This window comes from Schistocerca gregaria, chromosome X (assembly GCF_023897955.1).
Source record: "Schistocerca gregaria isolate iqSchGreg1 chromosome X, iqSchGreg1.2, whole genome shotgun sequence".
Lineage (NCBI taxonomy): Eukaryota > Metazoa > Arthropoda > Insecta > Orthoptera > Acrididae > Schistocerca > Schistocerca gregaria.
In genome coordinates, this window is record NC_064931.1 from 232,360,103 (window position 1) to 232,936,818 (window position 576,716).

At 42.2% G+C, this 576,716-nt stretch overlaps 1 protein-coding gene across 4 annotated transcripts; it reads left to right on the forward strand.

Moving 5' to 3' along the window:
- The first annotated feature begins 8,925 nt into the window (after positions 1-8,925).
- Positions 8,926-456,224, forward strand: LOC126297852 (uncharacterized). Of its 4 annotated transcripts, XM_049989115.1 has the most exons (16): positions 8,926-9,018; positions 111,330-111,405; positions 134,337-134,393; positions 240,860-240,952; positions 244,428-247,703; positions 288,122-288,175; positions 288,256-288,348; positions 312,468-312,536; positions 352,613-352,711; positions 367,596-367,724; positions 407,036-407,713; positions 411,862-411,933; positions 412,013-412,108; positions 412,191-412,289; positions 412,525-412,647; positions 453,967-456,224. In XM_049989115.1, the coding sequence occupies exons 1-16, from the start codon at positions 8,966-8,968 to the stop codon at positions 454,090-454,092; spliced, it is 5,193 nt and encodes a 1,730-aa protein (XP_049845072.1). In that variant the 5' UTR covers positions 8,926-8,965; the 3' UTR covers positions 454,093-456,224. The 4 variants fall into 4 exon arrangements, with proteins under 4 accessions (XP_049845072.1, XP_049845074.1, XP_049845073.1 ...); XM_049989117.1 differs by lacking the exon at positions 367,596-367,724 and having other exon boundaries at positions 453,967-456,189; XM_049989116.1 differs by lacking the exon at positions 352,613-352,711 and having other exon boundaries at positions 453,967-456,189.
- Positions 456,225-576,716: the final 120,492 nt, after the last annotated feature.

Consider the following 576,716-nt stretch of genomic DNA (forward strand, 5'->3'; position numbering starts at 1 on the left):
TAGACCAAAATCGACTGGGAAAATACAGTCGGATGATTTTGACAGAGGTGTCGTGAGAAAAACATAGAAGATTTTTGCTTAGTGCAAGAAATAGTTCCCAGTCTTCGTAGACTTCGGCCAGTACTAGAGGAAAAGATCGGCTGGATTTGAGGCAGTACGTCTCTACCGAACTTTTTGTTGTCAATGAGATTTACTTGGAAAAGGTGCAAAATAAAAGGGCTTCATTGTTAGAGCGTCGAGACATTACAGATTGGCATTCACGTTTCATTGTAGAAATGAAACATATTAAGGAAGCAGGAAGTCAAATATTTTATCTGGATGAAACATGGATTGACAGCAACATGACAGTTGGGAAATGTTGTCAAAAGGATGATGTTTCCGACGTTATGGAATGGGCAACCTCCTCTAAAAGACTTGTTGTAAGTGTTGCTTCTAAGCAGGGGTTAGTCAGGGAAAATTCGGAGCAAAGACTTCCACAGGTGAGTGCCATGGGCAGATGAACTCACAAAACTTTGAAAGATGGTTTATGAATATGGTTCTCCCAAATCTTCCCCCGAACTCAGTAATTGTGATGAACAAAACGCTCCATACCACAACAGACAGGTGGACAAACCACCCACACGGAATGACACAAAAGCGGGGATGTTGGAATGGTTGCAGAAGAGGAATGTTGAGTATAATGACAGCATGAGAAAGCAGGTCCTGTTCTCTTTAAATCAAGAAAACAAATCTGCGAAGAAGTCGTATGTGGTCGACGAAATGGCAAAAGAGAAAGGTCACATGATTGTCCGCTTGCCTCCATATAGTGGCGACTTAAATACGGTGAAACTAGCACGGGCAAAAGTTAAGAGAATATTTAGGGAGTGAAATACTTCTGGCGATATTCAAAGGAAAATTTGTTTAAGATCGCCAGTGAATCTTCGCTGGTAGCAACTGCTGAAGACTGGCAAACATACTGCAGGAAAGCCCAGCAAATGGAAGAAGATTACTGGATGCGCCACGGTGTCGTGGAACTCGCGACAGACCAATTCATTATTGATCCTGCCGAATCGCGCAGTAGCGATGGTAACAGCAACCCTTGCACTAATGAGGGATTTAATAAGATAGATTAAGAGTTATTCTCGTGCTGTTTATAATTATTATGTTTTTGATAATTATTTTATATTTTATAATTATGTGATGCATACGTTGATAAATTTGCGAAATTTTTATCGCATTTTCTTATTGCTACAATGTAACTTATATTTCTGCCTCTTTTAACTTCTAATTGTCTATGAGAACTGATACGTAATTAGTAGCAGCAAGCCCCTTCATTTCACATTGTACTGTCAATAACGATATCACGAATCTTATAAGCATTTGTTACGCCCTGTCTCTTTCTCTGTTTTTACTTTCGTTGACGCTACTGCCGCGGGAGTACTTACCAGTTGTTGTGGCGGCTAACAGATGGCACTGACAGTGCCTCTTGGAACATAAGTTTATTTGTGACCGCAAGTATGTTGCCAGCACTGGGCGACATAGTCTCGCCTCGTTCTCCCCCAAGTCCCTAGAGATTCGGCGGGCGGAGCTTGCTTCGTTCGGTCCCTGTACACATCGGAGAATCCATTTCTTCTCCTTGAGAAGAGATAATATATACCAAGACACCCGAGAAAATCCATATGACAGTTCTTACGAAGGACACACTGTATCTATGAACACCAAGATGGATGGATGTCACTGGTTACTTTTTTGATCAGATAGTGTATGGTACTCCAGCCACGGAATGTTATAACCTTCCTCCAGCACAATACAGGCATGCACTGAAAAGCCTACTGTTGTCCCGAGTCTCATTTCATAGCCCCCATACTCTCTCATCTAATGTCCACTGTCCACTAGTAGGTGTCCAGATACTTTGGTCATATAGTGTATATCGTCAGAGAATACAGTTGATGCAAAAATGATTACTGTAAGTTACTGTACAGGTCCTGTTTTGGAAAAATACGCCAAGGTGATTGAATGTTAATAACGACTCATTACTGGAAATATCCTCAAGGATTAGAGATATACGTAATAAAAAAACATTAGAGCGGTTAATATAGCTGTATTCTATGTCCGTAATTTGCGTGTTGCAGCCTGTCAAGAGCTACTGTGATTGCTGCTGGTTGCACATTTCCCACATCTCAGTACCAGCGGCTGCCAGTCCTATCTCAGGTGAGTGAGTCGCTGATGACTATTGCTGGCTGTTGCCCATCTCAGATGCATTTGCCGATATGACAAAGAGCGGTGATTGTCCATCTTTCCTAGATATGTGAGACGCTTCTGTCTATGCGACAGAGAAGTCATTATACACCTCATTCGCAGATCAGTGTCGTGACTTCTTTTTAGTTAGAAGGGCCAAACCCCGAGAATGACTGCGAGGGGCTGCACAGTGTGGTGCGGGTGGACAGTGCGCGCTGTTATGGAGCGAATGCTAGAATTTTTTTTTTTTAAGTGCGACCTTCCACCATTCTTATCCAATGCCAGTAGTGACAGAAACAGCAGAAGTGGGAGAGATTGTTTACAGTGCACCTTAGCATCTTTTTCAATGTAAAATAATTATAAGTAGAAACGCTGCTGCTTGAATTTTCCTACTGTTATTTATAAGTCTACTGTAATCTCATGCTGTCATATTACACTAAGGCCGTCTTATAGTGACGTCACACAAGATCGAGCTTCTCATAGACTTGGTATGTACCAATAGTTTATTTGTTTCAATAATGCATTATAGTACTTGTTTATCGTTAAAAGGCTCGTATTTATGTTTGTCTTTGGATAACAATCTCGAAAAGTAGATATTCAAAATACCTGGAAAGGGGGGGGGGGGGAGGGGGGCAATTGGCCGAAAAATGTAAAAATTATCTCAAAATCGCAAACAGCAGTGGAAGGTAGTCATTCATTGGAGCGCTTAGGGAAAATTCCATGGCGTCATTAAATTGTTGTATTTCAGGCAGTAGGACAATGTGTCCCTTCGAATTTCGCGCAATTGCTTAGTGACACACTGTAATGTCAGAGTCTCTTAAATAATTTTAGATCAAAAAGAAGATAACGTTTACCGCAATTTTTTGAGTACGATAACTGCTGTTTGCAGTTCATGATGATCCTTCGACAAAGACCTCGAATTAAGAGACTCATACATTTCTCATAATACAATTTCACAATATGCACTGCTCGCCCTCTGAAAATCCACACTGGCTCAGAGAAGTTGATAAACAGCGACCCTGCTCTGCCTACGGGTTGTGCAGAGTTTTCAAGAATCACATCACTGGACCCTGCTTTATTGTTGAAACATTAAATAGTTACAAGTATCTGCAGTTCCAGATATGCTGCCATAGTTATTGGATGATGATGATGTTTGGTTTTTGGGACGCTCAACTGCGCGGCCATCAGCGCCCGTACAAAGTCCCAATTTTTACACAGCCCAATTTTTCCATGCAGTCCAGTCTAGCCACTGTCACGGATAACGATGATGAAATCTGCATCTACATGATTACTCTGCAATTCACATTTAAGTGCTTGGCAGTGGGTTCATCGAACCACAATCATACTATCTCCCTACCATTCCACTCCCGAACAGCGCGCGGGAAAAACGAACACCTAAACCTTTCTGTTCGAGCTCTGATTTCTGTTATTTTATTTTGATGATCATTCCTACCTATGTAGGATGGGCTCAACAAAATATTTTCGCATTCGGAAGAGAAAGTTGGTGACTGAAATTTCGTAAATAGATCTCGCAGCGACGAAAAACGTCTTTGCTTTAATGACTACCATGCCAACTCGCGTATCATATCTGCCACTCTCTCTCCCCTATTACGTGATAATACAAAACGAGCTGCCCTTTTTTGCACCCTTTCTGTGTCCTCCGTCAATCCCACCTGGTAAGGATCCTACACCGCGCAGCAATATTCTAAGAGAGGACGAACGAGTGTAGTGTAAGCTGTCTCTTTAGTGGACTTGTTGCACCTTCTAAGAGTCCTGCCAATGAAACGCATCCTTTGGCTCGCCTTCCCCACAATATTATCTATGTGGTCTTTCCAACTGAAGTTGTTCGTAATTTTAATTTTTTTAATTTTATCACCCAGGTACTTAGTTGAATTGACAGCCTTGAGAATTGTACTATTTATCGAGTAATCGAATTCCAACGGATTTCTTTTAGAACTCATGTGGATCACCTCACACTTTTCGTTATTTAGAGTCAACTGCCACCTGCCACACCATACAGCAATCTTTTCTAAATCGCTGTGCAACTGATACTGGTCTTCGGATGACCTTACTAGACGGTAAATTACAGCATCATCTGCGAACAACCTAAGAGAACTACTCAGATTGTCACCAAGGTCATTTATATAGATCAGGAACAGCAGAGGTCCCAGGACGCTTCCCTGGGGAACACCTGATATCACTTCAGTTTTATTCGATGTTTTGCGGTCTATTACTACGAACTGCGACCTTCCTGACAGGAGATCACGAATCCAATCGCACAACTGAGATGATATCCCATAGGCCCGCAACTTGATTAGAAGTCGCTTGTGAGGAATGGTGTCAAAAGCTTTGCGGAAATCTGGAAATACGGAATCAACTTGAGATCGCCTGTCGATAGCGGCATTACTTCGTGCGAATAAAGAGCTAGCTGTGTTGCACAAGAACGATGTTTTCTGAAACCATGCTGAATAGATCGTTCCCTTCGAGGTGATTCATAATGATTGAATACAGTATATGCTCCAAAACCCTGCTGCAAACCGACGTCAATAATATAGGTCTGTAGTTCGATGGATTACTCTTACTAGCCTTTTTAAACACTGGTGCGACCTGCGCAATTTTCCAATCTGTAGGTACAGATCTATCGGTGAGCGAGCAGGACAACACAAACACTCAGTCCCCGGGCAGAAAAAAAATCCCCAACCCGGCCGGGAATCGAACCGGCACCCCTTGATCTAGTAGTTATTGCAGGACATCCCACAGCTATCAAAGTGGTGCCGGCATGATGCCCCATCCATTATGCACAGATAATTACTGACCTTCTTAAGCCGGCCGGAGTGGCCGTGCGATTCTAGGCGCCTCAGTTTGGAACCGTGTGACCGCTACGGTCGCAGGTTCGAATTCTGCCTCGGGCTTGGATGTGTGTGATGTCCTTAGGTTAGTTAGGTTTATGTAGTTCTAAGTTATAGGTGACTGATGACCTCAGATCTTAAGTCCCATAGTGCTCAGAGCCATTTTTGAACTGACCTTCTTAACAGAGGTTGGGTCGATCGGTCTGGAAACATAAAATGGCCAGCATGGCTCATTAGACTTCGTTCCATTGGGCTTTAATCTCCTGGTAAAATTAAAACAAGATATCTAAAAGGAAACACTGACGACTTCTGAAGACATGAAATGCCGTATGTGCTGTGACAGATGACATCCAGACTGCAGGATTGTCTGTCCAGAACCGCTTTATTTCATTCAAGTTGAGTACCTGACGTTGCCGGATATGTATTTATTCGACTATTCTATTAGTCAATCTCCTCCAGCCCTTCCATCAGTCCACCTCCTTCCTCCTCCCTCCTCTAATTCCATCTTCTCCTCCCACTTCCCCATTCATCTCCACCTCTTCCCTTTCTCTGTCCATTTCCTCCTCTCCACTTACTATGTCCACTTTCTCCTCTCCTCTGTTTGTCCCTTTGCTCCTACCAACTGTCTGTGCCGTCTCTTCCTTCCTCCTGATTGTCTGTCTTCTCTCTTCACGTTATCGCACGCACCCCAATAAGTAGTTCGTGATTATTACCTTCAAAGTATTTCTTTGCAGATTGTAACTAATATGTGTATATAGTTTGGTTGAAATAATTTAGGTTGAGCTTTTCATCCCTGGCTTTGCCGGCGTACGCGCATTTCAAACATATTTCACATATATTTAACATATTTCATAAGTATTTGTGCACATATTTCACCTGTATATATAGCGAATTTCGCTCCGCAGTTTCATTTTCACACAGCTCAATGTGTATGATGTCGTTTCTCCTGAACTATCTTCTGTAGAATGATATAATTTTGCAAATAGGTCCCGTGGCATACGTAGCTGCTATCTGTGAAATGTGTCGCGAATAGCCGGCCGTGGTGGCCGAGCGGTTCCAGGCGCTTCAGTCTGGAACCGCACAACTGCTATGGTCGCAGGTTCGAATCCTGCCTCGGGCAGGGATGTGTGTGATGTCCTTAGGTTAGTTAGGTTTAAGTAGTTCTAAGTTCTAGGGGACTGATGACCTCAGTGCTCACAGCCATTTTTTTGTGTCTCGGCGAATACAGTTGGTAATGAAGAATGCGGCAGTTTTAGTACATGAACAGCGTAAATGTAGTAAACGATAAACTTTATTCCTTTCATTGTTTTGTGAGGATCGTAAACGAGAAAAAGTTTAGTAAAAGGGTTGAAAGTATGGATAAAGAGTGTTGAGAGTCTCTAAGTGCTCTCCTTCTCAAATAGTGGATGGTTTAAGTATGGGTGTTCAAACAAATTTCGGGCTTGCAGCCCGGCGTCGTTCAATATATCCCACGATATTTCAACTGCTTACCTGCCGGTCATCTTTAGCTAAGCCATCGAAGACTGACGAAGAGTTGCTCCGTTCCGAAATAATATAGCGCGCAGCGAGTATTCCGCGCCATCTCTCAAGGTTGACAGACGGACCACACTTCACGCCGAACTCAGCAGTCCTCTGCATTATCGCTCGCCCGGGCCGTTGGCGCACTAAGTCGTCTTCGATTAGAACAAGTCGTGGACATTATGGGGTTCTTAGTAACGTCTACAATTACAGCATCCTCTTGTCTACTGTTATTTTGTTTGCTCATAAATAACACGCTCTTCTCCCATAGGTACATCTTCTACAATTCCGAAGTACTGCACCAACAGTTTCACAATTACTGCCTGTCTTATTGTCCAGGGTGAAACATTTACTAACTCTGTAAACGCACTTCCACACCACACATGTAATCTGATCTCCTCTAATACCAAACACAAACTCTTCTGACACACTGACCACTGAGCTGCTTGCAGAGCAATACGTAAATGGAAGACTGTTTCGAGAGGGGAAACCTATTACCTTTTCGCCTATTCCTCCCTCTCCTGTCAATACCGTTGCAGCGTAGCAGCTAAAACTTCACAAAGAGTTTTTCTTTCTAGTCGATAAGAAAACAAAAATAATTTTGTTCTGTTCTCCTTGTCAACAGCCCTGATCTTCCCTTGCGAGTTACGTGTTTATTTCAATTCAGAAAAGCAGCAGTGACATTCCTTTACGTTCCGTTGACACCCAGTTTGTGGCGACTCATACCCGTTCCCCTGAATTTGTTAGTCCCACAGAATACTCACTAGAGAAACTTCCCATCGCACCCCCCTCAGATTTAGTGGTAAAATGTCCTAGTGGATAGCTCGTCGAAACCTGAACACAGATCAAGCATGAAAACAGGAAGATGGTGTACTGAACTTTGAAAAAGAAGCAAAATAGAAACGATGTACGGTCCAAGCTTAAGACATGCAACATGTCGGTCTACGGAGCGGGAGATCCGTGTTCAAACCTCCCTCGTGCTCTTTTCTTTTTTCACTAACTTATGAACTGTCCGTCCGGTCATTGACAAGTCTGTTCTCCTTCTGTAGTCTTGGCAATTGTCACACTACACATAGCTTACAGAATATGTGTCAGGTGGTAAGAATATATTACCGTCGCAAGTAAATGTGATGAAAAGTGAGAGCAGGCGACATGCCGCATAGACGTCTTACAGAAATGAAAACAACAAATAAACGGGTGTGAACTATATTACAACAAAGGTATTCAAGAGTCAAAACTTCCATAACGAAACGCGACTCATAACATGTGATCCTAGCAGAACAAATAGGAATACGTATGTCTCGAGGTCCGCCTTATGCCTCGCTGTTGCAGATGGACCTTACACCACGACACAGATACAAATTTGAATACAGCGAACAGACACGCCAGTGACCGGACGGACAGTTTATAATTTTCAAAAAGAAAAAATGGGACCCGGTGGAGATTTGCACACAGATCTCCTCCTACGCTATCCTACACCATGTCCACATAACCACGACGGCCTTACTATTCAAGTGCATTAGTTACTTCACATCTTGAACTTCAACCGTTCACTGTTTCTATTTTGCTTCTTGTTTCGCAGTTCAATACATCTTCTTTCTATTTTCAAGCTTGATATATGTTAAGTTTTTGACGCGCTATCCACTGGGCCATCTTACCACTAAATCTGAGGGATTTGATGGGGAGTTTCTCTTGTGTAAGTGATAGGAAAGCAGAAGAGCCAATGGCAAGTTTAAGATTTGTACGCACGCGTATGCAGTTGGATCAATTTGTTGCGTGGGTCATATACCAAATCTGACTTCGTCTCGTAACACAACAGATAGTTACGACAGATTTGTCTGTATAAGGAGAGAATGGCACAGATAAGTTGCAAGTCTGAACCGTCAGACATTCGGAAATAAATTTCAAATTCCTAGTGGAAAACTACTTTCAAAATTACAGCGACCTGCTGTCCCTAAAGATGCTAGGAATATTTGCAACCCCTTGAAAATCGCTGCCTGAAAATTAATTATAGCTTGCAAATTCCCCATGTACATGTCTTTTTTCTGTTACGGCTGCTGATTCCGAGGAGCAGTGTTCATTTCCGTGGTAATTTCTACGGACATAGCGCTGTTGCGTATGCTTCATTATTATCGGTTGCTTCGCCAGTACACATGTACCGATAGTAGCTGCTGTTCGGTGCTGGCAGAAGATGGCCGCTGGCAACAGGGCCCCCGCCGCCCAGGGCTTCACAAGCATCTGGTACGCGATTGGGTGTCTACGTCACAGAGTGGGCGGAGCACAGGTCATTCCCCGAAGCGCCGATAGAGGAGCCGCCGTGCAGCGCAGTGAGTCACGAACCTTCGCCAAGCGTGAAGGGTGTTAGCACTGATGCTGTCGTCATGGAGATAAGTGCTGCTATGGCGCCACGAAAACGTTGTCGCTACTCGACTCCGTAAGTATTACAGCAATAGCGCTACTATAGTCCGATTAAAATCACTTGATAGTTGACACTTTATGCGCAGTTGCTAGTTTCCTCCAATCAGAGCACTCAACGTTACGACCGAACCGTTCGCCGTTGCCAAACTGTCACAATAGTCAGTCACTTGCAATTTTTGTATGGATGCAGGTAATAGTTGCGACTGAAAGATTAAGACCCCATACATACAATAGCGGGAAGAATTGTGGAAACAGAGCTAGGGCGTGCCGGCACGGTAGCTCAGCGTGTTCGGTCAGAGGGTTAGCTACCCTATGTAATAAAAAGAGCTGAGTGTCTGGATCAATAATGAGCTTCAACGGGCGTCAGGGGCCGTCCGCCACAAACAATTACAACGAAATATAACGAACAAAAAAAATTTAAAAATAAAGTATAAAAATTATAAAAGGCGATAGCGCTGCAATCGTTCGTGCGCGAGGTCCTAGGTTCGAATCCCACCTTAGGTCACGATTTTTTTTCTTCTAAATCTAATCGAAAGTCTTTGATTATTTTATTCAATTAATCGCTTTAAATGTATTTTTTTATTTCTAATACTGTGCTGCGTAATTTTCAACACTGCATTGACTTTTTTTATTTGCTCTTATTTTTATTCCAACGAAATGTTTTATTATTCTAAAACTAATCAAAAGACCTTGGTTCTTATTCTTATTGAATTAATGGGTTTAAATGTAATTTTCTTATTTCTAATACTATGTCTCGTCATTTTCATCATCGTATTGACTTTTTTATCGGCAACTCGTGTAGCCTGTGTGAGAATAGTTTCAGGTAACGAATGACAACGAGAAATTACAATTTCCTTTAACCGCTGAAACTGAAATTTTTCTTCCTTGAGTTTGCTCGTAGATTAAACGCAATTAACAAAGCGCCCGTGATTTTAGTACTGCCGCAGATTGTTAATCGTCGTTTTCTCTGATATATTGCACATCACGAGGTTGAGGTTAGGTTAGGTCATGATGCTACAAAAGTAGCCGTCTGTCGCAGTTCAGCCATTAGTCACTTAAAACCAGATGTCGAAAGAGCACCTCTCATTTCTGTCACATCTCGCGGTGGCCGGCGGCGGCATTGGTCCGCGCTTACACATTAACAACATCTGTGAAGTGACCCACCGCGTTTCTTTGTCAGCCATTACCGAGCAGTAACTGGCAGCAGATGTGGCGAACTATAGCGGCAAATGATAGACGTCAACTACCAAGTATATTTAATCGGACTATAGCCTCTTCTCTCTAAGTTTCGACTTCTACAGTTACCGACAGAGCGCGTGTGCACGCGTGTCTGCGTGTGTGCGTCTGTATAAGAAGTTTAATATAATGATAGTACACAGCAGCAACCAGCCACATGAGGCTGGTTGCTGCTGTGTACGTTTAACTTTCTGTAACCCTTAGCAGCCACGGTTCTCCATAGATGTGGTTATTTGACGAAACTGCATCAAATGAAAGAATGTTCCACAATTTCTATGTTACTTTGTCGGTAAATGGTTTAGTTTATATAGAGTATTTCACCTCGCAATAGCTGCCCGGGGTGGCCGAGCGGTTCTAGGCGCTACAGTCTGGAACCGTGCAACCGCTACGGTCGCAGGTTCGAATCCTGCCTCGCCTCTCATTGTTACTGTGGCACACAACACACATGAAATGTGCCGACATTCGAACTCCCAAGGCCTTGTTTTGGTGAATTGGTTCATCTATTCAATGCGTTTATTTCTTCCTAATCTTTGTATGTAGATGACTGAAAGGAAAGGTTTGATCTGAGTCTCATTCATATTCTAATGTGTTCAGGTGATCTTGTAACGTGATTATTTTATTTGTGGTAGGGAGATGTCCATTAATTTCGTGAGGGCCCTTTGGGGAAGGGTTCCGGCAAAATTTCGCCAAATCTCATTTAAAGGGGGGGGGGGGGGCGGCAATGAAAATCTCACGTTAACTTTTTAATTCAAAGATTATTATAACGAATAACATTTTGTTTTATAAAATTAATCCCAAGCATAGACAGTATTACTGCCCACTATTCCCCTCGATTTGAGCAAAGTCCAGCCAGCACAAGTATCAGCTTTCATTCGGCGTGTTCCCTGCCATGGCGGTCGAAATCACTTTCTGTTAGTCAGTGAGTCAGTCGTGATATTCTGTAACGCACATTAAACCGATGTAATTGTGTGCAACATGAATTCGTATTGAAACCTTTACGATGCGTATGTTAAGCGGCGCAGTGTGCCGACAAGTCGAAAAACATGTGCGAGGAAGCGGTCCGTCAAAACTGTTAATACTATTTTCATGGAGCCTTTTTGTGCGTCTGTCTCCGTCCGTCCGAATTCTACTCATGTTTGGCATATTTAATATGGTGTTTTTAATAGGAGTTCAAACACTGTTTAATACACTTTATAAGTAAACCGTACATTTATTAAAGTGCTTTAACCAATGTTCAGAACGAAAAAATCATTTTACTTATTTTTATTCGACTACGGGATAAACCTGATGTGGGGGTGGGGGGTAGGAGGAGGGGTTCCACCACATCTCACCGACAGGGTAAGGGTTCCATATTCTAAACGATTAACCTCACGTACAGTTTGTTGTGAAAAACAAAGAGGGTTCCTTAGTTCTGTATCAGTCCAGTCATGTTTTGTGTCCATTCGTTCCAACCTCCAGGGATATAATACAGAAACTTGCGTACGTAGCCATTGCGAGGTGACTGTTGTGCCGTGTTGTGTCGCACAACACACGTAATGATGAGTTACGAAGCAGTCCCTAGCCCATCACTGGCAGCGCCAGATCTCCTTTCCTCTCGAGGGAGTTGGCGAAGCGTAGTATCTTACAGTGGGGCGAGAAAAATATAACTAACGTCAGTGAATGTTGCTAACAGGGGGAGCAAAAATAAAGAGTTGCTCCACCGTCCCGCTCAGCCGATAGGACGAACTGTGACGTGCACGGAAGCAAGGTTCAGCACGGTGAGTAGGATTCGGAAATTTTGCAACGATAATCGTGGGGAATTACCGTAAACTCTTGGAAAAAAGAGGTGCCGTAAATTTCAATTCAAATTATTCGGTTCGACAGTGCTTTAAAACTGCTTTCCCCTTTGTCTGAATTACTTTGAAATGATAATGTAATTTTGCTTGGACGCGCGGAGTGACCGCGCGGTTTGTGTCGTCATGTCACGGACTGCACGGCCTCTCCCGCCGGAAGTTAAGAGTCCTCCATCGGGTATGTGTGTGTGTGTGTGTGTGTGTGTGTTGTTCTTAGCATAAGTTAGTTTAAGTAGTGTGTAAGTCTAGGGACCGATGACCTAAGCAGTTTGGTCCCTTAGGAATTAACACACAGTTGAACATTTTAATTTTGTTTGTGTGTAAAAGCACCGTTATTAATTGCAGAAATTCGTAGTACTGTTTCTAAGAAACGGAGACATTTTGAAACCACGTATGCTGTTGTATACGTTGGGTACTCAGGTATTATCACACGCTCCAATCGGTTAGAGTGGGCAGTCGTTGAAGATTGATAAATGAGAATTTCCAATGATCCACTACATGACTAAAGTCGCCAATGCTCCACTACATGACAAAAGTCGCAATAACAACGGCGATTATTGCCATAACGAAAGTTTTACCGCTGTCTCTTTATCTTCGAATTGTCCATGAGAATTGATACCGGATTGTTATCAACAAGCATTATTATTCAACAGGAAACTGTTAATTTCGATTTCACGAAGCCTGTAAGCTTTTGTTACGCCCCTGTCTCAGATTTTTACTTTCGTAGTCATGTAATACATGGCAGCTGACAGCTGGTACGGCGGCCAATAGATCGCACCGTCACCTCCGCATAGAGCATTAACTGGCGTGTGAGTGCAAGTGCACCCGCGCTGCTTGGTCCCCCCTCTACCCAGGGCAGCTTATGCTGGGAGTCGTGGCAGGCGTCCTCCGCTCCCCACATCCCTCTCGGAATCCGCTCTTCTTATTGGGAAGAGACTGTAATGAACCCTTTTACAAGTGAGTGCGCCTTACTGCGCACATTCGTGTGGGCTCTGGACACTGTGGTATCTGCTCCACTGAGTCGTTATCGAATCAGTAGAGAGTGCTTTGTATAGACTTTATTGCTGAAGTTCATAGAACTAGCTAGCATTTACAAAGAACCACATAACAGAAAGTCTTTTTTGTGTTGTGTTCTCGTATTTTGAAACAAGGCACAATACACAATCCCAAACCACATCGTTTACAGAAGTAACGCGATTCTTTTCGTTTTTTCCTTCTTATTCTGCTTACAGGTCCGTGTTGTTTTAATGGTGATTCAACGGCGCTTGGGAAGCGCCTTTCTCAAAGTCGCAATAGATGTTCCTTGTCTGATCGACGGTCCGTTCTTGGTTATGTGACTAAGATTTCACGAATGAGGCAGAGATGAAATTCGGTGATTGAAGTATTCTCTCCAGTGTAAACCTTGTAAATAACATCGGAATTTAGAACGCAAGTGTCCAACGAGTGAAAAGACAGTCTTTCGTACCATTTCAGTGTCTTCCGAGTACATTCCGTCGAGCTACGTAGCGTGTGGCATTTGTCCACCGCTCCCATATACTTGTCATGCAACACACATTTTATTTTAACTTTTTTCGTATTAGTTTGGCGGTCCATTTTCACAGCTGATTTCATTGCAGCTGTGTGACAGCTCGACAACATACATACACCTCTTTTGTCATCCCACTTCAAAGCCATCATAGTGTCTTTTGATCTAAATTCCATCTCTCCTCTTTGCCTTTTAGATTTACGTATTGGCGTACCTTTCGTGTTCATGCTGACTGTACGTACAGCATTTCTTTTTCGTTCATGTAAATAGTGGTAGAGTAATAGCCTTGTGTACCAATTGTCCACATATAGCGTGTGTTTTATAGCGTGCGTTTACGAAGAAAACCTGGAAACGCTGCACCACAAATATTGCATAAATAGAAAGTGCTATTGATGTGAAGTTTTCACAGAATGGATTGGTAATCAGGGGCTCGTATTGTTACCAATCAACAAATTATAATAATATACGGCCGGTGTGGGCGAGCGGTTCTAGGCGCTTCAGTCTGGAACTGCGCGACCACTACGCTCGCAGGTTCGAATCTTGCCTCGGAAATGGATGTGTGTGATGTCCTTAGGTTAGTTAGGTTTAAGTAGTTCTAAGTTCTAGGGGACTGATGACCTCAGAAATTAAGTCCCATAGTGCTCAGAGCCATTTGAACCTTTTTTTTTTTTCAGTGGTGTTTGTTGCAGAATACTAGTGCGAGTCTTTTACGAAGCCCCACACTGACACTTGTTGGTGACATTCAACCTGCGTAGTTGCTAGGTACTATGTTATGTTTTCTTACTGTGGGCTTGCGTATTCCTTGAGTACACTGCGACTTGCCAGTCAGTGTGTAACAGTCAAATCAATAGGTCGCGATTAGATGCTGGGATTTACGAATAGAGAAAAAGCTGACATGCTCATGGTGTATGGAGAGCGTAGGAAGAATGCAGTTCGTTTTTGTACAGCGTACGCGGCAAGATATTCCAACAGACATCAACCATCTTGGCACTTATTTATCAACCTCTTCAACTATTTAAGTGGAAATGGCAGCGTAACACCTAGACATCGTAACAGAAGGAAACAAGTGACGACAGAAGAGGGCGAAAATAATGTTCTTACTGCTGTCACGGTTGATCCGCACATGAGCGCTTGCGCAATAGCACGAGGAATTGTCATGAGTCAGGTAAGTGCCTCAAGTAAGCTTCCACCGACATAGGTTTCATCATCCGTGTCACTTCTCTCTCCATCAAGAGCTGCATGGAAACTACTGTGAGAATAGTGTTTTCTGTACAATGAAAGGCAAAACGATTGCCCGGTACAAATAATTTAAGAGTCCACGAACAAAGCACTGCCCAAGTTCAGAAGTGCCAGTGTTCACAACTCTAGCGGTCTTTTGGAGCTTCAGCATGGTGTTTCCATAGTCAAATAGAAGCAATATAATACTTAGGATATGGTACCATGTCGAGATTCATTGCAATTTATCTCATCGCATCATTTCTTTTGAAAATTATTATTTGTAGAAACAGTTGAAATATAAGAACTCCACGTCGCGAGGAGCATTTGACATCTGTTGCAATGGCTGAGTGGTGAGCCAGACGGTTTACGAACTTAAAGGGCGAGCGTTCGGATCTAACTGGAATAAATATTTATACCTGTGGAGGTACTATTTTTAAGCTTAATTCTCTACACCAGGTGGCGGTCGAAGTAATTACAAATCTTACATTTTCGATGTTTGTACTATGACTATTTGTCTGTTTGTTTAAAGATTAGACTATTACAAAATGAAATCTTTCGAAAGAATTTGGAACCTAGAAAAGCCTATAACTGCACAGTTTATAGCGAATTAAGGTTTAAAATACTACCTTCACAGGTCTAAATAAAATAATGACAATTCACTCCAGTTTGATCCGAACAATCACCCTTTACGTTCGCAAACCGTCAGCCTATCCACTCCTTTTTACAACATATACACACATGAAAAGAAGTTTTGCATCACCTCGGTTCCGAGAGTTCCGGAACCTGTACAGAAAATTGGAATAGGGATCAACATGAAAATCATTTCCGCCCTTGAAACTCCGCTCATGAAAACCACACATTGTATGTTGTACCACCATACAGCGAGACCTAAAGAGGTGGTGGTCCAGATTGCTGTACACAGCGGTACCCCCAATACCCAGTAGCACGTACTCTTGTATTGATGCATGCCTGTAATTGTTGTGGCATATTATCCATAAGTTCATTAAGGCACTGTTGGACCAGATCGTCCCACTCCTCAACGGATTCGGTGTAGATTCCTCACAGTGGTTGGTAGGTCACGTCATCCATAAATAGCTCTTTTCAGTCTATCCCAGGCACGTTCGATGGGGTTCATGTCTGGAGAACATGCTGGCCCCTCTAGTACAGCGATGTCGTTATTCTGAAGGAAGTCATTCACAAGATGTGCACGATGGGGGCGCGAATTGTCATCCATGAAGAAGAATGCCTCGCCAATATCCTGCCGATGGCATTCATGTATCGTACAGCCGTTACGGCACCTTCCGTGACCACCAGCGGCGTATGTCGGCCCCACCCCAAAACAGCAGGGAACTTCCACCTCGCTGCACTCGCTGGACAGTTTGTCTACGGCGTTCTGCCTCACCGGGTTGCCTGCAAACACGTCTCCGACGATGGTCTGGTTGAAGGTATATGCGACACTCATTGGTGAAGAGAGTGTGATGCCAATCCTGAGCGGTCGATTCGGCATGTTGATGGTCCCATCTGTACCGCGCTGCATGGCGTCGTGGTTGCAAAGATGGACCTCGCCATGGACGTCGGGAGTGAAGGTGCGCGTCATGCAGCCTATTGCGCACAGTTTGAGTCGTAATACGACGTCCTGTGGCTGCACGAAAAGCATTATTCAACATTGTGGCGTTGCTGTAAGGGTTCCTCCGAGTCATAGTCTGTAGGTAACGATCATCCACTGCCGTAGTAGCCCTTGGGCGGCCTGAGCGAGGCATGTCATGGACAGTTCCTGTCTCTCTGTACCTCCTCCATGTCCGAACAACATCGCTTTGGTTCACTCCGTGATGCCTGGACACCGCCCTTGTAGAGGGCCCTTCCTGGCACAAAGTACCAATGCAGACGCGATCGAACCGCGGTATTGACCATCTAGGCATGGTTGAAATAGAGACAACACGAGCCGTGTACCTCGTTCCTGGTGGAATGACTGGAACTGATTGGCTGTCGAACCCCCCTCCGTCTAGTAGGCGCTGCTCATGCATGGTTGTTTACATTTTTTGGCGAGTTTAGTGACATCTCTGAAGAGTCAAAGGGACTGTGTCTGTGAGACAATATCCACAGTCAACGTCTATCTTGAGGAGTTCTGGGAACCGGGGTGATACAAAACTTTTTCTGATGTGTGTACTTTATTTATAATATATAAAAAAAGTTACAGCTAAAAGTTTCAAAACAGGTACCATTTCGTAATTTTTCAATCATACAAGTGTGCAGCATTATTGTCATTTCTCTCTTAATATCATTTTGTTTGCTGTCTATTCCTGTTTTTCTCTCTCAACCAAAACATCCTTCTTCTTAGGGGTATCATATTATGTAGTTCGTGGGATTTTAGAAGAATTAAATTTTTGTTCTGATTGCATTTGAAGTATGGGAACTAAGCTGGACGTCTACATAAACACGACATTTCCGTTAAAAAGTAATTGTTTGGTGCTTCACTTTTTTAAACGGTCTTATTTTTATAAAAAGTGGCTGAATTGGCCAAAGTTTTCCTTTTTCCAATTGTTTCTCACAACTTTGTTGCTTTCTTGTTGCAAGTACAATTTGAATCCTATTACAAATTCACCTTCATCGTTGATGACGTAGTTTATAAAGGAATATATAAGCCACATGATTCTCGTCTTTGAAACCAGGAACGTGTTGAAATCCTTGGACATTATCTTCTTGTTGTCGTTAACGACATGGCACTTTTAAATTTAATCCACTTATACAAGCCTAGGATTCGGAACCGCCTACTATTCGGTGCAGCGCTGTGTCAGTCACAACGTTCCCAGTAAGGGTTTCCCGTAAGTCTCAAGTGTTGTCGCCGTGATGCTGTCGGAAACAGATAGTTTAAAAATATGTAAGCGGCCGAGCGCAGCGTTGAACTTACAGTCGCATCTGAAAAGTTAGACCACACTATCTTCCAGTTAAAATCTTTGTGTTTTATCTGGCTGACTGGTGTTTGGACTGATTCTTTCTGTAGTTCTCCCATAATCTATTTTGGTGAAGTTCTTTTCATTCGGGAGTTTTTCCACATTTCCCATTGTGATTTTAAGAGTGCGAGTAATATACGTGAGTGTCCGTCGTTAAATTCTACGCGGCCTTCAATAAATCCGTCTGACTTGTTTGGTTGTTTCAAGAATTTTATAAGATTTGTAACTATGAGGGCGATGCATTTTTCTCACAATATGTTAAGCCTAATGCATCTCCATTTGACGGTTTTGTTAACTAGTTTCGGGCTACACGAAGTAGCATCCCTTTCTAGATGAACCATCCTATATAGTTTTTTATTTGAGCAATATTTTGTCGCTCTATGGGTGTATTTGAATCGTATATTACATTTATGAAAGTGCCAGAATATTGACATATTGTATCCTTTGAATAAGATATAAGTTCCTAGTACTGTTCGCTATAAAGGTGTCTGTTATATTCTCCACCATTGATTTGGAATTATCCTCAACCAGTTGTGAAGTTTTGTTCAACCATAGGAGCCGAGTTCTTTTGTTGTTTATTATTGCTCCTGCTGCTTCCTTATAAGAATCTGTTATTTTCTAATATCTTCCCCATGTCTTGATGCTGCGTGAGTATAATTGTTATACCGTCGGCATAAATGTTAACGGCGAATCATTGTGTACCAACATTTGTCCCACAGGTCTAGTTGGTGATTAAACGGGTCACTGGCTCCAAGGAAAATACAAGTACTGCCATGAATAACGGGCATCCCTGCCGGACTTAGCCCTGAATTGAAAATTTTCCCGTGAAGTGGTCGTTTATATGTATTTTGGAGACTATTGGATTCCGGTCTGGTACCAGCAGGTCTGTTGTGGCCTGTGGAAAGTTTGTAGCGGTGCAACACATTCCTTAGATATTGTTGACTGACTTTGCCAAAGGCATTTTCTTGGTCGATGGTCAACAATCCCATTGTTTCGGTTTGGTACATCTATGAGAAAAAGGTCGTGTCTCTCAGATAGCAGAGTCGATCAGTAATCTTCCTGTTGGGAACAACGCAAGTTTGGCCAGACCTGATTATCTCTTGAAGAGTCTCTTTTAGTCTTGCGGCTATTTTGCGCGCCATTTTTATCTTTTATTTATTTATTTATTTATTTTTGAATCGTCACATAACACAGTTATTGGCCTGTACTCAATTCTTCTTGGTTTCGAAGGTTTGGGTATAAAGACTATAACCCCTAGTTCATTTTCTGAACATATTTGACCCACTCTTTGTTTCTCTTTCATAATCTCCGTCAATTCCGCCTTGATAACTAACCAGAATACTTTGCGAAATTCGTACGGTATGCCGCCAATGCTCGCACTCCTATTTCGTGGTAATTGCTTTATAACGTCTGCAGTTTCTTCTTCGGATATGGGATCTATCAACGTAGTGACATTTTCGTTGGTGAGGGAAGTCGTGCAATGCTGTAGCAAACTTTCGGTCTTGGTAGGATCTAATGATCGTTCTCCGAAACGATCTCAGGAAATGGCCCTTAATATCTTCCATATTAGCGGTGTCGTTCCCGCCGGAATACATTAGATTTTCGACAAATCTCTGTCCGCAGTGTTCCCTTTCTCTACTGAGGTGGAAGATGCTCCGTTTTTTCGCCTGGACTGTATCCCTTATCTTTCCAAGTGATTATTTTGCCTTCGACATCTTTTTCCGGCAGTTGTAAGATCTTCTTTTTGAATTTCTTCAATTCGCGAGATCGGTCTTCTCCGTTATCCACTTTTTCTTGGAGCTCTCGAACAATCACATAATAGAATTCGATGCTTTTACTTCAGAGTCTGTAGAGCTATTCCTGTTATGGTATAAAATCTGTCCAGTTTCGAGGCTGACAGTGGAGATACTTACGTATAGAGGGATCGCGTGAAGGCTAATCGATCTATGACGGTCTATTACTTTTAGTTCACCAGTGATTATTATTAGGGGTTGATCCTGTTGTGTCTGCCGATCTTACAACACAATGGAAATCTCCTCCCATTATTATGTCACCCTTTGTGTGTCTCATAAAGTATGAGATAATTTCACTAAAAGCGTTTCTCTATTAGTTCTGTTATGTTTTCCTGATGGTGCACAAAGGTTTAAATATCGTTATTTCATTTAGTTTGGCTTTGATGACGCGTCCATCCGGTTGCTTTTATAAGTTCTCTAATTCCAGTCCCATGCTGGTTAAAATGCAGCAACCCCTACCGTTAGAGCCGACATTGTTGTACACACTGTATTGCTGTTGTAGACTCATCTCTTCGTAAGCTACTTGCCGAAGGAAGGCAGCGTCTACGTCAGGGGTCTCCAAACTACGGGCCGCGGGCCGAAACCGGCACGCGAGGGCCGGAAAGCCGGGCCGCGTTAGCTGGCCGGACTTCCCCGGTATCTGGCCCGCCAAATATTTGAGGTGGTACCTATACTGCCAACAATTGAGTTTCGAGGCCTATCGCGGCCAATACACCGCAACATTGGCTCTGCTACTCGCTACAAGACTACATAACTAAACTTTGCTAACAATGATTTTGAGATTAACTTTGCAGGACGCTTTCATGAAGAATGTGCAGTGACATACTTTTTTGTCGGTGAAATACGCCAGAATTTCGGTCAGGTACGTCCACCAATCAAAATAATGTAATTAAATAAAAATCTTAGTTCGTTTCAGTGCTAGCTTCTCCCACAACCTTAGATTTTTGCGATTTCATCTTTCCTTTAGCCTTACATTAGGGTGATCATGGAGTGCTAGGGTGCTTTAATCCCACTAGGTAGATCTTGGCCCTTATGACTTCGTGGAGGAGTCAATGTGGCCCGCGGACTAAAAAGTTTGGAGACCCCTGGTCTACGTCATTGGTTTTTAAGAAATTCCTTAGACCCTCATCATTTTTCACTTTTTATTCCGCAGACATTTAGCTTGAATAGAGTAAGCACCCCCCTAATGCCCAGTGCGAGCGATTTGTCAGTTTCCACGTCCATTCATATTCCCCTTCTTAGTTGTCTTGTCCGGTTTCGTTTCCAGGTGTTTCACTTTCCATTTCTCCTTTCTTGTCGCCTTGGTATTCTCTGTCCGCATCTTCCTTATTCTTCCGACGTGTCGCATTTAGATTTGCTTTGGGTTTCATTATTGGTAGCTTCTCAACACCTTGATATTTTATAGTCTTTTGGGTGCTAATACTTCCCTCTACTGCTTTAACTGTGTGCTTTGCAGATCGTGTGCTGACACTGATAGCTATTTCTGCACTATCTTCTACTTTACTGTCCCACTTACAAACTCCAGTCACAGCTGCTGTGGTTGCATTCAGCTACTCCTGTATTGTTTCCTGGCGCGTTGTTTCTGCAGTGGTTAATGTTTACTTCCCTGCTGTGGACGGCTCAAGGGGCTCGCCACGTATGGTTGTCGGGACTGAAGAATATCTGTGTGCGCTTGACTTTCCACCTTCTCCTCCTCATGTATTGCTGGAACGTTATCGAACTTTTGTTTCCTTGGTATCTGTGCCGATTTTTCTTCAGGGTCTTCTTCGGAGCTCGTACTGCCCTTTTCTAATGGCCGTTTCTTGTTCTGATTTCGATGAAAACAAGAAATACTTTAATATTCCAGATCTGTTTCGTTTTCTTGCTATTGGACTGAAATCTCATGGTCTTCATAGCTGTTTTCCTGAACAACAGTTGCAAACTGGTCTCTATCGGTTTCATGCTTTTGATCGTTGCCTGCGTCCTTGTGCACTTCATTTGTTATTAGTCTCTTGTTCAAGGGTGGAAGTTCCTCTTCAACCAAACTATGAGAGTGGCCAGTGGATTCCACGTAAGTATTCTCGGTGTTGCCCATTGCAGTACTTGGCGGAATCAATTCTTGTGCCTGCAATCTTATCCGCTGTTGCAGATTATTTCATAGAATAAGCACGCACAGTGGACAGTTTTCTCGAATATGCCTTGGTTCATTGCACACCTGGAAGTTTGTCCAGGTTAAATTTTGCTCTGCGTTTTCAGCAATTTCTATCTAACATAGCAGAACTATGCAATTTAGCAAAAACACAGTATTTTTCATCATGTATTTGAATGAACTCTGCATTATCACCAGAAATACCCAAATTTTCATGTAGCCAGTCATTAACATCCAAAGCTGTGACCCGCAAATGTCTTGTATTCTTGTCAAAGGCGAACCTGAAAGTATTTTTCGTGATCGAATCCATGGACATTATCTACGGGTACGAAGTGGAATATCCGCTTCATGGACTATACACAAAGACGATGAACAAGAAGTATCACTACTTACGAATTCGAGAGCTACACAAGGTACACAATATACAGGTACTGTAATATTTGTTTACGTAACCATTCAGCCATACCGTACGTCCACACCGGATGAGCACTAGGTCGTGACTAAGCCTGCAGTTGCACAATTTGTAGCGAATTACGGTTTAAAATGTATCTTGCACAGGCATAAATAAAAAAATTACAATTGACTCCAGTTAGATCCGAACAATCGCCCTTTAATTTTGTAAACCATCAGCCTATCCACTCAGCCATTGAAACAGACGTCAAACATTTTCAAAAGAAATGGCACGAATAGGTAAACTGCAATGAACCTCGACATAATAGCGTATCCTACCTATTATATTCCTTCTATTTGACTATGTTAACACCAAGCTGAAGCTCCACTGACCGGTAGAGTTGTGAAACACTGGCGTTTCTGAAGTCGAGCATGAACAATGCTCCATTCTTGGACTCTAAATTATTCAGTCCGGGCAATCGTTTTGCCTGTCGTTGTACATGGACAAATAGACAGGAAACTCCAGATTACCATGTATCTTGTTTAGTGATGATGCCATATTTACCAATCATGGCCAGGTAAACCTACGAAACATGCACTACTCGTCTGCTGACAATCCCCGTTGGCTTCGTCAGGCGGAACGTTAGCGTCCACGGAGTGTAAACATCTGTTGTGGGATAGTGAACCATCAGCTCATAGGACCGTTTTTCATAAACAGAAAACTGAACGCGCACAAGCATCGCAGACTCCTAAAGACCATCATCCACGGATGCTAAAAGACGTTCCTCTGCAGAGCAGGAGGAACCTGTGGTACTAATATGATGGCTGTCCAGCCTGCAGTGTACGAAGTACTTCAGCATATCTTCATGGCGATATTTTTCTCTCTGTTTAAAGCCTATTCTTTTTCAGCGATACTGAGAACGTACTGGAAACCTCTTCTCTTCTCTTGAATAAAATCTATTACGGCTTGTTCCACATGTTGTACACCATTCCATGGCTTCCAATAAACAAATTTCCGCTGACTGCCTTGAGCCTGTTTTGTACGAAGAACATGTCAGACGGATTTCTTTCAGCTAATAAATTGCGTTATCAGAAGTGACTACGAAAATGCAGAATCTTTGGCAGAGAGCTATGAACCACTAGGTAACTTTGGGTTGCCTGGAGCGTTATAGATACGCTACTGTACGTATTAAATATAAAAAAATGTTCATACGTGCGTGAAATCTTGTGGGACTTAACTGCGAAGGTCATCAGTCCCTAAACTTACACACTACTTAACCTAAATTATCCTAAGGACAAACACACACACCCATGCCCGAGGGAGGACTCGAACCTCCGCCGGACCAGTCGCACAATCCATCACTGCAGAGCCTAAGACCTCTCGGCTATTAAATATCAATCCCATCCCTAGGAACATGTGGTATTTCGCAGGAAGCGTTATATGAAAAACATACAAGAAATTCAGGCAAAGCTTGACAAGGCCATTAGCTTGTTTGAAAGATAGGCAATTGACTCCAGCTTAGAGAAAAGGAAAAGGAACCAATAAACGTAGAAAAGCGAAATCTTCTACACAATGATATTTATCTGTCGCGATTGGAACTGAATCTTCCGAATAACTGAGAGTAATAGTGCTTGGTGATATGAGATGAAAAGATAATATTGGTCATATGTGGAAAACTAAATAAAAGATTTAGATTAGTAATAAGGGTAGAGCATTTTATATATATGAAAAAATTGATGTAGGACACCTCGACAACAATTACTTGGCATTTTTGTACTGAGAAAAAAATCATAATCAGGCTGTAGTAATAGGAAATTTGAGAGTATATAGAGGAAGGTAATGTAGATTGCTGCATGTATGTCTCACGGTGAAGTCATATAGGACAATAACGACTTGATAGACGCTCGAAGAAAGGCGCTGCGTATCTGGAACGAGTTTATTTGTAAACTTTCAGGAACGTACATTGCCTGACCTACCTCTTCCCGCAGCCAAAGCATACCGCTACATTAGAGGTCGGTAAGATTAGAGGAATTCAAGTCGCAACCTTATGCTTAGCTAGAAGAACATTTAACAACAAAAGGTAACCTTACTTCAGAAACATGTCAGACCCATTATGGAATTATTTCCCGACTGCAATACTTGTACATCTATAAGCCTTAGGCGGCTGCCTCAACGATTTGAGTGTTCGTATAGCAGACAGGAGACATCAGTTGTGTTGAACAGCCTAGTAAATTTAATTTAACATCGGATTAGCAGGTTTTAAGTCCGTATGTGAGGGATAAAAGTATCCTCTGATATGTAAATGTTGATCAAAAACTTTCCAGTCAAAACAGTTCAAGACTCAAAAATATTCAAATGTGAGTGAAATCTTATGGGACTTAACTGCTAAGGTCATCAGTCCCTAAGCTTACACACTACGTAACCTAAATTATCCTAAGGACAAACACACTCACCCATGCCCCAGGGAGGACTCGAACCTCCGCCGGGACCAGCCGCATAGTCGATGACTGCAGCTCCTCAGACCGCACGGCTAATCCCGCGCGGCAGTTCAAGAATCACTAAGTTACAGTTTAGCAGAACAGTTATAAGCAAGGACTGTTGATTTGTGATCCAGGAAGAGCCAGTGCACCGTACCTACTGGACATCATGGTTTCCTGTCACAAGAATGACAGTAGATTTTGCAGACATCTCTGTGTATGTGACTTACATGGATTCGCAGAACGACTGATCTGTGTGCTATTGATCTCCTACAGTGGCTCTAGTGAAGGTCACGTGTCGTGGAAATTTTTTTATGTCGTAATTCCGGATGCTGCTCTCTCTCTCTCTCTCTCTCTCTCTCTCTCTCACACACACACACACACACACACACACACACACACACCAGTAATTGATGTGAAACGAAATAGTTTTTGTGACATGCGTAGTTCGGGTAAATTGTGTCGCTCGTATAGGGTAAGTAAAACATAACAGAGGAAGTAGCTCCTCTAGGCGCAGTAATAAACGTAATCCCTCTTCCTTTTTATCATTGTTCCTCGCACCGTCGTTTTCTCACCGTAATCAATCGAGATATCGGAAGCATTCGAGAGTCAAATTCATCAAGCCATCCACCCTACCTCATCCGCTCCCCTACCCCAGCGCCATACTTTGTGATACAACAACGCCGTAGTTATGTAACCACCAGAGCTCCATTGTTGAGCACGAGCTAACATTGTTGAATGCGGCATAGTGTTGTTGGGCCTAGCGTTAAAGTATCTGTGCTTGGACTCAACGGTGGAAACGACACGTGGATCGGATTCTGCTTTAAACTGTTGGTCCTCTTTCTCCGGTAGGATTACGCAGGTACGATATACTACCATTAAAATAACTTTGTGATTGACGTGCAGTGACAGGTGCAGTGTTGCCTGCGTGCAGCCAGCCATGCTTCACAAGGCACTGCAGGTACCTACAAAACAGGCAACACGGCGCGCGCGTGGCGCTCAAGAAAGAACTGCGATTGGCTGGTAACTGTCATCTGCCACTCGACTCGCTGAATTGTCTATTATAAAGTAATTTTAATCAAAGTACAGGGACACGCAAGTATCGGAAGTGGCGTCCAAATGAAAGCTTTGCACCAGGCCATTGAGCCACAAGCAATTAGTAACAATTTCAGCGCCAAGCGTCCGTTTGGAGCGTTTACAATCGAGGGCGTGTGTGGAGAGCTTCTGTCGCCAGTTAAATAACGAGGCAATATAACATACCGTAAACATATGAGGTTTTGTTGTGATGTACTTTGATGATGTCCAAAAGGGCGAAATTAACCAATTGCTTTGCTCATTCCCAAATAGCCATACTGTATTCATCCAGTATCTCACAATGAGAGCACTTAGTGACTTGCAACAAACTTTACACGTGATTTCAAACCATTATGACCTTTTTTATGATCCCCCCACCTCCCGCACATCCCCACAAAACGTTGAAAAGGAGAAACGTGTATCGCTTACGGCATTTTAGCTGTTCATATAATAGAACTCCCCCATCAGGCATGACATTTTACATCATTACTTCATTACTAACTCTATTCGCAACACGTTTTGCCGACAGTATCCACGTATACCATTAAATGTGCTCGTAAAACTATGTGATTGTGCGACACAATTCAGGACAGGGTCCACGGGAAGTACGAGCTCCCAAAACAAACTTGGGGCCTCACACTAACAAGGGGAGGCCACGACTTTGGGATCACGGATTTATTTCAGACTTTGTACATCTTTAGTGGGATATTAAAACAACATAATGCGCAATTAGTACGGTGAACTACTCTGGAAATTCCGAGGAAATCGCAAGAGAAGTTTGACGCGTCTATTATGTGTCTTACGAATCTGTGCGTAGATGACGGACGCTAGAATTCATGGTGGTCAAGTGATTAGCATTCGAGTTTGGTAAGACAAATGTGAATGAGGCGATGGCTCGACTCCCGCTCGAACACAATCATTAATCTATTTTTTTCATCACTGGTCATATTATTAAATTTATATGACATTTGAGAGGTAATTAAAAAACACGTGTATTTGCAAGACTTTATCTTGAATTTCATGTAATTTGACTATTTACTATTTTAATTAAATTTTCAGGGACGAAGGACAAGCTTGGAAAGTCCAAGTCAAACCTCGATAAATTATGATGCGAAAGACGTTATTCACAAACAGTAATGTAGTAAATCACAATGTGCCTGACCACACAATTACTCGTCTGATATACTCTCCGCATCACACATTTCAAGGTGATATTTGGCAAACAGACATGGAAAACAGCCGGCCGTGGTGGTCTAGCGGTTCTAGGAGCTCAGTCCGGAACCGCGCGACTGCTACGGTCGCAGGTTCGAATCCTGCCTCGGGCATGGATGTGTGTGATGTCCTTAGGTTAGTTAGGTTTAAATAGTTCTATGTTCTAGGGGACTGATGACCATAGATGTTAAGTCCCATAGTGCTCAGAGCCATTTGAACCATGGAAAACATAAACTGAAAGGGCATCTAACACATGGAATGAATGCAGTTTTCCCGAATTTACAGGTAATGTTCAGAGTTTCTAAGGGAAAACACAACTCGTTGACATTTTGAAAAATTCTCTTTCTGCCGATAGTTTGGATGCAAACCATGCGTAACACAACATCTTGACAAATAAAAGTGCTGAAAATTGGTGATGTACGGTGGAATGGATTTTAATAGCATCTTCACGGGAAGCAATATCTCGCTTGTTGTCAATCAGAAATAAAAAGTTCTGAAGGCGCTAAATAAAGTTTTGTATTTGCAGATAGGGGGGGTACGACTTCAACTGTGCATGCTGGAAGATACGCGCTATCGGTAACGGCGCCATCCTATAAATCATGATTCGTTGGACCCCCCACCCCCAAAACAAATATTATTAGTAGGAGGAATGATTCCTTTCACACGTAAGGAAGTAGGAAGCTTGACGCTGGTTAAAAACGAACTGTACACCTGAATGTTAAGTTTACCAGACTTCGAACAAGTTACAGTGACATTTGGAAATTCTGTCGTTAATTTCTCAACAGCTCGTTGAACTTTTGGCCCAAACTTGCCCGTGGCCTCTCGCAAACACGAGAACACATGCGGTAGTAATTCACCGATATCTTTATCGCGTATTGCGCTATGTATGAGTGCATTACCTTGTTCATATCGCACCGTTTAGGAAACACAATGTTTGAACTTCTTTCTGCGAGAGTTGTGGCGAAGTTGATTGGTACTGGCAACCTGTCTGGTCCGTATTAATCGCAAATTTTTTGTTGACATTAGGAATAGCTTGCTTCACCTGCAGTTGAAACTTTTTTGCGGCTTCCAGTGTTTCTTCCCACGTCACAGATTCCCTGTTGCTCAGATATGCTGTAATCTTCGTCTGCCGAATTCTGTGTCATTGTTTGAATTTTTTAGCCCATGAAAGTGATGCTTTGAAGATGAAGTCGTCTGATTGAAACTGACCTGCAGCCAAAGCCCACGACTGTAAAATCCTTGTTGTTACCTGAAACGTAAAATCAAAGCTGCATTGATAATCTGCTGTTAAACTACGGCTGTTGAAGATAAACAAAAATTAGATGAAAAGTTGACAAAAAAGTAACTTACTGGCTGGTGCTTTTGCGAGCCTCCACGGAGCGGTCATTGGTCCACGAATCAATTAATGCATATTTATTGATCGCTGATACTCCCCTTTTTATGTTTTCTTCCCATCTCTTCCAATGGTCCTTTCTTCGAGATCATTTTCTCTAGAGAGTTTGTAGATTCCACACGTGGCGTTCTTCTGCCAGTGTTACTGCTTTTATTTTAATCTCGAAGGGAATGCCTCCTTTTCAGCTGATTCAAAATTCTCATCGCCGGAAATATCGTCAGCTTCACAAAAGAGACTTTCTTTATCTACTTCGTCGGAATGAATGAGTTCCTCGTCAGTAATAAGTCTCTTTTCCCCTAACATTTCGATAACAGAATGGTAAAGTACTTTTCCAATTGCCATTGCATCTGCAAAAATCGTCGGTGATTGCTCTGTGTCAATAAGGTCCGCTTCTTCAAGAAGACTTTCACAGTACACGAACACATCTTCTAATAGATGTTTTGTAACTGCATTATGCTTTGAATCGCCATGACATTCATTATCTGCAGTTACCGAAGAACAGGGAGAAACCTTCATTTCTGTAGTACAAGTGTACATTCTGTGACATTAAAAATTTTGTACCTACACTATTTATTATTGCTACATCAGAAACGTCTCACCGCTATGCATGTTAACTGCAGCTCAAAACGTCTAGGTGCAAAGTAGTTCCGGGTACCTTACCAGATTGCACGGGTAAGGGATTTCGAAAATCACGACAGGCATACAGCTTTAAGGAAACTATGTTTCTTCTTTTACTTGTCGATAGTTATAAATATGTGTATTCTAATAATTAAATTTAATTACAAATTGTAATTAGTTAAATAACATGAAATTCAATAAAACTTCATGCAAATTTACGTGGTTTTTTTAAATTATATTACCTCTCAAACGTCATATAAATTAAATAATATAACCAGTGATGTAAAAATAGATTAATAATTAAGTTTTAGCTTGAGACGAACCGTCGTCTCATACACGTTCGTCTTACGAGGCTCGAACACTAATCACTTGACCACCATGAACGTCGGTCACCTACGCACAGATACATAAGCCACATAGTATACGCATAAACTTCTGTTGCGATTTTCTCAGAATTTTTCAGAGTAATGCACCTTACTACTTGCACATTTATGTCTATTAATGGTCTACTGAAGGTGTACAAGCTTGAAATAAATCCGTGATCCCAGCGTCGTGGCCACGCCCTGTAAGTTGCCTTGCGCGACATACATGTCGAACGCTCGGCTACTTCCGTGGCCGTTCGGCTCTAGTCGGAAAATCAATAACTCACGTCAGTGGAAATATACTCATCGAAGTCCTTAAAGCTGTCATGCGTTACCCAGAGCATGAATGTATTTGAACGCGTATCTACGAAGTATTAAACTGGTCTAAGATACACTGACAGTAAAAAGGCAAAATCGCGGCATCAGGAAGGCGTTGTGCGACGTGAACGAAGTTGGCAACTGTGCCACTATGAGGGTGCAAATCAGACTTGCGTTAAATGCACGTTGTAACGGTCTTATGCGCTAGTTACCTTTGAGATTCGACGCGTTGAGGTGATGTTAGTCGAGAATGCCCTTAAGGCGAAAAAGACGCCATTATCAACACCTCACTGGGTTTGAATGAAGTCGCGTAATAGGGCTACTAGAAGCTGGATTTTTTATTCCTTCGTTGTATTAACTCGCTCCTTCCTTGTTACCTCGTTGCCCACGCTTGAAGAGATATGACGTCATTAACACTAAGATGCGTGAAAAACTACCCCATAATTCACGACGTTTTCGTTTATTACTTCTTTACTACTGACTCTATTCGCAACGCATTTCGCAGACACTATCCACATATATCACTAGATTTATGTGCAAAATTATATCATTGTACGACACATAATTTAGGAAATATGACGTCACAGACATTGAGCTGCATGAAAACGAAACTGCAGAGCGAAATTCGCTAGAGCTACAGATGAAATATGTGTACAAATTTGTATGAAAATTGTCAAGTATGTATGAAATATTTGTGAAGTTTGCTGCGTATGCCAGCAAAGCTGCGAAAAAGCTCCATCTAAAGATCTACATCGATGTCAACCAAACTTGGTATACGTATTACTTACTATCTGGAAAGAAATTCTGTGATGGTAAGAACGGGCTACCTCCTATTGGGGTAGGGGTAACAGCACGTAGAGTGAAGAGAGGTGGAAGAGATGGACAGAGAGAGATGGGGAAGGAGGAGGTAGACACAAATGTGGGGGAAGAGGAGATGGACAGAGAGAGGGAGGGGGAGAAATGTACATAGAAAGGAGGAGATGAACAGAGAGAGGACAGAGGAGAAGATCGCCAGAGAAAGAAAAGTGGAGGAGATGGGCTAGAGATGGGGAGAAGGAAATGGGTAGAGAAAAGAAACAGGAGAGGGACGAAGAGAGGGGGAGGAGTAGATGGACAGAGTGAGATGGGAGAATGAGATGGACAGAGAGAGGGGGAAAGAGGAGATGGCTAGAGAGAGGGGATGGAGATATGGACAGAGAATTGAAGGGCAGTAGATGTACAGAGAGAAGACTAAGAAGAAGATGGACAAAGTAAGGAAAGAGGAGGAGATGGACTGAGAGATGGGGAGGAGGAAATTGACAGATAAAGGGAACAGGAGATGGGCGTACTCAGCTAATAATGAAATAAATTTTAAAAAAATGAAAGCACAATATTGTGCATGTTCTCCTGGACTAATTTATTTAGTTAGACAATTTGTGGTTTACAGTGCCATCATCAGACACAAAGTATCGCGACCAACGAAGTTATAGTACTTGTAAACAACATTGAAAAGCTATTACTCATCTAGACTGAGGCAAAAACACACATTAAATGTCATCATTCATAGTGCAGTAGTAATGCATTTAAGAACAAAAACAATAAATAAATATAAGGGAGAAAACCAGCAGAAACATCAGCACCGAAACTCAAAAGATACTGCCCATATAACAATTCAGACTAATTAACAATCTGACTAAAATAAAACTAGTATTTCGCAAGATTATTAAAGAATAGCTTGAAGAGGTATTATATATGGAAAGTCATACAGAAACAGAGTAAAAGACAAAATCGACAACTGTAACAACAGAATATATGGAGTACATAAGCAATGACAATAAATTTAAAGTACGGACAAATGGAGGAATAGAAAGGAACAGACAGGACGAAAGCAATGGAAAACTGAGAGGATTAAATAATGCTTAGAAGAGGGGAATTATTGAGCTGTATTTCGTCATGTAGTATTAAATCAGGACTGTTGGCCAGATGCCTGTTGATTTCCAGGCATTCCAATAGGCTGAGTTTTTGGCCTCTGTTTGCTAAGTGAAGGTCATGTGACTGTGCCTGATGGCTGTGGCCCTCACTCATTCAGCATTCTAAGCAAATAAACAGAAATACTTCTACAACCTCCAGCTACATTCATGTACTTGCAATGTTTCTGCCTCACTGACAGATATAAAACATCACAAGCAGGGCAAGTGTTCTGTATATCGCACTGTTGCTAGTAATTGGCTCTTATCTCTGATACTGAAAATCCATTGGGCTGTGGTGTTCTTCGCATAGCAGGAAATCCTAGAGATTCAGGATTTTGATGGTTTTTCTACAATCTGCGATACCTGCGCTAGGTGTGGTATTCTACACTACTTTGGGGTGCAAACATTGGAAGGAGCAGCAGAGGGATTGTAGAGAAGGTGTATAATTTTCAATTTTTGTTTTCTGTACAAGATGTGGGCAGTAACAAAGGATTGTAGCCATTGGTTGAGCCAATAAATTGTGTTATGTCTAGTTCCACTCTGAAATCTTCTTTTGATGTTGGAACAGATATGAAATGGTGCTTCACTGAGTGGAAAGCTACATGTTTCTGTGTTACTGGACATTGTGAGCAATAAGGTATTCCTGTGTTTGTAGCTGTAGTTTTTCTATAAATTTTGATATAATGTTCTTCATTTGTTTGGCCATAGTGTCTGTTGTTGCTTTACAATTCTTGAGGGTAATTTTGTTCCGTCACGCATTTTTGTATTTGCAATGACAGAACAAAAATACCCTCAAGAATTAATATAATGTGTTTGTGTACTGATGTCATCGGTCAGATCTTCTTCATCTTCATCTTCTGCAGCAGCTGTTATATATCAGATTCCGTCTTAAGCTTACTGAAATTTGTTTTTCACCAGATGAATTTCGTTTTATTTACAAGGCATCCATAGCGGTTATTCTGAAAATATCAGATATATAACATGCTTTCACATTTTGCTATATGTAGAGAAAAACAGTTTTCTTTATATATTTGTTTCTCCTGATTTTACATGATTGTTCAAATGGTTCAAGTGGCTCGGAGCACAATGGGACTTAACTTCTGAGGTCATCAGCTCCCTAGAGCTTAGAACTACTTAAACCTAAGTAACCTAACGAAATCACACACATCCATGCCAGAGGCAGGATTCGAACCTGTGACCGTAGTGGTTGCGCGGTTCCAGACTGTAGCGCCTAGAACTGCTCGGCCACTCTGGCCGGCTTACATGATCTGTAATCCATTTCTTTTCCCTTACTTGTTAGTGGAGATCGAAGTAGAAAAAAACGAAAATGCAGCAAAGCAGGTTCGTAAAATCGATAATGGTGAAAGTGAAACCAATTTATAAAACAAGCTGTTTTTAATCTGTAAATAGCAAAATATGGAAACATATTAACATATTATGTATTCCATATTTTCCCAAAATCGCTCCAGGCAAATGCCGGGATGGTTCCTTTGAAATGGCACGGGCGACTTCCTTCCCTAATCCGATTAGACCCATGACCTCGCTGTTTGGTCTCTTTCCCCAAAACAACCCAACCCTATGCTATATTTTCAGAATGACCACTGAAGATTGCTGCGTTTTAGCATGCTGTAGAGTTTCTTTTGGTCATCAAAATGAGTACTCCTCAACTCACTTTAAAATATACTGTTCTTATTGTTATGTTTAATTCTCTGTTTGATTGAACTCCGCACGTGGACATTAGGTTCAGCTGAATTCATTTTGCTTCTCAAAACAGTGTGTCGAGCACCTACGCGTAAAGTATGTATTGTGCTCTGCTTCATTTTCCAACATATCTCCCCCAAAAGTATTTGTGCACCCTACCTCGTCACAGACGTATGCAATTTCTTTTTGAATGTGGAGACAACCACCTTTGCTGTTAGTGTCAATTCTCGATCCGTCCGGGAAACATGTGACCAAAAGCGATTACACGAATTCCATAAGCCGTTCTTGGTGCCTAATTCCACTGGTTCCACCCGCACATTAAGTTACCAACCAGATCGGAAATGTGATTCAGAGGCGTGCAGTAGTTCTCTCTGACGGCATCAGTGAATCAGTGATTCCTTTCAAGTAATACGGCCAGCTGTGTGGAACTCCGTCTAGTTGCCGTATACTTTAACACTTCTACGACACGGTTAAATGCAATGTGCATATTTACCAGAATTAAGCTGACGCCTTTGCAGTACGTCCGTAATTAACCATACTCTTTACTAACTTATCCATGATGATAGTGGTTATCTCCGTGGCTGTGGATTAAATAACTTGAAAAAATAACGCAACCAGCAAATTTATAATTACTGTTGTGATCTTCAGTTCGAAAACAGGTTCGATGCAGCTCTCCACGTTAGTCCTTCCTGTGTATTCCTCTTCATCTCTGAATAACTTCTGCAACCCGCTTGCTCTGTTCATCCCTTGATTTCCTGCATTCCTTATTGACGATTCCTTGATGGCGCAGGACGTATCATATCAACTGAGCATCTCTTTTAAACAGGTTATGCCATAAATCCTTTTTTCGCCAGTTCGGTTCAGTACTTCTTCATTAGTTATTCGACCTACCTATCTAAACTTCACCATTCTTCTGTAGCACTAAATTTCAAAAACTTCTGTTCTCTTCTTGTCTTATCTGCTTAGCTGCGTTTCATTTTCGTACAATGCTACACTCGAGATAAATGCCTCCAGAAAAATGCTTTCTAATACTTACATTTATATTTGATGCAAACAGACCGTTGTTTTATTTTTGTTAATGCTCATCTTATATACTCTTTGCATGACACTAACCATTCTGTACACCCGTTTCGTCCATGTCCTTTGCATCTATGACAGAATTACGTCACCACCAGCAAACCTCAAAGGTTTTATTTCGTCTCTCTGAACTTAAATTCCCTTTACACTACTCCTTTGTTTTCTTTATTACTTGCTAAATGCACATATTACGTAACACTGGGGGCAGTTTACAACCGTATCGCATTCCCTTCTCAACTACTGCATACCTTTCATGCGTTTCGACCCTTGTAACAGCAGTCTGGTTTCTGTAGAAGCCGTAAATATCATTTCGCTTCCTGTGTTGATCCCTTTTACCTTCGAAATTTGAAAGAGTGTACTCCGATCTAGATTGTTAAAAGCTTTTTCTAAATCTACAACTGCTATGAACGTAGGTTTACCATCTTTAACGTATTTCTCTGTTATCGACTTCTTTTTACCTCCTGCGGCATTATTATTACCATCCGACAAACTCAACTGTTTTACCCTTGATCATGTTACTACGTACAGACACGCACATGTCCAGAACTTTGTTTGTTCTCAGTTTGCAATGTAGCCGTTGAAAACCTGTCAGAGAGAAGAAAGATTGGTTTTTACATTTTTCAACGTGTGTATTGATTTAGAAAGTTTTAATTATGTGTAACAGTAGTTCCGCACCGAAAGAAAGAGTAAAAAAGGCATTTACACATTGAAATTTAGTAGCTGGATTGTCATCTGTGCTCTTACAGCCTGGCTGATTAATTGGCTTCCAAGCTCTTCTACAAGTATTGTATCATCAGCGGGAAACTATTTATAGAGTGGTTCGTAATCGAGATGACTGTAAACCCACTTGACGCGTATTGTTATCCCTTATGATAAGTAGGAGGGCAACAAAATTAACAGCGGTTTTCTTAAAGGACTCAGCCAGACTGTCACATAGAGAGCCATAAAAGTAACTTTAACAAGGATTACGTCTTCGATTCTATTGTACAACATGTGATCAAAACTATCCGGACACCTCCAAAAACATACGACTTTCATATTAGGTGCATTGTGCTGCCACCTACTGCCAGGTACTCCATATCAGCGACCTCAGTAGTCATTATAGACATCGTGAGAGAGCAGAATGGGGCCCTCCGTGGAACAAACGGACATCGAACATGGTCAGGTGATTGGGTGTCACTTGTGTCATATGTCTGTACACGAGATTTACACACTCCTAAACATCATAGTTTACGATGTGATAGTGAAGTGTAAACGTGAAGGAACACGTACAGCACAACAGAGTATAGGCTGACTAACTGTTCATTGACAGAGACCGCCCACAGTAGAAGAGGGTCGTAATGTGTAATAGGCAGACATCTATCCAGACCATCAGACAGGAATTCCAAGCTGCACCAGGATCCACTGGAAGTATTAGGACAGTTAGGCGGGAGGTGAGAAAACTTGAGCCGATCGGTGTGGCAGAGCGGTTCTAGTCGCTACAGTCTGCAACCGAGCGACTGCTACGGTCGCAGGTTCAAATCCTGCCTCGGGCATGGATGTGTGTCATGTCCTTAGGTTAGTTAGGTTTAAGTAGTTCTCGGTTCCAGGGGACTGATGACCTCAGATGTTAAGTCCCATAGTGCTCATAGCCATTTGAACCATTTGAGATAACTTGGATTTCATGGTCGAGCGGCTGCTCATAAGCCACACATCAGGCGGGTAAATGCCAAACGACGCCTCGCTTGGTGTAAGAAACGTAAATATTGGACGATTGAACAGCGGAAAACCGTTGTGTACAGTGACAAATCACGATACACAATGTGGCGATCCGATGGCGGGGTGTGGGTATGGCGCATGCCCGGTGAACGTTATCTGCCACTGTGTGTAGTTCCCACAGTAAAATTCGGAGGCGGTGGTGTTATGGTGTGGTCGTGTTTTTCATGGAGGGGGATTCCACCTCTTGTTGTTTTGCGTGTCACTATCACAGCACAGGCGTACATTGATGTTTTAAGCACCTTCCAGCTTCCCACTGTTGAAGAGCAATTCGGGGATGGCGATTTCATCTTTCAACACGATCGAGCACCTGTTCATACTGCACGGCCTGTGGCGGAGTGGTTACACAACAATAACATCCCTGTAATTGACTGGCCTGCACAGAGTCCTGACTTGAATACCATAGAACACCTTTGAGATGATTCAGAACGCCGACTTCGTGCCAGGCCTCACCGACCGACATCGATACCTCTCCTCAGTGCGGCGCTCCGTGAAGAATGAGTTGCCATTCCCCAAGAAACCTTCCAGCACCTGATTGAACGTATTTCTGCGAGAGTGGAAAGTGTCATCAAGGCTGAGGGTGGGTCAATATCATACTGAATTCCAACATTACTGATGGAGGGCGCCCGAAGTTGTAAGACACATTCACCCAGGTGTCCTGATACTTTTGATCACATAGGGTACTTCAGTGCGGAGTTTGGTACTGTGTTTTTTCCATGTGGATTTTCTGCGTGTGGCGGGTTGAAGTTAAGTTTATTGTATGTGTTAAGCATTTTCGCATAGTTTTACACTGTTCACAATTTCTTAAGGTTTCATTCAACTTGGACAAACTCGCAAAGTGTTTAGCGTTCAAAGAGAAACTGACAGTGCGTCCTGGAAGAACTGAACTATGTTCTGATTCAAGTTTTATTTATGGGAACAAATTATTAAGGTGATCTATGGAAAGCTTACGAAAATGCCTTTCCTAATGGCGTTACCGGACTTTCGCCATGCGGAAATAGTTTTACCTTATTGAATTCGGGTAAACATATTATGCGAACAAAATCTCAAGATTAAGTCACATTTTCATCAACTCCACCCAGCGAGGTGGCGCAGTGGTTAACGCACTGGACTCGCATTCGGGAGACGGTTCAAGCCCACGTCCGGTCATCCTGATTTAGGTTTCCCGTGATTTCCCTAAATCGCTTCAGGCAAATGCCGGTATGGTTCCTTTGAAATGGCGCAGCCGATTTCCTTCCCCATCCTCCCCTAAACCGATGGGGCCGACGACCTCGCTGTGTGTTCCCCTCCTCCAAATCAACCATAAACTCCAAACTCAAACCCTGTCAGATATCTCTAACACGAGACAATCTGAATTAAAATGGCGCATTTTGTCATCTAGCGTGCAGTAAATCGACGTTTGTAATTTACTGTTGCTGTAAATAGCCAACAACTTGGTTCTCGTTGGTTTTCTGTTTTAAGCGGAGTGTATAGGGCATGACGGCCATCGTGGCCAGTGAGAGCACTTGCAGATTGCTGCAGCCTGGTGGCGAATATATAGAACTGTCCAGAGAGAATGTTTTCGCAGCAGATTTCACGGCGATAGCTGCGTGCACTCCTCTGCAATGAAATTTCGTGTTTTCTCTGTGTCTGGTGTAAGGTAAGTGAGAAATACATTTGCATGTGTTAAAAAATATACATATTGTGACAGTTATTACTACATTGCTCGTAAAACGTTATATTTTAGCCTCTGAAATAATGTGTTTATGAATTGTCTAGGTTATGTAATTTCGTGTTCAGACAACATTTAACGTAGTAGCGTCCTTGCTTTACATTAACACTAATCAACACAACTGCAACGCTGGAGCTATTTGGCCCTAGAGAAAAATTAATAGGACGTTTTTCGCAGGTAATTTAGTGTACTTTAATTTTGTACTGAAAAACATTTTTCGCCAGATGCCATGGTTTTAGAGATATTTAAAAAAACTAAAAAAAGTGTTATTTACACGCCCTCCCAACGCCTCCCCCACGTCGCACCACACCGGCAGGTTTTTTACGGTTCATTTGAGCAGTTGCCAGCAGGCTAACGCGCATGCGCAAGGCTGTAGTCGGGCATAAACAACGCCTTCTCCCGCGTCTGGCTAGTTGAATCTGCTGCATGAGCAGTAGCAGCAAGTGCCTAAACGCTATCCGGAAAAAATTATCTGGCGCGCCGGAAGACTAAAATACACTCCTGGAAATTGAAATAAGAACACCGTGAATTCATTGTCCCAGGAAGGGGAAACTTTATTGACACATTCCTGGGGTCAGATACATCACATGATCACACTGACAGAACCACAGGCACATAGACACAGGCAACAGAGTATGCACAATGTCGGCACTAGTACAGTGTATATCCACCTTTCGCAGCAATGCAGGCTGCTATTCTCCCATGGAGACGATCGTAGAGATGCTGGATGTAGTCCTGTGGAACGGCTTGCCATGCCATTTCCACCTGGCGCCTCAGTTGGACCAGCGTTCGTGCTGGACGTGCAGACCGCGTGAGACGACGCTTCATCCAGTCCCAAACATGCTCAATGGGGGACAGATCCGGAGATCTTACTGGCCAGGGTAGTTGACTTACACCTTCTAGAGCACGTTGGGTGACACGGGATACATGCGGACATGCATTGTCCTGTTGGAACAGCAAGTTCCCTTGCCGGTCTACGAATGGTAGAACGATGGGTTCGATGACGGTTTGGATGTACCGTGCACTATTCAGTGTCCCCTCGACGATCACCAGAGGTGTACGGCCAGTGTAGAAGATCGCTCCCCACACCATGATGCCGGGTGTTGGCGCTGTGTGACTCGGTCGTATGCAGTCCTGATTGTGGCGCTCACCTGCACGGCGCCAAACACGCATACGACCATCATTGGCACCAAGGCAGAAGCGACTCTCATCGCTGAAAACGACAAGTCTCCATTCGTCCCTCCATTCACGCCTGTCGCGACACCACTGGAGGCGGGCTGCACGATGTTGGGGCGTGAGCGGAAGACGGCCTAACGGTGTGCGGGACCGTAGCCCAGCTTCATGGAGACGGTTGCGAATGGTCCTCGCCGATACCCCAGGAGCAACAGTGTCCCTAATTTGCTGGCAAGTGGCGGTGCGGTCCCCTACGGCACTGCGTAGGATCCTACGGTCTTGGCGTGCATCCGTGCGTCGCTGCGGTCCGGTCCCAGGTCGACGGGCACGTGCACCTTCCGCCGACCACTGGCGACAACATCGATGTACTGTGGAGACCTCGCGCCCCTCGTGTTGAGCAATTCGGCGGTACGTCGACCCGGCCTCCCGCATGCCCACTATACGCCCTCGCTCAAAGTCCGTCAACTGCACATACGGTTCACATCCACGCTGTCGCGGCATGCTACCAGTGTTAAAGACTGCGATGGAGCTCCGTATGCCACGGCAAACTGGCTGACACTGACGGCGGCGGTGCACAAATGCTGCGCAGCTAGCGCCATTCGACGGCCAACACCGCGGTTCCTGGTGTGTCCGCTGTGCCGTGCGTGCGATCATTGCTTGTACAGCCCTCTCGCAGTGTCCGGAGCAAGTATGGTGGGTCTGACACACCAGTGTCAATTTGTTCTTTTTTCCATTTCCAGGAGTGTATGTTATTAGTTCAGTTTTCTGATGCTCGAGAGGACGACGGTTCAATCCCGTCTCCGGCCATCCTGATTTAGGTTTTCCGTGATTTCCCTAAATCGTTTGAGGCAAATGCCGGGATGGTTCCTTTGAAAGGGCACGGCCGATTTCCTTCCCCATCCTTCCCTCACTCGAGATTGCGCTCCGTCTCTAATGACCTCGTTGTCGACGGGACGTTAAACCCTAATCTCCTCCTCCTCCTCAGTTTTCTAATGTTAATTTATTTCCACGTTATTAGCAATAAGGCATTTATCGTCTTGCGGAACGGGGATTTTTTCGTCGAGCTGCTAAAGAAATTTCGCTTTTGTTAATCTTCTCCGCAGAGACATTAAATTTATTTGAAACTAAGTATTTCATTCCACACTATTGCCTAGTTTCAACTACTGGCTCAATTTAAGTGCACATTTTCATTTTCTGACTCGTATGGCATTGTATCATAAAGATTCCGATGCTCTTGGAGTATTCTCTGATATCTTCTTTCTTTTATGGCATAATGTAAGATCTTTCAACGCTATATACGTAAATCTTCACTTGAAGATGACCAAGCAGGCACTTACTAATGCTCTTTCCGTGAAACGTAATGTTTTCGATCACAAGACATGTTTCAACAGTTGTCTGGTACCTCATCCAGACTTCACGTACTTCGTAATTTGTGTTGTTTACTTCGTAAATTTGCAGAATGCCATTCTTTGATAAATTATAGAGCGGCAGCATACTGTGTTTTATCATTGTAACTCCCAACATCGCTTTATATTTATTTCTAGAGTAAAATATAAACTGCTAGTTATACAGTTTCCTGGCTTCACAGATAACCTTGTTAATTTTTTATACAATTTGAAATACTCTTGAAATAACATGTCTTTAGTTGTGGTGTGTACAAGGAACTGTTTTTTTGTGCAAGAAGTTTGTATTTTGTCTTACTTGCTTTTTGCAGTACTGTAAACCCTGTAGGTGTAAACTTGATTGGAAATGGTACATAACAGTATTGTAGAATGCGAACAAAAAAAAACGTGTTTTGTCACCACACAGTAAAACGTTAGTGTACTTTGAGCTTTACAGTTTAGTTTTGAAATAAATATCATGCCAAGAATTCCTTCCTTATTTTGTATTCCTTATGTGGATACGATATGATAAAACAGTTGCCCGAAGTACAGTAACTCTGTATGTACCTTCTGAACAACATGCCGCAGTGCTGCACATGGTTATGTGACGTCCAGTTACGCACGAAATTGCAAACAGAAATGCGACAAAAGCTTATGAGCACAGCAGACACCGAGCAGGGACTTCCTACGTCATCGTAGCTGCGTATGCGCAGTAACGCCTGTCTTCTGGCGCTCTCTGGCAACTGCTCAAACGAACCTTTAGTACATTGTTCATACCACTTCCCTCTACCATTGTACAAAAATTTACGACTATACGAATTTTTTCCCACAGCCGGCAGTTTTTGGTCTTGTTGACTGGGCATAGTGGCCAGTGGCATTACAGGGCAAAGTGGCATTTACATTGTTTTAAGACAATGGAATATTTAATCATATAAGTATACATAGGCATTGCTGCATTATCAGCTTGGTCAAAAGCTGTTTTCCTCTATTATAGGTGTTGTTAACGTGCTATTTGTCGAAAACTGTTTTGAGACAGTGGCCATGTAAAATAATAAAGCTTGATTCTGATGTCAAATCAACACACATATTTTACCTCACCATTTTAGATTTTGATAAAATTTAGTATACTTATAGTGGGTGCTGGGACTAAGAAAAATTCCAAATTACAATTTTTTTATCTCAAATCATACCTGAAATATGGTTGTGTAAACTTTTCAAAAACCAGCCAAAAATAAGTGAATGGACTTTTTTAAATTACCCTAGGAGATGCTCTAATTGAGCTAGAGAGCTGGGAAAGGTGTCATTTTGCAGCATTTTGCACGCTCTTTCCAGGGATATACAACAAAACATAGGTTCTAATTAATAACCTTTTTCAAAATACTGTTTAATATTTTTATTTAATTTTTTTTAAAATTGAAAATTTTCAAAATATTTCCACAACTACTTCATACTGTTGTAAATCACATGGCAAAATGTAAATGTGGGATGATGATGTGCGTTCATTGTTATTCCTGACTCTTGTTACAGCCGTAGTTTGATCAAACTGACCTTTAACAAACAGGAATTTCATTAAAATGTACTGAAAGGTAAGTAAAACAAAACTAATCAACATATTTTATAATTGATTGTTTATTTTAATTTCATACAACTTAACTAACAGTATATTAACTAATAAAACAAAAAAGTTTGAGCATTTAACTACAGACTGAAATAAAGTATGAAAAAGTAAAAGTACTTACATAATAGTTCTGGTCCATGATGTTTGGAATGAAACTATTAAAAAAATTAAATACATAATGCACGTTTTTCAGTAACAAGTATCTATACATAGCTAAATTTAACACAATAGGTGCTAACAGTAATTTTGAAACAACCTTCTATAAAATATACATTAAGACTAACCTGTGACGAAAATTAAGTTTTGAGTTGAAAGCAGTTCCCCAATAAATTGTCTTGGAGCTTCACAGATTACATTTTAATAAAGCCGACTGGGTTTGGTTTACATCACTTTCATTAAGAATGTATGTTCTCCATGTTCGAGTAAATCGATTTACTTTTGTGAGAACATCCACAACTGACACCCACAGGACATCTGCATGTGCAGGTTAGGAGAATGACTTAGGTGGTCTACATGGTTGAAGAAAAGTTATTTTCACTTCATCAAGTTCTTTGTTGTTTTTTTTTTTTTTTCAAAAATGTACCCAAGCCATCAGTTAGTTTCTGCCATATACAGTGGTGACATAGCCTGATACATCTTGTGACTTCAGTTTGTCTGGTGATGTAGTTACTTCCGTCTCCCAACTCTGCATATCTCCTGAAAAGTATTGGGCTATTGATTTTGATGTAGTGTTGGGAATGAAAGCTTGAAATTGCTGTGTTCCTTTGATTGTGAGTGCCTCTTCAAGCTGGCTTTTTAATAATATTTCTGAAGCAGCATAGTATTCTTGAATGGAATACACAAAATCAACCTTTGGGATATTATCTAGTGCCCACTCAAATAGATCTCGTAGGGTTCCTCATGAAGTCAAAGGTTTAGGAACTTTTTCTTATTTTTGTACTGAGCAACACAACAGTCAGAATAATAGTATATCTTTCTGGAAGCTTTTGAAATTTATTTGTTAGGTAAGAAATAAGCTTCTTTTGAAAGGTGTACACCACAACTGTATTGTGCTCCAGGCAATCGGAAACAATGACAAAGCTCATATGCTCAATTTTGTCTTCCTGTTTGTAATATATAACAAAAGGATGAATGGTAATCTGTTGTCTTGTCCAGTGGTACCTCTGAGCTTCATCCTGTAGAACTATACTATAATTTTCCGAAAAATCACATATGACAACAAATTCTGATTCCATAATGTTTTCTCTTGTAGAGTTAAGGAATGTCCGTTGATGCTTGCCAATGAAGTCATGCCGAATCAAAGTGGATATATTACTACAAAATAAATATATGAATTCTTCACAAATTTCCAGATTACAGCGGTCAACTGACATCCACTGTCGGAGCTGAACTCGTTCAATTAAGTTTTCATTAAAAGAGTCTTGTAAAATTTTATGTATGACAGTTTCTCCTGGGCCATATTCACAGTTTCCCATGTTGCAATCAACTGATAATGGGTTGCAAAGAATTTTTGCAATGCACTGCTTATAATTGTTTAAACTGCTGTTTATTACTGTCTTTAGTCAGGCATTTTCTATCTTTAATTTTATGTTTTGGTGAGTTGTGCACATACAGACAGTGTGTGTGTGTAACTCCAGCCAGCAAATACACTATATTTCGGGCTCAACTCAGCGAATTTAGAGAAACATATTTTTATATTAGGAAGCTTGTCTTTAAAATGTTTGTAAACTTCTTTAAGGTTACACAAAGTAAGTCTTTTTTATATTTTTGTTTTACTTCCACTTGTTTCTGTAATTGTCACACAATCTTTAATACCTGGCATAGCCCGGCTAACTTCATCATTTTCATAAAGTGAATGTACTGTTTTGACAGTTTCTGTTGGCAAACACTTCCCTGGTTTTGGATTTGGACCTTCCATGAATCCTCTATCTTTCAAAGTTTTTGGACTGCTGAACAATGTAATTAGGAGCATTAAATTCCCTCATTATTTTCCTGACTCTCCACTTTTCAGGTAAACTTGTAAGAATCATTAGTTTTTTTGCTCTACTTATAGAATTATTAAAGTTTGTTTTGAGATTTTGAGGAACAGGTTCATCAGTATCAATACTGACGAAGACGTTTCAGCAGCAACAAAAAGTTTATGTGCCACTGATGAGATTTTTTCACTTTTGATTTGGCGCAACACCTAGATGTTACTTTTTTTCTTATCAATTGGGAACTCACCTAGTTCTTGAAGTGATGTATTAAGTGTTTGAACAACCACTGAAGTTGCAGTGAAATCAGGGTATTGGCCTGGGATGATTATCTCTGATCCAGAAGAATCTTCTTCAACACTTCTATCATTGATGGGCTCTGGTGTGTTTTTCAATGTGGTTACATCTTTCCCACATTTATCACAAACCTAGCCACCACTAGGTATTGGTGGAAATAATTTAGGCATCCATGCTGTGACATTTCTGAGTTTTTTTCTGTCTCCAATAAAATGAATTGACTTCTTCAGTGGATTACAACACTGCACTCTTACAAAACTGCACTTTTTACTTGGTTATATATTTATACAAAAACCACTTATAAACTAAACTATCCTTCAATTTATAGATTTACTTGTAATTGAACTATTAAATATACTAGATACAAACTGGCCAACACAGAGGTAACAATTGATTTGCGCTAAAACCGCAGTGCACAATAGCGCTGTAGGCACACTAAGCCTTAAAAGGTAACAGTCTTATATCCTCTCAACAATGGCTCCAGTCTCTGAATGATTTTACAGACATCAAGTGCTGTGCTTGTTTCAACTTGTTCACAGCCTGCTGCATACACAGACAGGAACACAAGCATGCTCATCCTTCATACAATTTCTGTCCGCCTCCGTAGCGTAGTAGTGGCGTTACCGCCTACCACGCAGGGGTTCGATTCCCTGGGTGTTGTGTGTCCTTCATCATCATTTTCATCATCATTGACCTACAAGTCGCCGATGTGGCGTCAACTATAAATAACTTGCAATATGGCGGCCGAACTCCCCCAAATGGGGCCTCCCAGCCAACAATGTCATACGATCATTTCATTACATTTCATTTCATTTCATACAGTGGCTACAGTCTGTGCTAATGAAATGTGCATTTCTGGACCAGAAGTATTACATCAATAGTCTACTTACAAGTTTTTCACACCTTCTTTAAATCTTAGCTATAGGTCTCGCACTCAACATTTCGTTTTGCCCGGTAATAGGCTATTAGTTTAAACTGTAAGAAACTAAAAAAATAAGCTATCAATTATAGAAAATGTTGTTTAATTTTGTTTCAAGATATTTTGATATTTCTACTACTTTTTTACTTACCTTTCATTGTATTTAAATGAAATTCCTGTTTGTTATACGTCAGTTTGATCAAGCTACGGGTATTAGTGAAAAAGAAGAGTCTTGAATAATCCCACATTTATATTTTGCCATGTGATTTACAACTGTATGAATTAGTTGTGGAAATATTTTCTAAATTTTCAAAATAAATTAAATCGAAATATTAATTAGTAGTTTGAAAATGTTATTAATTAGAAGCTATGTTTTGTTGTATATCACTGGAAAGAGCATGAAAAATAATACAAAATGACACCTTTCCCAGCTCTCCAGCTCAATTAGGGCAGCTTCTAGGGCAATTTAAAAAAGTCCATTCACACATTTTTGGCCAGTTTTTGAAAAGTTTACATGACCTTGTTTCAGGAATGGTTTGAGGTAAAAAATTGAAATTTTTCTTAGTTTCAGCTCCCACTATAAGTATACCAGCTTTCAGCAAAGTCTAAAAGGGTGAGGTCAAATTTTTATTTAAATTGTGTTGATTTGACATGGAATGACCCTTCTTACAAAGAAGACAATAGCAGCTAGCCACTGTTATTAATGGTATTTATTCATACAACTAGCGTAGTTACCGGTTTCGAACCGAGAGGTTTATCTTCAGAGGTAACGGCGCTACTTGTGTAAATAAATAGCATTATCAATAGGAACTGGTTGCTGTTTTCATCTCTGGAAGAATCAACTTCTTTTATGTTAAAATGCCATCAAATTATTTAAGATAATCACTACAACTATTGTGGGATTCCAAAGCTATGCAGCAGAAATCGGATGCTGTAAGAAAAGATGCTGTTCGCTACAGCAGCCAAACTATTCAGTGTTCTAAGAAACACACAAAAAGGGAGAGTTAAAAAAAACAGATGCTCCTCCAGATAAGAAGATTCTCGACAACTTCATATTTGTATTCAACAAAGAGCAGAAGGAAGACCACCTTAAAGATATTTTTTACACGGAACAAAGACATTATGGCACATCAGTAACTGATTTACGCGAATAGGCGTCCAAACATATGCCTTAGAAACCCAGATTCCATTTCATCTGAGTCTTATTCCTTTTCTTTGTCTCTAGCCATTTCGCCCTAGCTACCGGGCAAAGTGGTCATTTTGCAGATTTTCACTTGAGCTAACTTGTCGTTATAGATACCTCATTTTCGGTGTTAGTCACTTCAGTTCTTAAGGGCAACTTTCACTCTCGAACGGTAGGTTGGAAACATGAAGAACTAAATCTTTAAGAGAGAGTTCTAATTTCTCTTATTTTATTACGATTGTCGTTTCTCCCTATGGAGCAGAGACTCAACAAAATATATTCGCATTCAGAGGAGACAGCTGATGATTGAAATTTGTGAAAACATCACGCGCAACGAAGAACGTCTGTGTTTTAATTATTGCCTCGCCAATTCGCGTATGGTATCCGCGACACTCTGTCCCTGTAGTCTCGATAATACAACACAAGCTGTCCTTCTTTGAACTTTTTCAATGCCCTCCATCAGTCCTATCTACTAAGGATCGCATACCGTGTAGCAATACACTAGCAGAGGACGAACAAGCGTAGCATAGGCAGTCTCTGTAGTAGAGCACACTCTTCTTTTTCTGAATGTACCGTTCATATTCAGTAATATGAGCTTACCACAGTCGCAACTCAGAATCCAATTACACCTTGGTCCATGGGCTGCAATACGCGTGTCGTATTTGCAGGAAGAAAAACAACATAATATTCTCCAAACCAGAGTGCAGGATGTGCTGGACAGTCGTCAACAAGAACTAGTATCTTCCTTTTCTGACTTCTGATCTCCCGATCCCAGTGTCTTATTTCAGCTCCAGAAAGTTTGGAGATCATCTAGTACTTTTTACTGGCATCGTAGGATTTTTTGATTCACCTAGCACAAGCAATTTTTTCTTCTTAGTTCCATCTGCGTTAGCACAAACCAGAACTATTACTTTTTCTTTAGATTACTTGCCACCAACACATTTTTCTTTCTGAAATTCAGAGTTTTGCCAATCCTCAATTTAAAGGAAATGCCAGTTTCCTCTGCTTTAAAGATTTGACAGTCTGCATATCCTTCACTAATTAGTGAGCCATTGTTTGATTGTTTTGTATCCCGCCTGGAAGGCGGCGCGTGGGTCTGCTCCAGCGAACTGAAAGGTTGGCCGAATGTAGGAAGTGAGTAGGAGCAGAAAAGGGTAAAACACATCGGTACTGCAAATACAGTTAAAGCACCTTTACTCTAGCAGGAAGAGTACATAACTTTGCAATGAGGCGCGAAGTGTCCCGTCCGTCTGCTCTAGATCAAATGGGCTGACTCTTCAGTGGTACTCGTAGAGCTGAACAGCGCCTGCTAGAGGGCGCTGTCGTCGTTGTCTGTCGTAGTGCCAACTTAACTGGGAGCTACGCCGTGGCATCCTAGCTATCGATACCACAGATTGTTTCAGTATTCACATTGTTGGCTTCACCGCTCTATTTGCCAAAAGTAATGCCGTGACATTGCTCGAATCTGTCAATTAATTTCTTGGCAAATTCTTCTGCTTTCACCATATGTGAGATACACTAATGGCTACCAGATGCTTCTCTGTTGACTCAGCAGCAGCGCTTCACCCACGTCGCTTCATTCAGATTTTCGTAAACGCTCACTTTTAGATAAATTTTGTTCAAACGCAGTAACAGTGAGCAATTTTATCCTTGTTCTTCCAAATCGTTTGGACTGTGGAATTTACGAAGCCAAATTGATGACATACGTAAACTTTTTTAGCTCCATTCCCGAGTTCATGAAACACTCCCACTTTTTCTTCCACTTTTTTTTCTGTTCTAAAATGTGACCACTTCGTAACACATTGTTATGTAAACTGTCTTCACGTGTACTGTCGACGAGTTGTGTGATTGTCACCACTACTGTACTATGAATGCGCTAGGGTAACACTGAGGTAAGGAGTCTGTACTACACCTGTGTTGACGGAAGAGCAGAGAGAAGAATATGCCAGGTTGTCATATCATTACAACAGATTTTCGTCTACAGAACATTGACTCACGGAAAATCTTGTTGCTAACCGAGGCTGAAAATGACGTTAATACAAACGTGCATGCATGGATGCATACATGCACGTTTGTATGATTAATCAAGGTTGATAGGTATGTTCCTTACGAGGAATATGGCCGTACCACAGAAATCACGACGCTATAGCCGAGTTGTACTTGCAACCGGTGTCATTAAAAGAAAGTGCAACTGTATTACTATTTCGGCCTTGAAGTGATGCGTTACAATCATTCAGTTTCTCAAAAACGTCAGACAAGTAGTGCAACAGTAGAAGCATTTTTCATCCAGAAACAAAGCCGAGAGTTTATGACTGCTTTTCAGTATGAAAAGATGAAGTTCATCCACAACGAGACGAAAAAATTTACCGCGAGACAACCAAAGAACCTACATGTGCAGTAGAAGCGAATCTTGAGCAAAACCTGTCTCCTCGCAAAGAACGGAAAAAAGCGTACGGTTTAAAGCTCGTGCTTTCACCAAATTTATAACAATGACTCCATCATTCAGCACTTCATTGAATTCCGATTGTAGAACTTTATAAGGCAACGCCTCCTTGTGTATCATGCACTGTGTGAATTATACAGTAGGAGAAACAGCGCACATTCATTTCAATCCAATTTTAATTCCAGTAAATGCAGTGAACGTATGGGTACATCTACCAACACAATTTGTCCGTACAGATTGTCGTCAACGTAAAAGGTACTGGCAAGAAAGAAAATATCTTCGTCTGTAGTACTCGTTTCCAGAGCTTTACAGAATAGGGCGTACATTTCATTTTCGTAACATTAGCATAAAAAAAACAAGAAGCTGGATAAGATTTTTGATATCAGTACTGACACGAAGCTGCAGGGAGAATTTTGGGCGTCATGAAGACGTGGTAGCAAGCAGTTTTCCATGTACGAAGCTGCCGCATCAATACGACCACAGGGTATCATCGAAGAGTCGTATCGATTTCAGAACCTCGTCAGATCCGTTTCCTTGCATTTTGACGACTGCGGAAAGAAGTAATTTCTCGCCAGTAATGCAAGGTGATTTGGAAGTTGCAGTGTAGTAGGTTAAATCTTCAATGCTCGTAGGACCTTTTTTTTATTTTGAGGAATCTGACGCTTCCTCTTAGTTGTAGCTTATGATGCTAAAAAAATTCGATGGGTTTACGCACATAGTCTGGAAGTTTCGCCTCCAGGTGTCTCTTTAGTTTTATATTGTTCAAGCTATCGTTGACTAAACTCAAAAATACAATGTGGTCTTCGTTGTAATTCAAAAGAGTGTAAGTGAAGCCTAATGTCAACCAACTTGATATTCACGCACTTAGGTTTTGCGTTTAGAACAAACGTTGCTGATAGGAACAGAGGAAGACACAGAAGAAAAATGTACGTTGATTAAGAACTGAACACTTTTGAAGGAGAAGGGGCGCTCGGTGACTCACTGACATTGGATCTCTTGTTAATGCTGAGGATCTGCCACTTATCCATGGGAATGGCGGAACTCGTATCACTTAATTTTAAATCCGGTTAACTACTCCAACTGCTAGCTAACTTACAACGTAACTCATGTGTAGTGTGACTGCCACGACTACAGGAGAACAAACATTTGAATGACCGAACGGACAGTTCATAATGTTGTGGGAACAAAAAGTAAAATGCACAAGGGAGTTTCGATCACGGCTCGTCCACTTAACAGTCCAACACAATGACCACTGTTTTTTTTCTTTTTTTCTCATTTTGTACGTTAATGGTCGTTGTATTCGTTCGGGGCGGATTTCTCATGACGCATCGTCAGGTTCGTCGTTGATCCATTAACTCAGTTTTTTTTATTAGAGTGGGCAGCTAACCCTGTGACCGAACATGCTGATCTACCGTGCCAGCATTAACCACAACGTCGTTACTCTCTGAAGCTTCTGTATATTGCACTACTTGGTCATGGACCATCCACTGTTTCCATTTTGCTTTTTTCACAGTTCAGTACACTTTCTTCCTGGTTTCATGTTTGATCTGTGTTCAGTTTTTGACAGGCTATCCACTGGGCCATCTTATCACTAAGTCTGACGGGGGCGCGATGGGGAGTTTTCCTTGTCAGTAACACCCTGGTCCACTGGTTGGATGGTACAAATGGCTCTGAGCACTATGGGACTTAACATCTATGGTCATCAGTCCCCTAGAACTTAGAACTACTTAAACCTAACTAACCTAAGGACAGCACACAACACCCAGTCAGCACGAGGCAGAGAAAATCCCTGACCCCGCCGGGAATCGAACCCGGAAACCCGGGCGTGGGAAGCAAGAACGCTACCGCACGACCACAAGCTGCGGACACACTGGTTGGATTATTGAAGTCACGTGGAGGTGGGAGGGAGGCATAGCTTCTGTGTCAGCTTGTTGAAGTTCAGACTCAAGTTTTAGTTTTTCAATTCTTCTCTAGTTCTTAAAGCATTTTCATCATCTATAGTTAATGAAGAAACTTCAAGATCTCTTCGTTTTCTTCCAGTCTAAACACTCCAACAATTAGTTCCTGTTCGATTGTGTGCAAAACATGTTTCGGTTTCTGATATGTAGCCATTTTTAGTCTTTCAGTATCCCTCATACTCCTTAATCATATTTTAAACTGTATAAAACCACACTCTAACTTTAAAATTAAACAGTAATAAACTTAAAAAGCGACAGATAAAAGAGCGGATTACTGAGTATAGCAAAGCGAACAGTCCGACAGTACAGAAGTCATGTCAGCTGAGCGTGCGGGGGAGCGTGACTCAGACGGGCGGACACCTGCCCTGACAAGAGCAAAAGCGATCGATAGCGCCGGCGCGGTGCGCAGACGAATGGGCGAACCCGTGCTCCGATTATCTGAGGAGTCGGGTAATCAAAGGTCGGATAATCGAAATTCTACTGTACTTACATAACTATTTTGTGTGATGTTTGTGTGTTGCGCCTCTCTTGAACTGCTGTGTGTCGTCTTTTTGAGGTTAAGGTAAGTACACACTTGTACAGAGTTATTGTCTGCAGACATTATAGACGCACTGTCTACAGACATGTAGCTAGCGATGTATATAGACAGTCTAGATACTATGTCTCGTGTGCACACTTGAATGCCTTGTTCCTCTATATTCGCAGAATATGGATAACCTTATAGCGATGGCGGCTTGTGCAGTGCTAATAATCAATAGTGAAAAAAAAATCAAAAGAGGAGATGTGTGAGGAAACGTGAACTATGTGCAGAGGGCCTCGTTTTGGAATGTAATTTACTTTCGATTCTGAAGACAGCATGTTTCTTTCGACATCTCTCGCTGATACTTAATATTTTTTGGCCATCTCTTCGATAACCAACTTCTTGTTGTTGCGGTTTTTGTATTCGGTGTTACTACTTGTCACAAACATGATGCCGTGTGGAAATCATTACTCAGCTGCAACATTTTCTCCGTTGGGCATACGTTGATCAGTAATGTTTAACAATAAGTATAACAAAATTAATAAAAATCCAACTAAGCCTTTTCCACGGCGCAGTCAGAATAACTGCAGGCCATGACTACTAACAAATACACATTACGAAATGTTGCGCAAAACTGTCTAAGAATTGTCTCGTACACTGAAGAGCCAAATAAACTGACTAGGGACCCCGCGAACACGCAGAGGTGAAGCAACACGACGTGGAATAGACTCGAACTACTGTCTGAAGGAGTGGGAGGGAATTGACACGATGAATCCTGCAGGGCTGTCCATAAATCCGTAAGTGTACGACGGATGTGGAGATCTCTTCTGAACAGCACGTTGCAAGGAAACGCAGATATGCTCAATAATGTTCATGTCTAGGGAGTCTGGTGGCCAGCGGAAGTGTTTAGAACTTACAAGGGTGTTCCTGGAGCCACTCTGTAGCAATTCTGGACGTGTAGAGTGCTGCATTGTCCTGTTGGAATTGCCCAAGTCCGTCGGATGCACAATGGACAAGAATGGATGCAGGTGATCAAATAGTCCAAATGGCTCTGAGCACTATGGGACTTAACGTCTCAGGTCATCAATCCCCCTAGGACTTAGAACTACTTAAACTTAACTAACGTAAGGACATCACACACATCCATGCCCGAGGCAGGATTCGAACCTGCGACCGTAGCCGTCGCGCGGTTCCAGACTGTATCCCCTAGAACCGCTCGGTCACACCGGCCGCAGGTGATCAGACCGGATGTTTACATACGTGTTAGCTGTCAGAGTCGTATCTAGAAGTATAAGGGGTCTCATATAACTCCAACTGCGGACGCCTCACACCTCTGCAGAACCTTCAGCAGCTTGAACAGTCCCCTGCTGACATGCAGGGTCTATGGATTCATGAGGTTGTCTCCATACCCGTACAAATCCATGCGCACACTCCGCTGCAGAGTGAAAATCTCATTCTGGAAACATCCCCCAGGCTGTGGCTAAGCCATGTCTCCGCAATATCCTTTCTTTCAGGAGTGCTAGTTCTGCATGGTTCGCAGAAGAGCTTCTGTAAAGTTTGGAAGGTAGGAGACGGATACTGGCAGAAGTAAAGCTGTGAGTACCGGACGTGAGTCGTGTTTCGGTAGCTCAGTCGGTAGAGCACTTGCCCGCGAAAGGCAAAGGTCCCGAGTTCTAGTCTCGGTCGGGCACACAGTTTTAAGCTGCCAGGAAGTTTCATATCAGCGCACACTCCGCTGCAGAGTGAAAATCTCATTCTGAAAACCTCACTATAGCTAACCACTTCGTAGCCTAGCTGGAAGATCCACTCTCCGTCCTACACAACCCCAGCTTTGATTACTTGATAAATCGGTGTGCTTATGAACGTACACCATCTGAACAAAAGTATCTGGGCACGCCTGTGTAATGCGGATTGAATCACTAGATATAACTGCAGGCTGGCGCAGTCATGAGAGCTCAGTGACTTCGAACGTGTACTCGTCATTGGATCTCACCTGTGTAACAAATCCATCAGGGACATCACAGGTCTTCTACAGCTGTTGTCTACAACCAACACATCCCTCACGACAGAAAACTAACATGGAATGCACACCTCCTTACTATTCAAAATAAAATCTGTAACAGACTGAAACTAGTAACAGCCCGCGCCTGGCATCTACATCCTACCGTTATCCTCAGGTATAACTCCCTCATCTGCCCCATCGTCACGTACGCAAACGTTGCCTGGATCTACGTCTCGCCTAAATTTTACAAGTCTCTTGAAATCCTGGAAAGGCACCCACTCCGCCTCGCCTTCCGCATCCACCTACCTTCGCTAACTTGCATCCTATACCAATTTATCCACTTCCTACACCTTCTTCTCTTCCTAGAATACCTTCGGGTCCAATACATTAATGGCAAAATCCTAGCCCTGGCACCCAGTATCCCATTGTGCTGCCAATCCAGGTACCCTGCTGCGCCACTGCGTGCATTTTCCTCCTTCCATGCACTAGTATTGAGTTTCGCAGGAGAGCTTCTGTTAAGCTTGGAAGGCAGGAGACGAAGTACTGGTGGTAGTATAGCTGTAAGGAGATGTCGTGAGTAGTGCTTTGGTAGCTCACTTACAAGGGAAGGCCACGATGTTTGCTGCGCGGATTTCTTTCAAACTCCGTACACTCGTAGTACTCCACGAGGACAACAAAATGTGTAAGCAGTAGCGCGTACTTCTCAAGCGTTATTGAGAAAATCGCTAGATAATTTTAGTCGTCAAAGATATACCTGCGCGTAGCCATTTCTGGCACGAACCCGCGGCAGGCGAGTGGTTAGCGTTCAAGCCCCGTAATCGCTGGATCGAGTCCCGGTCGTCAGTTTCTTTTTTATTTATTTTTTTTCCCAACACAGTCATATTCTTTACTATTTATAATACAATTGATCTAATGGGAAAAATTCGTGTAATCGGATGAACTTTTATTAAATTTACAATGCTATTTGGCTGTCTACAAATTTTTACTATCACAAATAATATAATATTCATAACAATCGACTAGCAAACGACCAAACGTATAAAGTGATACTGAAAATGTATGTTTGTCCGTGATTTGAGAAATCTCTTATACCTGGAAGGAGCCCGAAACTACTTGTTACCTGCAAGTTTTGACCGGCACACAGCTTAAAGATGTACAATTAATCGTCGCTTTCGACATTACGAGTACAAGTTGCAGGATGGTATTTTTTGTCATAACATGGACAACATATAGTTATGAATAATATATTATCTGTGATGATAAAAATTTGTAGACTGCCAAATAACATTGTCAATTTAATAAAAGTTCGTCCGATTACACGTATTTTTCACATTAGACCAATTGTAATATAAATAGTAAAGAAAATGACTGTGTTGGAAACAAAAAAAAACTGACGACCGGGACTCGATCCAGCGATACAGTGATTACGGGGCTTGAACGCTAACCACTCGTCTGCCGCAGCTTCGTGATAAAAATGGTATATACACTACTGGAAATGGAAAAAAGAACACATTGACACCGGTGTGTCAGACCCACCATACTTGCTCCGGACACTGCGAGACGGCTGTACAAGCAATGATCACACGCACGGCACAGCGGACACACCAGGAACCGCGGTGTTGGCCGTCGAATGGCGCTAGCTGAGCAGCATTTGTGCACCGCCGCCGTCAGTGTCAGCCAGTTTGCCGTGGCATACGGAGCTCCATCGCAGTCTTTAACAGTAGCATGCCGCGACAGCGTGGACGTGAACCGTATGTGCAGTTGACGGACTTTGAGCGAGGGCGTATAGTGGGCATGCGGGAGGCCGGGTGGACGTACCGCCGAATTGCTCAACACGTGGGGCGTGAGGTCTCCACAGTACATCGATGTTGTCGCCAGTGGTAGGCGGAAGGTGCACGTGCCCGTCGACCTGGGACCGGACCGCAGCGACGCACGGATGCACGCCAAGACCGTAGGATCCTACGCAGTGCCGTAGGGGACCGCACCGCCACTTGCCAGCAAATTAGGGACACTGTTGCTCCTGGGGTATCGGCGAGGACCATTCGCAACCGTCTCCATGAAGGACCATTCGCAACCGTCTCCATGAAGCTGGGCTACGGTCCCGCACACCGTTAGGCCGTCTTCCGCTCACGCCCCAACATCGTGCAGCCCGCCTCCAGTGGTGTCGCGACAGGCGTGAATGGAGGGACGAATGGAGACGTGTCGTTTTCAGCGATGAGAGTCGCTTCTGCCTTGGTGCCAATGATGGTCATAAGCGTGTTTGGCGCCGTGCAGGTGAGCGCCACAATCAGGACTGCATACGACCGAGGCACACAGGGCCAACACCCGGAATCATGGTGTGGGGAGCTATCTCCTACACTGGCCGTACACCTCTGGTGATCGTCGAGGGGACACTGAATAGTGCACGGTACATCCAAACCGTCATCGAACCCATCTTTCTACCATTCCTAGACCGGCAAGGGAACTTCCTGTTCCAACAGGACAATGCACGTCCGCATGTATCCCGTGCCACCCAACGTGCTCTAGAAGGTGTACGTCAACTACCCTGGCCAGTAAGATCTCCGGATCTGTCCCCCATTGAGCATGTTTGGGACTGGATGAAACGTCGTCTCACGCGGTTTGCACGTCCAGCACGAACGCTTGTCCAACTGAGGCGCCAGGTGGAAATGGCATGGCAAGCCGTTCCACAGGACTACATCCAGCATCTCTACGATCGTCTCCATGGGAGAATAGCAGCCTGCATTGCTGCGAAAGGTGGATATACACTGTACTAGTGCCGACATTGTGCATGCTCTGTTGCCTGTGTCTATGTGCTGTGGTTCTGTCAGTGTGATCATGTGATGTATCTGACCCCAGGAATGTGTCAATAAAGTTTCCCCTTCCTGGGACAATGAATTCACGGTGTTCTTATTTCAATTTCCAGGAGTGTATTTGACGACCAACATTATCTTGTGATTTCCTCAGTAACCGTTGAGAAGTACGCGCTACTGCTTACACAATTTGTTGTCCTAATGAAGTACTACGAGTGTGCGAAGTTTGAAGTAAATCCGCGCTCCAAACGTCGTGGCATCCCCTTGTTAGTATTCGCCGGCACGGTAGCTCAGAGTTCATTCTGAGGGTCAGCTGTACTCTGTAATAATAATAATAATAATAACAATAAAACTGAGTGAATGGATCAACACAGAACTGGAAGGGGTGTCATGGAACGTCCGCCGCCGACAGATGCAACGAACAATAACGAAGTGAGCGAGATCAATAAAAAAAAGAATGGTAAAGCACTTGCCAGCCAAAGGCAAAGGTCCTGAGCTCTAGTCTCGGTCCTGCACACAGTTTTAATCTGACAGGATGTTTCATATCCGCGCACACTAGACTGCACAGTGAAAATTTCATTCTGGATCTGCTGAATTAACAAAACAAAACTAATTGTCGACAACAGTATTATTCTCTTTGCTAAATTAATTTGTGAATAATTACACCCACATTCTCTTACTGGGCAATCGTTTTCACCCACAATCATTTGCTGGTGACGAAAACATTCGGTAACTCATAAGGGGAAGAGTGGGATCGACGTTGCGGAACCGTCTAGAACGTCGTGGGCAAATAAAAAAAGTTAATACGATGATCAAATGATGCGGTAAATCATTAGAAATGAAATAAACATCATTAACTGAGTAAAAGTAATGAATAAAGTCATTTCGATAAAGATTTAAAAATAAAAAATTTCAGAGCACCTCGAGGGGTTCGAATCCAACCTTCTGTTTCTTATTAGCGTATCTTAACCCCTACTCTGTGCCACTGCTTTGGACAACAGCGTTAATTTTAATGCACTCCCCTAGAGCATCACGAGAAATACTTTTTGTTGATCACTCACAATGTCTGTACTCATTCGGAATAATTCTAGCCATTGTGAGTGCCCCAAATGTTTGATTACAGTAATGATCAACTAGTGATCAGTTCGGAAGTATTTTCCATAATGAGCGTGATCTGGTGGGAGTAATAAAACAGTCTCGTATGGATGAGATTTTTAAACATCTCTTCTTGAACAACCTCTTCTCTCTGTTAAAAGGGGAAAAAAACTACGAAGGTGATGATACTTTCACTTCACAGAGAGTTGACTGAATCGGAACAACAGATTTATATAGTCCAGTCGGTTTCATAAGTGACACTCCGAAACCGTATTTGATCGAGTTAACAAAGTAGAGTCAAGACGACAGCCAGATTACCACTTCGCTTTGCCGAGTGATATTTTATCGGCCTGTTACATCTTGTAAGTGTTTTAAAAGGACGTACCTACTGTGTACCGAGCTGTTCGGCAAACTAAAGGACCAACAAGGAAAGAAATATTTCAACATTTTGATGTACAAAAAATTCGAACTAAGTAGTTGCGAGCAATTCCTAGCGCAAATTTCGCCTCGGAAGAAAGTTGTAGTTTGTGCTAAGCATTTCGCCGAGAAGCAGATTGTCACTGAAGATAAAATGAGGATAGCAGATGGTTCTGTGCTAACAGTTTGTAGGACAATTCCCTAGTTGACGGTAGTGATGGTTGATCAGAAGAGGCAAGGGAGGCCGGGCCTTCTCATTTTTCTGTGTTAACAGTAGTAGTAGCAATAACTACTTTTTACAGTAAACCTTTATAGCCAACACCAGCATCTCACTGTGCGAATGCTCAAAGGCTCTCGGTAGCTAGCATGCCCATCTCACAGTTGTTTTTGACGCTTTGAATATTTATCATAAACACGTCAGCATTGGTAGAATTTCTTATAATTGAATGTCAGTTCATGACGCATTGCCGGTAAGAGCCTTCAGAAAATCGTAAGATGAAAAACACTGTCACTTACAGCCATTCTTCGCGTGGTCGTGTCGTTAGAGATGTCACATTAAGGACAGGAAAGAACAGGGTACGCGTCCTGCTCTACGCAAACTTTTTTTCGCATCTTCGCTATTGTAACAGACTGGAAACGGTAATGACATTTGTATTCTTGCTTGTCACAAATATTTGGCCGTTTTTTTCCCAATATGTAGCGATTTCTTAGGGTATACGTTGGCAGGAATCGAAGAGTACAGCTTAAATTGTTGCAAGCGCAACGGGCAGCAATGACATTTATAATTCCTTGCTTGTCACAAGTATTTGCTTTTTGTTTCAAAGATATTGCGGTATCCGAGGGTTTAGTTTGGCAGGAACCTAAGAGATTTATAATTCCTTACAGATCACAAATATTTGGCTCTTTATTTCAGAATATGTCGCTATATCCGAGGGTGTAGTTAGACAGGGACATAACACACGACCACGCTGAAGATCGGCGCGCGAAAAGCAGCGGTGAGGTGCCTGGGAGGCTACGCGAGGCTACGCGCATGCGCAACGGGAGGGATGGGTGCAGGTTACTCTCGTCTCCAGGCCCCCGGTAAACCCTCTGTTGCCGCGGTAACCTGACGTCACTACAAGGAACAGAAGAGGGGGTACAGGCTGGGTACAGAGTGTCGTAGCCGTGTTGCCGTACGTTTAGGTGTCACTGGAGGCCAGCAGCCCTGGTGCCGCCTCGCTAGGTTTCTCCTACGTTAGCTGTCCCGTGTGCAGTGAATATGGATAATTAAATTGGCTGCAAAGTAAGGTCCGTGAAATGTCCTCTTCTCCCAAGTTCTTTTAACTCAGTGTTTTGCAAATCGTTTAAATTTAGTTTCGCAGCAGAGCTGTTCTTGTATAATAGCAGTAAAGGTTCACAAAAACTGTCCGGAGCTGACTGAGGTTTTAAATGAAGTAATTGACAGTCCAGACTTAGTGCAACGACTACAAGAGACGTCTGCAACGACTACGAGAGAAGTCTGTAGTTTCAAAAATAGCCTTCTTGACTTTGAATTTGTTTTCTTTTCTCCGTTTTTCAAAGCACATTTTTGAAGGCTGAACTGCTTCTCGTCATTCTTCAGGGAAAAAACCAATTGTGGACGGTTTTGCCTTCCCAGAATGCACGGTTTACGTGAAACACTTAAGAAACGAAGATAAATTGATCGACTTTTTAAATTCCACAAAAAGCTCTACTAATTCGCGACCTGAAGCTTCCACGAATAGAGCTGGAATGATGGATGATTGCATTGGCAATTCATTGATGTCCAAATACGAACAGGTGTACTTCGATGTATTAGATAATATTGTAACACAGTTGTAAACAAGATTTTTCTCATGGTGGTAAATTCCTCTTCCTTAAATTAGGCGATGCCAATCATGCTCAGCATTTCTCCGTAGGCGGTTTGCATTCATTATAGGAGTCCTTCAATTGGTCGCGGTTTTGTGTACAACTGGAGGCTGTATTTTCGTTACAGCATAAAGAAAAATTTCACTCGCTCGATTTTGGGAGACGTTATCAGAAAAACGATTGAGAACGAAACGGACAAAATTCTTCCAGATTATTTTGTCTAACTGCCACCGTTCCTGCAACAAGTGTTTAAGTTGAAAGGAGTTTTTCTTGTCTTAAACGAGTAAAAACATATTTGAGGGACGGTATGGCCTCTTACTTACACCTCAGATGAACAACCAGTTCTACGAATGTTCAGTCATCGAAAGATTCGGGAAGAAGAAGGACCGTCGAATTAACTTGATTTTCGAGTAACAACGCTCAAACGCCCACTCTACTTGTTCGTTTGTAAATAAAAGTGAGTGTCGTCGTTATTAGTATTATTGCTAGCTGTACTCTTAGTAGTGGCAGTCGTCGCCTTAGTAGTAGTACTAGCAGTATTAGTAATAGTAGTGCTCCGAAACGGTTCCTTCTTTTGTATTTATTTTATTCTTCTACACGTCCAGTTCTGTAGAAGTGCCATAACAGACTTACTAGAGAAATCAGGAGTAACACAGTTGTCACAGATGAAATTAGATTATCTACACAAATTTGTCTTACATAAAATTATTTCCGTTTCAGTGGCAGGATATACATACAGTTGGATGGTCTGGCTGTGGGATCCCCCTCAGTCCAGTCCGCTGAAATCTTCATGGACAAATTTGAATTAAAATTTTTGGAAACTAATCCACTCTCTTCCAGGCTTGGATACTGGTCTACATAGCTATGTCGATGAGGTTTTGTGCTTATACACAGGTACTACCAAACAACTTAAAAAATTCCTGCACCTAAATTGTTAAAACAATTGTATAAAATTCACAATGGAGTTTGTGGGTAACTGCATAAATTATTTATAGATCTAACCTAGACAACAGTGACCGTATGCATACTTTCGAGCCTTGCCACCGCAGTTATTGTAATACTTGCCAGGTGTCAACGCCCAGTGACTCATAAACATGCTGCCTTTCATGCAATATGACATTGTCTAATATCACCCCCATGAGTGAAGACAACTTCCAAACGGAATTAAATGCAGTCAAACAATACTCGCCACTTTTAACTGCAGATACTACTCATAATCCCATCCAGGCCATGTTGTAAATTATCCCTCTTACTTACATGTCTCATTTCCCTTGACCTGAGTTGTGTTAAAAATTTTACTTTGTATGATCACAGCTGCTCCACTTACCCGCTTAATATCACTAGTATATGTTATCTGTTTGTAATTTAGGACCTATTAAAGGCAACATTATTTTGTGCAGCTTCATCTTTGCAACATGTCACCAAAGTTTATTGTTCAATTAATTTTCTTTTATGAACAGCTTTTGTAATTTGTATATAGTTAATTAATCAAAGTCTGTCATATTTTATCTTACTTAAATAATCTTGCATCAAATTTACACGGAAATAAACCCTCTTGTTTCATACTTAAATCTAAAGTCAATATTTTTCATCTCTGGAAATGGAGATACTCTGTACATGCTGTAATTTAAAATCTCTGAACCATTAAAATTTTACTGCACCACATCTGATGATGGATAACACGCGAAAAGCGGTTTCTACAATAAACAACCAATATTATAGAATATTGCACCAGTGTTGTGTTTTCATTAATAACTTCTTCATTTATTGGCAAAAGTAACTTAAGCGATGCTGAGCCATTTAAAATACACTCCTGGAAATGGAAAAAAGAACTCATTGACACCGGTGTGTCAGACCCACCATACTTGCTCCGGACACTGTTAGAGGGATGTACAAGCAATGATCACACGCACGGCACAGCGGACACACCAGGAACCGCGGTGTTGGCCGTCGAATTGCGCTAGCTGCGCAGCATTTGTGCACCACCGCCGTCAGTGTCAGCCAGTTTGCCGTGGCATACGGAGCTCCATCGCAGCCTTTAACACTGGTAGCATGCCGCGACAGCGTGGACATGAACCGTATGTGCAGTTGACGGACTTTGAGCGAGGGCGTATAGTGGGCATGCGGGAGGCCGGGTGGACGTACCGCCGAATTGCTCAACACGTAGGGCGTGAGGTCTCCACAGTACATCGATGTTGTCGCCAGTGGTCGGCGGAAGGTGCACGTGCCCGTCGACCTGGGACCAGACCGCAGCGACGCACGCGTGCACGCCAAGACCGTAGGATCCTACGCAGTGCCGTAGGGGACCGCACCGCCACTTCCCAGCAAATTAGGGACACTGTTGCTCCTGGGGTATCAGCGAGGACCATTCGCAACCGTCTCCATGAAGCTGGGCTACGGTCCCGCACACCGTTAGGCCGTCTTCCGCTCACGCCCCAACATCGTGCAGCCCGCCTCCAGTGGTGTCGCGAATGGCGTGAATGGAGGGACGAATGGAGACGTGTCGTCTTCAGCGATGAAAGTCGCTTCTGCCTTGGTGCCAATGATGGTCGTATGCGTGTTTGTGCGCCGTGCAGGTGAGCGCCACAATCAGGACTGCATACGACCGAGGCACACAGGGCCAACACCCGGCATCATGGTGTGGGGAGCGATCTCCTACACTGGCCGTACACCTCTGGTGATCGTCGAGGGGACACTGAATAGTGCACGGTACATCCAAACCGTCATCGAACCCATCGTTTTACCATTCCTAGACCGGCAAGGGAACTTGCTGTTCCAACAGGACAATGCACGTCCGCATGTATCCCGTGCCACCCAACGTGCTCTAGAAGGTGTAAGTCAACTACCCTGGCCAGCAAGATCTCCGGATCTGTCCCCCATTGAGCATGTTTGGGACTGGATGAAGCGTCGTCTCACGCGGTCTGCACGTCCAGCACGAACGCTGGTCCAACTGAGGCTCCAGGTGGAAATGGCATGGCAAGCCGTTCCACAGGACTACATCCAGCATCTCTACGATCGTCTCCATGGGAGAATAGCAGCCTGCATTGCTGCGAAAGGAGGATATACACTGTACTAGTGCCGACATTGTGCATGCTCTGTTGCCTGTGTCTATGTGCCTGTGGTTCTGTCAGTGTGATCATGTGATGTATCTGACCCCAGGAATGTGTCAATAAAGTTTCCCCTTCCTGGGACAATGAATTCACGGTGTTCTTATTTCAATTTCCAGGAGTGTATTAAGCAATATATGTGAAACCATGGTGAGAAATAAAACATTCCAAACGGACTGTCACATAACATGCAGTTTATAGGTGTTAGATACTCAAAATTTACTAAGTGATTTACATCAACATCAATAATCATCGCAATTTTCTACTACAGGTCTTTCACACCGACTCACCTCTATCAGAATTTTCAGCAGATGCAACTTGTGTTCCCATTCTAAACGTTGACACAGTTTATGACAGTTAAGCTGCTAAAATTTTTTGATACTGTTTTGAATTACTATACCAGATGCTACTTGAAATGGATATTAGTGTCCGTGGCGTTGAGAAACAGTTGAAATCGTTAAAACTGAACAAAATTCCAGGTCCTCATTGAATGCCTATCAGATTCTGTACTGAATTTGCGAATGAGCTAGCCCCTCTTTTAACCATAAGACATCCAAACTCCCTGAAACAAAAAGTTATGCCTATAGGTTGGAAGAGAGAACAGGGCACACGCACCTACGAGAAGGGTCGCAGAATCGTCCACAGAACTACTGTACAGTATACTTGACATCAGTTTGTTGTAGAATCATAGAACGTATCATGGCGTCAAATATAATGAAGTGTCTCGAACAGAGTGATCTCCTTCATGCCAACCAACATGGATTCTGGAAACAGTGTTCATGCGAGACGCAACTCGCACTTTTCTCGCATGACATTCTGAAAGCACTGGATTAAGGCAGTAAGGTAGATGTGGTGTTTCTTGACGTCCTAAAGACATTTGATTCAGTACCACAGGTAAGCTTATTATCAAAAGTACAGTTACACGGGATATAAAGGGACATTTGCGACGGGATTGAAGATTTCTTAGTGGTGGGGACACAGAATTTTATCTTGGACCGAGTGTCATCGACAGTTGTGTTCCTCCGAAGTGTGTTGGGATCATTGTTTTTCATGTTGTATGTTAATGACCTTTCAGAAAATATTAATAGTAATTTCACACATACCGCAGGAGATGCAGTTATCTGTTATGAAGTAATCAGAAAAATAGGTCACAAATATTCAGTCAGATCTTGATAATATTACAAAATTACTGTAAATGTTCAGAAATGTAAAATTTTCCATTTCATAAAACGGAGAAACGTAAAGTCGTACGAATACATTATTAATGACGCACGTATGGAATCTGCCAGCTCATACAAGTACCTGGAAGTAACAGTTTATAGGGTGTGAACTGGGACGATCACATATGCTAGTCGTAGCTAACGCGGGTGGCAGACTGCGGTTCGTTGGTAGAATAGTAGGGTAATGCCGTTCACTTAGGATAGTGCATACAAACCGTCCTAGAAAATTACTCAAGTGCTTGGGACCCGTACCAAATAGCACTAACGGGGGATATAGACCGTTTAGCAAGAATGGCCAAAGGCTTGTTTGACCCTTGAGAGACTCTCACGGAGATGCTGAACGAACTCAACTTTTCAGACGCTTGAAGACAGACGTAAACTATCTTTTGAAAACCTTATGTTTCTAGAACCAACGGGGAACCATACGTGGATGGAACGGGGGAAAAGGCCTAATAATTGTAAAGAAGGGAAGTACCCTCTGCCATGCAAGTATCCTCTGACATGCACGTTACAGTATTTTGCTACCATAGATGTAGACGAAGATGTAGCGTATCGTCGCCCGTTAAGTGTCATTGCGAGAAACAGATCGTTAGATTTATAATTAACTTTTATTACGCTTTCTGACCAGAAATTTACTTATTTCTACCTCAATAAAAAATTATGCTTGTTAGTCGAGATCAGAAAACTTAAGTTTCAAAGAAAGAAAAAAAAACATGCAAAATACACTACCTCAGTATTGCAGAAATTATGCGCAAACAGTGAGACAGTGGTAAAAACTGAGCTCCCGATATGAACTACATTCGGGCTCATTTGTTGGGAATTGCTTCCTGTTAATAGTCGAAATTTAATTTCACGGTCCAGCTATTCAACTGAAATTGCCTCTGGATCGTTTTGTGGTGACTGTACGACCAAATTGAAGAGCACATCTCCATGGTCATAGATCGTGACAGTACATGAAATTACAACTAAAAAGTAATAATAGATAAAGTAAAACGTTTATGAATCCAAAAATTACGACAAGCTTCAAGCTTATGTGAACCCAATCACTAATGTAACATATTATATTAATTTTTCAAGGAACTCCTCGAGAGAATAGAAGGATTGACCTATGAGGGAGCTTACATTAAAAGGGAAGTGGATTCTCCAATATTTTTCCCGGCCTCCCGAGAATTTAGGCACATGATCCGCCACTGGTTGGCGGCGAATACTGTCCCTTCTTTGTTTCCTGGACAAACATCCCACATATCTGTTCTCCTTTCTGGTGAAAGGAAGTCGCCAGAGAAGAGAGCAAAAATGTTTTGTATCGAGAGCGACAAAATTTTAGTGTACGACGGTGCGATTAGTACATTATAAACTATGACGATTTCACGATTTTTCAGAAGTGTCTAAACAGTTTTAAGATGCCTTCCAGCAACTACAGGTAGGTACTAAGTAATGCTCTACTTTTCAAATGGTACTTTACATTAGAGAACTTGCTTTGCCGTATGAGTAGAAGTCAGAATGGTGACACTGTGAATATCAAAGTCCAATTGGATCAATATTTGTTCCACAATGGATCAGTGCATTAACGATTTAAAAAGTGATAGTGATCAGTTAGGTTTTACTAGCGAGATACAGTTAGTTTTTACTAGCAAGTGAAAGATCACATTGAAAACAGTTTACTTAATCGACTCCGACATGAGTCATACTATTATTATGTCGGTTTCTTCAATGTTGCTGCTTGCAAGCACACTGGGAATTTATGCTTATCATTAAGCCATACGCCATATTTAAGAAAATTTTCAGATGACACGAAAAGTGAAGTCGCGCATTTAAGAGAGAAATGCAATCGGTTACACCCCACGACAAAACTGCGAATGTCCTTTTTGTTGAAATACGTATTTTGCGAAAGTTTATGTGCAAAGGTGGATATTTACGGGAATCTCGGAAAACAGTGAAGTTGCTACCAAAATTCAGGCGTATATGCTGACTTCTTCATTTTGCGATAATTACCATGTGATTAGGCTTTTTCCTTTAAAGACACTTAATCGAAATAAACGCAAAGATCTTGGTCTTAAGGTCTTTAAGGCACTGACAGATGTGGGGTACACCATGTTGTCACTGATAAATAATAACAGAAGACTCATTCTTATTTATTTCAATTTTTTTCATCAACATTGTAAAGAATTATTTTATATAGAAAATAAATATAAAGAAGAATTTAATCTGACAGAGAAAATATTTTAGGTTTTTGACACTGTTCATATATTGAAAAACAAATTTACTAACTGGTTAAAGCAATCCGATGAGGAACAAACGTTTTAACTTTTTGTTTTCAGGGTTTATCTAAAGTCTTAACTGTTAATGTGGAAAAATAGGGTAAACTGATCAAGTTAGTTCTATCATTGTCGAACACTGTATTACATCCCCATTCGATTCATTTTTCCCCTTGCTACACAACAACAACAACACCAACAACAACAACAACGAAGAACAACTTAATAACATTTTCAGCTTTGCTGTAGGGTGCAAATATTTTTTAAAGAGTTCTGTTTGTCTGGGGACTTCTGTGTAAAGGACCTGACAATGAGTTCTGCAGAAACACTTAATGAACAAATGTCTATAAAACATATAAAGCATGTTCATGAATATGCTAATAAAATAGAGACCTCTCACAATGATTGATTTAATGTGTTGTCCCTTATTGGAGGTTACGTGTTGCACAACTTATTAAAATTTCTAAATGGGTGCGATAAATGTAAAGCACTAATTGTTGCTGCAAATGGGTTCATTGCAGACAGGATAATCAGCGGCATTAACTTATATTTACTCATTATGTGCAGAGGCGCTATGTTGTTGTTGTGGTCTTCAGTCCTGAGACTGGTTTGATGCAGCTCTCCATGCTACTCTATCCTGTGCAAGCTTCTTCATCTCCCAGTACCTACTGCAACCTACATCCTTCTGAATCTGCTTAGTGTACTCATCTCTCGGTCTTCCTCTACGATTTTTACCCTCTACACTGCCCTCCAATGCTAAATTTGTGATCCCTTGATGCCTCAAAACATGTCCTACCAACCGATCCCTTCTTCTAGTCAAGTTGTGCCACAAACTTCTCTTCTCCCCAATCCTATTCAATACCTTCTCATTAGTTACGTGATCTATCCACCTTATCTTCAGTATTCTTCTGTAGCACCACATTTCGAAAGCTTCTATTCTCTTCTTGTCCAAACTAGTTATCGTCCATGTTTCACTTCCATACATGGCTACACTCCAAACAAATACTTTCAGAAACGACTTCCTGATACATAAATCTATATTCGATGTTAACAAATTTCTCTTCTTCAGAAACGCTTTCCTTGCCATTGCCAGTCTACATTTTATATCCTCTCTACTTCGACCATCATCAGTTATTTTACTTCCTAAATAGCAAAACTCCTTTACTACTTTAAGTGTCTCATTTCCTAATCTAATTCCCTCAGCATCACCCGACTTAATTCGACTACATTCCATTATCCTCGTTTTGCTTTTGTTGATGTTCATCTTATATCCTCCTTTCAAGACACTGTCCATTCCGTTCAACTCCTCTTCCAAATCCTTTGCCGTCTCTGACAGAATTACAATGTCATCGGCGAACCTCAAAGTTTTTACTTCGTCTCCATGAATTTTAATACCTACTCCAAATTTTTCTTTTGTTTCCTTTACTGCTTGCTCAATATACAGATTGAATAACATCGGGGAGAGGCTACAACCCTGTCTCACTCCTTTCCCAACCACTGCTTCCCTTTCATGCCCCTCGACTCTTATGACTGCCATCTGGTTTCTGTACAAATTGTAAATAGCCTTTCGCTCCCTGTATTTTACCCCTGCCACCTTTAGAATTTGAAAAAGAGTATTCCAGTCAACATTGTCAAAAGCTTTCTCTAAGTCTACAAATGCTAGAAAGGTAGGTTTGCCTTTTCTTAATCTTTCTTCTAAGATAAGTCGTAAGGTCAGTATTGCCTCACGTGTTCCAACATTTCGACGGAATCCAAACTGATCCTCCCCGAGGTCCGCATCTACCAGTTTTTCCATTCGTCTGTAAAGAATTCGCGTTAGTATTTTGCAGCTGTGACTTATTAAACTGATAGTTCGGTAATTTTCACATCTGTCAGCACCTGCTTTCTTTGGGATTGGAATTATTATATTCTTCTTGAAGTCTGAGGGTATTTCGCCTGTCTCATACATCTTGCTCACCAGCTGGTAGAGTTTTGTCATGACTGGTTCTCCGAAGGCCGTCAGTAGTTCTAATGGAATGTTGTCTACTCCGGGGGCTATAAAACTCCCATTTGATTTAATGTTTCAGCTTGTTATTGAACGACAAAAATTTGTTCAAACACTTACATGTTTGTTCCTGAACAGCATTAACCAAAGAGAAGTGTTAAAAAATTCTGAAAATGACAGTTAATTCTTCTAGTTTTTTATAGATAAGCACTTGTAGTAAAGATATGTAAGGAATAATTCGAAAGTATGCCATATTTTGGATAACAGTCACAAATAATTGTTCTAAAATTAGGAATAACCGCCTTTTAACCCACCGCAGACGTAGGGTACTTAAATTTTCCAAAGAAATTCAGATTCTTTTTTCTGCTCAAACATTTTGCTGACAGGGAACCAGCAACTTTATTAAATTTCATAAAGCGTTTGTTAACTAATCTGTCAGCAATTGCAGTACTTATATTTGACGACTAATTTCGAACTTCAAAGGTTGATTTTCAAGCCTGGCTTACTAAGGCCACACTGACAGTGCCTGATAAACATGACAGTGGCAAGATATGCTTTATCAGATGTCTCCAGAATTAATGCCACAATCGGCACTTGCGTCTTAACAAGTCAAAATCAAACTGTGTTTGATTTTGACTTGCTTGTGATACGTCCAGACAAAGCCAATGTATGGACCATAGTGGAGTACGTAAGTGGACCCGCAGGACAGGTGGTAGAGGAAAAAGTGCTGGCTGCGACAAGGTGGGTGGGGGTGGGGGGGGGGGGGTGGTAAAACTGCTGCTTACAGGTTGTTGATCTGTCTAACCGGCGTTATAATACATCAGAGTGAACAGTGGCCCTTATCATCAAGACGTTGTTTCTCGCGACAGTTGACTCTGCCAGTGCATACACATTGGGTTCACATGTCACAGGCGCCCACCTCAGGCATATGTCTCGCTGTGGCTAGGTCTGGCAACACCGCAGCCACATGTCTCGCTGTGGGGTCAAAACCGATCCCTCCATCACAGCAGCTACTTTTAATCGAGTATCTTACGTGGAGAGATCGGCGCGGATACCAGAAATGCTATTAACGTCTGTACCGCATGCCTTTGATTCACATCAACGGGTATTAATGTTTAGTGAAACACTGTAAACGTTTGGATACGCTGTAGTTTTGGAGATAAGGTTGAGCCCGGCCGGAATTTGAAGTCTGCGCTCGGCCCGGAGCTAAGGACACAGAACCTAGGCGTTGCAAACATTCCAAGGATGTCCGCAGACTGCATGTTTTCAGCTAACCTTACAACAGACTTGCGGTATTGCGTCTACATCTACATGAGTACTCTGCGATTCACAATTAAGTACATGTTATCTTCCACGTTTTTCGGCCTCTTTTATCCGCAGACGCAGATATACAAGCTGTACAGGCTAAACACAGTCTCTTGTCACTATAATGAAAGTCTTATTAAGATCAAAAGCGTTTCGATTTATTCTAAAGCATCTTCAGTGGTCATTATAACAATACGATTTTTTCCTATACAATTTTGTTTGCTATGATCATGAACAGTTCGCATATTTTAACTTACTACTATAAACAGTATGAATTTTTATCTTTTTTCACAGTTTTTTGTTTGCTTACGTCATTCTTACTGTTATTCCACATATATGCGCTAGATTTTAGCACACAGCAATTCACGTTTTTGTGTTGTGAAGAACCACTATCATCTCGATATTTAGCGTGCTTTGTTTTGCTATTGCGGGATGCGTTCGTCTTTTATTTGTTTTGGTAGTAAGGGAGCGTCTCGTATTGGCAGTGTAAGACAGAGTTTATATTTTCCGATGTGTGGTGTGTGTGTGTGTGTGTGTGTGTGTGTGTGTGTGTGTGTGTGTGTGTGCGGGGGGGAGCTTTCATGACCCAACTGTTATGTGTGTAAATTTTTGCTTTACTATGGTACAGTGGTGGGTGGCTCGCTGGCTAATCTAATATCCATTTCATAATGATTGACACGTAACTGTTTACATCGCATGACATCGATGTGTTGTACGTATCGTAGAAATGTTTACTTTTATTTGGTGTCTGAATGTTATGTTTTAGATGAAAAGGGGGCGACGTAGAAGATAATATTTAAGAGAAACCGTACGTTTTCGAGGATTTTTTGGCGAGTGTCAACTTTGAGAAGTCATAAAGGCCAAGCCATAACTAGAACAAAAATTTCCTTTCCACAGTATAAAGATACAACCATTTTGTAATTAAAGCCGAATTTTCGTTGGTTGCCGATTGGTCATTTTGTCGTGCTAATGTTGTTGTGGTTTTCAGTCCTGAGACTGGTTTGATGCAGCTCTCCATGCTACTCTATCCTGTGCAAGCTTCTTCATCTCCTAGTACCTACTGCAACCTACAACCTTCTGAATCTGATTACTGTACTCATCTCTTGGTCTCCCTCTACGATTTTTACCCTCCACGCTGCCCTCCAATACTAAATTGGTGATCCCTTGATGCCTCAGAACATGTCCTACCAACCGATACCTTCTTCTGGTCAAGTTGTGCCACAAACTTCTCTTCTCTCCAAACCTATTCAATACTTCCTCATTAGTTATGTGATCTACCCATCTAATCTTCAGCATTCTTCTGTAGCACCACATTTCGAAAGCTTCTATTCTCTTATTGTCCAAACTATTTATCGTCCATGTTTCACTTCCATACATGGCTACACTCCATACAAATACTTTCAGAAATGACTTCCTGACACTTAAATCTATACTCGATGTTAACAAATTTCTCTTTTTCAGAAACGCTTTCCTTGCCATTGTTAGTCTACATTTTATATCCTCTCTGCTTCGACCATCATCAGTTATTTTGCTCCCCAAATAGCAAAACTCCTTTACTACTTTAAGTGTCTCATTTCCTAATCTAATTCCCTCAGCATCACCCGACTTAATTCGACTACATTCCATTATCTTCGTTTTGCTTTCGTTGATGTTCATTTTATATCCTCCTTTCAAGACACTATCCATTCCGTTCAACTGCTCTTCCAAGTCCTTTGCTGTCTCTGACAGAATTACGATGTCATCGGCGAACCTCAAAGTTTTTATTTCTTCTCCATGGATTTTAATACCTACTCCAAATTTTTCTTTTGTTTCCTTTACTGCTTGCTCAATATACAGATTGAATAACGTCGGGGAGAGACGACAACCCTGTCTCACTCCCTTCCCAACCACTGCTTCCCTTTCATGCCCCTCGACTCTTACAACTGTCATCTGGTTTCTGTACAAATTGTAAATAGCCTTTCGCTCCCTGTATTTTACCCCTGCCACCTTCAGAATTTGAAGGATAGTATTCCAGTCAACATTGTCAAAAGCTTTCTCTAAGTCTACAAATGCTAGAAACGTGGGTTTGCCTTTTCTTAATCTTTCTTCTAAGATAAGTCTTAGGGTCAGTATTGCCTCATGTGTTCCAACATTTCTACGGAATCCAAACTGATCTTCCCCGAGGTCGGCTTCTACTAGTTTTTCCATTCGTCTGTAAAGAATTCGTGTTAGTATTTTGCAGCTGTGACTTATTAAACTGATTGTTCTGTAATTTTCACATCTGTCAACACCTGCTTTCCTTGGGATTGGAATTATTATATTCTTCTTGAAGTCTGAGGGTATTTCGCCTGTCTCATACATCTTGCTCACCAGCTGGTAGAGTTTTGTCATGACTGGCTCTCCCAAGGCCGTCAGTAGTTCTAATGGAATATTGTCTACCCCGGGGGCCTTGTTTCGACTCAGGTCTTTCAGTGCTCTGTCTAACTCTACACGCAGTATCGTATCTCCCATTTCATCTTCATCTACATCCTCTTCCAATTCCATAATATTGTCCTCAAGTACATCTCCCTTGTATAGACCCTCTATATACTCTTTCCACCTTTCTGCTTTATCTTCTTTGCTTAGAACTGGGTTTCCATCTGAGCTCTTGATGTTCATACAAGTGGTTCTCTTATCTCCAAAGGTCTCCTTAATTTTCCTGTAGGTGGTATCTATCTTACCCCTAGTGAGATAAGCCTCTACATCCTTACATTTATCCTCTAGCCATCCCTGCTTAGCCATTTTGCACTTCCTGTCGATCTCATTTTTGAGACGTCTGTATTCCTTTTTGCCTGCTTCTTTTACTGCATTTTTATATTTTCTCCTTTCATCAATTAAATTCAATATTTCTTCTGTCACCCAAGGATTTCTACTAGCCCTCGTCTTTTTACCTACTTGATCCTCTGCTGCCTTCACTACTTCATCCCTCAAAGCTACCCATTCTTCTTCTACTGTATTTCTTTCCCCCATTCCTGTCAATTGCTCTCTTATGCTCTCCCTGAAACTCTGTACAACCTCTGGTTCTTTCAGTTTATCCAGGTCCCATCTCCTTAAATTCCCACCTTTTTGCAGTTTCTTCAGTTTTAATCTACAGGTCATAACCAATAGATTGTGGTCAGAGTCCACATCTGCCCCTGGAAATGTCTTACAATTTAAAACCTGGTTCCTAAATCTCTGTCTTACCATTATATAATCTATCTGATACCTTTTAGTATCTCCAGGGTTCTTCCATGTATACAGCCTTCTTGAACCAAGTGTTACCTATGATTAAGTTGTGCTCTGTGCGAAATTCTACCAGGCGGCTTCCTCTTTCATTTCTTTGCCCCAGTCCATATTCACCTACTACGTTTCCTTCTCTCCCTTTCCCTACTACCGTATTCCAGTCACCCATGACTATTAAATTTTCATCTCTCTTCACTATCTGAATAATTTCTTTTATTTGATCATACATTTCTTCAATTTCTTCGTCATCTGCAGAGCTAGTTGGCATATAAACTTGTACTACTGTAGTAGGTGTGGGCTCCGTATCTATCTTTGCCACAATAATGCGTTCACTATGCTGTTTGTAGTACCTTACCCGCATTCCTATTTTGCTATTCATTATTAAACCTGCTCCTGCATTACCCCTATTTGATTTTGTGTTTATAACCCTGTAGTCACCTGACCAGAAGTCTTGTTCCTCCTGCCACCGAACTTCACTAATTCCCACTATATCTAACTTTAACCTATCCATTTCCCTTTTTAAATTTTCTAACCTACCTGCCCGATTAAGGGATCTGATATTCCACGCTCTGATCCGTAGAACACGTTTTCTTTCTCCTGATAACGACATCCTCTTGAGTAGTCCCCACCCGGAGATCCGAATGGGGGACTATTTTACCTCCGGAATATTTTTCCCAAGAGGATGCCATCATCATTTAATCATACAGTAAAGCTGCATGCCCTCGGGAAAGATTACGGCTGTAGTTTTCCCTTGCTTTCAGCCGTTCGCAGTACCAGCACAGCAAGGCCGTTTTGGTTAGTGTTACAAGGCCAGATCAGTCAATCATCCAGACTGTTGCCCCTGCAACTACTGAAAAGGCTGCTGCCCCTCTTCAGGAACCACACGTTTGTCTGGCCTCTCAACAGATACCCCTACGTTGTGGTTGCACCTACGGTACTGCTATCTGTATCGCTGAGGCACGCAAGCCTCCCCACCAACGGCAAGGTCCATGGTTCATGGGATAGTCGTGCTAATGGTGGATGTAAATGACCGCTATTCGCCTAATGCTGATGCATGTGAACAAGACGAAAAGTTCATATGCTAACTCTGTTGTTGCCTTTCACAACTCTTTATGTTTTGATGCTCATAACTCTACATAAAGCGGTAATATCACGCGTTTAATTTATTTACTTTTGCGTCCTTATGTCCCGTGCGCTCACGTACGCCATTTTGCCAGACCTCTGAACGGTATTTTCATTTCAGTGGTCACTGTTGCATTATTTACATCTGGGCTACCTGTAAGATAAGGAAAAATCTACATCTGCGTAGATAGTCCACAAGCCACCATACGGTGCGTGTTGGAGGGTACCCTGTACCACTACCAATCATTTCCTTTCCTGTTCCACTCGCAAATAGAGCGAGTGAAAACCGACGTCTATGTGCCTCCGTATGAGTCCTAATTTATTGTATCTTCGTGATCTTGACGCGCAATGTACGTTGACGGCAGTAGAATAGTCTGGCAGTCAGTTTCAAATTCCGATTTTCTACGTTTTCTCTACAGTGTTTCTCGAAAAGGACTTCGCCTTCCTTCCAGGAAGTTCCATTTGAGTTCCCGAAGCATCTTCGTAACACTTACATGTTGTTCAAACCTACCGGTAATAAATCTAGCAGCCCACCTGCCTCTGGATTGCTTCCATGTCTTCCTTCAATCCGACCTGGTACGGATCCTAAACAGTCGGGCAGTATTCAAGAATAATTCGCATCCTATATGCGGTCTCCTTTACTGGTGAACCACTCTTTCCTAAAAATCTCCCAGTAAACCGAAGTCGACTATTCACCTTTCATAGCACAGTTCTCACATGCTCGTTCCATTTCATTTCGTTTTGCAACGCTATGCCCAGATATTTAAGCGACTTGACTGTCAAGCAGGACTCTAGTAATATCGTATCCGAACATTACAGGTTTGTTCTTCCTATTCATCCACATAACCTTACATTTTTCCACATTTAAAGCTAGCTGCCATTCATCACACCAACTAGAAATTTTGTCTAAGTCGTCTTGTATCCTCTTGCAGCCACTCAACTTCGACACCTTACCGTACGCCACAGCATCGTCAGCAAACAACCGCAGACTGTTGCCCACCCTGTCCACCAAATCATTTATGTATATGGAGAACAACAGCGATCCCATCACACTTTCCTGGGGCATTCCTGACGATACCCTTGTCCTTGATAAACACTCGCTGTCGAGGACAACATACTGGGTTCTGTTACTTAAGATGTCTTCCGCCACTCATATACCGGTGAATTTATTCCATATGCCCGTACCTTCGTTAACAGCCTGGAATGGGGCACCGTGGCAAATGCGTTCCGGAAATGTAGAAATATGGAATCTGCCTGTTGCCCTTCACTATAGTTCGCAGTATATCGTGTGAGCAAAGGGCAAGCTGAGTTTCGCACGAGTGGTGCTTTCTAAAACCATGCTGATTCGTGGACGTAAGCTTCCCGGTCTCAAGAAAGTTATCGACTGAGGATATGTACAAGAATTCAGCAGAAAATAGATGTTAGGATTATAGGTCTGTAATTTTGCGGGTCCATTCTTTCCCCCTTGTTGTATACTGTAGTCACCCGCGCTTTTTTTCCAGTCACTTGAGACTTATGTTGGGCGAGAGATTCACGATAAAAGCAAGCTGGGTAAGGGGCAAATGCCGTAAAGTACTCTTTGAAAAAGCAAATGGGGATTTCGCCGGAACGTGGTGATTTTATATGCTTTCAAAACTTTCATTTGTTTCCCTATCCCAGGAATGATTATTACTTTGTCGTCCATACGAGAGTCTATCCGATGGTCAGAGATGGTATTCTTGCACGATTCTTCTATGTGAACACTTTCTTGAACGTGAAATTTAAAACTTCAGCTTTCGTTTTGCTGTCTTCTGCTGCCACACCAGGCAGGTCAAAACGTGACTCATTGGCAGCCTTAAACCCACTGAGCAATTTTACGTAAGACCAGAATTTTCGGGGGTTCTCTGTAGACATTTTACTAAGGTGTGCCGGTGTTAGTTGTATGCTTCTCGCATAGATCTTTTCACAGACGCACGAATCTCTACTAACCTTCGCTTGTCATCATTTGCGGGTTCTCTCTTGAACCGAGAGTGCAACAACATCTGCTTCCTCAGCATCTTCGAATTTCGTTATTAAACCATGGTTGATCTTTTCCATCCTTTATCCACTTACCAGGCACATAACTCTGCAGGCCACGATTTGTAATCTTCTTAAACTGTATCCATAATTCCTCTACCTCCATCTTACTCGAATAAGTGATTCCAATCCACTGTCTAAGTGAGATGTTAATAACTGCTTATCTGATCTAGCAGAAACACACTCGTAGCCTTCTTCACTGATTTATTAACTTTCGTAATCATAGTTGCTATAATGCCATCATGATCGCTAATCTCCGTCTCTCTACTGATTGTCGACAAGATCCGTCTTATTTGTAGGTACAAAGTCTAAGATGTTTCCATTGCGTGTGGGCTGCCGAGCTAGCTGCTTAAGACAGTTTGCAGCAAACGTTTCAGAAGTGTTTCGCATGACTGTCTCTCTATATTCTCCGCACTGAATCCATAGACATCCCAGTCTATACTCGATAGGTTAAAGTCGTCTCCAGCTAGTATTGCATGATCTAGGAATTTACGTGCTACTGACCGTAGATATTATTTGAATGACTCGAGGACTGTCACAGCTGAATCGGATCGCCGATAAAAACATCCAACAATTAACTCGGTTTCCCCTACACCTGCTATAAGCAACCAGATAACTGCACAGTCACACTCAACTTCGACCTCAATAGAGACAATATTTTTGTCAACTGCAATGAACCTTCTCCCTCCTATGGTCTCTAATCTGTCTTTCCGATATACGTTCCACGACTCGCTAAATATCTCAGAGCTTTCCACCTCGGGTTTCAGCCAGTTCTCGTCCCCGAGAATAATTTGGGCGCGGGAACTTCTCTGGAGGGCAGTAAATTCGGGAACATTATTACGAATAATTCGACAGTTTACTGATAAAATTTTGTCATTCGAAGTGTCATTATTGTGAACGCCGTCTGATACTCATCAGAGAATCTAAGACTACCGTCTAGCTGTCATTTGTATTTATATGAGAAAGTCTTCGTGATATAATTTGTTGCCTTGCACTTGTTTGAAACAGTGCATGATTTACTGAGTTGTGAAAAGTCCATGTGATCAGTGCGCGTGATTACTTTGGGGCCGAAAAAGAACACGGCGTGTACAATTCCGTATAACAGCCAATAAAGGAAACTTCTGAATGTCTCGATATTAGTGAAAGTATAGTGAAGCAAATGGTGCGAGAATTCAGCGGAACGTCATGTCTTGTATCACTAACAGAAGTGTACTGTTACGCGACAGAAGTATGCATTGGACCAGTTCACACAGGGAAAGGAAGGAAGGACAATCCACGATTTCAATGTGGAAAAGCAGTTTGCATCAGAAGCAGCCGTACTGAAAAAGTAGAAGATTGAAATAGAAGACTTTCCTGATATGAGTGAAACAACCCCTTGGCGTGCTATTCGGGAATTGGCTTCCGATACAAAATTTCAACAAAAGAGCCGTGCTTATGGAAAATAACTGAACTTGAGATTGCGGTTACAAAAATGCCTTACGCAGCAGCAAATGTATACTATTATCGCAGAGAAATTATTCAAGAGTGGACTGTCTAGAAAGGAAGAATTCAAACTCCGTCCGGTTCTGGAAGAAAAGGATTATAATGTGCCACATTATTTATTTATTTATTCCCAAAGTGTCTGGAAGAATTCAGAGAGTCACGTTGACGAACTTGAAAACAGATACAAACAAAGAGCCCCCTGCCTTGACATTGCAATAGAAGCATTGCTGACCCAAGTAGACGACTGGAATAAGAGCATCGACGACACCTTTGCCAGCGGCGAAAGCGGTTAAGGTATGTTTTATTACATTCATTGTTCTTTCCTGTAAATTTACGCGAAATTAGTGATTTTTCATTTACTGTTAAAATGTGCCGTACCTTTCAGTGCTTATGTATTGAGAGGTGCTTGTATATTGAAAGTTCACTTGGAATTTCGCATTTTGTTGCTCCTATTTCCAACAACGACTGAATTCGCAATGCTCTATTGGGTACTGGAATGCTAGAACGAAGCAGACCTTCTTCGCTGTTGAACAGGCATTTATCGAGCACAATGGCAGTGCATGACAACTACGCACCACCACAGCCCCGTATACATTGCAGCTACTAACACAATTGCTTTACAAACTATTAACTGACAAACACCGGTAGTATTTATCAGTAATTACATACGAAACAATCAACGAAAGCTCAAGCTTTACAACCTGTGCTACAATGGTAAGCTCAATCTCAGCGTCTTGCGTTTGACATTACAGTGGCGAAACTCATAATCATAAAATAACGAAAATCCGCCTGCGAATAGAAAAACATTGTTCCTCTAAACTGCGCAAAAGAAATTTTTCTCCTACTTACGGTCTAATTTCTGTGATTCTTCAAAGTTGACCATTTCCAAAAATATTCGAAAAACCGCGCTTCCTCTTAAATATTGCCGCGTATGTCCCCCCTTTTCAATTAAAATGTGATATTAACACACCAAACAAAAGTAGACGTTTTCACAATTGCCGAGAGATACAACACATCGACATTCGTCATGCGATATAACCAGAATACGAGCTCAAAGTCAAGGGTCAGTCATTATGAAATGGATAGTAGTTTGTGATATTATGTCTAGGGGGATCGTCGTTTCTCTACAGTAAGTTTATTGGTTTAAATAACATCTGGTTGCTGATATTGGGCTGATTTATTATGTGTTTCTTCTCTAGTACTGATTTTTAAATTTTGAACGTGAGGAGACGTTTTTTGTTACTTAGTCTATAATCATGTCCTTAACTGTTGTTGTAGGATGGTCGTTTTCTTGCCGGGGATACTCAGCAAATGTTGAATGGCTGGTGTCATATTTCCATTCTATTTTAAACACAAAGGGAACCAGTAAACTGAAATTTTATTTCCTAATGATGTTCCATTGTGATGGTTTTAGTAAATGTTTTATACCTTTGCATGTTTGCCGCAATCATATAAAAATTCCCTGGATTTATTTTCACCTTTTTATTATGCTAAGTTTCTTCCATTTGTCCTCTTAGGTTCACAATTATGATATGAGCGTCGTAGGTCATGAGATTGTGAAACACTACTAGCACTCCAAAATTAGGTGTGTAATTTAAATTACAATTCCTTGTACTGTTTCAAATGATTCTTCCTCATCGAGGCTAATAATCATTTGCTTGTTTTGCAACAAATATTTTTTATGTCCTCAGCAATCTGATACAGCTAATCTATAGTCAGAACCTCAATGCAGCTGAAACTCCTAACATTTCTCACTGTAACTGTAGTGTACGTAGAAAGCACTACCGTATGATTCAGTCACATGAATTTCGTCACGGACACCTAGTTGTAGCATGCGTTTCTATATCAGTGTATATGAAAGACAGTGGCTTTAATAGTTTGCTGTACTAGTCGAGCTTTATGCACAGTTTCTCTGTATTGGGCATGGCACTGTTGAGTGGTTTGAATTGTAACAATCAACTAAATGTGCAGCCAAGTTCGCTTTAGGTTGAAAACAGCTCAAACAGCGCTCATATACGACAATAGAATAATGAGAAGGAGTATTGATACAATGCGCCAGCCTCTGAAGATTTTTTTATGTAACAAAAATGGCATATTTCCTGAAGCATTAATATCAACATACGCTGATAAGTCGCAATATTATGACCACTGAACACGACGTTCGACGCCGCCTGGTGGCGTTGCGAGCACGTGAAGCAGTAACGAAAGTATGTAAGGAGAGCACTCTAGCGAAAATGTGGCTGCAAATGGGGAAATCCATTAGCTAAGCGACTTTGACAAAGGGCAGATTATTATTATTCGAGTATCTCGAAAACAGCGAAGCTACTCGAATGTTCACGTGCTACTGGCGTGATCATCTAAGAAAAGAACTAGAAGGACAGTGAAACTACCAGTAGGCGCTAAATGGTTGGACGTCCACGACTCTTCACAGAACGTGGGGTTCGGAGGCTTGTCTGCTCTGTAAAACAGGACAGATGGTGATCTGTGGCATCTCTGCCGAAAGAGCACAATGCTGGTGCACGCACAAGTGTTTCGGAGCACACTGTTCATTGTTCACTGTCGAACATGGAGCTCCACAGCAGACCACCCCAATGTGTTCACATGTTGACCCAATGACACAATGAATTAACGTTTGCAGTGGTCATCGGACATCGGGGCCCGACAGTCGAACAATGGAAACGTGTCGGCTCTTCGGGTGAATCACATTTTTGTTACACTAGATCGCTGGTCGTCTCCACAAACGCCGTCATCGAGGCGAACGGCGGCTCGAACCGTGCAGTGCGCTATCGAAGCAAGCTGGTGGGAAGATATTTTCATAACCTAACAACTGTCTTTTTATCAGTGCTGTGTAACTACCTTCTGCAGTTCTACTTTTATATAAAGACATTACCAGCTTTCATCTTTTCCTGGAATGCAACAATAAAATGCCATCGTCTTCCTCTTCCAACAACAGCGCAATAACAGCGGTAGTGTTAAGACATCTCGCCTGGCGCAGGTGTTCCCGGCAACTGCATAGCATGTCTGTCGCTGCAGGCGGCAGCGTTGCCCTCTGTGTTCTGCAGCCGCCGTCGGTAGCTGTCGCCGTGGGAGACATTCTCCTGCGTTTGCTTGGGACATTCGGTAGTAATTGAAGATAGGCTGACAGCTGCGAACCACCTGGATCGCTTCCTGCTTGATGTTTTCCCCGACGGCGATATCATGTTTCAGCAGTATTAATTGTCTGTATCTCGGATTCAGAACCGTGATACAGTGGTTTGAGAAGCGTTATCACGTGCTGAAAATCCTATGGAACCCATCTGGATCACTATCAGGCGGCCTCAGCGCGTACGGAAATCAGCGGCCCGTTATTACATGACATGGGCGTTGACTTCTCATGCCACATACCTCCACAAACCTACCAGCAAACTGTCGGATCCCTCATACGTAAAATCAGTGATGTACTTCCTTGCGAAGACGGACGAACAAGCGATTAAGCAGGTGGTTGTAATGTTTTGGCTCATCAGTGTATTTACTGCGATTATGGTGTGTTGAGACATACAATGCAACCACTTTAAACAAATTTCCTTCGTACTCTTTTTTTTTCCTCTTATAACTATCACTCGCTCACAATATAAAGTACTGTACACTTTAACAGGCACATTTTCGTACTTTTTCTCAAATAGTTCCATGTGCTTCAGATTTCTAGGAGATGTAATGTTTGCAAAGTTCACTGCTTCTGTACAGGGAAGCTAGTATATGGCTCACATGGTCATTTGATGAGTACAAAACAGCTATAATGGGGCAATAAGTATCATTCTTTGAATCAAAATTTATTACAGTGTCTTTGCTTGCAATTAGTTTGTTAATATTGTGTGTCCCTGCACAAAATATTTCTATTCATGATCATATTCAAGTTTCAACATGTCTTTTAATGCCCAATAGGAACTTGAATTTAGAACGTTTCCAGCTTTTTAAAAGCCGGTCTGTTGAATATCATTCATTGATTCGGCGATGCAGATACGCGCCTGCTATTCTTGTCCGCTTCCGTAACCTCACATGACATGGGAAGAGGGAATTTACAGATGAGTGATACATTTAACTTAAGAGGCCAACTGAACTTGTATACTCTGTTGCTAAAAACTGTAAGGCAAATGGTAGGAGTGTTTGCAATCCTTATACCCATATGGTTCAAATGGCTCTGAGCACTATGGGACTTAACTTCTGTGGTCATCAGTCCCCTAGAACTTAGAACTACTTAAACCTAACTAACCTAAGGACACACACATCCATGCCCGCGGCAGGATTCGAACCTGCGACCGCAGCGGTCGCGCGGTGCCAGACTGTTGAGCCTAGAACCGCTCGGCCACTTCGGCCGGCTATACCCATATGATTAGCTATTATGCAAGTGCATATTTGGCTTACAGAAGCTCCGTGACTGGCCTATTTCCAAGAGATAGGATTGGCTTGGAAAAGAACTGAGAAACGCTATTGGACATTAAAGGCGAGCACTGTGACTGAGAGAGAAATTAGTGTTTTGGCTGAGAAGCTGCCTTTTTGGCATATTTCGAAGAAATGTGCATGGCATAAGAAGGGGTTGAGAAATATACCTGAACAGTAAAATGTTTAGCTGTGATTGAGAGAGCTTAATATGTGTGTTGGATTAGATGTTCTCGTATTGACATTTCCAAGGAAGGGCCTTCCACTGCAATTCCAAATACGAGGTCGTGCTTCAAAGTAATGTTTCCAAACATTTTATGTGAAAACTCATAAAAGTTTTGAATAAAACATAACATTGTACATCTTTATTCTTCATGTTTACGTATTTATTTCTCATCGCAGTCACTCTGGTGACGAACATAGTTCTCACAACGAGAGACAAAATTTTTGATGCCGTCACTATAGAATGTTTGACTTTGTTAAACTACTTCATCTCTGCTTGTACTGCTTCATCACTGTCAAACTGAAGTCCTCGAAGGTGTTGTTCTAATTTGGAAACAGACGATAATCAGATGGGGGCAAGTCGGGACTGTATGCGGGATGATCGATGACAGTGAACCCAAGGGGCGAATTGTTGCAGATGTCGTAGCGCTCGTGTGTGGTCTGACATTGTCATGACGAATTCTTCGAATTCGATTCTCGATTACAGCAGGCTGTTTCGCACACACCAACATAATTTCATTACACATTGCCATGTTACACGCTACAATTCAGAGACATCTTCTCCCAATGGTAGATGTGTTAGAGCTGAACGCATTCTTATGTAACAACGTATTTCCAGGAACAAGGCCGCAAGGCAGAACTTGTTTCCACAAAAATTGATTAAACTGATAATTGCAACCCATAATCTCTGTTTCAGAAAGCAAACTTCTAGCTGACTGAACGATAGAAATTTCGAGGTTCATCACGAGAGACGCAGGATTTCATTCAGGCACTTCGTTTTTAATAGCTTTTTGTTCAGTAGCAAAGCGTAGAGAAATGAAATAGTATTCGTTTACTCCCGGAACTTGTAAGATCGACGGGTGGTAGAAACAGTCAAACTCATGCTGGAACTCTTGAACGTTGCGCCCAAAGAATCATTCACAGGTTTATGATTTTCCCTGATAAAATTCTCTCAAGCTTCGAGCCACGTAAGTGGTTTAAAGTCCATGAGCTTTCGGGAGAGTGCTTCTCTGCCACTGTGTTTTGGTTGCTGCTACCGTCCTCAACAGCCGCACTGCAATATAGGGACGGTAGCAGAAGACAAAAGACAAGTCACCACTCGACAATGGCCTTGGAGTGAGGCGGCTGCAGTTCGAGAGAATTTTATCAGATCGGCACGAAACCAGCCATTCGTGTATGATTTTCCCTCTTCGTTGGCAAACACCAATATTCCGTAACATCTGCAAGTAAAAATTGCTGTCATCATGCAACAGTAAATTATTTACTTGAAGGAATATTCCTCCAATATCGGTCGGATTTTGTGTAATTCCCATTTATTTTCGACTAATGCGATATAGCGATTGTTTCATGCATCTGTGCGATGGTAACTATGTTACTAAATCGTAGTCTTGATTGAAGACCTGCCTTACTTCTTCAACCTAATAACTGATGAAATTGTAGAATCTGTTTCTTTTACATGCTTTTTTGCGATAGCAAAATGTTTTCGCACTTCATTTGCTGCTTCATCTGCAATAAAAACATGGCTACTTCGCCTAAAACTATGTTACTTTTAGTGGATAGTCTTTCTTTACAATTGTTCATCTGAACACATTGAAATATTACGAAAACTACAGATCGGATCCAAACAATTTATAGTTAAAATTTATTCGTCTCGAAGGGGGACATCCGTTGATAACAAACTTCAATCTCCACTCCAACCTGTCATTTTTTACCCTAGATTCTGATCCTACGGAAAAAATACATTTGAAAAAATCTCATTACGGAAAAATACATTTGTTTTATCTGATTTTTTTTTATTTCGTGACAGATGGCGGTGTAATCGGAAAAATTAAAAAGTTAGAAAATCGTATGTTTGAAAGTGTTATCAAATAACACTTCTATTAAACCTCCACCTCCGCGTTTCAGTGGTATTTCATAACGTTTATTGGGAAACCCCGTTCTCAATATTATATTTCTCTGCTGAAACGAAATGGGGAATGTTCGACACGCCACTGTGCCCACGTAGCGAACTCCGTCGTATCATAACAGGCAGTGCAATGCGATTATATCTCACTTTTCTTTCAAAAATAGAACTGAAAGCATCTCTCGTACTTTGTAAAAAAGTTGTGAATGCTTTGATGTCTGATGGCAGCGTAAATACCGAAAACGGGAAACTAAGAGAAACTGTTACAGGAGAAGATAATAAAATAGCTGTACTACAAGCTGTTTACCAAAACCACTCGGCAATTACAAAGCGATTCCGGAATTTCACTAGGTAGTATTGTCAACATATTGCATCGTTATAAGTATCATCCATATCATATTTCACTGCATCAAGAACTTAATGGCGATGATTTTCATAATTGAGCAGTATTTTATAAATGGGTATAAATGGGCACTTCAAGATATACAAATAACCCCAATTTATTTGCTAATGTACTGTTTTCAGATGAGTCCACATTCACAAACCATGGTAGCATTAATCAGCATAACATGCGTTACATGAGTGTAGCAAATCCTTACTGGTTACGACAAGTTGAAGATTAGCGTCCTTGGTCAGTTAACGTTTGGTGTGGAGTCGTATGTAACAGCCTCTTTGGTCGTTACTTTAGTACAGGCACTTCCAATGGAATCAAATATCGAAATTTTTTGGACCAGGACTTACCAATACTACTTGAGGATGTTGCCTTTGACGTTCGCGCGAAAATATGTAGTTTCAGCGTGACGGTTGCCCAGCGCAGACTCAATTCAAGCACGGGAAGTATTAGAGCGGTCAATGCGTTGACAAAGGTGGCTCTAGTAATAGGCCATCTACGTCGCCTGATCTGACATCGCCGGATTTCTTTCTGAGGGGTTATCTAAAAGATAAGGTTTATCAACAGCGCTAATAGACGGTGAAAACAACGCATAAGAAACGCTTGGCTCAAATGGCCGCAGATGTGCTTCTGCTCTGTGCACAGTCATCTGAATAAAGCACCAATAAGTGTATTGAAGTTGAAGATCAAACGTTTGAACACTTACTCTGATTGGAAAAAATAACTAGATATCAGAGAGGCAAGGGGACTCAAATTCATAAAGCTCTCCAAAGCGAACAGAAAACTACTACGTCCATGTTGTTCATGAGTAACGCTACACGCAGTTTTTGACCTATAATGGTAAAACGAATCAATGAACCTTTTCTGATAGCACTACACTACATGTTACGATAGGTTGTAGTTCGCTACATGGACACAGTGGCGCGTCGAGCTGTCCTGATTTTGTCGGAGGAATACAACGTTGAGAATGGGGTTTCCCATTAAAAGTTATAAAATAACTGCGTGTCCTGCCGTCACAGCGTGGAGGTGGGGGTTTAATGGTTTAATTCAAGTGTCACTGGATAGCATTTTCAAACACACGGTGTTCTACCCATTTTGATTCTTCTTATTACAGCGCCATCTGTCGCGAAACGAAAAATATTTCAGATAAAACTTATTTATTTTTTCTGTAGAATCCGAATATGTAATAAAAATGGGGGTTCCCATTTAAGATTTCAAAGATCTCCCCCAAAAGCATACGTTTTTCACATTAGGAGCATTGTGCTGCGACCTACTGCCAGGAACTCCATATCAGCGACCTCAGTACTCATTAGCTATCGTGAAAGAGCAAATGGGGCACTCCTTAGAACTCACGGACTTCGAACATGGGCTGATGCTTAGGTGTCACTTGTGTCATACGTCTGTAAGCGAGATTTCCACACTCCTAAACATCAATAGGTTCACTGTTTCCAATGTAATAGTGAAGTGGAAACGTGAAGGGACACATACAGCACAAAAGCGTACAATCCGACCTCATCCATTGACTGACAGAGACCGCCAACAGTTGAAGAGGGTAGTAATTTGTAATAGGCAGACATCTATCCAGACCATGACGCAGGAATTCCAGACTAGTACTATGCAAGTACTATGACAGTTAGGAGGGAGGTGAGAATCAGGATTCACTGCAAGTACTATGACAGTTAGGAGGGAGGTGAGAAAACTTGGATTTCATGGTCGAGCGGCTACTCGTAAGCCACACATCACGCCGGTAAATGCCAAACGACCTCGCTTGGTGTAAGGAGCGTATACATTGGATGACATAACAGTGGAAAATCGTTGTGTTGGAGTGACGAATCACGGTACACAATATGGCGACCCGATGGCAGGGTGTGGGTATGGCGAATGCCCGATGAACGTCATCTGCCAGCTTGTGAAGTGCCAACAGTAAAATTCGGAGGCGGTGGTGTTATGAAGTGGTCGTGTTTTTCATGGAGGGGGCTTGCACCCCTTGTTTTAAGTGGCACTATCACAACACAGGCCTACATTTATGTTTTAAGCACATTCTTGTTTCCCACTGTTGAAGAGCAGTTGGGGGATGGGGATTACATCTTTCAAAACGATCGAGCAAATGTTCATAATGCACGGCTTGTGGCGGGTAGGTTACACGACAATAACATCCCTGTAATGGACTGCCCTGCACAGAGTCCTGACCCGAATCCTATAGAACACCTCTGGGATGTTTTGGACGCTGACTTCGTGCCAGGCCTCACCGTCCGACATCGATACCTCTCCTCAGTGCAGCACTCCGTGAAGAATGGGCTGCCATTCCCAAAGAAACCTTTCAGCAACTGACTGAACGTATGTCTACGAGAGTGGAACCTGTCATCAAGGCTAAGGGTGGGCCGACACCATACTGAATTCCAGCATTAACGATGGAGGGAGCCACGAACTTTTAAGTCATTTTCATCCAGGTGTCCGGATACCTTTGATCACATAGTTTACATGATAACTCTGCAATTCACAGTTAAGTACCTGGCAGAAGGTTCATCGAACCACCTTCGAGCTATTTCTCTACCCTTCTACTCTCGTACAGATCGCGGGGAAAACGAATACTAAAATCATTCTTTGCGAGGTCTGATTTGTCTTCTTTTATTATGATGATCATTCCTCCTTATGTAGGTGGGCGCCAACAAAATATTTTCACAGTCTGAAAGAAAGTCACAGTGTGAGGGGAAAGCTGGTGACTGAAATTTCGTGAGAAGATCCTGTCGCAACGAAAAACGTCTTTGTTTTAATGACTGCGACTCGAATTCACGTATCATATCCGTGGTGTTCTCCCCCCCTATGTAGCAATAGTACAAACCTAGCTGCCCTTCTTTGAACTTTTTCGATGTCCTCCGTCGATTGTATCTGATGCGGATCCCACACCGTACAGCACCACTCCAGAAGAGGACGTACAAGCGTGGTGTAGGTAGTCTCTTTAGTAGAACTGTTGCCTTTTCTTAGTGTTCCGCCAAAATCGTAGTCTTTGGTGTGCTTTACCCACAACATTATTTAAGTGATCGTCCCAACTTAAGTTATTCGTAACTGTAATCCCTAATTATTTAGTTGATTTGACAGGCTTTAGATCTGTGTGATTTATTGTGTAACCGAAATTTGGCGGATTCCTTCTGGTACTCAGGTGCTTTTCATTGCTTGGAGTCAGCTGACACTTTTCGCACCACAGATATCTTGTTTAAATCGTTTTGAAATTTGTTTTGATCATCTGATGACTTCAAACATGGTAAATGACAGAATCATCTGCAAACAGTCTAAGAATGCTACTCATATTGTTTCCTAAATCGTTTATGTAGATTAGAAACAGCGGAAGGCCTATAACACTTCCTTGGGGAATGCCAGATATTACTTCTGTTTTACTCGAAGACATTCCGTCAGTTATTTCGAACTGTGACCTTTCTGACAGGAAATCACGAAGCCAGTAGCACAACTGAGACTATAGTCCATAGGCACACAGTTTGATTAGAAGTTGCTTGTGAGGGACTGTGTCAAAAGCCTTCTGGAATTCTAAAAATGTGGAACCAATTTGAGATCCGCAGACAATAGCAGTCACTATTTAATGAGAGTAAGGAGCTCGCTGCGTTTCACATGAACGATATTTTCTGCATCTGTGTTAACTATTTGACAATAATTCGTTTTCTTCGAGATAACTCCTAATGTTCGAAAGCAGTATATGTCCCAAAATCCTACTGCAAATCGACGTCAGCGATATGGGTCTGTAATTTACCGGATTACTCCTATTTTCTTTCTTGGGGTTGGCGTGAACTGCACAACTTTCTAGTCTTTAGGAACAGTCGACTGTATATTATTGCTTAATATGGAGCTGTTGTATCAGCATACTCTTGAGAGAAACCTGAAGGGTATATATATTCAGAACTGGAGGCCTTGCCTTTATTAAGTGATTTTAGCTGCTTTGCTACATCGAGGATATCTACTTCTAAGTTACTCATGTAGTTCTTGGTTCGATTTCTGGAATATTTACATCGTCTTCCGTTGTGAAGGAATTTCGGAAAACCGTACTTAGTAACTCTGCTTTAGTGGCACTGTCATTAGTAACATCACCATTCTTATTGCGCAGTGAAGGTATTGATTATGTCTTTCGGCTGGTGCTATTTACATAGAACCAGAATATCTTTGGATTTTCTGTCAGATTTCGAGACAGAGTTTCGTTGTGGAAAGTATTAAAAGCATCTCGCACCTAAGGACATCACACACATCCATGCCCGAGGCAGGATTCCAACCTGCGACCGTAGCAGACGCGCGGTTCCGGACTGAAGCGTCTAGAACCGCTCGCCCACTGCGGCCGGCAGTCACAATAGAGCCACCAAAAATATGTCATACTCAAAACATTAGGAAAGGAATAATGATGCCTTAGAAAAAAACTAATGCCATTCGATGGCAACGTAAACTAACATGCAACTGTCATGATGTCAGTAATGAATAGAAAACATTTGTACAAATAAATAGTACAATCACCTTTAAATTTGTCAATAGCTAAGTTTATAGGACGTCGGTAACCGAGTGCCCTGACACCCAACAAGTTCCTAGCGAGCCAAAAATACATCTAGTTGAAAAAGAGGAATATGTACCTCTTTGAAAGCCTCTGACACAAAAGTGGGGATCCAGCTCCTCAATCCTCATTCCGCCTTTCTTATCAAAAATTTAGACTGTATTACCACAGATCATTCTATTTCTCCTGTAAATACTTTCACCCACTCTCTTTTGCAATCATGCCGTCGTACTCAGCATCTCAGCGCTGCTATGTTCAAATGGTTCTGAGCACTATGGGACTTAACTTCTGAGGTCATCAGTCCCCTAGAACTTAGAACTACTTAAACCTAACTAACCTAAGGATATCACACACATCCATGCCCGAGGCAGGATTCGAAACTGCGACGACCGTAGTGGTCGCGCGGTGCCAGAATGTAGCGCCTAGAACCGCTCGTCCACCACGGCCGGCCCGCTGCTACGTACCAGGTGCTTGTAGCTATAGTGCAGCTACTATCCAGTGTGGGCTGTAATTCTCGTATGGCATCGAAATTGGCAGATATGCTAATCAGTTTATGCGGAACTGATTTACGCTGGAAAAAATTAGTTCCTATTTTGGCCTACAAGGTGCAAATCTGGTGCTGTACAGCATCTCGTCGACGTCTCCGGTGCTCATATTGAAAATATTGTGTAAGTAGCGGTTAATAATAAAATCAGCATTATGCCTTTTTCACTTGTTTGTACTTTTTTTGCCCACGCCCAGCTCCTAATCCGTTACATGTGGAAAAGTTTCTATACGTCTTCCTTGTATTCACAGCGCCAGATATGCACCTGGTGGCCGAAATTGGAACTAATCTTTTCCAACTTAACTCGCTTCCGCATTTACGCATTAGGTTATCTACCAAGTTTCGCTGTCATACGACAATTACAGCCCACACTGGACGTCTATGAGTAGCTACATTTTAATTATATGTGTCTTTTTCAGACTCTTTTTTTCTCCTATTGACTTCCAGTGTATCCCACTGCTACTGTCTCCTCTTCAATTACACTGACTCATTTTACATTTATTTTCCACTGCCACTGTCTCCATCATACCTCAGCAGCTCAAAAATTCTGGAGGGTCCAAGTTATATTTTCCCCTATAACCAAGTGTTACAAATTTAGATCGAAATGCTCCCTCCTCTACGCCTACGTCTTAAAGTTCGCCGGACTGTGAGGGTCTAGACCCCACAAGCCTATGTATGGTCTCCACACATCTATATTTTCATTTCCACTCTTTCCTCTCTCTTTGGCTCCCATTGCTATTGTCTTCGTCCATGCTCTTTCTCTTTCACTACCCCTTTCTCTCTCCTACTACAATTGTCTCTTCTCTCTTTCTGTTCTACTGGCACTGTCTGCTCTGTCTTTCACCATTACTGTCTCTCTCCTACTCTCTTTCTGCACAAGAAAGCGCAAGTATATTTGGATGCCAAAATTTTTGGTGACGAAAGTGGAATGGGCAGTGAGACAGCTGGTGCCCCACTTTTCTGTCAAGAGTCTTTTAAAAAGGAACATATTCTCCCTTCTTTTGTTCTGATTGGAGCATTTTTCCGCTGGTCCTCTTCTTTTCCCTGCTACAGCTGGGTGTGCCGCTTATAAAAACGAATTCTATAGGTCAGTAAAGTTTTGACAGTTTATTTAAATATTTTGACACACATAAACAACAAATAAGTGTGCATAATATACGGTTAACACAAAATCGTTTGTTTCACATTTTTCTCAATACTTTGCACACCGATCGTAATTCATCGAAAAGGCCCGGCTTATAATTTGTATCTTAAAAAAAGTAAAAGTGTTATTAGAACTATTTTATTGAATTTGCAGTCTTTCCAGTTTTATATAATATTTACAGTCATATTAAGTTCTTTTCAGCCATGCTAAGACCCTTTCCAGTCCATTTTATGTCACTGTCACTTTATCTACATTTGAGTAGGTGTGGAGTGCCCATTATACAGAGGCAGTACGGCATGAATTTTTTTTACTGAAAATGTTGCCTAAAACATTGTTTGCTAATCTCAGAATGCTGGCGAAGGCCCTAGAACCCTTGCCATGTGTTCACCGCGTCAGTTAAAGCTACATTTACGCCTCAGACTGGATATTAAGTGCATATTTTACGTGCATAATTAAGGTAGCTTTGAACCTCTGGATCTTGGTAATGAATAATGCGATCATCTTAACAAGCTATGGTAAGATTTCGACGATTTGCCATGAACAGAAATTATAGAAGTGCACGTCCCCACAACTGGTACTTTTGTTAAGCAAAATCACGGTTTTTCGGTGTTTTCTCAAGAACCGCCCACTAACAAATGGTGCTTTTTTAAGCCGGCCTTAAGGTCCACGCTAGACCCAACCTAATGCTAAAGAACCAGCCGATTTTCTCAATTTGCCTGGGACAGTGGAAGAGAGTAATGTTTAATTTTTGACCCAGTACTGTCGGATAGCAAGAGTATGCCCGTTCTCCCGATGGGCATACAGATAGTTACTAAACGAAGGACTATCCAAAACACATGACCCCTTACCTCTGTGATCAATGGAAGCGGAGGTACGCCCCCTGAAAAATCGCTTTTTTGCGCGCGGCTGTTTGGAACATTTTGGTACCGTGCATTGTCGTGCACCGACCGATACACTTGAGCTCCTTTTCATACAAACCAAACTCAGCCGACCCAATCCAAGGAAATATGTCATCGGTAAATCGTTTGGTCAGTGGATGTGTCGGCAGGTCGAGGCAAGCGGCATACTCAACCCAAGGGTCACCGGTGTGATGACAGACGATGTTTCTTGCAGGCAGCTCAACAGGTGATGGCACACCCGGGAAGCCGTGCCGGCGAAACGTAAAGGCCTCTCAGCTTTTGCGGCGAGCGTTTGTACTGCCGCAGGACGCGACAGAGACTTTCGGCGGGTGTTTCTGCTTGGTTAGGTGACGGAATTGTACCGTCATAAATAAAAATGAATGAAGGTGATAACACTGTAGTAGAAAATACCAACTGATATTGATGCTGAAGTAAATCGCGAGTATTTAGTGTCTGTGAACTGCTTGTTATGCGAAAGTTCAAATTCTTTCTCTTTCAGCATAGTTGATGTGGAAAGAAAGCACTTTGCTAAATATAGCAAGCATCTTAAAAAATGGTCAAACAATTTGTCAGCCTGAAGATTAGTGTTTCTGAAAAGTGTTTTAGGACTAAATATAAGAAGCATAGTTCGAGATATCGACGACATCGACACCAAGTATTTTGTTCTACAGATGAATAAATAAGTCCTGGTCTAAAAAACTAAAATCAAAACAAAGATACCAGGATATAATAAATACCTTCCCTATAATGACATATCAAGTTTCTCTTGGCGAGGCTGTCTATCACCTCCAGTGGTGTAATAGATACTGAGCGATGAATGGACAAGAGGGCTAATCCACATATACTTGTCTGCAAGCATGAAACGCAATTAACTTAATTCAGCCGATATAGAAGCAAACATTTATTTTTTGAACTGTAAATATTAATACATGAGAATCTAAGAATTGATATATGACAACGTGAGGCAATAAATTTCAAAATTTGCCTGACCTTTCGTACTGGCTGTAGTTATAGGAATTGTGGCCAATCTATTAATGTTGTTGATATTTGGATGCATGTCCGTTGTATAATTACAGTGCTTCCACGTCTCACGAAGGTCTGGAGTCTCCTTTCACAGATCTCTTTCTCCATAAATGTAATTCAGCAATAACGTCTTCAACTGCACATTCAGTGTCTTCAATGCAGAATTCAGTTAAGGCCCCTAACTCTTTTCGTTCTAAGCTATTTAAGAGTACTTCAATGGTTGATATCGGGAACAGTGAAAAAATCTAGATATCACAACCAAGATTGAGATGTCTCGCTGTTGACAAATTTCAGTTTCTCTCTCAAAGACAGTCTCGAAAGTTATTGTAGCGTCAGACCAGTTATGTAGTGTCTTCAGCTGCTACCATTGCCTCTCTCACAGTGTTGGTTTTTGAAGCCACATTTCCACTCTGTTTTTCCCCTAATGCGTCTATTCTCTGGAGCAACTATTTGTGGTTTATTTAAATGGTAAATCCTCAAACCGTAATAGTGAATGGATTAAGTTACATTTACTGGAAATTTGTGGTAACGTCTTATGGGACCAAACTACTTAGGTCATCGGTCCCTAAGCCTAAACCCTACTTAATCTAACTTAAACTAACGTACGTTATGGGCAACACACATACCCATGCCCGAGGAGGACTCGAACCTCCAACGGGGGAAGCCGCACGGACCGTGACAAGGCTATATTTATTGTCATATAATGTTAGCGTGATTAAATTAAAACAATTATTTAATAACACTTCATTCTTCCGAAATATACATTAAAAAACTTAATCCGGAATTATCTCTTCATGTGAACACGGCAAACAACACTATCTCAATCACGCTAAGTACTGCAGCTCCCCTTCTGTTATCAGAGTGACGAAACGTTTTAAAACTTACACAAAACTCGTTTCGTCATTTAACGCTCATGTATACAAACACACACGCGGTGATTCGTCAGTGACTTTAGGGCACAGTCATCAAGTGTTTGGCCACTGGAAATAGGTCTAACTTACGTATTACGTCTATAATTTTTGCATCACTAAGAATGAAACGGTGAGTCACTCTTAAGTCTAAAGCATTAAAAATCATGTTTTTATTAGCTGTTTCTTTTATTTCAAGTTTTAGTTATCTCAGACGTAATAGTTCCACTCTGTAGGTATGAGTTGTCGGTAGAGCATTAGGTGCGAAGAAAGTAGGAAGGAGAGCTTTGTTGAAACGTTAAGGAAGGACGTAAGACGGGAAATGATGTGTGTCTCCTATAGAATCATCCAACTGTAGGCGTGTTTGCGCGCAAATAACCAGCAGCTATGGTATAAATTACACACTGAAGTAACGAGGTTACGTGAAAGCATATCGCAGAGTTCTTCATCTTCAAACACACTCGATACCTGCACGCTATTTATTTTTCAGTTGACACGCAACACGACTTGTCCGCGCTACTGTAGCGCTACAACTGTTAGATCACTGAAGCTGGCAGCAGGCGTCACCATAAGAAGGCGACACGAAGTGTACCAACATGTACCGATAAGAAGCATGAAGCCGAAGCTCAGTTTATCATCGACAACTCATGGGCACCGTGCCACTTCTCGCTACGGCCAAACTTTCTAACCTAACAGTCATTGTACGTGTTCAAGAGTTAGAATTTAATCTCATATTCATTACATTTTGTAACATTAGCGATTTTAAACTCACTTCAGAAAGAAAAAACTTCATTGCCCTGGGAGAGCGGGTGGGTGGCGGCCTGGGGGTGGCCGGGATTGGACCCACCCGTCATCGTGCCTCCCCCACCCGTATCTTCGCCCCTGCCTGTTGCAAATCAATACAGGCTAGCGGCGTTTCCCAGCAGTACGTCGCAGGTAGCGGCAGGCAGACCGTGGTGCGCCCTCCTTGTTGGAACAGCCGTTTCTGCACAAGTGCCTTTCCATACAAGCGTCAGGTACGTAGGTGTATGATGCAGTGTCAAGGGCAAGGCGGCACCGTAGTAAGATATGTAAGTAAACGCCGCGTGGGTCACAACTTCCTTTGTAACCGACTGCCGGGTTACGTCTGCAGCGCAGAAGCTGTGATGCAGATAGCGAATTTTTTTTTTCTTTATTGTTACAAGAGATTGCCGTTCGTACTAAAGGGCGTCAGTTATGCAGTAATAAGACACTGGATTCCTATGCGGGAGGATGGCCGCTCGTATCTTCGTTCAGCCATTCATATTTAGCTTTCCTGTTATTTCGTTTAATCGCTTAAGATGAATGGCGGGATGGTTCCTTGGAAAGGGTACGTGCGATTTCCTTCCACAATGTGAACGTTTGCTCAGTCTCAAATGATCTCCTTGTCGATGGAATGTTTAAGGGGAGATAGTGGCAGAAATAATGAAAAATTTACAAATTATTTTTATTTGCTTATTTGATAGTAAGTATAATTGAGATTATTATCCCAAATTTTTTCATTGGCCGGGCGGTGTGGCCGTGCGCTTCAGTCTGGAACCGCGTGACCGCTACGATCGCAGGTTCGAATCCTGTCTCAGGCATGGATGTGTGTGATGTCCTTAGGTTAGTTAGGTTTAAGTAGTTTTGAGTTCTAGGGGACTGATGACCACAGATGTTAAGTCCCACAGTGCTCAGAGCCTTTTGAACCATTTATTTCCCTTAAAATTCGAACTACACATGGCATAAAAAAAATTAAAATCCTAAGCAGTGTAATGCGCCAAGCCCGCTTTTCAATGTACCAAATGGAGGAAAAATTTTATAGCAGAATTTGGCCTGTGAACCTAGAAAATATAGCTTTAGAAGCCTGTGATTTTTTGTATACATAACAGCAGTGTTGTAAAGAAGGCTGTGGAGCAATATTTTGGTTCAATCAGTGTGGTATAGAAGGCTGTGGAGTGTTGTAAACAAGTTTTGCGTTGTTCTGTGGAATTCGAGTGACGTTTGATTTATTGTGCCATTCTTTGTGCAAGGCTGAATCTGTTGATTCCTTTTTACACTGCCTAGGTCTAGTAAAGTATTTAAAAAATATAGTAAGTCCCATATTTCCAATATAAAGCGAAAAACTGACATTGAGGCCTGCAGATTAGCTTGTCTCAAAGTGCATCTAAAATAAAACTTGGGGCAGGGATTGTCTCAGAAGAAACAAATCATGGCAGAAATAAAGGTTTCAGAATTGTGGATCTGGAAATGGTGGCAGAAGCACTTAGAAAAGTCTGCAAGTGCTCTGTTTGTGGAGGAAATGTGGATTTGGTTGATGATGGAAAGAGAGAAGGTTTGGTTTGCACATTGCACATTTTGTGTCAAAACTGTGATGCTGACAGACCATTCAAGACATCAAAGGTCAGTAATACACTCTATGAAACCAATTGAGATTTGCTTATAGACTAAGATGTATAGGGATTGGAAGAGATGGTGGAAACCTTTTATGTGGTATTATAAACATGCCTGGTCCTCCCCTAAAATGTTCTGCAATGAATACTGCTCTCCTCAATGCAGTTGCAGAAGTAAGTGAAGAGAGCATGAAAATGGAAGTCCTGGGGACAATTCAAGAAGATTGTGAAGCAACTAATAGCAACGATATAGCAGTTTCCTGTGACAGTTCCTGGATGGAGAGGGGGCATACGTCACTGCGCATGGAGTTTCAACAATCATTAATGTCGATACTGGAAAAGTATTAAACTTAGAGGTGATGTCTAAATATTGTTCTGCATGTTCCTTGCAGATGCAGGTAAAGAATTAGAATGGCAAGAAGCCATGTGTAGCAGAAATTATGCAGGCTCCAGTGGTGGGATGTAAGCTGCAGGTATGAATTTCATTTTCCATAGATCTTTGCAAAACTATGGAGTAAGATACGTACAGTATTTAGGAGATGGAGACTCTAGGGCTTTCAAGAATGTAGTTGAAGGTCAGCCTTATGGAAATGATTGCACTAGTGAGAAACTGGAGGGCTTAGGCCATATTCAGAAGAGGATGGGTGGACGACTCCGAAGACATGTTGCAGACAATAAAGGCAAGCTACTAGAGGATGGGAAACCACTGGGAGGTAAAAACAGACTGACAAAGAAGAGAATTGACAGCCTACAAGTCTACTATCGTGCTGCAATTAGAAGTAACCTCACAAGCTTGGGCAGTATGAGGAAAGCAGTATGCGCCATTTGGTTTCATTACTTGTCGACAGACACTACGCCTCAACATGGCCTCTGTTCTAATGAATGTTGCAAATTTTTTGAAAAGTAAGGAAAGTGGGGAAGCTTATGCCCATAAAAATAACCTTCCTTATGAGGTTTCAGATGCCATTAAACCAACTTTTAGAGCACTGGCTTCACCAGAACTGCTAGAAAAATGTCTGCATGGGAAAACACAGAACCCAAATAAAAGTTTCAATGCTCTTAATTGGAAAAGGTATCAAAAGACTGTGTTTGTTTCCAATTTGATGGTGAAAATTTCTGCTTTGGAAGCTACAGCAGTGTTTAATGATGGGAATGTGGCAAGACTTCACATCCTCAGCAAGTTGGGCTTTACACTTGAAGTCTTCACTGAGTGGATACTGCAGATCATCGATAAGCAAAGAATCGAGAATCGAGAAGGCGGAGACTTCAGTCCAGAACATACAAAAAATTGCTACGCAAAGGAGTAGAGAAGCTAAAAGAGCTGTAGAGGATGATGAGGAAGAAATGGAATATGGATATGGGCAGTTTTAGCTAAGGTATGATACCTTTTTTTTTTTACATTTCACGCAAAATTTAAAATGATTTTTCTGCAACTTAAGGTTTTCTGCTATCAGAAACTAGTGGAAGGATTGCAATGAAATTTGGCACACCTATTCTTTTACTTTGAAGCCATATTTAAGTGGTACAAAATATTAATCGAGATATTATACACAGTTTTGACGTTGATAATATATTGAAAGGTTTGCTTGTAAAAAATGTTCGAATTCAAAATATCACAGAAAATAATATAATTTAGCAAAACGTTACTGCACTTAATTGTACACCTATTAGTGTAGATTATTTTACCATTAAAAAAATTGTCAAATTTGCCTCGAAATAATGAAAAAGTGTACCTTAAAATAATAATGCAATAAAAAATTCAAAATTATCTCACTGCATTAGATTGTTATTAAAAATTCCGATTTTTTTAAAAAAATCATGTTAGATCTCTATACATAAGTGTGCAAAATTTCAATGAGGGTGAACAAAAAATGACAAACATATGGATTTACAAAAATATCAGTGTAAGACTGCCACCGTCTCCCCTTAAGCTCCCGACAAGAGCTAGCATTGCGATCATAAATACTAATCTTGGGTCTCACGACGTAATAAATATATATATATATTGAAAGTAGTTGGCATTTGACAGACAACTGGCAGGACAGTAGGCTGCTCACGCTACCCACCCACTAAAACTTTCTTTTCGCGCAAAAAACTAAAGCACTTTTTTCCGGATTTGGACGTGTTCTGTGCTATGCAATTCTTGTCATTCGATTGTGAGGGAACTATTCGTTAAAAAACAAGAGTTTTTTACGCCTCTTATAGTGTGATATCACAGCTTGATAATGAAATGTTTTCTTTTACTTATTCCCCAGACTTATTGTCATGCTTCGAAGTAAAGTAAAACACAACGCTTACTTTGAAAAGTTTCAGTACAAAAGTCATCACTAGCTAGTTTACGTTTGGCGCATTTTACAATACACACTGGGATGACAAAATTTACGGGGTACCTCATAATATCGTATCGGGCCTCTTTTTGTACGGCGCAGACCAACAACTCAACGTGGCTTGGACTCAACCAGTCGTTGGAAAGTCGTCTGCAGAGATATAGAGCCGTACTGCGTCTGTAGCCATCCGTAATTGCGAAAATGGTGCCGGTGCAGGATTATGTGCATGAACTGACCTCTCCATTGTGGTCCATAAACGTTCGATGGGAATCATGCCGGGCGATCTGGGTGACCAGATCATTCGCTCGAATTGTCCACAATGTTCTTCAAACCAATCGCGAACAATTTCATGACATTGTTGTTTGGGAACGTGAAATCCATGAATCGCTCCAAATGGGTCTCCAAGTAGTCGAACATAACCATTTCCAGTCAATGATCGGTTCAGTTGGACCAGATCACCCATTCCATTCCATACCTTTTGGAGCTACCCCTACCTTGCACAGTGCCTTGTTGACAACTTGGGTCCACGGCTTAGTGTGGTCCGCGCCACACCCGGACACTACCATCAGCTGTTGCCAACTGAAATCAGGACTCATCTGACCAGGCCACGGTTTTTCAGTCGTCTCTGGTCCAACCGATATGGGCACGGGCCCAGCTGATTCGCTGCAGGCGATGTGCTGTTACCAAAGGCACACCGTCTGTCGTCTTCTGCCATAGCCCATTAACGCCAAGTTTCGCCTCACTGTCCTAACAGATACGTTCGTCGTTCGTTCTGTACGTCCCACATTGATTTCTGCGATTATTTCACGCAGTGTTGCTTGTCTGTTAACATTGACAAGTCTGCGCAGACACCGCTGCTCTCACTTGTTAAGTGAGGGCCATCCGGCCGCTGCGTTGTCTGTGGTGAGAGGTAATGCCTGAAATCTGAGTATTCTCTGTACACTCTTGACAATGTTAATTACAGGATATTGAACTCCCTAACGATTTCCGAACTGGAATGTCCCATGCGTCTAGCCAAAACTACTATCCCGCGTTCATGTTCTGGTAATTCCCGTCGTGCTGCCGTATCACGTCGGAAACCTTTCCACGCGAATAACCTGAATACAATCACGCGAATAACCTGAATACAAATGGTAGCCGTGTCAGTGCACTACCCTTTTATATCTCGTGTACGCGATACTAGCGCCTTTTGAACACTTGGATATCGCTATTCAAGTGGCGAAGTGTCCATTAAGGCTCCAACGCCGAGCCTACTCTAAAAATTCCAGAATAATTCGTCCAAACTGAATTTAATCCGATCTGATCACGTACCTTCATAAATGTTTTCAAATATTTTACGTCTGAACTTCACACATGCACCCGCCAGTATAATGCATCACTGCTCTAGCTTTGCAACCAACTGCAGCTCGGAATTCCAAACTTTGTACGCTCAGTAAGTCCCTTTCTTTCACGCGGCGGACTGGGATTTCTACAGCGTGGATACCGTTCTTGAAAGCTGGCGTTTGATTTGTTTCTACTTCTCGCCAGCAGGTAGCTACATGTCTAGGTGGAATGACAAATCACTCAGCAGTTCCCTAACGGATTCATTGTTCCTCCGATTAAAATTTAGTGTCCTTATTTATTTCAAACGTTGGCAGTTCCATAGCGCGTCTGTAGGTTTTCATATCAACAGTACTAGACGTACTTAATGGTGAAGTCTGGAACATAAATTTTGTAGTGAAAATGTAGTAAGTAGTGGTAGTTATTAACTGATTAGTGACGTATACTTCGGTGTGCCATGTCACGTGTAAGGTGTCATCGTCAATTTGTCTTGTCGGTCTGTAAGTTATCTAACATATTGCTAACTACCTCAAAATGCCATGAACGCTTTTATTTCATCACAGGATCCACCGATTTTTTTAACTGAAACCCTGCATTCTTCTGTAGTCCTTCTTTGAAAGATAAACTCCTGGTGAAACAACGAACTTCGACGCCAAGCATGTCTATTGCAAAATCTTAAGGAAAATTTTAAGTTGTTTCCAAACACAGTAGTATAATTCAAAGCCGTGGTTAAGTGACAGCATTGTATGGAACAAACTTTTTTTGTTTTTACTGTGAACTATTGGAATGGGTAACGACGGTTTTGAATGGCGTAAGTGGGAGTCGGCGAAGTGTGTCTTCGAAATTTCCTTTCGAAAGCTAAACAGCATGTATGTTCCATTTCCATATCACAGCAGCTGTTAAATACAGTCAGCTAGGTACAGTAAGAATTAACCCTGCAGTTTCAGAAGCAGCACCCCTGGAAGCATTGAAACATAACGAGTAGGTTGATCGAAACATGAATGTGTGATGAAGACTTATTTCGACTATGTACCTTCTAGTACGACAAGAGTTAACTCTTAGAGGTCATTACGAATCTGGGCTGTCAGTATATAAAGGAAATTATGTACAACTTGTGGATTTTTTATCAGAAGAAGAACCACACATGAAAGGTCATTTAGTAATCAATGGTGTATTTCAAGGCACACAGAATGAACTAATAGCTTGTATTACGAATGTTTTTACAGAACAAATTCCAAGTGAAGTTAAAAATTATCCTTTGATATCAGTACAAGCCGACGAAACACCGGATATTTCAGCTACAAGTCAAATGAGTTTAATTTTTCGTTTTCAAATAACGAATCAGGAGAAATAAGGGGAGATTCGTAGGGTTTTATGACGTATCGAAAGACCGGAGTGCGCAAGGCATAGCCACTGTTTTGTTGCAAGTGCTAAGTAGTTGGGTTGTTGATAAAAATTAAAAAAATGGTTAAAATGCCTCTGAGCACTATGGGACTTAACTTCTGAGGTCATCAGTCCCCTAGAAGTTAGAACTACTTAAACCTAACTAACCTAAGGACATCATACACATCCATTCCCGAGGCAGGATTCGAACGTGCGACCGTAGCGGTCGCGCGGTTCCAGACTGAAGCGCCTAGAACCGCTGCCGTGGAACGTAATGTGTTAGGGTAACACCATCACAGCCATATACGAGAATCACCATAACTTTAGACTGCTCCATTTGTACCACCAGCAGAACAGGCTCTGCTAACGGTGTACTACGCCTTCCGCATCGCTGGCAATAGGTTCTACACAACGCTGGTGACTACTTTTAAGGAAAGTAATAGGTGGAAACATTTAACCTCGTAATTAACAGCTTACATATTTATCTTTATACTAACAATACGTATACTGATCATATTTACCCAGTATCCAACCGTCGATCAGTACCTCAGGAATCACATTTTAAATTTTCGCAAATATTAAATCTGCCTTGCCCTTAGTTCCGTGTTTTTCTTTTTTATAACCTCGTTATTAGATTCCATCGTAACTGCAACTGAGTGTGTTTGCTAGATTGTGTAAGAAGAAGCAAGATGTAGCGTGCTAGCAAAAAGAGAAACTTGTCACTGTTGGCGAATTTCTAAATAAATATGGGTAACCTGCTTGTGGAAACTATATCGCAGATTCTGTTATAGCTCCGACTGATTTTGTAATCCAGAGTATTGTCATAAGAATGATGAGGTGAAAAGAAATTCCAACAGAATCCTTCTCTCAACTTGGCTCAGAGAAATCTAGAAGTAATTGACGGGTGGCATTCCCCATCTTTTTTGGTTCTACCCTTGTATTCGTCGGGAGATGGGAGCAGACAGGCTGGCTGGAGGGAGAATTTGTCCACCCCTAGGTGGAATCCCTGCGCCAAAATTTAGTGCGCAGGCGTGAAGTCGGCCATATTGAAATCAATATACAGCTGTGTTTCGAGCCAAAGGCGACCTGATGCGTTTGTTAATTTCATTAATTGGGCCTACCTACATGTAAACAGTTGTTTGATGTTCGTAGAAGTTAGAAATATGTAACGAGTAGTGTAAGACAAAAGATCAGGGAAGTGCGACGTCACCTAACGGTTACTGCTAGGGTAGTTGCTCACAACATCCCATACGAACAAACCAGTTGGCGTCGTTTTCTGTGTTACTCGTACATTAGGTACTTGGGATATGCACAGCTCCGTTTAAAACGAATAGCTGGAGGTAGTCATTGGGTCGAGCCATGTCAGCTTTCATGCCTCGCAGCTAATGTGCTGCAAGTAATAACTTGTAGCTGTGATCCTGCAGTGATCAGTTGGCTAGTATCGCGAGTTAATAAAATAAACAGAAATACAAAATCAAAGTCAAATGAATAATAAGAAACGTTCTATTCTAACGTCTGGGGTTGAGGTAGACAACGGAGAAATATGTTTAATAATGTTTATTCAAGAAAGGACAACTTAAATATACGGGAAGTGATTTTGCGATACTCAGTTAAAATACAGACAGAAAACAAACTTATCGAATGCAATGAAGTTACGTTGGAGCGTTACGAGAACGTTAGCAAAATCCCCAGACTAAATAGTCATCAAAGATACGCGAAAACTAAGATTATTTCATGATCACAATACATGAAATTTTCGCCAGCTCAAACAGTTCAGACTTCAGCATGATGATTTACAAATTATCACACGCGATATGAGCAGAAGCTCATACCCTGTCTATTCTCAGTACTATAATACAAGCGTAAAAAATTAGAGGTCTAGTCTGTAGCACATTCAGATCTCTCGAAATATAAAGCCCCTTCAGAAGTTTAAGTATGGTAGCAGCCGTTCACCTCCTAGAATCAAACACCTCCACGATCGAATACCACTCGTTATCACAGGTAGGTCTGCCTTCTTCTATAACTTCCGTAAGTGTGTCTAGAAACGCTCCCTTGAGTTCTTTATTCGAAAAGTCCCAGTCCTCACTTGACTGCCGTCATGCTCCGCTAGGGTCGGCTTTTCCACTTGTTGAAGGCTGTCCTCACCAAAAATACAGCGCTCTTCAGTTCTGCAGACATTATTTGAGTCATCCTGACAACTTCCCGGACTAAACTAATATATTACTACAATATTTAAATAAAGAAATGTTATGAACATTCGGTCACACTCTGAAAATTCACAGTAAATGTTTGTCCATAAATAAATAAGCCAGTATTCTTGCGGAAGTGAGCTCAAGATAAGTGACAACAGACTGTCGTTAATTATTGTTTAAACAATTATTTAGGCCTGCTTGTCAGAAGCGTCTTTTGGCACTCTTTTTTTTAAAGGTGGTGTCAGCTAACACGTGCGACTGACCACGTCTTAAATTACCATGATTTTGTATTATCAATTGTAATTAATATTTAAGCAAAGTTACAGGCAAAATAGTAAACAATTCATTAAAAAACACACACAAGTATGACAAAATGTGAGGTACTGACGGTGTATTCATTTGCTGTGTAATATGGAGGATATGATGTTTTGACAAATATTTGCCGTGTGCGGGCGGACATTATCTCGCTGAAATGTAAGCCCAATATGGTTTACTATTAAGGGTAACAAAGTCCGCCCGGTTGGCCGTGCGGTCTAAAGCACGGCTTTCCGAGCTGGAAGGAGCGCCTGGTCCCCGACACAAGTCCGCCCAGCGGACTTGGGTCGAGGTCCGGTGAGCCGCCCAGTTTGTGGATGGTTTTTAGGCGATTTTCCATCTGCCACGGCGAATGCGGGCTGGTTCCCCTTATTCCGCCTCAGCTACACTACGTCGGCGTTTGCTTGCGCAAACAAGTTCTCCACGTAAGCGTACATCACCATTACTCTACCACGCAAACATAGGAGTTATACTCGTCTGGTGTGAGATGTTATCTGAGGAGGGGGGGGGGGGGGGGGGGGGGGGTCCACCGGGGACCGAACCGCACAATAACCCTGGGTTCGGTGTGGGGCGACGAAGAGATGGTGTGGACTGTGGTAGCCTTCGTGGGGTTGTGGACCACTGCGGCTGCGACGAAGCCTCTCCGTCGTTTCTAGACCCCCGGTTAACATACAACATACATACAAGGGTAACAAAACGGTGCGTAGAATATTTTCGACGTACAATGTGCTGTAAGGGTGGCACGGATGACAACAAAGGGGTCCTGCTATGAAAGGAAATGATCATCAGTCGTTATTGTTGGACCGTATGGCGTGCGACAGTCAGGTTTTATACTACGGCTGTCCGGGGCCCCCAGACACGTCTTCGGTGGTCATCGGGGTTCAGTTCGAAGCGGGACTCATCACTAAAGACAATTTTACTCCAGTCAATGAGATCCCAGGCCGACTATGCCTGACACCACTGCAAACGGGCTTCGTGTTGTACAGATGTCGATGGTAGTCCGAGGAAGGGGCGCTGAGAGCTCAGCCTCCTTCCTGTGAGCCGCCTATTAATGTTCATTGTGGGCACGGAAGCACCAGTTGCACGCCGGATAGATCGTAATGATAAATCCGGGGCTCTGAGTGCCTCTCCACGTTCTGTCGTCACTCAAGATCGTATGCTTCCTTCTTGACGCTGTGTTCGGCCATGGTTCACCCATTCCTGCCAACATCATTGAAAAGTGGCATCGCTCGTATTCCAGTGTTCACCGATTACTCCAACTGGCTTGTTTGAGCCCAACTACAAGTCCTCTGTCTAATGCTGATATCTGCGTATATAGTCCACGCGCCTGTCTGTAGGCATAGTTACTGTCGGAGTACACGAAATGAAATTCACAAAAACTTTATGCCCTGTTATGGAAATGTCACGTATTTACTATCCTTGCCAGCTGCAGAGTGAAACTGCGCTTCATTGTAACAGCAAGTCATCCATCGGGTACCAAAGTTTACAATTTTGCGTTTTCGGTCGATACATGTACGAATATCAATTTCTGACCACTTTGCGTAACACCCTTAGTGGTGCGTCGTCGACTTTTTTGTTTCTTGGAGTATGGATTACACACGTCATATCCATTCACATCACATTGGAGGCCATGTATCAAAACCACCCAGCACACTCTCCGTTCGGCAATTACAAAGACACACTAAAAATCGATTAAACGCAAAGTAACGTCTGCCGGCATCACACATGCACCGTTATCAACACTAAATTACCCAAAAATTCCTCTAGGTACCTCTACCTTACAACTTTCGGAGGCTTGGAGCACAGACTGGTGTGCTCCGATTTCTCCGAACACATCGAACAAATAGCGAGTAATAAAGGAGACTGAGGCCATGTGACTATCTTCAGTTCGTGCTTCTCCCATGGACTTCGCCGTTTATGTCGGCTTTGTATTGGGCACACTTGGCTGTCCCATTGCCACATCCTAGGGCGTGAGGATCCACCCCACTGTCGGTGTGGTTCCCGTCTGATGATGGCTCACACCCTACGGGGCTGCCCTAATTTGACCACCTTACAGCGAAACCTTAAACTTACTGCCACGATGCCTCTGGTGTTTAGCGGATGACGACGACGCAGAAGCGGCTGATTTGGTTCAACGTTTTACCCGTGAAGAGGCTATTCCATTGCCAGTTGGACAGCAGGAGACTTTGCATGCGTTTCAATTTTCTGTCGTCTGAAGTAGACGTTAAGTTAATATCTTTTGCAAACTCTCAGCAGTGATAAACAAGTGTTTCCAGTTTTTTAATGGTGAAAAATATAGCAATTTAATAAATTTGCGCTATCTTGAGACACGTAGCTCAAACATTATTCAAAGTAAACTTGTCAAATAAAATTCAAAATGAGAGTAATATTGTATATTTTGAGGTGTTATTTATGCGGTATTTTTAGAACATACATTTTATGTGATTTTCGTCATTTTTCGTATTTTTATTGAAAAATGTAGTCTTAAATGAAATAAAAATTATGACATATTGTGCAGCATTTGATTTAAAAGCACTATTAGCAAAAACTTCAACGAGGAGCTTTTGAAAAAAATAAAAAGTAAATAGGAACCTAAATCCCGCTGGCTGAGCTACACCACAGGACAGCGTCAATAAACGAACAACCCTCATTTGTTCCGCGGACCTAAGCATGTTACTTGTTTGCCAGGTGTGACTGTGATACGGATGTGTATTGTATAAAGTTGTAAAGTTATTTTTAGTGTTTAATAGTTTTCATTAATTTCTCATGGCAATTTACTGCTTTAAGGTAAGAAAAGCTCCATGTTATTATAAAATAAGTTGCTAGATGAAAAGTTTAAGTGCTATAATAAACGACCTACCCTCCCAATACTGTTTCATATAATTCAATACATACTTCACAATTTGCATAAAATGGAAGCAAAACGTCACGTTGCTCACCACTAGTTCAATTCCAGGGAATTACCCCACTAGAAAAGAGTAGATGTTAAATCTGTTTGCAAGGTAACGCCGCAAATGATGAAAAGTATGATATCCCGGCCCGGTACAAAAACATTGTTAAAATTTATTCTACCTGTAGACTTAAAATAATAGTAACTCAAAGAGCTAGTGTTGATACTTGCGCGACACAAAATATACAAGTAAATGTGCAACGAAGCTCTTGTGTGAATGAGTATAGTGACAGCAGTAGTGAAAAAGGATAATTCGGATAGTTAAACGGAAGTATACAGAAAACTACAGAAGCAGGATCAAATGAGACTCTTGTCTTGCTCGTCGAGTTTCCAATTAAAACGAAAAACATTTTTAAAAAAATGGGAAAGTCAAAGCCGAAAAATAGCAACTCCATGAAAGGCTAAAGTTTTTCAGCAGTCAGAAACACATGAATCTAAGAGAAACTTTAGAAAATATTTTTAAAGCCTTTATTTCTGCTTAGGAAAGAAACTCTTCAAATTCAGGCCTTCGCTCTACTTCCGGTTCACTGATTTACTGCAAAATCTGAAAATGCTGCAAAAACATGATTTCAGCGGCAAAACGTGGCATCAAAGGAATTATTAATGTGTACACTGGGAAGAAGGACTGGTCATACCCTTTGGGAGGAAACTGTAAATTTAGTGACTTCGTTTCACCTGTCGGTAGAAGTTAGCGCTGTGTGTGTGTGTGTGTGTGTGTGTGTGTGTGTGTGTGTGTGTGTGTGTGTGTGTGTTGTTTTTCAATTTGGGTACACTAGTAGACAAACAGTAGATTACGACTGTAAGAACAACAGTGACTTAGGAGAAAACTACAGATGAATTTATTGACATTTTGTTTGAGAAGCTGATAGCACAGTAGAAGTCCATTGTTCGGCACGTTCTGGACGGGTCTGCTGCTGGATTGCCGAAAATGCCGGACTATGGGGCAGTACCTCTTACTACTGGTATGGCTCATGTTGAACAGCGAAAACAGCTTAACACGGTGTTTTGAAGTAAAATGTTGATTAGCAGAATTATTAGGTTAATAACTTTAGCTCTAATTTCAGCCAGTACCAAATTTTTTTCAACACATTTAGTTTACATACATGTACTATACAATATTTTAGTTTGACTTAAAAAAATCTCGAATATCTTTTTGTTTTCGAGGTCGTTGTCGCGTGGCATAAAAGTTATTTCTAATGATATGTAAATCAATACGTTTGGAGACATTATAATTAGCATTAGAATCAGCAAAAAACTTTGCGGCTTTTGTCCAGTTGACTCTCCTTTTCTTCCGTTTCTTCATCTGATTCAGTCTCTTAAAGATCGTGTATAGGTTGAGGGTCTGCTACACTTTGGATAATGTCCTCACCGGTTAGCTCCTGCTCGATAAGTTCATTGTTATCCATTTGAATTCACTCCGCGAGTTCCTCTTCGGATACGTTTCCCAAAGGATTGTTATTGGCTACACTTCTTACAACATCTAAAACTTCAGATACTGATTCGAGGTGTTCGTCCTACTCAACAGTCAGTGGTGTTGAATCAAATGTAGGATCTGCTGTTGGCCAAAGTTTTCTACGGCGTTATAAAGTAACTTTTTGTACCTGAGCCAAGACAGTTCGACAGAATAGACAGCATCTCGTAGATTAATTTTTTTTGGAAAGTCAATTATATCACACTCAGTGTTTTAACGGACTGTGAACGAAAGACCTCCTATAAAAACATTTGAAGTTCTGGATTACCTCAAGCCACTGGTTGAAAGAGTGGCGTTACACTATGAGGGAGAAGTGTAGGAAATATGTTTCCTGAAACTAACTCAGCTAATTGCGGTTGTTCTTTACAGTTGTCCAAAAGAAGTATGGCTTTGCGGTCTTCCGATAGACCAAGGTTTCTGATGCTTCCTTTGACTTGTGCCACAGAAAGATGAAAAAACCAATTTTTGAAAAGGGTGACAGTCATCCATGCATTTGATTTAGCGTCATAACAAACAGGCAAGTTCGTAACATTTTTAAATGCTCGAGGTTTTCCAGATTTACCGATTACAAAAGGAGCTATTCGGTGGCTTCCACACACATTAGCACATAGCAAAACTGTCAGTCTGTCTGCCTTTGTATCTTCTAAACTGTTTAGCCACATTTTTACTTCACACAGCTAGAGTAGATGTTGGTAAGCAGCTCCAAAGCCACAGTAGGCCTGTTTCAGCGACATAGTAAATCTGGTCAACTGTTAGAGTGTTATCTGCAATGATTTCTTCAAACTAGTCTTTGTATTTTTCCCCTAAGTCTTGGTTTGCTGAAAGTGTTTCGCCAGTTAGGATCAAGTCTTAGAATTCCATGTCGAAACTTAAAAAGTTTCCGAGCCAACCACTAGAAAAATTGCATTCACTTTCTGCTACTCCAAAATTTTCCCCAATTTTCTTTTCCTTTTCATTAACCATTGGCCTCGTAACCGGCTTTCGTTCGGAGCATACTGCATTGAACCATTTGTACAATACGCTGTCCCACTGAAACAGTTGTAGTTTTTAATTGTCATCTGGAAGTTAATTTTTTCAGTTGTTACTGATTGAGAAACAGATTTCATTAGTTCATCTCTTTGTTTGCTTGATTTTTTATGTCGGAGATGGTTGACAGGCCAGTATGAAATTCATTCATCAAAATATTTCTGTTTTAATTTTTTGCAGGCGTTCGATGATTTTGTTTCTGGTAGATGGTAGGAGTTACGTGCTTACGTTTCTCTCCCGATTTAGAACCTGAAGAAGGTTTCAGTTTCGAGGACACTGTCACTGCTTAGATGTCAATAAAACTTCTCCATGTCACTTTCATATTTACGTTCACTTCTGTAATACGGATCCGACGCTCACTTCTGTAATATGGATCCGATTTCGCAAGTAAAAATGGCGAAAACCGCTCGCAATAAAACAATGAACTGAAACTGTGTGGTGACAACTGAGATCAGCCGAGTAAAGTCCGAACGCTTCTGACTGATTCCGAACAATGACAGTGGCAGACGCGTAGTGTGCACTTCCGAGTGGGTCCGAACCTGGGATGGTGCCGGACCATCGGGCATTCCGGACCGTTGGCTGCTGGACTGATGGAAAGTCTACTCTACTGGAAAAAACGATAGTTTGTAGCGTCACAGCAAAATTTATACTACCAGGAGACGAAAAACAGCCTAAAAGCAACAGAAATTGCCGTTTTAATAGATTTTTCGGAAAATTACTCAGTTACCACACAAGATGAAGTTCCCGGGTTCCGCTGCAGCAGCTATTAGGCCACGCTACGTACTGTTGTTATCCACAACAGTGATGGTGGTTCTGTTAGTTGTACGTCGTTCGTTACAGTTTTCAGTTCTTTGAAGTACGATACAGTCGCAGTTCACTTGTTTCAGAGGGATGAAATAAAGTTCCTCAATAATAAATGACAAAATTTGGCAAAAAAAATACTTTTGTGATGGTGCTTCATCCCAACATAAAAATCTGTAAAACTTTAAAAATTTATGCAGTCATCTAGGAGATTTTGGAATAAATGCAGAATCGCACTTTTTTGCAATACGTCATGGATAGGGGCCGTGGGTCGCCAATGTCCAAGACAAGATCAAATGGTCACATCTTACGGCCGGAGTGGTTCAAATGGCTCTGAGCACCATGGGACTTAACATCTGTGGTAATCAGTCCCCTAGAACTTAGAACTACTTAAACCTAACTAACCTAAGGACATCACACACATCCATGCCCGAGGCAGGATTCGAACCTGCGACCGTAGCCGCCGGCTAGTGTGGCCGTGCGGTTATAGGCGTTTCAGTCTGGAACCGCGTGACCGCTACGGTCGCAGGTTCGAATCCTGCCTCGGGCATGGATGTGTGTGATGTCCTTAGGTTAGTTAGGTTCAAGTAGTTCTAAGATCTAGGGGACTGATGACCTCAGCTGTTAAGTTCCATAGTGCCCAGAGACATTTAAACCATTTTTGAACACCTTACGAATAGCGTCCGTAGTTAGTGTCGACTTTGACAACTGTAACATTCTGTTACGCTGACCTTAACAACGCTTGCTTGCATTCCACTTTCGAAGTCAGAAATGTTGACAAAGACATCTTTGCCTGTAACAGTGGGTGCAGAGACTACTACGATTTGTAAGCAGACGCAACCAATCAGTCCTTGAGGCCTGCTAGTCACTGTCACTAGCTCCGAGGCGTCACCCCATGTTGAGTGGGGATGTCAGTCCATCGCAACCCATGCGTAAATAATTGTTATTTAATTATTTTTTCCACGTTTCAGCAAGGGCTCCATAAAATTTAAATCTGAAAACGGCGTGTTAACGTTAATACACGAATAAAATATTTTTAAGAACTGTATTAATTACTGTTATGTTATTGTTATATACTTCTATCAACAATAGACATTCAGCAGCAAACTGAATCTTACTTCGCTGTAATCCGATATAAGGTTCAAGAGTTACCCGGCAGACAAATTATCGCGTTCGGAAAATAAAGCAAACTTTGCCGACTTTTATCTCTAAATCTAGTAAACATTTAAGAAATAAATTTATGAAGGGTGTTTTCTTTTACAGTAATTGACACATGTAAAAAATAATAATGATTTTAAAAATGCGAGGTCAGTTTTCTCGTTATCGTTCAATTCGAAATGGAATAGCCCGAAGGCGGTTTCTATCTCCTCTCTGTGAGGTAGGGCACATAAGTCTCATTGGCCGCTTGAGGGATTGGAGGTGTGCTCCGTTGCCTGCTCGTACACAAGGGACCCATGACTGCCGTTGCTCGGCGGTACGGCCTGGCCCCTGCCCTTCCCATCTTTTTAAATTCTTCTTATTCTTTTACACCTGTCGTTGATTTACTGTCTCGTCATCGAGGTTCTCTTTCCTCAGATTTTATCAGCTTGTCTGCTAGTTTCTTGCGGTAATGGAGGGCGAGGATAACAGGGTCGGATGCAGCGGGTGCATCTCACGTAGCACGACATGTCCCGGGGAGCAACTCACTCACGTTCGCCCTGTTGTCCCTTTCTCACTTCTACTTACTTCTGTCTCCTGGTTTTATTGATTTTCAGTTACAATTCGGTCCATCAGGATATTTCTTCTGTGTCCTTTGTCTCTGAGGATCCGTCGCGGCTTGACGCTAAAAGGATGAAGGGACTGATGATCTCGTAGTTCGGTCCCTTTAACGCCATCAATCCAATGCGTAAACCAGCTTTTTAGATGCCATAGTACTGCACGTCTTACGTCCCTTCAGAACCAATCAGCCGGGGACGAGGGAGACAAAGAATAAAAAATGCTTAAGATTAATGATTTTTAATTTGTTTCAGCTGGTGGAAATTGAAACTGCCTTCTGACGAACCACCGCTTTGTGAGCTTAGTAGCGAGGAAGACCTGTGGAAACCGGTAAGTTGCCATTCTCTCAGCATAATTTACATCTCCATTTGCAGCAGTCTTGTCTAGTCCTAACGCCAAAAGTGTATTATTGACGTTGGATTTTTCTTTTTTCGGAGTGTTAGCTGTGTTGATTACACATAATTATCGTGATTATAATTCAGTATCGGTGTTGGAGTAGTTCTCGCTTGACAGTGACTACTTCTTCTTTGTTCTAAGAACATGGTAGTGTAATCAACCGTAGTGCGTTTGGACTTTGTGTGATATTTCTTGCAATTGTTTCCGTGTATACTCACTTCTCATTCTGTCCCTCAAAGGTACACCACTAACGGAAAGTGAAATTGTCGTTCGTGAGTTATTTTTTCTTTACTCATCATGTGGCATTTGCTTCCATACAGTTACAGTGAGAAATGTTCGGAGTTTCAGCTGTATTGAGGTTCTGACTATAGAATGGTTTACCAAACGGCTGTATCAGATTGCTGAGGACATAAAAAATATTTGTTGCAAAACAAGGCCACCAATGCCTCTAGCCTAACTGACCCTTTCATACCTGAATTTTTTCTGGAGGAATGAATTTTTTTAATGCTTTGATGCTCTCAGGTGCTTTTTAAATGATTTTTACAAGTAGTACTTTTACAAATACATGTGCCTGTTTTCCAAATTTACTTGTACTCAACTGTGTACTCTGGGTTTTAATCAACACTGAAATCACTGTAGCCCAAAAACTTTTATTTACATCGTGCAGCTGACCTCAGTCCACATGTAAACCGTACTTCTATTTACGTAACAATGCAGCTGTTCACATTCCAGGCTGATGTTCAGGTTTCGGAATGGCGTGCATGCTGTGCTGACAGCACTGCAGAATAGGAAGCAAGAACTGTGTGGAAAGGGACCTTGCTGTCCCTGTAGGTCTAACTGGCTGCTGAGTTACGTAATTCCCCACAGAATCTGCCGGGACTTGTTAGTCCCGCCAGTAAACAAACCGCTCTCTTGGCTGTGCCCTTATACAAACAGAATTTCTGCCAAATGCTATCAACCAAATCTAATTTATGACCCATAACTGTGATCTAAATTACCATAATTTATTCTCCAAAATGGCCACTTCACCTCATCCATTTCAGTAGGGTGATTTTATTAGTAGGATTTGACCCCCTCCCCCTCCTCACAACTCTTCGAGATAACCGAATCTTAAAATGTTAAACAAATTCCTCACTGTGATATTTTAACAAATACACCGAGATCCCAGTTTAAACAATGAGCATAGTGGAACAAATACGCTCTTGCTGTGTACGAAGTCTACGTTTCACTGTAAGGAACTCACCATTGCTTTTAACCCACTAAGAGTATAAGTACGAAGTCTACGTTTCACTGGAAGGAACTCACCATTGCTTTTAACCCACTAAGAGTATAAGGACGTCATGTCGCCTAAGATGAGTCTAACGCAATGACGTTTCGTGGACTTGTAAATACTGACGGGAAATCCCAATGTGTACATTAAAAACACCTCTAAATAACAATATAAACAATTTGCTACCACTAGCGATAGGACTGTAATGGTTGCCGTATTCACATTATTTAAAGTAAGCAAAAGAAATAACTTCCGTGCATTGCCAACGCCGGACATATAGCCTTGAACGGAACTTCTGCTCTCACCGGATAGCTTTATCAGCACTAGTAATATTTAATGGTTAAACAGCTGCCACAACGCCTGGCATATTATAGAACTAATTGCAACATCTGTATGTAAACAAACACACTATGTGGAGCGAGCCCTCGCGCACCGAAAAGTTGCCAAAGCCGTCGCGATGTACTACTTCCAGGCTCTGCTACGAGTCTGTCGATCGCTGCGCAGCCACTGGTTCTTGGCTGTGTGGCTGCACCTACGAACACAAGTGAGACAGGCAGGTGTATAAACAGTAATACCCGCTTCGAATGCCCTGAACTATGTATGACCCACTGTCTTCCACTTACCACGCTGCCGCATAGACCGGCATTTTTAAAACGCCCGCTAATACCCCGAGAAAGATATACACAGGGTGTTTAGAAGTAGTCTGAAAGGTTGGTAACTGTGTTGCAGAGTAGGTTGTGCTGAGAAATAGTTATTAAGAATTAGATACGTCGCGCGGTTTCCGAGTTAATTAGCATTGAAGTAAGCCAATCAGGTCGTTCTTCGCGCAAATTCAAGCAGCCCACCACAAAAAAGAAGTGTCAGTTGTTCTTGTAGGGTAGATCAGTGGTCTCCAACGTGTACGTCGCGATATCCAGCGAGATCGCAGAGTCTTGGCTCGGGAGGTCGCGGTCGCAGGTATGACTCCAGATTAATCACTTTAAATGCAGTAAACAGAATTTACAGCATGGTCAGTACATACAGTGAGGTGACAGAAGTCATGGGATACCTCGTAATATCGTGTCCGACCACTTTTTGCCCTGCGTAATACAGTAACTCGACGTGGCATGGACTCAACAAGTCGTTCGAAGTCCCCTGCGGAAATATTGAGCCGTCCATAATTGCGGAAGTGTTGCCAGTGCTGGATTATGTTCACGAACTGACCTCTCGATGATGACACATAAATGTTCGATGGGATTCATGTTGGGTGTTTAGGCTGGCCAAATAATTCGCTCGAACTGTCGAGAATGTTCTTCAAACCAACTGCGAACAATTGTGGCATAGTGACATGACATCGTTGTTTGAGAACATTAGCCGAGCGGTCTCCGGCGCTGCAGTCATGGACTGTGCGGCTGATCCCGGCGGAGGTTCGAGTCCTCCCTCGTGTATGGGTGTGTGTGTTTCTCCTTAGGATAATTTAGGTTAATTAGTGTGTAAGCTTAGGGACTGCTGACCTTAGCAGGGGTGTGTGTGTGTTTGTCCTTAGGATAATTTAGGTTAAGTAGTGTTTAAGCTTAGGGACTGCTGACCTTAGCAGTTAAGTCCCATAAGATTTCACATACATTTGAACATTTTGAGAACATGAAGCCATAAATGGCTGCAAATGGTCTCCAAGTAGCCGAACATAACCACCTCCAGTCAATGATCGGTTCAGTTAGATCAGAGGATCCAGTCCATTCCACGTAAACACAGCCCACACCATTATGGAGCCTTGTTGACAACTTGAGTCCATAGCTTCGTGGGGTTTGCGCCATAATCGAACCATACTATCAGCTCTTATCAACTGAAATCGGGACTTATCTGACCAGGCCGCGGTTTTCCATTTGCCTAGGGTCCAACCGATATGGTTACGAGCCCAGGAGGGGCGCTGTAGGCGATGTCGTGCTGTTAGCAAAGCCACTAGAGTCAGTCATCTGCTGCCACAGCCCAATAACGCAAAATTTCGTCTCATTGTCCTAACAGATACTCTCGTCTTACGTCCCAAATTGATTTGTGCGGTTATTTGACACAGTGTTGCTTGTCTCTTGGAACTGACAACTCTGTGCAAACGCAGCTGCTCTCGGTCGTTAAGTTACGGCCGTCGGCCACTGCGCCGTCCGTGGTGAGAGGTAGTGCCTCAAACTTGGTATTCTTGGGACACTCTCGACTCTGGGTCTCGGAATATAGAATTCGCTAACGATTTCCGAACTGGAATGTCCCATGTGTCTAGCTCAAAACTATCATTCCGCGTTCGGACTCCCGTAACTCCCGTTGTGCGGCCATAATCACGTCGGACACTTTTGCACATAAATCATGTGAGTGCAAATGACAGCTCTGCCAATGCGCTGCCCGTTTTGTATCTTGTGTATGCGATACTACTGCCTTCTGTATATCCACATATCACTATCCAATGACTTTTGTCTCCTCATTGTATATTTCGAGGCAATGATATACTACGGTAGACATGTCTCAAGGAAATCACCATGTTTCGTGGAAGCAAGGGTTATAGGTCCTACACAACAATAAAAACACAACAGTTTCAATGAAAAGGCCGTGCCTCTTTATTTATTAATAATATGTAAAATAGTAGTTTTATTTCTGATAAATAACCAAATTATTTTCTATTTGAAACCTATTTCTCTTCTTAGTTTTCATGTTCACCATTGAAGAGAACACTAATTCACATAGTTATGAAGGGGCGCATGGCACTAATACTTTCAAAGCTTCCCTTGTCAACTGTGGATATTCTCCTTTCCTCTCTTTAATCATAAGACGTCACTCTTTTCCGAATTAAATTCCACTTTAAGGATGCAGTCAACAGAAAAATCTATAAGTTTTTCTTACATTCACGTGCTCAGATCAGTCAGTTGTACTGAGAATGTATCCATTTATGCCCGTTGTCAGCTTTGGAGTTTAGTTATGAAAAGTAACTTAATAGTTTCTCTTCCGAGTTATGCAAGTTCTGTATCATGGAAGGAATATGACAACTTACTACCACCAACCATGACAGTTTCTTCGACAATCTTCTGATTTCAAGGATGTTGATCACAAACGAAGTTCTGCGAGGAATGCTTTGATTTTATCCTTGACTGTTATAATGTTTTCTTTTCTCCGTTGGAGTCACTTGTTTAAAAATTTTAAGTGGTTATAAAGATCAGCGAGAAATGCTAATTTTAATAGCCAAATAGGGTCACAAAATAATTCACATATCGAGAGTTAGAATATTGTAAGAACATTAACAATTCAGCTTTTGGTTCCACAACTCGTGTCAATACATTTCGTTTGGAAAGCTACCTGCCCTGTGTATGATAAGACATTTTGATGGAAGGCACCCATGTCTTCACAAATGACTGTAAACAGTCGAGTTTGTAACGCTTTACCCTTAATCAAGTTCACAACCTTGATCATCCCTTTTATCATATCATTTAAATCAGAAGGTAAAACAGAGGCTGCCAGAGCTTGTCGATAAAAAAAACAGTGTGTCCTCGAAACATTTGGCATTTCTGATTTTCACTGCGCAGTGAGCCCACTTTTACTGCCAGCCTTTCTAAAACCATCCTGTACAAAAAGTGGCCAGCAGTGTTTGCAGGGAGTGCTTTGTAAAATCAAATGTCTTCCTTTCATCTGCTCGAAAGCGCACAAATACTATAAATTCCGCACAATCTGAAAAATCAGTAGATTCATCAAACTGCAAAGCAAGATGTGGGTTCTTCTGTAGTTTTTCGACTAATTGTTCTCCAGTGTCACCAGCCCTATCGTTTTTCTGCATTCAGTGGTATTATCAGAAGGTGGAATGCTTTTCAGCTTGTTTGCTTTCTGTTCAGGGCCGATTTAAAGCTCAAATGACACAAGGTGCTGCTTGGGGCGCCAAGTTGAGAGGAGCACTTACAGTGCGTCACAATTAGTAGCAAAAACTGACACGAGTGAAGGCGTATGAGGGAAAAGCGACGAGGGAGAGGTCGCCAAATGACAAGTCACTTGTGTGTGTGAAAAAAAATTTCCTAACATAATTTCAACCATATCCTGAGCTGCTGTCGAAATATCGTAAGATTTTCGGCATATGTATGCAGCTTCCCTGCTTTAGCGACTCGGTGTGCGATTGTATAGCTATTTAATAACGCTTTCTCGTTGACACGGTATACTTAAAATTAGTTAAAACATTTAATAAATTTATAAACAAATAGTAACAAAATATTATTTAACCAAAAAATTACAGTACTGCTGTATTAACTGGATCATAGTAGTTTGGTGCTGGTTAAGTGTTTTCAGTTTCCTTTCGAAAAAATCCAACCGCTTATCAGCTTCCTTGGAATATTTAGTTGAGAAATGACGCATAAGCTTCGATGATTTCATACTCTCACGTGACAATACTTAGCCGCAAATTACACACTGAGGTTCATGGTTCATCACTGCACAACCATACCTGAAATAAGCAGTATAAAGTGTATTTTCTCGATTTTGATTCGCTTCCGCCACCGCCATTTGTATCAGACATGGAGGGCTGCGCAGATGTTTTGACTAACTTCTCCATTTTATGCTCGCGTCCGGAGCCGAGCGCAAAGACATAATAATCACCTCCGCACCCGCTGGCATAATCCGACAGCTGACGGAAGCTAGCAAAAACACACGTCTCCTTCTCGCCCCCACACCTCCACCTCAGCAAGGAATATCTATAATCACAGGGGCTGCGATTAACATAAACAGTGCATTTTATCTTTTGTTGCTTTTCAAACACTGACATAGTTTTCTTAGAGTTCGGTCGGCGAGGGGGAGGAGAGGGGGGTCGCCAGAATGTTTTTTACTTGGAAAGGGGTCGCGTATTTAAAAAGGTTGAGAAACACTGGCGTAGATGATAGCGTATGAGACAGCTCAGCCTTTGGCTCGAGTTCGATCCTTACTACCGTCCCATGTCCAATTTTTGTATTGCTTTGCTCGGTTATAGGAAACCAAACTAAGAACATATTTGGCGACATTGCCTCTAACGGGTTACTTGAATTTACACACGCAGTGGCCTGATTGGCTAACTTAAATGGTAATTAACTCGGAAATGGCGCATCGTATCGAATTCTTTTATTAACAATTATTTCTCAACACAGCCTATCCTGCAACAGTCTAACGATCTTTTCAGACTACAATTAACAAAAGCAATTAAATAAAATGTATCGAGCAAAGCGCATTCACCGATTTGCTTCCCTTCTAGTTGCTTCTTCACTCCTAGTTATGCATACATTATCCAGTCAAAAATATGTTGACACTCCTGTGCTGTGCTCCCTACAACTGCCATAGCGAGCGTGTGCCAGTACAGGTGGATAACAGGCATATGCGTCCATCGTACGCACTTCGAGATTCTATTTCGAGCCGTCATGCAGCCTGCAATTTACAACAGGGATTAGCCAGAGTCAGTCTTAATACGTGCACTCTAAGAATTTTTTATACAACTTAAAACTCAGCCATTGGCTATGCGAGCACGACTCACAGCCCGACCCAAAGTCCTTATGTAGTCAACCATGTGTCTCCAACCGGTACTCGTACATCCGTTATATACATTCCTATACAGGCGAGACATTTTATTTGAAGGTCTGTCGCCCGGTGTCTGCGGATAAATACGGTATTGCAGTGCCTGTATTATTCCTTACTACGATGCAACGTGCCTTCGGACATATATGCATGTCCAAAGGAAAAGGCACTCCGGTGTCATGCGTGCACAGGCAGTCCGGCGACATGCATGCATGTCCAAAGGAACTTAACATCGTAGTTAGGAATAACACAGGCACTGCAATACCGTATTTATCCGCCGACGCCACGCAAGTGACTTTCAAGTAAAATGTATGCCGTGTACGGGAATATACATAATGGATGGACGAGTACAGGTTGTAGACACATGATTGACAACAGAAGTTTGGGTCTGGCTGTGAGTCGTGCTCGGATAGCCAAATGGTGCCGACACGGTAGCTTAGCGTGTTCGGTCAGAGGGTTTAGCTACCCTCTGTAATAAAAAAAACTGAGTAAAGGAATCAAAGATCAACTTGAACGGTTGTCTTGTGACGTTCGCCCAGACCAAACGCAAGGAACAAAAAGTAAATAAATAAATAAAATGGTAAGGGGATCGCTCGCGATAAGCGGTAAATCCGTGTTCGAGTCCCGAGTCATTGTCGTCATTCCATTATACAGCTGATGGAAGTCCATATTTGCCAGTGCGAATACATTTATGTATTTCATAACGACCGCAGTGCCTGTTCTTTCATACGTGCCTGCATGTCGGGAGGAAATTTGCATCGTAATTCGGAATAATACAGGCACTGCATTATGGTATTTATCCGCAGGAATGTCTGATTCGAGGTTTTCTCTAAATACTTTTGTCACTGGAAAACCATCCAGGCTGCCATTTTTGTGTGACTGCCGAAAACGTTAGCTTCTTTTTAAATCCTTCCACATTATCAGTGGCATCAAAAAGAGTTACTGCTTTTCCTTAGATTGACAGGCATAAAACATTACTTTTTGTACAAAAAAGAAAGGATAAACTTTATTAACCAACGATCATCATCTAACTTCTCTCCCAAAGTGAAGTCATTTTCAGTCAACAAGATTCTCACTTCATTCTTCAGTTGAAAGAGGCGCATTAAACTTTCACCACGGGAGAGCCACCTTACTTCTGTGTGAAAAGTACAGAAGTATACTGACCACCCATGTCATCACTCAAGGTTTTGAACAGCCTGCTATTTTTAGCTCGTGATTTGATAAAATTTATGATTGTTACTTTTTCACCCAGAAGTGTTTTTATAGGAGGTGGAACTTTCGTCATTACAATAACTTGACGGTGAAATGCGCACTGACCACTGATGCACCCCTTCGCTGTTTCTTTTACTTTTGCGATTGCACCAAACGTCTTACCAGTCATTTGTGCTCACATCGACTCAGTCATCCCAAGCGATGCTATTCTCTGTGAAAAAATTGGCCAATATTTGATAGTCTTTAATGGTCTGCACAAAAGTAGATCCTCTTGAAAAGAGTCCATGTATAAATAGCGCACAAATACCATTAATATGGTTGACCCATTCATTTGAAGTGAAAATGCAGTGAATGTTATACGTAAAATTAAGTAGCTTTCACATCCTCTGATAAGCCCCCGATTCGTCGTGAAACCGTATCATCTGATAAAGAAACTGCTTCTATCACTTAAGTGGCCTTTTCGCCCAACATGCATTCAACAATGTCCTTTACACAAGGTCCGATAAGCCTTTCAGCGATAGAATGGGCTTAGCCGCCTTGAGCAAACCAGTCACGTACAAAAAAATATTTCATCAATGCCTTTTGGTTGACTATTTTTGAATGGCATAATTTACGTCTCTGTACTTGATTAACTTCAGTATACATCCTTCTAAAAAAAATCCGTCGGTTTATCCTTGCATAGGTTTATTGTCAGTGGTCTCTGTGAATCCTTTCTTTAAAGTTTTGGTAACTGTGGAACTGGTCTCCGTGGAAGTAGAGCAAATGTAACCTCATTGGGGATTTCAGGAAGCCGTGTTGCATCCGCTGTCGCTGATCCGACCGAAAAACAATCCCGTTCAGTTGCATTAACAGTTGCAGTAACGTCTCCCTCTTCTCCTCCACTGAAATTATAAAGTAATATGTACATACGTGTAATGCAGTAACGACATAAATAAATATAACAGAATAGTAATAGATTAAACAGAAATCAAAATATTGCATTAAGCTACATAGTTATAAAAATATGTATTTAAGAAACGTGCAAACTTTTTTTTACAAAAATAGACCGATGAAAATTCAAGTTATAAGCGTAACGATTATGGCATTTCGTCGTTACATCTTTATTTTTTTCTGCCAGACATGTCCACGCTCTGAGTTTTTCTCAGGCCTATTCCAGTATGTCAGTAAAAATCTTTTTTTTTTAAATACTGCAACTCTTCCTTTTTTCACTTTTGATAACTAAACCCTATTGCGAACGTCGTCCCCTTAAACATTGAATAAACCAATAACCGAATATTACATACTTCTTGGATGTTAATGCTTGCATGTCTATTCCAGCTCATGTAGCAGAAGCTTTGCTGTTATTTAAGGATCCTCTCTCAGCCAGCGGTCCACTGAAACGTTTCAACGTTATCCGACAAACCAAATAGACGAAAACGTAAGATCTTATAAGTTACATAACAAGTATAACCCTTTTGTAGTTAATCGGTCTCTTCGCCAGTAACTGGACTACAAGAAAAAATGAGAAGCAATTAATGACTTGATAAGCAAGTGAACAGTAGTTTTGTATGCAGTGAAACACACTGGAAGCGACTTCTGTTTCGCCTCTGTGTCTGCTGCCAGACAGATGCAGATGCAAGATACTGAGTCTGCTCCCTGTACCAGCCAGGCTGTGGAACGTATTGTCTGTAGCCATTGTGTATCCTTCCGATATTTTTGGTTCCCAGGAGCAGACGGGCGAAAATGTTAAACGGAACACCAGTTAGCCTCTGTACAGTTTCAGTTTCAGATGGAAGGTGCTAAATATTATTCTCTGCTCTATTCCATACTTTTCTACATGTCTCAAAGGCGAAAAAACTCACCCTAATTTATTTCTTCAAAATCAAAAAATAATAATTTTAATAAATGAACATCCTTACCTTTTCACGGAGCACTTGGAACTGTTTCGTGGAGCACAGTTTGAGAAACTAAGATGTATACAATCCCTTCAGCAGATTTCCCACATCTTCAAAATGTTCTGGTATTAAAACATGGTACTGCTGTGACATACAGCAATACACACCGTTTTATATTGTATTTCAGACATGGGAGACATTGGAAGATATTTAGACATTTCGGATATTCTGCATAGTTTACATTGCATTGGAGATACACAGTCACAAATACTACATTAGAGTTAGCAGAAAATTCTGTGTAATTTTATACGTCCAAAGAATGTATAAGTTTTATGTTAAAATGAGACACTGACATTATGTATTGAGACAACTTACATAAGTCAAGTCAATTCTAAATATGATCTTAACTGTTCCTATGAAAAATCTGACGTTCACTACACATTTCTTTGTCATCCATTAACAAGTGTGGTTCTCGATGTTGGGAACAGCACACTAGAGGCAACATGAACACTCCGCTAAGCTGTATGAGGTGTACTGCATGGAATAATATTCGATTCCGTTAACACCCGTAACATAGCAGTTATAATTTTCGCCTACACCCATGTCGTATGCAGGTCCCTATCGTCGATCTTCAAAAATGGCTCTGAGCACAATGGGACTCAACTGCTGTGGTCATTAGTCCCCTAGAACTTAGAACTACTTAAACCTAACTAACCTAAGGACATCACACATATCCATGCCCGAGGCAGGATTCGAACCTGCGACCGTAGCAGTCGCACGGTTCCGGACTGCGCGCCTAGAACCGCGAGACCACCGCGGCCGGCTATCGTCGGTCTGTTCCACAAGACGACCTCTACAACCCCCTCGAAGTTTGTCTCAGAATTTCGCCTTGTGTAAGAGGGAGATGACATCAGATATGTTTACCTACTTTAATACAACAAAGACGACGAAGCATTCTACGTTATATGGCAAATTACACAATGGATGGGTCGAATAAATTATGCGAACTTACGCTGTCAAATAAGATCATGTTGCATTATAGGAGGGAGATAACATACGTAAGGTAGTGCAAGGGTGGATTGGGGGGGGGGGGGGGGGGGGGAGGGTACGCTTCTCTAACAGCCAATGATTCCTGTGAGAGATCACAACCCTCAAAAACGTTTCAGGTAGGTGGGGTTTTGCAGTACGTATAGTTGAACTGCACAAAGTCTTAGTTGATGTGGTTGTCTATAAGTAGATATCAAATTGAAGAGGATGGATGATTGTTAAAGGAACCTGGACACCTGTAGAAGTAATGTTAGGCAAAGAGACCTGCCATTTTTCTATTACATTTTTAGTCACGAAGCTCTGGTGGCCGTGACAACCATAAAATATCTAAGAGTAGCAGTCCAGACCGACTTACAATATAATGATTACGAAAAACAAACTGTACGAAACGTGGGTGCTAGGCTGATAGGAATCTTATCCGCGAAAAAAGAGCTTACAAAACAATTATTCGGACGATTTTTTTGAGTACTTCTCTTCAGCTTGAAACCTTTACCATATTGGGTTTATACAAGAAATAGACAAGATACAACCCTGAGCGGAACATTTAGTGGTGGAATCGTTATATAGATGCTAAACAGACTCCAGTGTCAGTTGCTACGTGAGAGGCGTTATGCCTGTCATGGAGAGGTTTACAATTAGAAAAATCAGAGGAGATATTTACGGGCAATGTATTAGGTTGGTGCGTAAGTTCGCAGCGTTTTCGTTTTTCATTTTGGTATTCCGGTTGCCATGGGTTTATTTATCAACTGTCATTTTTCACTTCTAGTTCACTGGCGTTGTTTAAGTACACATATTGTCATTTTGACATTTGGAGATAATGGGTGGAGCAGTGGACGCTAGAAAATGGAGTACCATGTGGAGAAATCTGAACATTTCAACGTATTCTTCTGTTTGAGTTCAGTAGGGGGAGATAGCAGCGGAGGCAGCCAGAAACATTTGCATCGTGTATGGGAATAATGCCATTGGACAGTCATGGAAATGGTTTCCTCGTTTTAAGGAGGATCGTTTTTATATTAATGACTCTCAACGTTCAGGAAGTCCTTTCGGCGTTTGATGAAGATCGTTCGAACGCATTAATCCACAGTGCTGTACGTCAGTGTACTTGAGAAGTGGCAAATGTGAACTGTGATCATTCCACCATCGTGCGACATTTACATGCAGTGGGCAAGGTTCATAAATGGGGCGTATGTATATCGCAAGCTGTAAGCAAAAATCCCAAAAATCAGCTAGTAGCCGTATGTGTATCTCTGCCTGCTCGCCATCAGTTAGCTCGAGAACAGCACTGACCATTCCTATCCTGTATTGTTACGGGTGACGAGAAATGGAAAGGGATGGTTGAGCCCAAACAAAGCAGGAACTTTCCGCACAAAGACCAGCGCGCATCAACACAAAAATAATGCTGCGTATCTGGTGAAACAGGTGTGATTTACTACGAATTGCTTTCCCAAGGTGTAACCATCACTGCTGACATTTATTGTCAACAACTGAGACGTCTTGCAGACGCAGTCCAAGAACCGAAGACTGCGTAAAGTGATACTGCTCAACGATAAAGCCCGCCAGCATTCTGCCAAGCCTGACAACAACAAAAAAAAAAAAAAAAAAAAAAACTATACAAGAGTTGGGTTGCTAAGTGATTCCGCACCCACCTTATTCATCTGATGTTGCACGCTCAGATTTTCACCATTTACACTCTCTGTCAAACAACCTTCAAGGAACTTCCTTTCCGGATGAAAATGCGCTCCGAACATGGCTCGACAACCCATCGCCTCAAAACCAATGTCGCGGAGTCGAAAAGTTACCCCAGCGTTGACAGACTGTTGTAAATAGTTAAGGAGAATACATCATTGATGACTGTAGTCTCTGTTATTCACATCTGTTGTGTTCATTGAACTTATCGAAAAACGCTAGGAACTTAGGCACCAAACCGATATATTAATTCCTCCCACACACAACTGACAACAACGGGGAATTAGAGCTAATATAGTTTTTTTTTTTCACGAATAATTATGCTTTCTGTGTGAATGGAACATGGGCATAGGTTAAATGCCAGAGGTACTTTCCACCACACACCATAATGTTGCGTGTGAATTTCGATACACATACTAGCATCGTCTGGGAAAAAGCTATGTATATTCGAAGAACTTGCAGGTTGACACATGTGTTGTAGGCAAACGGCCGCAACTCACCTACGGACTCTAGAAACAAAAGTTTGGTTCTGTCTTCAGAAATATGTGTAAGTGATGCATAATTAGGGGTGCAGCCGCAAAACCTATTTGGCCACTGGTCTAGAGAACTATTAATTCATCATTTTCTATATTCTCGTCATTAGCAAGTGTGCGGTTAAAACTGCAGTCTCCATGAATTTGGTTTATCACACCAATTGCTTAAATAATTGTATCAAGAGGGCTGTTACCACCTAGTCGTGATGGAGAATGTGGCGGGCTGTACATTTTGTTATTCTATAGCTCTTACGGAACAACTGTTACTTTTCACACAGGTGCTGTTACTCCACAGGTCTTAACATATAGTGCTTCCACAGGAAAAGAGATCCTGTACTCTTATTACACTACTGCTGGGAATAGTAACTAACATAACATACCTAGGAGTAACCGATCTAAATTGGAATGTGTACATAAAGCAAAAGCAGATGCCAGACAGAGAGATATTGTAATTCTTCCACGAAGGAAGTGGTTTTTACGAAACACCACTACTGATCAAATCGTATTATTTGATCTGCTTGTCGCTGACCTGTGAACAGTCATATCAATACAAATTAAACACCGCTATGGTTGTAATATATTGGAATACACTGTCGGGTAAATTGAAGGAAACTGCAGTCACAAAGACTGATGCCATTCCACCGCCCCCATCATATACTTGACGTAGCAATCATAAAGAATATTATAAAAGAGATCAAGACACATACAGAAACATGTATAGACAATCATTTGATAGCACAAAATCACAGAGGACTGGCAGCTGATGCAGATACTGGCTGTAAATAAAGTAACACATTGTCTATAAATAGGCGAAGGAGGAAAGTAGATTGGGTTTAAAGTCCCGGAGGCGTTTCGGCATTTGCCTGGAGCGATTTAGGGAAATCACGGAAAAGCTAAATCAGGATGGCTGGATGCGGTTTTGAACCGTCGTCCTCCCGAATGCGAGTCCGTTGTGCTAACAACTGCGCCACGTCGCTCGGCAAAGTAGGCGAAGAGATCTAGTGCTGTTAGATTACGCTATTGATAGTAAGCCATTTGAATCAATGATTATCACATACTGCCTATGAGTAAACGTCTTGACTGACCTAAAGCAGAATGAATCACAATACAACTTGTAGGAAAATTATATGCCGTTTCTTTTTTAAAGACGGTCTGCGTTTCGACTGGAAGACACTTATAGTAATAATGTACGCTAGTAGGAGTCCAGATATTGTTGCTCTAATAGATAATGTAGACCACACAGCGTACTGGTACTATCAGGTAACTAAGGGGGCACTAGTTCACACTTTCAGTGTCCATGAGTGAGTATGAGATACTTTATTCTAGCCGAAGTCCGGTATCATTCGGATACCTTACAGTACAGTGTAATTAACCCTTCGGTGGGCGCGGCTTTCATACTTCCATCAGTGGACGCGTTGCGGCTTTTGCACCACAGTTAGTTTTACATTTTTAACCTAAGGAAAAATAATCATCCGATCAGTAATAAATAGGTAGAATGCATCAATTTATTTTTCCGTAATTTCAGAACTTGCTTTTGGACCTAGCAAAACATTTGGGCTCTTCTTGGCCTTGGTTTTAGGAGAATAAGGAAGCGGTGTACTTATCCAAACAGTTTCTTTATCTTTTCCTGCGTGAAATCGGTAATCCTCTGTTTGTTGTCTCCCCTCTTCAACCAGGTGGTCATCTGATTCCTCTGTTGATTGTTCGGAGTCACTGCTGTGGTTTTCTTCTTCAATAACTTCCTCTTCCGACTCAGACTCTCATGAATCTGACAATTCTTGTAATTCTTCTTCTGACAATTCTCGCAGGACTTTCTAATAGTCCTCAGGACGTACAATTAGACGGTGTCTGTCGGATGCATTCTTTTTGTCCATTTCCATGCTTTTATGAGACCCAATGAAAAACATGTTTTTGTAAAAGTAATGAAAATTGTATATGGGAACTTTGATTCGATTCGAATATTCATTATATACTAATATAAAAGAAAGATTGTCTTGAAGCGAAAGAAAAACACAAGTATAGAAAATACTTACATCACAAGGCGCGTAGCGCCAAACAGACCGCAAATACAACACTCACGTTTCAAACAAGAATAGCGACCAAACTGCTGAAAGCATGAATAGCGCGTGACATCCGTTGAGAACAACAAATACGTATCTAGACGTGGACGCAACTGTAACGCTATCTGTGATACTAACGGAAAACTAAATCTTGCGGATATCTGCCGCAGGCGTGCCCACCGAAGGGTTAAGGGTGCAGCAGCATGGCTTATTTGATCAATGCTCTGGAGAACTATTACACTACCTTCCCCTCTATCAGGGATGGCCAACAATTCTGCATTCGTGCAGAGCCCTCTGGCTTTGCTGCACGCTCCCACAGTTTGGTGCCATACTGTCTGAGCGGCGAGAGGAGGAAGGAGGAGAAATGGCAACAGTGCTGCATTTAAATAGCAAAGCAGCCACTCGGGGAATATGGTATGCGGCTTCGTTACATGCTTTATATTTCGGGACAACACAGATCACAACAAAACAAGTTTTCACTGTTGCTTGATTACCTCTGGCTAGCTGAAAACATATGAAGTTTTTATCTTGTAGAAACTGTCGACATACCGACAGATGTAGACAATATCGCAGCTTTTCGTCTCTCAGTTAGCCACGTAATCATGACTTATTTAGTTTCATAACAGAAAAGATCTTTACATGCACATATGTTGACCGAAATATTCTATCACGTTTGCAACCACATATCGAGAAGTGGAAACTATTCCAGAGGGAAACAACGAAGAACACCTGGACGATTTTAACGTAGAGGCATGCCTTTAAATGGGAGTTAACATTGAATATCAATCAGTTCTATGTGCATATGCACAAGGTCGCTTTCAGCCGATATGGCAAACTAATTCTTTCAGCGGCACGATGAATTCTTAAAAAACTCGCCTTTTCTTATGCCACTGAGCTTAGAAAAATGGGCGGTTCTATGTGCTCCAGTCTGGAACCGCGCTGCTGCTATGGTCGCAGGTTCGAATCCTGCCTCGAGCATGGATGTGTGCGATGTCCTTGGGTTTAAGTATTTCTAAGTCTAGGGAACTGATGACCTCAGATGTTGAGTCCCATTGTGCTCAGAGCCATTTAGAAAAATGGACGGTGTTTTTTGTCAAAATATTCCTCTTTCACAGTGCGCAACCGCATAAAACCAAAAATCATTTGTTCTCTACTTGCAACATCGTACTGTGGACAGCGTACACTTATACGGTCCAGTCACATTAATGCGGCCACCGCCTATTCGACGCCAATGTCAGTAACCACTCACAGACGGCAGGCGGCAGCACTAACATTGGAGGGTGTATAAAGCTGTCGGTGGACGCGCGAAACAGCGCAGACATTGTCTTAATGCGGAAACGGAGCGATTTATCTAACGTCTAAAAGGGCTTGATCATTGGCTTTCGGGCCAAGGGTCCAAACATTGCCGAAACGGCTAAGTCTGGAAACTGTACCGTGCATGGCAAAATGGCCATTTCCAAAATTGTCGCCGAGGTAACTGTGGCGCACCACGGGCCGTAAATGACAGGGGGGTGAACGACGGCTATAGAGATGTGTGCGAGCGAACAGATGTGCAACTGGTGAGCAATTGACTGTCCAGGTGAACCAAGGGGTTACCAGCAGTGTCTCATCAACGGCAGATCAGCGAACGTCGCTGCATATGGGCCTCCACAGCTGGCACCTGGTTCATACACACATGCTGACTGCTGTTAATCGCAACGAAGGCTGGAATCACCACCTCAACTGGACATCCGCTGAGTGTTGACAGGTGGCCATCTCAGTTGAATCACGTTTTATGCTGTATACGGCATGAAGCTTCTGAAAGCAAACACCTTGCACCAATCGTCCGAAGGCTCCATGCCGGAGAGGGAGAGTTATACACTGGGGAATGTTTTCGTGGCACTCCCTTGGTGTTATTCTAGAAGGCACAATGGATCAACGCAAGTATGACTAAACTTGGTACAATGTCCACACTCAAATGCGGTTTATTTTTCCTCGTCACGATGGCATCTAACGTGTCACACAGCTCGCAGTGTACGTACGTAGTTCAAAGAACCTCAGTATGAGTTTATTGTACTCCCCTGGTCACCAAACTGACCGGATTGAAACCCAATCGAGAATCTGTGGGACCACTTCGATCGGACTGTTCGCACCATAGATCCTCAACGAAGAAATTAGCTATTGCACTGGATTCGGCATGGCTCCACATCCCTGTTGGTACTTTCCCGAACATCACTGATTCTCTTCCTGCACGTGTCGTAGCGTACCCCGCTGCAAAAGATGGTTATTCAGGCTTATGACAAGTGGCCACGTTAATATGACTACACCGTGTAAAATGCGAGGTCCACAATCCGTTCCGGATGTTCTGATTTTAGTTCCTGCTTTGCGTTTACCTTCATAACTTAAACAATAACGGGTTCTAAATCGATAAATCGTTCCAGACGCGTCTCTTGACTCAATCGACGTACTTTGCAGTAATGTATAAAGTCTCTAAACTCTTTGTTCAGTTCCATCGAACGCTGTTGCAGCTGACAGTGTAATAATGCGCCTGACTGCAGAAAATGCACTATTTGTACCACCAGTTTCGTCACATGCTCCATGCCTGCAAATTTGCTGTATCTTATCCATTATAGGTATTGAGAATTCTCATCCTTCTCTTCTGCCACTCCCATTCATTTCTCAAGGCTTGCAGACGAAAGGTCGCTAGACTGCCTCCCAGGATAAGAGTACTGGCATTGATCGTACGGAACTGATGAATGTCATGCCGACCGAAAAATGCCGATCTGCACTGCTAAATGAAATGTCACACTGTACCGAGTACTTCCGAAGTTGCCGACCCTGTCTACATTTTCGCCATTACAATACTATATCCGGCGAAGGAAAGGGAGATTATGGCTTTTGCGGAGGTAAGACAATCATGTAATACAGCTACGATGTCTCCAACCCTCCTCCTTCCCTCCGCCCAACTATTGCACCGTGGCTTGTGGAGTACGTGTTTAGATATAAGCGTATAGGATGGCTGCAACACAAGTAGGGTCTACCCATTTGCAAACGATTAACGGCTGGTGCAGAGAATGGCAGTAGGAGTTGAACGTAAATAAGTGTAACTACTGCACCTAAATAGGCGAAGAGACCCACTTCTGGTCCATTACACTATTGATTGTAAGTCACTAGAAACAGTAGCAGCTGTAAAATATCTGGAAGTAAGCATCCGGAGCCATCTTGAGGTGCAGTGATTACATATAGCATATACTAGGACAAACAGATGCTTTGCCGAAGGGCCGTCTTATCCGCAGAAGAGGCGGTTTTACAAAACACTTATTTGACCGATTTCTAAATATTACTCGTCAGTGAGGGACCCTTACCAGTTCAGATTTATAGGAAATGTCAAGAGAGTGATGCGTTTTGTAATGGGCTTTTTTACTGGTCCAATACGTTCAACGAACTCCAGCGGTAGACGCCACAAGAGAAGCACTGCGTATCAAGGAGTGGTTTACTCTTTCAGGAAACGGATGAAGTATGTTGTGAGAAATATATTATTTTTTAAATATGGTATGTGTTTCAACTGGAAAACACACTCAATACTAATGTCCACTAGTAGGTGTCTAGATACCCTTGATCAGATAGCATGTATGTTAATGGGATGGCGTAAATCTGTGTTACGCATTCATTCTCATTTGGTAATTAGCCGACATGGAGCGACATGGAGACATTACATTAAGGTGTGCTGCGCTTTGCTCTTCTGGAGTATTGACTATTCTTCGTGTTTTTAATGTCCCTGTTAACACATACCGATTGGACGAATATAAAAAAAAAAAATTTGTGTGTGAAATCTTATGGGACTGAACTGCTAAGGTCATCAGTCCCTAAGCTTACATACTACTTAACCTAAATTGTCCTAAGGGCAACACACACACCCATGCCCGAGGGAGGACTCGAACCTCCGCCGGGACCAGCCGCACAGTCCATGACTGCAGCGCCAAGACCGCTCGGCTAATTCCGCGCGGCGGACGAATATCGAACAAGACTAATTTAGGACTGCACAGTCGAATGGGCTCGTGAAAATCATTACGTCCATAACGGGAAACAGACCGATGATTTCCACCAACACTGCGCGGCGCATTATAGATACGATCAGCAGTGTTTGTTTGAACTGACTACACCTACAAATTTTATGTCACATTTTATCTCTGATCGCTCCAGTAGTGTTAACATTATGGTATTTGAACGTTGTAAACCTGTCCCCCATAATTGAAATGTCAATTCTAAGAGTCAGTGAACATAATGCTGAACGGAATTACGATACAAGTGGGAGAAGACTTCCCATATTTATTCTTTAATAGAGACGTTTTAAGTTGATGCGAAATGTAACTAATGCACTTGTTTATAAAATAACTTTTTTTTGACGCTTGGGAAAAACACAGCGTGTCTATCAGCGACCTATGGCCTTAAGCAAAGCGTCCCTGGCTGTGTGCAGTGCACTACTGTAATGACTTTGGGTAGCCATCATTTATCGTTTAAATATAGTACAGACGACGTAAAATTGTGTACTGTACAGGGCTTGCTACGGAGAAAATATGTCAGGGCGTCTCATTTCTGGAAATACCCCCCATGACTAGCAGACAAGTTACATAAATTGTTAGTGCGTGTATTAACACAGGTGGCACTGGCTGGACACTGCAGGCTGCATGATGAACCGAAACAGAGGAACATTGTACTGGGTGGTCGTGCGATGAGAGCATATTCCTGTTTATCCACCTCCACCATAGTGCGCGTAAAAACGCACACTAGAGCACACGGAGCGGTAGTCAGAAGGAGCATAGCACTGCGGAGGTGTGCAGATATTTTTCTTTTTTTTTTTTTTGAGCCCGGATGGAGAACATCGCAACGACATTTGTTGTCAATGCGAAGCGACGCGTTACTTTTCGGAGGACAGGGTGCCACTACTCATTGTGGTGTTTGTTTAAATATAGGTTTTGTAATTACACATATACACTACCAGCAGTTGTGACAGCTGTTTGACCACAAAAGATAGGTGTCACTAGTGCTGATAAAATTGTCTGGTGTGAGCAAAAGTTCCCTGACAGCCCATATGGCCGGTGTTGACACAGTATGCAAGACTTTTTTGCTTATTTCAAATAATGTAAAAGCCTCTACCATTACAATCGTATCCCTAGTAGTGTCATTTAGAGATTTTTAACGCACATAATTCGATTTCCTGCCATTATTTACAGGTCCACAACTAATTTGATGGTGTTAGACTCATCATAGGCGACCTGATAGTGACGTCATTGGTTTTAAACCACTAATAATGCAAGGACGAGTTCCTTACAGTGAAACATAAACTTCGTATATAGAGAGAGCCTATTTGTAGCAGTGTGCTAATTATTTAACATAAGATATCAGTGTATTTGTTAAAATTTCGCACTGTGTTAATTACTGTTTAACGTGGAATATCGGTATATCTGTTCACATTGTGAAAATTGTATAGCTAATGAAGTCTGATATATTTAAGTGGTGGTGGTAGTTCCTATGGGACCAAACTTCTGAGGTCATCGGTCCCTAGGATTATGAACTACTTAATCTAACAAAATAACTTACGCTAATAAGGGCGACACACATACCTATGCCCGAGGGAGGACTCTAACCTCCGACGGGGGGAGCCGCGCGAAACGGGACAAGGCGCCCTAGATCGCGCGTCTATATTTAAGTGTTTTTCAGGATGTCAATCTTTAAAAGTGGGAGAAAATATATGAAATAGTAATAAATTGCTCCAAAGTTGTAAACGGCATCGTCATACATTGCCATACTTGCAGAAAACAACATTGGGCGCATAGTGTTGCACACTGCGAAACCAAAATTGCAACTATCACCTGAATTTGCTGCTGCAGATGTTCATGGAGTTGATCGACCAATGGGACAGAGCACCAATGCTAAGCCCATGACCACCATATGGCGGTGGTTGGGGAGAGAGGGAGTGTCAAATCCCACCACTAGGATTGCTCTACAGAAGTGCAGGAGGGGGAGACGACGGTTTTGGTTAGTACAATATGGTAATTAAGATGACAGTTATGGGCCATATATTAGGTTAAAGTAACCTGTCAGCCTTTTGGTTTATGTAAAAGCCACAGAGAAGCGAGCAGTTTGTTTAAATGAGGAGAACATCCCAGTGTTTCCGTTCTCTCACAGGGCTCCCCCTATTAACGGCACTGTGACGAACTGTTTCCGCGGCGACTGGAACGACATCACAGACCATTTCAATCTGCACATAGGTACCTACGAGAAACCCGATCGTTCCGTGTTAGAACAGAAGATACAGGGAATGCGAGCTATGCCAGAACTCCGGAATCCAGTAGAGAATGCGTCACTCCTGATTGATAACAATTTTGCCGTAAGCAGTCGTCACGACGCATTAGCTCTGAACAGAAGTTAAACATCTGTTAAGAGACTCTTACGTGAACAACAACTGTACCTCTGCCATACACAGAAGGTGCAATCATTGCATCCGCTGATTTCCAATAGCGAGTGGAGTTTTGCAAATTGGTTTCTTCAGAAACTTGCAGACAACCGTTATTTTCCACTCTCGTATTATTCAATGACGAGAGCATTTTACGAGATAAAGCATGTGCAACAATAGAAATAGCCATGTATGAGATGACGAAGACACACACGTATATGTGGGGCGATTGAGTCAACGGTTATGTGATTGGTTACAGATATACTGAACTGAGTTGTGTAAAAATCGTTCCAAGAACATGTTCTCCACAGTCCCTAGAATATGTTCCGCCGAAAATTCGTCAGCTTGTGTTGTCTGAAGTTACGGGGTGCCGGGAGCCTTTGCAGTCGATGTTATGAACAAAATTGATGTAGAGCTTGTACAACAGTGGACTGGTTGTGGTGGTCCCGTGCCAAAATCCTGGAATTCTTGATCCTACAAGACTTATTGGGAACGTCACGTTGGGTTGTATATTAGAATGACAATGGAAATTTATACCGGATGGGGAAGCGAACTTGGATTTTCCGCTTTACGTTAGTGGTTGCCTTAACCTCTTCGGCCATCCGAGCACGAATCACGCCCAGACCTAAACTTCCATAAGTCATCGTCCATGTGTCACAACCTGCTTTCGTACGTTACGTATTTTCTCGTGTGGGAAGGACATATTGAGAGTCGAGAGCCTGGTGTTGGCGAATAAATACGGAATAGTCGTGCCTGTGTTATCATTAATAAACACGATGCAATGTTCCTTCGGACATGCATGCAACTGCGAGTACATTTTCTGTATTTCTTGACGACTGGAGCCGCTGCAGTCGCTGTTCCTTCGGACATACATGCATGTCAGAAGTAACATTGCATTGTAATTTTTAAAATACCACTGGCGCTACCATTTCATATCGGCTATACACTTTGCTGTGGTCATAGTGGTCAACATTTTGGACAATACTTGAGGTGTGATTGAGATTTTGAACAATGCTTGTAAAGCAGCGCCTACGCCTTTGTTCCAGACTTCACTAAACACTAAGAGAAGAATTACACTAAGAGAACAGCTTGAACATACCTTGATTAAAGTGTTTCACCTGAATACCGTTTCTAAAATGCAGTGTACATAGCTCTTAGTTTGTATACAACCGATTTTCGTACTGTATTATAGAATATTTGTTCTTTTTATAGCTCCCTCCTCCGGGTGCGCATCAGGCAGATCGGCAAGGAAGCATATTAGCTGTCAAGGTAAGCTGCCTTAGAGTGTCATTAAACAAATTATGATCTAGAGACAGACTACAGCAGATGTCTTAACCCTAGGACGCCCAAGCCTTTTTTTCTAACTTGGATGCCTGCCTAAGGGGGGTTCGCTGACCACACAGGTATTAAATAAGTTTTCTGACGAAAAATTACAACTTTCAAAATGGTTTATGTATTTTAACTAAGGCATCGGTTTATAAATGTTGTTAATTGTTATAAATATTGGATTGAGTGAATAAAAAAATGACATATTACAATACAAAATACAGATGTGTTCATATACAATAGACTACTCTGAGTCCTCAACTTCAAGGCAAGAGAGACACTTCACAATTTTTTCTGAATGTGCGTTACACATAATACTGTTTTGGTTTACTTAGATTGTTGTACTTCTGCTTCTTTGTTTTAGGTTCTCTTACACAAATATGGCACCGACCTTTCCCTGCAGGAGGCTGACGTGCTTCTGTTGTCACTACATTGATTTTCTTTTGTAGAATAGTCTCCACTGATTGAACAATTTGGTTAGACAACCCTCTTGGATTGGCACTTCTTTCTTCTACCTGTAATTTCACTATATCCATCCCAGCTTACAGAAGATAAAGTTTCCGTTTGTTGTGTTTCTTTTCGTTCCATCTTGGATGTTGTTGGATGAATATGGTGGTTACATTGGTAGCACAAATGTTGTTGAGAGAGTAAAATACAGATAGAGGCCATCTCTTTGTTCCCTCTTGCAGGTGTACATATGCGCCATTTGATCAATGGTATCAATTTCACCTTTAGTGGAATTATAATATGCATTTATCTCGGTTTTATTCTTCTCTCCTCCAACAGTGCCTTTATCTTGGTGCATTGTTGACATCAGTAAGTTTTTACTTGGTTTCGTTTTTGCTGTGTAAGACACCAAAGTTACTGGAGGCTTACCTGTTAATGGGTCTGTGAACAAGAACATTGATGAATATAGCTCTCGATTTGACGTGTTCTTCATTATGTCTGGAATATGCTTCCTGTTTGACTGGAGAGTTCCTACTGTAGTAACTTTGTAGTTTTGGTATAACTCTTCCGCCAAGTCCACCGATGTTTAATATCGGTCTGTAGTAATATTTCGACCAGTATTTTTCACGGGTGCTACCAGACGTTTGACGACAGCTGCTGAACCCCGTTCTTCTTTCGACAAATATTCAAGAAGTATCTGTCAACTGCATCCGACATCATGGATGCCATACTTGCCCGGTTTATCCTTCATAAATACTTTGAAGGGGCAGCGCCCTCTAAACAAGCTGAGCATCTCGCCAATGGTGATGTGGACCCCTGGTTTATACAGTAGTGGAAACCTATCATTCACTTTGTTGAAAACATCAGGAATTGCTGTGAACTTGTCTGCTTCCCTTCTTAGCTGGCGGGTACTTTTGACATCAAACCCTATGATCGCAATAATTTCTTTGAAACGTTCTCTTAACATAATACCCTTGTAAACTGGCCGACCCATTAGGTATCTTCATCTTCTCTAACATCCACATCACCTTCCCGATCTGAATCATACTCCATAACACCATCCTCATATTCACATTCACTCCCCGACTCAGAATCTGCATCTAAAATTTCATTCAGAACACTTTCTAAAGAGTCACGTATTCTTTTAGCCATTTCTAAGTCTGGGTGTGAACAGTAGGGAACTGCAGTTTACAAGATAAATAACAGCTGACTGACATCAACAATCACTTTGTCTGAAAGTAAACCGATTGTTGTAAATATCAAGAATACCAACCAACAAGAAACTAACTTGCATTGTTGTAGAGATGAAAAATACGAAATCCTACTAAGGGAAATTTTCTATATCATGGAAGCATAAGAGGGGGGGGGGGGGGGAGGTTTGTTGGACCCGTAATTAGTTTATTTATTTTTTCTTTCAAAGCAGGAATTTTCTATAAAATATATTGACACTAACGTTTCATAAAATAGTCAACAAACAATAACTCAAAGGGAATATGTAGTATGAAAGTTACTTGGGCAAAAGCAGGGGACATAAAAAAATTGTGGGTTCAACGAACCCCCCCCCCCCCCCTCTTAGGCGTCCTAGGGTTAAACATGAATCAGTAGAAGACTGCTAGCCACACGTTTACTTTTTCTGGTTGTTTTTATGTTGAGTGAATCTCGTACCAATAGCGACAATATCTGACACATGTGGAGTGACTCATCCAAGCTGTTCACCTCAAATATTGTCAGAGTCGTTTAAGATATAGTAATTTTGGTTACATCTACATCCATACTCTGCAAGCCACCTGACGGTGTGACGATACAAACCCCTTTACTTGATGAATATTTCTAGAATTCAAGGATTGCTTTATGGAGAGAGAGCGCACTACATGGTGCGCGATTCGCGGAAGCACGTGGCACGCCCGCGCGAGATTTGTTAACAGTCGGTGGCATAGTCGATCGATCTTTATTTCAAGTCACGAGACGCAAAAGTTATAGTAACCTCAAATCGGTTAATATGAGGAATACTGAAAGATTAATAAAAATAGTAAATAACAGCTTATAGGGATGGGCGAGCACTCATTAAAAACGTTTCTTCATAGCGGATCGAGTACCGTAGTCATATGTTAAGATTCATAAATAATTAAGCCCGTAAAGAGCAATAAACAAAGTTTGAGGGAAAATTGTTTATAAAATTCAATAGAAAATTTATGACGTAAAGAATGGCACTATATAATATTTTTGGTAACATCACACGTATTTTAATTTAGTTAAGTTATACTATACACTTAACTTGCAATAGTTTTCATTTTTGCAAATTATTATTAACATTTATCGCCCATAATTAATTAATTATTATATATATATGAAGATTTTGAGCAACGCAGTGTGTAGCTCGCTATAGATTACGTCAATAGCACACATGTAAACAAATAAATTTGCGCTAAGTGGCGAAATTATCCAAAACTGAAACTTGATTTACGGGCGGTAGAATAATCCTATAAATTAATGTAAAATAGTAGATGAGAAGTACTTTTTTGCGCAGTTCTGATGGTGTACTTATTTCTGTCGAGGGATGTATGTATCAAAATTTGTAACCCTAACTGGTGAGATTGTTACTTAAATAACCAGTGGGATGGACATCCGAGCCTATATAAGCGAGCGGCCATCTTGGCCAGGGGTCAGTCGTTTTGGGAGGGTCGGTGGCGAGCAAGCCCCAGTTTTGGGTGGCCCATGTGGTTATTTGAATAAGAATTTTTCGCACCGATTTATTTAGACAAAGAGTATTGTTTAATAGTGCAAGTGTGTAAGCATATATTTGGTGAACTGGAAGTGCTACGATTATTTGTGTGAGTACTTTTTACGAGGTATACATTGTCGTAAGTGAACATGTGCTAACTGTGATTTCGCGTCAAAACTGTTAGAACAAAGAGAACAGTGGTACTTGTGGTTCTGTTCGAACTGAATGAGTACTTTTCGTTTATAGCAGCCTACATTACTGCTACAGGGGGCTCAGAGTCAAATTATTATTAAAGTTAAACTGTAAACCGTCTCACCAGTGCTAATTTCATTGTGTGAAAGAAAAGAACAACGCCAATAAATAGTGATTGAACTCTGTCGCGAAAAACTTATTATGCTACAATAATGGCCTAATTTTCGTTCTCTAGCATAAACTGTACTCATGTCTGAGTGAATAGTTAATTCAAAAAGTATAATTAATGTGCTGGTGTACTAATGCACCAAGTGTGGAAATCATCCTCTGAGACCTACGCGAGAGCCAAAATTTGCAATAATATTTGTAACCAACATTTGTATATGCACATTCGTGAGAACGCTTCAATCGCACTTCTTATTTACCGCCCCGTCGCAAGATGGCTTGTGAGAAAGTCGTCACTAAACGACGCACAGTCTTATTTCATAGCTATAGTAAAGGCAGATATATCGGTATCAACTTAGCTTGTGACGGCTCATAAAGTGAAGCTTTATTCTGAAGATATCGGTAAGCTGCATACTGGTTATTCTTTGGTTGAGTGGGGAATGCGTGAAACCTGCTACCTTGGCTGCAAGGAAAATATCTCCCAGGATAACGGTCTCTGGCGAAAGAGTGGGAACTGTGCGTGTTGTGCCGCGTCCCAGGGAAGCCGGATGGCAGGCTTACCTACGCACTCAAGTATAGGTGTCCTGGGAACGCCAGACACAGCAACTTTAACCTGTTCTCTGGAGTGTTGGCTACGAAGCTATGCAACACCTGTTATTGATATGGAATAGCAATTTCTGGAACTCTGAGGCTATTTGCAAACACCGAACAGATGTAGGTCGGCAGCTGCCACGTGTCTCTTTCCTGTTAAAGGTAATATACTGTAATATATTGAGAAATTCACCTGAGTGGACCAAACAAAGCGGTGGGGTAGAAGTACGCCAAGTTACGAATGGACAGAAAACCCATTGCTGACCTCATGCGGAAGTTAGTGATTTCATACCCAAATAAATTAATACCTCACGTCCGATAAGGAAGAAAGTTTTACATCGCCACGATAGTGGTATCAAAAGTTCAGAGAGGAGATATAGCTTTCATTTTGTTTATGTCGTTCACGTGTGTCGAGTCAAAAAATAAATGTTGTACAGGAAGCAATGGGAACTAGATACGCTATTTCTTTACGAATATGTACAGGAATAAGAACAGAACAGTTGGTCTGCACGACTGCTTGATTTGACGCCTCTGGGGTTTCTTTGAGGCAAACTGAAAATGAAGTGTGCACGAGTTCCGACGACCCAAGGGCATTGAAAACGTTGCATTATTGCAGCATATGGAATGATCTCGAAGGAATCTCTTCAGTCTGTCTAGAAGTGATTGCGCCAGTGACTGATACGAGTATGGCCGTAGACGGTGGACATTTCGAACACATTATGACAAAATTAGAATTTTAAGGAAGTGTTTATTGACCATATTCTTTTGTGATTTCCTTTTTGCTGCTGCTGCTTCTGTTTAGAATATATATCTTGGCATTAAACTCATGACGCGAAGTTGTCAATAGCTCCTATACCTCAACTATGTGTTTTACAAATCCATTCCATTTTTAGCGTTCAACTATCTTTCACGGCTGTTGCAGAAACAAGAGCACACAGTTGTTAACTGGTGAATTGTCCTTAGATGCGACATCCTTTGTCTACCAGTTGCTATTTATTTAGCGTCTGCCATATATCAGAATTTATGAAGCATACCGGTAAAGTACATATAAACAAGTAAAGTACATATAACTATACATATAAAGACACAGAAGTCTTGGTGCCTAACAAGATAGACATCACAAACATACACTGATCAACCAGAACATTATGATCACCGACCTATTATAGACATAAACCCGTCCAAGCGATAGCAGCATCACCAGGCGAGGAGTGAGAATTTAGGGTAAGTAGATGACTTACGTGTACAGGTGTGGTGCTAACTCCCTCCAGCGAGACCTACCAAGGCCTCATTGCTTCCATGCCACGATGCGTCACTCCTGTTAGCCGTGCCGAAGGTGGACATACCGGCTATTAGGTAGGTAGTCATCAAATTCTGGCTGATCAGTGCATTTCCTGATTACTAATGTATTCGAGGGCCACATCGGTCAAATTCAGGAAATTGTCTATCTGGCCGTGGTTATTTCTGACAGAGCATTCCCCGACGATGTGTCGAATCGTTTGTCTTTCAACAGCCTCGAATCGTTTGTCTTTCAACAGCCCTGTCACACTCACCTGAAGTAACCATGTGCAATTTATACATGGAGTCTGCATATCTTCCTTGGTTCGTTCATATCCTGTTTAGCCCAGTCCACAATCTGCTTGGAAGTCCAACAGTGAGGTTTTTCGGATATGTACTGAATCTCTCTGGGACATGTCAGTAAAGCAATTTTACCTCTCACTAAGACAACAAACATTGTCTCATGTCAAAGTCATCTTGTTGCAGGTCTACAGCGTAACAGTTTGAGGATTTCTTGATAGAAGTCTGTTGATATTTACGTCTTCAGAGAAAGAATGAATAGGAAGCTAGCTTGTTTTGTATTTTTCTGCAATCTCTAATGCATGCTGTCAGTGCAAGTGAGGGGGTGTAGGACATGTGTAAGTATTGGTAGCCAATGGACGGATGTATTCTTGCTATCCAGATATCATTCGCTTGGTTCTATTCAATTTCACGTCTATTTTCTTCGTTTAGCCATACTGATGAACAATATTCTGCCACCGAGTAGACCAGTTCCGGAGCAGATGCCGTAGAAACCCAAGTTGTGCCCACATAGCTTTCGAATTACGTTTTATCTGGTTCGAAGTTTAACTGCTGTTTTTGTCAAGTGCTGTACGTAACTGTGGGTCCTGTCCAAGGTGACTCCTAGATACACTGGTGTCATATTATGAGAGAGTAAATGGTTGTTACTCGAGCTATCTATTAGCAGTTTTATTGTTCAAGCGAAAGCTTGTAACTTCTGACTCTGTTGGGCTTAGAAATAGCCTCCAATTCCGGAAATAGTTAGTCATGATGGTAAGATCGTATGTCAATGTGCTTTCAGTTTCCTCTGTGCGTTCATGCTGGGTGGCCAGTGCCAGTCGTCAGTATATGCAAATTTTAAGGATGTGTTTTCGGGCATATCAGCGATATACATGGTAAACACCAGCGGTCCCAGGACTGACCCATGTGGAAAGCCATTACTGAGTTTGTTTCTTTTGCTTGTGGCGTGTTCCATAGAAACGTGGAATAGTCTATCGGTTAGCATTTCAATTATCAGTTTTGTCAGTCATTTACACGCGACAATACATAATAATTTGTGAATTAAATCCTGTCTTCAGTGTCGTACGCTGCCTTAAGGTCTACAAATGCATCTGAGGCTTTGAATTTTCTTTGGTACCACGCCTCAATGAGTGTTTTAAGAGCCACAACCTGATAGACGTAACTTCTATCTGGTCGGAAACCACCTTGTTCAAGGGGTACAGTAGTCACAATTTCAAATGGCTCTGAGCACTATAGGACTTAACATCTGAGGTCATCAATCCCCCTAGGACTTAGAACTACTTAAACTTAACTAACGTAAGGACATCACACACATCCATGCCCGAGGCAGGATTCGAACCTGCGACCGTAGCGGTCGCGCGGTTCCAGACTGAAGCGCATAGAACCGCTTGGCCACAACGGCTGGCTTCTTGCCAACAAACAGGTGGATCCATGCCTAAGTGGAGTGGCAAGTCGTTCAGCAGTTCCCTAACGGATACATTGTTCCTCAGACACCGGTCGGTCACAGTGTGCAGTATTTTTAGAGCAATCCTGTTATACAGAATCCTCTCTAGCAGTTTGTAGATCACCGTAAGTAGCGATATGTGGTGGTAATTTTCAGGTGTATCATTATGTTTACAAGGCTTGAGAATGGCAATAATTTTTGTCATTTATGGCTCTATTCACTTCACTTATTGTGAAGGGATCTGAATATGAAGTTTTTGCTGCTGCTGTTTCTTTAAGTGCACTGACATCCCGCTTAATCTGAATGGTATGACTGCGAACCTGAGGTATTTTGGACCTTTTTATTTTATGGTCAGCTATTACATTAGGCGAGGTATTTGAACCAGTGTGGGTGGATTTGTTTCCTGTTTACGCATTAACGACCATGCCTTCCTACTCGATGTTGCAAAGTTCACTTGCTCAACAGTTTCCATCCTTTTAGCCGCCTCCAAATTGCGTAACAATTCATCCAGATTTTACGATCTTCACCCTCCAGGCATCGTTGATTGTGTTATTCTGTAGTTTCACTCCACCCTGGAAGAAATTCTTTTCTGTAGCCTCTGGGGAATATTTTTCTTAGCAGCACTTATTACGGTTCCGACAAATCTTTAGTTGTTATATTTCAAGCGTATCCAAACAAGTGTTTTATCAAGAATGTCTAAAAATTTGTTCCAGTTTGCTTTTCTTAAGTTTCCTATGCGCCGAAACATGAAGAGAAGAATGGGATAGCGATACTTATTCCAGTGATTACAGGTCTGTGTTGAGAGTGGGGGAAATCCATCAAAACCTTGCGAGAGGCAGGCAGAGGAGAATCTATATCAGCTGTTCCAAAACACAGAATTTGGGCAACTTCCCCAAGCTGCTGACCGAAAGTTCCATGGTATTTAACATCAAAGTTTAAGTGCATGTTATCTTCATTTGTTCAGTTTAACTGTTGTTCGCTATTTATATCTATATATCTGTATTTTCACTGATCGTGGTGACAGTTGAAGTTACCAACTTACGAGTAAATACGTGGATGAGGAATTGATTGAAGGATTGCTGGGGCCATGGAATATTTGGTCGCTTATAAAAATTATTAATGATTACTTCCCCGACTTTTGTATATATGTCAGCTGAGGAGGTATTTACTAAAGCTGCAACTTCTATGTTGTTTCGTACACAAGTGGCAGTGCCATGATTGGTGGAGAGTGGCACCAACTAGTTTACCTATCCCCTCTGATTCACTTGTTCTTTGCTGCCAACGTACGTGTCCTGAATTACGACGACGTCAGTATCGTTCTTCAAAAATGTGTGTGAAGTCTTACGGGACTTAACTGCTAAGGTCATTTGTCCCTAAGCTTACACACTACTTAACCTAAATTATCCTAATGACAAACACACACACCCATTCCCGAGGGCGGACTCGAACCTCCGCCGGGACCAGCCGCACAGTCCATGACTGCCTTAGACCGCTCGCAGTATCGTTCTCATTAATGATCTTATACAGGTATTGATTGCCATTTAGCTCTGCTAATGCCTTCTGTACTCGACAAATTCGGATGATAGGTCCGATCTTTCTAATTAGGTTTTCTCTTTGTTTGACGACCAGTTGCCTGTGCTAGCTCATTCAGCGTTATCCAGGGTGCACCATGGGGAGGCGAACTAGTTTTGATGTGTCGCTCAAACCACAGGTAGCCAAGTGTGATTAGTATCAGTGTAATTTAGAACTCTTCTTCACTATTCCGCATTTGCAAATACACTCTTAGATATGTCAGGCCCGTCAGCCAGACGTGATAATTCCGCACGAGACAGCAGTAGGTTTCATGATGTAAACAAGTAAATCCTAAGTTCTAAATATCTTAATTACTCGGAAACAACTAATCTGAATCTAAAGACTGAACCGTCGTTGAACTCTTCTCTTCAGACCTACGGCAACAGCAGCAAAAATTACTACAGTTCCATTTGAAAAAGGCGAGTTTATACGTATATCTCTATAATTAAAATAGCTATAAAAGAAGACTATACGTCGTTTAGTGGGGCTTTCATGCAATTAATTCGGGGAATACGGAATTACCATACCTTAAACGGTTCAAGAACTGAGTTGATTTTCATTTATTTCAAGAAGTGGTACATTTTATTTAAGATTAAATAACAAGTACACAGCAGAACAAAAACAGTGAACTTATTCAAATTTAAATAAGTGAGGTGAATACCTTTACTGTACATAAATAAAACACTAAACCTACTTCTGAACCTTAGGTAGCAATGTAAATTTTCATTACGACTTGATAAAGCGTATACGAAAGGGATTCGTGATACCCAGTCACAATATTCAGTATGGCTTAAGGTGATCCTGCGACGCTATAATAACCTTAAAACAACTAGTTTTTCCATTGTGATAGTGCAGTAAATAGCGTTGTTTTCAAGTGACGTGTATGGTTGTTTTCAAATGAAGTGTATGGGAAAGCTAATCAAAAGTGGGGTGGCAAGAACGCAACAATTTGCTTATCATCAATTTTAGCTTCAGCCACAATACATTCTTACACCCTTATCTGCTGTGAGCGGTGTGAAGCAGGAAGTCGTACGACTGTTTTGCTGTAGCTGTTGTATAGCAAAAATCCCTTGCATAAAATAAGAAAGGAAAATTATGGACGGAGCACAAGCTCGGATTACGAAAGGATGGGAAGGAAAACGACCGTGCCCTTTTCCAAGAACCATTGTGGCATTTGTGTGAAACGTTTTAGGAAAATCGCAGAAAACTCAAATGTGGATGGCCGGACACTGTTTTGAACCGTCCGCCTCCCGAAAGAGTGCACCACCTCACTTGGTCTCCAACTTCGGTTATAATGAATTTCCCAAGAGGCTCTGCAACTGCTTTCAGTCCGACTGAACGGAAATTTTTATACCTGTAAGACATTGTACCAGAATTTTCTGGGCGTTTTAGACGAATGTATTTTCTGTCATCATCACCGATTGCTTTAGAAAGTTCTGTGCGTTGTATAAACCATTTACAGTATTTAAGAAGTCATCTTGAGAAGGCACTGGCATGCGGAGTGGTTGGAGGCAACCCCACTAACACTTTGGTGGTTGATTCCGCAATTCTTACAACGGTTGTGAATCCTATTGTGAACGTCAGAGCCATGCCTCGAAAACTAGTTCTGGTTTCTAGCAACCTGTAACAATTTTCGATTGCCCTTAAAAATTACATTTCATCGAAAAAAATTGTAGCTGCTTAAATATCTGTTAGATATGAAAATTTCGCCTATTAATCATATGGCAAAGTACTCTCCATTTACGTACAATCATTTGCCAAAATCCGAGAAATGTTACGAATATTTCATTCTAGCTTTTTCGCTGGTGCGCGAGTTCGGAACGAAGCCCTTTAGATACAATCCGTTTTCTCGAGATTGGTGATAGATGGCGGTAAGCTTCTAAGTTTAAAGAATAATTCAGTTTTTTACCTACATTTCATACGCAGAAACATAGGGTCTAACATGCACCAAACGCAAATTCATGGCGACTCCTATTTTTCAATGCTGTCTTTCCGAAATTCTTTCAGTAGTTTACTTCATCGCGAAATATCGCAATAACTATGACGATGAAAGAAATGATTGGCAGTTCATGATGAAGCTGACGAATAAAGCTATGAGATGCGCGAAAATCAATTTTTTTTACTCAGTTGTTTCTATGAAACCGTTTGAGGAAGTTTGCGGGTCGGCGGGCTGGCTCACACGTTTGCCGACCTCAGTCGCCAGTCTGCATGTGCCTCGCTGCTCTCTGTCGCCGTAATACTTGGGCACGAAGCAGCGCTGCGACAGCTGCCAGACGTGAAACTCCGCTCTTCTCTGTCGCGCCCCTCCACTGTAATCTGGGACTAACAGCTGCGCCCGCTGGGTTAGCAGCTTCCAATCTGGCTTGCGATTGCAGTTTTCTCCTTGAATGGGTCGCCCGCCTCAACGTGAGCCTCGCCTAACTGCGCTGGTGCGTGGACACGTTGTCGACAGGACGTCTTTATCTTCCAAATCGTTAAGTAACGTTTCCAGTAACTTTGGCACTCAGTGCACATCTGATCTCGGTTTGTTTGGTGCCATTCTCCATTTTTGTCACTTCTCAGTTACCTTCTTAATTTCAGCGTAATTATTGCATCCTAAATCATGGACGATCTGCCATACAAACCTCAGTTTTTTTCATCATTCGCATATCAGCGAAGATGTGTGGCCTCAGACTCACAGAGAGCGGGAAATGAAAGAATAGACGCCTTAAAAAAACTTTACTGTGAAATAAAAAGAAAATCAGTCAGTTCGAAAATGAACATATGTGAAATAAAAATCTTTTGCTCTGTAACATTCGATACGGTGTTCCACCAACATGTGCATTGCGGCGGCACTTATTTTCGAGTTTGATTTTTTTTTATTTTTGCTACCTCGTTTTGTCGGATTTCATGAAAAAATCGAGTTGTGTTTAATTTGGGCTTCAAAGGAGAAGGAATAAAAACAAAAATTCACTTTATCAGAAAACGTTTTACGATCAACCAGTAATATTAGTTTAATAGTTAATAGAACACACTATTAATATTAATAATATAAGCCACTCGTGATTTGAGTATGAGGTGAAATTGACACTGAATTAATACTACTGTATTAAGTTTAATAAAACGATTTATAACATTACTAATTTAAGACGGGCGTGAGGTAAATATGTTGAGAAAATTACATTTCATATTAAATATAAATGTTCCGCACCCTTTTTTACTCGAGGTGAATCCCGACAGGCCTAGACTCAACGCGGCACACCAAAATGTCTGTCCCCCCACAATCCTATGAATCTTAACAGAATTACACATTATTACGCTGTTATGTAATCAATTATTATTGTTATGAAACAGGAATAGACTCATGAATTTACGAATTTTAAAGTGAATACTGTGATGCTTGAGCCTGCTTACCTCCACACAGACGGCTGATTCGTGGCGAAGTCGCTGGCAAAACGACTCATTACTTCATCGATGGTTTCGAGTCTTTCGGTGTCCCGTAAACTGCGCCCAGTGAAATTTGCACCCAGAAATAGTCGAGGAAGAGTCTACTAGTTCCCCCGCGCCAACTCCGCTACTCGAGCGGCATGTAGAAGAGCTGAGTGTCGTCGCTCTCCAACACCCACCCCTACCCCTTTTTCATAAAAGCTACTATCAGTATCCACACGTTCTTTAAACAGAACACTGAAAACAGCAGCTTCAACAACGTTATTCCGATATAGTACGCAACATCCCTGCACAACCTTGAACTGGACCACTGGAAGTTCCTCGTCATCCGATTTCGCCTCGTCTTTAAACCACGGAAGGCTCCGAGCACACCTCAATTTCTACAATGGACTGATAAATCCCCTACGTGGTTATGGTGCAGAGGAGGATACCGAAATCATCATCAACAGCTCGCCCTGCGGTAACATGGGATAAGTAATTTACTGCCGTATGTAGCATTTTGTGGACTGCTACCTACCTACAAGGATGAAGACACTATTAGCAACAAATAATGTGTCAGTATGTAAACATAAATAAAGCTCGTAATTATCCGGTTCAACGCGGAACTGAGACTGAGTGGATAACGGACAGATACCTATGGCGGCTATAATACAAATTACACTTGTTTCTTCAACTAGAAACGGCTCTTCGTAGCCGGCCGTGGTGGCCGAACGGTTCTAGGCGCTACAGTCTGGAACCGCGCGACCGCTACGGTCGCAGGTTCGAATCCTGCCTTGGGCATGGATGTGTGTGATGTCCTTAGGTTAGTTAGGTTTAAGCAGTTCTACGTTCTAGGGGACTGATGACCTCAGAAGTTAAGTCCCATAGTGCTCAGAGCCATTTGAACCATTTTTTGGCTCTTTATAGTATTTACTAAAATGCTACATGCCACATTTCATCGCTTGTTAAATTTCAGAAACAACGGGTTGGCCACTAGCTAAAGGAAAAAGAAAAAAATAGACAGGATGTGGCCCGTGGGCGTGCTACAAGGGTAGAAGATGAAATTGGAAAACGAAAGTATTTGGTGGTTATAATAAAACTGCAGGCTTGGCTTTTAATTTTTCAAAAATCGCTGAAGAAAGCAGGGATAATACACAAACCGGATAATCCGCACTCGGATAATCGGGAGCTTGCTGTATTTTTAAGTTTTTACCGGCTGGACGAATCACTAGTTCAGAAACTTATAGTGTATATATATGAGAGTTTGAGCGTGTGTAATACGCTCATAATTTGTAAGGCATCATCATGTTTTAAGGAACGGCTAAAGTCATAATGTGCGCAGGCCATAGTTAATAAAAAATAATTATTTAGAATATTCTGCTGTATCTAGCAAAAGACAGGTTAGAGTTAAGACGCGTACACACTAGGCCAACGCACTACCGAGACCGGATTCGGCCGAACGTTGGTGACCAATGCATTGGAGTTCGGCTTCTCATCCACACTAAATGAAAGGCTTGGGGCTAAGGGATTCGGCCGTCTCCGCAGCTCGTGGTCGTGCGGTAGCATTCTCGCTTTCCGCGCCCGGGTTCCCGGGTTCGATTCCTGGCGGGATCAGGGATTTTCTCTGCCTCGTGATGACTGGGTGTTGTGTGATGTCCTTAGGTTAGTTAGGTGAAAGCAGTTCTAAGTTCTAGGGGACTGATGACCATTGCTGTTAAGCCCCATAGTGCTCAGAGCCATTTTTGGATTCGGCCGTGTGGAATCGCAGATGTGACAACTTTCCGACGTTACTTCCGTTTATAATAAAGTTGCGTCTGAATTACAATTTCACCGGACGATATTTATATGAAGGAAGAAGAGGATTTAGCACTCGTCGCAGGTGCAGTGTTTATTTTACTACAAGAAGCTGATCCTCAGAAAAGGAAAATGGAGAAACGATGTTGGTGGGCAATCTCTCTATTACAAAGTATGGAGCAGTGTGGCGGGACAAAATTACTGTCTGACCTTAAAGCTGAATTGCAATGTGGGCTATTTCATATTTTAATCCGAATGAAACCTACAATTTTGAATTGTTATTGAATTGTGCCCTAAAAATTTCCAAAGATGACACCTCATTTAGGATGGCTGCACCTGCAGCAGAAATATTAATGGTCACTCCCAGTTTTGTTTCTTTCTCTTCGATATTCATGGCGAAAAGTTGTCAATAAAGACTCAATTTTTTTCCACATCGTGCATATCACTTTCTAATAAGCTGAGTTATTTCCCTCCAAGGGTCTAATCTTTTGCGTTTTTATAATCGCAGTTCGTAGGGGCCCATAAATATTCCCGTTCAAGATAAAATTGTCAGCTTTAATGCTCTCTTCATATTCGACTCCATACTCCAGTGTTTTTAAATGCAATGTATACAGCCCTTAGCGAGAGCACGAATTGCCCTAAAGGGAAACAGCGACTGTTGAAATAAAGTTTTGCAGGACAGCCACAAGTCAACTACTGTACTTTAAACTGTAAATTTCAGAGTTTCTGATGATGGTCTTGTATTAAAGAGCGAAACCGGTCAACAAAGCATACTGAGAGCGACTTGTGGCTGTCCTGAAAAACAAATTCACAGCCGGCCTCGAGACGCAGCAAATCGCTACTGACCCAACGAATATTTGACCCGTCGTCCACAGTAGAAGACGTGTACCAAGGCCAACCAAGCGCCAACACAGATTTTACCGCCAGCAGACCGAAGCGCAGCCAAGGCCAACCGCTTCGTTCGCTCCGATTTGTGTCTTCTACACAATAAGCAAGTCTCGGCCAACGATGCGGTTGGCTGTCGTTCGTTGGCATAGTGTGTACGAGTTAGAAATTCACTCTGCCAGTCTAGGTGGCTGCAGCGGTTCGATCTGTACATTGTCGGTTCTTTATGTTAATGTGAATGCCTGCTGACAGCCGACGTCGACGGGAGGCCGTCACAGAGTTAAGTCGCTTAGCCCAGTAGTAAACTGCGAAAGGGGGATGAGATACCGGCCACTTTCAACAAAGTCACGAACACAAAAATATAGAGATGAAAGTATATGAATCTTCGTGGAATTTGCAAAAGGAAATAGCTATGATAGCAGGGCTTAGTAATGCCCAAAGCAAAATTCTTAACGTGTTCTTCACAAAGGGCCATTTGCGAGATAATTGCGAATTGTGGTTGCGAGCTGCCACGGACTTCCGCATGAAGTATTAACAAATAACTGTATTTGAAATGTAACCTTTTCGACTATGTCCTCATTTAATTGTGCTCAAATTTCACATATAGCCTACCGTAACAAGAAATACAATACTGCTTCACTATGTTTCCTGTTACGATTTACTTTGCGTAGTATCTACAGTTCTTAATTACAAAACGGTTCAAATGGCTCTGAGCACTATGTGACTTAACTTCTAAGGTCATCAGTCCCCTACAACTTAGAACTACTTAAACCTAACTAACCTAAGGACATTACACACATCCATGACCGAGGGAGGATTCGAACCTGCGACCGTAGCGGTCGCGCGGTTCCAGACTGTAGCGCCTAGAACCGCTCGTCCACCCCGGCCGGCTCTTAATTACAAACACCAACTACACAAGAAGTATAACGAAGGTGGCTGGGCACTACAATTACATAGCAGTCAAAGCCGAATCTGATAACATGCCACGTTCATCATACAAATGACGGAACTGTCCTAGTCGGTAAGCGGAACTTTTCACCGATTGTGAGCCCCGCTGGAGCGAGGGAGCGCGAGGCAGCGTGCCGTTGGCATCATTCGGCGGCAGTGGCGCTCACAGCGAGCGAAGCAGGCAGGCGCTGTCGTTTCGAGCTGTCGCCGGAGTCGCTCAATACAGAATTGAGTAGATTTCACACTACGTTTTGCAGTCTTGACGTCAGTTGTGGGCTTTCAATTATCAGCTTTCGGGAGCGCGTGTGAACGAACCCTCTGTAAACTGTGCGCATTTCGATTATTGGTTTCCTTTGAAGTAGATGTGCCGGAGTAAGCCATTTCAAAGCAATGGCGCACTGAAATTTTATCAGAAACATGTCACCCTTATCATTAAATGCCGGTTAATAACGCAGTAGCGATATAACTCTTGAATAAATAATGATAACCGGAACATGATACACAATACACGATGCGATTTCCGAGTGCATGGATAGGCAGGAACCTAAGAGGACAGCACAAATTGCTGCGAGTGAAACGATGAGCAGTAACATTCATATTCTTCATTGGCACAAATATTTCGAATGTTGGTCAACCACAACTGTGAGATTCTCCTGTCTCATCCACGAACGTCAGCTCGCTATAGCGATCGACAAATCGACAGCTTCGTTTCTGCTCGCCTTCACAATCGTTTCTGCTCGCCTTCACAACGCCATTACGTCACCATTATGTTAGGTTCTGCAAAAAGTAGTTACGGGAAGTTGAAAAAGAGAGAGTGTCAGGGAGAGAGAGACTGAGATATTATGTCCGTATGATAAACCCCTTCATTAAAAAACTTCTCTCCTTCATACCTCCATTGTGTTACCACACATGACGTGTCACTGATCTCATTTGCACTAAGATTGCAGTACACGCGAGGTGCCTATTTGCTTCCACCGCCCTGAGTGGAAGCTGCAGTCTTCTATGGTTATTGTCCCCTGCCCAGGAAACGGCACGTAGTTCGTGGATTCGTTATCTAGAGGCTGTAAGAAACTCTTAGCGAGAAACTGTTATTTTATAAATAATTAAATTTCCAATCAGTTTGTTTATACGGGATGCCATTCGCTTTTTATTAGGAGAGCACGATACTGCACAATTAAATTCCACTTAGAGTCACAAATAATTTCAATTCCTCAACAAATTAATGACCGGAGTATTTGTGTTATTACAGCTCTCACATTTACAAACTAAACATTGCAAGTTAATTCTTAAATAATATCATGGCAGACATGTCCGTCCTCCGATACTGCCGAACCAGCTCTGATCCTACAGCCGAACCACTTCGCCCGCCATCCAAGTTAGGCGCGATCCGAAGATCACCTTAGTGCTTCGTCTGCGTTTTCGTTTAGCAGTTGTTTATTATTCAGCTGCTTATTAATACTAATGAAATAATGGAATGATCGCATGCTATTGAGAGATGCTTTGATTTGAAATACAAGCAAATACGCTGTTTCGTTTGTCTAATAATAATAACAGAAGATTCTCATTTTGACGCACAACTTCCGAACGCAGCAGCCAATCGCGGAGGGCTTTCTCACGATACCCCTATCTAACAAACCATCTGTCATCGGTACCTCACACCACATTACCACTGCTGCCTTCCCAATTGCTCTAAGAAGAGCTTCTTGTACCTGAATATAATGGCTGCCAAGTCAGAAATATTACATAGTGTGAAACGTACTCGACCACTGAATACAAATTCTGCGCCGGCCGGTGTTGGCCGAGCGGTTCTGGGCGCTACAGTCTGGAACCGCGCGACTGCTACGGTCGCAGGTTCGAGTCCTGCCTCGGTCATTGGTGTGTGTGATGTTCTTAGGTTAGTTAGGTTTAAGTAGTTCTAAGTTCTAGGGGACTGATGACCTTAGAAGTTAAGTCCCATAGTGCTCAGAGCCGTTTGAACCATTTTTGAACAAATTCTGCGGTCGTGGTACCGGCGCGGGACCCGCTGCTTGAGGCGGGCACGAGACGCTACAGCCAGCAGCCGCACCTTATCTTGCTCATGCGCACTCACAATTTTTGGCGCATTGAAGTTTTATCATAAACACGTTAAAAAAATGGCTCTGAGCACTATGGGACTTAGCTTCTGAGGTCATCAGTTCCCTAGAACTAAGAACTACTTAAACCTAACTAACCTAAGGACATCACACACATCCATGCCCGAGGCAGGATTCGAATCTGCGACCGTAGCAGACTGTAGCGCTTAGAACCGCTCGGCCACTCTGGCCGGCAATAAACACGTCACCCTTGGTGGGTGTAATTAAATGTCAGCTCATGACCCTTTGGCAGTGTAGGCCTTCAGGAAAGCTTAAGATGAATTATAATCGAATAATAATACTGTACCCATTTTCCATTATTCATCGTTGTTACGTGGGTAGAGATGTCAAGTTACGGAGCAGAAAGAAGAGGATTCGCGTCCTGCTGTATGCTAACTTTTTTTTCGCGTTTACAATAGTCTGGATATTGGTATTCTTACTAGTCACAAATATTTGGCAGTTTTTCCGTATATGTGGCGATTTCTGAGGGTTTGATTTGGCAGGAATATAAGACGACAGCTTTTGATGCTCACTATAGTTCGACGTATCCAACCACACGACCGGGCTGAACATCGGCACTACAAATACAGCTGTGACGTGCGCGCGCAAGCTACAGAGAGGCTTCGCGCATGCGCGAGGTGTGCTGTGGATGCTGGCTATAGAGTTTCGTATGACGGGTCGGCGTCGCCAACGAGGCCACAGGTGACTGTGACTGCAGCAGAGGCAGCTGCACAGAGACCCTGTTAGCCTCCATCGGCGGTAGAAAGGGCGTCGCGGGGTTGGACCGGCAGCTGTCCCCGGCCCGGCGGTGCAGACGGCCGGGCCGGAAGCTGCCTGATCGATAGAGCTGTGCGCACGAACGACCCAGGCTGTGGCGACTGCGCGGATACAGCGGTGGCTGGGGAGGGGAGGCCGGGCGCTCGGAGGACAGGGCGGCGCCCGGGCAACCGCTGCCAGACATCGGCGGAGGATCGGGCGCAGCCGACCCCTGCTCCCAACAGCACGTCAGATGGAGGTGCCCGGCGGGTGAGTGGTTCCTGCTGGTAATGTAAGACGTGGTATTATGACGTGTACCAAAGAGGACAGAGGCCGCGCATCAACTTTCGTAATCGTTAGTGGCGCTAAATTCCGGTAGCCATTTTTGCAAACGAATTCATGGAACAGCTTATTATATCCAATTGGTATTTTAACTGCAGTTTCGCAAGCTATTGATGTCTGTTTTCTTTGGAGGTGTGAACTTGTCAACGTTTAGAAAAAATGACATGATGCGTAAACGGTAAAACTGCAGCTTGGAAGCAATGTCACTGTGGCACAGTCAGTTAACTGCAGTTATACAACGGCAGAGATTCGTGTTCGAAATTACCGCGAATATTGCCGCCGTTACAGCATGGTACGGAGCCCACTTTAAACTCGACGCAATTAGGGAATTAACTTCTGAAATGATTAAGTTGTTAAAATTAAAGACTGAACTGTCTAATGCCATATCATAATTAGACAGATATCCTCCATATCGTCAACCTCTTATACATACCGGTATCTTTGCAGAACTGCGTCAGTGTGTTCGAAGTTGTCCGAATAGCTTATTAGGATTATTTAATCTGACCTTCCAATACACGTTTGAGGTTTTCAATCTCACCAGGGAGAAAGACAGGTAGTCTGACGTATTTGCCGTGAGGCATCAGGAAAGTCATTAGTGACCTGTAATGCTAAATTTAACTTCATTTAGTTTCTGTGTACATGGGTTCAGCATTTTTGCTGAAGATAGGTAACTAAACAGCTTCTTTCTCAAATACCAGTTTCAAGTGCTTGTACTGCGTCAGCAATATTTTCAAATCCTTTTTTATATCAGTGAATTACTCATCTGACATTGATGGCTTTAAACAAACTTTAAAATTTGCAACAGTACTTCCATTGCAGTTTCCAAATGATGGTCAATACTAGATTGAAGATTTCTGTACATGTTGACTTTCGAGTAAAATGGGACGAAGATATTAAAGTACCAAGAGAAATAATCTATGGCATCTATGCCCTTTTACGTCTACGAGCAGCAGGTTATGTTTTGGGTGGCACATATTATATACACTGTCATTGGTCATGCCCTAAGTTTTTAATCGAACGCAAACAGAGGGGTGTTAAAAGTTTAACTTGTGTATCTGCATCCGCCTGCGGCATCGTAGCTCCCAAATGGAAAATCCGATATTAATGCAGTTTTGTTTATTTGAAAGCTTGTTTAATCGGGGTGGTTCCTGGCTATATTCCATGAACGTCTGTTAATCCGTTTAAATTCAATCAGCTGAATCAATTAAAAAGATTTCCGGCCCTCGCTCTCTTGACAAACGCTGTGTAATACATGAAAGTTACATCGAGTTTCGTGGTGCTAAATTGTAGATCTCAAAAAAGCTCAAATAAAAGTCCGAGAGAATATGTTTATCTTTTACAGTTGAGCAGAACTGATGACTTGTCGTCTTTTGACGTTGCCCGTTTCGGTACCTACGAAGCAGAAAAAGGGTGACTGTAACTCAACTCCTAAAAGATTAACATATTCTGTCGCAGACTTTTTTGTAGTTTTTATGTCAGCAATTCATTACTAAATCAAATAATTTTTGACCTAATAGTTTAGGCAGTCTATTGCAGGAGTGTGCAGTTCAAATGGTTCAAATGGCTCTGAGCACTATGGGACTTAACTTCTGAGGTAATCAGTCCCTTAGAACTTAGAACTACTTAAACTTAACTAAGCTAAGGACATCACACACATCTATGCCCGAGGCAGGATTCGAACCTACGAGCGAAGCGGTCGCGCTGTTCGAGACTGCAACGCATAGAACCGCTCGGTCACCGCTGCCAGGGAATTACAAAAGTACTGCTTCTCAGTCTTTGCAGTTCTGCTGAAGCCGATCTGTAATTAGGATTATTAAACAGCTTTCTTTGAGATCACAAACAGCAACAACCAGTAAGCTTTTATGCGACTTAAGGACACATAAGCTGGGACTGCTGCAAAAGTCCTTTTGCCTAAATAAATGACAGCTTTTTCTACAATGGTTTCTTACAACTTATGGACAGTACTCAACCTACGAAGAATACTTTAATTCGGCCAAAAACTTAATCTGGGAAATTAAAACTGGTAAGTTTTTTGTGATCAATCACCATAAGCCTCCTACTGACCTTAATTTAATCATGTTTATTTACAAAATGTCAAAGAAAAAAGTCAGAATTTCAGGTTGACAGTTGTATTGGGGCTGTGTATATTCTGGCGCAAAGAACCGTTATCCAAGATGGCGTCGATGACGTCATCCAACATGGCGACTATGACGTCAGCAGATGACGCTAGTATCATTATCCAAGATGGCGGATTTTGGCTGGAAGTTTGAATTTTGGCGGGAAGATAAGTCAGTTGGGCTACCGCCACTACCCCGCTCCCCTCCCTCAGAAAAATGGCGGGAAGTCCAAATTCTGACAGGGTAATGCAACACACCTCAGAAAATAGCGGGAAGATAGCTCACTTGGGTTACTCCCATTAAATTAAGTCACCAGACCGCCAACTCCTAGGAACTGGCGAGGTTCGAGTCCTCCCTCGCGCATGGGTGTGTGTGTTTGTCCTTAGGATAATTTAGGTTAAGTAGTGTGTAAGCTTAGGGACTGATGACCTTAGCAGTTAGGTCCCAAAAGATTTCACACACATTGTCTTTCCTAGGAACTGGCGCCAAGTTTGAATTTTGGTGGTAAACGAAGGTCACCTGGGGTTTCTCTACCAACCTAAGAAAATTTGCGGGAAACAAAGCCTACCTCCACCAACCTAAGTCACCAATCCGCCACCTCTTCCCAGGGGTTGGTGGGAGAAGGACTCAGCGTGCAATGGGCTGGTAGAGAGAGGAAGGAGTGTACTTTATTTATTTTGGAACAATTTATTTAGGGGTGGAGTATATTTATTACAGAGATACAGAACACATGTTCTGACATGCCACACAGCATACAGACCTGCAAATTACTTCTCCATAACTCATGTGTAATGCTCCGCACACACACTTGATAATTGTAAACTGTCAAAATACGGTATTGCACAGCCTACAGACATGCAAACCACTTGTAAATAATGCAGTACATTTACGTCCAGAGAGCCAACCAGCTCGTGAAATGTCAAAATAATAATCCATCTAAAAGACTCTGCAAAGATTCATACAAATCGTCAACTGTCGAAATCATGCACCAGTCTTTATTTAAACAATTAGAGGCAGCACCACCATCCAGTGTGTTCAGCACGAGGTCTGCACTCCAACTGACCTAGTACACAGTACAGAGAGCGCTGTCGTCCGTTTCGTGACGTAGTCCAAGATGGTGGGAAAACGACCCTGACCCTGCCTGTGCTGAGCATGAGTATTTATTTTGCAGACAGTGCGTCCACCATGAGATCCAGACTCCAACTGACCTAGTACGCAGTACTGCCACCAGAGTGTGCTGTCGTCCCTCATGTGACATAATCCAAGATGGTGGGGGGAAATGGCAGGAAAACCTCTCTGCCTGTGCTGGACATGAGTCATTATTTTGCAGGCAGTGTCTCCACCACGAGATCTAGACTCCAACTAACGTAGTACACATTACTGCCAGCAGAAGGTGCTCACATCCATCTTGTGACATAATCTGAGATGGTGGTCTGGAGGGGGAAAATGTCGCGAAAATGACTCAGCCTGCGCTGAGCTCCTGGGGAGAGTGAGGAAGGAGTGTACTTTATTTATTTGGGAACATTTTATTTAGGAGTGGAGTATATTTATCACAATGACGCAAAACACTCGCCCTGGTGTGCTTGGGTTCACAGTACACAGTCTGCAGACCTGTAAACTACTTCTAAATAACGATCTCCAGTTACGCAAACAACTCCTAATTTGCCGAAATAATTTCAGTACAGACCTGCAAACTGCTCCTAAATAATGCAGTACACAGAAGTGCAAACACGAAGTCACCTCGTAAACTGTCAAAATAGCACATAGCACAGCCTACAGGCCCGCTCACAAAATAATGCAACAGACAGGCGCAAGCACAGCCCCCCCCCCCCACCACCACCCACCCACCCACCCACCCACCACCACCACCACCACCACCACCACCACCACCACCTGTCCAGTAGAGCGCACAGGAGGCTAGCGAAAGCCCCCATGAAGTGACGTGACCGTCAGGTGTCTAACCACACACAGAAGCACATTAGGGTCCCGCACGCATGTGCCGGCGGCATCCTCTTCATACTTCACACCTGAGAAATTCCTAGCGAAATACATGTTCTCCTAGACACCGGTGCTGACGTGACCAGGTGGGAGTGCAGACGCTCCAGGGTTGCGCCTTCATAGCCGCGAGGCGCCGCCGGATGCTGGTGAAAGTTGCCTCTATTTTTCGAGTATAGAGTCACAGTTATACTGACGTCACAGGACTCCAAGGCGCGCTCACGCAGACCACATACGCGAGACGCGTCCGGGCAGCGCGTGTCTTTACCGTTCATGGCAGAATAGCACAGGTTACCTTTCCCCTGGCGATACTAATGGAACATACGAGCTGCGTCCAGCCGTGCGTACCCGCCCCAGCGTGACTGACACCGTGTCGCAAAACGTCTCCGTGGCGACTCGCTATCTAAAAGGGTCTCAATCTTATATTGATCTCACGTGACTATGTAAGAAGTAAGAACCGAGTCGACTTTGCAGAAATTGTATTGTGTCCCAGAAATAGTTAACGCTTGCTTTCTTGATGTCTCAGCTTTTATGCACGAAAATTCATGCCCCAACAGAACCTCTTTACGAAAATAATGCAGAATAACACCGAATGCACTCTTCCCAGCGCTCCTAAGGGCGCGTTTATGCTGCCATTTCGCTGCTCGCTAGCATGGCACGGCGATGATGAATCAAACCCTCAGGATCCTACCGCCCCATTTAGCGTGCACCATCGCAGCTCGCTACTCGATACGATCCTCGCCAGGCGATGATATCAAGCTGGTTTGTGTTTCGCGCTATGACCATCGCCGCCCGGCCTAAAATTTGTACTGGGATTGTCTGCTTCAAGGTCACTCTAGCAGAGTGCTGTTTGACTTCTTCTTGCTCACGTGGTACTTTCGTGTCCCATCGCGCACAATATTGTTTGTTGGATGCAGTTTCTGTACAGGCTACAAACAATGAGTGAAGATTTGAAGCAAATGATTATTTCAGCCGTTTTTGAACGGAACGCCATCTGGGACCAGAGGCTTGCAGATCATCGCAACCGTTTCATACTGGATAAACTGTGGAAAGAAGTTGCATTAAAATGTGGAACACGTAAGTTGCATTTCAATTTAATTTCATTACACAATACTTTCTTCATCAGACGAACACTGAAACATGTTACTTATTTATGTAAAACATAAACAGCATATTGTATTGTCTGTTGCATTACACAATATTTTATTCATTAAAGAAACGCTTAAACAGATTCCTTATCTCGCTAGCTTCAGCAGGAGCTGCATTGTTTCTTCTTGATGGCTGAACTCCAGGAAGTACGTCTCTGTACTCCACATCGTTCAGTACATTCTCTTTGTCCACAATCACATTATGTAAAACGCAAACAACTTTCACAATCAGTTCTTCAGTCTCTACTTTCGTTTCAGTTGGTTTGTTTAGTAATCACCACTTTGCAGCCGCAATTCCAAAGGCACATTCAACAGTTTTTCTAGTTTGTGAAAGAACTTTGTTGAACTTTTCGTTCGAGCACTCTTCTCCTGGCTAAAGGTTTTGAGAGGGGGGGGGGGGGTACGCTTCATCTCCTATGAAGACAAAGGGGACTTTAACAGCAGTACCTGGGAGAAAGTCGTCTTCAGGAATGTGTACAAAACAGACATCCTGAAAGTGCCTCCGTCGCTTTGTTTTCCAAATGCTCCAACTTCAGTAAAAGTAAATTTACAGTCTGCATCAACTCAGCGTGCAGAACTATTGAAAAGTATTTTTTATAATTGTAAAACATAGAATCAGACCATTTAGGGCTTACAGTTCGTATATGCTTCCCATCAATAGAACCTAGACCATTTGGAAACCCTCACTTCTTATAAAACATTTCAGCTATTTCTCTGCATTCTTCTTCCGTTGGTGGCTTCATATGCAATGGTTGTAGTGTTTGCCACAACACTGATAAAACCTGTTTTACAATTTGACAAACAGTAGTTATTCCCACTCTAAACTCTCCTGCTAGGCTTGCATACGAGTTCCCTATTGCCAAGAACCTGAAAAATAAAAAATAAAAAAAAGAGGTGTGTTACTTTCCACTGTGTAGTTATGTAACTACATTGTGTAAATAATGGAATTGGTTGTTCTTTAATGTTTGTGCAAACATATTTTTCCTCTTATTTCAGCAGTCTGCGATGTTAAGAAAAAATGGAAAAGTCTTCGACAGCAGTTCAAAGAAAGGCTGAACACGCTTCCTAGACTCGCCTCAGGCGGTGCTGCTCACACGGCTCCAGTAAAGTGGCCGTATTTCGAGACTATGATGTTCTTACGAGATAATTTTGAACCTAGAGCGACTAGAGGGAATTTGGATCCCGTGGAAACCAGCGATACGACTGAACACAACAGCGAGTAGAGTTCTCATTTTGATGAAGCTCATAGCCAACCAACAACATCTTTAGCATCACCACTTTCACCAGTGTCTTCTGATCGCGTCGAGACACCACCAAACTCTACACCTGCTGACCGTAGGGCCTTTAGGAAGAGGCCACTACCTGTAGACCCAATTGAAATTCAGTTGATAGAAATTAAGAGAAGTTGCGAATGTGCAAAGAAAAAGAGTCGCTGTTACCAGAAAAAAAACGATGAAGATGTAGTTTCCTTCATGTCTCTTCTTAATCACGTGAGATGCAGGATTCCTTTCGACAAAATGTCGTTCAGAATACATGCGCAGAAACTAGTTATGGAAAGAGTATACGGATCTTCATATCGAAGTTACAGACGATACGATGAAGCTTCGCAACGGTATATACATATTCATCCATCTACTTCAAATATTAGCACTGAGAATGGATCTATCGGATTTGCACCGGGAACAGCACTTAGTAACCAACATTGCACAGTTAATGGTGTTCAAACATCAAGCCCAGGTGAGAAGATAACTGGTGGTACAGACTACGAACGCCCAGGTGAAGCGGAAGTAAGTTTTGTGAATTTCATGGACCCGCATTACAACCGAGCCTAAAAAGGGAACTAAATAAACCTTGTCACATTATAAAGCACTTCTGAAATGTGGTTAGAATTGGTTAAAATAAAATAAAGCTATCAGAAATGTATTTATTATTGTTTTTATTTGTAGCTATCGTGTTAGTCTTTCGTATCCCTGTAATTCAAAATCATGCAACAGAAAAATATTGTATAGGATCTGTCATTAGCAATTAGGTGTAATATTTTTTAAAGTTATAATTACGTCTAAGTTATAAATTTTACTATTAGGACAACCCTAAGCAGATGGCAGATGTAGTACATAAATTAGACATAAATAAAATCTGACGAATATTACCTCAGAGTGAGTACCAGGCGCTCCTCCACAGAAATTGCATTGACAATGTTGGGCCGAATCTTCATCTTTTTAGCTATTCCTAGTACGATGAGATTTAGAATGTACTGTAAAGTTTCTTGCGAGATTCATGTCTGAAAAAGCGATCTGGATAGTTTTTGAGCTGTTGGTAATACTTGTGAAAGTATCCGTAGTGAGGACGTTCAGCATTCAAAGGGTAAACTGCGTACTTCCTTTTCATTCTCCTTTCCAACAACAGCATTTTTGTAGCGAACGAATCACTGTCACTGTCGTCAGACGATGTGGAGAACATGTTTTAAGCTTGACGCCACATTTCCTGTAATGTAATAGCTGAAGGATGAATACACACGGCGAGCAGCGAGATGCCTGCAGCGTACGTGCGACAAGGCTGCCGGCGAGCAGCGAGCTGCCAGCTGCGATAAAGGCACCATAAACGTACCCTAACATGATACCTTTCTTGCTCTCAACATACGCGAATGTTCTCACTGCTATGTGGAGGCTCCTATATCCCAACACAAAGAATGTAAATGAATAAAGCATTATGATTGGCTCTTATCTAATTTACCCACCTATATACTGATGCCGCCAGTATCCAAGCACCATCCACCTTTTCTTTCTTTATGCAGACAAAACTTTCAGCGGTAATATTATTTTGCACAGATCACTAAATTGCATTGACAGCTAAACCCGCAAAGTTGTATACAGATCATCAAATACATACAAGGCTGGAAGCCGGGAAGATATTTACCAGTGTAATTACAATTAACTATTACGATTGCTGCTAGTCTGACACCGATCGATATACAGGTAATGTCTCCTCTTGACGACTGTGCTTCTGGAACTATTCTCAGTATCTATAGCGCACATAATTTTCCACGTAAAAATTCTCTCATACCCTCGCAGTTACAATGTGCTGATTCTATACGTCCCTCACGATAGGACACACAGTCATCCTCTCTAGTCATCTCACAACAAATGCCACGGTAACTTTGCAATGCAATATATACACATTTTAGTCAAGGTAAGCCACAATAACTTTACAACACAATATATATACACATTTTACACAAACAGTACAGTTATCTTTCATATCTGCACAGCACCCGAAAAATTATTGTATGCCTACACACACACACACACACACACACACACACACACACACACACACACACACACACACACACACACACACACACACACAGGCTATATGTCATGATGCTCCTCAGTCCTAAGGAAGCACTGTCAGCCTTTTCTTGCTTTCTACAGACATGACATTTAGCGGCAATAAACTATTTTACACTGATCTCCATATTGCACTGACAACTAAACCTCGCAAAGTGCCATACATATCGCCAAATACGGAAAGACTCTTTTTCAATTCCACTGCTCTCCCACTGAGGACAGGAGCTTGAATATTAGAGTGTGAAACCAATTTCCAACCCAGCAATATATCACGGCATACTGTGTTGTCATAGTAAACATACATTTCATATCCTCCGCCATACAGAATCATCCCTTTTACATCAGAACACCCTCAGTGGACGGAAGTCACACTCAGAACCTTCTACAAATTCAGTATCGTTTCCCCTAGGCAGAAACGCATTACTGTTTCTGTTCCGAACATGCTTCATTGCTTGCTCGCTTTTCTACGCACATCTCCAGACTCGGGGATTACAAGAACACAAGTATTTTCGCATGGTCTGCCATAATATTATACTATTTTCACGGTACTTCTCGATATCAAGCTCTAGGCAGCATCCTATCGATCGCCAGCACAACATAATTCCCAAGATAGAGACTGGAAATTATTTCTCTACAAACCCCAAACTTAAGTGAGGTGCAGCATGCTGTAAACCACTGATTAACTAGAAACAAATAGAGGAAACTGATATTTCCACTTTCAAATACCGATGTCAGTGATGTAACAGATTCCAAATCATCCATATAATTTACAAGCCAAATAAGATCTTTCCCATGTCTAGAGAACAGGGTAAATGTGTCTTCAACATCCTAGATGCACACAACACAATAGATCTTGTTTCAACTAAATAAAGGCGTGAAACATGCAGGAGCAGTCAACCGAACAATTTACATAGGGGGGAGTAATGGTCCAGCACAAATATACCTCCATAGACAATCTTCTCAAATTTCCACTAGACAACGAAAGCCGCCCAACACATACTAAGTATTAGTTCGCTATTCGGTCGTTTAGAGGGGGCAAAGTTAATTCAGATACATTCCTACACTCCAACAGGCCTCTGCATTTGGACGGCTGCTGCCTTTAAAGGGAAACGTGAATGATTCCCACCACAGACCATGCATACACGGAATCAGTCTAGAAAACTGTTCACATATATGTTTTATCATCATACTTACAATTAAATGATATGATCGCGGTCACAATTACACGGCATTCTACAGTCAACAAAGTATCGGAAGTACATCGCTGAAGGCTGTGGCTCTGGAAATGGAAATATCCGTAGCTTCCTTACGACTGGACATAGTAATCTCCTTTAAACATGTCAGAACACAAACACATACATTAAAAGCCTGATGCTCAAATGCGAACATATCACTCCCCCCCCCCCCCCCCCAAAACTATTAAGTATAATACTTGGCCAATAAATGATTCCACACGATGCAAAATAATACTGACCAAAAATCAACGATGGGTTGGGATGTCTCGTAGGTTTTTCTTGTGAGTGCTACCACTGTGTCTTAGGAAGAGAGACGTAATCAGACGTTGGCCAATAAATGATTCCACACGATGCAAAATAATACTGACCAAAAATCAACGATGGGTTGGGATGTCTCGTAGGTTTTTCTTGTGAGTGCTACCACTGTGTCTTAGGAAGAGAGACGTAATCAGTCAGATGTTAAAAAAAAAACCGGATCGCAGCAACTACTTTATGTTACCATCACAAGCGGTCTGGGTTCTATAGTTGCACACAAGTATCTATGTTAAAAGCTATACCCGCTTTACAAAAAGAGGTACGACATTACCTCTGAATGTGGTGGTTTTCTCTGGACAAATGCCATGATGGTGATCGTAGGAGTGTGTATTATCAGACCAACACGTAGCCCACGATACAACTTCATGATAAAATTACCGCAATTTGAAAGTGATTTGGCTAAAGAACGTGGTATGTAAGTTGTATTTACGACCCCTCACAACACCCCAGCTAGATAATTCTATAGTATTAGTAGCGCATTCTGTATCGATACCACGTCAGAGGTTCCTCGATATATCCACCGAGTTATAGGCGATGACTGATTGAGAAACAACACAGACAGTAGTAGCAGATGATGTGGTGATTGAGGTCGTAAGAAAATGTACACTAGCTTCTCAGATCTCTAGTGTTACGCTATTCGCTAGAAATAATGTCCATCATTGAGAATCAGGTCTTTCTACCCAAGCACATACCTGCATTGGATCCTATTGACCACCTTTACTGATTACAACAACTGCTCAGTCATATTTTTTGGACTGCAGTATCTGTGTCTAGTTTGGAGATGTACCACATTGCGCGCATTTCCGCCGTATGGTCAAAACACGGTCCTGTTGCACTGACTCAGGTTATTCCGTTTCAACACGTGTTGCAGCAGGTGGTGGATATCTCTTTCTCCGACTTCTGCTCAGTTCCGACTTAAATTTGAATGATCACATGTAGAGAGCTGTAGAAATGGGATCAGTTGCAAGATGCCTAGGGGTTGACTAAAATCACTTTGGCATTTTACTGTAACAGCTAGGTTTGGGAGAGGTGAATCGTTTCGAGATATGGGAGTGCCAGAAATATGACTGAGTAGTGGTTGTAGTCATTAAAGGAACTGTCAATAGGATCCAATTTAGGCATGTGCTTGAATGGAAGGGCCTGATTCCAAATGATGGACATCATTTCTAGCGGACAGCGTAACACTAGAGATATGAGAAGTTAGTGTGCGTTTTCTTACGACCTCAATGAGCACATCATCTACTACTACTGTTTGTGTTGTTCGGTGGATATATCGCGGAACCTCTGATACGGTATCAATACAGAATGCGTCTAGAATTATCTAGCTGGGGCGTTGTGAAAGAGTCACAAATACCGCTTACATACCACGTTCCTTAGCCGAATAACTTACAAAATGCGATAATTTTATCATGAGGTTGCTTCGTGGGTAACGTAAAGTTGGTCTGACAATACACATTCCTACAATCACGGTCATGATAGTTGTCCGGAAAAAACCACCTCATTCAGAGGTAATTTCGTACCTCTTTTTGTAAAGCGGGTGTAGCTTTTAACATGGATACTTGTGTGTAGCTGTAGAACGAAGACCACTTGCGTGGGTAACATACAGTAGTTGTTGCGATCGGGATTTTTTAACATCTGGCTGAATACGTCTCTCTTTCTAAGACACAGCGGTAGCACTCGCAAGAAAAACCTACGAGACATGCCGACCCATCGTTGATTTTCGGTCAGTATTATTTTGCATCGTGTGGAATCATTTACTGGTCAAGTATTATAATTAATAGATTTGGGGTGTGTGTGATATGTTCGCATTTGAGCATCAGGCTTTTAATGTATGTGTTGGTGTTCTGACATGTTTAAAGGAGATTACTATGTCCAGTCGTAAGGAAGGTACGGATATGTCCATTTCCAGAGCCACAGCCTTCAGCGATTTACTTCTGATACTTTGTTGATTGTAGAATGCCGTTTAATTGTGACCGCGATCATATCATTTAATTGTAAGTATAATGATAAAACATATATGTGAACAGTTTTCTAGACTGATACCGTGTATGCATGGTCTGTGGTGGGAATCATTCACGTTCCAGTCGCTGGAACATCTCCAAAGCCGACTGGGGGCTTTTCACCTCCCTGGAGACCTCCCATGATCAAGACTTCTCCAGCTGCGATTCGCCTACCTCACGGACGTTATTCTTACTGCTGCTGAATATTTCATCCCTCGTACTTCCTCTTCTCCCCATCGAGTCCCAGTCCCCTGGTGGACTACGGCATGCAGCGACGCTATTCGTGCTCGGCGACGTGCTTTACGCACCTTCCAACGCCACTTTACGATGGTGAACTGTATCAGTTACAAACGACTCCGTGCACAATGTCGTCGTGTTATCAAAGAAAGCAGAAAGGCTTGCTGGGTGGCTTTCACCAGCCTTCGGCCTCTTTTTCGCCGAGGTCTCGAGCTGTGGTCATTACCACCCTGCCTTCCTCCCCCGAAAACAAGCAGAGGAGGCACGGCCACCTTCTTTCCAGTCTTTGAATCGTGAAAGTTACAATGCCACCTTCATCGCGCCTATAATCCCATCTGGACTGAAGGTCATGTTCCCACACGCTGGCGTGAAGCAATTGTTGTTCTCATACCCAAACCAGGAAAGGACAAACACCTTTCTTCTAGTTGTCGCCCCATCTCCCTTACCAGCTGCGTCTGCAAGGTGATGGAGCGGTAAATTCTCGATTGGTTTGGCTCTTTGAAACTCGACGCCTCCTTACCAATGTCCAATATGGCTTTCGTAGGCGCCGCTCTGCTATGGACCACCTAGTCACCTTGTCGACCTTCATTATGAACAACTTTTTGTGTAAGTGCCAGACTGTGGCTGTGTTCTTCGATTTGGGGAAGGCTTACGACACCCGTTGGAGGGCGGGCATTCTATGCACCATGCACACTTGGGGCCTCTGCGGCCGCCTCCCTCTTTTTATTAATGCATTTTTAATGGATCAAATGTCCAGGGTACGTGTGGCATCTGTTTTGTTAGATGCCTTTCGCCAGGAGAATGGGGTGCCCCAGGGCTCCGTTTTGAGTGTGGCCCTTTTTGCCATAGCTATCAATCCAATAATGGATTGGCTTCCAGCTGACGTTTCAGGCTCCCTTTTCGTGGACGACTTTACGGTCTACTGCAGCGCTCAGAGAACATGTCTCTTGGAGCGCTGTCTTCAGCGTTGTCTAGACCGTCTATATTCCTGGAGTGTCGCTAACGGTTTCCGTTTTTCTGGTGAGAAAACGGTCTGTATGAACTTCTGGCGTTACAAACAGTTTCTTCCACCATCCTTACACCTCGGCCCCGTTGCTCTCCAATTCGAGGAGACAACAAAATTTATAGGTCTTACATTTATCAGGAAACTTTGCTGGTCTCTACATGTGTCTTACTTGGCTGCTCGTTGCACCCGTTCCCTAAATGTCCTCCGTGTTCTCAGCGGTACGTCATGGGGAGCAGATCGAATGGTCCTGCTTCGCTTATATCGGTCCATTGTCCGATCAAAGCTGGATTATGGGAGCTTTGTCTACTCTTCTGCCCGGCCGTCCATCTTTTGTCGTCTAAACTCAATCCACCATCAGGGGTTACGTCTGGCGACTGGAGCATTCTACACCAGCCCTGCTGAGAGTCTGTATGCCGAAACTGCCGAATTACCGCTTAACTACCGGCGCGATATGTTGCTTTGTCGGTACGCCTGCCGACTGATGTCAATGCCCGACCACCTGTCATATTTCTCTTTCTTTGACGACTCTCTGGACCGCCAATACGGGCTGTATGTCTCTGCCCTGTTACCTCCTGCAGTTTGCTTTCGTCGCCTGCTTCAGCAACTTGATTTTACCCTCCCAACGACTTTTCGAGTGGGTGAGAGCCCGACGCCATCTTGGCTCCAGACTCAAGTTCGCGTTCACCTTGAACTCAGCTCGCTCCCAAAGGAAAGGACCACGGATTCGATATACTGCTCGGGGTTTGTCGAGCTTCGTTCGAGGCTCGCTCATAACGTCTTTATTTACACAGATGGCTTCAAGACTGCCGCTGGCGTCGGATTTGCCTTTGTCGTTGGAGATGATACATTTCAATACCGGCTCCTTCACCAGTGTTAAAGCTTTACAGCTGAGCTTTTTGCTCTCTATCAGGCTGTTCAGTATATCCGCCGCCATCGGCATTCTCCCTATCCCATCTGCTCTGATTCTCTGAGCGCCATTCAGAGTCTCCGTGGCCCACATTCGAGTCACCATCTCGTGCAACGAATTCAACGCTCCCTTCAGTCGCTAGTTGATACCGGCGCTCGTGTCCTTTTTTGTGGATTCCTGGCCACGTTGTTGTGCCTGGCCACGTTGGTGTGCCTGGGAACGAAGCTGCTGATGCTGCGGCCAAGGCTGCTGTCCTCCTGCCTTGGACAGCTTCCCTTTGTGTCCCATCAAATGATATTAGTGGGGTTCTTTGTCGGCGCGTTTCATCATTGTGGCATGAGGCTTGGTTCTCTCTCCATGAAGATAAGCTTAGGGCCATGAAACCGATCCCGACGGCTTGGATGACCTCCACACGCTCTTCCCGGCGAGAGGAGGTCATTTTGGCCAGGTTGCTGATTGGGCATTGCCGATTTAGCCACCGCTACCTGTTGTCCGGTGACCCCCGCAGTGCCCCTTCGGTCATCCATTGACGGTGCGCCATGTTTTATTGTCCTGTCCCCGTTTTATTCACTCTCGTGTTCTCCTATGTCTGCCGTCTACCTTACAGGAACTTTTAGCTGATGACGCTCGAGCAGCTGCTCGTGTCTTTCGTTTTATTACACTGACGAGCTTGTCCAAAAAATTCTAACTTTTTTATTTTGTTTCTCTGCGTCTTTGTAAGTACTTTCTGATGTTGCCCTCTTGCGTTTTTCTACGCTATTGGTGCACTAACGTTTGTGACTGGGCGCTAATGACCTTAGTAGTTGAGCGTCCTAAACACACAAACACACACAAAAAAAATTCCTAGGTGCACACACCACAATCGATCTTCTCTCAACTAAATAAAGGCGCAAAATGTTCAGAAGCAGTCAACTAAACAATTTACATAGGAGGGAATAACGGTCCAGCACAAATGCACCTCCATACACAATTTTTTCAAATTTCCACGTGATCACGAAAGCTGCTCAACACAAACTAAGTATTAGTTCGCTGTTCGATCGTCTAGAGGGGGAAAAATTAACTCAGATACATTCCTACACTCCAAGAGGATTCGAACCTACGACCGTAGCGGTCGCTCTGCTCCAGACTGCAGCGCCTAGAACCACAAGGCCACTCCGGCTGGCCACACTCTAATATACAAGCTCCTGTCCTCAGTGGGAGAGCAGTGTAATTGAGTAAAAGTCTTTACGTATTTGACGATATGTATAGCACTTTGCAAGGTTTAGTTTTTGGTGCAATGTGGTGATCAGTGTAAAACAGTTTATTGCCGCTGAATGTCATGTCTGTAGAAAGCAAGAAAACGCTGACAGTGCTCCCTTAGGAGTATCGTGACATATAGCCGGTGTGAGTGTAGGCAAACCATAATTTTTTGAGTGCTGTGCAGATATTAAAAAAATTGCACTGTTTGTGTAAAATGTGTATATATTGTATTGTAAAGTTACTGAGGCTTACATTGTGGAAAATGTGTATATATTGCATTGTAAAGTTACTATGGTTTATGTTGTGGCATGACTAGAGAGGATGACTCTGTGTCCTATTGTGAGGGACGTATAGAATCAGCTCATTGGTAACCGCGAGGGTATGAGAGATTTTTTATGTGGAAAATTAAGTGCACTATACAGGGTGTTATAAAAAGGTACGGCCACAGGAAACATTCCTCACACACAAATAAAGAAAAGATGTTATATGGGCATGTTTCCGGAAACGCTTAATTTCCATGTTAGAGCTCATTTCAGATTCGTCAGTATGTACATGATTTCATACCTGTGCTGCTAGAACATGTTCCTTTACAAGTACGACACAACATGTGGTTCATGCACGATGGAGCTCATGCACATTTCAGTCGAAGTGTTCGTACGCTTCTCAACATCAGATTCGGTGACCGATGGATTGGTAGAGGCGGACCAATTCCATGGCCTCCACGCTCTCCTGACCTCAACTCTCTTGACTTTCATTTATGGGGGTATTTGAAAGCTCTTGTCTAAGCAACGCCGGTACCAAATGTAGAGACTCTTCGTGCTCGTATTGTGGACGGCTGTGATACAATACGCCATTCTCCAGGGCTGCATCAGCGCATCAGGGATTCCATGCGACGGAGGGTGGATGCATGTATCTTCGCTAACGGAGGAATAAAATGAGCTCTAACATGGAAAGTAAGCGTTTCGGGACACATGTCCACATAACATATTTTCTTTCTTTGTGTGTGAGGAATGTTTCCTGAAAGATTGGCCGTACCCTTTTCTAACACCCTGTAGATACTGAGATTCGTTCCAGAAGCACAGTCGTCAAGAGGAGACATTAGCTGAACATCGATCGGTATCAGACTGTAGCAGCAATCGAAATATTTAATTGTAGTTACACTGGTACATATCTACCCTGCTTCAAGTATTCTTGTCAGTCTCGTATGTACTGGAAGATCTGTAGACAACTTTGAGGGTTTAACTGTCCATGCAATTTAGCGATCTGTGCAAAATAATTTTACCGCTGAAAGTCCCAGAAAGAAAAGGTGAATGGTGCTTCAATACCGTCAGCAACAGTAATTAGGCGGGTAAATTCGATAAGAGCCAGTCATAATGCTCTGCCGGCCGCTGTGGCCGAGCGGTTCTAGGAGCTTCAGTCCCGAACCGCACGACTGCTATGTTCGCAGGTTCGAATCCTGCCTCAGGCATGGATGTGTGTGATGTCCTTAGGTTAGTTCGGTTTAAGTAGTTCTAGGGACTGATGATCTCAGATGTTAAGTCACATAGTGCTCAGAGCCATTTGTGTATGTTGAGAGCAGGAAGGCTATCACGTTAAGAGCCCTAGCAAGAGTGTATTTGATATTATTCTGCGCTATTTTCGTAAACAGGTTCTGTTAGGGCATACAGTCTGAGACATTAAGAAATATAACATTAACTATTTCTGGGACACAATACAATTTCTGCAAAGTCAACTTGGTTCTTACTTTTTACATAGTCATGTGACACCAGTATAAGATTGAGAACCTTTTAGATGGCGAGTCGCTGCACAAACGTTTCACTTCAAGATGTCAGACACGCTGGGTCAGGTACGCACGGCTGGACGCGCACCTCATATGTTCCGTTAGTATCGCTAGTGGGAAAGCGACGGTAAAGACACGTGCTGCCCGGAGGCGTCTTGCATATGGGGTCTGCATGAGCGTGCCTTGGAGTTCTGTGACGTCAGCATAACCATGACTGTATACTCGGAAATAGATGGAACTTTCACCTGTATCCAGCGGTTTCTCGCAGCTGTGACGGCGCGCCCCTGGAGCATCGGCGCTCCCACCCAGTCACATCATTACCGGTGCCTGGGTGCACACGTATTTCGATAGGAATTCCTCAGGTTTACAAGTATGAAGAGGATGCCACTGCCACATGCGTGCGGGACCCTAACGTGCTTCTGTGTGTGATTTGACACCTGACGGTCACGTCACTTCATGGGGGCCGTCGCTAGCCTTCTGTGCGCTCTACTGGACAGGTGGTGGTGGTGGGGGGGGGGGGGGGGGGGAGGGGGGGGGCTGTGCTTGCCCGTGTTTACTGTTGCATTATTTTGTGAGCGAGCCTGTAGGCTGTGCTATGCGCTATTTTGACAGTTTACGAGTTGATTTCGTGTTTGCACTTCTGTGTACTGCATTATTTAGGAGCAGTTTGCAGGTCTGTACTGAAATTATTTCGGTAAATTAGATGTTTGCGTATCTGGAGAGCGTTATTTAGAAGTAGTTTACAGGTCTGCAGACTGTGTATTGTGTACCCAAGCATATCAGGGCGAGTGTTTTGCGTCAGTGTGATAAATATACTCCACCCCTAAATAAAATGTCCCCAAATAAATAGAGTACATTCCATCCTCACTCTCCCCAGCAGCTCAGCGCAGGCTGAGTCATTTTCGCGACATTTTCCGCCTCCAGACCACAATCTTAGATTATGTCACAAGATGGATGTGAGCACCTTCTGGTGGTAGTACTGTGTACTACGTCAGTTGGAGTCTAGATCTTGTGATGGAGACACTGCCTACAAAATAAAGACTCATGTCCAGCACAGGCAGAGTCGTTTTCATACCATTTTCCCCCACCATCTTGAATTATGTCGCAGGAGGGATGACAGCACACTCTGGTGGCAGTACTGCGTACTAGGTCAGTTGGAGTCTAGATCTTGTGGTGGAGGCACTGTCTGCAAAATAAATACTCATGCTCAGCACAGGCAAGGTCAGGGTCGTTTTCCCACCATCTTGGATTACGTCACGAAACGGACAACAGCGCTCTCTGTACTGTGTACTCGGTCAGTTGGAGTGCGGACCTCATGGTGAACACACTGGATGGTGGTGCTGCCTCTAATTGTTTAAATAAAGACTGGTGCATGATTTCGACAGTTGACGATTAGTAAGCATGTTTGCCGAGTCTTTTAGATGTATTATTATTTTGACAATTTACGAGTTGTTTGGCTCTCTGGACGTAAATGTATTACATTATTTACAAGTGGTTTGCATGTATGTCGGCTGTGCAATACGGTATTTTGACAGTTTACAATTAGGAAGCGTGTGTGCAGAGCATTACACATGAGTTATGGAGCAGTAGTTTGCAGGTCTGTATTCTGTGTGGCATGTCAGAGAGTCAGAGTACATGTTCTGTATCACTGTGATAAGTATACTCCATCCCTAAAAAATTGTTCCAAAATAAATAAAGCACACTTCTTCCTATCTCCACCAGCCCATTGCAGGCTGAGTCCTATTCCCACCAACCCCTGGGAAGAGGTGGCGGCCTGGTGACTTAGGTTAGTGGAGGTGAGCTTTGATTCCTGCAATTTTCTTAGGTTGGTGGAGAAACACCAGGTGACCTTCCTTTACCGCCAAAATTCAAACTTGGCGCTGGTTCCTAGGAGATGGCGGCGGTCAGGTGACTTAGGTTAATGGAGGTAGCCTTTCTTCCCGCTATTTTCTGAGGTGTGTTGCATTATCCTGTCGGAATTTGAACTTCCCGTCTTTTTCTGGGGGAGTGGAGTGGAGGGGGGGGTTAGGTTAGTGGAGGTAGCAAAACTGACCTATCTTCCCCCCAAAATTCAAACTTGCCCCCAAAATCCTCCATCTGATACCGGTACTTGTGTCATCAGATGACATCATGGCCGCCATCTTGGATTACATCATCGCCGCCGTCTTGGATAACGGTACTTTGCGCCAGAGCATACACAGCCCCAATACCAATATTTGCAAAATATAAAAGAAAAGAAAAAATTCAGAATTTCCATTTGACATTAAGAACCGCATGTGCAATACTGCAATGCCAAAATCTTAGAACTGCAATTACATTTTCGAAAATACATCTATTGTCGGAATACACTGATTTGAGCGACGTAAGATCTTGTATCACTCTTGTTGCGTTCTCAAAAGCATCTGTGTGAATGTGGGGATGGTGTCGATTGTATGTAAAAAAAAAAAAAAAAACCAGAAACAAAAATGTCTTATACATATAGTCCATTTAAGTTTAATGTAAATAGTATTTGAGCCAAGCGCCGTATTCAGAGGATTGTTAAGTAAATAAGGTAAAAACAGAATACATCTAAAAATGTTAAACCATGAAATTTAAATACAAGTAAGCTACCTAGGTTACGTAGGTCAGTATCAAAATAACAATATCTAATTGTCGAGTCTAAGCCTTAATTTACTCTGAAAAATTGGCAATATAGACACAACCATCAATGAAACGACTGCCCTCGTTAGATAGATTAATGTATGGAACGAAGTTGGTACGTAATTATGCAAAAATATAATATAAAATAAATAGATAATGATTTATAACAATGTTAGGCTACTTAAAGGCGGATTGGTTTTTCATATTTTATGTAATAAGTAATTATAACTTTGCTAGGATTTTGAGATGTGGACGCGGGACTGGAACAGAAGAGGCTTATACCCAACAAAAAATAGACATTTTTGTTCTTTTTAGAGGTTTTTGTGTCTATTTTTTAAAAATTTTCATTATGATTCTGATGAGTAACGTTAACAAAATTCAGAATTTTACTGATGTAAAGAACTATTTGTTATTATTGTCAGCTAAGAACAGTCACTTGAGACTGGTATTTCAGAATCATCTATTTTCAGCAAAAATTAGTATTAGATGTGACTAATGATTTCCCCGATGTCGCAATGCAAATAAGTCAGGCTGGCACCTGTGATTCTCCCCTGTGATACTCAAAATCTCGGAAGTGTGTTTGAAGGTCAGATTCAATCATCCTTACAAATAAACCACTATAACAACTGCAGACATACCGATACAGGTACATGTAATTGGTTGACAATATGGAGGATATCTGTCAAATAACGCTTTGAAATTAGACATTTCAGCCTTTAACAACAGTATCATTTCTGAAGTTAATTTCCTACTTGCGTCTAGGTTAACGTGGACTCTGCACCACACTGATACTTGGCTCAAATTATCGCATATAAAAAATCAGACACTTAGAAGGGAAACTGCCAACGCACGCCCCTCAGATTTAGTGGTAAGAGGGCCCAGTGGACTGCCCGAAGCTGAACACAGATGAACCATGAAAACAGGAAGACTGTGTACTGGACTGAGAAGAAAAAAAAGCAGTATAGTGAACGTTCTAAGAACAACAAATGCAACATTGGGCAGCCGGGAAGAGAAACGGGGTCGTGGTTAAGTGGTTGCCGGCACGGTAGCTCAGCGTGTGGAAGGATTAATAAACGAACTTTCTTCTGCTATTCGCTTCACTCAAATTTGTGTCTGTGTCGTGGGGTAATGTCCGTTTGCAACAGCGAGGTGTAAGGTAGGGACCTATGGCGAGAGCTGATTCTGCAAAAGGACTCTATTAGCTGCCGAAAGGAAGTGGCTTTCGAACGCGAACCTCAAAAGTTTGATGGCAAGGCGACAAGTCAACCGAATCCTCTACCGTAAAACACGTCTGTTGTGTCATACACGGCATTAGTTACAGTGCGTGTGCCATATGATATGAATCTCTTATCGACACACCTAATGTGTAGGACTGGTAAATTGCCGATATACGTGTTCGTACGAATGTGAATGTGATCACTCCCAAGGAAATGATGAAAAAGTAATAGTATGTCACATAAGCTGCAACAAATGAACTCAACAAGTTTCACAACCACACAGTTTCTCTGTAGTCCGTAAAAACATAAACTGAAGAGCCAAAGAAACTGGTACACCTGCCTAATATCTTGTAGGGACCCCGTGAGCACGCAACACGACGTGGCATGGACTCGAGTAATGTCTGAAGTTGTGCTGGAGGTAATTGACACAATGAATCCTGTAGGGCTGTCCATAAATCCGTAAGACTACGAGGGGGTGGAGATCTCATCTGAACAGCTCATTGCAAGGCATCCCAGATATGCTCAAAAATGTTCATGTCTGGGGCGTTTGCTGGCCAGCGGAAGTGTTTAAACTCAGAAGAGTGTTCCTGGAGTCACTCTGTATCAATTCTGGACGTGTGGGGTGTCGCATTGTTCTGCTGGAATTTCCGAAGTCCGTCGGAATGTGCAATGGACATGAATGGATGCACGCGATCACACTGGATGTTTACGTATGTGTCACCAGTCAGAGTCGTAACTAGACGTATCAGGGGTCTCCTATCACTCGAACTGCATACGCCCCACACCATTACAGAGCCACTACCAGTTGAACAGTCCCCTGCTCACATGCAGGGTGAAACGAGACTCGTCCGACCAGGGAGCATCAGCCCAGTGTCGTTATTGCTGGGCCCTGGTGACACGTAAACCTTTGTGTCCTGCAGCCATCAAGGCTACATCAAGTGGACCTTCAGCTCTGAGAGCTGATATAGACGATGTTTCGTTGATGGTTCGTACGCTGACACTTGTTGATGGCGCAGCACTGAAATCTGCAGCTGTTTGCGGAAGGGTTGCACAAACGTCACGTTGAACGATTCTCTTCAGTCGTCGTCGGTTCCGTTTTTGCAGGATGTTTTTTCCGCCCGCAGCGATGTCGGAGATTTGATGTTTTACCGTATCCCTGATATTCAAGGTACACTTGTGAAATTGTTGTACGGGAAATCCCCACTTCATCGCTACCTCGGAGATACTGTGTCCCACCGCTCGTGCATCGCCTATGACACCAAGTTCAAACTCACTTAAAGCTTGATAACCTGCCATTGTAGCAGCAGCAACCGTCCTAACATCTGCGCCATACACTTCTTATATCGGCGTTGCCGACCGCTGCGCCGTATTCTGCCTGTTTACATATTTCTGTATTTGAATACGCATGCCTATACCAGTTTCTTTCGCGCTTCAGTGTCTGTTTTTAACGTTTTCGAAATTGCATTGCGTTTTGGAAGTCTTGAATTCCTTTGTTGTAACATAGTCCACACCCGTTTATTCGTTATTTTCATTTCCGTGGGACTTGTATCTGATATCTCGCCTGCTCTCACTATTCATCACATTTACTTGCGACGGTAACGTGTTCTTACCACAAGGTGCAAAAAACAACTGAGGTCATACGCGCCCAAGTCGAAACTATAGAACGCAAACACAGAGACAAGGAAAACGACTATATGTCAGTCCCAATGGGAAGAATAGGAGACATCAAAACAAGGCACGTGGGAAAAGGGCTAACATAGTCACCATACAAAAATGAAGGTCCAAAACTAAAAATTAAATGGCCTTCACCATATTGCTTCGGCGGATAAGAAGTAAAACGCGGGCGGCAGCCTACGCGTCATTTGCTAAAGCAGCTGATAAATCAGGTGGCAAACCCTGGATGGAACGTACATTACTAAAAAAACGGCAGTGCCCAATACTCAGCCGAGTTAAAATAATCTCCTCCCGGCGGGAGGTCGTCCAAAGCGCCGGGATAAATGTACATTATGACAGTACGAAGGCTACAAAAAGAGAACAAACATCAGACTGGCCGGAAGGAAAGTTCATAATGTTGTGGGGGAAAAAAACCATTGTTACAAGAGAGTTTTGAACACTGTTCGGCCTCATGACAGTCCAGCACTATGACCACTTACCCACGTCGCCACTGCTCCACCAGGGTGCTCTTTATTAAACTTGTTGTTCTTGGACCGTTCACTGTTTCTATTTTGATTTTTTTCACAATTCAGTGCACATTCTTCTTTTTTTCATGCTTGATCCGTGTTCAGTTTTAGACGGGCTATCCAGTGGGCCATCTTGTCACTGGTGATAAGAGTGGAGTCTCCCTTGGTAGTAGTTTCGAACACTGGATCTCAGTCACAGTACAGTTGCATGTAACGGAAGGCGCGTTGTACAAGGTGCCACAGCGACAGCCCCCTCCACGGTGAAAGAGACTGTCTGCTCGTTCAGATATAAGGTTTACCAACCCGTAACTTTTTAGACATCATAGGGCTCTGAGTAATTCCTCATTTCTTATTAAGAGCGAATGTTTTCAGATAGAAATTTGAACCCCTTCGTGTTACATGTTGTCATGTTTCTCATTCTTATTTATTCTCCCACCTTGAACAGTTTTACAACAACGAAGAGCTCAGCTGAGCGCGAAGAAAAGTCTTTATTGTGTTATGCTACCCTCTCCCTGTTCACCATTAATTTCCATGAGGTTATCAGGAACCTCCTCACACCATTCTTCATCCTTACACCTGGAATTATCACGGATTTTTTCCAAGTTTGTGGAACCACTCATATATTAGTGTCTGCATGAATTCTGTGTTTTAACAAAGCAACAGCAAAAATTTCAGAGCTATAGGAGTAGCAATTTTCGAGGAAGGAGACATTTTTGTCAGCAAACGAAATTTTTTTGGCTCTGTTACTAAACAGAAAAACATTCCCACTCCAAAGGTATTAGTGCTCCAGAAGTGATATTTTAACCGAAAAATGGATCTGATTTGTCAAATTTTCTGCAAGCGCTGTAACAGGCGATATTTATTACTCCTAAAGGCAAGGAAGCAGAAATCATTGGTAGGTGAAGGCAGTATGCTGTATCAACTGAATTACTTACTGTCTTTCGTGTTGAATGATGTACAGGAGAAGCTAGTGATCATACAGACCTCATGTTTTTAGTTTCGCCGAGACATTTGATCTTTTTACAAGCTTGCTTTCTCTTCTGTTTCATCGACATGGGTCCATAATGTTTTGCCGTATGTTCTTGAAAATATCGCATAAAATGCCATGAAATACAGGTTTATTAAAAAAATAAAAGCATACTAGCTTAATCATCCTTTTATTAAGTTTTGTCAAGAGGAGAATGTTACCTATTTGTAGTATTTTTCTTTCGAATCGACAGAAAGGCTTTGTGCCAAGGCGTTTTTTCAAAAGGGCCTTGTGTGTGGAGATTTTGTTAAACATGCAATCCTGGAATTTTATCTAACGTCAAAATTGCGGTTTTTATACCACGTGGCAACGGAAAACATTCAAAATTAAACAACTCAAAAGAAAACTTCACTGCACACAAATCTGCAGTTATTTGAAAAAATTGAGTAACTTTCGTCTGCTGTTGGTTACAAAGCGGTTTTTCCCTATTTTAGAATAATTATGAAAATATTTCTCAAAATGTGACGTTTCTGAAATGATTTCTTTAACATCTTTACAATAAGTGCATGTCTCTAAAAAGCAGTAACACTTAACTGTCATTTCCAGAAGCTGTTTGAACAAAAAAATTGTTCAAATGGCTCTGAGCACTATGTGACTTAACATCTCAAGTCCTCAGTCCCCTAGGACTTAGAACTACTTCAGCCTAACTAACCTAAGGACATCACACACATCCATGCCCGAGGCAGGATTCGAACCTGTGGCCGTAGCGGTCGTGCGGTTCCAGACTGAAGCGCCTAGAACCGCTCGGCCACAACGGCTGGCGCAGTTTGAACACTTTCCTGTGATGTGTGCTGTCTAAAAACAAACTTTCAAAGCCATAAGTGTTTGAAATAATTTGTATCCTTCAACGACAATTTGAAATATGAAATCAGGTGGTTGCTTTACGGCAAATCTGCACAGATTCAGGAAGTATGAGCTCATCTCACTGTTTATCCCGCTTGCAGTGAATTCATCAGCACTGAAAAAAGTGCTTTACATTTATCGCACACACGAATTTTAATAAAAAGTTAGATACGTAACCTCCAATATAGAACAGCACACACAAATCATTTTCAGAGGCTTCTACTTTACTTACATGTTCATTAACATGTTCTATATTCCTAAGAGACACTTGTTCATCAAGTCTTTCTACTGAACTCATTGTCAGATCTTTTACACTGACGTCCTCTAAAAATACCTAATTTTTAATATGCATTATTTTCAGTTTCTCTTCGGAGCAGAACAAGACTCCGAAAAACTGACACATGGTAACATGTACACATTTGTCTGAAGTGACCAGATCTAATCCAGAGCAGGCAAGGGCAATCGTTTGTTACCTGCGGCCTGGTTCACAGTCATATTTTATGCTAGGGGGCGCCTTCTCGAAGTGACATGACAGCAGCGCTCCTAGCTCATGAATTCAAAACTATAGCATTCGAGAATGTTTACAGGGTAGCGTACTGGTATGAAAAGCACCCTTTTCCAGACTCTCCAACGAATTACGCCACAAAACAAGCGTTTCTGAGACTACATTCACTTTACGTTCACCTCCTCCATAGCTATTTACATTTATTTATGCGTCGTGAACATTGTACCTGTACTTACGAAGTTTTACAATAGTTATCTTAAAAACTCACGTTGCAACGCCGTTAGTAAAGAAATAATGTTCACGATACATAAATTAATGTAAATATCTGAAGATCGGACGCCAAGCATTTAAAAAAGCCGTCATGGAAAAATAAGCGCGTATAAAAGCAACTGGCTGCAGTTAATACATAATAAATTTCCTTCGGTTTCAGCAGCTGCAGTGTTCTAATACGTCCACAATAGACAAGTATTGTTTACCCATCTTTATACGAGAAAGAATGTAGAAACAAAATAGGTCAATGAGATAGGCAATCCCAGTCGACAATTAGGAGTGGCTTTGCGGTTTTTGGCAGCAGGCAGGTCATTCGTTTCATATTTAGTGTGTTCCTGTTCATCAAAACTATTAGCAAGCAATTTTTTTTTAAAATAATTGTCCAAAAATACTTTAGTGATTGAACACATGGGCATGGGTTGTTTCCGTATCGGGACATAGTACATCTGAAATGTCGAAGATGCAGAGATCAGACAAACAATAATGTCAAACACATTGCTATCCGATTTGTTACTAGAAGGAAATACATTTTTGAAAGTAGATATATTTAGTGTAAGGATAGGTCCAAGTATTCTAATGAAACGGAGAGAATTGTTTAGAGAGTTTAATACATCGTATCAGAGTTTACGATCAGATCCTGATAAATTCCATTAGTGCACGAGAATTTCTGGGTCAACAATTGATTACGTCTTGAGAAAAATCGATGCTCACTTGAGAGTACCCTTCACCAATTTCCTTTCAACTGTATCGCCGGAGTAAAATCTTAGTTACCTTGATGTAAGTAAAAGTGAATTACATTTGTTTGCTGTTTCAAATATTATTTTAAACGGAAATAGTATACACAATTAAATCCATTGCATCTAATATTACTGTTGTTGTTGTTGTGGCCTTCAGTCCTGAGACTGGTTTGATGGAGTTAAAATACATGCCCTCGGGAAAAATTGCGGCTGTAGTTTCCCCTTGCTTTCAACCGTTCGCAGTACCAGCACATCATGGCCGTTTTGGTTAGTGTTACAAGGCCAGATCAGTCAATCATCCAGACTGTTGCCCCTGCAACTACTGAAAAGGCTGCTGCCCCTTTTCAGGAACCACACGTTTGTCTGGCCTCTCAACAGATACCCCTCCGTTGTGGTTGAACCTACGGTACGGCTATCTGTATCGCTGAGGCACGCAAGCCTCCCCACCAACGGCAAGGTCCATGGTTCATGAGGGGGCTAATATTACTAATGGCAAGAAATCGGCGAGACAATTACTTTTGTCTTTCAGAATGACAATGAAACGAAAATATTTACTTACCGTCAGTATTCAGCGTCATTGCTATTTCACTCCACAGACAAGACTGCAAAATTTCGAGCATTTCTTGTAGTACTGTGATAATTTCTTCAAAGGACATGGCTCGCAGCTCACTGCACGCTCGAGAAACAAGGGCCGTCTGCACACGGGTCGATTCGCACTTTTCGTGGGCGCGATTTTCCTTCAGTCAGCTTGCGACCTGAAACTGGGATAAACAAAACTTGGTTTGTTATTTCCTTCAATAACCACCTGTATAATGAACAATTCTAACTGTGATATCCTGACAGCAGCGGAAGAAAAAGACAGTGTGGTGGGTGCATCCGTACATAGAACAGAATTTTCATCAGCGGTTGTTGGTTGGTGCTAGAAAACTGCACGAGAGTGATTCAAAATTTTTAGCATATGCACAATGTCAAAAGAATCTTACACCGCCTTAGTGAAAAGTTTAGCTCCAGCTATTCAGCACATGAATAGAAATATGAGGGAATGTATGAGTGCAAAAAAAACGAATACTTATGACATTAAGATAATACTTTTAATATACATATGTAATAAACGTATAAAAGCATGAAAAATATTGTTTATCTATACAGGATGTTACAAAAAGGTACGGCCAATCTTTCAGGAAACATTCCTCACACACAAAGAAAGAAAATATGTTATGTGGACATGTGTCCCGAAACGCTTACTTTCCATGTAAGAGCTCATTTTATTCCTCCGTTAGCGAAGATACATGCATCCACCCTCCGTCGCATGGAATCCCTGATGCGCTGATGCAGCCCTGGAGAATGGCATATTGTATCACAGCCGTCCACAATACGAGCACGACGAGTCTATACATTTGGTACCAGGGTTGCGTAGACAAGAGCTTTCAAATGCCCCCATAAATGAAAGGTCAGGAGAGCGTGGAGGTCATGGAATTGGTCCGCCTCTACCGATCCATCGGATACCGAATCTGTTGAGAAGCATACGAACACTTCGACTGAAATGTGCATGAGCTCCATCGTGCATGAACCACATGTTGTGTCGTACTTGTAAAGGCACATGTTCTAGCAGCACAGGTAGAGTATCCCGTATGAAACCATGATAACGTGCTCCATTGAGCGTAGGTGGAAGAACATGGGGCCCAATCAAGACATCACCAACAATGCCTGCACAAACGTTCACAGAAGATCTGTGTTGATGACGTGATTGTACAATTGCGTGCGGATTCTCGTCAGCCCAAACATGTTGACTGTGAAAATTTACGATTTGATCACATTGGAATGAAGCCATACTCACGAAACTAAAATGAGCTCTAACATGGAAATTAAGCGTTTCCGGACACATGTCCACATAACATCTTTTCTTTATTTGTGTGTGAGGAATGTTTCCTGAAAGTTTGGCCGTACCTTTTTGTAACACTCTGTATATATGTTCTAACGATATTAAATTTTTGTGAAGGTAACTATTACACTATAAAGTAAAAGAATATGAAAGTACATGAAAAACATTACACAAATTGTGGAAAATTGCTTCGTTCTTTGCTGAGGAGAGGGATTGTTCAGTGATTTGCTGGCTCTGTCGACATGGAAAAACCACTTCCCGTTGGTCTGTCTTCAGTGAGAGAAGATTGGTGAAACTGGTTGTGGTTGACTCTGAATCCTGCCGTGCCCTGGTGGGATGGGCGCGCCATTCGTCTAGTGGGATAATACAAGATTTCCGGAGAGATCCCAGTAACCTAATCTATGAGGCGCAATGCCCTACTTTTATAACACCTCAGCTGAACATCGCTCATCGGCATGAGGTCTGAGACGAGGCTGGCCAGAAAATTTTGCCTTTCATCTTTTTCAGTGCAGGTGTTTAAAATCGTTGCAGCCTCTGCTGAAAAATATTCAGCAAAGGTTTTATCTGCGTCACTTCGAAAATTTGAGCATTTCCTTGAGCATTTTCTCTTCCTGGCTCGTTTTCTCTTACCCATGGGATCAGGTGATGGAGTCACCCTGTGCTCAATAATTGTCGAAGATGATACTGGCATCACGACCGGACATGTGGGTTGGCTTGATGGCTGGGGGTAGGGTGGCTGTTGCTCGTCAGTAAGTACTGAGAACTTCAAGGGCGGACCAAATATTTTCTAAGAAGAGGGTTATTTTGTAGAGATTTTCCGTTTCCGAAACGTCTGGTGTTGGTGAGGGATGATCGATTTTAAGTAGATTACCAGTAGGGACGCCAGCTAATTTTACGAAAGGAATAGCAAATTGCATTGCATCCATCAGCTAATAGGCTTTCTTCTTTGTTGCTCCACTACCACTCGGTTTGGGAGTGAGATTCATCACGAACATATTATGCAGGTCCCTCCGTGTTTCCTTGCATTCAGTTACTGTAACCGAAAAACTAGGTACATAATTTTAGATTCATAAGGATATAACTGTGTACAAATAAATATTTCTTCTCGCGATGTTCTGAAGATGATAATCATTTAATCATTTCGCTTATATGTATATTTGAGGTATTTGCCTACTGGGTATACATTCGTTGCACTGGGATTCTACTTTCGTCGGGGAGAATTTGAGCGAATAGTACCAAACCACGCAGATCATATGGACCACGCCTAATATGCCCCACTCAAGATCAGTGGAAAATAATTGCTGAACGCTTTCAGTCCCTAAAGAACAGAGGCGTAGATAATTTTAGGAGGGGGGACATGTTCAGTTCTGCTCAACTACAAGATGTTCATTCAGATCAGTACCGCAAAATATCAGCAGCTGAACTGTTTCACTATTTAGAATTGGAACACAGGTTCCATCTACTGAAAGTTCTGATACTGTGGTGATGACTAGTGGTGCCGGGTTGAGAGGTGTGCAAACAACATTCAGGAAACATTTTTATTAATCACGTAAAATCTTAACAGACAAATCAGAATCAAGAGACTCCCCTCACAGTTAACCATACAGTGAAATTCACAGCTTAATGTAACTACAGAACACGGCCATTAAAAGGAAATTTAGAACAGAATTACTGATATGAAATTATCGAGCTGAATTTTCACAGTGGCCATCTGCGAATGGCACAAAATACCCTGAAAATGTCAGCTGTATGGCGCCATTTACATTTGCCTTTTTTAAATAATTACAGAATGTGTATTATTATTTCAAATACAGTTACGTCCTTAAAAAAAAAAGAACTTCTAACAGTAATCACCAGCGTTTCTAAGAAACACGGTATAGTCAGAGTAGGGCCACTCAAAGTACTTAATACTCAAAACATTAGGAGTAAGGTTGGCTACCAATTATCACAGATAGGCTTCAATGGCAACATAAGTAAACACGGAACTGTCATGATGTCAGTAACGAGTAGAAAACATTTATACAAATAAATAACACGTTCTCCTAGAAACCTCTCAGTAGCGAATTTTATAGGATGTCCGTAGCCGAGTGCCCTTGACGCGCAACAAGCTCATAGCGAGCGAAAAATATAGCCATCGGAAAAAATGCTCCTGTCGGACAGATTGACAGAAATGTGGAATCCTCATTCCGCCTTCTTCACCAATGCTTTAGGCTCCATTAACACAGAACATTCTTTTTTAATATATAAATCCTTTCACCCAGTCTCTTCATACTCAAAATCTTTCTCTCACTGTCACGGTCACTGTCTACACATGTCTCTCTTCCACCGTCACCTTTTTCTCTCATTGATTTACAGTATATCCCCCAGCTATTGTCTCCTCTCAGTTATAGTCTGCCGCGCGGGATTAGCCGAGCAGTCTAAGATGCTGCAGTCATGGACTGTGCGGCTGGTCCCGGCGGAGGTTCGAGTCCTCCCTCCTTAATCACTTACGGTCAGCCTTCATGAAAAACGGATATACCAGCAAGGAAATTGATCGAGCCCTCCATCAAAGAAGGAAAGAAGCCAGAAGTCCAGAGCAACAACGGTCACCTACTGGAAAAGTTTTCCTACCGTCCATTAATAAAGTCACGGACCGTATCGGGAAAGTTCTGGCCAAGTATGGGATCGAAACAATCTTCAGGCCCATCAAGAAGATTAAGGAATATTGAAGAAATGCAAAAGACGCCAGACACCCCCTAGCAACACCTGGGGTATACAAAATTCCGTGCAGTTGTGGACAAGTATGTATTGGAATAACGAAAAGAAGTGTAAACACGCGCTTAGCCGAACATAAAAGAACCTGTCGCTTAGGACACATCGAAAAATCGGCCGTAGCTGAGCAAGTTTTTCGAGATGGGAATCACGAAATTAAATTTAATAAGACAAGCGTTCTAGCACGAACATCCCATTATCATGCGCATTTATAGAGAAACAATTGAGATTCATAAACACCATAACAATTTTAATACAAAAGAGGAAGTTTTAAAGTTGGACGAAGTATGCATGTCGATGTTGCGCCAGCAGAATAGGAATTGATTACTCTTTATTGAGAATGATAACGCCTTCCAAAGATAGGCATACCGTCGGCATCACGTGGTGAATGGTGGTGCCCTCTATGCGCTCTATAAAATGCTAGAGTGCCTGGAGTCTCAGTGGCAGTAGCCAGACGACCTCAGATGTCTCCCGCAGATGGACACGAAACGTCAGGTGGAAATTTTATACATCGACCACGGCCTCTCAGCCCGGAAGTTTCAACTGAAGACAACACCGGCCGTGAAAGCCTACATTGTAAGAATAACACTGTTTGGGTTTCAGAAAAACTCAATTCTATGTATGTCGCCAAGAAAAACAAGGCGGTTCTGAAACTATCCACAATGCAACACGATACCGCAATTGATACCACTTCTGGCCATAAGAAAAAGCCAGAAATGATAACATTTTATATTGCAACCAAATCAAGATGATGATAGTATCGGTCAACTATGCAGCGCCTACAAGATACCAATCGATGGCCAATGGTGATTTTTTATGCCATGATGAACATTGCAGGTGTAAATGCGCAAATAATATACCATGCAAAGAACAGAAGTGCTCGCACCAGGCTTACTGAGTTTCTGAAACTTGTGGCACGTACTCTATCTTACGATTACTTGCGTCAACGTTCCCAGTGCTTATCGTTGCCAAGAAATCACAGACAAAATATTCAGAATCTTTTTCCAGATGCAGCAGCTGTCCAACCTACAGAAGAGGACCAAAGCTCAAAAAGACAGAAGTGTCGTTCAAAAAACGGGTACACCAAGCACAGACGCCGCAGCTGTAAGAAATGTGTGTGTTTACAACATACGCAGCAAGTATGCGCTGACTGCTGAGAGTAGTGCTCACTGATTGTGATATTTCTGTTACAAATTGGACAACGCAATTAACTAGCAACGTTTCAATAAAAGGACTGTAATGAAATTATTTGAAAAATGTATGATAGTTTTTCACCTTTGTGATGAAAGGCATTCACATTCAAAATTACGTAATGTGACAGTCAACAGTTTTGTGAAGCACATTTATACTTAAAAATAAGAAAAAAAATATTGTCCATTGGTCATAAAGTACTCATCTCTCAAGTTATACATAATTTCCTTTATTTACTGACAGCCCAGGTTCGTATGACCTCTAAGAGCTAACTCTCGTCGTGCTAAAACGAAAAGCCGGCCGCGGTCGCAGGTTCGAATCCTGCCTCGGGCATGGATGTGTGGTGGTGGTTAGTGTTTAACGTCCCGTCGACAACGAGGTCATTAGAGACGGAGCGCAAGCTCGGGTTAGGGAAGGATTGGGAAGAAAATCGGCCGTGCCCTTTCAAAGGAACCATCCCGGCATTTGCCTGAAACGATTTAGGGAAATCACGGAAAACCTACATCAGGATGGCTGGAGACGGGATTGAACCGTCGTCCTCCCGAATGCGAGTCCAGTGTGCTAACCACTGCGCCACCTCGCTCGGTGGCATGGATGTGTGTGATGTCCTTAGGTTAGTTAGGTTTAAGAAGTTCTAAGTTCTAGGAGACTGATGACCTCATATGTTAAGTGCCATAGTGCGCAGAGCCATTTTTTTTATTGGCAAGAAGCAGAAACAAATGAAACGCCAGCTTTTAAAAACGTATCCACGCTGTAGAAATCCCAGTCCGCCTCGTGAAAGAAACGGACTTACTGCGCGAAAAAGCACGGAATTCCGAACTGCAGTTGGTTGCAAAACGAGAGCAGTGATTCATTATACTGGCAGGGGCATGTAAGAAGTTCACACGTAAAATATTTGAAAACATTTACGAGGGTTCGTGATCAGATTAAATTCAGTTTGGTCGAATTAATTTTTTTTTTTTTTTTTTTGCAGTCTCAGCGTTAGAGCCTTCGCCAGTGCATTTTTTTTAGATCATATGGATCTAAGTTCTTGTTTATCATGCGCGACTCTATTCTTTTTATTTGACTCATCATTTTTTATATATACTTTGTTTGTGTTTAGCAATGTATTGAGGTATGGAATAAGTGTAGAGTTAAAGTAAAACTGAATAGCCGCATGGTTTGAGGGGCCATGTCACGGAGTGCGTGGCCCCTCCCGCCGAAGGTTCGAGTCCTCCTTCGGGCATGGGTGTGTGTGTTGTTCTTAGCGTAAGTTAGTTTAAATAGTGTGTAAATATAGGGACCGATTACCTAAGCAGTTTGGTCCCTTAGGCATTCACACACATTTGAACATTCTGTAAATTTGAATAAATATACTTGACAAGTTTACTTCTTTGGCAACGTCATTCCCCGCTTTATCCGTAATTATTCCTCCTTGCATATTTTTATACGGTATAATTGTATAGCTCACGATGTTCCTCCTCCTCTCCCACAAATCTGATGCGGAACAATTAGAGTGGTGCATTTGTACTGATCTTAACTTTATTCCGTGGTACTGAAACAATGTGTGTAGAACCTTGAAGGTAATTGTAGAATCGCTATTATTCGGCGTGGGATCTGGCTTTGTTGGCACGTGCTCAGTGAAACTATTGCCTGTTGATTCAGAGGAATGATCTAAAATTTGTGCATTTGCCTGATCTTACGATGTACAGGGTGTTTCAGAAGCGATAGCCAATATTAAGGGATCTAAGAGGAATGATCATATAAAACAAGAAATTGAAGTAAACATGGGCTTTAAAACGCACGCCTTAGAGCTATGAGTAATTCTTGATCTTCGAACCGTGAAGCAAATCTCTTGTACTGCAAGCTCTTTGCTTTTCGTATTTTGGGAAGAAACGACAAAAAAATGCCCAGTAAACATGTGCTCAAAATTGTACACCTTAAGAGGTATGAGCACTTGTTCATCTTCGCTACTTTCAAACAACTCTTGTAATTAGTAAGTGCTCATAACTTTTAAGGTATGCATTTTAGGACACATGTTTTTTGGACCTTTTTTTCTTGTCTCGGCCCTTACTACTACTTTCCAAAATATGGAAAGCAAAGAGCTTGCAGTAGAAGAGATTTGTTTCACACTATCTAAGTTGAAACTCTTAAAAAAGTATGCGTTTTAGAGCCAATTTTTACTTGACTTTTTGGTTTCGAATTACCATTCCTGTCATATCCTTGAATATTTACCATCACTTCTAGTAGATCCTGCATTTACTGAATGCACTTAGATCTCATGGGCTCTGCACTCGGAAAAAAGCACGTACAAGGTAAAGTACCTCAGTGACTTCGAGACGACTGTAAGGCGACCCGTTGGCGGCCACCCATTCACTTACGTCGTGGCCAATCGAATGTGGGGGCGGTAGGGGGGGGATTTGGGGGGGGGGGATAGGAACGCGTATAGAAAGAGTGTCGTCCAAGACGAGTGCGCTTCGGCCCGTGTGCGGACGGCCAAACAGGTTTGTGTTGCAGGCGCACGCTCCGCTGAAGGCTGTTCCCTGCCAGCTGCACGCGCCCCCCTCTGAAACGCTTGCCGCCTGTACACTCCCCTATCGCCAATTAGATTTGGGTTGCACGCTGCGGGGGAAACATCTTTCAACGCTTCCCGCTGCGCTTCACTCGGTCCACGGCTTAAAGATGTACGCAAACAACTAGCACGGTACTTTGTGCGCGTGAACTAATTTGTTCACGTTATGGGCCCTGCCTGCCTTTATTCAAATCAGCAGATTTCGCGAGTACTGCAAACCGAAGGCGACCAGAGCGTCGACTGTAATATTCGAAAATGAGCGTCGACTGAAATATCCGAATATGCGTCACGCTTTCTCGCCACGAATTTCTTCCGCGGGCCGGATGAAACCCGTGCGCTAGAGGATCTGTCTGAAACTTACCAACAAACATTTGCAGCCCGCAGCAGTGCTGAAAACATTGTTACATTCCTCATCACGCTGATTTGACCAGTTATTACTTGTGCTTTTAAATAGATTAACAGTGTTGTGCTTTTAAATAGATTAACAGTGTCAAAAAGCAAAAATATTTTCTTCCTCGGATTAAATGGATGAGGTATAAAATTATTTATAGGATCACCACAAAGAAGTTGAAATAAATTACGGCTGTTTCTGTTATAGCTCATCGGTCAAAAAACCCAACATCTGTTAGTGTCATAATGACCAGAAGAGTAAGATCATTTCTCTGCAGGGAGTGTCTTTGAAGGAAAAAGGCCAGTCACCTCACCATTATCGGAAAATAAAGGGCGCAACACTGCTCCGCCTCCCAGTTCGTCCGCGGATGAAACGGTGCGCATGTGATGCGGGTAATACCGTTGCGAGGAAACAACGTCGAAGCGAACTGTGGGCCATTATCGGCGACGATGTGCAACACACAAAGAAAACCTGTGTGAGAGCCTGCACAGTAGCTTCAATCATGGTGGGAGCGTGTTGCTGCTCCTCTTACACAGGGTGATTCAGCTACCACTACCGGTGCCGTTTCTTGTACCCCGCTGTGTCATAGCTGGCCTTCACAAACCACGCCCGAGGTTTTCATATACTCTCGCTCACTACGGGCAGACTTGGTTCTACAGAAAAGAAATGAGCGGGATCTTTTTGTACGAAATTTAATGCAGTTTAATTTTGTACTGAGAATTGTTTCCGCTAGAGGCCTTAGTTTCAGTTATTCAAGAAAAACGTACGAAAGTGGCCTTCAGACGCATCCCCGCTATCACAGACACATCCCACCGGACAAAATTTCTACTGTGTTGTTCACGGCACTACCTCCCACCGCCGTACAAATACGGGGGTTGGAACTTTAATAGTGGAAACTATTTATTTACAGCTCGTACAAAATAGATACGTATTTCAAAGTTTTACAGACCTTCACAGTAGTCACTAGCATTGTGTATAATCCGTTGCCAGCGATGTGGAAGTTGTAGGATACTCTTAGCAGTGCCTGTTGCGTTGACAGTTTGAGTGACGCGATCTATTGCCCGACGAATTTGTAGCAGTTCTGAAGCGAGTGCCGTGAAGTGTTTCCTTCAGTTTAGAAATCGAGTTAAACTTACACGAGGGCTTAAGTTAGGGGAATGCAGTAGGTGGTATAGCACTCAGCAGCCCCATCAATCAAGCAAATCGTGATGACTGGGTGTTGTGTGCTGTCCTTAGGTTAGTTAGGTTTAAGTAGTTCTAAGTTCTAGGGGACTGATGACCATAGATGTTAAGTCCCATAGTGCTCAGAGCCATTTGAACCATTTTTGAATCAAGCAAATCAATAACAGCTTGCACTGTACGTGCTTGAGCACTCTCCTGCAAAATGATGGTCAGGCCCTGCAGAAAGTGTCATCACTTATATCTCTAAGCTGGTCGTAGGTGGTGTTCCAAAAATGAACAGCATAGAGACAGAAGTGATGACACTTTCTGCAGGACATGACCATCATTTTGCAGGACAATGTTCAAACACGTACAGTGCAAGCTGTTACTGATTGGTTTGACTGATGGGGCTGCTAAGTGCTATGCGACCTACTGCACTCCCCTGACTTAAGCCCTCGTAAGTTCAACTCGATTTCTAAACTGAAGGGAACACATCGCAGCATTCGCTTCAGAACTGTTACTAATTCGTCAGGCAATAGACCGCACCGCTCGAATTGGCAACACAACAGGCACTGCTAAGAGTAGCCTACGACTTCCATATCGCTGGCAACGGGTTATACCAAATGCTGGTGACTACTTTGAAGGTTAGTAAAACTTCGAAAGCCGGCCGGAGTGGCCGAGCGGTTCTAGGCGCTGCAGTCTGGAACCGCGCGACCGCCACGGTCGCAGGTTCGAATCCTGCCTCGGGCATGGATGTGTGTGATGTCCTTAGGTTGGTTAGGTTTACGTAGTTCCAAGTTCTAGGGGACTGATGACCTCAGCACTCCCATAGTACTCAGAGAGCCAAACTTCGAAACACGTATCTATTTTGTATGAGCTGTAAATAAATAGCTGTCACTATTAAAGTTCTAACCGTCGTATTTACGACTGAACGTATAATTTCCCACATTCGATTTTTGTCTTCACTGGCTGGCCTCATTACGCCACCGGCTTAGTCGAGGACTTGTAAATTGTAAAACTGCCGTGTATGTAAATTTTACCTAACAATTCTGTGAGTTTTAACAGAATAAAATAAACATTTACACCGTTGTATTCGTCAGGCCTTCGGACTACGGAACTACTGTGCTTGTAAGGTTTGTTGAAATGTGTGTGAAATCTTATGGGACTAACTGCTAAGGTCTTCAGTCCCTAAGCTTACACACTACTTAACCTAAATTATTCTAAGGACAAACACACACACCCATGCCCGAGGGAGGACTCGAACCTTCGCCAGGAACAGCCGCACAGTCCATGACTGCAGCGCCCAGACCGCTCGGCTAATCCCGCGCGGCTTGTAAGGTTTAGCTTTGTGTCGATTTACCAACGTAGTTAGTTTTAGTGTAACATTTACAGAAGTCTTTTTCATTCATTATCCTCATAGGCACGTTTAAATGAATAATGTTAATGAAGTAGCCCAATCAGCAGAGACCAGAAAATGTCGAATGTCGGGAATAGTTCATGCAGTTGAAAGTTTTTAACAGTGATAGGAGGGAGTGCCGCGAGTTACATACTAAGACATCCTGACTGGTGAGGGATGAGTGTGGGTTGGAAGTGCGTTTGAAGGTCACTTTTGCAAATTTTATTAAATAACTCGAAAACCGTGACATTTGGGGAAAACGTATCCCAATACATAATTTAACTGCATTAAATTTCCTACCAAAAGGCACTGATCATTTTTTTCTGTAAAACTCAGTTTGCACATAGAGCGAGGGAAAATCTCACGCGTGATTTATGGAGGCCAACTGCCATATTACGGGTTGCATAAAACGTCAGCGGTAGGGGCACCTGATGGCTCTGAGCACTATGGGACTTAACTTCTGTGGTCATCAGTCCCCTAGAACTTAGAACTACTTAAACCTAACTAACCTAAGGATATCACACACACATCCATGCCCGAGGCAGGATTCGAACCTGCGACCGTAGCAGTCGCGCGGTTCCTGACTGAAGCGCCTAGAACCGCTCGGCCACCTTGGCCGGCTAGGGGCACCTGAATCACCTCGTTTTTTTATACCTCACTGCGTAACTAAACGAGTTTTCCTATCCTGACATTACTGCGTCTGACATGCTGACAGCCAGATTGTTTCCTGCGAATTTTTCCTTGTGGAGGGCCACTTTGACCCACTCAAAAAGAAGGTCCAGCACACTTGAAAGGCCGGCCGCGGTGGTCCCGCGGTTCTAGGCGCGCAGTCCGGAACCGTGGGACTGCTATGGTCGCAGGTTCGAATCCTGCCTCGGGCATGGATGTGTGCGATGTCCTTAGGTTAGTTAGGTTTAAGTAGTTCTAAGTTCTAGGGGACTAATGACCACAGCAGTTGAGTCCCATAGTGCTCAGAGCCATTTGAACCATTTGAACACTTGAAAGTTTCCTAATTCACCATTACGAGATTTGCTTACATCTTGTCCTGTAAAGTTGTCTCGATGTCCTAGTTGTCTTCTCCACCGTCGTGGCTCTAAACGAGCATACTGTCAACTGAATGATGGAGTGGCAAGTGGGAAAATCTCAACGCTTTCACCTAAAGTCTCGAAAAAATAGGATGCAATCTTTTTTTAATAAAAATTCGGAAAAACAGTCTTTAGAGCCATATTTAAGACAATGCTTGAACGTGAGTTCGTAGAGTCGAATTTTCAAGAATTCTCATTTTAACGTTATCCGAGGCACTCTAACTCACTAAATCTTTTGCGTGAAAATATGTTCAGTCCGCTGCACATACGTGCTGTGCTGCCTCTCCGAAATCAAGTCCGAGACTGCCTAGTGAGCTGTACTTTGTTCATCAGAAGAATAAACCTAATTTACACAAACACAAACGTGATGACTGGTCAGCAGCCGTAGGGCACGTGTACTGGTGTCGCGCTCTTGGTAGTAGATCTTCCTTATGTGTTAGAAATCTTATTACTGGTTCAGATGGCTCTGAGCACTATGGGACTTAACAGCTAAGGTCATCAGTCCCCCAGAACTTAAACCTAAGGACATCACACACATCCATGCCCGATGCAGGATTCGAACCTGCGACCATAGCGGTTCCAGACTGAAGCGCCTAGAACCGCTCGGCCACAACGACCGGCTATCTTATTACTAATCAGGGGAAACTAACTCCCCATCGCATCCGTCTCAGATTTAGTGGTAAGATGGCCCATTGAATAGCCTGTCAAAAACTGAACACAGAACAAGCATGAAAACAGGAAGTGTACCAAACTATGGAAAAAAGAAGAAAAATAGGAACAGGCAACGGCCCAAATTTAATATGTGCAATATCAATGTTAATGATCGTCGGGTCGTGGTTGTGTGGATACGGTGTTTGAGTACGAGGGGGGATCGGGGTTGAAATCTCACTCGGTCTTTTTCTTTTTTCCTTCACAAAATTACGAACTTTCTAACCGGTCACTGGCGTGCCTGTTCGCTGTATCCAGATTTGTGTCGTGACATAACGTCAGTTTGCAACAGCGATTTGTAAGGAAGGGACCTCCAGACATACGTACCTCTATTTGTTCTACACAGGTACCATATGGTATGCCTCTTGCGTTTCCTTTTGGAAGTTGTGACTCTTGAATTCCTTCCTTGTAACATAGTTCACAAACGTTTACTTGTTATTTTCATTTCTGTGAGAGGTCTATACGGCAACTCGCCTGCTCTCACTATTCGTTACAGAATATGAATCATGTGGTACGAATATATTACCGTCTTGTGCTGTTGTCTTGAGTAGCCATGAGAGTGTGATCTAGTATGGCTGCCTTAGCAGTCCGTTGCCCGGGGTACACCGACTATCTCAGGGCCGGCCAGAAATTCTGCACGCGTGCGGTGCTCCTGCACATGTACAACTTCCGGGTCACAGCGTGCACGCCGCAGCCGTCAGCGCTCATGTAGTGCATGTTTCTACGCACAGATGTCGCTTTATCCACTCGTGCTGAGATACTCTGTACCGGCGCATTCTAGTGCTCTTTCCACAGCTTGCAAGCCAACCATGGGAAGGTATTTCACGTATTAAACATTTAAAATACTGTCACAGTCTACTCATTGAGACGTCTATTTTTATGTTAACAGTTTAACCCCCAGTTAACAACCGTGGTTTTTTTTATGGCAGCTTGACTGACGACACGTAAATACGCGTAAAGTTTTTGATCTAGTATTTAAGGATGAGAGCACTCCGACCTCCAACGAACCTTATTCATGATTTCAAATAACATTAAACTAATGCAAGGTTTCCTATAACTTATTCTCGGTGCCCTTATTACCCCCAAATAATTTATGTCTTACTGACCTCTGAACAGAATAACCGCAGACCTCTCGATGATCACCTGTTATTTCAATACCATTATTGCTATATCTTTCATCAGTTACGTCTGAAATCTGCATAATAACCGACAATTAGATGAATGTTATGTTTTATCGACTTCTGCTGAGTGTAGCCCTTCACACATTAAAAAAAAAAAAAACTAAATGTAAGTATACATTGGAACAATCGATTTAATGACCAACTTTCCTGATAATAATGTAACATGGAGCAGAGTGTGGCAATAATGCACAGTTAGTAAACAATAATTTTTAATTATGAAAGGAATAAATCCAAACACGTTTATCACTGGTCATGAGAATTGATAATCGAGTTGTGTGTCTCATCCATTTTCTTAAGGACATTTAATTTTGCTTGCCGTTCTTCACTGTTGAGTACACTACATTCGTCTTTGTGATATTTATTGTAGTGTCTTTCAATTGAAAACTTACGCTGGCCGCTATTATTCGGCGGCACAGCAAACATTGTGAGTTTTCACCAACGGATACACAAAAGAATTGCAGTTCCCAGTCATTTTTAAACGACTGAGGACATAGATCCTCCGTCCTTTGCTTTTTCACAGTACCTGGCATTTCTCAGTACTTCTCTGTTAAGGTTACCGTTACCAGGGGTAAACGAGACTGGGTATGTTGCGCTCTTGCTTGCACCACATAAACAGGGAAGTCGAGCCGCCGCCGTTCATTTAGGACACATGTCTAATAACAGATGTCGCTGTCGCACACGTGCGCACATGTGCAACACTTCCGCACGTCTGCACACTGTGCACCGTTTGGCCGGCCCTGATCTATCTGGTACAACATGGGGTGCCGACGCATCGACTCTACGTACTTCAGTCTACCCAGTTGCCGCATACTGTGCTCCAGTGTGGCAACATAGTGCCCACACAAGGAATCTGGACGCCCACACGACGAAGCTGGACGTACACCTGAACGAGTCAATGAGGATTATTACTGGCACATTTAAATCCACCTGGATCCCCTGGCTGCATACCATCAGCAACATCCCACCTCCTGAATAACGACGCCAAGAAGCAATCGACCGAGACTGGAGAAAACTACACCACCCCGACTACCCACAAGACCTCCCAATTCATTCAGTCTTAAACAACCCTCTCCCAGACCGCTTAAAATCCCGCAATCCACTGCGGCATAATGGAAGGAACGATATAAAGTTCGACATTAAAGAAGAGTGGCATAAGAGGTGGAATGCTGCAACAATGGCACACCAAGGTATCCAAGACCCAACTGCCAGCCTACCAGGATTTCATCTGCAGAGAAGGGAGTGGACAAGGCTGAACAGAATAAGAACTGGCCATGCCAGGTGCAACGTTATGATGCCCAAGTGGGGACTCAGAGATTCTCCAGCCTGTGATTGTGGGACGCAAGAACAAACTGTTCAACATATTGTTAGAGACTGTTCAGAGGAAGTATCCTGGACCATATAGTGACTTCATTAATGCTACTCCCTCTGCTGTTAGTTGGCTTCAATCATTAGATATTGAACTATGATTAAATGTATCTGCCTTTCTTAACTTGCAGTTATATCAGTCAAGGTAGTCAGTAATATTAAGTTAGTAATTTTCACAATTTAAAAATGTGTATACAATGTGACAAAAAGTAAAACTAAATTATATGTAAATACTTAACTAGATACACATGTAAAATTAAACTTTATGTACTTGTCAGTGTTTGCTGTTGTTGTAATACTATAAATAAATAAAAAATAAGTAAATATTACCGTCGCAAGTAAATGTGATGAATTGTGACAGCAGGCGAGATCCCGCATAGACATCCCACAGAAATGAAAACAACAAACAGGTTATGTTACAACGAAGGATTTCAAGAGCCAAAACTTCCAGTACGGAACGCAAGAGGCATAACATGTGGTACCTGTCTAGCACAAATAGGAGGTACGAACGCCTGGAGTTGCCTTCCTTACACGACGCTATTGCAAACTGACGTTACGCCAATTTGAATACAGTGAGCAGACGCGTCAGTGGCGGCACAGAAAATCAGTACTTTTGTGGAAAAAAAAAACAAAAAACAAAACAAAACTGGTCCGAATGAGATTTGAAGTAGGATCTCCTGCGTCGCAGTCCAACACCGTGACCACACAACAACGACACAACGACCGTTAACGTTGCTCGATATTGCACATATTAAATTTAGACTGTTCCCTGTTTCTATATTCTTCTTTTTTCCACAGTTCAGTACACCTTCTTCCTGTTTTCATACTTGGTCTGTGTTCAGTTTTTGACGAGCTGCCGAATGAGCCAACTTCACAAAGTCTGAGGGATATTCGATGGGGAGTTTCCCTTGTTAGTAACGGTAAATGAAATTTTAAAATATCTTAATGTATTAACAACCATCAAAGTTTCTCTCAGTCATGCTGTAGCCTTGTTTTTATTTAAAAAATCGTGTACAGTCGCAGTCTCTGTGCTGTTGTGTTTCGATTGTCGCGCTGCTAGTAGGCAGTGTGAAAATGGCTTACGCTACTTCCTGCGCTGTAGTGAAAAAACACGCGTAGAAAAACGTTAAAAAGTGGCGATAAACAAGTTATTCTTATTATTTTTCACAAATTTACAGAAAAATATCGTCTCTGAAGTTTTCCGTGGAACTGTATTTACTACAGTGAAGGTGCTCTGGTAACAGGGGATGCATAGCTCAATCGCAAATACGACACCCTTACCGTAAGTTAATAGCGGTGCACTTGGCCTGCGCATGTTCACGATCGAGCGGTGGCGCTATATATATCAGCACAATGTTAAAACTGTGAAGACAACATCAGGTATGTCTAATAGGAATAGAAGAACTAGCACCAGTTTCTCGTATGGCGCCTGTGGCGGTCCAGCATATTTCCAAGTCACTTTACCATGTACGCGCCTTTCTGTATCAGTAGGGCGTTCAGTTGGCTATGCCGGAAACCATTGCCGGAAGCCACACCTGCAACTGCGCGCGACATCTATCGGGTACTAACGATCCTACAACGCCGCAATCCCCTTGAGAGGTATCATCCAAATATCACTTGACATGTAGTAAGGCAATCGATACACCACGTTTCCTTAGACACAAAGACACGTGCACTGTGGTACCTAACAGTTAATGGTAAAAAGTCACTCGAGCCAGACTCCATGCGATTCATTTGATAGACTCACGTTTGTGCCCTCAGTACCAAACTCTGGACAACGATGAACGCCACCTCATATACGGCCCCTCGGCGGAAGTGTGGCGTTTAGCGACACCAATGATCCCTTTCTTTCTTCGAATGGGGCAACACACCATTGTACCAGAGGTTATGTTCTTCTAGGACGGGACGTACTAAAACGAATGCAGTAACGTGACTTCGAGGGCAGACGGTGCTCTATATGTTCTGAGTCGAGCCAAAGAATGTGATGGGCTTTTGGACCTTATTACAGGAACTACAGCGGCAGATCGTGAGCAATCCGAAATATCGACAGTATTTTCTAACTTCGTATTGACTGCGTTTCAAGCGTCCCACAACAAGTCCCCCCCGAACTGGTACGTCCAGGGTGGCACAAGTTATATTATCGGTGCGATAAAAGAATAAACGGAAGATGAAGAATCGGTGAATCCGTTGTGCATGCGAGAAGACATACCTGGATGATAGCGCCAGCGCGGGGGGAGTTGGAAATACGGTTCTCCATTGTGTAGTGTGTTTCTTTCTTCGTATGTTATGTGAGAATAGTGTTAAGCTAATGTAGCTTTCAAGCAATACGGACATATTATTTTTGGCTTGACAATGAAGTGGTTGTTACTGAAATTTAATTTTACTTACCTGTTGTATGTGGACTAGGATTCGCTTCAATATGTGAAAGATATTCATTAAAATTTGAAACATAGTTGCTGGCCGAGGTGACCGAGCGGTTCTAGGCGCTACAGTCTGGAACCGCGCGACCGCTACGGGTGCAGGTTCGAATCCTGCCTCGGGCATGGATGTGTGTGATGTCCTTAGGTTAGTTAGGTTTAAGCAGTTCTAAGTTCTAGGGGACTGATGACCTCAGAAGTTAAGCCCCATAGTGCTCAGAGCCATTTGAGCCATTTGAAGCATAGTTGGACAATTAATTCCTTTACTGTGATTTTATTGAGTTTTCCGATTTCTGATGTATGTTTAACTTTCCAAAATATACTACTTTATTACGATGTTAGTTTTATGCCAGCCTGGTTTATAGTCAAACTGTTCAGCTTATATAAAAGAAAATTGTTAATCTCATTTTGTAGCTGCAACAGAAAGGCAGTTTCATTCGCTGATTCGAATATCAGGGTAGTGATTTATCTTTTTTTTTTCTTATAGTTAATTTCGAACACCTACAAGCAAACAAAGCGGGTAGACTGACGGTTTAAAAAATAAAGAAATAAAAAATAAAAGTGAATAGCAGACGGCTTGGCTTACGAACGAAAAAAGCAGGAAAGTAAAGGGATACATACAATGTATGTGGTTGAAAACTCACTTCGATTTTTTTCCCAAATCTTTCAAATGTAAAATTCATCAAATTTATGGTAATGAACACACATGTAATCGCCATTTTTTTTACGCAAAATCCATGTCTTGTTTCTAATTACATAGTGCACCTAAAATTCCAGTTTTAATTACAGATATAAATTCTTAATTATCATTATTTTATAAAAGATTTTTAATAACGGTTGTTTAACTTAAATTTTAGGACAAAAATGAAAAATCAAATACTCTATTTGGATTGTGTCCTTTGTTTTATAGCACATATGTGGTCTCACACGAGCCAGAGTAATTACTATGCAGTGAAATCCCTGCAATTTGCTTTTTAAGTCAGACGTAGGTCAGCAAAAAATTACCCCCTGTTTAATTTCGGCATTTTCAATAGGCTGTATTTAATTAGGGCATTTGCATCATTCAACTCTATTTACAATGTATGATGGTTAAGAACGAGAGCATTTTAATGTTTTCCGTCTGTTCCCGTAAGTAGAGTATTGCTGACGTTTGGCCGTATATTATTCCACTCTGTTTAGAAATTAACTGATATTCGAAGATAAATTGTTTCTCTTCTCGACTCGTTAATGTCTTAACTGCAACCATTCACTTCACTGTAGTTAAGTTACACCTGATGACTGCCAGTGCTGGCCAGGTTAAATGCGCCCGCAGAGCAGTTATCACGTATTATCGCTGAATAGAGGTGCGTTTTTGCCGCCAATCACGCAGTGTGAATAACGGCATCAGTACGACACGGCTTCTGTTTTCGCCTCCATTCTCGCGCTCCGTCACCCGTCGTTTTATGGAATGGAGATGGCTAACGACCCTAACTGATTGCTGTCGTACAACAACGTAAGCCTTCCTACACTGTATGATTAAATGTAATTAATAAACATGAGGCACAAGTGACACATCCTCCAAGCAAAGTGTTTTAAAATTTTCTGTGTTTCTGAAGATCTACAACGACGAACATTCTCGGAGAATAGTGTGGCTGATGTATCTCCAATTTCGGCAGGCATTTCGTCTCTAATATGAAGAGGAGGAGGGGGGGGGGGGGGGAGAATCCAACCTAAAAAACGTATGCGCACTAGTAACTGCTCCCCGCGGTGTATGCCTGCCTGACCTCATCCCTACCAGACTTATCAAGGGAAACCCTACAATTCTCCATCCGATAGCAGAGGTCGAGAAATTCGCATCCCAAATACTTATTAACATTGCTATTCATATTCGCAAGTTTTTTCCTCAAGGGTATTTCATTACCCGTGTTCTCATTATCATCACTCATCTTGCCTTAGTTACTTTATAACAACAGTCAATGAATTGTAAATCCTAAAATGGCCCAAAAAATTAGTACAGAATCTCATTGAAAGTCCTATCTTGAACGAAATACCACTAATTTGTCAAACCACGCCGTCATAGTACTCTACACTCTGAACTTACTCCATTAAATTACTATAATTCTCGCTGCTAATTAACTCAATATTGTCCATTATTAGCAACATTTCCCACATTTTCACTAACTGAATTCATCTTGCTTGATTTGCAATAGCAAATATTTGCAAAAAGCTGCAAAATATATGATTCTTAAAATTGCAAAATTAAATCCCATAAACTACAACGAACGTTCCTTTCTGTAACAATTTCGTAAATACAACTTACATAAAACACCTTCGCGTTGTCACAAAGCGGAAGATGCGTGAGTCGAGTTGCCAACCCGGGCAGCCCCCATCACCACACTCTTAGCCATCCGCGCCGTCTGATGATCACGTCCTCTTCACTCGCCCAGCTCCAATCTCAGTTTACACGTCGTCACCACATTAATATTGTGACAATAAACATCCACTCAATTCCTAATACCCACAGTGATTCACAATAGTAAGCAGTCGGTGCCTTCCACTAGCATTTTCACTGTAATTAACATTGCCACACGTAGTACGCCGGAATGTTCAGTGCCATTTCACATCAACGCAATCCTAAGGAAAAGTTCAAAATCAAAGTAGTTCCTCCTGACGTTCAGTGTAATCAACGTTGCCACGTGTATCACTTATTCAAAACAGTTTTCACCATAGCAACTATTCATTGTTCAGTGGCGATTTACAAAGTTCATATGTAATTTGTCTTGGCTGAAAATGTTTCCAGCCATAATAATTCACAGTTCACTGGCTACATGCAAAATTCAAACACAATATTCACTGTTGAAACACTGCAAAGGGCCTTACACACGCACCAACCGACTGACCAACCGACCAACCGTTCGATAGATCGACCAATCTCGTGTGTAACCTACACACTTCCCAAACGACCCTACTGAGTGATTACAGCGCCGCGGTGACAAAAGACTGCTTTTGTCGGGCGGTTGGCGCTACATGAAGTGGTGGGGGGTCGGCTGTAGGGGTCGCCGCCTTCACACGGAGCCACTGAAGCGCGTTTGGGTGGCGCTTCCGCTAGAAGAGCTTTGGTTTTTGAATGGACGCCTTCAGTCGTGCAGCGTCAGCGCGCTTCTGTGGCGCTCAGTGGCAAAATACCGCCACCGTTGGCGGAACACTGCTTCCAGTAGTGGCCTTCACACGACGCCGCTTGGAGGCGCTGCTGGCCGGCCAAGCAGCCGGTAACGCTGCATGTAAACCGTCTGCTCGTGACTTACTCGCATTGCTGCTTACTGTTCTTTGATAGTACGGTCGTGTAGATCGCCCTGTTGGCTAAGTCTTTGAAGCTGAGTAACAGCCAGCAATATGCAACGTGGAGTGTGAGGAATATTCAGATAAACTGCAGGAAATTTAAAAATGTTCGCCGGACGTTGGAGGCAACCGGTTTTTAGAAGACGACGATTGGTGATAGTCACATTTCTTCCCGATGATGGCTGGTCTGTCGAAGTGTCATGTAACAGAATTACTCAAAAGTTTGTGTAAATTTGTATGTATCACGAACAAAACTGTGCAACACACAAGCTTTTTTATATGTTCAGCAAATTCTGGAGATACATCCGAAGGCCGATCAAAAAACCCCGCAGTCTGTAATAAGAACGCAAAAAACACATCCAACATTTTCTAGCCCTACGGAGACTGTATCTGAAAACTCTTTGGAAAAAAAAGAAAGGTCTTTGTACTAACGTAGTAAGAATGATAACATACCGAAACCTGAACCACCAACGATTACAAGAGGAAAGGAATCGCAGCCTTCATACAACTGCACACTTCTAGGAAATTTAGTTTCATTGACAGTTACCTTACGAAGCAATCAATTCCTGAACACAGATCAGTCTGGCGCTCTTCAGTTACTTCCAGCGTAGGTAACACGAATCTGTGGCGGGAATCACATGGCCGTAGCAATATCGAGAAAATGTTTTTGTTGTAATGTAACGACCGAGCTTGATTACACGTAACGTATACGTTTACTATTTGTAAACACAGTTGGGTAAACTGGTTGCCTTTTTAGTAAACCTTTAGCTACGCTTCCTTCGGGAAATAGTACGTACTTTAAACTTACCCGTTTGATTTTCTTATTTAGTAAAAGAGGTACTCAGCTGATCCGACTCCCATGACGGAATCGAAACACGGCGGCGCGGGAGATCAAAGCGGCCCAGCGCTACGACAAAGAAGCTCTCCTGTCTGTGGGCAAGCGCGCGCCTCCTTTACCATTCCAATCATCCTGTTCAGTAGCTAATTTTAAAGTGCACACGTAAAACCTATTGTTCAAAATGTTTCTTGCCACCTCATGTACTCAGTTAATTGGCCGGTTAACCCAGAAAGTGTTGCCATATGTAGTAGTTTCTCAAATTTTTGTACCTCACTGCGAAACTAATTAATTATGGTGAGATAAGGAGTGTTCCGGCCCTGACATTACTGCGTCAGACATACTGACACACCAAGTTGTTCCTCGACAATTTTTGCTTGCGTTGACCAACTGAGAGGGCCCAGCACACCTGCAAGCTCAATAAGTCACCATTGTCTGAGACTGCCCAGTTAGGTAGCCTCGGTGTTTCTCACCTGCCTGCATACGGCGCGTTTCTGACTGATCGGTTTAGGCCGGGGCCACACGAGCGGAATAGCTGCGGAACGTCAGATGCGCGGTAAATGAACGCACCACTATGGCGCATGGGGTAGATGCAGCAGTCCACACGGGGCGGAGCGTCTGCGGCTGTGGAATTTTGCCGCTTGCCACAGCCGCATCGCCCATAGCGAGGCAAAAACCCGCTGCGGCACACGCAGCGCTATGGGTCATTAGAATCAATTGGGCATTTCACACGGGCGGTGTGACAGGTGTGCGAAGAGCCAGCTGACAGCAGTCAGTGCTGGGAGCGGAGTAGAGTGGCCATTTGCAGCACGCAGTTGCGTGCTCCGTTCCGTGTGACTACAAAGTGACTTCCACGATGTGCCCACTAGACATTGAGAAAATAGATATGGAGGATCTGATAATGGAAGTGGAAAAGAGGACTTTTATTTGGGATGTAAGGATCGCCTTGGACAATTACAATATTGAATCACTAAAAGTAGAACATTAAACTAACCAGGTTCAATAAGCACTGCTCTCAAACGAGTTTCTGGATACTGTGTGAAAGAGTCAACAGTAGCTGATTAGTTAGTTTTATTAAGTCTCAGGTGAATTTACAGGTTTAATTACCGATAATAACAAGCTAGAACAATAAAATTAATAAAACTGTAAATATTAAGGAAAATGCATAACAAAGTTCATTTTCTACTCGATGTAACACCTCAGATTTTGCTGTCTTGCCAAGGCACTTTACCAGCCTCACTTACAAAATAATTTGCCATTACATCTGTTTCTTATTGCTGACACACTTTTTCTTTCATCCAAGTTTGTTGCAGTCTCAAATCCATTCACAATAAACGTGTCTTCAGTTTGGTGCCATTCTCTCTCGAGCACATAATTATGCAGAACACAACATGCTTTTGTTATGTCAACAGCAAAATACAATTTCACATTATGCCGAAGGAACATTCAACGTACCTAAGTGCCCGTGACAAACGGTAGTTGAAAATTCTCTTCTCGCGTGTCAACATTTTACCACCATATGGTCGTAGTACGTGTTCTGAGAGTCCAAATGCTTCGTCACCAACTAACACACACGGTGTAACTATCCCAGTGGCATTTGGTAAGCCAGATGGCTCTGGTATACACAATGTATTTCCGTTCAGACGTTTCCACAGGGTAGATTTTTTAAAAATTGTGCTGTCTGCACCTTTTTCAAACGAACCAATGTGAACAAAAACGAATCTATAATCGGAGTCTGCCACTGCTAAAAGAACAATGGAAAAGAGGTCCTTATAAAACAGCGAACCACTCGTCTTAGGTTTGACCAACCGAATGTGTTTACCATCGATTGCCCCTATGCAATTTGGGAAATTTGCACGGATTTGGAATCCATTGGCAATATTCTTCCACTCCTCCTCTGTCTAAGCGTGTGATGTAATTCATCTAAGCTTGAGAAAGACATTCGGAAATAGTTGAAAAATTTCATTTCATCCTCTCTTAGCTCGTTAAATATAACGTGAAACGCTCCTTGCAACAACCGACAACTCACAACTGGGTGCACCCAGTTCTTTCGGTGTATTTTTCCCAGTATTTTTAACCCTACGTATGCCACTACTGCACAGTATCGAGCATCCATCGCGACTACCAGCTTAAAAAAAAAAAAAAGGAGAGAACAATTCAGTCTATTTGCTTGGCCTCCTCGCTGCTACGAAGCGAACTATCTTCACTCTAAGAACATTTCGCGCAGTACTAGAATGAAAAGGGTTTTTTTTCTTCTCGTCTCTATTGTAGTTTAATCGCAAGGTAAACAGTTACCAGGTCGACTTTACTTACTTTCTTAAAAATTGTGTTGATAATAGTTATTTAATGTTTCGTGAATGAAACAGTGTAGACAAGAAAAAATGGCACATACAGCAAATAGCAAACTCTGCACCTGATTCTGCAAATGTTTTTTTTTCTACTTTTCAAATGATGAACCTCTTAAAGATCCAACTTTAACATAAAGTGTGACTGTAAATGCCTTTATAGACGACATGCGGAAAATAAACACGGCACAACTCTGCATTGTGAACGAGCATAGCCTCGAGCGTGGCGCGCCGTAGGCAGCAGCGGCCTAGCGCCAATATAATCACTCGATTACTCGATACTCGAAAGAGATATGGCTCTCCTTCCAGTGTTAAAAACAATTTCGATATCTTAGCTACAATTCGTACGCAGCATTATACGACCTCAAATGCACCAAACGCAAAGTAGCCTGCGACGACATTTTTTTACTGTAAACTTTTCAAAATATGCGCTGTATTTTACTTTATTATGAAATATCATGATAACCATGGGCAGAAGCGAAAAGAAAACCAGTTCATTCAGTTCATTATCAAGCTGTGATATCAGGTTATAACACGCGTAAAAATATTTTTTTTTTCGTTGATTAGTTTCCTCACAATCGAATGAGAGAGATTGTGTAGTGCAGAACACAGACGAATTCCAGAACAGTGGTTTTTAATTTTTTACACGAAAAGTATAAGTTGTAATGAGAAACTAACTACATGGACAGATGTAGCTTTCCTTCATTTACATGAAACAATTTTTTTCGAGACAAAATAGATAACTAGATATTTGGCTCTCCGCACGAACATTCCACAACGAGCCGCATGGCTACAGGATAGACATGGGCAAAACGGATCTTTTCAGAGATCGGATCAGAACTGTTCACTTCCTGAAATGAACTAACTCTTTTTCATGACTCACCACTCATTCACAATAGAAAATAAATGGAAGGCACATTGCCCTTTAAACTTGGACAGTACTATACCTGTATTTTGATCTTATTTGATCATATTTTGAAGTAACACAGAATTTTGTATTGTTTATTAAAATTTCCTTGATATGACAAAGTTTTTGATTATTGGTTTATTTTGCACTATCGTGGTTTTGGCTTTGTAGCCATTATCATGGTCAAAGGTGAAATAGTCATAAAATATCTGACATGTCTGAATGATTGTAGTATTGTGACAACAACCATTCAGACATGTCAGATATGTAATAAATATTTCACCTTTGCAAGTGATAGTGGCTACAGAGCTAAAATAGCATGCTGATAACGACACTTTTGAGTGCCCCGCAAAATAAACCTCCACATCTAAATAGTGATAGTGTGAAATGAAGTAATAATGAAACTTAATCAAATGGTTGCCTTTTCATTCATAAAGTACAGTATGACTGCAGTCCGCAATGAAGGAAAAATCACTGATAGGTTTATATTACATGCTGAGTTACTTTGAGATAGAAAAGTTATACATTTCATCTGGTGGAAAAAATAAAAATATTACAACAAAATTCTAAGTATTTTTGTCAGGTAGGAAAATTTTGAAAATAAGACTGATTAATATTATGTAAACAAACTTTAACTGCATAAAAAGTAACATACAAAAGCTGTAATATATTTTAGTATGCACAGTCTACACACACAATGAGTATATGTCATAGGAAAAACTAATCAATGTTCTGGTTTATAAATAAAATTTGTTCAATTTTACTCGAAGTGAGTCTGTTCCTGCTGTCGTTGCGTATTTGTCCTGCTTTTGAGAAGATACGCTCACAGGGAACAGATGTAGCCGGGATGCATAACATTTGCAGGACTAGTTCATACAGTGTTGGGTACAGCAACCTTCTAGTGCCGACCAGTTTAATGGATCGCTATTTCTACACAAATATGCCTCAGACAAATATTTGTCTAATTCGACAATTGCTGCACATCTCAGGTCATGACTTCCTTGGAGCTGATTTATTGTTTCATCGAAGTCCTCCCAAATTGAAGAGCTCTCGCCTGTTACGGTGGTAACTGGTTCAGATCGTTGATGTGTCACACGTCACACGTGCTATACGCGTCTCAATCTGCGCCTAGCCTTAGGCTAGGCGCAAATTGAGAAGCGCATAGCACGTGCGACAGTACAGCGCGACACGCACGTGCCGCACGGGTGCAGCGCATATTGCGACGCGTACACCGTACTTCGCACGCGCCGACTGGCGACGCTCTGCGCTGACTGAACCGAAGCGCGCGCAACCTCTTATCTTTCTCAAACGATTTTACAGAAACTATTCTCTGAAAATATATGATATTTGCCTTACTTGTAGCGTTATGTCGGCTTCGTGACGAAGTGCCCATCACCTCGGTAATGACCATTCTTATTGTGATGTACACATTTTAGTAAGACACTACGCAAAACTCAAAAAGTTTACAACGAAAATTAGGGGTCGCTATGATTTTGCGTTTGGTGCGTGTTACACCATATGTTGCTGCGTATGAAATTCAGCTAACATGCTGAATTTTTGTTTAGACATGGGAGGAGATCTCTATCTGCCTCCGATCTCGAGAAAATGGATCCCATGTAGCGCGCTCACTTCCGATCTCAGGCCCCCGAGAATGAAATACTCGCAACATTTCTCGTATCTCCTAAACCGCTCGAGACATCGAAATGAAAGTTTGGCGAATAATAGCACACAAGGAGAAGAGTGTTTTGCCAATTCTTAAACACACGGAACTTTCTTATCTATGGCGATATATCAGCACTTATACTTCCCTTTTTATTTATTTCACTCCAGTGACAGTAATTTTTTAAGAGTTACCGACAGCTAGCGAAACAAGAGTTTCCTAGTATGAAAACAAACATGAAATTTCTTCTTTTATGTTACTGCAAACCGATACTACGAGGTTTTTCGTAAACTATTGAGCCCTGTGACTGCCAATTGCTTGTTTAATAAGGCCCTCCGTTTCGGAATGCTGTCTCAATAGCTGATGTGAGATGAGTTTGGCAAATTACATTGTAACAAAGGAAGTACAATTAAACCAGTCACCAAGAGAAATGTGGCCTTTACTCATAAATGGTGATGCTTCTTCGAATGAGAAAAGGTTAACAACTCACACAAAAACAGATTGGCAATTCTGTTGGAATTTTGGTGGAATGCCCGTAACCCATGGTATTTTTAACACTGGGCGACTGGAATGGAAACTTACAAAAGGATTTTATTCCTTCATTTGATCTGAGCAGTATTAAAATAATGACGAGCGTTCCTTCAGGCGGAATGATAGGCATATGCCAGATACTGTTTACTCACCTAGGGCTTGCCAAACTGACAATGCGTGATCGCGAATAAAATAGTTGTTATTGAGAAAAATAAACAATTGATCTATCGCACAACAGAATGGTCAGTGTATTGTCAGTAGCGAAGGATAATGCGCGCGACAGGAATGCACAAGCTAGCCATGTGTGCCTTGTGAGATGGAGTTCGAAAAACATTGTCATGAAAGTAGATCTGCCTTTGTCAGCAGCACATTTCAACAAATTAAATATATCTAATCATAACAATCTTTTAGGATATTTCTACTTTCGTAATAATACCGACCATTTTCTTCATTTGTGTAGCCTGTTGTTGTACAATTAGTTTATTAATGCTGATAATGTCCATGCAACAATTGAAATGCTTTTTCTCATCACGGCGAACCAATTAAAACATTGTTATTTGTGACTGCATTTCGACTGTTTCCAGCTTGCAGTGGAAATATGTTGTTCACATGCATGTAGTACAGTGTGTTGTATTACATTATTACATCCATATCAGAGTAATCACTGTGAAACTTCTATACTTCAGAACTTGGACGCTTTTTACCAGATGCACAAAGGCATCACACCTGTGGAGATTATCCCTTTCTAAATTTTTGTAACAGATCGTACAGATACGCTAGCTTACTAGGCAGCGAGAAGATAACCTTGCTTTACTTTCCTGCTTTGATTCTTAATCACATGATTTTATAATATTCCTTGCTTCCTTATTCACTACCCTCTGTCCCTTCTTGCGATCTGAAAACATTACGGAGGCATATGGTGCAATTCCAGCGGCCAATGGCTCATCAGTTACTGAAGAATACATTTTTCTTGACAGAAGAAAAACTAAACAAAACTATGTACATTTAAATAACAGAAAAGTATAACGTGGTAACGAAGAAAGCTGGAGCGTTTCAATTGCGAAAAACGAAACACTACCCAAAGGCTATAAAATTCAGTACACAGTAAGGCAAAATTTATCGTATGGGCCGTTCCGATGTGAGCATATGGCCGTGCTAGTTTTCGCTCTCCACCTCAAATTTCCCACGGTGCTAGCGAGGCAAGTGCGACGCGCGGCGCGAGAAACTGTGCCTCAACCACAACGCCGCGCGACCTGGCACAGGCGCGTGTCGCGTCCCAGTCGCGTCGCGTCGCAATTTGCGCGGTCCCATTTGAACCTGTGATGTTACAAAAACACGCGCTGAGCTGCGTCGCGCCACACGCGCTATACGCGTCTCAATTTGCGCCTAGCCTTAAGGTGCGCCAGACACTGCACGCGGCAGAGGTAGCACAGAGAAGGCATAGCATATGTGAAACACAAGATCCAATGGGGCACTGTACAATGCAGGCAGCCAAGGCAGAAGCAGGGCAGAGGCCGGCGCTGGCTGTGTTGTGTGTGCTCTGACCAGCAGAGGCCTCGCTGATCTGCTCCGACTCTCTCTCTCTCTCCCTCTCTCTCTCTCTCTCTCTCTCTCTCTCTCTCTCTCTCTCTCTGCTGTGGGTAACCTCTGGAGCTACCGTTCTTTTTTTCTGAATCACTGATTGTTCACTCCTTTGAAAGATTCAACTCTATGAATCAGTTCAGGAGCGGATCCCCCATCTCTACTACAGGACTCTGCGTCTAGCCGCAGGCCGTCGACCGTTGCGGAAACAATCCGCTCGTGTGGCCCCGGCCTTAATTGGCCAGTGACCGACACTGTTAAAATTCTAATTAAAGGTGAGCTTGATTTTGGGGTTAGTAAAATCATGGTTAAGGCATCTAAACACGGGCCAATTTATCGGCCGACCGACCGATCAACTTAGTGGCCGCTTTCACACATTTCGACCGACGCACTCAGGTATTACAGTGGACCTCTTGTGTGTTTAACTGAAGTTCACTGAATTTATTATTTTCTGCGGGATCCCGTTTGGTTTTACGCAGAAACAAAATCTGGTGTTTGCCTCGATTGTTTTAGAGGTGAAAAGACCAAGAAAGCCGAGAGAAAGCTGTGGGTACAGGAAGAAATTAACCAACGCTCTTACTTAAGAAGCTGGGAGCCAATGATTTCATTTATCTGTAATGAATGAAACGTATTTCTGAACTCCTGAACATCCTCGAACTAATAAGGAAAAATACAGTCAGAGAGGCTGTTAGCTACATTACGTTTCTAGCCACTGGTAGTAAGGCAAGTGAAAGAGAGGGAGCGAGATTTATTGGGCCAGAGGATTTTACATGTGTATAATGAACACTTTCACTCCAAAATTTCCCTCCTTCATACCCCGTCTGTGTTACCACAGATGTCTCACTGATCTCATTTGTATTAAGATTGCAGTACACACGAGGCGCCTAGTTGCTTCTGCCACCCTGAGTGGAATGCGGAAGTTCTGACTAATGTTCATCAACCTGCAGTCTTTATAGTAGTTGTTCCATGCGCAGTAAACAGCAAGTAGATCCCGAGTCCGTCATGTTGAGGATCTAATGAACTGTTAGCGAGGAAATGGTGATGTATAAATAAATTTTTAACTCTTTTTTTTCACTTATAGTACACTTTATGAATCACAAATAATGGCCTGGTTTCTCTAAACGGGATGCTACTCGCTTTTTATCAGCACAATACGAGAAACTGCGCACTTGCAGTAAACTTTATTAATCACAGTTTCCGTTCTTCACACTTTCGTTGAAAATAAACAAAATAATGACCTGCGTATTAGCATAATTACTATCAAACTGTTCTCTTTTACACGTGCTAATAATCAGAGATTGCTAATTAAGTTCTTTACCGATACGACCGCGGCAGATAACATGTCCACCCGCCGAGACTGCCGAACGAGCCCTGCTCTTATAGACGAACCATTTCGCCCGCCATCCAAGTTAGGCGCGATCCGAACATATCCGAAGATTTCCGAAGTGCTTCATCTGCCTTTTCGTTTAGCTATTGTATAGGCCTGTTATTCTGCTGGTAATTAAAACTTTTGAAATAATGGAACGTTAACCCGCTAGTTAGAGATGCTTTTATATGAAATGCAAGTAATTAACTCTTTAGTTTTTGTAATATTAGTAAAAGAAATTTATCATTTTGGCGCGCTACTTCCCAAAGAAGCAGCCAATCGCGGAGGAGAACCACAATTTAGGGGGTCTTACTCACGATACCCGTGCCGAACAACCCGTCTGTCATCGGCACCTTACACCACATTACGTTGCCGCTCGGTGCGCCCGCGCAGTCTAGGGCGCATTGCCACGCTTCGCGTGGTCGCCCCCCGTCGGAGGTTCGAGTCCTCCCTCGGCCATGGGTGTGTGTGTGTGTTGTCCTTAGCGTAAGTCAATTTAAATTAGATTAAGTAGTGTGTATGCCTAGGGACCGATGACCTCAACTGTTTGGTCCCATAGGAACTTACCACCACATTACGTCATCGTCCCACTGCTACCTTTTCAGGTGCTCTTAGAAGCGCTTCTTGTAGCTGAATATGACAACTGTAACGCCACAAATACTACACATCCGCTTCCTTCTGAGATTTACAAAAATTGGGATGTTCTCGCACCCAACACTCAATTGTGGAAATAAAATTTGTACTCAGATTTTTATAAATATTTCAGTTACCATCTGTCAAGAGCCATACCATTCCGTTATTCTTGTGGTTCGTTAATATTTTTCAGAACTTGAATCTGCTTTATATTATTTCATTTTCAAATTACTAATTAGTCTATGTAATTAATGATGCAATTATTTTGTGATTAAAAAATACCAATTGTTATCCTCAATAAATTCATGTACAACCTTGTATTCCAAAATCATTAATCTATACCTACACTTTCTATACTAACTACATTATTCTTTTAATTGTAAAGATCTTCAAAGTAGCATTATTCTGCACCTTTATGTGGTGGTCAGTTGTTAACTTACAGTCTGTTATTTCTGCTAAAATTCACTATGGAAGTCCACGATCCCCTAGCCCATTTCAGTCACAAAATTTTATACTGCTGTTAACATTTCATCGCGCATTGCCGTTCATCATATTCAGTGACACATTTCTCATGAGAAATTACATTGCTGTACCTCTACTATCGGCGCATCGCCGTCCTTTAAATTCGATGAAACATTTGCATCATCAGATACCTTCGTCATGCTATTCTTTACACTTCACCCTTTTCCTCACTGTTATATCAGCACCATTCTGTTCTGCAGTTATTTTCATTTGAATGCATCATAAAGATGTCCACTTCACATGGTCGCAAATAAAGCAATCACAACAGTTATATACCGTATTTCACAAATATGTGGAGGCAGAAGAGTATTGCACTCACACCTTTTACCAGAACATGTGCAACCAGCCCACAACTGATTGATGATACTGTTGTCCGCAGTGTGGCCTTGCATCGTGAAATTCCACACTTTCCCAACTGGTGTCAAGTTCAACTGTCAGTCCATTATCACATCTCCAACCTCAGCGTACAGCTCCTGTACAGTTCCATGTAACAACTCAAAATGCCTAAAATTAGTTTCCTAATATGTTGAAACAAATTTTAAATAAACGTATTTTCATACACTGTTACAATATAAATATATAATACAAAAATTTATTTTTATTTTGACTGTTTATAAATAATTCCACTGTTTACATCCTACCATGGGAGTGGTTTATATTGTTTTTGTTTCGATCACAGCCTTATCCAATGTTAAAGAAGACAGATGTAGTTCTGAATGAAAGAATGGGAAAAATTAACAGCAGGAAAAATATGAAGTATGCTGTCAGTTACCTAGCAATACAAAGAACGCCACTGCCCACTTGGTCATATTTTCTCGCGTCACTGGTCGACATTTAATCCAATAAATGTTATGGCGTTATTTCCGTAGTAGAATGATGCACGTCATTCACAACTTTCTCAAATTCAGCCACGTAATCTACCTCCATGTGATGCTTCCTAAAACTGAGCTAATAACGTTGTCTCCCGTAAACGAATGCAGTATACCTTTGACCATTTTTTGCTAGCGGCCTCTGACAGAAGCTGGCATCAGGTCTATGTTTATTAACATCTTGACGCCATTGAACTTTGGTACAAGATCTTCTAATACCTTACTCCTATCCATTTGTGGTAAAATGGCATTTTCACCATCAAACCTTCTGTTCTCAACTACTTCACCTCTCACACTATTTTGTGTGCTGCAAGACCAGTATTGATTCAAGAATGCTTGAACGAATTCTTTATATATTTACATGTGTTACTGACCCCCTGTTCCCGATGATTTTACTTCTCCTTCTAATCTACTGACAACAATCTTTTTTATTTATTTATTTTTTGTTGTTGTTGTTGTGTCACGTTTTCAGGAATGACCCCCTCAGACTGTCTAATGAAGGCTACTGGATGTATGGTTCCGTAACTACAGAAAAGACAGAATGGTTCCGTAACTACAGAAAAGACGGAATTTATACGCATTAGCGTTCATGAATAATACCTTTCTTTTTCACACCAAATTTCGACACACTTTGTTTAACTTGATTTTCTATTGTGTCTCTGTTGTGTCTATTACGTCTCAGTATGCACTTTTTGCTTTATTTCTCTCAGTTTACCCTGGATCGTACTTGTGTTGCCTTTACAAGTGTCTTCTATATGTGAAATACTACGACTAAATATTTCATAATCATTTTTGATACTTTGTAAATTATTCCAGTGTATTCTATGTTTATCATTAAATGCTTTGATAGCTTTCTTACAGAACAACTGTGATTGTTTTTTGTATTGCACCATTTTGATCCTGCAAATCCTTGTTTAACTTCCTGATTTCATGGTCAATCTTTTGGTTTATTTCTGACTTGCAAAACTCTAATTTTTTACCCCATTCTTTTTTTTCATAATCTATATTCTTGCAACATCCCTCAGTTTTAGCTTCGAGATTTGTAACCTTTTGTTCCAGTGCACTGAGCTGAGCGTTGTGATATTCCCACATTAACTTCCTTTAACCCTTATCTATTTTATTTTGTGTTTATTTTTGTTCTTGCAAAATTAATTTTTGTGTAGAGATCATCCAGAGTTATTCAAGTGTCAGATAATGCTGTACCACAACTTGATGTACATAACTCCTCTGCTCGCTCTTTAGTAATGTCGACGTCAGTCATTTTGACAAGGTATTACATATCCTGGGTTTCAGTTACTGTTGTTTGCCACTAAATCTACATTCTCACTGTCCTCATTATTTGTTAACTCTACATCTCTAGTGAAATTATTCATGGATACGTCAGAATTCTCAATGAGATCATTGGTTATTAAAATTACTATTTCGGATTCGCCATCACAGTTTGAATCTACGGTGTTACATGAATTTTTTTCGATTAAATTTGACATACCTTTAATCCCATATTTGACTTCAATACCATTTACTTGTATCTGACCCACGGGATCGACATTACTATTCTACATCTACATTTATACTCTGCAAGCCACTCAACGGTGTGTGGTGGAGGGCACTTTACGCGTCACTGTCATTACCTCCCTTTCCTGTTCCAAGAGAGTATGGTTCGCTGGAAGAACGACTGCCGGAAAGCCTCCGTGCGCGCTCGAATCTCTCTGCAGAGTGCCCCTCTTGCAGAGTCTGCCACTTGAGTTTGCTAAACATATCCGTAACGCTATCACGCTTACCAAATAACCGTGTGACGAAACGCGCCGCTCTTCTTTGGATCTTCTCTATCTCCTTTGTCAACCCGACCTAATACGGATCCCACACTGATGAGCAATACTCAAGTATAGGTCGAACGAGTGGTTTATAAGCCACCTCCTTTGTTGATGAACTACATTTTCTAAGGACTCTCCCAATGAATCTCAACCTGGCACCCGCCTTACCAACAATTAATTTTATATGATCATACCACTTAAAATCGTTCCGTACGCATACTCCCAAATATTTTACAGAAGTTAACAGCTACCAGTGTTTGTTACGCTATCATATAATCATACAATAAAGGATCCTTCTTTGTATGTACTCGTAATACATTACATTTGTCTATGTTTAGGGCCAGTTGCCACTCCCTGCACCAAGTGCCTATACGCTGCAGATCTTCCTGCATATCGCTACGACTGAACTCCTTCTCTACTACTGAGAGCGTATGTCATTTCCTTTTCCCCTGACATTTTACCAATACTAATGTTCCAGTTACAAATCCTAAGACTGCTATATGCAGCCGCAACACTTATACTACTTTTCTTTCTCGGCGTACTAGCGCTGATTCTCAAGTGCTGCGGGCTGCGCTGTTAGCTGCCAACTCCGCTGTTGTGGTGTGCTGTAGTTGACACAGATGGCTCGCGCTCCTGTGCATGCTGCGGCTCTCGTAGCATGAAGAATCTTAAGGGGGCGTTTATAACGTAATCCCATGGACCGCGTACACAGAGTTAACTTTTATTCACGTAGCACTTCAGTACTTCCTATTCATGATTTACACCGCTATTACTTTCATGATACAGATGACGTGCCACTGATCTCATTTGTACTAAGATTGCAGTACACGCCAGGCACCTATTTGCTTCCATCGCCCTGAGTGGAATGCGAAGTTCTGAATAATGTTCACCAAAATGCAGTCCTCTATAGTTTTTGTGCCATGCGCAGAAAACAGGTCCTGAATTCGTTGTCTTGAGGCTGTAATAAACTGTTAGCGAGGAACTAGTATTGTGTACATAAATTAATTTTAAACTGGTTTCTGTGAACGGGATGCCGCTCCGTTTTTATTAGCAGAATACGAGAAACTACACAGTTACTTTACACTTTGAGTCACAGATAATCTCCAGTCTTCAGACTTTAATAAAAACAAAACAATGAACTGCATATTTGCGTAATTACTGTCAAATTGTTCTCAATTACATGTCCACGTCAAATGGCTAATAAATTCTTAACTGACAGCGACCGCGGCAGACCCCGTGTCTATCCATCGAGGCTGCCGAACCAGCTCTGATCCTATACCCGAACCACTTCACTCTCCTTCCAAGTTAGGCGCGATCCGATCTCCGAAGTGCTTCGTGTGCCTTTTCGTTTGGCTATTGTTTAGGCCTACTATTCCGCTGGTTAATGTAATTAACACTTTTGAAATAATGGAATGATAACCTGCTATTGAGAACAGCTTTTATATAAAATGCAAGTAAATTCACTCTTTAGTTTTTCTAATATTAATAACAAAATTTATAACTTTGGCATGCTATTTCCGAACGCAGCAGCCAATCGCGGTGGAGGACCATGATTTAGGCTGGCTTTTTCACAATACCCGTACCGAACAAACCAAGTATCATCTTTACCTCACACCACATTACGTTATCGTCCCACTCCTGCCTTACTCAAGAGATAGATGATGAGAAGAAGTTCTTGTAGCTGAGTATGACGGCTGTAAAGTCAGAAATATTACCACAGAAGTTATGAGGACCTCGAATTTAGTGCTGTTGTATCCCCACATTATCTAAAATGATTCCTCAAACTTGCAACGTAATTTATAGTTGCCTGAGGAAATACATCATGGTGAAGCAGAGCGCTCGGATATAGGCTGTATTTTAAAGCTTAACCATGAAGAAAGTGTATTTTATGAATAAACGTCAATTGACTGTCTGTATTTCGGTTTTTAGGCTTTGCGTCCGACACGTATCGAATATGCAATCTAATTCGTATTTCGGTTTTTAGATTTTTTTCGATAAGTATCGGAAATGAAACCTAAAAACCGAAATTCACTGTGGCTACGGACTTCTTATTCATAAAATATCTTTTACTCAATGTGCCACGTGAAACCATTATGGATCTGGTAAGAAATTAAACAAGAGCTTCATTTCTGTGTCTGTGTTGCTATACTCTTCGCACGACGTGTCTCACAGACATCTGCAGTCTTTAAATTTCTCCAGACCATCTGTCAATTCCGTCCACCTCCCAGTCTATCATGTACATTAAACTATCATTTAATCCCGTGCGTCCGCAGCTCGTGGTCGTGCGGTAGCGTTCTCGCTTCCCGCGCCCGGGTTCTCGGGTTCGATCCCCGGCGGGGTCAGGAATTTTCTCTGCCTCGTGATGACTGGGTGTTGTGTGATGTCCTTAGGTTAGTTAGGTTTAAGTAGTTCTAAGTTCTAGTGGACTGATGACCATAGATGTTAAGTCCCATAGTGCTCAGAGCCATTTGAATCCCGCGCACAGTGACAAAAGACGAAGTATGTCCGGCGGTTGGCACAACAGCCCTTCAAACGGCCCCTCTGAGGGCCCGGGGGTTAGAATAGGCCCGAGGTATTCCTGCCTATCGTAAGAGGCGACTAAAAGGAGTCTCACACCTTTCGGTTTTTAGATTTTTTTTCGATAAGTATCCCCCTACAGGGGACCTCCAATTTTCAAAATGTTCCCGAAAAGCGAGCCAATTGGGGAAGGGCGCCTTAAATGGCGCATCGTGTCCATCGTGCATTGAGACCTTTAGCCCACTTTCTCGTCGTGGCATTGCGGGACGCTCATCCTCCATCTCTTGAATAAGGACACCGTAGCGTCGCACGGTTCCACACTGTAGCGCCTAGAACCGCTGGGCCACTAGCTAATTAAAAGAGAATTAGATACGAGGGCTATGCCGAAAGTTTTTAGCAGCCCGTAAACCGTAAGGCGGAGGAAAATGAGGTTGTTTTCATTCGAAAGAGCGATGTTTTACGACTTTGGGACGTGCGTGCGCAGCGCCTGGCTAGCGGTGATCCCCCCACAGCGCGGTAAGAAAGCACAGGTAGTGCTGATTCAGAGACGGTGCACGATGGAGCTGTCGCGCCGCCATTTTTTACGATTATAAAAAGGGGTTTAAGTGCCGAAGAATGCCATTCTTCTTAGTGCTGATTCAGAGACGGTGCACGATGGAGCTGTCGCGCCGCCATTTTTTACGATTATAAAAAGGGGTTTAAGTGCCGAAGAATGCCATTCTTCTTTGCTGCGTGGTTTTGGTGAAGCTTCCCCTTCTAGGGCCACAGTTGGAAATTGGTTTCGCAGTTTTCGAGGGGTCGGCAGTCAACTGAAGATGAACCTCGTCCCGGTCGGCTAGCAACAGCTGTGACTCCTGAAAACATTGATGCTGTGAGGAAAATGATCAAAGAAGATCCACATTTTATATTTTGCGACATTGAAGGGACCCTAAATATTGGATCAACAGCAACACAGACCATTGTTCATAGTCACTTAAGCCTTACTAAGAGATGTTCCCGTTGGGTGCCACATTCCCTGACAGAAAGCTAAAAGGAGGCGAGAGTACACTAGTGTCGTTTCTTGCTCGAAAAATTCAATGGAGGGAAGTCCCAAGGCACCTACAATATCGTCAAAGGTGATGAAGCGTGGGTCTACCATTATGACCCTGAAACGAAGAGACAGTCATCTGTGTGGTGCTTTCCACGGGAGGAACCACCGACAAAAGTTCAACGAAGCCGGAGCTCTGGAAAAAAGATGGTGGCAACTTGTTTCACAAAGATCGGGCATCTCACCTTTGTGACCTTGAACCCATGTCGTACAGTCAATGCTGAATGGTACGTGAACGATTGTCTTCCAAAAGTCATCACCACATGGAAGTCACAGCATCCAAAGTCCAAGAGGGGGCACCTTCTGCTGTATCACGACAATGCATCTGCGCACAGGGCTGCCAGAACGATGGACTTTCTGGAGAAGGAAAAAGTGCGAGTGTTACCCCATCCCCCCTATTCATCTGACTTGGCCCCCTGTGACTTCTTTCTGTTCCCTAAGAGTAAGGAAAAAATTCGAAGGGAGCGGTTTTCATCAGATGAAGAGGCCATTCCAGTGTACGAGAGTGCACTAAGTGACATCCCAAAAGAAGCTTGGTCTGACACATTTTATAAGTGGTTTCAGAGAGTGGAAAAATGTATACATGCTAATGGAGAGTATTTTGAAAAGTTGTAAACTTTTTTTTGCAAATAAATTTTTTTCACACATTCTGCCAAAAACTTTCGGTATAGCCCTCGTAGTATAAAAATAAACGTGAAATCTCTTCTCTTACTTACTTAAAAGCTACACATTGAGGTTTTCTGCAAGATATTGACCTCTCTGGTCGCCTATTGCTTGTTTAATAAGAAACTCTATTTCAAGATTCTGTCGCAGTAGCTATTGCAAGGTGAGTTTGTGCAATTTATGCTGTGTTTTAGCTTGTCCGAAAGACCAGTCACCACACATTCATATAATTGATTCGCCTCGATGGGCAATGACTCCACAGTCTTCAGTGCAGATGCACAATATCTGTTGACCCCCAAGCGGGACTATAAAATTAGCAAGCATGGAGGACATATTCGGGGAATGCGGATACGTTAGGTGGAATTGTGGATTGGCCGGCGAGCGTGCCGAGATAGTCCTTGCAGTTGCATTAAGCACTGTGGACGGATGGCGTATTGGTTATAGCAATTACTTATTAAGCGGGGGATCCCGGGTTAAAGACACATTTTCACTCGTCTCCGCCGATTCCGCACAAAGTCTCGACGTAGCTGATATCAGTTGCTTTCCTTCCTCCTCTACTTTCAATTTACATAATGAATTAAACTTGTCAACAAGAGAGATGTAGCCGTTACTTATAATTGATGCTTCTTCAAATGAGAAATGGTTAACAATTCAAAGAAATCGCCATTTATGTTGCAGTTTCGGCGGAATCCTGTAGTTAGTATTTTTAATAGTGAACGAATGGAGGGGAAACTTACCAAGGGATTTTCTCCCTGTTCATCTGAGAAATATGGAAATTCGCAGCAAATAGTTTACCACATTTGTGTTCCTGACCCCACTGAGGGTGAAGGTGGAGTATTCTACCTCAATTACCTTTTCATGTGTTAAGGATAGATTCATAATTATTTAAACTATGATGAGTAGTTTGAGGCGGTTCGTAAATTAACGACTATGATATTTCGTAACCCTGAGCCACCTCACTCGGTGTTGTTTCTAATAGGGGAGTGCTCCAATTTTTCTACGGTGTAGAACTGACTCAATAAAACTCGTAGCTCTGAAGCTGTGAACACTTTGACTACTTGCGTAACCTTGTCAACTAGTCTTCAAAGTCACTGTCACTGAAGGCTGAAAATATATTTGTAGTAAACAGATTCATTCGGTCACTCTGCAGGGATAGGACGGGAAGATGGCACGCTATTTGCTGTACTTTTACACATGTCAAACATAACTGAAGTGTCAAAATAAAATTCTTTGGTAGTTTCGGTCCCAGCCGTTCATTGTTAACGATACACCGGGTTATTACAGGATTCCCCTGGAATTGCAAGGAAATTATCGATTTATTTTCAACTGACTTGTTAAACTTTTTTTCTTGAGGGTGTCATCAGTGACGAGTTTTGAGTGACGCATACGGTACATGCCACGTTAAATTTTGCTTATTTCGACAAACCAGAAAATAATGAAAAAAACTTAAGGATTACAGGCGTAAATGGAAAGCTAGATTTTATTAAGCTACACCGTGAGGGTACGAATATTTTTTTGCAATAGTTTCTTTACAATCGCAATAACAACGTTGTGCGGTAGTTCTGATCCAAGCAGTTGCCATTCCATCAATAATCCGATAGTGTATTTCCGGCACAGCCAGAGTGGCTCTACTGTGACAGGATCATGCCTTCGTTTTAGTAGTCACTTTATGCAGTTTTTGTTGAAATGAACGTAACACATGAAGTCCATTTTCTCGAGATTGAAGAGAGACCTCCTCCCGCGCCTAAAGAAAAATTCAATATCTCAGCTAAATTTCGTGCACAACAACCTGTGATTTAATGTGGACCATACGCAGAATCATGGCAACCCATACTTTTGATTCCGAACTTGTTCGAGTTTCGCACACTGTCTTACGTAAGTCCAGTTATCACAGTATGACCATAAGGGAGATTGATGGGCATTTCACAATGAAGGTGACAAAAGCTATAAGTGACATAGAAATCTTTTTTTTCTTCTTTTTTTTTTTACCGAAGCGCGTCGCTAACTGGTGCGCCGAAAGCGGGCAAGGAATCTCATTCCGGTTTGCCGGCGGGCTGACGGCGCCGCCACCCCGCTGCCATTGTGTGCTACCTCATTAGATAACAAGGGGTATTTTCCCCCGCTGGGCCAGTTAGACTCGCGCTGGCCCCTCTGCGCAGGGAACCCGCTTTCTGTGCGCACCCGACGTCAGAGTGGCTGGCTGCGCGGGCAGCTACAACAAACAGCTGCCACGTGGCTGTATTTATTGTGAGCCGCACACTGTCTCCCGATGGGGGAAGCGACGATGGGCATGCGCACGAAACAATGGGCACACGAGGGGAACCTGCGTCAGAAAAGGGTCCGACTGCGAACAGGATGAGCAGGGCGAGTGTCGCTGAACAGCGCCTCTGCCGTGGAACCGGACGCACCCACGTATCCTCCAGCTGATCAATCACAGCCTGGGACACTTCCAATCCGTGAGCGATAGCCAGAACCTCGTCGACTGTACAATCTTCTAAATGCAACGCTTCTAGAGATTGGTAGTTCGCGAACGAACGGCTGCAAAGGCTACAAAGTTCATCGTTTTTATCCCGAGGTTCCATTGTGGGCTTACATATTTCACGGTCAGGGTATTTGTCCCCATAAAAGAAAACTACCTCATTCAGAGCTAATGTCGTTCCACCATTTGTAAAGCGGGTGCATGGGTGCATCTGTAGAACAAAGAGCGCTTGTGAGAGTTACATGCAGTAGTTGTTGGGATGGGGTTTTTCTTTAACAACTGGTCGATTACGTCTCTCTTTCTATGACACTGTGGTAGGACTCGCAAGAAGAACCTAAGGGTCATGCACACCCATCGTTGATTTTGGGTCAGTATTATTTAGTATCGTAGGCAATGATTTGTTGAATAACTTTCATACTTAGTAGTAGCAGTGGGTGCGTGATATGTATGTTTTTGAGAATTAGGTTTATAAAGTATGTGTTTGTGGAAAGGAGATGACTATACGCTGTTATACGGAAGGTATGAATTTGACTTGGAGTAATGTGTTAGCAAAGGGAATAGTATGTCCTGTCGTAAGGCAGGTACAGATATTTCAATTTCCAGAGCAACCACCTTCGGTAGGGTGTATTTACGTTACATCGCTCATTGTCGAATCAGGTTCAATTGAGATCGCGATCGTTAGATGGGGGGCTTTCGTGATGAAGTGGAAATTTGAGAACATTGTGTATGGAGGTGCGTTTGCACTGGACCGTTATTCCCTCCCATGTAAATTGTTCGGTTGACTGCTTCTCAACATTAGCGCGTTTATTTAGTTGAGACAAGATCGAAGCCGGCCGGGGTGGCCGAGCGGTTCTAGGCCCTACAGTCTGGAACCGCGCGACCGCTACGGTGGCAGGTTCGAATCCTGCCTCGGGCATGGGTGTGTGTGATTTCCTTAGGTTAGTTAGGTTTAAATAGTTCTAAGTTCTAGGGGACTGATGACCTCATAAGTTTAGTCCCATAGTGCTCAGCGCCATTTGAACATTTTGAACAAGATCGAATGTGGTGTGTGGAAGATAAGTTTGCCTGTTCTCTATACATGGGAAAGACATTAGTTGGCTTCTAAATTATATGGATGATTTGGGATCTGTTACATAATAGACTTCGGTATTCGAGAGTAGAAATATCAGTTTCCTCTATTTGTTTCTAGGTACTCAGTGGTCTAGAGGACGCTCCACATAGCTAAAGTTTCGGCTTTGTAGAGAAATAATTTCGAGTGTATATCTTGGGAATTATGTTGCGTGAGCGATCGGGAGGCTACTGCTGTGTGCTTGATATCGAGAAGTACGGCGATAATGAAATAATATTATAGTGAAAATAGGTGTGTTCTTGTAAAAGACGAGTCTGGAGATGGGTGTAGAAAGGCAAGCAAGCAGACAAGTCCGGACTAGAAACAGTAGGGCGTTTGTATCGATGGGGAAAGGAGCCTGTCTTTGCACATCAGTTCTGAAAGGGACTTCGGTATCTGTAGACAACTTTGCGAGGTTTACTTGTCGGTGCAATATGGTGATCAGTGTAAAATAGTTTATTACCGCTGAATGTCGTGTCTGTAGAAAGAAACAAAAGGCTGACAGTGCTTCCCTATCGGTGTCAGACTGTAGCAGCAATTGTAATATTTAAATCTAGTTATACTGGTAAATCCCTCGTGATGGCTGGGTGTTGTGTGATGTCCTTAGGTTAGTTAGGTTTAAGTAGTTCTAAGTTCTAGAGGACTGATGACCATAGATGTTAAGTCCCATAGTGCTCAGAGCCATTTATACTGGTAAATATCGTCTTGGCTTCGAATGTTCTTCTGAGTATAGTATGTATTTAATGATTTGTAGACAACTTTGCGGGTTTAACTGTAAATGCAATTTAACGATGTGTGGAAAATAATTTTATCTCTGAACGTTCCCGAAAGAACAGGTGGATGGTCCTTCGATACCTGTGCGTGGTTTGACATCTGACGGATGCGTCACTTATCGCTACCTCCTGTGTACTCTATTGGACAGGGGGTGGCGGACTGTGCTTGCGTGCGTTGATTGGATTATTTCGCGAGCGGGTGTGTAGGCCGTGCTATGCGCTATTTAGACAGTTTAGGAGTACTGAGCGTATCTACACATCAAAGTGAGGCATTATTTAGGAGTCTGAATGTCTGAAATAAAATTATTTCCGTAAATTAGGAGGTGTTTGTGTGTCTGGAGACTGTATTGTGACCACAAGTATAAGATGGAGAGTGTTTCGCCTCAGTGTGATAAATATATTCGATCTCTAAATAAAATGTTCGAAAGTAAATAGAGTGGACTCCTTCCTTACTCTCCCCAGCAGCCTAGCGCAGCCTGAGTAATTATAGCATAATTTATATGTCAAAAGGCCTCTTCAGTTGATAGTAGTTTCGACGTGGCTCTGTTGCAAGGAATCTGCACTGGTATTCGGAAAGAGCAGGGTTCAAATCGCCATCCATACATTATAATTTTGATGTTCAGTGATATCTTAGATACTGTAGTGTCTCCCGTCTCTAACCATCCCATCGTCCACAGGACGTGAAGCTCTAATCTTCTCTTACTTGCCTTATTGTTGTCAAAGGAAAATTAAAATAACTCCATTACTCGTTCTCTAATGACAACGTATTGGTGAAATACAGAAATGCCGTATCATGCTCCCTGGAAATAAAATATTAATCACCCCCTTAAAAGAGCACTCTCAATACTTAGGGTACTGTTGATGGCTTGGACCTAGTACGAAGCAGTCATGTGACCCAGCACCGCTGACGTTAATTATGGCTTTGAGTTGTGCTTGTATTTCAGTCGGTTGATGGAGTCAGGCATTATGATGATTCGACGTGAAGGATTGACAGAATGTCAGAGATAAACTATGGTGTCTGAAAGTGCCGATGACCACAAGCAGCCATGTAACATGGGAGTTAGAACGGTGGTCCTAATAAAATCTTAACTGACAGGGAGGGGAGAAGACTGTCACGGCTTGTCAATGACCATTGGTTTCAAACACTTGAGGAGTTTCTGCTGTCAGTAAATACATGAGTATCTCAGTCGGTTTCCGAGTGAACGCTGCGAATGAAACTGCTTGCAAGGTGGATATTTGGAATAGGGTACCTCGCAAAAAGTCACTACTCTCAGCGCTGCACAAATCTGAACGTCTTCAATGGGATCAGAAACATAGAAACTGGGAAATATCTGACTGTATGTGTTTGGTGTGGTTTTAAGAGTCGTGATTTTGTCTCTTTTCAAACAGTGCAGAGCGTTGGGTCCACCGACGGCCAAGTGAAGTATTTAATCCGCAGTGTGTTGAAGGAGTATTTCAGGATGGAGGCAGTTATGCAACGTTTTGGGGATGTTTATGGTACCACGATATGGGCCAACTCATTTGAGTTACCATGAACAAGGATGTTCCTTATTGTCAACGCTCTACAGGCAACCATCTGGGATTAGGTCAAAGAAGGGATGACAGTACGAACTGATGACAGTAATGTGTACTGTGTCATTTGGACAGGTAATCTCGTGGTGGAGACACCGCCTGCAAAATAAAGACTTGTGTTCAGATCTGTTTTCCGCCCATTTCGCCCCACCATCTCGGATGACACAAAGCGCTGCGCACGTCAATACACTTTAATACAGGTTAGTGCACGTTAGTCCACTAACAGGGGTCGGTAAGGGGGCGTGGTGCTGGGTTGAGGATCGTGGTGGAGAATTTAATTATTTGGTTCCAAGTCCAGGTAGGTGTGGCATTGGTGAAAATTGATTCCAAGTCCTAGGTTCTATGAAGTCGAATCACGTGAATAATGCAGTAGCCAACAGGAGTGCAGCATTCTAGGGATGGAGGTGCTAGGTCATGAATGAACACCGCGCTAATTGTGGGAAAATGTGGAAATTCTAATTTGATAATTGTATATTGAACTTGTAGATTGATTTATTGAGTATCATTAAAATTGAAATGGAATTAAGTACTTAGGTAATTGATAGTTTAGATGAGCGATGTTGGCTACTTGTGTTCAGTTAAATTGGTTCGCACATTTACAGAAGATTATGTCCGGCGCGTGTGTGGAGGTGGGGGCCGAGGGTGTGTGACGTAAGCGGTCGGACGTCCGCGGGCCGGTGGTGCGGCGCGAGAGAGAGCGGACGCTCTTGTGTCATCACCCGACGTCACGGTAGCTCTGCTGGCCACGATATGAACTAAGCCAGTTGGGCTCTGGAACTCGCGGTGAACACACTGTATACAGCCATCTAGAATACCGGTACCTGCGTCATGATGTGACGTCAGGAGAGCGCCCTCTGGTGGCGACGGTATGAACTAAGCCAGTTGGGCTCTGGAGCTCGTGGTGAACACACTGGGTACGGCCATCGTGAATAACCCTACTTGTGTCATCACCTGATGGTTCAAATGGCTCTGAACACTATGGGACGTAACTGCTGAGGTCATCAGTCCCCTAGAGCGTAGAACTACTTAAACCTAACTAATCTAAGGACATCACACAAATCCATGCCCGAGGCAGGATTCGAACCTGCAACCGTAGCGGTTGCACGGTTGCAGACTGAGGCGTCTAGAACCGCTCGGTCACACCAGCCGGCCGTCATCACCTGTCGTCACGGTGGCGTCCTCTGGTTGCGACGATCTGAACTAAGCCAGTTGGAGTCCAGACCCAGAGGAGAACACATGTGCTTGACATTGGTTAAATAATAAAGGCAAGTACTTTTTTCCCGCCATTTTCTTTGTTTAGTTGAGATAACTGGGGTGTAATGGATTATGATGTTGGAATTTGAACTTCGCGCCATTTTTCTGCGCGAGGGGGTGGGCGTGGCAGTTTCCCGCCCAAATTCAAACTTTCCACCAAAATCAGCCATCTTGATTGACGTCATCGCCGCCATCTTGGATAACGGTGCTTTGGAATGGCACCAGCCTAGACCCAATACTGATAATTATGGAAGAGCAGTTTCCGAGCACTCTTAAAATTACAGAGACCCGTGAGTTGCAGGTTTTATTTAAAACCTTCTTTATGTGTTTACCACCGCGTAAATGACGTAGCACGGACAGAGAAGTTTAGGCAACGTGTTGTAGATATTAAGTACAACTACAGTGCGATTAATATCTACATCTACATGGATATTCTGCAAATCACAATTAAGTGCCTGGCAGAGGGTTCATCGAACCACCTCCAAATAGTTCAAATGGATTTGAGCACTATGGGACTTAACTTCTAAGGTCATCAGTCCCCTAGAACTTAGAACTAATTAAACCTAACTAACCTAAGGACATCACACACATCCATGACCTAGGCAGGATAGGAACCTACGACCGTAGCGGTCGCGCGGTTCCAGACTGTAGCGCCTAGAACCGCTCGGCTACCCCGGCCGGCCTCGAACCACCTTCACAATTCTCTTTTATTCCAATCTCGTATAGCGTGCGGGAAGAATGAACACCTATATCTTTCCGTACGAGCTCTGATTTCCCTTATTTTATCGTGGTGATCGTTCCTCCCTATGTAGGTCGGTATCAACAAAATGTTTTCGCATTCGGAGGAGAAAGTTGGTGATTGGAATTTCATGAGAAGATTCCGTCGCAACGAAAACGCCTTTTTTTTAATGATTTCCAGCCCAAATCCTGTATCATTTCTGTGACACTCTCTTACACTTCGCGATAATACAAAACGTGCTGCCTTTCTTTGAAATTTTTCGATGCACTCCGTCAGTCCTATCTGTTAAGTATCCCACACCGCACAGCAGTATTCTAAAAGAGGACGGACAAGCGTAGTGTAGGCAGTCTCCTTAGTAGGTCTGTTACATTTTATAAGTGTCCTGCCAATAAAACGCAGTCTTTGGTTAGCCTTCCGCACATTTCCTATGTGTTCCTTCCAATTTAAGTTGTTCGTAATTGTAATACATAGGTATTTAGTTGAATTTACGGCCTTTAGATTAGACTGATTTATCGTGTAGTCAAAGTTTAACGAGTTCCTTTTAGCACTCATGTGAATGACCTCACACTTTTCGCTATTGAAATCGTTATTAAATCGTTTTGCAGTTTGTTTTGATCGTGTGATGAGTTTATTAGTCGATAAACGACAGCGTCATCTACAAACAACCGAAGACGGCTGCTCAGATTGTCTCCAAAATCGTTTATATAGATAAGGAACAGCAAAGGGCCTGTAACACTACCTTGGGGAACGCCAGGAATCACTTCTGTATACTCGATGACTTTCCGTCAGTTACTACGAGCTGTGACCTCTCTCACAGGAAATCACAAATCCACTCACATAACTGAGACGATATTCCATAATTTCACTACGAGACGCTTGTGTTGTACAGTGTCAAAAGCCTTCCGGAAATCCAGAAATACGGAATCGATATGAAATTCCTTGTCAATAGCACCCAACACTTCATGTGAATAAAGAGCTAGTTGTGTTTCACAGGAACTATGTTTTCTAAACCCATGTTGACTGTGTGTTAATAGGCCGTTTTCTTCGAGGTAATTCAAAATGTTCGAACACAATATATGTTCTAAAATCCTGCTGCATATCGACGTTAACGATATGGGCCTGTAATTTAGTGGATTACTCCTACTACCTTTCTTGAATATTGGTGTGACCTGTGCAACTTTCTAGTCTTTGGATACGGATCCTTCGTCGAGCGAACGGTTGTATATTATTCTTAAGTATGGAGCTAATGCATCAGCATACTCCGAAAGGAACCTAATTGGTATACAGTCTAGACCAGAAGACTTGCTTTTATTAAGTGATTTAAGTTTCTTCACTACTCCGAAGATATTTACTTCTACGTTACTCATGTTGGCAGCTGTTCTCGATTGGAATTTTGGAATATTTACTTCGTCTTCTTTTGTGAAGACGTTTCGGAAGGCTGTGTTTAGTAACTCTGCTTTGGCAGCACTGTCTTCGATAGTATCTCCATTGCTATCGCGCAGTGAAGGCATTAATTGCTTCTTGCCCCTAACATACTTCACATACGACCAGAATCTCTTTGGATTTTCTGCCACGTTTCGAGACAAAGTTTCGTGGTGGAAACTGTTATAGGCATCTCGCACTGGAGTCCGCACTAAATTTCAAGGTTCTATAAAAGATCGCCAATCCTGGGGATTTTGCGTCTGTTTAAATTTGACATGTTTGTTTCGTTGTTTCTGCAACAGTGTTCTAACCTGTTTTGTGTACCAAGGAGGATCAGCTCCGTCGTTTGTTAATTTATTTGGTATAAATCTCTCAATTGCTGCCGATATTATTTCTTTGAATTTCAGCCACATCTGGTCTACACTTATATTATTAATTTGGAATGAGTGGAGAAAGTCTCTTAGGAAGGCGTCAAGTGAATTTTTATCTGCTTTTTTGAATAGGTATATTTTTCGAGAATTTAGAGATAACATTATTCAATCTCGCTGCGATAACTCTGTGTTCACTAATCCCTGAATCGGTTTTGATGTTCGTTATTAGCTCAGGATTACTTGTTTGCTAAGAGGTCAAGTGTGTTTTCACAACCGTTTACTATTCGCGTGGACTCATGAACTAACTGCTCTAAATAATTTTCAGAAAATGCGTTTAGCACAATTGCGGGTGATATTTTATGCGTACCTCCGAAATTAAACATGTATTTTCGCCAACATATCGAGGGTAAATTAAAGTCACTACCAACTGTTATCGTATGGGTCGGGTACGTGTTTGAAATCAAACTCAAGTTTTCTTTGAACCTTTCAGCAACTGTATCATCTGAATTGGGAGGTCGGTAAAAGGATCCAATATTATTTTATTCCGGTTCCCAACAATGACCTCTGCCCATACTAACTCACAGGAAGTACCTACTTCAATTTCGCGACAAGATAAACTACTTCTGACAGCAACAAACGCCACCACCAACCGTATTTAGCCTATCCTTTCGGAACAGCGATAGGTTCTTCGCAAAAATTTCAGCTGAGCTTATATCCAGCTTTAGCCAGCTTTCAGTGCCTATAACGATTTGAGCATCAGTGCTTCTATTAGCGCCTGGAGCTTTGGTACTTTCCCAACACATCTACGACAATTTACAAGTGTTATACCAATGGTTCCTGTTATCTACGTTCTTCCTGTGTTCAGCATGCACCCTTTGTGACTGAAGCCCTTCTTGTGTTTTCACGATACCCTCTAACCTAAAAAACCGTCCAGTCCAAGCCACACAACCCCTGCTACCCGTGTAGCCGCCTCCTGCGTATAGTGGACACCTGACCTATTCAGAGGAACCTGAAACCCAACCGCCCTTTGACGCAAGTCGAGGAATCTGCAGCCTACACGATCGCAGAACCGTCTGAGCCTTGACAGTTAAGATTACGTGTTGCCAATATCTGACTGGGCCATATCTTGCAGTCTAGCTTACGAACTCTGCGTAATGGGCATCTTCCTGACCACCCTCTGTTGCAACTGCCGGTGCACCGCTGCAAGTGGCAACGCAGCGCATCCCTTTCGTCGGCAGTCACGTACAAAGTAATTTTAATCGCAGTGTAATGAGAATGCTGTCCGCATTTAGAAATGCAATATGGATTTTATACATTTGAACAGGTACAAATACGGACGAGAAAAACAAGAAAGTACACCATAAGACACATTAATCAAATAATTTTTATACATAAATTTGTTGGTAAAGGATAAATACTTACCATTCGCCATTGTTGACTGTATCTGACGTCTACGTCTAATCGAAAATATACTGGAGCAATAATAGTAAGCGTGCGAAAAGTTGGCCAATCACCTCAGGGACGAAGCTGGGTGCAGTAACGGATAGATTTGTCGTCGCTTTGAGAGGGCGTTTGATAGGAGGAAAGTTTTCTTGTTTCTCTTCAAGTGCTGACAGCTCATGGGCGTTTGTGCCTACTGTAGTGCAAATTTCAAACTGAAGTAACACGGATTCGTGGGTGTCCGTTATAGAGACAGTCATCTTCAGACGCATTATATACTTGTAGCAACGAATATGAGATTAAGGCGGTTACAATACAACGCAATGAGCAGAAGGAAAATGACATTCAGAAAATTCAGTAAATATTTGTGATCGTGTTTCCTATTGTATATTACATTTAAATATAAACCCGCCAGGTTAGCCGAGAGCGCAAATGCGCTGCTTCTTGGACTCGTGTAGGCGCACCGGCCCCGGATCGAATCCGCCCGGAGGATTACCGTCATCGGTCGCTGTGCCGGCCAGCCTGGATGTGGTTTTTAGGCGGTTTTCCACGTCTCGCTAGGTGAATACCGGGCTGGTCCCCAAGTTCCGCCTCAGTTACACGACTCGCAGACATCTGAGCCGGCCGGTGTGGCCGAGCGATTCTAGGCGCTTCAGTCTGGAACCGCTACGGTCGCAGGTTCGAATCCTGGCTGGGGCATGGGTGTGTGTGATGTCCTTAAGTTAGTTAGGTTTAAGTAGTTCTAGGCAACTAGAGTGTCACAACTTTGGGTCGCTGAGGGTGGTAGCAGTCTGGAACAGAGAACAGCCTACACGAAGTGTTCCGAATGGTGCCGATTTTTGACGATCGGTACTTGGGGCCCGGTACTAACTCATTACTCCTTTACTATAGGTAGTCTATAGGGGACTCATAGCATACTACTTTATGTACGTTACCAGTTAATAAGAAGGTCGATAAATCTGCGTCCCGTGGTACCACTCTACAGTATTATTGGCTCTTGAGAAAAAAATTTTGACTGCTACTGTTACATGCACAGTGGGAAACCCGCACATGTTGCCGCTGACGTAAGACGACGTCAAACACGTCCATACGGTCCAAGCTGCATGGGTCAAGCACAAACTGTACTTCGGCCTCCAGCATACCCTGACGTCAATAGACCAACCTGCTAACAGACCGTACGTAGGAATTACGTGTTCCCAGCATGTTCTACAACTGTGAAAGACTCACCCGATCCCTACTCACCTCTGCCCAATTCCGACAAAATGGTTCAAATGGCTCTGAGCACTATGGGACTTAACACCTGTGGTCATCAGTCCCCTAGAACTTAGAACTACTTAAACCTAACTAACCTAAGGACATCACACACATCCATGCCCGAGGCAGGATACGAACCTGCGACAGTAGCAGTTACGCGGTTCCAAACTGTAGCGCCTAGAACCGCGAGATCACCGCGGCCGGCCCAGTTCCGACATACAATCTTAATCTACCAAGAAGTTTAACTCAGCGCACATTACGCTGCAGAGTGAACATTCATTCTGGTAACGATCAGTATAAAAAAACACATGTACAGTGTATCTTATGGTTCATTCTAAAGATGGCTCGACGATTCACAGCCAAAATACCACAAGAGGAGGAGAAGTGGATTGATTGCATTCCCAGGACTTCATGGATCAATAAATAACAAATGTTTACAAATTACATTTCAAGAAAAACGTGTCCCAATAAGCTCAGATGAGTATCATTACATGCTCAGTGACCGTTGAATTCAGTCGAATATAGGAAGATTGTAATACATGCGGTGAAACAAATAAGTAATTCGCGTAAGCACCTCAGGTCTGGCAATAAATAATAGGAGTACTATAAGCGGAAATATATCTAACAATGAGTAAGAAAATCAGATTCCGGTTAGGCTACTATGCACAGTATAGTGAACGTATTGTCGTAGCCAAAATTGAGACGAATCCAACACTCGCCACAGTTTGAAAAACGTGATGTTTTACCACCAAGAGCGCTGATAAATATTCTTTGTTGAACAACCAGTTTCGGTCCAAGGACCATCATCAGGTTCATAAAACATTTACATCATACTCGGCGGTATTAAATGAATGGCATCAAATTATAAAAGCCATGAATTTGTCATTTATCAAACAGTTATATAAATTACATCTTCAGTGGTAAAATATGCTAAACAGTGCACTGATTGGTATTATAAAAACTGTCAGTATTAACGTTCAGAGGCATTCTACGTACTGCAATATTCACAAATACATGGATTTTAGTATTTTACGCAGCTGATGGTCAGGATGAACAAATGTCACGAGTTTTGTATAGCTTTCAAAACGAAACTGTAACAGTCGAATAGGTTACTGAATAGGAGGCTGGTGGAGGTAAAAGAAAGTAACTTGACGGTTCAATATGAACTGGTATGAATATTATTCAACAGGTTACTGCAAACACAGCAAATACACTTGGTTTTGACGTTCCGTCAAAATACCCGTTCATTATAGATGAAATGAATTCGCAGTTGCGAATACGAAGAACCATCAGCTTCATAAGGGAATGACAGCAGTGAAAACTTGAACCGGACCGCGGTTCGAACCCGGATTTCTCGCATTACGCGAGCGGTTGCCTTAACCGCTTTGGCTCTCCATGCACGACTCACAGCGTCACAACCTGTACTCAAACACACACATGTAATTCGCGTACTGGGGAGGACATTTAAACTGAAAATCGCTGCCTGGTATCGGCGGCTAAATACGATATTGCAGTGCCCGTGTTGTTAAGAAGAACCGTTTACTTTGAAAGTGGTGTACATCCGTTTGTTGTCTTTATTTGTGTTGCCGTTCACATGATTCTCCGCGAACGGCAAATGAGATTGAGCGTCAGGCCACTCAGCCATATTGCTTCCGATTTACAGCAAAATAGTAACTTTTAATCTATTTACCTATCAGCCAGGCGCAACGAACAGCTGTGAATACAATTACTTTCAGTGACTCCTCAGCGAGAGAGGTTTCTGAACAAATGAGATATCGCATAATTTGTAGTTATTTTAGTAAAAGTCAGTTTATTAAAATAGTACCCTGGGGCGTTTTAATACGACCGCCGCCCCACAACGTTGTTGTTGTTGTTGTCTTCAGTCCTGAGACTGGTTTGATGCAGCTCTCCATGCTACTCTATCCTGTGCAAGCTGCTTCATCTCCCAGTACCTACTGCAACCTACATCCTTCTGAATCTGCTTAGTGTACTCATCTCTCGGTCTCCCTCTACGATTTTTACCCTCCACGCTGCCCTCCAATGCTAAATTTGTGATCCCTTGATGCCTCAAAACATGTCCTACCAACCCATCCCTTCTTCTAGTCAAGTTGTGCCACAAACTTCTCTTCTCCCCAATCCTATTCAATACCTCCTCATTAGTTATGTGATCTATCCACCTTATCTTCAGTATTCTTCTGTAGCACCACATTTCGAAAGCTTCTATTCTCTTCTTGTCCAAACTAGCAATCGTCCATGTTTCACTTCCATACATGGCTACACTCCAAACAAATACTTTCAGAAACGACTTCCTGATGCATAAATCTATATTCGATGTTAACAAATTTCTCTTCTTCAGAAACGCTTTCCTTGCCATTGCCAGTCTACATTTTATATCCTCTCTACTTCGACCATCATCAGTTATTTTACTTCCTAAATAGCAAAACTCCTTTACTACTTTAAGTGTCTCATTTCCTAATCTAATTCCCTCAGCATCACCCGATTTAATTCGACTACATTCCATTATCCTCGTTTTGCTTTTGTTAATGTTCATCTTATATCCTCCTTTCAAGACACTGTCCATTCCGTTCAACTGCTCTTCTAAGTCCTTTGCCGTCTCTGACAGAATTACAATGTCATCGGCGAACCTCAAAGTTTTTATTTCGTCTCCATGAATTTTAATACCTACTCCAAATTTTTCTTTTGTTTCCTTTACTGCTTGCTCAATATACAGATTGAATAACATCGGGGAGAGGCTACAACCCTGTCTCACTCCTTTCCCAACCACTGCTTCCCTTTCATGCCCCTCGACTCTTATTACTGCCATCTGGTTTCTGTACAAATTATAAATAGCCTTTCGCTCCCTGTATTTTACCCCTGCCACCTTTAGAATTTGAAAAAGAGTATTCCAGTCAACATTGTCAAAAGCTTTCTCTAAGTCTACAAATGCTAGAAACGTAGGTTTGCCTTTTCTTAATCTTTCTTCTAAGATAAGTCGTAAGGTCAGTATTGCCTCACGTGTTCCAACATTTCGACGGAATCCAAACTGATCCTCCCCGAGGTCTGCATCTACCAGTTTTTCCATTCGTCTGTAAAGAATTCGCGTTAGTATTTTGCAGCCGTGGCTTATTAAACTGATAGTTCGGTAATTTTCACATCTGTCAGCACCTGCTTTCTTTGGGATTGGAATTATTATATTCTTCTTGAAGTCTGAGGGTATTTCGCCTGTCTCATACATCTTGCTCACCAGCTGGTAGAGTTTTGTCATGACTGGCTCTCCCAAGGCCGTCAGTAGTTCTAATGGAATGTTGTCTACTCCGGGGGCCTTGTTTCTACTCAGGTCTTTCAGTGCTCTGTCAAACTCTTCACGCAGTATCGTATCTCCCATTTCGTCTTCATCTACATCCTCTTCTATTTCCATAATATTGTCCTCAAGTACATCGCCCTTGTATAACCCTTCTATATACTCCTTCCACCTTTCTGCCTTCCCTTCTTTGCTTAGAACTGGGCTGCCATCTGAGCTCTTGATATTCATACACGTGGTTCTCTTCTCTCCAAAGGTCTCTTTAATTTTCCTGTAGGCAGTATCTATCTTACCCCTAGTGAGATAAGCTTCTACATCCTTACATTTGTCCTCTAGCCATCCCTGTTTAGCCATTTTGCACTTCCTGTCGATCTCATTTTTGAGACGTTTGTATTCCTTTTTGCCTGCTTCATTTACTGCATTTTTATATTTTCTCCTTTCATCAATTAAATTCAATATTTCTTCTGTTACCCAAGGATTTCTAGCAGCCCTTGTCTTTGTACCTACTTTATCCTCTGCTGCCTTCACTACTACATCCCTCAGAGCTACCCATTCTTCTTCTACTGTATTTCTTTCCCCTATTCCTGTCAATTGTTCCCTTATGCTCTCTCTGAAACTCTGTACAACCTCTGGTTCTTTCAGTTTATCCAGGTCCCATCTCCTTAATTTCTCACATTTTTGCAGTTTCTTCAGTTTTAATCTACAGGTCATAACCAATAGATTGTGGTCAGAGTCCACATCTGCCCCTGGAAATGTCTTACAACTTAAAACCTGGTTCCTAAATCTCTGTCTTACCATTATATAATCTATCTGATACCTTTTAGTATCTCCAGGGTTCTTCCACGTATACAACCTTCTTTCATGATTCTTAAACCAAGTGTTAGCTATGATTAAGTTGTGCTCTGTGCAAAATTCTACTAGGCGGCTTCCTCTTTCATTTCTTAGCCCCAATCCATATTCACCTACTATGTTTCCTTCTCTCCCTTTTCCTACACTCGAATTCCAGTCACCCATTACTATTAAATTTTCGTCTCCCTTCACTATCTGAATAATTTCTTTTATTTCATCGTACATTTCTTCAATTTCTTCATCATCTGCAGAGCTAGTTGGCATATAAACTTGTACTACTGTAGTAGGTGTGGGCTTCGTGTCTATTTTGGCCACAATAATGCGTTCACTATGCTGTTTGTAGTAGCTTACACACATTCCTATTTTCCTACTCATTATTAAACCTACTCCTGCATTACCCCTATTTGATTTTGTGTTTATAACCCTGTAGTCACCTGACCAGAAGTCTTGTTCCTCCTGCCACCGAACTTCACTAATTCCCACTATATCTAACTTTAACCTATCCATTTCCCTTTTTAAATTTTCTAACCTACCTGCCCGATTAAGGGATCTGACATTCCACGCTCCGATCCGTAGAACGCCAGTTTTCTTTCTCCTGATAACGACATCCTCCTGAGTAGTCCCCGCCCGGAGATCCGAATGGGGGACTATTTTACCTCCGGAATATTTTACCCAAGAGGATGCCATCATCATTTAATCATACAGTAAAGCTGCATGTCCTCGGGAAAAATTACGGCTGTAGTTTCCCGTTGCTTTCAGCCGTTCGCAGTACCAGCACAGCAAGGCCGTTTTGGTTAATGTTGCAAGGCCAGATCAGTCAATCATCCAGACTGTTGCCCCTGCAACTACTGAAAAGGCTGCTGCCCCTCTTCAGGAACCACATGTTTGTCTGGCCTCTCAACAGATACCCCTCCGTTGTGGTTGCACCTACAGTACGGCCATCTGTATCGCTGAGGCACGCAAGCCTCCCCACCAACGGCAAGGTCCATGGTTCATGGGGGGGCGCCCCACAACATGAAACACGAAAAGGAGCTCTGTCAGATGTAATGAATGAATACCCGCGCCGCACAATGGCGAGAAAAGCATTTATCAGCGCCGGCGTGAATGTGTTAAATGTAAGACCAGTTACTGTTATTAATCAATGAATTATCTGCTCACACACTTAACACAACAACACTTCGTCAGGAAATAACAGTAATACAACTCTGGGTCACTGAGTGGGGCAGCAATCTGAAACAGAGAGCAGTTTGCACGAAGTGTTTCGAATGGTTCCGACTTTTAAGGATCAGTGTGTGTGGGCCGGCGGCCAATGTGTTGCAGTCTTGCTCATAACACACTAATTTATGCAGGTTACCAACTGTTAGTAATAAGATCGGTACACATGTGGCACGAGGAGCCTGCTCACAGTGTCAGTATTGGTCTTTGAGGAAAAAGGGTTTGACGACCAGTCCTGTACATTATGCCGTGCTCGTCGAGTGACAGAAAACTCCGCTCGTGACAGGAGCCTTTTATAATCCTATTGCTGTGGCGCCTGACGTTGCTCACGACCTGATATTATCGGCGTCTTGTTTTACGCAATTTGATAGGTGACCGTTACCTTGAAGAGAAATGGACTGTTTTATAGTTACAACTTTAATGAAGGACACAATCAAGACAACATGCTTAGCTTTTCTCGTTTTGGAGGATTACTAAACAGCGATGGATATGAAATTAGAGGCAAATTTAAAAGATTTTTTCTGCAGTGAATACGGTCCTGTGGCGTGACAGGCGGTAGCTGTTAACAGTGGATTGTAGTTAATGGTGTATAGAAAACAAAACATGTACGGAAAAAAATTGGAAATTTGTGGTAAGTTCCTATGGGACTAAACTGCTGAGGTGAGCCGGCCGGGGTGGCCGAGTGGTTGTAGGGGCTACAGTCTGGAACCGCGCGACCGCTACGGTCGCAGGTTCGAATCCTGCCTCGGGCATGGGTGTATGTGTGGTGTTCTTAGGTTAGTTAGGTTTAAGTTCAAAGGGACTGATGACCACAGAAGCTAAGTCCCATAGTGCTCAGAGCCATTTGAACCATTTTGCTGAGGTCAACGGTCTCTAGGCTTACACACTGCTTATTCTGACGTAAAGTAACTTACGCTAAGGACAACATACACACCCATGCCCGAGGGAGGACTCGACACTCTGACGGGGGAGGAGCCGCGCGAACCGTGGCAAGGCCCCCTATAATGCGCGGCTACCCCGCGTAACCAAACATATACGCTTACCTTCTGAACGTACTCGTGTATTAATTGTCATAAACAGCGAACATATATGAATCTATTCGTTAGTAAATAACAGCTTTAATATACACTGCTAGCCATTAAAATTGCTACACCAAGAAGAAATGCAGATGATAAACGGTTATTCATTGGTCAAATATATTATACTAGAACTGACATGTGATTACATTTTCACGCAATTTGGGTCCATAGATCCCGAAAAATCAGTACCCAGAACAACCATCTCTGGCCGTAATAACGGCCGTGATACGCCTGGCATTGAGTCAAACAGAACTTGGATGGCGTGAACAGGTGCAGTTGCCCATGCAGCTTCAACACGATACCACAGTTCATGAAGAGTAGTGACTGGCGTATTGTGACGAGCCAGTTGCTCGGCCACCATTGACCAGACGTTTTCAATTGGTGAGAGATCTGGAGAATGTGCTGGCCAGGGCAGCAGACGAACGTTTTCTGTATCCAGAAAGGCCCGTACAGGACCTGTAACATGCGGTCGTGCATTATCCTGCTGAAATGTAGGGTCATCTCGACTGCTAGTGATACGAGGCCGTTGGGATCTAGCACGGCGTTCCGTATTACACTCATGAACCCACCGATTCCATATTCTGCTAACAGTCATTGGTTCAAATGGCTCTGAGCACTATGGGACTTAACATCTGTGGTCATCAGTCCCCTAGAACTTAGAACTACTTAAACCTAACTAACCTAAGGACATCACACACATCCATGCCCGAGGCAGGATTCGAACCTGCGACCGTAGCAGTCCCGCGGTTCCGGACTGAGCGCCTGAACCGCTAGACCACCGCGGCCGGAAAACAGTCATTGGATCTCGACCAACGCGAGCAGCAATGTCGCGATACGATAAACCGCAATCGCGATAGGCTACAATCCGACCTTTATCAAAGTCGGAAACGTGATGGTACGCATTTCTTCTCCTTACACGAGGCATCACAGCAACGTTTCACCAGGCAACGCCTGTCAACTGCTATTTGTGTATGAGAAATCGGTTGGAAACTTCCCTCATGTCAGCACGTTGTATGTGTCGCCATCGTCGCCAACCGTGTGTGAATGCTCTGAAAAGCTAATCTTTTGCATATCACATCATCATCTTCCTGTCGGTTAAATTTCGCGTCTGTAGCACGTCATCTTCGTGCTGTAGCAATTTTAATGGCCAGCAATGCACTTACTTATTTTATTTAACTCCTTTACTATAGTTTGCCGGACGTTATCTTCAATTAAAAGATTCTGTTTTCTTCACGTCGTGGGTCATAAATTACGGAATATTTTGCCACACCGTTTATTATCTTTTCTTCACCGGAGTCTGTAAAAAACTCAGTTTCACTGATGAATTCGCTATTTTTGTCCTGTAAAAGAATTCTCCATTCGCCGTGCAGTTCGGTAGCAGTAGCACTGTTCCTAAGCGGAGGTGCGGTCTGCTGCCGAAGCAGGTGCAGACCGAGCCAGGTAGCGCAGTGGTCAGCACACTGGGCTCGCATTCGTGAGGACGACGCTTCAAACACTCGTCCGGCCATCCAGATTTTGTTTGTCCGCTATTTTCCTAAGGAAAATTCTGGGATGGTTCCTTTGAAAGGGCACGGTCGATTTCCATCTCCGCCCTTCCCTGATCCGAATTATTGCTCCGTTTCTAACGACCCCGTTGTCGACGGGACGTTAAACGCTAATCTCTTCCACCTCCGAAGCAGGTATACACCACACACCCATGCCCAAAGGAGGACTCGAGCCTCCGACGTGGGAGACGCGCGAAGCGTGGCAAGGCGCCCTAGACAGCGCGGCTATCCAGGACGGCTTTGGTTCATTCTCTTAGATGATACCGATCTTACGAGATCGTAGAAACATTCGTGCCACAGATATTCCGAACACCACGAGCAGTGCGCGAAGGCAATAATTTCGCTACAAACTATGCGTAACGGATCACTTTTCCGAAAACTGTCGATGGTTATTGATTGTGAATCAATATACACTACAAGAATTTCACCGAAAACAATTCGAAATAATTTTCTCATTATTTTAAAATTCATTCATCTGACGCAAAAATTATTAGATTAATAAGGACAACGTTATATTACTATACACTGGAAAACATTCGTGTTGTAATCTTTTACAGACATGGGTATATAAGTGAAAAACAAGGATAAAAGTAGTAATCGGATATCAAACACGGGGAGCAAAATTTTCAAGCCGCGGCACTTACCGGTGTGCCACTACGTCGTCCGAATTTATCACACGGCAAGACACGTACGAGTACCTCGAAAATATCTCGAAAACTCTGATCGGCGTTTTTTCAAAACGGTTGAGTGTCTACGTATAAGCCGAGAGACGTATTCGCTTATTTTGACTCCTCTTCCACTGAGTGAAGTTTTTGGGAAATCTTGTTATGGCACGTGCCGTGTTATCCTCCTTAGTGAAAGGTCCGCGGCGTTCTCGAACAATCTCGACTCATTATAGCACCTGATCAATCAAGCAATGTGTTCCCAAGTTTACAAGTTTCTTTTTTCCTTTATGTTCTGCGTTTTATTGGCAGGTCACTTTGAAAATGAAACAGATCGGTTAAAGAGATTGCCTGCGACCTTTGTCTGTCCTCTTTTAGAATACTGCTGCGCGGTGTGGAATCCTTACCAGATACGATTTACGGAGCACAACGAAAAAGTACAAAGAAGGGCAACGCGTTTTGTATTATGGCGGAATAGGGGAGAGAGTGTCACTGAAGTGATCTAGGATTTGTGCTGGACATCATTAAAGCAAAGGCGTTTTTTGTTGCAGCGGAATCTTCTCACGAAATTTCAGTCACCAACTTTCTCCTCCGAATGCGAAAGTATTTTGTTGACAGTGATTTACATAGGGAGAAACGATCACCATAATAAAATGAAGGAAATCAGAGCTCGCACTGAAAGATATGGGTGTTCGTTCTTCCGGGATTGGAGTAATAGAGAATTGTGGTTGCAGAGTTTGTAGATGTAGATGTAGACGGTATGAATCAGTACAAAAACTGGTTTTAATTAAACTTCACCATATCTCATGTAAATGCACAGCTACTGAATGACACATTCTGTGGCACATGCAAGAAATTGTAAAACATTACAGAAAGTTTTCATTTTCCTGAATGAAATGACAATGTTATGATATTTTCAGGACTACGTGTATGTACCAGCTCTCGATCTGCGCGTTGTGAGACGAGATGACGAGAATGTTGAGGGCATAGAAGAAAACGTTCCAGTTGCTGATGTAAGTCAAACTCTCTTCTGTTTTCTTCAATAACTGTGGATGTGTGTTGACAGTCTGTAGATCCGCAGAATTATGAAGACTTCAGTATGCTAGTGTTAATATAGATGTTCTAACATTAATGATCAAATACCACTGTATACAGTCGATTGCAGTGAAAGCAGAGTTTAATTTCGCACTGCTGTAGTCTTCAGGCTGTTCGTGTTAGAATTAGTGATGAAACATTGGGAGGTCGTTTGTGGGAATTTACGGAAAACAAGGATCGCTGTCAGGGGTATTTATAGCTAGATTGCTAACAGTCATTGGTTCAAATGGCTCTGAGCACTATGGGACTTAACATCTGTGGTCATCAGTCCCCTAGAACTTAGAACTACTTAAACCTAACTAACCTAAGGACATCACATACATCCACGCCCGAGGCAGGATCCCGCCACATGCAGCTCGACATGTGTCTGCGTCAAGGTTCTTCACTTGTAGGGTCTATGTATTTATTTAATACTCATCCACGCCGGCCACTCACGAGTACACTAAGTATCTAGGGCTGCACGACTTACCTGACGTTGTTGTTGTTGTGGTCTTCAGTCCTGAGACTGGTTTGATGCAGCTCTCCATGCTACTCTATCCTGTGCAAGCTTCTTCATCTCCTAGTACCTACTGCAGCCTACATCCTTCTGAATCTGCTTAGTGTATTCATCTCTTGGTCTTCCTCTACGATTTTTACCCTCCACGCTGCCCTCCAGTACTAAATTGGTGATCCCTTGATGCCTCAGAACATGTCCTACCAACCGATCAATTCTTCTAGTCAAGTTGTGCCACAAACTCCTCTTCTCCCCTATTCTATTCAATACCTCCTCATTAGTTATGTGATCTACCCATCTAATCTTCAGCATTCGTCTGTAGCACCACATTTTACCTGGCGTAGTGGTTATATATTATACACACAAACCGTTCTGGTGACTCAGTCCATCTATTAGTGAATATCATATCATAATCAATATATTATTTCCTGATATTAGCCCGGGAAAACAGACAGAAAAATCCGGTGGAGGACATCGATTTATAATATGTATAGATATTCATGTGTATCGATTCTGGTCAATAATACGAAATGGATTCGTATTTTGAGAATCCGGATTGACGTCAGCTGTTTTTAACACATGAAAATTTGTGCCTGACCGAGACTCGGACCCGGATTTCCCGCAAATCGCGAGTGGTCGCTTTATTTTGCTATCCGAGCGTACCTCCAGGACCGATTCAACCTTCCACAGTCCTTCCAGAACCCTTACAGCTGCACATTTACTAATTCCCACAGAGAGAGTGACAAATATTTTATTGTCAGTTTAACCCGTCGAGACATGGATACATGATTGGTGGTTGCAATGTCTGTATTTATATACTGTCTGTATCTTCACATTACAATCTCTTCAGACATACACCCATGTCTGAAGGAACGCTACATCGAACTATATAGACACCATCAAATACAGACTTTTCACTATGTATTTCATGCCAAAGCCAAGGCAATCAGACGAGAAAAATATATGTCTCTCCTTGTGCGGGAATCACATAGTTCTGCGATCACTATGGGCAGCAGACACTGGAAAATGCATGCATACATGCATGTTTGTCTAAAGGACATCGTTGTGTGAAGATACAGACACTGCGTAAACACAGACATTGTAACCACAGTGGTTCTGGTAAAGGTTCGCTGCTCTCTGGAGTTGCGGCGGCTGTTCGCTTCACTGCTTTTCATGCTAGATACGGACTACTGTGAAGCTGACCATCTCGTAGCTCCCATCATTCTCACGAGATGTCACTCCAAACGCATATAAAATATGGAGATATCAGTAAATACATTACACACTCATGGTTGTCATAATTATAGATTATAAACACAAGTCTTTCTCATGAGTCAGTTTATCTATTCGTGAAAACCGCATAAGAATCGCTACAGTGGTTCCTGAGGTTAGCCGTCACACGCAGGCAGAAAAACGTGGTGGGAGACTAATTCAGTTCACAGTGTGTATACCTTCTTGGCTATTTTGTTTAACTTGTGCGACTTTTATTTGTCTCGCATGGTACTGTGCCTCGTTTTATTCCCTATTTCTGCCCTTTTTGTATTAAACGACGTCTTTGAAATGAATGCAGTGCCAAACGGTATCGTCCTGTGTTACAACCTTTCCGCAGTCATAGTGTTCAGATCTGTGTTCTGCAAGAAAATGGATCATACTTCTCGAGGGTGGAATGTATCTCGTTTTACGTCTTTCCCTCACAGTGGGAAAGAACTCATAGAGGCGTTGTCCTATTTTTCCTGCATTCCAGACACCTTTCCATGCCTGCAGTAATGATGTGCGCCCGATACGAAGCAGAAATCGTGGGTCTTGGACTACTGGTTGCGTACGGAGCTTGTTGCTTCCGCACCACCGCAGGCAGTGTACTGGACGGAGATTTCTTCATTCGCTCTGCACACACCTGTCTATCAGCGCCTGAGACAAGAAAAGGTTGTACTGCTTAGTGCAGTCACAGGCTGTTGTCAATAGTACCGCTGGTCATTGTCAACACCCCATCTAGAAAGCTGGGCTGTACCTCGTAAGTGGGCTATGTTGGAATCGTTTCTGAACGAAATAAGAAATGTAGTTTTAGGAACTTTCTCTCCATTACGTCATTTCACAGAAAAAAATAGGTCTTAGTGCCAACACGCATCTTCACTCAAACTGAATCATAATCTGTGAATAGCACATTCCTTTAGTTGTTCATAGTCAGATTTGCATGTTGCTAAGTCATCAATAAAAGGACCCATCTCTGCTGTACCGGTAGTCTGACACATGCAGTGGGAGATGTAGCCTACAGTACAATTTCTCCGAGTCTTTGATACACAGGTTGTCGGAAAGCTACATCTCTTGAGCTAGCTATAAGCTTGGCAGGCACATACCTTCCCGGCATCCTTGTATGAAGTCACGCATTTCAGATATTGGCTCTATTGGGCTATCTTCTACTGCACTATCATGAACATTTCTTGTGTTTTGGGAACGGTATCCAAACTGTGAAATGGTACTGTTTGGCCCACATGATACTGCTGAGAATAAAACGTATGTCTCAACTGCTACACGGTGATTGAAGATTATAACTACCGAGACTCGGTTGAAATTGACCGCTATATCGAAAGGCTACTACGCCCACAACAAAGACGTTTTCATGTTTAAGTCAAGTGCAGCACCGAAGCAGGAGGAATTTCTTTCCTAGATAGTGCAATTCACATTTTCTCATTCTATTTATCTTCTTTCTGAATATACTTATGAACACTGGTATATTAGTATGTAATAGTACGTAGCGAATTCACTTTGTGTGTGTTTAAAACATTGTGCCCCCACAGAATTTGAAATATTAGGAAATAAAGGAATGTAATAGTAATTTGTTAAGTTGATATTTGTTATGACTGTCAGTTGTGAGTGGATTGTTGATACGTTTTCATCCACAGGACGATGAGGGGCTGCAGGAGAAGACTGTGCCAGCACATGAATGCAGAATGAATAACGGCAAAGATGCAGCTGTTACTGGTCGCGAAGTGGAAGATCAAGAAGCTCAGCTTCTAGAAGAAGCTAATAATCTACCTGGAGTAAGACACGAAATGGAAGGCCAATCGATAAATGGCGTGGAAGAAGCTAACAAAACATCTGTCATCCGAAATGGACAGGCAGAACAACGAACACAGTTCAACAAAAGAGAGAATGCTGCGACTGGTTCAGTATATAAGGTGGTAGAGCTACTGGCACAGCCCATGGAAACATTCGACAATAGAGGTGCTGCCACCCACGGTTTGTCTGAGCAGCGGACACAGTCTTTGCAAAGAGCCAGCAGCGGAACTGGTGCTATTCAGGTAGTTTACAAGAAACACACACAGCCAATGGAAGAAGCGAACAATAGAGACAGCGCCAGACGGGGGCTGGTAAATGATGTATCACAGCCCATACATGGAGAGAGTAGTAAAGCTGGCACTAGACATGGTTTTGTAAAGCAACGACCAGAGCTTGTGGAAGAAGCCAACAGTAGAGCTGGTGTCATACTGCAAGGGGTAGAGCAACGGACGCTGCCTCTGGGTGGAACCAACATCATTGCAAGTGTCAGACACGATTTGACAGACCAACAGGAAGGGCACATTCCAGTTGCAAACAATGGAGATGGCACTAGACATTGTCGGGTAGAGCAGGATCAAAATGTAGGAGCCCAAAATGTGGTCGGTACCAATCACAGAATTATACATCAACAGTCGCAGCCAGTGAAAGTGCCAAACAATCGAACTGGCGCCCAGGAAGAAAGACTGCAGCAACAGGAAAAACTTGGACAAAAAGCCAACGATAGTGCTGGCGACAGTCCAAGAGTATTAGAGCAAAAGTGGCAGCCCATGAAGGCAACCATAATAGCAGACTTCAATACCAAACAGGTACTGCTGGTGGCAGGAGGGCAGCCGACTCAGTCGATGGAAGGCGCCAACAATGCAACTGGCACCAGACAAGGAGCTTTAGAACAACGCGGAAAGCCAATGGGAGACGCCAACAATAGACCTGGAGTCACTCAGGTAGTAACGGATCAACAAGCACAGCCCACAGAGGGAGTCAACAATAGATCTGTCGCCAGATATGGTCTGGCAAATTTTCAGCCACTGCCCTCGGATAAAACTAGAATCAAACATTATTATGTAGAACCTGGACAAACACATGGATACTTTTTGGTTGAACCTGGAACCACTTACATAGTTGTACACCGAAAGTCGCAGCCAATGGAAGGTGCTAACAATAGAACTGGAGCCAGAGAAGAAGTACTTGAGAATCGGGAACAGCTTGTGCGAAAAACCGACGACACACCTGACGACAGTTCGACAGTACAACACGAAACACCAGCCAAAGTAGGAAAGTGCTGTGGCAGACATGCCGTGCTGCCATTGATACTAGCTGAAATAGGGCAGCGAGTGGAAGAACCCAACAACATAACCGACACTAGACAAGTAGTGTTAGAACAACGGATACAATCTGTGGAAGAGGCCAAGAACAGAATGGTGGCTCAACAAGCACAGCCCTTGGAAGCAGTCAACAATATATCTATAGCCAGATATGGTCAAGTAGGGTATCAGGCACGGCCCACAGATGCAGTCAACAATGGAAATGGCAACAGACGTGGTGAGGTAGAGCAACAGCCACCAAACTTGCAAGTGTCTACTAGTGCAGCTGGAGGCAGGCAAAAACTTGTAGGGCAAGCAGCACATCCCATGGTAGGAGACAACAGAGTAACTGCTGCCAGGCAAGAAGTGGTGGAGCATCAACCACAGCCCATCCAAGGAGCTAACACTGCATCTGGGAGTAGATCTAGAATCTTAGAGCAACAGGTAGTGCCAGTGGAAGAACGCAACAACAGAGCTGGCTCCGGCGGTAGGGACGGAGACAGTCATCTAGCACAGGCTGTGGGACGAGCCATCAGTAGTAGCTCCGCCAGGGTTGGAATTGTAGAGCGGGGGGCACAGCCAGTGCAAGCATCCAACACAGAAGCTGTGAGGAGGCGGAGCATGGGAGAGCATCTTGCACAACCTGTGCCAATGGAAGAACGCAACAACAGATCTGGCTCCGGCAGTAGGGACGGAGACAGTCATCTAGCACAGGCTGTGGGACGAGCCATCAGTAGTAGCTCCGCCAGGGTTGGAATTGTAGAGCGGGGGGCACAGCCAGTGCAAGGATCCAACACAGAAGCTGTGAGGAGGCGGAGCATGGGAGAGCATCTTGCACAACCTGTGCCAGTGGAAGAACGCAACAGAGCTGGCTCCAGCAATAGAGATGGAGACAGTCATCTAGCACAGGCTGTGGGACGAGCCATCAGTAGTAGCTTCGCCAGGGTTGGAATTGTAGAGCACGGGGCACAGCCAGTGCAAGGATCCAACACAGAAGCTGTGAGGAGGCGGAGCATGGGAGAGCATCTTGCACAACCTGTGCCAGTGGAAGAACGCAACAGAGCTGGCTCCAGCAATAGAGATGGAGACAGTCATCTAGCACAGGCTGTGGGACGAGCCATCAGTAGTAGCTTCGCCAGGGCTGGAATTGTAGAACAGGGGGCACAGCCAGTGCAAGGATCCAACACAGAAGCTGTGAGGAGGCAGAGCATGGGAGGGCATCTTGCACAACCTGTGCCAGTGGAAGAACGCAACAACAGAGCTGGCTCCGGCAGTAGGGATGGAGAAAGTAATCTACTTAGTGCCAGGCATAGAAATGCAGAACGAGCACAGGCTATGGGACGAGCCATCAGTAGTAGCTCCGCCAGGGTTGGAATTGTAGAGCAGGGGGCACAGCCAGTGCAAGGATGCTGCTGCGAAGCTGTCTCCAGACGAAGCATAGGAGAGCACCGTGCACAACCTGTGCCAGTGGAAGTACGCAACAACAGAGCTCTCCCATGCTCCAGCAGTAGGGATGGAAACAGTAATCTACTTTGTGACAGACATACAAATCCAGAACGAGCACAGGCTGTGGGACGAGCCATCAGTAGTAGCTCCGCCAGGGTAGGAATTGTAGAGCAGGGTGCACAGCCAGTGCAAGGATCCAGCAGTGACGCTGGCAACAACAGGCGGAGCACGGGAGAGCATCATGCACAACCTGTGCGTATTGCCAGGCAACGAGTAGTACTGCAACGCGCACAGTCCATGAGTTCGGCCAACAGGAGAGCTGGCACCAGCAGGGGTCGTCCGATGGATGACGGCAGGTGGCAGCTTCCTGATGTAAGTAAGATTCTTTTTTGTCTAATAATTGCCTTTTTAATACTGAAAATCTAATGCATTGGTGTGTGGTATGGACTAAAGTGATACAGAAAGCACCGTGGGTGATGTTCTTGAGTGGCTCGTGAGGCAGGTTGATAGAGAAATGTCTTTTAGAGAGACCAGCTTCACTTTGCCCCTGTGTGTGTATTTGAGTATTGTAGGGGGAATCTAACAGTATTTGGTATCAAGATTTCAAAAAGGTATCCATCCTAATGGTGTTGACATATCAGCAGAATAGGGTTAACATTATAAATATGATTTCAAAATCTAATCACTTTGCTAAAATTTCGAGTTATTGTGTCCTTACTTCAGTAACACACGTTAAGTGTTTTAAGCTTCCGCTGTTTTGTGGAATGTACATTCAGTGCACCTAATATTTGTGAATCTATAGTAATAGAGTAGACAAATGTGTATTTTATCACATCAGTTTCACAAATGGAACCGCTGTAAAAATATTTACTCTGTGCTTTTCTGTAGTGACAGCAATGTTATATTCATTTTTTATTGCTATCTGTCGCATTAAAACAGAAGTCATCCTATCTTAAGTCATTATTATTGTCGATAGATTATTTACAATTGTCTAATTAAAATGACTTTCGGCTTTTGGCAGTTCAGCCAAATGAAAGGGACACGATAGGGTAGTAGCAGGACTAAGAGAGTGTCAGCTCACTCTGCATTCTTGCCAAATTTATTCAGGATGGTGGCGATGACGTCATCCAAGATGGCGGCATGTAGACTAGGTAACAGTGCATGACGTCATCCAAGATGATGGCTTTTGGCGGGAAAATAAGCCAATTGTGCTATGTCCACTAACCTAACCTCCAGAAAAAATGGCGGTAATTTTGAATTTTGGCGGCAAAATAGACCAATTGGGCTATGTCCACTAAACTAAGCGTCCAGAAAAAATAGGTACGAAATTCAAATTCCAACAGGACAATGCATGCAAAACCTTACTTTCCTTTATTATTGTTCATTATCTTTTATTAACATTCATTATCATTCATTATCATTGATTATTATTTATTATTATTGACCTGCCTCCACTAGAAAATCCCCCCCCCCCCACCCAAATTCAAACTCTAGCACGATAATGGCTGCAAAACCGTACTTCTCTTTATTATTATTATTCATTATCATTCATCATTTATTATTATTATTGGCCTATCTCCTCTATAAAATTTCACCAAATTCAAATTCCAACACGATAATGTCTCCAAAACCGTGCTTCTATTTTTTTTATCATTTATTATTTATTCAAGATGTCCGATTTTTTCGGCGAGAAAGCTATTTGCGTTACATCTATAGCAAAAAATCTATCACAAGTTCAAATCTAACACCATAATCTATCACACGTACAACTTTCGCGGTAACTTACCTTTTTTCACTTGTAACCTATCAGAGTCGCGTCAAATAATAAATTGCGCTTATAGTAACCTATCTCACGGCCTTTGATTTTGTAGGGGAAAGGGACTGAAGTCTTTATTTCAAGCAGTGCGGTCATCACTGGTTCTCCAACACAATCAGTACACATCTTCGAGTCCCAGTGCAGTCGCCACGACGTCCACGCAGCGCGTGCTGCTGATGCCTACGGCGGTGCGCGGGGGGCGGACCGCGCTAGCCGCTGGACCAGCGATCGCTCCCACGTCGTAAACACGTTTTTCGCTGGACACACGGAATTGCCGAGTTTGTCGTCACAGCGGTCCCTTGTCCGTTCACCATGTGTATTCGTCGCCTCCGCACGTTTCCCGCCAAAATTGTTTGCCTCGGAGATGAATCACACAACGGTCGGCGGTTCCACAAAGAATGCCCTGCCACACTTTCGGCGCGAAGGTTGTGTTCCTGGGAACGTTGAAACCTGTCGATGCTGACCGTTCACCGTCCACCACGTGTCTTTGTGGGACCGAGAACGCCGTGCTACACTTTTGGCGCCAAAGTTTGCTCGACAGTGGAATCCGCCATGACTGTATAACAGCACGTTTGGCCGCCACGAGAACGCTCGCTAATTGACTCTCTCTCGCGCGCGCGTTATAATTAAATAATGCAAATTACAATTTCATATACGTATGCAAACGTGTTCAACTACATAATTTCAACTACTTTTCGTGGACTCTTCCTAGGAACCAGAGCCGAGTTTGAATTCTGGCAGTAAATAAAGGTCATTTCCGCTTTCTCTACAAACCTAAGAAAACTGTTGGAAAGAAAGGGCACTTGTACAAACCTCAGCCACCCGACCGCCACTTCCTCCTACTAACCAGCGCCAAGTTTGAATTCTGGCAGTAAACAAAGCTCACTTGCGCTTCCATCACCAACCTAAGAAAATTGTTGCAAACGAAGCTCATCACCACTAAACTAAGCCACCAGGACTCAACCTCTTCCTACGCGTTTTTGGTAAAAGGACTCACCCTGCATAGGCCCATGGATGAAGGAACCAATTTACTTTATTTAGGATGGAGTATATGTATCACACCGACATGTCCCACGCCATACAGACCTGCAAAACACTCCTACATAACTCATTTATAATGCTCTAGACACACGCTTGCTAATTGTAAACAGTTAAAAATAATGCATAGCACAGCCTACAGACATGCGAACAGCTCGTAAATAATGCAAAACATTTACGTCCAAATAGCCAAACAACTCCTAATTTTCGGAAGTAATTTCTGTGCATAGGCTGATGGATGGAGGAACGAGTGTACTTTATTTATTTGGGACATCTCTTTTTGAAACTTTTGCATCTCATAGGTTTCGATATGTAAGGCTGATCTAAGGCAGGCTCTGAACTCCAGTAGTGCACTACACTTTGCAACGCAACCACACCCATCAAGATATTCATTCCAATCCAGACCTGTAACTCCTCTACAGATAAATTTGTCCAGTTATTTGTTGACTCACTCACAATCTGACCAGATTGCCGTTTTTGCGCAAAAACCGCCAAGACTGCGCTCTGCTGCTCGGGGAAATAAGGAAGGACTGCACTCTATTTATTTCAAGCTCTTTTATTTAGTCGTGGAGTATATTTGTCACAAAACACCCGTACTGGTCTGACTGTGGTCATCTGACACAGGCCACAAACACGTAAACAACTCCTAATTTGACTGTTATAACTTCAAGTTGAACAAATATACACTCCTGGAAATTGAAATGAGAACACCGTGAATTCATTGTCCCAGGAAGGGGAAACTTTATTGACACATTCCTGGGGTCAGATACATCACATGATCACACTGACAGAACCACAGGCACATAGACACAGGCAACAGAGCATGCACAATGTCGGCACTCGTACAGTGTATATCCACCTTTCGCAGCAATGCAGGCTGCTGTTCTCCCATGGAGACGATCGTAGAGATGCTGGATGTAGTCCTGTGGAACGGCTTGCCATGCCATTTCCACCTGGCGCCTCAGTTGGACCAGCGTTCGTGCTGGACGTGCAGACCGCGTGAGACGACGCTTCATCCAGTCCCAAACATGCTCAATGGGGGACAGATCCGGAGATCTTGCTGGCCAGGGTAGTTGACTTACACCTTCTAGAGCAAGTTGGGTGGCACGGGATACATGCGGACGTGCATTGTCCTGTTGGAACAGCAAGTTCCCTTGCCGGTCTAGGAATGGTAGAACGATGGGTTCGATGACGGTTTGGATGTACCGTGCACTATTCAGTGTCCCCTCGACGATCACCAGAGGTGTACGGCCAGTGTAGGAGATCGCTCCCCACACCATGATGCCGGGTGTTGGCCCTGTGTGCCTCGGTCGTATGCAGTCCTGATTGTGGCGCTCACCTGCACGGCGCCAAACACGCATACGACCATCATTGGCACCAAGGCAGAAGCGACTCTCATCGCTGAAGACGACACGTCTCCATTCGTCCCTCCATTCACGCCTGTCGCGACACCACTGGAGGCGGGCTGCACGATGTTGGGGCGTGAGCGGAAGACGGCCTAACGGTGTGCGGGACCGTAGCCCAGCTTCATGGAGACAGTTGCGAATGGTTCTCGCCGATACCCCAGGAGCAACAGTGTCCCTAATTTGCTGGGAAGTGGCGGTGCGGTCCCCTACGGCACTGCGTAGGATCCTACGGTCTTGGCGTGCATCCGTGCGTCGCTGCGGTCCGGTCCCAGGTCGACAGGCACGTGCACCTTCCGCCGACAACTGGCGACTACATCGATGTACTGTGGAGACCTCACGTCCCACGTGTTGAGCAATTCGGCGGTACGTCCACCCGGCCTCCCGCATGCCCACTATACGCCCTCGCTCAAAGTCCGTCAACTGCACACGTCCACGCTGTCGCGGCATGCTACCAGTGTTAAAGACTGCGATGGAGCTCCGTATTCCACTGGCTGACACTGACGGCGGCGGTGCACAAATGCTGCGCAGCTAGTGCCATTCGACGGCCAACACCGCGGTTCCTGGTGTGTCCGCTGTGCCGTGCGTGTGATCATTGCTTGTACAGCCCTCTCGCAGTGTCCGGAGCAAGTATGGTGGGTCTGACACACCGGTGTCAATGTGTTCCTTTTTCCATTTCCAGGAGTGTATTTCAAGGACGACGCAATGCATGAAAGTCACAGATCAGGTAAACAGAGTAAGACGTGTGTCACTTTAACACTCAAATCATAACTGAGTCCGAGTCTAGCGGCCGCTGGCTGGCTGGCCACTTAGGTGGCGCTGCTGCTGCATGGCTGGCAGACAGCGCCGCATGTAGAGGACGCGCGTAACTGCGTAGCGGCACTTGGAAAGTCGACGACTTACAAAACTTTTCGCCCATTTGAAGTTTTTGCCTGTAGATTGCTAAGGTTCATTGGTGTTGTTTGACTGGCCGTAAAGTCAAGATTTTTCTCTATGGATCCAAATTTCATCTTCTTACGGATCACAAACCACTTGTTTCCTTGTTTCATCCATCAACGTCACTTTCCGACAAGGCTGCACATCGCCTCCAGCGTTGGGCTCTTTACTTGTCTCGTTTCAATTATGAGAGTCATTTCCGGCTGACAGCTGAACATGCGAATGCTGGCTTCCCGTACGGACGGAAGTGTCCCCGATGATAACGGGTCGAGATGACTGGAGACGTGGGGGTCGCATCTGCTGCCGATGATAACGGGTCGAGATGACTGGAGACGTGGGGGTCGAATCTGCTGCGGTCTTGTGCACCAATCTGCCCGTTGCGACAAGTCCGGTTGTTATAACAGGAGACATGGGCGATGTGTCCGCGTCCGTAGGAGAAGGAGGCGAGTAAAGTTGCTCCGACAGATGGCGGTCATCTGGTTCCTGCATGGGCACTTCTGTTGGCGTCGGTTCTTGTGCTGGCCCCGATATGATGGTCAGACGACTGCGTTGGGAGTAATGAGAGATTCCAGGATTCCGAGCGTCAGGTAGAGTCGAAGGTGGTGTAGCGGCATCCGGAAGAGGCGTTGCCGGCACACGAAGCCGAAGCTGGTCCGAATGACGCTGTGCAATACCCGTGTCCGTCTGGATTTCATACAGGCGTCGGCCACGGTGTCGTAAGATGCGGCCAGGACTCCATTTTGGCCGCCTGCCATATCAACGTACCCATACAATGTCGCCGGCGGTGATCCGGCCAAGCGAAGGTCGCCGCGGCTGTGAGGTGGAAGGCCGCAGAAGATGAAGTAGCGTGCGGGGCTGTCGGCCGTGTAAGAGCTCAGCCTGGCTGTGGTCGCCCATGGGAGTGAAACGGTAAGAAGCCAGAAATTAGAGAAGCGCATCATCATCAGCAGCAGAAGAAGTCAGGAGTTTCCTCATCTCAGCCTTAAATTTGCGGACCAGTCGTTCAGCCTCACGGTTTGACTGGCATGACGCCGTGACTGGCACAAAAATCCGCAAAATCGGAAGAGGCAAATAGCGGACCATTATCAGTAACAAGAGTAGAGGGAAGGCCTTCCAAAGAGAAAATGCAAGCTAGAGCATTGGTGGTTGCCGCCGTGATAGGCGACGTGCAAGGGACAATGAAAGGAAGGTTAGAGTAGGCGTCAATAACGAGAAGCCAATAAGTATCTAAAAAACGTCCCGCGAAGTCAGCATGAATACGCTCCCAGGGCTTCTCAGACGAAGGCCACGGTGACAAAGATGACTTCGGGGCGGCGGCCTGTGACGCACAAGGGCCGCAGGCAGCGACCATGTGTGCGATTTCAGAGTCAATGCCGGGCCAGCACACATGACGGCGCGCCAGAGATTTTGTGCTAGAGACACCCCAGTGCCCTTGGTGAAGGAGGCGCAAGACCGAAGCACGCAAAGACGCAGGTACCACAGCACGCTGCGAAGCATTTTCGGTGGAAAGGAGGATAACACCATCCCTAGCCGTGAGACGGTAACGCAAAGCGTAGTAGTTCCGCAACGGATCAGAAGTCTTAGCGGACGGACGATCTGGCCAACCCTTCTGAATACAGCGTAAAACCCGGGAGAGGGTAGGGTCAGAACCCGTAGCAGCCGCCAGCCTATCCCCGGTGATGGGGAACCCATCCACAACCCGCTGCTCGGCAATATCCAGATGGAAACACAAAAGTTCGTCCCTATCGAATGCCAGATCATGACCCATGGGAAGGCGAGACAGTGCACCAGCATTCGCATGTTGAGCTGTCGGCCGGAAATGACTCTCATAATTGAAACGAGACAAGTAAAGAGGCCAACGCTGGAGGCGATGTGCAGCCTTGTCGGGAAGTGACGTTGATGGATGAAACAAGGAAACAAGTGGTTTGTGATCCGTAACAAGATGAAATTTGGATCCATAGAGAAAAACACCAAACTTATGAAGAGCATAAATAATAGCCAAAGGTTCTTTTTCAATTTGAGAATACTTTTGTTGGGCATCCGTGAGCGTTTTGGAGGCATAAGCAATGGGTTGTTCAGAAACATCACAAAAACTGCGCAAGGACTACACCGACCCCGTATTGAGAGGCGTCCGTGGCAAGAACAAGATGTTGGCTAGATCTTCAATTTCTGGAAAGCCGAATCGCATGATGCGGACCAGTGAAAAGGCACGTTTTTATGCAACAGGCGATGCAACAGCTGAGCCACCGAAGCAGCAGATGGTAAAAACCTGTTATAGTAAGCTATTTTCCCCAAGAAGGCCTGCAGTTCCTTAACAGATGTAGGGCGAGGAAGGGCATCGATCGCAGCGACAGTTTGCTGAAGCTGACGAATCCATTCCGAGAGAGTTGAAATCCCAAGTACGTGAAAGATGCCGGAAAAAAATTTTGATTTCTGAAGATTACACTTAAGACCGGCAGTCTGTAAGACATGAAAAAGTGTGCGGAGATTCTGAAGATGTTCTTCAGTGCTGGAGCCAGTGACAACAATGTCGTCCATGTAATTTATACACCCAAGGACAGTGAGCAATAATTGTTCCAAGAATCGCTGAAAGAGAGCAGGGGCGCTGGCAACCCCGAATGGCAATCGTTGGTATTGATAGAGGCCGAAAGGCGTGTTAAGGATGAGAAACTGTCGGGAAGCAGCGTCGAGAGGATGTTGATGATAAGCTTCTGACAGGTCAAGTTTAGAAAAATACTGGCCTCCAGCAAGTTTAGTGAACAATTCTTCAGGTCGAGGCATAGGGTAAGTGTTGATAAGGCATTGAGCATTTACAGTGGCCTTGAAATCGCCACAAATACGAATATTACCATTTGGCTTAACAACGACAACGACAGGAGAGGACCACTCACTGGAAGTGACAGGAAGCAAGACCCCTGAAGCAGTGAGACGATCCAGCTCCCGTTTGACCTGATCACGAAGGGCCACAGGAATGGGCCGAGCCCGTAAAAACTGTGGCCGAGCAGGGGGTTTGAGAGTGATATGAGGTTCAAAGTCGTTTGCACGGCCTAACCCAAGAGGAAAAAGGGACGAAAATGTCGTCGACAAGGAATCCAATTGAGCATAAGGAATAGCATCCGAGACGATATTGACAGAGTTATCTATGGAGAACCCAAAAACGCTAAAGGCATCGAAACCAAAAAGATTCTCCGCGTTACTATGGTCGACCACAAATATGAGAACAGTGAGAACGACAGATTTGTAAGATACCTCAGCATCAAATTGTCCCAAGAGAGAAATCTTCTGTTTATTGTAAGTCCGTAATTGCCTAGTGACAGGTGACAGGATTGGAGAACCCAACTGTAGATACGTCTGAGAATTGATGATAGTGACAGCAGAACCAGTATCCACCTGGATGCGAACATCTCGACCAAGTATTTGGACAGTGAGGAATAACTTCCATGAAGGGAAGAAGTACAATTGACAGACAACTCAGAATCAGAATCAGCGCCATGTTCATGAACATCATGTATGCGGTCGGATTTGCAAACGGATGACACATGACTTTTTATTTTATTTTTTTTATTTTTGCATTTGTGACACACGGCCCAACGTTGTGGACAATCCTCTCGTGAATGTGTCGTAAAACACCGCGGAAATGAAGGAAGTTGCCGTGTGTTTTGCTGCAGTTTCTTAGAGGTTTGTTTAAGGTTAGGCCGAGGCTGCGCTTGGGAGCGTACTGCGGCCTCGTCGGCCGGCGGGGACACCCCACACGCTTCGTCAACAGCGCACAGAGGTTGTATTTCCCCGATGTCACCCCACGCCTCTATTTGCGCTCCAGCGGCGCGAGAAATTTCAAAAGACTGAGCCATGGATAGGACTTCATCTAGAGTCGGATTTGCCAACTGAAGGGCACGTTGCCTAACTTCTTTGTCGGGCGCTGACCGGATAATAGCATCCCGTACCATGGAATTCTTTGTGAACGTCATTAACAAATTGACACTTTCTACTGAGGCCGTGAAGTTCAGCTGCCCAAGCGCGATAGGATTGATTCGGTTGTTTTTGACAACGATAAAAGGCAACACGAGAGGCTACCACATGCGTATCCTTTGAAAATAAACGGACAGAAGTGAGCACATTTCAGCAAAGGACAAAGACGCAGGATCTTTCAAAGGAGCCAACTGCAACAACAACCGATACATTTGAGCTGAAATCCATGAAAGGAAAAGAGACTTACATGTTTGGTTGTCCGCGACATGAAAAGCCACGAAGTGCTGTCGAAGACGTTTTTGGTAATCAGACCAGTCTTCCGCTGTCTCGTCGTAAGGAGGAAAAGGAGGTAGAGACAACGACGAGAGACGCCCCGCATTTGATGCCGCGACGAAATCACGAATCGCATTTGTGAGAAGCGTTTGCTGTTCTATGAGACCTTGCAATAGTTGCTCTAAAGTAGCCATGGAAACACGTGGGTCAACGATGAAAAAGAAAAATTCACCACCTCGTGTGCCAATTGTTATAACTTCAAGTTGAACAAATATATTTCAAGGACGACGCAATGCATGAAAGTCACAGATCAGGTAAACAGAGTAAGACGTGTGTCACTTTAACAGTCAAATCATAACTGAGTCCGAGTCTAGCGGCCGCTGGCTGGCTGGCTGGCCGCGTAGGTGGCGCTGCTGCTGCATGGCTGGCAGACAGCGCCGCATGTAGAGGACGCACGTAACTGCGCAGCGGCACTTTGAAAGATCGGCGAGTCACAACATTCACCACACAATAGCCAACTGCTCTTAAATAATGCAGTACACAATATCCGCAGACGAGATCTGTACTCTTAAACTTTCCAAATAAAGCACAGCACAGTGCACAGACATGCTCGGAAAATAGTGCAACAGACGCACCCAAACACCCCCAGCTGTTTAGATTTGTAAGGTGCTATGGGATTAGTCTGAGCATTTAGTACTTGTTTTGGTGGTTTCTGGATTAAGAACTGTAATACTGAAGGTTATGTCCTCAGCGGGAACGCTGTGTAATTGAGTAAGAGTGTTTACGTATTTGAAGATATGTTTCGCGATTGGTGATGTTAATTTAATGGCGCAGTTTAGCTACCACTGTAAAAAATAGCCGTCTGATGCTGAAAGAAAATAAGAAGGAAAGAAAGGGGTGACCTTGAACCACAGACCTGATGGATGAGTTATAAGATAAGGGCAAGTGATAGTTGTTGAATGATGGTATGTGTTCGGATATAGGAGTCTAAATGGCGGCGCAAGATTTTTTTATGTGGAAATTTATGAACTCTATAGATAGTGATATTCAACCGATAGTGACAAAAGTAAAGAGGGGAAAAATAGCTCCAAATCGAGCGCTGGCAGAATGTTCGGGCCATGGTAATAATATTTAATTCAAGTTGTCGGTGGTAAATATGGACCAGGCTTTGAATATTGGTGTGAGTGTGATATGTGCTTGATGGTCTGTATAAAAGTTTCACTCTTTCATTGGGTTTGGTATTTCGGGGGTGTGTGTAAAATTAATTTTACTCTTGAAAGTGCGAGAAAGATGAGTTTATTGGTGTTTAGATTGAGGCTACATTTATAATTGGAAGAGAGGGGATGAGAATGGTAAATTGATTGATGGACGTGGTTTGTAGGGTGATATATGAGCGTCAAGATAGGGTTGAGGACGTTTGCGTATGTTGATTGTACGACGGCTGTGAGGTGGGAGGAGTGAATTAGATCTTTTTTTTTAACTGTTGTAAAGTAAGAATAATATTGAGAAGGTTTTAGATGGCTGGTCACGCGACGAGGCGAGAGCAGGGATGTGTAGTTATGTTTAGTTAAAGGGCCGTGTAATGTCGTGTCAGGTTCAAAGGGCAGTGTGTCATAGGAGGTAAAGACATGTGCTGCTGCTATGATGTGTCTAGCGTATGGAGGCTGCGCTTTGGAATTATGCTACGTTGATATAAAGTTGACTTTCACCCGCGTTCGGTGGTCGTGGCTAGGGGTTGTGATGGATCGCGGTCCTGCACGGACGTCTGTGTGTGCTTTGACAGCTGAAGAGCGCGTCGACCGCGCCAACTCACACTTTCGGAAGCCGAGTAGGGGCTGTGGGCGGTCTGTAATCAGACGGATGCGTGATTTCACGATCCTGTGGACAGGGTGGGGAGGGGGGTACCTGCGCACGCGTGCTGAGTTATTTTGCGAGCGGATCTGCATTCTCTGCTGTGCGTTATTTGGATAGTTTAAGAGTACTGAGCGAATGTACACATCAGTGTGAAGAATTATTTAGTAGCACTTTGCTATTGTGTGTACTGAAATTATGACTGGGTGCGTCTCTGTGGGCTGTGCGACATGGCCTAGGGCAAATCTGGGTGAGTGTTTTGTGATAGTGTGAGGAAATACTGTTTGGTTAAATACCTTGTTTGAAAAAATAAATAGAGTGTTCTCAATCATTACACGTCCCTGCAGCGCAGATCAGAGTGATTGGTTGTCCGTCACCATAGTAAGTGTTTTCGCGCCGGCGTTAATCATGTGTGTCAACGAGCTATGGGCCATTCTGACAATAGACGTGAGGGCAGGTCTAGACCTGAGACACCGGCGGTAAACATAAGAAAAATAATGCAGCTTTCACATATGTCAGAGGAGAGTGCCCTTTCTGGTTGGCGGTCACGAGCGAGTGCGGAAGCTGAACTTGGGAGGAGGCTCTCGAATCCCTCCTCCCACCGACCGCACGCGTACGCGGCCTGGCTTGGAGCATAATGTAAGGCGTACAGGTGATACGAATTTTCTCCGGCGTTAGGCGGGCATGCGACTGTGAGGAGGGCATGTTTGGGGGTTGGCCGAGCAGAGACTTTTGGTCGGTTTGGCAGCTGGGGGTGTTCGAGCGTGTCCATTGCACTATTTTGGGAGCATGTTTGTGCACTGTGCTGTGCTTGATTTGGGGGGTTTAAGAGTACGGAGCTCGACTTGGGATATTGTGTACTGCATTATTTAAGAGCAGTTTGCTATTGTGCGGTGAAATTAGGAGTGTTTACGTGTTTGCTGCCTGTGTCAGATGAGCACAGTCGGATCCGTACGGGTGTTTTGTGGCAAATATACTCCACGACTAAATAAAAGAGCTTGAAATAAATAGAGTGCAGTCCTTCCTTACTTCCCCGAGCAGCAGAGCACAGTCTAGGCGGTTTTTGCGCAAAAACAGCAATCTGGTCAGACTGTGAGTGAGTCAACAAATAACTGGACAAATTTATCTGTAGAGGAGTTACAGGTCTGGATTGGAATGAATATCTTGATGGGTGTGGTTGTGTTGCCAAGTGTAGTGCACTACTGGAGTTCAGAACCTGCCTTAGGTCAGCCTTACATATCGAAACCTATGAGATGCAAAAGTTTCAAAAAGAGATGTCCCAAATAAATAAAGTACGCTCGTTCCTCCATCCATCAAGCCTATGCACAGACATTACTTCCGAAAATTAGGAGTTGTTTGGCTATTTGGACGTAAATGTTTTGCATTATTTACGAGCTGTTCGCATGTCTGTAGGCTGTGCTATGCATTATTTTTAACTGTTTACAATTAGCAAGCGTGTGTCTAGAGCATTATGAATGAGTTATGTAGGAGTGTTTTGCAGGTCTGTATGGCGTGGGACATGTCGGTGTGATACATATACTCCATCCTAAATAAAGTAAATTGGTTCCTCCATCCATGGGCCTATGCAGGGTGAGTCCTTTTACCCAAAACGCGTGGGAAGAGGTTGAGTCCTGGTGGCTTAGTTTAGTGGTGATGAGCTTCGTTTGCAACAATTTTCTTAGGTTGGTGATGGAAGCGCAAGTGAGCTTTGTTTACTGCCAGAATTCAAACTTGGCGCTGGTTAGTAGGAGGAAGTGGCGGTCGGGTGGCTGAGGTTTGTACAAGTGCCCTTTCTTTCCAACAGTTTTCTTAGGTTTGTAGAGAAAGCGGAAATGACCTTTATTTACTGCCAGAATTCAAACTCGGCGCTGGTTCCTAGGAAGAGTCCACGAAAAGTAGTTGAAATTATGTAGTTGAACACGTTTGCATACGTATATGAAATTGTAATTTGCATTATTTAATATGATTAAAATTGAAATGGAATTAAGTACTTAGGTAATTGATAGGTTAGATGAGCGATGTGGGAGTTAGCATAGTTACAGAAGACAATGTCCATCGCGTGCATAGAGGGTGTGTGACGTAAGTGGGGCGGCGGCGCGTCGAGTGTCCAGTTATAACGCGCGCGCGAGAGAGAGTCAATTAGCGAGCGTTCTCGTGGCGGCCAAACGTGCTGTTATACAGTCATGGCGGATTCCACTGTCGAGCAAACTTTGGCGCCAAAAGTGTAGCACGGCGTTCTCGGTCCCACAATGACACGTGGTGGACGGTGAACGGTCGGCATCGACAGGTTTCAACGTCCCCAGGAACACAACCTTCGCGCCGAAAGTGTGGCAGGGCATTCTTTGTGGAACCGCCGACCGTTGTGTTGTCGCGTCCCAAGCGTGGGTTTTGCGAGGGATTGAGCGACACGGTTCGTAAACGGGAATTAGCCGGTTGACCTAATTGAGAGGGAGACTTTTGATCTGGCTAAGATGTTAAATTCCCTGGTGTGAAGGTACAAGGCTAGGATGTTGGTAGAAGTAAACTCGTATGGACGTTATAAAAGTTCTAATTTATTCATAAAGAATACAGATCACCCTAACTGCGTAGTGATTGTACATACAGAATAGCCAAGCCCATTACAGAGACGGTGACTGACTTCCACCGTTCTGGCTGCCTGATAGAACTTTCCAGCACTTTGCTGCCCACACTAGCACCCTACGTCAGAGTCCCGCGGTCGCTGCCTAAACGCTCCTCGGCGACTATCTCCAACTGTCTGCCTGCAGCCCGCCCTCAGCCCAAGTCGGCTGCTACTCACGCTGACTACCGTCGCTGCCTAAACCCGAGAGAGAGAGATCCCCGGAGCGGCGTGCCTCCGAGTTTTGTTAGCTCTTCCCCTTCGACCCCGCCAGCGCTTGGCATGACGTAGCGTCGAGTGCAACTTTTCCTTATTAGGGATTGTTTTAGTATTAACTTCAGTACTTTTCTTCAGAAGCTGGGTGGAGGGGTAGAGCGGCCTCTCCCTATATGGTCACGCACTGCGTCCTGAGCCCTTCATTGGCTCCTCATGACGTAGTGCGGTCCCCACCTAGGGCCCTCTTTCTTTCTCTCTCCGCTCCCAGACTTCTCCCTCTAGCCAAGAGTGTTGATACTGTAAGTTATTGCTTATTAAGGGACCTGCCCAGAGCGCCCTTTTTATCTTAATAGCTGAGTCTGCTTCCTTGCTTATCACGCGCAGCTGCCTGGCCGCTTGGACCGCCGCCTCGGCTATCTGGCTACGTCGTTATCTTTTGTGACCCCTCTGACACGCCTGGCGTCCCCTGTTAACTCTATCTCCCCGTATGATTTCTGGTGTATCGTCTGAGAACAACTGCATTTAGACTTGGCTTTTCTGCGGTTACAACACCTCCCCCGCCAGGGAAATTGGCGTTACTCCTCAGAGTAGCGTCAATTGTGACTCTTTTATATTTTTTTTTCCATTACATGCTTTACAGATTTGTTTATTACATTAGCATCTGATATGTTATATTTTTCATTTTCATTTAGTAAAGTCAAATTCATTAAACACACAATAATACAATTACATTATACATGTCTAACATTCAGTTATGTCAAAAGCATTTGCATTAAAATCAAAAGACACTTTCATTGATACATACATTCACATTTCAATTAGAATTACATTTCAAATACAGTTACATTTCAATTACACATTTCAAATACAGTTATTTAACGTCTGTTTCTGAAAGCGACCGTATCACCTTGGTCTTTTCCACATCTTTCATAAATTACTATCTCTTCAGTTTCTTTATTACTGTGTCTTCTAGCTGAACTAGTCTCTGGGTATTGGTTCACTATGGTATTTCTTATACATACTTTTCCACAACAATCACTGTCTTCAAAATATTTCCATATACTTTTAAAACAGTCTTTACAACATTTACAGTTTTTACAACAGCATGTTATTATGATTAGAATAACTATTGATATGGCTACATACGTAGTTATGGAGTAATGTGTGAAGTACCTGGAGTACTTCATTTCCTCCTCTTGTCTCTCTACCATCTTCTGGGCATCATCCAGTCTTTTTCCTGCGACTTTCAAGTCGTCTAACTGTGTTATTACCTGGTCCAATGGCAAATCTAATGCTAACGTTGAGACATTCCTTTTTTCCTTGTTTACCACGCAACAATCGAATTCTAGATTGATCTGCGGAACTATGTCTTTCTTCGTCACATTACTCTGAATCACTCTATCTGTTTGTATGAACACTCTAGTGCCATACCCCTCACATTTACTGTAAAAACTAATTTTTCCTACCCCTTTTATTACTAGGTCCTTTGGTGGTTCCCTTCCACACAATACTGTTAAGCCTTCTTCCTTCGGTGCTACATATAGCCATTCGTTACTGTTTAGATGAGTCCAAAGGCTCTGATTCAGTGCGACTATTTTTCGCACACAATCTTCCGGAATTTCTCTTACCGGTTGCAACAATTTGGCTTCGCACTCTTCGTGGTCGAATGTTGACAGCAAGGCGAATGCTTGTTTGCACAGTCTCCTATTTTTACTTAGCTCCTTGCATTTTAGTTCCTCCGCAGAAAGTTTCGCGTACTGCCTTTTGGATTCATCTATTAGTAAGAATTCTTTCTCTGGCTGTATGTACACATATTTACCTTTCATGTTTGGAATTTCTTTTGGTAGTGGGAGTACTCTATACAAATTGAAATTGTTATTATTTATTAATGGAATATTAATTACATATCCTAGTATGCTACCCGAGATGAAAACATCTAAATCAATTATTCTTAACAATAGATAACCTGAGGACTCCGTAAGAGGAACAGGAAACTTTACATCTTTTAGTTCTTCCCGTATTAAACTTACGTATTTTACAATTTGGACTGGATTAATTATATGAGGCTGTAGTGTTCCCTTCTGAGCATTTACAATGGCATTTATCATTTGTTCGTATTCCTCTTCGATCTGACCAAACACTGCCGATTGTTGTAATACTTGCTCTGTTACTGTGGCGAAGGACGCTACACGTTTAAACCCTATATCGGTTTCCTTCACGTATTCCTTCATGAATCGTTCTAGTCTTTGCATACCTGTCTTCAGAACGTGCTCATTTGACTCTAGTGTATATACCGTCCTGTTTACTCCCGCCAATGTGGCTCTTACCACTGCCACCTGTTCCTTTGTTAGCCTCAACAACCCTTCTGAGTTTTTCTCCATAGCGTCTATTCTTTCCTTATAGTATGCTGCATCTGCTTCGTCCAACGTCCCGAACAGTATTTTACTTACCTGCCCGACGAAGTTGAATACTCCTCTCTTCCTTCTGGTCTCGTGTTTCGTTAGCTGCTGTACTAAAAGTTGCAATCCTGTGATTTTTTCCACATGATGGGTTACTTGTTGGTCTAGTACCCTGCATTCTATTAATCCTACATTTAATTGTGTTAGTGTTTCTCGGCACCTTTGTACCGCTGCCGTACCATACCTCTCTGCATTCTGAAACCTTTCTGTTATTATATCTAGATTTACGTATGTGACTATTCTCCATGTGGTACTGTATATTTCTACCTGTCCTCTATTATCGTAATATAGTCCTGATGAACTCGGAAATGGCGTCACTTGATACTCATTTGTTGCATGCTCTGATGCAGTGATGTAGTATGCTGTTATCACTATGACGAATTTCACGACCTGCCACTTGAGTGCCATACCTGAAATTTAAAAGAATTGTTTCAGCCTGTTGGCATGTACTTTTGTTTTCTTATTTCTTTTAACTTTTATTACTACGTTAGGACCTTCCACTTTTACTACTTCAAATGGACCTCTCCATTGTGAATCTAATTTCCGAGATCTACCCCGTCTCACCGACTCATCGTGCAGTAATACTTTATCTCCTACCTTGAAGTTTTTTGGATTTTGTTTCATGTCATACTGTTCCTTACTGATTTTCTTACTTCTTATAATCGAGTCTCTGGCCACTCTGTGGGCTTCCTGCATTCTCGCTCTTAGTTTATTTACATACATTTCATAATTGTAACTTACCTGCTGTGTTTCTTGCTGCAGTACTCCTGGTATGTTAACCTTTCTTCCGTATAGTAATTCAAATGGTGTGTATCCTGTGCTGCTGTGTGGTGTAGTGTTGAACACAAAAATTGCATACGGTACCCATTTGTCCCAAGAACTTTGATCTCCTGTTACAAAGTGTCTGAGATACTCTACAATAGTTCTATGACTTCTTTCTAGTGCACCATTTGATTCAGGGTGGTACGCTGTAGTATTTATACGCTTTACCTTCAACAATTTACATACACTTTTAAATACATCACTCAGAAAGTTAGACCCTTGATCTGTTAATAATACTGATGGAATTCCATACCTTAATACTACGTTTTCCACAAATGCCTCAGCTACTGTTTCGGCATCTTGTTTGTCAATTGGGATTGCTAAGGTAAATTTACTCAGATCGTCTTGGAATGTTAACATGTACCTTTTTCCTGTATTAGATACATCTAGTGGACCCACTATATCCATCGCACACTTTCCGAATACTGTTTCTGCTGTGTCTGTAATTTCTAAGGGCATCCTAGTTTTCATTTGCGTATTTTTATTCTTTTGACACGATGGGCATTTCCTAATGTAATTTTCAATGTCACGCTTCATTCCGCGCCACTGCTTGTATGCTTTAATTCTTTCGAGTGTCCTGTGCATTCCTTGGTGACCTCCCAAGGGATTGTCATGCATTTCCTTTAGCATATTTTCTTTTTCTTCGGGACTAATTTCCTCACCACTATCCGTTTCCTGTTCTATTTCACTCGACACTTGTGCTTGCCGCACGTTTACGGAACTTTCTTCCCCATTTGCTTTTGCTGCCGAGATCTCTGTCTCCACCTTCTGCTTCGCATCTATCTCTTCCTTCCCTTCATGCCTTATTCTACTCAGCGCATCCGCATTACTATTTAACTTTCCTGGCTTGTATATTACTTCATAATCATACTCCTCGAGTTTCAGCCTCCACTTCAGGAGTCTCGAACTCGGATCTTTGACACTAAATATCCACATTAGTGGCTTATGGTCTGTCACTACAGTGAACTTTCTGCCATATACATATGGTCTGAACTGTTTTACTGCGTAAACTATAGCCAACAACTCTTTTTCCGTTGTGCTATAATTTAGTTCGGCTTTGTTCAATGCTCTGGATGCATATGCGATGGGCAAGTCTTCGCCAATCTTCTTACCTTGCGATAACACTGCACCCAAGGCTGCGTTACTCGCATCCGTTGTAATGATGAACGGTTTCGTAAAGTCAGGGTATTGAAGTAACGGAGGGTTTATTAATTTCTCTTTTAGTTCTTCGAACGCATTGTTCTGACGTTCGCTCCATCGGTACTCCACTCCCTTTTTTAAGAGCTCATGGAGAGGTTTCGCAATCTTGCTGAAGTTAGCAATGAAACGGCGGTAGTAACCTATCAATCCGAGAAACCCTTTTAGTTCCTTAGTTGTCTTTGGCTGTGGGAAGAACTTCACGTTCTCCACCTTCGCCATATCTGGTGATATTCCTTTGTCAGTGATGCAATGACCTAGGAAGATTACTTCCTTCCTCAGGAATTCACACTTGTCTGGTTGCAGCTTCAAATTGTGCTCTCGCAACCTGTCAAATATTTCCCGGAGCTTTTCGTTATGCTCCTGCAGGTTTTTCCCATAGCATACTATGTCGTCTAGATATACAAAGCATTTCACTCCTTGTAAACCTGCCAAGACTGTATTCATCAGTCTCTGAAAACATCCTGGGGCTCCCTTCAGTCCCATCGGCATTCGTTTGTATTCGTAATGCTGATAGTTTGAGCTAAATGCCGTTTTCTCTCTGTCCTTCTCGTCCGTCAATATTTGATGGTACCCGCTTGCGAGGTCATGCGTCGAGAAGTACTTAGCTTGCCCTAACTGATCCAGTATCTCGGAGATATTCGGTAGTGGAAATGCATCGCCTACAGTGATATCATTTAATCGTCTGTAGTCCACTACGATTCTCCATTTCTGTTTGCCACTAGCGTCTAGCTTCTTTGGAACTAACAGTAACGGTGCGTTCCAAGCGCTCTTACTCTCGACAATTATGTCATCTCTTAGCATCTGCTCTATTTGCTCCCTTAGCACTTCCTTTTGCGCTTCCGGGATCCTGTACGGTCTAGCGTTTACTACCTTTCCCGCGTGTTCCGGTGCAATCGGTATTCTGTGCTTCACTGCGGAAGTATAGGACAGGTTGTCCCCTGGTAGATGAAATACATCTCCGTATTCCGCGCAAACCTCTGCTAGAGCGCTTTTCTCTTCAGCGTTCAAATGATCCATTCTTAATTGCCTTCGCAACACACTAGTACGACTTTCTGTCTTTCCTATGACATTAGTACAACATTTTACTTCGCGTATTTTCCCTACTTTTTCTAATTCTTCCGTCATTAACCTGACGTTTCCTAACTGCACTCTGTCTTCTGACAAGTTTAAAGCACTTACTATGCATTTCCCATTTCGCACTTTTACTAACGCTTCAGGTACATGTACCCCTTGTGCAATCTCCTGCCTAGGAATAATCATTTCCTTTTCGATTCCCCTTTTTACATTTCCTTCCACCTTTAATAACATTATTTTTTCCTCTCGGGGCCCTATTTCCCCGCCTACTTCTGAATCTTGTTCGTTCTCATGTCCCTTTGGCTCTTCCTCTACTACTAAGGGTATATCTCGCCCTTTTAGTCTCACTATTTTACCTGCATAGTCTAACTTAACTCTATGCTCTGTCAAGAAATTTCTGCCTATCAGTCCGTCGTACGGAATATCTAATCCTCTCCCGTACACGTGAAATTTTTGCCCTACTTGCTCAGAACCGTCCACACTTAAGTGTACCTGTACCGTACCTATTGTGCTGACGGCCTCACTGGTTACACCTTTTAGCCGAAGCCTTTCCGCTTCATTAATTGCAAGTGTACTATTTATCGGGATACTCGTTCTCTTGAGCAGACACAACTGTGCTCCAGTGTCTATTAGCAACTTCAAATATCTTTTTAATTCTATGCAGTATAAAACCAAAACGTCATTTTCTGTTGCACAGTCGATTACCCTAAGTGAGGGTTTACCTATCGCAACAAGGCCCGACTGTGCGGCCTTGCCGCCTCTTAGTTTCCCTGCACCACTTTACCGGTTTTGCTCGATACTGGCACCCTGCCTTTTCTCCATGCGTGCCAGGGCCCTGCGTGACAATCTTTCGCGTAATGTCCCGGCCGCTTACACTTGAAACAAGCAACGTCTTTTACCCTCGTACACGGAACTCCACAGTTCCCTGGTAGATTACATTGTGGGCACCTCCACTCTCGTAACCCTCCATCAGCTTCCCTATGATTTCCTCTAAAGTCTCTTGTATCTATCGGCTGAATTTTTCTTAATCTTACCCGGCATTCCGCGTCTGTATGTCCTGGCTTGTCGCACCCGTAACAAAAATTCGTAAACTCTTTGCCCGTCATTATCCGTACTCTTCCCTCTGGCCTATTCTTTCTACACTTGCTTGCCATGTGCCCTCTCAATCCACAATTGAAACATTTCAAATCTCTAATATCTCTGGTATTCTTCACCGTTTCCTTTCCCCGGTTGAAAGTTACTCTTGGGGCTAGTCCCCGCTCTTTCATTGACAGTATTGCACTTTCTTCTTGCAATGCTAGTTCCACGGCCGCTGCTAGCGTGATTTCATCGCCTCTACTTCTTACTATCGTCTGTATTCTATCATTGCTTAACCCTTGTATAAAGCATGCTCTTCCTAGTGAATCAACCAGTACTATTGCGCCCTTTAAGTTCTCCCTAGCCGTAACTCTGCTTACTGCTTCTCTGAAATCCCTTTGCATTTCATCTATTCGGCTTGCCCATGTCGCAATTGCCTCTCCTTGTCCCTGTCTCGATTGAAATATCTTGCACGCGTAGTAGTCAATGGTACGCTTACTCGCATAATTTTCCTCTAGAACATGTTTTACTTCCTGCCATGTCCCCGTGCGTTCCCTTACTTGCAGCCTCGATCTGGCCTCTCCGGTTATTTTGGCTTTAACAAACTTCAGTAACGTTTCGTGTTCCTCCGGTTTCACAAGTTCAAATGCAGCGTCTACATTTTCAATAAACTCCCTAAGATCTCTCTTATTTCCTTCGAACACTTTTGGAACTATACACAAGGCTTCTTTCACTGATATCTTACCGCTACTGGAGGATGACGGAACTTCGTTAGTTTGGGCCATCTTACCAACTTAACTATGTTAGCACTTTACAATACAAGATACAAAATTCTTAATATAATTTTATATGTACCGCTTCTCTTGTGGTGCGCCGTCTGTTCCGCTGATCCGCGTTGTCCCGCGTTGTGCCGCGCTGTCTCTGTGCTCTCTATGCCCGCGCTGTTCCGCGCTGCCGCGATGCGTCGGCCGCCGCTCTGCTGGGCTGTGCCGACCCCGTCGCTCGCCTCGGCTGCCGCTGCTACGGCTGCTGCCGCTGCTCGGCCCGGACCCCCGGTCTCGAACGCTGGCTGCTTAGGCACCTCTGTGCCTCGTCGCTCCGCGTCGTGCTGCCGCTATCCTGCGTTGCCCCGCACCCGCGAGGACTACTTCTCTGGACTCTGTCGTAGTGGGGCTACTAATGCTGAAAGTTGCGAGTCGCCACAACTTCCTGCTAATTGCCACAGTCGCTGTAGCAAAATCTACTGGCTCCTATCTCCTTTTTGCCTATATGCCTTTGTGGTACCCCACATCTGACACCAAAACTTTTATTTATGTCGCGTCCCAAGCGTGGGTTTTGCGAGGGATTGAGCGACACGGTTCGTAAACGGGAATTAGCCGGTTGACCTAATTGAGAGGGAGACTTTTGATCTGGCTAAGATGTTAAATTCCCTGGTGTGAAGGTACAAGGCTAGGATGTTGGTAGAAGTAAACTCGTATGGACGTTATAAAAGTTCTAATTTATTCATAAAGAATACAGATCACCCTAACTGCGTAGTGATTGTACCTACAGAATAGCCAAGCCCATTACAGAGACGGTGACTGACTTCCACCGTTCTGGCTGCCTGATAGAACTTTCCAGCACTTTGCTGCCCACACTAGCACCCTACGTCAGAGTCCCGCGGTCGCTGCCTAAACGCTCCTCGGCGACTATCTCCAACTGTCTGCCTGCAGCCCGCCCTCAGCCCAAGTCGGCTGCTACTCACGCTGACTACCGTCGCTGCCTAAACCCGAGAGAGAGAGATCCCCGGAGCGGCGTGCCTCCGAGTTTTGTTAGCTCTTCCCCTTCGACCCCGCCAGCGCTTGGCATGACGTAGCGTCGAGTGCAACTTTTCCTTATTAGGGATTGTTTTAGTATTAACTTCAGTACTTTTCTTCAGAAGCTGGGTGGAGGGGTAGAGCGGCCTCTCCCTATATGGTCACGCACTGCGTCCTGAGCCCTTCATTGGCTCCTCATGACGTAGTGCGGTCCCCACCTAGGGCCCTCTTTCTTTCTCTCTCCGCTCCCAGACTTCTCCCTCTAGCCAAGAGTGTTGATACTGTAAGTTATTGCTTATTAAGGGACCTGCCCAGAGCGCCCTTTTTATCTTAATAGCTGAGTCTGCTTCCTTGCTTATCACGCGCAGCTGCCTGGCCGCTTGGACCGCCGCCTCGGCTATCTGGCTGCGTCGTTATCTTTTGTGACCCCTCTGACACGCCTGGCGTCCCCTGTTAACTCTATCTCCCCGTATGATTTCTGGTGTATCGTCTGAGAACAACTGCATTTAGACTTGGCTTTTCTGCGGTTACAACAGTGTGATTCATCTCCGAGGCAAACAATTTTGGCGGGAAACGTGAGGAGGCGACGAATACACATGGTGAACGGACAAGGGACCGCTGTGACGACAAACTCGGCAATTCCGTGTGTCCAGCGAAAAACGTGTTTACGACGTGGGAGCGATCGCTGGTCCAGCGGCTAGCGCGGGCCGCCCCCCGCGCACCGCCGTAGGCATCAGCAGCACGCGCTGCGTGGACGTCGTCGCGACTGCATTGGGACTCGAAGATGTGTACTGATTGTGTTGGAGAACAAGTGATGACCGCACTGCTTGAAATAAAGACTTCAGTCCCTTTCCCCTACAAAATCAAGGGCCGTGAGATAGGTTACTATAAGCGCAATTTATTATTTGATGCGAAAGTTGTACGTGTGATAGATTATGGTGTTAGATTTGAACTTGTGATAGATTTTTTGCTATGGATGTAACGCAAATGGCTTTCTCGTCGAGAAAACCGGACATCTTGAATAAATAATAAATGATAATAAAAAAAATATAAGTACAGTTTTGGAGACGTTATTGTGTTGGAATTTGAATTTGGCGCAATTTTCTAGCTTAGGTAGGGCAATAATAATAATAATAATAATAATAATAATAATAATAATAATAAATAATAATAAATAATAAATAACGAATGACAGTGACTAGAAATAATAAAGTGCAGTACAGTTTCCAGCCATTATCGTGCTTGAGTTTGATTTGGGGGGGTTGGGGGAGGGAATTTTTTAGTGGATGTAGGTCAATAATAATAAATGATTGTAAATTATAATTAATGATAATGAATGATACTGAATGTTAATAAATGATAATGAATAATAATAAAGAAAAGTAAGACTTTGCATGCGTTATCCTGCTGGAATTTGAATTTCGCGCCTATTTTTCCTGGACACTTAGGTTAGTCTGCAGAGCCCAATTGGTCTATCTTTCCACCAAAATTAGAAATTACCGCCATTTCTTCTGGAGGTTAGGTTAGTGGACATAGCACAATGGCCTATTTTTCCGCCAAAAGCCGCCATCTTGGATGACGTCATGTCTTGTTGCTAAGTCTACATGCCGCCATCTTGGATGACGTCATCGCCTCCATCTCGCATAAGTTTGGGAACAATGCAGAGTGAGCTGACACACTCTTAGTCCTACTACTCATGGTTGCTCAGGTAACACCAATGACGAACCTGTTTCCCTTCATACACCACCATCATTACCTAGTGAATGTATTTTTTAAATTATTTTTTCGACCTTTAGAGGGTCTTGCGATCGTCAGCTCTAGTAGTATTTTTGTATTATTAGCATTGTGTTAGCAGCAATGTGGTATGTCTCAAGATGTAGTTTGACGTGAAAAAGAACATCAGAGAACTCACTCACCGGCTTTAAAGGTGTCAAAAGCTGGAAGGCGAATACTCCAACTCGCTTACACGACAATGAATTTTCGTGCTCTGTGCGCAAGTACTTTGAACTGGAGTGCAGTAGTGGGAGTATGATTTTAGATGTTCCAAGAGTGATGGATAGAACAGCCGCTGGTTATAGATATGTTAAATGCTACAGGATTGGACTTAGCTTCTTACTTATTTAGATAAAACATGGAAAAAGGAGGAGTTGCCACATTTGTCAGAAACTCTTTTGATTTCAAGAATATTGATGTTAAGAAACTTTACTCAGAGCAGCACGTGGAAGCCTGTGCAATAGAAGAAGTGTTTGATAATAAATATAATAGTAAGTATATAAAGAGCCCCTTCAGAAAAACTTTAACTTCTTCATAAAAAATCTGGAAGCCCTATTGTCCCAGGAAATGATGGTTGCTGGGAATTTTAATGTGGTTGTATTGAAAAGCTCTGTCACTCAACAAGATTGAAATCAGTAACACTGTCATTCATTTTGATTCCAGTTGTGAACTTTGCAACAAGGGTAAGTAAATGTTCCGATGATGCTATTGATGACATCTTTGTAGACAAATCTAGGAAAAAAAGTCATACCACAAAAGCAATAGTTAATGGGATATCTGAGCGTAATATATCAGTCAAAAATTGAGAATTTTAGAAGATTGTTGAAAGACATGAACTGGATAGATGTTACAGTACTTCTGATTCAAATGGAAAATACAAAGCACTCATTAATAAAATTATTTACTCTTTTCAGAATTATTTTCCCCTATGGGTAACTCAAATCAAACAATAGTCTAAAAATAAACTATGAATTACACATGGAAGAAAGGTATAATCTGGGACAAAAAGGAGACTCTATCTACTATCTAGGAATAGCTCTGATGTTAGCACTATAACGAATTACAAAGAATATTGCAAAATATTGAAGCAATTAATCCAGAAATCTAAGCAGTTTTATTATGAGAAAAAGATAATTATACCAGGCAACAAAATAAAAACTATATGGGATATAGTGAAGACAGCGACAGGTGGACTCAAAAAGGAACAGGAACACATAGCTCTAAAAATAAATGAGACATCGGTAACAAGTGCATGTAGAGTTGCAAACCTCCTAAACAAGTATTACGTTTACTGACAGCTTGGGGTTATCAGGTTTGGTAAGTAGTGAAATGGAGTATCTGGGTCCAGCCTTTACAAATAACTTTAGTAAAATGGAAATGACACTCACATCTCCCAAAGAAGAAGCATCCGTCATAAAATCCTTAAAATCTAAGTATTATAATGGTTATGATAACATTTACTGACCCTACGACTTATCTTAGAAGCTAGATTAAGGAAAGGCAAACCTACGTTTCTAGCATTTGTAGACTTAGAGAAAGCTTTTGACAATGTTGACTGGAATACTCTCTTTCAAATTCTGAAGGTGGCAGGGGTAAAATACAGGGAGCGAAAGGCTATTTACAATTTGTACAGAAACCAGATGGCAGTTATAAGAGTCGAGGGACATGAAAAGTAAGCGGTGGTTGGGAAGGGAATGAGACAGGGTTGTAGCCTCTCCTCGATGCTATTCAATCTATATATTGAGCAAGCAGTAAAGGAAACGAAAGAAAAGTTCAGAGTAGGTATTAAAATCCATGGAGAAGAAATAAAAACTTTGAGGTTCGCCGATGACATTGTAATTCTGTCAGAGACAGCAAAGGACTTGGAAGAGCATTTGAATGGAATGGATAGTGTCTTGAAAGGAGGATATAAGATGAACATCAACAAAAGCAATATGAGGATAATGGAATGTAGTCGAATTAAGTCGGGTGATGCTGAGGGAATTAGATTAGGAAGTGAGACACTTAAAGTAGTAAATGAGTTTTGCTATTTGGGGAGCAAAATAACTGATGATGGTCGAAGTAGAGAGAATATAAAATGTAGACTGGCAATGGCAAGGAAAGCGTTTCTGAAGAAGAGAAATTTGTTAACATCGAGTATAGATTTAAGTGTCAGGAAGTCTTTTCTGAAAGTATTTGTATGGAGTGTAGCCATGTATGGAAGTGAAACATGGACGATAAATAGTTTGGACAAGAAGAGAAGAGAAGCTTTCGAAATGTGGTGCTACAGAAGAATGCTGAAGATTAGATGGGTAGATCACATAACTAATGAGGAAGTATTGAATAGGATTGTGGAGAAGAGAAGTTTGTGGCACAACTTGACCAGAAGAAGGGATCGGTTGGTAGGACATGTTCTGAGGCATCAAGGGATCACCAATTTAGTACTGGAGGGCAGCGTGGAGGGTAAAAATCGTAGAGGGAGACCAAGAGATGACTACACTAAGCAGGTTCAGAAGAATGTAGGTTGCAGTAGGTCCTGGGAGATGAAGAAGCTTGCACAGGATAGAGTAGCATGGAGAGAGAGCTGCATCAAACCAGTCTCTGGACTGAAGACCACAACAACAATGACAACATATCAATGACGTTAATCAAAGAGTGCTCATGCGAGTTGAGTTCTATTTTAAGTTATTTGTGTCATCAGTCTCTTATCAGCGGACCGTTTCCAGACTGGCTAAAATGTGCTGAAAATAAGCCTCTTTACAAGAAGGGGGATAAAGAGATACTATCAACTATCGACAAATTTCAATGTTGCTGGATTTTTCAAAAATATTTGAAAAGTTTTTGTTCAGGCATCTGCTTAAGCACCTAAATGCAAACAATGTATTGTTCAAGTCATAGTTTGGGTTTCTTAAGGGTTGCTATATGGAGAAAGCTATGTACATGTACAGTGAGAATGTGCTCATCTCACTAGATGACAAATTAGAGTGACCTGTCAAAAGCCTTTGACTGTGTGTATCACAGCATTCTCTTTAGTAAATAAGGAAGTAAGGAATAATACAAAAATCACGTGATTTAGAAGCAAAGCATGAATGTAAAACAAGGTTATCTACTTACTGCCTGTTCTGCTGACATATCTCTACGATCTGTTGCAAAAAGTCGAAAAGGCGTTTTTTTCACTGATATGACCCCTTTGTGCATCTGATAAAAAGCGTCCAAGGAATGAAGTACGTAAGTTTCACTATCGTTACTTGGATATTGATGAAATAAGAGATATTATACTATGTACTTGTGGACATCACATTTCCACTGTAAGCTAGAAACGTCGAAAAGCAGTCACTAATAACAATGTTTTAATTGGCTCCCCATATTAAGAGACAGCTTTTCAATTGTTGCATACACATTGTATGGAAACTAATTATACAACAGGCTACACAAATGAAAAAAATGGTCGGTATTATTAAGAAAGTAGAAGTATTCTGAAAGAGTGTGGTGATGAGATATATTTAATTTGTTGAAATGTATTGCTGACAAAGGAAGGATCTACTTTCATGAGAATGTTTTTGAACTCCCGTTCACGAGGCACACTTGGCTAGCTTCCGCATTCCTTTCGCGCGCATTATGCTCAGCTGCTCACAATGCACTGACCATTGTGTTGTGCGACAGATCAATTGTTTATTTTTCTCAGTAACAACTATTTTATTCGCGAATCACACGTTGTTAGTTTCGTAAGCCGTAGGTGAGTAACCAGCATATGGAATGTGCCTATCATTCCACCTGAAGGGAATGGTCGTCATTATTTTTATATTGCTCAGATCAGGAGAAGGAATAAAATCCTTTGGTAGGTTTCCATTCCAGTCGTTCAGTGTTGAAAATACAATGGGTTACGGGGATTCAACCAAAATTCCAACAGAGTTGGCAATTTATTTTTGTGTGAATTGTTAACCTTATCTCATTCGAAGAAGCATCACCATTTATGAGTAATGGCCACATTTCTCTTGTTGACAGGTTTAATTGTACTTCCTTTGCCAAAACACATGGTAAGCACAAACTCATCTCACAGTAGCTACTGCTACAGAATTCTGAAACCGAGTGTCTCATTAAACAAGTAATTGGCAATCAAAGAGATCAGTAGCTTACGAAAACCCTCATACTGTCAGTTTACAGTAACATAAAAGAAGAAATTTCATATTTCTTTTCGTACTAGGAAACTCTTGTTTCACTAGCTGTTGATAACTTACAGTGATTGGAATGAAAGAAATAAAAAAGGAAGTATAACTACCGGTATATCGCCATAGATAAGAAAGTTCCGTGTGCTTACGAATTGGCAAAATACTCTCCTCCTTTTGTACTATCATACACGAAACTCTCGTTTCGATGTCTCAAGTGGTTTAGGAGATATGAGAGATGTTGTGAATATTTGACAGATCGGCAGTGAGAGCGCTACATGGGATCCAAGTTATCGAGATCGTAGGCAGATAGACTTCCTCCCAGTCTAAAGAAAAATTCAACATGTTAGCTAAATTCCATACGCAGCAACGTATGGCGTAATACGCACCAAACGCAAAATCTTAGCGACCCCTATTTCTCATTGCAAACTTTTGATGTTTTGCGTTGTGTCTTAATAAAATGTGTATACCACAACAAGTGTAACCATTAGCGAGATGATGGGCACTTCGCCACGAAGGCGACATATAACGCTACAAGCAAGGTAAAAATGAAATAGTTTTACTTAATAGTTTCTTTAAAAGCGTTTGAGAAAGATTACAGTGAGTGCGCGCGCTTCGTTTCTGTCAGCGCAGGGCGTCGCCAACTGACACGTGTAAAATGTGTTTCCGCGTCAGAATACGCGTAGGACCCGCGCGTCACGTGCGGAGCGTGCGCGTCGCTCTCTAGTCTCGTGTCACGGCACACGTGCTATACGCGTATCAATTTGGGCTTAGCCTAGCCAGATGTACCAGTTTCTTTGGTCTTCAGTGTATATCTCTTATTTCCAACCAATACTTCAATATGTAGTATCAGTTAGCCTTCTGCCGCCGAGCAGTGTATCAGCAGTGCGCAAGTAGCAGCAAGTGGCTTATTTAGCGTTCATATTAGTGTAGAAGTCAAGTTGAAAATTTGCTTGAGCGTTCTTCGCGCACTTGTTTAGTTAAATCCGTCAAATCATTGTGTAGTTTCGTAATTAGCAGGGGCAGATTTGCATTTTAATATCTCTGACGTGTAAAGTCGCGTAGTCGTCTGTCAAAAAATGGTTCAAATGGCTCTGAGCACTATGGGACTTAACATCTATGGTCATCAGTCCCCTAGAACTTAGAACTACTTAAACCTAAATAACCTAAGGACATCACATAACACCCAGTTATCACGAGGCAGAGAAAATCCCTGACCCCGCCGGGAATCGAACCCGGAAACGCGGGCGTGGGAAGCGAGAACGCTTCCGCACGACCACGAGCTGCAGACAGTCGTCTGTCATTTGTTTATTTCTTTCAAATAGTCTTTGTACGTTACTGACAGTACAGTTAGCCTTCTGCCACCGAGCAGTGTGTCAGCAGTGCACAAGTAGCAGCATTACTGCATTTACTACGCAGTCTTGTATTTTAATAACTGTTTAAATTTTGTGTCGAATTGTTTGTGCTCTCTGTAGATTAGTTCAGACGTTCTTTGCACAACAGTGTTTGGTATGGATAGGGACTGCGACTGCTGTGTTCGGACGCGGGCTGAGTTGGCATCCCTTCGCTTCCAGCTTCAGGCAGTGTTGGCTTCGGTCACACAGCTTGAGACTGTTGCCAATGGGCTCCACTGTGGGGGTCAGGACGGGGGTTTGTCGGGAACGACCAGCTCGTCCCGCATCCCTCGATCGGACTACGGCTGTGGCTGCCCCGGATACTGCCCACATTGAGGCTGACCCCTCACCCGTGGTAGAGCGGAAGGTCGTCTCGAGGTGTGGCAGGGGGCGAAAGACATTCCGGAGGGCTGAACGGAAGGCTTCTCCAGTTTGTATGACGAACCGGTTTCAGGCTCTGTCTCAGGCTGATACTTATCTTCGGCCGGACATGGCTGCTTGTCCTCTTCCAAAGGTTGCCCCTCAGTCTGCAAGATTCGGGCGGTCGCAGAGGGTGGGCTTACTGGTAGTTGGGAGCTCCAACGTCAGGCGTGTAATGGGGCCCCTCAGGGATATGGCTGCAACGGAGGGGAAGAAAACCAATGTGCACTCGGTGTGCATACTGGGGGAAGTCATACCATATGTGGAAAGGGTCCTTCCGTATGCCATGAAGGGTACAGGGTGCACCCATCTGCAGGTGGTCGCTCATGTTGGCACCAATGATGTGTGTCGCTATGGATCGGAGGAAATCCTCTCTGGCTTCCGGCGGCTATCTGATTTGGTTAAGTTTGCCAGTCTCGCTAGCGGGATGAGAGCAGAGCTCACCATCTGCAGCATCGTAGACAGGACTGACTGCAGACCTTTGGTACAGAGCCGAGTGGAGGGTCTGAATCAGAGGCTGAGACGGTTCTGCGACCATGTGGGCTGCAGATTCCTCGACTTGCGCCATAGGGTGGTGGGGTTTCGGGTTCCGCTGGACAGGTCAGGAGTCCACAACACACAGCAGTCGGTTACACGGGTAGCAGGGGTTGTAAGGTGTGGACTGGGCGGTTTTTTTAGGTTAGATGGCCTCGGGCAAGTACAGAAAGGGCAACAGGCTCAAAGGGTGCGAGGCAAAGTCGGGACATGCGGGGATCACGCAGCAATCGGTATTGTAATTATAAACTGTCGAAGCTGCGTTGGTAAAGTACCGGAACTTCAAGCGCTGATAGAAAGCACCGAAGCTGAAATCGTTATAGGTACGGAAAGCTGGCTGAAGCCAGAGATAAATTCTGCCGAAATTTTTACAAAGGTACAGACGGTGTTTAGAAAGGATAGATTGCATGCAACCGGTGGTGGCGTTTTTGTCGCTGTTAGTAGTAGTTTATCGTGTAGTGAAGTAGAAGTGGATATGGTTCGAATGGCTCTGAGCACTATGAGACTTAACTTCTGAGGTCATCAGTCCCCTAGAACTTAGAATAACTTAAGCCTAACTAACCTAAGGACATCACACACATCCATGCCCGAGGCAGGATTCGAACCTGCGACCGTAGCGGTCGCGGTTCCAGACTGTAGCGCCTAGAGCCGCTCGGCCACCGCGGCCGGCCAGAAGTGGATAGTTCCTGTGAATTATTATGGGTGGAGGTTACACTCAACAACAGAGCTAGGTTAATAATTGGCTCCTTTTACTGACCTCCCGACTCAGCAGCATTAGTGGCAGGACAACTTAGAGAAAATCTGGAATACATTTCACATAAATGTTCTCAGCATGTTACAGTCTTAGGTGGAAATTTCAATTTACCTGATATAGTCTGGGACACTCAGATGTTTAGGACAGGTGGTAGGGACAGAGCATCGAGTGACATTATACTGAGTGCACTGTCCGAAAATTACCTCGAGCAATTAAACAGAGAACCGACACGTGGAGATAACATCTTGGACCTAATGATAACAAACAGACCCGAACTTTTTGACTCTGTAAGCGCGGAACGGGGAATCATTGATGATAAGGCCGTTGCAGCGTCCCTGAATATGGAAGTAAATAGGAATATAAAAAAGGGAGGAAGGTTTATCTGTTTAGCAAGAGTAATAGAAGTCATATTTCAGACTACCTAACAGATCAAAACGAAAATTTCTGTTCCGACACTGACAAGGTTGAGTGTTTATGGAAAAAGTTCGAGGCAATCTAAAAATGCGTTTTAGACAGATACGTGCCGAGTAAAACTGTGAGGGACGGGAAAAACCCACCGTCGGTCAACAGCAAAGTTAGGAAACTACTGCGAAAGCAAAGAGAGCTTCACTGCAAGTTTAAACGCAGCCAAAACCTCTCAAACAGACAGAAGCTAGACGATGCCAAAGTTAGCGTAAGGAGGGCTATGCGCGAAGCGTTCAGTGGATTCGAAAGTAAAATTCTATGTACCGACTTGACAGAAAATCCAAGGAAGTTCTGGCCTTACGTTAAATCAATGAGTGGGTCGAATCTGCAAATCCAGATACTCTGGGATGATGATGGCATTGAAACAGAGGATGACACGCGTAAAGCTGAAAAACTAAACACCCTTTTCCAAAGCTATTTCACAGAGGAAGACCGCACTGCAGTTCCTTCTCTAAACCCTCGCACAATCGAAAAAATGGCTGACATCGAAATAAGTGTCCAAGGAATAGAAAAGCAACTGAAAGCACTGAACAGAGGAAAGTCCACTGGACCTGACGGGATACCAATTCGATTCTACACAGGGTACGCGAAAGAACTTGCCCCCCTTCTAACAGCCTTGTACCGCAAGTATAGAGGAACGGAAGGTTCCAAATGATTGGAAAAGAGCACAGGTAGTCCCAGTCTTCAAGAAGGGTCGTCGAGCAGATGCGCAAAACTATAGACCTATATCTCTGACATCGATCTGTTGTAGAATTTTAGAACATGTTTTTTGCTCGTGTATCATGTCATTTCTGGAAACCCAGAATCTACTCTGTAGTAATCAACATGGATTACGGAAACAGCGATCGTGTGAGACCCAACTCGCTTTATTTGTTCATGAGACCCAGAAAATATTAGATACAGGCTCCGAGGTAGATGCCATTTTCCTTGACTTCCGGAAGGCGTTTGATACAGTTCCGCACTGTCGCCTGACAAACAAAGTAAGAGCCTACGGAATATTAGACCAGCTGAGTGGCTGAATTGAAGAGTTTTTAGCAAACTGAACACTGTATGTTGTTCTCAATGGCGAGACGTCTACATACGTTAAAGTAACCTCTGGCGTGCCACAGGGGAGTGTTATGGGACCATTGCTTTTCACAATACACAAAAATGGCCTAGTAGATAGTGTCGGACGTTCCATGCGGCTTTTTGCGGAGTAGTATACAGAGAAGTTGCAGCATTAGAAAATTTCAGCCAAATGCAGGAAGATCTGCAGCGGATAGGCACTTGGTGCAGGCAGTGGCAACTGACCCTTGACATAGACAAATGTAATGTATTGCGAATAGCGGAACAGACACTGGTAGCAGTTACTTCTGTAAAATATCTAGGGGTATGCGTACGGAACGATTTGAAGTGGAATGATCATATAAAATTAATTGTTGGTAAGGTGGGTGCCAGGTTGAGATTCATTGGGAGAGTCCTTAGAAAATGTAGTCCATCAACAAAGGAGGTGACTTACAAAACACTCGTTCGACCTATACTTGAGAATTTCTCATCAGTGTGGGATCCGTATTAGGTCGGGTTGACAGAGGAGATAGAGAAGATCCAAAGAAGAGCGGCGCGTTTCGTCTCAGTGTTATTTGGTAAGCGTGATAGCGTTACGGAGATGTTTAGCAAACCAAGTGGCAGACTCTGCAAGAGAGGTACTCTGCATCGCGGTGTAGCTTGCTGTCCAGGTTTCGAGGGGGTGCGTTTCTGGATGAGGTATCGAATATATTACTTCCCCCTGGTTATACCTCCCGAGGAGATCACGAATGTAAAATTAGAGAGATCCGAGCGCGCACGGAGGCTTTCCGGCAGTCGTTCTTCCCACGAACCATACGCGACGGGAACCGGAGAGGGAGGAAATGACAGTGGCACGTAAAGTGCCCTCCGCCACAAACCGTTGGGTAGCTTGCGGACTGGAAATGTAGATGTAGATGTAGAATACTAGAAATAAGAACAATCTACATAAAGAACTAAAATAACTTTTCTTGGTCCAAAAAGGGGTTCAACATTCAGGAACACAAATTTTCAATTAATTGCCAGTGGCTATTACAAACTTGGTTTCAGATAAAGCACAGTTCAAACAGAGTTTGAAAGACTTTTTGACAGGCAACTCCTCCTACTGTGTAGATGAATGTCTTAACAGGGACTGTTAGAAGATTATCATAACAGGTACTAGTAGACCAGCTGAAGTAAGCATGTCTGTTAGGTTTCAGTTTTGACAGCACTTGGTCACAACACTCAGGATTAGATATTTTGTGTATGATAAATTTATTAAAAGTGCATCACTATGTTTCATTCTGACAGTGTATTAATACTGTCAGTTTTAGCAGTTCCAGTTTACAGTAATATATTCACCTATTCCGACAATCTCCTGACAGATGATCAGGACAGTCAGTATTATATATTCTAATGTTTTATGTTTTTTATGTTATACTTTCTGACTTGTGCCACACCCACAAGAATCATCTCATTTTTGACGCAATGGAATGAAAACTGAACATAGTCTAATCTAATCTAACATTCACTGGTCATTTCTCATCTGGAAACATCAAGCAAGATAAGATTTTGCTCCTGACAAATAACTAACGTGCATTTCAGCGGGATGAGGTATTGAGACTTATACATGGTTGTTAACGCAAGTTGTACTGTACATTAAACAGATTTCTGTTTAGCCTCAAAAAATCTACATCTACATCTTCATTTACATCGATACTCCATAGTGCATCTCACGGTGCATAGCGGAGGGTACCACATAACGCTACTAGTTGTTTCCTTTCCTGTTCCACTTGCAATTAAAACTGTCTATATGCCTTCGTATGGGCCCTAATTTCTCGTATCTTATCTTCATGATCCTTACGCACAATGCATGTTGGAGGCAGCAGAATCGTTCTGCACTCACTTTCAAGTACTCGGTCTCTAAGTTTTCTTAATAATGTTCCTCTAGAGATTCCCATGTGAGTACCGAAGCATCTCCGTGACACTCGCGTGTCGTTCGAACCTACCAGTAACAAATCTAGCAGCCCGCCTGTGAATTGCTCCGATGTCTTCCTTTAATCCGACCTGGTACAGATCCCAAATAATCGAGCAATATTCAAGAAAAGGTCGCACTAGCCTCCAAACCAGTCTCCTTTACAGACTAACCACACTTTCCTAGAATTTTCCCAATAACCAAAGTCGATCATTCGCCTTTCGTACCACAATACTCACCTGCTCGTTCCATTTCATATATTTTTGCAACATTACGCCTAGATATTTAAACAATGTGACTATGTCAAGTAGAACATTACTAATGCTGTATGTGAACATTATAGGTTTGCTTTTCGTACTCGTCCCCATTAACTTAAGTTTTCCTACATTTAGAGCTAGCTTCCATTCATCACATTAACTGAAAATTTTGTCTAAGTCGTCTTGTATCCTCTTGCAGTTATTCAACTTCGACACATTGTAGCATCATCAGCAAACAACCGCAGATTGCTGCCCACCATGTCCACAAATCATTTATGTAGGTAGAGAATAACAGCGGTCCTACCACACTTCCCTTGGCCACTCCTTACGATATATTTGTCTCTTGTTGCTGTCGGGGATAGCATACCGGGTTCTATTACTTAAGAAGTCTTCGAGACCCTCACGTATCCGTGAACCTATTCCATATGCTCGTACCTTCATTAACAGTCTGCAGCGTGGCACCGTGTCAAATATATACAGGGTGTCCCAGCTATCTTGTCCACCCAAAATATCTCTGGAACAATAAGTGTTATTGGAAAACGACTTTCACCGGTATCAATGTAGGGCTGGGGCCCATGAATGTACATATTTGGAAACATTCTAAAACGAAAGCATATGTGTTTTTTAACACAAACGTATATTTTTTTAGACATGGACCGCCTATATTTTTTCTTCAGCAATCCATAGCATGACAAGGCACATACACAATGGCGTTGATTGCATTGCAATATTCCCATTACATCGCGAGATATTGACACGCGAAGTTGACGCTTCAAACACCCGACATGCGCTGCATGTCTTCCACACAATCGGTCTTCCCTCAACTAAATAAAGGCGCGAAATGTGCAGAAGCAGGCAACTGAACAGCTTAAGTGCAAACACACCTCCATAGTCAATATTTTCAAATTTCCACGCAATCACAGAAGCTATCCAACACATACTAAGTATTAGTTCGTTATTCGGTTGTGTAGAGGACAAAACGGTTGATTCATCTACATTCCTACTCACTTCAACGGGAAACGTGAATCACCCCTGCACAGGTCACCAGTGCTGCAGGCCGATCACGCATAGGTATAATGTTTATCCTAAGAAATCGGTCACATATATATTTTATCCCTGTACTTACTACTAAATGTTATAATCGCGGTCTCAGTTGAATAACATTCGACAATGAGCAAAGTATTGGAAATACCCTCTGTTGACGGTTGTGGCTCTGCAAATAGAAATATCAGTACCATTCTCATGACTTGACATACTCTTCCAATGCTTCAAATCCATACCTACCTTACGACTGGACATAGTCATTTCCTTTGCACATGTCAGAACACAAACACATGCTTTATAAGCCTGATGCTCAAATGTGAACATATCATGCAACCGCTACTACTAAGTATAATACTTCGTCAACAACTAATCTGGCGATACGAAATAATACTGAGAGAAAATAAATCGTGGGTGGACATGTATCATAAGTTTTCTTGCGAGTGTTACCTCTGTGTCCTAGAAAGGCTCTGAGCATTATGGGACTTAACTGCTGAGATCATCAGTCCCCTAGAATTTAGAACTACTTAAACCTAAGGACATTACACACATCCATTCCCAAGGCAGGATTCGACCGTAGCGGTTGCGCTGTTCCAGACTGTAGCGCCTAGAACCGCTCAGCCAACCCGGACAGCGTCCTAGAAAGAGACACGTAATCAGTCAGATCTTAAAAGAACTCTATCCCAACAACTACTGTATGCTACTGTCACAAGCGTTCGTGATTCTACAGGTGCACACAAGTATTCATGTTAAAAGCTATACTGGCTTTATAAATCGAGGTACAACATGATCTCTGAAGGAGGTGGTTTTTCTATGCAGGCAAATACCGAGATGGTGTTTCCTGGAGTGTATATTATCAGACCAGCACTCCATTTACACGCAGCTCATAATGCAACCTCATTATAAAATCGCAGAATTTTGAAAGTGATTCGCCTAAGGGTTATGGTATGTAAGCTGTACTTGCGACTCTCTCACACTGCCCACGATAGATATTTATATAGTACTTGTAACATATTCTGACTCGATACCATATCACAGGTTCTGCGATATATCCACTGAGTTATAGGCGATGAGTGATTGAGAAGGAACACAAACAGTAGTTGTAGATGATGTAATGATAGAGGTCATAAGAAAATGTACACAAGCTATTCTGATCTCTAGTGTTACATTTCTGCTGGAAATGATGTCCATTATTTGGAATCAAGTCTTTCCATTCAACCACATACCTGCCCCAGATCACACCCACAAGTGAATCATATTTGTGGCACTCTCATATCTCAAAACGGGACACCGTTCTCGAACATGTCTGCTACAGTAAAATTCCAACCTGGTTTAGTCACTCTAACGCATCTTGCAACTACTCCCATTTCTACAGCTTTGCGCATCTGATCGTTCCAATTTAAGTCAGAACTGAGCAGAAGTCGTAGAAAGACATATCCGCCACCTTCTGCAACCCGTGTAGAAACAGAATGACCTGAATTAGTGCAACAGGAGCGTGTTTTGACCATTTGGTGGAAATGCGCGCAATGTGGCACATCTCCAAACTAGATACAGATACTAAAATCTGAAGGCCATCCGCGTCCATTCACATCTATCTCCCCAACATGCTATCATCATTATTCTGCACCATCCAACGGAGAAAAATTACGAACTATCAAAGCTCCACTAACTTCATCCGATATAGGAGTAGTTTACAGGTTTGTGGGATGTGTGGCGTGACCCCAAGAACACCTGGGCGAATGTTTTGTGTCTGTGTGATAAATATACTCCACCCCTAAATAAAATGTTCCAAAATAAATAGCGTACACTCCTTCCTTACTCTCCCCAGCAGCCCAGCGCAGGCTGAGTCATTTTCGAGTCATTTTCCCCCTCCAGACCACCCTCTTGGATTATGTCACAGGAGGGGTGACAGTAACCTGTGGTGGCAGTACTGTGTACTAGGGGAGTTGGAGTCTAGGTCTCGTGTTGGAGAGGGTGCCTGAAAAATAAGGTTCATGTCCAACATAGGCAAAGTCCTTTTCCCACCATTTCCGACCCCATCTTGGATTACATCACAAAATGGAGGTGGTACTGTGTACTAGGACTAGACCTCATGGTGAACACACTGCCGCCATCTTGGATAACGCTATTTGCGTCATCAGCTGACATCATGGCTGCCATCTTGGATTATGACAGTGCCTTCTGGTGGTGGTACTGGTGAACACACTGCCGCCATCTTGGATAACGCTATTTGCGTCATCAGCTGACATCATGGCTGCCATCTTGGATTATGACAGTGCCTTCTGGTGGTGGTACTGTGTACTACGACAGTTGGAGTCTAGATCTCGTGGTGGAGACACTGCCTGCAAATTAAAGGCTCATGTCCAGCGCAGGCAGAGTCGTTTTCCTGCCATTTCCCCACCATCTTGGATTATATCACAGGAGGGATGACAGCACTCTCTGGTGGCAGTACTGCGTACTAGGTCAGTTGGAGTCTGGATCTCGTTGTGGACGCACTGTCTGCAAAATAAATACTCATGCACAGCACAGGCAGGGTCAGGGCCGTTTTCCCACCATCTTGGATTACTAGGTCAGTTGGATTACTAGGTCAGTTGGATTACTAGGTCAGTTGGAGTGCGGACCTTGTGGTGAAGACACTGGATGCTGGTGCTGCCTCTAATTGTTTAAATAAAGACTGGTGCATGATTTCGACAGTTGACAATTAGCATGCATGTTTGCAGTCTTTTAGATGGATTATTATTTTGACGATTTACGAGTTGTTTTTCTCTCTGGATGTAAATGTATTGCATTATTTATGAGTGGTTTGTATGTCTGTGGAATGTGCAATGCATTATTTTGACAGTTTACAATTAGCAACCGTGTGTCCAGAGCATTACACATTAGTTATGGAGACGTAGTTTGCAGGTCTGTATGCTGTGTGGCTTGTCAGAGCGTGTGTTCTGTATCACTGTGATAAATATACTCCATCCCAAAATAAATTGATCCAAAATAAATAAAGTACACTCCTTCCTCTCACCAGCAGCCCATTGCAGGCTGAGTCCTTTTCCCACCAATCCCTAGGAAGAGGTGGCGGTCAGGTGACTTCGGCTCGTGGAGGTGAGCTTTGTTTCCTGCAATTTTCTTAGGTTGCTGGAGAAACCTCAAGTGACCTTTCTTTACTGCCAAAATTCAAACTTGGCGCCATTTCGTAGGACAAGGTGGCGGTTAGTGGAGGTAGCCCAGGTGACCCATCTTACCGCGATTTTTCTTAGTTTAGCAGAGATAACCGTGATCTGTTGGAATTTGAACTTCCCGCCATTTTCCTGGGGGGGGGGGGAGGAGTAGGGGGGTTAGGATAGTGAAGGTAGCCCAAGTGACCTATCTTCCAGCCAAAATTCAAACTTCCCGCCAAAAGCCGCCATCTTTGATGACGTCATCGCCGCCATCTTGGATAACGGTACTTTGGTTTGGTGGCTCCCTTGCCCAATACTAACATTCCATTGAATTAAACTGAATACAGTATAAATAAGATGGAATTAATGGAACTTGTAAAACTGTACAGGTATAAAACCTAGAGCTACCACATCGGCGAAACAACACAACCTAATGGGGCTTCATGTATGTGTTAAGAAAAAAATAAATAAGGTTTAAGCCTAGTGAGGTGGAGATACTGACAAAAGAAGCCATTGCCAATGTTACCCTACAGGACTGATCTCGTGTAGTGAGACAAACCAAGAAGGAGGAAACACACATCTATGAGGAATTCCTAGAGGGAAAATTTGGAGAGATGATGATTTTTGTCAGCATCAGCTCCCATCACCACTTCTGGTTCCAAGAGGAGGACACCTTTGATTCTTCCCTTTCTGTGGCTCCTCTTACACCAGAACCGTACGTGTTCATAAAATGTATGTGCCTTGCTAGGTATTATCATTTGTTTATTATTTAAAATGTCCCACTGATGATTGGTTGATGCCCCTCGCCAAAAGTAAGCGTACCACACTCAGCTTTTGTTGGCAGAAGCATTCCCCTCCTGTCACTCTGCACAAAACAGTTAAAAGTCGTAACTTATTTTAAACACACTACAGTACTGAAGGGTAAGAACTGACTTTGAATACAAGGAAGTGTATGGCACATTTTGAAAAGTAGTAATGCGTACTTGGGCTACTTACAAGTGTGTCATTCTAGATTTAGATTATTTGTCAAGCAAGAGTAATGGTTGAAATACAGACCACATTGTGTATCAGGGGCATAGTCTCTTAATTCAATGAATAGCTTGTTCGACTGCTGCGCTTTGCCTGACGAATTTGATCCATGGCAGAAAGTGCACTGTGGTGGCGTAAGTCTGTTTCCTTTAATTGAAGCTTTTCCTTTTGTGTCTGTCACACTCATACTACGGTTATCATAGTTTAGCGACTGAGTATAAAATGTAGATGCTCTTTTAAATCTATGTGCATGTTCTGATTGCAGCCTTTTATCTATTTTTCAGTCAACAGTCGATGAGAACAACAGGCGAATTGTTCAAGAGCCTCCACGCGGAATGGTAAGTAATCCAATATTGTGAGGTGCTGATTTCATACTATAATTTTACTGGTGAGATGTTAATGGGGGCTCTGTTCACAGCACTGGCTTCGCACATACACTGATAATGAGGCCGAGGGAGTGGTTATTGATGGTAGCAATCCATCGCAGCGAAACCGCTCACATGCTAATGAGGTAAGAGAATTTATTTTAGTCCCAGATAGAACTTTTTGGGATTCAATAATGAAAGAATCTGTGGAAATATGTCTATCACAAAATCTTTTAAATCATGATGGTGGTTTTCAATTGGACAAGGCTTGTGACCCAGTGCTCTCTCTAATTTCTACTGAGAGAAGACAGTTTATTCATGATGACACGTCTGATGACATCTGACGTCTGGTTTATAGCGACATGAGTGAGCATTCTGACAGATGGTGGACATATAGTTTCACCTTTATGCATGTGCTTGCATGCCACAGACAGAACAGTACTTGCAGAGGGTGTGTATTTCTTCGATAGATGTCACATCCTTCATCTCCTTTCCCAAGGTGGTTTTCGTCAATTCTCCTTCTTGGATGACGCCCTCTCTCAGTGCATTTATGCCTCCTATCAACTCTGACCCTCAACTCCCCCTCCTCCCCTCTGTCCTTTTCCTGGGCTCCCTTTCCCCCCTTCCAGCCTGTTTTTTCGTCAATTCTCCTTCTTGGATGACGCCCTCTCTCAGTGCATTTATGCCTCCTATCAACTCTGATCCACAACTCCCCCTCCTCCCCTCTGTCCTTTTCCTGGGCTCCCTTTCCCCCCTTCCAGCCTGTTTTTTCCCAGCCTACCCTCTCTTTGACTACTTTCTCTCCCATGAGTCCTTTTGCTTTCCCCTACACTGCCTTCCCTCATTTTCGCGTCCTCTCTGCCCCCCCCCCCCTTTTCTGTGTCCTCTCCCTCCATTGGCTCCCCTCTTTTTTCCCCTCTGTTGTCCGGGTTCCTCCCCCACCCACCTCCTATCTGCCTTAGGCTGTGGTGCCTTATCTTCATATCTAGTCTCTGGTGCAGTGTTTGAGTGTTCAGTGCTGTGCACCCCCTTTTCGAAGTGTTGCGGACGGTAACCATACTGTTGCCATGTTATTTTATTGTGCCTGTCTACTTCCTGTGTGTCTTCATTAGCATCGTCAGGACCGTGTTTCTTCTATTTTAACTTCCACAACTGTCTGCCATTTTACTGTTTTTCACAAAGTCACCTTATTATCACATTTTTATATTGTTTGTTCTCCTCATTACGTTTTTAATTCTTTTGTCGGGTGTAGAACAGCGTATTACACTGCTCTTAGCCCCCCCCCCCCCCCCCCATCGCTGGGATGGAATCTAAATTCAAAAAAGAAAGAAAGATACCTTGCAGTCCCTAGTGGCGGACACTTACCTGAAGATGGCTGGACGATTACCATCCGAAATATTGTGGCTAGAAGTCAACGTGATTCAGCTGCAATCCCAAAACCTCATCGAGCATTTCTACACATATTTGTACTTATGGCATCTGCTGATTTTCATCTCTAGTTACGTAGCAATAAAGTAGAATGTTGATATGGAGACTTGGAAAATCTCTTCTTATTCTGAAGTACGAAATGTACGTTCCACTTAATAATAGCACAAGGACAGGAAAGCATGGATTAACAGTTGTGAAAATTACCGAGCTATGAGTTTAATAAGTCATGGTTGCAAAATACTAACCCGATTTCTTTACAAACAATTGGAGAAACTGATAGAAGCTTACCTCGGGGAAGATCAGTTTGGATTCTCTAGAAATGTTGGAAAATAGAAGGCAATACTGACCCAATGACTTACCTTAGAAGATAGGTTAAGGAAAGCCAAACCTACATTTTTAGCATTCGTCGACTTAGAAAAAGCATTTGACCATGTTGAGTGGAATACTCTCTTCCAAATTCTGAAGGTGGCAGGTGTAAAGTACAGGGAGTGAAAGGCTATTTACAATTTGTACAAAAACCAGATGGCAGTTATAAAAGTCAAGGGGCATGGAAGGGAAGCACTGGTTGGGAAGTGAGTGAGACAGGGTTGTAGCCTATCCCCGATCTTATTCAAACTGTATATTGAGCAAGCAGTAATGGAAACAAAAGAAAAATTTGGAATGGGAATTAAAATGCATGGAAAGGAAACAAAACTTTGAGGTTTGCCGACAACATTGCAATTCTATCAGAGGGAGCAAAGAACCTGGAAGAGAAGCTGAATGGAATGGACAGTGTCCTGAAAGAAGGATTTAAGATACATCAACAACTGCAAAACGAGGGTAGCAGAATGTAGTCAAATTAAATCAGGTAATGCTAAGGGAATTAGATTAAGAAATGAGACACTTAAAGTAGTAAATGAGTTCTGCTGTTTGCAGATCAAAATAACTGATAATGGTCGAAGTAGAGAGGATATAAAATGTAGACTTGCTATGGCAAGGCAAGTGTTTCTGAAGAAGACAAAATTTGTTAACATTGACTATAGATTTAAGTGTCAGGAAGTCTTTTCTGAAATTATTTGTATGGAGTGTAGCCATGAATAGAAGTGAAACATAAACGATAAACAGTAATTCAAGAAGAGAAGAGAAGCTTTCAAAATGTGGTTCTACAGAAGAATGTTGAGGATTAGATGGATTGTTTGTTGTTGTGGTCTTCAGTCCAGAGACTGGTTCGATGCAGCTCTCCATACTATCCTGTGCAAGCTTCTTCATCTCCCAGTACCTATTGCAACCTACATCCTTCTGAATCAGTTTAGTGAATTCATCTCTTCGTCTGCCTTCCAATACTAAATTGGTGATCCCTTGATGCCTCAGAATATGTCCTACCAACCGATCCCTTCTTCTAGTCAAGTTGTACCACAAATTTCTCTTCTCATCAATTCTATTCAATACCTCCTCATTCGCAGGAGAGCTTCTGTTAAGTTTGGAAGGTAGGAGACGAGGTACTGGCAGAAGTAAAGCTGTGAGGACGGGGCGTGAGTCATGCTTGGGTAGTTCAGCTGGTAGAGCACTTCCCCGCGAAAGGCAAAGGTCCCGAGTTCGAGTCTCGGTCCGGCACACCGTTTTAATCTGCCAGGAAGTTTCATATCAGCGCACACTCCGCTGCAGAGTGAAAATCTCATTCTGGAAACCTCCTCATTAGTTATGTGATCTACCCATCTAATCTTCAGCATTCTTCTGTAACACCACAATCCGAAAGCTTCTATTCTCTTCTTGTCTAAACTATATATCGTCCACGTTTCACTTCCATAGATGGCTACACTCCATACAAATCCTTTCAGAAACGACTTCCTGATACTTAAATCTATACTCGATATTAACAAATTTCTATTCGTCAGAAACGCTTTCCTTGCCATTGCCAGTCTACATTTTATATCCTCTCTACTTCGACCATCTTCCGTTATTTTGCTCCCCAAATACCAAAACACTATATAGAAGGTATTTGATGTAAATCTTGTAGTTTCCCATTTCATCTTCGTCTACATCCTCTTCCATTTCTATAACATTGCCCTCAAGTACATCTCCCTTGTATAGAACCTCTATATACTCCTTCCACCTTTCTGTTTTCCCTTCTTTGATTAGAACTGGGTTTCCATCTGAGCTCTTGATATTCATGCAAGTGGTTCTCCTTTCTCCAAAGGTCTCTTTAATTTTGCTGTAGGCAGTATCTATCTTACCCCTAGTGAGATAAGCATCTACATCCTTACAGTTGTCGTCTAGCCAGGCCTGCTTAGCCATTTTGCACTTCCTGTCGATCTCATTTTTGAGACGTTTGTATTCCTTCTTGCCTGCTGCATTTACTGCATTTTTATATTTTCTTCTTTCATCAATTAAGTTCAATATTTCTTCTGTTACCCAAGAATTTCTACTAGCCCTCGTCTTTTAACCTACTTGATCCTCTGCGGCCTTCACTACATCATCCCTCAAAGCTACCCATTCTTCTTCTACTGTATTTCTTTCCCCCATTCTTGTCAATTGTTCCCTTATGCTCTCCCTGAAACTCTGTACAACCTCTGGTTTAGTCAGTTTATCCAGGTCCCATCTCCTTAAATTCCCACCTTTTTGCAGTTTCTTCAGTTTTACTCTACAGTTCATAACCAGTAGATTGTGGTCAGAGTCCACATCTGCCCCTGGAAATGTCTTACAATTTTAACCTGGTTCCTAAATCTCTGTCTTACCAGTATATAGTCTATCTGAAACTTGTCAGTATCTCCAGGCTTCTGCCATGTATACAACCATCTTTTATGATTCTTGAACCAAGTGTTAGCTATGATTAAGTTGTGCTCTGTGCAAAATGCCACCAGGCGGCTTCCTATTTCATTTCTTATCCCCAATCCATATTCACCTACTACGTTTCCTTCTCTCCCTTTTCCTACTAATGACTTCCAGTCACCCATGACTATTAAATTTTCGTCTCCCTTCACTATCTGAATAATTTCTTTTATTTCATCATACATTTCTTCAATTTCTTCATCATCTGCAGAGCTAGTTGGCATATAGACTCGTACTACTGTCGTAGGCTGGGCTTAGTGTCTATCTTGGCCACAACAATGCGTTCGCTGTGCTGTTTGTAGTAGCTTACCCGCATTCATATTGTTTTATTCATTATTAAACCTACTCCTGCATTACCCCTATTTGATTTTGTATTTATAACCCTGTATTCACCTGACCAAAAGTCTTGTTCCTCCTGCCACCGAACTTCGCTAATTCCCACTATATCTAACTTTAACCAATCCATTTCCCTTTTTAAATTTTCTAACCGACCTGTCCGATTAATGGATCTGACATTTCACGCTCCGATCCGTAGAACGCCAGTTTTCTTTCTCCTAATAACGACGTCCTCCTGAGTATTCCCCGCACGGAGAGGCGAATGGAGGACTATTTTACCTCCGGAATATTTTACCCAAGAGGATGCCATCATCATTTATCCATACAGTAAAGCTGCATGCCCTCGGGAAAAATAACGGCCCTTGCTTTCAGCCGTTCGCAGTACCAGCACAGCAAGGCCGTTTTGGTTAGTGTTACAAGGCGAGATCAGTCAATCATCCAGACTGTTGCCCCTGCAACTACTGAAAAGGCTGCTGCCCCTCATCAGGATCCACACGTTTGTCTGGCCTCTCAATAGATACCCTTCCGTTGTGGTTGCACCTACTGTACGGATCTGTATCGCTGAGGCACGCAAGCCTCCCCACCAACGGCAAGGTCTATGGTTCATGGGGGGGATACATGTCTTATCTCCCTAATCTCCTGCCTTTTTCAGTTTCTTCGGTTTTAATCTCTCGTTCATAACTAATAAATTGTGGTCAGAGTCCACATCTGCCCCTGGAAATTTCTTACAATTTAAAACCTGGTTCTTAAATCTCTGTCTAACCAGTATAGAATAAACATGAAACCTTCCTGTGTCTCCAGGTCTCTTCCACATATACAATCTTCTCTCATGATTCTTAAACCATGTGTTAGCTATGATTAAATTATGCTCTGTGGAAAGTCTTACCCAGCGGCTTACTCTTTCATTCCTTTCCTCAAGTCCATATTCACCTACTATTTTTCCTTCTCTTCCTTTCCCTATTATTGAAGCCCAGTGCCCCATGACTATTATGCATGGTTATTCTAAATGATGGACCCATTTACGAAAATTCGTATGTATTCAAGTACAAATCCAAAATGAACAAGCTTTACACCAATGAAAAGAGGAAGTTTCACAGTTTTTGCGGCGGGCGGGCAGTGATGGTGTCAGAAGCGGCCTGTAGAGTTCGCGAGGCAATAGCGTTGTTTTTTCCTTTCTTTCTTTCTTTTTTAAACATATATATTCTCTGTAGTGTGTACTGAAGAGATCATCATTGATGACTTATTCTTCTAGGATGGGATGTAAGGATAAAAGAGAAACACTGTATTTATTACACATTCAGTTAGTCTTGGATACTCAATGGGTCCTTTAGCCTGCTGTCTTTGGTGATGTCTATCTCCTGTGGATGGTGAGATGTGTGTAGGCTGTTATGTATGACTGCTTCCTCGTGTTCAGACAGATCGCCTATGGAGGGGTGAAACGTTATTGACTTTTGTACTCGATACTTGTGCCATCTTGCAGGGCTTAACATTCCTACCGATTCTAATTGTTGAACGTCGTCCCTGAGGGCATCGATTTTGTCAAAAACTCGTAGAGCCTTGTCATGGACCTTCACCTGTATAGTGGTCTCGTGGAGTGCGGTGCGGATGTCGACGTTTCGTGTCCACCATGGAGCTCCTGTGATTCATCAGTAGCAAATGTTTTGCAGCGCTTGGAGTTTGTTGTAGTTGGAGACGCACGTAGTTCCCCACGAGGTGGAGCCATATAAAATTGTGGGTTCCACCGTTGCCTTATACAATTGGAGTTTAGTCTGAGAGTTGAGATCCTTACTCTTCACGAACGGAATCAATGACGTGGCCATCTTCTGGGCTGCCGTCTTCTTGTCAATATGCTGCGTAAAGAGCAATTTTTTTGTCAAGGTAGACACCGAGGTACTTCACTCCCGGCGACCATGGGACAAATTGACCAGCAATTTGGAGTCTGTCGTTCAGAATTGGTTTCCTCCGTGTGAACATAATGGCTGCCGTCTTCGTCGGGTTGATCGTTATCTTATTTTTCAGCGCCCAGCGTTCCATTACATCAAGTTGCCGTTGCAACCTAGCGATTAGCTGGTCCAAGTGTCGCCCAGTCGTCAGAAAGGCCGTATCGTCCGCATAAAAACTCGCCGTAACAAGGGGGACTGTTGGGATGTCATTTATATACAAGTTGAAAAGCAGAGGCGAAATGACAGAGCCCTGCGGAGATCAGTTTCATTTTGGAGTTTTTTCCGTCGACACGGACGTATAGTTTCCTGTCCTGCAGAAAGTTGTCTATGAGTCCAATGTAACAATCCGCAATAGGGGTAGTGCGATGTAGTTTGACGGTAAGGTCGGGCCGCCACACCTTATCCTATGCTTTTTCGATGTCAAGGAATATACCAATTGTGAAGTGCTGCTTGTCGTGTCCTCCTTGTATCAGTTCGGTGATCCGTAGTTAAAGTTCGGCAGATAACTTGTCCTTCAAACCGAATTGTTTGGTTCGTATAAAATCATGCGCTGTAAGCATGTCATGGAGCCTCTTCAACAGCACCCTCTCGAGCACCTTGCCAAGGGTCGGCAAGAGGCTAATTGGCCGGTAACTGCTGGGTTCTGCTAGGTCTTTACGTGGCTTTGGGATTGGAACTATTCGAACCGTCTTCCATGCCGTAGGAAAATATCCCTGCAGCTGTTGAAAATTCGGGTAAGGAGTACAGTTGGCTTCTTGGGCGACTTGTGAAGTCGTTGTGTGGCGCGTTATTCCGCGTCTTCCGGGTAATTTTACGGATCTCTGCTGGTGTAGTGAGTTGTGGGCGGCTCTGCACAGGCGTAGTACGGAAAGCAGTTCATTCTGCTGTAACGACGGCTTCCTGTTCTTGCAGGCGAACGTCGTTCACGGGGGCCGCTGGTATAGACATCAGTTCTTGGTAAGTCGTAGCATACAGCTCCGCCTGGGCGAGTTCGTCATAGAGGAGGCCATCTGGTCCTCTGATGGCTCGTTTAGGTGGCCGCTGGTGTCGTATGTTCTTGACTAACTGCCATTCGTTATTGGTTCGAAGCAAGAATTCATCCATCTTATTTTCCCAGACCTGTTGTCACCACTCCGCCAGTCAGTTCTCGTGTTAAGACATGTGTGTCTCGTCTATCGATCAGGTTTCTATAGCGAAGCCAACGTCGCCTGCTCCTGTTCCTCTGTGTCTTCAGTTCTTGAAGTAGAGGCGGGAACTCGTCGAAAGCTACTACAGGGTAGAGCGTGTGAGTAGTTGCCCTCCGTTTGGCTACCTTTATCTTCTCCGTCAAAGTTTGTACGGCGATGTCGATGGCCTACGGTGCTGAAACGTCCTGCGTCGGGCGATATTGTTGCCAAGATGTCCGAAATTGACCCCAGTTCAGAGCTTGTGAACTGGGGGGCGAGGAAAGTTGGCCGTTACGTTTTCCACTATGTTGAGAACAGGGCGGTGGTCCGACGACAGATCGTCGACGGTGCGGAGCTGGAGGTTCGTGTCAATGTTTTTCGTGAGAGCAGTAACTAGGACGTCTGCTTCTTGCCGATCGAAGTAAGGAAAGCGTGTGGGCTCTCGCGGACCATTGACTGTGATGCCCAGTTCTTCTTCTATGGCAATCAAAGTTCGTCCACGAGGGTTCGTACGCCGGGAATTCCACACGACGTGCTTGCTATTAAGGTCACCTCCTAGGAAGATTTTGTCAAAATTGGTGAAGATACTCCATAGGTCGTCTGGCACCAGGTGATTACCGGGGGCATTGTACGCCGCGATGAAAGTGGTGTCGGCCTTGTCTGCCCGTTCTATAGACGTACATGTTACGAAATCTGAGCTCAGTTGTTGGACGAAGGTGCGTCTCCGATACAAGTGCGATGTTGATTTTGTGACGTTGTAAAAATTCAGTAAATTCTGTTTCTTGTATTTCAGTCCGTTGGCGTTCCATATACAGATTTTCAGGTCTCTCGTGGTCCCAGGCGATCCATCTTAAGGTGTTCCAAAGGCCTTCAGTACAATTTCGATTACAGAAAGTATCTCCACTAGTTGTTGCTGCACGGTGGTGAGAAGTTTGGCGACATCAGAGAGCGCTGGCGCTAGTGAGACGTTGGTTTCCGGTTCCGGTCGCCGTGGTGGTGCTACGTGGGCGTATGAATAATGCTGTCGTGGTGGGCGTGCTTCTAGAGGAAGCTGTGGTACTGGCTGCCGTGGCGTCGCTGGCTGTTCTTGTGATGTTTGCTGACGGTGTGGCGGCGGGTGTGTACTACAAGAGTCCTCCTTTGAGAGGGCTGCGGCGAAGACCGTTGTCTATATTTCCTGAGAAGTCCCTCAGCCACGCCATGTGGCACGATGGTTCTTTTCACAGTTCGCACATTTCGTTGGAGCCCCTCTGGGAAGAGTACATGCTGAATGAAGATCTGAGTTGCCCTCCACATCGAACGCAGCGAGCAGGTAAGCTGCAATAATAAGCTGTATGTTCGAATCGCTGGCAGTGGAGACATTGAACAGGTCATTCTTGTCTGTTGTAGGTTTCAATAACGACTTTAGTATGTTGTTGTTGTGGTCTTCAGTCCTGATACTGGTTTGATGCAGCTCTCCATGCTACCCTATCCTGTGCAATTTTCTTCATCTCCCAGTACCTACTGCAGCCTACATCCTTCTGAATCTGCTTAATGTATTCATCTCTTGGTCTTCCTCTACGATTTTTACCCTCCGCGCTGCACTCCAGTACTAAATTGGTGATCCCTTGATGCCTCAGAATATGTCCTACCAACTGATAGCTTCTTCTAGTCAAGTTGTGCCACAAACTCTTCTTCTCCCCAATTCTATTCAATACCTCCTCATTAGTTATGTGATCTACCCATCTACTCTTCAGCATTCTTCTGTAGCACCACATTTCGAAAGCTTCTATTCTCTTCTTGTCTAAACTATTTATCGTCCACGTTTCACTTCCATACATGGCAACACTCCATACAAATGCTTTCAGAAACGACTTCGTAACACTTAAATCAATACTCGATGTTAACAAATTTCTCTTCTTCAGAAACTCTTTCCTTGCCACTGCCAGTCTACATTTTATATCCTCTCTACTTCGACCATCATCAGTTATTTTGCTCCCCAAATACCAAAACAGTATATAGAAGGTATTTGATGTAAATCTTGTAGTTTTCCTCTTGGGCTGGCAACGTGACGCAGTAAGCAGCTTGAGGTCGTAATTCCTTGGTGTTGTCGTCCCGATTTTTAAACTGGTGGACGTTGATGGCCGGGAAACCCTTCTCTATCAGTTCATCTTTCAGTTCTTTCTCCGTAACTTCGGCAGGTAGACGTTTTACAACCACCTAGAGGTCGTTGTCCTCCGCGGCCTGATGTGTAAAAAAGTGGATGTCATTCGACACAAAGAAATTGATGGTCCGTCGTTGATCTTCATAGGAGTCAAAGTGATATTTGATCTTCGTTGGTAGATGGCCTTAAGACTGCCGTCAATATTCGCCTTGTTGAGTTCCATGTAGTTCTTGGTGTGGTAAATAGTAACGGGCGGGACTTTGCGTAGTGAGTTCCGGCCAGAGCTATCTGTCCCCACTTTAGCTGCTTCTAGATTGACGGCAGTCGTCTAGTCCATACGTTCTGGAACAGCCGTAGTATCTTCTGTCGCAACAACCGCATAACGGTTGGAAGTTTTCAGTTCTTCTGGTCGTTGTCGCTTCCGAGAGTTCTTCTGCTTAGGAGAAGAGTTGAGTCGTTTTCTTTGGCGAACTAGTGTAAAATCGCCCTTTTCGTCGGTGGGCTGCACGGTCCAAACTTCTTCAGAGGAGACTCCTCCATTTCATCGTCGTCTTCTGGTGGAGAAAATTGTTCGAGGTCGTCGTCTTGTTCTTCAGGCTGTGAAGCAGGAACTGTACCAGTACGGTTGTGGTATACTCCCTGACTTTTGAAGAATGATGTGTTGTATTTCACGTCTTAGTTTCCGTTGTTGCCGATCTTCCTGTGTTATCTGATGCCTCTCTTCATAGGGGTTTGACGTACGTTGTCTTCCGCTCTGCATTCGCATAGCGCTCGTCGTGGTCCTGTCCTCATTATCTTGCCTTTCAGAATCTGTTGTCGTTGCAGTGGTGGTCGCGGCAGCCCCACCGAACGGCCAGCGGCCCGCTCCGGCGCGAGCGAGTCGGCTGGCTCGGACGCGCGCGCTCCGTTGTCCGCACTCATCGGCATCACGCTCAGCTGGCAATAGGGGCATCATTCTGTTTAGATCAGTTTTTTTCAGTTGTGAGTGAGATGACGCCTGTGGAGCACAAAGTTTTCTGCGTTCATGAGTTCGCGAAAAGTGTGTAGCAAATTGTAGTGCAGCGGGAATTTCGTACCAAAAGAATGGTTCAAATGGCTATGAGAACTATGGGACGTAACTTCTGAGGTCATCAGTCCCCTAGAACTTAGAACTACTTAAACCTATCTAACCTAAGGACAACACACACATCCATGCCCAAGGCAGGACTCGAACCTGCGACCGTAGTGGTCGCGCGGAAAAGACTGTAGCGCCTAGAAACGCTCGGCCTCATCGGTCGGCATTTCGTATCAAATTCAGTATTCGACCACAAACTCTCAAAAGCATTAGCGTTTGGTTTAAGCAGTTTAAACAGACCGGGAGTGTATGCAATGGAAAAAGCACAGGCCGACCGCGTGTGTCAGAGGGTGATGTCCGACAGATTCAAGAAAGTTTTGTGCGCAGTCCCAGTAAGTCTACCAATAGAAGCTAGTCGAGAAGTTGGAATATGCCAAACAACAGTATGGAAAGTTCTGAGACGGCGTTTGCTGTACAAGCCCTACCGATTACAGCTGGTGCAGGCTCTCAACCCGAATGACAAAGAGAAGCGTCTCGCATTTTGTGGTTATGTGCTAGCAAAGACGGAGGATGACACATTTCTACAGAGTGTAATTTTTAGCGATGCAGTGACGTTCCTCCTTAGTGGAAAACTCAACAGACACAACGTTCGCAAATTGGGTTTGGAAAATCCACTTTCACCATTGCACCACGAAGGAGACTCACCAAAGATCCACGTCTTCTGTGCCGTATCGCATACAAAGGTTTGTGGACCATTTCTCTTTGCGTAAAGAACTGTAACAGCAGTCACGTACGTGGACATGTTGGGACAACGGTTGTTCCCTCACGTTATGGAAGATTCCAAGGACTTCATTTTCCAACAGGATGGAGCTCTGCCCCATTAGCACCGTGGTGTATGAGGCTTTTTGATTGACTCCCCTCTTCAGCACTCACAGGGGACTTGAGCGCCTCTACCAACCACTCTGAACGATCTGCGGAACCGGATCACTGCTGCCGTGCACTCAGTAACAGCAGATACACTTTCATTTGTGCAGGACGAGTTTGGCTAACGCGTCGATGATTGCCGTGCAGCCAACGGTGGCTAAATTGAACATTTATAACATTTATCACATTTCTAATTATTACATAATTATTAAAAACTAATTACAGATTATTAAAAATTGTTAAATTTATTAAATTGATGTCAAACATTATTTAAAAACTTTGAACTTTCCTCGTTTAGTTAGTATAAAGCTTGTTCATTTTAGATTTGTACTTGAATAAATATGAAGTTTTGAAAATAGGTCCATCATTTACAATAATCCTATATTTTCGGCTGCCTTAATTATCTGAATAATTTCTTTTGTCTCATCATGCATTCTCCACCTGATCTGTGGAATTAGTTGGCATCTCATCGAAACTTGTATTACTGTGTTGGGTGTGGGCTTCGTGTCTATCTTGGCTACAGTAATGCATATACTATGCTGTTCATAGTAGCGTATCCGCATTCCTATTTTTTTTACTCATTATTAAACCTACTCCTGCATTACCCGTATTTGATTTTGTATTTATAACCCTGTATTGACCTGACAAGAGGTCCTGTTCCTCCTGTCACTAAACTTCACTAATTCGCACTATATCTAACTTCGATCTATCCATTTCCCTTTTTAAATTTTCTAACCTACCTGCCTGATAAAGGAATCTGAAATTTCACGCTCCGATCTGTGTGCTATCATCATTAAACGATACAGTAGAGCTGCATGCCCTCGAGAAAAATTACGGCTGTAGTTTCCCCTTGCTTTCAGTCGTTCACAGTACCAGCACAGCAAGGACGTTTTGGTTGATGTTACAAGGCCAGATCAGTCAATCACCCAGACTGTTGCTCTTGCAACTACTGAAAAGGCCGCTGCCCCTGTTCGGGAACCACACGTTTGTCTGGCCTCTCAACAGATAGCCCTCCGTTGTGGTTGCATCTACGGTACGGCTATCTATATCACTGAGGTACGCAAGCCTCCACACCAACGGCAAGGTCCATGGTTCAATGGCTCATGCGGGTGGAAGTGGATTAATAAAATAAAATATGAGAACAAATGCCGAACAATGAAATGCAGCAAAGCTAACAATGAAGTGTTCTAGTAGAGCAATAATTTCGTGACCCCTTCAGCGCTGCCGCTACTGAGCAGGCCCGGGGTATGTGTCCAAAACGCATCCTTGTTGGTTTTCGAACACATTCTAAGTTGACTTCTAAACGAATCATTGGCATGCCTGTGTCGGCTGCTAGCCTCTTTCAGTTCGTACCGCTGTGGCGCTGCACTGCGCATGCGCGGATCTTAGGCACATTGCTTTTCATTGGTTGGCGCGAGGAGAGCTGACAACAGCGTATCGGTTCGCTAGGACCGTTGGGCATCATTTTCGAATTGCTTACTGAGTAATGTTGGGGCTCTGTTTCGAAAACAAGACCGTTTGGTGCGCTCCTGTACAGAACCGATCGGCAAAATGGCGGAAAGATACAGCATAGGGTCCCAGGAGTTGGTTGATGGCTGCCCACGGAAAGCTCCAATTCAGGCCCCGACAGCACCACTCTTACACTCAGCCAGTAGTTCAACATCTAACGGAAACAGCAGCCAGTTGTAGATGAGGCTGCATGAACCTCATGTTTGTAAAGAAGAATGGGAGCCGTTTCTATTTCGCGTTTGCTGCATATTAGATCATACATTGCTGCATATGAAGTGTAGCTATCACACTGGATTTTTCTTTATTGTTGGGAGGAGGTCTTGATCTAACTCTAATCTCGAGAAAATGAATTATATGTAGTGCACTCAGTTCTGATTGCCCGCTACAACAATAAAGCCAGAATGAAATGTTCATACCATATCTTGTAACTTATAAATGGGTTGAGATATCGAAACGTGATTTTGCCAACTGACAGCACACAAAGAGAAGTGTATTTTGCCGTATGGTTGACATATGGAACTTTCTTATCTACAATGATATAGCAGAAGCTATAGTTTTTGTTTATTCAATATGGTATTGTAATTTTTAAGAACAATTGACAGCTAGCGAAAAGAGCATTTACTGCTGTGAAAATAAAAATAAATTTTCTTGTCTTACGCTATCGCTAACCGACACAGTGAGGTTCACTGCAACCTGTTAACTCCTGGCCGCCAACTGCTTTTTGTACAAGTTTCAGGATTCCGTTCCAGTGATTAGTGCACAATTTGTTAGTAAGGCGAGTTTATGCGAATTATACTGCATTTTCCCAAAAAAAGCAAAATTAACTTGTCAACAAGAGAACTGTAGACTTACTCATAACTGCCGACGTTTCTTCAGTTGGGAAAACAATAATAAATCAGACAAAAATAACTGACGATGTTTCTTCATTTGAGAAAAGGGTAATAAATCAGACAAAAATAAATCGCCGTATCTGATTCAATTTTGGCAGAATCCCATAACCCATCGTATTTGTAACAGTGAACGACTAGAAAGGATTTTGTTCCTGCATTTCAACGAACTGGGAAATACGGAAATAATTCACAGCAAATAGCGTACCATCTTGTTGTTCTTATCCCCGTTTAGAGTGTAGTGGTGAACTTCTTCACCTTAATTATCTTTTGATGTGTTAAATAAAGGCTTCAGATTTGCGATTTCTGAAATAACAAAGCTGCTTTTTTGCTGCGGAGTAGAACTGATCATATAAAACCCTTTCATAACTGTAAACAGACTCAGGCTTGAAGATCATTCTTCAAAGTTGAATTAAAATATTTTAATTTGTAGTTAAGAGATTCACTACTTCACTCTGTACAGAGATTAGAACGGAAAGACGGTACGATATTTCCTATATTTTTCCATATGTCCAAGATAAATGAACTGTACAAAGAAACTCTTCGTTTCGTAAGTTCCAGTCACAGCTCTTCATTGTTAAAGGTGCACTGAGTTACGGGCTCCCCTAAAATCGCAACAGAATTTGCGATGTATTTTCATTTCACTCGTTAAACTGTTTTCTTTGAGAAATATCATCAGTGACGAGTTTTTAGTAATGTATACATTTATCTACTTGCCACGTTAGATATTACTTGTTTTGCCTAACACAACAGAAACTGAAAAACCTTAGTAATTATAGGCGTGAATGGAAAGATAGTCAGTTTATTATCAAGCTTCACTTTGAGCGTACGACTATTTTTAACCAAATTGTTTCTTGTAAAACGCGATAACAAGGTTGTGCAGTGGTTCTTATTCAAGCACCTGCTGTTCCCATTCTATTGTGTATTTCCTGTACTGGTCGGGTGTTTCAGCTGCGACGACAGTGGGTTCAAATCAGTGTTTCGATAGTTACCTCTCTGTGTGAAGCTTTTTTGTGTTATAAAACTGACACTAAAGTGAATTTGAGCAGCCAGAGATATGCGATAAGGGGGAGAGAAATAACTCCAGTAGGAACATTGTGTGCTGTTTCTACAACTAATTAGTATCTGAAGTTCTTACGGCAGCATAGTGTCCTACTAGGAGTAAACTTACATTAATAAGTAAATGAAGTACGCAATCTATCATTTTATGTTTATTTCTTTGTTTCACTGTTTCACACATAGTGAAAAATCATTTTGTAAATACAAATGATGAAATGCCAGTAAAGAAAAGCTGTAGTTATAAACTAAGGGGTTATTTGCTACACATGCTGAAATACATCTATAGCAGTTTTGCTTTCATTTGATAGTCGTCCAACAGCTTGCTGTTGACTTTCCCCTCGACTGAAGGTTACATCAGTTAGGTGTTGCTGGAAATCTTTTTTGTCTAAAATGGTGTTATGCAGAAAACAGGCTTCATCTTCGTAGCCGTTTGTTAAAAAATTCTTCTCCAGTGGTCAGTGTCTTCCCACCACATAGTTTCAATGGTGGTAGTCGATACTCGTTATCGTTTACGAGTACATATACAGCTTTGACATTCGTGTCAGGCAAGAAAATAGATAGTTGAATGTTCAGTTTTCGTCTCTTAGTGGCATGTAGAGTACAGGTCCTTGAAATGTTTCACCATCCCCCATATACACCGATATCGACAGTTATTAATCTGTAAAGAGTACCGTCGACAGCATGAAAGACTATGGAAAGGAAGTTCTTGTAACTGAAAAACAAGGACCCTGAGTTTTTTGACATTGAAACCAAATATGTTTACCATCAACAGCACCAATAGTATTAAAAATTCCCAAGTAATTTCTTTATACGCCTTAAATCTCCTGAAACAGTAGTTTTTTTAAGTGAGGAAATGAGGACAACTCAGGTCAGTAGCATAGCTTTGATATAAGAATAAACGTGTTATCTGTTCACTAAGTTGCTGCAAAGCCAAAATAATGCTCATTTCAGTTGCTATCGAAGACCCTTAAAATTCCATTTTTACATGGAATAGTAAGTAGTTAGTCGAATATATCCATAGATAAGAAAGTTCCACACGTTATCCATAAGGCAAAACACTCCTGGTTGCATACTATCATCTGCCAAAACTATTTATGAGATATGAGGGATATTATGAATATTTCATTCTGGTTTTGTTGCTCTACCGCACGATCGGAACTGAGTGTGCTACACACAATCCATTTTGTCAAGACGAGATTGACACCTCTTCACAAGCCTAAAGAAAAATTTAGTATATTAGCCAGATTTCACATGCACCAAATGCAAAATTAGTGCGACTCATATTTTCCATTGAAAACTTTTCGAATTTCGTACAGTATTTTACTTAAATGGGAAATATCACAATAACTGTGACCATTAACGGACTGATGGGCACTTCACAGTGAATCTGACATAGAAAGCTATTTTTTCTACCTCATACTTTTTGTAAATGCGTGTTAGAAAGACTACAGAGCCAAAGGAGCGCTCGTTAAGCTCTACTCGTAATGGTACTGCTACTCTTCGACTATGGTAACCAGGGTCTTCTGTGTGCGCCCATAGGGACGTAACTGCGTAGTATAGCGTGGCGAATTGTATACAGACTACCGTCTTTCTTTGTGTGCTTACACTTAGGCCGGAGCGCCTATTAGTTACACTGATAAGCCAAAATCTTATGACCACTGCCCACCGCGACATTGGATGCCGCCTGGTGGCGTTGCGGACAGGTGACGCGGTAACAAAAGTAAGTTCTAAGTGGAGCAGGCGCGGACGGGGCTGCGAATGAAGAAATCCATTGAGATAAGCGACTTTGACAAGGGGCAGATTATTATTAGGCAGGTCAAATGTTCACGTGCCACTGTAATGAGCATACACGTAAAGAGGTAGAAGGACAGTGAAACTGCCGCTAGACGCTAAGTGGTTGGACGTCCACGAGTCTTCACAGAACGTTTTGTTCGGAGGCTTGTTTGCTCTGTAAAGCAGGATAGATGGTGGTCAGTGGCATCTCTGGCGAAAGAGCACAATGCTTGTGCACGTGTAAGTGTTTCGAAGTATGTTGTTTGTCGCTCATTGTTGAATATGGAGCTCCTCAGGAGACCACTCCTATGAATTTACACGTTAACCGAACGACATAGTCAGTTACCATTGCAGTGGCCACGGGACTGTCGGGATTCGACCGTCGATCAGTGGAAACGTGCCGGCTTTTTGGGCGAAACACATTTTTTCTACACTAGGTCGCTGGTCGTCTCGAAGTGAACGGCGGCTCGAATCGTGCTGCGCGTCACGGACGCAGGCTGGTGGGAGCAGTGTTATGCTATGGGAGACATTATCCTGCGCTTCCATGGGACCTGCGGTAGTAATCGAAGACACGCTCACAGCTGCGAACCACATGCGCTCCTTCATGCTTGATGTCATCTTTCAGCGGTACAACTGTCCGTGTCTCGGAGACTGAACCGTGCTGCAGTGGTTTGAGGAGCATTATAATGAACTCACGTTTATGTCTCGGCGACCAAATTCATCTGATGTAAATACTGTGGACTCCGTCTGGCTCGCCCGCATCTCGTGGTCGTGCGGTAGTGTTATCGCTTCCCACGCCCGGGCTCCCGGGTTCCATTCCCGGCGAGGTCAGGGATTTTCTCTGCCTCGTGATGGCTGGGTGTTGTGTGCTGTCCTTAGGTTAGTTAGGTTTAAGTAGTTCTAAGTTCTAGGGGACTAATGACCATAGATGTTTAGTCCCATAGTGCTCAGAGCCATTTTTTTCCATCTGGTTCACTATCGGGCGCCATCACCGCGTACGTAAATCAGTGGCCCGTTTTTTCCGCAATTACATGACTTGTGCGTAGACATCTAATGCCACATACGTCCATAAACTTACCAATAAACTGTCGGATCCCTGATACGGAGAATCGGTGATATATTTCGTTCCAAAGACAGACAGACAAGGTATTGAGCAGCTGTTCAATGATGGTTGGACTCATCAGTGTATAGCACTGTTCTGTTTTGACAAAGCGCCGCTTCCATTAATGCACACGGGTCCAGGCAGTGTGGGATGAGGTAACCCAGCTCTTCACTGTGCCAGGCTGGTGGCTTGCATCATGTCACCTTAGCACCTTTCCAGACCACGCGTTAGAATTCCGCAGGCATTATGCTGGCCTTTTCAGCTACAGGTTGTGAAGCCGGTTAAGAAAGGCGTTCGTGTGGCACTCCTTCACCCTTTTATAAAATTCGTCCCATCGAGTCACAGGCGCTGCTAGATCTGCAAATCACTCAAGCATTACTTTTTACGTTTTCCCCTTTTTACATTCACGAACACTTTTCATTCCAACTGCTCTCCCACCAAACCAATCCAATTCACCTTTTCCACTAACTGGTACACTTACGACTATTTGCACTCCAAGTCTGATCCACTAGGTTGGTATTTTGGGACAGGGAGTTCAGGAGGGTGGGTGGTTTTCTACCGTAGGTAGAAGTATGCGCAGAAACTAGAATTATAGTCAAGATGTTATCTGTGGATGAGATTCTCATCACCAGGGCATTGTGTTGGTACCGACCCCAACGCTTTTGTATGTGTTGAAATATATGCTCCTTACCAGTACACCCCCTCGGTGCTGCTATAAACTCGTCCAGTAAACTGAGTAGTTTATTATGTAAGGTATTCTTCATGAAGGTCAGATTCTTGGCCAGTAGTATTTCCAGAGGTTTGTTGCGCAGGTACAGTAGCGGAATTGTCAGGTTCAGAACCGTAGCCCGTATTACAGTACCTGGGAACCGAAAAGTTGGCCCCAAAAGTCACATGTCATACTGTAGCTGAAAAACGTTTCGAATTCTCAGACCGCTCTTACTCGTAGCAATTTGTAGTAACTACCATAGCACCATGTATTCAGTACATCCAGTTTGGAGCTGCCTTCTGCAAATAATATTTTGGTGCAAGTATGCCCTGTGGGTACCCTTCCGCTCTCGTTCCTCCTAAGAGCAATTCTGTTTCACATGTCCCTTTGGCAGTCTGGATTATCCATTCAATGTACAAGTGCAACATGCCAATGACAGTAGGTTATGATATGCTCTTCCTGACTCTGCACACAATTAATTACAATAAACTTTCCCTCCATTCATTTCTGCATTAATTTCGCAAAGATTTGCCTTTCCCTGCATTTGCGGCCTTCAAAAATAAAACCGCTATTTCCACAGTTATACAACCAGAAAATACTCATTACCATAGTTTACTCACACTGTATATGCACAGCAAAATAAATCCTCGAAAACGGTTAACCTATAGAAAAATGAACTTGACCCTCCTGTGATGTACGGTATTTTATTTGTCCCAGTTTACTTTAAGGCATTTCCAGTGGAATCTTAGCGATATTTGTAGGTTATAAAACAGTTCACATGAATAAGTGATTACTTACAGTTAATCGAGTTTTTGGCTGGCATCTGCGTTTCCTCCCATCTGGTCGCAGGCTGTACGTCACACCACTTCACTTACGTGATATAACCACAGTTTCACGTTACAAACTTTTTTCTTCGCAATTTCAATGTTTTTTCAGCTGATTGGTGTGGAGCACTATTATTCTTGTGTCACTAGCTGCGGATATTTTACCAAAACTGATTTAAAGTCGTAACTACCGTGTGTTCAATTTACGTCTCTTCTTTAGTTTGTTTATGTACATCTTGCCAACCTAACGAAGAATATGCTGAAAACTAAAGTCTGTTCATTTGTGTTCTCTCTCTCTCTCTCTCTCTCTCTCTCTCTCTCTCTCTCTCTCTCTGTGTGTGTGTGTGTGTGTGTGTGTGTGTGTGTGTGTGTGTGTGTGTGTGTGTGGTTAGTCAGGGCGAATTGTAGAATGTTGACTGTGAATGTAATAGCTGTCAGAGAGTTCAAATAAATGGCTCTGAGCACTATGGGACTTAACATCTATCGTCATCAATCCCCTAGAACTTAGAACTACTTAAACCTAACTAACCTAAGGACATCACACAACACCCAGCCATCACGAGGCAGAGAAAATCCCTGACCCCACCGGGAATCAAACCCGGGAACCCGAACGTGGGAAGAGAGAACGCTACCGCACGACCACGAGATGCGGGCTGTCAGAGAGTGGTTGAAAGTTTTCGTGTTCAGCTGATTCGACTTTTGGTTTAAATGTTTAGTGGAGAGGTTGATGTAAAAGTGAGGACAAAGGGGTTGGGTGATAATATTCTGAGAATAATCGTTTGGAGTGTTATTCCACTATTTCATTTCTTACTCTAAGCAGTGAGTTTACCCTACATGAACCCCTCCACGGAACATTTAAGCCAAAACTCAAATCAGCCGAGCACAAAAACTTTCAACCACTCTCTGACAGCTATTGCATTCACATCGAACTTTCTACAATTCGCACTGACTAGCTACACACACATACAGCTATAAGGAGAACAGAAATGAACAGACATTAATTTTCAGCATATAATTCTTTAGGTTGACAACATGTACGTAAGCAAACCAAATAGGAAGAGCCAAAAGTGAACGCACTGTAGTTACGACTTTAAATCATAGTTTCGGCAAAATTTCTACAGCTAGTGACAGAATAATAAAGCTCCACAAAAATTAGCGTAATGAGCATGAAATTTCTGAAGAAAAAGTAGGAAAGTGAAAATGTGCTTATGTTCCGCAAGTTATGTTTTAGTGCGACCTCCAGCATGTGGGCAGATAATAGGAAACGCAGATGTCAACCAAAAACTCGATTAACTGTAAATAATTACTTATTTACATAAAAAATAAGACCTGAACTCTTTTATAATCTACAGACATCGCATATTAAAACAAAATTGAATTATTCTAGACTCCATCGAAGATGGCTTAAGGGAAGAAGTAACACACATTACAGTAAGAAAAAAGCGTCTGTTATTTACAAAATGAAATAATCAATATTTGCAGATACTTAGCAACTTACATCTTATGACATTCCTGCAAATTAGTTTCGATTGAACTTCTGTAGGGTTATGTAGGGTATTGTAAATATTAATGTGTTCCGTTTCACTGTAATTCTCATTTCAAATGCTATTAAATGCTGTTGATAAAAGTTCATCGATCCATTGTGAACACCTGTAATTACTTTCATATCTCGATAGATAAATAGATTTTGCATACTTACTTATTATGCGGCAAAATACGTGACTCTTCCATAATAAAAAAATAAGATTCGATTTCTTGAATCGTTTACGAAATTTGATTACAAATGATTTACGACGAGCACAGCGAAGTATCGGTCGCACCGCGACCCGCCCACAGCCATGTCATCCAATATCTCGAGAATGGTGATAGCTATCGTTCTGCTCTCAACTTTAGAAACAATTTCGATATGTTGGCTAAATTTAATACGCAACAGTATATTGCCTAAAACGAACTATACGCAATGTCTACACAATGCGTTTTTACCTTTGCACATTTCAATAAAATGTGGTGTAGTAGTTCACTTAAAATTAATACGGCAAGTAACGACGATAAATAACGAAAAGAAATTCAGCCCTTTATCGAGCGAAGATATCAGGCTGTAAGATGCAGAAGAATCGAATTTTTTCACCTAATAGTATCCTCGAAATCAGATGATACGTATTTCAAAGGTGCTGCAGCGCTGCGCCAGCACTTCGGCGAAAGTTCTTGTAGCCGATGGTTCTGTACTTGTCACGTCAGCATGTTCTGTTGACGGCGCGGACCTGCAGCGCGGCACTCGGCAGCGGCAGTGGTTCGATATGGGCAAACCGCGACGCAGAGCCATCTGTGCCGCGCCGCTGTCGGCAGTTCCGTGGCAACCAACGCTCAGCCGCGCGGTTTTTTGATGCGTCGCAACCCTACTGGGGAACCGGTCTTTTGTTCCAGTACGCCTGACAGCTAACAGTCTTGTTATTTCTCGCGACAGATTCCTTAACTTGGCTCCAGATCAGTTCTAATGGGTTCGTATCGTAATGGTACAGTGGAAAATGTAAAAATGTTGCATTTTTATAGTATGCTCGATGCAGTGAAAATGATTGTTTTTCATGTTTCTACAACACTTATCTTCATGTTACTACGATACTTATCATTCTGGTTCGTGTGAGAGTACATCAGTAGTATGAAACAATGTACATAATCCAGATGAAGAGTATTTGGTTTTCCATTTTTGTTCTAAAAATTAAATTTTTATGTTTTCTCAGTTTAAGCAACCTTTATGTCGACAATTAGGAATTATATTTGAAATGAAAACAGGAATTTCGTGTCCGATATGTAATTAAAAACAAGAAGACTTGCATTATTCATGAAAATGATAATAAATTTTGCAATTACGAGAGATAGGTATTTCAAATGTATCTAAAACAAAAAGTATGATTAGGGTGAGACTTGATCCAGCGATCCATAAACTGCAGCAGATTATCAGTCTACTATGCTACGGATTCTGTATACATCCAGTGTGCATTTGTATCTCACCTGTATCAAATAGAGTCCCTCGGAAAACTTAAAAGTTTTGTGCGGAACATGTCCGCATTGCTTGGAAGTCAAGTGAAGTCATGTTACAAGATGTCGCAATAGTTGCATACTGTTTAAAGTTACTCATATTGTTCATCAATCGAATATACACTAATTGTCGTAATTTTAAATCATATTAATGTGTTTACACTTATCAATGTAATAAGGGTTGGATTGTGTACAATTTAATTAAGAGGACCTATGACATTTTTCCTGATTTTACACTGAAATGTATTTGTGTTGCATTTGATATACATACAGTATTCAGACCACTGAAGATTCCAATGGATAGAATGTCCTAGAACAGCCTTCAGATAGCTTTGTGTTGACTTTCGGTGACTGCATTAGTGACCTCTGTTACTGCAAAACGGAGCAGGAATGACTCTGACTGAAGGGTAGCACGATGCAAACAGAATGCCTGTGTAATTGTGCAGAAAAGAAGAAGGTCCTGTTGCCGTCTTTAGCCCTTGCAGATATCATCAGTGTACTTAATCTTTTCAGGACATTCAAACCAGCATAGTGGCACTACATCCAAAGCGGGCAATAATCGTTACTCACAACCAAACTAATAATAATAATAATAAATTTCTATTTCATATAACGCAAATAGACGAATTCATATTGCTTAAAATACTTACTGTAGTGGATATCCGCAGATACAAGGCAGATATCTGCAGCAGCCTCAAAATATGGGCCTAATTTATGCAGTGATTTGTGAACTCCTGCGTAGTTAACACCTACAGTCGGTATTTCTTTCACGACTTTACCCGCTGCCATGTCTATAAAGCGAACACCAGTGAGCACTGAGGAGCTGTAAGGCTTTACTGGACACTGTAAACCCTGTATTTTGACATAGCATTATTTCAGTTCTGCTTAGAAATGCGAACTCAGTTGAAAAAGCCTTGCAAGCAAAATGCCATAAATGCTCCAAACGCCATTGATTTGCTTCCTTGCCATGAAGCATTGCAACTAGAGGTACAACAGAATACCCTGTCTATGGCATTGATATCGATTAGACCTCTGAAATTAATAATCACTATTACTTGTGTTTTCCAAAAATGTTATGTATTAACGATGACTTCCACATTTTTTCTTGTTTAGCAGAGTAATTCTTAACAACAATAGGAGCTAACACTGTGTATTCCTATCTGGAGCTTGAAAATCACCATCGCTGCTGTCATGAGCGCTATGGCGCTGGTGTTTATTGCATGTACACATATATTCTTTCTTCGCTAACGCAGGGTAATTCATTCTGATCAGGGTCACGAGGCAACAGCAGAAGCTGATAACTGCACTTCTAACGCTGATCTTTTCGGCTGTTGTTGACAGTATACTACTAATAACCAGGTTGCCATGACATTCAGTCTAACACTTTTGTACGAACATTGTTCTTCCTTCTTAATTTTCCTATTTGAAACTTCCACATACTGTTTGGAATTTCATGAATGTGTTATATCCGTTATAATGTAAATTTAATACTAAAGGTGACACTGCCCTCTTCGTTTTTTAAGCGATAGCGCTATGTCTTTGACAACTTTCCACTTATTTGCAGGCAGAACGCGATACATCTTCACCCGAAGTCGTCGTCCTCGCAGAGCTGCCCCCAACTCGTATCTCAAGGGTGAGTTACTGCATGTTGAGTCATTTCGACTGTTTGTGTGTCTGGCAATAGAGCATTTGTAGATTTAGCTGTAAGGTTTGTAGCCTATGTGACAGTTTACTAATTCGTCGATCGCTGACAGCTTCATGCAGCATTTGCTGTATGGTCTGCATTCATTACATAGCAACTGTGAACTTAGAAGAATGCACGCTTATAGCAGCAGACGTAGTGGAGCATGGTATGTACGAGCCCAGATAACAAACTTAGTCATTGCCACAGCCCACGGCTGTAGGACAGTTGCGCGTGGTAAGTCCAACATCGTGATGTCACGATGTAACCAGATACGTACAACGTATCAAGAAAAGGTTTACCCCTTCCGCCACCCTCGCCAATAAGTCAGTTGTCTGACAAGAAACGGCGGAGAGATGAAGGTCACCCATCCACTGTGGGTATACTAGCTCACTTTCAAGGTCATCCCCCCAACTTGATATAGGCCTGTTAGATGACTTCAAAATGGCGGGGAAAGAAGCCCCTCATCCCCCTACCACCTCCCCACTCCATTCTCTCTCTAGTCTCATAGTGTGATTTTCTTCATTCGAGTTCTGTACACTGTAGTGTAATGGTCATGATGAAATGCCTGCAGCAGAGTTAAACTACTTAAAAAATCCGATATCATCTTAATTTATAATCCGTAAACGCATCACACACTTTGACGTTACAGTGTGTAACTAAAAAATTGAGGAAAATTCAAAGGGGTGTGTTGTCTTAAATGACTGAATTACTATATTTTAATGACACCGTGGCATTTTGTGTGTGCACTGCTGTGACAGACTCCCGTTACATACCAGGTATACGTTTCATATGAAGAACATGTCCCTTCAATACTAGTGTGTTAAAAATGATATAGTGTGTTAAAAACAATGATGTCACTATAAGATTGCCTTAGAGGAATCTGACACTATAAGATTATAGTAGCCTTGTAAATAATGGCGGGAAATCGGAGTAGGAGCGTTTCTACACGCAAGTTTTGTACGCACGCACAAGACATAGCTAAATAGCACTATAAACTATATCCTCGGTTGTACTGTTATCACCACCACTGGCATTGGATAAGAATGGTAGAGGCACGCGCTTCATTAGAAACAAGCAAAAACTATCTTCCATTTTATGCTCCACAAGTGCTCGCGGCCTCTGCACTGTCCGCCCACCGTGTTGCACTCTTTCGCAACTGATGCCGGAGTCGCGGTTCTACAGCTTGAACTGCTACTGGGATACAAATGAAATGGAGAGTGGCCGCTCTCTGTCGCCCAGGAAGAATCACCAACACACCTCATAGATAATGCTTGAACGAGAGGTGGAGAATGGCCGTTCTTTGTCCTGCCGACAAAGCGCATCTGAGACGGCTAACTGCCTCCAATCACGATAACACAAACAGGCCGTCACTGAACGATGCGTGAAGAGGAGAATGCAGCGATTACAGTGAGTACAGTATGCGTGTGATCTTAAAGCGCTTTCATATTTTTTTATTACATGTATCTCTAATTCTCGAGGACATTTTCAACAATGATTCATTATTAACATCCGATCATCGTCCATGCTACCACCACTAGCAAAGTTCTCCTATACTATAACAATTTTTTTTAACTCGACAGTACTAACAACATTCTGGGACACTTACAGTGACAATTATACAATGAGTTGTTTCATGGTGACCACCTGACCACGGCTAACGACCGTGATGCAATCATTAAATTTGCGTTTTGTTTACGTGTACAGTGGTAAATTCTGGTAAGTGAGTCTAATGAGGTGTCTAATGGCGGTGTATCACATGAAACTGTAGAAGACTTTTCCTCACGTTAATTCCTATAAGATATTGCCAGAATTTGTTACCTACCATAGTTCAATACGACGAAAAAAAAGAGAAAAACTGGACACATATCAAAACTGTTTTACGGTCCTTCAGTAATGCCGGTTCCTTGAGTAACTTTTTACTGCCTCTCATTTCCCATGCACGTGAATACGGTGGACCGTTGTGAAACACTTTCGCTACAGACAGTTCGTGTGGAGCTGGACATGGTGGTTTCGAATTGGCAATTGAAAAAAACCTGATGCACATGTATCTTTGTAAGTAATGGCAAGCTTACAGCTCCATTATTTATCAATGATTCTGAGTGCAATTACTATCTAAAATCCCTTTTAACCTTCTGAATAACATTCTACACTGAAGATCCAAAGAAACTGGTACACTTGCCCAATATCACGCAGAAGTGACGCAACACGATATGGCATGGACTCGACTAATGTCTGAAGTTGTGCTGGAGGAAATTGACACCATGAATCCTGTAGGGCTATCCATGAATCAGTAAGAGTACGAGGGGGTGGAGATCTCTTCTGAACAGCACGTTGCTCAGATACGCTCAATAATGTTCATGTCTGGGGAGTGTGGTGCCCAGCGGAAGTGTTTAAACTTAGAAGGGTGTTCCTGGAGCTACTCTGTACCAATTCTAGCCGTGTGGGGTGTCGCATTGTCCTGCTGGATTTGCCAAGTCCGTCGGAATGCAAAATGGACATGAATGGATGCAGGTGATCAGACAGGATGCTTACGTATGTGTCACCTGTCAGAATCGTATCTAGACGTATCAGGAATTCCATATCACTCCAACTGCACACGCCCCACACCATTATAGCCTCCATCAGCTTGAACAGTCCCCTGCTGACATACAGGGTCCATGGATTCAGGAGGCTGTCCCCCATACCCGCACACGCCCAGCCGCTCGATACAATTTGAAACGAGACTTGTCCGACCAGACAACATGTTTCCAGTCATCAACAGTCCAATGTTGGTGTTGATGGCCCTGGCGAGGCGTATAGCTTTGTGTCGTGCAGTCGTCGAGGGTACACGTGTGGGCCTTCAGCTCCCAAATCCCATATCGATGACGTTTCGTTGAATGGTTCGCACGCTGACACTTGTTGATGGCCCATCATTGAAATCTGCAGCAATTTACGGAAGGGTTGCACTTCTGTCACGTTGACCGATTCTCTTCAGTCGTCGTTGGTCCCGTTCTTGCAGTATCTTTATCTGGCCACAGAGATGTCGGAGACTTGATGTTTTACCGGATTCCTTATATTCACGGTATACTGGTGAAATGGTCGTACGGGAAAATCCCCACTTCATTGCTACCACGGAGATGCTGTGTCCTATCGCTCGTGCGCCGACTGTAACACCTCGTTCAAACTCACTTAAATCTTAATAACCTGCCATTGTAGCAGCTGTAACCCATCTAGCAACTGCGCCAGACCCTTGTTGTCTTATATAGGCGTTGCCGACCGCAGCGCCGTATTGTGCCTCTTTACATATCTCTGTATTTGAATACGCATGCCTATACCAGTTTCATTGGCGCTTCAGTGTAAAAACGAATCTGAAAATCGGAATCATTTTCGTATGACGTGTCCTGCAGGTGACGGAAAAAATTGCGAGATAAACGAAAGATGTCGTCTATTCAAATTTCACGCTAGTCACACAAGAGTGGAGTTAGTAGCGCCGATGTGAGGTTGCAAATCAGACTTGCATTAAATACACGCTGTAACGATCGTGAGCGTTAGTTACCATCGAAATTGGAAGTTGTATGGTGAAATTAGTCAGGAATACCGTTAAGGCGACAAAGACGCCATTATCAGCGCCTCACTGAGTTTTAACGATGTCATGTAATAGGGCTATGAGAAGGTGGGTGTCCTTTCTACGATATTGCAGAAATACTTGGCAGCAATTTAGCTACTGTACATGCCTGCTGGCAGTGGTGTCCACGACAGTGTATACTCGCCGGAAAACCGGGCTCCAGGCGGCCACGTGGCACTACCGAAAAGGAAGACCGTCGTTTTCGGCGTATGGATCCAGCGCATCGTACTCAATCTGCAGCAGCAATTTGATAGCGCCGAGGGAGACGCCCTGTAGCGTGCATTCCATCGACCCCAAACGGCCGCCATTTGCGACTTCAGTGGCTCATTGAAGGGCAGGGTGGAGGCCTGGTGTGTTTTCTGGTGAAAGCTGGTTCTGCGTCTGTGCCATTGGTGGCCTTGTGTTGGTTACAAGGAGGCCAGTTGAGGGCCTGCGACCAACCTCTCTGTGCACTGGACATACTGGACATACACATGGAGTTATGGTTCGGGAGAGCGATTTTGAATGACAGCAGGGGAACACTCGTGATCATCCCACGCATCCCCGACTGCAAATTTCTGCGTCAATCTGGTGATTCGACCTGTTGTGCGACCATTCATGAACAGCATTACAGGAGGTGTTTTCCAACACGATAACGCTCGCCCACATCCCGCTGTTGTAGTCCAACATGCACTACAGATTTCGACATGTTGGTTTGGCTTACTGGATCAACGGATCTCTCTCCAATCGAGCACATATTGAACATCATTGGACGATAACTCCAGCATCACCTACAAACCACATTAATCCTTCCTGTATTGACCGACGAAGCGCAACAGACTTGGAACTCCATCCCTGAAACTGACATCCGGCTCGTGTACTGCACCACACATGCGCGTATGCACGCTTGCATTCAACATTTTTGCGGTTACACCGGTTATTAATGCAATGGCTTATCTAGCGCTTACATTAACATGTGGTTTTGCATTGTTAATCACTTTTATATGTTACCTAGACAAATTTATTCACGATATATCATTACTTTACATTAGTTATTTTTTCTGTCTGTGCAGTTATAATTTAGGTCGGTCTTTATAGGTAGTCCTAGGTATTCTATGGCTTATTGAGGAAAGTGTAGTGGGACTGCAACACATTTCTGTATACACTATTACGTATTTGTAGCGTTAGAGCAGAAAGGATGCTGACATACAGATGATGGTAGCACCTAAAGCACGTCGAAAACATCAGAAACCAATTAGTCACGTAGTGTGATTTTGTAGATAGTGTCAATTTGTGTTGTAAATTAATGATTCATAAGCGAGAGTTAAGTTATGATCACATGTCAAACTTATAAACATAAAGCAGTCTAATGTTTTGACCAACATTATATTCTTAACCGAGTCCTCATATAAAATGCAATAGATGGCTAGCTGCAATACCAAGAAGATAACAACTTTGCACGAACACATAAATAGAACGAATACATGATTTTATTTACATGTGATTGGAGGGTATGCAGGGTGTGCTCGTAAGAACATACAAATAAAACTATATATTGTTGAATGTTGTTTATAGAATTATTTTAGGTGTTTAAAGGTGATATAGGGTATTACGTAAAATTAAAGCAGCGTGCCTTAAGTGGAAAATGCCGTAGTTTACATACATCTTGGTCAAGAGGGAATGCAACATGGTTTTTTCAATTATATGTTGAAATCAATGAATTTTTACGTTGGCATAGGTTTTCCAGCAGTTCATATGTAATAGCGAATTACAGAGGATGACGACCTGACGCAGGTAAATGTAATGTGTTGCATATCAAAAGGTGAAGAGGCCCACTAATGTCGTGTTACACTATTGGTGGTAAGTCATGGGATATTTGCTGCTGGAAATTTGCTACTTGTGTTGGACATATGCACAGAGCACTCACCTCCTGTGACACTCCCACACATCGATATATGGAAACTTCTCGTGATTTTGTCAATAATAATGTCAAAATGCGTTCTGTGTATTGCCTTTTCCTTGCATTTTGTTTTATGGAATCATTCCACTTTAGATTGCTTCAGATGGATACTTGCAATTGTTTTACAATTCCAAATACATATGACTCACTGCTCACAGATATTGGGAAAGAATTATACAGCATTCAGAACATAAATGAAGGGTATCTGACAAATAACATTCCACTAATCTAATGTTAGTAATAAAACGATTTGAGGGAAGGGGATTTAGTGCATGTCAGCAACTTTTCTTCCTATATTCTTATGTATAGAACTAGAGTTTCTAGCACTTTAGCAAATGATTGGCTGATTATCAGTTTACACTATAATATGAGCATATAGCAGCATATTGTAAATGGTGGTGTATGAAAAACACATAGCACAACTTCTGTATAACACTTGTATCTCCTGTGATAAAAATCTCCTCGTTTTTTATAAGTATATAATTGATGACATTCGCAGAAAAGCAGGCTAACCCACAATTTTTAGAAATGGTTGTTGTAAGCGAGCCTGCAAAAAATACACCAAATTGTTTAGACCCCTTATTTTTTAACAGGAATTCATAAAGAAAGCACCTCTTGGTGTTTCTAATGAATCATATCCTTAATAATGCAACTTAACATGAGAAATAATTGTTGAGTAATAAAGAATCCACAGTCACAAATTACCACTAATTCTAGTAAAATGTGTTTTTATATCCTTAGCACTTTATAACAGGTTTACTGAATTTTACAGGAATTTATTCTAAAAAAACACACAAAACTTCATTAATTAACAATAATTGGTATTATTAAACAATGCATTGTCATTAATATTCTCAGAATCTGTATTACTCATGGTTCACTTGTGGGATTTAATTTAGTAATTCCTGTAAATCTTCCTGAGCTCAATAGGTTTAATATGCCTGGCACCATCATATTTGACAGGAAATATCAAACTAGTAATGGATGACCTATCAGGTACTTGTTTTCCTAACATCTTCAGGATCAAATTTGTCAAAACTGTCATAACTATATTTAAGGAATAACTTAGAAGGGCGAGCTTTAATAATTTTCAAACATGTAATCCTACTTAATAAAACCTTCTCCCCAGGTTCATATAATGTTCGTTTCTACACCGTATGAAGAAGAGGTTTTACAGTAACAAACATGTCACATATAATTTTTTTAAACATTGAAAGGTTTCTTTACTCTTGTCTTCTTACGGAGCACTATCCACTGATCTGGAAAATGATGGAAGATACCTGTCTTCGCTTTTTCTCAGTTAATTCAAAATTGTGATCATGGGGTAAATATTTTACGAGGAGACACTGCATAGTTGTGTTGCACAACATCGATTCTCCCTGTCTGTGTTAGGTATATTAAAAAAATAACCGAAGAGAAGTTTTCATTTTGGCCAAAAGCAAGACTCTGAATACGCCATAAGGCGAGGCACATTGTCAGGAATCGACACTATAATATACTGCTTAAGATATGATACAGTGTCATCTGTCCCCCTACCTGCCACTTGCTGCAACCACAAAAACATTGTTGCATCATTATTAGATTCATTCTGTAAGCAGAAGTTAAATATCTATTGCTGGAATTTTTAGAATGCGTTTCCTACATATAAGTGGGGCGTAGGTAGATTTACCTTTTGAATTTTTGTGTCCAATGTTAAATTTTCGGAAGCAGTAGTAACCAGGTTAACATGAAAGTTAAGTTTTCCTTCTAATCTATTCTTTTTTCTGACCATTTACCTAAAGGTGATCACAATCAAAAACTTGACAGATGTCACTACTAGGTGTTGTGAAAAACTGACGAAATATTTTGTGATACATGCCAAGCGTAAGCGCTTCCTTATTGTTGTCTTTGAACTTATCTTGATGAAAGTTGTTGTCTTACTAATGTTTAGATCTGCACACAAATATATCATGGTGGCATTATTATTTCTGGAATATTGGATTGACTGCGTAGAAAAACTATTTGTATGAGCCTGTGCAAATTCCTGGTCTTTTTCGCTGCATTTAGTTTGGCGATTGTTATGTCTCTCCCATTACAACACCTTAACATTTAGACCTGCTGTGAGGGCCATAATATTTACATACACACACACACACACACACACACACACACCTTTATTCAGCATTCATGAAAATAATATTTTCACATTATAAAAATTTCATATTATTAAAATAGTTTTTTCATGGCGTTTAACAAAGCTACAGATTGGGTGGGGGTGGGGGAGGGGGTGTAAGACATGTGATTTTATCTTATCTATTTCGCAGACAAACATTATAATCTTAATGAACAAAAATGTATATTCTATTTAAAATAGGGCCAGAACAAAACTCAGGGAGCAGACTGCACCTCTAGTCCATCACTGGCTGTCGGCCTGCATAAATTTATCATGTTGAATATAAGTCTATTGTTTTGATATATGATCAAACACAGAAACTTACCTCAGGAGTTCCAGAATTTAATTTGTCAAATTACATTAGATAGGTGTCCATTGCTTATACTGAAACTGCTAGACAAGGCTTCCTAACAAATGTGAATGTCTGTGTCACCTACAATAGCATTATAGATGTTAGTTATGTGCTGCCTGCTCTTTGCTAGATCGTCAGTAACGTCCTCTGACATGATTCATGTTCACTTATCCAGATATCTAAGAATTTAAAAGATCATGGTTACTTAGATTCTAAAAATGAAGGAATAACTTCTCCCATGTTACGGCAGGTAGAATATTGAAGCATTTTATTTCACAAGCATTATCTGAACCTTGTGTTTTCTTGGGCTTTTTACTACATACTTATAATTTCTTTCCTCTTTATCACTGTTCTGTTTCTAACTTCTTCACACCAGTTTTGTACATCACATTTCCCCTTCAAACAGATTCCACTTATTTTCATGTTTTTGTCAGTTTTTCAATTTCTATATCTTCCATGTTTACTATTTGTATTCTGTATTGAATGTCCCAACTGAACACTTCAAATGGGTTCAGAAATGTATTTATTTAAATACTATACAAGACTCATATTTCCTATTTATACTTTTTTTTATTCCCATGTAATCTGTCTCTTCCTCCAAACCTTTTACAGTTCAGTTAATTAAATTTTGTCTGTTTATCTTTTGGCATAGTGTTGGCTATTCTGTGAGTCAGCTGTGCAACTTCTTTCCACTAGAGGGAAGCTGGAGTGTGGTGGAAGGTTAGCCTGTTTTTGACATTAAAGAAATTATGTCTAGAGAAAAGGAAGAAATTTTCCGTGCTGTATTAAAATCAAATGTGATAGTTAGGGGTTACACCAATGTAAATTTTGATATTTACTGTACCCATTGACTTACGGCAGCACTTACTAATTTTTTTTTAAATTGTGGGTTGCCTGTTTTTCTGCAAATCTTCAGTTAAAAGTGTAGATGGAAAGAGAATAGTTTGCAAGCTTTTCTCAATTCTGATTGTCAGGAAGCTGTGCTATGTTGCAGTCTGTATAGCAAAGATCGTCTACAGTATGCCTGTCAGCCCTCTTGTTTAGTAGGGTATCCTACAAGTTGCTTTATGTACGGCTGTCAGTAGCCATTTTTAGTAGAGTATGCTATGCGATACTACCTACCACCATTAACAAGACGTTTCATAGAAACTGCAATCTTCTATGGCATTTACACCGGCACATTCCGTTCTGCTTCTGAAGTGCAGTTGGCTTGCAAAGAAATGTAAGGACTTAGTGCATGTCAACAACTTCTCCTCCTGATACTTGTGTATATAGTACTAGAGTTTCCAGCTGTTTAGCAAATGAATCAATGCTTGCAGTGATCGCATTCATGACTGCAATATGAGGAATCAATCGAAATGGAATGCCAAGACATCTGCTATCCTATCACTGTGAAAGACGAGTTTAAAAGTAAAGGTCATCAATCAGCTTTGATCAGCTGTTTGGAATCACCCCTAGTGCCACAAACACTTCCAGTTGTGTGTCTTTCTTCTGCATTTTTGTCAATAAGAAACATCCACTGCCTCTGTCTTTTATTTCAATTCTCCTGTGTGTTGTGGGAGCAGCAGTATAGTTTACAACATGTGATGTCCAGCTCACAGTGAGAACCAGTGGATCAAGACGTGTTAATGTCAGTTTAGCACCTGACACAGATCTCGAAATAGTGGTGGTAAATACGAACTACATGACTGTGTACACAGCTTTAATCATACACTGCTTGGTTTTGTTACAACAGAAGAACAATATGTCAAGCAAACACACAGGGGCCCTCTCTTGCGATTGATACTCTGAGGGATATGATCCTCGTACAGTACAGGCGACGAAACCTGACACTGGTTTGTGCTAGCGACTTTGATTACAGACCACCTGCTCCAATGGATCTATAAGTGCATGTCCAATAGGATCGGCACATATGGCTGATACCAGTATGAAAGTGGTATGTGTTCTCGATATATAGGAAGAGAGGGATGCAGTAATATTTTATCAAGATCTCTATCCTGTCACATTAGCGGAATTGTTTATAGTTTGTAGATTTTCCATCTGGCTGGTACGAAATAACGAGGATAGATAGAATGCTTAGGTGGCAGACTTGAATGCACCCTAAGGATTGCACGTCTCCTTCGGACTGCAGTAGCTGTATGCAGTTTGGAGACGCACTGCAATGCAGTAGCTCAAACTTCGTCTTTTTCCTGTTCCAGGATGCAGACGTTCTTAGTCTTTGACTTCTACTCAGTTCCAACTTAAATTGGGCCGATCAGACGGACAAAGCTGCACGGAGGGCGGAGCAGAGATTGAGGAACAGTAGTTACATAATGCAGAGGGACTGTCTAGAAAACAACACTGGAGTTTTGCTATATGGGGAACTTAGTAGCAGATAGGTTTGGAGAAGGTTATTCTTTTCCAGATATGAGAGTGCCAAAAACATGATTCGCCAGTATCTGTAATCATCAAAAGACGTGCCCATAGGATCCAACGCAAGTATGTGGTTGAATGGATAAACTGGATTCCAAATCGCAGTCAGCATTTTTACGAGAAAGCGTAACACTATCAGCGGCTCTTGTGTATGCCTGTGGACCCAAGACCGCGTTTAATGCATGGTGACCGTAACGTACTCAGTTGTTGTGTTCGTGTTCTCAGTAGCGCAGTCCTTGCACGAAATGTACGTTGCCGGCAGTAGAATCCTTCTGTGGTCAGCTTCAAATGTCGGTTCTCAATAGTGTTCCTCGAAAGGAACATCGTCTTCCCTCCAGCAATTCCCATTTGAGCTGCCTGGTGAGTGTGATCCGATTGCTGAAAAAAAAAAAAAAAAAAAAAAAAAAAAAAAAAAAAAAAAAACACTAACCATGCAAGGTGACTCTCAAAAACAATTTAATTAATTAGTCTATCAATTTGATACCAGTGACGTGGCGCCTGGTGGGCGGAAGTGATGGCTAGGATACCACGGAAATGATTCTTGAGTTGGCCGGCGTTTTTCTCTTCTCTTTTTGCGGCTATGATTTCCTGGGAGGTGTAAATCTACACCAGTCAATTTTTGAGTGTTTCGTTACCGCAGTGGAGTAACTGCAGATTGACAGTAGTGCTACATATATTTTTATACTCGAAAGTACCCAATTCTTATCAGTTAATTTCCTTTTTTTAGTGTTATTGTGGAGAACAAAGTCCTGAACTGAGAAAAAAATTGTTTCTGCAGCATTAATAATATTGCACTTGTACTTGGGTTGTCTAAGACGATAGTCACCTGCACGAAGCTGATGCAGTAGTCCGAGAAGTCGACCCACTAGAACATTCATTTTAACGTCAGCCAGTTGCACTTTGCAGTAAGAGTGTATAAGTTTGTTTGAATAACGCAGTGTAGTAATTGTAAAACATTAAAACGTGGGACGCAAACAGACATTCGCAGGCTGTTATGACATCGCCGCTGTGACTTGGGCGGCTGGCACGTGATCGTTGCGACTCTCGCAAGTCAATGGTAGCAGCATGACCCACTACACACCACCTTGGTTAGAGAAGCACAATTAAAAAGAATGTGCTTTGGTGGGATTCGCGCAGAGTGCGGAGAAAACATGCCGGCATCGTTCGCCGTCTCTGCAAAAATGATTTTAGAATCTGCGAATGCGTGTATGTAAACTATGTAACATAAACACCAACTTATCATGAGTATCTTTCATGTCCGAAGTAACATACACTGATAAGCCAAAACATTATGAACACTGGCCACCGCGACGGTGGATGCCGCCCGGTGGCATCACGGCATGTGACGCGCGAACAAAAGTATATTAGCGGAGCAGACACGGACTGGGTATCAGCGAAAATATGGGCTGCAAATGGGGAAATCCATTAAGATAAGCGACTTTTTATTACGAACAAGTATCTCCTAAACGGCTAGGCTGGTCGAATGTTCACGTTCCACTGTAGTGACCATCTATGGAAAGACGCAGAAGGTCAGTGAAACTACCACTACGCGCTAAATGGTTGAACGTCTACGACTCTTCGCAAAACGTGGGGTTCGGAAGCTTGTTTGCTCTGTAAAGTAGAGCAGATTGTGATCTGTGGCGTCTCTACATAAATAGCACAATGCATCGTACATTGTTGAACAAGGAGATCGCAGCAAAGCTTCCCTGCGTGTTGACATGTTGACCCAATGACATCGTCAGTTACGATTGCAATGGGCACGGATTCATCGAGATTTGACCGTCAGTCAATGAAACCCTGTTGGTTCATCGGGTGAATCACATTTTTGCTACACTAGGTCGACGGTCGTCTGCACAAACGCCGTCATCGAGATGAACGACGGCCCGTATCGTGCAACCCGCCACGGACACTGGTGGGCACAGTATGATGATGTGGGAGACATTCCTCTGCGCTTGCGTGGGACCTGGTAATAATCGATGAACCACCCGCGCTCCTTCATGCTTGATGTCTTCCTCGACGGCAATGTCATCTTTCAGCAGTGTAATTGTCCGTGTCTCGGGACCAGAACCGTGCTACAGTGGTTTTAGGGGCATTATATTGAACTCACGTTTATGTCTCGGCGACCGAATTTGCCTCATATAAACCTTATGAAATCTATCTGGGTCGCTATCGGGCGCCATCACAGCGTACGCAAATCAGAGGCCCGTTGTTGTTGTTGTGGTCTTCAGTCCTGAGACTGGTTTGCTGCAGCTCTAAATGCTATTCTGTCCTGTGCAAGCTTCTTCATCTCCAAGTACCTACTTCTGAATCTGGTTAATGTATTCATCTCTTGGTCTCCCTCTACGATTTTTACCCTGCACGCTGCCCTCCAATACTATATTGGTGATCCCTTGATGTCTCAGAACATGTCCTACCAACCGATCCCTTCTTCTAGTCAAGTTGTGCCACAAATTCATCTTTTCCCCAATTCTATTCAGTACGTCCTCATTAGTTACGTGATCTACCCATCTAATATTCAGCATTCTTCTGTAGTACCACATTTCGAAAGCTTCTATTCTTTTCTTCTCTACACTTTTTATCGACCATGTTTCACTTCCATACATGGCTGCACTTCATACAAATACTTTCAGAAAAGACTTCCAGGAACTTAAATCTATACTCGATGTTACCAAATTTCTCTTCTTCAGAAACGCTTTCCTTGACATTTCCAGTCTACATTTTATATTCTCTCTACTTCGACCATCATCAGTTATTTTGCTACCCAAATAGCAAAACTCATTTACTACTTTAAGTGTCTCATTTCCTAATCTAATTCCCTCAGCATCACCTGATTTAATTCGACTACATTCCATTATCCTCGTTTTGTTTTTGTTGATGTTCATCTTATAACCTACTTTGAAGACACTGTCCATTCCATTCAACAGCTCTTCCAAGTTCTTTGCTGTCTTTGACAGAATTACGATGTCATCGGCGAACCTCAATGTTTTTATTTCTTCTCCATGGATTTTAATACCTACTCTGAACTTTTCTTTCGTTTCCTTCACTGCTTGCTCAATATACAGATTGGATAGCATCTGGGATAGGCTACAACACCGCCTCACTCCCTTCCCAACCACTGCTTCCCTTTCATGCCCCTCGACTCTTATAACTGCCATGTGGTTTCTGTACAAATTGAAAATAGTCTTTCGCTCCCTGTACTTGACTCCTGCCACCTTCATAATTTGAAACAGGGTATTCCAGTCAACATTGTCTAAAGCTTTTTCTAAGTCTACAAATGCTAGAAACGTAGGTTTGCCTTTCCTTATTCTTTCTTCTAAGATAAGTCGTAGGGTCACTATTGCCCCGTGTGTTCCAACGTTTCTACGAAATCCAAACTGATCTTCCCCGAGGTCGGCTTCTACCAGTTTTTCCATTCATCTGTAAAGAATTCGTGTTAGTATTTTGCAGCTGTGATTTATTAAATTAATGGTTCGGTAATTTTCACATCGTACATCAACTGCTTTCTTTGTGTTTGGGATTATTATATTTTTCTTGAAGTCTGAGGGTATTTCGCCTGTCTCATACAGCTTACTCACGAGGTGCTAGAGTTTTGTCATGGCTGGCTCTTCCAAGGCTATCAGTAGTTGTAATGGGATGTAGTCTACTCCAGGAGCCTTGTTTCGACTTAGATCTATCAGTGTATTTACGCGGATTACATGATCTTTGTGTAGACATCTAATGCGACATACCTCCGCAAACATACCAACAAACTGTCGGATCCCTGATATGCAGAATCAGTGAAGTACTTCGTTCCAAGCCGGCCGAGTTGGCCGAGCGGTTCTAGGCGCTACGATCTGGAACCGCGCGACCGCTACGGTCGCAGGTTCGAATCCTGCTTCGGTCATGGATGTGTGTGATGTCCTTAGGTTATGTGGGTTTAAGTAGTTCTACGTTCTAGGGGACTGATGACCTCAGAAGTTAAGTCCTATAGGGCTCAGAGCCATTTGAACCATTTTTTGAACTCCGTTCCAAAGAGGGACAAACAAGCTATTAAGCAGAAGTCAACAATATTTTGGCTGATTAGTGTATATACTTCGCAATCCACCATACGGCGCATGGCGGAGAGCACACTGTACACTAGCAGTCATTTCCTTTACTGTTCCATTCGCAAACAAAGCGAGGGAGAAACAACTGTCTGTATGCCTCCTTAAGAGCACTAATTTCTCATATCTTGGTGGTCCTTGCGCGCAATGTATGTTGGAGCTAGTAGAATCGTTCTGCAGTGAGCTTCAAATGCTGGTTCTCTAATTTTCTCAGTAGTGTTTCTCGAAAAGGGATTTCCATCTGAGTTTCCGAAGCATGCCCGTAAGACTTGCATGTTGTTCATACCTACCAGTAACAAATCTAGCATCCCGCCTCTGAATTGCTTGGATGTCTTTCTGTAATCTGACCGTAGTCATATCCCAAACACTCGAGCAGTACTCAAGAGTAGGTCGCACAAGCCTCCTATATGCGGTTTTCTTTACAGATGAACCACACTTTCCTAGAATTCTACAAAGAAACTGAAGCTAACCACCCTACCACAGTACTCACGTTCTCGTTCCATTTCATATCGCTTTGCAACCTCACGCCCAGATATTTAGACGACGTGGCGGTGTCAAGCAGTATACTATTAACTCTGTATCCGAACATTACGGGTTTGTTTTTCCTACTGCTTTTAGAACTGTCTGTCATTCGTCACACTAACTGAAAATTTTGACTAAGTCATCTTTTATCCTCGCACAGTCACTCAACTTCGACACCGTACCGTACACTACAACATTAATGAATATAGTGAATAAGAACGGTCCTGTCACACTTCCCTGGGGCACTCTTGACGATACCCATGTCTCTGACGAACACTCACCGTCGAGGACAACGTACTGGGTTCTGTAACTTGAGAATTCTTGGAGTACTCACATATGCAGTTGTCGGGTTGTTACATAAACCTGACTGGCTTTGGAGGAGAATGATTGTACGTTGCATAAAAGTGATGGATTCGATGCTGTTTACTACATGCACATTAGTTCACATGATACTTCGGATATGAAGGACATAGAAGATAAGATATTCTTCATTGTTTGCACTGCATTAGGGACACATATTCGCAGATTCTAAAGTCAGTTCATTGGAGATGGTCAACGATGCGGCAGTGTCTGTTCCACAGTCCGTGCGAATCCCGCCGTGGCACATCATTATATAGTAACTGCGCCGGCCTAACCACGCCACTGCGGTGTGCCTAATGCAACAGGTGCTGCCTCGCCACAGCCTTATCGATCACGTCATCACGTCAGAGCAGTGACGCTGTCTAGTAGCCAGTGACTGCTTATTGGGGCTACCCATGATTTAATGTTTAACTGTTACCACAGTGTATCATTTAAATACACTATTGCTACGAAGTGGAAATGCCAACAGTGTAATGGGTATTCTAATGAATCGAATGCTTGCAGTATTGCAACAGCTTTGTGTAGACGACAGTACAAGTATTATGCATAAGTGCCTCATTGTAGAAGCTGGAGAAACACATTTATGTATCAATCCAAGACGCTGTACTCCGCAGTGCCTTCAAAAATATCGATATTACCAAGTTACACAGACCAAAAGAAGTTTCGCATTATCTCGGTTCCGAGAGTTCCGGAACCTGTACAGAAAACTGGAATAGACATAAACATAAACATCATTTCCTCCCTTTTCATTGCTCATGAAAACCACACACTGTATGTTGTTCACTCTACACCGAGACCTTCAGAGGTGGTGGTCTAGATTTCTGTACACACCTGTACCTCTAATACCCAGTAGCACGTCCTCTTGCATTGATGCATGCCTGTATTCGTCGTGGCACACAAGTTCATCAAGGCACTGTTGGTCCAGATCGTTCCCCTCCTCAACGGCGATTCGGCATAGATCCCTCAGAGTGGTTGGTGGGTCACGTCGTCCATAAACAGCACTTTTCAGTCTATCCCAGGCAAGTGCCATAGGGTTCTTGTCTGGAGAACATGCTGGTCACTCTAGTCGAGCTATATCATTATCCTGAATGAAGCCATTCAGACTGTGCGTGATGGGGGCGCGAACTGTCGTCCATGAAGACAAATGCCTCGCCAATATACTGCCGATATTGTTGTACTATCGGTCGGAGGATGGCATTCACGTATCGTACAGCTGTTAGGCTAGGCGCAAATTGAGAAGCATATAGCATGCGTGACGTGACACGACAGTACAGCGCGACACGCACGTGCCGCACGGGTGCAGCGCATATTGCGACGCGTACACCATACTTCGCACGCGTCGACTGGCGACGCTCTGCGCTGACTGAACCGAAGCGCGCTCAAGCTCTAATCTTTCTCAAACGATTTTACAGAAACTATTCTCTGAAAATATATGATATTTGCCTTGCTTGTAGCGTTATATGTCAGCTTCGTGCCCATCACCTCGCTAATGACCATTCTTAATGTGATGTACACATTTTAGTAAGACACTACGCAAAACTCAAAAAGTTTGCAACGAAAATTAGGGGTCGCTATGATTTTGCGTTTGGTGCGTATTACACCATATGTTGCTGCGTATTAAGTTTAGCTAACTTGCTGAATTTTTGTTTAGACTTGGGAGGAGTTCTCTCTATCTGCCTCCGATGACGAGAAAATGGATCCCATGTAGCGCGCTCACTTCCGATCTCACGCCCGCGAGAATGAAATGCTTGCAACATCTCTCGTATCTCCTAAACCGCTCGACACATCGAAACGAAAATTTGGCAAATGATAGCACACAAGGAGGAGAGTGTTTTGCCAATTATTAAACACACGGAACTTTCTTATCTATGGCGATATATCAATAACTTCTTTTTTATTTATTTCACTCCAGTGACTGTAATTTTTTAAGTTATCGACAGCTAGCGAAACAAGAGCTTCCTAGTATGAAAATAAACATGAAATTTCTTCTTTTATGTTACTGCAAACCGATACTATGAGGATTTTCGTAAGCTATTGAGTTCTGTAATTGCCAATTACTTCTTTAATGAGGCACTCAGTTTCGGAATTCTGTCTCAATAGCTGCTGTGAGATGAGTTTGGCAAATTACATTGTAACAAAGGAAGTAGAATTAAACCAGTCACCCAGAGAAATGTGGCGTTTACTCATAAATGGTGATGCTTCTTCGAATGAGAAAAGGTTAACAACTCACACAAAAACAGATTTTCAATTCTGTTGGAATTTTGGTGGAATCCCCGTGACCCATCGTATTTTTAACAGTGTGCGAATGGAATGGAAACTTACAAAAGGATTTTATTCCTTTTCTTGATCTGAGCAGTATTAAAATAATGACGAGCGTTCCTTCAGGCGTAATGATAGGCACATGCCAAATACTGTTTACTCGCCTAGGGCTTGCCAAAGTGACAATGCGTGATCGCGAATAAAATAGTTGTTTCGTGGGCAAGTGCTCTACCAACTGAGCTACCGAAGCACGACTCACGTCCGGTACTCACAGCTTTACTTCTGCCAGTATCCGTCTCCTACCTTCCAAACTTTACAGAAGCTCTTCTGCGAAACTTGCAGAACTAGCACTCCTGAAAGAAAGGATATTGCGGAGACATGGCTTAGCCACAGCCTGGGGGATGTTTCCAGAATGAGATTATCACTCTGCAGACTCGAACTCGGTCGGGCACACAGTTTTAATCTGCCAGGAAGTTTCACATCAGCGCACACTCCGCTGCAGAGTGATAATCTCATTCTGGAAACATCCCCCAGGCTGTGGCTAAGCCATGTCTCCGCAATATCCTTTCTTTCAGGAGTGCTAGTTCTGCAAGTTTCGCAGAAGAGCTTCTGTAAAGTTTGGAAGGTAGGAGACGGATACTGGCAGAAGTAAAGCTGTGAGTACCGGACGTGAGTCGTGCTTCGGTAGCTCAGTTGGTAGAGCACTTGCCCACGAAAGGCAAAGGTCCCGAGTTCGAGTCTCGGTCGGGCACACAGTTTTAATCTGCCAGGAAGTTTCACATCAGCGCACACTCCGCTGCAGAGTGATAATCTCATTCTGGAAACATCCCCCAGGCTGTGGCTAAGCCATGTCTCCGCAATATCCTTTCTTTCAGGAGTGCTAGTTCTGCAAGTTTCGCAGAAGAGCTTCTGTAAAGTTTGGAAGATAGGAGACGGATACTGGCAGAAGTAAAGCTGTGAGTACCGGACGTGAGTCGTGCTTCGGTAGCTCAGTTGGTAGAGCACTTGCCCACGAAAGGCAAAGGTCCCGAGTTCGAGTCTCGGTCGGGCACACAGTTTTAATCTGCCAGGAAGTTTCACATCAGCGCACACTCCGCTGCAGAGTGATAATCTCATTCTGAAAATAGTTGTTATTGAGAAAAATAAACAATTGATCTGTCGCACAACACAACGGTCAGTGTATTGTCAGCAGCGAAGGATAATGCGCGCGACAGGAATGCACAAGCTGGCCATGTGTGCCTTGTGAGATGGAGTTCGAAAAACATTGTCATGAAAGTAGATCTCCCTTTGTCAGCAGCACATTTCAACAAATTAAATAAATCTAATCATAACACTCTTTTAGGATATTCCTACTTTCATAATAATACGGACCATTTTCTTCATTTGTGTAGCCTGTTGTTGTATAATTAGTTTATTAATGCTGATAATGTCCATGATACAATTGAAATGCTTTTTCTCATCACGGCGAACCAATTAAAACATTGCTGTTTGTGACAGTTTTTCGACTGTTTCTAGCTTTCAGTGGAAATATGTTGTTCACAAGGGATCACACCTGTGGAGATTATCCCTTTCTAAAGTTTTGTAACAGATCGTACAGATACGCTAGCTTACTAGGCAGCGAGAATATAACCTTGCTTTACTTTCCTGGCTTGATTATTAATCACATGATTTTATAATAGCCAATTCCTTGCTTCCTTATTCACTACCCTCTGTGCCTTCTTGCGATCTGAAAACACCGCGAGGGCATATGGTGCAATTCCAGCGACCAATGGCTCATCAGTTACTGAAGTATACATTTTTCTTGGCAGAAGAAAAACAAAACAAAACTATGCTGACATAAATAACAGAAAAGTAAAACGTGCTAGCGAAGAAAGCTGGAGCGTTTAAATGGCGAAAAACGAAACACTACCCAAAGGCAATAAAATTCAGTGCACAGTAAGGCAAAATTTATCGTATTGGTAATACTACCACTGCTGATATGCGCCGTTCCGGCATATGGCTGGGCTACTTTTACGCTCCCCTCCTCAAATTTCCCACGGTGCAAGCGGGGCAAGTGCGACGCGCGGCGCGAGAAACTGTGCCTCAACCACAACGCCGCGCGACCTGGCACAGGCGCGTGTCGCGTCCCAGTTGCGTCGCGTCGCAATTTGCGCGGTCCCATTTGAACCTGTGATGTTACAAAAACACGCGCTGGGCTGCGTCGCGCCACACGCGCTATACGCGTCTCAATTTGCGCCTAGCCTTACGGCGCCTTCCATCACTACCAGCGGCGTACGGCGGCCCCACATAATGCAACCCCAAAACACCCGGGAACCTCCACATTGCTGCACTCGCTGGACGGTGTGTCTTAAGGCGTTCAGCCTGACAGGGTTGCCTCCAAACACGTCTCCGGCGATTGTCTGGCATATGCGACATTCATCGGTGAAGAGAACGTGATGCCAGTCCTGAGCGGTCCATTCGGCATGTTGTTGGGCCCATCTATACCGAGCTGCATTGTGTCGTGGTTGCAAAGATGGACCTCGCCATGGACGTCGGGGGTGAAGTTGCGCATCATGCAGCCTATTGCGCACAGTTTGAGTCGTAACATGACGTCCTGTGGCTGCACGAAAAGCATTATTCAACATGGTGGCGTAGCTGTCAGGGTTCCTTCGAGCCATAATCCGCAGGTAGCGGTCATCCACTGCAGTAGTAGCCCTCAGCGGCCTGAGCAAGGCATGTCATCGACAGTTCCTGTCTTTCTGTATCTCCCCCATGTCTACTTTGGTCCTCTCCGAGACGCCTGGACACGTCCCTTGTTGAGAGCGCTTCTTGGTACAAAGTAACAGTGCGGACGCCATCGAACCGCGGTGTTGACCGTCTAGGCATAGTTGAACTACAAACAACACGAACCGTGTACCTCCTTCCTGGTGGGATGACTGAAACTGATCGGCTGTCGGACCCCCTCCATCTAATAGGCGCTGCTCATGCATGGTTGTTTTCATCTTTGGGCGGATTTAGTGACATCTCTGAACAGTCAAAGGGACTGTGTCTGTCATTCAATATCCGCAGTCAACGTCTATCTTCAGGAGTTCTGGGAACCGGAGTGATGCAAAACTTTTTTTGATGTGTGTATAATTGGCTTCTTTCGAGTATAAAACATATGTAACACTACTGTCGTTCTGTATTTAGTTTACAGGGGTAATACGAGCGTGTGAAAGTTGATTCGTGTGGAACTATACCTTCCAAATACTCAAGCATGAAAAAAGGTTATAAAGTGTTCTCTGTGTGTGTATAGTTTTAAACTGTTGCCTGTAAACTATGTGGAAATCTATGTAATGCGGATGATTCTACTTGTCTGTTGTAGTACGGACTATTCTTCGTAAGCAACATGCATCTGAAAATCAGTATGATAGAGACTGGGGGTGTATATACCTTAGGTTAGGTTAGTGTTTAACGTCCCGTCGACAACGAGGTCATTAGAGACGGAGCGCAAGCTCGGGTTAGGGAAGGATTGGGAAGGAAATCGGCCGCACCTTTCAAAGGAACCATCCTGGCATTTGCCTGAAACGATTTAGGGAAATCACGGAAAACCTAAATCAGGATGGCTGGAGACGGGATTGAACCGTCGTCCTCCCGAATGCGAGTCCAGTGTGCTACCACTGCGCCACCTCGCTCGGTTTATATACCTTAGAAAACTGTAGTTTTAATTGAACTACAAAACACTTTAAACTTTGGACAGCCACAGCTGTGGAATTACATCCTGATAAATGCAGAACAGTAACGGCTGTTAAATGATCCTTTATTAAAACGACCTGCTTAGCACATTATAGCTACATCCTCAGGTATATATCTGAGTAGAAAGAACGTGGAAAAATACAATAAAAGTGTTGTCTTTACCCCAAGATATAAAAGGATGTAGTAAATGACGGGTAAAGGTACTGACAGTCAATTCGTATAAAATTCAGGATTAAACAGACTACCCAACATTCTCAGTCAAATCAATATACATTAAAACGCCCGTAGAAGAAACTTTGTCAGCTAATAAAATCGGCAGAACGATGGAGGCGACCACCGCAAGTAGCAAGGTATACAACAATAAAAACTAAGAGAACTGGTAGGGTATAAAATTCATAGTCAGAAAATGTGTTATTCAAACGAAGATAATTAATAAGAGGACGGTAATATAATTATGTAAACTCACCATTGCCATAGCAACATAATTTGTCATAGACTCGTGTGGCAGTAGCATACGGTCGTATGCAGACAAAAAACAGATCAGATAACAATCAGAATAAAATAACAAACCTGAAATATAAAAAATAGAGCATTAATAGCCAGTAAAGACATGTTGACGAGGAGGTAGAAAGGCTAACGAGGAGACACTAAAAAATTGAACAAGAGCGGTGTTAAAAAACTTACCAGATCAGATAGTCACGTAGCCGGAACAAACACAAGAGAGAGCAGGCGGAACAGTGAGCGCGCTTGTCTTAGTACCTATACTCCGTTCATCTCGAGAATAAACCTCATGTAACCACTATACTATATATTCTTCCGCGTATTCTGGAACCTTATTGGATTTCGTTTCACGTGGAGTGGAAGACAAGCTGTCTCGAGTACTACAGTCAAGTATGATAATGAGGTTACGTTTTATGCTGTGCGTTACGCCTAGGTCGGTATTACATTATCAAATTTCTTTGTCAAATGTCCTTTTCAGACATATTTGTCAAATATATTTGATGGTGTAATAGGGTACTTAGTGAAATGTCGTCCAATATTTGATCAAATCTAGGACCTCACTGTAGATTTGATCAAAGAAGTCGCTTGTCTTCTGTTCACTGCAGTGTGACATGTTACCACATGGAGCACTAGCATCGCTGCGGCGTTCTGTCGTCTGTAGTGTTTTTATAAACATTGCCGGTAAATACAATTGGTGTGTGCCGACAACTACACAATTAATAGAGATGTATGAAGCTGATGAGGCGCTTTACAATGTGAGGCACCTTGGATACAAAAGTAGATTAAGAAGATTGGAGACCTGATCTGACCTAACCTAATCTACAACCTAACCTAACCTAACCCAACCCAACCCAACCCAACCCAACCCAACCCAACCCTCTCCTGTAGCAAGGAATCGGAGTCTTACAGTGAGCCTGTCTTCTGCAGATGTAGCAGTTCTTAAGTGAATATTGTGCTTTGTGATATGAGGATACACTTCACTGAGCACATACAGAAATGTATGCTCATCCATTCTTAAGTAATTGATGTACGACTTGACGTCCTCCACTATCTTGAATTCTTTTATCGTGTCGTCGTAAAACCCACGGCTTCACCCAGGTACGTTTCCTTTTTTTCCGCTTCTCTTCCGCATATTCACACAGTGCAATTGTGGTACATGCAACTGCTGCGGTTAATAACAAGTTGTTGTCAGCCATCTTGAACTTTGACGAAAAATATTATGACAGTGTAATACCCCTTCTAGCGCTACGTCAAAGATCTTTGTCAAATATATTTGACGGAATATTTGATCACATCTTTGATAAAATCTTTGCTAGTGTAATACCGGCCTTAATCGACTCAGCGATAATACGGGACAACAGCTTTACCGGCGCATTTAACTTGGACAGCACTGGTCAGCCACCTGGTACAACTAACTTGTAGTGATGAGAACAGCTGTTGTAAAGACATAAAAAGAGACCAGCAGAGAACAATTAAGCCTTAATGTCATTTAATTTTTGAACAGAACGAAATAATGATAAAACTCAGGCTATATGCTTTTTAGGTGATCTGATGGAAAACATAACGTGCTGTCGATCTTAGCAAACGTAGTATTGTAATTAAAAACAAGAGTGATGGAAATTCCTCACTTTAGCAAGGGTAATTTTTCTGCTTGAGCTATGTGTGGCGTAAAAACACACTACTGGGATTTCCCCATGTAGTTAAATATTTAAGCCATTGAAAGTATTACAGTCAGTCGTCTGGTAATCTCTGAACTCCTTCCATATCGGACTCCAAGGAATACGGTACATTTCAGTAGTGCTGCGTTCATAACGAGGCGATCACCCACAGAATGCCAAGCCACCAAAACGTCTACATTTCCTCCTCCTCTTTTATGACGCGCTGTTTTACATTTCGCCATCGTTCGGCAGTGATGTGTCACGAAGCTTCGTGGATTAGTTCCAGTACGTTTGGCAGCTATTGTGTTCATATTGCAGTGTTACGGTGACAACTGTAAAAATGTAGCATTTATACAGCGTGATCTACGCCGTGAAAATTATTGTTTTCCATGTTTCTACGACGCTTATCACTCTGGCTCGTGTGAGCCCACATCTTTCCTATAAAGCAATGGGCATATTCAAACAAAGTGTATGTGATCTTTCATTTTCTCCAAAAAAATTAACTGTGTAATGTTTTCTTAACTTCACCAATCTTCGATGGTGAGAAATGTGTGCTGAAAAGCAGGATTTTGCGTGTGGTTTGTAATTAGGAACTCGAAGACGTACATTTTTCTTGAAAAGATGATGGTTAAATATGAGTTAATTACCACACATTTAATGAATTTCATATTTAATATTGAAACCGAAGAAAAAAGTTTTTAGACCACAACGAGTTTCGAATCGCCGCCCGCCAGCCCACTCGATTATCAATCCAGGACGCCACTTTATTTTTAGGAAGCTTCCCGGTGCCTAAAGGGATGGGTGGGCCCAAAGTGGGCAGGGGTCCCAATCCGAGACCTGGCCACCATGTTTCGCTCCCACCCTCCAGGAACCAAGGAAAGCGTGTATTTATATATTTTCCTTTTTTCCGTTTAAATATATGACATTAATACCACTGAGAATAGAAGGAAACCGGCGTCGCGAGGAGGACGGCACAACAAGACGTCAGACTCGTTGAGACTATAGACGTATAGTTGTCCCGAGAAGAACGTTCCGATGACCAGAGACTATATCGGTTCTCTAAGTGTGGAAGAGACAGGGAATCAACTCTTCATGACATGAACACCCCAGCTCTACAGTGGGTTAAGGAAGACACTGCAAAGGAAATAGAAGAAAAATTGTATTTTGCATTGCGGACAACTGCACAATGGGGTTCATTAAGGAACTGCCAAAAAACAAGGATACTTTTCTCGCCATCAGCAAACAAATAGTGAGCTGCGTGTCCACAGATCCACTTCTCTGAGTTCGTCTTCGCTTGTGGGAAGTATCCCGAGTCTGGAAAGAGAAGCAGTTGAGTAGGTATCTGATAAGAAGTCATACTGGTAATTACGGACAACGTTTGTCGCACCAACACCCAGACACCTTTTGCCGACCTGAACACCAGGCGGTACTCGCCTGTGTCCAAAACATCTCAGGCGACACACAGCGGGGTGTCTGCGACGTGAATCTCATGTAAGCGTGACCAGCATACTTGCTTCCCATTGATAGTAAGGTATCATGCTGACCGGACGTCATTGTGAAGATAAGGAGCGCACACCGATCACCAAACGGCAAGCCAGTCGACGTCATCGTCTGGTCTTCTGCAGAATACAGGGTGGAGCCTGAAGGTGTCTAAAGCCCAACACCCCACCCCCACACTCACACAACCATCATCAGTCTTTGACAGTGCCTAGTTGTGTTCGTGTGCTCATCGCAAGATGAAACGTTCAACCTGTAGCAGCGCCAGCAGCAGTGGCGATGAGAAACAGCCAGACTTGGACTAACTGCCATGTAAGTGTTTATAAAGAAAATTATGAGTTCAAATTGCGACAGTTTTAAGGTTTCGTAGCAAAGTATTCAAATTTTTCGAGATTGTGGCACATTTTCGCATCATATTGTTATAAAAGTTCTCTTTCTTGCTGTTGCAGCATTCATTCATGAAATGAAGACTTATCGCTTTAGCTGTAAGCTTAGAAGGAGCCATGTAAGTACATTTCCAAATTCTGTGTCTGATGGTATACATGTTCAGAACCTGTCTCTTTAAAAGTTGATAGCAGCAGCAAGTCGAAGAGGTTACTTCACGTAAGTACACGTAATTACATCTCCAAATTCTCTGTGTGTGTGATAGCTTACATGCTCAGAAAACAGCTCTCGATGTATTCAAATCGTAACTAGTATTTATAAAAGTTTTCATCTCGCTGTTCCAGCATTGGAGCAGTTGACAGCCTTTGAATGGCTGCTGGAGGCCAAAAGGCAGCAACAGCAAGAACGTAAGTTCATTTGTAATATATTTATGTTAGACAATTTTTTTTCATCGTATACAGTTGTGTGAAACATATATTCTTCATTGTTGTAGGTGTTACTATGGAGCAAGAGAAGGAGAATCTAGCAGGGGTATGCGTCAAGGATGATGACCAGGAGTCATCAGTTCCATCTGGTATGAAGTTTTTTTTGTAATTACGTGTAATCAATATTTCGTTGCAGGCAAATTTAGTACCAACTTTTGTTGTTGTTAATAAATATCTTCTTGTATACGAATTCAGTGGGATGGATCAACAATGGCTCCACGGCGTTTCTGGGGAGGGTGAAACACTGGAGTGCGTGCATGACATGGCGGATTCTGAGTAAGCTAAAAGGCAGTGCCATCTCGCCCTTTTGGAGGAGGAAACACTGGATTGGCTGGGAGAACTAGCAGAAAGACTGACTGAACTGCTTAATCCTTGAACCCAGAGTATAAAAGGTGATTATAATGCAACCGTCGTCGTCACAGCATATAATAATAATAATTATTATTAGTGCTGAATCGTTGTTGTTTACAGCATACGTCTAAAAAAATTTGAGCATTGTACTTAATTTTTTTCATTATTCGTCTGTTACAGATTTGTTGCCAACACTGCCACTGCAACAGCTTGCTGTAACATGGGTGCCTAGAAGGGTGGTTGTGGGGACAGGCGTCAGTCATGCACCCGAGTGCAAACCACTGCTCAACGCTGTGTGAGAGGCAGTGGACACAGCTGAAGTGTCAGCCCCTGCAACATCGCACTCTCTCTGGCGTCTCTGGGTGGTTCAGTCAGAAGAAGAACATCTACGATATCCGGCTCTAACTATTTGCCCTCATTGGCACCAAAACGTATGTGTGCCTTAGTGCGTCTCTCACCGCAGCAGGTATCTCCTCCCCAATGTCGTCATCCACTGGGTGGACACAGTCGTTGGCTTCCCCCACACATAGTTTTGTTGATACTGTTAATGATAAATAACTTGTGGCTAGCGGTAGTGCTCTCTCCCGTCCTGATTGTGAAGGATGTGAGATTAGCGGCCTAATGGCCTCTCTAGAATACTCTGCGGTTACTAGGGCCATTGAGGGGCGAATCTCTTGCACTAGAACTGAGAATCCGGCAAGGGTTTATCGCGATCCACTCGGGTTTCTACGAGTGTACATCCCGACACTGGAGACAGAGCTCCTCAAAGCCCTAGACGATCTGAGATTTAATGCTGTTAAATGTAACGCAGTACTCTGCTGCGAGTTGATTCACCCAGCCAAAGAGCAGCGTGCTGCTTAGGAGAAAAGCTTGCACTACGTCTGGGATGATAATGGAATTATTTCTTGGAGCACATCAATCGCCGAGTGATATCGTGAATCAACATGGGGTTTTATACTGGTCCAGTTTTCCAAGATGGAAGTAAGAGGGTCAGCTAAAGCACTCATCCAAATACCAGACATCGACATTCATATTTATGTCTGTGATCTGTTAAAAAGAGGGTCCAGTTGTATCAAGCTCACTGAGGATATAGCTAATAAGAGGGCATGGATTAATGTCGAAAATAGAAAGGATCATGCTTGTTTTGCACGGTAAATCTTTGCTTGCGAAAGAAATTAGTGTGTCCGTCCAGTGCGCATATCTCGATATGGAATAGGCCTTAACATTCATGGATGTTATGTCTTTGACAGTATCAAGCTCCCGTGAAGATTCAGGACACACCAAAAATTGAGGCACAAAAGTTTGGAATGTCGGCTCACGTTTATGACTTGAAGAAGCAGAAAAGCAAGCCAGATGACTCTGACTATAATGATAATCAGCAACAGAAGGAGGGCAAGCATACCTTGATAATCAGCAACAGGAGAAGGATAAGCGTACTATAGTTGGACCACTCCATTTTTCGAAATATGCGGGTGTGTCTGATCTTCATGTAAACATGCTGCTCTTATCTGAAGGTGATAATCAACATTACGTATGGATCAAAGACATGTCGCACCTCCTTAACTCCCAACTCAATAAAAACAAGTGTAAAAAAACACATTTGCTTCAGGTGTCAATACCTTTCAGGCACAGAAGTATTTAAAAAGGCATCTGAAGTACTGTGAATCCAAGGAACAGTTAGGTGTTGTTATGCATACAGAAGAAAACAAGTTCATTAAATTCATGAATGTTCTCCGCCAAGAACGATGTCCATTTGTTGTATACACAGAGTTTGAATGTCTCTTTGCCCCTATCAACCGCTGTGAAGGGAACCCCTTAGCCCCACACACCACCTTCATACAAAAACACGTACCATATGCGGCGGCGTACCAACTTCAATTCTCACATGATTCGAGTCTTAACCACTACGGATCTTATGTCGGGGATGATCCTGTGGTTTGGTTACTCACCGAGCTTGAAGAACTCTCATGGAATGTTGACAGGCTTCACAGCACCAACATCCCCATGATCGAATCGGAGGAGGATAAAAAATTATGGAATGATGAGGTTAACTGACATATTTGTGGGCTCTCATTAGCCAGAAACGCTGAAACTCCCTGTAAAGATCATTGTCATCTTATGAGGAAGTTCCACTGTGCAGCTCACAACGCATGCAACTTAAAAGTATAACTTACTGTGACACACACCCATCTTCTTCCATAATTTAAGTGGGTATGATGCTCACTTACTAGTTGAGCAATTGGCTAACACCAGTATGAAAAATGATCAGGTCAGTGTCCTGTCTGAGAGTGTAGAAAAGTATATTTCTAGTAGTAGGACAAGGAGAGTGTCACTCCAAAGTGGGTCACCCCAAAGTACTGTTATCCAAGATGGCGGCTTTTGGAGGGAAGATAGCTCAATTGTGTTACCTCTACTTACCTAAGAAAATGGCGCGAAAGAAAAGGCTACCTCCACTAAACTAAGTCACCTCTTCCTAGGAACTGGGCATAAGTTTTTATTTAAACAATTATAGACAGTACCACCATCAAGTGTGATCGCCATTCTCTTCGAATTTCGAATTTTGCTCTAAGAGCTTACTCCTACAGCTGAGGCGAGTTAGTATGGTATTACCGTTCAATTCGAATATAATTTTTATAAATTTGTTTAAATTTTCTTAAATTTGTGTATATTTGATTAAATTTGTTTAAATTTATTATCTACCTACAGCATTAGTGTCGTGTTATGGACACAAAATGCTGAGATATCGATAGGTGTATTACATGCACTCATTCAGCTTTGGACATAAGTCTTTATGTAAACAATTAGAGGCAGTATCACTGTAAATATTTATGTTTGAATAAAACAATTTTTATTCGTTACCATATGTCTTTGGTGTTATTCCACAAATCCCTTCCCTCACAAGTGTGTATAAAAGCCGTGCAGTATGCTCAAGATATTAGTTTGAAGCATGAGGGAAGTGCTGTTTAAGATGGAAGGAAAACAAAATATATATAATGGTTGCATAGGATTTCGCCTGTTGTGCTGCATGTATAGATTTTGGGAACGGGCAGTGCCTGATCGTGTCAGCTTCCGAAGATATGTAGCAAACATGCCTGAAATTATATAACTTGTGTTTGAACAAAGCCACAGATGTAGGATCTGGTCAAAGCTACAGACTGTCTATGTGGGAGATAGGTAAAAAGAAAGAAAACAGACAATGTGAGATAAAAATGAATTTATTTTCATTAATCCAACTTAAAAGTAATTTAAATTTTCATAAGCAGACACAGCACTATTTTCATACATCGTCTTCTTCTTGAGCTTATGGGTAGCAGGGAATCCGTGGAGTTCCAGATCCTGAATGGAGATAATCTTGAAGATTTGTTGCATCCATATGATCTTCTTCTTACCTTTGACGTAGATGATGGTATCAGGATGACCGAATATTCGAAGTGATGTCATCATATCTTTATAAGATATACAAGGATTGTCCCAGTGGAGTCGATGGAAGAAACATGTTAACCATTTTGCACTCCTCCGTGTTCTAGCACAATTCACATCCTTAAAGGGCCTTGCTGATGCAATGCTTACTGAGAATGTCTCTGTTATACCAGCATCTACTGTGTTGCTATGATTGCAACATCTTTAAATGTGCATTGTCTAAACTCATCATCCTAGAAACCTTGAATGTCAGCAACGACGTTCACACTTCAGCTTTCCATTTGTATTGCTCTGGGTATGACATACCACTTGGTCATTTGAACAGCATACTGCATAACACCAGTAAGTAAGTGGCAATAATTAATCACACTGTCGTGGAGAACTAGAGCGTACACTGCAATGTGTTCTGGGAAATTTGATGAGGATTGAAATTCGATTCGTATATGTATTGGCCCTCATTTAATTATCTCATTCTCCTTACAACAGTCTGTTGCGATGATTGGTGCCAGCTTCTTGAATTTCCGTGGACTGAGTAGGCATCCTCCCTCTTCAACACCTTCATGGTAAGAATCACAGACCCTTGCATACATTTCAAATGCTAGATCGTATACATCCTGGCCGCCCAGTAGCAGTAAATTGTCAAATGGATAGAATTCTGAATTCAGGTAGACTCTGGCATTAGTTAAATTACAGTTGTCAAATACGGTGGAATCATTTGCTAAGTTCCCCCTTCTGTTGGTCTGAAACACAAGTATGGTGAATCTTTGTGTCTCCAGCTGCATGGAAGTTTTAACAGCCCATGTTTCCCTGCTTGCTGTGGGTACCGCTGGATACTCAAAAAGCTCCCGCGAGCAGGAAGTTAATGCAAGATATGTACTGGTATTCAGAGCTTTTAAAATTTCAAATGCTTCTCATCTGACACAGTAATGTGTGTTTATTGACGATGATCTGTTTCTCCTCTTGAGCTCCTTGAATGTACAAGTTCCTCTCCATTGGACTCCGTACCAGAATAAGTTCCTGTCTAGAATTCATAATAATTCGCTACATTTCTTCAAAGAACCTCATAAGCATTTTTAGAGGTATGCAAGTAGTAAATCGGCGGTGCTCCTCTGTTGTTCTGCCCACAGGTTCGACCATGAACCATCGTGCATTTTCTAAATCATTCAGAGGTTGATGCTATGCCTACATTACGAGTACTACAATTAATTCCTGCCCCATTAAGTTCACATCATATTTTCTGGAACAGCAATGAGTAACGACGTCATTGCGAGTTTGAAGCCTACCTCGTAGATCGCGCATGTTATCTCCATGCGGTTCTGCTTCGAAGTGCTGGGCTCCGTGCTTTGTGCACTCATTTTATTCCTTATGTTCATACCGTCTTAGATGTAGTCACACAATTATTTCCTCACCACGAAAATCAACAGGTTGGTTATTCTGATTCACAATACACCGCTCCAGGTAGTCCAATGTCTGAACTACCACTGGAAGGTATGTAGCGTTGGTAGGAGTCTGAGCAATTTTATACCCTGTACCAGCTGATGGGAAAAATCCGTAAACTAAATGCATCAATCTGTCGTTGAGATACGAGTTAATAGCAATGTTACACTCAACACGGATTGTGCTGACAGGGAGAATATCCATTGTCTGATCAGATTTGTAAAATTTACTAGGGCCCGTCTTCAAAACCTTCCCGTTCATGAAACCCAACAGTCGGCCTGTTGAACCTTTCTGCTTAAAATCAGTCGATGCATTCACCGTCCTTATTTCAGATTTAAGTGTGCTGATAATTGTTCGGAGCTCAATCCCTTTCCAGGCTGTTTTAAAATTTCGTTTACATCGTCAATATCACCTGTCCAATCAGTGTGACACTCCAGTCTCCAATACTTAAATCGATTGGTGGGAAGTGCACTGCAGAGCCAAACAAACTGGTGCACCTGCCTAATATCGTTTGGGGCCCCCACGAGCACGCAGAAGTGCCTCAACATGATGTGGCATGGACTCGACTAATGTCTAAAGTAGTGATGGAGGGAATTGACACCATGAACTCTGCAGGGCTTTCCATAGATCCGTAAGAGTACGGTGGGATGGAGATCTCTTCTGAACATCACGTTGCAAGGCATCCCAAAAATGCTTAATAATGTTCATGTGTTGGGAGTTTGGTGGCCAGCGGAAGTGTTTAAACTCAGAAGATTGTTCCTGGAGCCACTCTTTAGGAATTCTTCACGTGTGGGGTGTCGCATTGGCCTGCTGGAATTGCCCAAGTCCGTCGGAATGCACAATGGACATGAATGGACGCAGGTGATCAAACAGGATGCTTACGTACGTGTCACCTGTCAGAGTCGTATCTAGACATAGCAAGGGTCCCATATCACTCCACACGCCCCACACCATTACAGAACCTTTACCAGTTTGAACAGTCCCCTGCTGACATACAGGGTCAATGAACTCATGAGGTTGTCTCCATTCCCGTGTATGCCCATCCGCTCGATACAATTTGAACCGAGACTCGTCTGACGAGACATGCTTCCAGTCAGCAAAAGTCCATAGTTGGTGTTGACGAACTTGGCTAGGCGTAAATCTTTATGTCGTGCAATCATCAAGGGTACACAAGTGGACCTTAAGCTCCGAAAGTCCATATCGATGATGTTTTGTTGAATGGTTCGCACGCTGACACGTGTTGATAGCCCATCATTGATATCTGCACTTCTGTCACGTTGAACACTTCTCTTCAGTCGTTGTTGGTCCTGTTCTTGCAAGATTTTTTTCCGGCCACAGCAATATCAGATATCTGATGCTTTACCGAATTCGTAATATTCACGGTACACTCGTGATTTGGTCGTACTGGAAAACCCCCACTTCATCGCTACCTTGGAGACGCTGTGCCCCATTACTCGTACGCGGACTATACCACCACGTTCAAACTCACTTAAATCTTGATAACCTGCCATTGTGGCAGCAGTAACCTATCTGCCAACTGCGCCAGGCACTTGTCATCTTAATAGGCGTTGCCGAACGCAGCGCCGTATTGTGCCTGTTTACATATCTCTGTATTAACATATGCATGCCTATACCAGTTTCTTTGGCGCTTCACTGTAATTTGCATATAATAGAGACAATCATTCTTTTAAAGTCAGAGTGTACGACATTGCTTCTAAACATCAACTCGTGAAGGATGCTTAACGGCCCTCCTTATATACCATTTGTAAATGCCAGAAGGAACACGATGCATAGATGACCACACAGGAATGTATTAAAGTCTTCGTAGTGTCGGAAATTACAGAATACATGTCTTCTGACAGTGAAGTATCTTTCTAATTCTTCAGGAGGTTGCAGGTCACCGAATGAGTCGAAATAGTAGACGTAATTTGTATTTCTTTTTTTAACATATGCCACCCAGTGACTGGCAGGTCCTCCTGCTATATCTAGATTCACAGTTACGCATGGTCCAGATTTCCACATAGTCTTCGGTATGTATTCCGCATAAACACACTTCGGAATCTCGGAATGTTTAATTTCTTTTTAACAAACTTAAACAGATCTTTATTTGTAAGCGAACTGTCTGGTGGGTCTGCTAATGGGCTTTTTCTTATGAAGAGACCTAGTCCTATTTTGTACGGTTTCAAGTACAGTCCTTTCCCAGTGGCTACTCTCCCCATCATGCGGTTATGTCTCTCTGCGTCCTGCATTTGCTCCTGGGAGTGTTATGCAATCTTGACTGCGCTGGCAACAGCATCAGCACCCCCAGCCAGTGAACCTACTACCAAGGGCCCGCCTATGGGAGGAATAAGGAAGGGGGTTATTCTACCTGACGTCTTGGACATTGGTAGAAGCGTGGGTGGTTTAATCGATCTTCTTTTTCTCCCTACTCTCTGCTTCAGGGCGCTTTCAGCTTCATACATCGCTGTTAGGATGCAGTTTTTCATGCACCCTTTGGTTGTCTTCTTCTTGCTTAGCGCCCGACATGCAGCGCTCATAACTTGGCTGAACTTTTTCACATCCAAGCCCAACTTAACTTTGCCGTGCGTAGTTTTTTCAACTGAAAATGGTGCAATGCGATGACCTGCATCAATATCCCTAATCACACGCATTGTCTAATCTTTATCAGTTGAGATTCGATCTGCAGTGTGACGATCTTTATTTGCTGCATATTCCATGCACACTTCGTTGAGCAGATTTATCCCCTTATCACCGCCAATCATTTTTGATGTTTTGTTCCAGGCCCACAGGAGTTATATCGAGGAATGTGTAACTTGACTGGTAGTTTGTCGAGAATACCACGTCCTCCTTTAATGCATATCCTATCAGGCATGTTATGCTACTGAGGTGGTTGTGGTCTGCGCATGGCGTTATATAGCAAATCGCTGGCGTCGATCCAGCTGTTCACGGGATGCACCTCTGGTTCCGAGCTCTTCTGTAGCTCTTGTGTGTGGAAGCATCCTGAAATTTCAGTACTACTGCTGACCTTTAAGAGGTAGGTTCTAGATTCCGTTCTCTGCACTTTGTAGACTGTGAATATCTCGGTTGACCAGAGTGGCATGTATAACATCTCAAATGCTTTCTTGTGTTTTAAAACACATACTAAATCACCTACATTAAATTGCTGTTTGCATGGATCAAGAATTTTAATACGATTGCGTACTGTATTTCGAACTCTGTTGCCACAAGCAGTCGTAGCCGATCTATTAGCTTATTGTGGTCGCCGTAATATGTATACTGCGGGAGTCGACTGCTCACTCTTTTATGCTGAATATCAATACCATCACCGCTGCTTCTTTTTCACTATCCAATATAGGTTTTATAATGGATTTGTATCTCATATTGCTTCAGCTTTTTGCATTCTTTTGCATATCAGTCAAATGCAATATTTCGCGATACATTTCCAGATCTTTAAGCAAATAATTTACAGTTTTTGTGGGTCTTAGGAAAATAAGGTTCAGTAGACCAGGTGTTCTATGAAACTGCCTATCTGGAGAGTTGGTGGTCTCGTAGCCGTCGGAGGAGATAGTGCCGGGGAGGCGGCGGCCGCACCGTCATTCAGTGAGAAGTGCCGGAGAGGGGGGGGGAGAACAGGCCCTTCCTGAAGTGACGCGTCAGGGCTGCGTATGGCTGTGGCCTAGCTGTCTGATAAAGAAGTGACCGTCACTTTGGGAGTAGAGTCACTGGTCGGGACCTGGAGCAAACGTCGATTGAGACAGTCTGACCGAACGTGTTATTAGTTTCAGTTTTCTTAGTTCCATGTTTTTGGCAGACAAGCATTAATCGCCTTGCCGAACAATGAAGTTATTTTTGTTGGCTTGCTAATCTTTCCCGCAGAGGCAATCAATTTATTTGAAACGAAGTGTTTCGTTCCACACTATTGGCTAGTTTCAACTGTTCGCTGAATTTCAAGTGCACGTTTTCATCTTCTGGCACATAACGGCATTATGCCGTAATAAAGAAGACAACATGAGATAATATAGTAGTGGTATTTTACGAAAATCTGCATCACGAAAACCACACTGGAAAGCTTAATATCAGGTTGGAGCCTACTTCATTGTGAATCTGGACATAGGAACTTGCACTTTAAGCCGAATTATGCCTTTTAGTATGGTTAACGAAGTTCCTATGCTCTTGGAGTATCTCCTGATGTCCTATTTCTTTTATGCCGTAATGTAAGACGTTTTAATGCTTTATACGTACGAACGTACGGGCTTACGGCGTCATCGGAGCTGCTTAAGCGCAGTAACGGCTGGCTTCTGGCGCTCTCTGGCAACTGCTGAAACGAACCTGTTTACAGCGGGTAGCAGGAAAATATTGCGAATTTGAAAAGCATTACTTTTAATTTCCTTACACGCAAGATGAATTATGTTACGTGTGAGACTGTGCGATGAATTTATTAAATCATAGAGCGTTTGACTCTCATTTAAAACTTAACGCTTTGGGGACCGGCGACTTGGAAGAATTACGAGCCCACAAAACCAGACGTTTATGTCATTATTAAAATTTTACTGGAACATTTTTTTGATTTGTTTGTTGTAGTGTAACACTCGCAAAGAAAGACCAATATTATATGTGAAAGCTTAGCTTTTCTTCTAGCTTATTAATCGTAGAGACCAATAGTATATGAGAAAGCTTAGCTTTTCTTGTAGCTACACCATGTATATTAGTTTAAATCATTCACGTTTCCTATTTGTGTGTTCGCGCTACTTAAGAGTGGTATTGCTATTTGCTGACTATATCACGTGCCCTGTGCTCTGAATCTGTGCTGTCATCGGCTGGAGGGATCACGTGACATGAGCTATGACTGGCTTAAAAAACCGCATCGCTACTCGATTTCAATGCTTCTGAAAGGAATGTCCTGTTTTTAGTGGAATTCGAATTTATACTTTCGTAATACGACAATAGTAGCGTATACTATAACGAAAATATGCAGCGGACATGTTTCTGCATATCAGAGATCTTTCGGAAACGTGTTTTTCTTTTCTTAAGCGCTGGAAAGTTCGACGCCGGTGTAAGAAACCTTAACCATTCAAAGGATTGATAAGTATTACAGTAGCGGGCCGAAGTGGCCGAGCGGTTCTAGGAGCTGGAGTCTGGAACCGCGAGACCGCTTCGGTCGCAGGTTCGAATCCTGCCTCAGGCATGGATGTGTGTGATGTCCTTAGGTTAGTTAGGTTTAACTAGTTCTAAGTTCTAGGGGACTGATGACCTCAGACGTTAAGTCCCATAGTGCTCAGAGCCAAGTATTACAGTACCGAGGGAAAGTGTAATGCTACCTAACACGGAAAAGTGTATTTTCACTCGGGAAAAATCTGTAGTTTTTTAACCTGGAAATCCAGGAAAAATCTGGGAATTTTTTTTACTTATCCGCGTATACATCCTGCATTTGTTTTTTCGTAAATAAACCTCATGTCAGGAAGCTGTAAATTCGAATACGGAACCATTGTGTACAACGCTGTATCACGTCCACTACAAGGTGAGTTAGCAAGAGAAGTGAATCAGACACAACATTGCCAATGCCAATTACTATGGCAGGAGATGAAGCTGGGGCATGACGTACGAGGAACAGTACCAACCTTTAGGATGAAGCCATGCATACTGTAACTGTGGCTGCATGGTACAGTGCTTATTAGACTTCAGTCCTTGTAACAATGTCACAAATGGTCTCCAGCATGGAAACCATGCCTGTCCAGACTTAAGTTCATTAGACCTATTTGTTCCATATCCTCTTATCGATCAATCCCTAGAGTTTGTACACAGGGGAAAAACAACACTGTATACCAATTTGTAAACGCTTCGAATCACTAGCATTTAAGTTATACACTGAAGCAAACAGTAGTGGTGCACAGGGCGTAATTGCTATCTTCTCATTCACTCCATCCTCGCTTTGTCCATGCAGCATCACTGGAATATTACGTGATAGCGCGTAAGGTAGGGTGCAATACCGAACTGCGTCATGCTGTTTAGGAACCCCGGTGCAGTTCTACGAGTCAGGGAATGGCTGGGCGTCTTCAGCAAACAATAACGGCTCATTGTCCTGCTCCAACAGGCTGACCAGCTGCGTGATTGGATCCCAGGGTGCTGCCGCTGCTGCGGCTCCCGACAGGCTGGAGTACGCCGTACGCCCTGATGAGCAAAGAAGAAAAACTGTTATGATCGATAATAGCAGCACAAGGAATTCATCTTTCTCACAACGACACTAAACAGATATTAAGCAAGGGGTACTTACTCTTCAGCGGCGTCTTCCTACTCTGCTGATGTGGTTTGGCAGCGCCGGGCGATCTAGGCTGGTGCTTCATGCTGCGTGACATGCAGCTGAGGCTGCAGAGATCCTGGGCCAGCGCTATATCCCCGATGTGTTCAGATGCTGCGTTTCTATTGGCTACTGCCAATTTCAAGCATCTCTAGTGGCTACACCAGTTGCGTGATCCTCTGGGTCGGAGGCAGACGTCTCTTGAGAGGTGGAAAACTGACTGTGAATTTAAAAAATAGCAAGTAGTTATAACAACAGCGCAAGTCTGCATGACCCGCAGAATGCGTCTTGATACCATTCTGCTGCATAGCCATTATCTGCTGGAACGTATTCCTATTCTTCTTCAGGCACTCGTCTAATATAACTCTTTTCCATTCTGGATGTAGGAGGCTATGGGCGCAGTCGTTGGCTGTATGCTTACAGGCAACATGGCTGGTGAGACACCAGCACCTCTTCGATAGAACGCATTCCGCGCAGCACCGGGGATGGCAAACGAATGATGATGGGATGAGAGGATGGGTTGACGGAGGGGGAAGTGGGTGGGGATAGCAGTTGACGCTCTTCAGTCGTATATATTACACATACGAACATGCTTCCACCGAAGCGAATTAGCATCAGATGCCCATGTGTTCCATTTTAGAAGAGTGAATGTTTCATAAGGAATATGTTGGCAGTTTGCTGATGTATATGAGCATGTATCGGTTGCAACATACGTCTTGGTTCCATCCCTCTGCATTGCCACAATCTGCTGAACCGAATTCTTCTGCTTATTTCTCCTACACTCTTGCATTATCATATCTGTCTATCCCCCGTGTAGTAAACTGTGGCTACAGTCCACCCTCGAATGCGTACATATGCTAAGACTATTGAAAGCCACTCTACCCTTCACATTCATCTCGTTGATCAAACATATCACGATGCTTCCTCAATGACAGCTAAGCATAGACTGAATCTCTCCCACCAATTCTGGTCACGTGAGCAGAGAAAAAAATTCCTACCCAAATTTGAAATTCGCGCCAGTTTCTGGGGAGGGGATGGGGTGTGACGTCAGCACAACCCTGGGAAAAGAAATTCCCCCCATTTTTGACATTGTCGTCATTTTTTAAATTTCCCACCAAAATTCGAAATTTCCTCCAATGCCTGGTGGGGGAAGGGGAAAGGGATCCATGTGGTGCCTGGGGAAAAACCATGTCGTCATCCGCGAATCAATTTGATATCAGAATTGTCCTAGGAGCCCCCTTACCCCACTACTGACGCCCAGCTTCGAATTTTCCGCAGTTGTTTATTGACACTTTGTAATGTCTAAGTGTCTTGTGTAATTTATGATCTTAAGTTAAGATAATATTTACCGCCATTTTTTGCGTAGTATAACTTTGCTGCTGGCACTTCATTATGATCCTTTCATTATAGTGTACATCCTTCGAATGACAGAACTCACGCAGTGGCACTGAGAGAGAAGTGGGTGAGGAGGGGTTGGGGGATGGGGAGACTTATACCGCCATTTTGAAGTTATCATGTTGGCCTAGATCAGTGGAAGTGTGGTGTGACCTTGAAAGTGATCTCGGGAGTAGATGGGTGGCATTCATTTTCCTGCCATTTTTATTTCGTACAATTGGTCTACAGGTATGAGCATCGGAAGGGGGTATCCTCATCTTTACAAGTGATATGTATCAGGTTACATAGCGACCTTGAAATTACGAAACGCACTTGTTCTAAAAGCGTTGTTATCGAGCTTGACTTAGACAGTTATCTGGGCTCGTACATGCCCCTTTCCACAATTCGCAAACTATTTTGTTGTTGTCTTTTTATGCGTTTTGTCTTTCGCAAACAGATGAATTCAATGAATTTATCGAACTTATCAAACACAGTTTGTGTTTTTTTGTGCTACATGTATTCAGTATGCATGTGGGAAGAAGTTGAAACACTCTAGAGTTCACTAAATGCGTTCAGAAAGCTGCATAAAGTAAATGCAAGTACGTAAGTAAAAGATGCAGTGTTACTCCGGCCCCGACCAACTGACCAATATAGTAACTTTCCGTGTAGTATTTGTGTCGCTGGCCTCCGATTGGAGATATCTGAGGTATCCAAGTATCCCTTACTGCACTATATAAGGACAGACGAGTTAACGCTGCCACGTGACACAGATTTAATATCAAAAAATCATGTTACTTATATAATTGTCATTTTCGCAGCTGTGCGACTGTTGAACATAGGAAGCATGTTTTGATCTTCTTCGGTGAAGCAGATATTCCACCAAGTAACAGAGAAGTTGCTTGGAAGGAGAGAAGGCATCGAATTGGATTTCGAGACCCGTGGTGGGCAATTGACGACCGTGAGACCTTGACGAAGCCTATTGAAAATGTACGTTAATGGTCGTTCGTCTGTTTTGTGTGCGCCGACTGGATAGTGATATGCGCTTCAAACAAGTCCATGTCGTTAACCACAAATCTACTAAACGAGTCTACCATTTCCAGGTAGCAGCCTACGTGATTTTCTTAAGGACGTCACAGCTGAATACAAGCAGTTGTTTGAATTTTGTAGAAGAGCGAAATGAGTCATTACATGGACATTTGTCAAGATAAATTGTCTGCACTATTACAGGCCGTGGGTGATTCAGCTTCCAGAAGCAGCAGCAGTAGAGATGAACTTTCTCCCGATGTCATCTTAGTCGCAGAAATTCCGACGGGACGTAATGTACGGGTGAGTTACTCTGAATGGGATCACTGCAAGTGCTAGTGTTTGTAAACAAATCGTGTACATTTGCCTTTAGCTGTTACGATTCTAACTTCTATGGAAAGTTTTCCCTTTCCCAGTAGTTACCATCCACATTTGGCATAACTTGATGTTTAACTTACAAGCACGGGGAAGATATGTCATCGGTCTGCGGACTCTTTTAGCGAAAGTTTAATGCAAGGATCCATACAACAAAGGAAATCGAAGATGCTAACTATCATATGACGGGCGTACAATAAATAATGCAAACATTTTTTTTTTTGAAAGCAGATTGGTTTTATTCAGGATTCCAATACACCATATTAACAGCTGAATACAGGCAGTTGTTTGAATTTTGTAGAAGAGTGAAATGAGTCATTATATGGACATTTGTCAAGATAAATTGTCTGCACTATTACAGGCTGTGGGAGATTCACCTTCCAAGAGCTGCAGCAGTAGCGGTGAACTTTCGCCGGATGTCATCTTAGTCGCAGAAATTCCGATGGGACGTAATTCACAGGTGTTACTTCTATAACTGTCATTTTCGCAGCTGTGCGACTGTTGAACATAGGAACCACGTTTTGATCTTCTTCGGTGAAGCAGTTATTCCAGTAATATAATCTCGCGAGTAACAAGTATTCCACCAAGTAACACAGAAGTTGTTCCCTACTCTTTTGGCTACAAAAACCTGTTTTCCAACATAATCCCCGTCCAATGCAACGACCTTACTTTACTGGATGGGCCTACATGTCCTTGTCGTTACCACTCGACGGGTAGAGCCAAAGTCTTGCTGCATCAATAATCTCCCATCATCCACGTAATGCCTCCCGTGGAATTGGGCCAAACAGGTCGAATTCGGAAAGTGCGAGATACGTACTGTTGGGTTGATGAACGGTCCAATGAAGTTTTGTGAGCTCCTCTTGCGTGGGCAGACTTGTGTGAAGCCCTGCGTTCTCGTGGAGAAGGAGAAGTTCGTTTGCATTTTTGTGGCGACGGACACAGTGAAGTCGTTTCTTTAGTTTCCTGACGGTAGCGCAACACACTTCAGTGTTGATCTTTACACCGTGAGGGAAGACATCAAACAGAATAACCCCTTCAGGATCCTAGAAAACCGTCGCCATGACTTTACCGGCTAAGGGTGCGGCTTTGAACTTTTTCTTCGGAGAAGATATGGTATGGCGCCGTTCCACGGATTGCCGTGTTGTTCCCGGTTCGAAGAGATGAAACCATGTTTCATTGCCTGTGACGATATTCGACAAAAAATTGATACGATCGCCTCATAATGCGCAAGGAATTCAGTACAGATGGCCCTCCGTAGCTCTTCATGTTCTTCTGCTAGGTGGCGAGGAACGCAGCGGGCACGCACCTTTGACTACCACAACTAGTGGACGAGTGTGTCAGCACTACCAACACAGACGTCCATTTGAGCAGCGAGGTGTTGGATTGTGATCTCTCGATCACCTAGAATGAGAGTGTCGCACGTTCCAACATTGCAGCAGTCACAGCTGTATGCAGCCGATGGCAGATGCCTCGCACAACCATTCACCATCTTTTGTTCACTGCCGTGTCTGAGTACAGATTCTGCAAGCGCCTGTGAACATCTGCGATGGTCTAGTTTTCCACCAAAGGACACTCAAGGACTTTTCTCTGTTTGGTACGCAATTCGATGCAGACACCATTTTGAATGCTTCCTATAGAGTCGCCACTTATGGGAACTTCATGGAACCATTGGGGATGAAGCAGCAATTTTCCATAATTGTCCCACAACAAATTCCGAATTTTTTAAACCGAAATTGACCGAAAAAAGGGTTGCGTTATTTATTGAACGACGCGTCGTATTTTTCTGAAAGTAATGTCAATTGGTCACATTGCAGATGTGACAACCTTCCAAAATCTGATGTAAGATTTCATCGAAGGCTTGTCTTGGATTCGATCAGAGTATTGACATGACTTGTCTTTTAAGGTTTTTGTTATTTGTTAATTTTTACTTTTGGCCTGAAGGTTATAGAGCCACGAGAGGCGGATCGCCAGTATAAAAGGAGTTGAAATAGTTTGTTAACAGTATAGGAACAAATCAATTGGGAACATTTCAACCCTTCAAAAGCTGCGCAGTTCGACTGTTGGTGATGTAAATGCGAAGTGGAAACGCGAAGGAACGACCACAGCTAATCCAAGACCGCACAGACTTCTTGACCTCTTGTATTGACTTACAGAGACCGTCGAGCATTGTCGGGGGGACTGGGGGTGGGGGTTGTAAAAAATCGCGTCAAATATAGGGAAGAAAAGTGCTCTAAGCAGCCCAACTAGAACAATGACTATGCGAAGGGAGTTACAAAATTTGGGATTCAGTGCTCGAAGAACTCCTCATAAGCCACTCATTTCATTAGTCTGTGCTAAGCGACGGTTGAGCTGGTGTAAAGCAATGCACCTGGAGAGTGGGTTATGACTGTGGAAAAAGAGTGATTTGGAGTGATGAACGGTGCTATACCCTGGGCAATCTGTTGGTAGTGTTGGGTTTGAGGAAATTCCCTTGATAATGTTACCTGCCATCATGTGTAGTGCCAGCAGTGAAGTTCGGAGGAGGTATTTAAGATATGAGGTTGTTTTCCATTGTGTGGTTGTGGTCCCCTTATTACACTTAAGAAAAAGCTAAACATAGAAGGATATATATATGCGTTTTACAGCCTCGTGAACTGCAGTAGACAAATAGTCCGAAGAAAATGTTTTTTTTTTATCTGCGAGACAATGCGCCCAATCATAAATCAGGATCTGTGACGCAGTCGTTTGCGGTGAACAACATTTCTGAAATGGATTGGCCTGCCCAGAGTCTCGACATGAGACCAATGGATCACCTCTGCGATGAGTTTCAACGTCGACTTTGCTACAGTGCTCAGCGTTCAACAGCGCTACCTTTACATGTGACAAGATGGCCGTCGTATCAGTTGTGTCTTGAGATCGGCACTGTGTTGAAATGTTGTTTTCGTGTCGCAAGCGTCGTTATTGGCAGATGGTGCCTCCACACGCAAGTAGTGGAAGTGTCACTTATCCACGTGCGCGATGTGTGAGGTGTAAATAGGCACGGCGAGTGTTTGAAGTTTCAGTGCGATCGGTCGCCGCCAGTGTGGAGGAATCGTCCCCCTCCGTTCGGTGGGGAGTGCGAGTCGGTGTTTGTACTAGATCAGCTCAGGAGAGGCACGCGGATCACAGCTCTGACTAGATTACATTCCCAAGCGTCAGTAAACGATTAAACGATCGTGATGAAACTTTTCAGGTGTGTAAAGGGGGCAAAATAATGCAATAGGTATTTTTTTGTTTGTGTCCAATATCATTTTTGAGGTATAAATTACATCCCGAAAGATAATTTTGGGTTATAAGTTTGGAGAGAGTATCTTTGAAACGATGATATGCAAAAAATGCTTCTCATATGAAAATTGATATGTAATTAACGTTCTTGAAAATTTTATAATCGAGTTTTGTAATGATATTAAATTTTGTAAAATACGGCACCATCATTAATTAATTTTGACAAATGAAAACTTTTGTTAGAACATAAAATTTGAAGTTTCATCCATCCATGAGTAATAAAGCCGGTTTCTAAAATACCACTTTCGGAAAATAAGGTTTATACATTGTTCTGTCAGAGCATTTTGAGAATACCTAATTTAAATGTGTAAACATTCATTATATGAATGAATCATATAGAGCAAAGGCCGTCGAACATTTTTGCGTAAGGAGCAATAGTGATATTGGGGCTGGGATATCCGGTCGCATATGTATCGATGTTTTTATTAATTGGTAACCCACATATTTTTATGAGCCCCCAGTAGAGTAGCTATAGAAAGATTGTAATATGTTGACCGGTAGCCCCCAAGTACTGATCATTAAAATCTGCACCATTCGATACACTTCGTGTCAGTTGTTCTCTATTTCAAATTGCTGCCACATTCAGCGACCTAAAATTGTGATACTGTATTTGCCTGACGAAGTTTTGTTGTTTTATCTGTGTGTGCATGTCATTTATTGATTAATAACAGTAACTGCACTTATATTTTAGACGTTAATGCCGGCGCTGCCTAACGTTTTTCTCGCCGTCGTGCGGCGCAGGTTTTCATACTTTACTTCATCTGGCAGCGCTGCTTTTTGCGTTTCCCGTCGTGGAGCAGCGGTCGTGTTCAAACGCTCGAGGCTATTATTTTAGTATATTGATGTTTACTAAATTAATCATAAGTTATGTGATATCTTATTTTTTAGAGAGATCTCTCGCTGGAAGATCAGACAAAATAATCGTATTCACCGCTATTCGTTGTACCTAGCTCATAGGTAAGACGTTACACACTTGTGCTTCCCTGGTAGCATATTTGAGAGGCTACCTGTAGCGCCGCCACCCATCGTAACTTCATGCAACTATAGGGGCTGCAATTGGATTTTTCCAGGATGTCCCACAACAAATACCGCCTTTTTTTCAACCGAAATTGAATAAAAAAGAGTGATGGGTTACTTACTGAACGCGCCCTATATTTTTCTGAAAGTAATGTCAATTGATTACCTTACACAAGTGACAACCTTCCAAAAGCTGATGTAGACTTTCATAGAAGGCTTGTTTCGAATTCAATCAAAGAATTAATATGATTTGTCTTCGAAGTTTTTTTTTAATTAATTATTTTGACATGGGACATGAAGGTCATGAGCTATTTCTCAGTCTTCGGAAATGAGACAGCTACGTTTCAATTCCGTTGGACGCAGAAATAAAACATCAACATTTTTTTCGTATCTTTTACTATCCCCTATTTCTACCAGCAATAGCCCTTTTCGAGACTGAAACTATTACATCAGTCTACACTGTCCGAACACCACAATGTAAAGTGGAGAGAGGTGGACCACCAGTATAAAAGGAGTTGACAGTACAGAAATAGTAACAGCAGAGTGGGTCGGTGAGGAGAGTTCTCGTCATTGGATGTCAACTTAGCAACAAACACATTCGCGAACATTTCAGCCCTTCAGAAACTGCCCCCTCGACTGTTGGTGATGTGGTTGTGGAGTAGAAAAGCGAAGGAAGAACCATAGCTAATCCAAGACCGCACAAACCTCATGTACTGACCGACAGAGATCATCGAACCGAGGCGGGGAGGGTGGGGATTGTAAAAAATCGCGTGAATACTACGGAAGAAGACACTCGTGGCTTCCAAAGTGCTCTTAGCAGTCCAACTAAAACAATGAATGTGTGTAAAGTGTTAGAAAATCTGGGATTCAGTGGTCCAACAGCTCATCCAAAGCCACACATTTCATTAGTCTATGCTAACCGACGCTTGAGCTGGTCTAAAGCGACGCACCTGGACAGTGGAAACGAGTGATTTGGAGTGATGAACGGAAAGGTTTCGTTTTGGGGAATGCCCTGGATAACATTACCTGTGTGGGCTTTCAAAACAATAATGAAATGATGGTGTGGCCATCAACTACGTACCCTCAGACTCAGAGATGAAATATTGAAAGTTGTGGCTGGTTTCGTTGTCTAGGGGCTGGGATACGTAGCTGCTGCATTACAAGCCAAGCAATGCTGAGTCTACAGTTGTTCGTTGTTGTTGTTGTCTTCAGTCCTGAGACTGGTTTGATGCAGCTCTCCATGCTACTCTGTCCTGTGCTAGCTTCTTCATCTCCCAGTACCTACTGCAACCTAAATCCTTCTGAATCTGCTTAGTGGTCTCCCTCTACGATTTTTACCCTCCACGCTGCCCTCCAATGCTAAATTTGTGATCCCTTGATGCCTCAGGACATGTCCTACTAACCGATCCCAGTCTACAGTATACAATATGAATATACACATGAATCGAATGGTCGAAGGTTTCTATCACTCGATAATTGCGAATTTTGAACGTAATATGGACATTTATAAATGAAAGATTGCAATTAAATATATTATGCAGGTACTATTTTAACGACTTTGAATGATGAGTACGATAGCAGAAGTACCTTTAAGAATGCCCTTTATTAGTGTAAAACTCTTATTAGTGTCGATGGTCCAACAATTAAATAAAATATAAATTGACTAACAGGGAAACAATAGATTCCTACATAACGTAATTAGTTATGAACAACATAGCTCGCGAGACATTCACTTCTAAACGCATACTACGTCTTCACTGCAGAAGCCACGGAAATCTCACAAGTGCACTAGCCGGCACTAAGAAATATTTGTATCAGCTGCGACCACGTGCAAACTGCTCCATTTTCCCAGTCTCTTCCGCGACCGTGCATCCGTCGCGCTGTACTGTCGAGGACTTTCGTCTCCTGTGCTCTCACCCGTACTGTTCCGAACTCCCCCACTTCCATACAGTCTCCTCATTGATGAGTGCTGTGATTGGCTACAGCGCTCCCGCCATTTCTCCACGCCAACGCACACTTACAAACGTAATGAAACACGTTCGAAATACTGGATTTACATTGAAATAACCGGAAATTAAATAAACTTTTTCTACGGCTGAACCATAAACACGCTCTAACACACATTATTAAATACATAAACAAATTAAATAAACATATATCAAAGGAATAGAACAGAAGTAAGCCAGTAGCCTAATGTCTCTGTCCTTTCTAAAACACAGTAAATAATTGACCAATTTCTTCATGAATAGTACATATAGAATATAAACAAAGACATAGATGAATAAATATATTTATAAGCATGCTGCTACCGTTTTTTCGTGTAACTATGGAGTACTTATGGCCTGTCGCGATCGATAGTCATCGGCCACTTTGACCTCCAATAACTCATGTACTATTCAAATTACGTACCTGTAATTTATGCCAATTCTGGTTTACACTAATAGCTTTCTAAAGACATGTCGATCGCCAAAATCGGTTGAACCGTTTAGGGTTTGGAAATTCGTTGTTGCGTGTTACTTGTACAATTTACATTCAGATATTACACTTCAAACTAATGAAGATCTTGAAATCTGATTACACCATCAGAATCGTCATGCAAATAATGGTAATGTACATGTTTCTTTTTGAAGTATCATGATTCCTGTGGCTACTATTAATTTCTATATGAACTATAAAATGTCTGCCATTAAGGTTTCACAAAGTCCGCCATCTCCCAGCCACGTGGTCCCTCCAGCTCAGCTAACGTCGGGCACCACGTGGTTGCTGCCGGGGCCGGGCACCGGATTGCCGAGCGGCCCGTGCGGCCACGAACTTAAAATATTTTAAGAGCGCCACAACTCGTCCATTACCTCACACCTGCCATCATGAGTACTGTCAGCAGTGAAGTTCCGGGGAGGTGTTGTTAAGGTACGGGGGTGTTTTGCTTGGGGTGGTGGTGCTTTGGTTGTGGGCACCTTATTGCATTTAAGAAAACAACCAAAGCACCACCACCCCAAGCAAAACACCCCCGTACCTTAACTATATATATATTACAGCCTTGTGTACTGCATGAAGTAGAGGAATCGTCCGAAGACGATGCTTGTTTGTACCAGCTTGACAGTACGTAGCCGCGGGGAGTGGCCGCGCGGTTTGAGGCGCCTTGTCGCGGATTGCGCGGCCCCTCCTGCCAGAGGTTCGAGTCCTCCCTCTGGCATGGGTGTGTGTGTTGTTCTTAGCGTAAGTTAATTTTAGTAGCGTGTAGGTCTAGGGACCGATGACCTCAGCAGTTCGGTCCCTTAGGAATTCACACACATTTGAACAATTTGAACAATGTTCCCAAACGTATAGCAGCATGTGTGAGGCAATGGGTTGTGGCCAACAACATTCTTGAAATGGATTGGCCTGCCCAGAGTCTCGACCTGAGACCAATGGATCACCTTTGGGATGAGTTTGAACGTCGACTTTGCTCCAGAACTCAGCGTCCAACATCACTACCATTACATGTGACAAGATGGCCGTCGTATCAGTTGTGTCTTGACATCGGCACTGTGCTGAAACGGTGTTTTCGTGTTGCAAGTTTAGTTACAGGCAGATGGTGCCTTCACACGCAAGTTACGGAAGTGTCACTTACCCACGTGCGCGTTTTCTGAGGTGTGAATAGGCAAGGCGAGTGTTTAAAGTTTCAGTGCGATCGGTCGCCGCCGGTGTGGAGTAATCGTCCCTCTCCATTTGGCGGGGACTGCGGGTCGCCGTTTGTACTAGATCAGCTGAGGAGAGGCACGCTGACGACAGCCCTCAATAGATAGCATCTCCAGGAGTCAATAAACGATCTTGATTAAACTTGTCAGGTGAGTAAAGGGGCAAAATAATGCAACAGCTATTTTCTTTTTGTTTGTGTCCATTATCACTTTTGAGATATAAATTACATACCAAAAGATAATTTTGGATTGTACGTTTGGAGAAAATATCTTAGAAACGATGATATGCAAAATAATGTTTCTCATATGAAAATTCATATGTAATTAACGTTCTTGAAAATTTTATATTCGGATTTTGTAATGATATTAAATTTCACAAAATACGTCACCACCATTAATTAATTTTGACAAATGAGTTCGATTCCCGACGGGGTCAGGGATTTTCTCGGCCTCGTGATGACTGGGTGTTGTGTGATGTCCTTAGGTTAGTTAGGTTTAAGTAGTTCTAAGTTCTAGGGGACTAATGACCATATATGTTAAGTCCCATAGTGCTCAGAGCCATTTGAACCCTTGTTTTTTTTTTTTCGTCAAATGAAAACTTTTGTTACAACATAAAATTTCAAGTTACATCCAACCATAAAGCCGGTTTCTAAAATACCATTTTCGGAAAATAAGCAGTACACAATGTGGTGTCAGAGAATTTTCAAAATACGTAATCAAATGATCGAAATACTAATTATTAGTCTAGCTATTTATTTTACCTATATTTCTTGTGTAGTTTAAACTATTATTTTACATATTACATTCATTTTTTGTTTACAATTTCACGTAGGTGTAATTTGTTAATTGAAAATAATAAATAACTCATTATTATGATGCAAAATCATTACAATAATGACGACCCGTAAATAAATGCTTAAAACAAACCTGCCGCTTGGGTTCTGAGGCAATCTTCGGCTCCTTTCGGCGGCTGGCTAATTTGGTGAAGGCAACTAGCAACGTACGCGGGGTGCAGGCAAAGCTGTATTATTTGTAGCATCGAACCAAGGTTTGATCACTGTCCTGTGGTACGGAGCAGAGTGGAAGTCCTAAACCAGATGCTCAGACCGCTCTGGGGCGGTACTGGATGCGAATTTCTCGACCTCCGCTATCGGGTGCAGAATCGTAGGGTTCCCCTTAAGCCTTAACAGGTTAGGCGTGCACATGTGGCTTTTTTAGGTTAGAGAATACCTCCCTTAGGATCAAAGACGATTTGCCTGTTAAATCAACCACAGTGACGTCAGAGAATCTTGATCCACGCAGATCAGAGATAGAAGAGATTAATATTAGTTTAGTAAACTGCAGGAGCATCCAAGTAAAGATTTCACGGATAGTACCGCTTACTGAAGATTATAACGCACAATAGCATTGGAAACAGAAAGCTGGTTGAAACCAGACGGCCGGCCGCGGTGGTCTCGCGGTTCTAGGCGCGCAGTCCGGAACCGTGCGACTGCTACGGTCGCAGGTTCGAATCCTGCCTCGGGCATGGATGTGTGTGATGTCCTTAGGTTAGTTAGGTTTAAGTAGTTCTAAGTTCTAGGGGACTAATGACCACAGCAGTTGAGTCCCATAGTGCTCAGAGCCATTTGAACCATTTGAAACCAGACGTCAGTGACAACGAAATCCTAAGTTCAGATTGGAATGTTTATCGTAAGGGTAGGTTAGCCTCCGATGGTGGCGGCGTGTTTATTGCAGTAAAAGATTCGATAAAATCTATAGAAGTCATCACGGATTCCGAATGTGAATTAATCTGGGTGAAACTTAGTATCAAAGAACGGTCACAAATGGTAATCGGATACTTTTATAGACCACCTGGGCCAGGATCTGTAGTTGTAGAGCGCTTCAGACAGAAACTGCAGAATATCATTAAAAATTTTCCTGATCATGTCGTTGTTAAAGGGGGTGACTTCAATTTATCAGGTAGAGATTGGAAATGTTACGCCATCGAAACTGGCGCCAGAGGCAGGGATTCGTGTGACATTGTTCTGGATGTCTTGTCCGAAAATTACCTTGAGCAGATAGAGAACCAACTCGTGAGGGTAACATCTAAGACCTTCTGGCAACCAACAGACCTGAACTTATCGAATCAGTTAAGGCAGAGGAAGGCATCAGTGATCATAAGGCTGTGACGGCATTTGACACTGTCCTGCACCGCTGTTTAGTGGGAAAAAACGAGCTTCCCAAGTGTCGTACGATATTTGCAACTGGATACAACCGATCTCCGGAACACTTCATGTTGCCTCTTCTCAGGATCAGATTGCTGTCACCATCAGCGACCCTAAAACTGTGGCACTGTAATTGCCTGACAATGTGTTGTCTGTGCAAGCGGATGATTAACTGATTAATAAAAGTAACTGTAAATTTAAATGCATTATACAACAGGAGACACGATAAGAAATATTTACTGAATATTTTCAATATCATTTCAGTTCTACTTATTGCGCTGTATTACAACAGCCGTAATGTAAATTTATATTCGTTGCTACAAATACACTCTGAGGGGAAAAAACGACCACAACGAAGAAATTATCCGAAAGGGACTGAAATCGGTTGATATGATGTACATGTACCGACACACAAATGACTAAAACTTCAGAAAAATTGGATGATAGATTCTGGGGAAAGAGTTTCACAAATTCTATACGTTGGTCCACCTCTGGCCATTACACAAGCAGTTATTCGGCCTGGCGTTGATTGATAAAGTTGTTGGATGTCTTGAGGGAAATCGTGCCTAATTCTGACCCACTGGGACGTTAAATTGCTAAAATCCCGAGCTGGCCCGAGGGCCCTGCCCATAATGCTCCAGACGTTCTCAACTGAGTAGAGATCCGGCAACCATGTTGCCCAAGGTAGGGTTTCCCAAGCACAAAGACAAGCAGTAGAAACTCTCGCTATGTGTGGCCGGACATTATCTTACTGAAATGTAAGACCAGGATAGCTTGCCACGAAGGGCAACAAAGCGGGCGTAGAATATCGTCGACGGACCATTGGAAGTTCAAAAACATAACAAAACAAATTTTTTTAACATGCGAAGTTTCTCATCATTTTTTCACTTACTATTGGCTGCATTTTTTGCTGTAGGTACACTTTTCTTCATAAGTAAGAGAGATTCTTCGATGAATTTTGCACAGTATACAAACCATACTTACAGGTGTCTGAAACTCTAGAATTTTCCAATTTTTTAAAAACTGTGGTAAAAATTGAGATAATTAACTATAAAATTTCAGTTTTTTTAAACATGAAGCTTAAAATGTAACAGCTCATTCAATTTTTTCATAAATTAAATGTCGGGCAGATGCCAACTATGCAGAGTTCCCATGCAAGAGTGCAACATATGATTGGCCCAGTATCATACCGACAACACGTGTTCTTAACTTTCAAGTGCACTATAATATTAATCACACGGTAGTTGCTATTAATATCGACAACACGTTGGGTAAACTTCTCTGTCCTCGCTAAGCCCTTTACGTGGTGGTAATTACATCGAGGAAATTTTAATTGAAACCTTAACCTCACAGGTTTCTTTAATCTAAAAAGCGCTCGGAAACTGCTCTTCTATAATCATCGGTCGCTTTTGCTATTGATAGTATTATTCTATAGAAGACACGCGGGAAAAAGAAATGGTTGAAATGGCTCTGAGCACTATGGGACTTAACATTTGTGGTCATCAGTCGCCTAGAACTTAGAACTACTTAAACCTAACTAACCTAAGGACATCACAAACATCCATGCCCGAGGCAGGATTCGAACCTGAGACCGCAGCAGTCGCGCGGCTCCGGATTGAGCGCCTAGAACCGCGAGACCGCCGCGGCTGGCTAGACACGCGGGAAGCTGACCTGCAGTCCGAAATTACACTTGGTGTTGATTGTGGTAGATTTCAGATTTCTAGCAACCTGAGCAGTCTAATGGTTGTGGCATAATAAATCCATGGTGAAATATTGTCGGTTTCACTATGTGTACGAGTCACTTTGATTAATAATAACATTTGTCCTTATAAAGTTTGATAAATAATTTAAATACCAATTTTCTTCTGCTAACTGCATTGTATTACAACAGTTTTAATTAATTTAAGTACCTCATTTGAAGATGACCATCTGTGTAATATGCATTCAGAAATCCATGTTACTTCGGGGTCAGAATCTATACAATAGCGTCTGATCGATACGAGGTGCACACTCCCGTGAGTTGTCAGTAATGTAAGACAAATAATAAAACATCCTCCCCTCACCCCCCTCACCAGCTCTAATTCCGAAGGGGCTACCCTACATAACCCTCTGCTCCTGAACTAGGCGGCCAGCTTTACTTAACTCACAGCAGAGTTCTCCAACGTCACTTAAAATTGAGCACGTCTTAAAATACTACTGTATTTGTATGTATTTTTGTTTTTACTGGCACCCCCTCCCCTCTGATTTAATGGTAAAATGGCCCAGCGGGTAGCCTGTCAAAAACAGAACACAGGTAAAGCATAAAAACAGGAAGAAGTTTACTGAACTGTGAAAAAAGAAGCAAAATAAAAACAGTGAACTGTCCAAGCTCAAGATTTGTAACATCGAACGAATTGCAAGAACGATGTATTGTGGCTGTATTTTAAGACTGGACTGTAAAGCAGGAGATCCGTGTTTGAATCTTCCTCGCGCCCCCCCCCCCTTTTTTTTTTTTACAAAATTATGAAGTTTCCGTCCGGTCACTGACGTTTCTGTTCTTCTTCTGCAGACTTGGCAGTTGTCATACTATACATTGGTAAGAATATATTACCGTCGCAGGTAAATGTGGTGAATAGCGAGAGCAGGCGAAATGCCGCATAGATCTCTCATAGAAATGAAAACAACAAATAAACGGTTGTGAACTATGTTACAAAGAAAGGAATTCAAGATGCAAAACTCCCGATACGGAACGCAAGAGTCGTAACATGTGGTACTTATGTAGGACAAATAGGAGGTACATACGTTTGGAGATCCCTTCCTTACAGCTCGCTGTTGCAAACGGACGTTACACCGCGACACACGCACAAATTTGAATACAGTGAACAGACACGTCAGTGACCGGACGGAAGTAATATAATGGGAAAAAATGGAGCGCAAGCAAGATTTGAACACGGACCTCCCCTTTCGCAGTGCTACAACGTGACCACATAACCACGACCCCGTAGCTATTAAGAGCGCACGGTGTTGCACATCTTGAGCTTGGACCGTTCACTGTTTCGATTTTGCATCGTTTTTCACAGTTCAGTACACCTTCTTCTTGTTTTCATGTTTGATCTATGTTCAGTCTTTGATGGACTATCCACTTTCTTGTGAGTAGAAAATTACACGCGTAGGATTCACTTCGTTAATTGAAGTTTGTGGATCCGGCTCTTATCTACTAGATGCATTTTGTTATAAAACAGTCCGCAGAATCACGGTCCGCACGAATACTTGATTTTGGCCGCATGCCGCCCCCGGGCCGCAATTTGACGACCACTAGTACAGAGCATCGTGCCTGAGGACAAGGATCTCGTTCATCCGGTGATCCTAAAGAGCCCGACGGTACAGCCACAATCATGAGATGTATACGACTTTCGATGCTGGAAAACGTTTGCGAGAAGTTTTTCAGATATAGTTCTGCTGAATGATTTTGGTGCGAATCTGCACTCGAGAAACAATATAATTAAGCCGCAATCACTAGTACATAATCAATTCTTTTCTCCAAGGCTTGCCAATGTACTGAAATGCGCTTGATACAAATCAGGATATTTAGAGGATCACCAACGACAATTCGAAATCCTGCTGAATATTGTTTTATATTGTTTTCTCTGTCGTGTATATTATCTGAGGAAATTTCGTTCATTTTATGTGCATGGTGTAAGAAAACATTATCGTAATTGTAATGATTTTGCATCATAATAGTGAGTTACTTATTAGTTTCAATTAACAAAATACACGTATGTGAAATGGTAAACAAAAAATTAATGTAAAACGTAAAATAATAATTTAAAGCTAATAGAAATATAAGTAAATAAATAACTAGACTAGTAATGAATGTCTAGATAATTTAATTAGGTCTGTTGAAAATACTCTCCCCGCACGTTGTGTACAGCTTATTTTCCGAAACAAGCTTCATTACACATGGATGGTTGTAAATTGAAATTTTATGTTGTAACAAAAGTTTTCACTTTTCAAGTTTAATTAGTGGTGATGGCGTATTTTACAAAATTTCAGATTATTACAAAACTTGATTATACAATTTTCAAGAACGTTAACTACGTATCAGGTTTTATATGAGAAACATTTTTTATATATGATGGTTCCGAAGATATCCCTTCCAAACCTAATCTACAAAGTTACCTTTTGGGGAATGCTTTACACCTGCAAAATGAAACAGTGCAGACAAAAGTACCTATTGCATTATTTTGCCCCCTCTACACACCCGCCAAGTTTTCTGGAGATGGTTTATTGAGTGTTGGGAATGTCCGTTGTGAGTAGCTCTGCCGTCGGTGCGAGCCCCAACCAACACGTACGGCGCTGCTTCTGGAGACTCAGCGGAACGCGACGTGAAGGTAGGTTTCCCGCAGTGCGACTGTTGCGATTATCGTTCAACGTGCAACGATAATCGTAGAGCACTGTTGCTTTGCATTTCTTATGGAGCTGTGTTGCTTCGAGCGTCTGCCGACACAGTCGTTAACGACGATCGTACGTCTCGCATAGTCGTACGGTAAAGCCTGGCTGTAGTCGTCAGTCGCTTTTGATTTCTGTTGTGAAAGGCCACGTGCATGATGGCTCCTCCGTTTTCTGACGCAGATGATGAAAGTCTTGTCGAGAAAATGGCGAATCGTCCGTCACTGTGGCACTTGTCAAATGTGTCCTATAGAGGTGACAGGGCCAAGGACAATACATGGGCTGAGATTGCCAGTGAAACTGCAAAAACAAGTAAGTTTGTCTTTTTTATCTAAATACCAGTATTTACTCTTAGTAATTACTTTATAATCTGCAATGTAAAATTTATTGACGAAAATGCACCACATAATGAACCAAGTTTCAATACATCCAGCAACATAATATTACCTAACGTTGCGCAGTTCGTGTGTATAGTTGGAAAAATAATAATAATAATAATAATAATAATAATAATAACAAATTTGGCGTATTGAAATGGAGCAACACAGACCTAGAAGCACTTAATACACTTACACGATCACAATGCCACAAATATAGAATACATCACATACAGTCAGCAACAGAAAGATTCACATTAAGCAGAAAGGAAGGAGGAAGGGGATTTATCGACATAAAAAACCTACATTACGGACAGGTAGACAATTTAAGAAAATTCTTTATAGAACGAGCAGAAACTAGCAAAATACACAAAGCAGTCACTCATATAAATACATCGGCTACACCATTGCAGTTTCATAACCACTTCTACAACCCTTTAGATCACACAACATCAACAGATACGAAGAAAGTAAATTGGAAAAAGATAGCACTACATGGCAAGCACCCGTATCATCTAACACAGCCACACATCAATCAAGACGCATCCGAACACATGGCTAAGAAAAGGCAATATATACAGTGAGACGGAAGGATTCATGATTGCAATACAGGATCAAACAATAAACGCCAGATATTACAGCAAGCATATTATTAAAGATCCCAATACCACAACAGATAAATGCAGATTTTTGCAAACAACAAATAGATACAGTAGATCACATCACAAGCGGATGTACATTACTAGCAAACACAGAATACCCCAGAAGACATAACAATGTAGCAAAAATAATACATCAACAACTTGCCATACAACATAAACTAATAAAACAACACGTTCCCACATACAAGTATGCTCCACAAAATGTACTGGAGAATGATGAATACAAATTATACTGGAACAGAACCATTATAACAGATAAAACAACACCACATAACAAACCTGATATACTCACCAATAAAAAGAAGTAATTAACACAACTAATCGAAATATCCATACCCAATACAACAAATATACAGAAGAAAACAGTAGAAAAAATTGAAAAATACATCCAACTGGCTGAGGAAGTCAAGGACATGTGGCATCAGGATAAAGTTGACATTATACCAATTATACTATCAACTACAGGAGTCATACCACACAATATCCACCAGTACATCAACGCAATACAGCTACATCCAAACGTATATATATACAACTACAGAAATCTGTAATTATTGGTACATGTTCAACTACCCGAAAGTTCCTAAATGCAATGTAATATATACCGTACAGTTAAAAGGAAGTCACGCTTGATCAAGGTCCGCGTCACTTTCCATTTTTAACCAGACCTAAGGTCTGAGAAAGGAAAGATGATAATCATAGTAACAAGACAATTTTAAAACTTTAGTGTTACATATTATTCGTAACTGCGATCAATGGAGCAAGATTTTTGATATTGCAGTACTACAAGGATGAAAATTATAGCACCGCAATTAATTTCTGTTAACTTGTTGATGTTGGCAGCCCAGCCTCCCATCGGTGCTGAAATACGCAGCAAATGCATCTCTTACTTCCAAGTCGTTCAACATTAGCATACCCACGACCATTTGCCAAACTAATCACATTGTCTGTGGGTGAATTTTGCGAAGGATCTGGCCCATGAACAGAAGATCCAGTTTTTACTGTGTAGGTATCCCTCAGTATGTCGTTTAAGCAGCAGGAAACTATTACAGCACCGTCGACAGTTTAGGGAGTGAATTTATTTGGGTATAGAAAACACGAAAAGCTAATAATCCAAACGCATTTTCAGAAGTCCGGCGAACAAAGCACAGTCTGTAATTAAATAGAGCTTTAGAGTTGTCTCTGATCGGACGTCCTCGCGAGTATGGTTTCAACATGTTTTGATGCAACGGAAAAGCATCATCACCGACGACGACGTCGAAGCTGGGTAGCTTGCTTGGGGCTGGAAGCAGCGCTCCATTATAGAATACTCTTCCCAGAGCAGATCGTTCGAAAATTCCTGCATCACCTTCATTTCCGTAGGATCCCACGTCGATGTAACTGAATTTACAATTTGCGTCGATGACAGCTAGAAGCACTATTGACAAAAACGCTTTGTAGTTATGAGAAAGAGGGCAGATATTTTTTGGCATAGAATTGGAATATGTATCAATGGCTCCTGAACAGTTGGGGAAATCCCATTTCAACTCAAATTCTTTTGCTTTTCTTTTCAACTTTTCTTGAGTCAGTGGCGGCAGCATTAATTATACTAAAGCCTCATTGAGTGTTGCTAACGAGTGTTTTATGAGTGTGCTAATTTCACTTACACTTAATCGAAACTGAAATTATAGCGAATGGAAGGCGTCACCCGTTGCCAAATACATGGAAATAATAACGACCAAACCATTAATACTTATTAATTTACTATCGGTTATTACATTCTAAATTACTATTTTATGTTGGTTTATTTATTATAAATTTGTTTGTAGTTCATCAGTGCAAAAAAACGCTGGAGAAACATAAAAGACACCTATGATAAAAAAAGAAGAAAGAACACCGGCTGAGCGGGTGCTCCAACGAGAAAAGAAAAGAATGAGCTTTGGAGGAAAAATTATCATTTCTAACAACGTCTGAAGAACATCGTGGGTATGTAACCATTTTTCAAAATAAATAAATCGTAAAACTATTATGGATGACATTTATTGTATATTATTTCCTTTCAGGAGCTTCACCATTCTCAAGCAGATTCGTGTGTGACAAGTGATGAGGAAATTTCACTGATGCAAAGCTCAACAAAGACGCCAACAACAATGCCAATTCCGTCTTCGTAATACAATAACAAGCCGAGAAAAAAAGATCAAACAATAGAGAAAAAATTGCAGAAATTCTTGAAAAGAGGCAATAAGATTGAAATGAAATGATGAGCACATTTGTTTTAGAAGAAAGAGATGATGACCTCTGTTTCAAAAGTTTGGCCAGATCCGTAAAAAAATTAACAGCTGGTCTACAGCAACGAGCAAAAACTGAAACGTTACACGTAATAGCAAGGCTGGAAACTGAAATGATAGAGTCAATGCAGCATGGTTCCTACTGAATTTTCAATAGCCAAAGCTTTTGCTGTAGTTCTTCAGCTACTGTTGCGCCTCAGTCATTATCGCCAAATTCTGAAGCAGGCTATTCAGATCAAAGCTCTTCACTAACAGAGCTAATTTCTTTCTCGCAACCTCATAGTCCTTTTGAACTTCGCAAAGTTTTGCCGACGGAGATGAAGCTTTTACATAAATTAATGGATGTAGAATTTTTTTTCTTCCTACAGTTTGTACAACTTTATCTTTCAATAAATTTGTTCGATATTCATTGCTTTTTATTGTCCTTGTTTTTACTGAACATGCTGTAACGTAACAGATTATTCCGAACTGTTATTTCATGCAGTAAAGGTATGCGAGTTTAGAACAGTGGCTTGTGATGCAACCAGGAGTGAGATGTATTCTTTCTTTTTTCACGCAGGCGCACCTGTATGATGCGGCCCAGCCCTGGCTTAAAGAACGCTGCGTACAATCATACTCCGGATCAGTATTAAATTTTATACGATTAATTTCATACTTCGCACATTGTTTTTTATTGTTCATCAACGCTGTTTTTCACAGGCTAACAATAATATCTGCTATCACAGAGTGAATGTAACGGACTTCTCAACGCCTGTTGAGGTAGGTGAACTTCACTTTCTGCACAAAAATTCATCAAGAACTAATAGAGCAAACTGTAGGAGGAGGAAAGTAAGTAGAGAGGATTCGTTTCGGCGCAATTTGTAAGTTTGAAAATGCAGGACAAGAGAATTTCAGAGTGTAAATAACGGCAGCACTTACCTCAAGGTATAAGCAAATTTTTTTCTGTTGCTACAGGGTACAGATTTCTGTGTTATGAATTCACTGTAGGTATTGTCTTTGATTAATTCTAGAACAAAGTCAAACTGCCCAATGGGAAGACGGAAAAATTCGGAGAACTTTTTGCTGTCCCTTCACAGTGGGTGACGACCAATGTTTGATACAGTCCCTCTTAATTTATCACTTTTGAGCTCAAACATACGGTGTATTTTGGCTCTTTTAATCGGATATATGTGGAAAAGTAGTTTCCATCTCATTATAAAAATGCATTTAAATAACACTCTTTCACGCTTACTGAACTTTTAGCTCATTTTATTGACTTTCGCTAGAAAGATGTGACTGCGAATAGAAACACGACACTAGCGAAAAATCAAGTCGCAGACGTTCCGAGTAAATTGTTAACTGACTATTATCGTTCAACAACAATCGTTAAACTATTGTGATAGTAACACGGAGGAACACGTAGCGTAAGTACGCGAGGCAGCTTAACGTGGAGAGACCGTGCACTGCAGTGTGTTCGACGTCAAACGGACAAACCAAAAATAGTCAGGATGGCTTGCCGTAAAGGAACGGCGGCAACTGTCGTAGCTAATTCAAATGATAATGCCGAAGAGAAAACAGCAACAATTAGAGGAGCGGTGAATATACGGGCTGATCAGTTCTTAACGCAACAGCCTAGCGGGAATTTTTTTGCCCTGACGACAGCCAGCCGGTGGGGGCTCTGGTGGGGAATATATTTCCCCTCCGTTCAGTGGCCTTTGCGCAGGCAGCACTTGGCGATGCAATACAGTATACTGAGTGAAAGTTTTTCAAGTGAAAAGATTCGCAGTGCGTACAGAATCGATGCGGCAGTACAGAGATTACTTCAAGAGGAATTTCCTGATGTTCATGTTACTAATCGGAGTCCGATTCATTGAGTGATAAATAAATTGCATGAAACAGGAAGTGTTCTTGACAGGAAACATAGACAATCGCGTACACAACTCACAAAAGAAACTCTGGATAACATTGGGCATGCTCTGGAACGGTCTTCTGGAAAACCATTTCGACGTCTTTCACAGCAGATGGGTATTTCCTATGGCACTGTTCAAACGGCTACGTAGATATTGCCGTATAAAGTAACTGCAGTACAAGAACTTAACCCGGGTGTGCACGTCAAAAGGTTGCATATTTTGTGAATGGATTTTGAACAGAGTGCATGACAGAGAAATATACCGTCACATAACTTTATTTTCGGACGAATAATGGTTTCACCTAGGGGAATAAATTAATTTACAAAATAACCATTATTGGACTGAAAGCTGAAAAGCCTACCATAGTAGACGAAGCACCCCAGAATGTATGGTGCTGTTAGTGGTGACATAATAATAGGCCCAATTTTTTCCAAGAAACAATTAACTGTCAGAAATATGTGGAAAACACTTTGCGGGCATTTCTGGCCAAATAGCTGAGAGAGAACGTGCTTTCATGACGTGTTTCAAAGTGGAATTATCACTAACAACATACGTCCTGCGATTTTTATCTATTGGGGAGAGAACTTGTACAGATCAAATCCACACAGTTTGTGTGAACTTAAGAAATTGCTGCCATTTGATACAGAAACCCGGAGAGTATAATAAGCAATTTCCTAAGAAGGTTTCAGAAATATTTGAACAACGAAGGGAAGCAGTTCCAGCATCTCCTTGCTTAATTTATGTGAGTAATTTAAATTTTTAATTGGTTTACGTTATGTACGTTAGAGATAATGTAGGCGACAAACCATACTGTATTTTCTGCGAAACTTCTGTCACCCGCGCCGCGAGCTCAGCTGCGTTAACGATTGATCACCCTATACAACAACGGTACGAAGACTTGACAGTATTCATTGAAAATTAATTTTCTGGGCGAAAAATGGCACAGGCAAGAGCAAGGGAATTAAAAATGGAATTACATGAGAAAATAACCACAATGGGCGACAAGATAAGTAATATTAATTGGTGCTTGGGAAAGGAGAGAGAGAGAGAGAGAGAATTCACTAAAAAGCAGACAAAACATTATACGCAAGTGCAGCGCTGGCGATGGCGCCTAGAAGAGATGCAACTAAAACCACTCCAGTGTTGAAATCGCAGCAATGCAAGCAGTGCAGAGAAATACTTCGTTCATTAAGTCGAGGACAAATTAAGAGACAAAGGTGGAGCAATAAAAACTGAAGACCTTAATAAACCCCACCAGAGAGAGAAGTTTTGCAAACATCAAACAAACGACGATTAACAATCTAGTCATCGTGGAAGCTACTGACAAAGTGACACGGAAAAGATAATGAACAACAGGAAGGTGCAAGAGACACTGATATGTGAACAACCTAAGAAAAAGAGACCTGTAATGATACTTCACGACATCCCAGAGGACAAAGATGCAAAGGCACTAAAAGACATAATATACAAACAGAACCCTCAAGATGAAGTGTTCGAAGAAAACTTCGAAAGCAGCTTCATAGTACGATTCAGGACAAGATTAATCGGAGGAAAAGTGGTCCGACAAGTTACTGAAGTGAGCCCTGAGGCCAGAACAGTTCTCATGAAGCGGAAAAAGTGTATGTTACATTTCGTTCAGTTTCATTTGAAAAATACCTATTAGTGAGGCGGTGTGCGCAATGCCGTGACTGGTCATCTGGCAAAACATTGTGGTAAACAACTAGAAATTTACGGACACGGTAAGGAAGAAAGCCATATCAGAAAAGATTGCAAAAAAGCAAACAAACAGTAGTGTGTATGCCATGGGAGTAAAAAGTGTACGGGAAACGTATCAAACCCTTCTAACAAGGCACCTTTTAAGAACGGATCACGCATAGGCGTCTCATAACACAAGAAAGGAACACCATTACAGGCCGTCTATGAAAAGAACATAAATCACCATCAAGGAGGAGGGACGCCGAAAGACCGAGGAATTTCTGCCAAAAAGCGAACAGTAAGTTCCATGCAAAGGGCCTGGTATACAGTTCAAAGTAGAGCCTGATGCACCAACGAAAAAGCAAGAAAGAAGTTGGAAAATTCAGAACTACGTGGTGTAACAGAGAAGCAAGATCAAAGGCGGAAGTAAGAGTGACATACGATAAAGCCTAACCGGATTTGGTGACATATAGTGATTAGTTGTCTGTAGAATGCGATAGCCTACAACCCAATGAAAATACTGCGCTGCATATAAAAGTAAAGGAAGATTTTACAGTGTCAGATATGAATGTACAACAAAAACAGTACTAGATTAACTAGTCAGTTCGCACAGGAAACAAACACCTACTATAGAGAATTAGACCGAGCGAGGTGGCGCAGTGGTTAGACACTGGACTCGCATTCGGGAGGGCGGCGGTTCAATCCCGCGTCCGGCCATCCTGATTTAGGTTTTCCGTGATTTCCCTTAAATCGCTGCAGGCACATGCCGGGATGGTTCCTATCAAAGGGCACGGCCGACTTCCTTCCCCGTCCTTCCCTAATCCGATGAGACCGATGACCTCGCTGTCTGGTCTCCTTCCTCAAAACAACCAACCAACCAGAGAAGTAGACAATAGAACACATACCGGAAGAGATCCGCGACAGATTTATGAAAGCATAGACAACGTAATGTAACTCAATAGACTGGAAGATCCGATCACGCTTACTTCGGCGTAAGGACATCTGGTAAGGAATATGTGCCCAATGGAGATATTACCACAAGTAGAAAAACTGGACAATTTATTGCAACAGGTTTCTTTCAGACGAAATGAATTATTTTCTTTAACATTTTGTGATGACGCCCGGTCATACTAAGGGGAATAACAGACGAGAATGGACGGATTGTCTAGTAGATAGGGTGTTTCAAAACTACTTTCGCAAACATTGGGGACAGTTTACTTACTGCAAAAAAAGAAAAAAAGCTCATATATACATATGTCCGAAAATCCTTCGTTCTCGAGTTGTTAATTGACGTTCAACGGTTTTCCAGGAACAACCCATCAGCTTCACTTATCTGTGCACTCGTTCGACGTATTGTATCCTAGATCGCGTTGTGTTACAAGGGAGACTTGTTTCCATTCGGCATTTGTCTGTCTTCAACGTGTCCATAATGTACATGTGCTACAGGTTGTACATTAACTGAAAGGTATTCCGTTCAATCACGGCAGAATATTCATTTTGTTGGCAGCCATACATGATTTTTATGTATGGCCGCACGAATGGTGTTGGACATGGGGCTGCACGGCTGTATGAGATGGTGTTTCCAGACCGAAGAATGCCGTGAAATCCAATGTTTGGTGTTGGGTATCGTCGTGTTGCCGGGACAGGATCTGTAGCACCACAGTCCATTGATCGAGGAAGATCGTGTGCTGCTCGGGCACCTGACCAGGAAGAGCACGTTCCATGAGCTGTCAAAGAAGAGCCAGGTATCAGTGCAAGACAAGGGACCCTTGGTATGTGATGCATTGGCAAGTTCAGCATGGAGGTACTTCACGAGCAGCTCATGTATACGTATCACCTTCAACTTGTAGAGAGCCTTACTCCTGCTGGTCACCCACCATTGGAGAACTTTTGCCGATGGTTTGTTGCACAAACTGACAATCCGTTGTTTGTTTCGGCAGTTTTGTTTACAGACGTAGCAAAGTTTGGCAGAGGTGGAATAACAAATTTTCCACAACCAACACATTTGTGCCGATCTTAATCCTCATGCTACAGTACAAACTAGACAACAGCATCAATTTAATGTGTGGGCTAGAATTGCAGGTGGCACTCTGTTAACGGTGTACATTCTCCCAGCACGTTTACAGGTACTGTCTACAGGTAATTTATTGAGAACACCCTCCAGGACCTGTTAGAAGATGTGCCCCTGCAAATAAGAAGAAGCATGTGGTTTATGCATGATGGAGCTCCAGCTCATTTCAGTCTAAGAGTTCGAGATGCTCTGGCTGTATATCTACCGTGACATATGGATAGGAAGAAGAGGACCAGTTCCATGGCCTGCACGTTCCCCCTATCATAATTCTTCGGATTATTGTCTCTAGGGGGATCTTAAACAACTGGTCTATCCAGCAGACCATCCGGATGTAGAAACTCTTCGTCGACGTGTCATGGAAAACTGTGAAATCATTCGAAACCGTCAGGAAATAATTGAATGAGTGCGACAGTCCATGATTCAAAGAGTGCATGCGTGTTTAGAGGCAAGAGGAGGACACTTCGAGCATTTATTATGAGTTTATGTGTTGATAAGCTCCGATTACTTAAAGTATAAACTTTTATTAATAACTCGTAAACTAAGGGTTTTCGGACATATTTTTATATAGACTTTTTCCTTGTTTTGGAGTAACGAACCTGTCCCCAAAGTTTGTAAAATTATTTTTGAACATCCATCATTCCTAATGGAAATAAAAATAGGATAGCTTAATGCCATTCGAAGTGTCGGCATATTACACTTATCTAGAAAAGTGGCAGAAGAGTTGAAGATTGTTGTATTGTGTCTCCAAGAACGGTATGTTGAGACGGGAAATGTCCTCACTATACCAATAACAGTCCAAATAGTCACCCAAATGCGACGTACTCTGGCAGCAATAATAGGGTTTAATAAAGCCATTGCAGTGACAACAATATCACAGTTTTGCACGTAATCTGTGTGGAAATGTTAACCGGAAAGGAGAGTTGCATCCTGTTTTTCATATATTTTCAATTTATTGAAGACGTCGACGAGTATCTGGTAAGGCTAAAAGGTTTTAGTCACTCAGGACGAAGTAAGCCTCTTGTGTACTCCAGCGTTGCAAATGCGAAGTCAGTGTTGTGGCATAGCCGCCTGACTGATGACTGTGGAAGGCAACTAGAAGAAGCCATTATGAAACTCAGCCTACAGGTATTGAATGCATCTCGCAATCCGCCAGCTTACCAAGGAAGGGTCAGGGCAACGTCAAATACACAAAAACACACGTCACTCGAGAAAATCTGGCGGCAGCGCGACGTGTGAAAGGCTGGAAGACTGAGAGTGGAAAAAACATCGAGTGATCACAGTAGCGTGCCTTGTGCCATCACCTGTAGGGAAATCGAAGACACCATATGAAATGTGCGCATAAAGCCAATATACAACATCAAGGAGGCCGACTGCGAAGAACTGAAGAGGGTGCGTCAGTGTCTGGGTAGTCTATTACTGGGTGATGATGTAGAAGCTACAGTGCAAGAACTGACAGTGGCAACACGTACAGCAATGGGGGTATCGATACCTATCGGGAGAGGCCTTCTAGAGGAGTGCCTTGCATCTGGACCGTGGCGCAGCAGAAATTAAGATGTGGAACAGCAAGCGCCGAAAACCTATACCAGAGTAGCATGAACCAAGAAGAAAGAATCCGACAGCTGCATGGATACTGATATGTTAAACAGTGCTTTAAGGGAGAGTGCCATAAAACAAAAATGGAAACACGGAAACAGTTCCTGGGGATTACCTTAGAAACCGATCCCAGAGCAATACCATAAAAAACTGCCTGCAAGGAAATACTGTCCCCAACAGTGTTAAAAAATGATAGGGCGGAAGCAGAATTTTTTTTAACATTCATCCTCCCTGCTAGTGGAAACACTGCTTCTTGAAGATGAAGAAGAAGAAGATGAGACAGAAAATCAGAACAGCGTACGAAAAATGTCAAAGGAAGACTATAGAAATAATAATTTCGTGCACCCCTTCGTACAATAAGGAATTAGACACATAATTTTAATATTAAAAACGAAAATGTTTGCAGGACCGGATGAGATCCCTGCTGAAGTAATACAAGCCTTACCTGACCAATTAAATATTTGATTACGTGAACTGTACGACAAGTGTTTTTTTCTAAGGAAGGGTCCGTGCACTGTGGAGGAATGTTAAGGTGATGATTATTAGTAAAGCGCAAGACAAGGATCCGATATTACCCAAATCATACAGACTAATTTGTCTTTTGAACATTCTCGGCAAGATATTTGAAAAATTATTATGAAAGAAATTACGAGATTATAGACTGCTACTGACTCGTTCTCACGAGAAACGAAACTGGCGTTCCACGGATCGGAGTGTGAAATGTCAGATACCGTAATTGGAAAGGAAGGTCAGAAAATCTGAAAAGGAACAAGGATAGGTTATGGGAAGAAGTCAAGTTTGTGGATGGAGGAAAAGGACTTTTGGTCAGGTGAATGCAAGGTTATAAATACAAAACAAAATAGGAGTGATGTAGGTGTAGGTTTAATAATGAACAAGAAAATAAGAATGCTGGTACGCTACTATGAACAGTATGGTGAATGCATTATTGTAGCCAAGACAGACAAAGAGCCCACGACCACCAAATTAGTACAAGTTTATATGCCGACGAATTCCGCAAATGACGAGTCTGAAGAAGTACATGATGAGGTAAAAGAAATTATTGAAATAGTTGAGGGAGACAAAAATTTAATGGTTATTGGTGAGTGGAATTCGACAGAAGAAAAAGAAAGAGAAGAAAAAATAGCAGGTGAACATGTAATGGGGGAAAGGAGTGAAAGAGGAAGCCGCCTGGTAGATTTTTTTCAGAGCATAATTTAATCATCGCTTACACGTGGTTTAGGAATCATGAAAGAAGGTTGTATGTGTGGAAGTGACCTGGAGACACTGAAAGGTTTCTTATTGACTATTCAGAGATTTCGAAACCAGATTTTAAATTGTAAGACATTTTCAGGGGCAGATGTGGACTTTGCCCCAATTTACTGGTTACGAACTGTAGATTAAAACTAAAGAAATTGCGAAAAGGTAGGAAATTAAGGAGATGGAACCGGGATAGCTTGAAAGAACCAGAGGTTGTTCAGAATTTCAGAGGGATCATTAGGGAAGGTTTGACAAGAACAGAGGAAAGGAATACAGTAGAAGAAGGGCGGCAGCGTTAAGAGTTCAAATATTGAAGGCAGCAGAGGACTAAACAGGTTAAAAGACGAGGTCTAGAAGAAATCCTTGCGTAACATACGAGCGAAAGGGAATACAAACGTTTAAAAAATGAGATTGGCAGAAAGTGCAAAATTGGTAAGCAGGAATGACTAAATGGCAAATGTAAGGGTTTAGAAGGCTATATCACTAGGGGAAAGATATATATCGCCTACAGGAAAATTAAAGAGGCCTTTGGAGAAAAGAGAACCACCTGTATCAGTATCAAGAGCTCAGATGGAAAACCAGCCCTAAGCAAAGAAGGGAAAGCTGAAAGGTGGAAGGAGTGCACAGAGGGTCTATACAAGCAAGATACACGTGAGGGCAGTATTATCGAAATGGAAGAGGACATAGATGGAGATGAGATGTGAGATATGATACTGTGAGAAGAATTTGACTGACTACTGAAAGACCTAAGTCTATACAAACCCCGGGAAAAGACCACATTCCGTCAGAACTGCCGATAGTTTTGGGTGAGCCACCCATGACAATATTCTTCCATCTGACGAGCAAGATGTGTGAAACAGGTGAAATACCCTCAGGCTTCAAAAAGAGCATAACAATTCCAGTTTCAAAGAAAGCAGGTGCTGACAGGTGAGAAATTTACCCAACTATTAATTTAATAAGTCACAGTTGCAAGTTACTTACATGAATTCTTTACAGAAGAATGGAAAAACTTGTAGAAGCTGACGTCGGGGAAGATAAGTTTGGATATCGGAGAAATGTAGGAACACGTGAGACAATACTGACCCCAAAATAGGTTAGGCAAAGGCAAACCTACGTTTGTAACATTTTTAGACTCAGAGAAAGCTTTTGACAATGTTGACTGGAATGCTCTCTTTCAAATTCTAAAGTTGGCAGTGGTAAAATACAGCGGGAGAAAGGCTATTTACAATCTGTACAGAAATCAGACAGCAGTTATAATAGTCGAGGGGCATGAAATGGAAGCAGTGGTTGAGAAGGGAGTGGGACAGGGTTGTAGCGTATCCCTGTGTTATACGATATGTTCATTGAGAAAGCAGTAAAGGAAACAAAAGAAAAATTTTGGAGTAGGAAATAAAGTCCAGGGAGAAGAAATAAAAGCTTTGAGATTTTCCGATGACATTGTAATTCTGTCAGAGACAGCAAAGGACTTGGAAGAGCAGTTAAACGGAATGGACAGGGTCTTGAGAGGAGGATATAAAATGAACATCAACAGAAGCAAAACAAGGATAATGAAATGTAGTCGAATTAAATTAGATGATGCTGAGAGAATTAGATTAGGAAAAGAGACACTTAAAGAAATAGATGAGAGTTTTGCTGTTTGGGCAGCAAAATAACTTGTGATGGTCGAAGTAGAGAGGATATAACATGTAGACTGGCAATGGCAAAAAATCCGTTTCTGAAGAAGAGAAATTTCTTAACATCAAGTATAGTATGTGTATGGAGTGTAGCCGTGTATGGAAGTGAAACGTGGACGATAAAGACTTCACACAAGGAGAGAACAGAAGATTTTGAAGTGTGGTGCTACCGAAGAATTTTGAAGATTAAGTGGATAGATCACGTAACTAATGAGAAAGTACTGAATAGAATCGTGGAGCAAAGAAATTTGTGGCACCACCTGACTAGAAGAAGGGATCGGTTGTTAGGACATATTCTCATACAGGGGATCACCAATATAGCACTGGAGAGAAGAGGGGGGGGGGAGTTTGGTAAAAATAGTTGAGGAAGATCAAGAGATGAATGCGGTAAGCAGATTCAGATGGATGTAGGTTGAGGTAGTTATTTGGAGATGAAGAGGCTTGCACAGGATAGAGCAGCATGAAGAGCTGCATCAAACCAGTCTTCGGATAGAATACCGCAACAGACTACTTATACAGCATGAGCCCTCACCAGTACGGGTTTAGAAGAGGCAAGTCAACTGAAGAAGTAATAAATAAGGTGATCTCGCTAGCGATAGGTATTCATCCTACGTACGCTGTAGCGATGACAATCGATATTACTTGTGTATTCGATAATCTATGGTTGCCGTCTTTCTTTGGTCGCCTTATGGAGTTGAAGTGTCCAGAGACTCTGTACAAGTACCTGAGGGACTGTTTGCGTGGGAGACATGCATCTTTAATATGCCGAGGAAAGGGAATAACGAAGACAAACTGTCCGTAGGGCTTGGTGTGTGTTCCAGACTCTTGGGATGTGGTATTGAAGCGGCAATGTAAGCGGACTGATTTCATTTGCCAATTACTTGTCGTTCGTTGTAAGCGGTGACTACAGAAGAATTAATAGAAGACAAGTGTAATTTGGCGCTCCATGAAACTGAAGGATGGTGCCAGATTGTCACAAGCACCTCACAAAACCACGTATCTTCTGCTGGAAGGGAACCTAGCAAAATTAAACGATGCAACGATTAGAAGAAGCCCTGTAATGATATACCTAGTGGTATTCCTAGACGAACATAATAGTTTTGCACATAATATAGAGGAGGCAGGCAGAAAAGGTACAGAGGTGATGAACACAATTATAGCCACCGTAAATAGGCTATTTATGCTTCCCCTGAATACAGTCAGAGAATGTCACCAATATTTGCTAGCGTAAGTCGTAGGATATGATGGAGCAAAAGTTTGGGCACTATAGAGTCCCTCTGGAGAAGCCAGCATCATTAGTCAGAAGAGTTCAGCGACGAGTGCTATTAATATTAATGGGTGTTACTACGCTACCCCAAATGATGCCTTGTGAGTAATTCTAGAAATATGCCCATTGGACTTGTTACTGAGGCCACTACATAATGGTTAATACAAAATTGCATATTGCAACTGTGGAAAAGTGAATGGGACACTTCGTGCACAGCAGGAGAACTTACAAAATTTCTCCCTAACATTAGGATGGAACTAAAAATGAGATTTTTTAACCTGTCGACCTGTCGAGTGGATTGATACACTACCTGACTGATCATGGCCCTGTGCTATGTACCTATAGAAAATCAAATACAAATGAATGACATTTGCGCCTGCTGCAGTGTGAGCAGTCCACAGCATACATTGTGGGACTCTGTGTGCTACGAAGACGCAACGGATAAAGGCCGTCAGGCATTAAGGATGTTGGATCACAAAGGAGCCCTGAGGAAGGAGTCAGCCTGACGCATCTTGGACCATAATGCAGCGGCAGTATCCAGAAAGGCTAATTAAGACTTGACGAGGCATTCTGTCGTACACCAGCATGCTATCATCCTGCCTAGGCAACATACTCTACTGATGGAGAGAAGACAACTGAAGTCGACGACTACTGAATGAAATGGTTTTTCAAGAATGTACGTGGATTCTAAGACGTGACAGTGAGTCGTGGAACAGCTTGTTACAGTGGAAGCACTGCTGATATGCTGTGTCCAAGGAATCCAGCAGACGATGGCTGTTGACCAGCGTAGTATGAGGGCGGATCCAGTAGTGGAAACAACCGTCTACAGTTTAAATGCACCCAATAAGTGGACAAAAACAGAACACATTCTACAGTACTAACAGTAGTACTAGCGGTTAGGTAATGTGTTAAGGGTTTAATTCTAGTTTTGTAGCGGTAGAAAGTAATTGCAGTATTAGCATTTTTGTAGAACTAGCATTTTTTAAATTAATTACCTGGAGTAAATAATGAACATTTATTATTACCCATGAAAATATGAATTGCATGGCCTATTTTTAGTTAATAGGTTGTAATTGTGAAGAATAAATAAATTTAGAAAAAAATCGCTATACTCCGATTAAAATTACTTGGTGATTGACTTTTCAGCAAATCGAGAGGTAGGGGCAGCCGCCAGCCAATCATAGTTCTTTCTAGAGCGGCACCTGCTCGCTGTGTTGCCAGTTATGTAGGTACGTGCGAAGGCTTGCATAGCGCAGCTGGCTGCACTGCAGTCTGTCAATTACAAAGTTATTTTAATCAGAGCCCTGGCGGTATAACCAAACCTCTTAATGGGAACTAGGGGAAATGACATTTTTCTCCCAAGGTGTTAACCTTGATTGGGAGCAAGTGCCAAAGCTCAAAGGTGGCAGCCCCACCTTAGCAACTGGTTGTTGTAACTACTTAAGATCAATATGTTAAAGAAACTAGGAGAAGCATACCTTGTCTGGTTTCGGATCTTGAAGAATGGGCTGCCAGTACTCCACAGACATTCAGACACGTCATTCAAAGTGCTCCCCGCAGAGTTCAATGCATCAGAAAGGCGAAAGCGGACGAACCCTATATTACTGTCTAAATAATTGGTGCCCTGAAGCTTTTGATCGGATAGTGTATTCCGCAGCATGTACTATCGGTGCATCTAGTCCCAAAAAAGTCCACTAACCTAGCATACTGTTCTCTGTGTGTGCTTCTCTTATGTGCTCTTACTCATATGAAATTTGGTATGGTTCAGAATATCCAAGTCTGTAAAACAAATTCTCTTACTTTTTGTCGCCTAAGACAAATGCTGGGATGGTCCCTTCGATAGGCCGCGACCGATTTCCTTCCCCATACTTTCCAAACCCGTCCATGTGCTCTGTTTCTGTTGACCTTGTCGTTAAAAGCGAATCTGCCTGTCTGTTTCCAGTGAACCGCAATGACGATAATGCGTCATAGGAACTCATTAGCACTCACGCAGTGTTTTGAGATTTAAGTCAATGAGAAATAAACGGCACTCCCAGCGTTGTCCCTGGGTTCGTAATCTCTCTTACACATTAACTCTTTGAGTTCCAAATATATTAAAAAATACTTTAAAAATTTTTCACAAAACTGGATACATTTCTGCCAATGATGAACAAGTTCTATGAAGCCGTCACAGAAGAATCGACATTCCGTTTCCGCAACCACAGTCTCACAGTTCTCTCAACGTCTTCATCAGAAGCATAATTATGTCCCCGCAGATCGTCTTTCGTTGTCGGGAACTGATGGAAGTCAGATGGTGCTCGCATTCGGGAGGACGACGGTTCAGTCCCGCGTCCGGCCATTCTGATTTAGGTTTTCCGTGATTTCCCTACAATCGCTCCAGGCAAATGCCGGGATGGTTCCTTTGAAAGGGCACGGCCGACTTCCTTCCCCAATCCGATGAGACCGATGACCTCTCTGTCTGGTCTCCTTCCCCAAACAACCCAACCCTCAGATGGTACTAAATCTGGACTGTATGGAGGATGCCGTACAGTGGTGGGATTCAGTCTCTGAAGTTATGCTGTGGCGGCACGTGAAGTGTGTGATTTGGCATTGTGCAATAATGTGACCCCGTCGTTGTTTTCAATTGCCGTTTGTGCTTATAGTTTCTCTCTGAGTGATACGACGATTGTCCTGAATCAATCTATCTCCATTTTGCTTGTGTAACTCTGCGGTTGCTATTACAGGATGTCCAACTCTTTGTTTGTCACGCAGGTCAGATTTTCCCGCCTCAACATCTTTAAACTTACTCGTCCAACGACGCGCAGGACGCACGTCAACACAATCACCATAAACTGCTTTCATTGTCTGATGAATCTCCAATCTCCTTTGGGGTGACACCTTCTGCTGTCAAGAATTCATTGACTGCACGTTGCTTAAATCGCATTGACCGACCGTCTGCGCAGGGTTCCATACTTTACACTGTAACAACACAACCGTTCGATGCTAAGGCTTCCCGCCAACTGGAGCTGTAGAGAAGAGGCTACAGAATAAGCCAGTACTTGCCGCATACCATCTGTTGAAGAATTACGAAGGTGGAGGCATTACTTTTCAGTCAACCCTCGCATCTGAAAATAATTTCACATTTTTCCTAGACACAATCCCACATCTTGAAACTTCCATGAACTCAAAATGTGTAAAACAAATTATATTCCTAAATAACAAGCAAAAATGGACCTTAAGTTTAATAAATCTTTATCAAAAGTACTTACTGCTCCAGTGGTTTAATTTCGGAACTACTCGCAACAGCAGTAGCACAAACTCAAAGCTGTCAATGAGCTCTTCAATATGAGCACTATAAAATATAGCCATATGCCACAATCTCCTAGAATCAAGTAGCACAATCTCCGTGGTGACTGTTGCTGTGAACTCTTTACCAATAAGTGACTTCTACAATGCACTACGTTTATAGAAGTACCACAGTGTACCACTAGATGTCTCTCTCTTGCAATAAGCGTCAATGGTTTCATACGGAAGGCAAGGCTACTTAAAAGAAATTAATAAAATGGTGCTTTCACGCGGAAACCGAAGGTACTCAAAGGGTTAACGGTTATGCAATTACAGCACCAAAATAGCCACAACTGTCTGAAGTGATCCTTAGGAATGACTAGAATTAAAAAAAAATTGCATACGACATACGCACTTAAAAACTTGCGTGCTGCAACGAGAGCTTCTAAATGTGATGGCACAGAGTCTGTAAGAACCTGGATGTGTGTCTGCAGATCTGCCTCTCACTGTGTTCTTGAGTTCACAGAACATCAATATTGTCATAATTTTATCCAGACTGGTTAGAGAACACAGTAGTGGGTTAATCGGGCTCCTACCACAAGTCTGATATCAAATTGATATCTTATTATGTGAATTAATTAAATCTATCAATTAATTATCCCCACCCCATAAAGACATTATCTATTTTCCCCAGCCGGCACATGGGTCCCTTCCCATCATTTCCCCATCCCCCTCCTCTCACCTCTGGAAATGGCGGAAAACTGAAAATTTGGTGGGAAATTCAACTTTATTGGCGGGAATATCAAATTTTGTGTGTTCACCTTGAGCTTCGGAGACCAACTGACCTAGTTCTCAACACCATAGGGCGCTCTTGGCTCTCTCTTTCCTTTTCTCCCCACCCCTCCACTATCTGTGCTGGGCTGTTGGATAGTACGATGTAAGTCTTTATTTTGTATGCAGTGCTGGGCTGCTGGATAGAACGGATTAAGTCTTTATTTTGTATGCAGTGCAGTGTATTGCTTATTTACACAATTTGAGTTGCCACTGATCGAGCACTAGACAGTTTCGTCAGTAACTGCTACGTATAGAGTGGATATTTTCACTAATAGCCTAGCACTGGAGAGTTGCTCCAGCCAGTCTAGCCAACAGCCCTATATGAGTATGAGTACGATGGTGTTGGTAATAATAATAATAATAATAATAATAATAATAATAATAATAATAATAATAATAGCATAGCAAGCTATGCCTCAAGTAGAGGGAAGTAGCCTTCTGCTGATCTACTTGTGAATACATGCTGGATATGGGGAGGATATTTTCGCTATTACTCTAGCACGAAAGAGTTGCTCCAGCCACTCTAGCCAGTAGCCCTATGTCTCATGGATAGGTAATAATGATACGACAGCAGGCCATCACGAAGTACAGGGAATGGCCTCCGATCTACAACTAAATAGCTGCTGCTGGAATGAACATAAAGATGGGGAACAATAATATTACAACAGTGACCCACTGTGTTTTTTTTATTGCATTTCTATCCCTCCCCCCCCCCCCCGGAGGGGGCGGGCTGACAGCAGGTTAGTATGCCGCTCTTCAGCCTAAAGAATTTGTTTTAAAAAGATGAAGATAATAAAAAATAAAAACAGGTGATAAAATCGGAGACTTAAATGGTAACATGGCGGAAAATCGTGGAACTTAAAACATAGAACAAAGGGTTCATGATGCTAATAAAATACGTATGAAGCAGACAGGTAAAATAATAGACAGACAATTAAAAAACACGGCGACAGTCTGGTTTCTGTTCGCAAGAGATATAAAATTCACACCCACCGACAGCATGATTTTTGTTTGCAACATTTTGGGAAGACAAACAACAGTGAACATTCACTTGAACACTGCACTAAAAAGTTGGCACAAATATGACATGCCACAGCCGAGGGCAGACGGGGGGAACCTGGACAGATGATGGGAAAGAAAAGAGGGAAGGGGAGGAAAAACGAAGTGGGGGAGGGCGAAAAGTAGCCGATGGTGGAAGAAGACCCATAAGAGGGGGGGGGGGGGGGGGCGGCGTTGGCCAGACGCGACAGGGAATGGGGAAAAGAGGAGGGAAATACAAAAGGACTCCGGGGGGGGGGGGGGAGGGGGCTGTTTCATTGTGCCTGTCCTTTATACACCACTCCTGTAGCAACATAATTTGAGAACGAACCGTACTTACCTCTATTTACGAATCGCGTCAACAGAAACATGGAAAATAAATCATACGATATTTTTTAAGAATGTAGTGCTCATTATCTTACCTGAACATGGTGTCTCAAGACGAAAAAAAAAAACCTGACCAGTTGCCTCCAATCACGTCCAGTGCCAGCTACCAAGTGTATTGTGTACGTGAAGAAATGACCAGCCAGGAAGCCGCGGCCTTCTTAAACCTCTGCTTCTGGCCACCCGTACCAATGGAACAATGCGATGGGACTCGGACTAACTGCAGCTCAGAAACTCCTCAGTTTTAAAAAAATCGAAATTGGGATATTATTTTGTCAAAACACCTCGAATTTCTCAAGTGAAATGTAGATTCCTCCATTTTATACGAGCTGTTTTCGAAGATAAAAGTAATGTGACCATACACACTTTTACACATCGCTAATGCGTCGTTACTTGTTGTGAAAATTCTGTGCAAAGCTGTGGCGTAGGGCACATCTACAGTAACTATTTTCTCATCAGATAGAAAAATATTTTTTTTTATCTGTTACGTCCTGCATCACAGGACTAGAATATTAAAGTCGTTTCCGGCTGATATGGAGTGCTAAGAGCATACTCTACCTCTGTCACAGGATGTCTCCTCACTTTCGAACTTCCTCTTAACGCAAAAAAAAAAAAAAATATCTCGTCACATCGGAGTCTCTCAAGATAACAGCAGTGAGAAGTTGTAAATAGATATATACTACGTATCACTTTATAAATTCGGTAATATGACTGATTTTATTACGATGGTCTCCCTGTGTAGGTGGGCGATTGATATCCCGCTAAAAGATCTTGCTGCTACGAAAAACTGCCTGATTAGGACTACAAATCTCGAATCATATCCTTGGTACTCTCTCCCTCGCTTCCACCCGCTCAATGGCAAGTCATTGATATAGATTTGATAGGTTAATTAATTAATTTGACCGTGAGAATTCCTTTCCATGGTAAGTAGTTTTTTTTCCTCCAATCGGATTACAGTCTCCAGGTAACCATTACAGATGCTGCCATGACTTCTTTGGAGGCTTCACACAGGCTAGGTAGTCACTTCCTAAGATACCAAAATGGGTGGTAACAACAGTCAAATAGCTGCTATTTAGTGCTCATTGCATTCTCTCTCTCGGTTGCCTTGTCATTCTGGTGGAAGTAAGTCACTTAGGATTCAGGTATAATGCTTCCAAATATTCCTGTTGAGACTTGTTGGTCTATGGGGGCAGTAGGATGTTTCAATCTCTTCTCCACCCCCACGATTTCTTCGCCACTGGGTCACATGTGAACAGCTACCACCGGCTCGTGTGTCAAGGCTGTACTGCTTACAGCCGACAACCTGCTGCTCGCCGTGCCAGACAGCTATTAATAATTACAGACTCACAAAAGTTGTCCTATCCTTCTCAGAAGGTCTGGGCGCTTAAATGACGCTGGTGTAAATACCAGGATCTTGAACAAACTGCTACCCCTCATCCCCCCTGCAAACCGAAACGTTCTCATATGTGTTTTCGAAATATCCCGGAAAGGCTGACACAGTCAGCAATAAGAAAATACCTTTCTGCTAGTGACTGACACATCCCGAACGTGTACGAGTTTGAGACCTAGGTTTCTCTCATAATAGTGCTCTATAGGGTCATTGCTATTGGGTCCTGCCAAATTATTTGGCCGATGATTTGAGAACTCGAATGGAAATCTGCGGAGGGAAGATGATGTTCTTTTTGAGGAACGATATTGGGACCTGACATTTGAAGCTGACTGCCGTATCACGAAGATAAGATATTAGAAATTAGCGCTCATAGGGGTACATATACGTAGCCTTTTTCCCAACAGTATTTTCAGCTGGAATACATTTAGGTAGTCTTTTTCCCCGGCTGTATTTGCAGGTGGAATAGGAAAGAGAATGTCTACTTGTGGTACAGGATACCCTCTGCCACACACCGTATGATGGCTTGCGAAATACACTCCTGGAAATGGAAAAAAGAACACATTGACACCGGTGTGTTAGACCCACCATACTTGCTCCGGACACTGCGAGAGGGCTGTACAAGCAATGATCACACGCACGGCACAGCGGACACACCAGGAACCGCGGTGTTGGCCGTCGAATGGCGCTAGCTGCGCAGCATTTGTGCACCGCCGCCGTCAGTGTCAGCCAGTTTGCCGTGGCATACGGAGCTCCATCGCAGTCTTTAACACTGGTAGCATGCCGCGACAGCGTGGACGTGAACCGTATGTGCAGTTGACGGACTTTGAGCGAGGGCGTATAGTGGGCATGCGGGAGGCCGGGTGGACGTACCGCCGAATTGCTCAACACGTGGGGCGTGAGGTCTCCACAGTACATCGATGTTGTCGCCAGTGGTAGGCGGAAGGTGCACGTGCCCGTCGACCTGGGACCGGACCGCAGCGACGCACGGATGCACGCCAAGACCGTAGGATCCTACGCAGTGCCGTAGGCGACCGCACCGCCACTTGCCAGCAAATTAGGGACACTGTTGCTCCTGGGGTATCGGCGAGGACCATTCGCAACCGTCTCCATGAAGGACCATTCGCAACCGTCTCCATGAAGCTGGGCTACGGTCCCGCACACCGTTAGGCCGTCTTCCGCTCACGCCCCAACATCGTGCAGCCCGCCTCCAGTGGTGTCGCGACAGGCGTGAATGGAGGGACGAATGGAGACGTGTCGTCTTCAGCGATGAGAGTCGCTTCTGCCTTGGTGCCAATGATGGTCGTATGCGTGTTTGGCGCCGTGCAGGTGAGCGCCACAATCAGGTCTGCATACGACCGAGGCACACAGGGCCAACACCCGGCATCATGGTGTGGGGAGCGATCTCCTACTCTGGCCGTACACCTCTGGTGATCGTCGAGGGGACACTGAATAGTGCACGGTACATCCAAACCGTCATCGAACCCATCGTTCTACCATTCCTAGACCGGCAAGGGAACTTGCTGTTCCAACAGGACAATGCACGTCCGCATGTATCCCGTGCCACCCAACGTGCTCTAGAAGGTGTAAGTCAACTACCCTGGCCAGCAAGATCTCCGGATCTGTCCCCCATTGAGCATGTTTGGGACTGGATGAAGCGTCGTCTCACGCGGTCTGCACGTCCAGCACGAACGCTGGTCCAACTGAGGCGCCAGGTGGAAATGGCATGGCAAGCCGTTCCACAGGACTACATCCAGCATCTCTACGATCGTCTCCATGGGAGAATAGCAGCCTGCATTGCTGCGAAATGTGGATGTACACTGTACTAGTGCCGACATTGTGCATGCTCTGTTTCCTGTGTCTATGTGCCTGTGCTTCTGTCAGTGTGATCATGTGATGTATCTGACCCCAGGAATGTGTTAATAAAGTTTCCCCTTCCTGGGACAATGAATTCACGGTGTTCTTATTTCAATTTCCAGGTGTGTAAGTGTATAAATGTGAATTTAGTCTAACTGATAAAATGTGAGTCCACCAATTGCTGGGCACACAAAACCCACAGAAGAAAGTGGTCTCTTATTTGTCGAGAAAACAAAAGACGGGACTTCTGCTTTCGACTGTCTCTCTGTAGACACCTTCATACTAGCCCCTAATTTTCTCATTGCAATCACTTCATGAGACTTAATGAGAGACTCTAATATTTTCGCCCACAATACTTAGAAGAAATTGTATAGACCTCATCTTTCAACTACCCTTTCGTCACAGTATCGCTTACCTGTCGTATTCTCACGAATCTTCCAGTCCATTTGACTCCAACCGATTTCGACAAGTAAGAGATGTCCCCTGTAAAGTTACAGATCCCTGCTAGTTCTCACGAAACCCCATCACGTTCTGACAGCACTATTTCATTAGTTTAGAAGGCTGACAGCCAGGGAGCTGTCACAAATGGAAAAATAACACACTAATGTACAGGAGGAAATTCACAACCATGCAGAGCATACGTGGACTGCATACAGAAATGCAGAAGCATGACACCTATACTTCATCGATACTGAATGACTGGCTAAAAATGTCCCTCCTGTACATGACCTCATCTCCTTTATCATGTTCCTATGATTACTAGAAATATGACAGTGTAATTGTCCGAGTCTTCACTGACAGCACAGTGTCTCGCTTTCTCTCTCTCCCTCGCTCTCTCCTCGTTATTTTTTGCAACACACAACGGAATAAAACTACAAACAATAAGAGCGTCGCTAACGTTACCTGGTAGAGAACTGAAATAACATTTTATCATGTCTCTCTCTCTCTCTCTCTCTCTCTTCCGATATATCAGGAAACAAATATCGTTTGTGCATTGACATCAACCATATGTGGTGCTCCCATTAAATACAGGGTGTTTCAAAATGAACATACAAGTTGTAGCATTTATTATGTTCAACTTACAGTTGTAAATAATACACCCATTCAATGAGCAACTCAAATAGTTTTGTTTGTATACCTGTGCGCATTGGGAAGAGTATGGGATGACAAAGAGTGACTGAAAAACGTGTTGAACAAGTGCTAGTCTTTCACGCTTATCCCCAAGAAATATCCCCGCGGAAAGTTTATGGGCCTTTCTTTGTCTGTGAATTAATTGTAACTGATGTTTCGTATCTTGATGTGCTACAGCTATGGCCCGTGCCTCAATGGGAAGAAGCTGAACAACACATCTTTGTTTAGGAGCAACATGGTGCGCCGCCTCACTGACATAACTGAGTACGCGATTGGTTAAACAATATTGTATCCAACTGGTGGATTGGACGCAAATGGCCGGTTGACACAGCAATTTATCCATGACCTCCACGTCCACACACGATCTGATGCAATAATGTGTATGTGCCTCCGATACCAGCTGGTCTGTCCGACTTTAGACACAGTGTTATTGCAACAGTTACGCCTGACACATTGATCAAGATTTCGGAACAACTTGCCTATGGACTCGATGCGTGATGAGTGTTCACACTGAATAATTGCAAGGAAAACTGTTTGTGTTTCTCTTTCATGTAGTGTATTAGTTATAATTGTAAGGTGAATGTAATATGTGTTACAAAGCCTTAAACCCCGTATATTCATTTTGAAACACCCTGTATTCATGTACTGGTCCACTGTAGCATGCGACCAGTGATTGAAGTTGCTTACCTGTATCTGTGAAAAGTTTTGTCACCTGTACTGGAGGAAGACCGTATTGACTATAAGTCACAAGGAGATGGTTCATGTGTTGTTGTTTTGTAAGCATTTTGATACATTGTTTTTTCTGTAGCACATCAAAGCAAAGCAGTCTATGATTACAGCTTTGTACACAGCCATGCATGTTGTTTTTCTACTATGACTTCAAGGTCTGTGTCAAGTGCTAAACCAACATTAACATGTTTCGATCCATTGGGTCTCACTGAAAGTTGGACATCGCATAGTGTGAACTCTGCTGCTCCCACAACACGTGGGTTCTTTGAAATAAGAGAGGCGGTGTTTCTTATTGATAAAAATGGGGAAGATTGCAACTATGGAAACTGGAAGCGGTTGCTGCATTGTGGAGCGTTTCCAATCAGCTGCCCAAAGGTGATGACTACTACATTTAATATCGTCTTCCACAGTGACGGGGAGGAGATGTCTCGGTGTTCTGTTTCAAAGAGACCAAGAGCTTCGACTCCCCATATTGCAGCCATGTACATGATCACTGTTTTGGTGCAGGCCTGGAAGGTATTGTTCCCACCAAGACTCTCTGCATCTCAAACGAGTGGTGTCAGTCAATTATTATGTTGTAATCAACAGTGTACCAGTGGACGGATGGGATGGAAATGACACTGTTGATGTGGGGCGACGTAGTGTAATAAACAACACAGTCGATAGTGTGCTCAATTTTAGCAATTGTACCAGTAATTTCAACACCACCCAGTGACACAGCTGCATGCTTCCCCAATTTCTATATCATTGCTAAACCAACCCTCTGCTACCCAGTCCTGCTGCTGGTGGATTCACTTCAGACATAGAACACATGTCCGGATATAAGGTATGATGAACCAACCTTCAGACCCTGTCCCAGGCATAATGCACTATGGGTCCATCTATAGACACCGTTTGGGATATAATGCATGATGGATTCACCGTCGAACCCTATTCCAGACACAGTGTACTGAGGACCATGGAGCCCTTGGAATGTGTTTATGTTCCACAATTATTTCTTTCTTTTTGATACCTTCTTGGTATGGACATCAAACACCAGAACAATACTTTAGAATTGTTAGCACAAGTGATTTACATAAAATTTTGTAATTCACTGATAGAGGTTTGTGAGACACTGCAAACACTGTGTGTGTACATTTTCTTGACGGTTCTCCTGTTTACAGAGTTAGTGCAGCATGGTGTGTAATTTCACATGTGAAACATGGCTGCTATGCATTTATCTGTTTTCTCATAAGATGCATTTCCCATTGCTGCTGATGATTTTATAGGAATTATGCGAGCAGGGCATAATTTCTGAACTATAATGGGATGTGAGCACTGGGCACTATACACCTCCGGCATGTATACTGTGCTTGTGTCACAAAGAATCTATGTTTATCTTTGGTGTAGAAGAAAGTAGTTTTATCACCTTACAGCTTGTCAATGCAGAGAGTGGGATAGAAAACTTGCACTACCCATGTATGTCAGATGTTGGACATATATATCCTGCATTAGAGTATTAAGAGCGTTGCTCTCCACTTGACTAATATTTCAGATACCACATGGCTTTAATCTTTTCGGGTGTGTAAGTGCAGAACCGTGTTACCTTAGGAGTGTATGTGTTGATAGTCTTCAACATTTCTCTCTTGCCAATACGTTATTGGTACTGATCCCAGACACTAGAACAATACTTCAGAATTAATAGCACTGTTTATTTACGTAAAGTGCCACAAACTCCGTCATTTGGAGCTCCATTATGCATAAACCACACGTTTCTTCTTAATCGTCTGTTACAACATCACAACTTCCTCGACCAATATGCACCTGTAAAGATGTTGTGCACTTTGATGGGTGTTGTGAGTGAGATTGATGCAGAAAGTCTGTTCTGAACTGCAGTTAAGGACACAGTTCACTCTGTTCCTTCACGAGATGTGGAATGTAGCGTAAATAGTACCCTCCTAATTCTGGTCAGTTGCAAATTAAATCGACAAAAGTGTTGCTGGGAGGGTTGGTCAAAGACAATGTGGGGACATCCTGCAATCTCCAACTTTATCTTATGAATGACAGAACACTCACTTCCAACAAGATATTCTGCAGTTGCATTGGATTTGTTCTATTTTCTGTATATCTGTGTCGGAGATGGCTCCCATGACCCAGAGCAGACGCGAGTTCGCGTTTGAGCGTGGATGCACCATGCATTATATCTGGAGCGATGATTGATGGATCTACAGTACGCTATGTCCGGGAAGTGAATCTTCTGTGTGTTACATCTGGCGCAATGTTCGGAAGCAGAACCACAATATGCTGTGTCTAGGATAGGGTTTGAAGGTAGATCCGCCTTACGTAACATCCCAAATTGTGTCTAGAGGTGGACCCACAAGTGTGTTACATGTGGGATAGCATTTGAAGGTGGGTTCTCACGCCTTATGTCAGGATTGTGTTTTCTGTGTCTGCAGTGGATCTGCCAGTTGTGGGACTGGGTTGTGGAGGGTTAGACTTAGCAATGATACAGAAATTGGGATGCATGCAACTGTGTCATTGGGTGGCGCTGAAATTATGGAAAAACTGGTACAGTTGCTAAAGTTGATTGCACCATCAACTTGTGCTTATTACAGTACATCGCCCCATATCAACAGTGTCATTCCCATCCAGTCCGTCCACTGATACACTGTTGATTACCATATAATGATTGATTGACACCACTTGTTTGAAATGGAGTCTTGATGGGAGCAACACCTTCCAGGAATGGCCTGCACCGAAACAGTGATCATATTCATGGCTGCAATATGGAGAATCAAATCTCTTGGTCTCTTCTAAATGGGACACCGAGACATCTTCTATCCCCATCACTGTGGAAGATGAAATTAAATGTAGAAGTTACCACCTATGGGCAGCTTTTTGGAAACGCTCCACAATGACGCAAACTCTTCCAGTTTCTATATGTTGCGATGTCTTCCACATTTTTGTCAATAGGAAACTGCTCATTTGTCTTTTATTTGAAGCATCCTGTGTTGTGAGAGCCACATAGTCTACACTATGAGATGTCCAACTTTCTGTGAAAGTGTTAACGTTGATTTAGCACCTGATACATATCTCGAAGTCATGGTAGAAAACAAAATGATTGACCGTGTATACAGCTGTAGTCATACACTGCTTCAGTGTGTTACAAAAAACAATACATCAAACTGCTTACGAAGCAACAACACATGAACCCTCTCCTTGTGATTGATCGTCGATATGATCTTCCTCCCGCACAGGTGACAAAACTTTTCACAGGTCCATGGAAGCAACTTCGATCACTGGTCACCTGCTCCAGTGCACCAATACATGTAATTTAGTGAGATCACCACATATGGTCGATGTCAACAAGCAGACAGTGTTTGTTTCCATATATATCGGAAGAGAGAGACGCGGCAAAATCTTATTTCAGTTCTCTACCAGGTAACATTAGCGAAGCTTTCATAGTTCGTAGTTTTATTCAGTTGTGTGTTAAAAAAATAACGATGGGTGAGAGAGGGGGGGGGGGGGAGGAGGGAGTGAGAGGGAGAGAGTGAGTGAGTGAATGAGTGAGTGAGTGAGAGAGAGAGAGAGAGAGAGAGCACACTGTGCTGTCAACGAAGACTCTGACACCATCACACTGTCGTATTTGTAGCATGGTAATTATGGGAATACGGTAAAGGAGAGTAGGTCATGCACAGGAGGGATATTTATAGTCAGTCATTCGGTATCGATAAATTGTAGGTATTATGCCTCTGACTTTCTGTGCGCAGTCTGCGTATTCTCTGTATGGTTGTGAATTTTTAATTATTGTGATACCTCTCTACCTGTCAGCATCCTTGACTAATGAAACTGTGCTGTCAGAATGTGACGAGATATCGAGAGAATTACCAGGCGTCTGTAACTATACGGAGGACGTCTCCCACTTGTCAAAATCAGGTGGATTCAAAGTGGATTTGAAAAGTGAGCACTGTATTGCTTCTTCTAAGCATTGTGAGTGAACACTCATGTATGTCTCGCGAAGTGTCTGCAATGAGAAAATTAGGGGCTGTTATGAAGGTTTCTACAGTTAGACAATCGGCAACAGAAGTTCCACCTTTTGTTTTCGTGATAAATAAGAGACAACATTCTTCCGTGAGTTCTGTGTGCCTCTAAATGGATGGTCTGAAATTTTAGTAGGCAGACTAAATTTACATATGTATGCTTACTTTGCAAGCCATCTATGGCGTGTGTCGGACGGAATGCTGTACTACTACTAGTCATTCCCTTTCCTATTCCAGACGCTAATATAGTGAGGGAAGGAGACTGCCTATATGTATCCCTGTGAGGGCTAATTTCTTGTATCTTATCTTCGTGGTCCTTATACGAAGAGTATGTTGGCAGCATGGGCTTAAAATCTCAGGACTCAACAGTGTTCCTAAAAAAAGAACATTGTTTTCGTTCCAGCGGTTCCTGTTCGAGTTCTCGAATCATCCGCTCACTAATATGGCAGGTGCTAATAGGAATGCTTCTATAGGGCTGTATTAATGAGGGGAACCTTATTGCTCACTGTGTCAGCCTTTTCGTGATATTTCGAAAACACATCTCACGCCGCCTTTGGTTTGCAAAAGGGATGAGGGGAAGCATTTTGTTCAACGTCATGGTGTTTACCCCAGCGAAATTTAAGGACCCAACCTTTCTGAGAAGGATAGGACAACTTTTGCTAGTCTGGAATCATTAACAACTGCCCAGCACGGCAAGTGGTGGATTATCGGCCAGCTGCGGTACAGCCTTGACGAGTGGGCGGTCCTGCGTCCCGGTGACAGCTGTTCACATACGACCTGGTGGCGGAGGCGTCGCAGGGGTAGAGAAGAGAGTGAAACATCTTACTGTCCCCATAGGCCGACAGGTCTCAGCAGAATCAGATCGGGAGCAGTATACATGAATTCTGCATGATTTACCTCCACCAGCATGACAAGACAATAGAGAGAGAGAGAGAGAATGCAATGAGCGCTGAACGTTTTCAGCTATTTGACTATGGTTACCACCCATCGTGGTATCTTAGGAATTGACTACCTAGCCTATGGAAAGCCTCCAAAGAAGTCATGGCAGCGTCTGTAATAGTCACCTGGCGAGTGTAATCCGATTGCAGGAAAAGATTACTCACCGTGCAAAGAGACACTCATGATCAAATTAATTAATTAGGAAGTCCGCAGCTCGTGGTCTCGCGGTAGCGTTCTGGCTTCCCGAGCACGGGGTCCTGGGTTCGGTTCTCGGCGGGGTCAGGAGGGATTTTCACCTGCCTCGAGATGACTGGGTGTTGTTGTGTCGTCTTCTTCACCATCATTCGTCCCCATTGCGGTCGGAGGAAGGCAATGGCAAACCACCTCCATTAGGACCTTGCCCAGTACGGCGGTGAGCGTCTCCCGTATCGTTCCCCTACGCTCTGTCGAGTATGGGACTTCATTATCATCATCATCAATTTGATATTAATGATGTGCCATTGGTCAGGTGGAAGCGAGAGCGAGATACCGTTGATATGATTCGAGAGTTGTAGCGGTAATTAGGTATTTTTTCGTTGCGGCAAGATCTTTTAACGGAATATCAATCGCCCACCTACACAGGGAGACCATCGTAATAAAACCAGTCATATTACCGAATTTATAAAGTGATACGTAGTATATATCTATTTACAACTTCTCACTGCTGTTATCTTGAGAGACTCCGATGTGACGAGATATTTGTTTACGCTAAGAGGAAGTTCGAAAGTGAGGAGACATCCTGTGACAGAGGTAGAGCATGCTCTTAGCGCTCCATATCAGAGGGAAACGACTTTAATATTCTAGTCCTGTAATGCAGGACGTAACAGATAAAAAAATTATTTTTCTATCTGACGAGAAAGTAGTTACAGGAAATGTGTCCTACGCCACAGCGTTGCACAGAATTTTCACAAGAAGTGGCGATACATTAGCGATATGAAGACGCTTGTATCGTCAGATTTCTTCTATCTTCGAAAGGAAGGAATCTACATTTCACTTGAGAAATTTTAGATGTATTGACAAAAGAATATCTCATTTTCGAATTTTTTTGAGCTGAGGAGTTTCTGAGCTGCAGTTAGTCAAGGTCACACATCATGCCACTGCCAGCGGCATTGGCGGCCGGTAGGAGAGGTTTCCCGGCTGGCCGGCTCTCCAGGTACACAATACGCTCAGTATATGGCGCTGGAGGTGACTGATTAGTTTTCTTTTTCGTCTTGAGCCACTGTGTTCAGGTAATAAAATAAGTACTACATTCGTAAAAAATATCGTACTTTATATTTCCCAAGTTTCTGTTGACCAGGATGCGACTTGGGATTTGTAAACATGCATCAGTGTTCTCAGATGATATTGCTGCAGGAGTCCTGTGACAGGCACAGGGTGCCACTACCTCCAGGCTCACCTCCTAAATGTGTGGGCTGCCAGGGCCTGCATACAGCTTCTTGGAAGGGCTGTAGCGAATTTCAGAAAGCTCTCAAGAAGTTCCCCCCTCCACCATCTCAGGACCACGTATGATTTGCCACTACAACACGGGAGGGACGACTGTTTGCTTGAGCATTGCAGGGTGTACAGCGTGACACTGGTTATTCAACAACGAGATCTGGATGCTGCACTTGCGGAGGTGATAACCATTCTCAAATTTCTTATCAACCAGAACTTTTTACACAAACTCATCACTGCTGGGAAAAAGATGTTGGCAACTAAAGATAAGTTGTCTGAGATAGTAATACTGGTGGAAACACTGGCTCAGCTTTAGGGGTTAGATTAACATAATGGTCACACGTACAGAGGATCCTTGCACATGTCTATGGAATGCTACTGGAGTTCGCAATAAGAAACATGAACTACAAGATTTCATTGGCCACCATAAGAACGACATAATCTTGTTATCAGAGACTCACCTACAGCCAAATGAAACTTTCAAACTTCGAAATATGGTGGTTTCTGACAGTCATTCCGGAGGTGGTGGCACAGCAGTTTACCTTCACTGTACTAGTACTCATTGACATGTTGACCTGCCCAACCTACAGGAGTTGGCGGCGTCTCCAGTTTCAGTCTGGTCAGATTTGGGAGAGGTCGCTTTTGTGTTGGTATATCTTCATCCCGCATCGCAGCTCATAGCACAAGAGTTGCTTCATATCTTAGCGGCAAACAGCAAGGCGTTTATTGGCAGCAACTGGAATGCTAACCATCCTACCTGGAATTCACGTACCTCCAACCTTAAGGGACTGGTGCCGCATCACCTGGAACAGGACTTTGACCTGGAAGTCTGGGGATTTCTTGAGCTGATCCTCACGCCCTCCCCCAACCATCAAAGTCGAGATGTTCTTGACTTGGGATTGACCCCTGTATTGTTACTATCAGTGACTTATTGTCGAACCATGATAATGTTCCGGCGACGCTACCAAGGACGAATCACCTACTGAACCAGCGAGTTCATCAGGAAAATAACTGGCCCCAGTTCAGGAAGTACTTAAATAACAACTTTGTGCCTACCCTGGAGGTTCAGATGACGACCCAAATCAATTAAGCCATCGATTACTTAATTCGGAAACTACGGAAGGCCCACAAACTGTCGTCTATAACAGTTGTTGATGACTTCCACACGCATGATCGCTTGCCTTGCTTACCTGAAGAACTTCAGCTACAGAAGAACCGGTTCCAGAAGCTATGGCAAAGGACTCGCAACCCAGCTTACCGCCGGTGGGTGTATCGTCTGGAAAGAAAGCTTAGACGATGATGAGTAGAAACGTACGAGGAGAAGATGTCCTCCTTCCTCCTGCAAACCAGATGGTGTCTGAGCTACAAATGACGCTTCTGTGGGAGCCTCTGAACAGAGACCAGAGGGAACACGAGCATGCCATCATACAACTAGTCGATTGGATCATCACCACTCCCGACCAGTTACGCCGCCATCTAACTACACCTAGTGAAATTAGGACTATACTCAGGAAGCTAAATGGGACCAAGGCACCTGGCGTTGACAACATCAGCAACTGACACCTGAAGAACTTACCATGTAAACTATTGGTGCTCTTGACGACAATTTACAAATGCTGTCTCTTGACGAAGCATTTATCCACTGCATGGAAGATCACCAAGGTAGTTCCTATTCCCAAAGAACAGAAGGACGTTACCGTGGGCGCAGATTACTGACCCATTGGTCTTCTAAGTGATTTGGGCAAAATCTTCGTGAGATTCATCCAGGCCTGCATGTTGGAACCATTAGTGGCAGGTGGTACAATCAGGGCAGAACAGTATGACTTTCAACATAAACTATTCGCAGAACATGTCACCAGAATTTTCAATTGTCTAGTGCAAGTGCATTGGTCTTCTTAAGATATTGAAGGGGCTATGATAAGGTATGGAGGAAACAACTAATTCGGAAACTAGATGAACTGACGTCGATACCTAATTGTTAACATGAAACTTATAGCTAGTTTTGTGATAGACAAAAAGATGATTGTTACAATAGAGGGGCAATTGCCTGATACCCTACTGGCGCAGGTGGGGCTGTGTCAAGCATCCGTTTTATACCCACTACTATTTAATCTCTATATAAATGACATGCCAACTATCACAGGGTTACAAATTGCATAGTTTGCCGATGATATGGCTTTTCTCACCAGTGGAAGACATATTCACGCCAACATTCGAAGCCATCAATATCAGCTAGATGCCACAGCTGCTTGGTGCTAGACCAATAAAGAGCAATTAAATCCCACCAAAATGACATCCATCTATTTCAGCAAGAAACAACCCCTAAATGCCTACCAACTTGAGACTGCATGGCAGGATATCCTGTGAGGGGCAACAATGACTTTCCTGATGGCCACGTTGGACAGACACTTTTTTATCTGTAAACATTTGACTCTCTCAGGAACAAAGATTCCGGTGTTGACAAGAAACTCCACCCATTTTTCAAGAGTGCAGATCTTTGTACCATAGCAAAGCTTTCAATTATATAAGGTGATGGTTCTCTCTAGAACACTTTATGGCAACTCGATTTAGGGTCTTGCCAGTCCAACACAAATTAGCTATCTACAAGTTTTACAAAATATGGTCTCAGATAAATACTTTATGCCAGCCGCTATACTTGCATAGTTGACTTGCACACTGCTCTTCATATGATGACCCTGCACAACAGAGCAGACACTTTGCGTAACTCAGTGTACCACGTAGGTACAATTGCATTCTTGTCCATTCCACCAACTGGTGGTTTCTTACAGGCTGATGTACAAGTCCTATGAAGTTGGCCCCAAAAGATTATTCATAAGAAAGTGAGCCCAAGCACATAATTACCTTCCACTATGAAGTCTGGATCGTCATCGATGATGGCACTTCGATTTACATAGTGGAAAAAAAAGCAAAAAAAAAAAAGCGCAAGAGCACAGTGGCACAATGGGTTGCTATTCTGATATTATTATTACCCATCCTTATGTTCCTCCCAGCAGCAACTTTTCAGTTGTAGACTGTTCTTCAGTGATCTAGCAGTTATTAATGAAACTGGATGGAGTTACTGTCTAGTCCTCTATCAGTAGCATCTCAAACTGTTTAAAAAAAAAAAAAAAACAATATACTCCACTATGTACAAAATACAGATCTAAGTCCATCCTATGCAGCAGTCCACCACAGATGGAGTCCTTTTGCTGCCATGGTCCAGATAGGGTGTGGCAGCTGTCCAACAACACCCTCTGGTGGTGGTTGTGGTGTGTGGTGGCGTCATAAACTAGGTCAGTTGGTCTCCGAACCTCAAGGTGAACACAGAAAATTTGTTATTCCCACCAATAAATTTGAATTTCCCACTATTTTTTCAATTTCCTGCCAAAATTTCGATTTGCTGCAACTTCCAAGGGAGGGGAGAGGAGGGAGGGGAAAGGGACCCATGTTCCAGCTGGCAAAAACCCATGACATTATCAATTTAATTAATTTGACATCAATATTGGGGAAGGAGCCCCATTACCCCAGTACAGAACACTGTAGCTGTTTTCTTAAATTATGTTGTAGGAAATACTGTGAGCAGCAATACATTTTTAAAATGATTTTATTGTACCATTACTAGTTTCGGGCCTGAGCCCATCATCAGACAGTAGTGGTGACTTCTTTGCAAGTTTTACATTTGTGTCCTAAAATACAACAAAGTTTTTGAATTGCATAGTTTACAAAAGGTTTTACATCTGCATCCTAAAATATAATAAAGCTTTTGTGATTACGTAATTTCACGCTTATATATGCTCTGTAAACTGTACTTAACTTCATGAAAAGCTGTCCTTTATATATTATAAGACAGAGGTTCGATTTTCTTTTATGATCTATGCTAATCAGTGAACTGACCTACATACAAGATGTCATATACATACAGATGAATTTGTTAAAGGAATTAGAAATATACAACCACATTGAAAGTAAACCTGACTGCATTGTGAATGATCAACAAGAGTTAAAAAAAAGAAAAAACAATGTACCTCCAAAATTTCATACAACTCCTGTAATTTGAAGTGATAGAAATAATAATTAATTGACAAAGAGAAAATTCTTCATTGGCCATTACCAGCATCTTTCAAATTTAAATAATTACATGTACAAATGTATAATAAAATTATGTGTACTAAAAAATAAATGTTTTTGTAGTAACTCCAGAAGTGTGCCATATCTGTACACCTATCACATTCTTGGGCAGATCAAATCAGCAGTCAGTGTAAACAAATGTATATAACATCTTGTATGTAGTGCAGCTCACTGATCGGCATGGATTGAACCCCCATCTTACAATATGTAAAGGCAAGCTTTTTGTTAGATAAGTACAATGTATAGATCATATAAAACTGTAAAACTATGTAATTACAAAAACTTTGTCATACTGTAGGAGACAAATGTAAAACCATTTGTAAACTACGCAATCATAAAAACTTTGTTATATTTTAGGACATAAACATGAAACTTGTAAAGAAGTCAATGCTACCGTCTGATGATGGGCTCAGGTCTGAAATTAACAATAGTACTATAAAACCATTTCAGAAAAACTTCTGGCTCGTTGTAGTATTTCCTATAGTGTAGTTTACAACAATATTATTATGCTATGAATGAGATATTGACACAACAATAATTCCAGATATGTATGTGCCAGGAAAACTGTGATACCCATTGTTCCTCACTATATGTGAGCAGTCGACTTAAATATGTCATCTGATTTGTCTGATATCCAAACTGATCTCTGCTGAGGTCAGCTTCTACAGATTTTCCCATTTTTCTGTAAAGAATTCATGTTAGTATTTTGCTATCATGAGTCAGTACACTGATAGTTTAGTAATTTTCATACCTGTTAGCAACAGCTTTCTTTGGAATTGGAACTACTACATTCTTCTTGAAGTGTGAGAGTATTTCACCTGTCTCGTATTTCACCTGTCTCATATGTCTTGCATACCAGATGGAAGAGTTAGTCACCAATGGCTCCCTTGAGAGTATGAGTTCTGACAGAATGTCATCTACTCCCAGTGTCCGGTTTTGACTTAGGTCTTTCAGTACTCTGTCAGTCTTCTCACTGTGTCATAGGGCACTAAAAACCTGAAATTATGGTTGATGATCAGGTGGTCCTCAATATGTAGGGATGACGATCACACGTTGTAGCCAGTGGAGCCTCCAAACCAACACACATAGCATTTGCCAGCACTGCCACACAACAATGAAGGCTATCACATTGCAGCCACTACAGTGATGTCTCATACACCTACTCTCGTTGCCATTTCTGTATGGCAGGGTGAAGGAGGACTCTTGAAAAAATTCTGTTGTTGCAGTGGTCTTCAGTCCGAAGAGCAGTTTGGTGCAGCCCTCGTGCTACCCTGCTGTGTGCAGGCCTCTTCATCTCCAAATAATTGCTGCAACATAAATCCATCTGAATCTGCTTACTGTATTCATATCTTGGTCTCCTTCTACGATTTCTACCCCCCACACTTCCATCCAGTTCTAAATTGGCAATCCCTTGATGTCTCAGAATCTGTTCTAGCAAACTGATCCCTTCTTTTAGGCAAGATGCACCACAAATTTCTTGTCTCCCCAGTATTCAGTACATTCTCATTAGTAATGTGATCGATACACCTAATCTTCAGTACTCTTCTACATTATCACATTTCAAAAGCTTCTATCCTTCTCCTCTCTAAACAGTTTATCATCCATGTTTCACCTCCATAGATGTCTACACTCCAGACAAATACCTTCAGAAAAGACTCCCTAACACTTATTTGTATGTTCGATGTTAACAAATGTCTCTCCTTCAGAAATACTTTTCTTGCCATGGCCAGTCTACATTTTATGTATTCTCTACTTTGGCCATCATCAGTTATTTTGCTGCCCAAAAAGCAAAAACAGCTACTATTTTAGAAGTGTTTCATTCCCTAATCTAATTCCTTCAGCATCACCTGACTGCATTTCACTACATTTCATTGTTTCTTCATTTGAGTACATTCCATTATTTCTGTTTAGCTTCCATTGATGTTCATCTTATATCCTCCTTTCAAGACCGTGTCTATTCTGTTCAGTTGCTCTTTCAGGTCCTTTGCTGTCTCTGACAGAATTACTATGTTATCTGCAAACCTTAAACTTTGTATTTCATTTCCCCGAACTTCATTTGCTATTCCAAATTTTTTCATTTATTTCTGTTACTGCTTGCTCAATGTACAGCTTGAATACATCTAGGATAGCCTACAACCCTGCCTCATGCCCTTCTCAACCACTCCTTTCATTTCATGGACCTCGACCATTGTAACTGCTGTCTGTTTTCTGTAGAAGTTGTAAGTAGCCTTTCACTCCCTGTGTTTTACCCCTGCTATCTACAGAATTTCAAAGAGAGTGTTCCAGTCAACATTGTCAAAAGCTTTCTCTAAGTCTATGAATGCTATAAACAGTTTTTTCTTTCCTTAATCTATGTTCTAAATATGAATTGTAGGGTCAGTACTGCTTCACACATTCCAACATTTCTCTGATATCCAAACTGATCTCTGCTGAGGTCAGCTTCTACAAGTTTTCCCATTATTCTGTAAAGAATTCATGTTAGTATTTTGCTAGCATGAGTCAGTACACTGATAGTTCATTAATTTTCATACCTGTCAGCAACAGCTTTCTTTGGAACTGGAACTACTACAGTCTTCTTGAAGTGTGAGGGTATTTCACCTGTCTCGTATTTTGCCTGTCTCATACGTCTTGCACACCAGATGGAAGAGTTAGTCACCGGTGGCTCCCTTGAGGGTATCAGAGTTCTGATGGAATGTCATCTACTCCCAGTGTCCTGTTTTGACTTCGGTCTTTCAGTACTCCGTCAGAGCCTCCTACTGTGTCATATCTCCCATCCCATTTTCATCTATGTCCTCTCCCATTTCTGTACTACTGACTTCAAGTTCATTGCCCTTGTATAGACCCTCTGTATCCTCCTTTCAGGTTTCCCTGCTTTTCTTATGACTGGTTTTCCATATGAGCTCTTGATATTCATATAGGTGATTCACTTTTCTCCAAAGACATCTGTAATTTTCCTGTAGATGGTATCTGTCTTTCCCCCATATTTTTTTCTGATCATCACACAAGTGACAGCGTCATTTTGTTGTATTTTATGAATAATAATAGCCAGGGAAATAGCATTCATATGAAAGGTCCAGGCTGCAGCAAGTGAGTGTCAAATTGTCGATAGAAACCAATCCATACATGTTGCAGTTCTCCAGTATTGAGCCAGCATTATGGACAGAGCTGAAAAGGCTGTTACAGCTACACAGACAAGAAGCAATCATGTCATGTTGTAATAACACTGCATAGTCCAGTACACATTTATCATTTTATATGACCCTGTTCTGCCAATTAGTTTTGCACACACACAAATTATTTTCTTACCAGCATATCCTTTACAGTCCAAAATGCCATAGTGTGAGAACAACATTTTGTGGTAATTAATGCTGCCACATTCAGACTTACTCATTTCTTTATATTGCACCCCTTGATGCGAGAGAAGCAGATTGGCACTTGCTTCCACATTTCAGTTTCATATCTGTGAATGAGTTGAGTGTACCACTGAGCTTCCCAGAGACAGTACACAGAGCTTTACAGGACCTATGAACCTGACATCTTTCTGATGTCATCTTGTTATACAGTATTCCATATGTCCTCACAGTATGGATTCATTCAGCGTATTTTTTCTGCATTTTTAAAATTTTCAAAAATGTCAGTGCATGTCCTCTGCAGTACTTGAGTGTAAACATGTCTTGCTTTTTTTCCAGGCTATGTGCCCCAATCAACAGCAACAGCAAAGCGAGGCCCAGCCAAGTGGCTCAGCCCAGCAAGGCAGTTCAGCCCAGGCAAGTTTCTCGCCTCGTCCAGGTTGCTCATACTGGGGAGAGGGCTCAGTCCAGCCAGGTCGCCCAGTCTCATCACGTGCCCATCCCCAACCATGCCACTCGTCATTTTCATGTGGCCCTCACCGACCATCAGCCCAGGCAGGTGGCTCACGATGGCCAAGTGACTCAGCTGAGACAAGTGGCTCAGCCGAATCAGGTGGTTCGAGCCGAGCCAGTGGCTCGTCTGAGTCAGATGGTTTAAATCGAACCAGTAGCTCACCCGAATCAGATAGATCAAGCCAAACCAGTGGCTCAGCTGAGTCAGAGGGTTCAAGTCAAGCCAATGGCTCAGCTGAGTCAGATGGTTCGAGTCGAAGCAGTGGCGCCGCCAGGTCAGACAGTTCAAGGCGAGCCAGTGGCTCAGCCAGGTCTGTTGCTTCAAGCCGAGCCAGTGGCTCAGCTGAGTCCAGTGGTTCACGTCGTGCCAGTGGCGTATCCCGGTCACGTGGTTCATCATCACCCAGCGGATCAGCGTCCTCAAGTGGCTCAACCAGGTCCTCTAGAACAGCACAGGCGGGCAACTCTCGAGATGCAGACTCATTCTCTGAGGACACTACTTCAGTAAGTTCATCTGTGATTCTGTTGAGTATTATTTTTCGTTTCATGTTTGTGCAGATGTTTCACATGGTAATGACTTTAGATAGAGCATGATTGTCTTTTGTTTATGAGTTAATATTGAGTGACTGCCTCAAATGCTCACAGGAACATTTAAATGAGAGATCTACCTGTGCAATTAAGTTCACAACTAGCTATCTTTTAAACTTGAAAAGACAAACATATTTCCCAAGTTAGCAGCATTTCTTAATTTGTGTTTCATGTTTTCCTTGAACTTTGTAGTCAAGCCCCAAATATGATCTAAAACTTGATAACTAACGGAGGCTATGATAGAGATCAGAACATTCAGGTTTTTTGTGTCATTTGTTTCTGTTGCCTGTGTCCATGGATAAAGCCTGATTTATGGGCCTACCAGATCTAGGTAACCTCATATCATTGTGCAAGATTTGGTAGAGTTCTGGGACACAAAAGTTGCTCAGGAGCTACAAAATTTTTGTGTCGCCTGGTTCAGACTAGACCAATAATTAGGTCCAGGACAAATGATTTATTAACTCAACATGTGCTGATAACATTATGTACTAGAGTAGTTTAGTAAAATAATGGTGTGATTTCAGTCCTGCACAGTGGTTAGTATATGGTTAAGTAGCTTCCCTCAGACCAATTCATTCATCAGTGGTGCGCCACTGGATAGGTCTGAATACTGTCTGTTTCTTAATGTTCATTGGACTTGCAGCCTTTTTTTCCTGTGTTTTAGCATTAAACTATGTTTATTGTCGACCAGAAATTTGGGTTGCCTGATGATGCTAAGACAAATTTTTCACTGCTTTTGTGGAAGAGGTGATTGTGGAATGTGAGTTGTCCCCCTGTAGACGCGATTCCCTATTTTAAAGACTGTTTGTCGGCTTCCTTATATTGCATCCACTACAAAGAGAATGTGAAAGTAAAGATGTGGCTGTGACTTTTGATTCTTTCCCCTCTGTGGTGCCATGCAAAGCATGCAAAGTCCCATGCTAGACCACAGGATGAAAGGTGAACTCCTAGTGATGTGCAGCATACCAACAAATTTTTAAAAGTAAGCTCACTGTAGAAAGTGTTAGTCATCTTCTGTAAAAGAGCAAACTGGTCGCTTCGGAGTGCTGTAAATGGTGTAGAACGATCTCTTGTAAACATGGAACTTGATGTAAGAATATTGAATGTAGATGATCCTAACAGACAGGAACAGGTGAAGAGGTCACACTTTGTCATTGACGATTTGTTTCAAACCCACAGGAATTGATGCTGTCAGTGAATGCAGGTCCATCTCAGGCACTTTCCAAGCGAACATTGCGAGGGGAACTACATGCAGTGGACTTTTGTAGTCTGGTACCTTGCACAAGGTCATTGATCACATCAGTGTGTGAAGCTGCACGCCTTCAATGGGCCACACAACACAGAAACTGAATGGCAGTTGACTTGAGATGTGTATTGTTATACAATGAGTTGTGAGTTTTCCTCATTTCAAATTATTAAGGCATCGAGTGCACCTGTGAACTAGTGAGACATTTCACACACTACTTAGGTTCTGCGAGGTTATGATGTTTATTTCAGTGTTCTCAGTGAGCAAGTGTTGCCCTTTTTACTGCCTTTTTGTGATGAAAATACTGTGAACACTCCCATCTTCCAAGATGACAACAGCTGTGCTGACAGGATTGGATGCATACATTCATCACTTGATGATAAATCAGACACCCTACAGCACCTCGACTGGCTACCCAACCTTACTGCCATAGGAAATATGTGGCATGATTTGGGAAAGTGGGTGAAATGGACCAATCCACATCCCTGCAATTGGATAGCTCTAAGTCTAAGGGATCTAATCATCAATGAGTGACTTCAATAGTGTATGTTGTGCCTTGGAGAAACTTTTAGACTTCCCTCTTTGCCAAATTGAGACCACTATCAAAACTACAGGCTCTGATACCCGGGATTAGTGCGATGTCTCCTGGGAGTACAGAGATTTTGCCCAGAGTGCTCATTACATGACTGATATGGAATAAAATGCTTACTGGCAGATCTGGCTCACTTCTAAGTACTGCCAGGCTTCTAAATCAGTCTCAGTAATTGTCATCAGGCTCAGCTTTGACCCACAAGATGAAGTTAAAGTAGGCAAATATTTTATGCCACTGACAGTTTAATTACTAGTGAAAGGATTGTAAGGTGCAAATTATGGTCAGAAATTGGGGAAAAAGTTCTGAAAATACATATGAAAAGGTACAAAGAAAGTGCTGCTGAAATAACTTTATTTGGGTTTAAACCAGCTACATGAACTTACTTTGCCCTATTTACATGTTTCTGTTATACTGGATTACACACATTGTTTCAATGTTTTGGATACTGATATTCTAGCACTTTGAGCTCCATAGCTTCTTATCTATGGAGAAACTCTGCTTGACATCTACAGAAACCAATGGAACATATTTTGTCAGTGTACATAAAGGAAGTTCAGTCAAAGGTGCAAAGGTTTCCACATCTAAATTGTTCTTAAAATTTAATTCAAATTTGTCTTCAGCAAATCTGTGAAGAATGTCCCTAATACACATCAGCTACTCCACTGTACCTCCTTGTCCATAACGTCTTCTCCCAAACTCTGAATCACATCAGGCAAATACTTAAAGACATATTTCTATGCCCTCTGCCATCTCTGATAGAATTACAATGTTGTTACCAAGCTTCAGACTTTTTATTTCTTCTCCCTGAACTTTAATTATTTTTCCAAATACTTCCTTAATTTCCTTTACTGCAAAAAGTTCCAACTCTGGGTGTTCATTTTTGACTAATTGTTATTCCTGCTTGATGGCTGCTGCATCCATAGAGCCTAGGGCACTTAAGAAGTGTTTGATTTTCTCAAAATTTTCACACAAGGAAACTGTGCATCATATCCAAGTACCCCACATGGTGATGACAGGAGACAGTGGAAGGTGGAGCCGTCTCATTTCTTGATAAAAAATTTGATGACTGGGAGCCTTTACCAGAATCTTCTTCAGAGGTTCAAATTTTATTTGATTTCATAGCTGAAGGTTGACCATTGCTACTGAGGTTGACTGTTGTTGCTGGTGTTGGCCATTGTTGCTGGAGTATGAATAATTACTGGTGCTTTCCATAAATTATATTTTTACATTAATTGACCAGTGTTGACTGATTAAACAAAATCTTCAAATCCTATTGAAGAAGAGAAAAAAAATCTGTCTAATAAAACGCAGATAAAAATGTAGGAGGAGGGGGGGGGGGGGGGTTCTAGCATGGAATAAAATTTGAAAAGTCTCTGTAAGTCCATCTTTATACAGGTGATTGTGGGACCCTGGCCGTTCAGTATAAAATGTCGAATCAAAACACCTTCAGCCATCTAAATTTCCAGTTGTCACTTTACTTGAGCTACGTTACACCACCTTCAAATCCCCTGACTGACATGTAGGAAGACCCCCACCTCTGGTACAGCCAAAATAGGGGTCAACATTCAGTCACTGGCATCTGTAGATTTCTTCTTGACACAGAAATTTCTTCGATCATCACTTGCTGATGTATTTCTAAGTCCTTTGCCATCTCTGATAGAATTACAATGTTGTTACTGAGCTTCAGACTTTTTATTTCTTTTTATTTATTACTTTTCCAAATACTTCCTTAGTTTCCTTTACTGCTTGGTTTGTATGTAGATTCAGTAATATGGCAGGCAGACTGCAATCCAACCTCACTCTCTTCATAACTACTGCCTGTCTTCTATGTCCTTCAGTTCTGAACATCATTACTGCCAGGAATTTTCAGCGACTGTAAGGGACTTGCCTTTTAGCTTGTATCTTGGTGACATTCACCTTACAAGCTTGTTGTGTCTCATTTGGTAGACAAGCATTCTGCAGTGTCCTCTCATTCTCCATCTAGAAGTAATATTCTGATGTGGTAGAGACCACAATCCAATGTTACAGATCTCTACAAGAGCAGACAACATTGTGTAATGGGGTGAACTGTGACCACGGGGTTGTGCAGAAGGCCACGTTCCCCATCTCCAGGATTACAGAGCTAATGAAAGTAGAGTGCTATTCCCATATGAAATTAACATAGTATGCAATTTGGCCAAAATATTGTGATAGACTTAACTACTACATTTCATGAAATATTTTCAGGATGACTCATACGATGAGACAGACCTGAGCTCAAGAGTTCCTTCTACTGACACTCGCAAAGGTCAAATAGCGGTAAGCTATCAGCTTCAGTGTGTCTTAAAAATGATGTCTAGTAAATTGTGCTCAAATTAATCTAAGATATTTTCTGCAGTTTTTGAGGAGGCGTGACATATACAAAGGTATTGACTTCTACGTGACTCAAGTTTATGAATATAAGGAACTTATGGACTTGTCCAGAATTTTTGAGGTATGTATACCTGATTTGATTTTTTCCACTTGAAATTTTCACATCTGCTTGCCTTGAAATTTATTTGAGAATTCTTCCACAGTTGAGCTCAGTTGATGAGGACACTGACATCGACATGTACATGCCAGCGGGGAATGATTCTGATGATGAAGGGGAAGAAAGTCATGCTACTCGTGGCCAGGTCAGTGGAGCTCATTTGTGTATTTTTTGATAGACCAGAATGAATGTTAAGAACATTACCATACTTCCCAAAGTTTTAAGTTGTCCAATTTGTAATCAAGGTGACTTTCAACAAGTAATACTGTTCTAATTGACAATTTTTTAATGGCGAAGATATATACAAAAACTTAGATGTTAATCATTTGAAGTTTAGGTATCCATTTGCTTTAAAGTTAATATGAGTTTTCTTGCTGCAGATATCATTTTCACAAGGTGAAGAGGCTCAGTTTAACATAATATCAGAGAGTGATTCTGAGGAGGAGGAGGAAGAAGAAGAAGAAGAGGAGGAGGAAGAGGAGGAGGATTCTTCTGATGACCAGGTTAGTGGAGCTCATTTATATATGTACTAGCTGAGTACCCCATGTTTCCCGGGTATGTATTTGTTCTGGTTCTATTAGTCCATCTCCTTCACCCTCCTCTCTGTTCATCTCCTCCCCTTGTCTCTTTCCATCTCCCACTCCCTGTCTCTCCATCCATCTCCTCCTCCCATCTCTCTGTGTCCATCTCCTCCCCTCTATGTCCATCTCCAGCCCCGCTCTCTCTGTCCATCTCTTTCTCTCCCTTCTGAGGCCATCTCTTCTTTCTGCCTCTATCTCCTCCCAACCCCTCCCTCTACCCACCTCCTCCTCTTTCCTTCTTCTTTCCATCTGTTCCTCTACATCTACATAGATACTCTGCAAGCCACTGTACTGTGCATGACGGAAGGTACCCTGTACCACTACTTGTCACTTCCTTTCCTGTTCCACTCTCAAATAGAGTGATGGAAAAACGATTGTCTGTATGCTTCTATGTGAGCCCTAATTTCTCATATCTTATCTTTGTGTCCCTTACGCACTGTGTATGTTGGTGGCAGTAGAATAGTTCGACAGACAGCTCCAAGTGCTGGTTCTCTTTAAGTTTTCTCAATAGTGTTTCTGGGAGAGAACATTGCCTTCTCTCCAGGGATTCCTATTTGAGTTCCCAAAGCATCTCTGTAACACTTATTGTTGTTCGATCCTACCAATAACAAATCTCGCAGTTCACCTCTGAATTGCTTCAGTATCTTCCTTCAATCCGAATTGGTTTAGAACCCAAACACTCAAGCAGTACTCAAGAATAGGTTGCACCAGTGTCCTATATGCAGTCTCATTTACAGGTAAACCACTCTTCCCTAAAATTCTCCTAATAAACCAAAATCAACCATTCACCTTCACTACTACAGTTCTCATATGTTCATTCCACTTCATATCGCTTCACAACATTATGCCTAGATAGTTAAACAACTTGACTATGTCAAGCAGGACACTACTAATACTGTATCTGAACATTATAGGTTTGTTCTTTGTACTTATCTGCATTAACTTACCTTTTTCCACATATAGTGCTAGCTGCCATTCATCTCACCAACTGGAAATTTTGTCTAAGTCCTCTTGTGTCTTCCTGCGGTCACTCAACTTTGACACCTTACCATACACCATGGCATCATTGGCAAACAACCTCAGATTGTTGCAGATTTATGTTTATAGAGAACAACAGTGGTCTTATCACACTTCCATGGGACACTCCTGATGATATCCTTGTCTCTGATGAACACTTGCCACAAGCCTCCAACATATCTGTGAACTTATACCATATGCTCGTACCTTCATTAACAGCCTGCAATGGGGCACCATGTCAAATGATTTCCAGAAATATGGAATCTATCGCCTATTGCCCATCATCCATAGTTCTCAGTATATCATGTGAGAAAAGGGCAAGCTGAGTTTTGTACAAGTGATGCTTTATAAAACCATGCTGATTCATGGATATAAGCTCCCCAGTCACAAGAAAGTATATTGTATCCAAACAGAGAATATGTTCAAGGTTTCTGCAGGAAACAGAAGTAAGGGATATTGGTTTGTAATTTTGTGGGTCCGCTCTTTTACCTTTCTTATATACTGGAGTCACCTGCACTTTTATTCCAGTCACTTGGGGCTTTGTACAAGAGATTCACATTAAATGCAAGCTAGGTAAGAGGCCAATGCCATAGAGTACTCTTTGTAAAATCGAACTGGGATTCCATCTAGACTTTGTGTTTTATTTGCTTGTTACTATATTGTCCATACGGGAGTCTGTCCGATGGTCAGATGACAGTATGTTGGTATGATACTCCTGTGTGAATGACATCTTGAATGTGAAATTTAAAACTTCGGCTCGCCCCCCTCCTCTTCCCCTTCTCTGACTGTTTTCCTTTGCCCTTGTATTCCCCCATCTCCTTCTTCCCTATATTCATGGCTGTGTCCTCCTTCCCCCTCTCTCTCTGTCCATCATTTCCTCTCCCCATTCTGTCTCCACTGTATAACCCCCACCACAGTAGGAATGTTGCTGGTTCTTAAGCCCATGGTATTTCTATCCAGGTGGCAAGTAATATATATACCAAGTTTGGTCGAAATCGGCTCTGAGGTTTAGGAGTCATTTCTTTATCTGCAGCCTTGGCCACATACACATTTTACATACGTTTCACATATATTGAATATATTTCACACATATTTGGACACATATCTCACCTTTATCTCTAGCACATTTGCCCTGTTATTACATTTTGATGCAGCTCAATGTTTGTGACATCATGTGTCCTGAACTAGGTGCCGTAGAATGATACAACTCTGTAGGTACATTCAGTGGGATATGTAGATACTGTATGCAAGATATGTTGCACATAGAATTAGTAGTAAAGAAGTAAATCAAAGCATCATGCATGGTATGGCAGTCTATCAGGCATACCGGTGTTATGGGGTCATAGCCCCTGAAATGTGTGTTAAACAATGATATAATTTTGCAGATATATTCAAAGGTATATGTAAGTACGGTCTGCAAAATGTGTCATGAATATGGTTAGTTCTAAAGAAGAAATAAATGAAAATGTCTCATCGGCTGTGGATATTTTACTGCATGAACAGTGATAATACCCATCCATCATTTTGTGAGGGTTTTCAGTGAGAAAAAAATTGGTAAAGGTTTGAAATTGTTTGTAAACTTTGTTGAAAATCATGAAGTGTTCTCATTCTCAAATATAGGATGAATAAAGTCTGGGTATTCGCACATCATGGTCTACCGTTGCTTTTCACTCCCTCTCCTTTGGTAGGTAAATGGTTATTACACCATAGTGATTCTTCAGAGACAGTGAGTGACATGTGAACCATGTTTGATTGAAATCGGTCCATTGGTTTAGGAGGAGAGGTGGGACATACACTATGTGATCAAAAGTATCCAGAGATCTGGCTGAAAATGACTTACAAGTTTGTGGCATCCTCCACCAGCAATGCTGGAATTCAAAATGGTTTTGGCCCACATTTAGCCTTGATGACAGCTTCTTCTGCCGCAGGCATATATTTCTTACAGGTGCTGAAAGGTTTCTTGGGGAATGGCAGCCCATTCTTCAGGGAGTGCTGCTCTGGGGAGAGGTATTGATGTCAGTCAGTGAGGCCTGGCATGAAGTCAGCATTCCAAAACATTCCAAAGGTGTTCTGTAGGATTCAGGTCAGGTCTCTGTGCACGCCAGTCCATTACAGGGATGTTATAGTCGTGTAACCACTCTGCCAGAGGCTGTGCATTATGAACCGGTGCTCAATTGTGTTGGAAGATGCAATCGCCATCCCCAAATTGCTCTTCAACAGTGGGAAGCAAGAATGTGGTTAAAACATCAATACGGGCCTTTGCTGTGATAGTACCATGCAAAACAACAAGGGGTGCAAGCCCCCTCCATAAAAACACGACCACACCATCAGATGACATTCACCAGGCATTCGCCATACCCACACCCTGCCATCGGATTGCCACACTGTGTACCATGATTTGTCACTCCACACAACATTTTCCCACTGTTCAATCATCCAATGTTTATGCTCATTACACCAAGCGAGGCGTCGTTTGCCATTTATCGGCATGATGTGTGGCTTATGAGCAGCTGCTCATCCATGAAATCCAAGTTTTCTCACCTCTCACCTAACTGTCATAGTACTTGCAGTGGATCCTGATGCAGTTTGGAATTCCTGTCTGATGGTCTGGATAGATGTCTTCCTATTACACATTACAACCCTCTTCAACTGTCAGCAGTCTCTGTCAGTCAACTGACAAGGTCAGCCTGTACGCTTTTGTGCTGTACGTGTCCCTTCACGTTTCCATTTCACTATCACATTGGAAACAGTGGACCTAGGGACGTTTAGGAGTGTGTATATCTCCCATACAGACGTATGACACAAGTGACATCCAGTCATCTGACCACTTTCGAAGTCCATGAGTTCTGCGGAATGCTCCATTCTGCTCTCTCACGATGCTAATGACTACTGAGGTCACTGGTATGGAGTAACTGGCAGTACGTGGCAGCACAATGTACCTAATATGAAAAATGTATGTTTTTGGGGTTGTACTGATACTTTTGATCACATAATGTACATACATACATACCTACATTTTTGTAACATATGTGCTGATAATCTTGGTGATGAGTGCCCATAAGCTCCTTCCTATAATATATATTGTAACTGCAATGTATGACTTAACACACACCCAATACAAACTCATAGTGACCCCTATTTCTCAGTGCATACTACTCAAATTTCATGGAGGGACTTACGTCATTTCAGGATGTCACAACAATTATGATCATTAATGGAAAGAATAGGCAATTCACCATGAAGCTAAGAGTTTTTATCAAATAATTTATTAATTTATCAATAAATTTATAAAATAATTTTTGTAAAATGGTTTGTGAAAGATTGTAGAGCAGCCAGCATATGTGCAACATACTACTTTTGCTAGTACTCCTATACCGACTGGTTCAACAGTGCTCAGATGAAGACTTCCAGCTTCGTTGTGTCCCCTCACTTACAACCCTATGCTTGCTTCTTTTGACATGCATCTCCACATGCACACTGAGGTATCCCAGCATCAATAGCTCATCAAATTGTCTGAAAATAATGTGCCGTTTCTGATGGAAATGACACAGTACTGCCATTATCACTTGCAACAGAGAGAGAGAGAGAGAGAGAGAGAGAGAGAGAGAGAGAGAGAGAGAGAGAGAGAGAGTTTTTTTCCTGGACATTGTTTGCTTGTGCTTCCACACTCCACACTCAGAACACTTAGATAATCAAATGTCCCACACTAAAACTAGGCGAAACATGGTGACTTTTAGTACATTGCACTTAATTAGTTACTGTTGTCTCTGCCAGCTGAAAAAGATGCAAAACGAACTAGCCTTACCCTAATTTCTTCTCAACTCCACCTCATCAAGCCATACATCAGTATTGTGCATGCTGCATATAACTCACTGCAAACACAGTTTTTCCTTCTGTGTACTTGATTTGAATGTGGAAATGCATTGATATTGTTTCGTTTTTCTTGGAGTGTTATTAGAAGCACAGTCAACAGAGCTAGCTTGCTGTTATGCAACATTCCTGCCATGTGTAATTTTCTTTTGGCAAGCAAAATAACACTGAAGGAATTTTAAAGACAATGGTGCAAGTAAAATGTGACTCATGTTACCAAGATGTTTTAACAGTATAGCTGTACTTTTCTGCACTCAAACAAGTTGCTCACACTTTCCCAAAATCAAATCACTACCAAGCGAAATGTAACTCATCTAAGACTAAACACCTTTTTCACCTCACATAGACTAACCTCACATCATTCAGAAATAATAACTTGTCTCCAGATTCACAATTGACTGTTTATTCACTCCAAGAACAGAACTTCTAATTCCCATTTAGCAGTCAGTATTTGTCGGTTAGACTGGCTAATTTCTTTGATTACTGAAGGAAATAGTGAATTGTTTCCTCACTAGGGAACCTAGCAAACTGTAATATTTTTATTTATGCTAGAAATGGAGAGTATCTATCAACAGTCCAAATGCCAAATTTTCAGCTGTAAAATCACAGACAACTATTTAAAAAAATCATGGGTCTTGGTCTGCTCTGTTTATTTGAAAAATTCCTGCATGTACAGTTTTTTTAGATACTCTTTAAACTAACTGCATGTTTCTGATCTTTCAAATTCCTGTGGATTCCTTATAAATGATATACGATCTGACAGTTTCAATTAATTTTTAACCAAATTTCCAATAGCTTTATTTATCTGTGTACATAAGTGTTCATTATTAGAATCTTCTATAGTCTTTTACAATTTTACTAGTGACCCAGCCTGGTTTTGCAAGGGCAGCACTAAGTATCTATGGCCATATGACCAGTATGGTGCATCAGTAATAAATTACAAGGGCTGATCAAGAAGTTTCCATTCAAGGGTGCTGCAGCAGCAGATAGGCATCCTAGCATAACTTTGATGTGGGTGTACCAGTATAAGTACTGACATGTAGGTGAGGTGTTAGTTTAGCCCTTGAATGGAAACTTTTTGATTATCCCTTATCTACAAGGCATGTTCAGAAAGTAAGTGTACTGTATTTTCATATTTTTTTAAAGAAAAGTTGTATTTCAAAAAAGATTGCAGGGTATTGTTGCTACACTTGTCTACTATTTTTTGGCATCTTATTCAATGCATGTGGTGAGGAATGGCACAAGCTTCTTTATGACCTTCTTTAAGAACTCTCCTGACAGCTCCTTACCCCACTTAAGAATCTCTTACTGCATCTGCTCACCAGTTGAAAATTTAATTCCACTTGTGTGCCCCCAGGGAAGTGACAAGGTAATGATGTGAAAGTGCCAATTCAGAGCAATACCAAATGAGTCCAAGAGTGCCTTGGTGGCGAAAGTTGTGTTAGGATGGTCGTTGTCATGCAGCAAACACTCTCCTCTCATCGGCATTCCCCTCCTTTTGTTTTTAATGCTCTTTTTGAGATTTTTTAGGGTCTCAGAATATTGTTGTGCAATGATGGTCTCCCCTTGAGGCAGAATTTCAACCAAAATGATGCCTTTTTGCTCCCAAAACACTGAGGCCGTGACTTTTTTTGCAGATAGGGAATTGATGTTATGCGACTGTGATGACCATGTTCTTGTCGCAGGCATGTAATGAGTTACCCAAATTTTATCTCCAGACACAGTAGAGTTAAGAAAATCCTCATCTTCTAATTCAAGTTGCTCAAGAAACTCAAGGGCTCTGTTGACCTGATTTTTTGTTTGCTGTTTTGGCAGTTGTTTTGGGGCTCATCTAGCACACAATTTCTGCTATCCCAGACATTATGTGAGTGCCTTGCATAAGACAGTTCTGGAAAGATGTGGAATCATTGCAGAAATTTCATCCACTGTCGGTCAACAGTCTTCATGATCAGTTTCCCTGTATTTTGTTCCAGCTCATCAGTCAAGATAGAATATTTTCAACTCCTGTGTTCATCTAGAGAATTTGTTCTGTCTCCACTAAACTCGCTACACCACTTAAACAAACCTCTTCGATAAACAATTTTGAGTAAGAAAAAAATTTTGGTAGGTGTCCTCCCTTCCATGAGTAGGAAGCAGATCACTGCACATGGCTTGCACTTGGCAGGATTTCTAACCAACATCTTTCATGCAACAGGACATTACAATGTGAGTTTACATGCTACCACAGCCATGCGATTCTTGTTATGGCCGGGGGATCCCTCTCTACCAGTGAGTGTTGCCAACACTCAAAAAACAAAATCCACATCCTGTTATGGTCACAGTTCACTTACTTTCTGAATGTTCCTTGTATATACAAACCATCTCATGAACCGTATCATCTTAGATAGTGATAGTGAAAGCCATAGCAACACAGTAGTTAACATTCTGTGAAAACTGTATGTTACTATTTTCAATCAATTACAGGAAAACTATTGAATAGGTTCTTAACTCAGCTACATCCAATTGAAGAGTTCATGATTAAAGTAGGCTTTGTAAAAAAATTTACATTTTTCAGGAGAGCAATAAAACTTTCTAAATCATTGTACACAATCTTGTTATCAATTACATGTTTTTATTGCTTTCTAGGTATATCTAAAACATTCCTATGCTATTGTCCTTAGTTAATGTGTAGCCTAGAGAAAAGGAAAATTTCGTCACATTATAGTCCTCAGTGACAAACGCTGTTCTTGTCAGAAAGTTTAAGTGGCAGTAAGAAGGAATACTACGGTAGCTGCAGTAACTATACATTAGGAATGTCGTGATGTGCTCATGTATCACAAAACGAAAGATTGCGTTACATTGAAGGTACATAGAATTGAACAAATCGAACTTTCACTGGACCTCTGTACTACTGTTGCCAGATTCTGTTGTATCCAAGTTTCATGCATCTTAAAGGAAAACCAGCCTTGAAGTATTCCGTTTTTTATTTCTTAATCTTGATTTACATCATAAGGCTGACTGAAAAGTCAACTCATGTGAAATGGCAGTTTCTTTCAGATTGGCACTGTATGACAAGGCTCAGTCCAGCATAAAAATGTAACTTTTGGATGCCTCTATTTTATACAGTCTTAATCCTTTCAATTTAACTGTTTTGTTTTGCAGATGACTTACAGTAGCGATCACTAACTTCTTTCACATTGAATGTCAGTAACTGGTCTACATTGCAGAAAGGTGTAGGATGTTGTTAAGAAGAACCAATGTCTGTGTTCCAATCATCAGAAACTTCAATGACGTGATTCTGTTTGTACATGAAACAAAGTAGAGATGCTGATAGTTGGTCAAAAGAGACTGACAACTTGGGGGGGGGGGGGGGGGGGAGGAAGCTAGATTATTCTGTTGAGTATTTGCAGGCAGTGCAGCAACATGTACAAAAAGTACATTGTGACAAAATTTTTATTTTGACCAATACTTCCACTCGAAATAAAATTTAAATGTCTTTACAAATGCTGCTTTTTTCTAAGGAATGAAACTGTAAACAGGTCACTTATTTCTGTCCCCATGTGGCAACTCCTCCCTGTTAAGTAAACGTTATGGCTTTGTCAGTGGAAAGGTCATGAAGACCAAAAACATGATGCTATAGTTACCTCACATAAAATATGGCATTAGTTGTTAACTGGGATGGAGGTAGGTTTCACCTGTAATCCAAAGGTACAACTGTCACTAATCCCTGTCGAGCAATCTGCTAGAGAGGTCTTTTTGATTCATAAAAGGCTTCCGCTTTTCTTAACTGTATTTCTTTTTATGCTTTCAATCCAACTTTCTCACTAGCACCAACAGCAGTTATCCACTTTTCTAATGAGTCATAGGTAGAAAAAGTGTCTCATCTAGGACATCCAAATGAAGTATTAAAAGAACTGAACATTTTCCATCAGAGTTTTTAGGTCACATTGATTTTATGCTCGTTCCAAAAAATGCATGCATTTTCTTAGTGTCAGGGAGATACATTTCGGCCGAATTTTTATTTAGTGAGTAACGGTATGCTCATAGTTTAAATAAGGCTATTTGTTGTTCAGTGTTGTGTTTGAGTGGCCGAGTGACTGCATGAGGTCTGATATTGTGCTTTCTTCTCCTATCCTCTGGAGAACTGTTGTTCGAAACCAGTCACTGCTGTACAGTGCATACACGACCTCAAGATGTAGCATGGACAACCATAAATGCCTCTCTACACAGTGGCATCAGTAATCACTCAGACTTTGTAATAGAAGGATATGTCTTGCACAAAAGGGGTAGCAGACAATGAACTTGTACCATACTCACCACTTGCTTCATCTCTAAGCACTACTTCGTCCCACATACATTGTTTCACATTATCAACTGTTATAGGACCAGTCAAATGGAGGTCTTGAATATTTTTTACTCCATTGTGCAGAAGCCTGAGAAATTTTGTTCCTATGTTCAACTGTTGCCTAGTGAAAGCATTACATTCTTTTTGACCTGCTGCTGATGGGGAAAGACATCAGTTCTCGGACACAGTTTCCTTAGAGAAAAATTTATGTGAGAAGGAAAGGAAAGAATGAAAGGAGTGCGTAAAGGGAGTCATCTCCCACACATTTAGCAGGAACACTGCTACCAGCTTGGCTTACATAAGCCTTGCCCAACAGCTTCTTCTGTTTCACTGCTTTTTTTAGGACACTATCTTCAGAACTCATTACTAAGATGGCAACACAAAATTTTTAGGTTACATGTCGCCAATCATTATACAAAAACAACCATTGCCAATTGTCAGAGGCTGTTTTTGTCAGAATCGTGTATGACAAGAGTTGTTTTTGTAAAACCACATTTCCTTCGAATTGCAATAACTCAGAACAGGGGCAGCTTCTGCTACATTTGATTAGAGCAAAAGGTGAGTCCTAAGCACGGCTACAAGGATGCGTTGACACTACAAAAACAAAAGAAAAATATGACAAGTGTCAGTTGTGTAATGAACTCTTCAGTTGTTTTCTTTCAAAGTGAGTTGATCAATTTATGGAAAATGTCACGGCATAGTGACAGTTCAAAAACAAGAAAGGGTCTTGCAACATCACACCATTACAAGGAGTTCCTAGTAATTTGTTGTGTTAAATCATGTACTTTTTTCATATTTTCCACTAATGGAACAATAAAACAGTTTTTCAAAGAGAAACAGACAATCATAATGTAGGGATCAGCCACTCCTTGGCTTGAACTTCTACTGTTTTGTCAGAATATGTGGCAAGAGGAGCTGAGGGGCACTGTTGGACACCAATAAATCAAGGTTAATTATTACTCTGTCACTATGGTGGCCAGTTGCTATGTAGACTATAAATGAACCTGCTGTCATCAGTGGCAGACTCAGGGCTGCCGGAGGTTGCTGTATCAGCCGAAGCATCGGCTGGCAACTTGTGATGTGGCGGATTGCCCGCACTCTAGTCGGTAGGTACCTCCTGTGTGGCAGATTGCTGCAAAGAAGGCGTGACCACAGCACATGCGTAACTGCCTTATACACTGCCTTGAGAGTAATGTATGCTGAACTTAGCCTGCCAGTTAGGTAGGCCCTCTGATCCACACAAAGCTGAAATATCAGAGCAGCTTGTGCCCTGAACTGGATCGGTGGTGGTAGACCTATGGACGATCCATCGGTGGCAGCTGTGGTCCTGGAGTGTGGAGCCGGTTACACATGGTTGCAGAACTGCTGTCATTATGCCAGACAGTGAGAGTATGACTGAACAGTGTGACAATACTGAGACAATCTTATGCAAGACGTTACAATACAGTAATATGAAAATCGAGTGTGAACGACATGGAGGATATCAATCCTACTTATTGACTGTCTCTAAGCTAGATAGTCAGGGTATTTATATTGAACTGAGGAGAGGCTTTGCAGTGAGATGTCATTCATAATGACTGAATCAGTCCCCTTTATTACAAGTGTTCAGTGGTCTCTGGCCTGCTACATTTGCTTAATGGGTTGTTGCATACTATCTAGTGCATCTTACTTAATGTTACGAGGGGAATGAAGTCAGTTCAGAGTGCAGTTGTCTTACACTTCTCCTCTGAGCTCATTTGCACTCTCACATAGAAGTGTCAATTTTGCACTGTTGGTGACAAGCTAACCATGTCAAAATATTTATGCCTTGCAGCTGAATTGTGTTGGCACATCCCTGTGCTGAACCAATGCTGGACTGTGGATACTTAGAGAATTGTTACTTTCCTGTTCCCATACGATCTCAGTGTCCAACAATAAGATTTATGAAAATAATAAGTGCAAACACATGGAAGATGTAAAACTAGTACCAGCAGCATTCTGAAACTAAGTTTTTGTATATCTGGTGCCCCATCAAAAAATGCCCTTAGGATAGGCTTTTAACATTTGAGTAGGAAACAGTGCTATAATTCAATTACTCCCTCCAGTTTCATTGCAGAGGTACTTATGATCATGGTTTATGTGAGGATTCTAACGTGGTCTTTCTCAAACACTGTCTGATCAAAAGTATCCAGACACCCTATGTAATACGGAATTGACCACTAGATGTCACAAGAGCTGGACACACCAGTATAGAAGGAGGTCCATCAAGGACATTTCAACCCTTCTAAATCTGCTCAAGTGAACTGTTGGTGATGTGAGTGAAGTGAAAATGCGAAGGAACAACTGCAGCTAAACAAAGACCAGGCAGACCTCATGTACTGATGGACAGGGTCTGTCGAGAATTGTGCTGGGTGGTTGTAAAAAATCACACGAAATAAGTGGAAGAGATCACTCATGAGTTGAAAAGTGCTACTAGCAGCCCATCTAGAAGAATGACTTATGTAGAGTTAAAACAAAAAAGGAACAATTATCGCTTAGCTCCTCATAAGCCACACATTTCTGCAGTCAGTGCTAAGCAGTGCTTGAGGTGGTATGAAGAGCGATGCTACTGGTCAGTGGATGACTGGGAATTAATGATTTGGAATGGTGAAACATGCTGTACGTTGTGGAAGCCCAATGTAAGTGTTTGGGTATGGAGTATGCCTGAAGAATGTGGTCAACAATGCCAACAATGAAGTACGGAAGAGGTCATGTTATGTATGGATGTGTTTTTTGTGGAGAGATTGTGGTTCCTGTATTGCCCTTAACAAAATGTTAAATGTGGAAGGATATGGATACATTTTACAGCATTGTGTACTGCATGCAATAGAGGAACAGTTCAGAGATGACAATAGTAGCTATTAGCATGACAGTGCATCCAGTCATTAAGCAGAATCTGTGAGAAATTGACTTGTGGATGATAACATTCCTGAAACTGACTGGTCTGTCCAGAGTCCTGATCTGAATCCAGTGGAACACTTATATGATGGCTTAAAACGTCAACTTCACTCCAGACACGTGTCCACTATCGTTACTTTCTCTGGCTTCAGCTCTTGAGGAAGAATTGGCTGCAAGTCCTCCACAGACATTCAGACACCTCATTGAAAGTGCCCCAGTGGATTTCAAGCCATCATAAAGTGAAAGTTGGACACATACCATATTAATGTCCACTAATAGACTTCTGGATACATTTGATTAGATGATGTAGATGTGAAGTCATTTAGCGACACAGAAAATAATTCTGTTCACAGTATCAGCAGTTTCCATTGTGAGGGTGAAGGAGTTTTCTCAGAGGTAACAGGAAAATAGAATCGTTAGTTGTCACGACTGAAATTTATTTAAAATCATCACTATTTTGTTAGAGTTTAACAGTTATTAGATCATCATCATCATCAGCCATTAGACATCCACTGCTAGATAATGCTCTTCTCTGGTCTCATCTACATCTACATTTCACAAACTCCTTTATGGTGTGTGGATGGAGGGTGCTTCTAGTGGCATTATCTCCCCCCCCCCCCCCCCTTCCCCTTTCTGTGTCCCATTTACAACTGGTACTCTCGGCAAACTTCCTTCTGAGTACTATTTCCTTTTAATTTCTATTTGTAGTCTGTCATGATGTATATTGGAGGAATTAATATGTTGTCTGGTTCTTCCCTGTTCTACAATTTCAACAGGAGACCTCTCTGTGACAGTTGATCCCTGTTTTGTAGTGCCTTCCACTGTAGCTTGTTGAGTATTTACACAAGCCTATCGCACTGACTAAAGGAGCTGTCATCAAATTTTCTTCATTTCTTCCATTAATCCAACCTGGTAGGGGTCCAAGTCTGATAAGCAGTACTGAAGAATCTGTCTACCGAGTATTTTGTTAGCCACTTCTTTCATGGATGAATTGCATTTCAGTAAGATTATTCCAATGAATTTCATCGTAGCTCTCTGTTTCTTAAAGTTTGTTTAAAGTGGTCATTACGCGTTAGGTCGCTCCGGATAGTTTTATATGTTTTATGATATTTGCTGTCTCCGGTGATTTGTTGCCCATTGTGCAATCCAACAATAGTGTATATAATCACCTATTTATGCACATTGCTTTACATTTATTTATATACAGGATCAACATTCAGTCACTGCAGCAATAATACATACTGTCTCCTAGTGTTTCTACCTTTCTATAGACAAATGCATCATCTACAGACAGCCTCACAGAGCTACCAATGTCATCTGCTAGATCTTTTGTATATAAGAGGTTATCAAAAAGTTTCAGTTCGGAGGCTGTACAGTCCAGAATCGGTATGCCAAAGAGACTAAATTGCCTTGATCATTGAGGCAATCATACCAATGACACACCAGTTTGAAGACACCCATTTGGTAAAATGCCCTGTCCTGATGACCGCTGCACATCCTCATCCAACAGGAATCAATGGCCCTTCAAGGCCTTTTTTTAAGGTTTGATAATCACATGGGAAGAGATCAGTACTATAGGGTGGGTGCTATACTGTCTCCCACATAAGATGGTGCAACTTCTGGGTTACAACATTTGCGATATTGGGAGGTGCATTTCCATGAAACAGCTATGAACTTGGCGCACAATTCCACAGCAGTGGTTTTTACAGACATGCTGCCCTGTACACATTCTTCTCTCTATGATGGATGTCTAATGGTGTTTGTATTTTGGCACCCAAGGAAAGAATAACAGCACGTTGGTCCTATTTGATGGATTTGGCTGTAAAGCCACCTTACTTCATGTTTCTGTATTTACCACGTGCATGTCACAAAGACACAAATGCCACACTAATTCCTTGCCTACATGTTTACCCCAGCAGAGACACAGTACATTGCATATATGATTCAGCAATGCACTCAAATGGAAACTTTCTGATAATCCCTTACATACACTGATGAAAAAAAAATCCAGTCACCAAGAAATAATTAATGTAGAGTAATGAAATTTCGGGAATACATTTGTCTGGGTAACACATTTAAGTGATTAATGGTGCAATATCACACTTTAATTTATGCGTGAGGAAAGCCATTGCAAATGTAAAATGCTGGTACACTAATAACTGGCGTAGCCACCAGCATGACGTATGCAAGCTTGAAAATGTGCATGCATTGTGTTATACAGGTGTCGGCTTGGTCGTCCAATACAGGGACAGTTCATGCTGGTTGTGAATTATGTAGGAGTTGTTGTCTGATGATGTCCCATGCATGCTCAATTGGATACAGATTTTATGACCAAGAACACCAAGGCAACATGCCAATAACCTGTAGAGCGTGTTGGGTTACAACAGCCAAATGTGAGCGAGTATTATCATGTTGGAAAACATGCCCTGGAATGCTGTTCATGAATGGCAGCACAACAAGTCGAATCACCAGACTGACACCCAAATTTACAGTCTGGCTTGCTTGGAGCTGTCCTTGAAGTAACTGATTTGTCACGTTTTGTTGCGTCACTGTGGTGCCAACTGGTGCTCAAATTGCTGTTGCAGATGCAGTATGATGCACCACAGCCAAACACCGAACATGACAATCTATCCTTTCAATAGTGCGACATGGCTGTCCAGAGGCTGCTCTTCTTGTGAAGTTATCACTGCTGCCAGTGATCCTGTACAGTGACTACATTCCTGCTGAGACTTTCTGCAGCCATCTTCATTGTCTTAAAGGCGTTCTTGCCTAACAACAACTCACTACATCAGATCTAAAGGATAACTAGTGCTTACAATTGTTATAGCATGCATTTAAAGCAAACCTGATGTGCATTGTCATATTGGGGCTACTAGCACCACTCTTATGTGACTGGCATGAAATTTAAATAGATGTCTCTGTACATATCCTTGGTACTGCTGCGTGTTTTCTAATATGATGTTGCTCCTTCCATTAGGTCATTGCCTCGTACAATGCATACCTCTAGCAATTGCCAAACAACTTCTTTTGTATGGAGGATACGTCTCCTGATCACCTCTGATTCACTTTCATTACAGTCATAACTATATCGTACACTCCTGTATAGTATATTTGCTTGTTTTTGTATCTGTCCTAGTCATTTCCAAGGTGCATCTATCAGTTGCTTGCTGACTTGCATTGCAGACTTCATTTTGAAACATCAGTTTCATTTAGCAAAAGCACCTTCTTTTTATATCATTTACTGTGCATGCAGTCATAGTAGGCAGCATATTTCGTCAATGATTAGCTGTATTAGCAGGTAATGTGGGTATTATTCCATCTTTTTAGACTGTATAAGGACTGTTTGAACCAGATAACTTTTCACTTTATTTAAACCATATTCAGTGGTCTCTTTTATGGTTCGTACTCATTCTTCTATACACAGGTGTTCGGTTTTTACACACTGCAGTGCAATGACACGGAATATTTTCTCCTTTGCATATTTTATACTGGGTGGATCCATGATGACGCTATAGACTTTCAGAGGTGATGGACAAGGGTAAATGTATCAATTCGAGGTAAGGATCCCTGGTCTGGAAACAACCGAGTTGAAAGTCACAAGCGAAAATCGTTCTAATGCATCTGACAGCACAATACATGTACCAGTACTGTGTGGAGCCAATGTTTACTAGACATTTATTTCTTGTTATGGTCAGTACCACCACTCCTGAAAGATGCCTACCATAAAATCTTAGGAACAACATTACCGGTACATATATTCCTCTTTCAAAGGTATCAAAAGGATTTTCACTTATAGCTTTTGACACAGTTGTTTCCAAACCAGAGTCCCTTACCTAAAATTGATACATTTACCCTTCTCCATCAACCCTGAAAGTCTGTAATATCATCATGGAATCACCCATGTGTAGTTTGTGTACCTTGTGGATTGGTCAACTTGCTCCTTGCTGAAAGCTGCTGCTTGCTTCAAACACAGCTGCCCTCAGCTGCAAATCATCATGTCTTATTGAACAGATTTTATTTTTAATTGCTCTACATATTTGTGCACTAGACTGAAAAACTTGTCTTTACTCAATGACATAAGCTGACTATCTAAATTTTAACATGATTTTATAGTACTGTTTACAGTTTGTCACTGGATGTTCTGTTCTTAAAACAGCTTTCATTGCTACCTCTTTGTTTTCCTGTAAAGCTTTAACCCTAGTAGGGTACTTAACTCTAGTAGTGTACATCCCTGAAATAGTCACACGAAGTGTACACCAGGTTCACAGTGACCCTCAATTATTCACTGGAGAAATTGCCTGAAAACAGAATATTTTATAATGAAATTGGACTCCCCTGCAATAAACTAATTTTATTTCACCTCTCTTGTGTACTTTTTCAATCAACAGTAGTATTCATGCATTAAGAATTCAAGACTAAGCAAAGTCTGTCATGGAAACTTTTCAATGAAGAAACTTGAAAGCGGTCTTGGTCTAAGGATCTTATTTGCTGTTTAATTAGAAGAAGATGCTATTCATTTTTTTAAAAAAATGCAAATATTACACAAATATTTTGAGGTGTTCTCAATTATTCATAAACCCATCAATTCAATATGTCCACACTCTTGAAATGTGGACTACAGTGTCAGCTGGCAAGACTACTCTATTAGGGGCAGCTGTCTTCCTACAATGACTGTGTATTCTTCATCTCTCTCGAAAGATTTGGCAGATGGATCAGTTTGGCCATTGTCCATAAATGCCCCAGGAAAATCAGCTTAAGTAGTACTTTCATGATTGCGTTCTTCTAATAGTGCTTCCCTTATTGCACCTTCAGTTAGTAAAATGTCATTCCTATGTGCTATTTCCACATAAACGAACTACACACACTCAGCAACAGAACAGTTATGCAATGTGTGCTCCTGAGCTACATGCACCCTTCAAAATATATTTCTGCAATAATTAATTAAGCAACAAAGCCTCGCAACTTCAAATACCTGTCCCCTACTAGGTCTCACTCAGTGGAGAACTTACATTTTTGGGAGCGGGCTGTGTATGGGCAGTGGCACATGTGCATTGTCGAACAACACACTGCTGTGTCAGAGTGACCCTGTCATACACTTCTAGAGTTAAGTCTGTGACTTTTTCTATGGCTTTCTTCATGTTATCTTCATCACATTTATGTCCTGAATTCTCCATCTTTGCCTTTTAAAGGAAAAAAACACAAAAATCGACTTTTTATGATGTCTGTTTTGACTGATACATCAAGAAAACCCATTGCCTGGTGCAACCTGAACATACTGCTGTGATAATTTAACATTGACATTGTTTTTACTTGTGCTAAACACTGTCATAACCTACAATGTATAAAATAATGTGAGTTGTAGCTAAAGACACAGTTTAGCTCTTTATTCGCACGAAGTAATGGCCGCTATCGACAGGGGATCTCAAGTTGATTCCGTATTTCTAGATTTCCGGAAAGCTTTTGACACCGTTCCTCACAAGCGACTTCTAATCAAGTTGCGGAGCTATGGGGTATCATCTCAGTTGTGCGACTGGATTCGTGATTTCCTGTCAGGAAGGTCGCAGTTCGTAGTAATAGACGGCAAATCATCGAGTAAAACTGAAGTGATATCAGGTGTTCCCCAGGGAAGCGTCCTGGGACCTCTACTGTTCCTGATCTATATAAATGACCTGGGTGACAATCTGAGCAGTTCTCTTAGACTGTTCGCAGATGATGCTGTAATTTACCGTCTAGTAAGGTCATCCGAAGACCAGTATCAGCTGCAAAGCGATTTAGAAAAGATTGCTGTATGGTGTGTCAGGTGGCAGTTGACTCTAAATAACGAAAAGTGTGAGATGATCCACATGAGTTCCAAAAGAAATCCGTTGGAATTCGATTACTCGATAAATAGTACAATTCTCAAGGCTGTCAATTCAACTAAGTACCTGGGTGTTAAAATTACGAACAACTTCAGTTGGAAGGACCACATAGATAATATTGTCGGGAAGGCAAGCCAAAGGTTGCGTTTCATTGGCAGGACACTTAGCAGATGCAACAAGTCCACTAAAGAGACAGCTTACACTACACTCGTTCGTCCTCTGTTAGAATATTGCTGCGCGGTGTGGGATCCTTACCAGGTGGGATTGACGGAGGACATCGAAAGGGTGCAAAAAAGGGCAGCTCGTTTTGTATTATCGCGTTATAGGGGAGAGAGTGTGGCAGATATGGTAAGCGAGTTGGGATGGAAGTCATTACAGCATAGACGTTTTTCGTCGCGGCGAGACCTTCTTACGAAATTTCAATCACCAACTTTCTCTTCCGAATGCGAAAATATTTTGTTGAGCCCAACCTACACAGGTAGGAATGATCATCAAAATAAAATAAGAGAAATCAGAGCTCGAACAGAAAGGTTTAGGTGTTCGTTTTTCCCGCTCGCTGTTCGGGAGTGGAATAGTAGAGAGATAGTATGATTGTGGTTCGATGAACCCTCTGCCAAGCACTTAAATGTGAATTGCAGAGTAGTCATGTAGATGTAGATGTAATATGTATGTTGACTCACAAACAAAGCATAACATGTTGCCACTCCAAAACAGACTGTTGTTTTGATTTAAAATCACGTGACTGGTGTTGCTACTCCTCAGTTGATGCTGCAGTGCCACGCCTGATTAGATTAGATTAAATTAGATTAGTTAAATTATTCATTCCATAGACCCACAAAAGAGGGGATCCCGCTGGGTGTGGAACACATCAGATAAACACAATACAAAAATGAAATTAGAAAAACTTCAGTTTCATTAACTTTAATGATCCTCAGTCAATAAACAGTAAAATTATGTACAGGAATTAAAATTAAACTTCTAATAGTTACAGGTTTAATACTTACATCTGCTTTCATTAAATCCATCATTCACACAGTAGCTAGTTACTTGGCTATTACAACCAAGTATTGTCAAAAAAATAAAGTAAATTATTCATTTCAATGATCCTCAGTTAAGAACAGTCAAATTATGTACAGGATTTAAAATTAAACTTAGACTATTTACAGACTTAAGACTTACATCTGCTTTCCATACATCCATCATTCACACAGTAGGTAGTTACTTGGCTGTTACAACCGAAGTATTGTCAAAAATTAAAGTATAATAAATTTTCATTAAAATGGTCTACTGCACTTGTTGAGAAACTCATGGATGAAATAGAAGGAGTTGCCCACCAAAAATTCTTTTAAATTATGTTTAAATTGTGCCTTGTCAGAAACTAAACTCTTAATGGTTGTTGGTAACTTATTGAAAATATGCTTTACTGAGTACTGGACTCCTTTCTGGGCAAGAGTAAGTGATTTTAAATCTTTATATATATATCGTTCTTATTCCTAGTATTGATACTGCATACTAAGCAGTTACTTGGAAAAATATATGTATTATTCATAACAAACTTCATTAAGGAATGAATATACTGAGAAGCTGTGGTTAGTATACCCAATTATTTGAATAGGTTTTGACATGACGTTCTTGGATTCACACCACTCATTACTCTTTTATACGCTTCTGTACTCTAAAAAAAATTTTCTCAGTTGTGGAGTTACCCCAAAATATGATACCATATGACATAATGAAGTGAAAATAAGTAAAATATGTCAGTTTTTTTTATATTTATATCTCCTATGTGTGACAATTATTTGCATTGCAAACATGGACTTGTTTAGGCACTTTAGCAGTTCGTTAGTATGTTGCTCCCAACTGAATTTATTATCAGGTTGTAATCCCAACAATTTTACACTCTCAACTTCTCCTATTTCCATGCCATCTTATTTTATACACACACTAGAAGGAAATCTCTTGGAAGTCCTGAACTGCATATATTGGGTCTTTCCAAAGCTTAATGACAGTGAATTGGCTATGAAACACTTCTTAATACCAGTAAAAATTTGATTAGCTGCACTTTCTAAATTTATATTTGATTTACTAATTATTGCAATGTTTGTATCATCTGCAAATAAGACAAACTTGGCATCTGGTAGTGGGCCCAGTATGGAACCTTGGAGAACACCTCCTGTAATTTCTTCTCAGTCAGGTGATGTCTGATTGCCTACAGCTGAAGTGTTACATAATGATACCCTTTGTTTTCTGTTGGTGAGATATGACTGAAACCACTTTGCAGCACCACCAGTGATGCCATAATATTTTAATTTACTTAAAAGAATGCTATGATTCACACAGTCAAAAGCCTTTGACAGGTCACAGAATATGCCAGTTGCCTCTAATTTGTTGTCTAATGAATTACAGACATTTTCATTGTAAGTGTAAATAGCCTTCTCAATATCAGAACCCTTAAAAAACCCAGACTGTGAGTTTGACAGTGTGACATTTTCACTAAGGTGCTTCACATAACCTTTTCAAAAGATTTTTGAATAAGCTGGCAAAAGTGAGATCGGTCAGTAATGTGATGGCATTTCTTCATCCCCTTTCGTGTGGAGAGGTATATCTTCAGCATATTTAAGTGAGTCTGGGAATGTTCCTGTGATAAGTGATTGATCATACAAATAACTTAAGATATGACTAAGCTCACATGAACACTCTTTTATTAACTTTGTTGATATGTTATCATAACCACTAGAATGCTTTGATTTCAAGGACTTTATGATGGATTCTATTTCTTTAGGTGAAGTAAGTGTCAGTTCCATTTTACTGAGATTGCTTGTGTGTGCAGGTCTCAGATATTCCATTGCATTATTTACTGAATCTGACAACCCCATGCGATCAGTAACAGAGACAAAATACTTGTTTCAATGGCTTGCAACACAACATGCGTTTCTTACCAGGGTTTCATTCATTTTTAGAGCTATTTGTTCCTCCTCATTTCTGGTCCTACCTATCTCTGACTTCACTATATCCCATATTGTTTTTATTTTATTGCTGGATGTATTTATCATTTCCCAGGCGTTTAGATTTCTGGATAACCTTCTCAGTTTTTCACTGTTTTATTGGCCTTCTGTACTCAGTTCTGATAGATGTTTCACCCTGACAATTTTCAAAATTGAATGTTAGGTGTTGCATGTCAGATATCCCATGTACTACTGGTTTTGTAATGTGGCTTAGTTGCTTAGTATTGTCTATAAAGATATAATCAATGGCAGTCTTAGAACATTTGTGTACCATAGTTTGCAGTAGAAATTAAACTGACTGACAATGTAACTGATTTCAGTAACTGTTCACTGACTGTTTTTCAGGACATCTATATTAAAATCACCACCAACCACTAGTTCTTTGTTTTTTAATTTTAGATGAGATAATAAATCTTCAAGACTGTTTACACACAGGTCGAAATTTCCTGAAGGTGCTCTGTATATGGCTACTATTATAAAGGACCTATAATGAAATTGTATCTCTGTTGCACATGCTTCTAAGTGCTGCTCTAAGCAAAATTTATTAATGTCAACATTCTTAAATTTAAAACTGTTTGTCAGCCTGTGTGGCCGAGCGGTTCTAGGTGCTTCAGTCTGGAATCGGGCGACCGCTACGGTCACAGGTTCGAACCCTGACTCAGGCATGGATGTGTGTGATGTCCTTAGGTTACTTAGGTTTAAGTAGTTCTAAGTTCTAGGGGACTGATGACCTCAGATGTTAAGTCCCGTAGAACTCAGAGCCATATTTTTAAAACTGTTTTTAACAAATGTGGCAACTCCTCATTTCTCCATATTTTGTCTACAGAAGTAAGAGGGTAACTTAAATTCCGTAAGGTTTAACATATCTATAACAGTGGTCACATGATGTTCAGGCAGATTATATCAACTGGGTTTGATGACTCTAATTCATCAACACACATAAGTAATTCATTAATTTTACTTCTAACCCTTCGAATATTTTGATGCACTATAGATAGTTGGCATTTCACATTTACCGAGATGAAATCGGGTGGAAATAAAATTTCTGCTGATTGTTTTAAATTTTTAACCAACAGCTGTGTTCGCTGATCTACTGTGCCAGAGTTATGCTGTTTGATTTCTTTCTCAAACTGAAGGTTTGTTTCAATCTTTACTTCTCTCAGAACTTGACTTCATTCTGTACTACATATCCTAAAAAAGGTGCTGCTCCAACACCTATGACTACTGGTATATTACCACTCATGGCAGTGCCCCGTCAGGCACTTTTCACTCATGGTAATAATCTTACTTTAGCCACAATAAGTCAAATGAAATTACTGAAAAACAAGAAAACACGTTTACGAAAGATTAGGTCTAGTCTCAATTGCACGTAAACAAACTTACTTTAGTGACAATAAGTTAGATTATCGATAAAAAGAAGAAAAACACATTTACAAAAATTAGGCCTAGTCGCAACTGTATGCAAACGTAGGTACTACGGTATGTGCTAAGTTTCCAGATACCGGGACTTAAAATTTACACTGTGTTTCACAAAATAATAGTTAAAAACGAAGGGATACGCTTTTCTTAACTTGCTGGAATGGAACAGGACAATTACATGAGATTCTATAAGTCTTACTGCGTTAAAACGTATGCAAGAATACGACCGTAACCCTACTTTATGTTCCTTTCGTGTTTTCTTGAATAATAGGCAAAGAGAAGTGAAACCTTTAATAGTAAGCTTGCAAAACACTAATACACGTATTAAACTAGTTTCCTGGACTAAAATGAATTTTGTTGCAGTCTAAATCACTTATCTGTACAGCAGCACAAAACTCACGCGTTAAGATACATAACCTCAGGCCAGTCAACTAGCGAAAGAATAATAATAATTATTATTATAAAATAGCTGTTGTGTGAATCAGTCTGCTGCTCGAGACTACCCTACCATCCCGTAATAGCTGTCACCAGGGTGCGGACATGACTCCTGATAAATTAGAGAAGAATGCAAATGTTACGGAACAAAGCAATACTTGTACGCTTTCACACAAAGTAGAGGTACGTTAATGTGTGTCACAGTAGCGACAGTAAATCTATCTTCTTATCCTAGGGAAAAAAGGGAACAAGACATTAAAAATGCAAATTTTGATCATTTAAGTGAGAAAGGGTAAATTTTATTGAATTTCTTTTTCTATGTAAAGGTATTACCATCGTGTGGCGAATAAATGTGGCTAGGAGTAGACAATCGTACAACAGCAGCTGTTTGGCACAAAGTATAGTAAATTTAAGCAGTGACTACGAATGTAAGGCCACAGAACTGAAGATAACATTCTGGAGTTATTGCCTGGACAGTTGCATTCATAGTCTTGTCCCGAATTGTTCCCATATTTTGTTGTACCACTTGAACCCGATTTGGCTTCTGAAACAAGATTCCTTTAAATTCATCGTCCGTTTCTTTGCCAGGAATAAGCAGGTATCAACGTTTTTATTAGTCTGAATACGATGGTTGGTTACTTGGCCAGATCACAAAATCCCTACATATTGGTTTTTCTCCTCTTTTTTTCCTATTCTTTTCTTTTTATGCAAGGAGGCAACAAAGGTCTCACGAATCATCAAAACCGCGAGCTACAACGTTGGAGACAGCTTTGGGAGTCCTATTAGTTCCAAAGTTTTTCTTAGAAACACCTCGGAGGTCCAAGCATCATTATAAATATTCTACATGCCGAAAACAGCAAATTAATGAAGTTCGATGGCCAAACCTTTTATTTCTTATCTCCATGCAAGTTGAAGAAAAACCCATGTTTGCGACGGCCTCGAAAGATCAAGGGAAGCGCCGAACACGCCCAGTTGCTAACTTGCAGTGCCATTATTCTCATGTTTTTCTTTCCTTAACTCGCCTTTTCTTTAAGCCACTGCTGAGATTCGCCATTGTTTGTTATCCTTCCAAGAGTGCGTATTACAATTTCGTTACATGTTTTATTCTTAGCAACCCCACACGCGTTTAATTGACTTTGGTACGCCACAAGTCTCTACGCTTCGTGGGTACGACTTTACTGTTAATAAATATCTTCCTTCTTCTCTTTTCGGTTCATATAATTTTCAGCTGTCTATGCAGTAACATATCAGATACTTTCAACTTCAGACATAAGCAGAGAGGTTTGTATGGTTGATGCAGCTTTCACAAACGTCCATGAAGGAACAGACCGAAGTGGCAAGACACTCAACTCACTTTCGGGTCGAGAGGGTTCGAATCCCTTCCCGGCCAGCGAAATTTAGATTTCCTGTGGTCTCCCTAAATCTCTTATGGCGAGTGCGTGCATACTTCCTCTCGAAAGATTATATCCGAATTCCTACACAATCGTGGTCGTATGCGAGTCTCTTTGTAAATTGTAATCTTCCGCCCCCCCCCCCCCCCCCACCGTCTAAAATTTGCTGTTGTTGTTTCTTATAAAGTATTCTACATTCCTTTAATTCGCAATCAATAAGTTCAGACTTCTGTTCTGCGAAGAGAAAATGGTCGCTAGAGGACAAGGTAGTTTCGCATGTACTGCTACATCTACATCTACGTTTATACTCCGCAAGCTACCAAACGGTGTGTGGCGGAGGGCAGTTTACGTGCCACTGTCATTACCTCCCTTTTCTGTTCCAGTCGCGTATGGTTCGCGGTAAGAACGACTGTCTGAAAGCCTCCGTGCGCGCTCGAATCTCTCTGATTTTACATTCGTGATCTCCTCGGGAGGTATAAGTAGGGGGAAGCAATATATTCGATATCTCATCCAGAAACGCACCCTCTCGAAGCCTGGCGAGCAAGCTACATCGCGATGCAGAGCGCCTCTCTTGCAGAGTCTGCCACTTGAGTTTGCTAAACATCTCCGTAACGCTATCACAGTTACTAAATAACCCTGTGACGAAACGCGCTGCTCTTCTTTGGATCTTCTCTATCTTCTCCGTCATCCCGATCTGGTACGGATCCCACACTGATGAGCAATACTCAAGTATAGGTCGAACGAATGTTTTGTAAGCCACCTCTTTTGTTGATGGACTACATTTTCTAAGGACTCTCCCAATGAATCTCAACCTGGTACCCGCCTTACCAACAATTAATTTTATATGATAATTCCACTTCAAATCGTTCCGCACGCATACTCCAAGATATTTTACAGAAGTAATTGCTACCAGTGTTTGTTCCGCTATCATATAATCATACAATAAAGGATCCTTCTTTCTATGTATTCGCAATACATTACATTTGTCTATGTTAAGGGTCAGTTGCCACTCCCTGCATCAAGTGCCTATCCGCTGCAGGTCTTCCTGCATTTCGCTACAATTTTCTAAGGCTGCAACTTCTCTGTATACTACAGCATCATCCGCGAAAAGCCGCATGGAACTTCCGACACTATCTACTAGGTCATATATATATATATATATATATATATATATATATATATATATATATATATATATATATATATATATATATTGTGAAAATCAATGGTCCCATAACACTTCCCTGTGGCACTCCAGAGGTTGCTGTGTCGACAACTTCATTTTCATATAGGAACTGCAGATCACCAGAGTGCGTGTTGATGACGCGTTGAGCTCTATGGCTGTACAGTAAAATACGCTATATAGCTACTGATCAGTTCGAGAAATATTTCAAAATAATTCACCTTGAGGTTGAAGGTTAGTCTAGTGTATCCGTTTTTAGTTACGAATGTTTCGCAGAAGACAGCATCATCAGGCCGTTTTTATTATCTTTCTATTAAATAACGGGAAAACTGCTGTTTACTATCTGAACTGTAGAAATTTGAATTTTCCAGCAAGTATTCACACGTCTGAAAATAGATAACAATTTTTATGTACACTTTGTTAGCACATGCTGTGGTTTTTGTAGTTTTCTTTATTTTGTGTTACAGCTGTTTTTGTTTCTTAGTTGGTGACCTGCAACCCTAAAGAACTTTATGTAGAAAAGTTACTTGCATCGAAAATTTACGACTGGGAATGATATGAATAAGATTCATGTTTGCTCAAAGCGGATCGCATCCAAAAACAAATTATGTTGCTTGGAAGCAGCTCGCCACGAATTTATATCTTCGGTCTTCCTCTTGAGAGCGGTACACAAGATAAACGGACAACGCTCCAGCACGCAAGAACTGAAAGAAAGCTTACGACAAGAATCCGTCCTCTTGCCAATGATTTTTCATGTTGTACGTGAATGACACGTCGATGCTTCCGCAAGTTGTCCCCGCGTAGTTCGCGGACGTGTTGTTAACATGTAGTCGACGCATGACCACGGCAGTTTGGTGCTTACAGCAGGAGCTGTTTTGACTGATATAACCAGAGAAGACGAGTCATAATTGATAAAAATTACTCTTCGGGGAACATGTCAAAGCTAAAAAGGTTAAAACCTTGCGCCTGATGTACTTCTTGTACCCTTTCCTTGCCAGCTCTCATATGTATGTGAGCACGAAAGTTAAGCTATACCGAGCAACGGTCCTACCCTCCATGTTATATGGCTGTACTTCCTCGGGCATCACAAGCAACACAAACATTAAATAAGTACAGGTGTTGCAAAATCACCTTCTTCGAGCTCATTCTGAAAGCCTTTCGGTGGGCTCGGACGATGGACCTTCATCAAGAACTTGGCATTGTCCCCATCAGAGACACTATCAGCAAGACAACACATAAGCTCCAGGACACCATTGAAGACCTCCGGCCGACCACCCGCCACCTGCATTATATTCGATCTGTTGGTCCGGATTCGGGTGCCACGGGCCATCATCGAAGCTCCTCAGTAACCAACAAAACCATGTAGAAACCACCATTACAGAAGGGCTCATGGACCCAGAACCCACAGTCCTCCGTATGAGTAAATAAAGAGAACATTATCCATTTACCTTTCCTTCCAAGAAATCCAGCCACGCAGTCGAAGTATTTCTCCCACACACGCCGCGCGCGCGCAGACATAGAAGAGAGAGAGAGAGAGAGAGAGAGAGAGAGAGAGAGAGAGGGGGGGGGGGGGAGGGTCGGTAGGAGAGAGGGAGGGGGGGAGGAGCGGTATAGGTGATGCAGCTGGTGTCCTCCATGATCTCGTAGATGTATTCCAGTCTCTGTCTGCCTCTTGGTTCTTCCCCTCTACTGTCCCTTCAGTGATACGTTTAATGACACCAGCATATCTCAGCAGCGTGAAAATTCGTTCTGGAAATGTACGTTTTTCTCTGTTTCTGAAGTTTAACCATAAGGTCAAGATAATATCTACCCTGCAGTTGAGTATTCCTTTTCCCGAGTCTATCTGTAGGACAGTCACATGTAATGAACAGTTGGTTATCTTCGTGTTTCTCGACCCCATGACTTTCCTTTTTCGGAAGAAGAGGACGAAAGTTAGAGTCGACGTCAAAATCATTGCAAGTGAAACACCAGCTCGACTTTGACAGCGTCGGGGAAATGGCACGAGCGGTTTGTGGGGTAGTGCCACTTTTGCCGTGGCACCACGTATATGAAAAAGAAGGAAAGGGAAGTTAATAGGAATTACGCATAAAACGTTATTTCTGAGTATGTGTTTTCTATTTTGAAGAGGCGCGTTAAGTGCTCTCCCGGTAGTTTTCTGAAGCTTGGAGCCTGTATCCGTGCTTACAGCCAACTCCAGATTGACAATGTTTACACATATAACCTCCGTGTATCAAGGCTAGGGTGTCGATTTCTACACAGTTCGTATGGTAGAGGCTGAACCAATATTACTCTAACTCAGAGATTACCTTCCATCCGTTAGAGAGCCGTAAAGCACAGAAGCTACAGGAGCATAATTCTGCCATCTAGCGACAGTAGTGGAATACTTTCCGGGCACAAGCTTTCTTTTAATGCAATGTTACCATTTTGCTGCAAGTTAATGCTGATGCATTTGGAAACGCAAATTAATCCTTAATTAAATCTAATACAGAAATAATACACTTAAATATCCTTATAAATAAATATATATTGTTTTGAATATAATTATGCCGCTAGATTTTGAACGTAAGAGGTCGTATTTCACAGTAGCAGGGTCGTCGGTACAGAATAGAAAACTACCGGATTCACCCTGTGTTGAGTCCCGATCTGCCCTGGCTGTGGTGTGCCATTTTCGTGGCAACTTTTTAGTGCAGTGTTTCCAGTGATTGTTAAGTGTTTTGCGTCTTTTCCGCAGTGTTGCGAACGTGTTGTGCGTCTTTTCCGAAGTGCTGCGAACGGACATCAATCATACTGTCTCTGGGTGTGATTTTTATGTCTCTTGCGAACAGAAACCAGACCGTCGCCGTGTTTTTTAATTGTCTGTCTACTATTTTCCCTGTCTGCTTCCGGTGTATTTTATCTGCATCGCCCCCCCCCCCCTCCCTTTGTTTATGTTTTAACTTTCCACAATTTTCCGCCGTTTTACAGTTTAAGTCACCGTTTTATCGCCTGCTTTTATTGTTTCTTATCTTCTTATGTTTTAAAAATTCTGTAGCCTGAAGAGCAGCGTACTAAGCTGCTGCCAGCCCGCCCCCTTCGGGGGGAATCGAAATTCAATAAGAGAGAAAAAAAAAGCATGTGTTGAGCACCTGGTATCGAACCAATTGTGAAGTATTTCTGTTAATACTCGTGTATCACAGTTCAGTCGAAAGACGTTGTAGTTCATCGTGAATTCAGGTAATTAAAAAAGTATAGCTCGGTGTAGAGTGTGTTCTTTAAGTGAAAAATCAGTTGTCTTTTAAAGTTAAGAACATGAACAATATAACTGGATTATTAAAAATTCTATTTAGCAGCAGCTCTCTCGGTGAAAAAGATACAGATAAAAACTCTGGGTAGGCACCTCCCGAACCTGAACCTGCAGTAGCAAACAAAAACTCGATGCTGTAATTTTAGTCCGGAAATTTAACAAAAGAGCAAATGAGTTTGTGGCTGTGAGGGAAACAATGCTGTTTTTTAGTTTTCTTTGAGCGTTATTTGCGGCAGATGTTCATTGGTGTAAGACCGGAATAACTGATGTTGGGCATAAATGGTCTAAAACGAAAGTACATGAAATGTCAAAGCAACACGTGTACAATGTTCTGAGTCTTTCTTTTCTAGGCAAAACCAGCATTCAGCAGGAATTAGATTCTCATTATAGGCAAACAGTTAACAGCAAGAAGAAAAGAACAAATACAGTTTTTACTGAAGTTAATTAAGGTTCAGCTACTTACGCTATTGGGGTTATTTCAAATTTTGGCGATAAACGTATCCGGTAAATTAGCCTACTATGCCTATTTTCATTCACTGCTTTCATATTTTGGGACAATTCGTCATTAAGAGAAAGTACTCATTGCACAAAAGCGTGTAATCAGAATAATAGCTGGAGCCCACCCAAGATCACCTTGCAGACATTTGTTTAAGGAACTCGGGATATTCACAGTACCTTCTCAATACATATATTCGCTTATGAAATTTGTTATTAATAACCCATCCCAGTTAAAAAATAACAGCGAAGTGCATAGCTACAACACTAGAAGAAAGGATGGTATTCACTATTCTGGATTAAATCTCACTTTGGCACAGAAAGGGGTGAATTATGCTGCCACAAAAATCTGCGGAATTTCTGAATGACAACTCCTTCTACTCAATAGATGAATTCTTGGATATGACGTAGTAGCTACAAAAAAAAGAAAATTAATTAATTATTTTGTGTAAAGAAAACTTATGTTAAAGTGACACGTTCCACATCATTACGAAATGTCGTATTCATGATCTATGGAACAAGGATTAATGTATGTATGTATGTAATGTAATGTATGTATGTATTGTAAACTATTCGGTTCTGTGGTGCATTGGAACTGGCCGAGGAGCCGATGAATCTGATGCCCCTCAAAACAAGGGGGTTTCTCGTGAGCTAATGCAGTTTAATGCGGCACTGGATAAAGATCTTCAAGTATATCTCAGTCAAGCGCCAGTATTCAAAGGTATTTCAGAACGAACTATTGCAGTGCATATTGTAAGCGTACCATAAGGAAGTTCGTAATGAAATAATACGTGCGGATTACCGTATGTTGCAGCAATCGCTGGTGGAATCACGGACGCGTCTTGCGAATTTCAACTGGCTATTGTTTTCGGATACGTTTTTGATGAAAAACCCGTTGAAAGATTTTGGAACTTTGTTAATGCAGGAAGTCAGAATGCTGATAATGTCTCAGAGGATGTTCAGAAACAAATTGAACCCCTAGTTGCCGATAGAAAAACTAATAACTCAGAGTTACGACAGTGTAAACATCGTGAGTGACATGTCAAATGGGGTACAGAATTTAATAAAAATTGTTATGCGCATCAATTCAACCTTATAATGACTACAGTAGCTTCTATTAATAGCAAGGCCCGCATCTTATTACACTTCTTTCAGGTATTTCTTTTTTCTTGTTTGTTGTTTCTTGACTAATCGTCAGTCTTCTCGCCAAGGATTCCTCTCCTGTGCCAACCTCTTCACCTCAGAGTAGCACTTTCAACCTACGTTTTCAATTATTTGCTGGATGTATTCCAACCTCTATCTTCCTCTAGAATTTCTACCCTAACCGCTCCCTCTAGTACCGTGAAAGTTATTCCGTCATGTCTTAACAGATGTCCCACCATCCTGCCCCTTAGTCTTGTCAGCGTTTTACACATATTTCTTTCCTCGCCGATTCTCCAGTAAACTTCCTCATTGCATACCTTATCAGTCCACCTAGTTTTCAATATTCTTCTGAAGCACCGCTTCTCAAATGCTTCGATTTTCTTCTGTTCCGGTTTTCCTATACTCCATTTTCCACTAACACACAATGCTGTGCTCCAAGTATAAATTCTAAGAAATATCTTCCTCAAATTAAGGCCTATGTTTGATATTAGTAGACTTCTCTTGGCCCGGAATGCTCCGTTTGTCAGTGATAGTCTGTTTTTATGTCCTCCCTGCTCCACCCTTCAAGGGTTATTTTGCCGTCTAGGTAGCAGAATACGTTAATTTCATGTACTCCTGATCACCAATTATGATGATAAGTTTCTCGCTGTTCTCGTTTCTGATATTTCTCTTTACTTTCGTCTTTCTTCGATTTACTCTCAGTCCATATTCTGTATTCATTAAAATGTTCATTCCATACAGCAGGTCCTGTAATTATTCTTCACTTTCACCGAGGACAGCAATGTCATCAGCGAATCTTATCATTGATATCCTTTCACCTTGAACTTTAATCCCACTCTTGAACCTTTCTTTTATTTCCGTCACTGCTTTTTCGATGTATAGTTTGAACAGTAGGAGCGAAATACTACATCCCTGCCTCACACCTTTTGTAATCCGAGCACTTGGCTCTTGGACTTCCACTCTTATTGTTTTCTCGTGGCTCTTGTACACAGTGTATATTAACCGGCTTTCCCTGTAGCTCAACCCTATTTTTCTAAGAATTTCGAACACCTTGCACCGTTTGACATTCTTGAACGCTTTTTCCTGGTCGACAAATCCTTTGAACGTATCCTGACTTTTCTTCGGTCTTGCTTCCATTATCAACCGCAACATCATGGTCAGACAGAGAATCCGTAATAAGCTACCGGAATGTAAGGCGTACTTAGGAGTAAATACAGACTCGGATCGCAATTTATTAGAGATGAAGAGTAGGCTGAAGTTTAAGAGACTAATCAGGAAGAGCCTATACGCAAAGAAGTGGGATACAGAAGCACTAAGGAATGAAGAGATACACTCGAAGTTCTCTAAGGTTATAGATAATACGATAAGGAATAGCTCACTAAGCTGTTGAGTTGAAGAGGAATGAAAATCTCTAAAAAGGGTAATCACAGAAGTTGGAAAGAAAAACAGTACAAAGAAGGTAACTGCGAAGAAACCATAGGTAACAGAAGAAATGCTTAAGCTGATCGACGAAAGAAGGAAGTACAAAAATGTTCAGAGAAATTCAGGAGTACAGAAATGCAAGTCACTTAGCAATGGAGTAAATAGGAAATGCAGGAAAGCAAAGGCGAAATCCCTGCATGAAAAATATGAAGAAATCGAAAAAGAAATGATGGTCAGAGAGAGTGGCAGAGCAACATAAAAGTCAAAATACAAAATTAGTAACCAATATAACATACAGATAAACGCACGCCAATCAAGTCTGCCGGCCGGAGTGGCCGAGCGGTTCTAGGCGCTACAGTCTGGAACCGCGCGACTGCTACGGTCGCAGGTTCGAATCCTGCCTCAGGCATGGATGTGTGTGATGTCCTTAGATTAGTTAGGTTTAAGTAGGTCTAAGTTCTAGGGGACTGATGACCTCAAAAATACAGTCACGTAGTGCTCAGAGCCAATAAAGTCTACGTGAATCATCACAAGCTGCACTGCATTGCTAGATGGGAAACTGGTACTTAGTCATCCCGTACGGCAGTTGTAGTGCTCTTCCTGGATAGGTCACTTCCCCCACCACAAGTGCTGTTTGCTCTTCTGTTAACAGACGGACTTTAAGGACTGCAGATATGTATCTGCAAACAAACAAAAAGTAATAATTACGTAAATAATTTTTAAAGCAATAATTAAAACTAACTATCCCTTATCCACATCTGTACTTTACAAACCGCTGTGAAATGCAGTTGTAGAGAGTACCCACGGTACCAGTTATTAGCCCATTTCTCCATTCCATTCACGTATGGATCGCGGGAAGAAAGATTGCTTACATGCCTCTGAGCGTGCTGTTTTTAGTCTAATCTTATCTTACCAATCCTTATCCCGCGTCCGGCCATTCTGATTTAGTTTACCGTGATTTCCTTAAATCGCTCCAGGCAAATGACGGGATGGTTCCTGTGAAAGGGCACGGCCGACTTCCTTCACGTCCTTCCCTAACCCGATGAGACCGATGGCCTCGCTGTTTGGTCTCTTCCCCCCAAAACAATCCAACCCAACCCAACCCAACCCAATCCAATCCTTATATAAGTGATACGTAGGGGGTTGTAGTATTTTCCTAGATTCATCACCTAAAATTGGTTCTACAAACTTTGTACGTATGCTTTCATGGGATGGTTTGCGTCGTATCTTCATGTGCCTGCCAGTTCAGCTCTACTGCGTGACATTGTCATGTGGGTCAAACAAACATGTGACCATCCATACTGTCCGTCATTGTATCCCTAAAAATTACTCAGGTTAGTCCTATCTGGTATAGGCCCCAGATACATGAGCAATGTTCTAGGATGGGTCTATGTGTGTTTTGTATCCAATTTCCTTTGAAAACTGATTCAATTTCCTTAGTATTCTGCCAATGAACAGTGTAGTCTGCCACCCAATTTGCCTCTGGCTGAGCCCATGCGATCGTGCCACTTTATATCCCTACAAATTTTTACCCTTAAATATTTGTATGAGTTGATCGATTCCAACTGTAACTCATTGATATTAGTACATGTTTTAGTTTTGTGATGTGCACCATTTTGCATCTCTGAACATTTAAAGGAAGTTGACGACCTACGCACCACTTTGAAATCTTATCAAGATCCGACCGAATATTTGTGCAGTTTCTTCAGGCAGTACTTCATTGTATTTAACCACACAATTTGCGAAGAGTGTGAGGTTACTGTTAACATTGTCTGCAAGAGCATTAACTCTAGATTACTAATAAAAAAATGTTCAAATGTGTGTGAAATCTTATGGCACTTAACTGCTGAGGTCATCAGTCCTTAAGCTTACACACTACTTAACCTAAATTATCCTAAGGACGAACACACACACACACCCATGCTCGAGGGGGGACTCCCTCCGCCGGGACCAGCCACCCAGTCCATGACTGCAGCGCCTCAGACCGCTCCGCTAAACCCGCGCGGTTACTAATCCGTCGTAAAATTTACGATTGCGGTAGGGTATGAAACGGGACATTATGTATTTAATTTGGTATGTAAAATAACATCTGAGATCTAATAATTGTAATTATCTAATGCATAACCTTAAAATTCTGACTTCCTTTGAAGAAATTTGGAGTAGTTCAATTTATTATGATGGTTTAGTAGCAATGTAACATTTCCCACCCGTAGGTGTTCTGGGGTTAATATGCTATATGAACTGCGTAGGTCCCAACAAACTTCTCTGAGGCACACCTAAAGTTATTTTACATTTGTCGACTTTTCTCCATCCAAGAGGCCGCGCGGGATTAGCCGAGCGGTCTCGGGCGCTGCGGTCATGTACTGCGCGGCTGGTCCCGGAGGAGGTTCGAGTCCTCCCTCGGGCATGGGTGTGTGTGTTTGTCCTTAGGATAATTTAGGTTAAGTAGCGTGTAAGCTTAGGGACTGATGACCTTAGCAGTTAAGTCCCATAAGATTTCACACACATTTAAACATTTTTCCATCCAAGATAACGTACCGTGTCCTCTTCTCCACCAGTAAATCTCCAATCCAGTCAAAACTCTCCAGTGATAAGCCATATGCTCGTGCTTTCGACATTAAGCAAATGCGTAGTGCTGAGTCAAATGCCATGTAGTAGTCAAGAAACACTTCGCCTATTTGACTACTTCGATTTATTGCTTTCAGGATGCCTTGCGAGAAAACCGCGAGTTGGGTTCCACATGATCTGTTTTTTCGGAATGTTATTTGGCACGGAGGTCATTTTGTTCGAGATATTTCGTTACATTTGGACTCGGAAGACCTTACAACAAATCGACGACATTGGACGGCAGTTTTTTTTAATCAGTAGTAGAGGCAAGAGAGGCGAGCAAGTGCAGGCGTCTCCGCTATGTATGACCTTGGAAGGCAAGCGCAGCCGCGTGGGAACGATCAGATCGTGCGGGTAAAGGTGAGGGTACGAGCGGAAGCTCTGGGCGGCCAAGAACTGGCCAGCGACTAACGTGGGGGCGGGGTTTCTCGGGTGGAGGGGGAAGCAGGAGTTACGGCGGGGAGGAGCCGAATCCACGACACGTCAGTCGACTTGCCTATCCTCACAGATAGCCGGACGGGTGTGCTGCCAGTGCGCTTCATGGAGTCTAGCGGTGCCGAGTCTCAGGCGCGAGACTTCAAGCGGGTCGCCGTAGAGAAACCGGAAGTGTACAGCTCCTGGTGGCCGACGTGCGAGCTATTACGCCCCGTTTCGCCAATGTCGAGTACGTCGTCGTCCTCTTCGTCGACTACCGTGTTCCTTGACGTGGTCCCTGATATCGACGTCGAGGCTGTGGAGCGTGACGCGTTGGCCAACAGCGGGGGATGTGGGGTGCCTCCAGAGCTGGCGAGGCGGCTACGCAGCGGCAACCTCTACTACTGGGGCAGGAAGACGCGCGCCACTCAGACGGAGCCGCAGCCACCGCAGCCGCCGCCACAGCCCAAGCCGAAGCCACAGCTGCAGCCCGTAAGCGCTGTACGCTGCACACTTAGCTACATCCCTCCACCTGCACACGTCATTTACAACGACAAGGATTTGGAGAGGCGGTTTCGAACCATGAGCTGCGACAGTGTTCCTACCGGCAGTTCCACCTCGCGACCTTCGCTGTGACGCTAGGGGTGCGCGTGGAGGAGTCCCAGCAGGTGGGGATCTGCAGTATCCTCTAATTTTGTCTGCACGCACTTTCGGCAACCTCTGGCGACGTCAGCGCCTCGCCAGTCCGGAAGCCTTTTCTTTGTTACTTAATTCCGGTGCACAGACAAAACCTTTCAGTTCTTCCGAATTAAGTATAAACGAATATTTGGAAGACCGTACAATGAAAATCGTCATTAATTTATTCGAAAACAAACAGAATAGATGCAAATTTCACAGCCGATGTGAAGACAGAACATTATCCATAAAATTCCGATGCCACTGCCCCCATGTCTGTTAGGTCGGTAGGGAGTGTGTTGTATGTTATTTGTATTCGAAACGTGCATGAAATAGGAGGTTTAAATAATCTTACCTGGCATTTTCTTTCGTCTCTTAAGTTAACTCGAGGCAAAAATGCGAAATTACTATTAATTTTCAAAAATGTTCAAATGTTTGTGAAATCATATGGGACTTAACTGCTAAGGTCATCAGTCCCTAGGCTTACACACTACTTAACCTAAATTATCCTAAGGACAAACACACACACCCATGCCCGAGGGAGGACTCGAACCTCCGCCGGGACCAGCCGCTCAATCCATGACTGCAGCGCCTAAGACCGCTCGGCTAATCCCGCGCGGCTATTAATTCTATAGATACGGTAAACTGTGGCAACTTTGTCAAGGTTTTCTTTAATAGATAGACTGATTCACTAGAAAGCGTTGTGCATGTAATTTATTATCGCTACACATAAAAATTTCCGGCCGCAGATATTTAGTGCTACCCGTGACATGCCGGGGCGCGTCGCTTGTACAGTTATAAAAGTGTTAAGAAGTGCAAAAATAAAGATTATTTACGAGTTATTTAAACGTAAATATTTTTTAAATTGCATTTCTCGCAGCTGTGAGCCGAGCATGCTCACGCGCCTTCTGCGAACATAACCGTTTCAGTTTGATGTACGACATATGAGCAACACGGCAGTTAATTTCAAGTGACCACAACAAGTGCTTGTAGACTACTTGACGCGTTACTTTCGGAGGAAGATGCTGGGTATTTTTCTCTTCAGTCTGCACTTTTAACAAAAAATTATAATGGATTGTATTTAACAGTAACTTTGCGCTTTCGTCTTTTCCAGTTTTTTAGTTCTGATGATAAGTTAGATTCAAACCGGTTTACTCCAATATGGTCACCACGTGTGATGAGGACATCTGTAAATAAAACAGTGCATTTCGTACCATTCGTGATTTCAGTTTTTTTTTTTTTTGTGCCTTTGTTTCTCCTGTATTCAAAGCTGTGCATTTGCTGAGTACTTTATATGATTGCCTGCGACGACTTGGGTGTCTTAAACGTTTCGTAATGCTTCTGATACAGATTGTTGTGCTTGCCAATCATTCTATCCAATGCTGGGCGGGCGATGTTTTCAGATTGCAAGAAGGGAGAGAGGGTAGTGAATAAGGAAACAAGGAATATTATAAAAGCCGGCCGCGGTGGTCTAGCGGTTCTAGGCGCGCAGTCAGGAACCGCGCGACTGCTACGGTCGCAGGTTCGAATCCTGCCTCGGGCATGGATGTGTGTGGTGTCCTTAGGTTAGTTAGGTTTAATTAGTTCTAAGTTCTAGGCGACTGATGACCTCAGATGTTAAGTCGCATAGTGCTCAGAGCCATTTGAACCAATATTATAAAATCATGTGATTAAGAAGCAAGGCATTCGGCCGGTGTGGCCAAGCAGTTCTAGGCGCATCAGTCTGGAACCACGCGACCGCTACGGACGCAGGTTCGAATCTTGCCTCGGGCATGGATGTGTGTGATGTCCTTAGGTTAGTTAGGTTTAAGTAGTTCTAAGTTCTAGGGGACTGATGACCTCAGATGTTGAGTCCCATAGTGCTCAGAACCATTTGAACCATTTTTTGATGACTGTCACAAAATCAATATGTACCTATTCTAATTCTGACCTGCTAAGTAGGCACATGTTGATTTTTTGACAGTCATCTACAATTACTTTTTAAATCATGTATTTCCATTTTGATGTTCGTTACTATGATCAGACACGTTCAGTGTAGCCTCACTAGGTCAGGCGTGAGAATGAACTAGTTGGTTCGATACTAGATACCAAACATTACGTGCTGCAACGGTGACAGATTTGTTTAATAGAAGCTTCACGAAATATTTAAAAAAAGTTGCTGGTCCTGTATCAACAAAATGTTGTAAATGAAAAAAAAAAAACGGTTATTGATATATTTGCGATAAAATCTCCAACTAGAGTAAATCATACTGATCAGATCTTTACACTGGAATGTCTACTCACGCTGTAATATTCATGACTTATTCGTTGCAATGTCCAAAGAACAAACCACAAAAGGCGGGTTTTTTTTTTTTTTTTTTTTTTTTTTTTTTTTTTTTTTTTTTTTAGAGATTTTAAAGTTCATGAGTATGTCTGAGCTTACAGCTGACGCATATGAAATTCCTTAACAGGCAACCACAGGGAATAACTTCAATATAAATTATGACGTATCAAATTCCATAGAGAGGTTCAATAATTTATACGATAAACATGCTGCTTTAAAATCTGTAAGAATAACGAGAAACCCTGCACCATGGCTTAAGATTACCCTAAACACCTTGTGAGTACCAGAGACGCAGCACAGAGGACATACGTAAACAGCAGCCGACCTCTGATAACGATCTCACTTATAAGCAATTACGTAACCGAGTTAGCCAATGTATGAGAACAGCAAAATCAGGCTTGCTCAGTCGTTAACTGAGGGTGATCGCAGGCCTGTCGATGAGGCCTAGGAATAGACAAACCCAAATCTACAAGTGAACCTCTAGTTCCTACTGAGGATATCTTAATCAGTATTTCACTACTCCGACAACTTTACGTGACCAACGCACAAGGGCGCGAACCATCGATTCCTTTAAAGCATCAGTGATTGGTACACACGAAAAATTTTCTCTTCAGACCGGAACCTTTGATACGGGAAGTAACTCATTTGCACGCATTTGTTCGGCAGATGTAGGACACGGTGATATTACAGTGCAAATGATCAATTTCCTCATCGATCCACTATTGCCCAAAATAACGAACAGTTTTAACCTCTCTCTTACCTCCAGCAAACCGAAAAACATTGAAGCAGGGACACAGAAAACCATTACCCAAAAAGGAATCTGCCAAACAACTCTACGCGTATGACCCATTCACATTCAGCCAGCATTATCTAAGGATTCAAGCTCATTATCAGCTTCCCAATTACTTAACGTGAAATAAATAACATTTTAGATAAATACCAGTCAGGATTTCGCAAAAACTGCAATGCAAGAGGGAACAGTATTATGTGCTCTTTGGACTTCGGAAAAGCTTTTGACATTGTCGACTTTGACATTCTGCTTGCTAACCTCACCAGTCAAAATTTTTCTTCAAGTCCCACTCATGCCTTACATTCCTCCAACAATGCGTAATGGTCAGAACAAAAAATACAGTGGAGGGATGTAGTATCAGGGGCACCGTAAAGATCAGTACTGGGTCCTTTACTTTTCTCAATCTATGTTAATGATGCACCGTTGTTCTTTCCCATTGCAGATATCGCTTACATGTTGAAGACCTTCAGTTATACGTAAGTGCAACTCAAAAGCAACTGTACACAGCCGTCCATCTTGTAAGTTGTTGCTGACTTGCTTGCTTTATCTGAGAGGGTGCAGAACATATGTTTGAAACTTAACCCATCTAAATCGGAATTTATTGTAGTTACTAACAAAAGATGTATTACCCTTCCCAATTCAGTGAATGTCTTCCGCCCTCAATGATACGTGTTTTATATTTCTGCAAAGAACTTTGAGATAGTTCTGGACCATCACTCAGATAGGACTTAACACACAAATGCAGTCTAAAATAAGATATACCAATCACTTCATTCGCTACAGAAATATAAAAAAGTATTTTCTCTAGATATTAATGAGTAACATCTAGAATCTCTAATACTCCTCATACTTGAATATGGTGATCCTATTCTTCAAGAAGTTTCGTATGAGATCTCACGCCAACTATAACTGGGTTTGAGTATTTGTGCGCGATATATTTATGACGTTTGCTACTTCGACTCTCTCACTCCTGAGTTCAAAGCTGGCTGCATGCAAAGAAGTGTAGAGACTATCATACTCTGTCTTCTCAATCATTGTATTATCTCTTATTTATCTTCAATTCTCACACTACTATGTGAACAGCACAGTAGAAAAACTCGTTTTCAACAAAGTGAAATGCTCTCTGTACTACTGTATAACACTACCTGAGTTTGGCATGATCATCATCAAAATATTAGCGAAATTAAATTCCTTTCAAACTTCAAAAGACAGGTAGTGCTCCATCTTCTATCACAATAGCTACCTCTTCCATATAGTTGCCAGCAGCTCACTCTAGTCATCATCCCTTACCCCCCTCTCCCTCGCCCCCCTCCCCACGTATTCCATTCACCTTCTTCACAGATTCATCTATTGCAAGTCCGTCATTTCTTGACAGCTATTGTCATTCTCATTTTTAATCTTCTCCTCTTTCATGATCCCTTTTGTATATGATGATACCAAACATAGCTTCAAATGTGTCAAAGCAAAGAAATATTATTATTAATGTCCATTATTATTATTATTATTATTATTATTGTTATTAGTGTTATATGTGTATGTTTTGGTATGTGTTGTTCCTGGTCCAGTGCAAAAGGGGGCCATGGTGCCCTAGTCTGATCAGGCTGCATAAGCAATAAATAAATAAGATGCCATCATTTTTATTTGAAAGGTTAATGAGCCATTTATACCTCCAACCGTAAGCTAGAACGGAAAATAGAGTAACAAGATTTTGATCTTACCCTTTGTAATTACTAAAATCTCATAGTCATTAATTATGCTTTCATTAGTGGATAAACTGTGGTTTTCTGTTATGAACTGTTGCAGTTAAACAATGATATTTAGTACTTCTACACCATGGTCTTGTTATTAATATCTGATGATCTAATTGATTGTTGTTGTTGTTGTTGTCTTCAGTCCTGAGACTGGTTTGATGCAGCTCTCCATGCTACTCTATCCTGTGCAAGCTGCTTCATCTCCCAGTACCTACTGCAACCTACATCCTTCTGAATCTGCTTAGTGTACTCATCTCTCGGTCTCCCTCTACGATTTTTACCCTCCACGCTGCCCTCCAATGCTAAATTTGTGATCCCTTGATCTAATTGATAGGATTTGATTTTGAATCATTGTTCATCTGCATAGTCTCATGTTTCTTTATCATTTATTAATTATTTCTAAATTTTCTAATTACTTAGCAAAAAATTATTGGTGATTTTGTACCTGACAGTTGTATGAGTTAGACTCTGTGCTGGGATTCCACCTCCCCAGCTGCCAAATCAAACAGACATACTATGAGTCTTGTCTCAAAGTCCCCTGTGCAGCCTATTTACCATTTTAGAGAATTTTCACTACTTTTGTAGGCTATAGTATTTTTTGTGTGCAATAGCACTGAGGAACATCCCAGATGAGTGTAAAAACTTGTGCAAGACACACAACTGTGAATTTAAATAATTTAAGGAGTAAAAGTAACAACCCATTAAACAGTATAGTGGTGAGTTGTTAACTTTATTCTTAAATTATTTGCATTTCACCAGGGCGTTCCATTACCATGAGAGTGAATCTAACATATAGTTCTACCATACATAGTATTCATTAATGTCAACACGTCTGATCATGTTTAAAATCTTGTAAATAATGACATAGTAATTCTTTTAATAATAATATAATTTTTTAAAACTCTCATATGTGTTAACAGGTACCCACTGGCAAGAAAATGATTGTTAAGCGTCAGAGGCCATCCACAAATGGTCGTACAAAAAGGAAGAAGATTCAAGTGAAGAGGAAATCACAAGCTGGACGAAAGAAGAGAAGGAAAATGTGAAATGGTTCACTGATGAACACATCTTTCTGGTTTATTTCCTTAAAGAAATGATTATCTAACTTAAAAAGAAGTATCTATATATTTGGTGTGCCAAGTTATCTTATAAGTATAAGCAAAGAAGAAGTTATAATCATTCATCAGCAATGTTTATGCAGTATTCAGAGAAGCAAATATTAAGAATTGTCTGTTTTATATTATTGTTATTATTCACGGAATTATCTGTGTTAATTGTGATGTTGCCTATATTGTGTTAGTTGTTAGCAATATCCCAACAGTACTGTAGTAAACTAGTGTAATATGCTATTTAATATGTATTATTGGTGTCTGTCATCTGCAAAAAAATGTATTTCCTTTACAGCACAAACATCAACTGAAAAGTGATGTGTATCTTGATTCACACATATTTCAGCATCTCTGTGCCGTCATCAGTGGTAACATAGAGAGAGGTATAGAAATCTATTTGGAATAGAATCTAAAACAGATTATTTTCAAATGGCATAACATTTTACATGATGTTTTACCATGGCACAAAAAGAGTTAATCCTCCTTCATACATTAATTATGTCACCACATAATGTTTGTGCTATGATGGGAATGATTGTCCTGTATTTACTTAGTAGAAATGTAACTTTTTTTTATAGATATCAATATTAATAGGCTCATATTATAGCTGTTAAGTTACTTCTTATTAATAAGTTCATGTTGTTCAGTTACGTCTGGTGTCCGCAATCATAATCAGAATCACATATAAGGAATCTTCTGAAATTTTTCAATGTCTGGGCTGTTCCTACTGTTGTATGTACAAGGGATAGAATTGGAATTTTTAAAATTCATATTAAAAGGTAATTTCAATGCTCATTGTAACTGTACAAGACAGTACCTACATATCTCCATGAGTGACGAGAAGTTATTACAAGAAATTTTACTGTTCTTCTCAGTAAATCCATTGTTTCTGCTGTGTCATCAGATGTGGAACTATTTTTGTATATAAATCTCCACACCAACAGTCTTGTATATCTTTGTAGAGACTGACATAAATAGTTTGTGGAGTAATAAGGTTTCTGAGTCGCAGTTGAAAAGGTATGGGAACTTTAGTTTTTGAACATGCTATTGTACTACAGGAATAAATATCAATAGTTATGAAACTGTACACTTTTGATATCATATGTGAAAAGAAATTAACAATTTCAAACTTATCAATATATTTTATGTGAATTTGGAATACTTAAAACAGCTATTTTGAAATCATATAAGTCATATTTTTGACTCATTGCTCTGAGACACCATTATGTGATTTGTTTCTTAATCTTATTTAGTAATTATGTTATTCCTGTATATTTAGAGTTTATATGTTTTTTGTGGTTACATTTATAATCATTTCTTCCTTATCACTCTATGTTAAAACAATTTTTATGCAGTTGTCGTAATACATGTCTCTTTCTTGAATAGCTTGTTCCTTATTTTGACATTAACACTTTATTTAATTGTTCTGTAACTGGATGATTTCACCATTTTGCACATTATTGTTGCATATCATAATAACAATTATTATACTTACAGTGTATTATGATCCACACAGCTGTGTGAAACTCTTGGTAGGGACATCATCACATTTAACTTTTTCGTCACTCTCCTGTGTGGGTTAAATATGCTGTAAGCATAACAGTTTTTATTGTAATCTAGCTTGATAGTGTCCTTGGTGTGAAAATAACTACCTGCCTAATGATGAAATAAAGTGCTTATTGCAAAATAAAAGAACATACTATATAGAAAAATCAATTCCTTTAAGTATATTAATATTGATTCATATATACTGATTGTATGCTTCAGTGTATATTTTGATATTTAGTAGATATTGATGTATAATATATATTCTGTATTTTTAAATGTGACCCACTCTTTGGTGTTTAATTTTTTTGATGTCAAGATGAGTACCAAAAGCTCCTTTGATAAATACACCATTTCCTCAAATTCTTGCTTGCCATCCTCAAGAACTGGCCAGGGCAAAAGTTATCTGAACATCTGGATACGAGTGTGATGGAGCTGTCCAGTGCTGCTTTTCCTGTGCTTTCTTTTGTGGAACAATTGATTTATGATTAAATTCACACAAGTGGATGTGTTGTGGATATAAATGGAGATATTGGATTTTCTATAGCTTCCACATTGCTCATTATTTTTAGTGCTATGATGTTGATTGGTAGACATGATGCACAACAACTGGGGTCTGTAACAATGGAAACATACGACATTCATCATAAGAGTTAACATAGAAAATAACTTTTATTTCACACTATATATGGAGTTGCTAAAAACATGAAATATGACATGTCACCTCAGACAATAGTCTTACATAGCATTAGCTCTGCCCATTTAATTATTTCTTATAGGTTGGGACAACATAATATAATTTTCAAATACAAATTGTATTTCATTCAAAATGGTGTTCAAGTTAAACTCGTAAATATTCCATAATCTTGGGTGCATTTGACTATGAAGGGGCTCCCTACACAAAAAGGAACAAACATACTTGTGATAATGTACATTAAAACACACAAAGAACATGTAATAAAACATTTTAGTGTTGCTTTGCATTAGTCAAACTTTGCAGACTGTGAAATGGTTTGCATAGGCCTTATTAGTACGACCCACAAATCACATTATGTATCAACACTACGTTAGGAATTTCTTACATGCAGTTAAATAGGTGCACAGACTACATGTTTGTGAATGATTGAGTGTACAGGTAATTTTTACCTGACATTAGAACAAAAGGTATAGATTTTCTGTCTGCAGCATTTAGCAGGATTGCCGCAGTCGGTTCATCAGTCATAGATGATACCACTGCTAAGGAGAATTATAAAACAGATGTGGGCTAGAGGTATCTAACTTGTATTGTCTCTGGTTCATCCTTGGGCATAAGAAGGTGAGCTCTCCATAGGAATCGAGATGCTGTGGAAGAATTACTAATCTGATAAGTTGTGTGGCGAAAATACAGGAGCAAACATTAATGCTAAACTGTTACTGACCAGATGATACAGTGTTTCCAGAGAGTGCAGATAACAGGGAAGTTGGCTTATGATTCTGTACACACTGGTAGTTACATCATATGTTGCAATGATTGACTAGCATTCTTGTACAGTTTATACAGTAGTGGTTGACAAAAGCTTTGTCCTGGACTAAAATAGAGTTTGCAGGTAACAGAAGTATTTTTTATGATACTCATTACAATTACTCATTTCACTCTGTGGTCATGTCACACTATGATAAACCCACACATATACGGAGTTCCAAGTCCAGAATACAGACAAGTACAACACTAGGAAGCAAAAAGATTGATAAACTGTCATAGTCATCAATAGCTCTCTTCACAAAAAAAAAAAAAAAGGACATGCAGTTCACCTGTGCTTCTGTTGTTTAGGTTACACAGTACTTAGATTGCTGATTGCAATAAATTTGCCACTTGCTGTTAATGTTCATTTTGATGCTCAAGTACTCAGCAAAGCCATCAATACAAAACAGGTACGTATAATAAATACTGGCAAAGCACTTCAATTAGGACTTAGACTAGAATGCAGTGTGGGCTTTTCCACAAGGGTACAAAAGAAAACAGACTGTTTGCATCACTAAGAAATTAATTGTCATAGTATATTAATGGCTAACTGTTTTTCAAAACTGAACTGTGTCCGTTCTATGTGACAAGTATTATTAAAATCAATCAGCCAAACTGCAGTGGATGGCCAGTCAGTAATGCAAGCAGTTTCAATTCTTTTGTGTAAAGATAGTACAGTTTGATTATGGTCACTTAATGATAGGTGTAATTTGATAGCTGTTAGGTTCATGAAACTGTCAAGAAAGCTATTAAAATCTCATACAATTGATAATTTAACATAGTATACACGTACATAAGAGGTCTTATCAAATTAATAAAAGTCAGTCAACAAGTAACAGCACACTGAGTTTGAAAGAGGAAATCAGCTAACTGCATAGAGAATGTATTCTGAAACTAACATATGTTAATATTCACAAAATAATTATTCTGAAGTTTACTAATTTGAAATCTAATAGTTTAATGGCTATAAAGATAGTTGGCGGATTCTCCAGAAAATTTTCACATTTCTCCTCATGTGATGATTGACTAATTTATATGGTGAAAAATAATAGTCTGGTTTACTTTTCTGTTGCTGTTGAGGCTATTAGAGACAGATCACTGGTCGTAATGGAAATGGGTAGCTGAAGCTGACGTAAACACCTGGGAAACTGCTGCAAGTGATTGCTGCTTCTTTGGAGTCAGTGTCCAGTTTCTTAACCACTGTGCACTCTTCCTTGGTAAGTTTCATAGAGGTTATACCACAATCCTCCTTCAGAACTTCCATTGATCTGTATAGCTGTTGACATCATAGTTCATCACAGGACTGATCACACAGAACAGTCTCTTCGAAGAAATGTTCCCTCATGTGAAGATAAACTAAACACTGATCATGCAAAAATTTGTAATTAAAGTTCTACAACTGATTAACTGCACACCACACTGATTTTCATCAATACTACAAATAATCGATCAAGAAAAGCAAGCAATAACACAGTACTGTGGGGATAATGTAATACTCTGACTAAAACGGTATGAAGATTTATCTGTTTGTGTGCATGGCTAGGAAGGTTGTACTCTGCACTGGTGAAAACAAAGGCTAACTGTGGTTCAGTGAACAATTAGTTGGTGATAGAGCAAGGCACAGCAGCCTGATTGTGAAGTGTGGGCCAGTGAAATGCCACACAAGCAGCTAATCAGTCACACTGTTATGTACATTGTTCATGATGTACAGTAACCAGCCACTCATTTGTAACTGTGAATTATTGATTATCCTAGGACATCTCACCAGTAAACCAGTGTATAATTTGTTTTGAAGAAAGTATAAAAACCGTCTGATGATGAAGTTTGTTAATTTGAAATTGGTGATGATACATTTTGAATAACGCAATGTGTAACCAATTTGTGGCTGGTTACTGTACACTATCAACAATTTATTTCAAGTAACAGCCTCAGTCTCCAACCATGTCTTCATTTGACAAAATTACATTAAGTCATATAACATTTAATACAACTGCTGAATGTTTTAACTTTTTATGGCTGGGGTTCACAGCAATAAAAATGGCTGAATGTTTCTCAGGCAGACAGAATCCTACACTCAGGTGAAATTCATGTTTATCTACAAGAAAGGAGGCAAAAGTTACCACAGAAACTACCATCCAGAATTATTGTAACATCATATCAGTATCATGTTATCCATTGTAGAATGTTAGAACACGTTCTGAGTTCAAACATAATGAAGTATCTCAAACAGAATGATTTATTGAATGTAAACCACTGTGGATTCTGAAAACTTGGTTCATTTGAAACCAAACTGTCTATGACAAGATGAAAGCCATATATCAAAGCACCCAGGAAGAAGCAATATTCAATGGCTTCTGAGAAGCCTTTGCCTCACTAACACATCAACACTTGTTGGTGAAAGTATGCTCATATGGTATATCAAATGAATTTTGTAACTAGACTGATGATTTCTTGATAAGGAGGATACATTATTTTATGGTGGATGGAGAGTGAGTGTGAGATGTAGAAGTAACTTGAGGCATGCACCCAGGAAAGTGCATTATGACGCTTCTTGTACATGTCTCATATGAATGATATGGCAGACATTATTAATCATAACCTCAGATATTTAGCAGGTGGTGCAATAATCTACAGTAAAGTACTATCTGAAAAAAAAACAACTGGTCAGATTTTGATAAGATTTCAAAGTATTCCAGATATGGGCAACTTGTTTGAAATGTTCAGTAACTTAAAATTACATACTTCGTAGAGGCAAAAAGTTCTGTCGCATAATCTATTATTCACAGCAGAAGTCAATGATCTCTCACAAATACTGTGTTGTAACTATATATGGGAACAGAAGATGGGATGATCATATAGGTTCAACTGCTGGTAAAGCAGGTTGAAATTTCAATTCATTGGTAGCCAAACTACAAAGGCTGGTTATCAGACACTCATGTGACCAGTTGTAGAATATTGCTCAAGTGTGTGGGACCCATACATAGGCATCACTCATGGACTCTGGGTAAATGTTTTTGATTCACTATAGAATTATCTCAAATTTGTAGCAATCATTGTCTGGAACTGCAGTAGGCTGCAGATTTAATAGTGCTAACCAGGAAAAGAAATACTGCAACCTTAGCAGTCACTATATATCTTGGGTTTTCTTAGTTGGCACTCCATTCATGGAAAATTATGCTGATTCCTGTGGTGCAGCTATGGATTTGGTGCCTGATCTGCTGTTAAGGTGGATAAGAAGCTTTGCAGAACTGTGTCGAAATAATATCTTCAATTTTTTCTATAGCTTCCTCATTCAGCCCTGACACACACATACGTAGAAAAAAGAAAATACCTTTTCCACACTAGAAGAGAGGGAGAAAATCATGAAATATTAAGGTAAAAATTGAGCTCTCGAGAACTGGAACCTTCTCTTGTGAGTAGAACACAGCATCACATGACGCCACAGTAATGTCACAAACTTGAGAGACAATTGATTACATTGGTTCAGTCCTAGGTGCTAAAAGTTGATTCTACAGGTAAGTTTGAGGATGGTTCTAGAAGATTTCTCAAATTCATCTAATAGTTTTTTTGCTCTGGACTACACTTTATGTAACAAACCCAAAAAATGTAACTTTCAAAATGCATTATATAAAGTTTTAGTTATGATAGTCAACACTAAAGAACAAATAATGAAACAATGCAAAATGAATTATCATGAACAGATCTGAAGTTTTATAAGCAAACAAATTGTTAGAGATGGCATCAAAGTCGTATAAGACTTTTTTAAAGTTTATTCCCTATTTCTCCACTTCAAGAGGTATTATAGTGGCGTTTTTGTTGATAGCTGGTGGAAGTTTCTCAGTCATTATGATTTTTACCTATTTCTGATTTTTCGTTTTTAGTTTCAGTCAAAGATTGTGGGATTATGAATAAACTAGTTTTATGAATATCTTCTAGCTTTGGATACCCTGGATTTACCCACATGTGGATGGAATTTCAGATCATCAAATCAAACAGGTGGTGTCCATATTCATATTAATAATATAAAAAGATTCACTTTTTGTATGCCAGTGATGTATGTTTGTTGCATAGGTACTCAAGTAATCTACCTTAAAATACTAAGTACATAACTATCCACAAAGTATGTAACTCCATACTTCTTGCCACATTTCTTTTCAAACCCATCAAATCAGTTATATCAAAATTAGCAATTTTTGAATCTTGCCCCCTCTTGGAAAAATTTCTGTGAATGCCCATGGATCTATACTAAATGTGTCTAACAGTGACAACATGAGTGGCCACCGGTTTGTTTGACTTGTGGGAGTGTCCACAGAAATGCAGGATAACCTGATGTGGCAGAAGCTTAAATATCAATGCTGACTAACCTGCAAACGCTTACTTACAAAATTTAATTGACGAGTATCAAAGGAGAACTACAAGAGCTCCTTACAACTAAATGGCTTTTCTGTGGACTACAAAGACAAGTTTAAGGTAATTACAGCACACGCTCAATCACTGAACAGTCATTCTCCCCTCACTCTACATGCAGATCGAACGGGAAGAAACCCAAATACAGTAAAACTTCCTCAAACGGAACTGCATAGGACTAAAATAATTTTCCAAACTGGACAAGTTTCTATATTATGTAAAACTTACTAGGCTACATAAGATCTGTCAGGTATCATGCACGAAACTATAAATTTGTAATTATGCACGAATTTATGTACCTTCACTCCTGCACACTAGATGTTCGTTTACTGTATATTGTAGAGTGGAATACTAGGCTATTACACAAACTGATAAAAAATACGGTATTTATATTTTTTACTCTCATTTTAAATTCGTTTATTGTTGCATGTACATACTTATTATTCCCGTGTTTATTTGCTTTACATTTAAGTTTTTCCGGCACATGTGAACGAGGTAAACCTGTTTGAATTTCCTGTTAAAAAAAATGGCTCTGAGCACCATGGGACTTAATTTCTCAGGTCATCAGTCCCCTAGAACTTAGAACTACTTAAACCTAACTAACCTAAGGACATCACACAAATCCATGCCCGAGGCAGGATTCGAACCTGCGACCGTAGCGGTCGCGCGGTTCCCGACTGAAGCGCCGAGAACCGCTCGGCCACCACAGGCCTGCAATTGTTTTATCTACGCAGTTTTTTGCTGTATGGAATAGTTCTAACAACTTGGGAGAATTTGTGTGTGCTGGAAATTGCGAAACATCGTTTATGCATGCAATAGCTTCTTCAGACGTATTAATTTTTCTAGCGGCGTCGTTTTGCTTCCCTTCTTCTTCCTTTGTTTCTTTCTAGTCATCATCTGTGTTGCGGATTTCCATTAAATCTGTCGTTGAAGTATAAGTGGAGTGAGCTGACAGAAAGTCATCATTTCGAATGCAGTCATCGCCACTACATGAAATGTTTCTCATTGTAATTAGTTCAACAATTGCTGCTGCATTTTCTTGAGGTTCGATTGCCACAAAGCGTCTTGCTCTTTACCTGCAAACTCCATTTTGTTGAAACACTTGGTGACAGTGTCTTGCTTTATTTCCGTTACTCCCAAGCCAATCCAGTTTACTGCATCCAGAACAGAAACTGACAATGCAAGAGTAAATTCACTTTAGCTTCTTCAGCACTAAGTATAACGGGCTGCATCAGTAATCGCCGACAATGGTACTTGAATGTGTAACTAACACTTTGGGTCCATGGGTTATTTGAGGCTGGTTGAACCTGGCAGGAACCAAGCCATTTTCACATTTGATAACTTGACTTTCGGGTGGCAGGTTGCATTGTCTAGGAAAGGAGAACTTGGCAATTTCCTTTTCTTCATCGAAAGAGCTCAGCCGTTCTTCCATAATACCACTCACCTCTCACGGCTTTTTATTGCTTCGCCATGTGACTGATAGCTTACTGACGTCTATGATTTTGAAACAACGCGATTCTGCCGCCTTTCCAGTCACCACTGGCTTCTCCATTTCAGTTAACATGTTTCCACACAGTACATTTTTCCGCCGGTGCAATTTTCACCTCGAACTGCTAGAGATTTTGAAGGCAGTGCGTGATGCAACAGTCCCTTTTTATCGGCATTGAACACGTCTTTCTGGTCGTAATTCGCAGTTAAATTGTACATTATTGTTTTCTTTTCTCTTGCTACTGTTTCCTGCACATCCTTGGCTTCCCCACACACTACATATCACACTATGTTCTGCCTAACTTATAAACTGTCCAGCCATCCTGTGGATGCCTTAAACTCCGTATTTCCAAGCTTTTAAGTGACTTTCAGAGCCTCACTCTGCAATATGGATCCAGACAAAAGTAAGTTTTTTTACCCGCGCACTTACGAACCATTCCCACACTATACCGTTAATTTATTCATTTTTCGTATTCTTATCCTTCTTTTCGTTTGCCCATTCCCTTTCATCCATTCATCACGCATCTTATCCTTGTTTCTTGAAGTATCATAAATTTGTGTCTTACCACATTCGAAACGCAACATTATTTCGCACATAGAGAGTTTGTTTTTTCACTCGCTTCGATTACCTTACTCTTTCCGTAAAGTGTTAGCGACTCATTCTTTTTGTTCGACATCATGTTGTTGACGGGTAAGACCACGGTTAAATGAAACAACACCTACCTCTTTCACTGTGCAGATTGCAGTAGGGTGCGCAACAATGTTCCAGTGTGCGGCTGCGGGCGTCAGTAATAATGGAAAACAGAAACGCCGACAAACAGAGCGCGCACGAACGAAGCATTTCGTCTGATTTAGCGACACTACTCGTCACTTGTTCGTTTCTGCACAGAGCGGCGCGGTTTATTGTCCACACGCGCAGCGCCTCGCGACGCTGAACCTGTTTTCTTGGTTTCGCTCCGCAGTCCTTGTAGAGCAGTGAACAACTAATGTACTGCATACCGTAATGCAGTAGTACTCTATAAGCTCATTTCTGCATTATACAATGGATTATTAATCAAGTTTTAAAATTTGGATTCGGTTTCTAAGTTAAGCATGTTCAGTTAAAAAAAAAAAAAAAAAAAAAAAGCATATAAAATTGTACACGTTCCGCTTTGATCATTTTTTACTGTATTTTGTACGATGGGAAGAAAGGTCAGTCATGCACTAGACAATGGTTTACAGTTGGATGTGGATGTAGAATGCGATGGTCGTCTGACTCCACATACTACGAGTGCTCGATGGGCGAGAGGTCCGAACATCTGGAGGGCCAGAGAGAAATGCGTACAAATTGTATAGAACTTTGCGCTGTATGGCGCGTATTATCCTGTTGGAAAATAGCTCCTTCTGCCGTCGTCGCAGTTGTACGAACCAATTGTCAATGTACCATGGATGAATGCCAGAGCTGGTCACAGTGTGTTACAGACTGCTCTCTCTATTATAAAACCCACCGTGTATTTTAAAGCAAGTACGATTACATGATACATTTTGTCAGTTACCAGTTTACATACAGGAATATAACTATCGCATAGTCCAAGACACAATCGATTCATCACTGAACAGCACCGGCTTTCATTCATCCCCGAAGGCACATTGCCAGTAACCCGATCTGTGGTACTGCGCTATAAAGGGTAAATATGCCAGAGAAATCTTTCTCTGAAACTCAAGTTGAAACTTGTTGCTGTTTCGACTCTATCCTCCAGAGCTGAGGTTGGGGATATAGTGAGCATAATAATGAAAGAAAAAATAGGGTACAGAACAAAGTTACTGTAAAGACATAGAAGCGATTTTGCAGTAAAATATATTACAACTAATGAAGAAGTTACTAGGAGAGAAAAATTACCAAGGAAAGCAAGCAGTGTTGTAAATGCGACAATGTGAGTCTGCTATAGCCATTAGAAATTTTGGAAGAAGGGATGAAAGAACTTTGGCGAAAAAAATCAACTTTTCAGGCTCGTCTTTCCTCTTGGTGTCACGCTGACTTTCTCAAAATAAAACACTGTCAATAAGTGGTTGAGAGTTCTTTTTCTGGCTGCCAGCAATTGTTGACGTCCTTTGGAGGAAAAAACTACCGAGCCGATTAACGGTTAAATAGTTTCATCATTATTGGACAAACAGTGTAGGGTCATAAACTGCTTATCGTGTGGAATAAACTATAAATCTGTATCCCTGAAGAGGTGGCTCTAACGCCGTGAAACTAGTTGGATCAGAAATAAAGACCGGCCAGGGTGGCCGAGCAGTCCTAGGCGCTAGGCGCTACGGTCGCCGGTTCGAATCCTGCCGCGGGCATGGATGTGTGTGATGTCCTTAGGTTAGTTAGGTTTAAGTAGTTGTCAGTTCTATGGGACTGATGACCTCAGAAGTTACGTCCCATAGTGATCAGAGCTAGAAATAAAGATCTTCATACGGCTGAAGTAGTCTCATTCTTCATGGCTAAATTTTAGAAAACAAACTTGTAGATATTTCTTAAACAGTTTTATGCAGCGAAAACTTTTAGATAAAGGTAAAAATTTTCCCATTCCATCTTGGCAGTCTTCTACAGCAATCAATTTGAAAGTGTTCCAAAACAAATTTAAATAAAGGAAAATTTATTTGTTTATTTCACTAATAAATAATCCACCATAACAGCATAACTCCAGAATGTATTCACAATTGTGTATGAGGTAAACATGTACGCAGAGCAGTGCGTGGAGAGAGTGAGCTCAGCTAAGTCATCACCGCCACATCAAGATCAGGGCGGCGGCTCCCTGGGACACCGGGTTTTCGGCTCTCCTCTGACTCGTCTGCTTTCGACTTTTGAGGTTTTTAGTTTCCAGACTTTTTGTTGCCCTACAAAAATAAGGTTCCGTATTGCAAAATATGTAATCAGTAATGCAAATGCTTGAAGTACATTTAAAAATGATCTTTCTGTTGTGAAAAGAACTATGTCGGCGTGAGAAAAGGAACAAGCTCGAATTGGAAGGGAGGGAGGTACGTAGGAAAGAAACGCAACACCAACTGCAAGACAAATCAGACTAATTATGTTTGTTCACAGAAGGAAAAGAAAAGAAGTAAATGTATTTTAATGTGAAGCCATGAACCTAGATTTGGCTTAGACATACACTTGTGTTGCTTGATACACCTTTATACACAATTATAAATTTTATCTACACAATTACTCGTATTTACCATTTCTACATCTACATGTACGTGATTACTCTGCTATTCACGATAAAGTGCCTTGCAGAGGGTTCAATGAACCACCTTCAAGCTGTCTCTCTACCGTTCCACTCCCGAACGGCGAACGGGAAAAACGAGCACTTAAATTTTTCTGTGCGAGCCCTGATTTCTCTTATTTCATCGTGATGATCCGTCCTCCCTATATAGGTGGGTGCTAACAGAATGTTTTCGCAATCGGAGGAGAAAACTGGTGATTGAAATTTCATGAGAAGATCCCGTCGCTACGAAAAATGCCTTTGTTTTAATGATTGCCATTCCAATTCACGTATCATGTCTACACCTACATCTACATCCATACTCCGCAAGCCACCTGAAGGTGTGTGGCGGAGGGTACCCTGAGTACCTCTATCGGTTCTCCCCTCTATTCCAGTCTCGTATTGCTCGTGGAAAGAAGGACTGTCGGTATGCTTCTGTGTGGGCTCTAGTCTCTCTGATTTTATCCTCATGGTCTCTTCGAGAGATATACGTAGGAGGGGGCAATATACTGCTTGACTCCTCAGTGAAGGTATGTTCTCGGAACTTCAACAAAAGCCCGTACCGAGCTACTGAGCGTCTTCCCTGCAGAGTGTTCCACTGGAGTTTATCTACCATCTCCGAAACGCTTTCGCGAATAATAAGTGATCCTGTAATGAAGCGCGCTGCTCTCCGTTGGATCCTCTCTATCTCTTCTATCAACCTTATCTGGTACGGATCCCACACTGCTGAGCAGTATTCAGGCAGTGGGCGAACAAGCGTACTGTAACCTACTTCCTTTGTTTTCGGATTGCATTTCCTTAGGATTCTTCCAATGAATCTCAGTCTGGCATCTGCTTTACCGACGATCAACTTTATATGATCATTCCACGTAGTGTCATAAACTGCTTATCGTGTTCACAGAATGCCTAATGCCTACTCCCAGATAATTTATGCTGACCAGCTATTTTGTAGCTAAATGATAAGGGATCTATCTTTCTAAGTATTCGCAGCACATTACACTTGTCTACATTGAGATTCAAATGCCATTCCCTGCACCATGCGTCAATTCGCTGCAGATCCTCCTGCATTTCAGTACAATTTTCTATTGTTACAACATCTCGATACACCACAGCATCATCCGCAAAAAGCCTCAGTGAACTTCCGATGTCATCCACCAGGTCATTTATGTATATTGTGAATAGCAACAGTCCTATGACACTCACCTGCGGCACACCTGAAATCACTCTTACTTCGGAAGACTTCTCTCCATTGAGAATGACATGCTGCGTTCTGTTATCTAGGAACTCCTCAATCCGATCACACAATTGGTCTGATAGTCCATATGCTCTTACTTTGTTCATTAAACGACTGTGGGGAACTGTATCAAACGCCTTGCGGAAGTCGAGAAACACGTCATCTACCTGTGAACCCGTGTCTATGGCCCTCTGAGTCTCGTGGACGAATAGCGCGACCTAGGTTTCACACGACCGTCTTTTTCGAAATCCATGCTGATTCCTACAGACTAGATTTCTAGTCTCCAGAAAAGTCATTATACTCGAACATAATACGTTTTCCAAAATTCTACAACTAATCGACGTTAGAGATATAGGTCTATAGTTCTGCACATCTGTTCGACATCCCTTCTTGAAAACGGGGATGACCTGTGCCCTTTTCCAATCCTTTGGAACGCTACGCTCTTCTAGAGGCCTACGGTACACCACTGCAAGAAGGGGGGCAAGTTCCTTCGCCTACTCTGTGTAAAATCGAACTGGTATACCATAAGGTCCAGCTGCCTTTCCTCTTTTGAGCGATTTTAATTGTTTCTCTATCCCTCTGTCGTCTATTTCGATATCTACCATTTTGTCATCTGTGCGACAATCTAGAGAAGGAACTACAGTTTAGTCTTCCTCTGTGAAACAGCTTTGGAAGAAGACATTTAGTATTTCGGCCTTTAGTCTGTCATCCTCTGTTTCAGTACCATTTTGGTCACAGAGTGCCTGGACATTTTGTTTTGATCCACCTACCGCTTTGACATTAGACCAAAATTTCTTAGGATTTTCAGCCAAGTCAGTACACAGAACTTTACTTTCGAATTCATTGAATGCCTCTCGCATAGCCCTCCTCACACTACATTTCGCTTCGCGTAATTTTTGTTTGTCTACAGGGCTTTGGCTATGTTTATGTTTGCTGTGAAGTTCCCTTTGCTTCCGCAGCAGTTTTCTAACTCTGTTGTTGTACCACGGTGGCTCTTTTCCATCTCTTGTCTGTCATGTCTGTGACACTATCTCCGCTATTTCACGATAATACAAAACGAGCTGCTCTTCTTTGTACTTTTTCGGTGTCATCCGTCAGTCCGATCTGATGCGGATCTCACACCGCACAGCAATACTCAAGAATAGGTTGGACAAGCGTAGTGTAAGCAGTTTCTTTGGTAGACCTGTTGCACCTTCTAAGTGTTCTGCCAATGAATCGCAGTCTTTGGTTTGCTCTACCTACAATATTATATATGTGATCGTTCCAATTTAGGTTATTTGTAATTGTAATCCCTAAGTATTTAGTCGAATTTACAGCCCTCAGATTTGTGTGACATATCGCGTAATCGAAATTTAGCGCATTTCTTTTAGTACTCATGCGAATAACTTCACACTTTTCTTTATTCAGGGTCAATTGGCACTTTTCGCACCATACAGATATCTTATCTAAATCATTTTGCAAGTCGTTTTGATCATCTGATGACTTTAAAAGACGGTAAATGACAGCATCATCTGCAAACAATCTAAGACGGCTACTCAGATTGTCTCCTATGGCGATAATATGGATCAGGAACAACAGAGGGCCTATAACACTTCCTTGGGGAACGCCGGATATTACTTCTGTTTTACTCAATGACTTTCCGTCTATTACTACGAACTGTGATCTTTCTGACAGGAAATCACGAATCCAGTTGCACAACTGAGGCGTTACTCCGTAGGCAGGCAGTGTGGTTAGAAGACGCTTGTGAGGAACGGTGTCGAAAGCCTTCTGGAAATCTAAAAATATGGAATCAATTTGACATCCCCTGTCCATAGCGCTTATTACTTCATGAGTATAAAGAGCTAACTGTGTTTCACAAGTACGATATTTTCTCAATCCATACTGACTGTGTGTCAATAAATAGTTTTCTTCGAGGTACTTCATAATGTTCGAATACGGTATATGTTCTAAAACCCTACTGTAGATCGACGTTAGTGATATAGGCCCGTAAATCAGCGGATTACTCCTACTTCCCTTTTTGGGTATTGGTGTGACTTGAGCAATTTTCCAGTCTTTAGTTACGGATTTTTCTGTGAGCGAGTGGTTGTATATAACTGCTAAATATGGAGCTATTTTATCAGATTACTCTGAGAGGAACCTGACTGGTATACAATCTGGACCGGCGGTTCTCATCTTGGCAGTTGTTTTTGATTGGAATTCAAGGATATTTACTTCGTCTTCTTTGATGAAGGACTTTCGGAAAACCGATATTAATAACTTTGCTTTAGTGGCACTGTCACCAGTGACTTCACCGTTGTTATCGCGCAGTGAAGGTATTGATTGCATCTTGCCACTGGTTTACTTTGTGTATGACCAGAATCTTTTTGAGTTTTCTGCTGGATTTCGAGACAGAATTTCGTTTTGGTAATTATTAAAAGCATCTCGCATGAAGTACGCGCTATATTTCGAACTTCTGTAAAACGTTGCCAATCTTGGGGATATTGTATTGTTTTAAATTTGGATGCTTTTTTCGTTACTTTTGCAATAACGATCTGACCCGTTTTGTGTACCATGGAGGATCAGTGCCCTCACTTATTAATTTATGTGGTATAGATCTCTCAATTGCTGTTGATACTATCTCTTTGAAAACGTTCCACAACTTTTCTACACTTACATGATCAGATCTGAAGGAGTGAAGACTGACTCTTAAAAAGGCGTTAAGAGCATTTTTATCAGCTTTTTTAAATAGATATACTTTGCGTTTCTTTTTGATGGCTGTACGTGTTAGGGTATTCAGCCTAGTAGCAACTGCCTTGTGGTCGCTAATCCCTGTATTCGTCTCAGTACTCACTATTTGTCCAGGATTGTTTGTTGCTAAAAGGTCAAGTATGCTTTCGCAATCATTTACGCTTCGGGAGGACTCATAAACTGACTGTTCAAAATAATTTTCTGAGAAAGCATTCAGTACAATTTTGGATGAAACATATAGGCTTAAACGTATAATTTTTCCAGTATATCGAGGATAGATAGAAGTCACCTCCGACTATAATTGTATGAGCGGGGTACTTAATTGAAATGAGACTCAAGTTTTGTTCGAACTGTTCAGCAATTATGTCTTCTGAGTCGGGGGTCGGTAAAACGATCCAATTAATAGTTTAAGCCGATTGTCAGGTATAACCTCTACCCATACTATTTCACATAAACTATCTACTTCAATTTCGCTACAAGGCAAACTACCTTTCACAGCAATAAATGCCCCACCACCAACTCTATTTAATCTATCCTTTCTGAACACTGTTAGATCGCTTGAAAAAATTACGGCTGTACTTCTTTCCGGCTTTAGCCAGCTCTCTGTACCTACAATTATTTGAGCTTCAGTGCTTTCTATTAGGGCTTGGTTCTTTCCCAACACAGCTACGACAATTTACAACTACAATACCAATCGTTTCTACAACTACCTTACTGTGTTTTACCTGTCCACTTTTAGACGGACGTCCCTTCTGTGGTTCCCTGAGACCCTCTAACCTAAAAAAACCTACCAGTGACTTCCACACAGAACCCGCCACCCGTGTAGCGGCCTCCTGTGTGTAGTGGACTGCTGACCTATTAAGCGGAACCCGGAAACCCACCACCCGATTGCGTAAGTCAAGGAATCTGCAGCCCACATGGTTACAGAACCGCCTGAGCCTCTGATTCAGACCCTCCATCCAGCTCTGCACCAAAGGACCACAGTCAGTTCTATCGACGATGCTGCAGATGGTGAGATCTGCCTTAATCTCGGAAGCAAGACTGTCAGCTTTTACCATTTCAACTAGCTGCCCAAAACCAGAGAGAATCTCCTCCAATCAAAACTCATTGGTATCGACGTGAGACACCACCTGCAGTTGGCTGCACCCTGTACTCTTCATGGCATCCGGAAGCACTCTTTCCACATCCAGAGTGGCTCCCCCCGGAATGCACACGGAGTGCACACTGGCTTCCTGCCCCTCCTTGGCAGCCGGTTCCTAAAGGGCCCCATTACGCGCCTAACTTTTTTTTTTATATATCATCGTTTCGAAGAGATTCCCTATACACCTAAAATGCCAAATTATCTTTCGGAGTGTGGTTTGCCGCTTGTAAGTGAAATTGGGCACAAACAAAAACAATACGTTTTGCACTATTTTGCCCCTCTGCACACCCGCCATTTATTGACACCTGGGAATGTTTCCTTGTTACTGACCATACCGGCATCGAAACGGAAGATAACAGAGAGAATGCCGAAACACAGAATTCTGTCTTCCGAATTTGTTTCACCGCGGATGATCGTAACACGGTCCCTCGTTTCTATCATGGCAGATACTGAGGTAACCAATCGCGGAATAGAAAAGTAACTACAATCGCTTAGTAGTGGAAAGTATTAGGACCAGATTAGATATCATAAGGTTACATGAAAGAACTTTCTCCCTTTCTTGCATACGTTTATCGTAGATGGCTGGAGCGACGAAAAGTACCTAACGACTGGAGAAAAGTACAGGTCATTCCCGTTTTCAAGAAGGGTCGTAGGATAGATGCACATAACTGTAGGTCTCTATTGTTGACGTCAATCTGTTGCAGAATTATGGAAGATATTTTATGCTTGAGAATTATAACGTTGATGGAGAACGAATGTCTTTACCAATATCAATACGGTTTGCGGAAACAGAGACCTTGCAGAACTCAGCTCGCTGTGTTTCACCATGAGATCCATAGCACTGTAGAATTCGACCCTCAGGTTGATGCCTTGTTCTTTGACTTCAGGAATTCGTTTGACACCGTCCTGCACCGCAGCGTAGTGGAAAAAAAAACACGAAAAAAAAACAAAAAACAAAAACCAGCTTACCTAGTAACGGACCAGACTTGTAACTGGGTTCAAGACTTCCTTGTAGAGAGAAGTCAACACGTCGCTCTTGACGGAACAAAATCGGCAGATGTAAAGGTACCTTTAGGCGGCCCTGTTAGCCGTTCGGCGGGAAGGAGCGCCTGGTCCCCGGCACGAATCTGCCCGGCGGACTTTTGTCGAGGTCCGAGGTCCGGTGAGCGAGCCAGGCTGTGGATGGTTTTTAGGCGGTTTTCCATCTGCCACGGCGAATGCGGGCTGACTCCCCTTATTCCGCCTCAGCTACACTCCGTCGGCGATTGCTGCGCAAACAAGTTCTCCACGTACGCGTACACCACCATTACTTTACCAAGCAAACATAGGGGTTACACTCGTCTCGTGTGAGACTTTCTCTGGGGGGTCCACCGGGGGCCGAACCGCACAATAACCCTGGGTTCGGTGTGGGGCGGCCGAGGGGCGAAGTGGACTGCGGTAGTCGTCGTCGGGATGTGGACCACTGCGGCTGCGGCGGGGACGGAGCCTCTCCGTCGTTTCTAGGCCCCCAGTTAACATACAATACAATACAATACAATACAAAGGTAACTCTCGGAATGCGCCGAGGAAGGATAGGACCGTTACTGTTTACAATATACATAAATGATCTAGTAGAAAGCGTTGGAAACTCATTAAAAATGTTCGCAGATGATGCGGTTGTCTTTAAGAAAGTAGCAACGCCAGAAGACAGTATCGGCTCTGCCAGTTGCCCCCCAGACGTAAATAACTGCAACGTATTGCAGATACATGGGAAAAGAAATCCACAGCTGCACAACTACACTATTGATGACAAATTGCTGGAAGCAGTGTCTACCGTAAAATATCTAGGCGAAGCTATAGAGAGCGTAAATGGGATAACAATATAAAGCGTACAGTAGGAAAAGCAGATGCCAACTGAGATTCATACGAAGAATCTTAAGGAGATTTAACTCATCCACGAAGGAAGCGGCATACAAAGCGCTTTTTCGACAAATTATTGAATATTCTTCATTCGTCTGGCATCCTTACAAGGTAGGACTGATAGAAGAGACAGATAAGATCCAACGAAGAGCGATGCGTTTCGACATGGGGTCGTTTAGTCAGCGCGAGAGCGTTACGGAAACTCTCAATAGACTCCTGTGGCAGACATTACAAGAGAGGCGTTGTGCATCACAGAGAGGTCACTATTGAAATTTCGAGTGAGCAGATTCCGAGAAGAGATGGAGAACTTAATACTTCCTCCACACACATCTCGCGAAATGATCACGGAGCAAAAATTTGAGAAATTACAACTAATAGGCAATCATTCTTCCAATGTGCCAAGCCAGGGAAAGGGGGGGGGGGGGTAGTTTGTAGTATCAGATGTGCCCTCCGCCTCAAATAGTTAGATGCCTTGCACAGTATGATGTAAATGTAGACCTGCGTGGTATTGAAGTAGTAAGAAGACAATAGGCTCTGTAGCGACTGCGTAGAGTGTATAAAGTCCACTTCATTTCCACAGCCCCACCCTACACTCACTGTCTTTGTCGACTTGCGCATAAACAGCAAGCATCTTCCATTGGTATAGCTAGGTTTTCACAGGAAGGTAATTTTGGTTCGCACAGTACGTAATACGCTCGGCGTCCCCTCGACAGTGACAAAATAGTGAAGGTGTTTCCGGCAGTGCGCAATGCGTAGTGCGCGAGCGCTTTAGGCCAGGCGTGACGGCTCACCTTGTTCTGGACCGGTCCAGTGCGTTGTAAGCAGCGTTCTAGTGAAGCAATTGCTGCAAGCCAGGTAATATCCGTAAGCAAAATGGCGACAAAATGTACTAAAAAGCTACAAGTGCGTTTCAATGCCGAGGAAGGTAAACTGTTAATGGACATAATGTCAAAAACAGATTGTCGATTTTTTTCTGCTCTTCGCAGAAATATGGAATAAATAATCCTCTTCTTCAGCGTCCGTTATGCACCGAGATGACAAAAGTCATGGGATAGCGATATGCATATATACAGACGGCGGTAGTACCGCTTACACAAGATATAAAAGTGCAGTTCATTGGCGGAGCTGTCATTTGTATTCAGGTGATTCATGTGCAAAGGTGTCCGACTAGATTATGGCAGCACGACGGAAATTGACAAACATTAAACTTTGAACGCGGAGTGGTAGCTGGAACTAAACACAAGAGACACTACATTTCGAAAATCGTCAGGGAATTCACAGGAGATCCACAGTGTCAAGAGTTCGCCGAGAATACCAAATTTCAGGCATTATCTCCCACCACGGACAACGCAGTGGCCGACGGCCTTCACTTAACGACCGAGAGCCGAGGCGTTTGCGTAGAGTTGTCATTGTAAACCAACAGGCAACAGTGCGTGAAATAACCGTAGAAATCAATGTCGGAACACTACGGACGTCTCCGCTGGGACTGAGCGACGAAATTTGGCGTAAATGGGCTATAGCAGCAATAGACCGACGCGAGTGGCTGCAGCACATCTTCTGGGCTCGTGACCATATCGGTTGGGGCCTAGACGATTGTAGAACCGTGGCCTGATCAGGCTTGGTCATATGAGACCCTATATGTATTGGTAAGAGCTGATAGTAGGGTTCGCGTGTGGCGCAGTCTCCACGAAGCCACGAACCCAAGTTATCAACAACGCACTGTGCAAGCTGGTAGTAACTCCACAATGGTGTGGGCTGTGTTTACATCGAATGGACCGTGTTTTCTGTCCCAACTGAACCGACCATTGACTAGAAACGGTTATGTGCGGCTACTTGGAGACCATTTGCAGCCATTCGTGGACTTCATGTTCCCAAACATTTCATCGGGTCACAATTGTTCGCTGTTGATTAGAAGAACGTTCAAGACAATTCGAGCGAATGATTTCATCACCCAGATCGACCGGCATGAATCTCATCGAAGATTTACGGGACATAATCCAGAGGCCAGTTCGTGCATAAAATCCTGCACCGGCAACACTTTTGCAATTATTGACTGTTGTAGGGACAGCATGGCTCAATATTCCTGCAGGGGACTTCCAACGACTTATTGAGCTCATGACACATTGAGCCGCTGCATTACGCTGGACAAAAAGAGGTCCAACACGATATTAGTAGATATTCCATGACTTTGTCACCTCAGTGAGTGTTTAGCTATCAAGCTATCAGCAAACCCAGGAGTTCCTTTTCCTCCCACGCGATCCATCTATATTACATTAGTAGTTTGGTTTAAGCAACAACACTTTAACTGAACACTCGTTCCAGGTATCATGGGTGGACGGAATATTTAACGCGTTTGCGTTTTCTTTTTCTGGGAAAACACAAATGCGCAACGTATTTAAGTTTTGCGTCCCTGTCAACGAAGAGCGCCCTGTCCCGTCAGTGCAGCGCAAAATTCCTACTCTTAGGAAAACCGGCTCATCCGTTTTAAGATGAGAAACATGAGTACGATTAGCAGATTACGAGAACTGAGCTAATGTTTGCATCCTTCAGTTCTAACTACTCTTCGTCCTTGGTCTGACTGCTTAACAACTCAGATCTCTTTATGTTTAGTATAGCTGAGCATATTGGTTGGTTGGTTGATCTGGGGGAAGGGACCAAACAGGGAGGTCATCGGTTCCATCGGACTAGGGATGGATAGGGAAGGTAGTCGGCCGTGCCCTTTCAAAGGAACCATCCCGGCATTTGCTTGATGCGATTTAGGGAAATGACGGGAAACCTAAATCAGGATGGCCTGACGCGGGATTGAACCGTCGTCCTCCCGAATGCGAGTCCAGTGTGCTAATCACTGCGCCACCCTGCTCGGTCTGAGCATATTGTGTCATGTTCGAGAAACACGTAAATTACAAAAGACGAAAAAAATAAATATAAACTTCATTAAACTTTATCAACTAATTAATCCAGGTGAACAAAAAAAATTTAAAAAAATTGAAAGACAAACAGGCCAAACGTTATAAGAGCTAAATTTATCCATCAAGCACGTCACCATACTTGATATCTCAATTTTCATTACACAATGCGGTAAATGGTCATTCGAAATAAGAAAATCTCATCACAAAAATCTCCATTACACAGCCAATAGCACTAGCGTCCGCATATACAAATATAAACACATGTCCAACTCTGCAAGAGAACTTCTGCATAAAAAGAGTATTCAGAAGCAAAGAAACAGTCCCCTATGATCGGACATTATATATTAATTATTTAATCTGTCTTTGCAACCACTAAAAATGTACATTTTTGTTTTACTACACGTGTTTCGTTTCATTCATTTTTAACATCGTCAGTAGCTGCATTTCTGTCTGACTTCCTCTTATATCAGGAAATGTGTATTTTCCACATACTCCTGAGTTTTTCACTGAATTCTTGGCCTCATTTCACGTTGGTTTGCAACGATAAACATTTATTGACGTAAAACACGACAGAAAAATACTCACACATTTAGTAAGCGAGAAACAAAATAACATTCACACAGAAATATATCAAAATTGTCATGCCACCGCATTTGTAATAGTTGCCTGTCCCGGTACTACATTGTGCATGTTACCGTCTCCAATTATAACTTGAATGTTGAGTCTTTACCATAGAAATGGTGCGATCGTTTAGAGTGTGATGGAGACGTCTGCGTGCATGTCGATATCTGCAGCGATAGTGATGTGGCGGACAAATAAAGGAAGAACGATGGGTGTAACGTCCCGTCGACATCGAGGTCATTAGAGATGGACGTGGCTGACAAAAACTTGAGTGAATGCAGATATCAGCAATAATATTTGATTTGTGGTTAAAACTTACAGGACAGTGTCAATATAATAAGTTTTTCGTAGAATTTTGTTACTTGGAATCAGCGAACGCCATTGCATCCCTGGCTGGGCAGGTCTGTTGTAAGGATAGCTCGAAGCTTGCAGTCTGCGGGCATTCTTGGAATGTTTACAAGGGCCACATTAAGCGAAATCTAAACTCATCATATTTTTAAAAAAATAGAACGCTTTGAACGACTAGAGGAAGGGTGTTCATATTCTCAGGGAACGTACATTAGTATGTTCTGCAGAAATTATTAGCATTTCAGTCACCTCGGCTCTGCATGTGTCCTGTTGACTAGTAGGCACAATGTCCACCATGGGCACTGATAACTTGTTCCATGCGTGATGGTATCGACGCATAATCGGCGCGAACTGCGTCCTGTGGTATAGCCATTCATGTTGCATTCACCTGGTTTCAAAGTTCATCTGTGGTGGTTGGCATTGGGACACAGCGCTGCACCCGTCGTTTCACCAGTCCCAAACATTTTCGATAGGCGGCCAGTCTGGTGATCTGGCCGGCGAAGGAAAAAGTTTGACATCCTGTGAGACACGAAGAAGGCACGTGTTCGTGCAGCAACATGTGGTCGTGCATTGTCTTGTTGAAAAATGGCGTGTGGGGTGTTGTGCAGAAAGGGTATGGCTATGATTCGCAGTATGTCATTCACGTAGCTGATACTGATCACAGTACCCTGGACACTCACGAACTGCGATTTGTTGTTGTAACGCAATAACACCCCACACCATAAGACCTTGAGTTGGCGCTGTATGTCTTGTGTGCGAATGCATTAACTGTGATGCCGCTCTCCCTGTCTGCGGCGAACCAAAATGCGGTCATCATTTTCAAAGAAATAGAACATATATTAATCCAAAAACACAATCTGATGTCATTCCTGTCCCGAGTAACGTCGTTCCATACACCACTGCTGTCTAGCATGGCTCTGCACATTCGACGAAGGTGGGCGGAGAAGTGGACGACGCGCACGTAACCCACGTAGTAATAAAAGGCGTCGGACTGCTCCCATGATTGTGCAGGATGTGTTACACCGATCCACTGTTGCACCAGAGCTGAGGACGACCCAGGTCTGTCCCGCAATGCCATTCGGATGTGGTGTGGATCTTCTCGGGAAGTGGTTTGGGTGGTGCGACCTGACCCATCTCGTCGTGTTCTACAGGTCCAGTGAACCATTCTGCACACAGCCATTGCACTGCCGAGACACTTTGTCCCATGCGAGCAGCAATATCCCGGACGGATGCATCGCATTCTCCCATGCCAATAATGCACTCTCTTTCAAACTCACCGATCTGACTGTACGGTTCGCGCATACGTCTGTGAGGCATCTTGCACGCCTTCTCATCTCACGCTGATCCATTACCTTCGGTTTATAGCGACAACGAGAGCCCCAGGCACATTTTACCGTTAGGTGGTGCGCTGCGATATTGCTGTTGACCCTGAACCAACGGGCTGACATGGTTCAAATGCTAATCAGTTCTGCAGAACACACTAATGTACATGTTCTGGGAATCTGAGCATATTGCTCAAGTAGTTCAAGGTGTTCTGTTCTTTCTGAACGTGAGTCTATTTCCGTCTTTAGCTTCTGCCTATGGCCGCTTTTCGTGCACCTACTGATTCTTGTTTTTCCACGACCTTATCCTTCGTGCAATCTATGAAGCGTGATCTGGACGACATCGCTGGCTAACTGCGATGTACGTATTGTGAAGTCTCTGCTACCCTCTATTAACTCTTTCTATTGCTGTAGTGGACAGTTAAGGAGTGCACTGCAGTAATTAATTATTAGAATCTATTAATAGAATAAACGCTATGGACATAATTTCGTGTAAGGTGAAGCAGGGTGACTAGACATTAATGCAAGAAACAAAATTAAAATCATCGACTGGCGGAAATTGGGCTACGATTTTGATTACTAGAAGAAAATTAAAGTTATAGTGGCTTGTTTCACGTTCAAAAAGGTGTATGCTCACGCTAGACACAAATCTGGAACTACAAATTTTTAAAAACATATGTGCGTGTCTAGATGACTTAATGTAATTACCTTTTATAGTACGAACAGAGAAGTAAAAATTCCTGAATTTCTTACGTATTTGAAGGTAGCTGAGGGAAAACACACACTTACTTTGTCAGTAAAAACTTTTACCTTTAGAAGTTGCACACAATGAAAGTTTTCTTGAGAGTGCAAAGTTCCTTATTGATGTGGGGGCCAAATACGATGCCGGCCGCTGTGGTCGAGTGGTTCTAGGCGCTTCAGTCCGGAACCGGGCGGCTGCTACGGTCGCAGGTTTGAATCCTGCCTCGGGCTTGGATGTGTGTGGTGTCCTTAGGTTAGTTAGGTTTAAGTAGTTCTAAGTCTAAGGGACTGATGACCTCAGATGTTAAGTCACATAGTGCTTAGAGCCATTTGAACTAAATGATGTCAGTGCTGAGGCGCTGATACCTCATCCAACCACCATTTACAGAATTTAAAGGAAGCTGCCATTCTTCTGCATGAATAATTTTTTATGGAGGTAAGCCATGTTTTCAGAGATTAGAAAGAGACTAACAATCGATATGTGATGCTATTAATATCATAATGGGAGTGATTGTACATTTTATTAACAATTAAAAATGAAAACGTGTCGACAGAGCGTTGTGCACCGGAGACCTCGATCGTGAGACTAAGAAAAAAAGGTTCAAAATGGCTCTGAGCACTATGGGACTTAACTCCTGAGGTCATCAGTCGCCTTGAACTTACAACCACTTAAACCTAACTAACCTAAGGACATCACAAACGTCCATGCCCGAGGCAGGATTCGAACCTGCGACAGTAACGATCGCGCGGTTCCAGACTGTAGCGCCTAGAACAGCTCGGCCATTCCGGCCGGCTAAGAAAAAAAGGATAAAATGTTAAACTGTAACTGATAAGAACAGTTTGGTGGTTCAGTTTATTCAGTTATATGCAACCGGTTCTTTTCCTGCCGACACGGGTCCAAATGTTATGTTATCGGAGCACACGATTAGAGGAGACAGTGAAAATGAGAGGTATGAGGAACAGCGATTAATGAATTCCTGTCGAACTGTCACAACTTGACATGTTTGACCCCATTAACTCACATTGGTTCAAAGTTTTTGCCATTTTTTTCTGATAAGATTTAACTGATATTGGCAAAAATATGTTTTATGATTGAATAAGCTTTCTGTCACCATTTAAACAAACCTGATGTTGTCCCGATGCCCCTATAACACGAACAGTGTACCTGTGTTTATCGTGGAAGTTGGAACTGTTCTCCTTTCTAGAACAGAACGAGGAAAAAACCTCATTTCTACACTGCTAGCCTTTAAAATTGCAACAGCATAAGGCAGCATGCAACAAACGTCACATTGGCTCAACGTCTGTTTCATGCTAGGATATGAAACCTAACCTAACCTAACCTAACCAGCATTTCATCGCAACCCCGCAAAATAGGTAAGAGTAAAGCCATCTACGTTCTGTATGTAAGGAAAGATTACTCAGCGAGTTTCTCGTTCAGCAACAGCAGTTACTTGAAAGGTCTTGTGTAAGGAGGAGATACGTCTTCCATTACGTGTCGGAATTTGACAGCGGGAGGACAGTGGCCTGTCGAGACTGCTGTTTACCGTTTTTAGATATTGCTGCTCCCGTTGGTCACGATCACGCGATTATCCTGCAAATACGGAATCGATGATTTCAGTAGGGCGACTCTCAATACCAGGGCCCCGCGCGATTAGCGCCTGAGCGGAGAGACACACTGTTCGCTCTGTCGTGTAAGGTCTCACAGCCACAGTACTTTCTTTTGATCAGGGAAAGGGTTTGTTTGCAGAAAGACAAGATAGTGCAACGCCATATGGAGCAGCACGGACTATCGGAACAGCGACCATTTCTGCAGCTTACTTTGATGCGGGAGCAGAGAGAAGCGCAGCGCCATAAGACAACACTGACAATAGGAGTGGCACCAGGCCGCCTTTGCAGAAGGCTTCCTGTCCTGCATGCAACGTTACGATGGTCGCATTGGTGTGTCGAGGCTCCGGGGAGAACGGGCCTAGCACTTTGGACTCCTATTGGGTACACAATGACCTTTGGCTCGCAAAGGCGGTAATTTTGAGAACGGGCAATACATTCGTGACATGCTAAGGTTGTCCCTAATTGGAGGTCTCTGTGATGTTATCTTTCAACAAAGCGACTGTATGTTGCCTGTGCTGTTGGCTAAATAGAGGGTGTTCGAATGTCGCCCTGGCCAGCCTGCCAGCCTGTTTACAAGACCCCTCAACCACTGCCGAGCGATTGGCTTGCCACCTCTCTGCAACCACGACGACTGATTAACTAGGTCGCAGAGTTGAAGCACCACGAAGTGGCGTCAATCAAATTCAGTTCAGAAACACATTAAGCCAAATTTCGGTATTTGTTATCCTTCCTAGTGTTTGAGTATTAACCGACAATAGTGTGCTTGATTTGAAGACTAGGCTAAACCGCGTTTGATCAATAAATGGAAAATACGAACAACGTGGGAACTCTCGACTTTTTAAGCCCTAAATGCAAAATCTTCGAATTTCTTAACGGTGTCGAGAAAGACGAAGCGATAAATGAAGCTAGAAATTCTGTTGCAAGACCTTATCTGCGGTTCCTGCAAAGAAATAGAAACCTGGTGGATCTGTCAACCAATTTAAGGCTTCTCGTAAGGTGAATCTGCAAGAGAGATCAGCACTGACGCAACGAAATTTCGAAGCGTTCAGTAATTAACGCAACACATTTTCTCCGCCAATTTAGGTTGAAAAAAAATGCAGAATTGTTGTGGGAAATGGTTAAATATTCCCGCTTCAGCCCCTACAGTTTCTTGAAGTTCTGGTAGGTGACGCCACTGTACATAGCCTTTAAAATGGCGCCAGTAACGGAGGAGTTCTCCAAGCAGAGATCTGTCATTGAGTTTCGAATGTTCAAATGTGTGTGAATTTCTAAGGGACCAAACTGCTTAGGTCATCGGTCCCTAGACTTACACACTACTTAAACTAACCTATGCCTAGAACAACAGACACACCCATGCCCCAGGGAGTACTCTTAACCTCCGGCGGGAGGGGCCGTCGTTGAGTTCCTTTTGGCGGAAAACTACAGCGCCACAGATATTCATAACCCGTTGGAGAATGTCTACGGGGAACTAGAGTGAACAAAAGCACAATGAGTCGTTGGGCAAGGCATCTGTGATCATCGCAACAATGTCCCGCAAACCTGTCGGATCTACGGCGTGCCGGCCGGCTGCACACAGCTGTGACTGCTGCAATATTGGAACGTGCGGACACTCTCATTCGAGGTGATCGAGAGATCACAATCCAACACCTCGCTGCTCAACTGGACGTCGCTGTTGGTAGTGCTGACACAATCGTCCCTCAGTTGTGGTACTCAAAGGTGCGTGCCCGCTGAGATCCTCTCCGCCTAACAGAAGAAATTGGCTCAAATAGCTCTGAACACTAAGGGACTTAACATCTGAGGTCATCAGTTCCCTATAACTTAGAACTACTTAAACCTAACTAACCTAAGGACATCAGACATATCCATGCCCCAGTAACAGAAGACCATGAATAGCCACGAAGGGCCCGGAATTTCTTGCGCATTATGAGGCGATCGTAGTAATTTTTTGCCAAACATCGTCACTGGCAGTGAAACATGGTTTCATCTCTTCGAACCGGAAACAAAACGGCAGTCCATGGAACGTCGCCATATTATTTCTCCTCCGAGGAAAACGTTCAAAGCTGCAATCTCAGCCGGTAAAGTCATGGAGACGGTTTTCTGGGACGGTCAAGTTTGAAGTGTGTTGTGCTCCCGTCAGGAAATTGAAGAAACGACTTCATTGTGTCCGTCGTCACAAAATGCAAGCGATCTTCTGCACGACAATGCAAGGCCTCACACAAATCTGCCCCACGCGAGAGGAGCTCGCAAAACTTCACTGGACTGTTCTTCCTCATCCACCCTACAGCACGCATCTCGGACCTTCCGACTTCCACCTGCCTGGCCCAATGAAGGATGCACTCCGTGGGTAGCAGTGCATGGATGATGAGGAGGTTATTGATACCGGAAAACGTTGGCCCCGATGCCGACTAGTAGAATGGTACCATGTGGGCTACAGATGCTCCCATTAAGGTGGCGTAAGGCCGTCGCATTGGAAGGAGATTATGTTGAAAAACAGGTTTTTGTAGCCAAAAGAGTGGAGAATAATACATTGTAATGGAATCCTGAATAAAACCAACCAGTTTGCAGAAAAAAATGAATTGCCTTACTTATTGAACGCCCTTCATTTAGCCGGCCAGTGTGGCCGAGCGGTTCTAGTCGCTTCAGTCTGGAACCGCGCAACCGCTACGGTCGTAGGTTCGAATCCTGCTTGGGCATGAAAGTGTGTGATGTCCTTAGGTTAGTTAGGTTTAAGTACTTCTAAGTTCTAGGGAACTGATGACCTCAGATGTTAAGTCGCATAATGCTCAGAGCCATTTGAACCATTTGAGCCCTTCATTTATCAACGAAGTACTCCAGTTTTCGGAAGAATATGACCTGATAGCCAGTGACGCGGACTTAGAGAATATATCCACATCTTTCCACGCTGGCAGACATTATATTATGCATTCCAGCAACCAGGATCCTTTCCTTACTGCAGCACAGATAATGCAGGTCCGACGCACTTCTTTGAGGCCACTGATAGTTGATGATAGTATTTGCCTGAACAGTAGAATTACGAACTAAACAGGTTCAACTTCTGTTACTCTACTGTCTTTCCACGACTTATCAGCGTTATTTATTAATTTTCTCTGTAGTACGACTTGTTATGGAATTTGAAACGACATTAAATGGAAAAAGGAAATATATCATTTTCTTCTGATAATTTTTGTATCAAAGACTTCTTTCGGAATTTGTTTTAGCATTTTTACTGTTCCCAACAAGAACTTTCAACTCTGAAATCCTTGCCAACGTTATGAAACTAAACAATGACAACTTGTTGTGTACCAATGTAAACATTTAACACGCGCGACGGTAATGTTATTCCAAAATATAAAACAGACCCTTTAATTTAATAAGACAAATGCTACAAGTTTCCTTCGGAATGTTAATCATCATTATCGTTTTTATGTCACTATTATGAGTCGTTGGGGACGGAGTACCACTTCGTTTGAATATGCAGTGCCCTGGAGAAGGCTTGATGCGTTCTTAATGTCTGCAAGAGTTGGAGACTACGACATGTCCGTTTCCCTAGTTTCTCATACTGTTAAATGAACATTTAATTTCCGTTCCAATAGCAGCTCCCTTACGTTTCAGTCATTCCTGTTTCTTTTGCAGTAACAGAGCCCAATTTAGCTATTAATGAAAGCTGCCACAAAGTGATACGTGAGCTGTTATAAGACAAGCCGTTCTTTGGAGTCTTCGCTTCATAGCTTGATACCCGTTTGTGTAACACGTACGACATAAATAATATTCAGTATAAAATCCCTGAATTCATCAAAGTTATTGTTAAACATACTTAAAACCACACAGTTCAGTGCTTGTTACAATGGTACGTGAAGCACGATGACATGATTTAATATTAGGGTGAACTAACATACATACACTGATGAGTCAAGTCATGATGACAACTGCCCAGTGCGTGATTTAATGTCGCCCGGTGCTGTTACGGGCACGTGACGCGATAAGGGAAGTGTCTATCCAGCGCAGTGACGAATGGGGAATCATTCTTGCGAGGATACGGCCCGCTAGTGGGGAAAACCGCTGACATAACCGACTATGACAAACGTTGTTAACGCTGGCCGCGGGGGAATGGGCATATCGAAAACGCAAATCTGATCGGCTTTTCGCTTGAAACTGGCGTGAGCATCTATGGAAAGTGGTCGAAGGACGGTGAAAACCACGAGTAGGCGACAAGGTTTGGGACGTACACTGTCATCACAGAACGTGAAGTTCGGAAGGCTTGCCCGCTCTATAAATCGGTACAGACGACAATATGTGGCGAAGATTACGACTCAGAATAATGCTGGTGCAGGCAGAAGTATTTCGGAGCACAGCGTTTAGGGTAGCGTTGAACACAGGTCTCCGTGGCAGACGATCTACACTTGTTCCCATGTTGAACCAACGACATAGTTAGTTACGACTGCAATAGGGACGGGATCATGAACGTGAACCATAGATCCATGAAAAAGTGTCACGTGGTCGGCTGAATGACATTTCTTGTTATACCTAGTCGATGGTCCTGTCTGGATACGACGTCATACTGGCAAAGGACTGCTCAAAAAAAAAAAATGGACCGCGCCACGAACACAGGCGGGTGGGGTCAATATTTTGCTACGGGGGACGTTCACCTGTGCTTCCATTAGATCTGTGATATTAATCTAAGGCACCTACACAGCTGTGAACTACCAACACTCCTTCAAGACTGGTGTCTACCCAGACGGCGATGGCATCTTCCAGCAAGATAAATAAGAGTACTTGTTTTGCAAATCAAACTGTCTTTTCCTGCTGCTAGTTATTTTATTTAATACATACGCGTTTCACCTTCTCATGTTCTAAGGCATCATCAGTGGGATCTATAATGATACAGTTTTGTTATTTATAGATTATCAAACAGTTCACTTCGCGATTTTTTGTAACTATGTAATCTATAACTAACAAAACTGTATCATTATATATCCCACTGATGATGCCATAGAACAGGAGAATAGGCGAAACGCGTATGGATTAAGTAAAACAACTAGAAGCAGGAAAAGGTAGTTTGATTTGCAAAACAAGTATTTACATGCTTGCTGCGGAGGATGGCCACACAAATAAACTTGTTATAAATAAGTGCATCGCAAGGCCAGTATTATACTGCAATTGTTTAAGGTGCATGAAAGTAAACTCTGATGTTTTGACCACAAAAATCGACTGATATGAAACACGTCTGCGATGATATCGGGTTTTAGCTTTACACCCACAAACCACCGGCCCGTAATTTACGGGAGTTGTGTGGTCTGTGCGTAGACATCACATACCACATACCTCCAGAATCCTAACAAGAACTTGTACCATCCATTCTAAGAAAATTGCTGCTGTATGGTAGTCCACGCTGTTAAGCAAATGATAATCATATTTTGACTCAACAGTGTATATAATGAGTGAACTATGTGACTAACATTGAACAACATTTAACAATATGCAACATATGAAAACTTGTGTCACAAGTTTAATTGAATTCCTAGTATCCAGGGCTGAATTTGCGTATAGGGTAGGTGGGCCCGGGTCTCGGGTTCCGACAGACTTCAATCGGCGCTTGTATTTGCGGTAGATTTAATCACACATAAAAAAGAGTTGCGTGTAATTTGAAAGCAAGACAGGTGAGCCAGTAGCACTTTCGGTAGAGTAGTGTTTGGTTTTTGTTGAGTTCATATAGAGGTCGAATGATAATTTCGGTGGTCACAACTTGTGTATCGTTGTGTTTCCCATCGATTCCGGTACAAGGTATAATTTCTTTGGTTGTCTGTTATCATCAGTGCGCCTATTAGCTATTATTCTTCTCAAGAAAGTGCTCCATCCAAAGCGATGAGCGGTGTGAGAAGCCAAGAGTTGTTCAAAATTGATCAGCGTAAAGAAGACGCCGTTCAAGGTAAAATATTTGGCGAATGCAAATTTGATCCTCCCGATCGATAGTAGTATTAACAGTCAATATGGAATATGAACCCCATTTAATGGAAGTTTTGACGACGGTGTGTGGAATATGATGACACGGGGACCGGTTGGTACTGAAGTCTTTTGGGCCTGACCGCGGTGTTTTGAGTTTAGTTTTAGTTGACGGTGGGGAAATGTTTGGTACTATCGCTGGAAATGAAAGATATACAATTGTTGGTATTGATGCTGAAGTGCATTAAAGACTTAGGATTTTGGTGGAAATATAGAACCTACAGATTTTGGAAATGAAGAAATGGAAGAGGACAGTGCTAGTGTTAAGAATAGTCGGGATGGATGTCGTGAAAGTCGAAAACAAACGAGCGGCGAGTGGGATTAGGGGGACGCCAAAAACTGAAGACAGCATTGCCAGTGTCGCGAAGTTCCGCTGAAAATTTCACAAATAAGAAATGACAAAGGGAATAAATATCCAGAACGAAAAGAAACCAAGCACCATATCGTAGAAATTCATACGACAAAGCAATTTATTCAGCCGCGAAAATGAAATTTCTCTAGCAGTCAATGACAGACTCTTACAAGGACAGCATTAAACCTGTTAGTCATAGATTTTGACGAGTCTTAGGTATAGTGTAGAACAGGGGTTCCCAACAAAATTTTCTCGAGGACCCCCTCATCGAGCATGATTGTTACCCTGTCATATCACAGTATCAAGAACCTATAAAAGCCAAATTAAGAGTATTTTTATACGTTTTCCGTTTTTACTATTTTTGGTAAAACATTGACATATTCATTATTGAAAAAAATATTGAGTTTAAAACTTTTTCGATTTAGCCATCATTGTTAGCTTTACAAACACTACTGTTTTAATACAGAATATTGAATATGTGAACAACACGGTCTGTGAAAGCACTGGCAATAAGTTAACAATGGCCGATTCTCGTCTGAAATGAGAGTTTCTCTTGAAAGTGTCTGTCAGTTGACAGCTGCAAAGAGGCAGCGCGCGCAGTCTAACGGCATACAGCAGAACTATTTGCCTCTATCTAATGCTAGTTTTGAGGTAGAGTGTGCTAGTGTCAGTTGGCTCTAGGAAGACGCTAGACGCAGAAGTTAGCGTTCGCTAAAGCTCTGCTCATGTAGGAAGCGACCAAAAAAAAAAAAAAAAAAAAAAAAAAAAAAAAAAAAAAAAAAAAAAACTGTTACCATACGAAATATATTTAATAGTTTTTTTTATTCTAATAGCATCTTGCAGACCCCTCTGGAATAGCTCGCGGACCCTTGGGGGTCCACGGACCCCCTGTTGGGAACCACTGGTGTAGAAGGACCTGTTGTGAGTACCTGACTTGTCGCTTTTCATGCGACGGCACCTAGTTTCTGAGAAAATCGATGCTGAAGGTTTGTGCATACCAACAATACTTCACTAATGGAAAAAAAACGCGACACCAAGGAGTTGCACTACATAAGCGAAAGTAGGTAGGCGTGTTTCTACATCTGAAAGATAATGTCAGTGAGGATTTCGTGCCAGTTGCATAAGAGTGGTGCTAATAGAGCCACTAAGAGGATACATATCAGGTTTGCTTTAAATACGCGCTCTAACGGTCGTGAGCGTCAGTTACCTTTGAGATTGGACATGGTGACTTGTGTTAGTCTAGAATGCCGTTAAGGTTACAAAGACGCCATTATGAACACCTCACTGGGTTTGAACGACGTCACGTTATAGGGTTACGAGAAGCTGGATGTTCCTCCTGCGATACTGCAGAAAGACTTGATAGGAATGTAGCTACTGTACATGATTGCTGGCAGCGGTGGTCACGAGAATGTACGGTCGCAAGAAGACCGGGCTCCGAACGACCACGTGGCATTACCGAGAAGGAAGACCATCGTGTTCGGCATATGGCTTTGGCGCATCGTACTACACCTGCAGTAGCAATATGAGCAGCAGCTGGCACCACTATGACACAACGAACTATTGCATATCGATTACTTCAACAACAGCTCCGAGCCAGACGCTCTGTGTGCATTCCACTTACCCAAAACCATCCCATTTGGAGCTTCAGTGGTGTCAAGCGAGAGATCACTGGAAGGCAGGGTGGAGGTCTATTGTGTTTTATGACGAAAGCTGGTTGTACCTCGGTGCCAGTGATGGCCGTTTATTGGTTAGAAGAAGGCCAGGGGAGGGGCTGCAACTAACCTGTCTGCGTGCTAGACACACTGGACCACACTTGGAGCTATTTTCCGGGGTGTGATTTCGTATTGTGCTGCCATTCATGAATAGGATTCCAAGAGGTGTTTTCCAACAGGATAACGCCCTTATGCATACCGTATTGTAATTCAACACGCACTACAGAGTGTCGAGATGTTACCTTTGCCTACTCGACCACCAGATCTGTCTCCAATCGAGCACATATGGGATATCATCGGACGACAACTTCAGCTTCATCCACAAACAGCATCGCTTGAATATTTTACCTAGAAAAATGTATTTCTGAAACTCCATTACTCTACATTAATTATGGTTCAGTGTTGTAATGTTAGTCATGTTTCGACCAAGCGAGCGCAGCGCTGCGGCTGTTTACGGCTACTGAGCTGGCGGTACGAGTTCAGTTTCTGACAGAGTATTTTTTTTTTTTCAATTTCATCGTATAAAATATCACGAAATAGTGTACATCACGCAAAATTATTCAAAAATAGCCATTTTCACTACAGTAACTTCATTAATAAATCAATCATTACAGCAACCTTCCTTCAAATGTGTCTTGTGTTTGTAGTTCGTAGGCAAAATTCGAAATATTTGGACAACGTTTGCTTCCTGCGTTTCCTGGACGTGATTACGCCTCTTGTCCCTTCTTCTTTGCCTACTGTTACGGAATTTCCAGGTCCTGTAAACTGCCAACTGGCGTTTGTACCCAGCATCATTTGTTCACAACGCGTCGTCAGTTCTGCGTGTGTCACACGAGTACAATTAAATGGAAAAGCAATCACTTCTATAAAAGAACAACCAAAAGAAGATCCATCAGAAGTAAAGTAGTGTGATGAGCAATCGAAGGGCGAACCCACTAACGGTATCATATACATCAAAGATTGCTTCAAGATTCGGGCCTTTTTAAAAATACACCTCTGAGCACGATTTTAGTAATTTCATTGCATCTGGAGATGCGATATCCAGCACAGTACAAGATCTGTTGGCTGAAAGACAAATCATCATTGAGTGACTTGACAGACGTTGAATAAATAGCCGAACGGAAAGAATATGAGGTAGTAAGTTCTACCTTTGTGTGATTATTTTTTTCTGAGAGCAGAAAGAAGAACATAAAATAAATTACTCTGCAATGCACGGAATTAGAGGGGGATAATGAGTTCGTTGGCGAAGAATTCGCGCTGGAACCTGCGGATTATGTGCCTTCATCATACAAAGTAAGAATAGTTGCTCTCACAGTAGTCCATCCAAAATGGAGCTTCAAGAGTTTTCTGTCGCACGGAATCTCTCGACAGAATCACAAAACTATCCTGTATTGATGGAAAGAGTATGCTAAACGAGGAGGAACCCATTGGATAAGTGCAAAACTAACGATCGTAAGATACATGAACTATCGAAAAAAGTTCACTGATAGAAATTCAATCCGTACAGCCACAGTGGTAGCCGTGAACCATGGCCAGTGCCGCGCTTACTTGGCCGAATCAAGACAAACGTTACGGGTATAGTATTTTGTAGGGATAAAATTTCAACACCGACTTTTTCAGGAACTAGTGGCCGTCGCATGAAAAGCCGCTATCCAGATATTCCTACAGGTCCTTCTTCTATATACCTAAGAGTCATCAAAATGGGCGATTAACGCCTCTGATGGTCCCTTGTTAATGAAGTCAGGAAATGAAGATCATAATGGGAAGTTCACGGCACAATAAAGTACGGGCAATGACGGTTTATTATTGTTGGGCCGTGATCGACATTTTAGACAGCTACTATCGACCCATCGTTTTGTCACTTAATCAAAGGAGTAGTCGTGTTGATTCCTTAAAAATCCTATCTAAGAAAAGTTAAAGAGTATACTCCAGTTTCTCTCCTGAAAGCTGACTTTCAGATTATGACATTTACGACTAAGAACCGAATGAAATTCGTTTTAAAGAAGGTAATAAGGCCATATTAAGCAAGACCGGTGACAAGACAACCCATCGTAGATGTTCTGCACGAATGCGAACAGGTAGTGCAGTGTGTTCAAGATATCTCAATTCCACTTCCACATAAATTGTGAAAAAGTCTTTTTAAATTATGTATATTCCTCTATCACAGCTATATTAATTACAAAGATGTCAGCATCAACTTCGCTTTTTCAAATACGGCTATAGTAGCTCCTGCTGCTAGTATCGTAGCCATAAAAGAGATGAGCTGCATGGCGTTTCACTCTTCAAAATCCGATTAGCATTTTTGGAGAAATTATGATATTTAGAACATTGGGATTAGTCTGTTTGGAACATGAGACCGATTGCTGTCGTGAGGCGCTCGAGTTCTACGCAGTTATGAGAATCTACTTGTAGAAGGGGAAGTCAAATGAAAACGAAAAATAGGGAACAAAATTGGTAAACTGTTATTATTTCAAAAGTATCGTCATATCTGTTTATACATTTACCCCGCGGCGAGAGAAGCAGGTTAGTGCCTTCACAGAAAATATTTACGATTGCCTATGGAAACATCATTGTACCGATGCGTGCACCTCTTCGTCTGAAGCACAAATGTCTTTCCTCAGGGTTCTAAAAATATGGAGACCGCATGGAGAGAGATCGGGACTTGATGGAAGCTGGGTGTGGGCTTCCCAGCAAAACTTCTGCGGTGTACTCGAAGCAGCTTTGGCAACATGTGGGCGGGCATTTTGTTGGCGAGTTGTTTCGACTATGCTGCAGAAGATTCTCTGGGAAGCCATTACTCATCTTCCATACAGCCCCTATCTCTCCCCATGTGATTTCCATACTTTTGAGCACTGAAGAAAAATATCCGTGGCCATCGATTGGCTTCGGACGAAGAGGTGCACATCTGCTTACAATCACGGTTCCGTAGGCAACCGCGAACACTTTTCGATGGAGGCATTGACAATTTTGTCCCACAGTTGGATAGATGTATTAATACTTACACGATTACTTTTGAAATAATACACAATTTACTCACTTTTTCCGTCCATCTCGTTTTCATTTGACTGTACCTGATAAAAGTGAAATATTGGGGAAAAGTTTAATTTAGAACTGACACTAATCACACTTGGCTACATGTGGTTCGACTGATACACCAACACGAAGGCAAAGAGTTGGACATCTAACAAGGGAAACTGTCCTGTCCATCGCACCCCCCCCCCCCCCCCCCTAGATTTAGGGGTAAGATGACAAGATGACCCATTGGATAGCCCGTCAAAAACTGAACGAAGATCAAGCAAGAAAACAGGAAGAAAGTCTATTGAACTGTGAAAGAAAAGCAAAAAAGAAACAGTGAACTGTCCAAGAGCAGGAAGTGCAATAAAGAGCAGCCTAAAACAGCAGCGGCGTCATCGCTAAGTGATCATCATGTTGGGCTGCCAAGCGAGAGAGCCGTGTCCAAAGCTTCCGCGTGTCATATACATATATTTTCCACAGCATTATGAACTGTCCGTCCGATCATTGAAATACTTGTTCTCTTTCTGTAGTCTTGGCAGTTGTCATACTATACATTGGTTACATAATATGAATCATGTGGTAAGAATACGTTACCGTCGCAAGTAAACGTGATGAATAGTGAGATTAGGCGAGATACCACTTAGAAGTCTAACAGAAATGAAACCAACAAATAAACGCGTGTGAACTATGTTACAACAACGGTATTCAAGAGTCAAGACTTCCAAATCGGAACGCAACTTCAAAAACGTTTATAACATATGTTTTGACAGAGCACAAAGAAACTGTGTGATTATGAAACTGTTGCGTTCATTTGTTGCAGCTCATGTGACAAACTATTATGTTTTCATCATTTTCGTGGGAGTGATCATATTCACATGAACACCTATAGACCGCTACGGTCGCAGGTTCGGATCCAACCTCGGGCATGGATGGGTGTGATGTCCTTAGGTTAGTTAGGTTCAAGTAGTTCTGAGTTCAAGGGGACTGATGACCTCATAAGTTAAGTCCCATAGTGCTCAGAGCCAGTTTTTTGAACACCTATATCGGGCAAGGAGGAGTACCTCACTCACCAGTCGTACAAATTAGGTGCTTCGATAAGAGATTACTATGATATGACACGCGTACTGTCACTAGTTCCGTGTGTGACACACCAGACGTGTTTTGCGGCGGAGGATTTGGTTGACTCGTCGCCTTGTCATCAAACGTTTGCGGTTCCCATTCGAAAGCCACTTCCTTTCGGCTGCTAATAGAGTAGTTGTGCAGAATCATCTTTCATTATAAGTCCCTACTTTACCCCTCGTTGTTGCAAACGGACGTTATACCACGACACAGACACAAATTTGAATAAAGCGAACAGCGAATAAACAATGGCAGGAGGGAGGATTGAACACGGCTCGGCCGCTTCTTAATCCAACACTGCAACCACTTCTTTTTTTGCGTTTGGTCTGGGCAGACGTGGCATTACATCCGTTTAAGTGGATCCATTTGAGAGGTGGCAGAAGACCCCTCTCATATTTCTATCTTACTCTGAGTAATTCGATTTTCCTCTCTAATTGCATGCTGTGAAAAGTTGCTATTCCTTCAGACGCGGACTTCCCACGCAGCGTCTCTCGTCACCCGGATGGTCCGGTGACAGGCAAGTTTCGCTGAGCTTGAAAGGGTTAAGCCGACGGGTGTGAGGGAGTCGAGTGGATGCTTTCCAGAAGCCGACATTGTCATAAGAGCGGGAGCGACACGCCCGGATGCGCCGGAAGGGGCGGATGGGCTAGAGATTCCGTTACTTCGCGGAAACTTAGTGAAAACCGTTTCTGGTGGGCTACCAGCGAGGCGTGGGAATGACTTGTGTTCCCAGGCAGTCTTGGAGTGCAAATTCCCGCGTTTTCTGCAAAATCGTAACTGTGATTGGCTTGCTCAGGGCATAGCTCCGTGACGTATCAAAATCGGCGCAGAAATTGGCGCCAAGAATCTCCATTGGTGGAGTGGTAGTGCTTCGGCAATAGAGTGGAATTTTCCGCCGGTTTTCGAGTCGCTGATTGGAACGTTTAACCACGGCCACTATCGTGGAGGCGGGAATGTTCTGTCTTCGGCTTGTACGGGTGCTCTTGAGAGGATCGGCTCTCGCCTTTCGGTCGGAGTGGGTTACAAGACTGAGCTCTCGCTGCTCTGGACAGCCTGCCTTCCGTTGGCTGTCTAATATACTTTTATTTCATTGTAACTGTTTGACGAAGTTGCTGAAGTTTCGACTTCAACGTAACTTTCCGAGTGCAGTTGGCAATTGAGCGTTCTGCGCACAAGCGGCCTATGTTGTCTGTCTTGAGCAGTTTTGGCTAAAGGTGACTGTATCGGAGTTATTGTGTGACTTCGCTTGTTAAAATCAATCACTGTACCGTCAGTGATTGTGTGGGAAGCCTTCTTCGTCTCCCTCAGAGGCGCATTTGTATTGTTAGGAAGTCTTTAGTCTGGAACAACCAGACCAGGATAATTTGTTTCGGGCTGTACTCGCGACATTATCATCACCACGACGGGACGTCGAAGCAACCAGCCATCGCCTCCGGTACGCCAGATCGTGTTCTGGCAGTTAAAAAGACAGTTTGGTAATGTATGTCCGCAGCACCGGCAGGTAGGGATTTTCCTAGGTGATAATCAGAGCTCAGCAGAGCGCGCCTGTTCATCTTTTCTAACTTTGTTCTGTCTTGGGTGTTCATTGTCTGAGTTCTCACTACTGTAGTAGCAATTAATGTTGGGTTGGCTGTGTGTTTCTCTTAAGATTTGAGTTGCAAGGAATTGGCTCCACATACCACTTCGCCATAAATGTCACTATCTAGTTTAGGGACAACTTCACTTTCACAGCATTTATTTGAGTATCCAGTTTGAGCCAATTTGATGTATTGTAAATGTTTCATGTGTTTTGTTTATTATTTTGATTTTAGTCATAATAAATCATGTTGTCATTTTGGACAGAACTTTCATTCTGTTAATCGGTAGAGCAACCCTTTCATTTCTCACTACGTTAATGAAACTTCCCTTTATCAAATTAAATTATTGCAGGTGCCAAACTCTATGCTACTCCACTTGCAGGGTCGATTACAGTCAGTTCGCGTTTCTTTTTAATCCATGTGCAACAGCCAAAGTCGGAGTTAGAATAGAGGGGGGGGGGGGGGCTTAGAGCGTCATTTATATATGAAGATTCTAGAAGAATTTAGTGTCAAATACACCGCTAGCCCCGGCACCTCGTACCTTAACTAAGTTTTCCTTTATTACGGAGGACAACCAGTCCAGTGACGAAACACGCTGAGCTACCGTGCCGGCGTAACCACGACTTCATTTGTGATCCGTGCAGCTCTGTATTGTACTTCTTGTTCTTGAACAGTTCACTGTTTATATTTTGCTTTTTTTTTTACAGTCCAGTACACCTTCTTCCTGTTTTCATGCTTGAGCTGTGTTCAGTTTGTGACGAGTTCTCCACTGGGCCCTCTTACCACTAAATTTGCGGGGGGTGCGATGGGGGAATTTCCCTTGTAAAGATGTCTCACCAGTTAACTATGGTAGTATTTCTGTTCTTGTTTCTACCAGAGCCTTGAAGGACTATTACATGTCCAAAATGGAATGGAACTGTAAATCAGAGGACTGGCGTAGATAACTGTTAAATACTAACTTCACGTTATGATTTTAATGTCAAGATAGATATTGCGAAATAACATCAACAACCGAAGCAACAAATCACAAAAGCATGTAGTCATAAACACTTCCTTAATGTTACATTTGTGTCTTAAATTGCTTAAAATGCCCACCGCTTACTGCAGCACACGTTTGCAGTAGCTTCTCTAAGGCCTTCTGGAAAGACTGAAGAAATTCCTTCGATATCATTACCGAGCCTGGTAGCACAGTTGCTGGCATAATGGGCTCCCATTCGAGAGGGCGACCGTTTCAATCCGCGTCCGCCCATACAGTTTCTGTTTTCCATGCTTTCCCTAAACCGCTCCAAGCAAATACTTGCGTGGTTCCCTGCAAAAGGACACGGTCGACTTCCTTGAACATTTCGAGCGCGTTCTACGTCTCTAATAATCTCGATGTCGACGGGGCGTTAAACCCTAATCTTAATTTCTTCTTAGATATCACTGCACATGCTGCAAAAGTGCGATGTTTTTGATCCTGTTGGGCCATCGGAACTTGTGCATAAACTTCATCTTTGAGTTTACGCCTGAGAAAATCTCCAGTGGCGTCAAACAGGCCAACGGTTCTCTGCGTGTTCCTTCTGCAGATTCCAAATAAGTGGCATATCTACTTTCTCTTTGCCTGTGAGAGACATCTGTTTTTCAAACTGACTAGCACTAGACATCTACATTAATACTCCGCGAGCCACCTGACGGTGTATGGCGATGGGTACTTGTGGTATCACTAATCGAAGGGCTTATTTCAATAGTGGTACAAGTCCATTTTTGTTCATTGTGAGATACAGAGTCCTAAAGTTAAATGGGCGCTGAAAAATGTGCAGTTGAGATACCAGAAATATTCAAGAATATGGCTTCTTGCTAGAGATGAACCTTTCTTTCTGTTTGTTTGGATCATTAATTTCAGAAGCATTATAGGCAGAAAAGTGGAGGTAATAGCCTTGTACCACTATTGAAATAAGCCCTTCAATTGATCTCCGCTTTCCTGTTCCATGGCGCGTGGAAAGAATGACTGTTCGGTAAGCCTCTGTATTAGTTCTAATTTCTCAAATTTTCTCGTTGTGGTCGTTCCGCGAGGCGTATGTGGAGGAAGTAATATGATGTCCGACCCTACGGAAAGTACTACACCGAAATTTCAATAATAAACCTTTCCGTGGTGCACAACGCTTGTCATACAGCGTTTGCCACTGGAGTTTATTGAGCATCTCTGTAACTCTCTCGCGTAGACTAATCGATCCAGTGACGAAACACACCGTCCTTCGTTGTATCTTCTCTAGCTCTTCTATGAGTCCTCCCTGGTAAGGGTCCCAGATTTATGAACAAAACAATCGATCGAACAAGTGCCTTGTAAGCTACTTCTTTAGTGGACGAATTACACGTTCTTAAGATTCTTCCTGTGAGTGTCAGTCTCGCTTTTCCTACTTTTTGTTTTATGTTGTCATTCCACTTAACATCACTGCAGCTAGATACTACAAGAGATTTTACGGTTGTTACTGTTTCCATAGTGCAGATGTATAGTAGTGGATTTCTTTTCCTCTGTATTCGCAGTATATTACATTTACTTAAGTTTGGGGTTAACTGCTAGTCCGCCTGTACGTTTGTATTAACTTTTGCCTCTAACAGTTTTAGATTGATTTTACCTTCTTACCCGTTCTTGAAAGCTTGTTTTATTAAAAATATTGTTAATTTAAATTCGTGACAGATTGAAATCGTGTGTGTATGATTTGTCTTTCACCTCTTTTGCTAGTCTGTCTACATGTTCACTGAATATTACTCCTGCGTGGCCCCTAACCGACATGAATTGTACCTGGCAGACAGCTGCGTTTTTCTTGATATGCAGAGTCAGTTTACTAGTATGTGAATCACACCCGCCATCAGCAAAGACTGCAGGACAGTATCTGTATCTGAGACGATTTACAGCTATAACACTGCTTCTCGAATGGGATATTTTCTCTGCCTCGTGATGACTGGGTGTTGTGTGATGTCCTTAGTTTAGTTAGGTTTAAGTAGTTCTAAGTTCTAGGGGACTGATGACCATAGATGTTAAGTCCCATAGTGCTCAGAGCCATTTGAACCCATTTCGAATGGGATATTCACCGTAGAGAAGACAGACGTTTCGTTGGGGAACACAAATTGTTGGTGGTATGCAGTGTTTTGGCAGAATATAGCATACCCTACAATGAAACTTCCTGACAGATTAAAACTGTGTGTCGGACTGAGACTCGAACTCGGGACCATTGCCTTTCGAGGACGAGTGCTCTACCACCTGAGCCACCCAAGTACTACTCACGTCCCGCCCTCACAGCCTTAGATCTGCCAGTACCTCGTCTCCTACGTTCCAACCTTCACAGAAGCTCTCCTGCGAACCTTGCAGAGCTAGCACTCAGCAGGCGAGATCAGAACCTGCTTGGGTAGCTCAGATGGTGGAGCACTCGCCCGCGAAAGTGAAAGGTACCGCGTTCGAGTTTTGGTCTGGTACATAGTTTTAATCCGCCACGAAGTTTCATATCAGGGCACACTTCGCTGCAGAGTAAAAATTTCATCCTGGAAATATCCTATACTGTTTTTAGTCTACAGTTTTTCTGCATCAGTGTAAACATTCTTAAATGTGTTATCTGGAATATCTAGTCCTGCATGCGATACTGTTCTGTCTGTGGGAGTAGGATGCAACTAGGTCAGCACGAATGGTAGCGACACGTATGATGCGTGTAAAGCTATAATTTCGTGCTGTGCATAATATTTACATATGAAGAAGAGAGGCCTCAGGTACTTGTGTCATTGAATCTCATCAAGCGAACAATGCACATACTGTCTGATAGTGTGCACCCATTTGTGTTGGCTACAGCAGTTCCACAGGCGATCTATAGTTCCAGCAACACAATGCACTATCCAGTCTGAGAATAGTTTGAGTATCACTCCGCAGATATGTGCGTGCTTGCATGGGCCTGACGCTCGATCCCACCACGATGCCATGTGCGCACCTTGCAGCCAGTCCTGAAAGTTGTGTGTGGCATTATAGCAATCTTGGAGCAGAAACAAACCTCAGTGCTTGTGCAGTATCACAGTACCCATCAGACGATGCTATTAAGTGGTAACCAGGGCCGCAGTTACATGAAGGCTATCGAGACTCCAGTCTGGGGGCTCACACCACAAACATTTTAACAAAGCTATATCTTTATTTTATTATTGTGATGAGGACAGTTTTATCTACATCTGCATCTACATCCATACTCCGCAAGCCACCTGACGGTGTGTGGCGGAGGGTACCTTGAGTACTTCTATTGGTTCTCCATTCTATTTCAGTCTCGTATTGTTCGTGGAAAGAAGGATTGTCGGTATGCCTCTGTGAGGGCTCTGATCTCCCTGATTTTATCCTTATGGTCTCTTCGCGAGATATACGTAGGAGGGAGCAATATACTGCTTGACTCCTCAGTGAAGGTATGTTCTCGGAACTTCAACAAAAGCCCGTACCGAGCTACTGAGCGTCTTTCCTGCACAGTCTTCCACTGGAGTTTGTCTGTCATCTCCGAAACGCTTTCGCGAATACTAAGTGATCCTGTAATGAAGCACGCTGCTCTCCGTTGGATCTTCTCTATCTCTTCTATCAACCCTATCTGGTACGGATCCCACCCTGGTGAGCAGTATTCAAGCAGTGGACGAACAAGTGTACTGTAACCTACTTCCTTTGTTTTCGGATTGCATTTCCTTAGGATTCTTCCAATGAATCTCAGTCTGGTATCTGCTTTACCGATGATCAACTTTATATGATCATTCCATTTTAAATCACTCCTAATGCCTACTCCCAGATAATTTATGGAATTAACTGCTATTTTGTAGCTAAATGATTAGGGATCTTTCTTTCTATGTATTCGCAGCACATTACACTTGTCTACATTGCGATTCAATTGCCATTCCCTGCACCATACGTCAATTCGCTGCAGATCCTCCTGCATTTCAGTAGAATTTTCCATTGTTACAACCTCTCGATATACCACAGCATCTTCCGCAAAAAGCCTCATTGAACTTCGGATGTTATCGACAAGGTCATTTATATATATTGTGAATAGCAACGGTCCTACGACACTCCCCTGCGGCGCACCAGAAATCACTCTTCCTTATGAAGACTTCTCTCCATTGAGAATGACATGCTGCGTTCTGTTATCTAGGAACTTCTCAATCCAATCACACAATTGGTCTGATAGTCCATATGCTCTTACTTTGTTCATTAAACGACTGTGGGGAACTGTATAAAACGCCTCGCGGAAGTCAAGAAACACGACATCTACCTGTGAACCCGTGTCTATGGCCCTCTGAGTCTTGTGGACGAATAGCGCGACCTGGGTTTCACACGATCGTCTTTTTCGAAACCCATGCTGATTCCTACAGAGTAGATTTCTAGTCTCCAGTAAGTCATTATACTCGAACATAATACGTGTTTCAAAATTCTACAACTGATCGACGGTAGAGATATAGGTCTATAGTTCTGCACGTCTGTTTGACGTCCCTTCTTGAAAACGGGGATGACCTGTGCCCTTTTCCAATCCTTTGGAACGCTACGCTCTTCTAGAGACCTACGGTACACCGCTGCAAGAAGGGGGGCAAGTTCCTTCGCCTATTCTGTGTAAAATCGAACTGGTATACCATAAGGTCCAGCTGCCTTTCCTCTTTTGAGCGATTTTAATTGTTTCTCTATCCCTCTGTCGTCTATTTCGATATCTACCATTTTGTCATCTGTGCGACAATCTAGAGAAGAAACTACAGTGCAGTCTTCCTCTGTGACACAGCTTTGGAAGAAGACGGTTAGTATTTCGGCCTTTAGTCTGTCATCCTCTGTTTCAGTACCATTTTGGTCACACAGTGCCTGGACATTTTGTTTTGATCCACCTACCGCTTTGACATAGGACCAAAATTTCTTAGGATATTCTGCCAAGTCAGTACATAGACCTTTACCTTCGAATTCATTGAACGCCTCTCGCATAGCCCTCCTCACACTACATTTCGCTTCGCGTAATTTTTGTTTGTCTGCAAGGCTGTGGCTATATGTATGTTTGATGTGAAGTTCCCTTTGCTTCCGCAGCAGTTTTCTAACTCTGTTGTCGTACCACGGTGGCTCTTTTCTCTGGTCTAGTGATGGTAAACGGCATATGTGACAACTCTGGTTAACAACATCGGCTGTGCGCAGAAACCAAAGTCGTTCTTTCCTTGGTCTGTGAGCTGTGAAGTGTTTACGAACTTAATACTAGATTGTGTGTTGAATACGTCTAGAGCTTTAAAGGTGCGAAAACGTAAGTTTCTTTCGGAGGGTAACCTCAAAACTATCCCTAGAAGACCTAAACAAAATGTCAAAAATCTTAGGCATTCCGTTCTCCCTTCGTTCTTTAGGGAGAATATACCAGGTGATCAAAAAGTCAGAATAAATTTGAAAACTGAATAAATCACGGAATAATGTAGATAGAGGGGTACAAATTGACACACATTCTTAGAATGACATGGGGTTTTATTAGAATCAAAAAAATAAAAACGTTCAAAAAATGTCCGACAGATGGCTCTTCATCTGATCAGAATAGCAATAATTAGCATAACAAGGTAAGACAAAGCAAAGATGATGTTCTTTACAGGAAATGCTGAATATGTCCACCATCATTCCTCAACAATATCTGTAGTCGAGGAATAATCTTGTGAACAGCACTGTAAAACATGTCCGCAGTTATGGTGAGGAATTGGCGTCTGATGTTGTCTTTCAGCATGCGTAGAGATGTCGGTCGATCACGATACACTTGCGACTTCAGGTAACCCCAAAGCCAATAATCGCACGGACTGAGGTCTGAGGACCTGGGAGGCCAAGCATTACGAAAGTGGCGGCTGAGCACACGATCATCACCAAACGACGCGCGCAAGAGATCTTTCACGCGTCTAGCAATATGGGGTGGAGCGCCATCGTGCATAAACATCGTACGTTCCAGCAGGTGTTTATCAACCAGCCAAGCCGGGGATGATTCGATTCTGTAACACGATTGTCATGCACAGTCTTTGACGTTTTGCTGTCCAGCGCCATCTGCCGGACATTTTGTGAACTTTGCTTTTGGTTCTAACAAAACCCCTTGTCATTCCAAGCATGTGTGTCAATTTTTACCTCTCTATCTACATTATTCCGTGGTTTATTAAGTTTTCAAATTTATACTGACTTTTTGATCACCCGGTACATCTTCTAGTGTTGACAGTCCAACCAAAGGTCCTTCTCTGAAATAAAATTATCGTAACAATGATTTAACCAAAAGTGTATTAGCGGATAGGGAAACTGTCGATGATTCTGTAACTAGTAGTGAAGATGAGAACTCCAGATCCACGTTGACAATGGTGACAGGCAAATAAATGTAAATGAAGAGATGCCACAGCAGAATGTGTGTACAATTAAGTACAAAATAACTTTCCTGAACTAGACATAAACCAGTTATTGAAAGGGAGGCCAAAAAGGGGACGGAAACGTAAATGCGAAAACCAAGACAGGCACACTAGGAAAAAAAATGGTGTACCCTAAACAAAGACGGTTTTATTCAAAGAAATGTCTTCAAAGAAGCTAAAGAGTTCCGACATTACATCTGCCGCTACAAATGTTAGGAAAAAGTGGGAGAGGACAGTGCTAGGAAAGAATTTCACGAATAGGTGGTGGAAAAAATAAAATTGAAGATATTCGTGTACAAGAGGTAATTGAACACGCTAAGAAATTCCTCAAATATATATCACATTATAGAACGGCAAATAAAAAGAAAGAATTTTTTGTTGAAGATAGAACGGTAAAAAAATGCATCAATTCTGCTGTGAGGAAGAAACTAAACCTATAAGCTTGTCTTCGTTTTAAAAGTTTTTTTTGTCCAAATTCGACCTAAATAGGAAAAAATGTAAGAAAGATACATGTAATGTGTGCGAATAGGAAAAAATGTAAGAAAGATACATGTAATGTGTGCGACAGATCAGAAGTAGAAATGAAACACTGTAATGATAATATGAAGCTGAAAATGTTAAGGGAAGATAAAGGTTGTCTTTTGGAAAAAGCGGAGAAGGCACAAGCTTTGAGGAAGGAAGACACACTTGTAGGCAAGAAGAAATCTGATGTCGAAACCTTGTGTTCTGATGTACAAAAAACGTTTCCTCTGCCTGAGAGTCCTACAAACATTGTATATTATAAAACGCCTGTGTGTATGTGTGTGTGTGTGTGTGTATAAATTAGGTATTCACAGTGGCAGGGACTGCGAAGGCCACTGCTATGTCTGGGTTGAGGATGAAGCTGGCTGTGGCGCTCAGGAGGTTGACAGCTGCCTCAAAAATATATAGAATAATATGTTACTGCAAAGGAAATTATTCTTTGGTCAGACTCGTGGTTCTAATGGTTCAAATGGCTCTGAGCACTATGCGACTTAACTTCTGAGGTCATCAGTCGCCTAGAACTTAGAACTAATTAAACCTAACTAACCTAAGGACATCACACACATCCATGCCCGAGGCAGGACTCGAACCTGCGACCGTAGCGGTCGTTCGGTTCCAGACTGTAGCGGCTAGATCCGCACGGCCACTCGGGGCGGCTCAGACTCGTGTGGAGGCCAAAATTGTAACAGAAAAGTAATACTGTTTGCTTAAAACGGTGCTGGAATGTCACCCCACGTTAGAAAATACTGCTTTTTCTTTATGTTCTCCAAGGGCACAGCTTTTTTCCCAATGACAGTGATTTTGGAGACGTTGCGTGTACACTGAAGTTACAACAACGGTTGTACACTGTCGACGATATACTGAATGTCATGAAAGTAAGTCGTAAAAGGAATGATTTGTTTGTCCAAAAAGTCGAAAAGAGAGAATTCGTTGGAATACAAATGTTGGAAAAACAAATAACAAATCGCGAAGTTCACATAACACAATATAAATTGGCTGAAAACTAGAGAAATTGAAACGAGAAAGGACAAACCTCTAAGCATTTCTATGAAAAGAGACTTTGACCAGAAGACTTCAGTTGAGATAAGGATTCAGAAAAAGGAAAAGAAAACAGGAAGACCTTCTTTCCACCCACTGAAACTGGGTAAACACTTTATAAAGAAGAACGAATTGAAGTCCCTACAGTCACCGATCCCACAAGATGCGATTGAACCAGTTGTTTACAACTTTCAGGACGCTGTAAGTTATAATTTATGTTACTTGCCTGACTAAGTTAATACACTATAGTGAACACCCGTAGTAAAAACACATTTACAATCCACATTCATGCTCGAACAACACTCAAGTGTCTGACCTCCACTTGGAAAGAAAGCATCGTTACCCAACACCAAGGAGGCCGTCGGATAAGTTCAAATCGAACAAAGAGTGGAATACATCATGTTTCCTAACCATTGCACCATCTCGCTCTGTTATTTTATTCAGAGAGCTATCGCTCTAATATCTCCCTTTCGTCGTTTTACAGAACGCTTGAATATCCTACCTAGGGCAGGAGTACTATATGCCTGTCATATCCTGAAAGACCCTAAATCAGTGGGGTGGGATAGCGACAGGATGCATTAGGGAGTGTGCCAACAGTGGTGATCCTTCTTTCCACGAACAATACGAGAGTGGAATAGAAGGGAGAACCGATAGACGTACTCAGGGTACCCTCCGCCACACACCGTTAGGTGGCTTGCGGGGTATGGATGTAGATGTAGATGGTGCTCCCGTCGTTACATATTTCCGCCGAGCGCCGCATTTCGCTGCAGGCGGCCGTGAATTTGTTTGCCCAACTACTTTAACCCCCGGGCAGTGCGGGGTCGCCACGCGCGATTGGCCCACTCGATCAAACGATTCAGATCGGGGCCCCACGAGAAATAAGGCCCTCGCAACGCACTTGTTACATTACACTAGTCGGATTGTCCGCCACACTTCGCGAACGCTCGGCTCCGTGCAGGGCCTATGGGAAATCAATATATAATTGGAAAGGTAGCCATTAGAGGTCTCAACTGTTGCATGCTGTCGAGAGCTTGCATGCATTTAAACGCGCAGTCAAAAATTATTAAACTCGTTTGAAATACAAAAATGGTTCAAATGGCTCTAAGCACTATGGGACTTAACATCTGAGGTCATCAGTCCCCTAGAACGTAGAACTACTTAAACGTAACTAACCTAAGGACATCACACACATCCATGCCCGAGACAGGATTCGAACCTGCGACCGTAGCAGCCGCGCGGTTCCGGACTGAAGCGCCTAGAGCCTCTCAGCCACCGTGGCCGGCGTCTGAAGTACACTGATGAGCCAAATCATTATGACCACCTGCTTAATAGATTGTTCGTCTGTCTTTGTAACGAAATACATCACTAATTATGCGTATCAGGGATCCGACAGTTTGTTGATAGGTTTGTGGAGGTATCTGTCATTAGATGTCTACGCACAAGCCATATACTTCGCGTAAATAACGGGCCACTGATTTGCGTACGCGATGATGGCGCCCGATAGTGAACCAGACGGGTTCCATAGGATTTACATCAGACGAATTTGGTTGTAGAGAAATCAACGTGAGTTCACTATAATGCTCCTCAAACCGCTGTAGCACGGTTCTGGCTCCGAGACACGGGCAGTTATGCTGCTAAAAGATGACATCGCTGTTGGGGAAGACATCAATGGTGAACGGATGCAGGTGGTTCGCCGCTGTTAGCGTGTCTTCGATTACTACCACAGGTTCCATGCAGGAATGTCTACCATAGCTTAATACTGCTCCCACCAGCCTGTGTCCGTGGAGCGCGGAACGTTTCGAGCCGCCGTTCGCCTCAATTACATCGTTTGTGGAGATGACTATCGACCTAGTGTAGCAAAAATGTGATTCATCCGAAGAACCGACACGTTTCCATTGATCGACGGTCGAATCCCGATGGTTCGTCGTCTCTGCAATCATAACTGACGATGTCGTTGGGTCAACATGTCAACAGGTAGGGATGGTGTGCTGCGGAGCTGCATGTTAACAATGTACAACAAAAGGTGTGCTCCGAAACACTTTTGCGTGCGCCAGCATTGTGCTCTTCCAGCAGAGATGCCACAGATAACTACGTATCTTACTTTACAGAGCAGACAAGTCTCCGAACCCCACGTTCTGTGAAGGTTGTGGATGTCGCATAATTTAGCGCCTGATGGTAGTTTCACTGTCCTTCTACCTCTTTCTGTACATGCTCACGACAGTAGCACGTGAACATTCGACCGTCTTCGCCGTTTTCGATATACTCGTTCACAGGCTCTGCGTAACAATAATCTGCCCTTTGCCAAAGCCGCTTATCTCAATGAATTTGCCCATTGTCAACCCATATCGTCGCTAGCGTGATCCCCCGTCCTTGTCTGCTCCGCTTACATACTTTTGTTCTCGCGTCACGTGCCCGCAACGCCACCAGGCGGCATTCAACGTAGTGGTGGACAGTTGCCATAACGTTCTGGCTAATCAGTTTAAATAACAGGCGCTCGGGCCTAAGTGTAGTCAGTCGCTCTCCACCGGGGACGGCTGCTGGCACTCGTAAGACCTGCAGTGTTATCTACATCTACATCTACATCCATACTCCGCAAGCCACCTGACGGTGTGTGGCGGAGGGTACCCTGAGTACCTCTATCGGTTCTCCCCTCTATTCCAGTCTCGTATTGCTCGTGGAAAGAAGGACTGTCGGTATGCTTCTGTGTGGGCTCTAGTCTCTCTGATTTTATCCTCATGGTCTCTTCGCGAGATATACGTAGGAGGGAGCAATATACTGCTTGACTCTTCGGTGAAGGTATGTTCTCGAAACTTTAACAAAAGCGTTTCTCCTGCAGAGTCTTCCACTGGAGTTTATCTGTCATCTCCGTAACGCTTTCGCGATTACTAAATGATCGTGTAACGAAGCGCGCTGCTCTCCGTTCGATCTTCTCTATCTCTTCTATCAACCTTATCTGGTACGGATCCCACACTGCTGAGCAGTATTCGAGCAGTGGGCGAACAAGCGTACTGTAACCTACTTCCTTTGTTTTCGGATTGCATTTCCTTAGGATGTGACGTGACGTACGTGCCACGGCCTGTCTCTGTCGTGGGCCTCGAGTCGAACTGTGGCCGTAAATTTGTGTGCGCAACGTAACAACTCCTGCTCTTCAGATTCTCGACACACATTTTGCTTAGTCAGTCAGACGACCTTCATCCTCGCATTCCCCGCTGTTCGTTTATTGTGGAAGGTGAAGAAAGGCCGGAATTTACAAAATAGCTTGTCAGTGTGGTATCGGTTACATATGACAGACCACACGCACTGTGAAAGAAAGCTGCACTAAACATCAACGTTGCACTCGCATTTTGCAGCCAAGGAAAGTCCGCTATTGCCGAACACTGTATTTCCACTGGGCATTCAATGGAATGTGATAGATATGATAGAACTGTAATTCTGAACACAGCTATATCTTTTTGGGACTCCATTATTAAAGAATCGGTGAAAATACGCTTGGCGGAAAGTCCAATGAACCGTGATGGCGGCTACCACTTGGACAGCGCATGGAACTCCATAGTCTCCTCGATTTGTTCTAATCAAACACGATAGATTGCGCCAACGGCCGCGAGCCTCTCTACAGCGAGTGGTATCAGAGGACAGCGAAGTTCCGCGGTTCCACGAGCGAGGGCGCCGCCTCCGTGACGTGTGGTCCGTCTGTCAGCTTGAATTCTGAAGCATGCGCGGAATACTCACAGTGCACTACAGAGGACGGAAAGGAGCAAGTCTTCTTCAGTCTTTGATGGCTCACTTGAACATGACTGGCAGGTGCTCAGTCGAAATATCGAACAATGAATTAAATGACGTCCGAATTTTGTTTGAACATTCAATTCGCCGGGAAAATTTTAAAAATTCACATGTTTAGGCTCCGTTACAGTATCCTCTGAGAGCTGAAACGCTTACAACCAGTCTCTGCTGAAATTCTTCAGACGTATTTCCTTAGATCTTGTAGAAGAATTCCAGAAAGCGTGACGACATTTTCAGGAGTAACTATTGTTTGCCTTAGGCTGTTGGAATTCTGCGAAGAACTTGCGAATTATTTCCGCATCGGGTTCTTTTGGAACATTAAATCGTGTTTTAAAACTTCGCCTCGTTGCCGTAGGACTGTGTCTGACCTGTGGTATTCCACTACCAGAAAATAACGTTGTTCAGTAGAATACATAATTTCAGCCTCTTCCTTCAGTACGCTAACCTCGTTTCATAGTACAATGGTGAAAGTAATCGCTCTGAGCCGCGGCGCCCATTATACTGCATAGGCACTGCGTATCCAGATTACGGCGTCATCCGTTAGCAGCTCTTCGAACTATTTGAAAACTTCTGTCTAATATTCTTACAGCTTTTGCACTGACGTAACAATAGCGGTAGTATCGTGTACTCAAGGTATAAAGGGATAGTGCATTGGTGGAGCTGTCATTTGCACTGAGGCGATTCATGTGAAAAGGTTACCGACGCGATTGTGGCCGCACGACGGGAAATAACAGATTTTGAACGCGGAGTGGTAGTTGGAGCTAGGCACATGGAGCAATCTGTTTCGGAAATCGATAGGGAATTCAATATACCGAGAGCCACAGTGTTAAAAGTGTGCCGAGAATACCAAATTTCAGGCAATACCTCTCACCATAGACAACACAGTGGCCGACGGCCTTCACTTAACGATCGAGAGCAGAGGCGTTTGCGTAGAGTTGTCAGCGCTAACAGGCAAGCAACACTGCGTGAAATAACCACAGAAATCAGTGTGGGACATATGACGAACGTTTCCGTTAAAACAGTGCTGAGAAATTTGGCGTTAATGGCCTATGCCAAAAAAAAAAAAAATGGTTCAAATGGCTCTAAGCACTATGGGACTTAACATCTGGTTCAAATGGCTCTGAGCACTATGAGACTTAACAGCTGTGGTCATCAGTCCCCTAGAACTTAGAACTACTTAAACCTAACTGACCTACGGACATCACACACATCCATGCCCGAGGCAGGATTCGAACCTGCGACCTAGTAGCCTCGTAGTTCCGGAATGAAGCGCCTAGAACCGCTCGGCGACAGCGGCCGACTGGGCTATGGCAGCAGACTATCGACGCGAGCGGCTTTCTAACAACACTCATCGCCTGTAGCGCCTGTCCTGGGCTTGTGATCATATCAATTGGACCCTAGACGACTGGAAAACGCGTGGCTTTGTCAGATGGTACATGTTTTCTGTTGGTAAGCGCTGATGGTAGGGTTCCAGTGTGGCGCTGGTTGTCAGCAAAGGAACGGTGCCAACTGGTGTTGACTCCATAATGGTGTGGGCCGAGCTTGCATTGAATGGAGTGGGTTCTCAGGTCAAACTGAACCGCTCATTGACTGGAAATTGTTATGTTCGGCTACTTGGAGACCATTTGCAGCCATTCATAAGCTTCACGTTATAGATGACAATGTGTCATGTCACCGGGCACAACTATTCGCGATTTGTTCGAAGGACATTCTGGACAATAGGGGAGAATGATTTGGCCACACAGATCACCCGAAATGAATCCAATCGACTATTTATGGGACATAATCGAGAGATCAGTTTGTTCGTAAAAACCTGCACCGGCTACACTTTCGCAATTATGGACGGCTATAGGGGCAGCATGGCTCAGTATTTCTGCAGCGGACTTTCAACGACTTATTAAGTCCATGCCGCGTCAAGTTCCTGCACTTCGCTGGGAAAAAGAAGTCCAACATGATATTAGGAGGTATCCCATGACTGTTGTCGCCTCAGTGTACAATAAACATACCGTTTGTTGCATTTGTCTATCGATCTTCGTCTACGAGATATTTAATTTTGAATTCAGAGACTCTTTGCTGGACACCCTTTACGTCTACTACACTAGTAATAAGGGTTTTGCATGATGAAGTGATCCAGTGTAATAAAGGATTAAGACCATAGCACTAAGATGAGAACTTGATTAATTCGATGATGTGAGAGTGTGCTGTCACTGAACCCTTTGAATGTGTCCGAGCAACGTTTAATTGGAGATAAGATTTATACAGAGGTTGCTCAAAAACATGGAAACAACGCGAGAAATTCATGCTTCAACATAGATGCAGATGCTAGGCAGACCTGTAGGCTACGCTGTTTATTTTACTAAGAACGGTACCTGTGCAGCGACCGAAATTCTTTGCAAGTGTTAGTCGTGGTCAGAACAATGTTCTGTGTACTTGTGAGTGCATTATATCGGAGCTAAGTGAATTGTTCAAATGTGTGTGAAATCTTATGGGACTTAACTGCCAAGGTCATCAGTCCCTAAGCTTACACACTACTTAACCTAAATTATCATAAGGACAGACACATACACACCCATGTCCGAGGGAGGACTCGAACCTCCGCCGGGACCAGCCGCACAGTCCATGACTGCAGCGCCTGAGGCCGCTCAGCTAATCCCGCGCGGCTAAGTGAATTCGAATGTGGACAAATTGTTGGTGCTCGTATGGTGAGTGCTTTCGTAATTAAAGTAGCTGAAATCTTTGGCGTTTCAAGAGGCACTGTGTGGAAGATTTATACTGAATACGGGGAAAGCGGAAAACATAATCCGCTACGTCTCGAAGCGAACGAAGGTGTATGTGGCGGTAAAGTTCCTATGGGACCAAACTTCTGAGGTCATCGGTCCCTGGACTTACACACCACTTACTCTAACTTAAACTAACTTACGTTAAGGACAACACACACACCAATGCCTGAGGGAGGATTCGAACCTCCGACGGGGGAGCCGTCGCAAGGCGCTTTACTGATTTGGGCAGCCATCAGAGGTCAGAAATGAGTTCCACTCTGAATTCAACACAATAAACTCGCTTTAAACTCTCCAGCAGTTCCTATGACGTTATCTCAGAACTCGCTGTTTCCGTAGGCTCGGAGATTCAATTAGCCAGTCTCGTCGCTGCTCGTGTATAGCGGTAGACATATCGCTTGATTCTTGTCGGGTACAAGTGCACCCCATCAGCGTATAAAAGGAGAGCAAGTATACCTAGTGCGCAAGTACAACCGAGGACACGTGGCGTTGACGCTACGCACACCACGGTTGGTCATGACGACTATCTATGCATATTACAAATTAAAGTCCTACGTCTCGTTTTAGTATGAAGGATAATCTCAGTAACAACTGTAGGGATATTGATACTATTTTGCCTAATAGACAGACTCATTCACGAGGGAGTCTTGTCTACGTCGTTATTGTCTTCAGTCCAAAGTCTGGTATGATGCAGCTCTCCAAGCTACTCTATCCTGTGCAAGCCGCTTCATCTTCGAATAGCTGCCTCAACCGACATTCTTCTGAATCTGCTCACTGCATTCATCTCTTGGTCTCCCTCTACGATTTTACCCCCCACACTTCCATCCAATATTAAATTGGTGATCCCTTGACGTCTCAGAATGTGTGCTATTAACCGATCCCTTCTTCTACTCAGGTTGTGACACAAATTTCTGTTCTCCCATTTCTATTCAGTATTTTCTCGTTAGACCATCTAGCCATCTAATCTTCAACATTCTTCTGTAGCACTGCATTTCTTCTTCTATAAACATGTTTCACTTCAATACACGGGTAGACTCCATACAAAAACTTTCAGTAAAGACTTCCTAACACTTAACTCTACATTCTATGTTAATAAAATCTCTCTTCTTTAGAAACACTTTTCTTGCCATTACCGATCTACATTTTATGTCCTCTCTATTTCGGCAGTCATCGGCTATTTTGCTGCCAAAAGAGAAAAATTCATCTAGTACTTTAAGTGTCTCCTTTCCTAATCTAATTCCCTCAGCATCACCTAATTTAATTCGACTGCGTTCATTTATCCTTGATGTGTTTTTGTGGATGTTCATGTTATATCCTTCTTTCAAGACACAGTCCATTCCGTTCAAGTGCTCTTCCAAGCCCTTAGCTGTCTCTGACAGAATCACAATGCCAACGGCAAACCTCAAAGCTTTTATTTCTTCTCCTGGACTTTAATTGATACTCCAAATTTTTCTTTGGTTTCCTTTTCTGCTTGCTCAATGTACTGATTGAACAACATTGGGCATAGGCTAGAACCCCGTCTCACTCCCTCCTCAACCATTGCTACCCTTTCATGCCCCTCGACTGCCGTCTGGTTTCTATACAAGTTGTAAATAGCCCTTCCCTCCCTGTTTTTTTTTTTTACCCTGTTATCTTCATAATTTCAAAGAGAATATTCCAGTCAACGTTGTCTAAAGCTTTCTGAAAGTTAACAAATGCTATAAACGTAGGTTTGCCTTCCTAAGAAAGTCGTAGGGTAAATGTTGCCTCGCGTGTTCCTACATTTCTCGGAAATCCAAACTGACCTTCCCCGATGACGGACTCCGCAGATTTCCACTCTTCAGTAAATAATTCGTGTTTGTTTTGCAACCATGACTTATTAAACTGATAGTTACGTAATATTCACACCTTTCAGCAACTGCTTTGCTTGGGATTGGAACGGCCACATTTTTCTTGAAGTATGAGGGTATTTCGCCTGTCCTATACATGTTTCACACCAGACGGAAGAGTTTTGTCATGCCTGATTCTCCCAGGGCTATCAGTATTTCTGATGGAATGTCGTCTATTCCTGTATTCTTGTTTCGACATAGGTATTTCAATGCTCTGTCACATTCTTCTCGTTGTATCATATTTCTCATATAATTTTCATCTACGTCCTCTTCCACTTCTAATATTGTCTTCAAGTACACATTCCTTTTACAGACCCTCTCCTTCCACCTTTCAACTTTCCCTTATTTGCTTAGAACCGCTTTTCCATCAGAACTCTTGAAATTCGTATAAGTGATTCTGTTTTCTCCAAAGGCCTCTTTAATTTTCCTGTAGGCGGTGTCTATCTTTCCCCTAGTGGTATGTGCTTTGATATCCTTACGTTTGTCCTACTGCCATTCCTGCTTAGCCAATTTGCACTTCCTGTCAGCGTCACTTTTTAAACGATTATTTTCCCTTTCACCTGCTTCCATTACTGTATTTTTATATTTTCTCCTTTCATCAATTAAATTCATTACCTTCTGTGTTATCCAAGGATTTCCACTAGGTCTTATCTTTGTACCTATTTGATCTTCTGCTGCCTTCACTAATTCATCTCCAAAATTCGTCTTCTACTGTATTCCTTTCCCCTGTTCTTGTCAATCGTTGCCTATAGGTCCCTCTGAAACTCTCAGCCTGTTTCTTTCTTAAAAACCATTCAAAAGCCAAGATCACATAAAAAATGACTTTTTTCAAGACGACCCGTTTCAACAGTCATTGCTGTTATCTTCAGGTCTTTAATATCTTTTTGTTGTAAAGCGGCTTCATTATAATGTGGAAGAATATAAAAATATAAATTAGTAATACAAACTAGCATAGAACAGAATAACATGGCTGAACAGTACGCAACAAAATTTAGATAAATTAGAGAATTTTTCACTGACTTAGACAACGATTCAATCATTGCCTACATTCAGTGCAAAAATTGAGTTCGAAGGGTGGTGATATGTAAGGTGTCAGGCAAATCCAACACCTTCCATGAAAACCCTGACATGATAAGCAAATCCAGTAGTATGTCACATAGCTCCGAATAAATCCTGACAATAAATTAACCAAAGTAATACGAGTAACGAGTGAGCAAATGGAATACCACAGACTAACACAAGAATGCCTAAATGCATGTCATACCTTCCCACCGTGAGGCAGACGCAGTTCCGAGGGAAGAAACGAGAACAGAAGCCGAGAGCAGAACCGTGTTAAGCTAGAAGGCCCTACGATAAGGGACGGACTGGACACCCACGTCGGCAGCCTACCGCTAAGACTACCATCCGCAAGTTATAGCGTGAGACTTTTTCGCGTCTCTGTTACGTTGCAAACTTTAAAAACATTGCCCCACCACGAAAAGTATAACGTTTCTCATTGGATAGACAGAATTTTTGTAGGCAGTGCTTAAGGTTAACATTGAGACAGTGATTGGTCAGATGAAAACACAGCCAGATAATTTTTTTAAAAACCAACTTCGGTAAACTGTAGTAAGGAGAGGTTAGGAGAAGGAGTTGCTTCCGAGATGGTGAGGTGAGTGGAGTTGTGCTGCCGGCCGCTGCCCTGACGCTGCCTAAACACCGACAAGGTAATGAAAGCACGCGATGCCGCATAAGGCTTCACTCAGAACTGCAGAAGTCTCATCTGTTACACCCTCTTTTTGCTTAATACTAGTGTCGATCGTAAATTAAAGCTCATGGTGTTCACATTTGCCACTTGAAGAAAAGATCTGAAACGCGATGATTTTTCTGTTATTTAGTTATTGAGAAGCCACATAAGAAACTGTAATTTACGACAAGTTAGATAAGTAATTAAAGATAAGTGAGGGTCACTGTAGACCATTTTGATAGTTTTCTTTTTTGTGAAACTTAATTTAAACCTAGATTATAGACGTGATATGGCATAGGTCATCCTTCGATCCATTGTAGAACTTGGAAACCCATTCAGGGAATATTCGTTCACATTTTTGTTGAACGCAGTTGGTTTTTACCATCCTGTATTAAAACATCTCCTTTTATCAATAGTGCAATTTATAAACAATGTTTTGTGAGTAGAATAAAATTTCCTATGGTAAACTTAATTGCTTTCTCGACGTTATTTTACCAGCTAACTAAAAATAGGAAAGCCTTGAACCCCTTCCACTAAATTTAGTTAGTTTTAAGATTCATTTACAGGGAGTGCAGTGGAGCTGACGCTGAGATCATTAAGTATTTGGAATATCATCGCTAGTCTCACTGAACTCTTCTGAAATCTACATGTCATTTGTGGTCTGGCGTCTCCTTACCAGCAACAGGTCCCTGGTTCAAACTAGTGAATTCCCTAAAAAACACGCTCAGAGCGTCGTTGGGCGAAAGCGAAAGTCGTAGGGAGACACAATATAGAACAAACAGACACCACCATGAATGTTTAGAAAATGGCGACCCTGCCAAGATGGTAAAATACCATTACTGAACGTCGACCACATGCCTAAATAGGTGCGAAAAATATCCTCCTGAAAAATTTTCGTAATAAAATTTTTTTTTCCTAAAGTTATACATAGTCGAAAACAGTAGGTGCAGCGATAGATGGTAAGAAAGTATTCAACAAATAGTGAATCATTGTAGCAGAGGCAATAGCATAATTAAGTTATGAATTTTGAAAATTGTCAGAATTAAGATTTCTCCTCAATGCAAGCGCACAGATGGCGGATACATCGTTGACAAGTTGGTTCTGACCCAACAAGTAAGTGAATGGTTTGTCAAGTCGTGTGAACAAAAAGTTTATGAAACGCGTGAGATCGTATGAGCGCATGTTGACGCGAAGTAGGGCGCGTGAATTGCTTTTAAAACAGAATATAAGGGATTCAGAAAGATTAGCAATGGCCGATCGAGACCTTGACCGAATTGAGGTAGAGACCCAGCATGAAAATGGACAGAGAATAGAGGACAGTACAACAGACGATTCAGTATCGCGAGAAATAGGACATATAAAGCACCATACCGAGGATAATGTACGCCAAGGCACAGAAAACCTAGGTCAGCATACGATAGAGGAGCAGGAAAGTAGTGAGACAGTCGATGAGGATTCTAACGTGCGTCTTGAATACATAGAACCCATAGTACAAGTAATCAGAGCTCCCTCACCACAGAGTACAAGGAATGCGAGCAGAAACGTATCACAGAACCATTCAATGCAATCGGTTGCAAACCAACAATTGGGTGAAAACACAGAGCGTATGACGTCGGAAGAAAACGCAATAGTACCCACCAATCTGGCAGAATTATTACAACAAATTACGGAAACCATGACAAGGCAAAATAAAGACATAGCGAACCAAATTCAAATTCAGAATGCAGAAACCACGAGACAAATGCGTGAGATTAAAGAACAAAACAAAAAAATTCAGTTACACCTAAGTCGTATTGAAGACGAGGCAAAAGAATCTCGAGAAGTGATAGGACACTTAATAACAGGCACAATCAATTGAGAACAGACATTGACAAGGTACAAGCGGACGTACAAACATTGCGTAATGACATTCAGGACGAGATCAAAACGTTACGTAACAACACTCAGGGAGAAGTCAAGAAACTAAAGAAACAGATGAACGTAATTACTAGACAAGCAGCAGGTACAGCGCGTGAAATTGTTGAAAACAGTGTGTTACACAAGCGTATCACAAAAGCAGCGCTGAAAAGATATAATAATCGCATAGTCAAAATACAAGCACAAACGAAGCGACAATTTCAGAAATTGCGAACAGAGTTGTTGCAAACCATTGAAGAGCGTAGTGAACAGGATCGAACAAGCACAGAGTCTGCAACCACATCCGTATCTGTAACAGCACCGGAAAAATAAACAATTAACGAAGATATTACGCATTTGCGATTCCAATCACAGGCGGAAAGTAACATACGTGAAATCAGACAGCCTGCACAGCAACAAACACGTTTCGAAATTCTTGATGAACAAACGTCATCACAAACACATGCGGAACCACAAATGTATGTTTCAATACAGTTTGGATCGTGCAATGAAGCAGTAAGGTTAGCCAGACAAGATACCCAACTAATACGTGACAATGGAAAGCCAGATCGCGAAGAGTACAGTGCAATGAATTCAGCTACACGTTCACAACCGATGGAAGAAAATTATTGCGTACCAGTACAACGATACTACGCAAGGGTACGCGAAAGTTACAGTGGACAATATCCAATGGATCTACCACAACAGGGAAGAACGACGGGAGAAATGATTAGAAACAAAAGTGGCGAAGAATCGCGAATTTCATATGGAACTAGGACGAAGTACGACAACGATCAGTTCTCACAGTCAGAAAATTTCAACACTTTCGAGAAGGAAACTCATTACATCTACGAACATTTATTGATCAGTTCCGAGTATGATTACCAGAACACTGGACGCTAGCACACAAATTAGACTTTATATGCGCATACATGTCAGGAACAGTCGCAGAAACCATGCAGAATGTTGCAGCGACATGCCGATCGTACGAAGATTTCAGAGAGAAGTTTCTCTCACGATATTGGTCCAGCGAAGCACAGAACAGAGTGATGTACGAATTATTGCAGAACCCATATTTTGAAAATTCAGGAGAGAAGAGTCCTGTGAAATTTTTCGAAGTAATGGCAAACAAAAATCAATGGTTAGATGTACCATACAGTGACGGAGAGTTGATTAAATTATGCGCGATGAAGCTACCATTGAAATACCAGCAATCATTAGTAGGTAGCCGAGGCAATGACGTCGAAGCATTTAAAGGTATCCTAAGGGAACTAGAGTTCATATTTTCGGAAGATGACGCAAGAAAAAGACGAAGCGCACGTGAAAACGAAAGCAAAAGGCAGTGGAATCCACAAGACACGGTAGGAAGAAACAATAATTACGAACCACGTGATAACTTCGCACCAAGAAACGAGAATAGATTTCAACAAAGAACCGGCTATGGATTTAGAAGAGAATATGGCAATAACTATAATTCACCCAGGAACGGCAACAACTATTACAGAGGGAATAACGACAACCGGAACAGGTACTGGAGAACCAATAGAGCGACAAATTATCAACAAAGAAACCACTATCAACAAGCTGAACAAGAAAAGCGAATACAGATAGAAGAGGTGGAGGAAAACCCACCAAACCCCGATAAACGTTCGAATTGACAGCTAAGCGCCCATGCCAAAGAGAATGACGCACCGACCCAGGACAATTGCAGCACCTTGAACAGAGAAGTAAAAATCTTATCACGAGAAGAGAAGAAGGAGGAAATAAATCCGCAGGGACCAGATGAAAACGAAGACAAGAAAATAACAATATCGTGTTGGGACGAAATGAATTGGGAGAATACTGACGAGGAAGATGAATTACCAGAGGCATGTACAACGAATGTAGGAGGAAAGGACGAAGTAATGAGTATTGCAGAGCTATTTGAGATGGAAACCAGGGAAACCGAATTCAATGAGGATAATGCGCAGTCGACAGAAGTTGAAAATAAGTTACAAGTGGGCACACAACCCAACGCATATGATGAAGGAAGTTATGAAGCGATAATTAGTGCATTTAGATGCGATTATGTGGAAGTAGTGACGAAGAAGGAGAAGATAGATGAAGATGAGGAAAAAGTAGAGGATGTAGAAGAAAGCGCAAATGACGGAAGAAATAGAGAAGAGGAAATAAAAGAGAGAGAAGTAGCAGTCGAAGCTTATCCTACAGAAAGTTCGAATTCACAAGGGAAATTCCTAAAAAGACTCATGTATGATTCAGTGGAGGATTCGTTGATGCAAGAGGAAGAAGAACAGAACCAACCCTTTCAAACTGAACCAATTGTGAAGGCCATGGGAAAGCAAATCCCAGTCAATATTGTAATTGATAGCGGAAGTGAACTGACTGCAATCTCAGAAAATTTATTCATGCAGTGTAATGCCAATGAGGAATTGCCAGTTCTGAAAACACGTAAGATTAAAGTAAGAGGTCCTATTAGAAACAATGCTGCGGAAGTTACGAGACAAACAAGGTTAACTCTTTCGTGCCAAGGTCAAAAGATCGAAGCCAACTTCGTGATTATACCTAAACTAACTGTAGATTTGATTATAGGTGCAGATTTTTTAAATGAGAGACGAGCGAAAATAGATATGGGGAAAGGTAGCGTAACATTCGGGAATGTCACACTTCTCTTTGAGCAAAAGCTAAAATTAGAAGAAATACCAGTTATAAACAAACAATTAAGAATGACGTGAGATAAAGAGGATGAAGAATTAGAATGGTATGCACAAAAGAAGGAATCGCCTCAACTCATGTTAGAAGTCCATAAAAAAATCGACGAAAAATTGCAAGAAGTTCAAGGTATTTCGGAACATAGTAAAAGAGAATTAGAGGGTATTTTTCGAGATAAAGCAGAGGTATTTTTACCTAAGACTGGCAGTATTAAACACTTTCAGTACAAGTTTGAAGATTAATTTTATTACTGGTAAATAATCAGCGCAATATTTCAAGATTATGTTGCAGATAAGATCGTCAGGAGAAAGAAGAATGAAGAGAGAGGAAGGTGGGAAACAGAAAGTAGTTTCAATAATAATACCAATAGTACCATAGATTAAGGTGAAGGGATAAAGCGTAGATGGTCTAACAGCATGAAATACTAAAATGCTATACACCACGACACTACACAAAATTAAAAACGAATTTCATGATTCTTGAGTAGACGTTAAGACTCCAAATATCTTAGAATTGTAACATGGAAAGTGCGCCGAAATTTGTAAAGCTTTTTAAGAAGGCGCAAAACAATGTACATACTAGACATATGTTAGATGATTATAAGTAAAACATTTTGTAAGAACCATTGTAAAAACTCGAGCAAGGAAGTGATGCAACGACCCACAAGTTGCAAGGCAAGAAGTATCAAGAAAGAAAAGGACGTAATTAGCAAGACAGGAGGACAGCGAGACCAACAGAAGGCCCTTGTAGCTGAAAAGGGCTGCTGTATATCTGCCAAGCAGAACAATAAGAGTGCGGGAGCCCTGCAGCGACGGGACGCCGAACGACAGGACGCCTAGCGTCAGTAGGGACTGGGGTGCACTGACAGACAAGCAGACACCCGACTTTCGCCGCTCGTAAACCCGGGGGCGCCCCCGACTCAGCGGAGCGAGCAAAAAAACGGCCCGACGAGAAGACCGCTTGGGCAAGCCACCACTGGCAAAAAATATGCGTAAAAATCACACTACTGCTATTAAACAGCACGGTAATGCACGAAACTGAAGAAGAACTTCCACAAAGTAAAAATGACGCGCCCAAACAATTTATCAAATTGTTACTAGGAGGAGAACTTCAAAGCGACTAGTTATCAATAAATATTTCCATATCCTGCCCAGAGAAGAACCAAGAAGCAAGTAAGAAGCAGAGAAAAAGCAGGAAGAACAGAAGTTGAAGATTCGCAAGATTGAGACCAAGAAAGAAGATGGGTGAAGAATAGACGACATACCTTCCCAAATCCCTATCCTATTGTAAACTAGTCGTCTGCGAAGTATTACAACGAAAAACGACCGCATTCAGCGACACATAACGATGACTTTCACCCATACAAAGCCAGTAAACCACGAGATTCTGCACTCACAGCTCCATTCCATTATGGGACCTCCACAACATCGACACACACTTGCAAAGCCATCAAGGAACGACGAACGAAGCTGTACATCAAATACCTGCCCACATCCATCTCGCTCAAGTCCATCACCTTTGTGCAAAAACATTCGCCAACCTCATGCTTAAACATTCATAGGATTGTGTGAATGTGTGAAATCAAATTATGTGATGTGGGATTTGTGCAAAAGACACGTGTGAAAAACTAAATAAGTTAAGCACATCATACAGCTAATAAACTACAAAATAACAGCCATTGACTATCGAAAAAATAAGTCATTAATTCTGAAATGGACAGTATATAAAGAACAAAAGTTCTTGTTGGATGTTTTCCCTATTTTTAACATTTGTACCATTTGTTAGGATAATACCTCAATACTTGTGTATGTATATTTCTTTGTCAAAGCAATTCATGGAAATAATTACTATTTGTTAGTGTAACAATGTTGAAATGAGTGTCTAGAAACAAAAACATTTTGCTTGTACCTGAAATTTTGAAAATGTGTTAGGAATAGATACTTAATTACTACATTTATAAAAACAATATTTCTAAGAAAATCGATGTGAAAGACTCCTCACTTTCGATAACAAACTTCTTAAAAAAACAAAATTCACACTTAAATAAAGAAAGAAAATAATTAGAAATTAATAATAGCATAATAATATTCTTCTCTTGTCATTTTTAATTATAATGTGGAAGAATATAAAAATATAAAATAGTAATACAAACTAGCATAGAACAGAATAACGTGGCTGAACAGTACGCAACAAAATTTAGAAAATTAGAAAATTTTTGACTGACTTAGACAACGATTCAATCATTGCCTAAATGCAGTGCAAAAATTGAGTTCGAAGGGTGGTGATATGTAAGGTGTCAGGCAAATCCGACACCTTACATGAAAACCCTGACATGATAAGCAAATCCAGAAGTATGTCACATAGCTCCGAATAAATCGTGACATTAAATTAACCAAAGTATTACGAGTAACGAGTGAGCAAATGGAATACCACAGACTAACACAAGAATGCCTAAATGCATGTCATACCTTCCCAACATGAGGCAGACGCAGTTCCGAGGGGAGAAACGAGAACAGAAGCCGAGAGCAGAACCATGTTAAGCTAGAAGGCCCTACGATAAGGGACGGACTGGACACCCACGTCGCCAGCTAACAACTAGGGCCACACAACCTGCACGTTTTAGCGTAAGACTGTTTCGCGTCTCCGTTACGTCAAGGACCACCCCCCAAACCCATGTTAAAAGCTAGAGCCCTCCAGAAGAACAGTATAGATCTCACGATAAGGCTAAAAGGACCACACCAGCTGCAGGTTTTAGCGTGAGACTTTTTCGGGTCTCTGTTACGTTGCAAACTTTAAAAACATTGCCCCACCACGAAAAGTATAACGTTTGTCATTGGATAGACAGAACTTTTGTAGGCGGAGCTTAAGGTTAACATTGAGACTCTGATTGGTCAGATGAAAACACAGCCAGATAGTTTTTTTTAAAACCAACTTCGGTAAATTGTAGTAAGGAGAAGTTAGGAGAAAGAGTTGCTTCCGAGATGGCGAGGTGAGCGGAGTTGTGCTGCCCACCGCTGCTCTGACGCTGCCTAAACACCGAAAAGGTAATGAACGCACGCGATGCCGCATTTTTGAGCGCATAAGGCTTCACTCAGTACTGCAGAAGTTTCATCTGTTACACCCTCTTTTTGCTTAATACTAGTGTCGATCGTAAATTAAAGCTCATGGTGTTCACATTTGCCACTTGAAGAAAAGATCTGAAACGCGATGATTTTTCTGTTATATAGTTATTGAGAATCCACATCAGCCACTGTAATTTACGACAAGTTAGATAAGTAATTAAAGATAAGTGAGGGTCACTGTAGACCATTTTGATAGTTTGCTCTTTTGTGAAACTTAATTTAAACCTAGATTATAGATGTGATATGGCATAGGTCATCCTTCGATCCATTGTAGAACTTGGAAACCCATTCAGGGAATATTCGTTCACATTTTTGTTGAACGCAGTTGGTTTTTACCATCCTGTATTAAAACATCTCCTTTTATCAATAGTGCAATTTATAAACAATGTTTTGTGAGTAGAATAAAATTTCCAATGGTAAACTTAACTGCTTTCTCGACATTATTTTACCAGCTAACTAAAAATAGGAAAGCCTTGAACCCCTTCCACTAAATTTAGTTAGTTTTAAGATTCATTTACAGGGAGTGCAGTGGAGCTGACGCTGAAATCATTAAGTTTTTGATTATATCATCGCTAATCTCACTGAACTCTTCTGAATTCTACATGTCATTTGTGGTCTGGCGTCTCCTTACCAGCAACAGGCGCCTGGTTCAAACTAGTGATTGACTTCCCTAAAAAACACGCTCAGAGCGACGTTGCGCGAAAGTGGTAGGGAGACACGATATAGAACAAACAGACACCACCATGAATGTTTAGAACTACCTATTCGTCTTCTACTGTATTCCTTTCCCCTGTTCTTGTCAATCGTTGCCTATAGGTCCCTCTGAAACTCTCAGCCTGTTTCTTTCTTAAAAACCATTCAAAAGCCAAGATCACATAAAAAATGTCTTTTTTCAAGACGACCCGTTTCAACAGTCATTGCTGTTATCTTCAGGTCTTTAATATCTTTTCGTTGTAAAGCGGTTTCCACTTTCATTGCTTTTCCTTAATTCATGTTGCTTTACCTACTATCAAATCCAGTCCCCCATCACAATTAAATTTTCGTCACCCTTAACTATCTGAGTAATTTCATTTGTCTCATTATATATTTCCTCAGTCTCTCCATCATCTGCGGAGCTAGTTGGCATACAAACTTGTACAACTGTGATGAGTTTGGCCTTCGTGTCTACCTTGGCTACGAAAATGTTTTCACTATGGTGTTCGTAGTAGCTTACCCGCAATCCTATTTTCTTATTCATTATTAATGCTATTTCTGCGTTATCCCCATCTGATTTTGCATTTATAGCCCTGTATTGACATGATCAGAAGTCATGTTCCTCCTGCCACCGAATTTCATTAATTCCCATTATACCTAATTTTAACCTATCCATTCTAGGCTCTGATCCGTAGAGCGCCAGTACTGTTTGTCCTGATGACGGCATCTTCCTGAGCAGCCCCCACCCGGAGATCCGAATGGGGGAATATTTTACCTCTGGAATATTTTACTCAAGAGGACGTCGTCATCACTTAACCGTACAGCAAAACTTCATGTTCTCTGGAAAAATTGAGGCTTTAGTTTCTCCATGCTTTCAGCCGTTCGCGGTACCAACACATCAGGGCCATTTTGGTTGATGTTACAAGGCCAGATCAGTCAATCATACAGACTGTTGTCCCTGATACTACTGAAAAGGCTGCTCCCCCTCTTCATGAGCCACACGCTCGTCTGGTCTTTCAGCACATACCCCTCCGGTTTGGCTATCTTGCTCGCTGGAGTACACAAGCCATCCCACCAATGGTTCAAATGGCTCTGAGCACTATGGGACTCAACTGCTGTGGTCATTAGTCCCCTAGTACTTAGAACTACTTAAACCTAACTAACCAAAGGACATCACACACACCCATGCCCGACGCAGGATTCGAACCTGCGACCGTAGCAGTCGCACGGTTCCGGACTGGGCGCCTAGAACATCCCACCAGGGCAAGGTGCGTGGTTCATGGGGGGGCAGGGGCTATGTGTATATAATTTATAAATATTTAGAGCGAATTGACTGAGATGTGATGAATTAAAGTCCCCGCCGCATCTCAGGAACTTAGGCAGGGGATTTTGATACGGTTTTCACTAACAGGTAGAATGATTCACGAGTAAAAGTTGTAAACCTAATTTATTACCGCTAAGCCAGACAACCCGTCCGGCCGTAGGCACATTTTGCTACCCGTGTGAACCCGGGGCTGATTGTTATGTTGTTTACTAATACTGATCGGTCAGTAGTAAATATTATTCTACATGGTGATTCAAAATTCGTGTTACAGGCTTCTAGGAATTGTAGAGTAAACTTACTAGATGAGGCTTTGGTAAGGAATCCTTGTCCGCAGTCGTACCATTTGGATGAAAATTCAGTTTGAAGATCGGATCACTTTCAGATTTCCCGCTTCACGCTGCGAATACAACTTGAGAAGAGGGTGGCACCGTCAGTCCCTCCTGTAATTATGAAATCACATAACATCTTCGTCTGACTACAACAACGGCTGCGAGAAGTTGGTACGTTAGAAACTAGGAGGGTTGGCTGTGGCGCTCCATGGACAGCTGCACTCTCCATTTTGAAGAGGGCGTTCTTCGTCACGTAATAGAGAAATGTGTGTGTGTGTGTATGTGTATGTGTGTGTGTGTGTGTGTGTGTGTGTGTGTGTGTGTGAATGTTTCAATAAAAGTTGTACGAAGGCAGCTGTAAATTTATTGAAGTATGTGCTCTCTATTCTTTGTGAGCGAATGTATCAATAAAACTTTTGCAATGAAAGCTGTAAATTTATTTAAATATATGCTCTCTATTCAGAGAAAGTCTAACAATTACGTTGACATACACACAGTTTCGACAATTTTCTGAGTCTGTGACGATAATACAAGAAAGCGGATGCAAGGATGAGGTTTATTCTCTGAATAGCAGTTAAATATTAAAATAAATTTACACCGGTCTTCGAAAAATTGCAAGAACAACCGATGCGCTACACAACTCGTTATTAGCCAATAAAATAAAATTGCCATGACAAAAAGCATACGCAGACTGAGACGTTTGACTTTATAGTATATATTAGTAGTCACCTTCCATTGATGTTGTACATACGAGTCTACCGTGGCCAACCATAGAGATTGCTTTAAAATACACGTTCCAGAAGCTGCGATTGTGGAAAACCAAATCGGCATCATTTAACTATACTTACGAGTAATGCGACAGTTCTTTATCGTTTGTTATCTGAACTTCACGAAATTCCTGAGAAAACATGGTCTACCAACTAGGCGATTCTAGGAGATCTTGCGAAAGGATCATTAAATTTAAATAACATTATATCATAATATTACTTCAATTTCTGAGTAGTACCGACATCAATTAATCTAAGTCAAAATTATTTAACGGATCATTCTTACAGTGAACCAATAAAATGACATCCACAACATTAGAGCCCAGACGACTTATGCTCTTAGCCACACGTGCAGCGAAGACCTTTCATGTTCTTTCCACCATCCAAGATTATCAGTTCCCGCCTCTGTATCCTTTTCAGTAGCAGCGAATGAAAGGTACAGTAGTACTTCGCGGTGGTTGTGCACATGGTCCAGACTTTTTGCGAACCTCTGGAATTTCAGTGGAGGCGATAGTTTCGATGGACCTGATACACTTTTGTGTGATCCATGAGTAACTAGAAAAAACGGAGTCATAATTTGTATCAACATTCACTCACAATCATGTTTCAAAACAGTAGAATAATAGGTGTATATAGTTGTTCACTCACCAGGAATGTTAACACACACATGGCGCCAACCTCTCTAAAACCTTGTCCCTGCCTTGAGTGCTCAGGGGAAAGAAATCCCCTCTTGTGGTACAAGTGCAGTTTAGTCTTATCATTCCTTCCATCCGTGTAAATTCTGCATCTCAATTTAAATACTGCCACGGTATCACTACCTTTAGAACTAAAGTGATCATCCAGAAGTTTACACCGCCACAGAAGTACGTAATGGAGGGCTGAATAGTTGTCTCGTTCTAGATTATTACTAGCTCCTTTGAATGGTTTAAAGAAAATGATAAGTTCGTTTCGGGTCTGCTCATCTATAATCTGAAGTCTGCTCAACTCTTTTAGTGGGAGCAATTATTTAACCTCGATCAGAGTATCGAGTACTGAAACCAATGTGTCTAGCAAACTGCTCCATCGGACTTGGACTTGGCCTTAGACTTCTTGTTTAGCCGGCCGCTGTGACCGAGCGGTTCTAGGGGCTTCAGTCGGGAACCGCGCTGCTGCTATGGTCGCAGGTTCGATTCCTGCCTCGGGCATGGATGTGTGTGATGTCCTTAGGTTAGTTAATTTTAAGTAGTTCTAAGTCTACGGGACTGATGACCTCAGATGTCCCATAGTGCTCAGAGCCATTTGAACCAACTTCTTGTTTGAGTGATTTTGAGAGTCTCTTCGAAGGACCAAGTCTCTTTCAATATGCCACCAGCGCTTTACACGAGTTTATTGTCTCTCCTACACGAGTTAGTTCTGGCTGCGATGCTAAACTCAGGATTGAGCAAAGTGCTATGACAGTGAAGTCTAGTGAAGTCTTTTAGAGTTGCCACTATATTAGACTCTTAATCTGTCACGAATGGCGCTGGGATCATTAAATCCTTATAAATGTGCAAGGACTCGAAACGGCGAACAGGCTCCGAAAACACGTTAATTACTGTTTTTGCCTCATCGAGAAATGGGTGGAGGGGAGGAGGGGGTGATAAACAATACTCTGTTCCCCATAGACCACGTTTCACTAATAGTGGGTACAGTCACTGTATTGTAGGTTTTTTACGTGCATCATCCATCCACATATCAGTTTGGGAAGACGATTTTTTAGCGGTGTGCAATGTATTTGACCAGATTCTTAACCGTAGTCGAGTTAAGTACTATAGCCTACACATAAACTTCACAGCCCAGTTCAGTTCCTACATGTATGAGTGTTTCGGCTACCTTTTAGAACCCTGGTAACCATGCTGAATGGTCACAGAACTTCACAGCACTTGAGTACAACTGAGTCACAAGCAACGTAATTTTAACATGCCATGCTTTATTGTCTACTGGAATATCTAAGCAAATACAGATTTTTTCAGTGAAATAACATAATTTTTAAAGAGCCGTCAATGATCAAATGGAAATCGGTGTAGATTTTCCAACAACATAAGTGAAAAAGTTATACATTTATTTTTGTGCTGGGAATGAACTATTTAATAAGCTATTGACCTGTAATGTCCTCTGTTCCTTGTTTAATAAAACACTGTTTCAGGGCTCCATCGCAATTACGACTGTATTGGCCATGTTAGTGAGATGTTTGTGAACTATGCTTAGCTTTGGCAAAAGACGCAGTTTTCAACATGCTGACAAGAAAAGCTTAGCTGATACTCAAAACTCGCCACTGATGACACATTGTTGCACGCTTTAGTGAGGGAACGATTCGACGATTAGCGCCACCGTTCTCAGATCTCAGATACGTCATACACGCGGAACTGTATGGGGAAGGAGAGAGGCCAGTGTAGCACGCGTGCCTCATGGAAGGGGAGGGGGAGAGTACTAGAGGGGGGCGGGGCGCCGGCAGTTATTTAAATATTTATATTTCATATTATTTAAGAAAAAGATTTCCGGTGATTAAATATTGCTTGCATCAGATTGTCATTTCCATGAACCAAGGAAACTGCCCCATCAACGACTTGCTGTCTTATTTGTCAAAAATTCCCCCTGTCAGCGGGAATGCTGAGGAGAGCTGCGAGTAATATTTCTTCACACAGCCTTCGTCATCGATAACCCCAGAGTTACCTACGTATCAAACGGTTAACAACCAATAATGACAATAAGCCACTTGACAACGTTACCGCCACATGTTTGCAAGACTGAAGACAAGAATGGACTGTTAACTAAAGCTATTGTAACTGTCCACTCTATTTCTGAAAAACTTGCGAAGTCAGTTCAAGGGTAATGAGTCACCTAGAAGTTGAATTCTAATGCGACTTCTATGGAAGTAGATAAGCGGACTTGGAAGAAAGTAATAGAAGCGCCTTCATTCCCATGCATAAGTGCCTGATTCACAGTGGTAACGAGAGATCGCATGGAAATGATTCACCTGATGTCTCTTCTTCTCCGAAAGTATGCAGTTCTAATACGGAAACAGATTCTAATTGAATCAAAATACGTTCTTACCTTGCATCTTTCTCTGTGCCGATCGGCAACGTTCGTTCTAAACGCAAAAGCAAAGTGCGTAATTATCAAGTTAATTGTCTGACATTAGGCATTATCATCATTCTTTTGAATAACGAGGATCGACAGGAATATGTTCTTTGTTTGGAGATTTGAGCTTTCGTTAGCATAAAACCTATGAAACTAAAGTGACACCTGGAGGCAAAACATCCAGACCATGTAAGTAAACCTATCATGAACAACAACAAAAAGGAAATATAAGATTCCTCAAAAAAAACAAGTATCAGTTCCTAAGATAGCCCTAATAGCATTCCTAGAGGTACCCTACTTAATTAGAAAATCCGAATGATCACACATTATTTGTGATAAATTAAATCTTCACAGCCAACAAAACGTGCGAAATCATGCACGGAGAAAGAAAAAATGTGTTCAAATGTGTGTGAAATCTTATGGAACTTAACTGCTAAGGTCATCAGTCCCTAAGCTTACATACTACTTAACCTAAATTATCCTAAGGACAAACACACACACACCCATGCCCGAAGGAGGATGTGAACATCCGCCGGGACCAGCGGCACACAGAGAAAGGTTTGGCGAGAATCTGAAGTCGATACCACTCTCAGATGATGAAAAATCGATTGATAGCACGTTTTTATGATAGCCCAAAATTCGTCCTACAACTAGATGACAGTACTGATATCGGAAATCTTTTCTAGCTTCCCGTTTTTGTATGCTGCTGTTATGAAAATGAAATGCACGATGACTTTCTATTCTGTAAATATCTGGAAGGGAGGACTACAGGTAAAGATATTTTTTTCTTGTGAATTCCTGTTTTCTTTTGGTTTCAACGTTTCATGGAGCGCTTATTAACAAATCTGTCACAGCTGCAGTACATGTTTGTCTACAGGTCTGAACTTAATAACAAACATCAAAACGCCAATACATGCTGTATAAAGAGATAGGAGATGACTACCACAATCAACATGGGCCTACTTAGCAAGTCAGTTTGAGTCTATCTCTGTATAAACATATCGCATATGACTACCACAATCAACATGGGCCTACTTAACAAGTCAATTTGATTCTGTAATAGTCATCTGCGATCACTTTATACAGAAATCTCAAGTGACAGAATATTTCGAAATGAATTTAAATCAAAGTCTCTTGGAAGTTTCTGGGTACAGACTAAAAATGAATATCACAATATAGCAAGAAGGGCAGTGGACGTGTTCTTTACCCTTTGTATCAACTTACTTATGTCAGTCAACATTTTCCACAGCGGTCTCGGCGGCAGCTGGAGGGGGATGTGCGAGTCAGTAGGGTAGCTAGATAGTTTCACACCCGGTACAGTGTTTTAACTTGTCACCCCACATCCACCAACCCCAAAACAGCATTAAATATATATATTTTTTGGGGTGGGGGCAATTTATTGGTATAAGTGCTTAAGTAAACAAAATATAATGTTAACGATCTTGTAAACAGTTTTTATGAAGGGAAACAAATAAGTAAAACTCATTTTTATGAATACTGTAGTTTAATGGATTAGTAATGAAGCAGTAAAAATAACAAAATATCATCTTAGTGAGAGAGGACTTTAACATTTAGCTTAGAATCTCATCTTTCTAACTGTTCTACTGCAAATTTTGAAATGGCGTCATCAAAATCAATACCTTTAGCTTCACTACCTCCGACTGACAAAATTGCCAATCCAGAGAGTCTTCTTTGATTCATAGTGGACTCACGATAACTCCTAACCAGTATGAGTTTTTAAATACTCGTCTCAGATGACCCTACCAAACCTACAAAGCTAAGAAAAAATCTTAACGCCAAAATACAGTTGGAAACAGATTCTCTAAGTTCATAGCCATTGTGGCCGAACTGTTCTAGGCGCTTCAGTCCGGAACCGCGCGACCGCTACGGTCGCAGGTTCAAATCCTGCCTCGGGCATGGATGTGTGTGATGTCCTTAGGTTAGTTAGGTTTAAGTAGTTCTAAGTTCTAGGGGACTGATGACCTCAGATTTTAAGTCCCATAGTGTTCAGAGCCATTTGAACTATTTTTGTAAGTTCATATTCAACGACGAACTCTAATAATCTTGAAGTAGTTCGACCAAGATTCTTGTTTTGGAACGTTGGCAGCTCGCAGAAATCTTCTCAGGCATGGAATTTCTCTAAGGATACCATCTTAAGCAATCTCATCATAACTGTCAACTAAACTTCACATTCGTGAGAAGATCCGTTTCTGATGTTTTATCAGAATGTTGTGCTCTAAAACAGCAGGTTCTGAAACGTGTATCGATGTCCTGTAGAAACCAGCCGACGCACCCTACAATTCGGCTTCTGAGTTCCTGGTACAAAGACAGCGTCTCTTCTGCCGATTGCTTCCCAGGCATCATATTCTTCTTCCAGATATTTCTACTTTTTACACAGGAATGCCAATCGCGTCCGATGTGTCCTTCGCAAATAGAAGTGTTTTGTCAACACGATAATTTCTCTTGTCTTCCAAAAAGAGCTTTAAATTTCTAATCTTAGTAATACACATTCCGAAGCTGACTCGTTGGATCTGTAAGTACTTTTGAGCACGGTTGACTTCTGAGACAGGACTCCATAAACACAAAATGCAGGCAACAGCTAGAGCAACACCTCTGGTTTCTGCGGTTCTCGAAGAATCAGGCAGTTCCTAATTTTTTAAAACACTGGAACTCAGGTTTAACAGCTTCGTAATGAGCACTCCGTCGTGTATCTGTAACTCCAATGTTTTTGAGAAGCGTTATCAATCAGTATGTAGAAGCTGTGTAAAATATGTGCAAGCTTTCAAAGGTTTCAAAAAAAGTCACACGTAATTCATCGCAAGCGTGCGTTGCATAGGGTACTAACTATGCCTTAGGATTAATTCCACAAATTCTTGCTTGAACTCCGGAATGCACTCCAACCGTTGTAGAAGTGTTGTCGTACCTTTGTACATAGCACATTGTAATATCCAGACCATCCTGCTGAATAACTTGTAAAATATCTTCCGTTATGTTAATGGCTTCCTTCCCAGTTTGATGGAAACGACCTAGAAATGACTCCTCTACTTCTACTTTTATGTCTCCTGTATGAACGTAACGAGTGATTTCATTGATTTGATTCATGAGCAATATGGCAGGAGTGATACAAAAATACTTAGAATTTTTATGTCATTTAAAGTCTTTTTCTTAACGATTCAGCCAAAAGAAATAAGATAAATACGTTTACAATAGTGGGGGATACATAGCTTGTAGGTATTTCGCCCGATTGTGAGTGAGTGGACTGTTCTGATTTGATCAAATTTTCCCTTGTACTGTGTCATATTTAGATAGCAGTTTAATCAGCTGCAGAAAAGTTCTTTTGTTTCTGCCAGCATATGCTTTTTGTGACCACCGAATGGAAGATTTTGCTCATTGACGCCAATCAGTCTTTTCAAAATATATCTCCAGTTTCTTTTTTTCTTTTGTTTCAGATGCTGCCTGGTTTCAAGATCAGTTGTTCTGTTGACAAACTTGTTCTTCAGATTACAATGTTCCTAGATTGGGTCTTAACGACTAGCCCTAGTAGAAGTTCACAATGGCTCTTTATTCCTTTCAGGAGAGTACACCAACAACAAAAATTACACAGAAACTACTTTCCGCTTCTCCCGTGGAATGACACATGCACTAACAACCTGGACTCTGGCGAGTGCCCAAGATTTGGACAGAAAATAAACAATTTACACAGATAACACTATAAACCAAGCTTCACATCAGATCGCTGTCTACTTCGCTGGCACGCCAACGAGAACTGTTGAGGGACTGCAGTGCAGCTGGTGCATGAGGCGGCCAGCTCTCGCCGACAGGAACAACCCGCTGTGGTCGCTGTATCTGCTTAAGCATCCGTTCTTCCGGAAGAGATGTGTTGCCATCTCCACACACCCGGCCGGTAGGTGCTTGGCTAGGCGGTACTGCACCGATCTCTGGCTACGGCTGATGAGGCTCCTCGCTCCCGGTACGCCTCTTGGTGACTTGCCACTAAGTTAGGCGTCCAGCGTTGTCGCGGCCGCGTGCATGAGCGGCGCCGTTCCTTGCCACCAGAACAAGTGATTTCAATGGATCATATGCCGTCAAGCACGTAGGCCGAAGGAGGGCTTGCTTCAAGTCATGGGAGACTTGTCACAGTCGGAGGACCACGTCCATGGCACGTTCATACAGAGCAATCGGTGGAGCGGCTCAGCGATCACTGCAGCATGTGGAATGAACCGCCAGTAGTAACGGAGCTGGCCTAAAATGGGCTGAAGTTGGGATGCATCTGTGGGTGCTGGTAACTGCTGAATGGCAGACACAAGTTGTGGCGTGGGTCAAATGCCGAGGCACTGAAGATGTTGCATAAATATTTGAACTGGCAGACGAAGAAGGAACATTTCTCCAAATTACAACGAATGATGGATGCCACAAGTTTGGAAGAAAGGGCCTCAAGGTTCTGGGTAAGATTAGCCGTGTCCTTTCCAGCAACTAGAATATCATCAAGGTAGTTGATTATCCCTGGAACACTGTACAGGAGTTGCTCCAAATATTGCTGGAAAATTGCAGGGACACTGGCGATACCAAACAGAAGCCACACATTTTGAAACAGCCAAAAAGGTGTGTTGATGATCGCTATGTTCTGGGAGTTGTCATTCAGTGCAGCTGCAGATATGCCTCCTGGAGGTCGACCTTTGCAAATACCCAGCCACCTGTGGGATGGAAAACAATATCCTCCAGTTTGGGTATGGGATATTGGGCGACGATCGACTGGCCATTGACAGTGGCCTTGAAATTGCCGCAAATACGAAGATTGGCTTTAAGTTTCTCTACTATAAAAATGGAAGAGGCCCATGTGTGATTGGTGCGAGGGTATCACCATACTGGAGATGTTGCAGTTCAAGTCAAAGCCTGTCCCACAGGGCAAACTCGATGCTACGGGCCTTGAAGGATTCTGGAACAGCAGTCAGTGACAGACGAATATATGCATGGAGCCTGGAAACACCCTTTGATGGCTTCTGAAACACTGCCCCAAGTTTAGTCAACAATTTTCGGTACAGGGTCACTGGCCCAGTGAATGAACGGCTTCAGGTGAATCATCTATTTCAAGGCTCAATGTGTTAAAGAAGCCAAGCCCTAATAGACTGGATGCCCCACGGGCATACACCACCAGGATATGAGTTAGGGTCGATGTGGCACTATGACAGAGTTGGATTTGGAAGTAACCCTTCACCAGAATGAGGTCATTGCTGAAGCTGAGCACCCTGGTTTCAAAAGAGTGGAATGGGTGGGGCACAATAGCTTTGTATGTGGCCCAATAGATGATCACTGCCGATGATCCAGTATCAATCTGTAGGGCAAAAGATTGATGTTCCATCTCTACTTGTATAGACATGGACTTTGTGGACTGGGAAAGACGGCATGCACAAGTGCCACGCCAGGAAAAACGTGTGCAGACGGTTCCTACTCCAGTCTACAGACAAGGAAGTGGACAGATGACAAACTTCGGCCTTGTGTCCAAATTTCCCACAGGTGCAGCCCTTCGTCTTGCGGAATTGACACTAATGCCAGGAATAGTGAACAAGAGAACGCTTGCACGATGATAAGGTTTTGAAAGAATGGCTCCTAGTAGGATCTTTATTGGCTTTAGCATCAGTATGCTGGTGGGTGGTATATGAAGTGGGTTGGGCGGAAAAGACGAGAGCCAGATCTTGAATGGAAGCAGCTGCTCAGACGGACTGTTCAGAATCTCTGATAATATGGAGATATGTCTTGAGGGAGAGGTCCTTTAATTTCATGAGATCGTCGGATGCATGATTTAAATCATATCACCAACTAGGGCTGAAGCATAAGAGAGGTCGATAGAGTAATGAAACCGACATTCCTGGGAGAGACCACAGAGTCGGGCAGTCCATTCTCCGTAGGACTCAGAATGTAGTTTTTGACAGCTAAAAAATTTTGTTTGCGCATCGAAATAGTCAGCCAATCTCTCCTTTAGGGAAACATATGGTACGGCGTGAGGTTGTGCCTGTGGATGCAACTGCTGTGAGAGCTGTAGATGGCAGGACCTGCACTGGCCCAAAGGAAAGCCCGTTGTTCATCTCCACAGACATCGTACACCGCAAAGCGCTGATCTAACTGAGACACGTAACACGCACACGGCTCGATGTACCTATCGGCTGGTTCGAACAGGGGTGATGCTAATTTGGCCTGACACTATGAAAGAGGGTTTCATTAGTCTGCAGTGTCTTTTGAAGCAAAAGCAGCACCAGATGCGTGATGTCCAATAGCAGCAGCACAGATGCCGCTTGATCCTGCAGTACCAGGGAGATTGCACACGGAAATAAAGGTCAAAATTGTCCTCTTCTCCACTATAATGTTCCTAGATTGGGTCTTAACGAATAGCCTTGGTAGAAGTTCACAGTGGTTCTTTATTTCTCTCAGGAGGGTACATCATCATCATAAACTAAAGGCTATGTCTTGTCGATTTAGCCACGTCCCTCTCTCCATTGTCATCCTCTTCAATTCTTCATACGATTTTATCCCCATATCTTCTTGATGTTATTAAAATACGTCGCTCTTGGCCTGCCTCTTGGTTTTTTCCCTAAAACTTTTCCTTCAAATACATTCTTTAGGTACTGGTTTTGTCTCATTATGTGCCCTATCATTTTTTATTTTCTTCTTCCTATATAATTTAGCAGCGTTCTGTTCTCATTCACTTCTCTTAAGACCTGTTCATTACTTTTTCTGTCTACCCAGCTTGGTTTCGTCATTCTTCTCCATATCCACATTTCCATTCCTTCCAGTATCTTTTTCTCTGCCTTTCCCAGGGTCCACGCTTCACATCCGTATGTTAAGACACGCAGTACAAAAGTTATGGCAAACTTTTTCCTACTTTCTAAGGTTATATGTTTGTCTGTTAGTAAATACCTTTTATTTTGGAAAGCTTGCTTTACCAAGGCTATTCTGCTCTTTATATCTGTGATACATTTATTGTCGTCAGTGATTGCGAGTTCTCAACCTGCTCTAGAACATCATCTTTTAGTTTAATATTAACTTCACCATTTTCTTTTGCCTTCCCTGCTACCATAGTTTTTGTTTCCTTCTTATTTATTTTTAGATTAAATTCTCTTAGGATTTTGGCAAATTTTAGCAACATAAACTCCATTTCCTTTACTGAGTCGGCAAGTACTACTATATCATCTGCAAAACGGATACAGTGTATTCGTTCCCCGTTAATTTTAATTCCTTTGGTTATTCTTTTCCGTTTCTCAATGATTTTTCAATAAATAAGTTGAACAAATATGGTGATAATGGGCATCCTTGCCTTACTCTCCTCCTTATTTTTGCTTTCCTCTTCACACCATTCACTTCTATCTCTGCTTCCTGCCTTTTATACAGGTTCCAGATTAATCTTCTGTCCCTCCAATCAAGATTTATTTCCTTCATTGTTCGAAATAACAATTTCCAATTAACCATGTCAAATGCTTTTTGTAAATCTATGAAGTTCAAGTAGGTTTTCCTATTAACTCCAGTTCGTCTTTCTAATGCCATACTCGAGCTAGTATTGCCTCTCTAGTTGCTTTTCCCGATCTGAAACCAAATTGGCCTTCTCCTAGGTTTGCCTCAGTTTTCTTTTTTGTTCGATTTTTTTATTATGCACCAAGAACAAAAATTACACAGAGACTACCTCGCGCTTTTCCTGTAGAATCACACATACACTAACAATCTGGACTCTGGCGAGTGCCTTAGAGTAGGTCAGAAAAAATCTACACAGATAACGCTGTCAACGAAGCTTCACTTCGGATCGTTTCTACACTCCTGGAAATTGAAATAAGAACACCGTGAATTCATTGTCCCAGGAAGGGGAAACTTTATTGACACATTCCTGGGGTCAGATACATCACATGATCACACTGACAGAACCACAGGCACGTAGACACAGGCAACAGAGCATGCACAATGTCGGCACTAGTACAGTGTATATCCACCTTTCGCAGCAATGCAGGCTGCTATTCTCCCATGGAGACGATCGTAGAGATGCTGGATGTAGTCCTGTGGAACGGCTTGCCATGCCATTTCCACCTGGCGCCTCAGTTGGACCAGCGTTCGTGCTGGACGTGCAGACCGCGTGAGACGACGCTTCATCCAGTCCCAAACATGCTCAATGGGACACAGATCCGGAGAACTTGCTGGCCAGGGTAGTTGACTTACACCTTCTAGAGCACGTTGGGTGGCACGGGATACATGAGGACGTGCATTGTCCTGTTGGAACAGCAACTTCCCTTGCCGGTCTAGGAATGGTAGAACGATGGGTTTGATGACAGTTTGGATGTACCGTGCACTATTCAGTGTCCCCACGACGATCACCAGAGGTGTACGGCCAGTGTAGGAGATCGCTCCCCACACCATGATGCCGGGTGTTGGCCCTGTGTGCCTCGGTCGTATGCACTCCTGATTGTGGCGCTCACCTGCACGGCGCCAAACACGCATACGACCATCATTGGCACCAAGGCAGAAGCGACTCTCATCGCTGAAGACGACACGTCTCCATTCGTCCCTCCATTCACGCCTGTCGCGACACCACTGGCGGCGGGCTGCACGATGTTGGGGCGTGAGTGGAAGACGGCCTAACGGTGTGCGGGACCGTAGCCCAGCTTCATGGAGACGGTTGCGAATGGTCCTCGCCGATACCCCAGGATCAACAGTGTCCCTAATTTGCTGGGAAGTGGCGGTGCGGTCCCCTACGGCACTGCGTACGATCCTACGGTCTTGGCGTGCATCCGTGCGTCGCTGCGGTAGGGTCCCAGGTCGACGGGCACGTGCACCTTCCGCCGACCACTGGCGACAACATCGATGTACTGTGGAGACCTCACGCCCCACGTGTTGAGCAATTCGGCGGTACGTCCACCCGGCCTCCCGCATGCCCACTATACGCCCTCGCTCAAAGTCCGTCAACTGCACATACGGTTCACGTCCACGCTGTCGCGGCATGCTACCAGCGTTAAAGACTGCGATGGAGCTCCGTATGCCACGGCAAACTGGCTGACACTGATGGCGGCGGTGCACAAATGCTGCGCAGCTAACGCCATTCGACGGCCAACACCGCGGTTCCTGGTGTGTCCGCTGTGCCGTGCGTGTGATCATTGCTTGTACAGCCCTCTCGCAGTGTCCGGAGCAAGTATGGTGGGTCTGACACACTGGTGTCAATGTGTTCTTTTTTCCATTTCCAGGAGTGTATTTCGCTGGCACGCCGGCGACAGCTATTGAGAGACTGCAGTGCAGCCGGCGCATGAGGTGGCCAGCTCTCGCCGACAGGAACTGCCTGCTGTGGTCGCTGCGTTTGATTAAATATCCGTTGTTCTGGAAGAGATGCGCTGCCCTCTCCGCACACGCGACCAGCAGGAGCGTGGCTAGGCTGTACTGCAGCCTGGCGAGGCACCTCGCCTGCTAGTGACTCGCCAGCAACAGAAATCCAGCCATGCCGCGGCCGCGTGCATGAGCGGCGCGCCGTTCCTCGCCTGTGCAGCGCAGGGTTCGTGCGGGTTGTAAAAATATTCCATTTTTTTTATGTTGCTCTGAGGTTTTACGATTACATTCTTTCAGAATAAGTGTCCACCAAGCTTGAAAACCGGTGAAGAATTTTAATGCATAATTTAAACTTGCGTCTGTGCTAACAAGCTCACAGCAAAAGCAGTGAAACGTTGGTTTTTAGCTGAGTATGCCTCTGAATTTTCTTGCCATTTGGCTCATTGATACAGAACCAATCAACTCGCAATTGGCGGTCAGCACTTATTGTCTTATCCTTAGCGTCTTGTCTATTAACAGAAAAAAGTCCATCTTTGTTTTAAAATGCTTCACTCCCTACTTTAATTAAGTATAACCTTAGATGTTGTGGAACAGGGGAAGGCCGTCGAGAGATGTCTTAAAACAAAATATTGCTACCACTTTCAGTGATTTCTTCTTCTTTCACCCTGGTGCACTATCCTCTAATATACTTTCATTTACATTGCCATTACCTACAAGGTTTCTTGCATTTTCTTCGAGCTCTTCAGTTTCACCGTGAATGTCTATCCTAAGTGTTTCTTCACTTTTGATACTTTTTTCAGTTTTTTCGTTACCCGCGAATTCATTCTCGGAATGAGATAACTTTATGACGTCTTATTTCCTGTTATTTTGGTCTGGTTCTTTTCGAATAGTTGATGCAGAGGTAGAAGGTTTAACAAATTTTAACACTGACCTGACCAGCGACTGGTTTTACAAAACACTCGCCCTCGATTTCTTTTTTCTTTGCTGTGCTCCACTCGAGAGATACCATTTCATGTTAATGTATACAGGGTGTTACAAAAAGGTACGGCCAAACTTTAAGGAAACATTCCTCACACACAAATAAAGAAAAGATGTTGTGTGGACATGTGTCCGGAAACGGTTAATTTCCATGTTAAAGCTCATCTTAGTTTCGTCAGTATGTACTGTACTTCCTCGATTCACCGCCAGTTGGACCAATTGAAGGAAGGTAATGTTGACTTCGGTGCTTGTGTTGACATGCTCAACAGTACTAGCATCAAGCACATCAGTACGTAGCATCAACAGGTTAGTGTTCATCACGAACGTGGTTTTGCAGTAAGTGAAATGTTTACAAATGTGGAGTTGGCAGATGACCATTTGTGTATGGATTAGCACGGGGCAATAGCCATGGCGCGGTACGTTTGTATCGAGACAGATTTCCAGAACGAAGGTGTCCCGACAGGAAGACGTTCGAAGCAATTGCTCGGCGTCTTAGGGAGCACGGAAAATTCCAACCTATGACTCGCGACTGGGGAAGACCTAGAACGACAAGGACACCTGCAATGGACGAGGCAATTCTTCGTGCAGTTGACGATAACCCTAATGACAGCATCAGAGAAGTTGCTGCTGTACAAGGTAACGTTGACCACGTCACTGTATGGAGAGTGCTACCGGAGAACCAGTTGTTTCCGTACCATGTACAGCGTGTGCAGGCACTATCAGCAACTGTTTGGCCTCCACGGGTACACTTCTGCGAATGGTTCATTCAACAATGTGTCAATCCTCACTTCAGTGCAAATGTTCTCTTTACGGATGAGGCTTCATTCCAACATGATCAAATTGTAAATTTTCACAATCAACATGTGTGGGCTGACGAGAATCCGCACGCAATTGTGCAATCACGTTATCAACACATTTTCTGTGAACGTTTGGGCAGGCATTGTTCGTAATGTCTTGATTGGGCCCCATGGTCTTCGACCTACGCTCAATGGAGCACGTTATCATGATTTCATACGGGATACTCTACCTGTGCTGCTAGAACATGTGCCTTTACAAATACGACACAACATGTGGTTCATGCACGATGGAGCTCCTGCACATTTCAGCCGAAGTGTTCGTACGATTCTCAACAACAGATTCGGTGACCGATGGATTGGTAGAGGCGGACCAATTCCATGGCCTCCACGCTCTCCTGACCTCAACCCTCTTGACTTTCATTAATGGGGGCATTTGAAAGCTCTTGTCTACGCAACCCCGGTACCAAATGTAGAGACTCTTAGTGCTCGTATTGTGGTCGGCTGTGATACAATACGCCATTCTCCAGGTCTGCATCAGCGCATCAGGGATTCCATGCGACGGAGGGTGGATGCATGTATCCTCGCCAACGGAGGACATTTTGAACATTTCCTGTAACAAAGTGTTTGAAGTCACGCTGGTACGTTCTGTTGCTGTGTGTTTCCATTCCTAATGTAATTTGAAGAGAAGTAATAAAATGAGCTCTAACATGGAAAGTAAGCGTTTCCGGACACATGCCCACATAACATATTTTCTTTCTTTGTGTGTGAGGACTGTTTCCTGAAAGTTCGGCCGTACCTTTTTGTAACACCCTGTATATTTGAACTATATTTCTGAATAAACAAATTTTATCTAAAAATACGAGGGTAAGTCAATTATTATCCGCAAAGTAGTTATAAAATTTTATTTTAATCAAATAGGAAACTTGCAAGAACATCATTTTTCGACATAGTCTCCTTGCGTTTCAACGCATTTGGTCCATCATTGTACAAGCTTCCTAATGCCCTCATAAAAGAATGTTCTTGGTTGAGCTGCGAGCCAGGAATGCACCGCTTCTTTCACTGCTTCGTCCGAGACAAATCGACGGTCCCTTAATGCCTGTTTGAGTGGACCAAACAAGTGATAGTCAGAAGGGGGAATCGAGACTATATGGAGGATGATCTGGTGCTTCAAATTTGAGTTTCTGGAGCGTTTCAGCAGTGTGGGCAGGTGTATGCGGACGGGCATTGTCATGCAACAACACAACACCTTTTGACAGCAATGCTCGGCGTTTGCTTGGAATTGCAGGCTGTAGTCTGGCAGTAAGCATCTCACTGTAACGTACACTGTTTGTTGTTGTGCCCCTTTCCCCATAATGTTCCAGTACTGGACATTGTGCGTTCCAAAGAAACGTAAGCATCATTTTTCCTGCGGACGGTTGGATTTTGAACTTTTTCTTGCACAGCGAATTTGCATGTTTCCATTGTATACTCTGCCGTTTACTCTCCGGCTCGTAATAATGGATCCATGTTTCGTCACCCGTAATGATCTTGTCTAAGTAGTTGTCCCCTTGATTACCATAGCGATCCAAATGTTTTTGCAGATGCCCAAGCGCGTTTGTTTATGCAACTGTGTGTGTGTGTGTGTGTGTGTGTGTGTGTGTGTGTGTGTGTGTGTGTGTGTGTGAAATCTTATGGGACTTAACTGCTAAGGTCATTAGTCGCTAAGCTTACACACTACTTAACCTAAATTATCCTGAGGACAGACACACAGACCCTTGCCCGAGGGAGGACTCGAACCTCCGCCGGGACCTATGCAACTGTGTGAGTTGTTTTGGGACCCATCTTGCACAAACTTTATGAAACCCAAGTCTGTTGTGGATGATTTCTTAGACAGAATCGTGAGTAATTTGTAGACGACGTGCCACTTTTTCAGTAGTTAATCGTCTGTCTAAGAGAATCATTTCACGTGAACGCTCAATGGCTTCTTCATTTGTGGCGGTATACGGTCTTCCAGCTGCTTCATCGTGCGTAGCACTTGTGCGACCATTTAGGAATTTTTCAATCCATTCGTAGATACTCCGTTGTGGCAAAATACTGATCCCGTACTGTACCGAAAGTCTTCGATGAATTTGGGCAATTGATACGCCTTCCGACCACAAAAACGGATCACTGAACGTTGCTCTTCACTGGTGCGAATAGACAACGGAGCAGACATGATTATCAGCATGACAGCGATGACGAAATTAACCTAGCAGTTTGAAAATTGCAAAGATATAACAACAAATAAACAAAGCATGCGTCATCAACCTAAAACGACAGTACTACCAAAATAAACAAAAATGTAACTAAATTACGGATAATAATTGTCTTACCCTCGTATATTTATTTTAGCCAGCAAGAGCAGTTGTTCATTGTTAAAAAACAAAATGAAAAATTGTTAATTCCTTAAATAAAAACTGCGTTTACTTACCAGAAAATTATTACGTGCAATATAAAAGAATGCTAATATAGTACCCAATGTTTCGGCGTAATAACACAAAATGTTTTGTAGCATTAAGACAGGTCAACTTCTGTTCGCAAAATTTTTTATGCGTACAACGTTGGAAAGCATTTCACACTTCCCTGGCAAGTAGCACACTATGGAGAAAGATAGTTAACATTTTACTAGGGCATAAGTGATGTCTCTTGAATTTCAGCTATGTTGGCCTACTTCTCCTCGTGTTTTTGTGAATCCTCGTACTTCTGCTGAGTTGGTACTTATATTCATCTACCCATCTGAAACAGCTTCATTCTCTTTAATCACATAAGATATATGGCTATTACCAATTTCCTGATAACGTTTCCCAGGATATATTAGTTTAAACTTCTTGAGTATACTCTTTTTTGTGCTGTTTTACTAGTGTTCATTTTGAAAATGACATAAGCGTTTAATGTGCAGACATTTAAAAAATAGAACAAAGAAAGGGATTTTGCTCTGGTCCTGTCTTAACACTATACTTGTTGCACATACGCTCGCACGTCGCCAGTCCTCCATCAGCGTAGTAGTACGAAGTCACATTCTTTTTTACAGATGTGTGTGTTTTCATCACTTAGCATTGCTTATATCAGAACTAAACAGTGGCACTTTGCCGGAACGCAAAATACTGTACACATTTGTCCCGTAAAACCAAGGAAATTTGAACTCAACGTATCTGTGTTCATTAGGCAATAGCTCAGCAGGAATTTCACGTTTGTTTTTGTGTAATACTCCCACTAAAGTCAGCTTCAAGTCGATCAAGGTTCTGGTAAGTGGGCCAATTATCAATGGCTATATTTCTCCCTGATTCTTTTACGCAAGTAACAAGATGTTTAAGAACTCCTGAAAGACGGTAAGACTGCCTGAACGAACCATCAGGCTGCATTCCTACATACACTTCAAATGTGTGCTAATAGATAAAAAATGAATGTTCTGGGACACTAGGACAATTTTACGAAAACAACGAATATCGTTCGTTAACACTCATACACGTAAAAAAAGCACATCGCTGTGCTTTCAGCTACCTAGTTTCAGCTACTTTTTTATTTTTATATTTTTGTAACCTTTTAAACTTCTAGCTACTTTTTTGCAAGTCCAATGTTTTTTATCTTTATAAATGGAAGCTGATGTTGGAGGAAAATAAACACAAATTAATTAAACTTGAAGCATAGATAAATTAAATTCGAAATGACAGTAAAACAACCAAATTTTAAACAAACTTTAAACTAATTTTGGGTGTTAAGCTAAACGATAACATTAATATAAAATAAATATAAAAACCGTATGCTAATGTATGTAAACACTAACAGAAAATAAATATAAAAAACGTATGTTGACATTAACATACAATAAATATAAAAAACGTTAACATACGCATGTTAACATTAACATAAAATAAATATAAAAAACGTTAATCAACCGTAGACAAAATGCATTCGATAAGCCGAGTATTATGAAAGAGCTGGGATTCCCGCAGAGACGTTCACTGTCTTTTTGTGAACTTCCAAGCAATGTATAACAGCTCGAACAGGCAAGCAGTATGGCAAGACCTGGAAAGGGCGCAGGTTCCCAGAAAACTGACGACATGGACGGTGAAAGTGGATAGAAATGTCCCAGAGAAGTTCTAGGTGAGTGTTGGACTGCGGCACGAGGCTACCTATGGTACTTGGAAGAGCACTGAGAAAAGTAACAAGACTACACAAAGGAATTCGGCTGGGCAAAAGGACCAACACCTTAGCCTATACAAATGATGTAGTTTTAATAGCACAGAATGACCAAGATCTGCTTTATCTGGCAAGAGTGTTAATGAAAGAGCCAAAAACTTGATAGTCAATACCTATAATTTTTACATTATACACTCCTGGAAATTGAAATAGAACACCGTAAATTCATTGTCCCAGGAAGGGGAAACTTTATTGACACATTCCTGGCGTCAGATACATCACATGATCACACTGACAGAACCACAGGCACATAGACACAGGCAACAGAGCATGCACAATATCGGCGCTAGTAAAGTGTATAGCCACCTTTCGCAGCAATGCAGGCTGCTATTCTCCCATGGAGACGATCGTAGAGATGCTGGATGTAGTCCTGTGGAACGGCTTGCCATGCCATTTCCACCTGGCGCCTCAGTTGGACCAGCGTTCGTGCTGGACGTGCAGACCGCGTGAGACGACGCTTCATCCTGTCCCAAACATGCTGAATGGGGGACAGATCCGGAGATCTTGCTGGCCAGGGTAGTTGACTTACACCTTCTAGAGCACGTTGGGTGGCACGGGATACATGCGGACGTGCATTGTCCTGTTGGAACAGCAACTTCCCTTGCCGGTCTAGGAATGGTAGAACGATGGGTTCGATGACAGTTTGGATGTACCGTGCACTATTCAGTGTCCCCTCGACGATCACCAGAGGTGTACGGCCAGTGTAGGAGATCGCTCCCCACACCATGATGCCGGGTGTTGGCCCTGTGTGCCTCGGTCGTATACAGTCCTGATTGTGGCGCTCACCTGCACGGCGCCAAACACGCATACGATCATCATTGGCACCAAGGCAGAAGCGACTCTCATCGGTGAAGACGACACGTCTCCATTCGTCCCTCCATTCACGCCTGTCGCGACACCACTGGAGGCGGGCTGCACGATGTTGGGGCGTGAGTGGAAGACGGCCTAACGGTGTGCGGGACCGTAGCCCAGCTTCATGGAGACGGTTGCGAATGGTCCTCGCCGATACCCCAGGATCAACAGTGTCCCTAATTTGCTGGGAAGTGGCGGTGCGGTCCCCTACGGCACTGCGTACGATCCTACGGTCTTGGCGTGCATCCGTGCGTCGCTGCGGTACGGTCCCAGGTCGACGGGCACGTGCACCTTCCGCCGACCACTGGCGACAACATCGATGTACTGTGGAGACCTCACGCCCCACGTGTTGAGCAATTCGGCGGTACGTCCACCCGGCCTTCCGCATGCCCACTATACGCCCTCGCTCAAAGTCCGTCAACTGCACATACGGTTCACGTCCACGCTGTCGCGGCATGCTACCAGTGTTAAAGACTGCGATGGAGCTCCGTATGCCACGGCAAACTGGCTGACACTGATGGCGGCGGTGCACAAATGCTGCGCAGCTAGCGCCATTCGACGGCCAACACCGCGGTTCCTGGTGTGTCCGCTGTGCCGTGCGTGTGATCATTGCTTGTACAGCCCTCTCGCAGTGTCCGGAGCAAGTATGGTGGGTCTGACACACTGGTGTCAATGTGTTCTTTTTTCCATTTCCAGGAGTGTATAAGTAGCTCTTGTTTAATAATCAGCAGCATGTTTTCTTATGTTTTGAAAAGGCTATAACAGTCTGTTACTTGTTCCAGGTATTTTAACTGGGACGTATCTGCAGTATACCACGTAGTATGGGAGACTACTTCACTCTAGGGACTAATTTTAAAATCACGTAAAGGGATGCACACTAGACTCCGTCATAAGCAGTTTCCATAAGTTTCTATAGTTTTTGTTCATGCTAGATATGAGGTTGTTTTTTGTGCAACATTTGAAAATAATTTTAGCCTTACGCATTTGAGTGCTGTATAGTACCTAGAAGCTATTTGGAATATATTGTTGATTATTCAGTTTCAGCATTTTATGGCAAGTAGAATTCGATGTATTTTTAAAACTAGCTATGTAACGTGAAGACAGTAAAGCCATACTTCGTCTGTCGTACACCATATTGTACCTTGAAACAGAAGGTCTTTTACCAGAGACAGAGGATATTTGCAAATTAACTGAGTTCCGTTAATGTCTCAATAATTTTACCTATCTTGAAAATGTAAATTTGTTTTTGTTTCCAATAGCTTGAATTCCAAAATACATTTAACTTAAACTGGTTTTTGACAATACTTTTGCTTAATTGTATTTCGCTTACTGTTTGTTGTTATGTAGTAGTATAATAATCAAACAGATAGACGAATAAATACAGTACTGACAGGAGTTTCTCAATAGCAACACTCAAATTTCAGTAGAATATTTGTTCCTAATCGTATGAGCACGGTGTACCTCGGAGCATGTTTTTGCATTTGGGAAAACCTAAATTTTCCGAAGGAATTTTTGTAATTTCTGAAAATGACTGCAGTACATAATAAGTGAAAGCCACCATTTAAAAATGGCATGAGAAAATATATTAAACTGAAAATATATTAAACTGAAAACTGTTCCAAGGTACAGTGCTGTCCCCTAATGTAAATTACAAGACGAATAAGTAAAGAAATACTTCAACATTTTCTTACCAAAAAGATGAGAAAATTCGCACTAACTAGTTGCGGGCGATTCGTCGTGCACATTTTACATATGAAAACAATGCTGTAGTTTGTGCTGAACATTTCGCCGAGAAGCATATGCTTACTCAAGAAAAAATGAGGAGAACAAGTGGTTCTGTATTAACAATTTGTAGGATAATTCTGAAACTGATCAGATGGAATTATATTTTCATTGAGACATATGAGTCTCAACTTCATCGACAATATTTATATAAGGTGCTACAGTACCGACACGTTAGCTCAGTGTATTCTGAAAGAGAGCTGCCTAGTCTCTCTAATAAATTATAAAAAAAATATAAAAAAACTTAGTGAAGGGATCAATAACGAACTTAAAACCGATATCATTTGACGTCCGCTACGACCAAATACACCGAACAATAACGAAAAAAATTGAAAAAAAATGATAAAGATAATGGTTAACACATCTGCGTAGCCAGCAGGAGACCTGAATTCAAGTCTCAGCCGGGGCACAAATTTTAATTCAGTTCTTCAGCTTCTATCATTATCGTAGATAAAGTCTGAAATTTCCTTTGGCTGATGAATCTATTCCATTTCCTGCATAACCATTCTATATGTCTTTGCACTACTGAAAGGGAATCGCCAAAGAAAACAGCAAATTGATATTGTGTCGAGAGGAATTAAAGCCGGGTTTAAGCTGCAAGCAGAGCATCACAAGATCAAAAACTATGATGTTTCAGAAAAAAGGAAGTAAGTTTTTGTAAAAGACCTGACATTGAGTTCTGTTAAAATGCTCATCAAGAAGTGTGCATTAGGCAATTGTAGCAAATTTACAAACGTGAATGTAAAATAGAAACTTTTTATAGTGACTTAAGTGCGTTTTTATATGTAGGATATTACGATTGCACTGTTTATGAAAATCCATAAATGGATGCAGTAAATGTAAATTACTTTTCTGCAGTGAGACATTAGCTCATATTTATACAATGTTTGCAGAAGCGCCTTAAAGCTAATGTGTGCTTAAATATTTGAAATCGTCGTTGAAGGATATCATTTTTTTCTAACACTTATATCTGATTACTTTAACAGTTCGTTCCTAAACAGAACAGATAATAAATATGTGTTTAAACAGGTTTTCGGAATGACAGTTGACTATTTTTGCCTTTCTGAGACATACTAGTGGCACAGATGTGAAAGAAATCACTTCAAAAACATGTCACATTTTCAGATATACAGAATATTTCAGAATTACACCGACAAAATTTGCTTTGATGTAAAAGGTGTCTTGGGGAACAAAATGAGGATAGGAAACCGTGTTCGGAAATATCAGCCAACGGCGCTATAGAGCGTCGAAGTTACAAACGCCTTCTCCTGTATGAGTATATACATACAGGGTGATTCCGTGACGATGTTACAGACTTTAATGGGTGATGGAGAAGGATAAATCTATCAATTTGAGTTCAGAGACACTGGTCTGGAAACGCATGAGCTGAAAGCTCATTACAGGCCCATATCGTTAACGTCGATATGTATCAGGATTTTAGAACGTATATTGTGTTCGAACATTATGAATTACCTCGAAGAAAACTGTCTATTGACACACAGTCAACATGGGTTTAGAAAACATCATTCCTGTGAAACACAACTAGCTCTTTATTCACATGAAGTGTTGAGTGCTATTGACAAGGGACTTCAGAGCGATTCCGTATTTCTGGATTTCCGGAAGGCTTTTGACACTGCACCACACAAGCGGCTCGTATTGAAATTGCGTGCTTATGGAATATTGTCTCAGTTATGTGACTGGGTTTGTGATTTCCTGTCAGAGCGGTCACAGTTCCTAGTAACTGACGGAAAGTCATCGAGTAAAACAGAAGTGGCCCTTAGCTGTTCCTTATCTGTATAAAACGATTTGGGAGACAATCTGAGCAGCTGTCTTCGGTTTTTTGTGGATGACGCTGTCGTTTATCGACTAATAAAGTCATCAAAAGATCAAAACAAACTGCAAAACGATTTAGAAGAAATATCTGAAGGGTGCGAAAAGTGTCAGTTGAACCTGAATAACGAAAAGTGTGAGGTCATCCACATAAGTGCTAAAAGGAACTCGTTAAACTTCAGTTACACGATAACTCAGTCTAATCTAAAAGCCGTAAATTCGACTAAATACCTAGGTATTACAATTACGAAGAACTTAAATTGGAAGGAACACATAAAAAATGTTGTGGGGAAGGCTAACCAAGGACACTTAGAAAATGTGCCGGCCGCGGTGGTCTCGCGGTTCTAGGCGCGCAGTCCGGAACCGTGCGACTGCTACGGTCGCAGGTTCGAATCCTGCCTCGGGCATGGATGTGTGTGATGTCCTTAGGTTAGTTAGGTTTAAGTAGTTCTAAGTTCTAGGGGACTAATGACAACAGCAGTTGAGTCCCATAGTGCTCAGAGCCATTTGAACCATTTGAACTTAGAAAATGTAACATATCTACTAAGAAGACTGCCTACACTACGCTCGTCCGTCCTCTTTTTAGAATACTGCTGAGCGGTGTGGGATCCTTACCAGATAGGACTGACGGAGTACATCGAAAAAGTTCGAAGAAAGGCAGCACGTTTTGTATTATCGCGAAAAATGGGAGAGAGTGTCACAGAAATGATACAGGATTTGGGATGGAAATCGTTAAAAGTGTTCTGGTTGGCAGGAGAGCCAACACCGTGTTACTAGAGGAGGTCGAAAGGCACGCGTTTTAGCTCACGCAGGCTGGCGTGAGGTCTGGAACAGGACAAGGAAATTAGGCTTCAGAAAAACGGACGTAGCTGGTGGAATACTTACCTTTAATCCATTAATGACGAACGTCGCTCTTGAGATTACATGATTCACAGTATCAATAGTAACTGATAACGGCGCCTTGCTAGGTCTGAAGGCTGTGCTAACCATCGTCTCGGCAAATGAGAGCGTATTTAGTCACTGAACCATCGCTAGCAAAGTTGGCTGTACAAGTGGGGCGAGTGCTAGGAAGTCTCTCTAGACATGCCGTGTGGCGGCGCTCGGTCTGCAATCACTGATAGTGGCGACACGTGGGTCCGACGTATACTACCCGACCGCGGCCGATTTAAAGGCAACCACCTAGCAAGTGTGGTGTCTGGCGGTGACACCACATTCCTCCCCCGCAAATCTGCGTACGGTTGTGGCATAAGGCTTCCGTTGACGTATGCGACGAGGTGGGGAGCCTAACAACAGGCGAGGCTGTGCCACCCGCACCCTGCCATTCGGACCGCGAGGAGCTAGGAAATGCTGTAAGTAGGCTGTTTAGGTTTTTTATATTTGTAACGCCACGTAGCGCTCTGTATGAAAATCACTGGCTATGCTGTGTGCAGTCAGTGGCTGGTTGGCATTGTTGTAATACTCGCCATTGTAGTGTTGGGCTGTTGGCTGTTAACAGCACGTAGCGTTGCGCAGTTGGAGGTGATTAGTGCTGGATGTGGGGAGAGAGATGGCGGAGTTTTGAAATTTGTAAGACTGGATGTCATGAACTGCTATATACATTATGACTTTTGAACACTATTGAGGTACATACATTGTTTGTCCTCTATTATAATCTTTCAATTGCTAACTATGCCTATCAGTAGTTAGTGACTCCCGTAGTTTGAATCTTTTATTTAGCTGGCAGTAGTGGCGCTCGCTGTATTGCAGTAGTTCGAGTAACGAAGATTTTTGTGAGGTAAGTGATTTGTGAATGGTATAGGGCCACTCTTTTATAGGGATTATTGAAAGTCAGATTGCGTTGCGCTAAAAAATATTGTGTGTCAGCTTAAGCACAGTCTTGCACAATTTTTCTAAGGGGACGTTTCATATGTCGACCCTTAACCGAGGATACCTCATTGGAATCTTCTGATTTTTTCTTGTAGTTTGCGTAATTAGTGTAGATTTTGTTTATTGCTAGCGCGTAATTGCACAGAGAATCTCCTTTGTAGTTGCAGTCTTTCATTGTTGCACAGTAAAACAGGTGTGGCACGCATGTAAATTTGCACCAAGTATTTCGCAGCTGGGCTTGCAAATAACTAGATATTATTTTCAGTGCTATGTTAATGTGTTCTCTTATTTTTGCTCTTCAAATTGTGTTTTTCTGTGTTGTCGTATGAAATATTGTGACAATAATGGCGTGTGAAAAACGTAATACTAGGCTCCAAAGTAAACTGAGAAATGACAGTGAAGACGAAAGCAGTGTGTTAGCACCACCATGTAATGAATTAACTAATGTTCAAAGTAGTAATTTGATAATTGTGCATAGGGAAATGGAGTGGGCTGCAAATAATGGCGTAGGCAGTGAAACAATTAGTAAACAGGGAAGCATTATCGATCGATCGGTCGGCAACAGCTCGCATCAGGATTCCGAAATGACAGGACACAATCTTGCAAATACTTTAGATTCAGATTCTGCGTACTCACCGTTTTCTCAAATAAATCAAGGTACATTTTCTGCTTTTCAAAATGCGAATATTGCCGGTTCAAATGCACTGCCGAATAGCACTGAGGAACATGTTTCAGACACCAGTGCACTGTTATTACAGTTAATGCAACAAATGGGACAAAGGCTACAAAAGTTAGACACAACGCTTGAACAAAATCAGAAACAAATGGGACAAAATCTTCAAAAGTTAGACACAATGGAACAAAATCAGAGACAAACACAGCAAAAGCTTCAAAAGTTAGACACAGTGGAACAAAATCATCGGAAGTTAGACACCACGCTCGAACAAACACGTGAAGATTTAACTACTGAGTTACATAACATTGAATCGAAATGTCAGAAAGTCTGTAATGACGTAAAAACACAAATTTGTGAGCATTTCCAACCTTTTTTTTTCGCGTTATGAAAATGCATTACAGAATCACGAAGCAGCCATAAAAGAACTGCAAACTATTGTTCATGAAAATCGTGAGACCTTGCAAGCTAAAATTGACTCAGTTTCATCTACCGATTCGGTTACGCAACTTGCTAAAACGCAGGAAAACTTAAAGGACACAGTAGATACGATTTCAACACAAATGGACACTCTGAAACTTGGTTCAGAAAAACACACAGAGGAAATAATTTCACTATCGGATAAAGCAGCCGAACTTTCAGATCAGTTCACTAACTTATCTACAAAGGTAGATGATGATCTGAATGACCCAAGACCTGTAGCCTTCACTGACGCTGAAGAATATGAACAAATTAGAAAATTCAAACAAAATCAAAATCAAATCAATACACAGTACAAAAGAGAAATGCGAGAAGTACAAGATCAGTTGGCTCAAGTAATACAAGAATTACATATTTCAGAGGACACTCGCGCTGCAGTACGGGAAGAGGGACATAGAAATACGGAACAACCACAAAATAATAACACAGGACACTTCGGAAATTATGAAAGAAATTGGCAAGGCGCACTGGATTTTGAGATGGAACCGCCGAAACGAAGTAACAATGAGCGATGTGCGACTCGCCGACACGATGATTTTGACTATAAGCTGTTCATTACTACACGTAAATTCAAAACATTTAAGAATTCTGACAACGACATTCATCCACAAGCAGGGCTTCATCAATTCTCTCATTGTTTTCCTCCCAACTGGTCATTGGAGCACAGGTTAGAATTTATGTGTGGCTACTTGGAGAATGAACCAGCTGTAAGAATGCGATCGGTCATTTATGATTGTCACAGTGAAGGAGAATTTTCTCATGCCTTCCTCTCAGCGTATTGGTCTCAAGCTACACAAGACCGAGTAAAACATAGCATCATAATGATGAAACGTTTCGAACAATCTGAATTTTCCAGTCTTATGAAATATTTTGAAGACATGTTGCATAAGAATCAGTATCTTTCAAACCCATACAGCCCCTCAGAACTCATCCGCATTTGCTTAATCAAACTGCCTGAACATTTACGACATATTATTTTAGCAGGACGATGCAAAGACGACATTGAAGCTTTTCAGGGGCTGTTACAAGAACTTTAAATTGACACTGACAATCGCGGAACGCGAAAACAGGAGCACAACAATTACATGTCACACCTGTCACAATTCCGCGATGACAGAAATAATACACGACAAGGCTATTCGTACAACGTAAATCGTGACGAAAACAGACACCATCCGTATGAGCAACCGTTGGCAGAGTAGTAATAATTACAGGGAAAGATCACCTCTCCGTATTAATGACTATCACAGAGACAATCAGAGAAACAGACAATTTGAGAACCAAAATAATAATTATTATCAAGGGAGACAGAATAACTTTAAATGCAACGGTCCAGCGCGCAGTTAGGATTCAGGGAGAAATTCTCCACCACGTGACCGACAAGAAAGAAACTATGGAATTTACCGACATGACGACAGACGATATGATCGTAACGACAGACCTGAATTGCATCAGAACTGGCGGGATTCAAACAGAGCAGGGCCCCCTCGACAAGGTGAATTTGTAGAAGTTAGGTCTCCAAATCCCAATAACGAAGCGCGCCAACAAAGACACAATAGACAATGACTCATACCGCTGGCAGCCACAAAACGTACATATGAAACTGACGACGCAGCTGCCGTAGCTAGTAATTACGTAAAAATGGAAGACATTAGGGACATCTTACTCCAGGAACACGACGTAAAACCTAACAACATTGCATATCCTGTGATTCACATTACTGTAAATGACGTAAAATTTACGGCAGTACTTGACTGTGGCAGTCCCATTTCAGTAAATAGTGAACCAGCTTTTAGCAAATGCAACAAATCGAACGATTGCCCCACACTTCCGTTACGTAGGACTAAATTACAAGGTGCAGTCATTGGAAAAAGTGTAGATGTACGCCAACAAACCAACTTAGAATTCTTTTGTCAAAGCCACAGCTTGTCTATGAACTTTCTTATTGTTCCACTACTGACGACGGAAATTATATTCGTAGTAGACTTTTTGAATGAATACAAAGCAATCTTAAACTTTCACGATGCTGAAATAAGTTTAGAGAAAGAAGATAATTCCATAGCTTTGAAATTTGAAGATTGGCTCTCAAACCATGACGAGGAAATTAATCGGTTTTACCTTCTGTTAGACAACAGTTCGGAATTTTCTATGGAACTAGACACTAACAGTCGCTCTGCAAGTATTGACAGAGAAGATAGCGACGACATATATGAAACTAATGAGTTAATTCAGAATAAAATTCAAACAACTGAGAATTGTAATGACACTGATAGGCAGGACCTTTTTGAGATTTTACAAGCACATTCCACAATTTTTACTCACAAAACAGGAACAATCAAGGGATTTCAATACCAATTTCGTGTTCGCGAGCATACTAAATTTTGTGTTAGACCATACGTAATTCCAGCACATTATAGGGACCGTGTTAGAACAGAAATACAATCTATGCTTGACGAGGGCATTATTGAGCCTGTAGTAAGCTCATACAACAATCCATTACATGTTGTTGAGAAGAAAAACGGATCGATCAGGTTTGTCTTAGATTCGAGACAAATCAATACTATCATTATTCCTGAAACAGACAGGCCGCAAACGTTGGAAGAACTTCTTCAAAATTTTAATGGTGTAAAAGTGTTGTCTTCCATTGATCTCAGATCCATCTTTTATCAGATCGAACTTCATCCAGAATGTAGAAAATACACAGCTTTCCTTTGTTTCGGCGTTTGTTATCAATTTCGGAAACTTCCTTTTGGTTTGAACATTTCTTCGGCAGCATTCATTCGCGGGCTAAACTCCATATTACCTGAGTTCTTAAAACGTCACATCACCTTATATGTGGACGATATTCTGATAGCAGAAGCCTCATGGGAACAACATAATCGCATCCTCAACAGCGTGTTACATATTTTTGCACAATCTGGAATTACAGTTAACTTGGAAAAGTCTGAATTCGGTAGGACAAAGGTGAAGTTTTTGGGACATATTATTTCTTCTGAAGGCATTCAGCCGGATCCTGAAAAGGTAGAAGCAATCAGAGCCATTCCAGTTCCATCCACAAAAAAAACAAATCCGTAGTTTTCTAGGTCTCGTATATTTTTACCGTCGGTTTCTAATATGCTAATTCTAGTTACACCAAAACTTTGTTCTTTCACTGGAAAAAATACTGTTTGGAACTGGGAGGAACAAGCACAGTTGGAATTCAATTCTTTGAAAGAAGCGTTACTTAACGCGCCAAAACTAGCTCATCCAGATCTGTCACAAGATTTCTGCCTTAGCACGGATTCTTCTAAAGTCGGTCTTGGTGCCCATTTATTTCAAGAAGCCACAGAAAATGACACTACCGTTCAGAAAACCATTGCTTTTGCTAGCCGAGTGCTAACAAAATCTGAAAAAAATTATTCCGTTACTGAATTAGAAGCCTTAGCTATCGTTTGGGCGTTTAACAAATTCCGTTTCTTTCTTTCTGGTAAGCACGTAAAAGTATACAGTGATCATCGTGCATTCCAATTTCTTATGTCTTAAAAATTAAATCATGCCAGGTTAAAATGTTGGGCATTGTTTCTGCAAGAATTCCACTTCACAATAGTCTACATTCCCGACAAGGAGAACATTGTTGCGGACGCACTGTCACGCGCACCGGCTGGGCTTGCGAAAAGTAACACAGAAGGCAACCTCGAGAAAAATTTCAGTATTATTTACATTCAGAAAGTCGCCTTTGAAAACTTTATCACCACATCTTTAAAGGACATTGCTCATGAACAAGATAAAGACCCGATTTAGAGAGACATCAAAAGTAAATGGCATGAAAAGACACACACACACAGATTCGGCATTATTATCTGGTTAGAAACAACATACTGTTCACACGCTCCACTGTTGATGACAAGCTATGGGTACTTTGCATTCCTGACGATTTTGTTAATAAGCTCATTTGGTACATTCATTTCAGCTATGCACATTTTGGTCCACGAAAATGTTATCATATTCTTCGAACGACTTGTTATTTTAACAATATGGAAAAGAGAATTCGAAGAGTCTTGTCTATTTGTAAACTTTGTCAAAAGGCGAACCATCTACTGTCTCACATCGTGCTCCGTTGTTTCCTATCATTCCTTCTAAATTAAAAGAATTTGCTGCTGTTGATCTCTTGGGACCGCTTGTCAGAACATCTAATGGATTTTCGTACGTTCTAGTCGCTGTTGAACTTACTTCAAAATTTGTTTTTTTCAATCCGTTGTGTGAAGCCACTGGACGGTCTGTATCCAACGCCTTTGTTAAAAATTTCTTACGTGAAGTTGGACACATTAGGAAAGTCATTTCAGATAACGGACCGCAATTCAGATCTGCTGTTTGGTCACGCATGCTTCGTAACCATAAAATCAAATCTGTTTTTATTTCATTGTACTGACCACATTGTAACCCGTCTGAACGGATTATGAAAGAAATCAATAAGCTTTGCAGACTTTATTGTCACAGAAAGCATCAGCATTGGGACAGATATTTATACTTATTTCAAAATCTGCTGAATGAAATTCCTCATGACTCCACTGCTTTACCACCTATTCTTGTACTGAAGAATAAAGAACCACCGAACAGAATCAGAGAGCTTGTACCTTTTCCGAATACACGTAAACTTCGACACAAAGACATAATTGATTTGGCTCTTAAAAATATAAATTCTGCTGCAGACAAAAGGAGAAAATTACACGGTAAAGCAAATGCAAAGAAATTATATATTGGTCAGAAAGTTCTCATTAAAGCATCAGCATTGGGACAGATATTTACACTTATTTCAAAATCTGCTGGGAAAAGTAAAGGTTTACACCACATTTCACATGTAAAACCGTTTATTGAAAAGTAATCTGCTTTTTAACTTTGCCTTTGCCATATAACTTTTCACTTTACATTGCTAGTATGCTTTGTCAGACTTAGAATCTGTTAACATGCAACAATGTTTGAAGTTAAATATCCAGTCAAGAAACAAGAGAACTTATTTAAACAGAAATTACGAAAGCATTGTTATTGTGAACAGACGGCACTGTGTTATTGTGTGTGTACATTCTGCTTGTTAGTTGCACGATTACGTAACGACTATAAGGCTCACATACTTAGAACATTTACCAGCACTGCTATGAGATTTTAATGCTACATTTTGATTTACTTGAAAATACATTCTGGATTTAAAGTACTTTCTGTGAGATACCAGATGACACAGTGGTTAGTTTATGTGGCAGCTACACGATTTTATCACGACGCTACTAATGAGTGACAGTTTACAATGTTGCTTTTGCGGTTTATTTATTTTATATCTGCACAGTTTTTCTGAATTCTTCTGGAAATTAAAACATGTTTTAGTAGTAACTTTTGTGGTATAGCTACAAGGAGACAGCCTTTTCCGTAGCACAACAATACGTTACACCACAACACTTCCTTCATCACGGCAATAAGCGTAATAACTAAGATATCTATACGCAAAGAATTTCACTTCTGTTTATCATGAGGTAAGTACATTGACTTCTGCAGAACTTAGCTTTCGGAGGACGATAACTACGACACTTCCACAGAGATTATCTTACAACAAGACGCACAGTTTAGCGCCACAGTACACATATTTGAGTGATTAATTTTGTACTTAAAACATTTATTTTTAAAGATATTTGAAGTACAATGATACAAAGGTTTTCCGTGATACATTTCATTCCATTGCTGTAATCTGTAACACCTGAGGGTATAATTACATTAATCCTCAGGGGGGTACACGCTTACTTTGTGTACCATGTGTTTGGCAAGCACAAGGAGCCCTAGCTAATATGGTATTTGCTTATACGACTTTACACGTCGGTACCATATTTCTCTAACACATAAATTACACAGCGATCTGATTATTTAACAGAGAAACAAACAATTTTTTTACTACATCAGTGACAGATGTTTACGTAATTACACCTTTGGCTATCTTCACACTTACGAAATTGTATTTTGTCTGTACTTTGTGAACTGTTCATATTTTTTCGGAACCATTGTGATATTATGAGAGCTTTGAATGATGTATTTGGAATGGGATCATAGTTTTTAAAATACGTTTGAGGTAGATGACACTATTGAAATGAGCAGAGAATTTTTTTTAGGTTTTGAAATTACTGAAGGGAGCTACGACGATTTTGAGATTCAGCTGAGGTTTAATGATGTTATGATGACGATGTGTATTACGCTGTTGCGGTATGTTTATGATCAATAAGCTGATGCTATATGAGGAATTTGATTATGCTACGTATTTATTATGATGAAATATTGAAGAAGTGTCTATGAATATGTATATGTGTAATAAAGCAAGGAATGATGAGTAGTGGTTAGGGACTCTGGTTTGTGAAAAAGTTTGTCGGAAACCTAGAATCGTACTTTAAGAGTTATGAAATGTATGTAAATGCGTGAATGTATTACAATGCCGACGAAAATTTTTTGGACTCTGTTACATCAATAGGATTTTGTTTCTACAGATTTGTAACGCAAATTCTTGACGTGTGAAATTTTTTATACGAGACTGCCACTGTAGCGGAACTGGTATCGTAAATATTTCGGTAAGAAAGTTAAGTGACCACCTGCGCCTAATGCGTCGTGGGCACCCAGCTGCGCGACAGCCACCTGGAAACAAGCCATTAGTGCGTGCCTTTCAGAGGCACAAGTGAAAAAAAAAGGGCATTATCCTCGCTATTGACATTCCTTTGTAGAAAGCATCGCAAATACGACACGCTCAAACTTGAAAACATATGATTACACTATGGAGCTCTTAATTCATGATATTTACTAAATTGCCCAATGAAATGATGAGAAACATTTTTACATCTATTGTCTTTCTAGTTGAAAGATTTTTTACTGACTTTGGAGACGCCATCTAGTGAATGACGTTTCGCACATTGCTTTGTATATATTTGCTCATTTTGTTTAGTATCTACTTTCTAGCTGCACTGCAGCATTGGTTAAAATAAAAATTTGATATATGTACTAATATAAATATTTTATGCCTACAGATCCAGTACATAATAACTTTATAATCTACTTCAAAACAACGAGGGAGCACAAAAAGACATTTCCCTTCACAAGAATTGCATACAGAATTCTCTTTTCAAGTACTTGGTAGTTTCTTTTGTAGCATAAGTTGTGGTGCACCACTTTACATAGACATTAAGATGTGAATATACATTTCCCTTATCTGCATTTGGTCTTTAGTGTAATATTTTTTCTGCTTGAGCTTTGTCATGTTTAGATATAAGTTATAGCATTTGCTGCTGTTGTTTGGCAGTCATAGTACTACTAAATTTCACTTTGTATTACTCTGTTAAGCCATTTTTACTACTGGTTTATTTTTTTTTTTTTTTGTTGCTGCACATTGGCTCATATTAGTTGTAATGTTGCATTTGCTTGGTAATTTAGATTTACTGTAGCTTGCTTTGCCACTTTGCATTTTTTGTCATTGTTGTTTGTGTTAATTGTTTTGTGCTGCTGCGTTGCCTTGTCCCTCAGTTTAGCATTTGAGCTCAGTAGATTTAAGTTAGCTTAAGAGGGGGTAGACTATATAAAAGAATGAGTTGTGATGAATTGGAAGAAATGCACTGACAGGTTATAAGAAAAATGTACAGAAAGCAGGTATAGGTAGGATTTTCTTGGAAATAAATGATGAATAAAGACACTGGAAAATAAATGACGAGGTAAGAAATATGTGACAATATAAATACAGAAAGCATGCTTGGATAGAATTTTTTTGGTGGAAACAAATGTTGAAATAAGACGAAAGATCTGTGGAATGAAGTTTTGGGTTGGACTGCAGTACCAAATGTTACACTGAAAACAAACCCTGCCCTTTCCTCTTGTGTTATCCCACTATGTGTTTGTGTACCCTTGGGTATTTGTGTTCTTCCTGTCTTTATGTGTTTATCTGATGAGAATTACGTTGTAGAATTTTTCTGATAATATGTTATTTACTTTGTAAAGATGTTAGACATTATTAATTCTGTTCTGTTTTAATGCTCATGTGTGAAGTTGATGTTTCAAAAGTTATTTTGATCTTTTATGTATTCACTTATATCATAATTCCTGTAAGACTGCTGTATATGTTTATTTCTATTCTTTTGTAAAGCCTGTATTACTGCAAATGTTGTCTGTACTATTATGTTCTTTAATGATATATTTTGTACCTTTGTAATTGTATTCTTATGTTGTAAATTTATAACTGTATAGACACCAGTTCTTCAAATTAAGTTTCATTTCACTGCACACATTTCTGTTGGTCATAGTATATGGAAAATACGTGAGAAGTAGAGACTGATAGTGTTTGCACGTGTGTTAATAATTCAGCAAGGGACTGGATAACAGCATTGCTGGTTCTAAGGACAATTCCAAAAACTTTGTGAGTGCACAAGTGGTGGTTCATGGACTTGCTATATTCTGCGCAAAACACTTCCATGGTGATTGTGCACCTGCACAGTCGCAACAGATGGCTGCTGGCCGTCTCTATATGGACTACAGTGGGTCTGCATCTTTGATGGCCCACCAATACCATTATTTCTACAAGGACTACAGTGGGTCTGCACCTCTGGTGGCCCACCAATACCATAATCTCTACCAGGACTACAATGGGTCTGCTCTGTGATGACCTATCTACCAATATTCTTCAAAACTTCGACTGACTCTGCTGTGGGTTTGCTCTGATGTGGCCCATTACCTGTCTGCATGTCAAGAATTCTGTTGGAAGGACAACACTACTTCTTCAAGACTGCATGGAAATCCACTACTTCCATGTGCATTCTCTTTTACTGCTCAGACTTTGATAAAAACACTGCAATTTGACTGTGATGAATGATCAGGACTGTCTTTATAGACTGTGAAAAAATTTTAGCTTTTGACCAACATTGTATCGATAAGTGTGTACATTTGATTTCTTTGTTATTGTAATTATGAAAAAAATTTTCAAATCTGTATTGGCCACTGCCCAAAACAATTTGTAAAATTTTTTTGTGGGGAGCATGGGGGCTATGTAAGTAGGCTGTTTAGGTTTTTTATATTGGTAACGCCATGTAAGGCTCTGTATGAAAATCACTGGCTGTGCTGTGTGCAGTCAGTGGCTGGTTGGCATTGTTGTAATACTCGCCATTGTAGTGTTGGGCTGTTGGCTGTTAACAGCACGTATCGTTGCGCAGTGCTGGATGTGGGGAGAGAGATGGCGGAGTTTTGAAATTTGTAAGACTGGATGTCATGAACTGCTATATACATTACGACTTTTGAACACTATTGAGGTAAATACATTGTTTGTCCTCTATTAAAATCTTTCATTTGCTAACTATGCCTATCAGTAGTTAGTGCCTCCCGTGGTTTGAATCTTTTATTTAGCTGGCAGTAGTGGCGTTCGCTGTATTGCAGTAGTTCGAGTAACGAAGATTTTTGTGAGGTAAGTGATTTGTGAATGGTATAGAGCCATTCTTTTGTAGAGATTATTGAAAGTCAGATAGCGTTGCGCTAAAAAATATTGTGTGTCACCTTCAGCACAGTCTAGCACAATTTTTCTAAGGGTACTTTTCAACGCCTGAAAACCTGCTCCAGGGTGCACGCCAACATGCGGTGTATGCGTCCGTAGAGAGACAGGAGGGGCAGAAGGGTCGACCTCCACCAGGCCGGGGCACCCGACGGGCGAAGACGACATATGGTCCGGAGCGGGCAAGAGTTATATGTCGGAGGACAACTGGTCACGGGAAGCGATCGGCGGCGCGTGACCCAGGGAGGCACCCGGCGGTTGCAGCGACGCGTCCACTGCGGGCGTCGCCGGCGGGAGAACAGGCGGCGGCGGTGGCGGCGGCGCGTCGCCATGGGGCAAAATGGAAGGCAGCGTCGGTAACACCTGGGGCTGAGGCAAACCAGTAGATGGGTCTCCAGGGCGCTGATCGGACGGCACCGTCGTTGAAAGCAGACGGCGAGCGGCAGATCCCGTGCGACGACAGAGGCGCAGCTGATTGAGATGCCGACGCACCTCACCAGAGGCCCCCAAAACCAGATACATAGCGCTGCCGAGGCAACGAAGAAAGCGCCCTTCGAGCCAACGCAGTGAACCTCGATAGTGGCGATAGTAGACAACGTCGCCTGGAGCAAAAGCAGGTGTCTGCCGCTGCACAGGCACCTGATGCGGCGGATGTAGCAAAGACAGCAAGGTTCGATGATGACGACCGTGGAGCAACTCAGCCGGTGAGCGACCATCTCGGGGCTGAGAGCGATACGAGGACAAAAAGAGCAATACCGCGTCCTCCCGAGAATGCGACTCCTTCAACATCTGTGACTTGAAAGTCCTGACCAATCGTTCAGTGGCACCATTTGACTGTGGCGAAAACGGCGCGGACGTGAGATGTTGAATACCACTGGCCTTCCAGAATGACTGAAATTCTGGGGACATGAATTGTGGGCTATTGTCGGAAACAATAGTCTGTGGAAGACCTTCAATGCAAAAGATAGTGGATAACGCTTGGATGGTGGCAGATGGCGTCGTGGAAGACATCCGGACCACAAAAGGAAAATTGCTGAATGAATCTACCACAACCTACCATCGAGCATTCCAGAATGGACCACCAAAATCTATGTGTAAGCGTTGCCAAGGGGAAGTGGCTTTTGGCCATGCAAAGAATTTCCGTGGTGGTGCTGATTGTTGTTCGACACACACCATGCAAGAAGAGCACATATTCGTAATCGTGGCATCGATTCCGAACCAAGTACAGTGCTGACGAGCAACTTCTTTCGTTCTTACTATACCCCTATGTCCTTGGTGGAGAAGATGTAATACAGAGGACTGTAGCGAACGTGGGACCACGACCCTGGACTGATCATTATCAGAACGCAACAGCAAAACACCACATCGTACAAAAAGTCTCTCCTTAAGAGCAAAAAATCGGCGAACCAACGGGTCCCCGATCCGTGACTTTGACAAGGGCCATTGCGTAGCAACAAAACGCAGAAAGGGAGCAAGGACAGGGTCGGCAGCTGTGGCTGTAGCTACACGACGAAAATCAATCGGAAACGATTCGACCACGTCATCGGTTTCCGCATCAATGAACATGCAAGCAAGTTCGGAGGAATCGAATGCCCCATCCTCAGCAACAGACAAGCGGGACAACGCATCGGCGTTTCCGTGCTTAGCAGTGGACAAATACAAGATATCGTAGCGGTACTGCGAGAGGAAAATAGACCAGCGAATGAATTTCTGCGCTGTACGTGGAGGTACAGGCTTGGTCGGATGAAAAAGCGATGTCAAACGTTTGTGGTCTGTGATTATGGTAAAGTGACGACTATACAAGAAATCATGAAACTTTGTAACACCAAATACGAGAGCCAATGCTTCTTTCTCGATCTGTGAATAATTTCTTTGCGCAGACGAGAGCAATTTGGACGCAAAGGCAATAGGGCGATCGTGCGATCAATCTTTGTGAGCAAGCACAGCACCGATCCCGAAATCCGATGCATCCACCATCAACAAAATGGGCTTCTGGGGATCGAATGGCGTAAGGCAAGTATTGGAAAGCAACGCCGATTTCAACTGGCGAAAGGCCAGTTCGCATTCCGTCGTCCAGACGAACGGAACACCTTTATGGCATAAGCGATGAAGCGGAGCTGAAATGGAAGAGGCATGTGGCATATATCTGTTATAATACGTAATTTTTCCCAGCACACTCTGTAGCTGCTTCAAATTCTGCGGCGAAGGCAAGTCTTGTAAGCCACGAAGGTGCGTTGGACTGGGATGTATCCCTTGGGTATTGAGTACATGTCCCAAGTATGGCAAGTCCCGAGCAAAAAAAAACACACATTTTGTCGCAAGACCTGAAATAATGTTCTGAGATTGGCCAAACGTTCTTCTTCCGTATTTCCAGAGATCACAGTATCGTCCAGATAATTTGCTGCAGTAGGGACCGACGCACAAACAGTTTGTAGATGTTGCTGAAACAATGCAGGGGTGGATTCACACCCGAATGGCAGTCGTTTGAATTGATACAACCCAAGATGCGTGTTAACCACCAAAACGCGCTGGTATTCTTCGTCCACCAGTATTTTCAAGTACGCATCTGCTAGGCCCAACTTAGAAAAATATTTACCCGGGCACAGTTTGTCAAAAAGATCTTCCGGGCGGGGTAAAGGAAAAGTTGCAATCACTAGTTGTGGATTCACTGTTGCCTTGAAGTCCACACAAAGTCTCAACTTTCTGGAAGGTTTTGGCAAAATTACTAAGGGTGATTCCCAGAGAGAAGCCTGCACACGATCAATTACACCTTGTGATTCCAAATCGTTTAATGTTTTTGCGACCTCATCACGCAATGCGTGGGGAACATTGCGCGCTCTGAAAACTTTCGGTTGCGCGTTTACTTTCAGTTCCAAACGTGCTTTATAGTTCTTAGCGCAACCGAGGCCCGGTGCAAAAATGTCTGCAAATTCTTCACATAGACGAGAAACACTGTCTGAAGGCACCGTCTGGTTCACTGATAGGACCTGATTTACTATAGACAAGTGAAACAACTGAAATAAATCGAAACCAAACAAGTTCACTGCAGAAGAAGAACGAAGGATGTAAAATGACACAAGTTTTGTTTGTCCTTTGTATGCTGCAAGAAGGCTGCTCTGTCCTAACACAGGGATATCTTTACCTGAATAGCTAGTTAACATTTGCGGCACGCAACGGAGGTGTGCCCAGCAGTTTGTAAGTGTCTTGATTGATCAGTGAAACTGCAGCTCCGGTATCGAGCTGGAACGGTATCACTTTGCCGTTAATTTCCAAGCCTACAAAAAGTTTATTGTCCTGCTGACGACAAGAGCGACTGTCTTGTGCAACGTGAACTGACACTGGTACATACTCACTTGCGACTTGACAGGAGTTCCGGCGATGTCGACGCACACTATTTTTGGGATGAACACAGTCACTGTTAGAGAGAGTGGCACTGGGCGGAGTGGAATGAACTACATGAATTTCGATGGGCGAAGTTTCGCGAGCCTGAGTATCCTTGGTTCGATTCCGATTCCGGCGCGAAGCAAAGGGCCTGGAACGGCTTTGAGCTTCCAATCTGAACTTTTTCTGGCTAACTCTCTGAACATGTCCATTTTTATTACAATAAAAGCAAATAGCTTGGCGTGACGGGCAATTCTCACGCGAATGTTTAGTAGCACACCGTGGGCATGATTGGATCACTGCATTAGCTTGCGACGCGGCACACGTGGCCGAGAGCCTGGCGGCAGCGGTGGGAGGGCTGTTTACTGCTCCGTGCAGCTAGTCCGGCGGGCCGGTTAACCTGACACACTGCTGGCGAAGTTTCAAATGATTCCTGAGCAAAGTCAAGTGTGTCCTGCCGATCCAATACGCCCATCACTTGTTGAAAGGAGGGATTTACTAGTTTCAAAATCTGTTCCCCTATACGAACCTCAGAAACGTTCTGTGCAATTGCATCACGTACCATATTATCTGGATAAGGGAGTCCACATTGACACTCAAAAGCACAATCCCTAGTAAGGCCTTGCAAGGTTGCAACCCACTCCCGATTAATCTGACATGCGGTACGTTTTGTACGAAAGAAGGTATACCGTTTTGCAACTACATTGACTGATTCTTTGAAATATGCATCTAATGCAGACAAAATTTCTTTGTGGGACAGAGTTGCTACGTCGCGTCGGGGAAATAATTTGACTATCACACGGTACGTTTATACCCCGTCGGATGAAAGGAGAAAAGGTTGCCGCTCGTTACCTTGAATTCTGTAGGCGGCGAGACGGAATCAGAATTGGCGTGACCACTCCGTCCAGCTTTCCAGTGCAGCATCAAAAGTTCGAAAAGTTGGCGCAACAGCGTTTTATGGCTGCGTTAGCGGTGAAGCGGCTGCTGCCGCTTCGTTTTGCATTGCGCGTTGACCCTGAACGAGCTGTCCAAGGGCATCCAGTAATGCCTTCGTCTGCTGATTCTGCAAGCGATAAAATTCGGACAGTACATCTGGAGATTGTGGCGAAGCCTTTATACAAGTAAATCAGGGCAATATCGATAAGAACGCGGTTGTGCCTCGTCGCCAATGTTGTGGTTGGCAGGAGAGCCAACACTGTGTTACTAGAGGAGGCCGAAAGGCACGCGTTTTAGCTCACGCAGGCTGGCGTGAGGTCTGGAACAGGACAAGGAAATTAGGCTTCAGAAAAACGGACGTAGCTGGTGGAATACTTAACTTTAATCGATTAATGACGAACGTCGCTCTTGACATTACATGATTCACAGTATCAATAGTAACTGATAATGGCGCCTTGCTAGGTCGTAGCAAATGACGTAGCTGAAGGGTGTGCTAACTATCGTCTCGGCAAATGAGAGCGTATTTAGTCAGTGAACCATCGCTAGCAAAGTCGGCTGTACAACTGGGGGCGAGTGCTAGGAAGTCTCTCTACACCTGCCGAGTGGCGGCGCTCGGTCTGCAATCACTGATAGTGGCGACACGCGGGTCCGACGTATACTAACGGACCGCGGCCGATTTAAAGGCTACCACCTAGAAATTGTGGTGTCTGGCAGTGGCACCACAAAAAGGAAGGCGTTTTTCGTTGCGACGGAATCTTCTCACGAAATTACAATCACCAACTTTCTCCTCCGAATGCGAAAATGTTTTTTTGACACCGACCTACATAGGGAGGAACAATCAACACGATAAAATAAGGGAAACCAGAGCTCATACGGGAAGATATATGTGTTCATTCTTTCCGCGCGCTACACGAGATTGGAATAATAGAGAATTGTGAAGGTGGTTCGATGAACCCTCTGCCAGGCACTTAAATGTGAATTGCAGAGTATCCACGTAGATGCAGATGTAGAAGCGAAAATCGTTCTGATACATGTACCGGTAGCATTGCTGCTAAGATTGTAGGGCAGGCAACTTTCAGGGTGGTAGTATGAACCAAAACAAGAAAAGAAATGTCAAGTAAATATGGGCTCTAAAACGCATACCTGGGATCTGTGAGTACGTGTTCATCTTCGCTACTGTTAAACACAGCTCCTCTACTGACACAGGTACTCATATCTTTTAAGGTATGCGTTTTAGAGTCAATGTTTACTGGACTTTTTGTTTTCTTTTGGTCTACACAACCTCGTTCCAAAGCACTAAGGTAGAAAAGATAATAGGCGTCAGCGTTTATAACTTCGACGCAGTGTAGCGCCGCATGATGGACACGGGTTCCTATCCTCATTTTGTTCCTCAAGGCACCTTCTACATCCCATCGAAGTTTGTGGGTGTATTTTTGAAACACTCTGTACTTCACAAAAAACTACTGTAAAATAAGAAACTACCTCTTTGTAAACAACAGTTGATGGAATATACTTACGTTTTCCATGTAAACGCTGACTTCTATGAAGTAGTGTTTGTTTTCCCTACTAGTTTTCCCTCCTGAATTTTTGTTTTTCTGATCAGCGTAATATATAAACCGTTTTTTTGACAATAGATCAAATAACAAGGCTGCGCATTTAACAAAAGGCCGAAAATGAAGCAAGTAATCAATCGCGTAGTAGGTGAGATGAGTTCAAAGTGATATTGGTATAGTTTCTGTTCCCTCTTCTCAATTTCTCTAGTCTATAGCACAATATTCAAATGTTGAAATGTGTTTGAATTCCTAAGAGATCAAACTGCTGAGGTTATCGGTCCCTAGACTTACATGCTACTTAAACTAACTTATGCTAAGAGCAACACACACACCCATGCCCGAGGGAGGACTCGAACCTCCGGCGGGAGGGGCCGTGCAATCCGTGACGTGGCGCCTCTAACCACGCGGCCACTCCGCGCGGATAGCACAATGTAATCTGCTTAAAGCACTGTATATTACAGCGTGTAGTTTTGGAGCAAAATATCACTCTTGAATTCAGAACGTGAACTGCCCGCGGCGAGCACCCATCTCTTTGGTCGCATGTTTGGCTGTGTGTAGCACTCAGGCTGTGACGTCACTAGAGGCAGAATTCTTTCGCGTAGTTCTTGGTCTAGCCAGAAAAAGATGTCAAACTGTCGACGAAGGAAGTTTCATAACCATTGTAGTGCTGAACCATTGAGCTAACATTTCTTACGTTCCATTACGGCCTTGTGGACGAGATGCCTAACCGTAGACACTTAGAAGAAGGAAGCAACATTCGGGTTTACTATCCCGTCGACAATAAGGTCGTTATAGATGGAGCACAATCTCGTATTATATCAAGGCTGGATAAAGAAATCAGCCGTACCATTTGAAACGAAATGTCTTGGTATTTACGTGGAACAATTTACGGAAATCAAGGAAAATTTTGTATCACCTCGCTCGTTGTGGGGACTTGGCTTGGTCCAGTATAGAAGGCAGAGCAGGGGAGCGGGGTGCCGGTCCTCCCTCTCACTCCCTTCCGCCGAGAAACATTTCCGCAAATTTTATAAATTTCATAATTTTTTAAGTAGGCTTAAGAAAAATGAAGCACCACTGAAAAATATTACTTAAACGAATTATGTTGGAGAAAAATGTTGTAAATAACAAATTTAATTTAAAAACTTAAGTAAGGCCCACGTCTAGTTGTCTTACGACACCAGATGCCTGTGAACGCACGCGATGACCAATGGTGGGGCATACTGGAGCGTTTTTGTACATGAAGGTTCATAAACAGAGAGACGAACAGCATATAGTTTTCAATAGGCACAACGACTGAAAACTCCTGCAATATTATTAATGAGCCACAAAAGACTTATTTTTGAACTATTCTTTATTTACACAGCAGATGTTTCGGTTACAAGTACGACTGAGCTACTATACCACATTACAGAACATTATACAACGTGAACATTATGGTGCATAAGACTATTCGTTCATAATACGACTGAATGGGGGGCGCCTGTGGGCCAAATATAGATCTACATTTAGTTTCTGTACAACAGTAAGCTGTAGATAGTAAATTTTACCTAAGTTGTTTAGATCGCATGACCCTTAATAACATTCTTTTCCAGAAGATTTACAATAACTTTAAACATATAAATACTTGGTAGTTAATCAGTAACATGTTAACATTTTCAAAAACGTAATTCTTTCAACAGTTCTAAAAGTTAACAAAACCCGAATCAACTCCAAGAAGACAAATTTCATCTGTTTGTGGAGAAAAGGGAGAAATTAGTGGTTAATGTCCCGTCGACGACAAGGTCATTAGAGACAAATCACAAGTTCGGAATTTGGGAAATGATGACGATGTTTCTTATGCTGATTAACGCTCTAAAGATACTAAACATCTAAGATCTTTGTCTGTCTGCTTATATGGCTAATCCTATGTGCAGGAGTAAGAATGGTTCCTAAATGTTCAGTAGCGTGTATCTGAGGTGGAACGTGGGTACCAGTCTGGTAATTAAGTAGCCGAAAACTGCCTAAAAATTACATCCAGGCTAGCCGTATCACCAATCCTCGTCGTTATAATAAATGATGCGGAAGGAAATCGGCTGTGTTCTTTTCAAACAAACCATCTTCGTATTTACCTTAAATTATTTAGAAGAACCATGGGAGACATAAATATAATTCGCCGGACGGTAACTTGAATCATCTTCTCGAATGCGTATCCAGTATTGTGTCAGGAATGAATGTAGATGTTATTTTTATTCCCTGACTCTAAGTATGGCTCACCCATTCAATAGACTAGACAACATATACGCTAATAGCCTGCAGAGATGCGATTTCCTAGTCCCCTTGCCAAGTTGTCGTAAGAAGCGTGTCATATGCTATTTGATGATGGAGATGCATAGAGGTTCTCCGGCCGGCTTCGGAATGCCGACACAGAAAATTGTCCGTGGTCACACTTCTACGCAGTTGAGGGGAAGCAGTGTTTTTTGTTGCACGCGCTGCCGGAAATGGAGTAAAACTGACGCGTCTGCGGCAGACGTATTTCAAGTTGGACGTGTCGCTCTGCTGGCGGACAACAGATGCCGCCTCTCGAACCGCAGCTCGTTTCTCTTTTATAACCAGCGCTACCGCTGCCCGGGCTGCTGCAGTAAGTGCCCCCACGACACTTCTGCATGCGTCCTATTCTCTCAGCAGCCGTCAAAATCTTTACGACCCTAAGAAGCTGCCTTTCTTTGTTTTCCACAACAACGCGTCCGCTGCCAGTGAAACTTTTGCTCTGGTTGTAATCTCACTGAGACGCACGTCAGACGATGCATCGTATCGGGGCAGTAAAGTGTTGATTGATATTTCCTGCGTACACGTTATGACCTGAACGCGCCGGCGGTGCCTGCCACTACTTGAGACAGCCTTCAGCCTGTGCGCCGGTTCCCATCTCTGCACAGATCACCTACCAGCAACACAACTGAAGCGGATACTTCGTTCAGTCGCTTTTACAAATGTTCCCGCTCCGTACTGATTCTAAAAACGAAATACACAGCTCCACTTGCACCCGTACCTCTCTTCTACTTTCAAACTTGACAGAAGCTGTCCAGCCTTGTTGTACTAGCACTCCTAGAAGAATAGATATCGCCAAGAAAAGGCTCCGCCACAACCTAGAGTATCACTCCCACAATAAAGGTATCACCCTCAAGAAGAGTGCAGCGCTATTAGGACATATCCTGGTAGATTAAAACTGTGTATCAGGACTCAAATACAGGACTTTGTCTTTCACAAACTCTACCGAATGGGATCAAGTCGTGAATCATGCTTGAACAACTCCGTCGGTGGAGTATTTGGCCTTCCCCCTCCAAATACAAGACCAAAAACACTGTACTGACCACTGATGTAGGCTAAATAAATTATGATATTTATATCTACAAGTTTCTTTATATTTTACTCTTATAATTATTAAAATCCTAGGCCCCTCCGTTAGGCCAGATGAAGAGCTGCTCGAATGAATAAGTGAGTGCGTCACCAGGATTCATGTGCTGGCAATAATGGCTGCTGGGCTTAGCGACATGTTGGTCACATGTCACTCGATCATAGATCGCTCCTCCTGCTGCCTTGTAACCAGGAGTCGAAATATGTCTGAGGCCTAATCCATGAGTGTAGGTATGACGACAAATTATATTTTGGGAGAAAGGGTGGGGGGGGGGAGGGGAGAGAAATAAGAGAGAGAGAGAGAGAGAGAGAGAGAGAGAGAGAGAGAGAGAGAGAATTAAAAGCTGTGATACCTCGTAGAACCGAAACGTGGATTCACGCCTGGGGTGTACTGCTCGTGCAGAATTGACCACACGACAGCTTCGTTTATGCCTTCAGCATCTCCATTTCTTCCCAAATTGCTTTCAGGTCATCTAAGACGGCGCTTCTAGAGGCGGAGCGATAGGAAGGCGTAGAGGGGATGAGATTTGCACACGCGTGGCTGCAGAGCGCTGGCGAACGAAGTCCATGTTGCCGAACTGTGTTGCTGAGGACAGCAATCATGTTCATTTTCCTTCTGTACATCGCGTTATACGTTCAGATCTATGAGGGAATAATACATTTTAAAAACGATTTCGATCATTCGTCTACATGAGATATACTTTTGAATCTTGAGGTTGTGCCCACTTCTCCACAGCAATTGTCTGCGTGACGTCGGAAGGCGAGAACAGCTGATACAGCTTTGTGAAGACGTCAAGAACAACTTTTCTCAAAACGACGATGTCTGACAACAAGATAATCGAAAATAGTGGCAATAATTGCCTTTTTTACGATGTGGACTGTATTATAAGTAAAAATGTAATGCATAACGAAATAAGCTTCAAACTCAAACAGAAATCATTATATTTGTTTGACAACTGCTTCTACTCCATGTAATTTTTTAAATGTGTATAATGCGCGTAAGTGGGTGTGTTTCACTGCTGTTCAGTTTAAATTACTATGCATCAAAAAGAATTACTAATAGACGCTAGTGAAAAAGACTATCGTAAAAATTCTCAGTACGTTATCATACCTTTCGGTGTCAACAGGCATTATGAGTCTAAACTAACTCTTTCAACAATACAGTGGCGAACGCATTTATGATCCATTGAAAAAGCTAACAATAAACCGTCTTCTGTGAATAACTCGACGGATCGCTGACCGACAACGTCGAAAACCACGGATATCTCGACAGCTAACCCTTCCTTTCATTTTAAAGTATTTTCCAATTCATGCTACGAAGATGACAGGGGCTTACGTGTCGAAATACTGGAGTTTTTGACGAATTTATCCATCCGCATTTCCCCAAGTAATACATAAGGCTGGGAAAAGCTTAACTACTCCTTGTCTTGAACATTACAGTCTGAATACTTCACAGGCTACATATTCCTAATTAATAAAAGTCAGAAAGTCCTCATGTACAGTGTATGCAGTTGATATGTTGGCAAAAAGGTTTTTAAACCATGAGTCCTTAAAACCAAGAAAGATCATTAGTTTGTTTCAAAGTCTACGTCGTAATACCATCTACTATCTGAGTCCATATCCGAACCATTTGATCGTAAATTTAGGATGATAGGTTCAAGGCTTTTATCCATCTTCACCTCCCTGTGAAAGTCTTATTTTTGAAACTTGGTCATTTCTCTGTAACAGCTAAATGATAACTGGCACGGTAATTACAATAACCGACTTCGAAGCTATGTATGGCAAGAATTGTTCAGTGAATCACTTCTTGAAAATGACAACGTTCATGTCCGAATGATATTCATTGCTGCTTTCCTTTCATCTAAATACAAGTTTACTCGCAGGAACGAAATCTGAAGAGAGCCAGCATGCAGAATAAATATCCGAGAACCTTTTCCTAAGAGAACTTTAAAACCGCCAGTACTATCACTCATTTTCCGGCAGATACTCATAGAATAATTCTGCTTCACCCATATTTCATCAAGATAATACTGTAAAACTACCCCCTCCTCTTTTATCATGCATCTTTATAACGGACGTGCTTCGTGCTGTTTCTATGTCATTTCTTTCAAGTAAAAACTCTCTTTCTAACATGTTTGAAACCAATGTATTTTAAAATTCTTTACATTGACGAAGCGCTACCTTTGAAACCAGTTTGCTCAGGTATAACTGTAACAAGTTTTTGTGATGTTGGGTATTCACTTCTTGTATACGTTTCAAGCACGGAGCTCTTTAAAACATCGTTGGCAAAACCATCTATTTGTGTTACAGATATCTTGCGATTTCGATAATTTTCAGGTGACTTCCAGAGTTTCCTACAGCTCCGACACTTCTGTTTACTATTCTCTGTACAGTTCCGACACTTTTGTTTACTATTCTCTGTACAGTTCTCTTGCAGCCACATGATTCTGCAGTTCGTTCTTGAGTCTTGAAAATGTCAAAACTAGAAGTATCATTTCAGATTCAGATTTGAATAAGTTATAAATGAGGAACATACACCTTATCGACTGCTTGTAAAGCATCTACATGTACATGATTACTCTGCAGTTCACAATAAAGTACCTGGCAGAACGTTCATAAAACCACCTTCAAGCTATTTCTCTACCGTTCCCCCTCGAACAAAGCGCAGGAAACATGAACGCTTTTTTCTTTCTTTGCGAACTCTAATTTCTCTTATTTTATTATGATGATCATTCCTCCCTGTATAGGTGGGCGTCCACAAAGTATTTTCACATTCTGAGAAGAAAGTTGGCGACTGAGATTTCATGAGACAATACTGCCACAAAGAAAAACACCGTTGTTTTGATGTGTCCCACCCAATTCGCGTATCATATCCGTGGCAGTCTCTCCCCTATTTCGCGAAAATACAAAACGAGCTGCCCTTCTTCGAACTTTTTCGACCTATTCTATCTGCTATGGGTTCCACTCCTGATAGCAATGCTCCAGAAGAAAGCGGAAAAGCATAGTGCAACTTTAGAGAACCTGTTGCATTTTCTAAGTGTTCTACCAATAAACTGCAGTCTTTGGTTTGCTTTCTACACAACGTTATCCATGTCATAATTGCGTTTTAAGTTATTCGTGATTGTAATTCCTACGTGTTTAGTTGAATTTACAGCCTTTAGAATCGCGTGTTTTATCCTGTAAACCGAATTTAGTGGATTCCTTTTAGTAATCATGCTGATGGCTTCAGACTTATCACCATATAAATATCGCCCCTAAATCGTTTCCTAATTTGTTTTAATCTCTTATGATTTTATAAGATAGTAAACCATAGCAAACAGTCTGTGAGGGCTGCTCAGATTGTCTCCTAAATCGCTTATTAGATCAGGAACAGAGGAGCGCCTTTAACACTTCCATGCAAACGCCAGATATCACTTGTATCAACTTGTATCACTTCTATTTTACTCAGTGATTTTCCGTAGATTACTACATACAGTGATCTTTCTGACAGAAAATCACGAAACCAGTAGCACAACTAAGACGGTGCTCCATAGGAATGCAATTTAGTTAAAGTTTCTTGTGAGGAACTACACTTTTATTGCAGTCACATGACATTTTCATTTGGAAATCACACTAAAACGTTTACAGATACACATTCACAGCTATACTGCTACAAGAAAATAACATCGATATCTGAATGAATAATTCGGTCGCTCTGTGAATGAAACTGCCTTGTCACAAAATACGGCAACAGCGCAGCACGTGGGAGAGAGATTGTCGGAGTGCAGCTTGTAACTCGTGGCTGGCCGCTCAGAAAGAGAACGAATCTTATTGGCTACTAGCAGTTAATGGTGGGGGATGTGCACAACGGCCGAAAATAGGGCCGCCTTTCAACATGACACGAGCTATAGTCGTCACAACGCACGCACCTCCATATTCGCCATGCGAACTGTACGGGATCTACCGCCACCCCTTGTCCTGATTGTGAATGATACTGCTTCTGCAACTCTCTGGAAAAACCTGGTGGTCATTTTTCTCATATGAAATGCGGCTTTGAGGATGTCGTTTATGCCTGTTGACTGACGTGGTTCGCTCATTGTAACAGAATAGTATGTCTGCCATTTCCCGGGGGTATAACTGGATTCCATTTCACTGTTTTACGTTGTTCGCAATCCACGGAATCACTAATGTGATACCAGGACAACCTCAAACTGATATGTAGGTGGCAGGGGTGACTGCATTGTATGCCAACAGCGTCACAGTCAGAGAACTAAGTACAGAAACAAACACTACCAGTGTGGCATCAATAATGCAGCCCACTCAACGAAGACCAAAAAATGTCTACAGGGGGAAAAATTCGTGTAGACGCAAATGTTTGTACAGTGGTAGGGGGCACTGTCATGAACAAAACACTGGGTGCGAGCATGGAGGTTGAGGACCATTTAAAGGTCACTTTTTTAGGATTTTCTTGAGTATCTCGAAAAGCGCGGGAGCTAGTGAAAACATTTTCTAGTACAAAATTAAACTACCTTAAATTTCCTAGAAAAAAGATGGTATTCATTTGTCTCTAGAACCAATAGTTTCCGCGTTGTAGCAGATAGAATAATCGGAGATTATTAAACACAGTGCTTTAATGGTATAATATTGATGTTTATTGTTAAATGAAGTATGTTAAGAACAAACATTAAATGTGTGCACAACATCTAAGTGCAATGGAATCGTATTAAGATATAAATTCAGTGCTGTGGGTGTAACAGGGTGGAAAGGCGGGATAGAAGTTAGAAGCGTGAGAAGGGTAGAGCGCCGGATTGTGGGTATGCTCTTCCCTACTTCATAGATATGCAAAATGAAGAGCGAGCAAGCAATTCCCCATTCTCTCTACCGTACTATGTCACATACAGCAACTAAAGTGTATTTCGCAATGGTGTACCGACCCTTTCGCACCTCGTCTTATGAATCAGTGGCAGTGCAGTACGCAGACACTCCCGGAGAGGCAGGGAGTTCATATGGTTCAAATGGCTCTGAGCACTATGGAACTTAACATCGGAGGTCATCAGGCCCCTAGAATTTAGAACTACTTCGAACCTGCGACCGTAGCAGTCGCGTGGTTCCGGACTGAAGCGCCTAGAACCGCTCGACCACAGCGGCCGGCAAACTTTTGCAAATCAGTTTTAACCGCAATCACGTTACTTACATGAGATTCCTTACCTGGTCCTTAAATGCACAAAGAATCTGTCTTATTAATGTTTTCGATGAAAGATGCATATCTCGACGCATTTAGTAACTACAATAATTCCTATGTTGAAATTCAATCTTCTAGTGAATGAATCAACGAATCTAACAAACTGGTACTTTCAGGTACTGGTACGGTTTTTCATGTAAACGTATGTTTGTAATGTTTCCTGGCCTGGAGTGAAATTCCATTGTATCAGCATTGTTTTTATTTGAGCTTATTAATACTGAATAAAAATAGTTATCATGAAATGGGATGAATAGGGAGAATTTTCAACATTATAAAAAAATTGATAATTTTAAAGAGAAATAGAAAATTCAAAATTATATACCGTTATAGGTCTTTTGCCTAACTCTAAAGTTGCAATTAGTTTCGGGGACTATCTCATGCTTTTATAACTAAAAAACTAAAAACTTAAAACTTGCTGTTAATTTTTTTTCTATTTATTCGACCTTGGATTGCATAGGGACATGTAGAAACCTGTTTTGGATCTAGCAGAACAAAGAAAAAATCTGGTTAAAAAAAGTTTAATTCACTACAAGAATTAAAAATATTACATGCGTTGTGGTTTTTTGTTTTGTTTTCCAGATAACAACTGTTATATCTCTAATGAATTTATTGTAACATTCAACTGATGATCTTGGTTTGTTGGTTAATACATCGAGTCACTGACATTGTGTTTAAAAATGATGTCTTTGAATCTGCAAGTCGTATCCCCAGTACTAACGAAAAGCTTTCGAACAAATTCTCCTTGAAGAAATATGAGTCTTGGTCTGTTAAACTAAATGACTTAATCTGGTAAACGTGTTTCATCGGTCTTGTTTTGTCAAAAAAAATCTACATAATCTTTGCTTTTCAAGTAACAAATTTTACGTGCATATAATCTAAATGACCGCTTACTTTTCCCCTGTACTTTAACCACAGCATAATCTCTTGAGCTGGGAATAGTGCCAGGTGGTTCTTCATTTCCATCAAATTCTTGGTTCTCTTCTGAAGATCACTGACGTTTACTGTATCTATTCACCTCACAAACGCCGAAAACACGAGCCCACATTTTCAATTAGCCGAAACACAAGTCAGATTAAAGTATACTTTTGAACTGAACTTTAGGTTACTGAAATGGGTTTGAAAATTTGCTTACCATCTACTTAAAACAACAAGTTTAGGAAGGTACTTACATATAAAGTTCAAAGTAAGCAAATTTAGCACCACATACGATATTTATCATACAGTGAGCAAAACATCAGATGACAGTGTCGCTACCTTTGAAATTCACAATTTCTCTGTTAGATTGGTTCACTACTAACCTAGACAAACAATCTTCAAATGACATTTCCATTTATCTTCCAACATGACAGCATAGGCCTTTTTTGGAACCTACGTTTCTGTTCATTCCGTTAATTCTGTTCACTCCCTTTTATAGCATTGCTCAGTATGGGTCGTACAAAAGGGCGTGTAGGCTATCTGATAACAGTATATGGTAGTATTAACTGTCACAAAAATACGCTCCTTGTCCAGGCCGTGAAGGCCTAATTTATCAGAGCTAGGTTTATTATATTCTATGCTTATAGTAAAGTACAATAATAGACAGTAGTGCCAAAGAAACTGGTATAGGCATGAATATTCAAATATAGAGATATGTAAACAGACAGAATACGGAGCTATGGTCGGCAACGGCTATAGAAGACAACAAGTGTCTGGCGCAGTTGTTACATCGGCAACTAATGCTACAATGGCAGGTTATCAAGATTTAAACGAGTTTGAACATGGTATTACAGTCGCCGCACGAGCGATGGGACACAACATCTCCGAGGTAGCGATGAAGTGGGGATTTGCCCGTACGCCCATTTCACGAGTGTACCGTCAATATCAAGAATCTGGTAAAACATCAAATCGCCGACATCGCTGCGGCCGGAAAAAGATCCTGCAAGAACGAGACCAACGACGACTGAAGAGAATCCTTCAGCGTGACAGAAGTGCAACCCTTCCGCACATTGGTGCAGATTTCATTGATGGACCATCAACAAGTGTCAGCGTGCGAATCATTCAACGAAACATAATCGATATGAGCTTTCGAAGCCGAAGGCCCACTCGTGTACCTTTGATGATTGCATGACACAAAGCTTTACGCCTCGCCTGGGCCCGTCAACACCGACACAGGACTGTTGTTGACTGGAAACATGTCGCCTGATCGGACGAGTCTCGTTTCAAATTTTATCGAGCAGATGTACGGGTACGGGTGTGTGGACAACCTCATGAATCCATGGACCCTG

Bases quoted from the DNA above. Each gene is read 5' to 3' on its own strand.
- LOC126297852 (XM_049989115.1), top strand. From the start codon at position 8,966: ATGGAGATAAGTGCTGCTATGGCGCCACGAAAACGTTGTCGCTACTCG. The intron at 352,712-367,595 runs GTGAGTTACTCT...TTTCTGACGCAG, and splicing joins CGACGGGACGTAATGTACGG to ATGATGAAAGTCTTGTCGAG. The intron at 412,109-412,190 runs GTATGTATACCT...ATTCTTCCACAG, and splicing joins ACTTGTCCAGAATTTTTGAG to TTGAGCTCAGTTGATGAGGA.